The sequence below is a fragment of the Alligator mississippiensis genome, chromosome 1, assembly GCF_030867095.1.
Source record: "Alligator mississippiensis isolate rAllMis1 chromosome 1, rAllMis1, whole genome shotgun sequence".
Classification (NCBI taxonomy): domain Eukaryota; kingdom Metazoa; phylum Chordata; order Crocodylia; family Alligatoridae; genus Alligator; species Alligator mississippiensis.
This window is the reverse complement of record NC_081824.1, coordinates 167,747,612-168,324,327: the sequence shown is the minus strand read 5'-3', so window position 1 is coordinate 168,324,327 and position 576,716 is coordinate 167,747,612. Positions and strand designations below refer to the sequence as shown.

Below are 576,716 nucleotides of genomic sequence, written 5' to 3'. Positions count from 1 at the left end.
ATTTGTTAGATAGCCTTTTTCATGACATCTATGAAACATGTTGCCAGTCTCTGTTCAGAGATAAGCAAGGACTGTGCGGTTTACTGGATGAGTTACTGCTCTCTGCCCAGTTCCCATGCAAGCTGACGGTCTGAGCCCCTGCTGTATGAACAGGAGGAATACTGTTGTAAAGTAATGACTGGCATGATTTTAAGAGTGTAGTCATTTGGGACAAAGACAGAGCTGTATTGGTAAAGCACCAAGCAGACTTAGAGTTTTGGAGAGCGAATCTTAAACTAATAATACAGGCTCAAAGAAGAGGCTGGAAATAGTATCTGCACTACTGCATCCTTTCTCTCGCAATAGAAACTGTGCATTCTTATCCCCTAGTTATCACAGCAACTGAACAGCAGTAAGGAGAGAGTTTTGAGGTAAGATGCCCAAATGTACTTCCCCCCACCTCCCTCCAGTCTCATCACTGCAGGATTCAAACAGCAAGGTCTACTCTGTTCTTGCAGATTTTCTGTTACCACATCAAGCAACAGGGAGGCTACCAGTTTGCTAATACTGGTTCCTTTGCATTAGCCAAACCCTCAGTGACCAAACACACAGGTGAACTGAACATTAGGGTTATACTTGGGTGTGGCTATTTGGTTTGACTACTAGGTTGTCTACTGCTGTGAAAAGATCACACCCTCTGGCTGAGGTAGCTATGCCAGCAAAAACTGGTGTGGGCACACAGGAGCTAGCTTGTATCACCTTCTGTCTGGGAAGTGAAAGTGTGTTCAGAAAAACTGCTGGCATATGCTGTTTTTCCACTAGGAGGCATTGCTGACACCGCTTTGTCTGTCTGCGTAGCCATAGCAGCAGCAGCAGCTCAACAATATATAGAGGGTGGCCAAACTGCGGCATGAGTACCACAAGTGGCATAAGCAGCTTCCATATGTGGCAGGGGGCACAGTGGCAGATATAGCTGGGAGCTGATCAGGCAAGGAGCACAGGGTAGGGAGCCAAAAGCAGAGCAACAGATCAGGCAGGAACAGGGGATTGGTGTGGCACCCAGGGAGGGGGTGGAGCTAATTTGTTGCATACCCCAAAAAAGGTTGCCCCCCTGCTATGAGCCCTGATAGTAAGAATCGTGGGGTAGATACATACCTTTCAGACTAACTAAAGATATATGTAGAGCCCAAGCTTTTGTGAACTCAAGCTCATTTCATAAGATGCTGTGCAAGGAGCAGAGCAGGGTATAAAATGGGGTGAGTGATCTGAATATGACAGGTGGAAAAAGGAGGAGGATGGGGAGAGGGGCAGTGCTGTGAGAAGCCAACAAGCAAAGAACCCATAGGAACAAAGGGGTTCACAAAAGCTACTCCAGGTAATGGGATAAGAATCCCTAGTCCTGGTTTAACCCACACTTAACAATCCAGTTTGTGGCTGACTTCTTGCTTCACCATTTCCTGTTCCAACTGGTGTTTAAAACGTTGCTACCAGAGAAGAGTAACCCTGAGGTTAGCGATAGACCAGCCAGGGAGGTTCAATTGTTCTGCCTTGGGCTTTCCTGCAGCTGACACCAGATCAGCATTTGCTTCATCTTCCACATAGAGACCGCCCCATCTGGGTCGCTGTACTTCTAGAGGCTTGTCCAGCTGTACCACCTGCTGTCCCCATAGCTTAGATGAGTTGCCCCAGTTCTTCACCTCCCAGCCTCAATGCTAGAAGCCTCTCTATCCCCCTGCAGATGTGAACAAGAGGTGAGGCACCAGTGTGTGATCCAGAGAAGCACCTGTGAGAGGACTGGCACTGGGCCATCAATTGACTTGCTCAACTTTGGCCCCAGGGAAGAGCTGCCCTCCCACTGGGGACAGCAGCAGCTTCCCCCAGCCTCTCTCTACAAACCCTACCATCAAACAACAGGGGGTTCTCGTTCCCCCCCCCCCAACACTATTGTTTTTGGCTCCCAGTCCTGCAGAGCAGAGTTCAGGTTGGGCTGTAAAGAGCAGTGCCCCCATCCCCAGTGGGCAGGGCCTAAAGTACCCAAGTTCCCCTGTGCCAGTGTTGTCAGGTCATAAATATTAAATTATAGTATTGGAAGCTCAAAATTATTGTATTTGCTGAACTATTGTACACTGAAAGAAATACAAATACACATGCCAATAAACCACCTAATTTACTTTATATTGCTCACTCTAAAACACCAACAAGTGAGTGAGAACTGGGTCATCAAAGTTGAAGCATTTCTTTATTTTGAGGCAAGCAGTCATAAGGAAGTGCTGACAGCAAACCCAGAAGTTGGTTAAGACTCTGAGTGACTTGGGTTTTGCATATACTGCATCAAAAATTATTGGTATAGGTTGTAGCTGTGTTGGTCTAAGGACACAGGCAGGCAAAGTGCTTTTGGTCAATCCTGTATCTTTTATTAGACCAACTCAGGTGGAATAATTCTTTGCAAGCTTTGGGGTACACACACCCTTGGCCAGGCTGAGGAAGCATCTGCAGATCCAGCAAGATCACAGACCAACTGCAGATGCTTCCTCAGCCTGACCAAGGGTATTTGTATCCCAGAGTTTGCAAAGAAGAATTTTTCCAACTATCTGAGTTGGTCTAATACAAGATACCCGATTGACCCAAAGCACCTTGTCTCAAAAATGATAGTACATGTTGAACACTTCTACTGTTATTGATCGTCCATCGTACAAGAATTGAAATTATGGTATAATTACAGTACGCAGGGTATTCCCCAGGGGCGGAAGAACACATGAGCCCGACTGGAGGGCGCGCCCCCCCGACTGGCCCCTCCTCGCCTGTATTGTGTGACGTCACAGGCGGAGCGCTATGATTCGACGATCGCCCCCTCCGGAGTGGCGCGCGGCATGCTGGGACGGGTAGTTTTTGCAATCCTACAGAACCACAGGAGACGAGCGGCCGCCATCTGGTGTAGTTTGACCCTTCGCCCGCTCCCTCGCCAGCCCCTGCGCATTCCAACGTGTGTTCCACAGGAGCGGGGGCCTTCTTCTCAGGGCTGCCTGTAGGGCTGCCTGGAAAAAAAAAATCCTCCAGATGCTGTTCGCCGCGCTAAAAAAAAAATTTAAAAATCTGCAATTAAAAAAAGTACAGTCAGTTCCCCAGAACACCAAGTTCCACTGCGTAAATAAGGCTTGCAAAACCGCCCAAGGAGGCCACGTGAGTCAGGCACTACTCCAAGCAGCTCCCGCCGCCGGGTGAGAGGTTAGGGCTTGGGGACTTGCTGCCTCCTTTCCCCTCCCCCACTGACATGCCAGCCCGGCAGTCGGCGGCGTAGCGGTCTGAGCAGAGTGCGTGTCGCCGGCGGCGCCAGGCGGGGACTTCCCCTCCCTTCTGAGCGCGGGAGAGCGGGGCGGGGTGACGGGGAGGGGGGTGACTACCCGGGCTCTGACTGTGGCCCCCCCTGTGCAGGTCTGAGTCCCCCGCGCCCCGTGGGCAGCCGCAGCCGCAGCGTCATGGAGTTCGAGATCATGGAGAGCGACATCCTGGAGGGGCTGGAGGATCTCGGGTAGGTGGGCGGGCTGCGGCAGGTCTGAGAGAGCCCCCGCAAGTCTCTCGGGTGCGGGTGGGTCATGAGGGTGGTTTCCTGGGGATGCTTTTCACGCTTGAGTTACGGAGGAGAGTGTCATTGAATTTTGTTCACTTCACCTGGTATAGAAATTGTACAGAAGGGCTGGAGAGGCCACGTCTGGTCCAACCCTTTGCTTGAGACAGAGCCATTCCTATTCTAGCTGAGCTAAGCAAACCCATTGTCTAACCCCGCGGTTCCCAAACTCTGACAGATTGCACGCCACCAGTTTCAAACGATATGGCCTTAAGTACCATGCCAGCAAATTTTTGTCGTATGGAGTAATTATAATAAATTGGCTAACTGGCACCACTGACAGGTTGTCTGCCTACCGCTGGTGATACCTGTACCACGGGTTGGGAAACACTGGTCTAACCTGATAGCCAAACTACCGTGAGGTTTGGTCGGGGTGGGCAGAGTCCAGCTTGCACGCCCCTGTCAATGGAACCTGTGCTCGTCGCAGGTGTGTGTGGGCAGCGGCTCACGGCTGTACCCCAGCCCTGCCCTGTGCTGTCACCACTGTAAGATCCCGGCCCCGCAGCAGCTCCCTGCCTGCCACTCACCTTGGCCACAGGGCTCTTGGCCTGTCTCCATGGAGCACCTTGGAGCACAGGAATGTGACAGCGTGGGACCAGGTTGGGCTGGGGCAGAGCCCCAGATCTTCAGCCCCATGCTGTCATGGCCCCGTGCTGTCACGTCTCCGCACTCCTGTGATCTCCATGGAGACTGGCCAGGGGTTGGGGCTGCTGGGAAGTAGAGTCTGGCTGCTGGCTGGATCTGCCATTTTGCCCACCCCTAGATGCATCCACTAGATATAGTGCCTTAACCTGCCATAGGTAAAGCAGGGGGCCATGTTTTATCTTCAGCGGGCTGCAGAAAGCCTGAGAATGAGCCCCTGGAGAAGTCTCTTGGTTGCATATGTGAGTGTTTTCCTTGGGGTACTTATTTCTTAAAGTCCATCTGTTTTCTTTTCATACTCGAGTTACTGAGGAGAGCTTAATTGGTTTTCAGACATGTTGTATGTTGTAGAAATCATTGAGAAGTAGGTCTGGAAGGGATCTCCAGAGGTCATTCTGTCCAACTCCTTGCCTGAGGCAGGATCATCCTTAAACCATCCTATACAAACCCATCGTCTAATCTATATGAACAGTTCACATACCTTAAGTATGCTTACTCTTGCAGTATTTCTTGGAAGCAGGAGAGTATTTTGCAAATGAAGAAACAGGTATAGAAAGACTTGTTTTGTACAGGAAATTTGTAGCGAACTAGAGAACTGATACTGAGTTTCCCAAATCCCAGTTTAGCTTATAAACTATTTATTTTATAATTGTCTTTCTGGTAAGGATGTCCTTGCTACAAAGTACTCACTTGACGTTAAAGTCAAATGGACGTCAATGGAACATAAAAGGTTTTAAATTACTAAAAATCTCTTGATTACAATTTCCCTTTTTTTCTTGATTGCTTAGCTTTCCCTCTCTTAGTTTTTGTGATATCATCACTTCTGTAGTTTGCCGATTAATCTTAGCTATAGACAGTGGGGAAAATGGAAGAAAACCCTATTTATAGAAGGGTGAAAAGAAACTTTGAGGTGTCATAAACATAAAGAAAAGAAAAAGGGCCCAAACTATTCTTTTTCTTTTGCTATATGGTATTACAACATGCCAGGCCATTTTTTTCTGCCTTTTGATTCTATACGTTGAGTGTCAGAATAAATGGGAGGTGACACAAATATAATGAAAAGCAGAATTTGTTTATGCATAACCTTGGCAGTGGCAACAGTCCAAGTCCAGTGCTGGGAGTCTAGGGTAAAAACTGTATGTCTTTACTTTTTTGTATAACAGTAGCCATGGCAGTGTTTATTTAAACTGGGCTTCTTCCCATAAATCGCAGTATCACCAGATAATGGCTCTATCTACAAGCTTACCACCAGCAGAGCCTAGAAATCTAATCTGTCATGTTTTGAATTCTTTTATTTTTTTTCAAATAGCTGATCAAAATTTCAAAGGAAAGCTGCCAACCATAAAGGCATCCTGAACTGCTGCCACTGCTAATCCTTTAAGTGATTTGAGGGGGTATTTTTGACTTCAGTCTTTTAAACAAAGCTAGTAAATTTCAAGTATATTTGGTCCTCTGTCAATTCTTGTAGTCATATAATCATGCTTTCACTTAAGTTTTTACCTCCCCTACTATGTAAATGTTTGAGTTTAGCTCCCCCCACCCCAACACATAAATATTAATTCCAACTAAAGCAGTGCTTTCAACTTGAGCCACCTGGCTCAATTGGAGGGTGGGAAGATTGGGGTGGATCGAAGTTCATATGCTATTGGCTTGAGTTGAGAAGTGCTGGCAGGGGTGCCGCACCTCAACTCATCATCCATTGCTAATGCAGTCATGCTGTGCTGCTAAACCAAACCACTTTGTAGCTGGAGGGTTTTTCTTTTTTCAATAAGGTCTCTTTCTTGAGTTTAGCCAAGCTTAAGTGAAATAACTTGAGTATGCTAAATTGAGCTAACTGATGTGATTAAGACAAGCCTTTTATTTGTTTGTTTAGCTTTACACATTGAGTAAAGCACTATGAGTGAAGTTTTGCAGAACAGCATACACTACAGTATGCTGGATGACAGATCTCTCACTTCTGACACCTGTCAGGAGTTGACTGAATTGATTGAGTCCACACTCACACAAGAGTTTACATTTTAGAGCTATCAGGATAGCTTTAAATGAGTGTGATTTTTCTTTTATCCCTTTTCATCCTGGGTCCATGTGTTGAAATAGCCTACCACACTGTGTACCAGAATAAAAACCATAATTTGTACTTTTACAAGGGTCGATGGAATTCTCCATCTCTGAAAACTCATCTTGTAAAACCAATAGATAATTAGGGAAAGTTTAAATTCAGCTGTGACATATGTGTAACTCTCATTGTAGGGTTGTATCCACTAGGGGTGCACCAATAGATATTTTTGGGGCCGATACCAATTAGCTGATTTTTAAGGAGGCATATTGGCTGATGCTGATCCGATTTCCAATACACAGCTCTTCAACTTGAAGAGCTGTGTCCAGCTGGTAAGTCTGGTGTGGTGGAAAGGGAGGGAAGGAGTGTGGGGTGGGCAAATCAAGGCCCCTGTGGTGAGGGAAGGAATGGGGCTAGGGCTGGGGCAGGTGCTGACCAGCCAGGGTGGGGGGAGGTGTGTGCCCCCCAGATATGCACAGGGCAGGGCGGGGTAGGCTGCAGCTGTGGGCTGGCATGGGCACAGGACAGAGGTGCAGCTTGTCTGGGGGACGCGGGAAGTGGGGGGGAGGAGAGGTGGCTCTCACCACTGCGCATGGCTCATCCAGTGCTCATCTGTTGACTCCTGCCACTTGTTGCCAGGGGGTGGCGGGGAGCATGACAACACACGGTGTGTGCCCCCGATCTGCCTGGCCAGGAAGAACCGACTCTGCTTCTCGCTGCCTGCATGCGGTGTTGTGGCTGCATGCACGTAAGGGTGTTTATTGGACAAATTATCCGCTGGATCGGGCCTATTTCTAATGCAGAAAGTTTTCTTTATATCGGTGCCGATCCGATATCGGACCGATGTATCGGTGTACCTCTAGTATCCACTTACAGATCAAGGTCAGTCCTTGCATATTTCTGCGCGCAGAAATGTAGTGGTTATGCACCTTTCTAGCAGGTATCTTTAAAAAGTCATTGTTTAACAGAAAATAAGTTTTGCTTTATTGGTTGCTTACGTAAAATACATGTCACATTATTTTGTTTCCTTTGTCTGGCTACCCAGTAAATATATGACAGAAATGATGGGTGGGGAAGTAAAAATGCAATGTATTGTTGACAGGTTAATTACTCTAATATCTCTAATATAATGCTTTATAATATACTTCAGAAAAGCAGGAGTAGTAGATCAATAAGCTATAATATTTGCAATCGGTGAGAGAAGTAAAACCTGCATATTGCGGTAGCATTCTTCAGAATATCAAGATTCAAGAAGTGGTGGCTTTGACCATGTGTCCTGTTATCTATAGAATAACATACAAGGACAACTTAGTATGCTTAATTATTTTAACGTGACTTTTTTCATATGAACACAAATATGCATGACATTACAATAAGTACTGAAGATGCATGGAAAATTTAAATGTAAATTAGGTGTGTCCCTCATTTATACACACAGAATCTACAGGGGGAAAAAACTTCTACAGGATTCAGTAATAACATGCTCATTAAGTTGTGTTTTTATTTTACATGCCAGGTACAAAGGCCCATTGTTGGATGATGGAGCGCTGACTCAGGCCACGTCCCATGGGGCCACCTCCCCTGAATTTACCAAACTGTGTGCTTGGCTGGTATCTGAGTTAAGGCTGTTCTGTAAACTAGAGGAAAATGTGCACGCAACAAACAGTAAGTAACCACAGCCTTGAAAACTGAAATGTGTAATTGATACATTTTTCTAGATATGTATCCCTGTATAAAGCTGTGTGCTGACAGAATTGCTAAATCAACTGTATCATGGAGGGCAGTCTGAACCCCATTAAGCTTTGGATATTTTCCACCTCATTCTTCAAGCTAGCCTAGTGCAGCTAACAATGGCTGAACTGATTGTGGATAAAGGCTGATTAATTTCAGTAAACAGACAGTTGACTGAAATTAGCTTTTCATTTAACTGCTCTTTCATATAATGTAATTTGATCAGTTTTTGAATTGCTGCTTTTTTTTTTTTTGGTGGCGAGGGAGGAACATTCTTGCCTATTATAATTTCTGAATTTTTCCAAGTTTTCTGTTTGAAGTTATGATGTAGGAAATATTTACAATTCCAGATGGAATACTCCAGTGACTAGAGCATTGGCTCACCTCCTATTTATTGTTGACTCTTTAAAAAAAAAAAAAAAAAAAAAAAATTAGCAAAGACTGAAGTATTAAATTTTTTTTGTGGAGAAGGACATTTGAAACTTGAAATTTTTCATTTCTAATTTTGATAGAGGAATTCTCCCCTCCTCACCCAACAAAAAACTGCAACTCATGGTTTTGAACAATTAGGCTGTGGTTTTTCATCCAGCTCTACTCAGTATTCTGTAAACTAAAGCGGTAGTTTTTCATTCCAGATACAGTAAGCTTTAAACATGTGTCTAGGAACTGAATATGTAGAATTGCTTACAATTTTTCACCTGTTTGTGCTGCTGACCACTAACACACCTTTCCTAGTCTTTTCATTACTTTTCTATCTTTTAGTCTGCGCAGTAATTTTCACTGGGTGTGCCTACATATCAATAAGGAGCAATAAACTCCAGTGCTTATCACATTGGAGTTTGTTGTTTGTGGGTGCTACATTTGCATGTGTGCCCAGGACCGCAGCATATTAAGTCAAGTCAGAGCAGCCCCGGCCTGGCAGGGGGCCAAAAGCGGTCAGCCTGCCAGCCCGAGGCTGCTCTGATCCAGCTCAGCATGCTGCAGAGGGGCTGGCTGGGGCACGAGGGTGCTACACTGTGGGGCTACCTGGCAGGCAGACACCACACTGAAGCACACTTGTGCCCCAGCCAGCTGTGTCAGTGTCTACACATGTGGTGCTGTGGAGTAAAAAAATACTCCTCAGCCAGGATAATATTTGTATTTACAAGTTCATTAGTACTCCTGCTGTGGAGTTCATTAGTTTCCTGAGGCCACATGTGTAGACACCGATGTTTACTGCAAAGCTAATGAGTCTACTCTGCACTAAATGCCTGGTATAGATGCGCCTACTGATTTATATCTTGGAAAACATTACACAAAACAATATAAGGGAATTGTTGGTATTTTTAAAAATATAAAAATGAAAAATCACAAACTGATAGGTGAATTCCTAAAAACATAAACACTTTTACATTTCTATTTCTAATCTACTCAGTATCTCTAAATGCATTTTTCCCTTATTCTGAATGTCCTGTAGTTTTTCCACTGACACTTTTTCCCCTCCATTTTTTTGCAATGTTTCCCATCAATTTCTTCCTTCACGTCAGTGTATTCTTTCTAACAATACTCCTTTTACTGTGAATATACTGTATTTACTCAAATCTAAGATGATGTTTTCTCCATTTAGCATGGAGCAGGGGAAAGCCTTAATCTTAAATTCAAGTACAAAGGGTGGGACAGCAGAGGCTCCAAACTCACGGCTGCAGCTGCTTCCCCTCCATCCCTCATGCCCCTTTGCTTCCCACCACTGCTTACCTTTCCCTTGGAGCTCTGACTCCTGTTGGGGCCTTATTCTGGCAGGTAGCACAGAGCACGTGCTGCTTCTGGGCCCAGACTGGCAATGCAGTGGCAACAGCAACTCTGGCCCCAGCTCCCCTGCCACAACAGCTGGTGCATGGCCAGGCTGGGGCTGGAGGAAGCATATGCTCCATACACCTTGGCTGGAACAGAGCTGCAAGGGAAAGGTAAGTGGAGGTGGGGTAGGGTGGGGGGTTGTGGAGGGCCAGGAAGCAGGACGCTCAAGCCAGGGGACTATGGCATGGGAGGGAAGGCAAATTGTTGGGGGACAGGTGCCCAGGAGTGAAGGCATCATGGGGAGGGGCATGTGTCAAGGACGCATGTATGGTGGGGGGCAGGCGAGATGGGTTCCAGTTTCCTAGGAGGGGCAGTTAGCAGAGGGTACAGGGTCTGCAGGTGCAGGTGTGAGATGTGAAGGTACTAGGTGAGGGGGCAGGCAGACTGGGGGGGGGGGGGGGGGGGGATGGGACGGGACGGTTTGGGAGAGGAACAGAACAGGCAGCAAGGGACAGGGGTCAGGCCACTTGACCCCTGTCACCTGCTGCAGCAGTGGAAGGGAATTCATTTAAGACAGCCCTCCAAAACTTATATTCTAGACATGGAAAATTTATACATTTGTTAATTTTCCATGCTTAGAATCCAATTATTGGGGTCAATTGGTATTTTAAATGGTCTGCTTTGCTCTTATTAATGCTATACCTTTCAAACTGATCATTTTTACTTGTTCTGATTTTTACCTTTTCTTTTCTTTCTCTTGTGTTTTCCATACTTTGACCATACTATCTTTGTTTTAGCCTCTTACCCAGAGGCTTTATACCCTCAACAGTGTTTTCATGCTAAATAACATCTTGTTGTATTCATGATTCTTAACCAAATCATCCCCTGACTTTTCCTGCATAACTATAATCACAAAACCAGGAGCTGTAAATTTTAACTGGCCAAGTTGCTTTTTCTTCAGGTCCAAATGAAGCAGAAGAATTCCAACTTGAAGCGAGTGGGCTGCTGGCAGAAATGAATTGTCCATATGTGTCACTGACATCAGGAGATGTGACAAAACGCCTTCTCAATCAGAAAAACTGTGTCCTGCTGCTCAGTAAGTTAAAGGGAATACTTACATGAAAGCCTGATATACATACATACATACATACATACATATGTGTGTGTACGTATGTATATATACATGTGCATGTATATACATGCACATGCGCACACATGTATATACATGGATTCATAAACATTTTTGTTTTGCTAGTGGGGTGGTGTTGGGGTAAAATAGTGGGATGGTATTTGTTTACTACAAAGTATACATAACTGCTATAATAATTCTTACAACTTTACCTACATATTTTCCATCCCATTCAAAAGGAGGCCAAAATGTTAATATTTCTGATTGTGTGATGGCAGGTCTTAAAAAACTTACCAATCACTTCTTAGCTAGTCTCTTCTAGGAACAGATTTTCTGGGTGGGTGCAATGCACAGGTGAAGAATCCATTAAACCTCTCTGCACAAAATCCCCCAAATATTAGGAATGCACCAATAGAGATTTTTGGGGCTGATCCAATGGCTGATTTTTAACAAGCCATATCGGCCGATACCGATTCAAATCTGATATGTAGCCCCATAGTGTGGAAGTGGCAACTGGCTGGTAAATCTGGTGTGGGGGAAGTGGGGGGCAGATCAAGGCCCCTGCAGTGAAGGAGAGAGTGGGGCTGGGTCAGGGGCAGGCGCTGCATAGCTGGGGCAGGGTGTGGCGCAGGACAGAGCCATGGCTTGTCCAGGGGGGGTGCGGGGGCTTCTGCTGTTGTACACACCCCAGGAGGGCATGAGAGGCGTGTGCCTCCAGATCTGTGTGTGGGGGAGGGCGGGCTACCACTGCGGACTGGGGCTGTGCTGGGCTCTTTTTAGCAGGGATGCCTGGGCTGGGGCTGTGCTCGGGGCAGGTGGTGGTGGCTGGAAGGGGGCTACAGCAAATTTTGGGCTGACTGCAGCCCCCCTGACCCCTGATTCCAGCGCTGCTGCCTTCCCCGAGTGCAGCTGGGAAGAGCCCGGCACCGGCTCTGGCCCCAGCCCACAGTGGCAGCTCACCCTCACCGCGTGCAGATCTGGAGGCACATGCCCCCCATGCCCTCCTGGGCCTCATGCAGCAGTGGGAACTGCCCCCCCCACCCCCCCAGATGAGCCACTGCTCCATCCCGTGCCCCACCCCGGCTGGGCAGAGCCTGCCTCTGCCCCAGCCCCACTCCCTCCTTCACTGCGGAGACCTTGATCTGCCCGCCCCTTCCCTCCCCACCATCCCTTCCCCCACAGCAGACTTACCAGCCAGACCCAGCTGCTCTCCACACTGCTGGGCTATGCTCCTGGCTGCCTGCATGCTGTGCTGCAGCTGTGCGCATGCACGGGGCATTTATCGGCCATAGCATTGGCTACGTGAAAAAAAAAGCCAATTGCTGATGCTCTCAATTTTCCTCATATCAGTGCCGATCTGATATGGGACCGATGTATCGGTGCACCTCTACCAAGGAGCATGCATGTTGGCATCCCAATCAAGTTGGAGGCCTCAGCTTCTACTCAGTGGTTTCACCTCTTGTATCTGATTCTACCTAGTAAACACATGATTGTTTTGAAGTCCCTACCATGCTTTGGCATTTGGAATGGTTGAATATAATATTTTCCCTCACGCTTCCAAAACGAATATTGGAGTCTCTGGCCATTGGAAGAATCGTGAAAGGGTGTCCTCTCCCTGTCCCAGCCTCAGTTCTGTGTACCATCCTCCCTTACGAGTTGCACTGGTACATGTTTCTGCGGTTAATTTTTGCCCAGTGGCAGTGAAGCTGACATTTTCATTAGTTCCTTGGTGTTCAGAGTGTTCTGAATAGCAGCACTGAATGTTGAAATCAGGTTTGGTTTGTTTGTGAGGTCAAGGAGCAGTTGCAGAGGTACTGGAAGTTGGGAACACTGTGAATACCAGTGGTTTACATGTCAAAGGTTATTTTAGTTTTTAACCCTTACAGTTGTGAAATGTCTTATTCAACGTGGCATAGACACTGTTCACTGGAGAAGTCTTTTTTTTTTTCCCCCTTGCTGTTGATGCCTTCACTGTTCATTGCTGAAGATTAATGTTGAACTAAGATAAGATGTGAATGTTACATTATTATTTAAGTTTTTGTACTCCAGTGGTCAGAGGGAGAATGTGCTTGACCTGATTAAATCATGGATCCAGATAACTTCTTATGTCTAAAATACTTTGGATAGATATTTTGAATTAAATTTCAGTTTAGATTATTAAAAAATCTTTTACCTTATTTCAAAACGCACCTGTCCTTGACTTGCTCTCAGCAAATCACACTGTTCAAAGAGGCTTGCTGTTGTACTTTGAAGCTTGAATTAATGTATATAGATCATAAGCAAACTTGTTGACACTTACTATTATTTGTTTGGATATTTGCTAACTGTCCCATGTTAATGATGCCAGGCCCAGGCTATTTTGATGGGGAAAGCATGGCAAACTCCTTTCTTTGTTGGACACGCATCCAGATCTTAAAGGTATTTAAGTGCCTAACTTCCGACAAAAGTCAATGAGAATTGGGCAACTAAATATCATTTGAGGATCTGGGCCATAATACATTTCCTCCCTTCACCATGAATAACTGATTGTTGTAATGATTTCCCAGTCAGCCTGGCTCATCAGTTCTTTAGACAGTCTCCAGTGCTTGTTTCTCTGGCAGCTTTTCATTTCTCCCTTTTCTCCAGTCCCCCTACTTCTTGACAAAAGACTTAAAGAATCCTAGCTTTCTAACTTTAATTCCTCGTGCCGTCTCGTCTCTCTGCTGCCTTCTTGTTCCCAAAATACTGTCCTCCTTCTGCAGAGCCTGAAAGGAAAGAGTTGTGCTCTTTTGGACCTATGTAATAGTCTAGTGGAGCTGTAGTGCTTCGCACCTTGAAAATGCCTGCATGTCGGAGCTATCCTTTTTTCACTGACTCTCTTGGGATCCTAATCTCTGACCTTGTAATCTGTTAAATACAAGCTTTTGTTGGATTCTAAACTTGCATCCTCGGTTCCTCGTAAAGTACTCAGTTTGTGCTGTACATTGATCAGGTGCAAATGCTCATTAGTTGTAGATACTTGGCATGGCTGCATCTTATGCTGCAATCAAATTTTCTTACCCCAGCATACCTCATCTCAGAACTGGAAGCTGCCAGAATGCTGTGTGTGAACGCCCCTCCAAAAAAAGCCCAGGAAGGAGGAGGCAGCGAGGTCTTTCAGGAGCTAAAAGGCATATGTATTGCTTTGGGCATGTCCAAGCCTCCAGCCAACATAACGATGTTCCAGTTCTTCAGTGGAATTGAAAAGAAGGTAAGATCTAAAGTAACTAAGCTAAAATATATACATATAATATTTCATTGAAACGTAACTCTGCTTCCAGGGAAAGATTACAGAGTTATGAAACACTTCTAGGCTTTGGGAGAGACTTAATATGGTTTACAGAATGGACTGTGAGTCAAAGAATTTTCAAAGGTGAACTAAAGAGCTTTGTCCATGCCAAGATCTGAAGGCAAAATTCTCTGCATCTTGTCCAAGAGCCACTGCCGACATTGCTATGAAGGGTGCTGTATTCCTTGTAGTGCCTGAGGTTTTAGTATTATCACCTGCTACAGAAGACCCACAGAACATTGAATTCATGTCTTAGCAAGAAAGTTGAGAGACTATTTGTAAATACTACTTACATTTAAGCCTTTTAAAGAAACCCATTGCTTTGAAATCTAGTCACTTAAAAATATTAGCACTACTTTCTCATGTATATCTTTTGTAGAATTTCCTGCCATTTTTTGTGGCTTTAGTTCATTTTTCCTCTTTGTTTCATAGTTGTTAGGTTTAAATGTGCTCTCCCTCTTCTTTGAAAATCTCAAGCAAAAAGAGGAATCTGATTATAAAGGGAAAGTTGTGTCCTTATGCATTAGATATCATAAGGAGGTTTTGTGTGTGTGGGGGAGGGAGTGGAGCAAGGTAGTTCAACAAAATGTACTTGCTTGCTTTTTTAAAGTATGTGCAATTACTAGTTTCCATAAACACTTCCAAAGCAGAGTTTTGGTTAATCTTTTTCAATTTATTCTTTAGCCACACCTTAAAGGGCTCATTTGGAAATACATCTCTAAATACATATTTTCTGGTAGTGGTACCATTTAGTAGAGGATAGATGGTCTTGTGAAAAACATAAGATGATGGAGTCAGGAGAACACGAACACTTCTGACGTTGCTGTGGACTTCAGACCTTGGAACCAGAGATATGGGTTTTCCGGAATTTTTTGAAATGCCCTAAATAGAGCGTGATCTAATTTAGCACGTTTATTTGACTTATATTTAGTAAACAAAACTAAAAAAGTACCCCCATGTTAATTTTATGTCCCAATAACCACAAGCATTTGAACTGTAATATTTGATTAGGAAAAAAATTAAATACAGCATGCTTAATGTGGCTTAAATGTTATATTCAAACAAATTCAAATCTCTATGTGGGAAGAAATTATTTTTATTGCAATGCTTGTAAAAATGTAAAGACAATACACAGTAACATGTTCTTCCCTTACATTGTTTATTTAAATTTAAGATAAAAAATGAAGGCACTGAAAACTGATGACACACTAATTTTAGCACACCCAAAGAACTGTGCGTGATATGCCATGGTTGTCCACTCATCTACTTCAGCACAGTTTAACTCTCTTCCACTGAGGTCATTGCAGCACCTCCAGTTTCACTGTCACTATCTGTAGAATCACTTGCACTACTTAGTTCCATTTCAGAATCAGATTGAGGCAAATCTGATTCAGAACTATTTGAACCACATTCTATTTTGCTAAAGGATGGTTTTACCTATGAGTTTATGGGCAAGGGCAACTTATCATCACACTGCTGCTTCTTCATTAGTTGTGCTTCTGACTGATTCTCCAGAAGCAAGAGATTTTGAGAAATAGAAACAAGCTTAGCAGTACATTTGTTTGTTAGTCTTTTTCTCTTTTTTGCCTTGATTGAGCTAAAAGCCTTCGAGTTACATTCACAAGAAGCTGCTGTTGATGGAATGCTTAGGATCCTTAGAGCAATCCTGGACAGCAGTCGGGTGTCACAGTATCCCTTAAACCATGTGAGAGGAGACATATTCTCTGCTGCCTGCCAAATGATGTCTTTGCTCCAAAGTTTTTCTTTTGCGCAGTACTCAGCAATGTCTGTCATCATGGCTGTTTCATCAATGTTGGGGACTCTTAGCTGCTTCCATAATTGTATCGAGAGCAGTACATAATTCATCTTCTGTGTTGAGGATCCAAAAGGGTTGCTGCCAGATGAACTGGATGAGAGCAAAACTCAGATCTCTTAGTGATCGTTTGTTTTACTACTACTACTACTTTTTTGGATAGAGATGAAGAAGGCCAAAAGTTCAATTAGATTTTCATTCAATTATCTGAATATCCCTGGGATATTTGAATGGGTTGATGCATCTCCTTCAAGTTTCTTGATAGCCACTGAAACTGGTAGTAGCAAATTGAGTGTTCCTTGAACTCGAACCCAGAACGCATCATTGTTGAGAATCTGCTTCCAAATGTTCATGGGAATAATCTGGGATACTGTGTCAGCTATTCAGGCACACTGCAAACAGTTCTTTGTGCACAGCAAACTATGTAAACAGTTTGTAGCCATGCCCCATCTAGTTTCTCCTGGCAACAAAAGTGCACTTTCCTTCCACTGCTTCTCTTTCTGTAATTTCTTCAAAGTCTGATTAGCAACATTATGATTGTTGAATACCTTCACAATGGCTTTGCAGTTTGCCGATATTGTCATCATTGTATTCACACTTACTGTGTCCTTTGCCAGAAGATTCAACCCATAAGCAAGACAGCCAAATACTATTAAATGAGGATATTTTGCCTTTAATATTTGCCATACAGCTTTCATGTTACTTGCATTATCGATTACAAGAGCTTGTACCCTGGAGGGACCTGCACTTTCGATCTCTTCACTCAGTAATTTAGCTATATATCGGGGTGACATGTAAAGAGTGTATGTGTACCTCCTGGGTGTGGCAGCGCACCCTCTGCAAAAAGGCACCGCTGACAGTGTCGGTGGTGCCTGCAGGCAGTCTCCACTTGCTACCCTGTGGCTGACACTGCTGGTGGTGTCTGCGAGTGGTCGACAATCGCTGCCGCCACTGCCGGTGGCACCTGTGGGTGGTTGACGACCCTACACCCGCCCCCCCCCGCCCCCCTCCCAACAGTACTGACAGCATCTGCGGGAGCTCCGCACTTACTGCCGCCAGTGCAGCTGTGCCCCCCCAGCCGCCGGGGGCATGCACCATTCATGTTATGTATTCACCTGTATGACAAGAAGATTTGGTAGCAATTGCTTTCAGGAATCTTGGTTCATATGTTGCTAACATAATGTCAGTAAAGGATTTCCTTGTATATCAGTCCATCCATCTGACATTGGAGTCAGTGATTCTGCTTGACCCATCTTTTGAGTAACCATTGTTTGAACTCTGTCATACTCTGTATCTAAGAGAGAATGTGGTAAGTGATAACGTGATGGTAACTTATATGAAGGGCAAATTGGTTTGTAATGTTCCAGTACTGATTTTCAGTTATGGAAAGAAGTGTACCACTTGCACATATAGCTCGAGCCAATATCTCATCTGCTTTTTCTTGATCTTCTTTTGATATTTTGTCCACAAAGTGTGATAAAAAGCTTGACTGTCTTGAACAACTACTCATGGTGGATCGCATATCTGGTGGCAGTGATCTTGAAAGTGAGGATCCTGCTGTTTCTTCCCCCCAGACCTGGCAGCTCAACATTTTCATTTTCCATTTTTTGCAAATCTGCTATTTCACTTGAGCTACCAAGTTCCTGCAACAAAAGTGGGGAAAAATTTTTATTTTAGCCTATTCTAGCCTGGCCTCATCCATGAGAAGGAGAAGCAGCAGGGAGTTTGCATCTCTCCTTCCTGCTAGAAAGAACACTCTGCTACGCAACTTGCTGCTCAGTTGCCCTGGGACTGCATAGCCAAAGGGACGTATAGTCTGGCCTTTGCCATCGGCCAGAGGACTAAGTTCACTCTGCTGGGTTGAAATAGTTAACTATTTATCTACAGTAAAAGCTTCATTAACTGGCACCTTACAAGCTGGCATGTTCTATTAACTGGCGTGCCAGCTTGTAAGGGAGAGTGAAACCAGAAGTGCCCACCGTGGCTCTTCTGGTTTCTCTGAGCCCCCATGGCCCGGGGCAAAGCAGCCTGCACTGCTGAGCCCCCATGGCCCGGGGCAAAGCAGCCTGTGCTGCCGAGCCCCCATGGCCCGGGGCAAAGCAGCCTGTGCTGCCGAGCCCCCATGGCCCAGGGCAAAGCTGGCTGCACGGGGGCCCCCCTCCCTGCCCCTTAGGGCCCGTGGGAGGGTCGGTGATGTGGCAGGAGGGTTGGTGGTGCCCCGGACGCAACGGGAGAATCAGTGGCCCGAACGGGCAAAGACGCCTGCTTGGGCCTCTCAACCATCATATTTTGTTATCTGGCATCCCCTATTCCCCATGGGTGCTGGATAACAAAGCTTTTACTGTATTATGTAATTCAAAAAATATTGTTAAGCCTAAGCCACTTTGAGTGCTTAGTGCAAGCAGAAAAGCAGGATGCCTATATTTTAAATAAATAATAGTCCAGAGTTGCATTAGCAACTTTTAAAATTATGTTTTAAAACAATATAGATGCTAGTCTATACTGTGTTGTTTAACATATTAATTTGTTTACTTACATAGGGTTCCTGAAGTAGACTTTTCTCAGTTGACGTTGTTTCAGCACTTTGTTGTAATAACTTTCTGTATGTGGCTTGTACTCTTTCAGGACAGTTTCTACATGTATGTTTCTTCATTCTGGTTGTGTTGTTAGCATACTCCTACCAACTTTCTTCCTTCCTTCAGTGGCTTGAACTTCACTATAAGGATGCCACACACTAGTTTTTTTTCTGATTAGGCATCATGACTACTTTAAACCAGAAACACTAAAAAACTAAAAGATCTTATGCAAACACTCCCAACTTCCCCCAACTCAAGAAAAGAAATGAGACACTGCTCTGCTGAACTAAAAGTGAAACAAAAATTAATCACAGTTTTGGTTTTGCCTTCACCTGCAATCTGAGATTTTACCTTTGGTTTTGATTTGACCTGTACAGCCAATTAAGTGAATTCATAACTTGGTTTTTGGTTTGGATTATTATGTGAGTGTATTTACTCTCCTGTTTACAAATCAATAAAACATATATGTACTCTTTCACTCACTTCCTAGGGATTATCACCTGAAAAGCAATAATTACAACTTTGAAACTGCCAAGCTTGCCTAATATTGTAGTGGCATCCATTCATTGTTACTAATGAATTTTATGAAACAGTGAATTTTTAGAAATAGAAAATCTCCCACAGAAAAATAAAGCACTGGAAAATTTCCCACCCCACATCTCTGCTTGGTACAATTCAGTTAAGGTCTTAGTTCATTTACTCATCTGTAAAATAGCTTCTCACAATGATGCACTCGTGAACTTCAGTACCTTTTTTCAGAGAAGATTTGCCATATGTAAATGCAAAATATTTGCCTGCCAGTTAGACTTTTTTATCCTTTTTGTTTTTGATGTCTTCCTTTTTTTCTCCTCCTTTCCCCCCGCCATTTCCATACATAAAATGTATTAGCATCCATACTATTTTTTTCTCCCTTGTTGACTTCCCTGTTACTTGTTTATAAATCTTTTTTTATTATTTGCAACATTAAATACATTAAGCTTAAAGAGATGTTGCGCCATCTACATCCTGAAGTTGTCTTTTAAAAACACAAGTTATAATGTAGCACGTATTGTTTCAGTTGGGTTTTTTAAAGAAACTTCTGAACTGAAGCTTCTTTTTTTCCTTTAAAAAAATAGAACCAAACACTGCAGTAGTTTTAGTATTGTGTTGGAATTTGAGAGTGAAACTAATTTATTGCATCAAAAAGTGAAATGTCTTATTATGCTTTTGCTGCCAAAAGTTGAATGGAACACAAAAATTTAAATAGGAAACAGTGAAAAGTTCAGATTTGAATGTAAAATAAGAGTTGTGATATAAAGAAAGGCCTGGGTGTTTCTTTGATATTTAGCATAAATTTGAACCTAGAAATGTCTCTTTAACTTGCCATATAAAAAGCTGCTGTAGGTTTTATTTTGTGCATGACCAACAATCAAGACTTTGGAATCGGTGCTTACTGAAGTTGGCAATTTAGAAATGATGTATAACACGCAACAAAATCAAGCTTGTTTATTTTATGCACTTCTTGGGCATTTATACACATACTTTTATACACACCTTGTTTGCTAGTGTGGCGTTGGGTGAGATCAAGCATTGTAAAGTTGAAACTGAAATCACAAAGTTGAAACAGGGTGTCAATTTATAAGGGTTGTAAGTGCGGAACTTTGTAACTCGAAATGTTGTAAGTCGAGGACTGCCTGTAGTTCTAAATACATTGCATTTTAAAAATTGCTAAGCTAAACAAATGAATTGAGGGGTAAACACCTATAGGAAAGTCAACCATTAGCTTTAGTAAATGGCCTCTTGAAAAATAAGCAGCTCTGGAAATTCAGAACTGTAACTTGAAATAATAGAAAATTGCAATTATTTTATGAGTCTGACCCTGCTTTCCTCCTCTGTATACGAATTGCAATTTCTATACCTGCATTCATGCTTGGAAGCAGGACAGAGTTGTTGTATGCAAATTATTTAAATGCCCTATGACTATACATTGCTAAATTAAAGAATTTCTTTTTTATGATACAGGAGACTGTTCTTGATCCTTCTCCAAACAAGTACAGGATATTCTCTTTGTTTACAGGGACTAGCACTTGTATCAAATGGGTGGTTTCCCTCTGTCGCTCCTCATTTAAATAAAAAAAAAATGTTCATCTCTAATATCTGTTAAGGTTAGAGAAAACAAAAACTTTGACCAAGATTACTGTAAATGCTTAGACATAAATATGATTTGAGCTGATTAGCTCTCCATGATCCAGTGTGCTTGGGACAATCCTATGCCATGACAAAGGTCCCACGTATCTCATAATACCACTCCCCTCACCCTTGTAAGTTATCTGTGAGAATTTGGGGTTTTGGTTAATCTTACATATTTATATTTCTTTACAGTTAAAAGAAACCCTAGCAAAGGTTCCACCTAATCATGTTGGAAAACCTTTACTGAAGAAACAGCTGGGACCAGCTCACTGGGTAAATAGTTGCATGTGTAAGAGACTGCTTCCCACATTTGGTAGTGTTGCTGGTCTTGATTCTGTGTGTTTAATAGTTTATCTTGTCTGTTTTTAGTAAATATGAGAACCGGTTCTAGTAGTGCTTGCAGGATTAATTTATATTAGTGTCATACACTTTTTGTTAATTCTCGTTTTAATTAGTTTGATCTTAAGTTTTAGGGAACTTGGCCAAAGCAGCACCCTACAGTAAATCTATATGTGGGTAAAGATGTTGGGCAAAAGATGAACAATAATTTCCTTAATGCTAAATATCCTTGCTATTGTTCCAACAGAGGTTGTTGCTTGCTATCCTAAGAGGCCATGGTATTTACAGTGAGGCTTTTCTTTCTGATTATAAATTGTAAGGCAGCCTCTTGTTTCTGCTTTTATTGTGCTTTACCAAGACTCTATTTACATCCTCATTTAGTATTCTAGTCAGTCACCGAGTTGTTTTTAATTTGCAGCTCTATATTTTTTTTTTCCTGAAGGACACACTTTTTTTTCAAATTACTATTATTATTATTATCATCACTGCATTTATTTGATTCTAGGAAGAGGGTTTTCCCCATTTAACCTGGAGGAAAAAAGCCCCTTGTCTTAGAATTGAGGGGGGGGGGGGGGCGGGGGCACATTGGTTGCTGTGGTGCAAGTTCTAGCCCCTACCTAGGGTCAGGGCCATAACTGCAGCTGCTGCCTCCCCCCATGGTCCCCCTGCAGCCTCTTTTCCCCATCTTCCTCTCCCTTCCTCCACACAGCCTCTGCTCTTTCCTGCCCCTCTTCCTTTCCCCCCCCCCCCCATCCTTGTTCTGCACCAGTTGGCTCTATCCACATTGTAGCCTGGGGCACTGAGCACCACCCCAGGCTTAAAACGAGAATCTGGCCCTGTAGCAGTAAAAGGGGGTGCAGAGGCTTGGGGGGGCTGGGGAGGCACAAGCAGGGGGCAAGCTGCTTAACCTCCCCACACTCCCTGCCTCTCCACTGCCTGCCCCCTGTGACAGTGGAAAGGATGAATTAAAGACAACTGTCAAACAATCTGTACATGGAAAATTATAACAAATTTATATTTTTTCCATGTATAGAATTTAACTGGGAGGGGTGTCTTAAATTCAGGGTTATCTTAGATTTGGGTAAATATGGTATTATTGAAAAGGCACTAACTTAGAGGTTCCTTGTACTGTGTCATGTATTTCTCTGATTCTTAACTTTTTTGTATATTATTTGCTCTTTTTTGTTTGCCCTGACAAATGTAAGAGAAAGCAGATTAGAAGTTGCACCAAAAAGTGTTGAATGTGGCTCTTATGTTCTTTACGAGTGACTATGAAAACTGTGCCTTTGGGGCAGTACTGGAGCTGCCGTGAGGACGAGTGTTTGACACCTGGAGCAAAGCTGTGTTACTAGGTCTGATTTGCATTTTTGTTTGCTTCCATGACTGACTGAGAATTGGATGTTGAGTATCTATTTATTTAATTATGTAGATAGTTCAATGCTTATGCCAAACCATTGTTTGCTTTCATGTGCCTATTGCTTATTATTTGCAATTAGAAAGTAATTCTGTTCATAATCTGAAGACTGTCATGCTTGTGAATTTTCATTGCAGGAAAAAATTGAAGCAATTAATCAAGCCATAGCCAATGAGTATGAAGTTCGGAGAAAGCTGTTAGTGAAACGTTTGGATGTAACCGTGCAGTCATTTGGCTGGTCAGAGAGAGCTAAGGTATAAATTGATTTCTATGAGCATACTGCACTCTTATAAAGCATAAGCTATCTTCTCTGAAAACTTACTTTACTAATATGTAATGGGAAATATCCCTGAACCAATGTCTGTTTTGGTTTATTAATTTCTGAAGTTTGTAACAATGCAAATGATAACATTTATAATTAAACCATAAAATTTTGTTTTAAAAATTGATCATTATGTGGGTTAGTAACAGCATGTGAAATCAGAAGATATGTTGTGTATATGTAAAATATGTTCAGAGGATAAAAATACAGTTAAATGGACAGATAAAGTAACATCAAGAGTAGAGGCGACTGCTAGTATGACAGTTAGCAAACCCTAGTTGTTTGCCATGAGGGCACCACAACAAGATTCTTGCCTTACACACTTGACCTGCATAGTAGTGTGAACACATCTTGCTGACCACCTCCTCATCAGGGGTCTGGGTTTTCCATTTGCCTCGGAAAAACATGGATTTTTCTCATCGCAAGGAGAAAAATCTGGGAAACTGTGGGTTTCCCTTTGCAGGCTGGCAGAGTTCCAGTTTCATCACTACTTCTGTATGTCCATGGGTAATAACTTTGATCTGTATACCACAGCTCTTAGCAGTTCCTGTTTTCCTGCCTTTGAGGGGAACTATAGCGGGTAAACCAAAATTCCAGGTCACTCTAAAGGTGTTAAAATATCAAGAATTCAGCTGGGAAATCTAATTTTTGCACCCTCCCTTTGAACACGTACTGCCCAGTTATGCCATTGTCCCTCTTGTCTCCTTTGCTTTACAAGAGGGCTGTCTAACTTCTGAGTGGCTGGTGGCTGCAGGCCTCCCGCTGCACTCTGCCACCTGCTCTACACCATCATTAGGCCTCAGTCTTTTATTCCCACTTGCATCCCAAACTCCATCGTATTTATGTTTCCTTCTGAAAGCAAACTAGTTGCATCCATCTGAAAGGCTTGGCATATAGCACCAAAGCCTTATTTTATTGAATATGTGGTTAGGGACCCAATCACAGATCCCTTTGGGAAGAAAAGGAAGAGAAAAAGTAGATAATGCAAGAAGGTGAGTAGGTAGGGTGAGATTGTAGACAGAGGCAGGTGGAAAAGGAAGCATTTGCTCCTAGCTGAACTTTTATCTTAGCATCTTCAGAGTGACTTTCCTGTATTTACTGGTACTTGTTTAAGTAGCATTTTTAACTTTTGCTACCTTGGTCAGTTGTAGCTTCCCTCAAACACAGGAAACTGATGGTAGCAGAGGCAGTCTCTGAACTACACTCTTAGCCAGGAAAAAATGAGGTAAAATGTCTGTTTTTATTTATACGTATTTAAAGGGTATAGATATCCTTATATTATAATCTTGCAAGTTTGCAGTGCATATTCCATAGAATGTAGTTATTAAACAGGTTAATGCAACTCTTCCTTGCCTGTGTAAATCTGTCAGCCCAGATGTATCTGTTTGTATCAAGATTAACAGGGACTCACATTTTACTAGCCCATCAAAATGTACTGCATGAAGGGGGCAGAAATTTCTTAAGCTACATTAGGCCTCTTGCAGACCTTACATTTATCATGCAATTAACCTGTTAATCATATGATAAATGGTAATGTGCCAGACGTTCAGGGAATTTGTAGCAGATAAAATGAAGAAAAACCAGCCTTAAAGAAGTTCCACATTAAATGTGAAAGAGCCATGTTCCTTCGAGGGGGAAAAATCTATATTGGGCCCCACAAGTCATCTAATAGGTTTATAAAATTACTTAGCACAGGGCCTTTGCATATCATAGTGCAGAAAAAGTCCATTGGCTCCCTATGCTTGGGGATGTTTAAAGCCCTGTGCTGCAGCTGATGCTGTGTCATGGACAGCTGGGTGCACTTTCGATATCTAGGTGTGCCCCCTGGTTGTCACATGATTGAGGGTTGAGGAATTTTATTTCTCATCTCCAAAACTGTGCATTCTGCCCTACACTTCTGGCATATGCCGGCAGGAGGCACAGTTGTTAGGATTGGAGATCCCATTGTGCCATCAATGAAAGTCTGTCATCTCTTAAGAGACATATTTCTTTTACGTTTTGGCAAGTCTTAGGCATTTTGTAATTAGAAGTTATAGAAACGAATAAGGCATGATATTTGCCTCAGATTTTTACAGCATAGGGAAGAAAAAGGTCTGTATTAGAGCAGGTGATTTTGTGTTAAATTTTGTTCTGTGCATGTTTCTTGGCATCTTGGTTTGGTGGGGTAGAGGCTGGTCAAAACAGCCTTGTGCTCCCTCTTTCTAGTGAAGCGGTGTTGGAGGTTTGGCTATAAGAAATAACAGACTTGGATTTTAAACATCAGCTGTTTGGGAACCATGCTGGTGTAGAAGTAGTTAGATCAGATGCAATTCATCGTCATTTTGGAGATGTTGATTGGTCAGAATTCTTTAGAGTGTGTGTGCTTATGTATGTCAGTTTTCACTGACTACTTGCAAAATAAAAATACAGATTCTCACTATTTCTTTCTTGTTCCATCGGAAAATTCTTAAAGGAAATGTTCAATGTAACATTTTTGGCAGTTGGGTCACAATTAAATACTATCCGTGAAACTAAGATAAGAACAAAATTTGGATCTCAGACCTAGTTACAGCAATTCTTAAAACTCTCAAGTGTTTCTTAACTTTTCTTATGTTCGTATCTATCTTAATGACAGATAATTTATTTTAGTTTTCATATTAATCTGGATTTTTGGTAAGGCATTTTGTCACATACCCATATCTTTAGTTGATTAATGTTTTTCTTTTCAACAGAGTCAAACAGAGAAATTGGCTAAAATTTACCAACCAAAACGCGCACTGTTATCTACTAAGTGCACTATTTCCATTGCTAACCTCTTGGCAGCTCGGCAAGACTTGTCAAAGATTATGAGGACAAGCAGTGGCTCCATCAGAGAAAAGACTGCATGTGCCATTAATAAGGTATCTCTTCACTGACTTTAAGGTGGCAAAAAAAACTTCAGAATAAGAGCATGTTTTAAACAGAATAGTATGATTTGCTTGTCATCAAAGTGAAGACTGGCAAATAAGTGATGCATTGTTATCATTCTTGTTACTGATCCTTATCCACCAGCTCCGAGTTCTTATCATACTTTCAGCTACTGTTTTAATTCTAGGATCTAGAACTTCTGATATAATCACATTCTAGTATCCTTATTCCTTCTGAATAGCACCTTATTCCACCATTGCTTTGACTGTTCTTAATGGACTTATTCTGATATATGAATTTATTCAATATGAGAAGGAGCATATTGTCTGATGCTTAAAATCAGGAGGACAATGTCCATTTTCATTGCCTTGCTGCATGTGTGGCTTGACTGTGGGGGCAGAAAGCAAGAGCACTAGATTTATTGCTCCTTAAAACAATATATTGTGCTATTATTTCACTGTCTTAGTCATAGATGATACAACTAGAGTGCTGTTATATACTGCTCTCATCACATATGTCTGATTTTGTATGTAATCTTTCATTAATTTATTTTAATTATGTGGGGAATAAGAGCCAGTTTTCTGTTTAGATTCTTGCATTCACTCTGATTAGACTAAGTTTATATAGTCCAAGGTTTGATTTTTAAAAGCAAGTATTGAGGTGGCAAAAATATTGTCTAAATTAAGGGCATTATACATCCACTTCCAAAAATGTTGGCTTTACAGAATAGCAGAATCAGGGGCTTGACTTGTGCACTGAGCTTGACTCTTGTTAGATTTGCATGATAGTGGAGCTGTTAAAAATTAACAGAACTTTTAAAATCATTACTGCTGTTTTTCTCTCTGTTTCAGTAGTATCCTGTTTCCAGACAGGATTGAGTCTTGTAATGCTATACATTGCAACTTAGATTGCCTGCTCCCAAGAGCTCTGCATCTTGTACCTATTTAGATCTCAGTAAAGGGTATAGAATACAGAAGGAGAAGTGGGAAGATGAGGGTAAACTTACTGAGGATGCTAGGTACGATTAACTGGGAACGCAAGACTTCATTGCTGGTGACCTATCTTGTTCCAGTGGCTTTTCTCCACCCATTGTCAGTTCTAGATATTTGTTTTTGTTTTGCTTGATTAATATTTATTTATTTATTTAATGTATATGCCATCCTTTCTGCAGGGGTTCAGGGTAATTTATAATAAGAGAACAGAGTAAATCACAAAACAAGAAAAATGTTAATAGGACAGAAGCAGGGGTTTGGGTTGTAGCCGTGTTGGTCTAAGGACATAGGCAGACAAGGTTCCTTGGGTGAATTTGATATCTTTTATTAGACCAACCCAAATGGTTGGAGAATAGTTATTAAGCAAGCTTTCGGGTTCAAAAACCCTTAGTCAGGCTCAGAAGAAGACAGAAGAAAATATAAAACAGAAACCCATTAAACCCATGACAAATGCCAGAATAGGCATTTCCACAAAAGCTTCATTTTAGTGGCTAGAGAGAACTGTAACTTATGAAATATGTAAACGTCCAGTCTCCTTATGAATCTTGACAGTTCCTTGGTTTCTCGACATACTGAAACAGTTTCACAGTCTACCTTCCCATCATGTGCACAGGCCAGGTTGTGATGCATGCTTTTCTGTGTATTTGTTATTTGGGTTGGTGGCTTGTTGGGCCTCATCTCAGGCAAGCTGCATGATATTCTTTTAGAAGTGATGTAATACTCACTCAACAGAAGTAGGCAACTTTTTGAAATTCACTTGCCATAAATTTCTGTAGATGAAAAAAAAGTAAAAAGGATACACGGACATAGGCATGAACATACAAATTCCAGTGAGCGCTTAACTGAAAATCTTTTCAACATGTTCTCAAATGTAGTGGACACCATCTGATTATCTGTTCAACAGCCTTTGTAAAACAAGAGGAGGTGTTGTTCACTTCTAGCAAACTTGTCATATACCAAGAATACCCTACTGCTTGGTGTCTTAGTTGACAGGTTCTGCATGAAAACAAAAGATTGATCGGCGCAGGGACTGAATTACAGTCATTCCTGCCAAGGGATCTGAGATCAGTGAGGAATTCTAGCAAGCTGCTGTGTGAATGCTTGCGCTGCTGCCACCTGTGCTGTGCCTGATATTTAGATAGATAATTTGTCTCTCTGGCTGTCAAACCAGCAGCCTGTCCTGAGCAGTAAATCCATTTGGAAATAATCTTAATTTTTTTATGTGTAGTGAACACGTGGATTAAATCAAATAAACAGTGATCATATTACTTTGTTAGCCAGTCTAATTTTTCCCTTCTTAGTTCAGTGAGCACTGTCACTTTTTGTGGTGCTTTGAAGCTGTTAGGAAACACCATGTTGGATTATTTAGCCCTTGATTCTGATAGAAAAGTCTCTGAGGTAACTGAACAGCTCTCATTTGAGATTAATGGAATTTTATCAACATAAAAACACTTCAGATACAGATTTTACTGCATTGACTCAGAAAAACCCAAGCTGCATAGCACTCTTCAACCACCGTCAAGATGTCATACCATTTTAATGTGACTTTTGTATCATATCTGTGTTCCTAAAGCAGTCCTTCCCTTCCCTTTATAGGTATTAATGGGCAGAGTGCCTGACAGAGGTGGCAGGCCCAATGAAATTGAGCCACCACCTCCTGAGATGCCACCATGGCAGAAAAGACCAGAAGGGACTCAACAGCAAGGTGGAGGCAGAGGAGGAAGAGGTGGCTATGAATCATCATATGGCGGAAGAGGAGGTCATGACCATGGGGGCCACGACCGTGGCGGGCGAGGAGGCTATGACCATGGGGGTCACGACCGCGGAGGGCGAGGAGGCTATGATTCATATGGAGGACGAGGAGGTCACGAACAAGGGGGTCATGACAGAGGAGGGCGAGGAGGACGTGGCAGTTATGACCATGGAGGCAGAGGGGGAGGAAGAGGAAACAAACTCCAAGGAGGCTGGACAGATGGAGGAAGTGGCTATCAGGACGGTGGCTACAGGGATAGCAACTACAGAGATGCAGGTTTTCAAACAGGTGGCTATCATGGTGGTGGTGGCGGATACCAAGGAGGTGGCTACAGCGGTTATCAGTCTTCATATACAGGAAGTGGATACCAGGGTGGTGGCAGTGGCGGCTACCAACAGGACAACAGATACCAAGATGGTGGGTCCCACGGTGATCGAGGAGGTGGGCGTGGAGGAGGGAGAGGTGGCCGTGGAGGTCGTGGTGGCCGTGGAGGCCAAGGAGGAGGCTGGGGAGGCAGAGGTGGACAGAACTTTAATCAAGGGGGGCAGTTTGAGCAGCACTTCCAACATGGAGGCTATCAGTATAACCAGTCTGGATTTGGACAAGGAAGACACTTTACTAGCTGAGGCTACTAAAGTTTACACTTCAGCAGAGCTCAAATAATAGAAACCTAGTTTCAGAGGCCTGATTTTAATTGTGTCTTGAATTAATGCAAAGCTGTATGTGACAAGCAAGCTCTTTTTTGGGTGAGATGCTTTGCTTTGAGCATAGGAGTAGACCTCTGATTTTCCTTTTGTCTGACTAAAATAACTACACTGCCACTCTTCAATGGGCTCCACCAAACCTTTGACTAATAGCCATGCTTTTTAAACATTGGACTGAATTCCTCTGATCCAACCATTTTGTTCAGCAGTTCTCATGGTGTGCCTGCCTTCCATTCTGAGGTATAACTATAGACATGAAGACTTGTTTGTTCAGACTTGTAATACACAAATGGTTTTGTTTCCGTGTTCCTTTCTAAATGCTTTTTCAGACATATGTTCAAACACAGTTTTGAGTGTTGCTTTGACTTGCTGGCCTGCTGTGTTAGTCAAGAAGAGGTTACACGCACCCACCCACCCACACCTGCTTGCTTCTGAATTGCTCTCTAACCAGTATGTCTGCTGTGTCTATTATATGAGCTCTTCTGTAGATTTCACATCCAGTAGCCTTATCTTCCACTTATCAAAAATTGCACCACCTGCTTAACTCTGGAGATTTTTGGCTGCTGCCAAGTCTGCAAAGATCATTTCAAGCCAAGCCAATCTGTCAACCAATAGTATATGTAGGCCTGTAGTTAAGTATAGTGATTCAAACTGACCTGCATCCATCCAAAACAAGTTGCTCCTTCTCTCAACCTAACTTTTACTTGAAATCATCTAGAAGAAAAAGCGAAGTGAAATTTATTTTATGCACAAGTTAATACCACTGGCTCAGCAAATCCAGCGCAGTTTCTTTGGGGGTTTTGGGGGTTATTTTGGTTGTTTTTTTAAGAAAAAAAAGAAAAAGAGAAATGCACTACGGCCTGGGGAGATTAGTTCCTACCTGGAGGTGGCCCTTTTATTATTGCTGCAGAAAATGAAGCCTGGCTGATGTTTGATGTTCTTACAGGTTTTTTTTTCCACTCCCTGAGAGCCACATAATGCTTCTTGCTGGGTTTTTGTGTACATAAACATTGTCAAGCTGTGAAAGAGAAAATGGCTGAAGGTGTGCTGATGTATAGAAGGCGAGCAATAAAAGTATCTGTATGTTCTCTGGTTGGTTTGGGATTCTTTTACTTCTTGGAGAGATTGAACAGAACAGTTGTGATAGTGGCTGAAAGCTTGAAAAGGTTGCTGGGCAATGTATTTAAAAATTGTATGTAATTCACACTTCCTTCGGTGGTCCTTCCTATTTTCGTATGAGAGTGAAAGATACTCATTAGTTGAATACGACTTGTTTGGGCCCAAAACAGACATAACTGGATTAAATGGTACAGCCTGTGTCAGCAGTTTTGATTGGATGAGCCTGTGAAGCAAAGGACTCGAATACTAGTTGTGACTCAAGTTTCAGGCCTTAGATACAGCCAATAGAGTAAATGAACACACTGAAGTGTCACTTAACTGCATTTGTGAGATCTAGGCAGAAGAAATCTTAAATTTACTCTGTAGCCACTAGGTGTTGCTACTGAGACACACGTTGCTTGAAGATCACACCATTAAAAGTAGGTAGGAATCTAGGTCATTGTCTGCTAGTCTTCATTTAATTTGCACTATGCCCAAACAGCTTGATAATGGAGAAAAACGCTTACCAAAGTGGACTTTGAATCCTGCACCAGCCGTTTACTTAAAGACTGTGGAAAGTTCATGGCATGAACTTGGTAGTTTTAATTTGAGAACTTTTCAGCTACATCTGAGCACTTTAACATTGCATTGTACAGCTGGCTTCTGGATCAGGCACTTTAGACCCTTTAGCTAATACATTTGCCGTCTGGTGGACTGTATGCTGTGCCTATGGCAGTTTCTGCTTTCTGCTAACAAATTTTTCATTTAGTGTAAAAGCCTTGTGCTGAATGGAGTCTGAACAGTTCTGATAGTTGCTAGCTTTCTTCACTTTGCCTCTCACTCTAACTGGGTTGGTGGTCTCAACTTGTTTATCTCATCTGTCAATTATAAAGTAGAGGAGGTATAAACTAAGTTTGGTAGCTTTTTCTCTTCTCTTTGCTGTAGCAAGAGACTATTCAAAATCAGTTGCTTTAGGAGGAAAAGAGAATGCCATAAATTAATACTGGTGCCCTTAAAGAACTGTAAGTTAGCTTTCTCTTCCTGAGCAAAGTCTGCTGCTTCCTTTTCAAGAGCATGACTTTTATTAGACCTTTTCAGCCTTGCTTTCCCTTTAGAACCTGCAGTTTCACTACCGTACTCCACAGGTTTAGAAAACTTCTGCTGGCAGGATTTTAAAGGAAGTGTGTGTGTGTGTGTGTGTGTGTGTGTGTGTGTGTGTGTGTAAATGGCCATTTTGGTCATCTCCTAAAAAGCCTAGTGAAGGTGTGTGGAGTCAGAGGGCTTCCTTTGCAGTTTCTCTCCGAGCAGAAGAAGGGCATAAGAGGAGCTCTGAGTCCAACACCAAGGGTGTATTGGGACTTGGTAGTAAACAGCTGATAGGAATGGAAGAGTGATTTTTCTCTTTCTTCCCTCAAAATCTCCCTTCTCTCTCACCAAAACTAATCATTGCCTTGTAAAAATGCTGTATTTCTCCTGCCAGGTTTATGCCATATAGTGGAAGAAGGAAAATTATAAAAAGGATAGGATTAATCAGGTATCTCACTTGGCCCCAGGGGAAAAGCATGAAATCCAGTGACACCCCTTCAATTTACATCCTTAGGAATCATAATATATGTTGATGATGAAGCATCTCATCCAGAGGCTTGGGGTAGCAGGAGAGGAGTAGGTATATGGGATTTGTCTAAGAAATCAGCCCTTCCGTTTTACACAGTTTCTCCCATGTACCCTTCAGAGATGTCTTGTGTACCCCCAGGGGTATGTATACCACAGTTTGGGACCCCTTGTGTAGGTGATTTTAAAGTTCATTAGCTTTTACACATTACACACAAAACAGTTCTCTGCTTCACTGAGTTAGACTGGGATTATGGTCAGTGACAACATAAATTCAGGCATAAGGGCTGAAGGATTTCAGATCTCAAAACCATGTTGACAGTCACTTCAACTTCATTTTTCATGGTTTTGGGATGTTGAGAGTCAAGAATCTAAAAAGCTAACAGCTGGTCTTTCTTTTCCAAGAGGAAAAAAACACTTTCCTTCCATCAGTTTCTGTTTCTTAATGTCCCATTGATTTCTTGGTTACCTTGTGGCTACTTGGTATTCCTGAAAAGCAAACACTGCGTTCTTTAGAGAGAAGAGAAGAGTCTTGGGTAATGGAAGCAAGTAGCTACTTGTTCATTATTGCCTGCTTGTTTTAATGAAGCTTCGCCCATGCTACTACACCTTGCTGGAAAGAGGTATATTAACTAAGGAGACTATAAAAATTGCATCCCCAGCTGTTGTAGTCATGCCAGCAAAACCCCTGCTGTACATACAGCTGTGCTGCCAGAAATGTTCCCCATCCCTTAGGTTATGTTTGGGCAGATGGTTTAGCAATGCTGGAAGATGAACTGGTACTTTGCACTGTGTAGCCACCAAGCCAGGGCTCTACTGGCATAGATGTAGTGATAGCAGCCCTGTTATAGTGGTTCTCAACCTTGAGTCAGAGCACCCCTAGGAAAATGCCTCTTAGCTTTTACTCATTTATGGACTACAGAAAAAATTCCAGAGCAATTCTTCTGTTGCAAAGAGCTCAGAAAGACTATAACAGGTCAGAATGGTTTTGAAAATCTGGATTCATGCTTGAAATCTTTGTGTTTATCTTATGAATCATGTGTAGGTGTTTGCATGCCTAACAGAACTAATAATGCGTGGCATCCTGCCAGCACCCTTAAAAGGATCTCGTGGAAGTCCAGGATGCAACAACATCCTGATCGAGAATCACTGGTGTAGGCAATTCCCCGAACCTCTAACTTTATGTAGAAGTACTTTACAATGCTGCTTCACCTATGCCAGAAATTCTTAAATGTACTGGGCTACTGGACTTCTGTCAGTCCTCCAGATCTTGTGTAGACTGCTGTGTGTCCATGTCCTCAGACTTTTAACTGAAAATGCTGTACAGGCACGTAAGGGCCAGGTGCAGACCCTGCTTGTGGCTTTCCAGCCCTTCTGGTCTGTGGACTGCAGATTGGGGACCACCAATGTATTGCATTCTCTTAAGGTGGCAGAATTCAAGTCCTGCCCTTCCGCTGAAAGCAAGGGATGACAGATTATTGGATGGAATTTTGTTATCGATTGAAATGTTCCTTCCAGATTTCATATACCCCATGTTCCACAGTGACCTCCTCCCTAGGTGTAGCACTGTGAAGTTTGCACAGAGATCAAGCAGAGAGCTTTTCCTCTGCTAACTAACTGAAGTTTAACTTAGTCCTTTGTCATGTTTAGCAGTATTCACTGAGAGAATCTTTTGCCTTCTAGGCCTCTCCTCTTGCCCCCTTCCAGACCTCTCCTCTCCTCTCCTCTCCTCTCCTCTCCTCTCCTCTCCTCTCCTCTCCCCCCCCACACACACTTTCTCTCTTCCAAGTCTGAGAGTCGCTTGTCTTCCTATTCCATTTTCTTTCCTACAGTAGCTCCCACTACCTGCTTCCGCAGTCTAAGGGTTTCACTTTTTATGGCTTTTCCTGTCCTGTCTTCTATTTGCTCTGTGTCATCCCTGGGTTTTAAAGAGCTGATGCTCCAAATGAGGTAGATGGAAAATGGGGTAGTTCCCTCCCCTCTTGCCTTGAGCCTGTCTCAAGTTGTCTGCTGACTCAGAGAAATGTTGTGTTAATTTATACTCTGACACTTTGTGACCAAGGAAGAGAAATTCAGCACTTTAAATCAGTGGGGGCTAACCTTTTTGAAGCTAAACCTTGCACCCTTTGAGTGTAACTCCAGTCCCTTTCCCTGCCTAAGCTGCTGCTGTGCATTCTGCTCCCTGCCTGATCTGCTGCTGTATTTTCTGCTCTCCCCTGAGCTGACAGGTGACACTCAGATACTGCCCATGCCACTTATGGCAGATGTGCTGTGGGTTGGCCACCCCTATTTTTAAATGAAGGCTGAATAATGGGAGCTGGATTGTTATAGATATATTTAAAAATGCACGCTAGTAGCAGAATCCAAACTTTCAAACTTCATCCTAGGCTATAACTTAGAGACAATTTGATCAAAGATTGAGTTTAAACAGGATAGTTAGGTCTACATCTCATGCTGCATCCTATCTGTAGTCAGCCAAATGCTTCAGTATATCATGAGGTAATCATGTCAAATTTCTGCCATGAGCTGTATATAGGGGGTGTTCAACCTCTGGCTGGCAGGCCAAATCCAGCCTACAGAGCCATGACATTTGACCTGTGGGGATCCCAATGAGTTGGAAACAATTGGCAGCTGGGGAGCAGTGGAAGCTCCATGCATCCCAGTCCATCCTTGTCCAAGCCATTGTAGCAGTGTGTCCAGATTGGGCTGGGCTGCTTCCTGCCTATGCATCCATGTAGGAGCTGCTCCACCCTACCTACCCACTAAGGCTATGGATCAGGGCCACTACATCCTTCCTAGCACATTTGGATTTGGGCTGAGCTGCTCCCCCCACTTCCCATGGGATGTCTGGATTGGGGTCAGGCACCCCTGTCAGGATCGGGGTGCTCTACCTTGTCTCCTGCCCTGCCTCACCTGCCATGTATCAGGATCAGGGCTGGATTGCACCCCACCCCCTGGGCAGATGGATCAGATTTGGGCTGTGCACCCCCCACAGCTGGATCCCCCCTGCCACCCTGCATGTTGGCCAGATCAAGCTCACAAACAAGATCTGGTCCATGGCTGGATTAGGCACTGCCTCATTTGGTTTGGTGTCTCAGCTCCTGAACTTGCGTACAAACCCTTGGACTGTTTTTTCCTATCGTGGTTCTTCCACTGTGCCATACTTCAGGTTGGAAGAATGGTGCTCAATTTTTGACACTACAGACCTTGCAGGTGCTGTCTCATTTCTGATTATCAAACTTCCTATGGTGTGGCCATACTGAACTGAATACCCCTGACCACCTCTGCTCAAGAAAGCAAAGCAGTCTTGGGCCTGGTCATAGTACTTGTATCAGCAATCATTTGGAAATTACAGGTGTTGTACATCTAAGACAATGGGCACATCTGCATGTGCTATTAATGCACTTGAATAAACTCTGGTGCAGCTCATGTCAGTCAGCCACTTCCCAGGCACAGTGTCTTCACGTGAACCTGGGACTGCAGCAATTCAAGCTGGAGTAAAGCAGCCCTGGGCTGGCAGAAAACCTGGGTGGGTCATCCCCAGGCTCTGGGTTGCGGCGCTGGGGCACGAGGGTGCTACAGTGCAAGGCTAAGCAGCAGGCAGTCCCCATGCTGTAGCGCCTTCATGCCTCAGCCAGTTCAAGTCACAGTCTACGTGTGAGTTTGAGTGCACATAATTAATTACTCTGCTGTAGGAGAGTACTTGTCCTGGACAGTACTACAACAGAGTTAATTAATTTACTGCACCCTAATATAGGCACATGTGAAAACACTTGATGCTTTACTGTAGAGCTAATTAGTTAACTCCATTGTAAAGCACACATGTAGATGCACCCAATAAGTCGTAGCTGAATGCTAGAAAATGAATGTATTGCAAGACTTCATTCTGCCATATCATTGTTTCTGAGCTGACAGGCTGGAATAGGAGGGAGGAAAAAACATTGCCGAGGGAATTTTGGTATGTATTTTTAAGAGACCTAAGGTGAAATTCCATTTGTGTGTCTAAATTGTGATTTTCTTCTACCCATCTACCCAGCTGTTTTAGCCTCTCAGGCTGCAAACATACGTTTCACTTGAGGTGGTCCTGATTGAGCCTAGTCAAAACTTGCAGCGGTATAACAAGCAGGGTTTGCATCCTGAGTGGCAGCTGACTGGTAGCACAGTAATGAGAGTGCTGTGCTGGGAAGTCAAATGCATTAGGCACGTGCCCTAACCACTCAGCTGTTGGTGCTGACTACATTCTGAACGTCAGAGTGAGCACATGCATCCAGCTACATACCTGTCTGGTCTGTGCTTAGCATGGGCTCAGTCTATGGGCTCACTTCATCCAAAGTGGGATGAGGGAAGTTGAATCAGTTTGTACGTGTAAGTGCCAAAAAGCACTTACACAGTTAGGAAAACTTACATTTAGATGCGCAAAGAGGAAACTGAATCCCACCCTTCATGTCTTTAGCACTTGCAAACAAGGTGGGAGCCTGTGACTAGCCAGCTTTCCACGGATTGCACCAACTGCTCCATGGTTCACAGAAGAAAGCTGTCAGGATAGATCAAATCAGCGTGACTGACAAAGAGCATCGCCACAAAGTGGACGTGCACCTTTTATCACCCTGCCTCTGCTCTTAGCATAACAGCTTGTGAGAGTGGCATGAGTGCATGCCTTTGCTTCAGGTTGTGCCCTTGTAAAGGCACACAGGGAGCCGAAAAGAAATTGCACATAGTTCCTAAGTGTTTTTTTGCTGGCTAAGAGCCAGTAAACAATTTTCCCTCCTTTGACCAAACAACAAGTAGAGCCTCTGAGCTCTGTAACAAAACAAGCTTAAGAAGGAAAATATGTTTTTCTCTTTTACTCTGTGCTTTTCACAGGACTGAGCAATGGCAGTGCCATTGTGTCCCCTTTGTTGTCAGTTAATTTTCCTTCTTGTCCATTTGGATCTTTCTCAAAACAGCAGAGAGAAAAATAAAGTTAAGAAAACAGGAAAACATTGCTGTCCAACCAGAACAGAAAAAGGCAAGTCATTGTGTCTGTGTCACGGGCAGATTTTGGCCCCACAACTCATTTCCACATCTGCATGAAATGCCGAGATCACCCTTCTAAACTTCGCAGCATTGACTCACCAGCTAGAAAAGCCAATTTTTTTTGGCCAAATCCCATCTAGTACCCATAGCAGCCTTTTGCTTATGCTTTTAATTTTTAGGGCCAGCTTTTCAAAAGTCATGCGCACCCATTTAGACAAATGGGCAAATGCATTTGTCATTTGGGGTGCGTGCTGAAGGCAGAGCTCTTTTGAAAAGCTGCCCAGTGTCTTTTCCTTTTCCTCCTCCTGTTGGCTCCTCCAAGTTCCCCAGATCATTTTCAGAGAGGCTTTCTCAAGAGTCTGCTGGAGACCATTGTCTCTCAGAAATGTGCAATCAATATTTGCTTTCCTTCCCCACCCCCACATCTAAATCTCTGTTCCTTTTGCCAGTGTTGCCTAAGCATTTCCCATCCTCACACCTCACTCTGACATGCCAGTGTGAAAATGGGACCTCAGGAAAAAGTACTGGCACATTAAAGATTGGATCAGTAGGAAAGAGACCTGAAGAAGAATGTCTTGCATTTGAAAGCTTGTCTAACTCTACCTCAACTATACAGTTGGTCCAGTAAAAGAGATCACCCTTTAAGAAATCCTTGTCTTTTGCATAATGTCTACACCATTATGGCTCTAGTATCACTCTAAGACTGCTAGTAAGGGATGAAAAGTTAGATACCATTTTGGGAAGGAATCTAGGATTAGGACTGAACACCACTCTCCTTGTAGAAGCGAGAATAAACAGAGGATTGCCAAGGAGGGCAGACAGTTCATTTGTTTGCCCCACTCTTGTTGCAGCTGCTGTGAAAGTAGTTTGAATGGAGAGGTGGAACAGAGACCTACCTGCTTTAGGCTTAAAGGCACGTCTGTAGTGCCACATGCTGCCCATATAGCTGTTCTATTTGCTGCAAGATAAGATAGCATGGATTTTTTTTATTTTTTTTTTGATGCCTGGATATCCAGGGGTCAAAAAAACCCATAATAAAAAAAAAAAAGCGGAGTGGCAGGGGCAGTGCACAGCGCTCAGAAATGGAGCCTGGCCATCCGGAGCCATGCTTTGGCTGCCAGCCAGGCTCTGAGCAGCAGGATAATCACAGCTGCAGCTCCAGGAAGTCCTCAGGACCCCAGTTAAGGCTGCTGGTGTCAGCACAGTGCTGGCCCCAGCCTCCCCTACCCCATCTGAAATAACCTGCTGTGCCAGAGGGTGCATGACACATACATTCTCTGGGGACAACTAGTGGCAGTACAGGGTGTGCTGCTGCTACTTGTCCCCGGGGGAAACAAATGTCCACACTCATGTGAACGTGGCCATAATACCTAAATTAGGATCTCATGATGGTACCAGGTTCTCTCCTGTTAGACATGTTTTGGCAAGTCCGTTGATAAATGTTAACTCTATTATGTGCAAAGATATGATCTATCAACTTATGGTGGGCAAGAGTAGCTGCTATATGCATGTTCAAGGAGAACTGAAAAGGCCTGGCAATTGTACGTGAAGTATTGTAGAATGAGCTGAATCACCAGCAGGTGTGGATCTGTCTGTCCCATTTCTCACAAATAAGGTCCACCTGAAACTATAACCTCTTCTAGCTGAGAGCTATCTAACCTTAATCCGTACCTTCTGTATTTCTGATAGATAAGATTTTTCAGGATCTCTCTGGGTATGTCTGTGTTATCTCTGCTTGCTCTTTTGCCTAGCAGTGTGTGACAACTTTATGTTTTGTCAGGTTGCAAATAAATCTATGCCTGAGTACTCCCACCATAGGGTTAAGGACCCATCTGTTACACTGACTTCCTTCAAAAGTCTCTCATATCTAATAGATACACTACTTGCTTGCCCTTGACTGCTCATATGTGGAGTTATGGGATGAACCTTGTGCTGTACACACCAGTCCCATAAAGCAACTGTTTCCTTGTATAGCTGATGAGAACCAGCCTCTCTCCATTTGCTATTTTAATACATTGTTGCCATGCTGTCCCTGAATATGGATAGGAGAGTAAGGAAGTTGCAAAAGTAAATCGGATTGAATGGCTTGATCATTCTCTATTAATTTTCAGGCCTCTAGTGAGGAGACTATTACTTCTCTAGGTCTCACATTCACATTGGCCTATCAGAACTTAAAACTTTAGGTGCTAAGAGTGCCCTGGCTAACTATTTTGAGAGCACTAAGAGACTTCAGAAATCTTCCAGCCACTTTATTTCATATGCCAACAGGCATGAAGGTCACACTCTTAACGGACTACATCTTGAAAGATTCATTCCACCCCCTCTAGGGTGTTATGTTGCAGTCTACCAGTATTATGGTTACCTTCCTGACACACCGTAGACATGGTCTAAGCACACCATGTATTGCTTGTAAATTGTCCCAAAAGTGGGACTATGTAGAGGACTCTAGAAGACAACAATTAAGGCTTCTCTGCTGTAACCTGGTCTAGGACCTGGCCCCTGTGTATTTATGCAACCTCCTTACACCCCTTCTTCTTCAGGATCCCAACTGAAACTTTGTTTGAGGAGCTGCTGGAAGGAAAACCAAGGATCTTTTTATAACTGTAACCTCAGATAGTTCAGAAACATAGAGGGAACATGAGTGCATGAGCATGCACACAGTTATTGTTATGAGACGTCTCCACCATCTGAGTAGCACCCACTAGTACATCCCTGTGTAGAGACCCTGCAGAAGCATCTGGTTACAGGTTTTTCATCAGTCCCATGGGCCACCCCTGCCCATTATGGGACGGGAAGGCCTGGGTGAGGGAGATTCCTTACTCTCCATCAATGCTGACCTCGTGAAGGAACACCTTGAGAGGCTGGATACCTTCAAGTCAGCTGGCCCTGACAGTTTACACCCCAGGGTACTCAAGGAGCTGGCCAGTATCATAGCCCAGCCCCTGGCATGGATCTTTGAGAACTCCGGGCACTCTGGTGAAGTGCCTGAAGATTGGAAGAAGGCCAATGTGGTGCCTATCTTCAAGAAGGGGAGGAAAGTAGATCCGGCAAACTACAGGCCCATCAGCCTGACCTCTATCCTGGGGAAGGTCTTAGAAAAGATTATCAAAGAGGCCATTCTTAACGGACTGGCTGATGGCAACATCCTGAGGGATACCCAGCATGGGTTTGTTAAGGGTAGGTCTTGCTTGACCAATCTTATTTCCTCTTATGACCAGGTGACCTATCACCTGAACAAGGGAGAAGAGATTGATGTCACATATCTTGACTTTAAAAAAGGCTTTGATCTGGTAACCCATGATCACCTCTTAGCAAAACTGGTTAACTGCGGCCTTGGCCTCATCACGATCTGCTGGCTGGGGAATTGGCTCCATGGTCGGACCCAGAGGTGGTGGTTGACGGAAGTCAATCGTTGTGGTGCCCATAGACCAGTGGGGTTCCTCAAGGCTCTTTCCTTTGGGCTTTACTATTCAACATCTTCATTGATGATGTGGACATTGGCGTCAGAAGCAGACTGGCCAAGTTTGCTGATGACACCAAACTTTGGGGTAAAATGTCCATGCCTGAGGACAGGAGGGCGATCCAGGCTGACCTTGACAGGCTCAGGAAATGGGCGGACAAGAACCTGATGGTGTTTAACACTGAAAAATGCAAGGTTCTCCACCTTGGGAAGACAAACCTGCAGCATGCTTATAGGCTTGGCAGTGCTATGCTAGCTAGCACTATGGACAAAAAGGACTTGGGGCTCATGATTGACCACAAGATGAACACGAGCCTTCAATGTGATGCTGCAGCTAGTAAAGTGAGAAAATGCTGGCTTGCATCCATAGATGTTTCTCAATCGAACCCCAGGATGTCATTCTCCCGTTGTACTTGGCCTTGGAGTCCAGAGGCCGAGCTTGAGAGAAGCTTGAGAGAGTGCAGAGGAGAGCCACGCACATGATCAGAGGTCAGGAAAACAGACCTTATGGGCACGGCAGGGGGCTGGACTCGATCTTCCGAGGTCCCTTCCAGCCCTATGGTCAATGAAATCTATGAAACATTGTTTCCAAGTACATTGCTCCCCCTTTTTCTAGTGGCAGTAGGGAATCACATGAACTGCCACTTCTTTCCAGGTGAGCGCTGACTGAGGTGACTGGTAGAGGAATGTGATCACATGGACTCCTCCACTGGGCTGAACTCCCCAAATGCAGCAGTTCTAGTTTTAACTAATTATTCATGCTCAGTGAAGGGAATGATGCTTGTTTAACCTCCAGGCTGGGCCAGGCACTGGATGACTGCACCTTAGCTGGGGGAAAAAAAAGAAGACATTCTCTATGCTGGGCCACAGACTCATTTCTGGAGGAAGCTTGAAGACCCATCAAAGAGCATCTCTGCATGGAGCTGTGGCAAGGAGAAGCTTCTGGATCTTTGCTCCTAAATAGATGAGTGAGTAGTATTCACAGAGCCCCCTCACTTCACACCTCCTCACAGCATAGCAGAGCCCAAGTAGTTTCACTGCCAGTGGCTGGCATGGAGTAGGGAATTGCCCTAAGGGCAAAAGGTCCCATCCTGATTCTATTGAGTGCAGGTGTCATGAGCTCAGGTCAGTACAACCCTACTCTGCTCTGTGTGGGCATGTTCCTCCTTGGCGTTCTGCTCCACGTGCATGGGAGGAGCCGTCACTGCCTGATGAAAACCACTCTGCTCATAACTCCTGTGGCTTAGGGTAGAATTAGGCTGTGAGGTGTGGAACCCCATGTATTTCATTAGCAAAGAAAGCATCTCAACCAGAGATCATAACCTAGAGGGCATGAGGGAGCTGCTGTGGAGGCAGCATGGAGGTTTCTGTGTGTGTCTCTCTGGACCTCCAATGAAACATGTAGAGAAATAAAAGACAGCTTGCAGGGGGCAGGGCAGCAGGAGAAAAAGGAGGTAGGAGGGAAGACCCACCTTATTCACCCAGGGGCCAAAGGATTTAAAACACGGTTGGCGATGAGCCTCCTCATTGGGAGTATCTGGGAAAGCACCTTTATGAGGCCTTGATTTAATGAACACATTAAGACAGAGGTTCTCAGACTCTGTGATACCATGACCCCTAATGCTGGATGGCGGCAGCGGAGGACGGGGAGCTCACAGCCGCCGCCATCTACCACTCCACACCGCTTCCCCGTGCCGCCATGCATACCCCTGGGAAGTTTGTGGCCCCCTTTTAAGTTGCTCACGACCCCCCGGGAGGTTGCGACACATGATTTAAGAACCCCTGCATTAAGATCTTGAAGATCTTAGGCACCATTGACTAGCAATGAAGAGGGGAACAACACAGAAAGAGTCTGAGCAAGGTCACATCAGATAAGGGAAAGGTTGTAAGTGTGCTATAGAAAAAAGTTTTTTTTTATGTCCCCTGACTAAACCATAAACTGTAGCATATCTGGCTGGCTAAGCTAAACCGCAACATAAGGCAGTTTCATTTCCCTTTACGTGCCTCTTGCAGCTATTAATTGAGTTGTTTGTAGCTAGGCCCCTTGAGTTTGGTTGTTTGGGAATTTCTGACCACCTACTCAGAAAGCTGATACCCCCCAGGACCAGTAAGAACAGGCACTGCAAGAAAGGGGCTTTCCTCACTTCGGATTCTCGTTCACCAAAACTACAGGGTAAGGCACCATTGTTGTCCTTAAGATGTGCCTGCTTGTCCATGCACATGTCAGATAAGCCTAAAGACAAGCTGGAAGCACATCAGAGTATTGCAAAGAAAAGGCTGATATTTGGAAAATTTCCTAATTGATTTGAATGAAAGCTGGAAATTGTGATTTTTCCCATGGCAAAGAAAGCTCCCAAATAGTTTAGCTTCAGAAAAATCTATCTCTTGTTGGTTTAATTTCCCCCCTCCCCCTAGATGTAGCAGCAGGCTTCCTAGTTTACTCCCTCAGAGGTCCCTGGAGGCAGGGAGCCCCTCTGTGTTGCATGGAGCCTAGTCTTGCCCAGGGTCCAGAGTACAGAGACCAGAAGCTTGGAGAGTTCTGGCTCATGTCAGGGTTTCCAGGCCCCCAGCTACGTGGTAGGAAGTAAGGAAAAGCTAAGATCCCTGGCAAACCATTTGGTGATCCTTGGGGCACTAGCACCAGAAGCAAAGTATGAAAAGGGAAGAAGCAGGCACTGGAGGGATGCTGTAGAGAGGAAAAGGCACAGGGATTTAGGAAAAGAAGGAGGCTTAGTGGACACACTGATCCCATAATCGCAGAATCATAGAAAATGAGGGTTGGAATGGAACCTTAGGGGGTCATCTAGTCCAAGCCCCTGCTCAAAGCAGGACCATCCCTAACTAGGTTATTCCAGCCAGGGCTTTGTTGAGCCAGGCCTTAAAAACCACCAAGGATGAAAATTTCACCACCTCTCTAGGTAATCCATTCCAGTGCTTCACTGCCCTCCTAGTGAGAGAGTTTTTCCTAATATCCAACATAAATTTCCCGTGCTGCAACTTGAGACTACTGCTCCTTGGTCTATCATCTGCCACCACTGAGAACAGTCCAGCTCCATCCTCTTTGGAACCACCCTTCAGGTACTTCAAGGCTGCTATTAAATCCCCACTCAGTCTTTGGTTCTCCAGACTCAATAAGCGCAGTTCCCTCAGCCTCTCCTCATAAGTCATGTCCCCCAGGCCCCTCACCATTTTTGTTCCCCTCCACTGGACTCTCTCCAATTTGTCTACCATTCTTTCTGTAGTGGGGGACCCAAGACTGAACACAGTGCTCCAGATGTGGCCTCATCAGTGCAGAATAGAGGGGAATAATTACTTGATCTGTTGGCAATGCTCCTACTAATGCAGCCCACTATGCTGTTAGCCTTCTTGGCAACAAGGGCACACTGTTGATTTGTATCTAGCTTGATTTATGCTTGACTCATGTCCACTGTAATCCCCAGGTCCTTTTCTACAGGGGTGCTGCTTAGCCAGTTGGTCCCAAGCCTGTAGCGGTGCATGGGATTGTTCTGCAGGACTTTGCACTTGCCCTTATTGAACCTCATGATATTTCTTTTGGTTCAATCCTCCAATTTGTCTAGGTTGCTCTGAATCCTAGCCCTACCCTCCAATGTATCTACTACTCCCCTCTGCTTGGTGTCATCTGCAAACTTGCTGAGGGTGCACTCCATCCCATCTTTCAGATTGTTAATGAAGATATTGAACAAAATCGGCCCCAGGACAAACCCTTGGGGACTCCGCTTGATACCAGCTGCCATCTAGCCATCAAACCATTGATTACTATCCATTGAGCCTGATGCTCCAGCCAGCTTTCTATCCACTTTACAGTCCATTCATCCAACCCATACTTTCTTAGCTTGCTTACAAGAATGCTGTAGGAGACCATATCAAAAGCCTTGCTAAAGTCAAGGTATATTATGTCCACTGCTTTCCCTGCATCCACAGAGCCAGCCATCTCATCATAAAAGGCAATCAGATTGGTTAGGCCTGACTTGCCCTTGGTAAATCCATGCAGACTGTTCTGGATTACTTTCTTCTCCACCAGGTGCTTAGAAATGGATTTACTGAGGACCTGCTGCATGTTTTTTCAGGGACTGAGGTGAGGCTGACTGGTTAGTTCCCTGGATCCTCCTCCTTCCCCTTCTTAAAGATAGACACTATATTTCCAATTGTCCAGTACCTCCCCCGATTGCCATAAGTTTTCAAAGATAATGACCAGCAGCTCTGCAATCACATTAACCAACTCCCTCAGCACCCTTGGGTGCATTGCATCTGGCCCCATGGACTTGTACATGTCCAGCTTTTCTAAATAGTCCCTAACCTGTTCTTTCATCACTGAGAGCTGTTCACCTTCTCCCTAAACTGTGCTGCCCAGTGCAGTAGTCTGGTAAAAAAGGTATTGAATACTTCAGCCTTTTCCTCTTCACCTGTCACTAGGCTGCCTCCCCCATTCAGTAAGGGACCCACACTTTTCCTGACCTTTCTCTTGTTGCTAACATACTTGTAAAAACCCTTCTTGTTACCTTTCATGTTACCTTCTTGTTACCTTATCCCTTGCTACCTGTGATTCCAGTTGTGCTTTGTCCTTCCTGATTTCATCCCTGCATGCCTGAGCAATATTCTTATACTCCCTCTCTAGTCATCTGCCCAGCTTCCACTTCTTGCAAGCTTCCTTTTTGTGTTTAAGCTCATTGAATACTTCTCTACTGGGCCAAGCTGGTCACCTGCCACATTTGCTATTCTTCCTGCACATTGGGATGGCTGGTTCCTGTGTCCTCAGCAAGGTTTCTTTAAAATACAACCAGTTGTCCTAGGCTTCTTTACCCCTCAGACTGGCCTCCCATGGGATCCTGCCCATCAGTTCCCTGAGTGAGTCAAAGTCTGCTTTTCTGAAGTCCAGGGTCCTTAATCTGTTGCTCTCCTTCCTTTTGTCAAGGTCCCAAACTCAATCATCTCATGGCCACTGATGCCATCCCTTTCTACATCTCCCACCAATTCTTCCCAGTTTGTGAGCAGCAGGTCAAGAAGAGCATGGTCCCTAGTTGGCTTTTCCAACACTTGTACCAGGAAGGTGTCCCCAACACTCTCCAAAAACTTCCCAGATTGCCTGTGCACAGCTGTATTGCTCTCTCACCAGATGTCAGGGTGACTGAAGTTCCCCATGAGAACCAGGGCCTGTGATCTGGAAACTTCTGCTAGTTGTATGTAAACAGCCTCATTTACCTCATCCTCCTGGTCTGGTGGTCTATAGCAGACACCCACCACAATATCACCCTTGTTGCTCTCCCCTCTGACTTTAACCCAGAAACTTTCAACAAAGACTTTCAATAATGCACTTGTTTCCTTGCAGGCATGATGAAAGTAAGCACCTCTCCATTTGCTGATTTAATACCTTATTGCCATGCTGTCTATGAATAAGGATGGGGGCTAGGGGAGTTGCAAAAATGAATCAAACTGAACCATTTGATCAACTTCAGTTCCTCCTCAGGTGTCTACCCAGAAGACTCTTACTTTTCTAAAAAGAGAATCAATTCTGCAGCTTCAATATTAGAATAAAAATGAAAACAAATGTCACATTGATCCTGGGAGAAAGCCCTTCTGTCCTTGGATCCTCTGTCCTACTTCAAGTACTTGTGGAATATGTGAGAGAAAATGTGCCAACAATTTTTCCTGAGACAATGCTGTGTAGTTGCAGCTTATCCATGTTAATTGCCAGAGGGGCAGTGTGTGTAAAGAGCTGTGCCACTCTTCTTCTGTCCCAGGTTGTGACTTGGATCAATCAGACTTGCTTCAAATGAGGTATCTGTTTATACCCTAAGACTAGAGTTAGGACCTGTTACATAAATAAGGGAACAGGCTTTATACCAAAAGGTCCAGACCTGCACCACTGATGGGAAAGCACTACTGGGCCAAAGATCAACTGCATGTCTAACAGCTAAAATCCAGTATCTCACCCAATATAGTTGTTATAAACTGATACTTCACAACACAGGAGAGCTTGGCATGTCAGCTTTGTATGAAGTCTCCAATTCTAGCAGACTCCCTAATGATGGTTCAAGCCATTGTGCCTAAAGTAGTCCAAGCCAGGATGTAAATTAGGCTGAGAAGCATCCAAGGGTGGGTTTTACAAAAGTCCCCTGAGTGACTTGAGGATGTACATAAGCCCCAGGGATTTTTAGCTGTGATTTACACTCTCAGGTCAATGGGGTACTTCTGAAAGTCCCATCCCACACAGCTACCAAGTGAAGACACATTTGTGTTCATTATAGATCCCAGTGCCATCTCAAGAGGGACACTGTTCCTTTCGCAACATCAACTGTGATCAAGCAGACACAGTGAAATTCTGGCCAGGTTTCTCTTCATGAAATCCAGTGTTAAATTTTATTTAGATACCTTCAGTTTGCTGAAAAGAGAATATTTAAAAAACCCTAAAAACTGAAATGTTTTATTACATGCTAATTTTATCATAATCAGTGCTGGGGGAGAGAATCTCTCTCCAGTTATTCTATAATCATACATATGAATAATAATATTTGTCCTGAAATTCCTACAGTCCTTTGACACATGCTGTGGTTTGAGAGCCTCTTTTTGTGGCCTTGTGTTATTAAGATGTGACACACTTACATGATGTGTTTAACAGGAACAACATAAACATCTTTAAAGTTGGAAAGACTGGTGTGCAAAGGCTTTTAACCAAGGAGAGGATTTTAACTCTGACTCTTGAAAAGACTCCCATTTGAGATTTAGCAATGAACATAAATTTCTAGTTTTTTTCCAAAGATCCTTATGAGCCTCTAAACAAGATGCTTTATCAAATTAACTTTGGCAGTCAGATCCCATTCTCACCATAACTGGAATAGGTATGTTGAAATGATGCAATATTTTAAAAAATGATCAGGTCTATCCTCACTGGTTTGCAGAACTGCAGAATCAAGCATACAGTCAATTTCTCCCTGCTGGCCAATACCTTCCAAGAAATCTAGAAATCTGCTCTTTCTTTGCTGATGACTTACGTGTGAGAAAATAAATAGTGCATTTTAACTTTACCACCTATTACATAAGATAACAGGAAGATCTTCTGAATTCATAAAGTATAAGTATGAGGTACAGCAAAATTTCCCATAGTCAAAGAGTGGTCTACAGACGTCTGTATCTTGTTGAGTTCCAACAGCCATCTTAATTGTCCTCCATCTTTCAGGGCAAGTGATCAGCTATCCTGCAATCAAAGAAAAAAAAACCCCAAGCAAGGGCTTTTTATATCCCGTCAAGCCCAGTAACTCATTAAAAGCAGCAGAACTCTGAGGTGCAATCTTTTTTACTGTTCCTAATAGTAACCAAGACAACACTCTAATTTCGCTTACACCACCATCCATTAAATTCTAATCCTACCAAATCCAAAGAGTGATTCTGCATTAGGATAGTGCTGCAAGGCAGATAGCCAAGAGGCTGTTCCACTTTTACTGTTTTAGAAAGGAAAATACCCACTGAAAGTGAAACACATTTTTTTCAAGAACATGTGTTAGGGAAAGATGCTAAACTCATTGCCAAAGTTAAAGTAAATAATAATCAGGCAGAGAAGTCTGGGTTTGTAGAAGATAGTTGCAGATATTAACAGTTTAGCATTATCAAGCATAATTTTGTTCAACAAGTGATAGCAGAAATGTATGTAAATGTTTTAAAAGAAGATAAAGCAAGTGTATGTCCACTGTGACCTGTAGCAAACTTTAAGAAGATCTGCTTCCATTCAGCTACCCACCTCAGATTCCTGTCTTTCCTGGGGTGTTTCTATTCCATTCTGGTCCAGTGCATGTTCTCGTGTCTCTGCTTCAACATGTGTATTAGCCTGTCCATTGGGCTTTTCATTCTCCCATTTTGCAAAGCCTTTGTTCTTTCCAGCTTTGCTGTGGAACTTGGACTTCATTTTAGGGAAGGTATGGGACCCTGAGTCACTCCAGCCAGGCTCATGCCACAGTGGGTCTGTCTGGGTTGCTTGACTGGTGGTGACCCGCTGCAGACGGACAGAAATCTTCCGAGAGGAGCCAGTCACTAGGGTTATGGCTCTTCCATCCAGGTCCTGATGTCCTGTAGCAACACTGGGAAACTCAAATACTTCATCTTGTACTAGAAGAGAGAGATGGGAGTAATTTATTTGCAATATGCCACTTCAGTATCTTTTATGAGCTGAGACTTTTTCAAAGGGAACTCCTATATCTCATTCCAACTCTTCATAGTCTGTTCAACTTCTGGAGTCAGATTTTGCAACCCTTCCTCATGCTGAGTAACACCTTATTTTCTGGGTAGCCAGACTGGGAGAGGGTTAGTCTTTGACTAAGTTGCTCCTCTCTGTGAGAAAGTGTGACATGATCAGGCCCTTCTAGAGTGAAATGAAGAAGGCAGGGCTGGGAGGGGGTCAGGATGGGGTGTCACTTCGGAGCAGGAAGGCATGGAGGAGTTCTGGCTGACTTAGCCAACATTTCCCTTGGAGCATGTGGGACTGGTGGTTCTACCTACCATGATTGGAAAGTATGGCTCTTGGCCCTGGGCCAGCTCCAAATTGAAGTAGATGCTAGACAGGCTGTGCCTATATACTGTTTGGATCACAGTAGCATTTAGAGACTGCTGCTGGCCTTCTCCTTACTTGCATGTGCATGGGGAAGCCAAGGCTGGGATAAGGCTGCGGAGGTGTCCTGCCTTCCTCAACTCTTGGCAACACAGGTTGTCTGGCCCAAGGAGGGCTGAAATTTTGCTGCATCCCTTGTTATTCGTTTGGGTGCTCAGAACCTCAAACAGGCATCACTGTATCATTTAACTCTAAAAATAAGTAAATAAATGCTGCACCCTTTCAAATGGTGACAGGATTATTGGAGCAGAGCTTGTGGAGACCAACTCTACTCACAATGCAGCCTAGTCCCTTGAGTGAGGGGCGTATTCATCAAAGGTCTTGCTGTAGCTGCAAACTGCTGGAGGCTGTTCTGAGGAATTGTCGGAGTCCCTTCAGACATGCAAGAAGCTGCTCATCATATTTAGAGGTCAGGCTGTTTGGACATTTAGGACTTGTTTACAGTGTGTTGGAGACTCCTGAGCATAATGGAGGGGTGGGGTGGGGCAGGGGCACAAGCACTTCTATATTTGCAGGCTCCAAACCCAGAAGTATGGTTGTGAGGCTAGCTGGTCTCCAGTGGACCTAACAGCTGCCATTTGGGACAAGGGTAGGGCTGCCTCATTGGTGAGCTTCCATGTTTGGAGCATGCTTGTAGATTCAAGTGGGTTGTCTCTACCTCAGCAGTGGTAGAGACAACCAGGTGTACAGACAAGCCCTTGTATGTCACCATCTATTCCAAATGAACATAACGCAACAATAAAGGGTTTTTTTTACCTGGAGGCAGAGAGGGACTGCTAGGCAAAGACCCGTGGTTACTGCCTGTGGAGGTTCCTCTGGAAAATTTCTTGCAGGCGAGCACAAGCAGGTCCCTGCACTGCTTATGGCAGTTGGCACCACAGTCTGTAAGAGATTGCCAAAATGTGGCATGTTATCTGTAGCCACCTGATAATGCCAAAGGTCTGTGAATGAGCTGACGTGGGCAGAAAAGAGTTCAATGGGGTTAGGAAGTGAGGAGCTATGACAGGGACAGTTTCTGTGGCAGCTGACCCTCAGCAGAACTCAGAAAAAAAAGAAAATCGGTCAAAATAATACATTTTTAGTGGCATCAGAAAGTCTTATTGAGACAAGAGGCCGAGTCTGTAGTTACTGGGTGACACATGGATCCAAGTATTAGTCTATGCTGAGCAGGTCACTGATTTCAAGGACTGTACACCACTGGGCCAGTCTTCAAAAGTGGATAGTTGGGGTCTGTAGCTTGGAGTGTCACAGTGGGCATTTTAGGGAGCTTTCACTGATGGTGTAAGCAAGGCCAGCTTGGAGATACTGCTCTTTTCATACTCTGAGCCTGGCAGGGAGCCAGTGAAAGTATTTTTACATTGTTAGCACTTCTAGGACTGCAGCTGCACATACCCAAGCCAGATTTAACCTGGACATGGAGGTCAGTGTGGCCTGCAAAACACTCCCATGGCTGTGCTGAGCACCATGCTGCTGTGCCTACACTATAAGTGGAGGCTAGCTCTGGTGTGTGTCCATGATTTGCATGCATAATACTGGTTGCAGTGAAGGCAATGCCTCCAGAAGAAGCTAATTAAAGGCTGGTGTTTTCATAGGAGCCCAAAGAAGATCCCATCTTCCACTCTCTTATGCTCCACTGGAAATCTCAGCCTTCTCTACTGTGCATCTCTAACAACATATTTTCTGCCATAAAAGAAACATTGCTGGATAGCACTTGTATGGCTCACTGTCCAAGTACAGTTCTGTTTGGAGAGGTGACTCTGAAGATGTCATTATAGAGCTCTATGTATTTTCCAGTGTGGTGGCTCCCAAATCCAATCCATTCATTTGATTAATACAAAAGTAAGTGCCTTCCTCTCTTGTAGTTATTTTCCCTAAATAGGCAAAATGAAGTGACAGGCCCTGTATGGTGGTGGTTAATGTTCCCTAATGCCCATTAAGCAGAAGGCCCTTAGCTTGGGAGTTGAGGAAAACAGACTTGGGCAGGCAACTCCTCATGCTGGCACCCAGTCAAAAACTTATAAATGGAAAGAAAACACTTGCTCCAAGCTTGGAATAAGAGGTGGAAAACCAACCCTCTTCCTAACAGATTATGGATCAGCAGGTGCCTGCATGGGATAGATGGTTTTTATAACTGCTGCCCAGGAGATTCAGTTTGGGCTCTGAGAACAAAGCTGAACACTCTCACGGGTATGATCCATCACCTGCAAAGCTGGCCTTGCAAAGGAGCACATTTCACCTTAACTATGTCTCAGCCAAACTAATGTTACAGGGGATGATGCAAGAACAAGAGGGAGTTCAGCTTGGTTTTCAGTTCCTAAATTGATTTGCAGGACAGCAGTTGCAACACCTCCCCAGATTACTAGTAAAAGAGGTAGTTTGTAGTTTACCCTTATAGCACTGCTTTGAGAGTGGTTGGGGATGGGAGAGAAGAGCTAAAGACTCCTTTCCTTGCATGGCCTAACAATATCCAGACATGCTCGAAATGATGGGAATCCTGGGATTATATAGGCTGTGCCATGGATGCTCCCACATCCTGGGAGGAGCAGAGATTTAGACAGAAGCCTGGTTCCCTTAAACCTGCAGGACAACAGGAATGCAGAATGCTGTAAATTATTCCTCCTTCCAGTATCACTAGGAGGCTTTGGAAGGCTCTGTGGCTTTCTGGAGAAACAGAGCCTGCATAGAGATAGGACCCTATAGCTCCCGAAGTGAGGATGTCAGTGCTGGAAATCAGTAAGGTGAAGTAATGGTGGAATGCCGCAGTACCATTATTCAGGGTCTCTTACCAGAGAACTGTACTTGCTTGCTGAAGCCATTCAGTGCACAGTGTAACACCTACTGGTTTGTGAAACATAAATGATTCATAGGTTTGAAGGCCAGAAAGGACCATTGTGGTTAGCTCATATGATCCCCTGCTTCACACAGCAGAAATGCCGTACAATTAGGAAAGTAAAATGTCTCAGGAAAGCATTGGATTTGGCAGAGATATAAGAGCTCTGAGATTTGGGGATTTTTAAATAATTTTGTTGGAGGGGAAAGAAGCCTCGACATGAGAGACTGAGCCACCTAAGGATGAGGCAGTTTCTTATCAGTGTGGTACACAGCTCATTCTTGCTGTTGCAGTCACTTTTCAATTTAGGGCCCAAGGGGCTGGAGGAAGATAAAGTACCAGCAGAACACATGCATCAGGGGACTCCGAGATACGTCCCCATGGAACTGCAGAACCTCTGGCATTTCTGGCTTTGGCTGCAGAGACTTCATTACTCCCTTTAATAAAGGGAGGCTGCACACATGGTTGACAGTCATGTGCCATACTCCCAGCACCCAGTGACTCAGTAGTGTTGTTGCTAAAAATATGAGCCTTTACTTAGTTGTGGTACAAGATGTGAATGCCAGTGTTCTGTAAACAACATGCAGGTATTATTTCTTTACCTTTGCATTTGTATCCTTGTTTGATTATGCCCCAGAGCTGCAATGAAAGACAAAATAACGTCAAGGAATCAGAAAAGAAAGCCAGAAGGAATGAAGGAAGCCCCAGTGGCTACAAAAGCACAAACAGGATACAACAGCTCTCAACACCCTTCCTTTTAGGTAGACCTCCCCTACCATTTGCGATGATCAAACTGGTGCAGCTTCCCTCCCTCATTCCTACCACCTGCAATGGAGCTGGCAGGGGAGAGGGGGCACAGAAGATGGGTGAAAGGGATGAAAAACTGCTACCAAGCCAGTTTGAGGAAGCCAATCAGTGCACACTGGCTGCATCCACACGAGACGCTGACTGTGCAGTCATTACTACATGAACAAGTACTAAACGACTGTGCAGTAACTGGAGTTGCTGAGCAGTAGCACGGCCGAACAGCTTTTTTTGTGACACTGACTGTGCAGTAGCTTGTGACTACTGCGCAGTAGTGTCACATCACGTTTCTTGCCATGTGACGCTACTGTGCAGTAGTCATTGGCTACTGTGCATTTAGTGTCTTGTGTAGATGCAGCCACTGTGACCCCATTGGTTCATGAAACTGATCTGTCTATGCATTTCTAACATATCTGTACCTGGATGGCATGTGGTACTGAAGTATGTCTGGGTGAACTAATGTTGGGGTTAAAAATTAGGTCCTCGTTTACAATAGCAACCCCAGAAATCTGTTACCTAGACATTTAAAGAAGGATGCGATGTTCCACATCCAGAAGGTTGCAGGAACTTACAAGCAGAGAGCCATTCCAAGAGACAGGAGAGTAGAGAGCCAGGGGCAATTGTCCCAGGCTCTGGTCTGAGGGAAGTAGGGGAGGGGGGACCTCATGTTGCATTCAGTATACATCTTTTGCCCTGAGATCAGCAAACCCTGCCCTACCACACCCCAAATTAGGATGCACATATTAAGTGGAGAAGATGATTTTCTGTCTGGGAAAGATGCACCCTGCTTTGATTCCTGCACTACAGGGCGGTAGCAATGACACTGCTACTCAGGTAGCTGAGGGAGTCTATTAACCCCAGCTGCAGACCAGTTGCATTTATATCAGCAGGATAGCACATTCTCAAGAGGCAGCTGCTTCTGGAGGTGATATTGCAATTCCTCTGAGGAGCTAGCAGGGGGCCAGTGCTGTGATACCAGTACAACTCCATTGAAACCTGGTGTGTCATTTTGACAGACCATGACATGGGTTTGAAGGGTGGAAAACAACTTGTACTGGGGGGGAGAGAGCATATGTGTGTAAGACTGGTGGCACAGCAAGCAAAGAAACAGCAGGTAGGGTGGGAAAGTTAGAGGGTTTAAGAAACACTGAAAAGGGAGGGGCAGATATGTGCAAGTTGGGAAATTGTAAAAAGAAGCAAGATGAAGGGTGCAGACAAGATAGGGAAGGGATCTACAAAGGAACGGGGGTATGAAGCAGAGCAGAGCATAGCAAACAAGTTGGAAAGAAGGTTAGTAAAAGTACAAAAGAAGGGACAATGGCAGCTGTCAGGGTGCATGATTAATTTAGTCCATATCTTTTTTCATTATTTCTATACAGAACACACTTGATTTACATGGCTAGGTAGTGACAGTTGTACCTATCTGCATTAGTTTGACAATTGGCACTAGAACTGATAATGCTGCATTAGTTTAAGTAACTTTACTAGTCTCTTTTGCTGCTCCCTGCTTATGATTCCTCATAAGAGCAGCAGTTTTCCTCTATTAAACTTTGAAATACCCTATTTTTCTCACATACAATATGCACCAAAATATAATAGGCACCTTGCTTTTGAAAGCTAGAATGAAGTAACAAATATTTTCCCAGATATTATGGCTATGTAGAGCATTGATGGGGCCTAATCTTCAGCTGAGTCACCCTCCCTTTTCTGCTTAACAAAAGCTGAAACCCTAGCTTCTGCTGGAGACTATCCTTGGGTAGATCTATGATTTTGAAAAGAGCTAAAGAGTCTTCAGGGCTGTGAATCTGGGTGAGAGACCAGGAGCAACTAGCAGACAGCAAAACTGCCTGCTGCCCCCTAACTTAAACTAGTTGTGCATTCAGTGGAAGTATATGAATTCACAGATTATGCAGTCAGAAGCGATCGTGGTGATCACTTTGCATGACCTCCTCTATGACACAGGCCATAGGACTTCCCTGAATTAATTCTTGTTTGAGCTACAGCATAACTTTTAGAAAATAAATTGATTTTAAAATTTCTAACAGTTCCCACTATGTTCATGCAACATAGATTATAACTTTAATCAGTAATGGCCGTATGCCATTAGATTTTAGCTTGACCTTTAACATTAACTTCCATCTAATATTTGATATTTTACTGTGTAGTGCTGACCCTTAACTGTCATTTCAGTTCAGCCTTATGTATATCAGTGCACATTATTTTGACTATGAATCACTGCATCAATTCTAAACTATGCCCTGCCCTTGGGTGAACAGAATTGAAATGCAGAACTAATGTATGATGAGTTTTTTAAATCCAGCTTCTTTTGCTCTCACGTACAATCAGCCCAATCTATCCCCAGCATAATACCAGCAGATTTAGTGATTTTGCATGAAAGATTAATTTGACCTTTTCTTTATCTACTTTACAACCTCTAATAGGTTTTTTTCTTGGACGGCATATGAAAAATAAAAAAATGTAGTTTAGCAAAATAGTACATTCATCCAGAGCAGGAAAGTGATAAAATTGTTGCCCCAAACTCATTATGCAATTGCTTTGAAGTCTCAGCAACTCTCAGGATCAGGCTCCAAGGTGATGTCAACAGAAGGGCAAGAAATAAATCCCCAAAGAACTATAGTGCCCTCTTCACAGCTAGGGACAGACATTACACATAAACTGGTTAAGTGATCAGAAACTGGTTTAAACCTGTAATAGAACAGATGCTCAATTCACATAAACCAGTTTGAGAATGGCTGAAACCTGTTTGAAATAAACCTGGTTGAATGTAGTATCAGGCTTAACTGCTTTGGCTCAGACTGGTTTATACAATGTCTGTCCCTAACCCCTTGCTGGTTTAAGATAAACCAGACACCCCAGCATCCCAGCATGCTCTCTGGGTTGGGTGAGGCTCTCTGCTCCACAGCAGAGCTGGCCCCTCCCCTCTGCTCCCTGGCTGGAGCTCCAGAGACCATGGGCTGCTCCCCACCTCCCCTCACCACTCACTGCCAAGCAGGAATTCCCCTGTCCCCTTGCCTTGCTGAGGAGGTGTCTGTGTATTAGCTAGCAGACCACATGTTGGCTACAGTCAGTGCTGAATCAACAGATAGAATCAACAAGTAGGTAATGTCTCTCTGTTATTTTCTTAACTGGGTGATAAACACTGTTATCAATTCCCTGCTGGGCTAATCACAGCGTCCTGTCTGAGCCTGGCCACACCTCCCTCAGTTCAGTGCTGTGGAAAGAAGGGAGGGCTACTCTAGTGCCCCCCAGCTTCTAGCCTGAGCCACTGCAGGCATGTGCCAGCATTTCTGGGATGTCTGTCTGGTTACAAAACTGATTTAGCCTAGCCAGGTTATATTAACCTGCAAAGATTGAATCAATTCAGGATCAGGCTTTTTGAATGTCTGTCCCTAGCCCATGTGTTTAAATGTTCTTCTGTTCTGACCTCCCAAATAACACAGGTTATTTCACCCACATGCTCCCATATTGAGCAGAATAGTCTATGCTTTACACAAGCAAGACTTCTATTAACTATTGCAGCAGCAGGTACTCACACATGTTAAGCAGTTCTCACATCTTTAACAGAATACATGAGAAATATATTGCCTCACTGTCCTCTAGCATGGCTTGACTATTTTGATTAAAACAAAGGAGCAAACCCTTTCTATTTAGCTTACATATATATTGATCTCTAGTAACAGGTATGCAACAGAAAGAGATCTCTTGGCATTAAATGTTTTAATTTTTGTGTCAGACATATGGCCCACAGAGAAGATCCAGTCTGCATGATGCATTTATCTGACCCATGGGTTGTTTGCCATATAAACTGCCATTTAAAAGAAAGGTCCCTAGTCCTTAGAAGGCAAAGAAAACCTTCTGAATGCAATTCAAGTGTAACTAATGCACTCATATCTTCCTGACGCTGCCTGAAACAATAGCTCTGAGACGCGTGATCTCTACTGCCATGAATCTGCCTGGAAGTGTCAGTCTTAAAATTCTGACACACTTCAGTCTCAACCTTAACTATTGCATTGCCTACCATTTGGGCATGTTTTACAGGGTTTAGTGGGAGTGAAGTGCTTTGGGAGGCAGGAATTGAGAGCTGCTACTGTGAAGGAAATGCAGAGGGAAGAAGTGAGGGGAGGGAGGTGGAGCTGGAAAGGAGGAAAAGAAAAGCAAACAAATGGTAGAAGTGATGGCTCAGAAAGAGGGCGGATTTTCTTTAGGGAGCAACACTGCAAGTGATATACCTCAGAAAGCAAACTACTCCTGATCATTTTGCCAGATGCCATGGACATCAGTGAGAACTGCAGTGGTGATGATAAAGTCCCAATTTTACGCTCTTAAACATAGGCCATAAATAAAGATGGAATGGAGACCTCTGCCTTGAAAGAGCGTGACCTTGGCCACTGCTTTTGTAGTTTCACTATAGAGATTTGCTTTCATCAGTCCCTGTCAGTGGTTATTTTTAAAGGGAACAGCCATCCAACATTCATAGATTCATAGACGTTAGGGCCGGAAGGGACCTCAATAGATCATCGAGTCCGACCCCCTGCATAGGCAGGAAAGAGTGCTGGGTCTAGATGACCCCAGCTAGATACTCATCTAACCTCCTCTTGAAGACCCCCAGGGTAGGGGAGAGCACCACCTCCCTTGGGAGCCCGTTCCAGACCTTGGCCACTCAAACTGTGAAGAGGTTCCTCCTAATGTCCAATCTAAATCTGCTCTCTGCTAGCTTGTGACCATTATTTCTTGTAACCCCCGGGGGCGCCTTGGTGAATAAATACTCACCAATTCCCTTCTGTGCCCCCCTGATGAACTTATAGGCAGCCACAAGGTCGCCTCTCAACCTTCTCTTGCGGAGGCTGAAAAGATCCAGTTTCTCTAGTCTCTCGTCGTAGGGCTTGGTCTGCAGGCCCTTAACCATATGAGTGGCCCTTTTCTGGACCCTCTCCAGGTTATCCTCATCCCTCTTGAAGTGCGGCGCCCAGAATTGCACGCAGTACTCCAACTGCGGTCTGACCAGCGCCTGATAGAGGGGAAGTATCACCTCCTTGGATCTATTCGTCATGCATCTGCTGATGCACGATAAAGTGCCATTGGCTTTTCTGATGGCTTTGTCACACTGCCGACTCATGTTCATCTTAGAGTCCACTAGGACTCCAAGATCCCTTTCCACTTCCGTGCCACCCAGCAGGTAATTCCCTAGGCTGTAGGTGTGCTGGACATTTTTCCTCCCTAGGTGCAGCACTTTGCATTTCTCCTTGTTGAACTGCATTCTGTTGTTTTCTGCCCACTTGTCCAACCTGTCCAAGTCTGCTTGCAGCTGTTCCCTGCCCTCCAGCGTGTCCACTTCTCCCCATAGCTTTGTGTCATCTGCAAACTTGGACAGAGTACATTTCAATCCCTCGTCCAAGTCGCTGATGAAGACATTAAAGAGTATCGGTCCAAGGACCGAGCCCTGAGGGACCCCACTACCCACACCCTTCCAGGTCAAAGCCGACCCATCCACCACGACTCTCTGGGTGCGACCCTCTAGCCAATTTGCCACCCACCGGACTGTGTAGTCGTCCAAGTCACAGCCTTTTAACTTGTTCACCAGTATGGGGTGGGATACCCTATCGAAGGCCTTCCTGAAGTCTAAGTATATGACATCCACCCCTCCTCCTATGTCCAGGTGTTTCGTAACCTGGTCATAGAAAGAGACTAGATTGGTCAGGCACGATCTGCCTGCCATGAACCCGCGCTGGTTTCACCTCAGCATAATTTGTCCTGCCGGGCTCTCGCATATGTGAGCCTTGATAATTTTTTCAAAGACTTTGCCAAGGATGGAGGTGAGACTGATTGGCCTATAGTTGCCCGGGTCCTCCTTCCTCCCCTTTTTGAAAATGGGGACCACATTGGCCCTTTTCCAGTCCTCCGGGACTTGGCCCGTGCGCCACGAGCATTCAAATATTCCCTCCAGTGGCTCTGCAATGATGTCGGCCAGTGCCTTCAGCACCCTCGGATGGAGCTCATCCGGGCCTGCCAACTTAAAGGCATCCAGTTCTTCCAAGTAACTCTGCACCATCTCAGGGTCTACGCATGGTAGTCTGTCACCTTGCTGCTGTCTCTCTACAACCCCAGTGAGAGACTTGTCGTGCCCCTCACTTAGGAACACTGAGGCAAAGAACTCGTTGAGGAGTTCAGCCTTGTCCCCCCTGTCCGTCACCAATTGTTTCTGCCCATTTAGCAGGGGTCCTATTCCTCCCTGGGCCTTCCTTTTACTCCCTATATAGCTAAAAAACAATTTCTTGTTGTCCTTTACTTGGGATGCCATCCTCAGCTCCATGGTAGCTTTGGCCCGTCTAACTGCCTCCCTACAAGCACGAGCAGAGGAGGTATATTCGTCTTTGGTAACATGATAGTCCTGACTGTTCTTGCCCTCATCTTAAAGCAGAGGGAACCAATCTTTGTGGCAGGTGTGTCATAAATTAACCCCGCACCCTCCCCAAGTGCCACTTTAATCCCGTTCCCTTGTCTGATCTACTGCTTTGCTTTCTGCTCCCAGCCCTGTTCTTCTTGAGTGATCTACTGCTCTGCTTTCTGTTTCCCTGACTGATATTCTGCTTTGCTTTCTGCTTCCTGTCCTATCTACTGTTGTCTGTCCCCTCCCTAACCAGCTGCATGCTGCACACACAGGCTGCTTATGCCACTTGTGGCACCTGTGCTGCACATTGGCCACACCTTTGTTAAAGGATCATTTAAAACATACTAGTTCTTTTCTTCTTACGACCTATTCTGAGGAGAACTGATGGAAGAGGTTTATCAGGGGTCCAAAAATATTTGATTTGCCACCAGTTACTGAAACATTTCATGAAAGTTTAAAAAATGAACTAAACTGGGACCATTACTTAATGCAGGGGTGGGCAAAATGAGGCCTGCGGGCCAGATGTGGCCCGCCAGGCCATTCTATCCGGCCTGCAGGGCCCCTAAAAAATTTAGAAAATTAATATTAATCTGTCCCTGGCTGCCTGTCATGCGGCCCTCAATGGCTTGCCAAAACTCAGTAAGCGGCCCTCTGCCCAAAATAATTGCCCAGCCCTGACTTAACGGCATTGTGGAGGTTATGGTGGAGAGAGAAAAAATGATGATGTGATCAAATGCCTTCCTAAAAACAGCTGATTTCATGAAACTGAAAGCGCCGTTGATTTCTTGATGAACTATTAACATTTCTCTCAAATTTATCTAAATAAAGGAGTCATGAATTCAGTAAAAAGGATTAAGGGTTCAAGGGTTCCAGAAATGGCAGAAAAGCGTGAGCAGAGTTATATTCTAAAGAGCAATTTCATGAAAAAGATCTAACCCTTTTTTCATCTACAGTCTTTGCTCCAGACACTCACCCTCTCTGGCTTTGTCTACATGGAAAATGAAGGCAATTTAAGTGAATTCACTTAAGCTAAAGCAAACCAAGGCCATTTAGCAGGACAGCTTTGTCATGCGTCCATTGCCTGTTATACTTTGAATTCTGTCTGTCCCAAATAGAAAGACTTAACATTTAAATACCTAAGAGCCAGAGGAGAGACCTGGACAGCATGGACACAGAATTGGAGCATATCTTTTTTAGTTTCTCACTACAGTGAGATACATTGCTAGACTGAAAGGGCTATTCCCCCTTACTAGAGAATGGGTGTCATTACCCCTTGGTTGTGTTAACCAGACTCAGAAGATGATGTATAAGGCTATATCTGAAGCACGGGACTGTTAAAATTATACTTACAAATCCTGCACAGTGTTCACAGAAAGTCGGCTTAAGATAGGTCATCTCCTGAAAGTTGTGAATAAATCCTGGTCCCATTTTACATTGTAGCTGTGATTTTGCTCTCAGGAAGTAGGCCATCATTTCTTCTTTGCTAATAAGACCATCTCTGTTAGAAAAATCATAGATCAAATCTATTAATACAGCATGCAACTGGGCATCATAGGATGCTGCTGCTGAAAAAATGTATGGAGTACAATATATGCACTGACAGCAATATATAAAAAAGGTGTCTGAGAAGCCAACCTTCCACTCAGAAGCTCTAAATTATCTTGTCCTTCCTTAAAGAACTAAAACTAAATTCATTGCCCTAGAGGCGCTGCCTTCCCTCCTGGTGATCTCGCTAATGCTAGGTTCCCTCTTTCTCATTCTTATGTTAAAGCACTCAGTTCATCTTCTTGTCAATTGACTTGGCAGGATTTGTGTGAACAGTCAAATGTTTAGTAACTGTAGAAGGCTGCTGCCCAAATTTGGTATGCCCAAAATATAGCTTTCCTTTCTGTCTGCACACATTTGCAAATATCTGTAAATTAATTTGCTTCCCCATAATAAATTCTTAAAGTTTCCCGCTTCCTTTACTCCCCCCAGAATAATATCAATCAGTCATCCATAAAGACCTGTAAGGAAATAACACGCAGTGAATTTAGGAATTTCTCTCTATAAAAACATTGTTCTGGCTGGGTATGTACGTCTACCTGACCTACATAACAGGGAAGATGATTTTTCTGATGTAATTGTTCATCTGGCAATTACAGGTTTAGCATGTTCTTTAAGCCAAGAGACATGGCCAGAATTTCAACAGGGAATATTTTACAGAAGCTGTGCAAAGTAGGTGCCTTATTCTGTTTAGCAGAGAAAGAACTAGATCTTTAGGTCTTGTGGTCTACAGTTACTGAATAAACAGACACCATCTGACTCTTAGCTAGAATAGCAATGGGTTTTATGGTATGTCCTAAAGGGACAAGTTAGACCTGCTAATCAGGAAGGTCTGGAGAAAGGACCACAACATGGCTTCAGTGCAGCTGAGTAATGAGGATGGCAAATAGATATGGTGTGTGGCTCTGTTCTGGCACAAACACCATGATATGTGTTTGCTTGTGTCAGTCAGTGTACCTAGATAGACCTTCCTTGTAGTTTTGGTTCTGATAACCTCATCCTGGATGTTGGAGTTTACTTTAAGGGGTAGGCTGGATAGAGAAACCAATCCAAGGTCTTGATGCACCCAGAAGAATGCAATACGATATTAGAACTGGGGTTTCATTCAACTCCAAAGTTATGCCTTTATCTGTGGCAAGTAGAATAAGACCTCAGCATACACCACCTGGTACTTGGCATAATTGGGGCTTATGCTGGGCAGTCTGGGTGTAGTGATGAAAGGCTGCAGTTCTGAGGCATTCTGTGAAACACCCAGGGCCTGGCAGATGGCTCTGAGTTAGTAATGGCAGGGTCTGTCCTGAACCTGTCTTCTTATAAAAGCTGTTAATCCACCTTTAAGACATACCCTTTCATTGAGAATAGATGCACTAGGCCCTTCATTAGCAATGTGCTGGGTAGTGAGGTATTTTGCCTTGTATAATGATCTACAGTGTCTTTTTGTACATACCTGTTGCGAAGGGATGCATTGTCAATGAAATCAAATCAAATCAAATCAAATCCTTTTAAAAAGCATCTCTGTCCAGTCTTAGAAAATTCAAAGCATTCTGCTTGTAAATACTATAACACACCACAGCACATTCACAGCACACCACATTTAATTAATGATCATTTTTTCAGGAAAACAAGTGTGAAAAATGTCACCAGTTCATTTCACATTTCAAATCCTGAAATTTCACTGCTTTGTAACAAATTGAGATCATGAGCATGTTTCCGCATGAGACACGCAAAAAATCAGAGTCCCTTTTGCAGTGACAGAAGTTATAATTTAGTGATGCTCCCTAAGAGAAGACGACAGAAGTTGGAAGATGATCCCTGAGCTAGCTAGTTAGTGTGAAACACAAACCAAGGGTCTGCAGAGGTTGTCTGCTGCTCCACAGATAAAGCTGTAGGGTTGTTGGTTGTAGTCATGTTGGTCTAAGGACATAGGCAAGCAAAGTTCTTTGGGTAAATGTAATATCTTTTATTAGACCAACTAAATAGTTGGGGAAAAGTTCTTTGCAAGCTTTCTGGCACAAACACCCTTCTTCAGGCATTGGGAGACTTTGCAATGTCTCCCAGTACCTGAAGAGACCCTGCAGAGCCTCCCAATGCCTGAAGAAGGGTGTTTGTACCAGAAAGCTTGCAAAGAATGTTTCAGATAAAGATGGTTATTTAATTCTTCTCATTCGCATATGCCTGTGTTTACTGAACCTGATGATCACCATACCTTTCACACAGAAATCTAGCTTTGTGATTTTCAGAATAGTTGTCAACCGCTCCAATCCTGCACTTTAATCACATGGAAAACTGCTCCTATGTAAAGCCCCACTGAAGTGGGGGGGGGGAGAATTCACTTGTGTGGAACAGCTTGTTCTAGCACACAGAATGATTAGGTCCACTTAAACACAAAACCTAAACTCAGAATCGCCTGGCCCTTCACCCATGCTTAAATCCACTAAGCAATGAGAGGAGCGGGGAAGAAAAAGAACCCCTTCCCTCATAAATTAAAAAATGAGGATACAACTTTTCAGTGCTTCAAATACACCAACAGTAACCAAAGAGTGGTGAACATTTTTGAAATCTTGTAAACTTGCTCCAGTTTTACAGAGGATTCTCAGACAAAAAAAATCAAGCAAAATTTATCAGACGTCAACCCCTCTGCCTTGAAACAACAACAGCCCCACCACATACTTCTGATTAATATTCTGACCAGGTGGAGGCAAATGAAAATATACAGATGAAGGCAAAAATACTCCAGAAGAAGATAAATCATTGTGAGATATGTGTTTATAGGGTGCTCACTGCTAGGTACATGGGTGTTTTATATTCCATTTTAAATCAAGCAACTCCCATATGACAAAATTAAATAATCTAAATGGAACTGTAAAGGCCAAGGTCCTGAGCCAGCAATGGGACAACCTGTGTGTGGTAATGCTACTGAGACCTAAAGTCATGCCAGAGATCTAACTGGACAAGTATGCCTGACAGTCAGAAGGTGTGTACTGGAGATAGGTTCAGGCAACCTGCTGGGGGGGCGCTCTAACTATGGTACTTTACGCAAAGCGCTATGAGTTAGAGTGCCATTGTACCCTGCTGGGCTGGGGGAGGGGCTCGGAGTCTGCCTGCACTGGCCCAGGCCAGAAGCAGGGCATGCCTGGACCACCCCTCTCTCTGGCCCTGCCCCTCTGCCAGGTGGCAACTGTAAGCAGTGGCTGGGGAGGAAGGGGGTAGAAAAAGGAGGTCTTGGGGCGGGGAGAGGGAGAAGCCAGGCCCAGTCTGCACAGCAGGGGGGGCTCCTTTCTCCCTGCCCCTACCCAAGCATCTTGACAGCAGCAGAGGTTGTCGTGCTCAGAGCTGGGGCAGGAGGGGAAATGGAGCCCCCCCCCACCTCATGGGCCCAGCCCAGCTACCTGCACTGAGGTCTTCGGGGTAGCTGGACCAGGCCTGTGTGGCAGGGGGGGTTACATTTTCCTCCTCCCCCTGCTCCAGCTCTGGGCGCAGCAGCCATGAGGATACCATTTTCAAGAGTCTTGGGCAGGGAAAGGAACAGAGCCTCCCCACTGCATGGGCCAAGCCCAGTTCCCCCTGCTGGGGTCTTGCGGGGGGGGGGGGGGGCAGAACTGGGCTGGGTGTGAGAGGCAGGGGGCTTCATTTCCCCCTTGCCCCAGCTCCAGGTGTGGCAGCCATGAAGGTACTTCTGTCAAGATACTCACATGAAGGGCTGGGAAGGAGGAAGGGAGCCCCCCCCCCCATGTGGGCCAAGCTTGGCTCCCCCCAAGACCCCAGCAGGGGGAACCAGGATGGGCCCATGCAGCAGGAAGGCTCTGCTCCTTCCCCTGAAGGGGTAGCTGGTGGGAATGTGTGGTAGGGGGCTCCCTCCCACACCTGCTGTATGGGGAGGAGACAGAGCTTTTCTGTCTCTTCTCTGTGAAAGTCCTGGCGGTGGGACTGGACTGGTGCTCACCAGTGAAAACACCAGCCCAGCCCCAAGAAGTCACATGGGATGTGGGCAGATTCACCCCAAAGTAACCCTTGTTGTGCCTTAGAGCACCCCTGTCTGATACTACATCAGATGAGGGTTAACTTCTCAGTGCTAAGTCAGACTGAATTTAGATAATCCAGATGGCCAAACCTAATTGGCTAGGAATTGTGCATATCCAGAAGTGTAACTGGGTAATTCTGTGCTTTGCATGGCTGTCACACATGGGCAATAGCAATAGCTGAGCTGACACTGGCAGCAGCTGCTATTTTTGCACTCACCCTATATCAGTGCCTGTGACCAGTGACCTGCTCACCCCTTGCCTTAATTATTCTGTAGGTCATAGATGCAATGAAGGCCTTGTTCCAGCCTGGTTTAGTTTAACATAAATAAAAGCCATGATACCACATTTGTAGTAAAATTAAGAAAGTAGGATTGTGTAACATAGTGAGCATGTGCTGTAACTAATGTTGGTATGTCCCTATAATGTAAGAAAATAAATAGCAATTGGTTCAGCACAAAAAAGTAACCAAATTGGAAAAACCTGTATTAGGTATATAATCTGTGGTCAAGTTGTATAAAATCAAACTTCCATGAGCTCATCCATGAAAGAACAAATACATCAATGAAAGTTCCTGGAGAAGCATTCTTCCTTTGAATCCAAGTCTACATAAGTACTGTCCTTGTTGATGTAAATAAGCCATTTCTATAGTGTATCCCAATAAAGCTTTTGATAATCAGAATAATCTTGTGCATCATGAGTCTCATTCTCAACCCTCTAAAATTCTCATGTAACAATTGACGTCCCTACCACTTCTGACCCACAGCCCCCTACCACCCCCAAAGAGTGAAACAATCAGTGTTGAAAGGTTTAAGGGACCCATGGAAAAGGGTTGTAATCTGCTCTGTGGGGTAGACTGTGTAGACCCTGTTAGGCTCAGGACAACCTAAGGAATATCTCCTCCTTCGGTTAGTGGGCTTGATGGAGTCAGTGGAAAAAAAAAAAGTGTTGGAGATGGAGAACTGAGTCATAGACAAAACAGCTCTGAGTTTTTGGGATAAGGACACTGTAACAGGGAGCTTAGCGCTCCTGTTATTTTAAGAGGAGAAAGGCTGCAGAGAGGGCTCAGGTGGCATATCGCAGCTCTACCATGCTGGCTCTGGACCATACTGTCATTCAAGAAACCAGCCCAGCTGCAGAGCAGCTCCCCTCACTGTCGTGTGCCCTGCTAGCGCTGCTGGGGCTGGTCTCCATGGAAACCCCAGCCTCGCACAATCACAGCATGGCTGCTGCTGTGGTCTCCATGGAAACTAGCTCCAGCCATGTGGGCAAGGGCTACTGGGAAATGGAGTCTGGCTGCCAGCCAGATCCACAATTTTTCCCACCCCTGGCCTAGGGCCTGAGCAGTCTAGCCCCAGAGGCCATGGAAGGAACAGCCCCTGAGCAGGAAGGTAGCAGAGGAGCTCCTGACTCATACTAGGGATACACTTGAGCCTGGGGCACTGGAATTTCTCTAGCTCCATCTCTAGTCCTTCCTCTGCCCTGCTCCCAGACTCTGGTCTTAATCCCTGGGACTATTACGCACTCTCTATCCTGTTCCTAGGCTCTGCTTTGCTCCCTGGTTTATTACCTTCTCTGTCCTGTTCCTGGGGTTTGGCCTTGCTCCTGGGCTGATTGGGATCTTCCACCTCCTCCATTAGTCCCAATCCCAAATACTGGGGACACTCCAGGCAAGTCCCCAATACAGGCAACCCCTGCTTAATGCTGTTTCGCTTAGCGCTATTTTGCTATAGCGTTCATTTTAAATTCATATCTGATTTCACTTTGTGCTCAGTGAGTTTCATTATAACACTCATAGTTGCCATCTTGGGTTATTAAAAACAATTGTGGTTGCCATCTTGGGTCGTCAAATAATTTTGGTTTCGCTTAACGCTCATTTTGCTCAATGCTCGGTTTTTCAGGAACCTATTAAGAGTGCTATGCAGGGGTTGCCTGTATTCTACTTGTCTGTCCTGCTCCCAGGCCCAGGTGTATCCCTGGTGTGAGTCAGAAACTCATTTGCAGCCCTCCTGCTCAGGAGCTCTTCTTTCCATGGCCAAAGCTCAGGCCCTAGACTTATATATTCTCCTAGACCAGCCCCCTTTCAGTCAGATGTAGGGTTAACATATGTTTGAGTTTTCCCAGACACGTCCTCTTTTTTGGCCCCCTGTCCTCACGTCCAGGCAGGTTTTTAAAATGGGAACAAATATCTGGGTTTTTGCTCTGCCTCTGCTTTCCTGGGCAGTAGCAGCTTAGGACAGCTTGGGGCTGGGAGCAGCAGACAAGGTGACTGGCTGTTGGGGGTCACATGCTCTGCACATGGGCCCCGGCAAACTCCCAGGTAAGAGAAACAGTGTGTGCAGTGCACGTGTGCATGGGAGCTGCATGGGCAGCTTGGTTGGAGGGGCAGGGGCTGCAGGTCAGGAGTGAGGGGCACTGGAAGGAGGCTGTGGGTCAAGAGTGAGGCGCACTGGCAGGACTGGGAGCTGCAGGTCAGGAGTGAGGGGTACTAGCAGGGCTGGGGGAGGTGGTAGGGGGCTGTGGGTCAGAAGTGAGGGGCACCGGCAGAGCTGAGGCGGGGGCAGGGGTCTGGAGATTAGGAGTGAGGGGCAGAGGCGGGGCATGGGCATATCACTGCCTCCCCCATCATATACCTCTCCCTCCTCTTCACTCCATATACCTCTCCACTCCATCCTCCCCCCAAGAGGTGTCCTCTTTTTTGGTACTGGAAATATGGTAACCCCAGCCAGATATCTTCCTTTGAGTGCTACCTGAGCCCTGTCTGCAGTCTTTCTCCTCTGAAAGTAACAGAAGTACTAAGCTTCTTGTTACAGATTTGGCCTTTGGATAGTTGTGCAATCAGTGGCCTCCCTGGGTAGTTTCTGGATGAAAGCCATGGAGGGACAAAAAAACAAGCTGCCCATCAGGGGCTGTTACTGGCGTGTAAATCTCTGAAAATGCAGCAAAAGGAGCAACGGTTACAGGGCGAAAAAAGATAAGGCAGAAAAACTGCAGCAAAAAGTGGTCATCTCATGGGCACAGATGAATGTGCTGCAAAGGACACCCTTGAAGAACACAGTGGAAATCACAACAGTGGAAAAATGAGTAGAAATCTCACAGGACCAAAAAGGGAAAGCTGATAGGGAAATGGAATCATGGAAGTGCAAGGCACAGGATGCACAAGGAGCAGTGTGGGCAGTCCTGAATGATTCTCAGAACAAGGCTGGACCCAACCACAGCCAATGTCATCAGAGCATAAAAGAGTTAGAAGCTAAACTGGGGGTGTCATGGAGAATTATAGCAACAATACAGGAAGAACATATAGAGGGAGCTAGGTCTAGCAAAAACAAGTTAGAAAATTGGAATGGTGATGGCCCAGACTCATACCCCACTATTATAATTATGAGGATGACCCTCATCAACCATCTCTGTATACACGTTTGTAGAAGGAGTTGCAATGGCTCAGTAACACCAGGCCCCATGGCCCCCATTATTAACAAGGTATCAACCCAAGCTGAGGGGGATGGGGCAGGTGACTACTCACATCCCCCAGCTCCTATCAAGACAAGAAACTACTGCAATTGCCAAAAATTTGGGACTCCTGAGTGGGGACAATTTATGGGATTATTTATACTCTTTATATTGATTGCAAGAGTCCAAAACCCTAATGGTTGGAGATGTTGCAAAAATTGTGAAGGCTGCCCTTGAAGACAACAGGTCCCTCTTATCCTTAGAAGTAAGAAATAAAAAGAAGTGGAATATATTAGTCTTTCTTAGGGATGTGGAATAGGTATTCATAGGGAACAATGAATCGCTGGGAACCATGACCTAGCATATGCAAAAGCCAGGAGAAGATGCCTGCTAATACATTCTGGTTAGCTTTACAAGTAGCAGTTGATACTAACACTCATACCTAAGGCAAACATGTTAAAGATGCTAATCCACTTTATAAACAACTCCTGTTCATGGGATTCAATCAGGAAACAAAATGTAAGCTCTTCTTATTGTGTGAGGCAAACTCAGCATGGGCTGCTATTCAAGTTATGCTGTAATAAGTACAGCATAGTAACAGGGCTTATAACAAAATAGGAAAAGTGGCAGCCATTACTTTCAGTAATAATGGGCCAGAGTGAATGGAGCAGTCAATAGGGGGGAAAAGGAAAGAAGTAAGGAGGGCCTTCAGAAAGATTAAGAAAAGGCAAATCCATGAAGAACGGAAGTATGGCACCAGTTAATTAGATATGGAAAAAAAATTGATGGTTTACCCACCGCTAAACTACTCCAGTAGTAGCAGCTCGGTAGCCATGAAGGAGGGGAGGAGCTGAAACCCAGTGCCCTGCCCCCGCAATGTTAGGACTGCCCAGTGTCCAATCACCCCCTTTTCCTGGTATCCATAAAATATGACAACTGGAGGCATCCAATAGTGGATATAAGATTTTAAAGTGACTTTGGTTATAGGGCACCCAGGCAAACAATGTTAATAAACATGGGTGCATTGTTTTCAACTGTAAGTGTAGAAGAAGCCCCCTTCTCACGCTGGAAGTGAGGAAGGGAGAAATAGCTTGAAGGGTTAAACAGAAAAGAATCATTAGTACCCACCTCTCAGGTAAAGCAATTTGGAATAAAGACTTGATGGGCCCACGGCACATTTGGAATAATGAAATTAGGGTTGCAAGAAATGGTGGATATAGATAGTTTTAAAAGGCTGCAAGTAGGTGTAGACTTGGCTAATAGCACAGTTCTCTATTAAATGGCAGGTAACCTGGGAGAATCAGCTGGAGAACAGGAAGAACTTCCATGGATAATTGCAGCAAGGCATACGTGTGTGGCCCTCAAGGCTAAAGAAAGCCTAATAAGTTGGAATGTGGAACAATTAAGGTTGAAGTTGTTAAGTGCAGGACCTGATACCCCACCCCAGAGACAGTATAAGTATCCAACAAAGGCTGAACCAGGTTTACACAAAACTATAAATGCTTTAATTGAACAAGGGGTAGTAACGGAAACTCAAAGGGTTGTCTGGCAAGGAGGGGTTTGTAGGCTATACCTGCCATGTAGGGCTCGTTCTGGCCTGGCTTAGTTCAACATAAGTAAAAGCCATGATAGCACATGTGCAGTAAAATTGTGAAAGAAGGATTGTGTAACATTGAGTATGCACTGTAACTAATGTTGGTGTGTCCCTATAATGTAAGAAAATAAATGGCAATTGGTTCAGCACAAAAAGGTAACCAAATAGGAGAATCTTGCATTAGGTATATAATTTATGGTCAAGTTGTATAAAATTGGGCTTCCATGAGCTTGACTCTGAAAGAAGAACTATATCAACAAAAGCCTGCAAAGGAGCAGTGATTCCTGGCCAGCAGACCTACCTTCCTTCAAGTCCAAGTCTACATAAACACTGTCCATGTTGATATAAATAAACCGTTGCTATAGCATATCCCAATAAAGCTTTCTATTTGTGACCACAAGAGTCTCACTGTTCATTGGTTTCACCCTCAGTCCTCTAAAATTCTCAAGTAACAATGTTACTGTGCACATCCTAGCACAGGGTTGTCAAACATAAAGCCCACCAGGCTCATGGAAGTTGGTGGCATGACTAGGGTTTGTGTGGCCTGCTGCAGAATTTGGGCCCCGCCCCCCCAGGCCTCCAGGACTTGGCTGCTGGTGGCTGGGGAGAGTAAGCAAGAGCTGTGCTAGCACAGTCCAGCACTCCCTGCAGCTACTTGGCCCACTGCCATTTTGCCAGCGACTGCCAGACCCTACCATCGGAAATCCACTGTTGCCAGACCCCCGCTGTTGACACCACCTTCCTTACCACCAGACCCCTGCTGCCACCACTGCTGGACCTCTGCCACTGCCACAGAGCTGCTGCCATTACAGCCACTTGCTTTGTAGATCCAACCCAGGAGAAGCCCCATAGTCCTGATCTGGCCCAGGGCCTGGGGTGAATTTGACATCCCTGTCCTAGAATATTTGTTATTCATCCTGTGCTTCTCACAGCCAACGTACTCATTTCCTTCATCCAACTGATATAGCTCCTCTTTTTGGCTGTGAGCACTTCGGACAGGCACTATCATTGACAAGATATTTATACAGGGCCCAGTATGATCGGACACCAAACTGGAAGTCTTCTAGAAAAGTATAGCATGAGAGTATAATAAAAATAAAGTAAATGAGAGTACAATAATAATAATACTAATAATAACAACAACAATAATTGTAATGATAATAATGTGAAAGATTCATCAAGCTGATGTTGCTCTTCAAGTTGCTGGCTAAGAAGCCAGACACATATTAAAAAAAAAGCTGAGGTCTGGAAGGCATCTCTTCTTTTCTATAATTTTAAAAGGAAGAAAAAAAGCTTACTGGTCTTTGTCCAGTACACAGAAGGAGTCCAGAAAAGGAAAGTTGGCAGCTATACTTTCAAAGTCTTCTTGAGAAATATAGCCATCATGGTCGTGATCATAGTTCCTAAAAACAGACTGAAAAATAGAAGGACGTGATTCTAAACAAAATAGAAGAAAGACACTGGCAACATAATGGCAAAATAAAATCCAGTCTATACACATTTATGACTAAATCAGCCCTTTAGTTGTGCAGTTACACAAGTTAAATGTCCACCCTCATTAACTAGGAACTGCTGAATGAATTAATTCTATCAAATGCCAGTTACTAGCACTTCAATACTTTTCTGTTTATGCCCATTCAATTATAAGGCAAACTGTGCTGATTCCTTATAGGAAACTTGTTTTAATAGGTCCAGAGAGCCACATCTTATTTTGCAGCCTCTTGGTCCCTGATTCAGCTTCTGTTTATTCCAAGGCAGTGCAACCAGGCAAAGAGAGGTGGGATCCTGTTTTGTCTGTAGAGACACATACTTCCTTGTTCTTAGGCTCTCCCAGTTTTCAATGGGCAGTCTGTAGGTTCTTTCAGTGAAGGATCCAGTTTCACCCAGGAGATGAGTAGCTCTCCTCTCTCTCTGTGGGGAGCCTCAACCTATGCTAAAAAACTACAGTGTTGTCATTTTTTTCATGTGCTTGTAACAACATATCTAGCAGAATTTGCAGATTCATTGAAATCTGACAGGTTGTACTTCTGCTATGACTTCAAACTTATAACCTCTGGAGTATCAACCTGGCTCCTTACCACCTGCACCACCCAGCCTGCTCTTGCCATACTTGAACCTGATCTTGACAGTGTAAGAGGGAGACATCTCAGTAGGATTCAGGGCCTGAACAGGGAAACATCTGCCTGAACCAGCATGTCTACCTAATGGACTGCAACACTGACTGTAAGTGTAAGTAAACACTTCTCTTACATAAGTGGTGCAAGTAGTTAAGGACTTGCCTAGAACATGAGAGACCTGGGTTCTGGGTCCACTCACTAGGTCTGAACCCATGTGCTAACAGAGTGTGCTAATCACTAAGCTACAGGCAAGTTTTAGCCAGCCTCTACTCCCTGTCCCTCTTATCTCATTGGACAGCCAAGAAAGAAAGATTAATGGCTCGAGAGAATAGCAAATGAGGGAGTCTGAGTCTCTGGCTCAGTATGGCTGGCACTACTGTAACACTCAGTAGTTCTGGCCTCTGCTCTCAAATGGTTTATGTATTTTACCCAAAGATGCTAAATCATCACTTATACTGATATAAATCCAACATTTGAAGTAACAGAGTTATTCTAGGTTACAGTTTGGTAACAGAGGTCAGGACCTAGATCAATGAAAAAGCATCAGTGCAAGTGAGAAGGCGCTGTAGCTTGAATTGCACAGGGTAGTATGCCAATACCTACCCCTGTATGGTAGTATGCCTACTCCCCACTTCTGTGTAAAGTGGGTGCATGATGAAACATGTCACAGGAAAAAGGTGATCTGAGGAGCGGTTTGACAGTGGAGAGAGCCAGCCAGTACGCACGAGGTAGGGTGCGTTAGTGAGACAGCCAGTACCCATGAGGTAGGGTGCGCTAATGAGAGAAAGCTGGAGAATGCTGGATACTGCATACACATGGCCTTTATTTTTCTGAAAGAGGTTAGACCTGTTGAGTACTTCTGCTAACAATCTACCAGGCTTTAATTTCTTCTCTCTAAACACATGCACACACTCCTGCCCATTAGGGTTTTAGGCTTTTTAACAGGCATTTCCTGTTTGAAGAAACACTAATTAGAATTCCTGCTAGAGGGCTCTCCAAATAGTATAATATGGGCATATATTACAGCCCTACAGGGAGGGAGTTTCAAGCAGGTGGAATATGATGTGAAGAAGAAACCTGCTCTCTTGGTTTTTGTTTTGGAAATCCCAAATCAGGATAATTCAGATCTAGGTACCACTCCATTGGAATGACTGATATCAAATTATAGGCTTTGATCCCCTCTACACATGTCTTACACAATTCCCTGATTAATTGCACAATTATTTTAGACTGACTACACATGTAAATTAACTATCACACCTTAAAAAGACCCAACCAGCTATAAAGTTAGAGCTGGAAAATGTATAACAACTTTATATTTGGTTTCCATACAGCTTTAATTTGCATGTGTAGCAGGATCTATGTCCCTGGGCTCCTAACTGCAAAGGTGCACCAAGCCCTTCCCAGTTGGCAATTCCACAGCTGGCAGGACTCCCACCCACAGCACTACCCCATGTGTTACCATGGAGTCCCATCAGTTGACAAGATACCCATCCATGGTAGCATCCCTCAGGACTCCTAGCCATAGCAGCTTGCTACTAGTATGTTGGTGCAGGGGGAGCCTGGGATCATGGTCCTCAGCTCTGCGTGCATTGGCAATAAGGTGTGATAGGATCTTTATTTTCTAAACACATGTGGCATGGCAGGAGGCATGATTGTATGTTTTGCACACCAGTTCTTATCACAACTTTACCTGAACATCTAGAGTGGCCCTTTGGTATTTCATAAATAAAGTTGTTATACCAATTCCTCTTGAAACAAATGGCAAAAATGTCCTTGATTTCAGTGGGATCCCTCCTTACTTCAGCAAAAATAACCCCTAAATATGCAGCGGCAGCGATTAGCACATACTTAATATTTTAGTCACAGGGTCACATGAGCAAATTTCAGGCAACGGCTGGCAAGCTAAAAACTATTACAAACCAGTCATACAACCCTGTGATCTAGAATCAGCTGGAGCTGAGGAATGGAAAACTGTCATGCAGAAGACTGGAAAAGTGGCTAGTAGCACAAATAGAATGTTCAAAGGTGATGAAAAAAGGCCTTCTCTCTCCAGAAGGCTTGTTGAGAGACAGCAATATTAAATTAAGTCTGGCATTTTGGATTAAGTTTGTCAGATCCCATAAAAAAGAAAATTTCACTTTGGGTTTCTCGGTCCTGAAGCACAAAATTGGCAGGCTTGATTTTTAAGCTGTTAAACAGCTGCATTGACACACTGGTGCCAAGAATTGTGAAACTTTCTAGCAAATTAGCACAAATATCAAATAGTTTAGCATTTATGGCTTAGGTTCCAGAAGGGTTTGTAAAGGCTGCTAAGATGTTTGTCCATGTTTCTGAGTACATATGTTTTCAACTATCCAAATGCAGGTACAAGAAGGGGAGTCTGCGTTACAACTTCTCAAATTTGCACCTGCAATGTACTTGATCAGTTGAACCCAGTGGAAGGAAAGTCAGGTTTCAAAGTTTCTTAAAAAGTTACCCCTTAGCACCAGGGCGTCGTCTTGCTAGTCCAGTCAGTCTTGGGTTTCTAGATTAAAATTAAAATAAGTCTTGCTGTATCACAATTGCTGTAAAACTGAAATTCATCCTGGCTTTTGTATACTGCTTGAAAGCTTAGACAAGAGAAGCCACTGTCCCCTCAGTGTGATACATGCTTTCATCTACTTACATCGACTAGCTTTCTTATGTGCTTGTTAATGATGGTCGGGTCAGGCTTTGGTACCACTCCAGATGCCCACTCCAGCGGCACTACTGGCTTGTTAGGGGTCGTTGGGGAGGTAGGCTGGTGACGGAAGAATCAAAAGACAGTTATTTTTTAAAATCTTAATCATTCAATCCAGTGCACTGCTAAAATAGGTTGGAGTAGTAACATTACAGAAGGCATGAAAAAGCTGGCTGGCAAGATGTCAGACAAGGCCCCAAGAAAACAGGCATTGCTTACCTTTCCTGACTTGAGTTCTCAGACCCTGGCTCCATGGAGCCGTACTGCCAGGAATCCTAGGTTTGCAGTCACAGAACCGCTAGGAGCAGTGACAATTGAGGGTGTGTGCCCGAACAGACTTTTCTCACTAACTGTCTCAGGAGACCTCAACAGTAAACAGGCTCAGAAGCAGAGTGGAGGAGAGGGGTCAGTGCAGCTCTGTGGAGACAACACAATCAGAGAACAGGAGTTACATGAGATAAGTAAGTAACTTCCTTTTCTCCTTCCTGACATTGCCTCCACAGAATCGTGCCATTAGGGCTAGGGACAGATATTACACATAAACCAGTTTAAGTGCTCAGAAACTGGTTTAAACCTGTAACAGAACAGATGCTCAGTTCACATAAACCAGTTTGAAAATGGCTGAAACTGGTTTGAGATAAACCTGGTTGAATGTAGTATCAGACTTAACTGATTTGGGTCAAGCTGGTTTATGCAATGTCTGTCCCAGACCCCTTCCTGGTTTAACTTAAGCCAGACACCCCCAGCATCCCAGCATGCTCTCTGGGCTGGGTGGGGCTCTCTATTCCACAGCAGAGTTGGCCCCTCCCTTCTGTTCCCTGGCTGGAGTTCAGCAGAGACTGCAGGCTGCTCCCTCCCCTCCCCATCACCACTCCCTGTTAAGCAGGAATTTCCCCCTCCACTCTCCCTTACTGAGAGGTGTTTGTGTATTAGCTATCAGACCACATGCTGGCTATGGTCTGTGCTGAGACAGACAGGGACAAAGGCAGAATCAACAGGTAGCTGGTAATGTCCTTCTGTTGTTTTCTTAATCGGGTGATAAACACTGAGTTAGGGGTGATAAACACTGTTATTAATTCCCTGCTAGGCTAATCAGAGCATACTGCAGGGCCTGACCATACCCTCCTTGGCTCAGTACTGTGGAAGGGAAGGGAGGGCTGCTCTAGCGCCCCACAGCTTCTAACCTGAGCCACTGCAGGAAGGTGCCTGCATGTCTGGGATGTCTGTGCAGTTACAAACTGATTTAACCTAGCCAGGTTAGACTAACCTGCAAAGACTGAATCAGTTCAGGCTCAGTCTTTTTGAATGTCTGTCCCTAGCCTAGGAGACACCTAGTAGTGACCTCCCTGAAGGGGTGGGCCAGGGAGCTAAGCTTATGCAACAGTGATTGAAGCAGTGTCCTTCAGAAACTAACATTTGCTCCTTGTGCAGTAAGAGGGCAGTCTAGGAGCCCAAAAGATTTTGGATAAGGCACATTTTGAACATATGCCAGGGAAACAGCCAACCCAGTGGAATGAGTCCTAGGTCTTTTTGAGCAGGGATTCTAGCGAGGTCATAACAGGACTGTATGCACCGCCTAATCCATTTAGACAGTCTGTGCAGAGAGGTATTAACCTTTTGGTTTCCTTCAAGAGGCATCAGCCAGTTTATTTTATTTTCAAAACAGTTTGGTCCTGACTAAATAGTAGCTGACAGCCCCTTTGACACCTATAATATGCCATTTGACTTATCCTGCATGACTAAGTAGCTTTGTGAAGAAAACAAGTGGGACAATAGTCTTGTTTCAGTGAAAAATCTGAAACTTGGTCATAAATTTTAGGTGAAGCCTCAGAAATCACCCTCTCTTTATAAAGAATGGCTTTGGGTGCATTGCCGTATTAGTGCTTGCAATTCAGAGATGCCTAGTTAAGGGGATGGCTACCAGGATTGTCAGCAAGATATGGAAACAAAAGTATTAGCTTCAAGGGCTTCAATTTTGGTCATTACTGTCTTATAGGGCATCTGGCTCTCCAATAGAAAGTGTAACCTGAAGGAGAGCTAGTAAAGCTTCATTTAAAACTTTATTTTCTAATCTACACATGTTCTGACACAGTAACTAATGGTACAATGCTATATAATAAAGGGCTGTTAGACACTCTCATCTGTAGGAGGAGGACGGGAAGAAGGTATAATAGGGGCCTAAATTGCCCTGTTTGGTAGACAGAAATGAACTGCATTTGTTAGCGGAATGGGTTATTTATGTCTTTGGCCTTTGGCAGTAAGGGCCTGAGGGGCATGAACACATCCCCCATCACTCCTCTTGTGAGCTCTGCAGCTGCAAACCTAGGTGTGCGACTCCCAGAGTGAGGCTGTGAAGGTAAATTCAAGAAGGCAAAATTTCTACATCCAGAAGCGCAGGGAGCTCAAGTAAATTCAAACAAGCCACACAAATCAGAGTCACCAGATCTATAGCTTGGTGATGCTCAAAATGACTTTTTAGCCAAGATTATTATGCAGTCCTACTTTTCTAGAGCTTGGAGAAGAGGTCAGGAGGAATGACAGCTATTCATAAAGCCCCAGCTCATGGAATGATGCAATAGAATCAGCTTTCATTAAAGAGTGAGGGCCTTGTTACATGTTACGGTTATGACATGTTTTATTTAGATTGTAGTAAGCATTACTTATGAGTTGGAAAGTTTTCTGAGCAGTCACACAGTAATGCTTACTATGACCTAAATGAAACATGTCTTAAGTGCCAAAGCCCTTGAAGACTCTGCTGTGCTGTGAGCTGGGAACAACAAACATCTGGGAGCAACAGTCTTGAACCTGTTCCAGTGTGATGCTGAGGCTGGGACTGAAGCTACATATTGGTCCCAGCACCGACACCACACTGGAGTCTCCTGGGCATATTAACTCTGTGGAGTAGTTGGATATTAGCTCGACACTCATTAAGTAATATGATCTGGAGATACTCCTTGCTGGAAAAGTCCTAACTTTGCTACATTAGGATGGCACTTTGCGTGTGTTTTACTGCTTGAATGCTCCCATTTTAAGTGCAGTTAACAGGTCCTAAGTGTAATGTGCAACAAGACCTTGAGTTTCTAGTCTTCATAATTGCAGGGAAAAGCTTATATACGAGAAGTCCAGAGGCCCAAACTAAAAAAGAAACAAAAGAGAACTACAAATTATAGTATTTTTAAATAAAAACCTCACGATCTTTATAAGCACTCAGTTTTGGAAATACATAAGGCCCATTGTCTTGAGTATTGTTAAACTCCTTTTTACAACATCATTAATAAAGTATGGTGACGGTATTAGTTACAATTCATGGTGTGTATAGCTTTAATTTCATAAGATATTTCAGTTTAGAGTTTAATTGAATCCTTAGATTGCTTAGTAATGTGTCAATTAATGGTTTCCATGGGCTTAATCAGGGTTATTATGCTGTGTTTTTTGGGCCACCTGCCAATCTGTGGCGAGGGGTGGGAACACTGGGGCTCCTCAGCCAAACAGAGGTGTGGGGGAGCCCCTGATAAGTCCATGCAAATGGTGGCTGGTGCCATGATCGGCCTGCAAAGTCACCTGTCTGCTGCCTCATTTTGGGTAGGTCCCTAAGCATAGGGTAAGTGTGGGTACACAGGCAGTTACTTCAGAGATATGCAGTGAATTCTTGCCTCTTTCTGCCCCTCAGTAAATTGTTCATGTGTCTGCACCCCATGTGTCTATACATGTAGGATTGCTCAGGATTGCTGTTATCAGGTAGAAAAAATTAAAAAACCCAGTTTGAATAGGAAACTGCAGAACAAGAAATCATCCACAAACTGGACCGTGTTAAGTACAGTTTAAACAGGGACTATGGATTCTTAACTCATTATCTTGATTCGCTTTTGAGAGCCCTTTGTTCTTAGGGTTTTACTGCTTTTTACAGTCTCAAGAAGACTGTGATCACCTGACATCACTCTGGAGGATAAATCAATTGGAGTCGTTGACAGTTTTTGCTACTTGGGTTCTATGATCAGCAGGAATCTTTAGACTGAAATGACTAACAGAATCAGAAAAGCAGCTAAGAATTTTGGGCTATTACAGAAACCTGCATGGAGTAACAGCAAACTATCAGCTAAGGTGAAGATATGAATCTATGAGACTTGCGTGCTGCCATCCCTACTTTATGATTAAAAAACATGGACTACATATGCTAGGCACATCAAGAGTCTGAACAGTACAGGTGTGAGAAATGGGCTGTATTCGATTCGGATTCAGATTTGGCCCGAATTGGGGGACAGTGATTTGATTTGTTGATTCAGATCACTGTCCTGATTCAATTTGGCCGAATCCGAATCTGAAGATTCAATGCTGATTCGGCGAATCTGTGATTCGGCCATAGACACAGCTTTAAATGTTTTTTCTACATACCTCGAGGTACCAGGCACGGCATGTGAACTGTGATGCTGGGGTGGATGGAGCATCTCACGGGAAAATGGGGGGGCCCCCCGCTTGTTCGGTGGTGGACCCAGAAGTCGACTGGTCCACTTCCAGGTCTGCTGCCGAGCATGTGGGGGAGCCCCCCCGCAACCTCCCCGGCTCAGTGATCAGCCATGGTGGGGATCCCAGGTGCCTCCCCAGACCCAGGAGGCACCAGTCGCTGAGCCGGGGGGCGAGAGGGGTGATTTGGTCCACTTCTGGGTCCACTGCCAAGTGAGCTAGGGACTCCCCTGCACTCCTGTGGTACGCTCCATCTGCTCTACCATCTCAGCATTCATGAGTTGCCTGGTACCTTGAGGTATGTAGAAAAAACATTTAAATCTGTGTCTATGTCCAACTCACTGAATCTCTCTGAATCGATTCGGAGAGTTCCCATTTGCTTCAGAGAGATTAAAAGGTCTCCTGATTCAATTCAGATTCACAGATTCGGTCACCGAATCGGGCTGAATCTCCGCTGAATCCAATCAGTGACCAAAGCTTTGCACAACCCTACTGAACAGCTTCCACAAGAGATGTCAACAGAAGATCCTGAAAATAAAGTAGGAAGATAGAATACCAAACACAGAGGGACTGGAGTGCACAGGACTGACACACTTAGAAACCATTATCAAGAAGAGGAGGTTGCAGTAAGATCCGCTGTGGCAGGAGAATTGGAGGAGACTGTATCCCCAAGAATATTTTGTACAGAGAGATTCAAGTCAGCTCTAGAAAGTGGAGTTGCCCTTTATGGTGGTACCACAATGTATGCAAAATGACATGAAGTCATTCGACATCTATGTAGAAAGCTGGGAGGAGCACTCAGAATCCCATCCAACCTGGAGGGAACATCTGGCATTGGGTGAAATTCAATATGAAGTGGTTTTGATCCAGAGGACGGAAAGAAGAAAGCAGCTTGCTGCGAACTTAGACTCCAACTCAGACAACACATGGATCTGTGAAACTTGCAACAAGCTGTGTTGCTCTTGAATTGGGCTTGTAAACCACAAAAGGATTCATCAGGCATCTGATTAGACCTCTCGCACGTACACCATGATCCAGAGGATCGATAGTGGCCTAGTACTGCTATTTTGCTTGTATCTCCTAGCACAATCCCCCTCGTCTTATCTCTCTCTCTTTCTGTCTCCCCCACCTGCCTTGTCTTTGTATTCTAATATCTTTCTCCTTATAGTCTGCTTTCTACATATTCCTTTCTACATATCTGATGAAGCAAACTTGGGTTCAGGAAAGCTTGTGCTCTCTCTCTCTTATGTATTTAGTCTATAAAGGTACCCTGCCTTCTGACTGACTTCAGACTGACATGGCTAATTACCCCTCATGGGATTATAACAGTATAAAGAAAGAGATAAAATGATATCAATTTAGTTCTTCATGTAAACTTTTTTCCATTTAAAAAAGACCTTGAAGCTGTACCTCACCCTCCAAGTGAGCTCAGACATTTCTGACACACTATGAAAAGGGGCACAGGAGAAAGGCTGATTTGTGCCTAGTTAGTTCAAGCAGTGACATTCAGTTTTGAATGGCTCAGGAGCTATAGAAGCAGACAGCGTTAACCAAATGAGCCGTAGCAACCTGGATACCCCTCGGTGTATTGTGGCAAACACGTGCCTGTCCAAAAGGTTAAAAAAAACCCCTACAGTATGTAGCTGTTGTGCTGCATTAATGTATTGCTCTGTTTCGTTATTCATGGCTGAAGAAAAGGCGTGTACCAAATGCATGCAGTAAACACACCCCAGACCGAAAAACACCCCCTCACACAAAAGAGAAAACACAATATTTTTATAACATTTCCTGGGAAAAGCACCAGGTAGTCAGTGGAAGCACTCAGGAGCCACAGCCTGCCTCTCACTGAGGTAGAAGTCAAAAAGGACCTTGTACGGCAAAGACTGAATGTCACTGATTATTCATTGATTACTTGAGAAGTCCCTGACAATTGACAGTATTGTTAAAGGTCACAGGACTGTTCCCCCACAGCATTTGTCCTTTTAAACTAAGACTGGTGAATAAAGCAGCTAAATGTTTGTTTTCTTTGTTCCTAGTAATGACCCATCATTAGTTCCTGACAGGCTGCCACAATTCAGTGTTGCAATTGTTGCTGGCCTTGACAGACATACCAGGGTTAATGAGGAGAGGGATGGGGGAGGCAGACTGATTAATGAGCAAACATACTGGAGTTTTGGCTATCAAATCATGCCCTACACGCCATGAAGGTCAGAGAGTCGTTAATACAATTCCAAGTATTCAAAATGGATTAAAGCTAAACCTGTGTTAGAATAATCAAACTAGATGGCTTATGATCAGTTACCATGCTGCATTTAAGACTCTACCAGTCTCCCAGAAAGTGATTTGTTAGGAACTGGGAAACAATGTCTTCAGGATGCATAGCTTCTTAAACACTGCAGAACGGCTCTGAATAAAAACATTTCAATCTCCTGAGGTCTGATCCTACAATCTGCTAAACACACATCCCCTGGAAGATGCTTAGATCTCTCAGTTCCTGCTGATTTCACAGATAAGTGTGCTCACTTGCGGCAAAATTTAGCTTTGCATGAGATATGTCACACTCAAGATTAATACACTGAAAGCTGATGCATCCATAGCACAAAAGTCCCCAAATTTCAACAGGGACCAAGGTAGGTCAGGTTCTTTGGTTAGCGTGCTATATTTTACTAGACCAATTGAAAAAACCCCGCAAGAGACCAAAGCATTGGTAATAATTTAAATGACAGTTCAATTAAAACAGATAAATTCTTATTGACCTATAGTTTAGTCTTTTTGCAGAATAAATTACAAAATAACCAGTTTTTCAGGGTATACTCTTCCAGGTTCTTGTCAAATTCAGTATAGATGCAAATGTTGGGAAAATGCCCCAGTGCAATAAACAGTTTTAAGTTCTTGTGATTCCTAGCTGAGAATGGTAGTATTGGGCTGATGCTGTAGCTATGATGGTTCTGGAAAAATGTGAGAGGCAAGGGTTTTTGTGGGTGGTATCTTTTTTTGGCAGAACTTCCAAAAAAGTATTGTTGGAAGAACATAGGCAAGTTGTCAGGGACCACTGTACCAACCTGAGTGGGAGACCTGGAGAAAGGGTACAGTGGTACCCAAAAGCATGTCTGTTGGTCCATTAAAAGATATCATTGACAAAAATCCTTGCCATTTCCATTTGAGAAAGCAAAGTATAGCTAAAGTTTTTAGAAGCAAAACAACATCCAACAAAATGTGGTATCTCCATACACCAAACCATTAGCAAATGACAGATTTGGGTACTTAATTATGATTTATAACATTTTTCAGCTATTCAGAAATGTTACATAATTAATTGATAGTAATATTATACATGTAGTCTATAATACTATCTTTTTGTAACTTGTTGAGGTTTCTTTAAATTCAGAGTGATAAAGTCCAGGATATTTTACTAGTATCATTTTCCTCCAGTTTACAAATGCTTATAAAAACATACATAATAGATGACTATATTTGTTACAGAATACACAAAAATATGCTTTAAAGTTAATTCCCACAAGTTCAAGAGTATAATCTTGGTACATCAACTATAAATCTCACAGAGGTGTAAATACAACTTCACCCCTTCCAAAAGGCAGTAAAAGAGACCTACTGATTTAGAATTCCTTGGCTCCAACACCAGGGAGAGCTTGTAAATATCATCTTCTGTGTGATAGAGGTCCAGGGACAGCTATAAACAAGCAGGAAAGGAAACAGTAGCATTTATTAGATCAGATGAGAAATAACAGCACATTTAGTAATTTAAAATACAAGGGACTCAGACTGCTCTCACTGAACCCAAGGGAAGCTCTACCAGTTGAAGCTCAGGATGGAGACGGAGGCTGCTGGTGAAAGCTGGAGGAAGTGCCAATATGTAACAATACAACTTTTGATGGGAATAACGTGACCTACCTGTGAGCTTCTTACACATCTCCCCCTGTTACATATCTCCCTTGTTTCTGCTCCAGTTCTTTTCTTTCCCTGCTCCCTTCCACACCCATCCTGGTAGTCCCAGGACAAAGGAGTAAGTAAAGGAGAAGTTCATTAGGGTTAGTGCTGCTATATGTTCAGTGATGATTATCTCTGCTGATAGGGCACTGCCCCTCACCCTCCATTTATGAGCAGCTATGACCTGGGAGGGTTCCAGGCACCTCAAACAAATTAGTTATTGCTGCTCCTCTGTAAACATCTTACTATGCAGCAATCAAGGAGGTGGCCCTAGTCTTCAGACAACCCAAGAGAATCCCTGAAGTCTGAGACCTTCAGAATCACTGACATAGGCCATTTGTAGACGACACCTTTTAGCGGGTTTAAAGCGGCTTAAACGCCTTTTGCACTGCTTTAATGGCATTGCTGTTTGCACATTCGGTGGTGTATTGCGCATTAATTCCAGCTGCTGCAGCACATTTGGCAATATAATGAGCCTTAAATGACTTTGGGACACAGCAAATTACTTTGGAGCGCTACAAAGTAAAACACCTCCAAGGAGTTTTAGTTTCCTACCCTACAGCTGTGGAGGGAAGCACCAGGCTCCATGCAGCTGAGGAGCTACGCAGGCAGACCATGCAGGCAGCCCAGCAGCAGCCCAGGAAGGCAGGCTCCACAGAAGGAAAAAAAAAGCGGCGAGCCTGATCTTTTTTTCCCCCTGGAGCCTGCCTGCCTGCCTGCCTGAGCTGCGCAGGGGCCTGGTGCTTCCCTCCAAGGCTGCAGTACCCCCCAGGACTGCCCGAGCTGGGTGCCTGTGGGTGGGTGCCGCCTGGGGGAGGGGGGTGCTGCTGCCACAGAGGGAAGCACCAGCCTCCCACTGCAGCTCATGGACTGCTCTGCCTGCCAGCAGCTTGCCTTCCCCTCCCCACTGCTGGAGAGGCAGGTAAGGATCAGGCTCCAACATGGGTGTATATGACATGGTGGTTTACTTTGCCCTAAAGTGAAGCGTTTTTTTTATAAAACCACTGCTTCAATTTACAGAGAATTAAACCCCTGTGTTGTCTACAAATGCCCATAGATCCTCCCTATGGAGGTACATGGCCAGGCTCTGGACAGAGGAGATTCTTTTTACTTGTGTGAATCAGCAAACTCCTCAAAGTACTTTGTGTGGCATTCCCTGTAACCCCAGACATTTTCATCACACCAGCTATGACTGTATGCTAGTTCTAACTCCTTGAGCTCTGAATGCCACAGGTATTCCCTCTCCTTCTACTTATATATTGAGAAATGTTCCCCCCCACTCCAATACACAGCCCAAGATTTCTTGAGACTACTGGAGGTATTACCTATGGAGACAGGACACAAACCCAATCAAAGTAAAATATGTTTACAGATGAAAACAAAATGTTTGTGAAATTTGGCAGTTTTCACTCAACTCTAGCAATGCTGCTATCCACTGATGCTGCCTCACTCTAAGGCTAGGGACAGACATTCAAAAAGCCTGAATTGATTCAATCTCTGCAGATTAGTCTAACCTGGCTAGGTGGAACTGGTCTGTAACCATACAGACATCCCCTCTGGACTGAAGAAATGCAGGCACATGCCTGCAGTGGCTCAGGCTCGAAGCTGGGGTTCACTAGAGCAACCCTCCCTTCCCTTGCACAATGCTGAGCTGAGGGGTGGGGTGGGGTGTGGCCAGGCCCCGGCAGGATGCTATGATTAGGGAGGGGTGTCCCCCCCACTGTTCCTGACCAGCAACAGAGCCAGCAGGGAGTTACACAGCATTTACTTACACAGAAGGGAGTCACAGCAGGGAGTGTTTATCAGTCCATTGAGAAAACGAAGGCCTCTATCATTAGTTCAAGCTCTTGTTTTAGCTCCAAAAAGCCCTAAATGGGCACTGTCCTTTTTGCCTTTATCCTGTCTGCCTTACACAGACACCTCTCAGCATTAACTTGCATACCATGTGCTGGCTACCGTCCCTGTTGTGGGAGGGGAGGAGGGAATCCCTGCTTGAGCAGGGAGTGGTGGTGGGTGGGGGCGGAAAAATCCAGGCAGATGCTGCTGTGACTGCAGTCTCTGCCGGAGCTCCAGCCAGGGAACAGAGGGGAGGGGCCAGCTCTGCCATGGAACAGAGAGCCCCGCCCAGGGTTGCACTGCATCTGGGATGCTGGGGGGGACTCTGGTTTAAGTTAAACCAGGAAGGGGTCTGGTACAGACATTGTATAAAACAGTTTGACCCAAATCAGTTAAGTCTGATACTACATTCAACCAGGTTTATCTCAAACCAGTTTCAGACATTTTCAAACTGGTTTATGAGCACTGAATATCTGTTCTGTTACTGGTTTAAACCATTTTCTGATCATTTAAACCTTTTTATGTGTAATGTCTCTCCCTAGCCAAAATGCAATGAAGGGAAGAAAGGGAAGAAATAGTCAATACTCCCCGGCTAAGATTACTCAACATAGTGGGGAAACATGTCATGATCATTTTCCTATATTAGTAGGTTCTAGAGTAACCAACATGATTTGAAGTTACCAGCCAGCATGAGGACTCCAGTGAAGTGAGGATTATTCACTTACAAAAGCTTTCAAAGCAGGCTGATTATAGAATTATCTTGAAATCAGAGACTTATGAGGGAAAATTCTTCTGATACAAACAAGGTACACTTAAATTATAAAACCATCTTCCCAAATTCAACTTTATTTGAAAGGAAAGTCACTCCTTACACAATACTAAAAGAAGCAGATGTTCTTTGAAAATGATGTTATTTTTAGAGTACACACAACTCATTAGAGACATTTCAATTAATTTTTCCTTATGTTACCAATGTTCACCATTGCACTAAATAATTAGAATGGTTGATCATCATTGGATCACCTTCCTTTCATTAAGATTCATTCTTTTGATTAGTATATTGACTTTTTGGGACTTGCATGCTCATTTTGATAGCTCCATGGGATTCCAGATGTTCTCCTGAGATAGCACATTTGTTGTGGCTGTTACAGTATATACCATTCATATAGTTAATTATTTGAGTATTGGTCAAGGTTGGCATAGAATTCATCCTTGGTTTCATCAGCAGCATCAAGAGCCTGGGCATATACAATGATGACAGTGGCATATTGGCTCCCTGCCAGTTTAAAATAGAGAGTTATGAGGTGCTTATTAATTCAGTTAGGGAACTCACCAAGTCGGTTTATGAGTTCATTCTTAATGGGAAAATCAATTCCATGAAGTTGGCATTCTCTTTCCTGTTTAACCTTCCAGAAGATGGTATAGCTGCCTCCATGTTCTTTGAGCTGCCCATCTCTCACTCGCCAGGTCTTGCTCAGTGCAACTACACTGATGTTGTTTCACCTGAGTTTTTGGGTCACGATTGCAGTGCAGCACTCTTGGTGTTCATTATTAGGGTTTTCCATGAGGGTCCTGATGTTCCCAGTCCCAAAAATGATGGTGTGTCTTAGTTGGTATTTTCAGTGTCAGGAAGGTGATCCCACTGGATGTGGTTATCCACTCAGAAAGAAATACAGAATACTGTATTAGACGGCCTATGTTTAGGGAACCCTTTGAGCCCCCTCCTCATGTGGGGTGAGCAGAGTAGATCCTGAAGAGGACTGCTTAGTCACAGTTACAGCTGCCAAATCACACCCCTGTCTCATCCAAGTTCTAGACAAGCTTCTTGTAATTGCCGCTTTCATGCCAGTTCACGACTAGGAGCTTCCAGACCTCACAACCCTGCTCTTGTTGCCACTAGCTGGTCACCAAAGGGCTTGAGGAATGTGCTGGAAAAACTGTTTTCATGAAAGATGCCCGTGCATAAATTATTTTATCATGGACAAGCTGCTGCACATCAGCTTCCATGTGGCTCTTGACAGAATGGGACCTTGATCCAATGGCAAAGAGACCAGGACAACTGGGGATCTTGTTCTGCTGCAGCCTTCATCCATCTTTGTAGTCATTGAGATTCTAACATCTTCTTCTGCCTGCTTTGCTGTTGAGGACTTGTAGACCCATGGCTAGATGCTGGGTAGGTTTATTATAGTGGCAACATGAACTCATTGTTAAAGGCTTTTCTGGAGGGAAAGCATTGCTACCTGCTGTCCTCACCACACCCTGGCGGTACTGCCACTGCTTGGTCTGTGACTGCTTATTTGTCAGAGTTACTCCTGCTTATTTCACAGCTAAACTTCTTGAAGGTCATTCCACTGTCCCCCATCTGTGGACATGCTGGGTACAGCTCTGGGTACAGTTGGGCACAGCTCTGCCCCACAGCTCTGGTAATCCAGATCCATGGTGAGGCACTGAGTACTTTGGAAGCCCACAGAAGGCCCATTGATGAAGACATCCAACATGGTTTCAAATGTGCAACTTCAGCCTTTGGACGCCTGAAGAAATGGGTGCTTGAAGATTGCAACATCAGATCCAAAACCAGGCTCATGGTTTATCAAGATTTCATGATCCCCACTTTGCTGTATGGAGCCAAGACATGGATAACACACAGGAGACATCTAAAATTATTGGAGAAGTATCATCAACGCTGCCTGTGGAAGATCCTCCAAACCCACTGGGGAGACAGATGAACTAATGTTAGTGTCCTTCTGCAATTTGCAAACACCATGAGTACTGAGGTGATGATTTTCTGACATCAACTTCATTGGGCTGGCCATGTTATCTGGATGTCTGACTTCAGAATCCCAAAGCAACTTTTATTCTCCCAGCTCAGCCAACGTGTACACTCAGGAGGAGGGCAAAGAAAGTGCTTCAGGAATGTCCTTATGGCCAACTTAAAAAAAAATCAATATCAATATCAGCTCATGGGAGACTATTGCCCAAGACTGACCCAAATGTAGGAAGAGTCTGTTGCAGGGATCTCTGTACTTTGAAACCTCACAACGACTACAGGAGATGGAAAAGTGGGAATGGCAGAAACAGCATGTCATGGACTAAACCAAGAATCCAGTGCCACGCACCCCACACAGAAACACATGTCCAAGCTGCAGTGGAGTCTGTTGATCCATGATAGGCCTCATCAGCCATCTTTGGACACAGAGATAAGACAATCATGAAAGACAATCATCCTTGACTGTGAAGGATTGCCAAAGAAGACTTGTGTATATGTCTGCCCAACTTCCCTGCTGGTGTAAACACACATAACTTCATGGAAACTAATGATATTAAATTAGATGGTGAAATGAAAGTAGGGCTAGTAGTTTGAATTGATGGGTCCTATCCTGCTCCTACTGAAGTCAATAGAAGTTTTGCCATTTGGAGAAAGTGGCAGGGAAGCGGAAGGAGTGAGTTTGGGGTTGGAGATTAGTTACTTATGCCTATTAACATTCCCAAATATCTGGCCTTTAATAAGCTGATATTTGAACATGTTTGTTGAACATGGGCCAAGATCCACCTCCCCTTTAGGCAGGTAAGTAGAACTTACCTGTCAAAAATGACAGGAACCAGGGGCAGTAGGACCCAGGGGAAGCCATGGCAGTCTCCTGCAACAGCAGGGCCTGCCTGGCCCCGGCGCCGGCCCCCCAGCCGGAAGCCCCAGCAGAGGTTTCTAGCCTGGGAATATGTGGCTGCCCGGCGGGGGAACCTCAAGTAAGGTGGTGGTGGGGGAGGAAGGGCAGGGGAGGACTCCAGGGAAAAGTGGCCTGGGGAAAAGCTGAGCACAGGGAAAAGCAGCCCTTCCCCTGCCCCATAGCCAGTGCTCCGCATGGAGCTGTCCTGAGCAGGCACAGGCGGGCTGCAAGTGGCTGCAGTGTAGGGCGCTGGCCATGGGGCAGACGAGAGGCTGCTTTTCCCTGTGCTCAGCACCAGCTTGTAACCTGCCCTCACTGCCAGCCTGGGCCCCATGCCAGCTCCAGGCTCACCTGTTGGGGCTGTGCTGCGGCGGGAGCAGCTGCTTGGCATGGAGGAAAGCAGCCCCCCGCTTGCTGCGCTGGGCAGTATTTGCCACCGCCGCCTCTGTGCTGCCCAGCATGCGAGCTCTGGGTGGGCAGTGGCAGCAAACACTACCTGGCATGGCAAGCAGGAGGGTTCGGGGGGCACTTTCCTTTGCACTGAGCAGCTGCTCCCGCTGCAGCGCAGCCCTGACGGGTGAGCCCGGAGCCAGTGCGGGGCCCAGGCTGGCAGCAGGGGCAGGTTACAAGCTGGTGCTGAGCACAAGGGAAAGTGGCCCCTCGCCCACCCCATGGCCAGTGCCCCATGCTGCAGCCACTCGCAGCCTGCCTGGGGCTGCCTGTGCCTGCTCAGGACAGCCCGACTTGGGCTGTGAGCAGCTGTAGCAGGGAGTGCCAGCCACAGGGCAGGGGAGGGGCTGCTTTTCCCTGCACTCAGCACCAGCTCATTCCCTGCCAGTGAGCAGGGGGTCAGGGCTTTGCGCTGTCCCCCGTTGTACTGCAGAGCTGGGGGGCACTGGGAGTGAGTGGATGCGGGAGTCAGTGGGAGCACAGGGCTGTACTGGTCTCCCGGGGCCAGCACCGGCAGGGCCCAGAGCAGGGCAGCAGGGGTATAGGGGTCCCAGCTGGCAGGGGCTCTATGGAGCCGGGCCAGCTCCCCGGATCCACAGACCCCTGCCAGCCTGCACCCCACTTTGGGCCCCACCAGTGCTGGCCCTGGGACATTGGTCCCAAGACATTGGGACATTGGTCCCAAGATAGTGACTAGGGGGCTGGGCACCTGTCAAGGGGTGGGGCTATCCATGCAGCCCTTGACAGCTTGCTAAAATTGGGTAAGCAGCCTTCTGCCCAAAATAATTGCCCACCCCTGCACTAATACATCTAAAGGCAGAGCTGGATTTGGCCTGTGTGCGCAAAAAGGCATATATGTTGCATATTTAAGGGGTTGGGATTCATTATTCAAACTTAAGCACAAGGAGACATTTTTTAAGGATATGTAATTATTGAGTAATTCTCAATACTTCATGTATTTATAAATCAATTACAGAGTTTTTCATTGAAAGATAAGCAGTACTGCTTGGAAGAAAGTTTCCTGAGACTTCCTTTATCATCCCTTGGAATGGAAATTTTTAGCTCTTGGTTTAATTTCATTTTAATTTTTGTCCTATTTTATAATTATTTTAAAAAAATATGTTATAATCTTCTAATTTCAAAAAAGAACTGCACTGAACAAAAGGTAAGATTTACTTTTGGTTTGGTTTTTAGGTACCAGTACTTTGTCTTTCACTTCACTAGACTATAGAAAGGACTGGGACTTTCCAACTATTTGCATAGCCTCAGAACAGGTTAGTTAAGCAGCAGTTAGAGCTAAAAATAGCAAGCAAAAAATTGTGGCACCAAATGAATATTATCAATATGCAGCTGACTTAAATATATGGGGCTGGGTAAAGTGACCCTGCACTAGCTCCAACCCTTGTAAGGAATGAACCAGCTGCCTGCTGCCAAAGATGAATTCATATTGTGAAATTAAAAGGATTATAAAACTTGTTGTATATTGGAGAGACTGTACAGCAGATACTAATATCTCTTCATTAATTATCCCCCCTCTCATCTTTCAAAAGCAACCATTTCTAATAACAAATAGGGAAAGGCAATATTATCTCTGCAGCTGTTTTTCCTCTTTTACTCTGCTTCCCTGGAGAACTTCTGCTTGGAACCTTTCCTTGTTTTGCTGTACCTTGGCTACCTGTTTCAGATCTGAAGAAAATTTTTAAACATCACCTCTGAATTTGGTCCAGTGAGTGAAAAGGATATTAGACTGGGGTAGCTGAGGATTCAGAAGGGAGGGGAACACAGCATAGCACAAAGGGAGGACAACAGACAGTATCAGGGTGTGGAAGGAAGGATTAAGCTACCCACTGGTTTAACTTAGACCTTACTCTGGATTTTCACTATTTAAGTTACACCTCATTTAATTCTCTTTCATATAACTGAGTTTAATTTATGCATCGCTTCTGAATTTGGCAGTTAGTGATTCAAGCCATTTGTCAGCTTTTCACAGTTTCCCCTACTACATGCATCCAGGGGGAAATGTCATACACACCAGGACAAGAATATTCACTTTATTTGACATTCAGCTTCCACATATACTATTGATTGTTTTTCACCTTGTGTAAAGAATGGACTGTCTAGCTCACAGTCTGTTCATTTTTATACATATCTATGTAAAGGGTTTTACAAGATATTTAAAAGCAGGTTTTTAAGATTATATTTAGACATTTGAAATTAGCACTGACTTTCAACAGCCCTCAATGGCTACCACTGAAATAAATTAGAGGATTAGATCTTGGATGGGTGTGTTAAATTTTTCTAGACTAGATTTTTGGATTTAGACTAGATAATTTAGCTGATAGTTCAATGCCTAATGTCCAGCCATTAGATAAAACATTGGTACAAGTTCTCTTTGACCTTAAGTAGCCATTACTTACAGTGTTTTCTATTATATGTATTTTTGTCATATTTATCATCACTTGCATAAAAAAATATTAAGGAATTAATTGTGTACATCTTTATGTGAATAGCTCCTTTTACTTGAATGAAGTCTCATCTACCTATGATGGACAGGTGTGCTGGAACCTTCATAACACTTACTGTTAGCAGGTTAATTAAATCCATATTTGGTTCTAGATGATGGGAAGCAGTCTGCAGGGAAATCAGTTCACTCAAGGTCATGGAAAGCTGCTGCATTTTCACTATGTTTACTTTGTTCTCATCTATCCAATCTGGAAAGATGACATGGACAGCGATCAAGTCTTTCAAGTGTACTCCTAAAATGGGGATTTTGAAGCCAACACAGTCAGCAAAAGCTTTGCGGTAGTTGCAGTAGTTTCCATTGGAGGAGACCAGTTCTGTCATTTCATTCCAGTCCTATAAACAGCCATAAGATCCAAGACTCAGTAAGAGCATTCATAACAGTTCTTTGACCTATTCTAAATGACACCAAGATGCTGAATTTGTCCATTTCCTTCCCGTCACAGACAATCAAAAACAAGATATTCACACTCTAACTGTTTTTTATCAAGAGCAACCTAACTCTTTATTTATGCTTTAATGGGATTCAAGTGTTCTAAAGCCTAATATATCTTTACTGAAATACTGGTTATACATGAGATACTGGATTTTTCAGTAAAATATTTATTTATACTGTGGATCCCATTGTACCTTTGTAACCTCAGAAGATAGATGAGAGTGCGTTTCTTTGAGACGAGAAATAGAACTGTGGCTTAGACCTCCTACAACTGCCATCAGGGTGTTGAAGTTCTGGAGATGTAGCAACTTCTGCATGAGAATCAAACATATGAACATCAAGCTTAGGGAAATGTATTGCATGACACTGGATGACTGCTGCACCTGTGTTAAAGTGGATGAGTTAGTCACTGCTAAAATACAGTAGGAAGTGTATAGACCTGTAAATTGGGACACACGACATGAATATGTAATGTTAATATCTCCATTTTCTTGTAGAGCAGGGGCACACCAAAATAGGCAAACAGATAATTCATAGAATGCACCCAGAACACAAGAAAAGCAACAAAAGACCAACAGCAATGAGAAGGCATATTACATATTGAAGTGTACACTCTACAGCAACTCATTTGGCAGCCAGAATATTGTCCACCTGTATGGTACTCATCTACTACTCTGAGCCCTGAGTGCTTTTTCCTCCCCTAGCCATGTCTACTGCTGCAGCCATTCTACTACTGCACAGGACAGAAGGTGGGGAGTAGGAAGACAAGTGAAGAGTGGTTAGAGGCCTGATCATTAAATTGCATCTGCGGGTGCTTTTAATAACAAAGTAACAAGCAAGGGGCAAATACCCGAGCCATGCTGTTCTAGCACAAATTAGCCCACGTGCTTAAATTCGCTTAAACAGAGACTTTAATATAGAAATCAATAGGATTTGGGAAATAGCTTGTGCCATTTGCACAATGTAGATGGCTGTCCATGTTACTCAGGCATCATAAGGGCATACTTAACACTGCCTTACATTAAAATGCTGATCTAGAAATAACTCAAAGGAGAAGCATAAACTATGGATGAAAAAAATATTCATCAAAGAAACAGCTTGAAATCACAGTGGCAGAGTGGTTGTGGTATCTTGGAAAGCTCCAGCGGTGAGCTCAAGCCTGGCTCTGGGCTCATGCCAAAGGCAGTTCCCAGTTGACTCAAGATCTTCCAAATATTTTGTACATGAGTGCTTGGTCATTTTGGCTGGGGAGTCAAAGAGGAATGGATGTGATGTTAGCCATGTCCCTCCCTGGGAAACTGCTGTCTCTCAACTACCTAGTCCAATGGCTCTTCAGTTTTGGATGGACATTCCTCATCAGTTTTCTGCAGCAATGGTATGTATAATTTTCTTCTATCAGACAAAGCATGGTTCAAAGATTTATCTTACCTGTGCAATGTTGATAAACTTTGTAATTACTTCTGCCCTTTGCTGGGGTGTTGGTTTGCTGAGAACCATAAGCTGGACCCACTTAGAGATACCATTAAATAATGCAATAGATCTCTCCAGGGTAGGGTTGTTTTCCAAGCAGCCATGGATCACATAGCTTTGATAATCTATAAACTAGCCAAGGAAAGAAATGTACAGTTAAGCATTGCATAACACTTTTATCGTCAATGTGATACTTGTGCTACTTTTCCTTTAAAACAAGAGGCTGCTATTTCTATTAGGTTTCCCTACTGCACCTGGGCTACCTCTTTAAGTTATATGAAGATACTTTTATGAAAAATTTATAAAATGTTACTGTTAATGTATATATGTCAGAAAATAGAGCAACTCAATAGGTCTTGAACTTTACCTTCATAAAATCAGCTTGTGCTACAGATTATCCAATACTTATCCCCTCCAGCCATTTTTTCATTGTTCATCCTCTTGACACTGAAAAAATAAATGTTCTTTTCTTCTTGTACAAGTTATGTGGAGGTGACTGTGACAGTTTAATTCTCTTGGAGTGAATTACCCTCCAGTATTTTGACAGATTGCATTGCTGACCTAACAAGTGAAATCGATGGTTTTTTGCCACAAAATTCACGAGAGCCAGAGTTCTAGCCTGAACACAACACCTATTTCTTTGTCCACATTTTGATTTTTATCTTATTTTTTTCCAAGAAGACCCTTATGAAACATATTGTCATTGAAGGGATTTCAACCAGATTTATAGTTTCTTTTTTCTAGCCTTTTCAACTGTATTGATACTGCTTTACACGGCAGAGCTACTGTGACTGTGTTTGACTTACCCAAACATTTTAAATATTTATTTTTAACTGGCCCTCTAACAGATTAAGTCCAGATCTCCAGCAGATTTATCCTACTCTAACCTAAGTACACTATTCTTAAAAATATGAGCCCAAATTGCCTTTTCCTTGGTCTACTGAACAAAAATTGCTTATTTAGAGACCACCTAACAGCAGGTACAGTAAGTATCTTTCCAGGAGCTGAAAATTTACAACATCTCACTGCTTATAACCTTCCATATCTTTTTCCAACAATCCTCAATCCCCTTTTCTTTCCATTTCCCACCTTTATTATATGAAACCTACTAGGTTTTGAACTTAACTTTCAACCTACATCTACAGAAGTATGCTCTTCTCTTAACTCCCTGACTTGCCCCCTGCTAATTAGGTATGCTACCCCTATTAATAGCCACTTTTACCTTTATTTAAAATCTAACATGCCTCTATTTGCTCTACTTATCAACTTCTACCTCACAGTAGGGGAAACATAAGCTTAGCTGACTCCAGCCCATGTACCAGAAACCCTAACTGGTTCAGGAGAATTATCTGAGTTAGTAAACTCAAACAGATAAATTAACTATTATTATAACTATCAAATTGCAAGCTTCCAGTTTAAGCCACCAGTCCTTAAGGTCTCAATTTTCTCTCTGGGATTCCCAAGAAGCATCAAAATATATTTTAAACATTTTATTTAATGTCCAACTCTTTTCTTGGGCACTGTTGCATGTGAAAAATCATTTCCATCCCTCGTTAGACCTAGCATTATACAGATAACCCACGTTTATTCTCCCACATTGTATAGAGTTACTTCCCATTATTTAGAGTCCAGAATGGCAGAAACTTTACTTTGATTTTAAGGAAAACCCTATTCATGTCCGTCTCTCTTTTTTTCATCTCTTCATTGACTTCCTTATTCTCTCTCTTGAAGCATCAAGGATTAAAAAAAATCTGGACTTTTATTCCTTTTGGTTTCCCAAGTTTCCTCATAACAGTGTCTTTCTGCTAAGAAGAATTAAGTCTAGCAGCCTTACTGCTAGGATAGTTTCTACTTGCCATGAAAAGAACCAAGGTCAAGAGAGCATTTACTACGAATACTTGTTAAGAAGAAGCCAGTTCTTCAGTTAGTGTTTATAACACAGTTAAAACTAGGTTCCCCTTTTTGAGAGTCTCGCTTCGGTACTGCAATTCTAATATTCCTCTGATCTCCATTGTCATTGTCATTCAGTTTTTCCTTTTGTTCCAGATGTTTGAATTGGTGATAAGGAGACAAAGAAGATCAGTTCTGAATTTACCCTGGTTACCATCCAATGCCATTTTAGTCCAATATTTACTCAAGGAAATCTTTTGCATCTGACTTTACAGTAGGTATCAGTTTATTTCAGCATGGGACATACTGACTGCCCTCTTGCTTAGTTCCTTGAAAACTCAACACAAGTTGTTTTGCTGTGTTTTTGTAATTTAGTAAAATGCCAGATATGCAAGATCTGACGGGTGAGCAGATAGAGACTAAGACGAGCTGCCCTCCCAGGGTGAAGCATATACACTTCCATGACTATTGTAAGCATTTGGGAGTCAGGGTATTGCTTTATACTGGGGTCAATTTTAGGATGCACTAACTTAAGAATGTTCCTTTAAGAACACAGTACCCCTAATGTGTCCAGGAAACATGACAGGCTCTAAACATCAAATACCAAAATAGGGGGGAAATAATGGCACTTGTTTTATGTCCTAAGGGTGTAGCTGCACAGCACAATGAAGTCATGGAGCACAAGTGTTACCTTAAAGCAAATAAAGTCTCAGTTTAAGTGCAAGGCCCTATTAAGAGTATCATTGTGAGTGAAAGAAAGAGCTGTAGGTTTCTTACAGAAATGCGTCTAAAAGACTTGTGCTCTAGGAAAGTCAGGTGTTCGGCTAGTTCAATGGGCTCCAGATGGTCAAACAGCAGGCAGGCTTTTCCTTTCTTAGAAGTTTTTTTCCTTTGTGTGACTCTTCTCATCCAGTCATAGGAGGGACTGCAACAGAAAAGAAGGCTCATCAGATCCTGTCCACACACCTCTGAGTGGGAACCATTATCTGCTGTGGCCATGCCTAGGGGGTGCACAGGGGTACACGTGCACCTCCTGACAGGCAGTGCTCCGGGTTGTGGGGGCACCAGGAGAAGTGCCGCTGGCACTTCTGGGATAAGATTTGTGTTGTTTACTATCTGAAGTGCTGTACAGTATTAGATTCATAATGGGAACATGGACAATATACTCTCCTGTGCTATATTGTATCATATAATTCATGGAGATCTAACAGCTACGTTACAAAGAACTAGAAAAGTATTAGAGTGATATTGTAGCTATGATGATCCCCAAAAAAGTGCAGGAGGCAATACTTTTTGTATGTGATCTCTTTCATTAGACCAATAGTAGAGTTGGGAGAGATATAGAAATGGTTTCAGGAAAAAGATAATCCACTTCAGGTGTGTGTCTAAATGTCTCCCAACTATGCAGTTGGTTCACAAAAATCCATTACAAAGAAGATCAAGGTCTGACTAAAACTGACTTGAATAATAATTCATGAGGATTTAATTTATTTGTCTTTTAATGGCTGAGGCTAGGGACAGACATTACACATAAACCCTTAAACCAGATCAGAAACTGGTTTAAACCTGTAACAGAACATATGTTCAGTGAACATAAACCAATTTGAAAATGGCTGAAACTGGTTTGAGATAAATCTGGTTGAATGTAGTATCAGACTAAACTGATTTGGGTCAAACTGGCTTATGCAATGTCTATCCCAGATCCCTTGCTGGTTTAAGATAAACCAGACTCCCCCAGCATCCTGGCATGCTCTCTGGGCTGTACGGGGCTCTCTGCTCCACAGCAGAGCTGGCCCCTCCCCTCTGCTCCCTGGCTGCAGCTCTGACAAAGACTGCAATTACAGCAGAGTCTGCCTGGATTCTCCCTGCCCTCCTGCCCCCTCCCCTCCATCTCCCACAGCACAGGCCCCAGCCCAATGGACCCTAGGCATGTGGTATGCTAGCTAATGCTGAGAGGTGTCTGTGTGTGTCTTCAATTTTACTGGGATAGGTGGACAGAACAGTGACCCCTTAGGGAATTTTGGAGCTAATCAACAGGTTAGCTGGTAAGCTGTTTAAGAAGAGTTTTAACTAATGGAGAGAGGCTATTGTTTTGCTGATGAGGTGATAAACACTGTTATCAGCTCCCTGCTGGCTTGCTTGCCTGTCAGTTTGCTGCAGATAGTATAAAGAAGCAGGGAGGGAGATTGAAAAACTCTGTATCATCAACAGATGCATGCGCTGCACACCCCGTGATGCATCAAAGTGGTAGCAGTGGACTGGGGTCAGGAAACACTCCTGCCCCTTGAGCAGCCAGCAGTAAAAGCCTGGGATGGTGCAGGAAGACCTCCCTAATCAGAGGTTCTGCTGGGGCCTGGCCACAGCCCCCATCAGCTAAGTGCTATCCAAGGGAAAGTAGGGCTGCTCTAGTGCCCCCCAAGCTTCCAGCCTGAGACAGTGCAGGCATGTGCCTGAATTTCCTCAGTCCAGAGAGAATGTCTGTCCAGTTACAAACCAGTTCAGTCTAGCCAGGTTAGACTAACCTGCAAAGATTGAACCAATTCAGGCTCGGGCTTTTTGAATGTCTTTTCCTAGCCTGAAAGACCACAGGCCAAGAAAAAATAGAACAGTAAAGGAAAAGGCATCTTTTAGTTATATGCAACAGCTAGAAAAGGACTATGTTGTACTGACGAAGGAGGGACCCTCATAGTTACTCAGCACAGAATGATATGGCACATATTTTCCTTTGTGGTTTTTTGTAGAACAGGGGTGTCAGTGAGGATGAATGAGGGTTGCTGGGCCGGTCTATCAGCCAGATTGGGACCAACCCTCTGAGCCATATACAGCATCTGCTGTTCCAGGTCCAGCCTGTACATCACATGCAGAACATGCCAGTCCCATTCCAGGGCCTGCACTGGATATGGTGCTTGGGTTGGACCTGGCACTGCTTGCAGCACAGGAGGTTGGTCTGGGCTGGTGTGCAGAGCAACCCCAGGCCTAGCACATGCTTCATGAAGCACATGGGTTGGATTGACTACACACACTGCATATGGTATAGGGAGGCAGCTCGCTGTAAGCAGCACACTGCTGGATCAGTCCTGTGTGTTGGTTCTGGCATGCCCTGATCTGGACAGGCTCAATCTGGACTGGCCCCAGAATCAGTCAGCTGATCCAGGGCAGGAGCTCTATTTGGCCATATGTTAAATAGCATTGTTAAATCTTTGTTCAGTTTTAAAAATTTGCTCCTTAGGTCAATGGTTCTTAAACTTTTTTAGACTCAGGGTACCCCCTAAAAAATGCCAGCTCTTAGATTTCACTTGTTTCTTAATTATAGAAAAATAATAGCACAATTCTGAACTCAGCAAAAAGCACAACAGGTCAGAATGTTATTGACACTATGGATTCCTATTTGAACTCTCTCTGAGTTTATCACATGAATAATGTATAGGTCATAGGTGGGCAAAATATGTCCTGCAGTCCACCAGGCCATTCTATCCAGCCCACAGAGCCCATAAAAAATTTAGAAAATTAATATTTATCTGTCCCTAGCTGCCTGTCAAAGATGACAAGCTAGGTACAGCAGGACCCAGGGGGAGCCAGCAGCAAGACCCAGCAGCTGCGGCAGCAAGGCCTGCCTGGCCCTGTCCCCCCAACCCCTTCCTCCACCCTCCACCCTTAGCCAGAAGCTTCTGCCCAGCAGAGTCATCTGGCCTGGGACCCTGGGGCTGTTCCCACCTTCCTCCACCTGAGAGAGACATTCAGATAAGAAGGAGGTGGGGGAGCAGGGGAGGACTGTGGGTGATCGCCCCAGTCCCCAGGGCCAGGCCGGGTTGGCTCCTGTGGTCCTGGTGCTGCAGCCAGGAACCACGTGATGCCAGAACAGTGGGCGGGGCAGGGTGGGTGGGGAAAGGAGCGGCGGCATCAGGCAGGAAAGCAGGGAAATGGTGGTGGCAGGTGGGTGGGGGAAGGAGCTCCCCACTTTCTCTGCTGGTGCAGCTCAGCTCCATAGAGCCCCAGCCAGCCTGTCCCCTGTGCTCTTGCCACCCCACTCTGGGTCTCTGCCAGTGCTGGCCCTGGTGTACTGGCATGGGCCTCATGCTCCCACACAGCTGTCCCTGCACTCCTGCACATCCGCTTACTGCCAGTCCCCACTGCCTGCTGCTTCCATTTCCCTGCTTTCCTGCCTGTCACCCACCACTTTGGTACCATTTGGTTCCCGGCTGCAGTGTCCAGCTGCAGGACTCAGCAGGAGCTGGCTTGTCCCCTGTGATTCTTGGCCAGCTCTGTGTGGTGCTGGCAGGGCTGGGCCACTTCCTACTGTGTCCTGCAGTTTCAGCCACACAGCTGGGATGTGGTGCTGGAGCAGCAAGCAGCAGGGAGTGGAAGCAGCAGGAGAAGGGCAGTGGTGGCAGATTGGGCAGAAGTGGCAGCGAGTGGGATCATAGGGCCCACGCCAGTGCCCTGGAGCCAGAAGGGGCAGGAGCATGTAGCCCAGGCTTTGAGGAGCACTGGTGGGGGCTCTGCCTGCCATGGGGGGGTTGTGGGCAAACCCTCCCCCTCCATGTATGCCACAACTCTCCCCAGCCACTCTTCTCCCACACACAGCCTCTCACCAACCCCATACCCACCCACACACACCCCCACATGCTCCTCTACCCCACATCCACACCTTCACACCTATCCCCCCCACACACCCCCACACCACACATGCCCACAGCCCCCCACCAACCTATACCCACCCACCCATACGTCCCACATTCCCCCACAATATACAAGAGTAAGACTTCATTTTAAGGTATTATATAATCACCTCTATGTAAACTACACCAGCGTTTCCCAAACTTTTCCATCCCATAGCACACTTATATGAATTTAAAAAAATTGTGGCACACCACTCCCTGCCCCTGCCCCCAACAGGTAATATGGCCACCACTGCCACCACCCACCGCCCTGTGTTGCCGCCATTCCATGGAGCAGGTGGAGGGGTGGCGCGTGGCACTGGCTGGAACCACTCCTTGCTGGGAGCCATGCCCCACAAGAGCATTACAGACAGACAGACTAGGCCTTTTATATATATAAAATGTTTTGTTTATTCATTATTTGTGTGACTTTTCAAAAATTCCGTGGCACACCTGTTCATGTCTGACAGTGCACCAGTGTGCCACAGCACACCGGTTGGTAAACAGTGCACTACACAAACACATGTAAATCAGGACAAACATATTTTTTTAAATCAAATTAATGCATCTTGTAGTAGATGTAGTTAATTTTTAGAATATAATTTGGTATTTTTCTGGTTCTGAGATGGCAAACCTCCTTGCTGAATGGAGTATTTCCGGGAAGGAAGGAGAGGGACTTCTGGTGTTGAAGGTCAGGGGTTAGAGGGCGGGACTTCTGGTCCCAAGATGGTGACCAGGGGGAGAAGCACCTGTCAGGGGGCAGGGCAAGCCTTGCAGCCCTCAACAGCTTGCCAAAACTTAGTAAGTGGCCATCCGCCTGAAGTAATTGCCTGCCCCTGGTGTAGGTACTTCCAGAAAGGGGAGGGGGGGGGTTGCACTTTATGTCAGTGAGCAATATACATCAACCCTCATCAAGACAGAATCCAAGGTTGAGGAAGTAGAAGGATTGTGGGTAAGGCTACATGGGGGGCAAGGAGAAAGGGATTTGGTGGTAGGGGTCTGCTACAGACCCCCACACCAAGGGGAAGAAATAGATGCGCGGCTCCTGAGGCAACTCTCGGAGACCATAAAAGCTAAAGAGGCGGTAGTCATGGGGGACCTAAACTACCCGGACATCTGCTGGGAGATGCAGACAGCAAAGTCCCACCGCTCACGCAGGTTTCTAACCTGTGTACAGGACCTCCACCTGACACAGGAGGTGCATGGTCCCACTAGGGGGAATGCCATACTGGATCTAGTATTGGCAACAGGGGATGACATGATAGGGGACCTCCAGATCGGTAGCCACTTGGGAGACAGTGATCACCTAATAATAGAATTCAACATAAGACGTCGAGTGGTTAAGGTAACTAGTAGGGTGAAAGTGCTAGACTTTAGGAAAGCATAACATAACATAACATAACATAACATAAACACAAATAGGACTTCTGAAGCTAAAGCCACAACAGCACACTGCACACATGTGCCCTAAGAATCCATTTTAAATTAATCAGATTTCAAATAAGACATTTGCAACAAACTGACATAAAAGTATGGTGGGAGGGTTAAAACAAAATGCTTTGGTTAAGTTAACCATTTGTTAGTAATTATTCTTCTAGCTCTAAGCACACTGAGAAATGTACTTTTAGACATAGAATTCAAAATATTATTTAAAATATTAACTTTAAGACCCAACACTCATGCCCTTTCATTGTAATCTTTGTAAAAAATGTCTTACAATCTTCCCTGACATAAAAGCTTCTTTCCATTCTGTTTTTCTTTACATTAGAAAACACTAGTAAGTGTCTTCTATAGTCTAAAGGAAACCTGACAAGCAGATGGACTAACTAACGAAAGAGCTAATATGGCTTCTTTGCTGACATTAGAAATTCAAAGGTATAAGATTCCAATGTAAGGCTCTATAATTTATATTTCTAATAAAAGTATGGCTAAAACTAAGCACTCCAGGTATTATGCAGTTAGAAAAATACCACAGAGATGGTATTTTTACACTGCAGAGATGCATCAAACACTGTGAAATAATCATATTCAGAGTAGGAACTGAATTGTCAGAGATTTTTGGAAGCTAGACAAGGAATCTGAAAAATCTTAAGGTTCCCTGTTAAATGTGATACTTGCAGCATACATAATAAACATACCCTGTTTAACCATGCCCTGTGGGATGACTGGTGCAATGTTCACTCATTCCCTGCAAAGAGAACAATGTTTTCTAGCAATAGTAAAGTAGTGTTTTTTTCTTACCAGCATTGACTTTGCAACACACATGGGCAGGGACATAATTTATTCCTTTCAGATGTATATAAAAATGCAGTAAAGAGAGGATTCTTCTTCCTTAAGAATCATACAGGTCTATCTTTATAATCATAAATGGGATGATAGCTTTATTTCAAATTTTGGACTGAATACCACTTTTTTGGAAATTGCTTGCTGGTGTTCTCCACTAACTCACTTTGGGTGCCTATACACATACTCTGATCCATTCTAATTGAGTCTGCTCTGCATTCTAATTAGAACACTCTAGCATTGCTGCAGCGTCATGTGTATAAGGTCCCATGGGTTTAAAAATGGCCACTGGAGTACTTTAACTAAAGCTTGTCAACTGAGCTTTAGTTAAAGTATCCCACAGCCCTTTCTAAATGCATGGGGGCTTAATAGATATGACACTGTGGCATTTTAATGAGAGTGTCTATCCTGGAACCACTTTAATTAAAACACGCCCCCATCCCCAAGTATTTGCATAGGCACCCTGAAGCCCAAATGCGATCCTCAATCTGAACACTTCCTTTGCAGGACTCTGGCATTACAAAAAAAAAAAGGAAAGGTGCATAAGCACCTGAGAGAGTATAGCCTTACATGCTAGAGATGTCAATAAGGTGGATATGAGCCTCATAACCAAGCTGGGTGGCTACTTCCCGGAATTCCTCGGTCAGACGGATTAAACCAAGATCCAAGTTAAATTCTGCAGGAAACTCCAAAATCCAGTATCTGAAATCATGAGAGAAAGATTAGTCAAAGATCCAGGCACAACATTCTGGAACTGCATCGATGAACTTCTGATGTGGTGCCAAACTAATCTGAGTGTTATACTTCAAAGAATGAAATACAAACCAGATAGTGGCATGAGTTTTTAGAAAGCGGTCATGCTTGATGCAGTGGAAGTTTCAAAAGGCTGAATAACTCCAGATGAACATTTATGTTTAAAACAGGATTGCATCCCTTGCTCCACCACCATCCAGGCAAAAGCATTAGTAGAGGTTGACTGGTTTAAAAAGCTCTTATAAAATGTACAAGAACTGACAGTATTCATACAACTACAATTTTACCTCATGAAATAGCAGATTTTTAAACGGAATTCGTCGCAATTTTCCCCGCTGGCATCTCTATAGGTAGACTAGTTAAGGAAGGAAAAAATCATATTTATGGTTTCAGCACCATTTACTTTGTAGTGACTGGTCTGTTGAAAGAGATGAAGTATACTTCCTGAGCACTTGTTCAGCCAAACAATTATGTGCTGAACTTAAAGAAAAAAGAGATAACAGCTAGTAAAAAACAAGTATGTCTTTAGGCCACATAGATGCCATTTCCTACTTGGCACCTTCTGCTCTAGGGAAATCATGCATCCAGTACACTCTGTTTTTTCTGGGCAAATTGTTTTCCAGAAAAACTGGCTAACCAAGGAAATTAACAGATATTTACAGATGCAGGGGAGATTTTCAAAAGGTACAAATGACATGTAGGTGCTTAGATGCCAAACTCCCATTGATTTCAATGGGCATAGGAGTAGGCCCTCAGTCACTGCAGAACCACATATTCTGATAACACTATCACTATTTAATAAATAGTCTGTACATGATATTAGAGACACACTTGGCTTCCAAAGTACTAACAGAAGGTTTTGTGGCTCTTTGAAGGATATATGGAGAGAAGTTTGCCTGCCAGTTCTGTGGAAGACAGATACCATCGGTGCATTAAAAGGAATGTTCTTGGCAAATGAGTGGTGCCCAGACCTCCTTTGTCATCTGCAAAACAGAGACACTTTCAAAACAACTGGCCTTCAATATTCAAATACTGAAATCTAACAACTTTCAGATATTCATGATCCATTACCTCCCTTAAGGGCAGTCAGATATATTAATATTAAAAATGAAATTATATTAAAAGTATTGTCCATTAAAATATTCTCAAAAAGTATATCAACTGAGTAGTAAACAAACTCAAACAAAAAATGCTTTTCTAGCAGTTCAAGTTAATGAATTGCAATGGCTATAGCATGCCAACAATTATAAAAGCAAAGTGTAAAATGGAACACAAATGAACCACCCCCCTTTCCCCAAAAGAAAAAAAGGTATATTTCCACTCTCCAAAAAGCCTCCAAATATATCTCACTCTCTAAAATAAATATTTCTTATGAGGCGCACAATGGTGATGCAACACAGAAGTGTCTTCCTTCAGATCTACTTAGCGTGATTTTATAAAAGTCATAAATTTTGAACAAAAAATGAACATTGATACCAACTGATCACAGTGACCAATTATGTGCTTATATAAATCAGAATTCTAGATTAATGAAACACATAAGTACTTAGAAGGTCAACGGATTTATCCAATTTTAAAATGACCATCAGAAAATTCAGTTTTGTCATTTACTGAAAACAACTGTCATGATGACCAACTATCACATTCGAGAATGTAGCTTTTGCTGGGCATGTATACATGAGACACTAGAAGTACAATAGAGTAATTCTACTGTGCCTTAGCATGCCATGGCAAAAGCCATGCTAATGTGTTAAGGCACAGTAGAATTAGTCTACTGCACATTAGCGTCACCCAAAAGATGCATGCTGATGCTACTGTGCAGTAGTGCTGATTATGGCGCATTAAATTAGTGTACCTGTTATTACAGGTACTAAACTTAATGAGCCATACATATAGGCATTAATGCACATGTAGATGCCTACAGAGAAGTAGTAGAGAGAGTAAATGTAAATGAGACAGAGTAAATCAGAAAGAAAAGAGACAGAGAGGAATAGGAAGCCCATATACAGTGGACTTTAGTAAACAAAGAATGTGTATAGGTGGTTGGGAAGTGTGGGATTCTGAACATATAAGATGTGCCCAGACTCTGTTGTCTATGTCCTATGTGAGATCATTGTTTTAGAGCCAGATGCACACACTAGATATGGTCTTGACACAGTGGTATGTCTATCTGAATTCAGCTGCAGGATTCAGTCCTTTGTTATTTATGTCATGTCCATCAGTGTTTAGGCATTTATTACTCTCTTCAAAACTGAAGTCATATTATAATCTCATTCAAATTGAGGGCTGTCATGATCTTTAAAAGCCAGATGCCTCATTTTAATTAAGATCCTAATTCAAAGCACTTAAGCACCTGCTTAAATCCAATTGACGTCAATGGGACTTTGGCCCATGTTTGGGTGCTTTCGTGAATCAAGGCCTATTTTAACTCCCCTTTCCACTTTAAAAGGCATGTCAGAGTCCACAAAATACAGTAGGAGGATTAATTTTCCTTAATAAAACTACAAATTGGGAAGTTTATGACCTCTCCCAACCTGAGTTTTATGATCAGTGATTTCTGTTTTCAAAAGAGTAAAAGTCATTTCTATTTATAACAATTCATAAAGGCACACATAAAGTACTATATTATTGACCCTAGAATCTCATAAATGGAAACAGTTTCTATAGGCAATGGTTCATTAAAATGAGAGCCTGAAATCATATTACTACCAATTACTACATGACACATGAAAATCTTCCAGAATTAGGTCTAAAAGACCCATGTAACAACAATGCAAAACAAAATCAACACATGGAGAAATCAATCCATACTTTTATAAGGAATCACAGACAAGTCTTTAAATACCAGTAATTCAATGGTACACTTATCTAATCTTAATACTGATTTTAAAAATCATTATATCCATCCACCTTGCATTGCAAGAAAATTACCATATTTATTGTGTAATGTTTTTGATTAAAAACAAGTAGTGTTTGAGCCCACCATATCAGAAGAGAGGCTGTCTCTTCCTGACACACAAACAGATGAAAATATTTCCTTCAACCTTTTCGATTAATGTTTTCCTCTGGGCTAGAACCAAGTATGGACAATGTCAAAGAAAAGATACTTGTTTGCCGAAGGAAGCACGGACTGAACAAGGTGGTAAAAGAAGCGAAGTTATAAGAGAGGATGCATTTCAAAAACAGCAAGGAGCGAAACAAATTAACAAGCTCATACCAGACATTTCAATACAAGTGTTCAAAAGATCATCTAATGTTGCAGCTTTCCCAAGTGTATTTGACCCCATTTTCCTTTAGTCGTTGTCAAAAAATTAGAGCCATTTTCACCACACAGAAGAATATCTACAGTGAAATAGGCCTTATCTCTTTATGGCGGGTTGCATTCTTAGCTGGACTTCATGGAAAACCTGCAGATAAAAATAAAGAAAGAGAAATTATCATAAGAGGACTGTCCTGAAGCATTAACAGGATGGACTATTTGCAGTTCAGAACATCCTTTTGTAAACTGATTCCCCCCCCCCCCCCCCCCACACACACACACATACACAACACAAAGAACATGAAAGATCCTCATACATTATCAGTCCATTCCAACATCTATTAAAGTGTTTAATTATTTGTTTGCTAGTTCAAAATAAATCCATAAAGATGTCAGAAAGCACAAACCAGATATTATGCTAGGACATGACTCATGTACAACGATGCACATTAGTACAGATCATTTTATTTACACTTAATAACACGTCTTGTTGACACCTCAGCATGATAAACTGTGCTTTATTAGTGGTCAGTTTTTAACATAATGCTTTTAAGTGTGGGGAAAATGTGTAAAAATGGGTAATAATACAGTTCATAAGCACATTTTAGAGAATACATACTAAAGTAAAAAGGAAGAGATTTTCAGAGATATTAATTACAGTTAGGTGGTCATCTCCTATTGAATGGTAGTGGGGGCTAGGCACCCAAGTGTCTTTTTATGAATCTCTCCCTAATTGTAGGGACTTTACAAAACACTCCTTGCAATGCCCATTAAAACATGTCTACTTTTAAGGACTACACATGGCTGATTTCAAATTTCTAGAAATATGGCCAGCCTTTTAACAGCTAAAATTAAAAAGCAGCAGACAACAGTATTTGTATCCTCTATAAAATTTCTAGAAACCTATATTTAAAGTATCTCAATTTTTTAAATGTATGAAAGTTTCCTTTATATGTGTGGTAAATAAATATGTGGTAACCAAAAATTTGTAGCACATTCAACAACTCTGTAAGGAAAGAAACCACTGGAGGGATTACACTGGCATATGACAATTAAAGCATTGAGGGAATGCAAGGAAGTTTCTTTTAAGTGAGCTAGGTATGGTTTCCCTCACTGTATGTGGGTTTTGTATATGAAAATTTGCTCTTATGCGATGACCCTTTTTATACCAAAAATTTGTTTTATGCAAGGTAAATTCACTTGTATGCAATCAGCATGGTCGAAGCCCACAGTCAGCTGTTTTGTGCAGTGCATTGTGGGAGTGACACACACCAAAATATAGTCTCCTGTGTGGCTCTGTGCTCCAAACACATCTGCGACATGTTTCTGTAGTTGCCATCCCCATTATGATAGTGCCCTGTGCTTGTGTGTACTGTCTGGTGTTGGCGAGTACCAAAATTGTCTTGCAAAAGCAGTAGAAATGGGTCTGGGGGTCAGTACAGCCGAGGTCTTGGAACATATCCCTATTTGTTACAACGTAAAGTGGATTCCCTTTGTGCAAATTCAAGTTATATGCTGTTTTCCAGGAACACATGTACAGCATAAAGCAAGGGAAACCTATACAATATGATTTTTATATTGGGTGAGCAGTAACAATGCAGCATCTCTGCTCTTCTCAGAGATACACATCCACCATATGCTCCAGACACTCATAACAACCATAGCTTTGTATCCTCAGGGAAGTTTCTGCACCTCTTTTACTAAAATTATCCCACTAACCTATCTCTGACATACCCTCACATTGCCTTCACTACACAGGTCTGCAGAAAAATGAAGGTGAGACTGTGGCATGCTTAGTCTAGCACACACAGGCTAGTTTTAATCTAGTTAGCACAGGTAACAGTAGCAATGAAGACATGGAAGCCTGGGGTGCCTATACACATGCTCCAGTGTGTTCTAATTAGTATCCAATTCATTTTGCTTTTAAGATTTTCACTGTAATACATGGCCAAGATTTACAAAAAAGAATTGGTACCTGAAGTTAAGTTCTTGGCTAAGAACAGACAGTCAAAAAGCCACAGGCTGAAACAATTCAGTCTTCACAGATTCTCTATGTGTAGATTGACCCCATAAAGAACTTGTATTAACAAAATCAGTTAAGTTTGATATTACATTCATCCAGGCCTATCTTAAACTAGTCTTGGCCATTTTGAAAGAGGTTTATGTGCACTGAACTTACAGGTTTAAACCAGTTTCCAATCACTTAAACTGGTTTATGTATAACATCTGTCCCTAGCCATTATGGGTGAGCTCTAATGAGGGACATAGGTGCAATGCAGCCTATTTGGGGACCAGGTGCCTGAATAGAAACAAGAGCCATGTGTTAGGTGCCTTGGCTCCTATTACATATAGCGGGACACCTCAGAATAGGTACTAAAACAGTGATTCTCAACCATGGTGTTGGAGCATCCTGGTATACGCTGAGATCCTTTTCAGGGTGCCATGGAGTGCCGTGCAATATTAGCACTGCTAGGTATGCAAACACTGGCACATGATTCACAAGATAAACCTAGAGTTTTCAAAGTTTGCTGGGGTGATCTGACCCCAGCTGACTTCCTGCTGACTACCTTGGGCAGGGGGTTGGACCCAATGATCTTGCAAGGTCCCTTCCAGCCCTAATGTATAAAATAGGAATTTATAAAATAGGAATCAATAATGTCAAATGCATTTTGACCTGTTCTGGTCTTTCTGAGTCCTTTGCAACAGAAGAATTACTCTTACTTTTTTGTAGTAAAAAAACAAGTGAACATTACGATGATGGGCAAGTCTGACAAGGGGTGCCTTGAATCAAAAATGGTTGAAAACCCCTGATCTAAGAAGAGAAAGCTGAAGGGAAATTTGATAACAGGCTTCAAATACCAGAAGGGTGATTTTAGAGAGGATGGAGTTAGACTTTTCTTTGTAGCTGTAGGGAACAGAACTAGGAACAATAGCCTCAAACTGCCATAATGGCAATTTAGGTTAGTGAGTAGAAAGAACTTCCTGACTATGAGTTGGGACTACCTAAGTCACGGCAAGATAACAGGTTTTTTGTGGCTCGCTCAAGCTGTGCAGAGCCTATTTTGTAGAGGCCCCACCTCTCTCCACTGATTGGCAGAAGAACCCTGGTAGCCCTGCCCCTCATCACTGATTGGCAAAGAGCCTCTTCATTCAGTCTATATCACTACCACTTTCTTTGCCCTTCCCCTCACCACTGATTGGTAGAGGGTGTCTTCATTCAGTCTACCTCACTACCACTTTTTTTTTGGTTGATTTTGTGGGATATTAGCTTTAATCTATTGAGGCCAATGCCAGATTTCTCGGTGATCTCAGACAAAGCTGTTTTTTGAGGTTTCCATTACATCTATGAAACTGTGATTTAGAGAGGTCCCTGACTATGAGACTGATTAACCATTTGAACAGGCTACCTAGATAAGTTGTGGAATCTCCATCCCTGGAAATTTTCAAGAACAGGTTAGACAGACACTTGGCTGTCAGGAATGACAGGCCCTTCTACCTTTTTATTCAAAGAACTGAACATGCTCACTCTTTTAAATAGGGCTGGAGGAGGAACCCTCTATCTATACATCAGTCTAGTACTCATCCAGGAGTTGAAAACACAGTTTTTTCCCCCTCCTTAGCCTGAAGGGTTTCAAAGGGGGACCCTTCAAAGGGGACCTGCATCTCTAGTCTCTCATAAAACTGCATTTCCCACCAGAGTCTTAGCAATTCTGGGTGCTCCATTCCTTTTGAAGCCAGGCCACGGTGCAGAAAGGAATGCAGTATTCATGGGCCCAGAGAGAGAATACAAGAGGTCTAGTGGTTATTGTACTCACCTAAGAGAAATCCTGGCTTCCAATTCCTGCTCCCAAAACCATTAGTTTATTTGAAGTAAAAAAGTAGTGTGGCTATAGAGTACAGTTGCTCCCAGAGTTAGGTGAGATTAGAACATGGCCCTTCAGTATCCTACATTTTTGATTTATTTCCTAAAGTTTTTCTCTAAGTCCCATTGTAAGCACCTAAGTCAGTTATTGCATCTGGTCTTATGCCTTGAAAATAATTGGGTTTATTTTCCAGAGCCAATCACCACCAACTTGTGCTGACATTTAAAAAAAAATATATCAGGCTACACATTTTTGTATAGGTAAGTCCCTGTATGTTAAAATACTGCTTCAGTTAGGTCTTGCAGGAATCATTACTGTACATATTCCTTGCTCCAAGAAAGCAGAGAAACAGAATGGTAGGGATTTGAAAAGTAAGGGATTTGAAAAGCAAGGACTTTTCTGTTTTGTTAGTGTTAATTACTTGTTTAGCAGTGTTACCAAAGAGGAGAAATAGCAATAGGTAATAGGGGTGTGCGAAGTTTCAGTCACCAATTTGATTCAGAGAAGATTCGTCCTGATTCAGAGGCTGAATCACTGAATCCAAATTGAATCAGGAGACCAAACAAACCCTCTGAATTGATTTGGACCCTCTGAATTGATTCGGAAAAGATTTGGCAATTCAGAGATTCAGAAGGCAGTCTTTCAGGGGAACAGAAACTGAGGAGTGGGGGAGGAAAGATTAATATCTGTAGCTGGGCAGTGACTGTGATCTTTCCCTGAGTCCCCTTCCAATCACAGTGCTCTGCGGGAGGGACATAGAAACAGCATATAAGCCTCTGTCTGCTTGATGTACAGTTTCCCAGAAACCCTTGTACCTATCTCCTTGAAACCTGGCAGGCTTCATGGCCTCAAAAGGGGCTACCACGCCTGCTATTTTCACACTGCTGTGCCTTAACACACACACAGTCATATATATCACGAGTTTTGCTTGTCTGCACCTTGAGGTGCAGTTTCCCAGAAACCCCTACACCTATCTCCTTGAAACCTGGCAGCCCTCAGAAGGGGCTAACATCCCGGCTGTTTTCATTTAAATCAAAGTTATAGGTATTTCAGTGATACCCCATTATAGTCTATGGCTGAGTCACCAAATCTCTCTGAATTAGTGCCAAATCTTATGAAGCTAATTTGTCCGAACTGATTTGGGACAGTGATCTGAATCTCCAAATTGAATCACTGTCATCTGAATTGGCCTAATCCGAATCAAATACTTCCCTATTCACACAGGCCTAATAGCTAATGTCCCAATGTGAACCTTGATGATATTTTTGTATTATGGCTTTTGCCCACCTAGCAGTACCTTACAGTCATTAAAGGATTTTATCCTCATAACATTCCCTTGACATAAGGAACTGTTCTTCCCATCTTTACAGATGAGGAAGTTACTGAGTCACAAGTTAGATTAAGTAATTTGGCCAAGGGGGATGAGCCAGACCCTAAATCTTTTGCATCCCAATTTTGTGCATTCCTATTAGACCAATTGGGCTAATTGTTTCACTAATGTACCAATATTATTTAATCTGAGGTCCAGGGGCAGATCTGAGGGGGAGGGAAGGGGGGATTCACTGATACAGTTATGCCCCACTTTGATTCCTGGTCCTCTGAGGCTTTAAAGCCAACTGCCTGGGAGGGGTGGCCACATTTCTATGTGCTGAAACAGTCAGTCAGTCAACTTCATGAGTCATTGTCATCTCCCTGATTCCTGGTAATTTCTACCTACTCCACAGGTGTTAACAACCCTCCATCCTTTTTAATGGGTTTGATGTTCCACTACTTGATGTCCCTTTCTTTTGCAATGTCACTATCTGTTAGACATTCCTGGTAATGTCTCTTTTCTATTTTCACAGCCCTGCAGACTGTTTTTAGCTATAGCTGAAAACCTTAACTCTGCTGTAATAATATTAACTCAGGTGTAGAAATGATTGACAGTGAAGTATTAGAGGCACTGTCAATGTGCTCAAGAAGGCTAGATTTTGTTTTATGAATCTGAACTATAATGGGTACAGGACGAATGAGACAATATCTTTTGACTATTTTTGCCTGGTTAGTTGTGGTTTTTTTAACTTTATATATAATCCAGTGAATTAGTGCATGTTCCAATAGTTATATTTGTTTTTACTTTGATCTTAAACTGAATAATGTACTGCTAGCTCCCCTGGCATTTTAGTAAAGCTAGTTTCTCTTTAACTGGAGAAAAATGTGTTGGGTTAAAAGTAATATGTCATACAATCTGCACCCTCCTTTTCAAAATCCAGATTCACCCATGCTGAGGTCTATTTAAATCACATATTCTCAGAGCATCTAAGTGCTGTACCACAATTAAAAATAGATTTATAGTGTCAGGAACAGCCAAGCACTAAACAGTAGTACTAGTGCACAGTGCTAAATAATTATGAACATTCAAAATTTGGGAGCTTGATCCAAGGAATTCCACAGTTCTAGGACTAAACCTGCAAGCTGCCAAGTGCCTGAGCACCTTCAATAGGATGGGGGGGAGGGGCGCCTCAGGCCCATTATTTGGGCAGACACTGGAAAGGACCGTTCTATTTATGCAACACCAAAAGTTACCAGATTGACTTTCAAAAAACTAAAACAATTATGGAACAGAAGGAAGAAGGTAGCAATTTGGAAGAAGTGGAGATTATCAGAGACAGTACTCCAATAACGGCACAGTGGGTACATTTACACATGCAATTAGCATGTAGCAATAAACTCCAGCACAGTCCGCACCAGTGTTTATTTCTCCTGGATGCAGCATTTACATGTGTGCCTGGGACTGCAGCATGTTGAGCTGGGGCGGAGCAGCCCCCCTCCCCTCCCAGGCTGGAAGGGGGCCCGGGGACCAGCCCGCCAGACTGGGACTGCTCCACCCCAGTTCAATGTGCTACAGAGGTGCTGGCTGGGGTACAAAGGTGTTCCATTGTAGGGCTAGCCAGCTGGCAGCCCCTTCACTATAGCATCTCTGGTGCCCAGCCAGCCCTGGTCACTCTCCACCTGTGTGTTTCAGTGCATATAACTACTCAGCTGTAGTATAGTACTTGTCCCAGACAGTACTATACTACACTGGAGTTAATTAATTTACTGTGCACTAATACAAGCACATGTGTAGACAGTAACACTTAACTGCAGAGCTAATTAGTCAGCTCCACAGTAAAGCAGATGTGTAGATGCACCCAGAGTGAATTTTAGTGCCCAATCCAGGATACTAAGGGGGAAGGAGAGCAAGAGGGAGTAAAAGAAAGCACCGTATTTTGATAAAGCTAATAATATTCCAAGCAATGTTGTACCAAGTTATTTATTATTCCCAGTAAAAAACTTGGCTAAGGTAGAACTTCGGTTGAAAATGCAGTATGCCAGTTAGGTTCCAATAAAGAATCCGGAAGTTTGGATCTACCGTTTAGCAACAACATTAATACTAACTGTATGGCCCTGCCTGTTCAGAAAGAAAAGTCATATAACATCAATAGACACTTTTCACATAATCAATTGCAAATGAAAATGGTTCATATTGTATGCACATGCTGGGCATGTCCACACATTCAGGCATGTGCACTTGCAGCAGCTCAAATAGAAGTGGTGCAAATTTGAGATGGGGCTTCCTGCCTCAGCGCATGTGCCTGGACATGCACTTTGGTGTGGGGCAAATTGTGCCACAGGGCAAAATAACCCTGCCTGGCTCCTCCCAGGACTGCAGCTATGGAGAGCTAGAGGCTGGGGCCAGTACCTGTGCTAGCCCCAGCAGTATAAAACCCTGCCCTGTGCTGACCCCAGCAGTATAAAAAGCTGCCCTGGCAAGTAGCTCAGAGCTACTCACTTTCAGGAGCTTCTGGGTCCTGGCTAATTGGTACCTGGGGACTCTACCCCTACTGAAGCAGCTCTGAGAGTTTCCTGCACCCTCTACCCACTGCAGCAGTCTGGCAGTGGGGGCTGCTGCCTGGCTGTGACCTGCTGCCACCTGCAACAGCAGACCCAGATGGGGACTACATGGCCATTAGAGGCATCTGTACCTATGGGCCAGCTGCCAGTGGGCTGTGGCTGCAGAGTTGGCCTTTCTGCGGCACTACTGCCGTGTGTACCACCACCCGGCCATCTGGGCAGCTATTGACTTGGAGATGTTCTTAGTGTGGTGGCCTGCTTTGAACTGTCAAAGCATGTCCTCCTGGCCCCAAGTGACCAGGAGGTCAGCCACCTCCAGCCGGGTCCCAGGTGCCAGCTCTGAGTAGGCTCCTCTGCCTGGGTCCTGCTATTTGTCTCACTAGCAGAAATTCTGGTGTTCCCTATTTAAAAACTGCAAAATCCCTAATAAAAAACCCCCAAATCAGTCTTTAAAATACCCCAAATCCATGTTCTTCCACAGTTAAAAAAAAAGACCACTAGACATAAATATATATACAGAGAGAGATCAAATCAGTTGGGCAAAGTTTTACTGATATATTTACAATTTTAAAGCAATTTGGAAGACTACCAGTGCCTCGATCATCATAATAAAGTAAGTTATAAATACCTATACAGTTTGGGATTGACTTTTGGGGTTTTTTTCATAGAAAAATCAGAGCTGCCCCTACCCCCTTCACTCACCAGGATGTGCAGCACTGAGAAGCATTGATATGCCAGTGCCCTGCCCCTGCCTTTGCTCCACAGTCGCAACCCACAGCCTACCCCCACCGCAGTTCCCTCACTCCTGATCCACAAGACCAGGTATGTGGGTGAGGGGTTTGTGGAGGTAGCTTGGGGGTGTGGGGTTTATGGGTGGATTGTAGAGGGACTGTGGGTGTGGCAGGGCATATAGCGGGGTTGCTCAGGAGGGGTGGGTCCCTTGCCCCCCACAGGGCACAGCTGCCCAACAGGGGCCCACAGCCCCTCAACAGGGCTACAGCACCCCCAACAGGGCCCACAGTCCACCAACAGGGGCCACATGCCCTCCCACATGCTCTCCCACATGCCTTCCCGCAGGGTCCAAGTGCCCCCCACCTGGCCTCAGCCCCTGCTTGTTCCCCCAGCTCTCCTGATCATTTCCCCAACTGGTCCCAGCCTCCAATTGCTGCCCTGTCTGGCCCCACCGTTCCTACACTCACTGGCTGTAGCAGTGGCTGTCAGGGCTGCTGGGGCCTCATGGCAGAGCCCCCCCATATGGCGCAGGGCAGCGGGGGACAGTGGGGATCTGCTCTAGCTGCCTGGCATCTGTGCTGCTACTGCCATATCAAGTGGGTGCAGCCCGGCTCAGCAGGGCACTGCGCACCGTCAGGCAGCTCAGGGCCTCTCAGGCTGAGTGGTGCCAGACCCAGGTGACAGCTGGAGCAGCTCTGAGCTGCCAGACAGCACGTGTTGCCCTGCCTAGCTGGGCAGCAACCACACAATGTGGCAGTACGGGGTGCCAGGTGGCCAGAGTCGAGCCCCACTGGGCCCCGCTGCCCTGCACCACGTGGGGAGGCTGTGCCATGAGACCCCAAGTGATCCTGACAGCTGCTGCTGCAGCTGTTGAGTGCGGGCTGTGCAGGGAGGGGGTGGGGCTGGGTGGGGAAGCAACTGGGAGCTGGGGAAATGAGGAGAGAGCTGGGTAAACGAGGGGAGAGCTGGATCCTGTCATGGTCCCCTCCCCCCTTTTATGGAATCCCCACCCCCTACTTACTTGGCAGGAGCCCAGGTTCTGGTCCCTGCAGCCTGCACTGCTGCTTGCCCTGCATGGGCAGGCAACCTGCTTCAGCACTGGGGCAAGGGCCAGCCATAGAGACACTCCAGCTGGCTAACAGAGCATCTCTGTGGAGGACCTGAGTTCTGGTTGCCTAAGGGCATGGTCTGGGACTGTGCCCTGACCTGCTTTTTTCCCCTGGGGTATTTTTTTATACCTGGATCTCCAGGTATCAAATTTTGATGTCACACTGCAAATATGCAGTGTGGGGAATGTTTTTGTGTTCCCGCATGTGTGTCCTACAGCGTCTCAAAGGGGTTTGAGCACTGTAAGAGGCACATGCACACTTGTCTGGATGCACCCACTGACTCCCTTTTCTTCATGACAAAATACTAATTCTTACTCAGCAAAGTCTAGCATTCTTTGGCAGAAAGTGTCCTGGAAGAGTGCAAACATTCCTTTAGAGTTGGAGACGATCCTCTGGGTAATCTGCACATTAAGCTTTACAAAAATACAGCATGCTTTGAATTGCCATCTCTTAGTTCATAGGAAACAAAACTGGAATGTAGGACTGGAAGGGACCTCCTGGGTCAGTGAGTCTAGTCTCCTGTTGTCAAAGGCACCATGTCATATAATCCCTTTCATAAATTTACTGAACTCCAGCTTCAGTTAGCTCTTTTGCTCTTGCTACTTCCTTTGTAAAATTCGGAGTTTGATTGCTCTTCTGATTAGGAAACTTCTGCTAATTTTTTTATTTTTGACCTGGTTCTTGTGCCAATGTTGTCTTTAGTCTTAAATAGTCCTTTTACCACCCCGATATATTTATAGAGAGCTATCATATTCACTATCAGCCTTTATTTTGCTATGCTAAACAAGCTAAGGTCTTCTAGCCTTCTCTTGTAAGATAGGGTCTCCATTACCCTGATCACCCTAGTAGCCCTTCTCTGCACCTGTTCCAGTTCCAGAACCACAGCGGAGCTTTTCCAATGTGCTAATCTTTAAAAAAATAGAGATGAGTTCACACAGGCCAAATGAAATTAACAGTTTAATAGCATCAAAGACCATGAGCTTCCAGAGAGAGGTCAGAGACAAAATCCAAGGGGAAGAGGCTTAACAGCACAGTTTTATGCTTGAGGCAGTTCTGGCCCCTGCTGTGCTGGTTGTGGCTATCAGCTGCTGCTGTGACAATGACTGTTTTTGTGACTCTCCACAAAGGTGGTGCCTGGGGCTGCTGCCCTGGCCATCCTCCCTTAGTTATACTATTGTCAAAGAGCCTTCCAGTTTAGTTCTAAGGTGGGCTTGGACTTAACAACACGATCAGGAAGGAGTGAGAGGATAGACGAGGGGTACCTCAGCAAGTTCACCTGGTTAGTCTGCAACACTGGTGCATATCAGGATAGAGGATGTAATATTTTGGCTTTATAAAACAAAAAAGTTTTAATTGGTTAATTGTAGGCTTAGCTGAAGCTACTAGAAGGAAACTGATTCTTAGCTAACACATGCCTGGTGGAGGTAGCAATGCTATGTAAATACCCTTACTGCAATGTTTTGTCACTATCCCTTTCAAATTCTTACCTACGTCATTTCAAAGGAGAGAGTGTATTGTAAGTTTTACAGTAAGCCCAGTGCATGTTGGGATAGGACTCTGAGACTTTAGTCAGTGTTCAGTGAATATTCAGGCAGCGCAAACACAATCAGCATACCTCACTGCCTCACTACTCATTCTCAGTGATTTTAAAGGTGTTCCCTGTCAATTGGGACACAACCAATAGTTCTGGGAACTGAGTCATAGTATCAAATGTGCCATGCTTATCTGTTGAAACAACATCATTCTTAGATGGAAGTAGCTATCAACATTTCCAGTGTTGTCCATTTCCAGACTGTTATTTCCAAGATGACAGAAACATCTATGATGATGTATTCACAGATCAGGAAGTAGTAATAAATTATCATCCCTAGGGGTTTTGGAAATGCAATTAAAATTTGTGTTCTGCAACTATAATGCAGATGGTCTTGCTGGTTCTGTTTAAATGAACTCTTGAAAGGAATGGTCATCCAGTAATGCAGTTCCTTTTATCAAAATGGGTGGTCACTTCCCTATGTACAAATGCAAGCACACAGAAACATCACAGTATAAAACTAGTGTGTAGTGGCACATGCTTTGATTTTAAAAGTCTTAAATCATGACTACTTTTAATCAGTAAAGCTAAAATACATCACTTTTGCTGCAAGGGGAGGGCCACACTAGCAGGTTTATCTAAAACTAGTTTTAAAAAGTCAAACCAGAGCCAGTCCTTGGGTGTGCATTCCTGTAATGGTTTGAATCTGGATATATTGGTTACAGGTGAAAGCTGTAAATAGGTTTAAGAATGTCTGTGCACAAACTTACTTATATTTGTTTAACTAAATGAAATGTAGCCCCACCCTTTCAGTTAAACCAACAAAATTGTCTGTGTAGATTGTTTTCTTGCTAATTAAAGTAGCCTATTTTCCTTCTATATAAAGATAATAAAGATAGCCACAGGTTAACACTACACTTTGACATACAAGCATCCCTTGGGGTTTCAGTTCATGCATAAACTTCTCATAGGCCAGCACACAAGAGACTCATTCTTTACAAAGATAGGACATGATTGTGGTTTTCTTTTTTTCCAGTAAACTAGACCTTTCCCCGTCCTCTTCCCTCCGGAAATTGTAACACAACAACATAAATGAATTCTCCCTGTAACTGCAGCCGCAGCCATATGTGCTACTGGAGGGAAAGACAGAGCTAAATGCCAGCAGATGAACGAGGATGATTTAACAGCAGCAGTATTCAGAAGAGAGCTGAGAAGAAATTAAATATCTCAAGAGAAGTTGCCTTACAAGTACCCTCTATATTATACCATTTTCCTTTCATGCTATGACTGTCTTCTACTTTGTGCGCAGTGTCTAGCATAATGAGGCCCCGTTCTTAGATGGTGCCTAGGCACCACTACAATAAATATAATTAATAATAAGAGAAGGGAGCACCTGGGCAAGTTGATTCCTGGACCTTTAAGTCTGCAGGGACCAAGTGAGCCATCTGTTTGGACCAAAGTTAACACAGGGACTCATTTGGGCAATTCACTATTCCAGGAGTTTTTTTTCACAAGACTTTAACTTGATAACCGTCAGTTCTTAATTGCATTATATGTATTATTTGTTAGTGTACATAACAAATAACGCACGTAAGTCCAATAGAGGTAGATCAAGTTTCTACCTCTATCGGATTTAACTAGCAGAGTATTTAAATTCATTCACAGAACATTTAAGAACTAACTGCATTCACATCTGTACCACCCATATCAAATACTCGGACAGCCTCTCAAGTAACAAAGCTGTATGGGCCCATCAGATTTTCCAACGCTACTAAGTTCTGTTCTCTACTTATTGCATTTATAAACAGAGCAATAGCCATGACCAGAAGAGGTATACTTATAACTACACTTATAACCAGTAGGGGTGTGTAAAGCGGGCCCTATTCGATTTGGATTTGGATTCGGCCGGAATCAGGGACAGTGATTCAATTAGTTGATTCAGATCACTGTCCCTTGATTCGATTCGGCTGAATCCGAATGTGAAGATTTGATGCTGGTTTGGAGAATCAGGGATTTGGACATAGACACAGCTTTAAAAGTTTTTTCTAGGTACCTCGAGGTACCAGGTACAGCTTGTGATTGCTGCGATGCTGGGGTGGATGGAGTGTCCCACAGGAGTGCGGGGGGGCCCTCCACGTTCTCGGCGACGATCTTGGAAGCTCCCCCATGCCCTCCTGGCTTGGCATTTGAACACGGGGGGACCCCGGGTATCTCCCTAGACCCAGGAGGCACCTGTCGCCGAGCTGGAAGGGCCCGGGGTGGGGGGTGGTGGTGCCCTAGCATGCTCCCTGGTGGACCCAGAAGTGGACCAGAAGTGCTTCTGGTCCACTTCTGGGTCTGCCGGGGAGTGCAAGGGGGGGAATCCCATGCACCCTGGCTCAGCAATTGGCCGCAGGGGGACCCCAGGTGCCCCCCCAGATCCAGGAGGCACCAGTCACTGAGCTTGTGGGGCTTGGGGGAGGGGTCCCCAGCATGCTCCCTGGCAGACCCAGAAGTGGACTGGAAGTGCTTCTGGTCCACTTCTGGGTCTGCTGCCAAGTGCACTGGGGAGCCCCCTGCATTCCTGTGGGACATTTCATCTGCCCCAACATTGCAGCATTCATGAGCCGCCTGCTACCTAGAGGTATGTAGAAAAAAAGTTTAGAGCTGTGTCTATGACCGAATTGTCGAATCTTTCCAAATCTCTCTGAATCGATTCAGAGGGTTTCAATTTGATTCAGATAGATTAAAGGGTCCTCTGATTCAATTCAGATTTGGAGATTTAGCCACCAAATCAAGGCCAAATCTCTACTGGATTGAATCAGGGACCGAAGCTTCGCACAGCCCTAATAACCAGGGATCCAGGTCTTCTGTTCACTACGGAAGAATGTGGTAAAACCCAGATTTTCTCCTTCAAGGGAGAAAAACATGGGAAATAGTGCATTTCCCCTTGCAGGTTGGCAGATCTAATAAACTGATATTTTTGTTCAAATACAACTTCTATTTCCTTATTGGCTTCAGTATGTCTGCACAGCTATCTCAGTATATAAGTACTTCCCCAGATAATCCAGATGGCAATATCTTACAAGTCATTCTTGATCTATGCCACAAACTGTATCACAGATATCAAAGCTTGAACTTCCATCACCCATGAAGAATGACAGTAAAATATTCTGGGAATGCATTAGGCTTAGAAGGAATCATAACGACAACTGTCATGTTAGTTAACCTTCAAACACAAACACTGAGTTAGTCATCTTCACAGTGGATTGCTCAAAAAATTAATTATTATCATATTGGGACACTTCTAGTTAATAAACCATGGAGACTAGAAATATTACACATTCAATTGCTTAAAGAGGTAGGATCCCAACCAATCTTGACAACTTCAGTATCCAAGTACCATAGAATTGTCACTGCCAAAGCAAAGCTCACTCACTGAGGACATCTAAAGGATATCTAGCTATAATTACTGCAGTGCATACTGGTTTATCCAGCTTTTCTATATAAACTTATTTTTTTATTTTCTGTGGAATCTGAGATGATTGCATAATAGCACAACTCCGGGCCAACAATTCAAGAGTCAGGAAAGACAACAAATATCCCAAGACATGCAATGGAATTGCAAGAGTCAAAAACAATCCTTCACAGATTTAAATGTCAAAAGGCATTATTAGATCATCTAGACAAGTGGCCTGTGGACCCCTGGGGGTCCACAGACTATGTCTAAGGGGTTTGCAAAAGATGACTATGATCAATCAAAAGTATGTGAATAACCACACTTACAATTCAAAAGAGTCCACACCTCCATTCAAAATTTCCAAAGGGTTCCACAAATGAAAAAAGGTTGAAAACCTCTGATCTAGACTGACCTGATGATGAATCTGTTCTATACCAAAATTCCCTTGTGATATCAGTTTATGCCTCCAATGTAGTTATTCTGGAGAGAGACCTGCCCACAACACATGCTTCTGTGGTATCCCATTTATTGACCATGGTAGAATAAGTAAGTGCTCTTGGCACATTCACAGATTCTAAAAGAGTTTCCTCATCTCAAAGGACTAAAGAGTGTTAAACACCAATTACTGGCCCACACGCTTGTGCTGTAGCTACTGGGATGAGTCACCTGTGGGAAGTTTAGTATGCATGCAAAACTTTCCAGGTGGGAGGTTTAGCATTATCATTTAATAATTTACTTGACATAACTTATTGCGAGCTTTGGAAGGGAGGTTTTTCCTGGCATCTAGGTTCTCGGTTGCTGTCAAGGGAAAACAGAACTATTTTCTCCAGACAGGTAAATGAGAGAGGAGATTTCAGTGCAAAGTACATTTTACCTTTTTCTGTACCAATTACTTGACCAGATTTCTCTCTCCTGCTGCTTTCTGAATTTTCCCACCTGAAGAACAGTTGCATCTTATGTAATGAGAAGGATGCTGTCTGTATGTTGGGAGATGGGGTGAGCACATGCCTACTTTCCCTCTTAAGCCCAATTACACCTCTGATTCTATCTCTGAAGCTCACATTAGTCTCAGGTACATCTGGGAAAGCTCACATTATTCTTGGGCCTCTGGCTGTAGGGAAAGTAGCTTTATTGCTAACCTTTAAACTCTGTGTTTTCTGTCTTATCTCCTGTGGCTCTCTGTACTGCATAGAGCAAGCTCAGAAAAACACTTTGCCTACACATACAGAACGTAGTAGTGCTTTTACAACGCAAAATGCTTACCAGGGCAGGTGTTTTGGGTGTGGAAGGTGGCAAGGAGACAGAGGCAGCAAGAAACTTTAGGAGACTTAGGCAGTAAGAAGTAATGTTGTGCGAAGCTTCGGTCCCTAATTCAATTCAGCAGAGATTTGATCCGATTCAGTGGCTGAATCTCCAAATCTGAATTGAATCAGAGGACCCTTTAATCTTTCTGAATTGAATCAGAACCCTCCAAATTGATTCAGAGAGATCTGGAAAGATTTGGATGTAGACACAGCTTCAAATGTTTTTTCTACACACCACTAGATATCAGGCGGCTCGTGAATGCTGCGATGCTGGGGTGCATGGAGTGTCTCATGGAAGTGAGGGGTGCTTCCCAGCGCGCTTGGCAGCAGAAACACTCCGGTCCACTTCTGGGTCCACCGGGGAGCATGCTGGGGGGCCCCCACCACCCCCCCCGGCTTGGTGACTGGTGCTTCCTGGGTTGGGGGGGGCACCTGGGGTCCCCCCACAGCCAATTGCTGTGCCGGGGGCACGTGGGGGGGGTTCCCCTGTGAGCTCCCCAGTGGACCTGGATGTGGACCAGAACTACTTCTGGTCCACTTCTGGGTTTGCCGCAGAGCACATGGAGGACCCACCTCGCACTCCTGTGGGACACTCCATGTACCCCAGCATTGCAGCATTCACAAGCTGCACCTGGTATCTTGAGGCAAGTAGAAAAATCTTTTAAACTTGTACAGGTGTCCGAATCGTTGATTCTCCAAATCAACATTGAATCTTCAGATTTGGGTTTGGCTGAATCAAATCAGGGACAGCGATTCAAATCAACAAATTGAATCACTGTCCCTGATTTGGGCTGAATCCAAATCCAAATCAAATAGGGCCCACTTTGCACAGCCCTAGTAAGAAGCAATGTGCCTGAAAAAGGGGGTTGGTCTAGAGGTAGAGGGTAAAGCATGGGAAAGGTATTTTGAGGGCACTTTGGCCCATACCATTGATGGCCCTAGCTAATGGCTCACATCAGTGTTGTGAGACATATGACAAGTTTTGAATTGGATGGTAAATCTGACCTCGCTGTATGATGTGAGGCAGGTAGTTGTGACCAGCATGTATATTTTGGTCATACATTTGCTCAGACACTGTCCAAAATGTATGATAATTCAGGGAGATCCAGAGAGTCCTTGCATTTAACAGGAAGTTTTGTTAATTAATTCATTTCCCATCTTTAGATGATCTTAACACTGTTTTTGTGTTTTCCCTTCTGCACACAGGCTCACAGACACATAGCACATGTAAGTGTGCTTCTAAAGACAAGTGTGTAACAGCAGAGGACAGCAATTCTGGAATAGAATTTGACTGAGCTATTAAAGTTCTAAGAAGTGACAGGGCACGAAATGAGCAAAATATTTGCTATTTATGGTAACATGATTGCATATTAAAGATGAAAAAAAATCATGTGAACATATTCTTATATTTTTGTGGTTCACAATGTATTTGTTTGTTAAGTACCACAATTTTAAAGGTCCAGTACAAGATTTCCATTTTTCAAATCTGACAACTCTGCCTCTGGTACAACTGCTATTTTGTTACAGATGTGCTAATAAATTCCCAAGCAGGAGGGGAGCAGAGACCAGGTGTTGATGACCAATACATGGAACTCTGCACTTCCTGGCTGCAACTTTCCACTTGCCTGAGATCAGTCATTTTTTAAGGGGCCAGTACAAGTTAAAATTATATCTGAGATGAGAGAGGTTGTGGCACATGATATCTCGTATATCTGTTGTGTGATCATGGGCATTAATGCAAATTCACATGAGTGTGCAGTGGGTAACTCCTACAGAAGTTTGCACTTTTGCAAAGTCAGCATTTTGCATTTACACAAAGCACTGCTGACTCTTTGGCTGCAAACAGACACCACATTTATCCCAGGATAAACCATTTTATCCTGGTTCAAAGTGCATTTGTACAGACGTCTATGTCTGTTGCCCTGGGAACATTCCTAAAAAAGTTTCCCGGATAAGAGGTAGTAGCAGTTTATCCCAGATTATTACAAAGTATGTTTGTACAGTTATCCTTGGATTGCGTCATTGAATCAATGGCAGAAAAATGGCACTGCATTTAGTCACTCACTAAACTCTCACTAGAAGAGTGATGTACTAGAAGAGTGATGCCAATCCCAGGATATTTTTATTCTGGGATAAACGCAGGCACTTATTATCTAGGGACAAATGCAATTATCTGTTCCTAGCTTTAATTCCCATGTGAGCAGGCCCAACAGGAAAGCTGGCAGAATCATATATGAACTGAAACTGGAAGGGCTCCACCCACTGCCTCTGATAAATCTGACTCAAGCTGGATATCGAAATACATGAAGAGTTTTCCTTCCTTACAGCTAGTCTATTTTTTGTGCAAGCTTCCCCAGGGAAGGAGAATTAAACAATAGCAGGGTCACAGTTTCTCAATGATTCAGGGAAAATGGTTAAAATAATCCTGTATACACTGGGCTTTTCAAACCAAACATTTCAGATGTCCTTCAAATATTAATTCACACCTGGAGAAAACGGCATTATTTGTGATGAAGCAGTAGTGAGGCTGTACTTTTTTCCTCATCAGTTTGCTTGATCAGATTAGGCACGTATATTTTAATTTGTTGCCTTGTAAAGGCAAGTCAGCTGATTATAAGCCCCATTTCTTTGGTAAACAGCCTATTGTAGGAGACAAACTGAGTAGTACAATAACCTAGAGGCTAGATAGTGGATATGCAGATATTGCTACAGCACAAATATGAAGACAAAATCAATACAGTTTCTTCTTTCTGTCTTGTAAAAAATAAAGCTATCTATTTGGGTGAATGCCAAATAGTGAGCTTTCTTAACCAACAATCTACATATCACCCTGATAATACTTACACTACTGTAGATAGTCAATATTTAAAAAATCTTTTTTTCTGCAAATTTTTAAATGCTACAACAGATTTTGCTTTTTCCCCATAGAAGATTTGAGAAGGAAACACAACTAAATTTGAATGGAGACAAAACAGTAAAACATGGAGAACAGCAAGACCCTCCCAAAAGAGGGAGGGATTTATATTTTTAAAAGAAGGAAATCCTTCCCCACTGAAAGAAGGAAGAAGACTTTCTATAAACAATGCTTATAGAAAAGTACTTCACTACAGAATATGATAAGCAAGAAGTTTGCCCACCTTTAGTTCTGTCTGTTGGAGTATGCTTTCCTACAGCAGATGCTTAACTAATTCTAAATTGACACTAAGCCAGTTTTATGAAAATAACAAAATCCACTGCTGTAATAGATTTAATCAGAATACACAGCATCATTATGCTACTCTCTGCATTTCACTAGAAGTCTGTAGATTTAACAGGGGGAGAGAAGAACACAATATTCACAGCCCAAACTATACTTTCTGCTGTAAAACCCATTGGTGAGGCCATTAGAGGATGCAGATGTGACAATTTTCACCTGATCTGGCCCCAGAAAGTGGTCTACAGCAATGACCAAACACAAGTGCACAGCTGCAGACCACTTTAAAAGGGCCTGATCCCATGACAATCTGAACCCTCATTACATGAGAGTTTAGATGAAGATGCTCCAAAATCGAGTGCCTTCAGTAAGTTGTGTCTGCATGTGCTGGGAGCTGGGCTGGGCTGCCACAACTCAGTCCTGCTCCTGGAGCTGTCTTCAGAATGGGAGGGGGAAAAGGGAGTGGAGGAAGTTCGGTCTGGGATTTTTTCAGCCGGTTTTTGAGGGTGATGCAGGTAGATTAGAGCCCCCCCAAGTTGGGCTCTACTTCCTTTCCCCCCCTCCCATTCTCAGGGGCTGGGGGGGATAGGGGCATTGCTACAGGAGAGCAGCTCCTGGTCTAAACAACAGCTTGATTCCCCAACCCTTGGGAACAACACCGTCTTAGCGAGCTTGAGATGCTGCCAGGAAACAATGCCCACCCTGTAGATCCTGCTGACAGAAATGTAGTGTGGCTGTTTTTGGGGGCTGTGCCAAGGGTGCTTTCAGGGTCTCAGTCTTAGGTATGTTCCAGAGGATGGTGTTGGGTGTGTCTGACTTCCCTCCCACAGCAAGCACACATTTTTCAACGTTTCAGTGCATGTGGAATAGGCAGTAGCATAAATAAGGAGGGCAACTAGGGCAGTAGCCTCAGGCCCCACCTTTGGGCGTCAGGCAGAAATAGCTACTGCTGCATTTGTTGGCTGGCTGCATGCTGCTGCAGGCACTGAAGTGACTCAGGAGGTGCAGCTGCCCTGTTATGCCTCAAGCAGTTTTGGGATTGCCGTAGGGATGGTACAGACATATCTTTAGTTGTTACTCTGTTTTTAATGTATCAGCGTTTCACGTTCCACTAAGGATCTGTGTGCTCCCCACCCCCCAAGTTAATAGACTGCTACATAACTTGAGATAGGTAACACCTTTGTAGAGGCTGGGTTGGGCCCTCCTCAGACTTTGGTAGCTTGGTACATATCTCATACATAAGCCTAACTAATCATTGCAGGTTGATTGCAGGTTGAACTAATCATTTCCTCATGAGTGTGGGAGAAACTCAGTGTTTGGTAATGGATTTTGCCCTCCACCTTAGCACGTGATTGAATAGTTTTCTGAAGGGCTCATTTGCTCTGACAGCATTTTGCCAGGGGTGACTGGGAAACCTATCAAATTTACTGTTGCATGATAACCTGACAGTATCCCAGGCACAGCAATCTCAGGTGAAAAGAGTGTTCAGGTTAGAAAAGGAAATTAAAGTGTGGGTTATGAGGGGGTGGCCTTGATTTAGAAACCATGGGAAAGATTTCCCCTGCCACCTCCAAAAAAGGAAGAAAAAATAAAAGAAGAGTTCAGGGCCAGGCTTTCAAGTATTGAGCTTGTTTTAGTGTGGCCTGATTTTCAAAAAAGCCTCAGTCCCATTCAGGCATAGGAATAAACTATACCTTTACAAGCAGACTGGCATTACTATGCCCATATGAGGGACTGCATGAGTTTATATCAGTACAAACTGTATGTGTAGACCAGCCTAAGGGACAGATGTTTAAAAGTGGCCATCAGGCAGCAGTTTCCACTAGGATGCTTGGGCTAGAAATTGCATATAAACTGGTATAAGTAATTGGAAATCAGTTCAAATCTGTAACACAAGAGAAGTTCAGTGCACATAAATTGCTTTCAAAATGGCCAAAACTGGTTTAAGATAAACCTGGATGGATATAGTATTAGACCTAACTGATTTAGGTTAAATTGGTTTATTGAACTTCTGTCCCAGGTCCTCTTCAGATTCAAGTTAGCTCAGGTCCCCAGCATCCCAGGTTTCTTTGCACTTCCCCCCACAAACCCATCCCTCACAGGGTGGGTGGGCTAGCCTTGGCCCATGTTATCAGCCCCAGATAAGCAGGGAGGCAGGGAGCCCACCCAACTGAGGGGGGCCAGTGCCCCCTGGGTTCTGACCTGGGCCACATCAGGCATGTGGCTGCATTTCCGGAATCAAAAGTGAATGTCTGTTCGCTTGCTTATCGGTTCAATCTATTCAGCTTCGACTAACCTGTGATGACTGAACTGATTCAGCCTCAGGCTTTTTGACTGTCTATACGTAGCCTTGATGGTCACATTTTAGAAGTGCTCTCATCCAACATGCAGATTTTATTTGAAAATCACGTCTCATATTTTAGTGCCCAAAGAGAAGCTGTCAGCTACATAAAGGACATAGGTATCTAAGTCCAAAATTGCAGTTCTCAAACCATTCCCCCAGATTATTCAGTGCCTAACACTGGCGGTAACTACAGTTTGTAGGCATCTCAGTTTTCACAGTAAAATTCCTCTGGTGTGTCAAGTTCTTCTGGATATGCTCAACAGTACTTCAGTTTTGATAAGGCAGACCTCTGTCTATAATGCTTGCTCTGTTTGGATGTACTCAGAACATGCTGTATGCATCAGGTTCTGCACAAAATGGAACCCTTCCTCCCCTGACACATTTCTCCTGCCCACCTTCCAGAGCTCCTGAGTCTGCACTGGCTCTCAGTAACTTCCCAGGCACATTTTAAGCTGCTGGTTTTGACTGAAAGGACCAAAGAGGTCTGGGCCCTATGTATCTAAGGGACTGCCTTTTCCCTTATGCACCATTGTGACCCCTAAGGTCAGCCCAAGAACAACCTCCTAGTAGTACCATCAGTTTACCAAGTTCACTTGGTGAAATCAGTGGCAGGTTGTTCTCAGTAGTCACTTCTCAGCTTTGGAACTCCCTCTCCCTTGAGACCTATCTGAACACAAACCTGGACATCACTCAGAAGCTCTATAAAACCTTCCTATGTGGGCAGGCATTTAGCAAGCCAGACTAGGCTAGGATACCATTTAGGAAGCTTTTGTTCCATGTTCTAATCCACTTGCTTTTCTATGTTGTTTCTGCCTGTCCTGAGCCTTTGTTGGAAAGGGCAGCATGTAGTCTAGTAAATAAATAATACCTCAGTGGTTAGGGCACTCACCTGTGATATGGAAGACCTGGATTAATTTCCCTCTGCTGTCACAGGGGACTCAAAGTCCCACCACGTACCTCCCAGGAGAAGGGTGTGATTGGATACTAGGGATCCTCAGAAGGACTGTGTATTGCCCCAGAAATTTGGTAGAGGAGAGCGTGTCTGTGTTACAACGAGCAAGACGTCTTTGGCCGAGGAGGATAAACATCGGTTCCATATCCAGAGCCAGCTTTAGGTGTGGGGATGTGGTGACCACTCAGGGTGCCATGTGCAGGGGGGTGCCACACACACACACACACACACACACACACACACACACACACACACACACATGGTCACCATGAGCAGCAGGGAGTGGTGCCAGTCTGGGGCATTGCCCCAGGCCTTGTGCAATGCTGGGGTGTAAGGATGGAGGGCGTTTCAGCAGGGAGGGCCAGGGCAGGGTGGCACATGCAGGGAGCCCTGGGCTGGGGCCAGCAGCCTATGGAGGGGATCAGGAGAGGGCCTGGAGGACTCCTGTAATGTCTGCAGGGTGTCCGAGTCCCAGTGCCAGCACTCGCTGGCCACTCATTGCAGGCTCCTGCTCCCTCTGCTTCAGCTCTATGAGGTTGTAGCCAGTGGTCCCTCCCCAGGACAGGTATCCTGCCCAGCTCCCCAGCTTGTCAGACAGAGTACAGGTGACTTCAAGAGGGGCATCAGGGGGAGGGGGGATGGGTAGGAAGGGCACCAAAGTACAAGTTTGTCCAGGGCTCCATTTTCTCTAAGGCTGGCTCTGCCCTTATGGAAAGCACCTGATGAGCAGTGCATCATTTACTGGTTACTCTGATTCAGATTGGATATCAGGATATTACTAAAACCACTAGAAATACACTACTACTAGAACTAAATGACCTGTGCCCCAGTCCTGCAGATGTTTTCACATGAAATTAATTCCGTTGCATTCAGTGGGACTAAATAGGTGCATTAAATTCAACTTACTTTTTTTCCCCTTAATGAAAGCTGGGATTCTCAAGGGATCTATTGAATCCAACAACTGGAGTTAAAAAAAATCAAACACACTCCAAAACAGGCGAGCCAGCCACAAACAGAATTGCCAACACTGCTATGGCTTGGTAGGGATAAGTATTGGCTTGTCTACCTAACTAGTGAAAGTCACCTGCAGATGAGAGTTGTGCTTTTTGGTGAGTGACTCTAATTGAGGCTCACGTATAAGAGTGGCTATTATTCAGATTAAGGCTATTCAAATTAGTGAGCTGAGAGATCTGGTTGACAGAAAGCCATTTCTTTGTACGGACTGTACCAGATGGCTAAGAACGTGGGAACACAGCAAAGTGGTAACCAGTCGCTTAAGACCCATAGATCAGAGCAAGTCACTCACAGCACCTGTTTAGCAGTCTAGCAGCCAGAATCAGATACGAGAAATTCATCATGGTCCTCTGAAGATATATATTTTTAATGCTGCTGATACATTTAGAATATGAAAGTAAGTAGAAAATACCCATGACATGCCAAAACACAACTGTTTTAACTCTCTTTGCCTCTAAAAGCTGATTTCCTTACTGAAAATCAACCTGTTTATAATAATGGGTACTCGCTCTCTCTCTCTCTCTCTCTTTCTCTCTCTCTCTAGCTGAACAGGAGATCCATGTTTCTTTGGCAAAGCCTAGGTGGGAGCTGCCATTTTACACATTTCTTGTCGTTTCTGTGCTTTTTTCTCTCCTTTCTCATCCATTAGGCCACTGTTTCACAGGTGAATTGCCATGTTCTACCACAGGGATTGCATGGAGAAGCAGCATAGTATCATTAAAAGCAAGGAGGCTGATGTCAAGTTCTACATTGGCATATACTGCTATAGAGTTGGACCTGAGCAAGGGCACTTGATGCCCAGAAGCCTGCCCAACAGCTCTCCCAATTCTACGTTGGTCCAGTAAAAGATACCACAGAAAATCCTTGCTTCTCAGGTTAAACCCAATGCTGGGGGTGCCACCAATAGTTCTGAACCATCAATATCAAACTCATGCTAATTTACAGTGAAGTCGTTGGCTGTGAAGTAGTAGAAACCAAACACACCAAGTCTGGACAAGTATAGTTCGAACAGTGGCTAAAAAGTCTGGTTGATTCATCAGACTTTGAAAGATTATTTCTTCTTTTGTGAAATTTTATATACTCCATGAAAAGAAAATGTATAAATAATAAATCATAAATGGGAGAGTACAATGTAGAAAGAGTCAAACCAAAACATTTTCATTTCACTGTACTCAGAGGATATGCCAGAAGAGGAGTGGTGATTCAGAGAAGTGAGACACCGAATGGCCACCAAAACAATCAGAATAATTCTTAGGGAGATATATATTTTTTGATAAACCACCAACTTCACTTGTGCTGGTACTTCCACCCTCCTATGCTTTTGCTCTGAAACCGCTAATGCACAGACTGAACATTACAAATGCAAGTTGTCAGACTGAAGTCAGTAGGGTGACACATGTAAAACTCAGCCAGTCCATAAGCATTTGTAGGACTGGAGCCTTTGTGTCTGAAGTGGACTTCTTGCCACACCTCTTCTGTTGACTTGCTAATGCTGGTAACAATTACCTGTTCTCCTTTTATCTCCATGGCATAGAAAATAGTTCCCCCTGCCAGAGAGGAGGACTAGAAGGAATGTAGCCAGATGGAGTTAGTCATATGTGTAACCTGGGTGTACATGGGTTTGCACTCCCCTCTCCAATTCAGGGAATTATTGGCAGGGTGGTGTGCTGCAGAGGGACACAACAGCCCAGTGGCCACCTCCGTCCCCTATAGAGTCAGGCCCAGTCAATCAATTACTTAACTACATACAAATTTTTTATTACAACAAAACCATTAAAGGGTAAGGACATAAATTATACATTGTACATATATATATGTACAAATTTACAAAACAATAAACCCTATACCATATCTATATATCTATATCTATCTATAGAACAAAGGATATTGATCGGGCAACAACCCAGAACAAAGGATATTGATTGGGCAACCTTATAACTCTATTAATATCCAAACTATTACTTCAACTTATTCACATAAACTATCAGGCACAGTCTATAAGTATAACCAGCAATCCTTAGACTACCTGGGTGCCCTTCAGGGCAGGGGCCCCACTCCCAAGGTACCACTATAGGAAAGGAGGGGGGGAAAGAAAAGGAGAGGGAGACCCTAAAGACTCCTAAGCTCCCTCGCTATCACCCAGGAGCAGCCCATGTGGTACCCCTTTGCAACTCTGGGGGGTCCCTCCCCTGTTGGGACCCTCTCTCCAGGGTAACGTACTACTCTACAGTCCTCGGGGCTGCCTCCCGTTCTCCAGGTCAAGCTCTGTTCCCCACCAGGCTTTCCTGCCACCTGACTCTGCTGCCGCCGGCCTGGCTTAGGGCCACATGCACTGCTGCATGTAGTGGGCGCTTCGCCTTGTGCTAGGGGTTGGAGGCCCAGACAGCCTTGTGCAGCATTGGGGCTTGGTTTGCTCCCGGACCTTCTGGGCAGCATCGTCTGCACTGAGCTGCTGTCCCGAGCCACCTCGAGTGGCTCCCAGGGTCTCTCACCCTCTGCACAGCACTTCCTGCATTGAGCTCCCAGCCTTGTGCTGGGGGTTGTGGACCTGAGCTGCCCAAGCACTCCAAAGGTCCTACTCCATGCATCGCCTGTGCACCGTGTCTCTGGCCACACACCAGAGGTTACAGACCCGAGCCACCTCACGCAGTTCCCAGGGTCTGGACGCCATGCACCATTCTGTGCACCAAGAACCTAACCGCTGGAGCCATTCACCGGTCGCCGCTGGTAGAAGTCTTCAAGGGCTCTTCCTGGGCTTCTCCCTGCTGAGCAGCTCTCCTCAGCTCTTCTAAGCCCTGCTCTTCTCTCTTCTCTGTCCTCGATGCATCTCCCTGTGCTGGGCACGCAGCTCCTTTACAAGCTCCAGGGCTCAGCCCCTGAAGTGTCCGGACCTGACAGTTTTCAGTCTTCAATCAGGTCCGGGGGAGCTCCTCTACCCCTCCCCTCAGGAAAGGGGCATGACTTTATTTCCCTTGCTGCCTCCTGATTGGTGGATGACTCCACCAATGAAAACAGCAGGATCTCAAGCCTGGGACTCAACCCAAGCTCTGAAAGGTAAGCCTGTTTTGTTTGTACATATGTTTTGTTAATAAGCAAATACATCAGTGAGAAATTTTCTTGTTCCTATCCAATAGAAAAAATATAACATAGAGGCTGTGACACTGCCCTGGAAAGCCTAAAGCACCAGGATCTATCATTGACCTCCTGGGGGTGACCTTGGGGAAGCCCTGTCACCTCACCTGGTTTCCTTTCTCATGCTCTGTTGCATCGTCCATTTAGAAAGTGAGATCTTGGGAACAAGGTTTGGTTTTCACTTTGCATATATAAAACAAATAGGATGGTGAGGCCCTGATCCTGATGCACTACTGTACTACTAAAAGAAAGGCAAAATGGGTATGGTGCTGTTTGTGGATGTATATGCATGTCACTGGTGCTTGCCTTCTGACTTCTAAATGAAACAGGCCATTAATTTAAAATCAAAGTCTCTGTTTGCTGCTTGTATTATCTGACAGGGCCAAGAAGAGCCAAGCTCTCCTTGTTCAATAGAACCAGTATGCCCACAGATCCCTCTCTCTGATTTTGTTGGCCTTGTTCAATGTTGCATTTGTCTCTCTACATGTAAAAAGCAGGTAGAAGCTGGTTATAGAACGCAGAACAGAGCTTGAATTAAAGAAAAAACAAAAGCCCTTGGGGTAGGTTCTTTATCTTCCAGACCTTTTGAAAACTTGTCTAATTTTATCCCAGCCATGCAGCTGGTCCAATAAAATATATCACCCATAAAAGTCCTTGCCTCTTGCATAATTCCTGGACCATCACAACTACAACATCACTCCAACATTACCTTCAAGAGAAAATTCTAGATTTGCTTAATTATGCCTTACATCAGGATTTGGCTATTGTGTTCTTCTGTTTTATGAATTCAGTGCCTTAAATATAGGGGTATTTTCTAACATTTACTTATAGCATGATCTTTAACAGTTATATAGCCATAGATGTGGTTTGTAAAAGGGCCTGAGGTCTGGAACTTCCTGAATTTCCAAGAATGCTATTGATTGCAAGCTCAATAAAGGTCTATATTCTTATGAAAGTTTAAAAAAAATCTTTAAATACTTAGCTTATTTATTTTTGCTAACCTAGCATTGCAGCTTTGCAGAATGGTTGTACAAATGAAAAGCTTCACTAGTTATATTGCTGTGTTTTGTTGATAAAAATAAGGGGCTCAGCAGAAAAGATAGCTGCTGTATTCAACAGTGAGAAATCACTGGAGACATTATACAGTAATGCAGATCCATTAGCAAAGGAGCAATTTTTCACAAATTGTTTTGAGGCCATGAACAGTAGTTTGTAGTGAGACCTGGCCAGCTTGGAAAAAAACACTCCCCTCCTTACAGTATGTTCAAATCTAGTTTCCTCTCTTTATTCTGGGAATTCCTGGGAGTGTCCCTCTCACAATGATATTTTCAAGTAAAGAGCGAGGTTGGCAAAATTGTATTTGCTCTTCAGTTATTTGCTTTAAAGCAGTAATATGGCCAACTGGAGAGTTAGAAAGGCTACACAATTAATTCATGTTTGATTAGAGTGTAGCCTTTTGTTTTAAAATGATTACTAAAATGATTTCTGAACTCGTTTCTTCCTGAAGGGTAATGGGAAAATCTTTTAATGGGAAACTGCTAAAATCCTATGAAATGTGACCATGTGGAAGTTGGACAGGAACGTTTATCCAGTTAATAGAACCTGAATCTACTAGTCCATAAAGCAGTTCCAGTTCCTGCGAAGTAACACCATTGTTGTTCCTGAATTACTACTATGCAACCAACAAAAGGCCCCATAATAAGCAATCTCTGTGAGGCATTGAGTCTCTGTAACTTATGGTCTGATTAGTGGGAGATGCAGGAGCTCAGTCCAGGAAAAGGGTTTGTATATCTTGGTCATGCAACGACATAACGTATACAATTTTATGTACATGAATATCCCCTTGATTTGAGGGAAGCCAGTGAGACCAGGACAGGGCAACCTGAAAGTTTCTACAAGGGTCTTAGATAGATAAAAAGACTCTCTAGTACAAAGAATGTACCTTCTAGCTCTCTGTAAAGCACCATGCACACTCCTGGCACACAGTAATATCAACAGTAGCTATCATCACAATTATGGAAACATTAACAGGCAATGAGGCTCAAAGACATCAGACAGAGCAAAAACCAAATAGACTGACAAGCTCCAATACCCTCTCACCCTTCAAAGCACATTGCCCTTACCAAATAATAACTAACAAAAATAAGGATAGTGAGACACAGTAGCAGCCTGACGAACTCTGGGCTGCTGTTCCTCAGGTATTTCTTGTTTTCTGGTAAAGGACTTGAATTTCTATCAGTCATTTGAACACTATTTAAAATAAAAGGATAAAAACTGTGATCACTTTGACATATAATTCACCTTTATTAAATTAAGTAACACTGATTGTTCTCACATTTCCTATTCAAAGCAAAGCAAAAAACTCTAAACTCATTTCTGAAGTCTGTAAAATCTAGGTAACCTTAACAGTAGACATAGATATCATGGAAGATTTCCTAAGTGAGTTCCCATCCCTCTTTATCTGATAGATGAAAACAGTCAATTCATCACCCTGTTTTCAGAAATAGTCCCCGATACCTACAGTTTGGCTCCACATTGTGTAGTTATACCATTTTCACTAGGTAAGTCACCAGTGTCTTATGAACAGCCCCCTTTAGGTTATTTTGACTGCTCAGTGAGGCCTCTGAGGTGATTAAATTTGGCCACGTAGTGTATACCTATAAAAAGAGCACTATCCAGCTAGCAGCGTACACCATGTTCCAGAGGATTGATTAAAGGCACTCTTTAGAAAATGCCAGCTCTTAGCTTTCACTTGTTTTTTACAGAAAAATAATTGAGCAATTCTCTTGTTGCAAAGAACCAGAAAGACCAGAACAGGTCAAAATATTTTTGGTGTTGTGGTTTTGGATTATGGATTCCTATTTGAAATCTCTGGATTTATCTTGTGAATCATGTGTGGGTGTTTGCACACCTACCAGTGCTAATATTGCACGGTGCTCCATGGCACCCTAAAAGGGTCTCAGGGCACCTGAGGTTGCCAAAGCACCTGTATTAAGAATCACTGTTCTAGGGACTTCCCAGGCTGCTCTGGACTTTGGTGGATGTCTGCAACCCCTGGGAAGTCCCTAGGTTGCACTAGGGCATCAGGCACACATCACAGAGTGATCTCCATTGTTAGAGCAGCCTGGAGAGTCCTGAGTTATGGAGTGAAGAAGACCTAGAGCAACTTAGAAAGTCAGAGAGCCCTGCTCCCAGCTGCAGTTCTAAGGCAGGGGCTTTCAACCTTTTTCGATCAGTGTACCCAGGTGGCCAGACACAGAGCAGTGTACTCCTGGCGGCCAGACATGGAGTGGGGGGGATGGCGCATGGCCAGACATGGAGGAGCATGCGAGCTTCCCCCGTCCCCTGCATTCGGCTGACTGGGTGGCGCCTGCATGGCAGCGCGGGATAGTGTGTAGCAGCGCTCCATCCCTGCCTGCCCAGGTGTACCTGCTGGGGCCTTCTCAAGTACCCCTGGGGGTACACGTACCCCCAGTTGACAACTCCTGCTCTAAGGCATGCCAGGTTCCTGGATTTGTCACAGGGAGTCCTGAAAACCTCAGCTCCATATTACAGAGCCAGGAAACCCTGGGATCCCCCAGGACTTCTCTCTCAACTCGGTGATAGGGAACTTAGGAGGCACACCTGCATGAACCTGGGTTTTCAGGGTTTCATGGCGCAGAGAAAGGAACCAAGCTCTAGCTACTGATAGCACTCCCAGGCCTTCTATGTTTCCATTTCATGGAGTCCCTAACCCTGGAGCTCTCTGTGTGACAGGACCGCTCCACGGCCTTGCACCCATGGAGCTCAATCTCATGAACATGAAGGAGACCAAAATGTTTTTTGCTGGCCAGCCTGCTTGTGTTTTAGTGACAACTTGTTGGAAAATGGCATATTTCTGTAAAACCTGTCAACAAATCATCATTCTCCACTGAAATTCTCAGTTAGCTCTACTTGGACTCCTCAAAGCTCTCATTACAACCAATAACATGCTACTGGCAAAGCTACAACCTGTGGTTTAAAAGAAAAAAAAATCAGAGCTGAATAAATAAATAAAACTTCCCTCTCTATGCAAATCAAAATCATTGTCCCTGCTGCCCTAGCTGCCTCTGCTGACAGTTATCCAATCAGAATTGTTATGTTCATCTTTGCAAGATGATAGTAATGGTTAAAAAAAAGAAATAAAAAAAAAAGTTCACAACCTTTTGATGTTCTCACTTGATCTGTCTCTGAGAGTTGCCCCTTCTGACTTGCTATACAACAGTTTGGACAGGACTCCACAGCTCTTTACCTCATCTTTTTTTTTACCTTCTTCTGAAGCAAATAATACAGGCCGGCACTCAAAGCAGGCTACCCAGTTGGACTACCCATTAAGTTGTTCCAACACAGCAACTCCTGTCTCATTCCAAAATAACTACCATACTCATTATTATACAGAAAGTGCATGGATGTATGAAACAAGAAAGAAATGCAACCCTTTGGAAATAAAATGGATTCAGAAGGCCAGAGATATTTAGAAGACTTGGTCCATCTTATGCTTTTTTCCTTCTTCTGTATTTCCCTATTTCTGTTTTTTCTTTAAAAAAAAAGTTCCATCTCATTCATCTTAAAAAACAGAGAATAACATCAGTCAAAAGCATCTCTGTAAAGTTATTTGCAGTTTTGCAAGGATGCCTTCATAGATCTTCAACATTAGTATCGTTAAGTCAAATTATAGTACTCTTGACTTGTTCCCTAATATACCTAATAGCTCTGCTTATAGCTCTGTAGAGAACATAAAACACACATACACACCATAACACACACACCATAACACCCTTTCAAAATCATCCTGGTAAACACACTTTTTCCCTGCTAGAACTAGGACAAAACACAGTGCCCGATTTATTCTTGCAACACACAAAACAATGTTGTTACTAATGATGGGTCAGAAAAGCAGTCATTCTGAACACAAATGACTGTTTATCAATGATTTGAGAAAAATACACCCTCTCCCCCCCAAGTGCTTTTGCAAGAGGTTGAAAATGAAAATAGGAAAGCACTGGCAGTTAAAAAAAAAACAAAGAAAATCACTTACTGTAGTTGGTCCTGCAGAGGTATTCAACATAAACATCACCCTGCCTTGTCCAGCTGCCAAGTGCTAAAGCATGAAATGAGCAGCTGTTTCCTTCAAGCTGGGGCTGTGTGTCTTAACTAGTCACATGCCCCTTCTGATAAATCTCACTGCTGTGCCAGGAGGTCAGAATCTGAAGATCATTATTCCCCTTATTAGAAAAATCTTTTCATAACAGCAGCCTTTGCTAAAGCATTTGACTGGAACATGGAGCAACGTGTTCCATAACTTATAATAAATGATAAACACCAAACAGTAGATAAGCTTGAATCTGGAATGAGGGCAGCTGAAATGGAAAGTTAAACACATTCCCATTGATTGTTTCTCATCTGACGTACTACTGTATTTTAATTTGGCCTAAATGCTGGTAGTGGGACAATTCAAAGGCTGCATATCACTAATATCTTCTTCAAAAGCATGCTACACCTCCCTTTCAAAGACCACGGAAAATATGAGAGTTGGTTTGGGAATAGCTAGATTTGGAGGGCAGCATAGTATCTTTGGTGCTCTGGGAACAAAGTAATAGGTGCTTTATTAACTTTGCTGATAGACTTTATGATGGTTTAGTGTGTCTATTATACATAGCACAGAGGTGGGGTTCCATTGCACTTGGTGGTTCACAAACACATAGTGACAGACCTGCCCCAAAGAACCTACCATGTAAATAAAGGAGAGAGAAAAACAGTGGGGGAGAGGAAACATCATTATCCTCTTTTTATGGAGAGGCACTGAAGTTCAGGGAAATTGAGGGATTTTCAAAAGAATATCAGGGAGCTATGCACCCAAACCCTACTGCACTTCGGTGGGAGTTGGGCACCTAACTCCCTTGCAGTTGATTGGATATCACGGCTGAGGGGCAAGACTAGTAAAGACCTTCTGATGCCTGGATATGTAGATGGACACTTTATGGAGATTTCAGAAGAACCTATGTACTTAACTCCTAGTGTGGCCTTTGGTGGAAGAAAGGGAAAACAAACCAAACCAAAACAAAACTTGGCTTAAAATTATTTTTTCATTCAAAACATGATGCAGAAAAAGGTTCTGATATAATATCATAATTCACATAAAAGGGGAGGCAGAGTCAGGGCTAACTGCTTTGCTGAGACATGGCTTAACAGAGGCCCGGATGTGAAACCAAATCTTCCCATTTCCTCTCGATACCTGGGCCAATCAGATGGGAAGGGCAGCATTAACCCTTTTTATTTTGTTGTTCCCTTTGATCCTGGGTGATTCTGTGTCAGCTGGTTCCCTGGTTGAAGTTAATTTATACTAGCTATCCATAACACCAAGGGATCTTTCCCGGAGCCATATGCCTTTTTCCCAGTCACATCCCTTAGGAAGGGATGGGCCACCATAAAGCCTTCTGTGCTAATGGAATGGGACCTTCTGGTGGGTAGATCTGATGAGAATAGGGATGCTTTCAAAGTGGCCCCAAGAATATCATGGCCCTGGTCCACTAAGCAGGAGCCACTCATGGTTCAACAATTCTCTGAAAAGGAGTCATGAGGTAGTAAACAAATGACTATGCTTTTTCTTTAAGCAAGTGGATGACTTAAGTGACAGTGGCATTCAGATTTTGGGACATTATACTGTGACAGACAGGGTTTTAAATGCTTCAGTATTTTTTATTTCGCTTAGGGTAAATGTATCGGTATGTAAGAATTCTGAAGGAAATGGGAACCTTTGTCTCTTTAAAAGAAGGAGCTTTAAGGCCAGGGAGAATAAAGGTTAACTAATATCCACAAAGGACATCCTTCATCATGAACTACCTCCCAGGCTAGGTATAGACAGTCAAAAAGTGAAAGCTGAATCGATTCAGTCTTCACAGGTTAGTCTAAGCTGCACAGATTGAACCAATAAGCAAGTGAACTGACATTCACTTTTGATTCTGGAAATGTAGCCGCATGCCTGCAGTGACTCAGGGCAGAAGACAGCAAAGCGCAGAGGGGGGAGGGAAGGGGGGGCACTAGAGCAAGCTTCCCAGTTCAGCTGGAGCAGACAACTTGGGCCAATGCTAGCCCTGTGAGGGAGAAGTTTGTGAGGGAGGCACAAAGCATCCTGGGATGCTGGGGGGATTGTGAATTAACTTGAATCTGGAGGGGATCTGGGACAGAAGTTCAATGAATAGATCTAACCTAAATCAATGAAATCTAATACTACATCCATCCAGGTTTATCTTAAACCAGTTTTGGCTGTTTTGAAAGTGGTTTATGTGCAGTGAATGTCTGTTGTGTTACAGACTTGAACTGGTTTCCCATCACTTATACTGGTTTATGAGTAATTACTGTCCCTTGCCCTAGAGGGGAGGGCTCACAAATTGTTTAAAGAGACACTTCATGGATTTAACCACCCTCAGGGAGACATCGGGGAAAATGGAGACCACACTGTGTATCCAGGTTAGTCACTTCAATGAAGGATGCCATTAGGGAAAGCACGGGTGTGAGACTAGCATCCCGTAGCGGAGGCACTACTTTGGGTATGACAATCAGCCAGGCTTGTCAGACAAACCTCAAAACCATAACGAGAGGGGAAGAAGTCTTGAGAACAAGATAGCAGAAGAGACAGAAACCGCAAGACACATGAGGACAGCAAGCAGGGCCTTACGGACAGACAAAGGGGATGAGGGGTAGGGGACATGAGGTTAGGGAAGGGGAGATCAGAGAAGTGTATTTCCTTTCATTCATTGTAACTTAAACAGAGGCGAGGGTTGCAGAGTTTCATATTCACCATGTCCCACACAGCATTTCTTTTGTTTCAGCACAATCTTCTTAACAAATCCTGGGCCAGGTGCTTAGCTCTTGCTCTGTGCCCTTGGCACCATTCCCATAGAGCAAAAAGAACAGAATGCTACACAGAGGAATCCCCAGATGGTACAACACTGAAGCAGTGGACTTAAATGAGACTTGAGGCAACAGCTGGGGATTTCCATAGCATAGCAATAATATTTCAGCAGACATGTCAAACTCTTTTAATCTCCTCTCAAAAGATGGGTTCCCCATACCCTGCTCTGTACCTGTTTTAGCTGAAATTCATCTGTACACAACATTCCAAGTGGGCTCTTACCAAGGCCTTGTACAGTGGTGTTAATGCTTCTGTCTCTGCTAAAAATACACACTAGAATTGGGTTTAGCCTTTTCAAAAACAATTGTAATGAATTCATTTGCTATTAATAACAGCTGACAATGTACAAATCATGTAGAAATGTCATATTAAAAGACTGACTTAGGTCAACACAAGTAAATACATGATAAGTTCAAGCTGCCCTTTTGCCATTATCTTACTGTTTTGTGCCTAAGAATTACAACCCATGCAATATCAGACTAAACACCATTACGTAACCATGCAACACATCAGGCACTGCTATTTCATTTTGAATCACGAAAGAAAAGTCTCAGCCTTCATTCTGGTTATCCTTGTTTTTTATGGGGCTTCTCAAACTCTAGATATTCTAGGGGAAAAATATTTTTTGTAAGAGAAAAGCAAGATATATTTGCTGAAAAGTAAATAGAGACAGGAAATAGCCGCAAATAAATGTGCTTCATTAAGGATGGCTCTTCCTTTTCTTTCTACCTGGACATGGACAGAAGGTTCACTGAAAAGAAGGGGGTGGGGTGGGGTAGGCTATGCAAAAGGAACGGCTGGGACTGAAAGGTGTACAATATATATTATCTCCCTTCTCCCCCAGAAAAGCCAGGAGGGATTACACAGAAAAGTGAGTCTAGCCCAAGATTAGTTTAAAGTTTGCTTAGGCCCCTTCTTCCATGTTGTGGAGGGCACTCTGCCTTTGAGGTATTCTGAGTGCAGGCAGGTGAAGCCCTATCAGCTCAGCTCTACTGCACTCATCAACTGTGTGGGAAGGGAAGTTGCAGCAGGACAGAAGGTGGTATGGAAGTAATGGTACCTGGTAGTGTACATACACAAAGTGGCAGTAGTCAGGAAAGTCTCTACTCTGATGAAGCAAGCTTTGATGATGGCAAAGAGCTTTGTTTTTAGGGTGGGACTCAGTGGGAGGAAGTTAAGAGGGGACAGGTTAAATGGAAAGAAAACTGAAGGGAGAGAGGACATTGAAGGAATGGGTAACAGGGACAAGTGAGGCAGAAGAGTATGGTGAAGTAGGACACATGGAATGAGGCTGAGGGGAAGAGCCCATGAGAGGGTATACCAAAAGACACTGGAGCAAACAGCCAGATCCTCCCTGCAGGCTCTTTTCCAAAGGTCACAGGAAAGGGAGTCACAGCATGGGTCCTAGTGCCCTAAATGAAGCACTGCCTTGCACAGTTCTGAGTCTAGAGCATGATGGAGGGCAGGTGTGACCCAGCTGGAGGCTGGAATTGGCTCTAAGAAATATCTGTACAATGTCATGGCAGTCAGCTAGCTTGCACAGGTGGAAAGGTTGGCAACTTAATTCTGTTGGTGTTGCAGAAGGCAGAGAATCTATCTGTGTTAACCTTAATTATTTTGCCTCTGCAGAAGTAACAGAAATATAAAAACAGTAAAAGCTTATTCTGCAGCTTGATCCTGTATAGTACTGAATGCCCAGAATTCTCATGAGCTCAGCACCTTCCAGAGTCACTAAAGTTCACAGATACTGCTCTGTAGAGCCTTCATGCCAAATAAGTCTCACTGTATTCTGAAGGCTCAAGAGGCCTTAGTGCCAGTCCTCTGCCTAGGAACTGAGCTCTTCTGCGAAAAGCTGCCAGTGGGCACGCATTTACTCCGGCTTACATTTACTGTACAGTAAGGAGGAATAAGTCAGCATCTACACGTGCAGGACTTAAAGCGCATTAATGCTGCGTGGACTGACTTGGGACTACAGTCAGTCCCAAGTCAGTCCGCACACACAGTGTTACTGCGCAGTAAGGCATCTATGCATGCATTACTCTGCAGTAACTAATCGGACATAAATGTGCTACCTGCATCATGCAGGTATCAAATTTACAGTGAAGTTGGTGTAAGTCGCCATATTTACTGAGCAGTGCAGGTGTGCATGTGTAGACATGCACCCATACGGCTCAGTAATTTTGGTTATTGTGTAATAAATACGCACGTGTAGATGCACCCAGTTTTACCTAGTCACCATTTAGAACAGAACCACTCTTTTATGGTAATGCACACATGAGAAAGGCTGTGGGATCCATTCACTGTCCTTCTGGGTTTTTAAGACAGGCATTTAGCCCAGCTCCTGATTCATCATCTACCCCTGTGCTACACTTATCATGTCTATCTAGCATTTTTTAAAAGCCCCGACCTCTGTAGCACACAGACTATAAATATTTAATCACAAAAGAACTTTGCAAGGAGACTTTTTCCTACAATTATTCCAGAACAAGAGCAAGCATCTGTGCACACCCAAATGCAAGGTTAAAAAGCTAAAGTCAAGCAAAGGGTACTGATAACTTTAAAAAACAAGTCACAAAGAACTAAAGAAAATGGAAAAGTTGTACTTTCCTTTTGATTCATTTTGCGGGTCAAGAAGTCATTCACTGTATGTTGAGACTGTATAAATAAATAATAATGAGAGAGGAAAACCTCTCCTTTTTCAATATTTTATTGCTTGTTGTTACTGTTGTTTATTTTAACTGCTAAACACACAATATCTAAAAAATGTCTGAAACATCTTTGAGCTGTAATAGCTTTGTGCTATTTCATTAGTCATATAACTTGTTGTTATTAATAATAAACTAATCACTGATTCTTTGGCAGCTCTGTATAGAACATGGCACTATTTTGTGAGTTATTGGCATTTGTGTAATGGCTGTTTTGAGCTGTCTGGGGATTTTTAGAAACTTAATTTTCCATAATTTTTCCAATCCACATCATTTTGCAGTTTTTATGATAATAAACCAGAGTGGTATTTGATGTAAGTGAACATACTGATGGTGGAATGACATCAGTTTACCCCAGCTGAGGATCTTGTCCATTACCTCCATGTCTTGACTTGTACCACAACCATTTAACAGCAGTCTTAGGACTATGTGAAATTCCCAGCTGTTAAAGCATGCTAACCTTGCTGATCTACCTCATAGTCCAAGTAATACAGATCCTTCTTCATTAGCAGCAGAACTGAATGAAAGCAGACAATGGGAGTCATCACCAGACATGAGGTTTTATACACATCTAGGTGTGATTAAATTGTCTACTATAAATACCCCACCAGCTCTCACATTAAGTTGTCAGCTGAAGGGGAGCTGAAGGACATGAGAGAGAGGCAATCTTGCTGGAAATCTTGTAGCCTGGGGCTATTGGCTTTACCACATGTGAAGTCAGTGTGAAACTATAAGCTATAGCAATGGTGTGAACTCCAAGCATGAACAAACATTTTGAATTCTCCAAAGCAACACTTTTGGCACCAGGGGGCGCTAAGTTACTGCAAATGCACCATAGTCCTCTAAGGAAAAATGCTATAGTCTTACTACAAGGTTAAGGCTGAGAAATTGAATTCGCAGAAGTCCTGAGATGTTGAGTTGAAGTCAGCCAGTCACCTTCCACCTTTGCCCCTTGACATATATCCTCCTCACACTGTAAACTATTTTTCAATTAATTATCCATGAACCTGGTAGCGCTGCCTAGAGAAAAGTTTGCTCCACATTTTCCATTAAGACTCTGCTTTCAGTTTTACAGACTTACCCAAATGTAACTGTTTGAGCAGAACTTTTCCATTCTGGAGATTTCTCTCCTGTTGTTTTCTTTTCTTTTTTTTTTTAATTCAAGGTAAGAATCTTCTGCTTTTTGGGAGGATGATGAGCACACTGCTTTGCCAAGTCCATAAACTCTGATAGCTGCTTAATTGAGAAGCTGTAGCATCTCTGTGCTTTGGAAAGCTGGCAGAGGAGCTGCCTGGTGGCGAGGGTGTGCTCTTTGCTGTCTCTGTGATAAGTCACCCACAACTGGCCAAAGTTTAAGCTTCTGAAGAAATCTGCTCATCATTGGGAGCCTGTCAGGCAGATCAGTTTTGAGGAGTCACCCCTCACTTCCCCAAGGGCTGCACGGGCCCTTGTCTCCACAGAGCGGCTCATTATACACCCTAAGGCTGAACAGGACTTTTCCTCTAATTCTCCCAGCAACTGGAGGTGGCTTTACAGAGAAGGGTGTGTATGTCCGCTGTGCTCTCAGAGCACTTCCTGCTAACACCCAGGAAGGGCAAAGGAGAAGGCAGAAGCAGTATGAGTGCAGTGTGGAAGAAGGGGTGGGGGGGGGCAGAAAGGACTTGAGAGGAGCAGGACAACCAGTGTGGGAACAGGTTGGCTGGGAGTAGGCAGTGGGAAGACAGAAAAGCTGAGGCAGCTATGCACCATTAGGGTGGCCATTGGTCCTGTTTTCTACTGGACCGCCCTGTTTTTAAACACTTTGTCCCCTGTCCATTTCTGAATGAGGAATGGACTGCAAAAATTCCTGTTTTTCAGTTCATTAGTGAAAATACATGTCAATCATTTGTCCTCATGATTCTATTGGCTGTGCCCAGAGGCAGGGCAGTACACAGCCAGGAGGAGCAGGGTTCAGAGCCAGCCAGGGAGGAAGGGAGGGAGGGAAGGAAGTGGCTTTTTTGTGGCGGTCTTGCCCCTTGCTGCTGATTGGTCAAGGGGCCCTGTGGCCCCACTTCTGACTACTGATTGGCTGAGGACGTTGTGGCCCCACCCATCACCACTGATTGGCTGAGGGGGCTGGTGGTTCACCCCCTCATCCCCTACAAGGAGATGTCCTGTATTCCTGGGATGAGTCAGTGGCCACCCTATGGAGGGTATGTCTATACAGCACCAGGCAGCACCATACAGACACCCTATGTTAGCTCTGCTCCTACCAGCTCTGTAACCAGAAGCAGTCTAGCCTCAATAGCTCACACTATGTGTGAGCTAATAAACTCCAGGAGGCTGAGAACAGGGGTAGGTGGGAACATGGGAGGCGGGAGTTTTAGGTGAAGGGCGGATGTAATAGGAAGGAGTTGGGAGAGGGGGGTAGGAACAAGTCACATAAACAGTCTTCCTTTAGGTGGCCTCTAATTACCGTGTCCTCAATTTAAGACCCTTGGTCTGACTTGCCAAAGTAATGGGCACTGTCGCTGCAAATCAATGAGAGCTGTACTTTGAACAGAGGGATCAGACTGGTAGTTTGGCTCCTCAAAGTCACAAATTCATTGCCCAGCATTAGTGCACAGTTTTATTATTTATTTATTCCACTTGACTGTCATATCTCTGCACCTCAATTCCCCAGTTTTAAAATGGGGCTTATAATGCCCTTTAATCTTATGGAGGTTGTGACAGTAAAGTCACTCATGCTTATGAAGTGTTCAGATACTACAGTGAGAACAGGATATACAGTATTTACTCGAATAAAAGTCAACCCTGAATTTAAGATGACCCCCCCCACCAATAACTAGATTCTATATTTAGAAAATGTATAAATTTGTTATAATTTTCCAGATATGGACTCTAATGATTAGAGGGTTGCCTTAGATTTGTCCCTCTCCCACTGCTCCAGCAGGGTAAATAGTGGCTGGAGGTGTTGGGCTGCTGAAGGGGTCAGGCATCCCTTTTACCCTGTACCCCTCCCATTTCTTCCTCCTGCAGCTGTCCTATCCTGTTCCACGCCCCCCCGTTACTGGCATCCCCCTACCCCTAGCCCACTACAATCTCTACCCCTTCCCTTCCTTTCCCCACTTAATGTCAAACACTGCTTGGGCTCTGTTCCTTCCCAGAGCACATGGAAGCTTAGCCCTTCTCAGGCCATGTAGTAGTGTCAGCGCTACTGAGTGGCTGGGCAGGGGACAGAGTTTCCATGTACTCTGTGCTTCGAAGGGAACCGAGCCATAGCTGGAGCCAGAGCCGGAGCCGAGCCACACCTGACAATAAGGAGGGGGCAGGGAAAGAGGGGAAGAAACTGCCAAGAGCAAGTGCTGGGGGAGGCAGGAGGTTGCTGTGGGTCTGACTCTGGCCCCAAACAGGACTCAGGGCCAGAGTCAGAGCCACAACAATTGCCTGCTGCCCCCTCCACTTTGCAAATCTAAGACAAGGGACTTTTTTCCCCATGCTGGGTTGGGGGGAACCTCATTTTAGGTTTGAGTAAATATAATAAATGCCTCATAGGCAATTAATGGTTTTGTGTTGAGTACCGGGTTTGGGTACTGCACAGTATGTAAAGGTTGGGTTCAGCTATTGAATAAGGAGGATAAAAAGAGATAGTTAAATAACAACTCATTTACTGAGTCAGGTAGGGGCTCTGTGACAAAAATAGTATATGGCCATGTAATTAAAGGCTGTGTCCTACTGTATATGTACAGGGGAGGTCAAATTAAGGTTGCAGAAGCAGCCTTAATGCTGTCATTTCCTGATTTACCTTTGACTCTGCAACCTTCTGGAGGTTTCAGAGCAATATCCATATTACTGGAGCACTGCTTTCTCTAAACACATGTGTTTAGATGATATGAGATCCAGGGGTGTTGGGGAAGGGCTTCTGATGCTCCCTGCTGTGCAGGGAGAAAATGCTTGCTGCGTTGCCTCTGTAGTGGTTCCTCTTCCCTGTATTTCAGTCACAGTCTGGGGGCCAGTATGGTGTTGGGTGAGGGGTCCTTTGTACCCCACTGGAGTAGACTGGGATCACTCACATGCTTCTGTGTCATCCAGGTAAGTTCCAGGTGCAATATGGCACATTCGTGTGTTTTTGAAGGTTTGAGACTCACCCTCAGCTGACATAAATCAGCCCAGCGCTGTTGGAACCAGCCAGTCAGATTCTTCAGTGATGTAAAATGAGGAGATAGGATGGCTTTTGAGACCACCGCTAGAACACTACATCCACATCTGGGGCCCATGCTTCAGAATGAATGTGGGGAAAATGGGAAAGGGGTCTAAAGAGAACTTAAAAACGATCAGAAGTCTGGAAAATGAGCTTAATGCTTGTTTATGCAGGGAACTAGCCCCAAATAATTATTCCACAATAGCTACTGGTATTAACCAGGGGTAGAGCCAAAAAATCTCAAACTAGAAATCAGCTGCACATTTTAACAACAAAGGTAATCACTTTCAGAATAGAGCAGTGGTGAATAAACCAAGAGGGGTGTGTCTCCAACAGGTGTGCTACACTTCACACAGAAGATCTGGGACTGATGCAGAGATTCCTGGGTGAACACCGTTAGCCCGTGCTATGTAGGAGGTCACACTAGCTAATCATAATGGTCCCTGTTGGACTTGACAACTATGAATCTCTAAAAATTGAAGAAGTGCACATGTCCCACTGAACTCTAACAGAAGTAGGTTACTTAATTCCCAAGAGGCTTGGTCTGCACTACAAAGTTCTGCCAGCATAGCTGTGCCAGCTAGCAGAGTGAAAAAAATCCTCTGACCCCCACAGGGAAACAGCTATGTTGACAAGAGTGCCTTATCAATGTAGCCGGAGTCATTTGGGGAAGTGGTGTTGCTATGCAGGCAGGAAAGTTATAAGGCGCTGTCAGCACCCTGTTTTGCTGTCTTTTGTTGGCTTCCCACTAGGAGTCTTTGGTGACATAAATACGCCAGTTACAAAAAAATGCCCTAATTAGACCTCTGTGGAAACATCACGCCTAGTCACATGGAGTCTAATTCTCTATTGCTCTCTGTCATATGAAGCCATTGATGATAGTGTGAAGTGAGTGCCAAGTGGGTGTAATATGTTACTGTTCCGAAATAGCTTCAGCTGACATTTTTATGGGATAAAGTTATTTTGAAACAGGGCACTCTAATCCCAAACTAGTGGCATCTATGCAGGCTTGCATCAACATAACTGTGAGTGTTAATTCCTATCCATTGTCAATGCTCCTATTTGTGAATTCACAATTTGCTTTCCACACACCTTCGGCAATAGAACTCCTTGTGTTCAGGAAACATTTTTGCTAGAATCCTGATGGCCATCACACAGACTCTCATGAACACAGCCCAGACATGTTTTCTGGCAGGATTATATACTATGAGTTCACTATTCATTCTGATATTCTGAGCTAATGTATTTTAACATAATTTTTTTCAGAAGCAACTAGCCTCAGATAGGCTCCTTCTTTCCATTTTACAGTTTTAAACAATATTCTAATGAATGCTTTGCATTTGTGTAATGTTCATACATTTTAATCCTCATAACACCCTAGGAAATATTAATTATTTTATTTTGCCAATAGAGAACCCAGGGTACAAAGAATCTGAAAGCTGCCCAAGTTCATACAAAGAATCTGTGGTAGGGCTGGGAATAACATTCCTGGCTCCCAGTCTTGTGACATCCATAATAGTAGATATTCTGACAGTATCCTCCTTTCAGGGGGTTGGAAGTCTTTCAGTATATCGCATAGTGCTGAGCACTTTCACTCAATGGAAAAATATTTGATACATTACTAATTCAAACAGTTAACTTGAAAATAGTGCTTCTGTATTTTTCTCAGTCAGATACATTCAACAGTTTCCTCAGTGCAGTGTGATTAAAATCCAGTATAAATGATGCATAATCTTTATAAAGCATGGCCTTGTATTCCCTAATCAGCCCAGTGTCACTTGCTCTGATTGAGAGGTTCATAACATACCATCATAAGATGTTTATGTGATTCACCATATTGTTAATTATCCAGCTCAAAGAGCTTTCCCACAACATGGCTGCACTACATGATAACAAGTTATTTATAACCTTTTGCATTATACATAAGCAGGTGAAATGGTCTCTTTGGTTCTGTTAATCTTTATGTAAGTTCTAGCAACCATAGCATCGCAACAGCTCCTGATGCCCATCTGTGCAGTGAGATGGATATGGGCAACATGCCCGATGTTCCTTATTTTACCAACAGAGAAGCCGGGGAACAAAGATGTAATTATCACAAATGATACAGGCACTGCAATATAAAAAAATCCATTTACAATAAGTTTACAAGACAGGGTAATAAGCTTTTGCTTATTAACAACCCTGATTAAGAAAGGGGCAAAAAATGAGGGATGGTTTAAAAAGCTGAATAATTTGTGTGAATGACATCACAAAATTGACTTTTTGAAAATTTGCTGCCAGGCCCACAGAAAGCACTTGACTCCTGATGGAGTCAGGGAATCTAAGGAGCACCCTTAGAAAAAGGCTTTTACACAGCTTTTACTGCAATGCTTGCCATTTCTATATGTGGTTAAGAATGAAGTCTCATCACCTGTGGCATCCCACTCCATAGTCCCTCCAGACCAAATGCCCTGTTTGCAAAACTCTGTGGGTAGAAGCACACATCACCTTTTATCATCTTTGTGCCACCATAAAAAATTTTATGGTGGCACAAAGCCGTAGCAAATAGACATCTATACCTTTTGATGTGCCACAGTGTGGCTGCCACCAAAAGTAGTAATACATTGTGTTGCTTTATTATGATGGGTGTCTGTTTGCTTTATGGTAGGAGAATGTGGGCATCCTGGAATAGCTTGGACTGTCCTGCTGCCCCAGGCAAGTGCTTCCTGAGCTCGAGGGGCCCAGTCTTGTGCGCCCTGGGAATTCTTGCGCAGTATTGGGCTCTGCAAATCCAGGGGATGCATGCTTGGCTTTTCCTGCTTCCAGAGATGCACCCCAGGCAATCTATGGGACATGTTTCTGGAAGACTGCTGGGGGAGTTTCTCTTCAAGCAGAAACCCTGACTTCCCCACTTCCAGAGACTCAGGCCAGAGATTGTGGGGGTACATCTCTGGAAATTAGGAAAATCAGGACACTCTGTTGTGGTACATGGTCCAGTGTTTGTGGCTGCCAACCAGCTGATTGGCAGCAGCAGCCGTGGGACTGGACTGTAGTGTTCAGCTCACTTTTGTGTGGTCCTGGAGCTGAGACCTCCATCAGTCCAAAGTTCTGCTTTCCCACATTTCTGAACTGGTCAAGAATACTTCAAAGTTCAGTTGATTTTGGATGCCCGCTCTCTATTTATCTGCATTATTTTTCATTTTCTCAAATTAAAATGACCTGCATTTATAAAACATAAATGTTATTGTGCATTAGCTTGCCAATTAATACAAATTCTGTAATCCACCTTGAAAGAGGATTTGCTTCATTGCAGATTTAGTGCAGACTAACATTGGTCTGAAAGCATCTGTATGTGGTACCAGCTGGCAGTCCTCCAACTGCCATCCTACAGTGCTTTGCATTATATATTTGCAACCATCCTGTTTGTTTACATATATGCTTTCCTTTGCTCTGGATTCACCTTGTCCATGTGTCACTTCCCCATTTCAATGCTCACCATTTCAGCATGAAGCTAAGCTCTGTTCATTTGTGCCTCTGCACTCCATCTATATGTGCGATTAATTGAAAGCAATAAACTCCAGCACATATTGTGCTGGAGTTTAGTGCTCCTGGGTGCCATGTTTACATGTGCGCCCAGGACTGCATCACATTGAGCAGGGTTGGAGCAGCCCCAGCTGGCAGCTCAATATACTGTAGAAGAGCTGGCTGGAGCACAAGAGTGCTCCAGTGGCGGGGCTAGCTGGCAGGCAGCCCTCACACTGAAGTACCCTCATGCCCCAGCCAGCCCCGTCAGTGTCTACAGGTGCATTGCTGCATAGTAAATAATGTCTCCACAGGATAATACTTTTATTTAAAAGTACTAACCTACGGTGGTGTTTATTAGTTTACTGTGACCTACTAGGGTTGCACGTGCAGACATGAAGACTTTATTGTGGAGCTAATTACTTAGCTCCACACTAAACATCTTGTGTAGATGCACCCCTTGAGATGCATACCAGCATTATAGTAGAGCCGTGTGACACCATGCCTCATGCAATCACCTGGAATCATGCAGAAAGTCGTGGGTCTGTGTGCCCTCAGACATGAACATGCCTCCACAACATGAACAAGAGAGGTCACTCCATTTATCCACGTACCTTTTCATCTGACGATGCGCCGGAGATCCAGTGGGTCGGAGTAGGCTTGACTAGTTGTGTCTGCGCTGCATACAAGCTGACATGCACTGTGCTGCATCACATGCAGTTGTATAAGTGGTGAAATGCACATCAGAGTACAGAAAATGGTGGCGGTGCGCTTTTGAACTAAAACACCTCTGATGTGTTTTAGTCCAAAAGCACACTGCCGCCATTTTCTCAGCACTGACACGCATTTCACCACTTATACAACTGCATGCGTTGCAGTGCCAGGCACTTTTAGAAGCACCCAGCGCTGCAGTGCAAGCATGTCTACAAATTCCCTTATTAAGCAATGAACTGGAGAAGATGCTGAGCAGAAAGTCAAGTACTTCAACAGGTCCACCTGCTAATTGTCATTAACAGGAGGAGCTGGCCAGATTCTTTTCCTAAGTTGTCTCTGCAGAACCCAGGTGCATGGGAGATAGCACCAAGGGAACCAAACTGCACACGCTAGGTCTAATGAGGAAAAGGAAGACCATTTCCCTGAAAACTAACATCTCTTCCTTACACGAGTGCCTGGCTCAAAACCGAAAGATCTGCATGGACATCAAACATGGAAAAGACGTCAGCCCCAGTAAGCATCTTTCTCATTGTACATTAAATTAACCTTTGTTATGAACAAGTCCCATTTCCTCTCCCTGGCAGTTAGACACACGGCATGCCACAACCTACCCCCATGTCAATTCTACCACAGTAGCTTCAATTAATATGCACACATTGTGACTGGCCTAGAGCAGTATCCATCGCTAAACTCCACTGTCTCATCTTGGCTTCAAATAGTAAAACCTTGTAAATAGAATGTGCTCATTGGAACTTCTGACACAGAAAAGAAGAGAGTGCATTAGAGTCGCCAGAGCATTTCACATCTTGATAAATGCCTGCATTTGGTTACAGTCCCTGTAGCATTTAATGTGGTATGTTTCACAGCATTTTATCAGTGCAGCATGGGAAGTATATTTCATAGTATTCTAGCATTTCATATTTTAAGGAACATTTCACAGCCTAAGAAATTATGGTCCCAAGCCCCTAACATGTCATTGTTCCCAAGCCCATACAGTTCTGACTGATTACTGCAAAACACTGTTTATTTTGTGGTTCGCTTTGCCTATGTCATTTGGAGAGATAAGAGAATTTCTGACAAAGGAAAGCTCTGTTTTAGTGTGCAGACTGGACAGCCCTTTAATTTGCCCCTGCCTATAAAACAAGGCCATTTCAGTTCAGGAGTTCCTGTGGGGTAAATTAACACCACTGCCTATCTCTGTGTGCCATCAGCAAGAGCTGCCTCCCTTAAAAAAAAGGGAGTAGTCCATTTTCCTGGCACAGAAATTCAGAAAACAAACACAAGGCCAGTGCACTGGTAACTTCTGCCTTGGCTGAGAGCTTTGTATCTTTCTATATCACCATAAATACCGTTCTTGTTGTAGTGACCCTTGAAATCCTTACAGAATGTCACATACCACCCTGAAGGATCTTGCATATGGTTTTCTTTTAGGCATGGAGAAGTCCTATGTGAGTTATTTGGCTCAGTACAGGGGTAAGCAGGTGAAATGAAGGCCTTGCCTACCCCATCTCTGGGCCCTATGCTTTCCTACTCTGTGCATACCAAATCCTGGAAACAAGGCAGAGTAGCCTTCTTAGACCATATGCCAGTCAGAGCCTAAAAATAGATTTGGGAATTGAATCTGGGAGCCACTCTAAATTGGCTACATTGCCTGGTTTCCAGGGTTTGGTGCACCTAGAATGGGAGAGAGTGGGTAGGGTGTCCTTCACAGCAGTGCACCTGGTACCAGCACAGAAGCAATGTGGTCTTACTCTTCATGACCTGTGCAGTGGAGGAGGTCAGGCTAGACGATCCAATGGTTCCCTATGTCCTTGAACTCCATGAAGCTATTAATCTCTTTAAGATGTGCTTGAGGTTAGTAGGACTCCTCACATGCTTGAAGTTAAACACCTGCATAAACATTTCCAGGATTATGAGGTTTGGTCAGTGCTTAGTCAAGTCAATTTACACATGCATTTTAAATAATGTTTCCTCATAAGTTAGCCTTCTGCATGAGTATTTTTGTGACTCTTTCAACTGCACTCAGTTTGGCAGTGTTTCTATAGCAATGCCATGCCTAAGGCTACATTCACTTTGTCAGGTGGTTTATTTCCCACAGGGTGTGTCTACACAAGATGCTTTACTGTGCAGTAGAGTAATCTATTGAGCAGTAAAGCATCACTATCTACACATGCACACCATTTACTGTGCAGCAAATTAATTTACTGCATGGTTGACTACCACCTGTAGACACAGGTAGTAGTTTAACTGTGCAGTAGCTACTGCACAGTAGCGCACATGTAGACAGCTGACCGGGAGCAAATTGCTCCTGGTTAACCCAGGCAGCAGGGGTAGGGGAACTGTGCCTCCCTCAGGAAGCTGCTTCCCAGATTGGGGCGCAGGGCTGGGAAACTGTCCCCTCTCCCACCATCAGCTTCCCAGCCCCAGGCCCTGATCTGCCAGGGCCTGCAGCTCCCCTGGGTTGCTGTACAGGGGCAGAGCAGGGCAGGAATAGTTCTGCACTGAACTGCTCTTGTTGGGAGCAAACTTGCTTCTGACAGGTGCATGTGTAGAGGCACTCCCAGGGAAAGCTTACTGTGCAGCATTTTACTGTGCAGTAAGCTTATAGTATATTAATAGCACACATATATGCACCCACAGTGTTTTGTTTTTTTCTCCCAGGGTGCTGTGTTGGGATCTTGTATAGCTAGGGTGACTGTATATCCTGGATTGGCCAGGACAGTCCTGGATTTCATCAGCTGTCTCAGCGTCCCAGCCATTCGAGTACATTGAAACAACAGTCCCAGACTGGTGGAAACCAGTCTGCATGTGCCCAGCTCCTGACTGACTCAGCAAGTGACGCTGCTTGCAGCCCAGCAGTCAGGACCATGGGGCAGCCCACTGGCTGGGTTCCCTGGAGAAAACTGAAGCAAAGGTCCCGGATTGGCACAAACCCACCTGCACATGCCTGTGTCCTGACTGACACTACTGGGCAAGTGACTCCCAACTTTCAGCCCAGTGGAGTTGGGTCCAGGGAGCAGCTGCTGGGGACCTGTGTTTGGGGAGGCAGCTCTGGGCTCTGGGTTCTGGGCTCCAGGATCCAGGCTGTGCCCTGGGACTGCACCCTGGCCAGCTGTTGGTGGCAGGGGGAGGCACCATGTGGCTGCACAGCATGGGCTGGCAGACACTGGGGGACACTGCACAGGAGCTGCTCCCAGGTAGGTCCAGCCTCTGCACATGGGGGATGGAACCTGACCAGGGGCCTCAGTGCTGTCCCGCACTGCCCTGTTCCTCAGAGCTGTGATGTCGGGGTGTATGTGTGTGTGTGTGTGTGATGCTGTCCCACCCAACCCAGCTTCTGGGAGCTGTGGGGTCGGGGTGTGTGAGTGTGCACATGCACTTGCATATTGGTGCCCCCTGGTGCCCACCCCCCATCCTGGATTTCCCTAGAATTATGGTCACTGTATGTATAGTTCACCACCTTCACATGTTTCCTTGAAAATGTTGCTTTAACAGTGCTCAAACAGATACTTGCTCTTCCAAGATTCTGTGCATTGTTTTAGAAAGTTATGGGGCTCTATTGTGACTTGGTGCATGAGTGTCCCTAGTTAGAGCCTCCCATACACTGTCATGGGGATTAGCAGTATCTGGAGCCCCGGGCCACTGGGAGACCTGGGCATACTTTCCCCACAGCCTTGAATTCACTCTTCTGTTCCCTCCCCCACCAGAGCGAACCAGCTTGGGTTGTAGGGAGAAACACTTTCTGGATGGAATAGATTGGCAATAAATTGCTACCTGCTCAGGAGAGTAAGGAGGACACTATGGGCTCCTATACATGTGCAGGGAGCTGGCTCTGACATGGAAATCCAGCACGTCAGAGCAGACTTAGTTAATTGAGTCTGCTGGAGCATGGAAATAAATGGGCTCCAGCAGACTCTGGTGTCATGTGTATTACCATTCCTGAGCTGAATAATGGCAGTGGGATGCTTTGAACTAAAGCTTGTTTGATGAGCTTTAGTTCAAAGCACTCTGCCACCATTTTTCATTGTGGGGAATGCTAATACATGTGACGTTCAGGTGCTTTTAATTAAAAGCACTAGCTAATTAAAGCACCCCCACACCTCCCAGAGCATGTGCAAAAATGCTCTATAGGTGCAAATAGAAGTTACGGTACATTTTTCATATGATCAAGCCCCTGAAAGTGCTCTACAACTGTGCTGTGACACATGTACATGGCTGCAGAGGTCTTTTAAAGTGGTCGATTGTGTGAAAAGTTAATCTTCCTCAGGTGAGGTATCAGATGAAAGTGCTCTTCTTTAAAGTACCTTAGGGAACTTGTATTCCCTAGGGTTAATTTTTCATGTGTTCAGGCCTGGGTTGATGCAGCCCAGCCCTGCCTTTGGGGCTGTCCATAGGAAGCCATGAGTTGCTGGCTTGCCTGGCCTGAGCTGAAGCGTGGGGGGTGGATTGGAGTACCCCTTGCCCTGTGGCTCCCCTTTCCCTCCTGCTGGGGTACTGGGAGGCAGCTAGACTTGGCCCATGGGGTGGGGTGGCTCCAATCCACCTGCACCTCCCACTCAGGCCAGGCAAAGCCAGCTGGCAGCTCACTACTTCTGGCTTCTCCTTCCCCCCTCCCTCCATGCTGACAGTCCCAGAGCTGGGAGTGGGGCAGGGCTGGGGAGAGGGATGGTGCTGCTGGTGCCACTCACAGGGGATAAGGCTGCGTCAGCCGAGCACCAAGCCCAGCTGTGCCCAGCCCTGTCCCCTGCAAGCGGTGCCAGGCTTGCAGGGGATGGAGCCATGCCAGCTGAGCACCCAGCCTGGCCCTGTCTGCTGTGAGTGGTGCTGCTGAACACTGAGCCTGATGCTGCTTGCAGGGGATGAGGCTGTGCCAGCCGAGCAGGGATGGAGCCAGGCTTGGTACTCAGCTGGCATGGCCCCACCCGCTGTGACCCTGGAGCCATTCGCAGAGGAAGGGGACAGGGACAGGGCTGGGTTTGGCTGGGCTCAGCACTTGGCTGTAGCAGCCTCTTCCTCTCCAGCAGCACCGCTCGCAGGAGATAGGGCCATGCCAGTTGAGTGCTGAGCCCAGCCAAGCCCAGGCCTGTCCCTGATTTTTTGATGTGGCATGGTATATAAGTTGAGCTTGATTTTCAAGACACAAAAATTGGGCTTCAAAACCCGATTTATACACCATGAAATATGGTAAATCAATGACAGAACTTCAATGACTGACTGCAATAGGGACAACGCTCCACATGTCCGCTTCATCGACTCTGACAGTGCTGCAGCTTCCACTATCATCTTTTGCTCAGGGTTATGCCTAAACTCACAGTCTAGCCTGCTTGCTCATGCATTGCTAAACTCACAGATTAAACATTTTCTCCCATTCCTTTAAAAAATGTTAGTATATGGATATTAAAAAAACATTATTCCAAGCTTACAATACATGCACATGAACACTTAGGTGGGTAGAAACCAATACCTTTAAGAGAATAACCAAAATCAAGACAAATATTTGGATTTATGATACAATGTATGGCACCTTTCTATATTAAATAAGAAACATAAAAGAAAACCTGTGGATTAGAGAAACATTAAAAAGGTTCTTTATATGATGGACTACTCTGTTCAGTCATTCTTGACAAGCCTGACATTTTTTTTTCATATCCTAATGCCTAGGGAACGTACTAACATAATTCCTGTTAACTCAAATGAAGTTTAAATTCATGAACCTCCCCTTCCATGCTTGGGAGTATATGAAGAACAAACCTTTACATTTTACTTTTTATCTTGATTAACACCACTTTTAGTCACTCAGGCAGCTGAATAGCCATGACAATTTCCTGTCACTCTGAATCATTTAGGTGCTGAAATATCACACACCTTTCATTTTGTAAAGATAGACGTCTTAATAATTCCAGGTCTGCATGCCATTGCATGCATCAAAAGGGGCCTAGATATCTCTGGAGGGTATGTCACAGAGTAGTTTTAAAATCCATCCAGATTATGTAGCCTTAAGTGGCTATGAAGTAAGGTCTATGGCCTTGCTTATAGGGTGATTAAACTGTCAGTACAGAATTTCCCCTTGTGGTATATGTAATCTCCAGAGCCAGCAAATATTTTGACCTGAATCTACAAATAGTGTTTTGAACCTTGTGAGCTTGTCAACTTCTATAATTTTAATGCAAATCTCATTATATTTTTAAAAGCCCCAACTTCTAGAATCATGTGACTGTGAAAGTATCTAAATTTGTTTTTTTTAATTAGCTTCCTAGCTCTTGTGGTTGCAAAAAAGGCTTGAAAAAGTTCATCCTAAAGGCTTGAAGTGAAGAAGGTAAGTAAAAAGACCCCAACATTTATTACTTTTAGAAGCTGTATTATTTTAAAAACAATAACATGAGCTTGTAGAGCCTGAAGCAGAAGTTTTGAATACTATTGGCAGTACTGAAGATACTGGCTTTGATTCTGAGTTGCTCCATTGCAGGAGTGGGGGTGATTATGGGTATAGTTAGTTTTAATCTACCTTTCTGCTCCTCATACGATTGACTGTCAGTAGGAGAGAACAGTGAGTTTGCTCCACTAGACGATCCTAGCAGGGTGCGGGGCCTGGGGCAAATCAGCCTGTGCGTGGTCCAGATGCGAAGAAGCCAGCGGCAGCAGCAGCAGGGGGGGCATGGAGGGGAGGGTGGCAAGTGGCCAGACACGAAGCTAGTGGTGGCGCAGAGTCACCAGCACTAGGTGGGCCCTGTAGGAGGTGCCGCGGCTGCTCTGCCGGGCTCCGCGGGGCCCCCCAAAGGGCAGTCACTCCCTCTCCAGGGATGGCCCTGCTTACCCACATCAAGCACATTTTGGTCTCAGTGGGTGCATCTACACATGCAATTAATGCATCTGAATTTACTGCACAATAAACTTAGGCGCATGAAATATGCCCCCAGGAGGCACATAGGTTGAGTGACTTGAGTAAAAACAAAATGGTAAACCTTCTGCCTGCAAAATGATAAACGTTCTCCCTGCAAATGTGTTGGGATTATCTGGACATCTACAATAAATATTTTCATAGGTCTCGGCCTTGCACCATGTTCAGTGTTTTCACACACTTCGTTCTCACAGAGGTGCTCCATATCTCTCAAGAGCAAGCCCTTTCAGAAGAGAGATCTGTTGTATAGAAAGAATAAGGAGTTTAAAATTGGGAAGTGCACGAGGGCCAGATTTTACAAGGTGTTGAGGCTCAATCTCAAACTCCATTGACATCACCCATTCAGCACTTCACAGTACTTTGTGGGCACTTCTGGTCTTTAGTAAGCAGTACCGATTACCACTGTTTACGATAGTCCTCCCCCAGCTTTTCACCTCAGTGGGTATCAGCAGACATCCTGCCTGGCTATCTTCACAACAACAGGCTCCGAATGTAACAGCATCCTACCAGGATAAGGCAGCATAACAACACACACATTTCCTTTTCTTTTACTCACTAGCAGCATTTTACAATGACTGCTAATCTTTAATAGCATGAGTAATTTGTGACTAATGTGCGTACTTCGTGGAACAGATATGAGGCAGTACATCACTGACACGAGTACAACTTCTATTCTCACAATTTGTTAAAATAGGCTGAAAATCTAGCAGTAGTAGCTACATACTGTGCTGTGCATGGAGAATATTGAATCTTCTAGTATGAAGTAGCCTATGTTTCTCTCTTTCTGCCTTCCCCTCTCATTATTGTCTCTTATTCTGGCATACGGCAAAGCAGAATTTTCTGAAAAAGAAGCCAAACAAAACCCCCTCCCCTACAAATTAAGTCTATCATCATCACTGAGGGCAAATACATATTTTAGGTCTCTTTTTAATGAAGAGCCTTTCTCTTTCAGTACTCATCAGATAAAATCATATAATCTGTGCTCTGACATTATATAATGCAGCTTTTATAGATGATTTCATAACATTGTAGAAAAGCATGAACTGTCCAGAGACAGGAAGACTGAATTTTATCGTCTGCTTCAGGCTGTTGATTAAGACAGACCCTGGAATGCGACTGCATGGTTTTACATAGAAAAACAAAAAATTAGTAAAATCCCCAACAAGTTATTTCACATCTTGAATTTAAAAACAATATACCATTAAGGTGCTTCCATTTTAGATTGGATCCTTTTCTTGTAACACATCTGATAAGATGAACTCTCTGAGTCCATGACATTGTAATAATGCATTTTTTGCTCGACGTCATGCTTTTTATAGGAATCAAACCTTTCATTATCATAGCTTTAATATGTAATCAATGACTGTTAGCGCCAACAAAACCCAAATATACATGAGATAACAACCTTACTTGGTAGGGGATGTTTAGCACAGATACCTGTGGTTATTGCAACCCGTTAAGGATCTATAACCAATATTTCAAAGCAAAAAGTTTATTGTAAAAGCCAGTTCACCTGGAGAACTGTTTGGGAAGCAAAAATTGCTTCTGCAAAGCCCACCGTTTCATTTAGGAGATTGCTCATCTGTGAAAGATATTAAAAGTACAAGCTGAAATGCCAAAGGAAGAGACTTACCTTAAGGTGTCAAGTTCAGTCCACCCCTTTTCAGGCCACTGTTCTTTTTCTCACGCTAACTTCTTTCAAGTGTTCATATGCTGCGATTTTCCTTTGCTCTTCTGTGCTACTCACACCATGTTCATTATTCAACCTCATATGAAGGATTCTGAAGCGAATAACAGAGTTGTGCTGTTTGTTCTTGGTGGCTACAGTAAAGCTGTGGCTCTTTTGAGCTCAATTAGTTCTAGATTGTTTGGCTAACTGGCAGCTACACTTCCTCCTATTCTTTCCCGACTTAGTTTTCCTGCCTCCAGTGGAGCTTTTTCCTTTTTTTTTTTGAACTATAAATAGGTCTGCCACAACACATAACATAGCAATAAGGAAGGCAGGAAATGCATTTAAACAAAGGGGAGATCTTGTAGTTTTTTTCTAGTGGATACCTATTTGAGTGTAAAATACTTAGAGGAGGTTTCTTAAGACGTGTTATGCAAATACTATCCACATCAAAAGTACCGGTCTTTCTGAGCAGAACATTATTGGTTCTAAAACATTATTAGGAGTCCATCTGGCTGCACAACACAGTAACGGGGCATAATGGCAATTAGACCATTTTCTTTAATAAGTGCTTCACTTTTGTGTTTATTTTGCATACTTTCTCCATCTCAAAATCAGGCGAAGGCTTTGTGGGGAAGTTTTAATAAAAGGAGGACAGAGAAAGCTGTTTAGAAAATGCTTTATTTTTCGAGCATCATCATAGGAGTAGGATTTAAAACTAAGCTTAAGTTTGACTTCCAACTCCATTCATTTTTTTTCCTTTTTTAGAGTTACAACCCATTCTGAAAGTTGAAGCAAAATCTATGCACATGGAGAAACAGTTATTCTGCTACATATATTCTGATACATTTTTACATGGGTCACCATTCAACCGTGACTGGGATACAAACATCAAACTTTTGTTAATTGTCTTGAGAACTGAAGAATGGAAGCTTGATCCAAACCCTATTGCAGTCAGTTGGAGCCTTTCCAGCCTGAACTGTTTCACAACAGTGTTTTTTCTATGAATTTCCCTGGGGCTTTAGATTAGGCCCTAAATCGGATTTAAAGAAAAATGATTCAGCACTTTTCACACTGATCAATCCAAGTGATCCTTCATGTGCATGCTGTAGTTTTCTTTGTTTTGATCAATCAGAAAAGTTAGATTGGTTTATGACATGGGAGCTGCTGAAATGCTTTAAATGTGGAGGCATACATAAGCAACTAACTTAACTGGGGGATCCTGTTTTTTTCTGGTAACCCCCCTACCTCCCCAATTTTTTGACTAAAAAAAGTATATTAATGGTGTTTCAGTTGATCATGGAAAAATGTGGATTTTGGGTTACTTTTTTAATCCAGAAATTGGGGATTTTTTTAATCAGAGAAAACCAGGATCCCTGCTCATAAGGCTAATAGGAATATTAAAGGCATAGTTTAAAGAAGCTTTTGAAATTAACAATTTTTAATTTATACTTTTCCTCCCTTCCCTTTCTCTTTTTTCTTTGCATTCTTTCTACCTCACTTCCCTACACAAATCCTGCTCAGTTTATGCAAATTATACAAATAACTGCATAAATGGCCTCTGTTGTTTTTGTGGCTGTTGGTTGTAGCTGTGTTGGTCTAAGGTCATAGTCAGACAAGATTCTTTGGGTAAATGTGCTATCTTTTATTAGACCAACAAAACAGTTGGAAAAACTGTTCTTTGTAAGCTTTTGAGTACAAACCCGAAGGCTTGCAAAGAACAATTTTTCCAACTGTTTAGTTGGTCTAATAAAAGATACCAAATTCACCCAAAGAACCTTGTCTTTCTCTGTTGTCTTTTGCAGTTGCTGGTATGAAACTGGAATATTAACATAACTTGGAGAGAAGAGCTAAGGCTGTGGGGTTGATAGCTGTGATGAATGGTGGCTGTGCTAGTGGGGAGATATGTGTCCCTTAGCATAAGGGATATATATTGAAAGATGGCGTAGCTTCCCATTTCCTTCCTTTTGAGGTTTTAGGTACATTTTTTTAAAAGAGCCCAAGTCCCACAGAAAGGCAATGGGATTTGGGTGCATAAGTCATAGTGATCTGGAACTTGCCATGTTTGTTTCAGGCTTATTTATGTGATGAGCAACCTTACTTGTTGCACAGTGCAGTGTGTTTGTGTATAAGTGACTTTGTTTTTGTAGCGGTAACCGAACAGTAGCATACCATGTCTTGAAGAACAGCATCTTCATGAAAAGGCCTGACTGTGTTTCACAAGAATGCCACTTTTCATTATAAGAGCTTCTGCTTGACAATGAATAACAATTAGATGCTGATGAAGTCTGGCTAAAGATTTTTCAAGTCTTTGGTAATTAAGTCAGGTGACATTTTCAAGGTTTTCTTTACAAGCTTGAGGCTAGAAACATGAAGTCACATAAAACGGCTCTGTAATATTCCATTTGGTACCAAAAATATTTTCTCACTAAACATGGTGATAAGAGAAACTATGATGAATATGTGCAGTATATCAAACATTAACACAATAAGGACCTTTAAAAACAGCCTTTCCCTTAGGTGGTGCTCAAATCTCTCACAGAGATTACCATATTTCCTCATCTCAACATTGATCATTAGCTTTACAGAAAGACCTGAATAAAACAGGCCATTTAGAAAATAAATGTTACTACAAATGTTATAAATATAGTTAGTTATAATTCTAATTAGTTCATTACCTGAAAAATCCTTTAAAGCTCAGTCTTTGCATTCAGGTTATTTGCTTGCAAATTGGGGAAACATGCCCAGAACTTTCCTTCAAAACCAAAGGGTGCATCCTTGGTTTTAAGTGAAACAGTAAGATGATTTCTGTGACTGAAAAAATTCAGCTTGCATTTCACACCCCAGGTCTGAAGTGCTTATAGGCCTGGCAACACGAGGAAAAGTTAGTTCAGTTTGGTAAGATGACTTTGAGAGACAATGACCATGTAATAGGTCTAAGCTGTTTTTACAAAATCACTTCTCAACCCAGGTGCTGCTAAATTCAGAAAAGTTATGGAGAGGTGCCTTGAGGCTAAACAGGTTATGAACCACTGGACTAGGGGGTTGAGAGGCAGGATGGTGCCAATAAAAGCTCATTTGTGGGAGACAGCTTGCATCATATTTATCTGTGCCATTAGCCTTACTTTCCTGAGCACCAAAAACCAAACAAGTTTCTTAACATTGGCCAAAAATATCTCCAAAGCATTAAGAATTGAATGAAAGGATTTAAGCAGGATTTCCCCTCAGTGCTGTCTGATGTCATCAGACACCAAGAGGAAATTCTCACCAGTGGTGCACTCTTTTTTTTTTAAAATAGATTCCCAATTTTTTTTTTTGGAAAGGGGGAAAAAAACACCCCTCTGGTCTCCAAGCTGCTTGTGCTTCCTGCTAAGTGAGCCTTCCTCAAGGGAGACATGGTGGGAAGGCTTCAGACTTACACTTCAAAGTGCTTTTTGGAAAGCAAGGAGCTGTTAGGGATGTCAGATCATGTGAAGCCAGAGTTTAACTGTGGGACATTAGCCTTAGAGCAGGAAAGATTTATTTTGTCTGGCACAACCATTCCTCCTTCAGAGCTTCCCTTAATGACAGAGGGCTCAAATTTGCCTTTAGGACATAGCTCTGTTGGAGGTCTGTAGAGCTGTATTGCCCAGTGGGGAGCCTAGCAAGCAGAATCCTTCCTCCAGCTCACAAGCAAAGTTTGCAAGCTGGCATAACCAGTGATGGGGCATAGCACATGCCTGTACCTCAGCAACTAGCGTAGAGAGGAATGGGGCCCTGGTAGTGTTGCAGGGTATAAAGTGTATTAAAAGATGATGTAAATAACTGCCAGAGGAAGCCACTTTTAGAGCACAATAAATTTTATTGGTCTTATAACACTCAGGAAGTAAGCTATATACTCCTTCTATCTCTCTATGCACATATATAGAGATCTAGAGCATGCCTTGAATGCACAAGATTGGAGTTTAGGTATCTTGGTGCCCATAGCCTAAAGAGATGAGTCTGTTTCCATCTCCTTCTTAGAACTTATTTAGGGCATGGGTCCCAAAACTGCATGGATACATGCTTGACTTGACATGTGTAAGCAGACCCTTGGACATCAAGAAAAAGTCACCACATACAAACATTTGCTCAGAGGATCATAGTTTTGCACTTCAGCAGTAATCATCCTAGTCCATGATGTTGGGAAAAAAAGATTTACATCACTAATAAGGATGAGATGAAGCCTTGCTCTGGCTGAGCTGTGCTGAGAAAGTGTGTGGAATGAGGGCTTCCCCCAAGTTTGGCTCATGTTTGGCTGCCTGAAATTATTACTTTGGAAGTCACTTTTCTCTGAGAAGCAAGGAGTGAATTAGAAGGACACAGCTCTTCTGGTCCCTGTGGACATGTCTACACATTCATTAATGTGCCTTAGATACTGTGCATTTAGTTTAGTATATGCTTGATAAAGTACTAACCCAATGCACAGTACCTAGAGTTACTGCCCATTAGCACTGGTGCATAGTTATTTAGTGATGCTTACTGCACATTAGCCTAATAACACTGCACAGTAGGCTATTAGCATGATTTGTGCTGTAATGCTTTACAGCACAGTGTTATTAGGCTAATGCACAGTAAGTGTCTCGTGTAAACATACCCTGTAGCATGGAGCATAGGCAATGGATGAGATCCTTAGCTCATATAAATGGATGTTACTTCTGAGCTGTATCAATCTAAACCAGCTGGGGATCTGGCCTATTGATCTCAGTGGATCTGTGCCAGGTTAAGCAGCTGAGGAGCTGTAAGTTGAAGGGTCATTCCAATTACAAATACAGCAACTGTGTTTGATTTCCAGGAAAGCCATCAAATATAAACATATCCTTCTGGATTTGCAGGTTGGCAGCTGTGGGGAAGCCTGAAGAACAAGTTATTTTGTGATAAAAAAGAAGCAGGAGAAAGCAGCAGTTCAGACTCAAACAGCAAGTTGACATGCATGGATGATAACATGTTGATAAGCAGTGCTGCATGTTCAGGGTCTCATGAGGTTACAGTAATTGCTGGCTGTGATCCTCATGCTGTGAACTAGCTATGTGTATGGTAGGTAAATTGATTCAAGAGCCTCAAAGCAATAGCATGAATCTTTGATATTTTTTCTGTTTTGCAATCTGTGACGCTACTTTTTGTTTCTCATAGAGAAAACTGATTGCATTTGTGGTTACATGGTGGTCATGGAATAGTAGGGTTAAAATTAAAAACATTATTTAAAAAAATTAAGGAACTGTTTAAGGTCTGCAGGCTTGACCACTCCATAAATCTGTCCCTTTCTGGCCTTCAGATGCCTGTGAATATTTGGAAATTAAACCTTGCAATAGGCCTGTGACAATAGGAAGTACTATCCCCATTTGGATGAGAAAACTGATGTACAAAGTGATTTGCTGAAGGTAACATGGTAAACATATAGTTCAACCATGAGAGATGAAAGATTGTTTCCCTGTTTCTCTGTCTTGATCACATCATCTCTCTTTTTGCATCTCTGCCTTGTCTGGATCACATTAGAAATAAGCTATTTAATCTTCACTGGAAAGACTCCTTTCACAACCTATGCCTACCCTACCTATCATTTCTCATTCAGTCCTGTAAATGTGACTCCTACCTCTGATTGGCCTAGATATCAGTCTCCATTGGCCACTTGATAGATTTTCAAATAAGCACCATTGTGATTTCTTTCAGGCTGCCCCTGCAAACATCTGCAAAGCTACCTCATTATCTTCTACCACATTCCTCCTGGCATCCTTTCTTATGATGCCTACAAAAAAACTTGAAAACAACTGCACTGCTGGTGTCAGAGTTGTAGCCTGGAAAAAATGCACCTGGGGCAGTCCTCTCACCCTTTCCCCACCCACCTCCCCTTGTACCTCCCGGCTTGCAGAGTGCAAGAACAGCAGTAGGCATGGAGTGCCAGGCAGTCTGGGAATGGGAATCGCAGTGCTCTAGAACAGTGATGCCCAACCTTTTGGTCCTATGGGCTGGATGAGTGGTGCCAGATCTGTCTGCTAAATCCAGTCCATGGGCACAATAGGGTATGCATGCGGCTGTGCTCCATCCCCATGCTGAACTGGGCCCACCACCCTGGTTTCAGCCCTGTGCATACTGGACTGGGCCCACCACCCAGCCCCAACTCCCCATTCACTGACAAGATCCTATGCTCAAGGTCATGCTGCTCCCCCCTTCCCCCTGCCACCAAATTTCTGGACCCTTGGGAAGTCCTGTAGGCCAGATCCAGCCTGCAGGTCCAACCTTGAGCACCTCTGTTCTAGAGCAGCAGCGGAGTTCTTTTTGCCTCTGTTTTTTTGCCACCAAAGCCCATGTCCAGAGGACAAAAAAATCCCTAAACTAGAGTGCACTCCCCTGCCACTCCATAGAACTATGATTCCCAGAGCACCTTGCATTCAATGACACACACTGCCTGTGCCAGCTGCTTCCTGTAGGCAGGAAGCGCTGGCAGAGCATAGGATGGCAGGTTAAGGGCATGCTCTCCCTGCCCTTCTGGCACCCTTCCCCTTACATGGCACCTGGGCACATGCCTCACTCACTCACTCACTCACTCATCCCATATTACACTACTAGCTGGTGTGCTGAGCATTTTTGTCTACTTGTATGCCCAGGTTTATTTCTATCCATCTATTGACACCTATTACATACTTAGATTATAGGCTGTGTCGGGTAAGGCCTGTCTTTGGGTTTCACAGTGGGCTTGTGGGGAATGACTATGGCTCCCGAGAACCATAAAAATAATCATAATAATAATAAAACAGACATCATGGCTTCCATCCATGTACTTGAACCACAAAACACACTTCTGAAAATCCCACATTGCTAAAAGCATACAAATGCAACATTCAGACTTTCATATAAAAACAGTGGAAAACTCATAACCACCAAGCCTCTGTTTGCCTATCATGACTAGCATATTAACAAAAGAACATCAGTATGTTGAACAAGTAACAAATTCTTTAGTAAAAGGAGGCTTTGCTACAGTCTTCTGCCATCTGTTTGGTATCTGCCAGGAAGCGGGTGCAAGCAGCTGTTCCTACACAAATGAAGAGCGGGGAAAAGATAAGCACAGCAGGGATGAGTAAGATTCATTTAGAAGTGAAAAACATGGGATGAAAACTGAATGGAAAATTCTGAAAGCCAGACCAATTCTGTTTAACAAAGTATAGTATGGGCCTGCTTTCCAAATTTTAGTGACACTTGTCATTTGTTGTTTTTTCAAGGGTGGGGAAGGGAAGGGAGATCAGGAGCTCTATACACCATTTCCTAGCCAAATATAGATGAAAAGATGTTCCTGGTCTTTGTTGTGCTCTAAGCATCCAGGATGAGTACAGAGTCCAATGACAATCCAATATTTGATTTGTCCTTTCACTTTCACCAGTCTGTCACTGTTGTAATTTCAATGGCTAAAACAGCTATTACTGATTTGCATCAGCATAGGGAAAACAGAATCAGACACATTTCCTTTGCCAATTGCTCACCAGTGAAAGAGATGATATTACCTAAAAAAGAAAGAGAGCAGGTATTACCTAATTCTTCTGGACATTTTTTAAGCTGGCTGGATTCATTTTTTATCTGCTGAGCACTAGGTAAGCGTGGAACAGTTCTGCTAGGGGCCAGTTAGAAGGAAAGAATTTAGTGCCATGAGCATATTGAAGACATTGCAGTCCTAACTCCTTCACAACTTGCTTGGTGCTTTGAGATGAACACGGACCAACAGCAGTGACAGGACGCCACAGCTGAGTTGTAGTAAGTTTTCAGTGAAGACTACATAGACGTTGGTATAGTGACTCTGACAAGGACCTCTGGTGGAGAAACTGCTTATACCAGCAGAAACATCTCTTTCACTGGTATAGTTTCATCACCTGCCTGAACAACATTACTATGCTAGCAAAAGGACTCTTCTGTTGGTACAGGTTATGTTAATAAAGGATTTTGCAAGCACAGGGTATAGGTTTCTTTTCCTGATCCCTAACTGACAAAGCTCGGCTGGCAAAGCTTTGTAGGTAGAGCTGGCCTGAGTGCAGGTGACCAGCAATGTTTTGGGCAGTCTCCCTGAATAAAAAACAGGGGTGTCATTTTAGTGCAAGCCCACCTATTTCTACCAGGTCACATATGAGAGGAAGTAACATCTCATGATCATGTTAGAACACCTCACGATTAGTGGTATTAAAAGCTGTAGAAAGATATGATAATATAGTAGTATTGGCATGGACACTTGGCTTGCCCTCCATACTCTGTGGATGTCAGTTGGGTTTTGCCATGATTCCCATCAGTGGAGCCCAGATTTCAACCTTGGCTTCTCTCCTTTGTTTTTGGGGGAGCTGGATGTATTTACAAACTCTTGGATGTATTTACAAACTCAAATCTATAATACTGTAACTATTCTGACATATCCAAGTTAGCTTTAAACTAGCACGCTTGGATATTGCTGGCAGTTAGCCACAGTAGCACAGAGCTTAAAAACACCCTTTCCTCCCACTCAGTTGCTAGGTAAATCTTAGGGCAGGTACCCTGTGTTGAACTCCATGCTGCTGCATCCACATTGCTGGCAGTATTCAAGTGGGCTAGTTAAAAGCTACCTGGGGCATGCCTATATGAAATAAAATCAGTAACTTCTGTGAAAGACATAGTCTCTAGGACTGTGCAAAATTTCACTGACTGTTTTGTTTCAATGCTGTTTCAACTTGTTTCGAGCTCAAAACAGCATAATCAAAATGAAACAAAGGGCTTCAAAACAGCCTTGAAACAAAATGAGGGCAGTCAAAATGTTTTGAAAGTTTTGAAATGTTTCGAGTTTCAAAGCTCAAGCTGGGCTTGCCTGCTGGGAAACAGAAAGTAAGGAGAAGAAGGGGGAAGAGGGGGGAAGGACTGCTCTGACATTGACTGTGTAGCTGGCCAGTGATTGTGATCTTTTCCTGAGGTCCTTTCCAATCCCAGTGCTGTGGGGGAGGGATGGAAAAACAGCATAAAAGGCAGCACTGTTTGAACTGGCCTGCTTTCTGCCTTGGGGTCTGGCAGTTACTGAGCTATCTTGCAGCAGCTCAGGAATGTTAGACAACGAAGGCTACTAGCACTGATCTGAAGGATTTCCTACTTGCTAGCCTAGGCTAGCCTAGCAAGAGGGATTTCAGAATACCCTTTTCTTTCTTCCAGATGCTTTTATTTTATTATTATATTAATTTATTTATTCTTTTTAATTTTATAATTATATTGGATATTATTATAACACTATAGAGTTTAATTTATATAGGAAGGGAAATACATTTATATTTTATTTCTACACATTTAAAGCTTGCAGCATACATACAGTATAGAATTTATATAGGAAGGGAGATATATTTGGTTCCTATACATACCTCGCAGCACACACATATACATTATTGAATTTATATAGGAAGAGAGATATATTATATTTGTTTTCTATACATACCTTGAAGCATACACACACATTATCAAATTTATATAGAAGGAAAGACATATTTATATTTATTTTTATACATTTATACTTTGCACCACACACACATTATCGAATTTATATAGGAACGCAAATAAATTTATATATTTGTATAAAAGCAAGACATTATGAAACACCCCATGAAGCGTGGTGGAAAGGCAGGTAGTGGCAAGACTTCAGGGAGGGGTGGAAGAGGGGGTAGAGGGAGAGGTGTAAGTTTCCCCCTGCAAACTGAGACATAGCCTCTTTCCTCCGGCTAGAAGGGATGAGGCTTCCACATGCAGCAAGGAGAGGGGAGCAGTGCCAGTGCCACTGCCTGTGCCTGAGACTGCACCCCCTCCAAGAGCACCAGCCATAACCTCCCCCACCACCACCATGACAACAACAAGCAGCAGCACCAGCACCAGTACCAGCATTGCATGACAGTCTCCTCTACCCCCATTTCACTTCCCACGCTGAGCCTTCCAGTGCCAGCAGAAGAGCTGGAGCTGAATCTGGATCTCAGTGCTGTAGCAAGGGAAATTCTGGGTAAGGAGGGGGAATCAGCTGAGTTTGTGCTCCACACCCCTCAAGTTTCCCCTAGAGCCAGGTCTCCTTCCCCAGAAGGCACTTCAGAGGAGGTTGAGGTAGAGATTGTAGAGGCAAGTGGTTCAGCTGAGTCTGCTCCTCCTGTTGCTGTGCCTCTGCCTGCTGAGGAAGGGGAAAGTGCAGTATCCACACATGCACCCGCACCCCAGAAGCGAGCAGGTAGTGTGGTCTGGGATCATTTTGAGCTGGCAGATAATCCCACGTATGTTATCTGCCTGCACTGCTGAGCCAAAACCAGCCAGAGCAAAGGAACAAAACACATGAGCACCAAGGGGATGCTAATGCATCTCCGTAGTCACCACCCCCTTGCCATTGCTCCTCCACAGCCTGGCATCAGTGAGAGTGTGAACAAAGGGAAGTCCCCATCTTGCTCTAAAGCCCCCATCCCCCTAGAGCAGAGGCAGGCCACCTTGGAACACTGGGGGAAAGGTGGACAGAAAGCAGGGTGTGTTACAAGGGCGAGAGAGATCACCCAGAGCATTGGGGAGATGCTTGCTGTCGATGGCCAGCCCTTCTCCTTAGTTGAGCGGCTAGGGTTCAGGTGGCTCATGGTGCTTGTGGCCCCATTGTACCAAGTGCCCGCATGCACCACCTTCAGCAGGACAGTGGTGCCCTCCCTGTATGAGGCATACAGGGAGTACTTGAGGGAGGAGCTGCACAAGGCAGGTCCACAGGTGGTCTTACACTTCACCTCGGACATCAGGAGCAGCCAGGGTGGAGATTACACCTACCTCTCCCTCACAGGGCACTTGTGCGACCAGTCAGGCTGTCGGTGGGCTCTCCTTCAAGTTGAGGTGATGGATGAGTCCCACACAGCAACCGAGATCATGGGGGCCATTAACTGCTTGGTGCCGGGGTGACTCGTAGGGCAGGGTGAGCTCACCCACAGGTTCATGGTCACTGACAATGAGGCCAATGTGGTCAAGGCGGTCCGTGATGCCAACTGTGTTGGCATCCGCTATGTGGCACACAAGTTCCACATCATTGTCAGGGACACTGTGGAGGGGGGCAGGGCTGCCGGTGATGGTGCCAGCACCACCAGCAAGCTCATTTCCAAATGCAGGAAGGTGGCAGGCTACTTCCAACTGAGCATCAAGGGGGGCAAGATGCTGTGGGGCAAACAAGCAGAGCTGAACATCCTGCAGCACAAAACCATGCAGGATATGGAGACTCAGTGGAACTCCACATACCTGATGCTCAAGAGCCTGGTAGAGCAACAGAAGGCCATCCATGAGATGGCCTTGCTTGGGGAGATTGGGACCAGCAGCCCCCTTAACAGATCTGAGTGGGATACCATCTCCCAAATCTTGGTGGTCCTCAAGCCCTTCCTTGAGGCCACCAAGACCCTCAGTGCTGGTGATGCCCTCCTTAGTCAGGTGATCCCCATAGTGAGGGAACTTCAGAGCCAAATGGAGACGTTCCAGGGGATCAGTGTTTCTGGTTGGGGCAAGCCGCTGTCACCAGACGTCCAGGCATTGGTGAGGCGGCTGAAGGAGGGCATCAGGAAACGGCTTGATCCCTTGCGGTCTAGTACTGTCCATGTGCTGGCTGTCATGTGTGACCTGAGGGTGAAGGGCAGCGTATGCAGCAGTCATACCCTGAATCAGTGGATGGAGTTGCTGGTGAAGAGAGTCAGGGACGCAGAATGGCGGAGGCGGGGGGATGTGGAAGAGGGGGATCCACTGTCCCATGCTAGCCCGCCATCCACCAGCCAGTCTCTTCCTCTACCACAGGTGCTGCCAATGTGGGCCAAGGGCATGGCTTCCATGGTGGGGTCCAGAGGCACTAGATACCATAATTAGGCAGGTAGCACTCAGGCCTTGGTGGCTGTCTATCTTGCCAAGGATGTGAAGCACTGCTGTGCAACCCCTTGGCCTCCTGGGCAAGCTGAAGCCAGATGTGGCAGGATCTGGCCATGGTTGCCCAGCAACACCTGTCCTGTCCACCAACCAGTGTTCCGAGTAAGAAGGTGTTCAGCATTGCTGGGGATGTAGTGACACCCCACCGCATCTGCTTGGATCCTGGTTTGGTGGAGCATCTGGTGTTCCTGAAGGTGAACCTCTTGCTGCTGGGGCTCCTAAAGCTCCAGGTGCAGATGCTCCTGGACTCCAAAGCTCCTCACTCCATCCACACCTATTTCCTTTTTTCATCCTTAAAAAACCAGTTAATGCCCTGCTCTCAGAGCTGGAGGGGGCACTCACTGCATCCTACACAAACTGCTTGTTTGAATTTACAAACCACTTTTCACAGCCGGGCCTATGAACTTCACTTCATCAGCCTCCTAGGTAGTAGGTATAGAAACTCATGGACTCAATATAGGCATTGGAATTCTGACACTACAACCTGCTGGACATCTTGACTCCCCTGGTACCTCTCCACTTTTACCTGTGCTGCTACATCCACCTTCTCCCCCCACCCCAGCCTGTCCCTCACCCCCTGATGCCTCCCTTTTCATTTTCACTGACTGGCTTTCTTGCCTGCATTGCATGCCAGCCTCTGGCTTCTTTATTATTCCTTCCATCCAGGAACAGCACACACACACACCAAATGCAAGTACTTCCTTAGCCTGACAAAGGGTTTTTCAACCCGAAAGCTTGCTAAGATATATTTCTCTAACTAACTATCATTCAGTTGGTCTGCTAAAATATACCAGATTAGATTGAGCCCATCTAAGCCCAGGGCTGGGGCTGGCAGGGAGAGTTCTCTGGCAGCTGCTGGAGAAGAAGCTCCTGCAGGAGAGGAAAGAAAGGCTTTGTCACAGTTTGGCTGCCTGAGATGCTGCTGGTGCTACTGTGCTGCTTACTAAGTTATTACCTGTTGTCATTTAAAGTGGTGGACCAGACTGAGACTGTAGGGGAGGAGGAGGAGGCCTCATTGGGGCACACTACAGTGTCGTGTAGCGGCCCCAGCATCAGTGAGGGTGCACCTTAACACACCCACAATGTCACCCATGTCACGAGTTTTGCTTGTCAGCAGCCTGAGGTGCAGTTTCCCAGAAACCCCTGCACCTATCTCCTTGAAGCCTGGCAGGCTTCATGGCTTCAGAATGGGCTATCATTCCTGCAAGTTTCATCCAAATCAGGCAAGAAATGACAAAGTTATAGGCAGTTTTGTGCTTCCCCATTATAGCCTATGGGCAAAATGTCAAAACAGCGTGGAAACAGTGAAACAGTTTCAACAAAATGAAACGGAACAGCGGTGTCAAAATGAAATGAAACTCAAAATGAAACATTGTTCCATTGAAACATCAAAACAGAAGTTGAAACAAACTGGTTCAGATGCAGGTTAGCATTTTTGTAGAGAGAGACTATTAGGGCTGTGCAAAACATGACCATTCTAAGTTTTATGGAGGCTCAAGTAAATCAAGACTTTGATTTTATAACATGGTTAATGTATAGCTGTATTTTCTACTAATTAGATAGAGCAGTTGCATGACCTTTAGAACAGGCACTGTTATGGCTCACAAGGTCCCAGGTAAAGCTTTAACTGGACTTAAAGAATGTACCCAGGTATTTTGCAAATCCAGGAGCATCACTGCAAGCGCAGCTGGCAACAGTAGGTAAACTGGAGCTGAAGGCTGAACTAAAGAATAAAATGGTTAAGTAAGTCTCAAGTGCTGAAGCTGATAATTGAGTCAGACTCACTTAGAAGTTTATGCATTCAATAGCTATGAAAGTGATTTTCCTGGAGACAGTCCCAATGTGGAACCCAGATGCAATGCCCCCAGGTGCCTTCTAGCAGACAGGAAGAAGCCAGAATGTAGGATGGCCTGGGCTGTGTGCACCCTCCCATCCCTGGTAACTCCTTTGAGTAGGAAGCTACACTAGAAGCAGTGTACTCTGTGCTGTCGCTGGGCTTGTTAGAGAGAGGTCTGCTTACGCTGAGTAATGAATGATTCAAGAACCTTTCTAGATTGTGCACCATGGGACCCTGGCAGAAGTTACACATAAGGTGCAATTAACCTGTTTATTGCACCATAAATAGTAACCCTGCCACATGTTTAGGGAATTAATGGCACAACAAAATAGGAAACCAGCCACAAAAATATTCCACAAAATACACATAACATTTTTGTGGCTGGTTTCCATTGTGTTTTAAGCTGAACATGTGGCAGGCTAATCCTACTATGTAACCTGAGCCTGAAGCTGCCTGTATGGTATGGTTTTGTTGACAGCTCATTCATGTTAGCAATTATAAAGGGCAATTGTAAAGAGATGGGAGATGGGATTTTCTCTGTGGCTGTCAGAGACGAGCCTAAGAGCAATGGTTTCCAGCTGCAGCAGAAGAAATTTAGGTTGGAGATTAGGAGGAACTTTCTGACTATGAGGGTGGTCAAGGACTAGAACAGACTACCTGGAGAAATTCTGCACCCTCCATCCCTGGAAAATTTCAAAAGCAGGTTGGACAGACCCTTGGCTGGGATGGTTTAGTCAGGGACAATCCTGACATAAGCAGGGGGCTGGTCTAGACCTCATGAGGTCCCTTCCAGCCCTACTTTCCTATGATCCTAAAGGAGTTAATAGACAGCTGCTAGTGCTAATCACAGGTTTTGTAGGACCAATAAAACTGCTTGTTACATACACCAGGTGCCCTCCTGTGTGCAGGGTTATACACGGGGCTCTTTCTCATGGGGGATGGGAGGGACTGTGTCATAGGCAAGGCAAGCCTATGAGAAAGTTCTGTTACACTTCAGTGATATCCCAGGTCCCCGTTTCCAGGTGTTCCTGGACCTTGCCCAATCCCTTCCCTCCTCCTCCTCCCCCCCCTCCCTGGTGTCCCCTGCTGACCAGGAGCAGGCACTGGCTGAGCCCAGTACCCAATGTCACTGCTCCCTGCAGCTGGAGCCCCTAGGACAGTGAGGGAAATGCTGTGGAGGGGCAGGGGACAGGGACCCACCTGCTGCCTCTGCCACTGAGACCAGCTTCCTGCAGAGCTGCTCCCCTGGAGCACAAGTAGCCCCAGGCTTTCCTCAACCCCAGATCAGCTGGGGACAGCAGCAGCAGCTGATGGGTCTTCCCCCATTCTCACCTGCTCCCTGCCTTGGGCGTTTGTACACACCATGGGGGTTCACTTCGGTTTAATTCTCCCTAAATTGAAGCGGTGAGTCTTTAAAAACACCACTTTAATTTAGGGTGAAATAAACCCCCGTGGCATTTACAGAAGGGTTGGGCCTGATGCTTACTTGCCTTTCCAGTGCTGGGGAGGGAATGGCAAGCTGCCAGTGGGCTGAGTGGTCCCCAAGCTGGTCGGGGCGGGGGGGCCGGGGGAGGACTGGTGCTTCCCTCCATGGCAGCGGTGGAACCCCCCAGGCAGCACCCATCTGCAAGTGGTCCCGGGGGGGGCACCACAGCTGTGGAGAGAAGCTCTGCCCTCCTGCACACCTCAGGCAGACAGGCAGGCAGGATCTGAGGAGAGAAAAAAAAAAAAGAAAGATCAGGCTCACTGCTTTTTTTTCCCCCTTCAGTGGAGTCTGCCTGTACAGGCTGCCTGCATGGGCTGACTGCACAGCCCCTGAGATGCATGGAGCTCGGTGCATCCCTGTGTAGCAAACTAAACCACCTTGGAGATGTTTTATTTTGCTGCGTCCCAAAGTCATTTAACACGCGTTACACCACCGACATGTGCAAACAGCTGCACCATTAAAGTGGTGCAAAACGGCATTAAGCCACTTTAAAGGCCAATTTTGTGTTATGTACAAATGGCCTGGAGAGGAGTACATCAGTCCAGGGCTATGGCTGTGCCTTGGACTTCACAGGGAGCTCCTCATCTGGGGCTATGGAGAACTGGAGTGCACCATGGAGGTGGGGTGGGGAGTGGGGTGGGCCATGGGGAACTCGAGTGCACTGCACCCCCTTGGATATGCCCCTGGTTCTTGGGACTTTATGTCAGTGATGTGAGTCTAAACAGCCTCTAGACTGGTATAACATATGCCAGGACCAGAAAGTATGGAGCAAGGGGGCTATAAAACTGTTAAAAGAATGCCAGCTTAATCCCACACATTTATTTGTTCACTTTGAAGCCTTATTTTTCTTTGATGTTTTTGGTCTTTGATACAATTATGCTACTTTAGCTGAAATATCTGTTCAACATGCATATTTATAGTAGCTGCCATCCTAGAAGCCCAAACACTTTACAAACATGAGTTAGTCCTTTTTATGTACATGGGGATAATGGTGCAGGGAGAAGTGAAACATCTTGCTAAAACTCACCTAGGAAAGTCTATGGTTGTGTAAAGAATCAAAACACATGTCCTGAGTGCCAGTCAGCTGTGCATTCATCTGAAGAACATCCTCACTTTTTGTTGTGATAGGTGATAATCTAGGCAAGCAGACAGTGTTCAGCATAACATTCGTTAGAGTTTAATTATTCCCCTTGGGCCATTAAACAGCTGAAACAGTTCTTAGCTTGAGACTTGCTTCTGACTTGCCAACTGCTGCCATTGACCGCTCTCTTTGTAGCTTCAGACCTACTGTTTTCCTGGAGGCACAAAGAGCCAACTGCAAACAATTTAGAACAAGACTCTTTTTTTCATAGTAAGGAGATTTATAAAGACACAGTTACTCAGGCTCAAAGTTGCAGATTTTGTTAACTGCTCATGCAATAGCCTTGAACAATAGAGAATTTTAGGTGCTGTGCTGACCTCTAGTGATAAAGACTGGAGGTTAAAGTATCTCGGCTCTTAAAAGCTCCAAGCAATACATAACTACAAAGCTACTTGTTCCATTTCTGCTTTTTCTTTTTAATGTGTCTTAGAATGCAAGTACACTTTGGAAGCTTAAATTCTGCCTGTATCTCTGCAGTACCTTTTTATATATGCCCAAGTTTCCTCACCATCATTAAACACTTGGGGCCCGATTATGATTTCTGGCAAGGTTTACAAGTGTGTAACTTCACTGACCTCAGTACAGTTAATTCTGATTTACACCTGTTGCTCAGCATAGACCCAGGCTTTTGGCATCTATCCTATTTATGGTGCTGTGACAAAATGGGTCAAGTAAAGGGTTAAAAAAAGCAATTTAAAATGTCTAAAAGTTGGCCTCATAAAAAATTCAACGTGTCTTTATTTTATATTTCCCAGCCCTTGACTGCAGTACATTTTAGTTCACTTCTCAAGTGATGGTCACTGGGGGAGGACTTCGGTGTGGTGAACTTTTCTACAACACAAGGTTGAAACATTGCTAACTGCTACCATTCCTTCTGTGGTAGGTCTCTAATTTTTTTGGTAAGCACTTGAAATTATTTTATATTATTATTACTGGGGACTTTGAAGTGTTTGACTGCCAAGATCTTGGAGCTGAAATAGTTCTTTATACATTGTGAAGAAAATCAATCCTTTGTGTAAAACTGTAGAAACCAATGGACTTACACCAAGGCAAGCAAGTAAATGTCACTCTATGGAAACAGTTATCTAGGTGTGAATACAGGGGTAAAGGGAAAGGGGATTTATACAGAGATGAGGGAAGGTATTCTCAACCTTTCTGGACTCCTTATATCTCTTTGGAAAATGCCAGCTCTTTTCTTCCTAATTTTTTTACTATGAAAAAATAACAGAGCAATTATTCTGTTGAAAGAACTCAGAAAGCTCGCAGCAGGTCAGAATGGTTTTGCAACTATTGATTCCTATTTGAAATCGCTGGGGTCATTTTGTGAATCATGTAAGTGTTTGGACACCTAACAGTGCTAATATTGCATAGTATCCTTAAAAGGATCCTATAGCACCCAATGGTGCCAGGACCCCCTGATGGAGAATCACTGGACTAAGGGATTACAGTAGTGACTAAAGGGACAGGGATGCTATATTTTGAGGAGACTGCTTCCATGAAGTTTTTGTTTGATCCATTCTTTAAAAATCAAAAGGTCCAGTTCTCTCATCACTTCTACTTCTATAACTCCACAGAGATTCATGGTGGTGTTCCTGATGAAAGGAAATCAGATCTATATAGCTTTAAAGAAGGGCAATAGCTAATATAATATGTCTTCTAGTCCATGGGATGGTCAACTTGTGGCACGAGTGCCACAAGTGATATGGGCAGCTTCTGTATGTGGCACGTAGCAGATCAGGGATGGGACAGCAGCACAGTGGCAGATAAGGGCAGGGAGCAGAAAACAGAACATCAGATCAGGCAGGGACCAGAAAGAAGAGGAGGAGATTGGGCAGGGGAAGGGAATCAGAGTGGCACTTGGGATGGTACAGGGCTAACCTGTGGCAAGCCTGCCAAATTAGTTGGACCTTACTGTTCTACCTGGCAATACAGAAGTGTTCCTTACTGCATTTTTACAAGCTTTATTTAGTCCAGTGTATGGAAAGGATTGATGTTTTCAGCAAACACACAGACCTCAAACAGGTTTTATTAGCTGAAATAAGTACCAGTTCAGCTAAAAGTTATTGCTGCCTTCAGGTGGAATAAACCCCATCCCAGAAGCCAACCCAGATGTGAAGTTACAGGGAAGAAGGATGTATATGTGTTTGGATACATTATGCATGGGTTTCTTCAAGAGTAAAATTGAACACCATTATCATAAATTTGGTGCACTAAAGTGGGCTAATGTTGCACTGAGCAATAAACTCATAACATTTCTGATTTGCTTTCAATTTAAAATTTGTTTTTAAAAATAATTTTATATCTTTTTTATTTTAGAAACACTGAGGAAACAATTTCAGCCTGCAGTGGGAAAAATGCAATGAGTTCCCTTCCATTTCTTGTTTTATTTTTCATATTTCCTCTTCCAGATAATGGATAATGGATTTATCTGCCCTCAAACCACCTGCTTGGCATGATATCAGATAAAAAAAAAGATGATAGGGCTTACTGTGAGGAAGACATTATGAGGTCACGCAATATTTGTTAGGGATAATGAATCAACCTACTTTGAGGATAAATAAGTAGTAACTCAATCTATTTTGGGAGGAGATGTGTCATTTACCAGACAGCACCCATTGCTTTTCAGGGAATAGTGAATTCATATCTAGACATTGAGAGCTACTCTGTGGAGACCAAGTGTGGTGACTAGGAAGCTGAAAGGAATAAGTGCATGGGTGCCTGTTGCTTTGGGTAGGTAGAGAGATAGGTGAGCAGTGAGAGAGTACTGGTGGCCTTGGGTATGGTGCCAAGAGAAGATAGGTGAGAGAAAAGAATGGATTGAGGTCTGTGAGTGGAAAGAGAGCAGAAGGGAGCCACAGTTCAAGGTAATAGATGGTATCCCAGTGCTGGTGGTCAGAGGTAGGCTAGGCAGCTGCAAGAAGTAGGTAAGAAGGAGCACCTACTTGGCATGGTGGCCATTGTGTTCCAGGGACCATTTGAAATTTTTGGAGGCTGAATTTAATTTTCAGAATGAGATTTTAAAAAACAGGATCCTGGGAAAACAGAAAATGTGTACCTGATCATTTCCTTGGTGGTGGCTAGATTCATCAGCCCAGAATGCCTGAGACAGGGCTCCTTTTATCTGGAATGCTGGTCCATTGCTGCTGTGGTAGGGACAGGCCGTCTTCTCTTGATGGGACATTGAGACAAAACAGTACACAGCTGCCAGAAAAGTCCTTTGCAAGCCCTAAGGTAATCAGAAAATAGTTAATAAGCAAACCCTGCCCCCCCCCAAACCCTTTAACATTTAAAAAAAAAATCTCACAGTCCTACTTCTGCCAATAACATTCTCTGTTCAACACAGAGGGTGGGATTTTCCGAAATGTTTGGTGTTGGATTAATTCTCCTGTTGGAATCAGTGGAAGCTCCTCTGGCCTCAGCAGGAGCAGAATGAAACCAGCACTACGTTCCATGGAAAATCCCACCCAGAGTGGATCCTGGCAATCTGGCTAGATAGGGTTTGGAGGTGATGCAGAAATTGTTGCATAAAACCTTTCCATTCTGGCTTGCAGTATGTTCTCTTTTCCCTAAGAGCTAATGGGAAGCAGTGAACAGTGCATCAAAGGTGAAAGGAAGGAGAACAAGGGAAATATCAGGCTAGAAAGAATTAGACGTATTCATGGCCTCCCCAAGAGTGGCACATACTTCACTTGGGAACCCTGCTCCTGCCAGTGAAAACCACCTTCTAATGCTAGATGAGTATATTGGCAGAGGACCAAATATAAGCTTAGCAGGGTTCCTCAGGACAGCAGATGTGCTTTCTGTCTGGGTTACTGCTAGGGGTATGGTAGCCTGAACCTTTTAGTCTCTTTGAAAATACTATTCTTTATACCTGATAAGGACTCAGCTATCTGACCAGTGATGATACTGGAGGTCAGAGCATGTTAGTTGGAGAGAGACAGAGGGCACAGCCAGATGCTAGGGCCTCTCTCTAACTCATGGCGCTTTACAAAAAGGGTGCAGACAGAAGTGCCAATCTTCACCCAATATGGCCCCAGAAAGTAGTTTATAGCTGTAACCAAACACAAGTGCATGGATTCAGAGAGCTTCAAAAAATGGCCAGTCGAGTGAAAATCTGACCCCTCATCGCATGAGGTATCAGATAAAGAGATTTCAAAATGTAGTGTCTTTTGTAATTTGCATCTGCGGTGCTCCAAGCCTGTCATTGTTTTCAGAATGGGAGGGGGGAAAGGGAGCAGAGAGAGTTCATTCTGGTGTTTTTTCAGATCTCCCCACCCCCCGCCGAGGGTGGAGCTAGTGTATTGGAGAGCCCCATGAGGTACCCATCCCACCCTTCAGCATCAGCTGGGGAGCCCCAAGAATGAGCTCCCTCTGCTGCCTTCCCCCCCCACATTCTGAAAACAGTGAGCACTGGCAGAGAGCCTGGCTGTGGGAGCCCTGGCTGCTATGGGAACCTGGCTGCAGGCTCCCAGCCCTCTGTTAAATTCCCCTGGCCCTGGAACCAACACTGAACTTCTGTGTGGTCTGGGGAAATGTTGTCACTCTGAACGCTTTGCAAAAATCATTCTGAGTTACAGCTGGGAGCTGCACTTCTGTCTGCACCCAAAGTGCCATGAGTTAGAGCTCCCCCCACCACCTGACCAATTAGATGTCAGCCTTTGGTTGGGGAAGGGCTGTAGCCAGCCTTTACTGCCCTGATGAAAAAACTGCAGAACCATCCCTCACCTCATCCCTCATCCCTCTCCCCTCCCCCAGTTCTGGGGCTGTTGGGGCAGAGGGAGCTCCCAGCTGCTGAATGGCCAGAGCTGAGGGAGAGCAGGGGCAGGGAATAGTGCCCCCTCACTTCATGGCCCCCCTCCTAGCTACCCTGACTCTTGGGGGTAGCTGGGGGGCTGTGAGGCAAGGGGGCTCTGTTTCCTGCCCCTCCCCCAGCCCAGCTCCGGCCATTCAGCAGCTGGGAGTAGCCAGAACAGCCTCCTCCCTCTCCCCCTGACAGCCCAAGTGGCAGGGCTGGGTTGGTAGCACCAACCCAGCCCTGCTCCCTATGCAAAAATTAACCTGGGAGGGAACACAAGTTCCCTAAGATGCTCTGCTTTTGAATTCCTTAATGTAATACCTGATTTGACCAGGTGGGTTTTTTTGTGCGTGTGATCGGCCATTTTAAAAGCACTCTCTAGCCATGCACATGTTATGACATGGCTACAGAGCGCTTTCAGGGGCCAGATCACTTGAAAAATGTCACTTCTGTGTCCAGATATGACACCCAATTTTCTGGTAGATTTATAGGCTTGAGGTCAAAGGTGCCTACGGAACGCACAACCACAGCCAGTTCAAGGTTTGTTTCAAAGTGGACAACATTAGGAAAGTGCAACAGTGCAGTTTCTTTTTAGAAAGCCATGCAATTTTTTAAGTTTATGTTCCTTCAATGCAGTGCTTCTCAACTAGTGACATGCCACCTTGGGGTGCCATGAGATCCTTTAAGGTTGCCACAGAATCCATAGCGTCAAAAACCATTCTGACCTGTTGTAGACTTTCTGAGGTCTTTACAACAGAAGAATTGTGCTGTTATGTTTCTGTAGTCAAGACAAGGTGAAAGCTAAGAGCTGGCATTTTCTGAGGGGCGCTTTGAGTCTACAAAGACTGAGAATGACTCCTTTAAGATAATAGTTCAAGAAAACTGCAGTTCAAGAAAACTTTCATATTTAGAAAATTTTCTAATCTGCATTTTCTCATACTTCTATCATTCATCTGCCTTGGATCAGAATAACGCTAAGGCACCTATTGCAAACTACCATTTTTGTCTCTTGGGTTCAATATTTGCTACCCTGCAGCAAACAGGTGGCGGGTTTCTTCTTCTTTAATTTAAACAGTGTTAAATGGCTCACTCTGATAATTATTCTAGCTTTGACTAATTGTCCTATGAATATCTTTTCAGTACTACTCAGAAATTATCTTAATATCTTCCCAATGCTGCTCAGCTAATGCTAATATCTTCCCACTGCTGCTCCCAATTCATACTCAGCTATCACCACAATCAAAACTTTAATGTGTCCTTGTAGGGTCTGTAGCGCTTTTACTGTTTCCATTCAGGCGGTAGGTCTGTAATGGAACTAGCAGAATTCACTTCTACCATGTCAGCAATTTTACAGCATCATTTCTGCAGCAAGGAAACTGCTGGCTGAAAAAGGACTAATATGTTTTAAAAAGGGTCCTTGAGAGTATAAACATGCCCTTTGGTATAAGCTGAAATCAATTCCAGATTCAGCCACATTCAGAAAGGAATACGAATCATGGCGTCGTACTTGGCCGTTAGGATATTTTCACGGCTTTCATTAACTTGGCAGATCTTGTTGCATGTAAAGGGATACCTTAGTTTCATACAGCTACTTGTGGTTCATAGATTCATAGGTGCTAGGGTTGGAAGGGACCTCAACAGATCATCGAGTCCGACCCCCTGCATAGGTATTTGATAAGCTGGACTATGCCTCCCTCACTTTGCTCCCCATGTATTAGCTGTGCTAAGAAAACATCTACCTACCTATGAATTGAAACTGGGTTCCCAAGCCATGACCTGTTAACTTGTGAGCCAACAAGCCTGCCAGCCTCATTGTTATGAAGAGGCAGGAAGGGGTACCACTTCCACATGTGCCTCCCAGTGCTTTCCCCAACCCCTAAGAAATAATGCTAAGTTCTACTCTTTCTATTGCCCCTTTACCTGCCAAGGTGTAGGACCCCTCAGGGAGAGCACAACTGGAGCTCACCTCGCTCAACAAGCCTTAATGTAGGACTAACAAAGTATAGCTTCTCCCCACAGCCACCCAGAGCCCTCTTCTATAGAGGTGGGTAAAAGGGGAGAAGCTGAGAGCCAACCACCAACCTACTGTGAGGAGGTATAGCAGATGGCCATACCCATTCTGGTTCAGCAGCTGGCATGCATCATACTGTCTACTCTTGTATATACCCTGGTTGGCTGGGAGAAGCAGCAAGGTTGCTTTTGCCCCTTTTTAGCCAGGTTTGCCTGCTACAGCTCCTGGTACCTGGTTAGAGCAGCCTATCAGCTGCTTTAACTTCTGATAGCTGTCAGTAATTCCTTAGGAACCTGCCTGACTCCTTCTCTCTGCACCGAGGAGAAAGGCATATAGACTTGCCTGCTCTTCTAAGTCCAAGCCTACCGGGATTTTGTCACGCTGGGGACTTTCAGATGGTCTCTGCACCCTCTGGATGTGTCCCCATGAATGTGCATGTGTGTTTTGTGGCACCTCAAAGCCATTTGAGGCACTGCAAACTGCATGCAGTGCATGTACACCCATGTGCCACACTACTTTGCAGTGCAGCAGTTTTTTTTGGCATCTGGCAATCCCAGTGTAAGAAAAAAACTGCTGCTAAAAAAGTAGCATATTGCATGTGGCAAAAGTGTGTGCTACCAGAAACCGGAGCCAAACAGTTGCCTTGATGTTGCTGGTGCTCTAGGAAGCCCCTAGGACCTCAGGTAAGGCTGGTGGGGCCAGAACAGCTGCTGACCTCAGCCTCCCCTACCCCATCCATGTCCCTTTGCTGTGCACCAGAGAGTGCATGTGGGGGCATGCCCAGGGACAAATAACAACAGCACAAATAGCTGCTGCTATTTGTCCCATGGGAAACACGCTCCTCTGCGCATGCATGCCCGTGGGGATGTGCCCTCTGTGTCAAGTGAGCAGTGCAAGGCTGAAACTGGGTCTTTCATTTGTTTCTTCAAAGCTACATTTCTGGAGGCTTTTAATGAAGACTACTGGACCTTTTACAATGTGAAGAGAAGGTCACACCAACAACAGCTTGATCCATCTTGTTCCGTTGAATGAAGGGATATGACATGTGACTATCCTTGTAAAGAAAAGGGTGTACAGTACTCTGTTGAAAAGTAGCTCTGTTGCCATAATGGAAGTATCACTGGGTAAATCACCCTGCTACCATCTTCTGTAAATCTCCAATAGATTTATTTTTACATTCTGAATTTTTAGGGAGATGGATATGATGATTACATCCATACCATAACAAAGGATTTAAATATCTGCCTGGAGTGTTGATCTCCTTATGGATGTGCTGAGACCTGAGGCCCCAGATGGGTTGCATAACATTGCTATACTATGTATCACAAAGGATCACGCTTACTTTTGCAAAACAACTCTTTCTGCACAGGACTGGTTCTATCTTTCTAATATATAGGAGAAGGACTACTGTACCTTTTCTCGTCTAAGGTTGCAGAGAGCCTTGCTGACCACGTTTATTTTGCTTTATTCTGGGAAAAATGATAAACTCATCCTAGGGGCCATGTGCAAGTTCTTTTGAATCACATACCCATTTTTAAGGTTGCTTGCACCCCAAATGAGGGACCCCTTTGAAATGTGCCTCATAGAGAAGGGATGTGTCTAGACCTTGGGAGCCCCAGAACAAAAGATGGTTGGTTTTCCAGTGAATCTCAGTCTTGAGCATCCACCTCTCAGGAAAAGTATCAGTAGCCCCCTCTTAAGGCGCAACCTCCATGCTGGAATCTGAAGGAAAAGACCTCAGGTAGCCTGGAGATCCACAGGAAGGAGAAAGAGACTGTCACCTGCTTTTAATTCCACAGTGACTGCTTTTTCTTTATGGCCCCTAAAATGTTCATCACCAAATATGCAGAAGGATACTGGAGTTTAAGCTGCAGTTCCACGTTTCTCAGCAGGAGTCACTTTTGCCCCAGGATGTGTCTTGGACCATTTACAAAGTACAGGAAATCATAATCATCATAGTCTCCTAATGAGGGTTAGGTTAATGCATGTTTAACATAGGATTTTTTGATGGGCAGAAAGGCAGGAACTGCACTTGCAATCAATGCCTCCACCTTGAATATAGGCCTTCCAAACAAAAACAACAAAAACCAGTGTACTTGGGGCTGAGGCTGTTGTAGCCAACTTTAGTCCCAATGAGGCTCATATTCTTCCAACTGCGGGTTTAAGAAGGAAACTCGCTTGGCCTGTTTGACTGTGCTTAACTCTAACTAATAATTTAGATGGTTTTTGTTTGGGTTACATTGGTGTTTTGTATTTCTAAAAGTAAATACCTGTGAAATTAGCTCCCTGTTTCTGTTTAATTCTGGGGCACATTGTTGAGCGTCTGAGGTACCATGTCAAGACCTCTGCTTGAAAGATTTCTCTTATTTAGAAGATCTAGAGATTCATGAGAGATATTAGGACTTTCTACTGTCCCTTAAAAAGAGTGGACAAGTGAGCAATACCCTTTGCCAGCCTGCGGGCCAGATCTTTAATGGAAGGGGGAGGGAAGAGTGAGCTGTGATGGGCATATAGTGTTACTAGGGGGACTGCATGAATAGTCTACAGGCATGGATCCTGCCTTTCCACCTCTGGAGAAAAAGGGTAGCCACATAATGATCTGCTCTGGAGAGGCTGGATGGGAAAGACAAGTCCTTGTCCCAAGGAAGATGACTGGAACCACTTTTTCCACCATGAGCTCTGCTGCTGGGTCCAGGCCTAAGAAGGAACCAAATGCGAATGAGGTGCCAGAGCCACTGGAGACAAGTGAATCATAGTAACAGAAAGGTTACATGAGCCAGCACTTTCCATATCAGCAGCCTGTGAGAAGAGATGTTTTATACTCTTCTCACTCCTTGAAGAGCTAAACTTACCCCATGTCAGTCAGAAGAAGCCATTTCTTTTTTTTGTTTGCAATGCCTTCCCACCCAAGATACAGCACAATCCAGTGAAATTTCCTGCTTGCTCTGCAAACCATGGGAATTAGGGGCTCCCTGCCTAGGGGAGAGGCAGGGGCAGACCCTGGAGAAAACCTGGCCCTTCTCCCCCAGTTCCATGTCACTGAGTTTCTCTTGGTCTCACTGAAGAGATCTTCCAGACAACTTACTGAACTGCCTCAGTGTAGACCAGTGGTCACCAACCAGTGGATCTCGATCCACCGGTAGATCTAGGAGCATCTTGGAGTTGATCTGAGGCTGGGGTCGGGGGCTGAGTGCCCACATGCATGCATACGCTCCAGCCCAGCAGGTCAGTCCATGGGAGAGGGAAGAGGCGGGGGCTAGATCGAGTCCCCCACGGTGAGGGACAGTGCCGCAGAAGCAGGAGCAAGGGTAAGTTGCATGGGGCCCCGGCCGGGTGGGACTTACTGCTGGGGAGGTATGCCCCCAAATGATTTTTTTCTCCCTCTGCCTCGATCTTCCCTCCCCACAGACTTACCTGCTGGGCGGGGGGTGGTAGGGGGGTGGGGGGGTGTCGGGGAGGGATGGCGGCAGCGCACAGTAGATCTTGGGTTGCTTTTAAATGCCAAAGGTGATTTCCTACTTAAAAAGGTTGGAGACCACTGGTGTAGACCCTGAGTATATAACAACTGCCAGCTGAGGTCCAGCAGCTAGATGTCCCTGGCTGCTATTTGCTGTAGTGGGGAGGAGGAGGAGAAGTGCAATCCTTTAATCTCCTTCAAAAAACTGGGAATCTATTTCTTGTTTGAGTTTAGCTGTTTTGAGGCCAAAAACCCAGTGAAGAAATTGAAGGAGAGCTATTTAAATATTTTGTGAAAGCTCCACTGTAGAGGGAAACCTTGGAGTTTGCTGAGGGGAAAACAGAGAGTTAGTCTAAGGGAGCCAAGGCTCAATGCAAAGGTGTGCTCTACCTCCAGTTGCTGTGGAAATGGGTAATATTCTTTGCTGAGGACTGTCTGATGTAAAGGGGATTGATGATAACTTTGGAACAGAGTTGTTCTTAGGGGCCACAGTGTGAAAGACTGCTGACGGCACTTAAAACCAAGAGGTGTAATCTCATTCTCTCCTGCTCCACCACTGGGTTTTCACAGACAGGTTTTTAGCAGACATTCTCCCTCATTTGCATACACATTTAAGTTGGCAGATTTTCATACGAGCTCAGCACATAGTGTCTGGAGCTCTTTATAAGGTCTGGCCTTGACCTGTGGTCTGCTTTCATGCCAACTTTTTTGTAATGATCTTCATGGGTGACTGGGGGGGCACCAGATCGGTGACAGGGAGGGGAAGTCCCCCAGTGGCCAATTGCTGAGCCAGCGGTAAAACCAGAAGTCCACTTCCAGTTTCACAGTTGGCACTTTCAGGGGGTGCACGGCCGATCTCAGGGGGTGCACGTGCACCCGCATGCACCCCCTACATGTTGCCAATAATGATCTTTATATAAAACCTACTGTTCATATCTTTGCTTTTTTTCACTTCAAGACATGGGCTTTTTCAGGTCCTTTCTCAGTCTGTTTTCACCTCTCGTTACTTTTTGACAATTGAAATTCTTTCCATTTATCTTTCAGCTTGTGCTAAATCTCTCCGTTCTTTGTTCAACCCTTTTTGTTTTCACCTCTACTACACTCTTCTTTCTTTCCCCCTAAAGCACTGGAACCACCACCGCCTGCCTGAGGAATATGATGCTTCCACAAAGAACTGTGACAGGACATGGCTTTTCTGTCCTATCTGCCACTTTCGTACATTTACAGCTAGGACAAGAGAAAAAACTTTTGCCTCTAGCTGAGAAAGCATGAGGGAAGTGGAACCTGTGGCTTGTGTCAGCTAGGCACGTAATACAAATATGAACAGAAGTATGGTCTTTTCCCCCCTCTACTTCTTGACATTCTATTCCAAACACCTGTTTCTCCTTCTCTTAGAAGTCCCTCCCACAATTGTCTCTTCTGCTTTATTTCCTGCTTCTGGGTCTTTTTCCTTTGCGTACTTCCTGCTCACTATAGTCTCCACTATACCTTGTCTCACCATTCCTGCTTCTTTTGCTGTGTCTTAATCATTCCTACTGGATAGTACCTCACCAGCATGACCCTCCCCTCTAACAGCTACATTGTACAACAGTTACTTAAGGCTTAAAGCTTTTATTTATATGGAAAATTGCACTGACTTTAATGGAACTAGCTAGTTCTTAGCACTAGAGATAGATACCGAACATATTTTTCAGCTGAATGGCTGAAGCAAAAAAAAAAGTCATAAAATGATTCTGTATGGATTAAACAGAAATAGACATTTTTGGTGAAGTCCCCAAATTAAATGTTTTGCTTAGTTTTCTGAGGATTCTTTTCTTTTGATTTACGCAAAATGTTAAACGAAAAATGCCATTTCCAAAAAAAAGTAGAAAAGTTGAAAAATGGCAAAGCTAAAACATTTCAGCATTTCTAAAACTAAACGATCATTTAAAAACTAAAGGCACAAAATGATTTGGCATTTAATAATGTATTATCTATTCAAAAAAATTGCCTGATTCCACTCAGTACTTGAGAAAATGAGGCCACTTATGTAAGTGCCTAAGGATTGAGCAGGGGTATTTTCAGAAGTGCATAAAGGAGTTGGGAACGCATGGCCCAGTGAAAGTTAACTTTCAAGTCAACCTTATTCCCTTAGGTGTGTTTCAAAATCTTGCCCATAAGCCCAGCTTCAGGTACCCATTCACAAAAGTCATGGCATTCATAAAACAATGAGAAAAGAAACAAGCAGCAAGACGGATCCTTAAAATTGCACTAATGTAATTGAATCCCAATTGTGAATAGAGAATATCAATTAGTAAGATCTACTTAGGTAAACAGCTTCATCTTGTTGACTCTCCTAACACAAATACCAATACAGATCAGTAAAGCCAGGAAAGAAATAAAAAGCCTACGATTAGTGAACAGCCGCTTTTCTAAAAAAAAAGGTGATTTTTATTGAGTTTTAATATACAGCTTTAATATGTTAGGGTAATCATACAAGATCTCTTTTGTGTTCAATTTACATATTACAATAGGACGTGAGCTCAAATCTTTTGTTTCAATGTACAAAAGGAATCCATTGGTTGTCCACTAGCAGCTTTGAAACTTGGCAAGAAAGTTTCTAAAAGATTGTAAGTGCAGTAAAAGACCATAAAGAATACAAAATGCATATAAAGGACTGTTCTCCAAGGCGTATAAACATTGAAAACAAACAGCACCTGCTCCACAGGGCAGACAGCTGGCAATTTAAAAAGTCACTGATCAATGTTCCAGACAAAGAGGAGCATTACCCTGTGCAATCATTTTTATAAAATGGCCTAACAATATCTGTATCAAAGGATTTGCACTGATCAGAAAATAGATCTGAAGAGAAACAGTAGGCAAAGAACTGCACAATCAGAAATGAAGAAGTAATATAAAATATTTTCACCACTATTTAAATGCCAAATTAATCAAGCAATAGTAAAAAACAAAAAACAAAAAACCCTTCTGTTTAAAATAACAGCACTGTTTTACCTATTTTGAATTAATTTTTCTTATGAACACACTATATACTTGATTGTTTCTTCCATATAGAGAAATGTGTCCATTTTCTCTGTCACTGCCATGAAGTTGATGTATATCAACTCATCACATTTCACTTTCAAGACGACACCTTTTGCTGTTTTCCATGTAGTCAATGCTTCAGATTAGATGCATCCTCATCTCAAGTTAAATACTTTCCTTTTTTTCTTTATACAGTGCAGGGTATATGGGCTTAGGTTATGAAGCTTCTCTTTTACTCCAGTTCACTGTCTATTTCTGAGTTCAGTGGTGTACAGTAGTTTGGCTTGTCCGAAGGTACATAGCCTGGCAGACACAAACACTTGTACGAACCTTCTGTGTTAATACACTTGGCATTTTTGCAGAGAGACATTCTGTTGTTCAGTTCGTTGCACTCATTTACATCTGCAGAAGGAAATACCAGAACATGTAGATAAAACAATGAATGAACTAAACACGCTAACATAGCCTTTTCTTTCCACAGAGACTATTTCCTGTCAGAAGCATGAGATTGTATCACTGTACCCACTGTATCATTAGCAATGATAGAATGTGCTGAATGAAAAAGTGGGAAACTGAATATTAACTTCAGACTTGACAGAATGAGGTCAGGCTGGGCCCAAAGATTTGTAATTCATACAATTTAAATGGAGGAGAAAATAGTGGATGGACATCACAGGGAATCACTAGTGGGTGAAAGAGCCTTTCACTCACAGATCGCAGCCAGCCTGAATTCAGCATAAGGCTGTTAGGAAATAAAAACTATCATTAACAACACTCACTTATACGTATATCCAGTTGATGACTGTTCAATGACTTATTAATGTGAGCTAATCTCATTTTTTATTTCACTAGTATTCTTAGATGTCTATATTAAAAAGAATCAGAAATTCTCTTGGCACTAATTGGTACTCTGAGCACAGAGCCTTAGGACTAAGCACCTGAGGAGACCAGAACCCCTCTCACCCCTAGAGCAACACTCCGTGGCATTGGACTGGGGCACACTAGAGATATGCCTTCACTTGCTAGCTTACCATAAAATCATAGCCGATATAAGACAGGTATTTTTTACCATGATGTAGCTAGGAGAGGTGACCTGAGGGGGTAAGCTGGGTAATATTGTTCTACTCCGCTACAAGCTCAGTAAAACCACTGTTGTCTTATATCTGCTGGGCTTTTACAGCAAGCTAGCTAATACATACTAGTAGTTTTAGTATTTAAAAAAATATTTTAAATAAGATTGAATTAACGTGCATCTTGGTACCTTACCACGATAGTTGGCTTTGTACTGAAAATGATACAGGTATGCTAGCATGGTTCTTACGATTACTACTGAGTCAAGTAAATTGTTGCTGATATACTCTGTCCCGTATCTCCCACAGAAACGTGCGAGTAAATCTATTTCAAAATGAAAAAAAGCTGCATATGGAACAGTGCACTGTATGCTCACCAACACAAGTCATTTTGGCCATGTCCAAGTGGTAGCCATCAAAACAGTCACAAGTATAACCTTCCTGAACTCTCACGCATCGGCCATTTTCACATCCATTCAAAATGCCACATTCCTCTGCTTGTAATTCCTCAAAGCTGTTTAGAAAACCTGTATGGAGAAACATTAGAAACAAATAAGTTACAGAGCAGTTCTGAATCCTTCTGTACAATTGTCTAGTAAAACTCTTCAATTTCCTCAGAGGTGTCTTGGGAAGTGTCTCAACTTTATAGAAAATGGGTCAGCTTTAACAGACTTAGAATTTTATGTGCCCTATAAGCACAACAGGATATATTTAAAAATGAAGCTGAAATGGTTTGAACTCTCACTTTTTTACTACTATTAAAATCTCTGATCCACATTTTAAAGACAATGCTTATTCTTATTAATTGCATAATAACAAGTCATCAATTTATATTAAAAATCTTTTTGGCCCAGGCCCTATAATTATATCAGCTTTTACTTAAGCACAGCAAAGTGAGAATTGTAGGGTAATACTTTGAAAAAAGAAAAGAATGATAAAACAAACCTTTCTTAAATAACCTTATGAAAAGGAGAAGGGAAAAGTTGCACTGTAATTAATTTAGAGCAAAGATGTAAAAAAATCTTTGTTCCCAAATGCCTTGAGGGAAGTAAAATGAAATTAGAGACCAGCAGCCTATTGTGGTTTTGGTTAATAAGGCATTGGATAGCACTTAGGAGGTGGCTACCAGTATAAGCACCTATAATCTATAATTGCATCTTGTTATAATCCTGGACTGTGAAGATTCTGGGGTAGGGACTTAAATGGAAACTCTCTCTTAGTAGCTTACCCTTATGAAGGATCCCTTATCCACAATTAGGGCATCTATACAGATACATGATAATAAATTACAAAGATTGCATGTATTTTAAAATAAAAGAGTGTAACTTCTCACTGAATTTCAGTAAAAATAATCTGTCTATCTGAGAACCAACAAGTTAAAACTACACAATTGTCTTGTAGCTATCTTTCCATTCTTGGAGGCAGTGTTCAAACAGAACTGTAGATGGCAGTCAACCATACCAAAAGGCTTTGGGAAAAGCATAAAGTCTGAGTTGTACCACTTGGGAAGGAAAGGGTTGGACTGCATTTTTCCTAACAACATCCATATGTTAACTTAACTAACAGGTATATCTAAAACCTGTTTATAGATTTGGGATTAGTGGCTACAGGGATTTGATAAGCAAAACAGCTGAACTATCTGTTTTACTCCTTTCTCCCTTTCTTGCTGCTCTTTCATTTGTCTTGTCACATTGGCCTTTATGCCTTTCTCATTTTACTTTTTTCACTCTGCTCCATCCTGCCCTATATCTTATTTTCTTTGACATTCCCAACCTTTCCCCCTCTACTCCCTCTGTCCTCACTCCCCATGTCCTCTGCTTGGGCAGCTCCATTGTGTCTGACATCAATACCTCCAGGGTGTTTGGGTGCTCACAAGGTCATGCCAACTGATACACTGTGGTGAATTTCTAGAGTACTTAATCAGTATTTCATCAGTTCTATAGACATGGAACAGAATAATAAAGCAAATACGTGGGGACTCCTTGCTGAAATGCACATGAATGTATGTTTATATGAAATGAAGTCCATACCTTCATATACAGTTAGGATCACTACATAGTTTCCTGTTAAAATGACAGGAAGATGCAGTAGCATGACAAATGCATTGAGTAGATTGTTTTGATTTACTATAAAGTAGCAGGAAACTTTATCTCAAATTTCCATTATATTTTTAAGTCCACTTACAGAGCCTATGTGTGGCTCCTTTAAATAGAAGGCCTCTTCTGGGCCCTCATACAGACAGCTAATTATGAAAAACAAATACTGCCAAGAAGGGAAAAGGTGGGGCTCTTAAATAAATTCTTTACAAATGAAAGTCATCGTTTATTCTACAAAGAGCTCACATGTACCATGTCGAAATTTTAACCAGCTAAAACTGGTTAAAACAAGAATGTATCCACTCCAAACCATCTATTTCTGGACTTGTTTGCAGCCAGTAACAAAACTTTGTGTGTAGTTCTAACAGAGTGTGATGGTAATAAAGTTAAAACATATTTAACTGGTGTGCAGGCTCTGAACTGCAGGCCCTGCAGGGCAAGGTAGGACTACTCCTTTTCTGGGATTGTTCAGTGCTCAGTACAACAGGTCTTACACCTAATAGGGCCTTTTGAGTACTACTATAGTATAAATATTTATAATGAACAATAGTAACAACAGCAACTGACTAAAATATCCAGAAGGATAGAAATCCTGGGTACTTGTCGTGATTTCACATTGCAGTAAGCTAGTATTTGTCATAAGCATGTGGAGTTGATTTAGTTGTGGCCAGAAGAAGGCCACACAGCTGTGTTTGGGGTTTTACCCTCTGTTCATTTTCCACTGTTGTTTCTGAATTAGTGGCAGGATGTGAAAGTGAGAGAAAGCGAGTTCTGACATCTCTCAATATTTCTTAGCATGACTCAGTTTTCTCTCACCACTTATGCATGGAAAATCTTTTATCATTGCTCATAATTTGAGGAAATACTTTTTTTTCCTTCCACTAAATCTCTTTGCCATGATAGTCATCACAGTCATCTTTTCCTGCATTTTCCATTGTGCTTTGATCATTTTAATCAATGTAACCATTTAGTTCTAGAGCCACACACAGTATTTCTTAATTAAAATAATCTGGATATAAAAAGGTTTAATGTTGTAATACTGTGTATAAAGCTTGCTAGTCTATATCAGAATGAATTAATTAGGCCATTTTCTGTAGGATGCACTGATATAAAATGCAATTAGTGAAAGGAATATATTTCAGACACTTGTTCCTCACTCTAGTCCTCTTGCCCTTTCAAAACTATCACTTTGATTTCTATTACCTTGTTTTAAATACTGACCCATTGTCAGCATAAATATTGACATTGTATAAGAGAGATGCTTTGGGAATGAGACAAATAGTAGCTGTAGGCTAAAAGGACAAAGGCAATTGAAATTCCTGGTTCTTTCTGCTGCCTCCATTTTGTTTCTGGAGTGACAATGAGGCTATAGGCTAGACCAAATTTAGGCCTAGAATACAGGTATCAAACTGATTTGAAGACAGTCCACATTTTCTGGTCTGATTCAACATCCATTTAAGTAAACTGGAATTTTTCAATTCATTTTGAAATGAGTTGAATCAGGCCTTTATTCGATAAAGCTTATGTATCTCTGATTCAGTTAGTCTATAAGGTGCATCTCTACCCTGCTGTCTGCCTTTATTCAGTAAAGGAGCTCTGTGTTTTCTGAAGCATAAATGTAAAACTCTCCTTACCTAAGATTTCTCTAGCAAGACATTTACTTTCCTCATGACCTACTTGATGCATGTGTGCATTGGCATTCTAATTTAAAAGCCCAGGTACATCATGCACTGCGATCCTGCTGTGCTAGGCTATTACTCTTTGAGTGGAAGCAATTTGCACACTCCACCTACCATACAGGTTCTTCTGGAAAATCACTGAATGCTAACATGAAGATTTTTTTTTCTTTTCTAAATACACCCCAAAGGAGTTTGTTGCATGCTCTAAAGGAAATTAAGTTGTGAGAAGGAAAACCAACAATTCTTTGGATGTTTAGCAATAAATCTGTTGGTAAATATAAATGTCATTTTATTGGCATATATGATTTCATTATATTAAAAGATAATATTAGACATTGAGCCCAGTTGGGCTCATTTACAACCCTGGCTCTTTGACTAGAACACCTGACAGAGAGTTAATGTCAGAGGAATAACTAGAACATAAATAGGCCATATTACTCAGAAGCAAACAGAAGAATGGAGCCAACTACAGGGAAGTAATCCAAGTTACAACCTTAATTTCAAGCAGTTTACATAATAGTGAAATTTGCTTACGGTCTTCAACAAAGTACGGGTTAGTTTCTGGAGTGTAGTGTTCTTCGAAGTCGATCAAAGCATCTTCTCCATATGGTCGCCGAGATCCTGGAAACTGAATGTTGCACAGCTGGGCATAATCCTCTGAGGGTGGGGGGAAAAGGAAAATAAGATATAATACTAAACACTTGTAAAAAGGGCTGCACCGCATCAGTCCCAGTGCCTTGTGCTTCCTATTAGCTGGAAAATAAACAGTGCTTCCTAGAAACACCATACATCTGCAGCTCCCACAACATGTTCTTCAAGAAGAATGTCATTAAAATATAATGGGCCAAATTCATCCCTGTGGTGACTTTAATGGTCTGGCACCATGGATGGATCTGAATAAAAATAATAAAAACATTAAAAATGTTCATGGCTTTTGGCTGGTCCAATGAAGAGGTAAGGGACAGGAAGGCAAGAAGATGTTAGCTTCCTCTCCCAGTACAGCCAGGCATAGGGGCTTCCTGCAATTATAGTAATTGCATTCCTTGATTGAAAAGGCTGATCCAAGCCAAAACTAGTGCTGGCATGAGCCAGGGCAAAGAAGGCAAAGAGGGTGAAGGCTGGCTATCTCATATACTCCACTAGCCAGATCTGAGCCAGTCAGGGAGAAGAATACTTCCACCCCTTCCAAAGTGGCTCCTTCTCATCATCCTGTGATGCAGACTATGTCTTAAAACCATAGATTTGCTTAACAGTTCTGTGTGAGCTCTAGGATTCAGGGGGAAAAGCAGCTTGGGAAACCTACTTTACGACAGACATCACACTTGCACAGAGTAGCTCTCTGTCACCTGCACGAGACTAGACTCCACGGTTTATGATTCTATCACTGGCTTTAAGCTAACAAAGCAGTTCCTTAGCTTAGGTAGTAGAAGCTCATAACTTTAGAAGCCTGTGTCATGGATTTGATCCTCATCACTGATGACCCATCTAATAGACTGTGTTATGTCACCATTATATCTTCTGTTTGGCCTGCAGTATAAGTTAGATACCTTAGTGCTGTCTCTAAAACTACTATTACTATTACACAATAACTTGTATGCAAGACAAATGCTTTTGAATAAAAATGTCAGTGAAACATGGCATGACATAGTCTCCTTGACTCTTGCTACCTATAACGTTAGCATTCAAGCAGCTCTTCCCATGCAGATTGCCTGGCTTTCAGGAAGCCAATGACAGAAAAAACAGGAAGGTTAAAAAACAAACAAACAAATAGCCCCAAGAACTGATTGTGGCAGAACTCTTCCAGACAGCAATCCTCTTTGGAAACCCAGACTGTCTCAATTCAAGCTCAAAACAGAATACATTTTGCTTGTCATCTTATTTCATAGAGAACATCAACCATATCTGGGACGGCTTCTCTACCTGTCAACAATAGGGTAGCAAGAAGACCACATAAAAGTGCAGTTGGAGATTGTGGTCAACAGCTTTATGCCTCTGGCACAATAACATTCTCAAAATTAAACTAGTAAGTAGTATGTTTAAGCTAACAAAAACCAATTATTTTCCACACAGCATGTAATTAAAGTGTGGACCTCATTGCCACCAGATGCTGTGGAAGCTGACAGTTTAACCAGGTTAAAAAAAGGATTGGACAAATTCTTGGACGAAAGGAGCATCACTAGCTATTGAGTGTGGAAGTTAAGGATACAACAGTTTCTAGATCTTAAACACTGGAGGCTGTGTGTGAGAGAGGAACAGTGGAAAAAAACGAGGTCATCCCTGATTCACTCTCCTTTTCAGCATCCACTCTCTGTCATTGTGACAGGATACTGGGACCAAGACTATGGGGCTCCATCAGAAGCCAAAAAACATCCCAAACCTTGCCACCTTCCACTCCAAGCACAAAATACATTTCTCTGACCTGCCTTCTCTAACAAATGAAAAGATGCATGAACATTAAAAACAAATGTTTCCCCAAACCACCCTCAATAAGCAAAAGACCTTACCAAAACATTGCACTGTGTACCCTTCTCCTTCTAGGCAGGAGATGAAAGAACAAACAATACATGACATATTATGTTCTTTATGTGCAGCTGGAAAGCATTCAGGTACTATGGTAACAAGGGCAGCAAAAGGAGTTATACAGAACAGACTAGACACAGGGCAGAAACAGCTCCTAATGCTACCCAGAGTCCAGCCTAGTCTCATTAACAAGTCAGCTGACTCTCCGAACTCTTCCAGACAGCAAGAAGCTTTGAAAACTCAGACTGTCTCAATTCAAACTTGAAACAGAATACATCTTGCTTGTCATCTTATTTCATAGAGAACATCAGCCACATCTGGGACAGCTTCTGTACCTGTCAACAACAGGGTAGCAAGAACACTATGGAAAAGTGTAGTTGGAGACTGGGCAGCCAGGGGCACCCTCAACCTTTATTTAGTGTTTTATAGGGAATCCATCACTGTTATCTAAGCACTTAGATATTCAGATTGTTTCTGAATGATAAAAAAGTAGAAGAAACTTCTTTGAAAAGCGATGATCTCTTCTGGCAAAGGGAATCTACTACAACCTTAAAATATTAATTTTTCTGACTTGGATAAAAGAAACCATCACTTAATGCCATTACCTACACAAGCCACCTCCTTGCATTACCAGTCAGTGCATGCAAGGAACTAATAATAAGAAGGAATAGGCTCTATTGGGTTGGTATTTTCCCCGCATTCAGCTGAGCTGTGACAGAGGACTGAGGGCAGAGCCTTAACTTCTCTAAGCAGCACAGCTCAGCTAAAGAGATATGCTGAGATACACAGACTGGAAGATTTATAAGAAAACACTGTTCTTCAGGTATTTTACATTTTTCCTTGGATTCAGCTAATGTTATCCTGTCTTCAATTTCTTGAGCACTAATACAAAAAAATCTAAAATAAAATTAACAAAAAAAGATGCACCTGTTTGTAGAAAGCAAAGGTAGCTGGTGGAGTTTTTTTGCATGTAATTTTTAAAATTTCTATGTATAAATCATGTTTTACAGAACAAATATCCAGCAATACACCACTAAGCCTTACAACACTTTGTGCAGAATGTTTTTAACTAAGAGCATTACACCTCTGAAGAAAATATTTTGAACAACAAGAATATCCAATGCAAAGAAAACCTGGAAGAAATAAAACTGAATATAAACAGAGTGCAAGTGGCTGTCAACATTTTTGGTTAAAATAAGAAGGCAATGGCTAATATGTTCCCATATAGAATAAATGCGTCTTGACATTTATGGCTTAAAAAAGTTGACCTACTTTCCTGCCCTGAATTTTCTGTATAGATTTGTAATAAATCAAAAAAAAAAAAAAGAAAGAAAAGAATGTTAAGTATTAAATATATCAGAATGAGAAAACTAAGGACTTTTTTGTGGAACAAAGGCCTATCATCACAAACTGAACAATTCCACTGAAATCAATGCAGTGAGTAGTGAGAGAATGCTATGAAACTGGGATGAGTTGCAAAATTGATAATTCACTCTCTTGTCAGTCTCTTGTTTCAATTAACATGTGGTAGGATTTTTAAATGTGCAGTGTTGGCCTATTTTTGCTCCTAACTCAGTGACAAAAAGGTAGTTTGACTGACTTTGATGGGACCAGAGTTAAACCAATGCTAAATGCTTTTGAAAATCCCAGCCATGATTTGAAACATAATTCTCTAAATCTTCTTTATGCTTGGTGTGGGCATTAACTACATTGATTTTATACAGGTTCTGCCTGCTGCATTCAATACATTTAAAAAGATTCTAATTGAAAGAAGCAGGAAACACTGGATTGGGGACTACAACTGTCTGTGCCATTGTAAAATGTTAGTACGTCTTGAAATCCCCATTGCATTATAGCAATTCATATAAAGACTTATTGGTACTTTCTATATATCTATACATAGAACTACACCTCACTTTGATTTTATGCCTTTAGAACCTTGTGCAACCTTTTAGGCTCATGCAAAAATGTTATTTACTGCCATATGTGACACAGAAGTGGAACCCATGGTTAACCTATTGTTGAGACAGATGACCCAGACAATTTGAAGTCTTTGTGAGGCAGTATTTTATACTGGACACCTACCAATACAACGTATTCTAATCTATCATGTAATCTATTATTAGAAATGTATGACTATGGGAACTTGCTCCTGGTCGCACTGAACCTTTTCTGATACAATCAAATTTTGGATGTCTTTCTTTCTACCTTGAATGCAACAATTATAAATAAATGAATGGTTAATAAGTAACACTAGTAGTACTCGTTACAGATAGCTATAAGCATATCAGAAGACAGTTTTATAAATGGCTGTATATCATGGCTCTAAGCAACCTACTTGCTCAGAGGCAAGTTATACACATGACTGCTTCTAAAGGAGAGCATGCCATGTTTAAATGCTGTGAGATGTTCACAAGCAGCAGAGGACAATGATTCTAAAGTAGAATTTGAATGAGAGATTACAACTCTAATAGATGATGTTAAGTAAAGTGATCAAACTGTTTGTTTTTAATAACAATGTGATTGTATATGCAGGACAACACATTTTACCATTGATTAATCTTAAATTTTTGCAGTTGACAGTAGTGTCTTTGTTAAAGCTAGTATTTCAAAGGTTCCAAAAGAATGGTTCCCTTTTTCAAATCTGACAGTGTCTGACTGGCTCTCTCAGCACTGCCTGTGAAAAGGAAAGCCCTAAAGACACGGGCATTAGGAAAGGCATAACCTTTTGAGGGGAAGGAAACAGAATTTTTGTGCTGGGGGCATTTAAGACAGATATATAAGGGTCCCATGTAGATGTAGGAAAAAATGTTGGTAAGATAGAGGAGTATGAAGGACTTCTTTGTTTTACTGTTTTAAACTTTTTCCCTTGCCCCTTTATTTTCCTACTGTTATGATTAAAAATACTTTAAGCAGGTTGTTTTGGGTCACTGTGTTTTTCACGGCTCTCAAGCTCCCCAAGGCAAGAACTGCATAAACTGACTCCAGTCAGACCTGTTAGGTAAGTATGGCTGGTGCACAGGATTCTGCTACTGTAAGAGTGGGAGAAAAGTGAAATTCTGTCCCAGAGAAGGGATGATCTAGGTTCTGACAGAAAACACTAAGTAAAATTGGAAATGGAGACAGAGAAGTGTGGTTGTCTCTAAATTTTGACAATATTTTACCTACTAAGCTGCTACAGAAATTAATGCATGGTTTCAAACCAATCTCTTCCACAGAAAGAAAGAAAAATTCAAAGGTATTTTTCCTATTTTGTAATCAATGCTAATACATGTTGTTATTTATTTGCATTCTCTCGCTTCTTCCTTCTCCTGACCCTGAGCAGGGCTACTATATCTATGTGTGGCAGCCCCCACCTGACTTATCTCAGCATGGCAGCCCCAGTAGCCAGGATGCAACTGGTACAGCTGCTGCTCCTTGGCCAGAGCACCAGCCCCTGATTGGACCATGGCCTGGTGGCCGCATGGTAAAACACAACCTGGAGGCCGGGAACACAGAGGGGAAGCGTCTGGGTGCTGGAACCAGACACAGACACACTCCCCACTGCCAAGAGCACACTGCCACCGCAGCCTTTGCCAACCAGTGAGCTAAGGCCCTGCCTGAGCCTAAAGGGGGCCAAAACGGAGGGGCATCCATACCTCAGACAGAAAACCGGAGGGAGCTGGGCACAGCTCTGGTAACCTGCCCAGGGCCAGACCCACTCGCCGGGACCAGACGGCACTGAAGCAGCAGAGCCAGCAGCCTGCTACCACTAAGGTTAGCCGGGGATGGGAGAGGGTGGCCCAGTGGGCCCAACAAGGGTGAACCCTGGAGGGACAGCCTGTAACACCCAAGTCTTCTGGCAGTTCAACCACATACCCAAAGTGTGCCATCGGGGGACACCCACCACTTCTGGCCATGAGCAGGCCCAGCAGGGAGCATGCAGAGCCCCTGGGTCACCTGGCCAAGAGGAAGTAAGGAAAAACCCCAGGGAAAAAGGGGTAGATAGAAAAAGGGGAACGAAGGGTTGAGGAACCAGACCCTTAAGCCCCAGTGCTCAGGAGTGAGCAGTTCAGCATGGGCATAAAGGTGCCCTGCTCAGTGCTCAGTCTGAGCCATGTTGAGTTATGTTGTTTTCTTTTGTATTAGCATTTTTTCTCCAAGTGTAACAGGTCACAGTAAGCTCCCGTGATACTGGAGCATCATCCCATCGGCACATCAAACCACCTGCGACAACATTAAGGCACAGCCTGGGATCTATGATAAGACACAAGTGGAAATGGGTGGGGTGTAGGGGAGGAGAAGCCCCACAGAAGATGCACCAAGGAGGGTGTCTCAGAGCTGATAAGAACCACTGAGCAACATCACAAAGGTATGGTTAACATTGAAAGTCATGGTGGGTGAGCAGGCTCAGGGGCAGCCCACTCCCCAGGTGGCAGGGCGAGGGCCTATCACATATGGCTCAAGAAAGAGATGCTTTTTTAATATCACATAATGCATACTACTTTATATGTTTATAAATTCTTTTCACAATCTACTTTCAAACCAAACAAATGAGCTATACCAATTATATATCTTAAGATGGCTACTGCATCATGGAGTTAGCATGTGCTTCCAAAATTGCAGTTTACATTTTTAAGAACAGCTGTCTCAGTTGTGCATATAAGTTAAGTGTCGTTAGGGGAAAAATAGTTTGGTTCTCATTCACACCTGCACAGAAGCCAACTCTGAAAGCTTGGTGGTGAGAGCCGGGGTAACAAAAAGAAAAGACAAATCTTGACAAGCTTGATAGAAGCTTAGTGCATGGACATAAGGCTCCTGACTTTCAGAATAGTAGTCATGCAAATACACATCTATTTTCCATGTAAAATTGCAATGACCATATATGTAATCATGGTAACTGTCCATGCAAATGAAATTGAGCCTGAACATTTGAAGATCAGAACCAAACTCTCCAGCTGATCTTAAAGTTAAGACAAAGTGTAAAAAAAGTTTTATCTGCACCCCCTTCCTACTCCCCCCAGAACAGAACCAGAGTACAAAAGCCAACTCCTTATTCCTGGCCATAAAGAAAGCTTTATATCTCTTCCAGAACCTCAAAACTGCCACCATCACAGGGAAAAGAGCCAAAGCTATCAACAACATTGCAATTCCCTAAAAATATTTTAAAATACAGCAGTTTCACCATAGAAGAATTCACTAGGGGCAAGGACAATGCCAAGAAAGCATTTTATTAAGTAAAATATATGTCCCTTCCCAATCAGAGATTCTGGACTTCAGTCTAAATTGCCTACACTGTGCTCTCTCAGGAAATTGCATCATGTATGAACCAAGGCCGAAAAGATTTCTGTTCTTCATTTAGATATTGCTTTCCTCACTCCTTTGACATCCTCTACAAACTGACTTTTAAGCTGGTGGTAGACAGCTTTCTTATATGCACAGTGAGATATTTCTTTTGAACTCATAGTTCTTAAGAATGAGGCGAGGACACTGGTCATAGCAGATGAGTTTTTCCCATAATCCTGAGAGGATATTTATGCTCTTGCAAAGATGAACTATAAATGAAATGCCTGCAGAAAAGCTTACTCTCCTGTTAAAGTTGAAGGAACTCAGGTTACCAACCTGCTTAGTATAAAACCTTGCAGTGATATTTTTTTTCTCTAATTTAGGCTGCTCAGATGGCGTAAAACAATAATTCATTTGAATGCTTGTGGAAGATTGTTAAAGCTATAGTAAGAGTCAAGTTATGTCTACTGTGGCTTCATTGCTGGCTTTCCAACCACTCACTCACATGGACGCTCGGGATTTGAGGTTTAAGCATTTTAGCTTTCCAAGATCCTCCTTCAGGGCTCTTTTGGTAAGAGCCTGGCAGGAAATGAAGGAATCTATTCAACCCCCCCTTCCTCCAATCAGGGCTTTTAAGCCAACCAAAATCTAGGGAAGATAGAGCGTTTCCTATCCTCTTTTCAATCCATTTCCCAATCTTAGTTTTTTTGTTTGTTTGTTATTATTTTTACAGATCAGGGTACCAAAAAGTAACTTACATATTTAAAAACACCTTGACTAAGTCACTTGTACAAACAGTTAAACAAAATTAAAATATTTCTCAAAATAAGTTACCACTGTAATCCAGAGTTATACAAGAGCCAGATTTTGCCTTGATTTAAAACAAACAAATACTATAATAGTACAACACATTTTGCACAGTTCTTTAAGACTAATAAATACAGAGCCTGGAGAACGAAGAAGCATAGGACCTTTGTACATGCAACAAAATTGGCTTTCAAAGCGGTTTAAATGCCCTTTTGCACCGCTTTAATGGTGTTGCTATTTACAAGCTTGGCAGCATATTCTGTTTTAATGGCATTTCTATTTACATGCTCAGCAGGGTACTCTGCTTTGACTTTGTAACTTAGTAAGGTAGAAACCCTCAGAGATGAACAAAATGCAACAGTGCACGGGGCACTGGAAGCTGACATGCTCAGGGAAGCCTGGGCTTGGCAGTCTTCCAGGGCCCCCTGCACCATCCCTGCCACCCTCTCCTGCTGCCAGCAAACCCAGCTGCCCTCCTGCCACCTTGCCTCTCTGCCCCAGGGGCAAGCCAGCCGTTATTGGGCAGTCCCAGACAGCAGGAAGGTGGTAGGGACAGTGCACAGGGTGCTGGAGAGGGTGCTGGGGGGGGCAGTGAGCTGCTCATGGGCTGAGTGGCCCCTGACCTGCACAGGACCCTGGTCCTTCCCTCCAAGGTGGTGGCGCCCCCCAAGCACCACCAGCCTGTTGGCACCCAGCCCGGCCGGTCCCAGGGGGTGCTGCCACCGCGGATGGAAGCATCAGGCCCCACACAGCTCAGGCAGGGAGGTAGGCTACTCACTTGAGTAAGCATTAGCAGTGTTGATCTCTAGGGAAGAAAGCCCCCCAAAAAGTCTATCTTAAAAATGTGAACACATGGCACATTTACACTGGTGTAATTTTGTAAACTGATGAAATTACACTGGGAATGGAGAGATGACCAAAATATCCCAGAGTTACAGTATGTTACTCTTATATTGGCTTGCTAGTTGGTGGCTGGGGAAGCAGGCAATAACCAGAGCAAACAGATAATTCAGTATACTCAGGTGAAATGGGCCTGAGTTGGGAACACAATGTGTACACTGCTATAATTTACACTGCTGCATAGTTACTATACTTTTTCCATGGAATAATTTTCCACTGGAGTAGAATGACTTACACCAGTTCAAGGCTGTATGTCACATGTCCATTCCACTTTTACACTGGGGTAAAGGATGATACCACTGGGGTAAAAGTGTCATGTGCCTGCACCCTGAATATATGGTAACTTATAGAACTACAACAACAGCTTTAAACAGGATTTTGAAACTATCTTTTTATATGTTGTCAGTCCCATGTCAGTCATTCACTCCATTATTGAGATTACTTCCATGTAGTAGCAAAACTTTAAGATCGTGGTTTTTAAAGTGTGTTCCGTGGAACCCTGAGGTTCCATGATAGGTAAACAGGGGTTCCACAAAGAGACTTGGGGGTAATGGTAGAGCAGGCTGGGAGGTGGTGTGCCACCATTGTCGGGCTGGGTCACCTCACTCCACATCAGCTGAAAGGACAAAGGTGATGGTCCCGTGGCAGAAGAGGTGATATGAAAGGGTTCTGTGATTTTAGGAAGTTGAAAAAAACACTGCTTTAAGAGATACCACCTGTTTTTCCTCAGACTCAGGATGTTTAATATCAGTATACATAAAACCACTATTACTTTAATGCGGTCAGCTGGAAGCATTTTGACTAGAGCAGGAAAGTAGCAGAATCCTCATTAATAATTTTCAGAAACTTCAGCAATGGATCATTTTCATCACTGGATAATGGCTGAACACACAACTGTTACAAAAATCTTCCTATTTGCCTGGATTAGCTGAGATAAAAGCTTCCTTTCTTCCCAGGCTCATATATTTCTATGTTAGTTGGTATTTAGATAGGGCAGATTTCAAAACTGAATAGTCAAAGCATCCAAAATATTCCAAGAAAAGTCTGGGCATAAAATTACAGTTTTTTTTGAAGATATGAATTAGTTTTATAACTAATTTGAAACCATTTGACAGATGGCTGCAACCCTGTTCAAACAGCCCAATATTTTCTCCTATGTCTGACATTTACATCTTCAGACTCAAAGAAAGCATAAGGTAAAAAGTACCCATAAGTCACTAAATAATCGTTCTACAATCTACCCATTTCATCATGAAAATCTGCTGGTGTTAATGCTTTCCCAATCCTCAGATCCTCTTTAACATATGTTACAAATCTTCAGTGTGCCTCTAGCTTTGGAAATAAGTATACACCTTCAGCAGTAAATCTGGCCAACACAATATACAAGCATTTGAAAATGGAACAACTCCAAGTTCCCCAGCCAGAACCTGAACCTATGACCTTCTGGCTTTAAGGTGTGAAAACACTCATCTGAGCCAATGATATCACTTTAAGTACTGTAGACTGAAGGCATGTCAAATGAATCATTCATTCGGTTCACTCAACTCTAAATTTATTTTGGTATGTGTTCTTAAAAACAGAGAAAGGCTCCCAAAAGCATGTGTGTGTATGAACAGACAAATATATATAAATAATTTACATGTACACACACCCTCCTAAACATATTGTGTGAAGACTATGCATATTCTGACATGAAAAATAAGCTTTGATCTTTTTAACCCTCTGATTTTCAATGTCTATGTTACACATGAAAAAATATAATAGTCCTCAAAAAAAACTGACTTCGTGGCAAAGTGTGGCTCATGGTTTCAATGTAAGGCAAATGTCCTACCTATTCCGTTACTTAGGGTTGCCAACTGTACATAACTTTACAGACACTCCATAAGTAACTAGGCCAAAAACACCTGTTCGTAAATCTGTAAAAAAAAATAAACTCGCTGTCCTTGAAAACATAAGGCCACTGGAGCAGACTGAAGCTCTGTGGTGGGGAAAGAAGCTGGGCACAAGTTTTGAAGCACAGACAGAGCACAGCAGTGCCACCTGGTGTCCAAGCATGAGTAAAGCACCCTGATGCTATAGCTCCTCATCTAAACCTTGGCATGCACTGCAGCTGTTGCTGTTCCTGGTGCTTGTCTCATATCCCGTCTGTAAGTCTGCCAGGTGGCAGTTAGGCAGCCAGTGGTCTTTTTTGGGGGGGGGCTCTGTGCTAGAAGTGGTGGATTGGGGCTGGCAGGGGAGCATTTTGTGGGGTGCAGTCAGGTTTACAAGGGTATGGGGGTGAGTAGGGGACCCCTGGGCTGGGGGTAGTAGGGTGTAAAACCATTGCTGCAGTCAAATAGGGTTGCCAACCCAAGATTTTTTTTTTACTGACAGTCTGCAAACTTTTTACTGAGAACTAAAACTTTTTTACTATGTTTGGAACCTGGCCCTTGTCCGGGCTCTGGCAGAAGGGTTACAGTTATAGTATGCAAAACATATATTAGTCAAAAAAAAATTGGCAGTTAGTAAAATGTTTGAATATTGTCAGCAAAAAAAAAAACCTGTCAGGGGTTGGCAGCCCTGCCTTTTGTGCATGTCTAAATTAACATAAAATACTCTTAACACTTAGCACAGTTAATTGGTAAGAATGTTCAGTGGAATATAATAACCCATCCTTCATGACTGATTAATCAGTTGATAATATCTTGTGTAAAAACACCAACTGTAATAAGATGTGAAAGACAGATATACAGAAGTAGTTTTCTCCTCTATAAAATAAAGATATCTAGGTTCCTACTTGTTCTGAGCAAACAAGTCCAATTCTGTTTGTTTCTTGATTGGACAAAGATTCTGAGAGGCAGTATAATGACTTAGCTTAAATTTAAGAATGTAGGTTTGGAAGTGATCTCCTGGGTCAAGTCCAGTCTTTCTCCTTATAAAATCCCTGTAATAAACTAACCAAATTCCATTTTATTCCTAGGTAGGCTTCTTGGCCTGACTCATCCTAACTGAAGGCTATTCCAGAACTTCGTTGCTGTGATGTTTAGAAACTATTTTCTAATTTCCTATATTTATTCATGGCTAACTTATTCCCATTTATTTGTGCCAATATTGTCTTTTAGGTTAAAAACATAACCTGCCTCCTTTTTGTTCACTTTTCTGGATGTATTGTTAAAGAGCAGTCATGGTCCTTTCCCCCTCAGCCCTTGTTTTTGCTAGGTTTGGCTCTTCTAGTCTTTACTCGTAAGGCAGGATTCTTCATTCCCCAGGATCTTTCTGGTACCTATTCCAGAATGAATTTATCCTTCCTGAACATGGTTGACCAGAATTGTACACAGCATTCTGTATGTAGCTTTACCAGTGCCTTGTCCAATGGAAGACATCTCATAATTTATGAGAGAAACAGATTTCATTATCACACTCACTTTTTTGTGCCATGGTCGTTAATGAAAATACTAAGGAAGATTAGTCCCCACACTGACCCTTCAGGAACTCCACTAGTAATCTCCCACTAGCTCATCCATTCTTCTTTCAATGCAAACCATTGTTGGCCCCCTTCAGTCAGTTCCTTACTCACTTTACAGTTTGTGTACTAATCCCTCTCTTTTCCAGTTTAATTAAGAGTTTTCATGTGGCAACATAACAAGTGTTTTACTGAAATCCAGACCGAGTAGATCAACTGCATTTACTTTGTCTAGAAAATCAGTTATCTTACTAAAGAAAGATACCAGGTTAATCAGGTACAAGCTACCTTTTCTGAGAGGATGTCCTATTTTATTCCAGTTTCTATGTCTAACTATTTTCTTCAAAATTTGTTCTAAAGCCCTTTCATATTACTAAGGTCAAATAAATGAGTCTGTTGCTTTCCCTTCACCTCTTTTTTAGTACAAGTACCATACTTGCTACTTTTGCTACTTCCCACAATTTCATGTGTCATATTTTTTCATACACACCACACACAACTTTCCCTGCAAAATCAGCCCCTCAAAATTGGGTTGCATGTATTAAGCAGGGATACTGATTTTCTGGTTGAGATAGAAGCACCCTGCTTTGATTTCTGCTCTACAGTGCAGGAGCTGTGGTACTGCTATTTAAGCAGCTAAGGGAGTCAATTGACTTAATGGCTCAGTGCTCATCATTCCAAAGGTATTAATAATTGCCTCTCATTTCTAATGGTCTGGATGTCCCACTAACCAAGCTAACCATTCTTAGGGAATTTTGCTGTCTGCTGGCTGCTTCTGATGTCTGTCTTTAGCTCTTTTCAAAATCATAGATCCACCCATGAAGTTTTCAGAAGCATCTTTTCAGCTTTAGTTAAGGAGGAAGGGAGGGTGAGTCAGTTGAAGATTAAGGTTTATGTAGCCATAATTTTAGAAAAAAAGGGCTTTTTGCCTTTATTCTGCCTTTCATAAATGTGACAGGGGGCCATCATGAGGCCAGTCTAATCATTGGCCTGCCCACCTGTCTAGGGCAGTCCTCCCACCTGTCTTGCCTTTGATGTAACTTTGGAATAGTTGTTTATAGGTGGGAGGCTGCCCATTTTAATGCCTGATGCCAATGGCAAAATACATGGCTCTGTACTGCCCCTACACCATGTCCCATGCCTTGCAGATGGCATCACTATGTGGCTCTGGCCCCGCACCAGGCCCCATTACATTCCAGTTTGTCATGTTGGACCCGGACCTGGATCCCTCTCCTAGTCAGGAGGCCTAACCTCTGCTGTCATGTGGGGCTGCAAATTCCCTAGACTTCTTTCCCTCTCAGCAGTGGCCCCCCTCTGGACCTTTGGCCACACAGACCCTGGCTTCGCCTCTAGGCGAGTCTGGTCTCCAGGTTCCTTGCTTTGTTTATCCCTTGTGGTGGGCACTCTGGCCCTTTAACTGTTCTGATCCTGGTCCCAGCACTGAGCAGTCGAGGGTTTCCTGGCTAGGTTCCTGAGCAGCTAGCCCTCTTCTGCTCATATGGGTCTGCCTTCTCAGGCCCCTCCAAACACTGTTCACTTGGTCTCTAAGGCAGGCACATGTGCAGTCCTTCAGGCCTGCCCAAGCAGACCCTACTTTCCATGGCCTATGCACAGTCCTTCAGGCCCACCACATGGACCCTTCTCACTTCACACACACCCCATCACTGGGGCCATGACACCACCCCCTCATTACGGCTACTACACCAAGGCTCTTGGGCCTTACGCCCCTTGGGTCTCAGGTCTGGCGGTGTGCCTGAACCCCTCGCCTGTCCCCTCTACGGGGTATAGCCTTGGTCCCCAGGTCGTGGTGCCCCATACTCACCTTTCGCTAAGGTGGCACTGGTGTGGCAATTCCTGTGGACCACCCTGCCACAGGCAGCCCCACCACACCATCCAACTCTAGCAGGGTGTAGTTTTAGGTCATTCCCCAGGACCAGGAACCTCCTCCATCCCCATAGTTCCTACCCTTAACCACCAGGTGTTCTGGGAGCAGCAGCTCCGGCTGGTGATGTTATCCCTTTGGCTCCCTGCAACAACTGCCAGCTCAGCTCTGAGGGTCTGGGTTTATATTGAGGCTGCTCAGCCCCATCCTCCAATCCAGAAGCCCTCCCATGGTCATCTGACTGCCTTGTTTGGCTGCAATGCAGCTGCCAGTTACTCCACAGCCTGCTCCAGCCTCTTTAAGTGGCAGGCTCCAACGGTGCCCGGCCACAATAAACAAGGTGCACATTATGTTCTGGGGAGTGGTGTATGTGAGAAAATACAGCATTTAAAAAAAATCCTTGCTATCAATTTTCAGGTAATTTAATGTGCCTTTGCTTTCAAGCATTATGGGCTGGACATTATCTGGTTCCCCCCAGCTGAAACACATTATGGTCTTTGAGTTTTCCTTCCATCCTGGATGTAGCAATCTCCAGTTCTACACATTCATTCTTATTAACCAGTTTGTCTCTGCTCCCATGTTGAACATCATGTCCTTGGAGTAAAATTTACTTTTTGTCTCTACCTAGATTAGCTTTAATTTCTAACCACTCCTCACTACATAGTAGCTTTGCTTTCCTTCCTTTCCTTTTTTTATTTCCACAGCTAGATTAACTTTTACTACTAGTTTTAATTTCCTTTGCATAAATCCAACTCAACTTCATTTTTGGCATTTCTCATTTCATCACGATGCGTTCTGATCTCCAAGTCACATTTTTTTTTTCTGTGATCAATCTCTTTTTCCATTATTTGTAGACTCTCTGATTACTTTAAATATTCTTTTGTAGCTGTTTTTCAGCCAGTTAGATCTGGAATCCTTCTCTTTTTTTTCTTGCTAAAGATGCAAATTCCAGATAGCTTTTACATCTTTGATTTTAAAAGATGACAAGTCTCCTCCATATTTAAGTCTTTGAGCTCTTCAGTCCAGCTGATTTCACTAACTGGTTCCCTTAATTTCTTAAAGTTTGACTTTAAACCCCCCCCCCCCTTAATTACACATCTGTCTTTGTTTATCTTTTAACTTAATTTAAACAGAATCAGTTTATGATCACTTGATTTTCTTTAACTAGTTCTTCTATAATGTTCTTATAATTTTCCAAAATCACGTGCCTTTTGTAAGTTCAGTAGCTATTTGGTGAAAAAATCTGTTGGCTAGCACACCCAGGAATATCTGGGTCTGACCATTGCTGGTAGTGTTTATTCTCCAATCTATGTCTGGATTAAATTCTTTAATAAAAACACAATTTATTTAAGAATCTCTCTAGCAGATTTGAAAAGGTTTTGACTGATTACTGACTAACATGAGAAGTAGGGAAATTTCATAGAACCCAGTATCTGGCAGAAGAGAAAGAAAGTGAGAAGAAAATCATGAACTTAATTACATGCACTCAGCTTCGATGGAATCTGTATATGACAGACTATACTATCTGTCACAGAAGGACAGGCATTTTAAAAATACAAAATAAGACTATATTTGTGGAATGATAAGGCCTTTTACAAAAGTCATCTGTTGAAAAAAACCAAGCACTCTAGCAAGGCTACCATGGCCAAATTACCACTAAAAAATAACTTCTTATTCTAGAGCTTCATTTTGCACTGGGCAGCATTGTGTGAACAAAACTTTTCTTTTAGTTTACTAAATCTTAATACTAGCCTTGACCACAATAAAAAGAAGTGTATTTCTTTTTAAACACTTACAGTAGTTTGCCATATAGCAGAAAGTAACATTATTCAAAAATTTGCTCTGCATAATATTTCAAGTATTAGGCCTAAATTTTCAGCATAGCAAAATACCCCTCTTGCCCCACAACATTCGAAGCTTGGATCAGAGATGACTCATTACTGGCATTTCCAGCTGAAGTTTAATGGTAGTGATAAGTTTTCAGCACCTTGCAAATCCAGGATGTTATGTATTTATGCCAGATACCCCAAAAGTGGGGCATCAAAAAGTAAAGACCCTTTTTGTAAATCTGGATCTTCATGATTTCCATTTAATACAGGGTAGCCAGTTTCTTTCTTTTTTTCTTTCTCTCTCTCTCTTTTTTTTTTTTTGCTATTATTTCAGGTACTGAAAACACACTGCAAGGGAATTAAATTGATCAAGTGCCCCAAAAGGCATCCCAGTAACTGAAATATATAATTCCTTACCTGAGTCCTTCATGGGACACAGGGCACACTGCATGCCCCAGGCCTCACCATATAAGCAGCAGCACTCAGTGTATGTAGTCTGCTTTCCCACCAGAGGTTGACTACAAACAAAATCATCACTCAGATATTGCCAGCAAAGGTCCTGGAAGACTTCAGTTTCTTCAGTTTGTTCTGAAGGAGAAAACAATATTGCATGACTACTACAGTGCTCTTATTGTTTTAAAACAACTGGTAAAATACAGTGCTATCTGAACCAAGGTTAAAAGAACAGTTTAACTCTACCTCACATGAAACTAAAACTGGATGAACTTGGGTTTCCATCCTGACAAACTTTAAAGGATTCTGATTTATAGAAAGGACTAAGCACCCAGACTCTGAAAAACAGTATCTGAAGTTGGCCCCCTCCACTGACTCCCTAAGTGATTAGGAAATTTTAAGACTGTTGGCCACAGTGTGGGATTTTCCAGAGCACTTAGGTTTAACTTAACTTTTTTCCCACTGAAGTCAACAGAATCCAGCTGAATTCTGTGGAAACAGAGCTATAATCACAGTAAATGCTTGAGAAATCCCACTCAAGAAGTGAAACTTAAAAGATATGATGTTTTCCTTATAAATTGTATCAGAAGGACTATTTAAAGATGAAGTAACTGCTAGTACTGAACCAGGTGAAGTGTTTCACAGAAACATACAGGTGTCAATGAAGTTTTCAATGAGCACTTTTTCAAGGTGCTCTAGTCACGTTGACCAGAGTAAGAGAACCCCCCCCCCCAATGTTTTCTTCATAAACAGAAGAGTGCTTCAATACAATTCTATTTTGCAAACATGTCTGAAAGCTTTGGCTTTAGTTTCAAATGTAGAACAAAAAATATCAGAACCTCCAACGTGGTCATGAAACAGAACCATTATCCTCCAGCCAGTGTTGGCAAGCACATTTGTTACAATGCAGAACAAACATGATTTCAAGTATACACATTGCATAAATCAGCATAGGACTAAAGCCCAACTCGGGAGTAAAATGTAGTGCTCTGAGGGCATGTCCACATGTGCAGCCCAGGGCTGCTCTGACTGGGCTCCATGTGTAGCGGGGGGAGGAAGGGGATGGGACGCAGGAACATTGGCTGGGGCATGAGGGTGCTTCAGCTGATTGTATCTCAGCCAGCTAGTCCACAGCATGTGAAGCCCCATCAGAGCAGCCAGCCCAGGGCTGCTCCAATGAGGCTCTATGTGCTATGGAGTGGCTGGCTGGGGCATGAGGGTGCTTTAGTGCAGGCATGAAGGTGCTTTAGTGCTTTACATGCGCGTTTAAGCACAATAATTTACTGTGCTGTCAGATAATACTCCTGTCTGACGGGACTATCCAACAGCACAGTAAATTAGTCTACACTGGTCTAATTGCCACGCACGTGTAGACAGTGACACTTCACTGCATAGTAAATTAGTCTATTGTGCAGTAAAGCGAACATGTAGACACACCCTGAGAGTGTGAAGATCATCAGAGTTTAGGGCTGTCTTTTATTACTTACTGAGCCAGTACTCCTGCTCAATCCAGTAGAGAAAAAATAATGTATAGCAAAGCATACCACTTGTATCTGCTGGTCTGATACATCGCTTTTCTGAAGCATCCAGAACCATTGGGTGTGTACAGAAACAGTTGTAAGATCCTTCAGTGTTAACACACTGGCCATCAATACAGCTATCTGGGTCTTGACATTCATCAGTATCTTTAAAATGGAAGAAAACACAAGAAAAAAACTCAACCCCAAAGAAGTTCATTGAGTAAATCAGTTCTTGCCCACTCCTAAATTTAGATGTGCCCTTCTTGGGTGCCATCTTTTGATTAGTATAAATAAAGAACTCAAAGCTAAACTCTGCCTGTGCCCATGTCCAACAGGAAAGAAAGAAATCAGGTAACATTTTCACCTTAGTGCACCCATGCAGGAGAGAGGCAAAATGTTGTCCTGTTGTTCTCAAACACTGATCAGAATATTGATAAATGCACTTGATGGTGCTTCAGAGGTCTAGAGTGGATGTGTACAGGCCTAAAATACTTCCTGTAGAGGCCTGCTGCAGCCACGTTAAGCTCCACAGGGTGCCTGCATGCAGCTTTTATGCCATACCAGTAAAGACCACTGAAGAGCACAATGCCCAAAGTTATTCACCAACTTTGCAGGGAAAGGAACCATCTTATTTGGGGAATACAATCCTATGCCTCTAGCTTGGCTTAGAGAGGAAAAGCAATAATGTATCCCTAAGGAAAGGGCAGGCTATTTTACTAAAAATAAATGACATTAAATCAGCAAGAAAATATCTGTGTGAAGGACAATCTTAGAAATGCAAGGTGAAAGGCTCTCTTATTGTGGTTTCAAATAATTGCTTCCTTTCATTATGTTATTCTGCATAGTCCTCATGGTTTTCTGCTTATGTAGCAAAACCCAGGGTCATGGTTATGAATATTTTTCAGTCAAATAACCAGAGTGAAGGAGTACAATGTTCTTTAGACTAAGAGGAGCACATTCATATTATACCAGTGACCTGAATTGTAATTTCACATTGCATATTAACTTCTTGTGGAAAAAGATGTAGTAAAAAATATTGTTAATTTGATTTATTATAAAAACAGGACCCTTGCTAAAGTAGGTAAAGGCACTGAAGCTGTATTGGGCAGAAAAAGAGGAAGCAGACTCCCATGATCTTGTGTAGCCAGCTGGTATCAGCTGTAGCCTCTGTACCCTTGGGATACAGGTGTTACTTATGAGATGCAGATCTTTGGGTGCAACTTGCTGAAAGGGAGGGAAGGAATCAGCTCCCTGTACCAGCACAGCTGGTCAGCCCTGCAGGAGAAAGGGGAATGCTTGCATCCCTTAGATCAGTGCTCTGGGAGACTAGGAAGCATGCTGTTCTCCAGCCCTTATTGTGAGCTGTGGATAAATGCCTCATTTCAGCCTAGTGTTTTCAGTGTAACTTTTCTTGTTTTGTCTATCTGCATAGTGATAGTGAAACTTAAGGAAACTTACCAAAGCACTGGAGTTTAACAGGGTCGTAGTATGTGCCTTGTTTGCAGTAACACTCGTAACCTGGCTGTGTATTCAAACAGAAACCATTTTTACAGATCTCTTGTCCAAACAGTTGGCATTCATCTGCATCTGTAGATAAAACATTAGGGGATATATTAGTTACTACCACTGCTGTAACATGGAGGTTGGGGGTGGGAAGGATAAAATGGCACAACTCCCCCACTCCCTTTATCTCTGTCCTGTCTGTGACTTTTGGGAGGATGGCAGGATCTAATCATCACTGCAATCCACTAGGCTAGTGATTCGCAACCTTTTTTGTACTAGGACCCATTTGTAAACATCGATTACCAGTTCTGACCCAGTGCCCCTCATTCCTGACCAAATGCCCATGACCCACAGTGTATGGGACATGGGGGCCCCCAAACAGCCCCTTGCAAGCAGAAACCCTGCCAGCCTGCAAGGGAAAAGTCACGGTTTCCCATGTCTTTCTCCTTTAAAGGAGAAACCTAAACAAGAAGCTTTATTAGTCGGTAGAATTTCAACATTTTTTTACGTTCACCCATTTGGAGCAAGCATAGAGTACATCTGTTCCTATTTACAGTGGCTGGACACTAAGATTTCTATTGCTGAAGTGGAAGTTCTCATGACTCGACTCCAACATACTTTCAGTTTTTTTAAAGTTTGTTGATCCATATTTAAAGTTTGTCTGCGACCCTTTCATACATTCTTGCAACCAACTTTTGGGTTATGACCCATGGGTTGAGAAATGCTGCACTAGGCTGAGGTTGGGGGTGGGGGAGAAGTTATTTTCAGTCTCCAACCCTCTGCTTGTTATCTGGAGTAATTTTCTGAATGTATGTGGGAGAGAGTCTGCTTCATAAAAAAGTGTGAAGTCATTTTCCCCCTTGCTATGGAGATTGAACTACAGATTAATGCTCTGGACTGCTCTGGTTTTGTACTGTATCTCACCCAGGGAAGATTGTATGAATATCAGGTAGATGCTAAAATTAATATTGCATTAACATAGGTCTCTGTTCTACCACCCAAATTCAATGTGAGAAGTCCTTTGCTCCTCAAAGAATAAGAGACTACTCCACTTGAGCAAGGGTGCCAGAACTATACTTACAGTAGAATTACTTTTTAACAATGTATTGAAAAAAGTGCTTAGTTTTATATTGCTAAATGACATTAATGGGAGGCATTAGCTGCAGCAATGTTGTAGACATTTCATCCACTGGAATGCGGAGACAGACAATTCCCAAAGTCACATGAATCACACATAAATGCCTACCAAGCGAGTAAACCCTGAATACTGACACTGGGACAACCATGATGCATCGCTATATGTTTTGACACAAGTTTTGACGCAAGTTAAGGGCAAGAGGAGAAAAGTTAACTAGGACAGCACAAAAGGACAATTATTGGTAAAGAGATTAAATCTACAGGTTAGATGAGAGAAAAGTGGAGACAATGCAGAGGCCAGAGGCAGGCATAACTTTATGCACAGGCTAAAATACAATTTCTTTACAGTCCAGGGTATATAATGAAATCTACAGAACTGCTGCACTTTGCAGCTCCTGTATTTTCACTTCATGTTGACCTGTCCTTAGTTTCAAGCAGAAACAACTAATAGTGATGACTATGTCTTCCAAGTATCAATTGTCCTTTCTTCTACTTGGCTAAACTTCCCTCTCTTTCTGTGATCAATTATCATCTCAATATATGTAAATCTGCTGTCACAGCTTTCTCTTCTCCATATTGAGGCCATAAAGGAAATCCTGGCCCTACTGAAATCAATGGCACAACTCCCAATGATTTCAGCAGAGCTGTGATTACATCCCATATTTTGAATGTCTATGATGTCAGCTTTCAGGAATAGTACTTGCTGGATGGGTCAAACAAACACTATTAACATAGATACCCTGGAACTCAATTCTAGAGCTTGCCCATCACTTGCAGGTGCCCAGCATGTACCCCATTTGTATATGGTTAGGGGTGTATGCTTCACATTTCATTGCCTGCTTCACCCATCACATTTCCACTATGAGCTATTGTTAGATTCCATCTTTGTACCACCCTGTTACTTTTGTGCGATACCCCATATAGCTGCTCTTGTATTTTCTATATGTATTTGCTGACATACACAAACATATAACTTTATACATAAAAAGCCTTTATATATATATATGAAACCCTTTCTTTCTTCCTCAGTCATGTTCAGTTTAGAATCCAGATATGATTTTCCTCAGTGCTCACCACCTGTTTGTTTTCTATAACTACACAGAAAACTCTTTAAAGCAAGATCGCCCTCACAAAGACCCATTTTTCCACGGCTACAACTAATAATAAATCATCCCCATAGCCTCTACTGACACTGATGTCATTTAGAGACATTAACAGAGAGACATTTTTCCAAAAGTAGGGACTATGCACTATAAGCCATGTAGCCACAATACACGTTATAACAAAACAGATAATGAAGTGCATTCTTAACAGAGGGAATCAACCATATGTAAAATGAAGATGGGTGCTTTTCCACAGAAAAATGTGTATGGAGCTAACTCACATATACCCTTCTATAGTTTTATACACTTTGATTCAACCCTTTAATACTTTTTGGTATTTTTTCCACCCTTTTTTAAAGTTTATCAAGCACTGTTTAATTTTGAGACCAGGCTGCTATTACAAATGGCAAAGAAAAATGAGAAGGTGCAATACATAGTAGATAATCCTCCTCTCAGTTACACTGTGTTAATCCGTTGGCTTCAATAGTTCCTCCAGGTTTACACCAGGAGTAATAAAGATTTTGCCAAGAAGTTTCTTTTCCATCTGCTGAACAATTCTAAAGCTGAATTAGTAAAATGCTTACTTTTCCAGAAGAGCTGAAAGGGCTAGAAAAATATTTTTACAGTCACTTTTCCAGCCACTAAGCAGCTTTACACATTACATTTAAATATATATATATTTGATTCTTAAGGACCACTGTAAGGACTGATAATAAAAAAGAAATCACACAGTTGAGCAACTGTCCATCTTTTCATGAGGAACAAATTTGCATCTTGGGGCAAAGTGTGAAAGCTGGCAAATGGGCAGAGGAAGGGTAGCTAGACCTATTTGTCTTTGCAATTCATTACAAACAAACTAAAATATGTTCAGGTTACTCCTGTAAGTAGAACCAGGCAGCTGGCAAACAAAATAAATATATAATGAGTTAGCAGAAGAGAGAAATACCACATTTTATAATAAAACATCTGACCCTTTACAGGCCCATCTTCTCTGTTTCTGGTACTTTGCAGAAATTTATACAGAGAAAAAACTGTTATCATCTAAGTCTAAAATATTTTCACACTTGCATACTTAAGGCAGTCATGGATAATATCAGCTGTGAAGGGGCAATAGAAACAAAAGGAATTCTGTATCTCAGATTTATATTCAGTGCATCAAGCATCCTAAATTTTGTTGCAAAGAACAAACAAAACTTCCAGATATGGCAAAGACATGAACAACATCATATGCCTACTCAATCCAAAAAGATATAGTCTGAATCTGACTTCTCTTAATTCTGTACAACCTAATGTAGGTCAGTGTAGGTCCTTAAAAACAGAATTATGACTTTTTATGGATTTGTCTACATGCTATTTGTCAATCTATCCAGATACAGACACAGCCTTAATTACCATGGTATCTCTAGGCCTTCCAATCTTTAAACTGTCCTTGCCACATCCCTATGAATTAAGGAAGTATTATTATCCTCAACATATAGATGAAGGAAGGCGCAGGGAAAGACTGAGTGATTTCCTCAAGGTCATATAGGATGTTTTCGTTGAGTAGGGAACTGACTAAAGGCCTACTGAGACACAAAGCACTGCCCTCGCCATTGGACAATCCTTCCTCACTAATTTCTATGAAAAAAATATTGGGCTTTTCTTAAAACCAAACAAACAAACCATAAATCATTCATTCCCACTTGCAGCAATTACTAATGCAGGACAGAACCTCTCCTCCCATCTCTCTTTCTTCCTGACTCCCTGACTTTCTCTCTACTCTCTTGGTTCTGCCAGAATATCTGATGGCACACAGGAGCTGTGCGTGGAGACATCAAATCTCCAGAGCACGTGCACTTTTGGTGGCTCTGTTGAGCTCTGCTCAGCAGCTGTGCTGCTAGAGAACGAACTGCACTCTGGGAAGGTACCAGCTGCTGACTGGACTACAGCAGCCAGGGGAAAGCACACAGAGTGCCAATGTGTGTCTTCAGCTAACTATGGGGCAGTGACAACAGCCTTAGTGTACCTGGTGGAGGTGGAATAACTCTGCTGGTAGAAAGGAAGGTTCTGCCATGGCAGAGAAGCTTTGGGTGAGAATGAAGTCAAGGTTTTGCTACAGTTCTGTCAGGAGTAGTTTGTACTGCAGACTAGACTGTAGACCCGTGGTTCCCAAAGGGTGTGCCTGGTACACTAGTATGTCGAAAGAGTGGTGGAAGTGGGCTGCAAAACGTGGGTGGGATGGGACTTTGGCTGCACCAGTCCTGCATGGAAGGACTGGGGCCTGGCTGGGCTGGCTCCACATGGCTGGATGGGGCTCTGGCTGCACCAGCCCCACATGAAAGGATCAGAGCCTGGTGCACTGTGAGCACCATTGAGTTCATGGACCAGATCCTGCCCATGGACTGGTGAGTGAAGTGTGCTGCCAACTTTCATTTGGAAAAAAAGCATGCCCCAGCTATGAAAAATTTGGGAAACACTGCTTTAGGCACTTGTTATTTATAAACTAAAGACTGTTTTATGCTTGTTATCTGTATTAATTGTATAAGCTAATATATTTAGAGTTATGTGTTTTCAAGATCTACTCTCAGGGAATAAGATGAAAATAGGGAAAATACTATTAACTTCATAGCGCACAGTAGGAATGAAATGGAACTTCCGAAGAAACTATATTAGTGGCAAATATTAGTGACAGATTTAACATCAACTAAGCATTTTAAGTAGCATTTTACACCAAGATACTGTTTTTTCTCACCTTGTGAAAACTTTGGTAATATGATGATATTACTAGTTAAGTAAATCTATTATTAGAATTTCTAAAATGTGTAAACTTAACAGAAGTCAGTATATCTAATTGGTACTGACCTTTGTAATTCTGTGCAATGACTCCATAAGATGAATCACCGGAGGGGATGAAACCTCTTCCTTCAGGACACAAATCAGTAAATTCAGCTGGTAGAGAGAGAAACAAAAAACTATCAGAAAGCAACAGTTTTTTAGGAATCTAGAAACCAATGCAGATGGCAAAATGTATTTCTCTTTTACAGAAATCTGAGACAACCAACTTATTCCTATTAAGCAACCTTATCTATATTTATGCCAATGAGTCTCAGCCAGGGTGTCATACCCAGATGCCATGTAATGTTAGCACTGTCAGGTGTGCAAACATGATTCACAAGATAAAGCCAGGTATTTTGAATAGGAATCCATAGCGTTAAAACACTTTAGCCTGGTATGGTTTCTATGGGTGATGAAAATTGGGTGTTTTTGAGGTTTAATTGCATAACACTATACACTTGCAAGGTTTTTTTTATGATTTAAATGAATTTTGCTACATTGCAAACTAAACCACATCCGTATGTAGTTTAGTTTGCAATGTAGCTACTTGTAATGTTGCAGCCTTTGAGAGCTGCAGCTTTACAAATCATTTTTAATCATTGCAATTAGAAACTCACAGTTTCACTTTAAGGGACTAAACCCCTGCCATGTACAAGCGGCCTGTGAGTTCTTTGCAACGGAAGAATTGCTCTATTATTTTTCTGAAATAAAAAAAAATAAGTGAAGACTAAGAGCTGGCATTTTCTGAGGGGTGTGTGAGTCTAAAAAAGTTTGAGAACCACTGTTTTATATAAATGAAGCAGACTGGAACGTAGCATAAAGGTTCTAGAGCTGGCTCTGAAAGTGTAAACTGACATACTAAAAGCAGTTTATCCATGGCAGGAAACAGCTTTGCTGCACCAGCTAATTTATGCTGCTTATGGCAGCGTAAATTAGCCTGTACCAAACTTTGGGTAGCAACCAGCAGACTACTTCAAAAACTTAAGCTACTCATCTAAATCTGGCTCAGGTATCTCTATATTATGCCATGGTTTGTAATATAGATGCCAACACTACAGTCCAATACTGCAAAATTCTCACTGATTTCAAGGAGAATTCAATACCGACTACAGCATACAGCCTATTAAGGGAATGAATTCCACTGGTGGATACTACATGAAATCAAATGCAAATAAACCCAGTTTACTATTTTCAAGAGTAGAGACACTTCCAAACACACCCTTGTAGGCACAATTTCACAGATTAAAAGATGTGGCTAATGTAAGACTTGAATAAAAAAAGTTTGGGTTAAAAAGTACTTTTTTGTGGGCTGAAGAGTTTACATATATTTTATCTTGTGTGATTTTTTCCAGCTGGATTCTGACTATTAGCTATCACTGTTTACACAATGTGCATCAAGTACTGGTTTCAACGTCTGTAACAAACACCATGTGGTTATGCTTTTCTAATTAATTTTTAAATGTGTGCAGTGTGCAGACAGCAAGATTGACTGCATTATGTAGCATATAGCACAATATCATGTTATATATCAAGACTAATGTTTCACATTGCTGTATAAAGTAAGCTACTATATGACTGATGACAGAAGCAGCCTCACCTTCATTGGTTACTTTGTGGGAAAAATATAGCTGTAACATTACAACAGCCTTTGACAAAAGCTGTGTTAGAAAATCCTGATTATTTAAAATCTTTTGGAGATAATAATTGTCATGGGCATGATGTCAAAAAGCTAATGAAGTTACACCAGAGATTGGTTTTTCACATTGACTTTGCAGCAGTGAAAGTTCTGTATAACAAATTAGCAAGCACTGCAGAATATGGTCTTTTAGGAGTAAACTCATGTAACCTAAGGGCACCCATACCTATCGTTAGGGCCTGGTCTAAATCACGATTCCACATTTTTTGTGAAAAGCAAGAAATTAAGGGATTTAAAAAAAAATGTAATTTGCAACAAAATAACATGATATGCTGCAAGTGGCCATATTATGGCATTTTATGGCAACAAGAAGGACCATTAAATACCATGAAAGGAGTGGGGGGGAGTGACTTAAAAACACAGGAGCAGCGCGGCCAGCTGGTTGGGGAAACAGCGGCGGTGGTGGTGGCAGAGCAGAGAAGAATAGCCCCCACGTTCCCTTCACCGCCAGAGTCCCCCAAGCCCCACTAGCCTTCCCATGAGATAAAGACAATGATAGCTGCCTCCCCAGCTCCATCTTTGCCCTGCCCTGCCTGGGACCATGCTTTGTTTGGTGCTGGCGGGGAGCCACTGCCCGGCTGGCCTCTCCACACCCCACAGACGAGGGTGGCACGAGGAGGCTGGAACCCCTGAGGTGGTGGCAGCTTGAGGAGGTGGCCAGCAGGTAGGGGGCAGGTTACGGCTTGCTCAATCTGCCCCCTTCCCCCAGGGGGCAGCCAGGGGGGTAGGAGGGGCTCCATACCCTCTCTGCCTCACACTGGGTGTGGAGATAAGGGGGAAGCCCCTGCTGCAGGAGATGGAGGAGGATCCCTCCCTCCCTCCCCTCAGCCCCTGCCCCTGAGCAGCTTTGTGCTGCTGAACCAGGATGCAGCTGGGGTGGGGGGGAGGAAGAGGCTCTCAGCCAGTTGGGAGGTGTGGTAGGGGGGCATTTGGGTGCGAAAATGGTGGCCCCTACCATGATTGGGCCACAATATTACCGAGCTGAATCCATGATTTAAACCAGGCTTTGCCTATCATTAAGCATGGATGCTTCAAAAGTCACAAGTAGATAGAAAATCTTTGCTTACCAGTTCCAAAGACAGGGCAGGGGAAGATTTCACAGTTATCACCCCAACCAGCACCCAAAGTACAGCAGCATTCTTGTTTGGTAACGTTAGCTGTCAGCACATTATCGCAGAAATTAGCATCGTTTAGATTGTAGTAGCATTCCTTCTTTTCATTTTCAGATTGATCAGCATCTACCGGTAATTCTAAAGATGAAAATAAATCATAAAAGTATACATCAGATCAATCAGTTTTATAACAGATGCAGGAGAAAAGCAATGGCATGATGGTGTCATGGCACCATTTTCCATCTTGAGGGCTGGAGTCCTTAAAGAAAAAAATATGTAAACCATTTTTTTTTTTTAAATTCTGAGAAAAAGCAGCAGAAATTCTCAAAATCTTTCTCTGGATTTTTTCTTTTTTAGAAGTTTCCATTTTCAGATCTGGCTGGAGTAAGATTTTCCACAGATAAACAACTGCCTTGTTTAAGCCATGCACATGCCCCAATCTTTTCAAGAACAAAAAGCAAAATTTACCAAGCCACAGTTAAAGGGCACTCATTCTTGTTGGAGAAAAAAAATACAATATCCTCAGAGGTCCTAGAACAAGTCAGTCTAGAAATCTGACTAGCCATGAATGTAAAAGAAACATGCTGTTGAAGCCTACCTATCTCCAAAACACTGCCCATCTAACAGCAAGTTTTCACAAAATATTCTCCTCCTGTTTGATTGGGCTTTGAGAAACTTCAAGTGGATTTTGTAATGATTTAATAATACTGTATTTTCTCACGCACCACATGCACCCGAATAAGATGCATACGTTCTTTCTGGAAAGCAGGATGTAGAAAAAAAGACTTTTTCAGAGTCCTGGCCTAGAGCTGGCTTTTTTTGTGGAGAGGTTGTGCTGTAAGATGGTTGCCAGCTTCTTTTCGTCAGCAAGCCGAGAGCAGCTGTGAAAGAGTGAATGAATACTGGACTCCATCCCTCCTGCCTGCTGGCCGAAAGGAAGTGATTACCCTTTCGCAGCACAACATCTTCATGCATCTATTCCAGGGAAGAATATCAGTTTCCCTGTTTAAGACGTGCACCCCAATTTTGAAGGGTTGATTTTTGGGGAGAGGGTGTATGTTTTGCAGTATTGTTAGCAAATACGGTACCTGATCATACCCTCTACATTTTGCATATGCACTCCCCATGATATTGATGTTAAAAACATCACAGATGCTCAAATTTGTTGGTTAAAAGTAAGCGTTCCACTAGGGATTTAAGAATGCAACCTTTTAAGGTAACAAATACATTTGTTCCTATTCTATATACTTTCCTATACAGTGGAAAATTCTTTATACTCACTACTTACAATATGACTACAATTATCTAAAATAATGTAAAAAGGAATTACTCAAAATTACTTCTTGTTGGCAGATTTGCAGGTACTTTGCAATTCAGATTATAATGTAATGTTCCTAGTCTAAGGCATTTTTTAAAGTGTCACAAGTTTCCAGGAGGACATGAAATCCATATTTTATGCTTGAGTTATAATGCATTTCAAATCATTATGTGATGCGAGGATTCAGATCAAAGCTGTTATAGCATTTACTTAAGTCTTGTTTGCCTGTTGGCTCTTTTGAATTTGGCTGGAAAGAAAAGGCTTTGGGATGGCCTAACAGTAGTTCTTTCTACGATTTCTGGGGAGACCTAGGTTCACTTCACTGACCTGGTATAAGTCTTGTACTCTGGCCCCCAAGGAGCTCAAAATCATCCTCTTCATGCCAACGATGGCATGAAATATCCCCAATTCTATCTAGTCCTCTCTGCCCTTCAGGACTGTAGCTGCAATATAGGATTTCAAAGGTGGTAAGTGTAAAACAGGGCCTAAGGAAGTAAAGTATATCTCAGGCCCTTACTTTCTTGTTTCTTCTATAGCAGCAATTCTCAAAGATGATGCTGTGAGATCATGTTAAAGTTGCCACTGGAAACCACACAATATTAACTTCATTAGGTGTCCAAACACCTACACCTGATTCACAAGATAAATCCTGAAATTTCAAATAGGAATCCATAATGTCAAAAATATTTCTGACTTGTTGTGGTCTTTCTAAGTTCTTTGCAACAGAATAATTTCTCTGTTATTTTTCCATAGTCTAAAAATGAGTGGAAGCTAAGAGCTAGCAGTTTCTGAGAGGTACCTTATGTCTAATGAGGAGTGCCTGGAGTCTAAAACAGCTGAGAACTAGGGGTATGCGAAGTGGGCCACATTCGATTCAGAATTGCCCTGAATCAGGGACAGTGATTCAATGTGTTGATTCGGATCACTGTCCCCAATTCGATTTGGCTGAATCTGAATCTGAAGATTTGGAGAATCAGCGATTTGGCCATAGACACAGCTTAAAATGTTTTATCTACATACCTTGAGGTACCAGGTGCAGCTCATGAATGCTGCGATACTGGGGCAGATGAAGTTAGGAAGTGGTCCACTTCCAGGTCTACCACCGAGCGCGCTGGGGCCCCACCCTCATGCCCCTCTAGCTCAGTGATAGGCCATGGGGGGACCCTGGGTGCCCTCCCAGACCCAGGAGGCACCAGTTGCCGGGCTGTGGGGGGAGGCAGGAGGGGGGCGCCAAGTGCACTCCCTGTCAGACCCAGAACTGGACTGGAAGTGCTTCTGGTCCACTTCAAGGTCTGCTGCCAAGTGCTCTGGGGAGCCCCCTGTACTCCTGTGGGACACACCATGCGCCCCAGCATCTCAGCATTCACAAGCCGCCTGGTACCTTGAGGTATGTAGAAAAAACATTTAAAGCTGTGTCTACGTCCAAATCGTTGAATTCTTCCAAATCTCTCTGAATCAATTCAGAGGGTTCTGATTCAATTCGGAGAGATTAAAGGGTCTCCTAATTCGATTCGGATTTGGAGATTTGGCCACTGAATTGAGCCGAATCTCAGCCAAATCGAATCAGGGACCGAAGCTTTGCACAGCCCCACTGAGAACCACTGCTTTAGATCTTCAATACAAATTATGAGATGACAAAATGCATCAGACGAAAAGGTCAAGGGCATAATAACTTCTTTGTCAAATGTGATGTTAAAATACTAAAACATTTGACAGTTTTATTAAATAAATTCCTTTAAGTTCCTTTTAATTTAGCATACATGAGCAATTCCATTTGTGCTGCCTATTGTTATGTTTTAATTCAAAGGAATAAAACAGCCCATTCTGGCTTGAGTTCCAAATAAGCAATTGCATTTGTTTCTAAACTTCCTCAGAAAAGAAAATACTTCTGTTTGTGGAATTCAAGGAGCCGGCAGACACCTCTGTTCATACTTAGTGCAATGTTACCACCTACCATGTAAATTCTCCTTTGCTGTTTTGCCAATATAAGTAAGGGTACATTAAGGGAAACACCCAGATGAGTGCTATTTCATCTTTGTTAGTTTAGTCTGTGGTCTCCCCTCATCAGATAATTACAATTTTCCATAATGTGCTGAATTTCATAAAGTATGGTGGTTTTGTGGTATCAACTGCTGTCCAATAAGAACCAAATTAAGACTATCATGTGTCATAGAAACTCAGTTGAACTAAATCTGTTATTTCAAGGTGAGAGAGCAGTACTTTAGCCACCAAATTATACATTTTCTTTGGACATTTGCCACGTGTCTAGCTGATTCAAAGCCAAAGGCTTAAATAGCAGAAAAACCATGGCAATTTTCACACCATTTTCCAAGGGAAGAGCACCAGAGGCTGCCCCAGGGGGAAGCAGAAACAACCTCATTGTGCCATTATTTATTCCTATTTTATATTTGATGTGTTGGTTTCTCCTCCCATTATCTTTCCAGCAGTTTAAAGTCTGTTGTTTACACAGCTGTGACTGAGGGATAGTCAAACAGGCGTCATGAATGTTTGGAAAGCGAATGAGACACAAATCCTTAAAAAAGAAATTTACAAAGACTAGTCTGTGTCTACAAATTTGTAAATTCTCTTTCATATTATTAACCTTTTAGTAAGCAGATTATATTTTGTGATATTTTGCTGTAACTTTTCCTTGGGAGAAATGTTACTAATTAGATATTTAGTTTTTTCATGATGTTGGTCTCCTCTGTTTCATTGTTACTAAATTAAATACTTAGGTCTACTAAGGACTTTTAGGATAACATGGCAATTGATCTAATTGCTAATGTGTTTGGTACAATACTGTTACAGAATTGCTGTGCTATACAATGCTTGCCAAATGCCGGATGTAGGAAATTAGATACAGAATATGCTTGTGAAAATCTCCCGATTTGATGCACACTTAGCAAGGTAATGGTGCCTCTCTTTTACGCACTTCTATAATTTGTGTGCAAATCAAGAATTTGAGCATGTGCGTCCAGAAATGCACAAACAAAATAGAAATGTCTGGGTAAGGACATACGTTTTCTCAAAAATATCTGGTAGTAATTACAATATTTAAGGTATTCTATAAAAATTATAAAATTTAAAATTTGGTTTTGGATGCAAACTCATTCTAGTGCCCAGAAACTAATAGTATACACCCCATAAATCTCTTCTTGCTTCTCTTAAGAAGTCTAGCTTTCCAACATTGTTAACAATATATATTTTCTAGCCTTGAAAATCCACAAGGATTTTGGATCATGCATTTATCATTTCTTCTTTGGCAAAGTTACAGTTATATTGGACTAATCCAATTACTTACTCCAGATGTCAAAACAGCAATTCTTATTTTTTACCCAAGGAAAACAATAATTTAGTTTATGTAAAATGCTAGATAAAAACAGACTTTAAAGATATAATATTATATATTAGTTTCTTTGGAATCTGTACCAATAGGTGTACATATTGGGACTTCAGGTTCACAGGAGAACACATTTTCTTTTCTGACCATCAGTAATTATAACAAGTTGATGAATATTAATTATGCAAACAAAATGTTGAATATAGAATAAAGGTACACATAAGAACCTCTATATAACTTGTAAAAGGATACACAAGTAAATTAATAATAAAAAATATTCAGGCAGATTTTCTCCAGGAGAAGATGATACAAATATCTATCCAATATTAATCTGAAATAAAGTTTCTGTAATTTTTTCAATCAATTTTTATATACATTAGGAACAAAAGGAAGAAAAGCAAAAAAAGATACTTGAAACATGCATGTTCAATTGATGGTTTCTTTTTTTGTGTTTTTTTGTGTTTTTTTTACAACTAAGTTGAAATGAATACTGAAACATGATAGGATGGCCTGAAACTGATGAACTGAATTTTCATACACTAATAGGATCATTTCACAGCAAATAACAGGTGAATTTCTGCCAAGGAAAACCTAAATAAAAGGAAGTTCCAGATCCCCAGTGGTGAGTAAAAGGAAGTGTGAACATACAGTGTTCCACAGAGGCAGCAGCCTTTAACCACATGTAAAACATCCCTGAATTAAAGTTATGCCTGAACTGTCCTCCCTTAGGAATGGCATCCTACTTCTGTTTAGCAGAGGAAGCAGGAAGACATTCTTTGTGCACAAGATAGCATAAGAACATTAACATTAAAAATGGATGAATGCTGAATACATCTATGATGCCTGTGGATTCATAATGCAGAAATGTAGTACAGATAAGATATTTTTCTTTTCAGTGTAGGTCAGATGAGGCACAAGCTAATTTTGGAAGTGAGGCCTGTGGACTGAACAAAGACTCCAGGCAGCACCCTGACCTGCCAAAACTGCAAGAAACGTGGGCATTGCATCAGCTTTTACAAGGGCATACCATGAACTCAGTGCCTCCCTCCCTTGTGGGTGGTGCTAGATGGAGAGCTGGAATAGTGGTTCTGCACCTTTTTGGTTCTTATAGGCAGTGTAACCTTGCTGCTACTGTTAACCTTGCAGATGTCTTACCATCCAATGATCAGATCAGATCCAATTTCTGTGCAAGTCAAAGGGAAAATATGCAAGTTTCAGCCACTAGTTTTGGCATGAAATGAAAACAAAAGGTGCAAGTAAAATGTAGGTTTTAAAAAAGTACACTTTGGCTACTCTACAAGCAGTCTTCCAAAACTCACATATGTGATAGGTAATGTTACCACTTCACAGTTTGAGTGTTCAGTTCCCAAGATCTTCATATTCTGACGCAGAATCTCACTGGAGCAAGGCAATGGTTAGCCACCAAGAAATCCAGGAAAAAAAATATGCTACGTCTTTCATTCAGCATACAAAATAATATCCTATTTAAAGAGGAATTGGCTATGGAAAAAGCTTTCTTCCCTTGGCTGTGCACGAAAGTGGAGATTAAAGAATGGCAAGGTTTGGCAAGATTTTATGTCCTTCACAAGCAACTTATACAGATCTGTTTCTAGTGCTGCCCAGTAACAGATATGTTCCTGTATTCCATTTGTCAAATAACACTGCATATGTTTAAAGCCTGGCTAAAGAGCAAACTTCAGTGAGCTGAAAGAATCATACAAAAAGTGGAAACTTGGCTATCTCACTATAAGAGTATCACATGGGCATGTAGGTTGAAAATCAGGAAGAACAAGGCATGATTTGAGATGTAACTAGCAATGGATGTAAAAGGCAATAAAAAAGATTTTTCAAGTATGTCAGAAGTAAAAGAAAGAACAGAAAATTCTAGGTCCCTTACTGCAGTGGTTCTCAACAGGGGGCATGTGAGCAGGTTTCAGGGGGTCCACCTGGCCTGGCCTGGCCCGGCCCAGTGTGGGGAGGAGCTGCATTAGCCCCCAGGATTCAGGCGAGCCTGCCTGGCGCCACAGCCTCCATTGTGTGGGCAGCGCTACAGGTGGGTGGGCAAGGCTCCACACTGCTGCTGCTCGGGTGAGTGGGGCCTTGGGGTTCCCCACTGCCAAGACTTGCTCGATGTACCCAGGGCCGTGTGGGCAGGGCTGCGGAACCAGGCTGGTCCTCATGGAGAAAAAGGTTGAGAACCCCTGCCTTAGTGAATGGGGAAGACAATCTAGTAACAGCTGATGCAGAGAAGGCTGGAGTACTGAATGCCACTTTTTATTTCATTCTTCATGAATAAGGTCAGTTATCAGACAATGACTGCAGCTGGCAGTACAGACAGGGAAGGAGATAATCAGCCTGGAGTAGGAGAACAGATTAGAAATTACTTAAAGAAGCTGGACATTTTCAAGTCAGCAGGGCCAGATGAGATGCAACCTAGAATACTCAAGCAATTGGCGGAGGTATTTGCAGAGCTACTGACTATTCTCTTGAGAAGTCATGGAGTTTAGGTGAGGCCCAGAACAACAGGAAAAGGGTAAACGTAGCGCCCATCTTCAAGAAAGTGAAAAAGCATGATCCTGGAAATTATAGACCAATCCGTCTGATCTAGCTACTTGGAAAGACTATGGAGCATGACATCAAGGAATTGATTTCTAAGCATCTAGAGGAAAGCAAGGTGATTAGGAACAAACAGTGTGGATTCATCAAGAACAGGTCATACTTCACCAACCTGACTTCCTTTTGAAACAAGATAATTAGCTTTGTGAATGAGGGAGAGCCGTGGATATGATATATATTGACTTTAACAAAGTTTTCAATTTCTCTCCTCCTACATTCTCATTAGTAAGCTATGGAAATAGAGTCTAGACAAAAGAATTGTAAGGCGGATACATAACTGATTGGACCACCATGCTCAAAGAGTAGTCATAAATGGCTCAATGTCCAGTTGGGAGGAAATATCAAGTGAAGTTCTTCAGCTGTCAGTCCTGGGTCCCATACTGCCTAAAAACTTCATTAATGATTTGGAGGATGGGATTGAGTGCACAGCTGGCAAATTTGAAGATGACAACAGGCTGGGTACAGCTATAGACACTTTGGAGGATAGGATTAGGATTCAGAATGACGTTGGTAAACTGGAAACATGCGCTGAAGTTAACCAAATAAAATTTAATAGAGACAAGTGCAAGGCATTTTAGAATGGAACAATCACATGCATAAATGCAGACTAGGGAATGACTGGCTAGGGTGCTTTACTGCAGAAAAGGTCCTAAGGGTTACAGTGAAATGTTAGCTGAATATAAGTCAACAGTGTGCTCTTGTTGTAAAAAAGCAGCAGTTGTATTAACAGGAGCATCACTTGTAAGTCACAGGAAATTATTTCTTCTCTCTTCAGCACAGGTGAGACCTTACCCACCCATAACCAAACAGAAATTCAGTGCACACAGACTAATTTAAAAATGGCAGAACCCAGTCTAAGATAGACATGGATCGATGTGGTATCAAACTTAAGCGATTTAGACTGGTCTATCAAATTTCTATGCCACATCCTCTACAAACTCAAGTTAGTTTGCAGTCTGTCCACATCCCAGGCTGCTTTGCAGCCCCTCCCCACTTGCTAACCCTCCCTTATAGGGAGGTGTGCTGAAACTTGACTTGTGTTCAGCTGCTTACTTACCTCTGAGCTATCACAGAGCTGAGGCAGCCCTGTCGGGGGTGGGAGCAGGAAGGAGGGTCTGTAGCTCAGTGTTTTTCTATCTTTATGCAGTGCCCCTAAGCGAGGGTGGGGGTGCAGGGAGGGACTGCTCTGCAGACGGAAGAATCGGGCCCCTTGGAGCTCTGGTGAACATGCTTTCAGAAGGAGGGTAGGGAATGAGGAATCTGCATGCTGCTGCTGTGCTCTCCAGCCAGCTGCCCTTCCTGTGAAACAACACCTCACAGCTCCTAGCATGTCTACAGGCACCTTTAGATCACTTCTGCCTTTGTATTTTTGAACATCTGTATGGAGCCCTGTGTCTGGTTCTGGATGCCACATTTAAAGAAAGATATGAACAAATTCAAGAGTCCAGCAGAGAACAACAAAAATTCTTAGAGGTCTAGAAGAGAAGTCAGCAACCGGCTACAAATGGCAGGCTGCATTAATGCAGTTCCGCCAAAGGCAGGCTGCTGCTTCCAAGTCAGCTGTCACTGCCAATTGCCGTGGCTGCTGGACCACGTGTTGACTCCTGCCTGGAAAACAACCTACTGGGAAAGTGGGAAGAACTGAGATTACTTAGCCTGGAGAAGAAAAGACTGAAGAAGAAAATGATAGCAGTCTTCAAATACCTGAAAGAGGGAGACAGGGTTATAGCTAGGATGGTAGGCTGTTCTCTGTGGCTACAGGGAACAGGAAAAAAAGTAACAGCCTTAATTGCAGCAAGGTAAATTTAGGTTGGATATTAGAAAGAACATTCTAACTATGAGGGTGGTTAAGCATTGGAACAGATTGCCTACTGAGGCTGTAGAACCATTCTTGGGGGCTAGACAAACACTAGACTGAAATGGTAGAGACAGGGATGATCCTGCCTCAGGAAGGGGGCTGGACAAGATGACCTCTTGATTAAGGTTCCTTCTAGCCCTATAATTCTAATTCCCTGATCTCCCACTTAGTCCTGACTTGCATGTCTTCTGATTTCCTATATGAGATCTTCCTCCATGATGATTCGTAGCAGATACTTAAGAATGCATTTCATTATGGGAAAAAAATAGACCCACATGGGGGAAAAACAGTTCTCTTTCAAACTGACCACAGATAAAGCCTTGCTACTCAACATGTCAAATAAAGGCAGATTCACAGTAGATTATGCAGATACAGAGACTATGATTGTGCATGCTGTCTAGACTCTCTGGGCTTTTCTTACCCTGATCCAGAAACTGTTTGGTTCCTTCAGCTGGGATCAGATACATGGCTCTGCTCCTCAGGTTTGTCTTTTGTGACCAGAAAAAAGTAGCTGGATTTACCAAGTATCATTCATTTGTAGCATTGCTAGAAGTAGATGTCATTCCTAGTGTTTTCTTTATGCTTTATCCCTGAAGTTATCATCATTGATTGTCATTTTAGTTATCATTATTCACTATCATTATTAATATATTGAGATTAGGCCCTTGTATGATGAAAATGCTTTGTAGTTTTTTACAAGTATGAGTAGATGGCAATACTGTTATGCATTATTCTTCTACCGTTATGCATTATTCTTCTTCAGACTAGCTTTAGCAGTTCTTCAGCTTTTCATTCCTTTAATTACTTGATCAAGTGAGATCCTCTCCATCTAATCCTTTACTACTTGGTTCATAGACTTGTCTAGTTTTGTGAACTATGTCACTGATGTTTCATTGATAGCAGTTGTGTGCTACTGTGCTTTCCATTCAGTGAGCCAATACAGGTTATGTTCAGTGAGCCAAATCTTGGTTTCGCTGGAGTTGCAAGGATTTTTATTTGGGAAATGGGTAGAAGAGAATATCCATAGGCTTCTAAGCCATAGAGACTGGATATTAGCTTCTAAAGCCAGCTCAGCCTGCAATGTAAAATCAAAGTTAAACAACAAATATTTGCATAAATAGGAAAAAAAATGGTCATGTAAATCAAATCCCAACATCTTGTGTGTTCTGCTATTGCGTATCCTGGTCTTGTTTCTTTCTCCAAACTAGAGCTGTGTAGCTCAGCAACTTTCAGTAAGAGATCATTTAATTAGGGTCTTTCCAGTAGCATGCACAATTAACGTAACCTGCAGTATCTCAAACAAAGCAACTGGTATGTTACCTGGTGAGGTACGGAAGCGACACTGTCCAGTCATTGGGTCATACTCCTGGTTGTCATCAGAACACAAACACAAGAAGGAACCTTCTACATTGTCACAAAGGGCTTCACCACATACGCCACTCAGCATTTCACATTCATTCACATCTGGAAAAGAAAACACATGTGGATTCAGACATGTTCTTCATCAGGGACAGGTTTTTTTTTTACCTGCTGTATCTGTGCCAATGTTGCCTGCAGGAAAACAGAAATGATCCCTGAGGAAGGATTAAAAGCTGACTGCTACTTAAGAAAATTAGTTAAATTAATTATAAGATAAAGTTAATTGAAAAGTCATACTAAAATAATAAAATGCTGGTGTTGATTTAATTGTAGACCAGAGCACAGCTGTAACATAGGTGGCATGACTGGTACATTTATGCAGCATGCAAGGTTAGTATGGGTTGCAATCTGAGGTGCTGGCCAGTCTATTATGGTATGGCTGGCACTGGAAGCAGTTTAGCAGTTTTATTGTATTGCTGTGAATAGGTTACTCTGCTCTGCTGAGAGATGTGTATGTGTGTGGGCGTGTGCATGCATGCATACTGGTGGTGGTGGACTTCTAAAATCTCACATAAAGCAAAAACCTCACAGTACAGCTCTGCACCAGTCCTTTATTTATTTATTTATCCTCTCTCCCCACCAACATATCAGTTGCCGCCCTTATATCTTACAGTGTAAGGTACTGGATCCTATTATACTAATGTTACTATTATCAGATAGCAAGAAGCCTTCAGTATTCATTTGTTCATGTTATTTAAAAGATACTGTAGCAAACATTTTGCCTTTACTGATTCAAAACTCACTGACATCCATGAGTGAAAATGGAGGGTTGTTCGTTGTAGCTATGTTGGTCTAAGAACATAGGCAGACAAGGTTCTTTGGATAGATGTGGTATCTTTTATTAGACCAACTAAATAGTCAGAAAAAAAATGTTCTCTGCAAGCTTTTGGGCACAAATGCCCTTCTTCAAACCATACCAAATGGATCCTGACCATGCCAGGACAAGACATGTAAAACCTGCATATCTCAGGTTTACAAAAAACTCATTTCCACCACTCCCACAATAACTGCATCCCACAACAGAACCATCATCATTCCCGGATTTTACAGCTGCACCTCCAGAAATGTAATATATTTCATCCAGTGCACCAAATGCCCTGATGGAAAATATGTAGAAGAAACCAAACAACAACTGTGCACTGGAATGAACACACACCAAAAATCCATCAAAGACAAAAATATACAATTATCTGTGGGTGCCCACTTCTCACAAGACAACCACTCTCTCTCTGATCTCTCAGTTCTAATGCTCAAAGGAAACTTACAAAACACCTTTTGTAGATAAGCCTATGAACTTCACTTCATAAATCAACTGGATACAAAAAATCATGGACTAAAAGTAGACACTGGATTTATGACACATTACAACCTGCCTGCCATCTGATAACCCCAGGTAACCTGCCTGCAGCTGACCACTTGCTCTCCTTCACACACTTCCCTCCGTTCCCCCGGCCCATCTCTACCTATTGTCTTTCCAACTTCTACTCATTTGCATTTTCAAAGACCTGCATGTTGTAAATTAGCTTCTTTTCTACCTTGGTGAACATATATGGCCAGCAGAGTCACCCAATGCCTAAAGAAGGTCGTTTGGGCCTGAAAGCTTGCAAAGAAAATTTTTTCTAACTATTTAGTTGGTTGAATAAAACATATCACATCTACCCAAAGAACCATGAGTGAAAATGGTGAGTGATGGCAGGATTTGGACTGCGATATCCTGAAAGAATTTTTTTCTCCATGTCTAGCCCTCCCTTCCCTGAAATCCCACGTTCCTGGGGAGTACCCCTTGGGGGCATCTACACATGGCCATATGGCAACGTTGCTATGGTGCCATGCTTTTCTACTTCCTTTTGGGTTGTTACTGCATTGTGCACACAGCGCACTGTTAGATTTACTGTGTTGTGCGCACGGTGCAATTAGATTTTGTCGCTATGTCATTGTAGCAGCACGCTATACCGGGGAGCACACTGCTACAGTGACATAGCTGGTGATCATGCGTAGACCCACATGATTGCTGTGTCACCACAGTGTGCCATACAGCAACATAGTATATAGCTACATCACTGTACGGCAACATGTAGACGTGCCCTTTGAGTCTTATGAACTCGTTTTGGTCATATTCCTCTCTCCTGTAAGGCTTCACTGGGTGCTCTGGAGTCCCAAAACGGTATTCCTGTATTACCTAGTGAAGTCCTTGCAGAAAAATGCAAGTCTCTTTTTCCACATTAGAAATCATACAATAATCTTAACTACTATTGGCTTGGGACAAAAAGCATCCTACAAGCCCTACACTTGGATTCCTAAATTCCTGAACCAGACCACTTTAAAATCTTATTTGACAGGAAAACTGTCTGTGGTTTAAATCAGGGGTAGCCAACCTGTAACATATGCTATAAGTGACGTGGGCAATCTGTGTGTGGTGTGCAACAGGTCAGGGCGGGGACAAAGCATAATGGCAGGTAGGGCAGGAAGCAGAAAACAGAGTGAAAAATGGGACAGCGAGCACAAGGAAGAAAGTAAAAAGCAGAGCAGAAGATTGGGCAGGGAATATAAGGCAGGAATCAGAAAGAAGAACAGTGTATTGGACAGGGGAAGGGGATGGGAATGACCCTGGGGGAGGCTACAGGGCTAAGATGTAGAAGTGCACTGATACATTGGTCTAATATTGGATCAGTACTGATATAAAGACAACTGGCTGTATCGGATATCAGTCCAATGGGGCCAATAATTTGGCCAATAAATGCCCATGCTGCGTGCAGCTGCAGTGCAATACTTAGGCAGTGAGGAGCACAGCTGGCAGCATGGAGAACTGCCTTCAGCTGGTAAGTCCAGTGAGGTGGAAGAAGAGTGGGAAGGAACCTGGGGGTGGGCATATCACTGCCCCCACGGTGAGGGAGGAGGCAGGGACAGGGGCAAACACTGTCTAGGTGGGGTGGGGGTGGAGCTGCAGCTCACAAAGGTGGGGGGGAGGCAGCTCCCGCTGCTGCTTGCACCCTGGGACAGCATGGAGGGGGGTACCCCCCGGATCTGCATGGAGTGGGGTAGGCTGCAGCCGGGGCTGTGCAGGGCTCTTCTCAGTGAGGGCTGGGCTTGGAGTGGGCGCCAGCGGCACTGGGAGGATCCTGCATCCACCTCAAATTTTGTCGCTGCTCCGCTCCCAGTGCTGCCACCGCCAGCCACCTGGTGCAGCCCCAGCTCAATGCCCCGCCTCCACCCACACTCTGGGAAGACCCGGGGCTGCACCAGGCGGCTAGCGGTGGTGGCACTGTGAGCAGAGCAGCAGCAAAATTTGGGGTGGATACTGCATCCTCCCAGTGCTGCTGGTACCTGCTCTGTCTGAGCCCAACCCTGCTGAGAGGAGCCCCACACAGGCCCGGCTGCAGCCCACCCTACCCTGCACAGATCTGGGGGACACCCTCCCCCCCACGTGCCTTCCTGGGGTGCAAGGAGTGGTGGGAGCTGCCCCCCCATGGGCTGTGGCTCCGTCTCCCCCATGCACGCCCTGCCTGAACAGCACCTGCCTCTGCCCCCTCCCTCACCGTGGGGGGCATTGATCTGCCACCCCATGCCCCTTCCCTTCCCCCTCCCCTTCTACCACATGGACTTAGCAGCTGGAGGCAGCTGTATTAGAAATCGAATCGGTATCAGCTGATATGCCTCCTTAAATATCGGCTAGCAGTATCAGCCCCCTAAATCTCTATCGTTGTACCCCTACTAATTTGTGGTAAACTTGCCAAGAAGGTCAGCCCCCAATGGTTTAAATCAGTGGTTTTCAATTTTTTTTTTTCATGGACCACTTGAAAATTGCTGAGGGTCTTGATGGTCTACTTAATAAACTTTTGTGTGTCCTACAAATCAAAGCACATAACTCATATTTTAATATCAGTAGTCTTACTTTACAAGTACAGATATTCTCAATTGTTCCGCAACCTTCTGTGGACCACCTGAATGGAGCTTGTGGATCAGTGGTGGTCTGCGGATCACAGTTTGAGAACCTCTGGTTTAAATAATATGGGATAGAAAGGAATGTGAAGCATGGGTCTAATTCTGCTTTGACTTAAAAGTGATAGGTGTTTTACATCTGAATGTTACCATTACTATGTATCTGCTAACTTCATAATTGTAAACATATTAAATTATTTATTATAATATACAAATATACATATTTGTATGTATATTTAACTGAAAAACAACAGTATGGCATCTGAAATAAAGCACACTGGCTTTTTTTTCTTACCCAAACATAAATATGTAGTTATATAACTTAAAACTGATATTGCATGGCTTTATATTATCTTGACCAGCTGACTCAACATATTCTCAATTATTTCATTTATTCTTTTTGTTGTCTCTATAGCCAGAAGGAAGGATTTTTTCTGGGAAATCTAGCTGGTAAGTTTTTGTTCCATAAAATTGTTTTTGGTAAACTATTAACATTGATCTAGCATCTCCTGTAATCTTATTATCATGCGTCCAGTTTAGTAACACACTAAGATTATTCCACAGTGCCAAATCATTTCACTAATACCTGAAAAGCAAATGTAACTTCTTACAACTTTTTCTCTTTTTTTCTTTTTGTTGAATTTGATTGAATTTGTTGTAAAGTTATCATATGCAAAATGTTACACAAAACACTTGATTGCTCCAAAATTCAAAAGAAAAGTATAAATATACAAATAGAGGAACAGTTTATATTACTTTGATTGGCTTTGTCTATGTTTATATTTCAGACCCTTAAAAACCTATCACCTCTCAATATGATCACCAAAAATTAAGGAATTCATCAGTTGATGCAACAATGGCATTCACACTAAACAAAAGCCCAATTAAAGCAAGCATCCCTACCTAGGATAGCTTAAATCCCTACTGACATAACCATGTGTTTAAGTGCCGGTTAGGGAACGTAAGGCTGAAGTGAAGAGTAAGGTAAGGCCGAATTGAAGAGCTTGTTTATGTGCTACCTTGTGCTACCTTGAATTGGAGCCTCAATGAAAAGGCTTTACTACCCAAACATCATAATATCAAACACATGCAAGCTCCTCTAAGGGCATGGAGAAACATTCAGTTGGAGTGGTCTGTAAAGGGGAGGGAGAGCTATCGTTTAGGAGCATGCAGCAGCTACTATGTTCTAATGCTACCTGTACATAAGTCTGTAGTGATACAAGTGAGCTAAATCACTCAACCTTAACCCTGGATGAAACTGGGACCATGTCACACATTATACTTTGGATGTGTTAACTGCACTTAAAATGGAATCACATGTACATTCACGCACTAATACACACACTTAGTACAATCGTATCATAGCAAAATTATGACTTTTTGCAGGAGAAGTATCTCCAGATCATATTGAGTAACACTTGTTCAAGTATCTGTTCCATGGTGATAGCATGAGTTAAAAGACTCCGGTGCAGTATGGGGCTGGAACTGACAATCAGCTGATTGTTGGTCTCAGCCCTGGCACCACAATGGAGCCAGTTCAAGATGCTGATGCAATATTGGGGCTGAGACCACTGGCACTGATCCAGGGCCAGTTCAATACTTCAGTGTGGTGCAGGAGCAGGAACCAACGATCAGCTGATTGTCAGTCCCTGCTCCAACAGTGCACGGGAGCTGGTTGAAGTCTGCCATGGTAGAGACCAGGCTTGCCCTAGCATGCCAGATGCAGGTGCTTCCAGGCTTGGCAGCGCTGCATATGTGGCAGGGAAGGCATAGGCTCTGAGTGTGGGGGCTGGATGTCTTCACAGGAAGACATGCGAGCTACAGTGCCCAGTGCCAGGATCAGTGTCCAAGGGGAGGGGTGGGCACAGCCAGTTCCAGTCCTGTCCAGAGTGGGCTGAGTCTGTAGTAAGCATTACTGTGAGTCTGCTGAGAACATGTTCTAACTTTCAATAGAGCAAGGTAATGCTTACTATGATCTCAGAACCGCCCTCCCCCCCCAAACATGTGGTAAGTGTCCTGTGTGGCAAGGTTCTTAAAGTTGTTTTTTGCTAGATGTGTATTGCTTCAGGTTATGACAGTGTACCAGCTACTCTAGACTGTGACCTTAGACGAAAGGTGTAAGATGTAAGGTCACGATGGTCTGGCAGTAAAAAATTACTTACTGATAAGACAATAATCTTTCTGAGGCACAGCTAAGGCTGTGTGTTCAGATGCAAGGGTAAAGAACTGCACATAATGACCCCCCCAACCCTCTGGCACTGCTCAGCTGTCATATACCTCAGGCCTTGTAAAACCATAGGATCCAACACAGGAAGAGACCTCTTGGGCAACTGACCCCAATCCCATGTTACTGTAGGTAGCCATGTCATATAAGCCAACTGAAAACTATCTACCAAGCTCCATCTTAAAAGCAGTTAGCGGGTAAGTCTACCAGTCTTCCTTGCTGGCTCACAGAACGTAGCTGTGGAAGAGGCAGGCAGGAACAAAAAACAGAAGTAACTCATGCACCTAGAGAGCTTAGCTACTTTTGGCATAATGAGAAGAAAATATGCCAAATAAGGGGAATAGCTTTTAAAATATTAGTACAGGCATTTCCAACTGGTTTGGAGAGATGTTATCAGGATGTGCGTGCAAGTGTTTAGGTTGGATCTGGAGGGACTGTGGTTCTGCAGCTAGTTGAAAAAAGGTAAGGCCGTCAGCACCACATTTCTAAAAAGAAGCATTTTAAAGAATTTATTTCTAAAAGATTTAGTAACATTGGCAGAGGAAATATTATAGAAAACTTAGTTGGCCTGGGAAGATTCAGTGTGCAAAATTTGGAAACTAAATTCTACCATTTGTGTACTAAAAGCAGGAATTTTACCTCTGCTCCAAGTGCAATTCTCAAACACTTGTGTATTTCCTTAACTTGAAGCTCCTAAGTAATCTCCCTGACTTCAGGGGAATCAGAGTTTCTCTTAGGTCAGAAAGTCCACACTAAAATAGGGCACAAACAACTCAGGGAAAACTGATGGGATGTTTTTAAAAAATAACAAGAATAATAACAAGTTAAGAAATAACTATTTGAGAAATGCAGAGGTATTTGCTTTCAAAGACATTTTTTTTGTGGTAATGAGCTAACGCTGCCTCCCACTGACATCAACTGGAATTTTACCAGCAGTGTGAGCAGTAAGAGCAGCCGGCCATGTACTGTATAAAGTCTCTCTCAGGTTTCTCTCACCAAAGAGTTAGAAATCATAATTCTTTCCTCATTTTAACTTTATTCTTTCCTCATTTTAACTTTATCCACAAATGAATCAGCTTGAAACTAGATGTACAGCAATCAATTAATTAATTTTTTTTTCTGGCCCTTAGAGAAATGAAGCATTAACTATGTGGAAAAGGCCAATTAACTGGTTGAACCAGAACCTGTAACAGCCATATACTAAAAGGTCACACTGTAGTTCTCAATGAGTAAAAAATCAAATGTATACAAAGGCCTAAGTCTTTTAATTAAAAATAATTCAGAGGGCCAGATTGCCTGCTATGGGCAAGACCCACTCAGCGTTATGTAGATAGTACATTCCTGGTTCTACGTCCTTGGTTTTATGTCCCTCAAGGTGCAGCTACACAAGATGCTACTGTGCAATAGTTACTATGTATTTATTTAGTAATTTTATTAGCAAGTACTAAATAAATGTGCAGTAACTGGAGTTACTGAGCAGTAGTGCTGGCAAATGCCTTTTAGACGATGCTACTGTGCAGTAGCATATTAGCACTGTCCGTGCTGACACGCACTACTACACACTACTATTTTTCAGCTACTGCGCAGTTAGTGTCTCATGCAGATGTGCCCTCGCTGTCCCAGTCCTGCCTTAAGTATGAAGCTAGCTAGTGAGGATAGCTAAAATCCCATGAATCTTGGTCAGGATCTCTAGGCACACACTATGACAAGGTCTCAGGGGGTTGGATGGCACAGTATCTTTGCTTTGACTTCTGGGAATTCCCCTGTCCCCGTACAGATGTGGGCAATTTTCGCTTCAAAAGTTCCTTAGTGAAGCCTAGGGGTGTGAATGGAGCACTGAAAATCTGACCCATTACACTAAATGGATTTCAAAGCAATAGTGGCTTCCTTTATATTTGTGTATGTATAGGAGTTATTAAAAAGTAGTGAATGCTATATTACAATTAAAGTTCATTTAAGGTGAAAACTCTGTTTTTATTTATAAATGGGAGCCAGTAAGTTAGCATGCTGTAGACCGAGCACCAAAACAAACCAGAATTAAATTAAACATTTTTTAATTGAATTATTAAAAATATTTTTTTAACAATTATTTTTCTCTCCTCTCCATTCTACTCAGCTCAGTGTTACGGGTAGAAGTGTTTCATCTTGAATCCAGTTTGCAGAAACTGCTTAATGCATACCTTTTGTTGATCTGGTATTAATTTTTTATTAGAAATTTGTGCTGCTTCATCTCGTGCTCAAGTCTAACCACCGCTATTAACAACAGATCTGGAAACATATTTCTCACTAGAGAAATCTGCAGCTTTCACACATTCAAGGAAATCTCAGATCTTTTCATGGTCATAGGTGTCTTTCCAGGAGCCTGAAGCCAATGTTCAAATTTGTTCAAACACTGTGCCTAAGAAGGTATGCTAATTCAGACTGGCTGTACCACACGCCAGACTATATTTCCTGTAGGAGGTAGTACAGAGTTCTGGTTATTCAGCTAAGAGACTAAACAGATGTTGCATTTAAATAAGCTAAAGTATTAAATTCAGTCCATTATGATTTACATTTGTGAATGGCCCTGACATTTGCAGAAATAGTAGGGGGTTTGTTTTTTTAAAGAGATAAAATGAGTGGCTCAGCTTATTTGCTGTTAGTTTCCATTCAACCCTAATAACAGGTTCTCATTAAATGGCTACATGGTAAGTTTCCACAAGGTATGAAGTTTAAGTGAGCAAAGCATAGCTGAATATTATTTTACTCTAAAATGGTATGAATTTAAAACAAAACGATAGAAAACAAAATCATCTTATAAAAAATACATCTTCCTTGGAGATGTGTGCTACATCACTGGAGTGCTGCGGTACAGACTATAAAAATCTGAACACTCACCGACACACCCTTGCCCATCCTGGGGGTCCTGATACCCTTGGTAACAGAGGCAGCGGTAGGAGCCATCTGTATTTTCACAGAACCCATGATTGCCACATAGAGTGCTGTTAACACATTCATCAACATCTGAAAATAAGACATTTTACCATCAGACAGAATACAAAGCAACTTGACAGTCAAAGGCAGGCAGCAATATACAATGTATATGAACAAAGATAAACAATGCCTTTAGAAGTAGATAAACTGGGGTATCTGAACATGTTAAAGAAATCAACACAAAGGACAGGAGACAAAAACATTGTATGTTAGATAAATCTTTACATACAATGAATTATGAAAATTTATAAGAACATTTTATCAATCATAGTTTCATAGTTGGTAGGGTCAGAAGGGACCTGAGCAGATCATCAAGTCCGACCCCCTGCCATGGCAGGAAAGAGTACTGGGGTCAAATGACCCCAGCAAGGTGTTCATCTAACCTTCTCTTAAAGACCCCCAGGGTAGGAGCCAACACCACTTTGCTTGGAAGTTGGTTCCAGATCCTGGCCGCCCTGACAGTGAAGTAGCACCTCCTGATGTCTAGCCTGAATCTACCCTCTGCCAGCTTGTGACCATTATTTCTTGTCACTCCTTGGAGTGCTCAGGGGAACAGGGACTCCCCCAATGCCTGCTGCTCCCCCCTGACTGGTTTGTAAATGGCCACTAGATCCCCCCGCAGCCTTCTCTTGTGGAGGCTGAACAGGTTCAGGTCCCTTAGTTTTTCCTCGTAGGGCCTGCCCTGCTGCTCCCTGATCATACGAGTGGCCCTCCTCTGGACCCTCTTGATGCTGTCCACATCCCTCCTGAAGCGCGGCGCCCAGAACTGGATGCAGTACTCCAACTGCGGCCTGACCAGTGTCACATAGAGGGGGAGGATCACCTCCTTGCACCTGCTTGAGATGCATCTGTGAATGCATGACAAGGTACAGTTGGCCTTCCTGACCACATCCCCACACTGTCAGCCCATGTTCATTTTGGCATCAACAATGACTTCAAGATTCTTTTCTGCCTCTGCACTGACGAGAAGGGAGTTCCCCAACCTGTAGGTGTGCTGCTGGTTCTTCCTCCCCAGGTGTAATACCTTGCACTTGTCAGTGTTGAAACCCATCCTGTTCTCATCTGCCCACCCCTGTAACCTGTCCAGTTCCAATTGCAGCCTATTCCTCCCTTCTAGCGTGCTCACTTCTCCCCACATCCTAGTGTCATCTGTGAATTTGAACAGGGTGCTTTTTACACCCCTGTCCAAGTCGCTGATGAAGATGTTGAACAGCACGGGCCCGAGGATTGAGCCCTGGGGGACCCCACTGCCCACATCCCTCCAGGTTGAATAAGACCCGTCCACCCCCATTCTCTGGGTGCGGCCCTACAGCCAACTAGTGACCCATTTGACTGTGTAGGTATCAATGCCACAGTCTCCTAGTTTTTTAATGAGAATGGGGTGAGAAACAGTGTCAAAGGCCTTCCTAAAGTCCAGGAAGACTACGTCAACCACAACACCTGCATCTAAGGATTTTGTGACCTGGTCACCAGGTTGGTCTGACAGGACCTGCCTCTAATGAACCCATGTTGGTTGCCCCTAAGCATAATCTCCCCTATCAATATATAATAATGGTTATGCACATGCATCCTTAAGATTTATGTTACTCTAATATATTCAGAGAGACAAACACCAAGAACAATTTCATCTAGTTAATTTTATAGGAACCATAATCTGATGGATTGTTAGTTCTTGGTCATCTCCCATCTGATTAAACAATTTACCAGATTACAGCCTGATCAAACAAACACTGCTACGTGAAGCATAATGCATGTTACCAGAACCCTCTGTTTTAGTGCTGTTATCCTTTGCTGCAGTACTAAGTAGTCAATAATACGGGTGAAATTCAGCCCTCACCCTAGTAGGGTAGCACAAAACCCAGCATGCATTTAAATCCCATTGATACGAATGCAATTTAAGCATGTGCTTAAGTGCTATGCTGAATAGGAGCTAGAAACTTCATCTGGGGAGGCGGGGAGGGTTATGTGGGATGTAAGCATTGGACAGACCTTGTGCTGGCTTTCTGTAGGAGTGTTTCACCACTGTGCTAAGAAGTGACAGATATTCTTTAGAGCTGTGCGAAGTTTCAGTCCCTGATTCGATTTGATGAAGATTCGGCCTGATTCAGTGGCCAAATCTCTGAATCTGAATTGAATCAGAGGACCCTTTAATCTCTCTGAATCGAATCAGAACCCTCTGAATCCATTTGGAGAGATTTTGCAATTCGGATGTAGACGCAGCTTTAAATGTTTTTTCTAAATGCCTGTAGGTAGCAGGGGCTTGTGAGTGCTGGGGTGCCTGGAGTGTCCCACAGAAGCATGGGGGGCTCCCCAGCATGCTTGGCAGCAGACCCAGAATTGGACCAGAAGCACTTCCAGTCCACTTTTGGGTCCACCGGGAAGCATGCAGAGGGGCCCTCCCATGCCCCTCTGGCTCTGCAACTGGTACCTTCTGGGTCTGGGAGGGGCCCCTGGGGGCCCCCCAGCAACCAATCACCAAGCTGGGGGAGCACGGGGGGCCCCCCAGCGCATTCCCCAGTGGACCCGGAAGGGGACCAGAAGTACTTCTGGTCCACTAGCAGGTTCGCTGCTGAGCACGTGGAGGCCCCCCCCCACACTCCTGTGGGACGCTCCATGCACCCCAGCATCGCAGTGATCACAAGCCACACTCGTACCTCGAGATATGTAGAAAAAACATTTAAAGCTGCGTCTATGGCCGAATCGCTGATTTTCTGAATTAGCATTAAATCTTCAGATTTGGATTTGGCCGAATTGAATCAGGGACAGTGATCCGAATCAACTAATGAAATCACTGTCCCTGATTTGGGCCAAATATGAATCCGAATTGAATACGGCCCACTTCGCACACCCCTAATATTCTTCCATATAAATGAATAGGCCTAATCTGCAAATGATCTTCCTCATATGCATGCTGGGACTTTACTTTGTAGTTCCTGTTTCTGGCTTGTTGGCTTCAGTCATGAACATCACTCTGTACTGTCTTGAGTAGTCTTTGCTCTCTGTGCGACTCAGCTGCCCCATCAGTTTATAAGGAGACACTGCTACTTGTGGCAGAGAATGGTCTGTTATCCTAAGCATATTAAGAATGCTGTGAATACATTATTTTTATCTCCATTTCAAATAAAACCTAAAACCAAATCCTGACTATTTGTGATCATTAAAGATCTCCTGGCATGTTTTTCAGCAGTAAGGATGTTAACCCAAATTGGGTTTTAGCCAGGGTACTGGGGTTAGTACATTCTTCCTTCTTAAATTTCCCCTGCAATTTCCAATGTAGAAGTTATTTCCTTCCTAGAGGCTATTGTAAATGTTGAATAGTGATACTGTCCACTCTGAAACAACTTCTGTGTTGTTTCAGAGGCAGCTGTATTTCAAGTGTGGAAAAAGTGATTCATTTATAATTTATAAAATGTGCCAAATACAGGCAATAGCTGTACGTGCAGGTTAACTATGCACAGTAAAACATACTTAATTCGAGAAAAAGCAAATTGGGAGAAGACTCCAAGAAAAACAACAGGTAACACAGACACAACCTCCAACTCCCATTTTTTCTCCTCTTCTGTTGTCACATGCAATCATTTCCATTATGGCCATTACAAGCCTTATATATTAATTGATCTGAACAGATAGCAGGATAGAACTGTTCACCAAGTCATCTAACAGGTCTTTGAGAAGACAAGTATTTACTTTTGATATCTCTCAAAGAAGAAACAATCTTATAATTTCATTTTAACAAAACCCCTTCTGTCCACCCCTAGTATTCTCTGCCACATCAGTGTCACCTTCTTATTTACAATACCGAAGGCCTGAGAAAATCAGCAAGATGTAGCTCCTTCCATCCCCTTCACATATTCACAACCATGTCAACTTCATCTTCTCATTCACAATGAGCCTCCAATTCGGTTTGGGGAGATTCAGAGAGATTCGACGATTCGGACATAGACACAGTTTATATGTTTTTTCTACATACCTCAACGTACCAGGTGGCTCATGAATGCTGAGATGGTGGGACGGATGGAGCACAGGGAGGTCCGCAGTGTGCTAGGCGGTGGACCCAGAACTGGACCAGAAGCACTTCTGGTCCAGTTCTGGGTCCCCTGAGGAGCATATGGGGGACCCCCACTCCCACCCCCTGGGTCAGCGACTGGTGCTTCCTGGGTATGGGTGGGTACCCAGGGTCCCCCTGCAGCTGATCACTGGGGGGGGGGGAGGTGTCGGTCCCTCATGCGATCAGCGGTGGACCTGGAAGTGGACCAGAAGTATTTCTGGTCCACTTCTGGGTCTGCTGGCAAGCACGCAGGGAGCCCCCCTACTCTCCTGTGGGACGTGCCATCTGCCCTACTGTCTCAGCATTCACAAGCTGTGCCTGGTACCTCAAGGTACGTAGAAAAAACATTTAAAGCTTTGTCTATGGCTGAATTACTGATTTGCCGAATCAGAATCGAATCTTCAGATTTGGATTTGGCCGAATTGAATCAGAACAGTGATCTGAATCAGCTAATTGAATTACCATCCTCCAAATCAGGCTGAATCCAAATTGAATATGGCCCGCTTCACACACCCCTAGCATAAACATCAAAAAACAGTTACCAAGAACCTTATTCCTATAAGGTTCTATTATTGTGCATTTTTTTTTCTTTTTTTTTGAAAATAGTATGTGTGTTTTTGAAAAATTATCCTCTAATTATGGTGAATGGATAGAACAAACCAAACCAATAAAAGCTACTGTATATCACGGTGTACAAGTTGACATTTGAAGGACAATTTTTAACTCTTAAAATTCAACCTCGGCTTACACACCGTATTACCATCCCCTGTGAGTGGCGCTGGGCTTGGTGCTGGGTTGGTGCGGCCCAGGCAGCACTGTGTGCAGGGGATGGGGCTGCACCAGCCTAGAACCAATCCTGACACCACTTGCAGAGGATAGGGATGAGGATGGGGACAGGTTCAGCTGGCATGGCCCCTTACCTTGCAAGTAGCATAGGGCATGCAGGCAATGGGTTTGTGCCAGCCAAGTGCTGAACCTGGCCCTGACAGCTGAGAGCGGCACTGCCAAGCACCAAGCCAAGCCATCCCCTGCAAGCAGCACCAAGTCCAGCCCTGTCCCTTGCAAGCGGTGCTTGGCTGGCATGGCCCCATCCCCTGCAATCAGTGCTGGGCTTGCAAGGGATAGGGTCATGCCAGATGAGTGCCAAGCCTGGCCATCTACCATTAGTGGCGCTTCCAAGTGCTAAGCCTGGCCCCACCAGCTGAGCACCGAGCCCAGTGCTACTTGCAGGCAGTGGGGCTGGGCTTGGCACTTAGCAGTGCTGCTCGCAGGGGATGGGACCAAGTGCTGAGCACTGGTAGGGGATGGAACCTGTCCCTGTCCCCCTCTTATACATCATGCTTATGAAAATCCTTATTTTTTGCGTCACAAAACCAGGGTTGACCTATATACCATGTCGACCCATGCACCTTGAAATACAGTAATAGAGCAGCAAGAGTAACCAAGTGTGCGTGTCTCTGTGAATAGTGTTAAAAAGACAATGTCAAGGTTGAGAGGTCAGAAAATTGTTTTGCATTCAAAATACTTCCCTCTTCCATCCATTCACCATAATCAGAGGATAATTATTTAAAAACACACATACTATTTTGAAAAAAATGCAAAAAATGCACAATAGTAGAACCAATAAAGACTGTTTGACCACCGCATACATGTATGGGTACTCTTTATATCTCTTCTTATTCCTAAGATTAGACTTGCAAGATATACTTTTTATTGCATTTTTAACTTTATAGTGGTTTTTTTTGCAGATTTTCTGGTCACAAATAAAGGTTCTGATGTTATAGTCCTTATTTAGAGAAAACTCCCATTTAGGCCAAAGGGAACTCTAAAGTAACAACTGTAGGATTGAGAGCTAGAGTTATAAGACAATAACATAATGTTAAACTATAATTGGCTACTGAAAGAATAAACAACATGGATTTCTGGGTCACAGAACAAAGTTATAATTTAAAAGAGGAGACAAGAAGCTGGGTCTTTAAAATTATTTTAATTATGGTATCTTTTTTTCTCTGTAACTACCAGTTAAAGAAAATAAATGGGGGGAGAGGGGAGGAGGAGGGGGAGGACTGTACAACTCTGTTTTCAAAAGGCAAAGTAAAATAACTGAATGAAAAGCTGCAGACACAAATGCCACCTTGCAGCAAGCATCCTAATTAAGTATATAATACATACACAGAAGCTTATTTTATTCTTCTAAAAGTATACACTCTGAACATTACTGACACATTCAGTAAGTGACCAGCAACCTATAGAAAGGGCACAAGAACCAAATATTTTTTTCCTTGTCTAGACAGTTCACTCAAAGGGCTCCTGTTTTATAGCCGGAAAGGGCATTTGTTTCTTTAATTACCCTCTAAGGCATGTGGCGTGTGATAGGCAAAGCTCTTGCTACATGGAAACGAAAGTGAGGAAAATAACTAATACACCATATGTCTATGCAATTAAAAAGTAGCTCTCTGTAACTGAATCCAAGGCCTGATGGTTCATTGCTTAATCAAGCTACTATTGATCTGAAATCCACAGGAATTTCACCTATAAAATGAATGCAGGATTGATACTTTGTTATTTGTAAGCATGTGTTGAAATCCACCCCTATTATGTGGGCGGATGGGTCCCAACTCAGGAAAACCCTGCAATTCAGGACAAATACCTTACTACTGCCTAACTGTAGGCATTGTACTCAAGCCTTATTAATATCTACTGTAAGCTTTTTTGTTATGGACTATTTTGTACCATGTGCTTGTGCAGGCTCATTACAAAAGGATCCTAAGCTTACTTAAGACCTCTAGGCACTATCATAATCCTAATCAATAACAATAATTGGATGGAGCAATTAGGTGAACTAGGATTTTGGATGTGGGGTATAGCCGGGACTGTGATGGGCAGTTATTTCAGTTCTAAAGAAGCGGTACTTCTGTTTTCCATTCATGTTCTGGCTCACTGTTAACCTCAGTGTCAGGCTGAATGTGATCTGCCTGGGACCCTAGTCTGTCTACTTCAGCAGGTATCAGAAGACTCTTGAAGGTTGTTAAGGCAACTCTCCAGTGTTGAAAAGGTGGCCTACATCACTATTCTCTAATTTGGAGCATGTTGTGTTTGTGACAATGGCTATTGTACACTGCACTGGAGTGTTTTACTCAGATGTTTAGCAGACTATAAATTGAGCCATTAAGAATTCCAGACTTTCTTGACCTCCTTCCCAAAATTGTCTACTCTTCTTATCAGGGACATAGAACAGGTTGTGATGTGTATTTTGTGAGAAATAATGGTTGTGGAAACAGTCAGGTGTCTGTCAATCACTTACGCTTTTCATTTCTTTGAATTTGGCATTTGTGATAGGCATTTTATCTGTGTGACTTTAAAACATGCACACTCTAGTACTTTTGTGTAGGAATCTCCACATTATGTTTTGGTTTTTAGAAAGACCTGTTCTTCAGGAAAAATGCTCAGACATCTCAGAGGGATGACAGGTACTGAGTGGGGGAGAGAGAGGGAGAAGGGAGCAGAGGAAAAGAGGGGAAGGAGCAGCTTGGGAAGTTCTGGTGGGCTGAATGGCATGTCATGGCAGCACCTACTGATGTTAGAGGGTATTGGGAGAAGGGGTAAAGTGGGGGCTTTTGGAGTAGGCTGTGGGAAGTGCCAAGGGGAGTATAACAGGTGCATGGCTCAGGGACTATAGCCCAGCTGCAGGTGGTTAGATTGGGATAGCCTGTCTGCCTAGGAGGACTAGGCCAGCTGATACAGATGATTGCCTGGCCCAGAGGAAGTTAAAAGCTCCCAGGGAAGGGAGTTGGGAGACAGAGAAGGTTGTGGTGCTTAGGGAGGAAGCATAGAGTCTGGATTAATTTCTCAGGGTCTGAGGAAAGACTGTAAGTTGTCATTTAATCATTTATTTGGGCACTTTGTTTATTGTTTATGTCGGTTCTTGTAGGGAGCAAGTTTGTCCCAGGGAAAATAAAGACCATTTGACCAAGCACTAGCAATCTGCTACAGGGAGCTTCTGACAGACATAACAGGGTGAAGCTGGAGATAAAAATAGGAGCAGCTAGTGGCAGGATAGAGGAAAGAGTCTCAGGGTATTGTTGCTGCTGCATAGCAGAGAGGACGGATGTCTCAAACGATTGCCAGTTCAAGTGACTGAGTCAACTATGGAAGAACTTGCCTTTGTAAGAACCCATTAGAAAACTAAGTACCCAAACATAAGTTCCAAGGGGCCCCTTATGTAATTTTCTTGGGCTTCATCACTGGATTCAGGTTTTGGGAAGGGGACTATGATTAAATGCCACAGCTACTATGAAGGTTTGACTAATCCTTGGATGAACAGATAGTCTCCAAAGCTGTGGAGTTTACATTGGCCACAACCCATAAAGGCTCAAGATCAGGCTTAAACCACACAAGCTCCTTAATCATTTTATGTTGTTGTTGTTTCTAACTTTTCAAGAACCTTTCAAACTTGTAGGAAAACAATCCAGCAATATGGAAAAACTGCTCTCCAGGTACCTAAAGGCAGCTGAGTCCAACAAAATTTTTTCAGGCTCCTACTTTGATGATATAAACAGCTATTCTCACTCACTTAACCATAAGTAAATTTACAGAGGCAGCTAGTGCGAAAAACAGTAGCTTTCACAGCTGGAATCTACATCCTCTCACTGTACCCAGAATTTTATACATTCTTTTTGTTTCTAATCTTTTGTTTTGTTTTATTCTTATTTGAAACTGAATTCTGAAAATGGTAGAAACACAAATATTAGTACTGAAGAGATCAATATTCTATTTAATGTTTTTTCAACTTCATATCTTTTTATTCTCTTTTTTTTTTTAAGAAAAATTGAATTAATTGGATAGAGCAGCCAATTGTGATAGAAAAAGATTACAACTAGTTCAGAAGATTATAAATTGCTTTGCTTAGCCCAATTATTAACAAATTTTTCTCATGGATTAATATATAGTCTGGTCTGTATCCCATACATACAACACATTATGTATGAAGCCTCGTCAATTAGTTTTATACATGTTATTTACCCTCTATGGTTTATAAAACCTGAAAAGAAATCCTCTTTTGATTGTGTACTTTTGTAGAATGGTAAAAATATGTCTGCCTTCTTGTTTCTTATGAAGATTAACTTTGTGGCACTTCATCCCCCTTCTCCTCATCAATGATGTTAGCACATCTGTGTACTAGCACAGAACTAGTTATTTCACCAGTATGGATGAAGGGACAGTGGCTCACTGATTTTGGTGGGCTGCCTAAAACCAGAAGTTACTCTTTCTGTTTAGCTGAAGTTTTTGTTTAATGCTGGTATTTCTCAATTTTTAGAAGGCTTAGCTTTGCAACTATACCAATGTTCCTTTAACTTAGTGGGCTTTAATTAAAAAAAATGCGTTGTGTTGGTTTTCTTTTTTGTATGGAAAAGAATGCTTGGTTTCAGCTACCAGCACATTCCTCCTTCACTGAGTTCTCTACTAAGCTGTATTTTGAGGAAAAACACCTGCTTTTGGCTCTCAAATTCAGAGACTTTTAACCCCATCCTTGCTAAACAGTGGCATGGAACCTTTATATCCTGGTACAGATCTGTATAAATCATTTTAGAAATCTGATTCTGAAAAAACTTCAAAGTATTCTCAGAGTTTGGGATCAGAAAAAAGCTACCTTTTCAATCACTAGAAGTTTCTCAATTCATTGCTTCTTCCCTTCCTAAAATACTATCCTCATGGCAGTGTGTATTGAAAAATCATTCTCTTACTATTATTAATTCATGAGCAAAACCAATATATTTGGTGCCATAACAAATCTAAACATTAAGATCCCATCTCTTTCTGGTAATACTCTAGTATCCCATTACCAGCAGTTTACTTCACTTTATTAGCAATTACTAGAACAGGTACTGTATTATAGCTACTATAGCAGATGCATATTAGACAAAAATAAATCTTTCATAGTATTGGGGAAGTGAATACAGCACTCTCTAAATTGCTTCAGCACTGCAGAGACTGTCTTTTACCCTGACTTTTGCAAACAGATAGCCCCATGCAAACCAAGCTTTCCTGATTCATTGGCTGGCAACCCCAGACTCTGGGAGTTGTAATAGCTTACCTAGGATTTACATCAGGGGTGGGCAAAATCCGGCCCGCGGGCCAGATGCGGCCCGCCAGGCCAGTCTATCCGGCCCATGGGGCCCCTAAAAAATTTAGAAAATTAATATTGATCTGCCCCTGGCTGCCTGTCATGCGGCTCTCGTTGGTTTGCCAAAACTCAGTAAGTGGCCCTCCGCCTGAAATAACTGCCCACCCCTGATTTACATGGTTTAAGTCTGTTTCTACTAGTTTCCTGTACTAAGGCCATGTCTACGTGGGAAATTTGCTGTGTTCCAGAGTGGAGCCTTCAAGTATGCTAAGCTGTTCCGAGCAAGCTGCCTCTTAAACCTGCAGTAATGTAGCAGTGTCCGAGTAGTGGAAGGGATGGTCTAATTAGGCAAGGTAATGGCACTTGCATTTAGCAGTGTTAATCACCCACCCTGAACTGGCCACTCTCCCAGCCCCATCAATGGCTGCCCCCACCTGGACCCAGCATCCCAGCACTTAAAAAAGCCCCGTACTCACTGGCTGCTGCAGCGGCCATCGCGTCTTTTAGGGGCTCATGGCAGAATGCCCCCATGCAGTGCAGGGCAGTGGGGGGCAGCAGGGATTGCCCCCCTGCCTGACAGCAACCAGTGAGTGCTGGGAGAGCGAGCGGGGGATGGGAATTCATGGCAGAGCCCCCCACCTAGCGTGGGGCAGTGGGGAGCAGCAGGGATTGCCCCCCCCCAACCTGGCAGGAGCCGGTGAGTGCGGGGCTTGATTTATTTATTTAAAGAGCTAGGATGCTGGGGCTGGGCAGGGCAGCCATTGATGAGGCTGGGAGAGCGGGGGAGGGATGGGGCCTGTTTGATCTGGAGATTCGGCCAATTTGGCAGTAGCCGAATCTCCAAATCGGATTTGGCCGAATTGATTCGGGACAGTGATTTGAATCACCTAATCAAATCACTGTCCCCCAAATCAGTTGAATGCAAAGCGAGTTATTAGCAGCTTCACACAGGCCTAATCAGCACCACCGGGTAAGTGTGTGCTTTCAATCACCAACAAGACACTTTCTCATTTAGAAGCCAAATAAAAACCCCATGTACACCTTATTTGCAAACTTTCCAAGCTTGTGGCTGATGTTTTTCATCAGTATTATTACTGGAACAGCTTTGACAGCCATTTATGTAAAAGATCTACACAAGCGTGTGTGCATGTTTGATGTCCGACTATACCTAAGCAGTGCAAAAAACTAATTTGAAAACTTATTTATTTGTAGTCCTGACAAGAAATTTAGAAGTGTTTAATATGCTGTGATAGGAGTTTATAATAACCATACACATACAGAAATTAACCATGAGTTCCTGTTTGATTTAGTTCTATTGCATGGATATTTAATTCACATCTTCATTTTTAAATAATATCACAAACAAGGTTGTATTTTTTCAAAGACAGAAATAAGAATGCTAGACCAGTTAAGATTTTATTGGTAATGACTTTAAAAGGCTCCATATTAAGGATGCCTAATACCCTGCAGCAGTATGGGCCAAGTTTAAAATTTGCCAGGAGAACCATACTTTGTCTACATATGTTTTATACCTAGTTCCTTCCTTCCAGCCTCATTATGGGACATTAAAAGAAAGGGGGCATTTTCCATTTATGAATAAAGTTTCCTCACATTGCAACTATGTGTCTTTTTACTTAGCCACTTATTTTCATTTGTTTTATTTCATCCTCTCTGTCTCCTTCCATCTCACATTTTTCCTTTTTTCCATAAAATCTTCAGACATTTCATTTTAACTTATAAAATATAACACTGTTTTAAGGTGGCATAGTTAAAGTCTCCAAAAGTAAAGAAAAGCAAAAATTGACGTTTCTAACAAGCATTTCCCCAGGCATACATTTCATAACATAAACAGTAATACATTAACCTATCAATTTACCAGAAACATGAATAGAAAGCACGATGCATTTTATGTGTATTATTGTTGGGTTAATGGTGGTTTCGGAATACTAGAGCTGAATTATGACCAATTTATTTGGCCAACTAGTAACATTGAATGAATGGAAACAAATGGTGCAGTTTATTTTACTATTGCTTCCAGTACCCATCTCACCTTCACATGTTCGGCCATCTGTAGATACTGAAAAGCCCTGCTCACAAATGCAGTGGAAAGAACCATCTGTATTTATGCATTCCCCATGAGGCAAACACAGTTGAGATTCTTCACATTCATTGATATCTGAAAAACACAGAGCAAAGCTGTAAAACACTTTAAAACAAACTCTTGAATACTATTTGTGCGACTGATTCAAGTGTGCATTAACAGTTACTGCCATCCAGTTCTACTTATCTGCAACCTTTTCTGATAAGCTTGTCAAAAATGTTTCATTACTAACATCTGTGAGGTGCTCTGATGTAGAAGATGTGTGCTAGAAGTGTGGGATAGTTATCATACCTGACCCATTTCAACTATGGGGGTAGGGGCTAAATTAGCAGAGAATGATTACTGAAGTGGAAAGTGGCAGGATTTATGCTGGCCTCTGAGAAGGAAGAACTATCAAGTAGCCAGTAATCATACTGCTTGACTCTAAGCACAAGTTAGAACAACCTAGGGGCAGCTTAAATTTCCATCAGCTACATAGATGGAACTAACTTCTGCCAGCTAAGGAAGTCCTAAGAAACCACGATTGCTAAGCATAGGTAAAGAGCACACTGAGCTGCAGTCAAGCTTTCTCCACGTTCCTCCATGCAATGGGGCCAAACAGCAAATACGGAAAGACAGGTGAAGCCTGAATAAGACAAAGCCAGAGAAAGCCTAAGGACTGAGATGAGCACTGCTCTGGGAGGGAGAAAGCCCTACATTCTGGCCTTGGCCCTTGCCCCTACAGGTGACCTTGCATTTAAAAGGCATTGAAAAAAATGGATAGGCAACAGTGAGTTTGCTTTTGCCCCAAGAGGCCCTTCAATTTGTTTCCATCTTAGGTTAGCTATGGGAAAGTGTCCTTGGTGCTCTCTACTAACTCCTGTATCTCCAGGTAGAACAGGAGGAAACACACTTCCCAATAGGTCACTCCTACTGACAGGAAGGGGAGTACACCCATTAGCTGCTGACCAGAAAATGTGGGGCTGGATCTGGACTATATTAATCACATTGAGACAGAAGCCTTCCTGACCACCTCACCAGGTTTTCCCCACATGGTGAGGTGCTAGTATCTTAAGGCACATGCTGTATCTTTAAGCCCTATCTAGATGTTTCTGTACCAATTGAGCCCAACCCCTTTCTTTACTATTGATGGTAACAGTAGCATAGCACTAACAAAGCCATCATCCATTGATCTTGGAGTAATCAGTTTAGTTAATTTCCAGTGAGATAATATGAGACAAACCCAAGGGAGGGCTGCCCACAGGAACTGAGGATAGATGTTTTTAGCAGAATATACTTTTACCAGAAGAGTGATCCATTTGGGGACAGTGAAAAACATCTGGACATTTCTATCTATATGTCTTTAGCAAATGGAACTTGGTTAAAAGTAACACATTTTAGAAAGTCCTATCTTAATATGCATTTCCATTTCTCCAGCTCTGCAGTAAAAATAAGATGTTCAACACAATATTTTTTTCATCTGAGATAGATTCTGCTTAAGTAATCAGCAGTTTTGTCACCATGCACTACACTCAACCTTTTTAGATCCAATGCACCCCTTGTTAGGATCAAGGCACCCCTTGGACAATGCTAGCTCTTAGCTTTGACTCACTTCTTGACTATGGAAAAGAAATAGCAAAATTATTTTGTTGCAAAGAACTCCTGAAGACCACCCCCAGGGAATCTCTGGGACATGTCTCGATAAGCAAAGAATGTCAGGGTTTCCCTGCTTACAGAGACGGGCTTCAGAGATTCCCAGGGGCTGCTCCAGAAGAAAAAAAAAGCATGGAAACCAAACTAATTATTTTCAAAGATATTAAAAGTAGAGAATGAAGGGAAGACAGGATTAACAACAATATGGGGAAAAATTTAAAGTTGTCTGAATGATCTGACTGCACCTGATCAACTATGTTTTTGCTGAGTAAAACCTAAACTTTCTTTTCTTTTGGGAAGACCACATTTTCATAAAAGTATTTTGGCTGAGGGAATAAAGCATTTCAACCTTAACTGTTGGTTGGTATTCTTTTGCCTGTGAATATTTATTGTCTAAAGTCTGTAACCTGAAATGATTAATTTAGAAAATAAAATTAATTATATGGTTGTATTTTTCATTTGGTTTATCTTTATGTTTTTCTGTTGTATTGTTTAAAAACTGCATTTTATTGCCAAACTACCATCTTTAGAAAAAGGTATTTATTAAATGGCTAATTGGAATTATTGGCACAATCTGTCACTTAATCAAGATTCCTAGATTAAAGGTTCTGAATCGAGCACAATCTTCAATTATCTTCATTATTAAAACATTGTGCTCTACTTCTAATCTAAATTTGGTTGCCTTCAAATTCTGGACACTGGATCTTATTATACCATGGTCTGAAAGTTTGAAAAACCCTCTACTATGAAGTTATGGTTCCCTGTGTAAATATTTAAACTGTAATCAAGTCACCTTTTAACTTTCTTTTTGTTAAATTAAGCTGATTTAGCTCCTTCACTATAAAGCATTTTCCCAAACCTTTGCTTATCCTTGTGTCTGTTTTTTGAATATTTTCCAACTCAACACCCTTTAAATTGCTAGCACTGGACCTGGACAAAGACTGCTAATAATTGTTGCATGTGTGCCAGATAAAAGGATAATGTAATCTTCCATAGTTTTACTTAGCATTCCCATGTTCATACATGCAAGGACCATATTAACCCTGTGGCCACAGGGATACGCTGAAATCTCAGGCTGCAAACAGATGTTGCCTTTGTGTCACCATAAACATCTTTCTGGCAATGCAAAACCCAAGCAAACAGTCATCCATGTCCCTTGTCATGCCACAAATGCCCAACATTGTGCTTAGAGCCAAGCAGCTTGATTACTGGCTTCTTGATAGTTCTTTCATCTCTGTGAGACCAGCAGAAATCCTGCCACTTTCCACTTCAGTAAATATTCTCAACTATTTCCTGAACCATCATGACTAAAACACTCTAGCCCCACTTAAAATGCAAGAGTTCTGGAGCTGCTAACTAACATCCACCTGAAGTACAACAGATACAGAATGCATCTCATCCTCACATCATACCACCTCAGCACCACAACCATTATTTTCTTAAAATACAGAACAAAAGTATACATTGAACTCTTCTGCTTTTTTTTTTTTTGGCCCACTGACAATTCTAGCACTTCCATTTAATAATAAATGAATGCTGTTCTTTGAGGGAAAGAGGGTGGTTCTCTTTCTCAATCATAGAAAGACAATAAGAAGATTTTAACTATCTGCTATATAGATTCCTCTTTGTGTCCTTTTTCTTCTCTTTCAGTTTTCTGCAGTTTCTAGCTTTGATTTATATTCATTACTGTTGGCTTCCCCTTTCTTCGTTAGCTAACTGCATTCACTTCTCCTCTAATCCAGGTTGTTATTTTGACGGGGTGGTGACTTTTTAGAAATGTGAATGTTAATTAGGAAACACATCTTTCTGTTTAAATTTTTTCTCCAAAATAATTTGGCTCATCTTTGGGAAGTTTTTCGTATTTGGGAAGTTAGTTCATTTGAAAAACTAAGTATCTGTTCATGTGTGTATCACCTGTGTGGACTTTATTGTCTTTATATGTAACAAATGTAAACAAGACAATTACGTGTACTTAAACTACTACTGATGTTTCGCTTGTGATCAATTATCTGCCAAGGGTGAGTTTTTATACAGAATTCTCTTGTGTTGGATTCAACACATTTTGAGTTAGGAAATTGTTATCCATAATACTTTGCGTTTCGGTATATCCATAATTTTTAGAGATTTAGTGAATCTGCATATGTCTTCTAGCATATACCACTCAGATTGAAGTCCCAGTGATAATACATATAATTGCTTAAAGATCCAGTCACCATCACCCTGTTTCTGGATATGATTCGGTGGTGTGCAACGGATACCAACATGTACACCATCTTGTGTTTAATCTGTTAGGACATTTGATAATAAGCATGCCAATGGCTACAAAAATAAATCTTTCAAGATTTGGGAAAATGTACTACCTCCATATGACCACTCTTGTTCCAAGAATTCCTACCTTAAGACAATAAAGCTGGAATGATGCCTGTTGTACAATATATGTAAAACCCTAACTAGGGTACAACAGATGATTGTAGAGATTAGCGTAACAATGAGAGAAGAATAAGAGGGTGCTTGTAATCATACTAAGTTCAGTTTTTCATGATTTATAATTTCCCTGAGGCATTCCACACTTCGCTTATACATTTTTATAGATAGACTATACCTTGACAACCCCTGCTGGCCATCTGCCGGAAGCCATCTGGACAAATGCACTCATAAGATCCATCAGTATTCATGCAGTTTCCTCCAAGGCAAATATCACTATCTTGGAAGCATTCATTAACATCTGAAATCAAACCATTACTAAATATCAGACACTTCCAAAACTGAATAAATTCTTAAAGGCAGCACATTTAATATGCATATATTGATTTGAAGTAATTGCTTATCCTTACTACATTTAAAGAAATATAATAATTTCATTTTATTAACTAAGGTAGTATGATCCTTTACATTTCCTCCCATGACATTCATATCTCAGAACTTTCTTTAATATTTCTATCCAGTCTTAAACCTTGAGTCTGTGTATTGTTCATTCTTAGCAAGAATAAAAAGTATTGAGAAGACAATGAGACAATTTGCAAGAGACTTTTACGTAAATTTCTCCCCTACTTCCATATTTATTGTAATGTTACCATATTACAGGTAAGTACCATATTTTCACACATACAAGTGCCCAAATAAAACACAAAACTTATTTTTGGAAGGCAGAATGTACAAAAAAAAAAGATTTTTCCAGAGTCATGGCACACAGCAAGTCCTCCTGGGAACAGACTGCATCTAGGAAGTGTGGCATCAGGAACTTCCTGGTGTGGCAAACTATCTTCTGTGAGGCCACACATCCTGGGTATTCTACTTCCCCAGGAGGACTTACTCTGTCATACAAGGTTAAGCCCTAAGCCCTTCCAAAGAGCAGTAACAAGACTGTTACCTCTTTACTGTAAGCAGGCCTTTATATAAGTTCCTAGAAATAAAGTACAACCTAGAAATAAATACAACCTACACCCCTAGAAATACAGTGTTGTTTCCATATCACAAGCCTAATCAAGAGGCTCACTTGATGCTTTGGGCATAAGCTATAGCAGGGGTAGGCACATGGGGGATCCCCACACCCCCCACCCTCCCTGACACCCCACAAACCTCACACACCCACAGCCTGCCCCATAACCCCACACATATACACACTCCCCAACATACTCTATGCCCCCACACACAGCCACATCCCCTCACAAATCCCCCACACCCCACAATACACACACTTAACACCTCCCTACCACACCCCGCACTCATCCTAGCATACACACACACACCCCACCATACACTCCCCCACACAAAAACAAACCATGATCAATATTCTTTGTAATAAAACTTAAGATACGTTATAGTAGGTGTTTGACTTTTAGTATACGATTTGTTTTATTTCTGGCCCTGAGATGGCAACCCTCCCACCCTCCTAAAAGGAGTACGGGGGGAGGGAAGAGTAGGGATTTCCGGTGGCAAAGTCAGGGGATGGGACTTCCCTTAGGAGGGGTGGGTCCCCTGCCCCTACAGGGCAGAGCCCCCCCCAGCACAGAGACTACCCTCCCAGGGGCTACAGCTCCCCCCTAGCCCCACCCCCACTGGTCTCTGGCCCCCTGCTCATTCCCCTGCTTGTCTCCAGCCTCTGGAGGCTGGAAATGAGCAGGAGAATGAGTAGGAGGCTAGAGACAGCAGCGAAAGTATCCAGCTCATCTCCAGGGGCTTGTCTCCAGCCTCCTGTTCATCTCCTGCTTGTCTCCAGCTCCCTGCTTGTTCCCTTGCTTGTCTCCAGCCTTCGGAGGCTGGAGATGAGCAGGAGAATGAGCAGGAGGCTGGAGACGAGCAGAGGAATGAGCAGGAGGTTGCAGACAAGCTCCTGGAGATGAGCTGGAGACATTCCCCTGTTGTCTCCGGAGGCTGGAGACAAGCAGGAGGCTGGAGATGATCAGGAGGCTGGAGATGAGCGGGGGAGCAATTAGCAGGCTGGAGATAATTCAGGGATTCCCTGGTGGACTCCAGGGTCCTGACTGCTCCCCCACCTGGCTCCAGCCTCCTGCACTGCCTGCAGCTCACCAGCAGCAGCAGCGGTAGTGGGGGCCGCTTGGGGCCTCATGCCACAGCCCTCCCTCCTCATGGCGCAGGGCAGTGGGGCTAGGTCCTAGCTGCCTGGCATCTGTGCTGCTGCTGCTGCATTGTGAGGGTGTGGCCAGGCTTGGCAGTGCACTGCACATTGTCTGGAAGCTCAGGGGTGCTGCAGCTGTCACCCAAGGCTCAGCCTGAGCGGCCCGAGCTCTGAGACGGGATGTGGCACCCTGCTGAGCCAGACCGCACCTGCACAATGCAGCAGCAGGGGTGCCAGGCAGCTGGGGCTGAACCCTGCTACCCCCTGTGCAGGGGGGCTGTGCCATAAAGCCCCGAGCAGCCCTGACCACTGCTGCTACTGCTGGTGAGTGGGGGGGGGGAAGGGGTAGAGTGAGCTGGGAGCTGGAGGAATGAACGGGGGGCAGGGGGAATGAATGGGAGGCTGGGGGAATGAATGGGGAGCTGGGGAATGAACAAGGGTGGGGGGAACAAATGGGGAGTTGGGGAAATGAATGGGGTCTGGGGCCAGGCAGGGCCTCCGCATGGTTCCCTCCCCACTCCTTCAGTCCCCCAACCCGCTATTTACTTGGCAAGCTGGGTCCAGGTCCCTGCAGCTTCCACCACTGACTGCCCCACACGGGCAGGCAGCATGCTTCAGCACCAGGGCAAGGGCTAGTCAGAGACGCTCTGGCTGGCTACCAGAGCATCTTTGTGGAGGGCCGAGCCTCTGATTGCCTCAGGCCACGGTCCGGGACCTGTCCTGCTTTTTTCCCCTGGGGTATTTTTTGACCCCTGGATATCCAGGGGTTTAATTTTGCCCCTGTGCTGCAAATTTGCAGTGTGGGGAGTGTTTTTTTGTTCCCGCACGTGCCTCTTGTAGCATCTCAAAGGGGTTTGAGATGCTGCAAGAGGCATGTGCGTGCTTGTCTGGACACACCCAAGGGTGTTACATTGATTTATACTAGTGTCCTACTCCAAAGCCCATCAAAGTCAATAGCAAAAAATTTAATTTATTTTATCCAAAGTGCCTTCCTTCCATTGATTTCAAATGGCTTTAAAGAAGATCCAGCTGAGGATCTGTTTCTCAGTGGCTAGATGAATAATATTAACATAACAGTAGCAACTGAAATGATACACTGTGACAAGTGAAGAAGTAATAAGTCAGGTATTTTGTAACAGTAATATAACAAGTAATCCAGGTGGCAGAAAATGGACACTAAACAAAATGCTTTATTTCACTACTCCAGGGGATGCCATTGACCAGTTGATGATTTTTCCTACAACTAGAGAGGCACAAACAGAAAACATAAGAAAATAAAGTCTAGAAAAGTTCTCTCTATGCACACTGTGTTCTGCCTCCTAAATCCAATGAGTCTAGAGAGAAACAAGGTCTTCTTTGGAAAATAAACCTTTTTTCTAATGCTTTATAATTATTGTGCCTTTTACACCTGATTTTCTATCTGACTAAAATAATATCTCATTTTTTTCATTTGGGCATGAATCCAACAAAAAGCACTGAAGACCTCTTCAGAAAGCCTGGTCTGGATGAACATGAGGGAGAAGAGGTCACTGAAATTTTCTTTTCTTTTTCTTGTTTTTTTTGTTTGTTTGTTTTGTTTTTTTTAAGAGACAGCTTTCTTAAATAAAAGAATGTCCCTATTTTGAATTACTGCTGATGAAATCATGTGACCTTTTGATAATGTGTATTTTTTAATATTGTATATTCAACTGAAAAAAATGGTGGCTTATTTACATGGCAATTAACTTTGACTGGGAGCATGAGAAAAAAAATTAACGACTCCCTTGCGCTGAATAACAGCCAAGCCCCACAACAAGAAAATGCTTTCTGCCAAGTTCATTCAAAGTCAAAATTTATTATTTCTAACATACTACACAAGCTTCCCTCCCTCTGTTGTAACTGTCTGTGGTTCCAATGATTACCGTGCAAAAACTTGAATCAAAGAGGTTACTTAGCTGCACCATAACTGATGTTCTTTGAGATGTTTTGGGGATGTTTAATCTCTGCAAATATTCCATGATAAGTGGGTGCATATACTGTGCCTTAGAGCCCCAAGGTCTATGTCACTGGCAGCCTCCATTTGGGTGGTGCTTAAGTACTTCATGCCCTTCCCCTGGGAATCAAAATCGTAAAGAGGCACAGCTTGCCCAACTACTCCTTCTTTCTTTTGTCAACCAAATGGTCCATGGTGTAAGGCAGTAGTTCTCAACATTTTTAGACTCAACACACCCCCTAGAAAATGCAAACTCAATTCTCACTTGTTTTTTGATTACAGAAAAATAATATAGCAATTCATCTGTTGCAAAGAAATCAGAAAGACTATAATGGGGCAGAATGTTTTTAACATTAAGGATTCCAATGAAAAACCTCTGTTTATCTTGTGAATCATATTTGTACACCTAACAGTGCTAATATTGTGTGGCACCCTACAGCTCCCTCAAAATGATCTCACAGCATCCCGGGGTGCCCTGTCACCATGGTTGAAAGTCACTGGTGTAAGGACTCTGAAGCAATGAGGACAAAGGGTATGGCATGGCTTATGTATACAGACTACAAATATAGTTTCATAGTTGGTAGGGTCGGAAGGGACCCGAGCAGATCATCAAGTCCAAACCCCTGCCATGGGCAGGAAAGGATGCTGGGGTCAAACGACCCCAGCTAGGTGGCTGTCTAGCCTCCTTTTGGAGACCCCCAGGGGAGGAGCAAGCATCACTTCCCTTGGAAGTTGGTTCCAGATCCTAGCTGCCCTGACTGTGAAGTAGTGCCTCCTGATGTCCAGCCTGAACCTACTCTCAGTCAACTTGTGGCCGTTATTTCTAGTTACTTCTGGTAGCACTCGGGGGAACAGGGACTCTCCTCTTTTCTGCTGGTCTCCCCTGGTAAGTTTATAGGCGGCCACCAGATCCCCTCTCAGCCTTCTCTTGTGGAGGCTGAACAGGTTCAGATCTCTTAGCCTCTCCTTGTAAGGCCTGCCTTGCTGCCCCCTGATCATGCGGGTGGCCCTCCTCTGGACCCTCTCGATGCTGTCCACATCCCTCCTGAAGTGCAGCGCCCAGAACTGGATGCAGTACTCCAACTGTGACCTGACCAATGTCGCATAGAGGGGGAGAATCACCTCCTTGGACCTGCTCGTGATGCATCTGTGGATGCATGACAAGGTCAAAGAACACAAGTTACTGCGTACATAAAGTTTTTTCTTGGAGTGATAGTGTGTGTGTGTGTGTGCACACGCACGTGTGTCCCACTTTTGGTGACTCTCATGCTGTAGCTTTCTTTAGATAGATGTGGTTGAAAGATATCTAGGTAAAGAGTAAATGTAGTACAGTTCTGCCAAATTTTGCATATTTCTTGTGCTTTGAGAAGGTACAAGCAAGCTACTGACTTACAAATACTCTGAATCACTACATTTCTGAAAGAAGCTAAGTAGAGCAAGCCCTTGTTGAATGAATTAACACCTTTCCTGGAGGATATCTGCCAGACAGCTGGTAACTGTCTGATATACTATGACATCCATTGGATAATCTGAGTTGATACACCTTTGATCAAAGGTGAACGTTTGATCCTCAGCATATACCAGGAAAAATCTGAGAGACTTTCTGAAATGTCTATGTCTATCAACAACACAAGAGCTTTGTTTACAATCAAGGTATGTAATCTCTTTTTGCTTTCCTGGTGTGAGATTCTGGAAAAAAATACTCAATAGATTCATTATATGAATCTCTGAGACTCTGTCAAAGAGAGGTCAATGTACAATAGAGATAACACGAAACAAGCTGTAAAACAGCTTAAGGACTACTCAGTCTGACCTAATGTACAAGAGATAGTCCAAGATGTCCTGACCTTTAAAGAGTAATGGAGGGACAGTATGCCAAAGTGACCAAGCACAATCTGCTTCACTTTCACTGACAACTAGATCTTGTGAAGATTTTTCTACTATTTATGAGAAATGTTTGTACTTTCTCTGAATACACCTTCTCTGCAGAAGTCAGCCACTAGGCATCCCTGTCTTAAGGTGGAGCCACAGTAGATCCAGATGTATAATGAGACCTTTACCTTGTGAGGAAAGGATATGAACTCAGTGGTAAAGTACAGGAGCTTTTATGCAGAGGCTGTTCAGGTCTAGATATTACACACCAGTCTTGGCTAAAGCGAGGCTTGACTTTCTTATCACTTTCAGGAGAAAATGCAGAAACCCAGAGATCCCAGGGTGCAGACAGAAATGACATTTGTTGCACAACTGCCCCCTTGAAATTGCTCTAAAGTCATGCCCAAATAGAAGAGCATGCCTGCAGAGCCTTCCAATCGCGCAAGAGTTCAAATGAAGCGGCTCCTAAGAGAAGCAACTTAATTAATTTCTGTCTGCTCCAGCTGCAGTACAGTGACCTTCAGCTGCTATCTCTGGATGGGAGGGAGAGAAGGCAGGGGTGGGAGGTCCCTTCTGGGGTTCTCTCAACCCCGCTGGAGTGGGTGGGCCAGTGGATAAGGGCCCCTCACCCTGGGTGGGCTCCAATCTACCCACCTTTCCACTCCAGTGAGGCTGAGAAAGGACCTTCCTCCCCTGCCTTATACCCCCTCCCATCCAGAGACAGCAATGGAGCTGGGGGGTGGGGACAGAGACAGGGGAAGATGCAGTCTCTCTCCCTGGATTGGCTCCAAATTGGAGCCGATCCTCCACCCTCCCAATCCAATAGATAACATCAGTTGGATCATGGCATTTCTATGAATTGCTATGAGTTAGATCCAGGAGCTGCACTTTTGTCTGTGCCCTTAGATTGTCCATGTGAGCCTCAAAGCTTAATTTGGAGAGGTCTACTACCAGCATTATAATTATAGGTGGTGGAGGATTGAAGGAGGCACCGTTGAACACATTATCTAGGTCTCTTAATTAAGTTGGAGATCAAAAAACTTTTTTGTGGGATGTGTAATGAGGCCAGAACCCAGGACCCAGCCAGTCCCAGTTGAGAGATTAAGACAAATCATGCCCTGGAAAAGCACCACCTGTAGCAAGCCCAGAGCAGTGCCATGGTCCCTGCTGGGGAGAATGTGGCAATCAGGGCAGTCAGTCCCCTGAAGCCACAAAAAAACCCCAGATCTATGCACTCCAGCCCTTAAGGCTAGGGACACATGTTCAAAAAGCCTGAGCCTGAACTGATTCAGTCTTTGCAGGTTAGTCTAACTTGCAGAGAGTGAACAAGTTTGCAAGTGGATAGACGTTCAGCACATGCCTGGAGTGGCTCAAGCCAGAAGCCCAGGGGTGCTAGAGCCACCCTTCTTTCCACAGGGAAGCTGAGCTGATGAGGGGGGCATGGCCAGGCCCCGGCAGGCCTGCCCAGCTGCTCCCTGACAGCTAGAAGGAATCCCAGCACACTGGGCTGCCTGGCCCGAGGGGAACTCTTTCCCTTCCTCCCTTTCCCCCGCTGCCACAGGGCCAGGAGGGGGCCCCTTTTTGGTGCTGGGGGGGCTCTTCTCCCTCCTACACCCCCACCTTCCCTCACACCCACACCCTACCCAGCTGATCACCACACTCCTGCTGCCCCTCTGTGGGGAGGAGGAAGAGGGGGAAGCGTCCCCCCCAGCACAGAACAGAGCCTCCCCCTGCCCCCTCTGTGGAGTTGGGCAGTAGCACATGGAGCCCCCACTCCCAGGGGGGTGAAATTCATTCCTGACTGCATATATGGCAATCCGTCTGATGCTGAGCAAAGAACTAGCCAAGAACTTCTGGCTTTGCTCATAGCAAGCGAATCAGCACAGAAAAGTGTAGCAGAAAAAGCAGGGGGAGAGGGGGAAGCAGGAGCAACCAGCAAAGCCCAGAAGCATGGGAAATACCCAGGGTAAAAAATAGGCATAGCTATGCCTAGATCATCCCTAACCAGTGGTTGTTCAACCTCTTCTTGAACACCTTCAGTGACGGAGAGTCCACAGCTTCTCTAGGCAGTCTATTCCATTACCTTACTATTCTTACAGTGAAGAAGTTTTTCTGAATATCTAATTTAAACTTACTTTGCTGTGACTTCAAGCCAGTGGTCCACATCTTCCTCTCTGCAGCAAGAGAGAAAAGGTGCTTTCCCTCTTCTGTATGGCAGCCCTTCAAGTATTTGAAGACTGCTATCATGTCCCCCCTAAAGTGGCTTTTTCACAAGTTGAACATGTCTAGCTCCATCAGCCTCTCCTTATGTGACTTGCCTTCCAAGACCTTGATCAGCTTTGCTGCCTGCCTCTGGACCCTCTCTAGCTTCTCCATGTCTTTTTTAAAATGTGGAGCCCAGAACTGCATACAGTACTCCAGATGAGGCCTAACCAGCAACTGCAGACTTGATGTTGAGTACTTTGTGTCAGAGATGAAAATGCTAAGCCTTTTTTGAAATAGGAGCAGGTCTTAATGAGTTGTGAACAGCTGGCAGCAGGCTTGAACTCCCACACAAATTAGGAGGCATACTTAAATTGGCTTCAGTGGGTGTAACTACACATGGGCATTTAATGCACCTTAGCCTAATTTAAGGTGCACTGGGCATGTGTCTATAAGTGTGCACCCTTAATGCACCTTAAAAATGGCTATTTTAGGTTAATCCTGCCTGAATTTGATACCTATCTCAAATTTAGGCACAATTAGTTAAAGAGCATAAACACACATGTAGACTGTTAATACGCATTAATGCAGGGACTTTAGTGCTGGGTCTGCCTTGGCCCTAGGGGGTTGGCCAGACCCTAGCCCCAGGGCTCCTGGCTGACTGCCTCTTCCTCCAGGGCTGGGCTGCTCTCTGGCAGCCTGTAGTTGCAGGCTATAAAAGCCTCCAGCCATTTTGTGCCTTGGGGCACACAGCACAGGGAGCCTGAGGGAGCCAGTGCTGCCTGCAGGAGCCCACCAGGCCCTGTGTATCCCCCTGGATGGGAAAGCCCCAGGCAGCCTCTGTCAGTCCTGTCCCCTAGCAAGGGCTGCTCCTTGGCCACAGGTGAGTGTTGCAAAGGGCTGCAGCCTACTATGTCCTTTCCCACACCTGAGATTCCCCCAGGCTTGCTGCCCCTGCTGTCTATAGTAGCAGGGCCAGCACCTGCTGTTTGCTGCTCCTCGCCCCCAGCTCTGTCTCTTTGCAGGCACTGTGGTGAAGCACCTCTGCCATGTGGCTCACAGTCCCTGCCCTTGCCTCTGTCCTGGGTGCTGCTGGCACCACTTCAGGGCTGGCATCACAGGGACAGGCACGCAGGGGCCCAGAGAACCAGAGCAGGGAACATGTCCAGTACATCATCCCCATCAAGCACTGTCCACATGCCCGTACCCATGCCAAGCACCTGGGCCCCCAACTGGACCTGTGAGGAGGTGTGTGTCCTCATGGGGCAGGGCTGACATCCAGAGGCAGTCTGCGCAGGGTGGGTGCTCAAACGCCCACATTTATGAGGCCGTATCTGGAGGGATGCATGCACAAGTCCACTCCCAGATGGTTGGGCAGTGCCATGTGGAGGCCAAGCTCCTGCAGGCACAGTGGGTGACCATAACCAAGTTCAATCGTTGGTATGGTTGTGCCCAGAAGACCATGCCCTTCATGTGGGAGCTGACCTGAATTTTGGTGCCCCAGGAGACAGGCCACACCCCTGCAAGTGCCACCATTAAAGTTGGCCTGCCCTCACCTGCACCCCACCCTGACACCTCTGGTGACATGTCACTGAAGGAGAGGACCTCGCACCTTCAGCGCCCCACTCTGCCCACCTCCCTGACTGCTGCATCCACTGGCAGCTCAGGGATTTCTGCCTAGTGGCTGCAACACACCCTTGGCCAAGCCCTGCACCCTGCAATGAGGAGCAGCTAGCTATGCCACCACTGACCACTAGCTCCTCCTCAGAGGAGGGCCCCTGGCCAGGTGTGGCCTGCTGCACACCACAGGCCATGGACATGGGGCACAGCCAGATGCCGTTGCTGATGGGGAGTCCTGCACTGAGCTGCCAGCCTGGCCATCCCTGCACATGTGTTAAGTCCTGCACTGGGGGAGAGCCCTCCCAGTCCTTGGCCCTGGTCTATTCCCTGCCTAACCAGCCTGCACTCACTGACCCCAGGCTCCTCACCCCACAGCACGCAGAGAAGCAGGACACAGTTCAAAACTTTATTAAGCAGCCCATGTCCCCGCAGCTGGCTGGCCACAGGCCTCACACACCGAGGAAGGCGTCGATGCTTGTGGCAATGTCCTTCTCTGCAGTGGGGGGCAGTACATGCAGCACTGCAACAGGTAGCCCTCCAGGCAGCAGCAGAAGTTGAAAAGTAGCCCGGGTTTGCCTCTCATGCTGTCGTAGCTCAGAGTTCCAAAATAGGAGTGCAGGTGTGCCTGGGGCACCAGCAAGAGTAGCAGCAGCGAGGCTTGGGCACCCCTCTGCTTGCATCAACAGTCCATTGTGTCCCACCTGGGACACATGCAGCAGGGGCATGCTCGGGGCACAGCAGTGGTGTGAGGCGGAGAGGGCCCCATGACATCTCCCCAGACAGGCCCAAAGTAGGGAGGGCGGTGGCAGGGCCATCCCCTTGCCCCTATTGTCCAGGAGCCCCATGCATCCCAGACCAGGCACTGTTGGCTGGGCAGCAGCTTGGCTGGTAAGTGGGGGGCTGGGGAAGCTGGGTCTGGAGCTGTGGCAGCAGTGATGCCAGCAGCCTGACCTGGCCCACCCTGGGAAGGGGGCAGAGGTGGAAGGCTGCCTACAGCCAGCACCCAGTGGCCCACCGGCCCCAGGAGAGCAAGCAGGGCCAGGGGGCTCAGCCAGCAGCCACCTGGACCCAGCCCTGCCTAGACAGATTACTATGGTCCCTGAGCACCTGCACACAACCAACCTTTGATCTGAGGCCAGGCAGCACAGGGTCCCTGGTGCAGAGCATCTTAATCTCTGCAATGTTGCAAATGTTGTACAAAAGGTTTCTGTCTCTTGCCTCTGCAGGCCCAATATCTGGATGCAGTGAAGAGATTGCAGGGGTCTCTGGGAGTGCCACATCAGGGTCACTGCTACCCGCTGCTGGAGCTGCAACACACCAGGGACTGGATGCTCCTGCTCCAGCAGCTGGTGGCAGTGGTAGAGAACTTGGCGGTGTGGAAGCAGGCATGGGAGGCATGGGAGCTGGCCTGGTGTGGGGAAGATGTCACACGGGAGACCACCCAGGAGGAGGCATGGGACGAGGCACAGTGGGAGCACTGGGCCCAGCTGGAGGCCCTGAAGCAGTGTTGTGTGGAGCTGCTCTGATAGCAACTGATCAGCCAGGGCCGGACAGTGGAGGCTACATACAGGACCCCCTGCATGCTCACAGCACAAGCAAGCGTCTGTGGGGCTGTGGCGGAGAAGAAGGACGAGGCAGGCTTGGTCACCACCACTTTCTCCTTGTTGCCATGCTCGCAGCGGTGCTCATGGTGCTGCTCACAGGAGCAGCTGCTGCTGCTGCAGTGCTCCCACCACACCTGGATAACGTGCTCCACCTCCCCACATGGCTTCCACCACCAGCCCTGCTCCTGCAGCTTCCGTCACAGGTGCCATGGCTGCTGCAGCCACTGTTCCTGGCCGCCACAGGTGCCTCAGCCTGCTGTGGGGATGGTGCCAAGCACAAGCAGCCATGGGGCAAGTGGTGCTTGGGCTCGCGGCAGGGGTGCGGAGGTGGCACCGTGAGCGCAGTGACAAAGAGAAGGTGGCAACAGCCGAGCCCTCCTCATCCTTCTCTTCCACTGTGGCCACCACAAGCGTACTGGTGGCTCCAAGGTGTGCCACAAGAGCCACTCTGACTCGCTGTTGTGGTGGTGGCCCCACCACTGCTGTGCACCTGCTGTGAGTCCAAGCACTGCGGCTGCTTGTACTCAGCGCTGCTCCCACAGCAGGCTGAGATGCCCATGGTGGCCAGGAACAGCAGTGATGGTGACTGCAGGAGTGCATGTAGGGCCGGCGGTGGCAGCTGTGTGGGGAGATGGAGCACAGCAGCCAGGCCCAGTCCTTTGACAGGAGCCAAGGGCAGATAAATATTAGTTTTCTAAATTTTTTAGGCGCCCTGTAGGCCAGATACAATAACCTGGCAGGCCAGATCCAGCCTGCAGGCTGTATTTTGCCCACCCTTGATTTAAATGAATGCCCATATTACCCTTGGGCATCTTAACTTGTTTGTCCTTTTCCATGTGACAGAAGTATTACTTGAATCTGTTAGCTGGTACCTGGTATTGTTTTTCTGCACACTTTGAAGTTGATATAAGTGTTGCTGGTGTTTCCCATAAGACTTTGGCAAGGTCCAGTAACCCTTAAGTAATCAGAATTGCCAAATAGTCTATTACCAGGGTGTAGGTAATATATTGAGGATTTTATGAGGTTTTTATTGTATCACTTCGGTAGGGATCTCAGAATTGCTGCCATTCTGCTTAAACTGGTAAGATTCTGTGACCTTCAGAAGTTGAAAAAGTCTGATTTGATACCACAGTCTCATCTGAAGACAATAAAAAGTTGACTGGGATAGGCTGCTCCACCTCCTGGATTTCTTGAAAATCTGGGGAGGATTCTTGTTCCTGTCACTAAGGAGGTGAGGATTCCCTCTTAGAATGCTGCAGGGATGGTAACCTAGGCCTAGAATACAATGGGGAATCACATCTTCTGCAACAGTGATGTCCTCAGAGCATTCAGAAGTTTCATGTACACTGGAAATGGTACAGTTCCAGTGGTTACAGAGAAGCCAAACCTCAGAGTTGGACGAATGATTTTTTGTTCTATAATTCTTTGGAGATTAGAGCCTGGATCACGTGAAAACATTCCTGCTTTGGGAAGACTCTGGTCCTCTTTATGCCTGTCTCAACTCCGAAGTGTGTGACATTGAGAGATGGTATCTTAAAGTACTCTTTTATCCCAGGAACAAGGAACCCAAGAGCCAGTATCACTGAAGCATGGGAAGAACCCCTTTGGGTCAGCTCCTGAAAATTTCCTTGAAATGATGCTCACATAAGAATGGTGTCAAGCAATGAAAAATAAGCAAGGATGAGGAGTATCCCCAAGATAATGAACATATCAGTTTTGTAACAGAAGGGCTGAAGTCTTCCTATATGAGATACTCCTAAGAGATATGACAACTGTTTCTTACTGCACAGTACTTCCTCTAGCATGTACCGTACATTTCTCATATATTTTGTTTTGCAAGACTGGTATGTAGAGTGCACCTCTGAGACAGTGGAGGATGCTGAGCTCCACTCTAGGAGAATGTTCTCTGGATCTGATCTAGGCCACATGCTTTCCCCTGGCAATGCTACTCATGTTTGAGATTGTGGTGGTTGGCTACAGGCCCACACAACAGGTGCAGAAGAAGTTGTAAACCCAGCAGACCCCCACATAAACAATATGTGCTGGCAGGAGTTTTTGTGGCCCATGAATAAAAATAGTTGTATGTGCTAAAATATGAGTAAAGAGGATATGATCTTATTAAAAAGAGTTGTTATTTATTACCAACAAAAATCAAATTATTCTCCCACCCTTCCTATTGAAAACATAAGTGTAGGTTTATTATACATATAGAGATAACTAGGACTATGCGAAAGAGAATTCATGAGACTGTGAATTCATGAGCTGTACCGATGGAGACCATTAATGGGCCATCAAAGAATGGAGAAGAGCAGGAAAAAATAAACCTCCCTCATCCTAAAAAATGGTTGTACTTGGAGTAAGAATAGCCCAGGTCTTAATGGAAAATTCTTCAGTAGCGTAAGCCATATTCTTACCTTCACACTGGTCTCCCGTAGATGATAGTGTGTAACCTTGTTTGCAAATACACCTGAAAGACCCATCCGTGTTTCTGCAATGCCCATTTGTGCACAGAGCAGTTTGCTGACATTCATTTATATCTACGAAGGAGAAGAAAATGTGTTATCTAAAGAAAATGGTAATGCTACACTTCTGGAAATACTGGTAACAAAAACACACACTGTTTGGACACACACTGTCCAAAGACAGTCACTCTTTTTGCTTCTGATGTAGTACCAAATAAAGGTTGAAATACGTGAAAATACATGACACCCCCACCAAATTCTTCTCTGTAGACAAGAAATCAGCTGCCCCATGTAAGTCAGCAAAACGCACAAAAACACTTTGCAACAGTATCACCACCTTTCTATCAGGGGCAGTTTTCAGGCACACACTGCCAGGCTGTTGCACTATAACATTTTACATGAAGATCAGATTTTCTTATTTAAACAATTGCTCTATATCAGTATTAATCCAGGTCAAACGTCTCTCTTTGTTTCCATAACTGCTGTTAATCCTTCAGTGCTTGGAGGGATTTCTTCACTTCCCACAGACTGGGGTCAGCCCAGGTCAGCAGATGTATTTGGATAAGAAACTCCAAATTTCCTAAGGAAAATTCGGAAGTGGCATTGCTGATTCAAAAGGCAGGACATGTTCCAATGAGTCACTACTGAATAATCATCACAGATGAATATTTGGGAGAAATCTGTTGCTGGAGGTGTTTAGTTTTTTAGGTTCAAACTAAATTAGGAAATATTAGTATGTATTAATTAAGAGGTGTATGAAAATGTGTTAGCCTCTATTGTGAACAGGCCTTAGTGTCTTTTAAAATTCATTAGCTAGCTGTGGTCAGCCCTAGGAAGGATCAATATTGCTTTTGATTAAACAAAGATATGTCCATTTCATAAATACCAAAAGTAATTTGATATACATGCACAAGCCATTGGGAATGGATGTGGTAGATTCTCGGTCACTCACAGAGGATAAATCGGACCTCAGTGTCTTTCTAGGGATCTGTTGTAACTCAAACAGTAGCTATGGCTTGAGGCAGAAAAAAATGGTGAATTTTTCTGGCCAGAAGGGATCAGATCAAATGATCAGAATGGCCCCTCACCTTAAAATCTATGAAGCACAACTGATTTCAATAACCCTTCAAGGCCTCACCCATATGCATCACACTGCAGGATTGGGGCCTTATTTTAAAAGTGTGCATACAAAACCACATATTTCCATAAAAGCTCTGAGGAAGCAATCGATCTTTGCCTATATAGTTCCTCTAAAATGAGACTGTCACACTCCCTGGCTGTAATTCCTAGGTTAGGAACAGAAGGTACACATAAACTGGTATAAACTATTAGAAATCAGTTCAAATCTGTAACACAACAGAAGTTCAATGCACATAATCCACTTTCAAAGTGGGTGAAACCAGTTTAAGATACATCTAGATAGATGTAGTATCAGACTTAACTGATTTAAGTTAAATCAGTTTATTGAACTTCTGTCCCAGATCCCATCCAGATTCAAGTTAACTCACAGTTCCTCAGTATCCCAGGATGCTTTGCACCTCCCCTTCGAACCTCTCCCCCTCCAGGGTGGGCAGGCTAGGTTTAACAGGGCAGGGAGGCATGTTCAAGTGCCCCTGGCTTCTGCCCTGAGTCACTACAGACATGCAGCTGCATTTCCAGAATCAAAAGTGAAAGTCTGTTCACTTGCTTATTGGTTTAATCTATGCAGTTTAGACTAATGTGCAGAGATTGAATTGATTCAGCCTCAGGCTTTTTGATGGTCTGTACTTAGCTCTAAAGCTTCTGATACTAAGAATGGTACACTTACATGGTTTTGATTTTCCCCTTTTTTCTAAGGAAATAAACTGAAAGTAATTAAATCAGAAATACTTACAACAATTTTAATACAGCAATATGAATGTATTCATTGTTTACTGTTAATTAATGTAATAACTTCAGCTATCATGTATCTTATGAGTAGGTCAGAGCTGGCTGGTAGCCTGCAGGCCCTGGTGGCTGCCTCTCCCACTGCCATATGGTAGAGCAGGCCCCAGGGGTCCTCATGCTGCCTGTGCAGCCTGTGTAGTGGGGGCAAGTGAGTCATGCACTGCAGCCCATGTGGTGTAAGGTGAAGGGAGCTTTGTGAAACTGGCAAGGTGCTGAGGGTTGAAGCCATCATAACCTGCATGGCAGAGAGTGCAGAGGGCATGTATAACTGCAACCTTTGTGCTGGGGACCCATATGAAGCTGGCTGAGCCCATGCAGCAATAGGGATCTGGTGGGGGTTGCCCTCACAGCACGCAGCCTGTGTAGTATGCAGCCCCAGATCCATATGCAGGTACACCATGAGGCTCCTGGCTGTACCAAAGTTGGACAGCCCTGACACAGGTCACAGAACATACAGCCTGCATAACACAGCCAAGTTAACAAAAAACCTTAACTCTTGTATTTTCTGGCTTGTTTGAAGTTTTTCCTTTGCAGGCTTAATGTTGTACTTGAATTGTTTTTTAATTAAATGATATTTTGTAACATACTTTGGGTTACTGTTGCACAACAGTTTTGTGATAGATGTACTATTGTGAGTTTTAGAAACATTCCTACCTTCACACTGATCCTCTGCTGCAGACAGTTTATAACCATAGTTACAAGTACATCTGAAAGATCCCTCAGTGTTTTCACAATGTCCATTTGTACAGTAACTGCCATACTGGCATTCATCTATATCTGTAAATATAAAATAAACATGGATATATAATAATGACTTAGTTCCTATCCACACTGGCCTTTCAGTTCAGTTTATGAACTGTATTAAAATTCTGTTTAAACAGTGTTCTAATATGATTTGGTTAGCCACTATGAGACATCTAGCCCACGATCTATTCTAGACGATTATTTTTCCCAGCATGAAATAAGAATGGTTTGAGCTCTGAACTATATCATAGCCTAATCTGGTAGACAGTTTTTAAGTAGGACTGCAATATAAGTTAATAATGATCATATTATCTTCATTTACACTGGGCTTTTTGCCCTTGACTTTTCTGCTGTTAGTGTAGACCAAACGTTACCAGACAGTGGCATAATTTTGCCTGTATTCTATAGACCTATTCCTAGAAAAATCTGACAACACCCTGTCAAAAATATTGGCAACTGACATCACCCTTGTAAACATTAGCACTCCTCAACTATTATTGTGAAGAATATACAGGAAAACTGTCTAGAGTAGACACAGCTCATACTGGCTTCTTTGTGTTAGAAATGTATTTAGTTGACACTGTTTCATGTTTCTTCCAGTTGAAGTCCTCTTAATCTAAATCTGAAATTGCCCTGTTATTACATGCTGTTACTAAGGTACACCATAAGGCCCTTTTTTCCTCCGCAGGTGTGACAGAATGGGGAAGTTCTGGTGAGCTTTCATTCAGATTTTAAATGCGTTACTGCTGCTTTCATTAGCTGTTATAGATATGCCAACAAGTGGTTTGTGTGGACTGCTCTACTAAATAACTGGGGGGAGGGGGATTATACAAGTGCACCCACATTTATGACTGCCTTCTCCAAAAAGGCCTAAAGGAGTAAGGCACCTGACTCAGTGGGATTTGTGTGCCTCGTTCATTTAGGTTCCTTTGAAAGTCCCAGCTTACAAGGATAACAAAAACACCCAATGACAAAATATTAATGATCTAAAAGAGAAGGTTGGCAAGGGAAATGATAGGTCCTATGTCAGGGTAAAAGCCAACCCTCTCTGGGGGTTAAGAAATATTTTTTCCCCTCGGTAAATAATGCCATAGGTAACTATTTAAGGGGGGTTTGCACCTTACTCTCAAGCAGCTAGTACTAGCCACTGGTGGAGACAAGCTACTGAACTAAAGAGACCATGTTTTTGGGTCCATATGACACTTATTATGTCCCTATCTTCTGCACTCGGGTGTCCTTGTGGGTGGAGAGCAGGAATCCAAGTGTGCCTCTCCACCTCTGGTCTCCTGATTCTGGTGGAAGATGGGAGGGAGAAGGGGGGACCTCTCTGTCTCTGTAATTGGGAAAGTGATGCCAGCACAGGACAGCATTCACTGACAGCCTGTCCTGCTTTCTCTCCAAACTCAACTGGAACCGGGAGATCAGGGATGAAGAGGTCACAGGGATTCCTGCTCTTCAACTCTGATGACAGCTGAGGAAAGCAGTTGCGCATTTTCTATCTTGCTTGTCCCCTCCCATCCCTGCCAGGGAGGTTTAGCAGGGGGGAAAGCACAGCACTGAGAGTGAGAGAGAGACCCTGGTAGGCTATACAGTTCAGTGTCTACATGTGAGCTGAAGCACTTCAATGAAATTGCTGTTTCATCCAGGAACATTTTTGGAGCACTCTGGTAATTTTGGGAGCACTTCAAATGGTGGGTGCCTCTGTCCACTTTCCCTTTGAAGTGTTTCAGAGGCATATGAAATACTTCAAATGTTAAACCTGTCCATGGTCCCAAGTCCCCAATGGTTTCAAGAGTTCTCTTTGAAACCATGTTTTCCACAATGTTCAGACCACATAAGCTTTGCTCTCAGCACATTTGATGAAATGTGCTGAATGTCCTAATTTTAAAATATGAAATACCCAATTTTACTCTTACTTATGTACATGCAGCTCCCACAGAGCAACGTTACCTAGCTCTGATATCTCCCTTTTTATCACGAAGGACCAGATTCTGTTCCATTTAGGTAGATTTAGGTACCTACACATTATCCCATTTCACACAGTTCAAGGCCTGGAAATTCATTAATGGCCATATCTAGGTGTTCTCCATGCTGTAAGAGAGCAGCACAGGGTTTTTTTTACCCCTGGACATCCCTCATGCCCCAGCCCTTATGCCCCTGGATATCCAGGGGTCAAACAAACACACACACACAAAAAAAAAAAAATGGAGCAGCGCACACGGGGACAGCATGCATTGCTCAAAACTGGAGCCAGGCCGGCCGGAGCTATGCTCTAGCTGTCAGCCAGGCTCCAAGCGGCAAGATCATCACTGCTGAAGCCCTGAGAGGCCCCCAGGACCCAAGATAAGGCTGCTGGGGCCAGCCCCAGCCTCTCCTACACCACCTGGGGTAACTTTTTGTATGCCAGATGGCATGTGGTACAGGCATTCCCCAGGAACAACTAGTGGCAGCACAAAGTAAATCATATGTCCATGCTTGTATGGATGTGGTCAAAGTGTCTACTTTTGTAACGCACAATCATTTTAGCCTTATTACTGGGTGCAGTTACATGTGCACTTTATTACTGCTGAATTGACTAATTAGTTCCACAGTAAAGCATCATCATCTACATGTGTGGTGGTATTAGGCCACAGTAAACTAATTAACTCCACTGTAGGATAGTACTGCCCCGCGGACCAGGGCTGGCTGGGGCATGCAGGTGTTCCAGTGTGGGAGCTCCTTGTGGCTCGCCCTGAACTGTAGCACCCTCGTGCCCCAGCCAGCCCCTCCTCAGCAAGCTGAGCCAGCATGGAGCAGCTCTGGGCTGGCAGGCTGGCCCCTGGACCCCCTACCAACTGGAGCTGTGCTAACCCGGCTCAACATGTTGTGGTCCCAGGCACATGTGTAAGTGCTGCTGCCAGGAGCAATAAACTGTGACATGAGCTGCACTGAAGTTTATTCACACATGCTAATTTCATGTCTAGATGCACCCACTAAGTCTCATACAGTGAGAAGGAAGATTCATCTGGTTTTTTGTATTATCTATTTTTGAGGGACTTGGTCAAAGGGAAATAGAATCACACTTTGGTACCTAATTATAGAGGAGTAGGGTTTGAAGGGACCTCCCAAAATTATTCAGTCCAACCCCGACTTTGACAGTATCACCTCTATTCAAACCCACTGAAGTCCATGTGTGCATCTGATAGGTGAAGTAGAATTCACCCCTTAATCTCCAAACACTTTATAAAGGAATTCCACATAGCGTTCCCATTTTTCAGACAAAACTGAGAAGTTAAGTTAACTGAGAAGTTAAAACTTGTTCAAGACCAGTTAGCACAAATTCAGTTGCAGAGTAAGGGCTAGAACCCAGGTCACCCGAGTTTAAGGCCAGTCATTCACTTTTCTACATAGGATCCTTAAAATAGGGTTACAGATGATATGGGAGGGTGCAAATATGCTACGCTGGCTAGACATGTGGATCTTCTTCCAGAAGATTCAGGTCCAGGATAAACAGAAAATGAAGACTGGTCCTGTCATATGTGGAGTGAATTGCCTTGGTTAAATGTGATTTCAAATTTTCCCAAAATGGAAAAAGGAAAAAGTACTCTGCAGCTAATTAAAGTAGGTATATGTCCCATAAATCAAAACAAAGATTTACTGCTTAGAGAAAGCAGTGAAGTTTGTAATTCTGGACTGAGTAATACAGTGACTTAACATTTCTCCTTTTGCTTCTATTAGTCTGGTTGGCAAAATTTAAATGATGCAATTCTGGAACTGCACTAGGATATTTATATTTTGAGCTAGAATGTTTCTGTAGAGATAGGCATAAAGAGAAAGCCTGATATTAGAATATCTGCATTCTTTCCAGATTGTTTTTGACACCACATATTCTATGGTACTGTATATAAAAAGGAATATAGACAAATAAAGGCAACTTTCTACTTCCCATGAAATGAATAAATAAGTGAAAATCCTTCTTGCAGAAAGAGGATATGCTGTATTCTTTGCAGTGGTGGTAGAAGCCAGATGAGCAGGGAAAGGCAGAGCATAGATCTCCAAGATTGAGTGATTTGCACTCAGTGAGCCAAATTAATCCCTAGTACAATTTCATAGGCTTGTGCAACTCCAATGAAATCAGCATAGTTACCTCAAAGTCACTTCTCTGTATTTTTGCCTCAACCAATTCAAATGTCAAACAAAATATCTAAAATGTTACCCAGGTACTGTTACAATCAGATGATTAGGTAGGTATAAACAGCTATGTAGTTTAATGTAAATATATCATGTTTATAAAGCACTTTTTTATGCCAGAGTCCCACAGCATTTCAGAAAGTACAGTGTATGTATCTATGTACACATGTTCAAGTAAATCACTTCCTTCATAAATTAAATGAAATCAGTTTTCTAAATGTTCATCCAGAAGCTGATAGCTAGCTTCAAAAGACTAGTGGCACTGTACATTTTTGCAAAATACCACCTTTTGCTATGAGCTCCACAAATAGTTGCCACTGGTCCTAACAAAGGAGGGTACTGAACAATAAAGGGCAAAAACACAAATAGGACAATAGGAAGTGTGAAAAAATTATTTCACAAAAACAATTTTAAAATGAACATTACTGACCTGTTGGGAAACTATTAGAGATGTACTGAATGTCTTCCTAGAAATAATGATAATTTAGATGTGTTTATCAAAGTATTTTGTAAGCCAGTATCTGTATTGTATTAAATAGCAGCCTAGTTGCATTGAAGTATTAGCATCCTCATGTTTTTGCAATTGTTCAGTTTCCCCAGCAATGGTTTCTCTCATAAATATTACCAGTTAAAAATCTCTTCAAATCCCATATTATCCATTTCCACAACTAGATTTTCACAGAACATGAGAATTACAGCCTAGATTTGATGTTAATTTGCCTAGAGTCAGACAAGGTTTCCTTATTTCTTCCATCTCTGAAACCAAAAATCATTTTGAAAGCCACATAAAAGTTCCATTTCTTTTTTAGAATAAAAGGAGGTTTTCTGGCCAGGACATCCCCAAATAAAAAAAATCTATGTATCAACATTTGGAATATAAATATAATAGACATACCATGGCATTGTCCATTCCAGCCTCTGAATCCATCCATGCAAGGAACGCACTGATACGAGCCAGGAGCGTTAATGCACTGTGCATCTGGACAAGTACTCTCATTCAGGCATTCATCAATATCTTTAACAAAAGAAAATCAAAATCACCATGCTGCAGGGCACTCAAAAACAAATCTCATCTGATGATGATGACTCCATTTATGTCATATTCCAGACATATTCCCCTGAAATGATACCTGCTGCCTATACACGTGCTCCTCAGTGTTCTAAATAGTGTGCTGCAGCATCACATGGATTAAGCTCCCGTGAGTTTAAACATGGCTTCAGGGCACTTTATCTAAACCTTGTTTGGTCCTCATACATAATTAAATTAAAGCTATTAGGTGAATCACCTTAAGATTTTCTCCTAAGTTAGGGAGTCACTGATAGCTAGGGACGTGTCAAACTTTTGGTACTAGTAGGATCTTGAGACCTTGGTCCTGGATTTGTTACCCCATTCACCAGATATAGAAATTAAATCCAAAAATTAAGAAATGTTCTTTGATGTACTCTTGAATTGCTGAGGGCACTGTGCGTACTGAAAAGTAATCTTGGGATACAAGAGGGAAATATTAAAAATTCTCCCTTTGTGAAATTTAAGTGAATCTCATCTGTTTTTCAATGCCACTAGCTAATCACCCAGTCAGGCTCAGCGGCTTATGGAAGCCCAATATACCAGCACTGAAGGTCTAAACATACTGTGGGCTTCCCAAGCTAAAGGGGGATCTGCTTGGGGTTTGAGGGCAGTACTGAAGAGGGCATGTATAGTGTTGCTTCCCAATCCTCTCATATGCATAACTAGCAAGCAGATGAGGTGTAGACGAACTCTAAACCCAGGTTGAATAAGTAATAATCAAAGCTGGAGGGAAGGGTGGGGTGGAAGGTGAGGCCATGGGGATGGATGGAATGAGAGGTGGGGGCTAGCAACGCTTAAGAAGAAGAGGGGGAAGGCTCGCTAGACCATTCTCTGAGACTTCAGATTCCATCCCACTCCATCCTGGGTGGGGTAGATGACAAGGGCATTTATACTGAGAACCTTGAACCCTTATTGGGTATTGCATCTCTCCAAATAACTTTCTTCCACATATAAAAGAACTTCACAGTACATACAAAACATGCAACCTACACATACTAGTACATACAAAATAAAGTATGTTAAAGTCAAGCACTCAAAAACTAGGAAATGCTAGAATTAAGGTTGCCTGTATTGCCTTCATCCACATTACATGAACACATACTAGTTTCTTTAATGGACCCTTACTTCATCCAGTGCACAGGATGCCCTGAATTCACTCAGCCTTTGGACCTGCATTAGTCACTTGTGCCATATCTCAATATACTACCATGAAATCTCTTTGTCTAGCTCCTGTCTTACAAATTTAAGGACTCTTTCCTTCTCTGTGTTACTGGGGAGCAGCATGGGGGGCACTGATAGCACAAGGAAATAGTCTCTTTGCTCCCAGGGCCAGTGCCACAGCAGCCCACAAAATCGTAGAGCAGCAAATGGAGGAAATGGCCTGTTCAGCCCCTGTAGCTCTGAATTAGAATAAAAGCTAAACTGCATTTTTTTCAAAGCCTTCTGTTTGGGCCAAATATGTATAGTTTTTTTTATAAGAAAAGCAACATGCCCATCCCTGACACAAAGCCCTTTCTTACACTGCCCTTCCAACTCCAAGACCATGTTCTGAAACAGGGGTGGCCAGAAGTAGCATACCTTCTACAAGTAGCACAGGTACTTGTGTGTGTTCCCCATGGCAAATCAGGAAGCACAGCAGCAGCAGATAGGACAGAAAGCAGAGCAGCAGATTGGGCAGGATGTACAGGGCAGGAAGCAGAAATCAGAGTAGCAGATTGGGCAGGGGAAGGGGATCAGACTGGTACTTAGAGAAGGTGCAGGGCTAATTTGCAGCACGCCTGTCAAAAAAGATTGGCCCTCACTATTCTAAACCATGAAATCACTAATGTGCCTCAATATAACAGCCATAAAAATTGCTTAACACAAGTAAAACATTATTTTCCCAAAACGTGTTCTCACAAGTGACTTCACCATATCTCCAGATTTTTCTAATGAGCCCAAAGTAAATATTCAAGTTGCAGCAAGGGAGGTTTAGGTTGGATATTAGGAAAAACTTTCTCTGTCGGAGGGTGGTGAAACACTAGAACAGGTTACCTAGATAGGTGGTGGAATCTCCATCCTTGGAGGTTTTTAAGGCCCAGGTCGACAAAGCCCTGGCTGGACTGACTTAGTTGGGATGGTCAGCTTTGAGCAGGTGGTTGGACTAGATCAGGGTTTGTCAACCAGGGGTACACGTACCCCCAGGGGTACTTGGGAAGGCCCTAGGAGGCATGCATGGGTGGGCAGGGACAGAGCACCGCCGCCTCCCAGGAGCAGGGCTGTGCAGGCACTGCCTGACCAGCCAGACACTGGGGGGCAGGGAGGAGTGGGAAGTTCGCACGCATCAGCCACCACCACCCACCACCCTGTGCACTGCTGCCATTCCACATCCAGTGGCGCACAACCCCTCCCCACATCTGGCTGCTGGGGGTTCACTTATTAAAAAAAGTTGAAAACCCCTGGACTAAATGACCTCCTGAGGTCCTTTCCAATACTATTTTTTCTATGATATTAAGCATGGGAATTTTCAGTCCAAGTCATAGAATCATAGAGAAGCCAGGCTGGAAGAGACCTCCAGAAGTCATCTAGTCATCTGACATGTAGCAGAAAGTAAGGGGCAGTTAAGGCAACCAGTAAAGCCCAGAAGCACGGAAAATACCCACAGTAGAACATTAGCATAGTTATGCCTAGATCTTCCCCAACCAGTGGCTGTTCAACCTCTTCTTGAACACCTCTAGTGATGGAGAGTCCATAAATTCCCTAGGCAGTTTATTCCACTGCCTTACTATTCTAATAGTGTAGAAGTTTTTCCAGACATCCAGTATAAACCTACTTTGCTGTAACTTCAAGCCATTGGTCTGTGACCTCCTCTCTGCAGCACAAGAGGAAAGGTGCTTTCCCTCTTCTTTACGGCAGCCCTTCAAGTATTTGAAGACTGCTATCATGTCCTTTCTTGAGCACCTTTTCTGCAAACTGAACATGCCTAGCTCCTTCAGTCTCTCCTCATATGACCTGCTTTCCAAGCCCTTTATCATATTTGTGGCCTGCCTCTGGAGCCCCTCTAACTTCTTTCTCCATGTCCTTTTAAAAATGTGGAGCCCAAAATTGCACACAGTACTCCAGATGAGGCCTAACCAGTGCTGAGTAGAGGCACTACCACCTCCCGTGTCTTGCACCTAATGCTTCTATTGATGCAGCCTAAAACTGCATTCACCTTTTATGCAGCTGCATTACACTGCAAGATTCCCTTTTCAATAGAGCTGCCAGCCAACCAGGTGTCACCCATTTTATATTTATGTTTTTGATTACTCCTCCTGAGGTGCAGTACCTTACATTGTCTACATTAAACTTCATCCAGTTAGCTCTAGCCCAACTTTTCAATCTGTTGAGATCCTTCTGAATTGTGCTTACATCCTCCGTGTTTGCAATCCTTCTGTTTTGTGTTGTTTGCAAACCTGCTCAAGAAGCTTTATATGCCACCATCCAAATTGTCAATAAACATGTTGAACAGTCCAGGACAGACCCCCATGGGACTCCACTTGAAACCTCCTGCCATTCTGTCATGGAGCTGTTATTAATCACCCTTTGCTTGGATCTATTGAGCCAGTTATCTATCCACCTTGTAGTAGTTTTGTCCAGCTCCACATTTCTCCAATTTGTTATGAGAAGGTCATGTATGACCTTGTCAAGAGCCTTGATGGAGTCCAGACACACTATATCCACAGCATTCCCTTCATCCACCCAAGTAGTTACTTTGTCAAAGAAAGAAATCAGGTTTGTTTGACACTACTTGTTTTTCACAAATCCATGCTGGCTGTTTGATCAGCCTTTCCTCCTCCAGATGCTTACAAATGACTTTCCTTAGGATATGCTCCAGTAACGTCTATGGTATTGAGGCAAGGCTTACCCATCTGTAGTTCTCCAGGCCCTCCTTTTTGCCTTTTTTAAAGAGGGGCACTATGTTCACCATTTTTCAGTCCTGTGGTACCTGGCCCATCTCTCACAACTTATGATGACCATTGCCAAGGCCTCCAAGATCTCTTCTGCCAGTTCCTTCAGTATCCTGGGATGAAGGCCCTTCTGACTTGAATTCATTCAGACCCAACAAATGCTCTCTGACTGTCTCTTCTGTTATCTACTACCTCATTTTACCCCCTTTCTTAACCAGATAATCCTTATTGGGTATCTGTCCGTCTGCAGCTAAATCTTTTTTTAAAGACTGAGGCAAAGCAACTGTTGAGTAGATCTGTCTTCCCTGTATCTTCTGTTAGAAGTACTCAAAGTCTGGCAAAATTCCGAAAAAACTGATGACAGGGTCATAAATGTTATGCAACTTCAGCTGTAGGCCATATTAACCAGCTCCACTTTTAATAATGCTACCCCCTGAATTATGTGTTCAGCAGGAGTAATGTGTATGGGATCACAGTATCTTAGGATCACCCGACTGATATTGAACTGGCTTGCTCCATATGTGGATAAACACCTAATCCCTAAATAAGGGATTTTTCCAGCTTTTGTCCTGGAAAAGCAACAAGTCAGCTACTCAGTCTAACTCAACATACTGAGGACAGTTTTGAAAGAGGCCAAATCAGGGGAGCTGTGTTCATTGACCTAACAGCTACCTATGATACAGTTAACCAGTAATCACTCCTCCACAAGACCCTGGAAATGACACATGATGTGTGGGTATAATGAGGTGATGAAGATGCTCTCTTAATGTTTAATTTCCTTGGCTTAATGGGTTGGTGTGGGAGGATTTTTCCCATAAGCAAACTTTAAGTCTTCAATGGAACATTGATTTATGGGAATTATATACATATACATACATACATACATATATATACACATACATACATACATACATATATGTGTGTGTATATATATATATATGTGTGTGTGTGTGTGTGTGTGTGTGTGTGTATAGAGAGAGAGAGAGAGAGAGAGAGAGAGAGAGAGAGAGGTTAAATAATGATGGGCTACAGTCCAGCTACTTAAAATAAGAAATCTGATGTGCTGGCACATTTTGATTTCTACTCATGTAAGATTATTTAAGATTGATTCTTACCGGCAGCAAGTGTTTGTCAAGAGGGGGCAGTTTTGACTAGGGAAGGCAACTGTGTGTGTAGGGTGGATAGCCTGAAAAAATTAGTGGCAGAATAAAAGCAATGGATGGTCTGAACAGGAAAGGCTTTAGCAAAGTTAGTAGGAGCAAATACATCTACAGCAGCCTTTCGTTTCCATTATTATTACAAAAGTGTGTTAGCAACTTTTATGCAATGTGGAATAACTTGGAACAGAGGACAAATGAGGATATATTTAAAATGCAACCTCTGTCTGTGGCCCTAATTCACTATTAAATTAATGTTGAAACATTGGGGGGGGAGGGGAATGAAAAGATCTTGCCAAAAAGTAATAATACAAGTTTTTGAAGGTCAGATGCACTGGGACTTCTTGTTCTATTAAATGGCAGTGTCTGCCAGCTCCATACTCCAAACAGGAAACATATTCCATTGTTCAGTGTTGCTTTTACACAATAGGAAAGCATAAAATGATAACCCTTATTGTAGCTAGCACCTCTGTAAACAGCTAAGGAAGGAAGAGATTAAAATACAAAGTTACCAGGACTCCAGACTAGAAGTTCAGTGCCACCTTTCTTTTGAAAAGAAATAGTGCCAGTAGCTTTAGGTTCCCTCTGTCATGGGGGAATGTCTTTGCAATGTCTCAGAGCTAATTAACAAATGAACAGGAATTTGGTTTGAAGGTCCTGGAGTCAAATAATTGCAAATATTGGATGATTTTCAGAAACGTTTCTTGTAAATTGTTATATTGGAGAAGAAATCTGACTTTGCTGATCAAACTTCACTTCTGGGTTTCTCAGACATAAATGATAACTATTCCATCATAAGCTACATGTCAGTGTTATCTGTCATGTGTCTTTTTAAGCATTTTGACATTTTGAAGAAGGTTAATGGACCTGAAAGCCAAGTGAAATAAAGTCAAAACCATATCTATGACAACACAGTAGAAAGAACAAGACAGAAAGAACTACCCCAGTGAAGATAGACTAAGGATGTGAGGCAGGAATGACAAATGACTGCAAGGACAGGAAGAGATTCTACGCTGAAATCTTCCATTTGTTTAAAAAAGAAAAAGAGACAGAGACAGAAAGGGGAACATAGTGAAAGATTCAGTGTCTGTTAGGTGGAAAAAGTATTGGGTCTAACATGTAAAACTCCATATTGCGCATGTGTTACTTAATAATTTAATCAAACAGCCACTAGTTAAATATAATCATGATCAAAATTTCTACACAAAAATACCTCTAATAAATAAAGCTGATCAGAGAAATTGGAAACATTAATATGGATACAACACCAAATATTAAAACCAGTATAACAAGAGAAAATTTAATATTAACACACTGTGCTAAATAAAATTTAAATAGTTTGGTTTGCTAAATTTCATTGCTATATTTTCCCCACTGTAAAGTCACAAACCCACCTTCACATTGACCTCTTCTATTCATTCGGTATCCACTGTCACAATATTCACATCTATACGAGCCGATAGTATTTATACAAAAGCCTTCTCCGCAGGTGTGAGGTCTCAAGCATTCATCGAAATCTGGGGATGGGAGAAATCAAAAGGAATACATAGGCTTAAATTAATCACGAAGTGGCCAAAGTACAAACTGTCTGCATTTTGTCCACACTATTTTCATAGATTTCAAAGACGTTAGCCTGGAAGGGACCTCGAAGATCATCAAGTCAGCTTTTTTTAAGTTAAGGCAAGTTTGGATTTGCAAAATCTTTGATTGCTATTATATAAGCTCATAACTGTCATGTAGGATTTGCTGATCATGACTCCCAGCCATGTTTAAAGATATGACTGCAATAAATAAAAGCATCGCAATAGCAGTCATGGGTACTTATGCTTCTCACCTCAGAAACGGTCTTTCATAAACAGTAATTTCTATCAGACTGTATGAAACCTTACTCTTGGATAGCTACCATTTTTACAGGACTGAAAGTGCTATGAAAAGCACCCGCTATTCATTGTTCAACAGCAATTAAAATATTCACAGAGGACTGTCTAGTGTTGGCGATGCTGAGAAATGAACCATAATGAAAACAAAAAGTTCATGTTAATCTGCAGCACCTTTAGTGTAGTAACTCAGAGTACACAAAGGACTTCAAGGACCAATGGCAGCTTTACTTAATAGTTTAAGGCCCCTGGCAGATGTGCAGTTAAAGGTGTGATGGGATCTGATGTGAGATCCCTACAGTCATACTTCCTGCCATGCCACACGTGCATGGCAGGAGGCATGATTGTGGGATCAAGCATCAGATCCCATCCTGCTGTATTGCTTGGAGATTGTGATCTCCATAAATGGCACTGAAAGTGCCTTCTGCAGCGGATCTTTTACACTGCTTGCACCCCACCCTCACCTCTAATCAGTGGAGGGGACCTGTTGGCCAGGCCATATGCTGCTAATTGCTGTGAAAGCGAAAACTTAGGCATATTTAAAACCTCTGCTAATTGGGTGGGGGCTGGGGAGGTGAGGTGCAAGCAGTGGAATGAAAAAACTTTAAAGAATCTGCAGCAGGGGGCACTTCTGGAGAGATTTATGGAGATCCCTACTTATTGCTGGTGCAGGGGGAGCCTGAGATCCTGATTCTGGGATCCCCCTGCACTGGTAAGTACCAAGCTCCCATGGCAGGGAGCCTTGTCAGCTGACAGGGTTCCCAAATCTGTCACTGTGGCTGGGAGCTCCAGCTTAGACACACATTCCATTAATAGCATGATAGGAACCAGCCGCAAAGTTATTACACAAAATATGTGTAATAACTTTGCAGCTGGTTCCTGTGGATACAAAAATGTACAAAATATGGTACAAAACACATGTAAGAACTTTATGGCTTACTCTTTGTTTTATCATGCCATTAACTGCATTAACATGTGGCCAGGTAACTACTTAAGATGTGCTTAACTGGTTAATAATGTCTTAAGTGTAATGTGTGCCAGGGGCCTAATGCAATTTTTTTCAAAGGCCAACATAGAGACAACTGTATGGAGAAATTAATATTTCCCTTCTTCTACTTCTTTTAATTAAACATTATTTAAGATTACAAGCAGTAAAAGTAAAATTCAGCTGACATTATTAGAGAAATATGAAGTACAACTCTTATATTTGCATAATAAAAGAGTAGTAATTAAAAAAAGTTGAAGTTCCTCCTAAGAAAAGGTTTTAACAAATGCAGTATAATATGCTATACATTAGGCCTCTGGCACACAGTTATTTAATGACACAATGGGATCTAATCTTCAATCCCAACAACTGTGCAATTTTGGGACTGGGGAGTTCCATTACTCCCTGCCAGTGCAGGTGGTACCCACACATGGGGCTGACAATCAGCTGACTGTTGGCCCCAACCCTGGGCAGTCCAAGGTCCAGTTCACTCTGCTGGTTGTTGGATCTGGCTCAGCCAGCCCTGGGTACAAGATTTAAGGCTGTCAAGACTGGGGCTGACAATCAGCTGATCACCAAAACCCTGCTGTATGCAACTCTGGCCAGGCTGCCTGATACATGGGAGCAAAGGCTCACAGCAGGGACTTTAGACCTCACGGCATTGCAGCTTGGGCCCCAGGATTGGCAATCAGCTGATTGTCAGCCCCCAGACACATGTTAGTTCTAATGTACCATACAAACAATCATGAAAGTGTTCTACCTTGTATGTGGAACATTTTTATGGCTTGTTCCCCAGTTTATGGCACCTTAAATTGGGTGCACATATAGTGCCCTTTCTATTTATGTCACAATTAACACATTAATCACAGCATAAATGTAACACGTAAGGGGGGGGTGGTGGTGCTGGGAAAGCCTTAGAAACATAGTGGGAGAAATTCTGCTTTCAGTTAAATCCAGGGTAACTCTGGCCTTTGGAGTTTCCTTTAGCAAATTTGCTCACAGCTGGTTGCTCCCTCACTATATCAAGCCCCCAGTTTTATCCTATTTTTTGGAAGGTAATGGGTGATTCATAGGCAGTGGGTACAGGCAGATGTGGAGGGATATATGATCAAAGCAATGTATAAGTTTATATGAACAGTGCTTTCACACTGTGGGACTTAAAGATGTTAAAAAGCGAAAGTAGGGTAATGGATAACAGTGGAAACAGGATAGCTTTGTGAATTTGGGGCAGCTGCAAGGTCTGGGTCTGTTTTACAATTTTAATATTTTACCTTGCAGCCAGTTAGAAGTAAGTGGAGGGAAACATGACTTCATACCTACAGTGGCCAACAACTTTTAAAATAAGTTAAATCTGGAATCCTGTGTTCTTAAGTGTGTCCATTTAAAGCTGTCAAGGATTTGAGGTTTTATCTTTTTCCTGTGAAATATCATAAGGAAAACAGTATCTTGATCTCACAGGGTCAGATCTAATGCTACTCAAGTAGGCAAGAGTTTTTATTTTGGCTTTCAATAGGTTTGAGATACAGCTCTTTATGATTACTTTTGAAATCAAAATTTTCTTTTTTATAAAGATCAGTAATTACCAATGCAGTCTGTTCCTTCTTCATTAGCCATGAACCCTGCTTGGCAAATACATAGGAAACTTCCTTCTGTATTTTCACAGCGTCCAAGGGAGCATAAATGAGGTGTATGAGTACACTCATTAATATCTGTTAAGAAATAAAAATATAAGAGAGAGCAGTAGGCAACAGTCAATCCTTCTGGATCACAATTTATGAATGAGAGGTCACCCAGACCTTCAACATATACAACTAAGCAAGGGAATGGAGGCTGCTCAGATCTTCCATCCCCCCTTTAGACAGAATCCAAAGGCCAAACTGAGTCCAGACATTCAGTGCTTCAATGGCTGTAGTTATGTGTACATCCAGAAATCAAACCTAGGTCTCCCACATGGCAGACAAGAACCACTGAACCATAACACGGGGTTAGTGACAGAGAAAAATATAGCATAATAGGTCATGACTTTTTTACCTACTCCATCCCACAAATACATGACTATGCAAAAAAAGGCCTTGTATTCTTTTAACTGTTTGAAAATGTACATGCTTTGATCTCTCAGTAAGCCAAAAAAGATGTATTAAAAGCACACTTACTGGCTTAATTTTTATGAGCATTGTATCTACCTGAAAAATAAGTAGTGGTCATTACTGAAATCTTTAAAAGTTCTATGTAACAACTTTTATTGCAAAAACACTATTTGTGAAGCACCCTACATTAAGCCTGTTTTGTTGTATTTTCTTCATTTGGATATGAAAACTTTGTGTCATTTCTTGAGGACTATGGGCTTTCTACGGGAAAAGTTCTGATGCTTTTGTTCAGGCAAAATAGCACCACTGACTTCAGCAGGACCACACATGGAGCTAGATACTATTTCACATCATGTGCACTGTCATACACAAATCTGAGACATTAGGCTTCTGAAGCTCAGTATGGTAAAAGAGAAAACATACAAAAGTTCATTTCAGTATGAAAATCTGTTTGCATGTGCAGATAGAAAAATTATATTCAAGATGTCCAGGGGTCTAAAAAGTGGCACAGCAAAATCAACCTTGGGCTGCAAACAAAGGGGGAAAAAAATCAACCCAAAGTACAGTTGGTTTAAAAAGATATAAGCCCCTTAAAATAGATGCTAAAAGAAAAAGAAAAGTTCTACTTAACCACACCAGAGCCAGCACAGTAAGGACATACTAGTAATAGGTATCAATATAATTTTAAGCCATAAACAGAGAAGAGAAAAGCAGGCATGTTTGGGTATTTTTAAGTTCAGCTCTTCTATGTAAAGTCTGTTTAGTAAATTAATAAAGGCCTAGATGAGCCCAAATGTATACTTGATTTTGATATTCACCTTGCTCTTTATATTGATCAGACCCTTGGACTGTTAAATACCCTGTTGCTAGGACAAGTCACATAACTTAAGATGGCTTCCTGCTCATTGTTCTCAACTCCTCTTGAGTTTAGCAGGCCTTTTAATGAATTCATATAAAAAATTAAAATCACTAATCTCCATTCAATTTTGATTAAATGATAGGTTTACTGGGACCTGATTTGTAGACTACTCTTTGATAAATAAAAAATATTTTTGAGCCATTGTGGAACATACAGGAGAGGAAATAGCTCTGACTTATTTGTTATACACAATACCTAGCAAGAACAGGCTCTATATTTCAAATGCTTCACTTTAGGTTTTTAGAAAAGTTCATTCATACCAGAACATTTTGTTTGTTGTTCATTAAGCTTGTAGCCCTCGTAGCAGATGCAGGTGTATCCCACAGGCAAATTAACACAGTGTCCTGCTCCACAGATATCGGGGTTCACTGTGCATTCATTGATTTCTGAAGAAACAAACAAACCAAAAAGTTTACTTTAAACTATCCTTACTATTTCTATGAGTAGGCAATATTCAGTTATTCCAAGGAAAAGAAGAGAAGCCCTGAAAGCAGCTGTGAACCAAGTTGCTCACTCAAGCATTTATCTAATGAGCAACTGAGAGTAGAAACACCTGATATCACATTTATGCCACCACAAAAATTATGATAGCATAAATGGCAAGCAAATAGATTTCCCTACCCTTTATTGCAGCACACAAGTGGCCTCAATGGAAGGTAGTGTTAAATAGTTCTGCTTTATTGCAACAGATGTCTATTTGCTCTGTGGCACAAGAATGCGGGCAGCCCAGAGCTGCCTGCACTCTCCAGCCATCCCAGGCAGGTGCTCTGGGGACTTGGGGAGCTCATTCATGTATACCCTGTGGAACTCCCAAGCAGGATCAGGTTCCTCAAGCTTCAACGACTGTGCAGGTCCCGTGCTGCCTGGCAGCTCCTTGCCAGGGCCTGTGCTGGCTTATGCTTCCCCCATTGTGGAGCCTGGTGTGGACAGATGAGGTGCCAGGGATTCCCCAGGTCCCATGCCACTTCACACTGGGACCCACACCTCCATGTGAGGCATGGTCAGTGAGGGATGTGAGAGAATCCCTGGGCAACATCCTTCATCCAATAAAGCGGATCAGCTGTGACTGGATGCGTCCTGATACAATTGATCTGCTTTGTTTGGTGACATCTGTTTTACCCTCATTCAAATGACCTAAAAAAGGATCTCTTGCAGGACACTGATGGTGGTGATTCGGATAGTGGATGTGTCTACACATGCACATTTAATGCACATTAGCCCAATTTAAGGTGCATTAAGGTTGCGCATCTATATGAGCCTTAAAAATAGTGACTGTAGGCTATTTGAGCCTAAATTTGATACCTGCATAAAGCAGGTAGGCAGGGGCAGGCGTAAAGCAGGTATCAAATTTATCTGTAAATAGCAAAGTTGCACTAGTTGAGCTAATGCGCATTAACCTGTATTAATGCACCTTAGCGTGTGCATGTGTAGACATGTGCTTCAATCACCTTAATGCGCATTAGGCTACTGCTTAAATTTAGGCATGCGTAAAAGCACATGTAGATACGTCCAGTGTTAAGAAAAACTTTGATGGTAGAGAAGCTGTACTTTGCTTGAGATATAATAAAAATTTCCTGAACTCCAATGATTCATTAAACAGCATAAAACCTCTAAATATGAGTTATGTTCAGTACACTAGCCTGTACACTAATATTGTGTTCTATAATATAAAACTCTCCTAGTTTCAATTCAATATAACATTATTCTTTCTGAGCTCTAAAATGTTGTGTAGTGCTAAATAGTTGATGCATTTCATCCCATAATGAAGATCATTTAGGCTTGATTAGACAGGAAAAATGTTGAGTGTGGAAAAAAAGAAAACAAAGAATTGGAGTAAGACGGTATTTTGGCCTGTAAAATTCTGAAATATCAATCATAAGTTCCTGACACCTACAAGATTGAAGCATTTCAAACTAGATGTATTATAATTTGCATCAAACGTTCCACAGTGGGACTGTCCTTTCAAACAGAAAGTGCTAGCATGTTGGTAGAAGTGGCTTCATTTCAGTGAGGTAAAATGACTCTTAGGCAGGGGCGGGCAATTATCTTGAGCAGAGGGCTGCTTACTGAGTTATGGCAAACCACTGAGGGCCACGTGACAGGCAGCCAGGGGCAGATATATTTTAATTTTCTAAATTTCTGTAGGCCGGATAGAATGGCCTGGTGGCCGCATCTGGCGCATGGGCCGCATTTTGCCCACCCCTGCTCTTAGGTTTCTAAAAGCACATCTTGAAATTCTGGAAAAGAATGTTTGTGATGCTGCCTAAATGTAAGACTTTCTATGGAAATAGTTATAACTAAGTTTAGCTGGAGCTAAAGTTAAGAGAACATAGGAGTAATCTAAAAGTAAGGAAAAAAATTACAAAAGGATAATTACCTCCAAAAGAGGTAACTAAATTCAAGCATGCTAAAGAACGAAAGGGCACAGGTAAAGCACTGAAAACCACCGTAACTCTGCCTTTCAGTGACATCAGTGTCCGGCTTTCCTTTCTTTAATCTGTTCTGACTTAGGTTTTTATCCTGCAAATTCTTTCTGATTCTGTCTCTTGAAGATTCTGAAATTGTTTGAGAGTGAATTTGAACAGAATATTGTTCTATTTATGTTGAATTAAAAAATATCATGACCATTTCCTCTAAGGTACACCCTTGAACTTCTAGTTCCATTGCCTTTTCCTGGGGAAGCTAAGGACCTGTGCAATGGGGCCAGAAAGCTGCCAATTTTTCCTGTGTCAGAGTTGACATAGCTAGGTCATTCACCATCATCCCCTCCCAGATTTGGGTAGAGAACTGATTGGGCAGAAAGGGCAAGGTCACAACATTGCTGTACTGCAAATTCCGGTCTGACGTAATTTGTGAGTAGAAATCTCAGGTATAATGGAAAAGCTATAGAATAATTGGAAAAGGCAGCTACATGATCATAGAAAGACAGGATGATACTTTCTACTTCCACAGTTAACATAAGACTATTTAACAGAGGAGCAGATCTGACCCCAACTTATACGCAAAGACATTAATTTCAACAGGAACAGAGAGGTCATAAATCAATCAAAGATTTTCTTCTTTAAATCATCTTTATCTTGGAAATAAGATGGTGAAAAGTGATGAACTGGGGAATCTACGTTTTTAAGAAACCCATTAATAAGGTCATCCTACCCTTACGTATGCATATACAACTTTATTAAAACCCAATGGAATTGCATGCCCATTAGTGTGAACAGGAAATAGTATATAACAGTGGGAGCCAACCTTTTTGGCAGGTGTCCCATGAGCTAAGTCCTGTGCTCTCCCTGAATGCCACTTCAAAATCCCTTCTCCTGTTTGACCTGCTGCTCTGCTTTTTGCTCCCTGCCCCCTTTGCTGCCATTCTGCCTGTTCCCTCTCCAATCTGTTGCATGCCACACCAAAGAAGCTGCCTGTACCACTGGGTTGGCCATCCTTCATCCAAGATAATCTTGCTTTGACATCTATATTGATTATAATATCTCTTTTATCATAAAATATGTGTCTGTGTGTTCCAGTTATTTTAAAAGATTGAATAGTTACAGCTGAAAGGAGCAACAAACCTGATATCAGACAGCTGCACATTTATCCTTCTATAAATATGCAGATTAGATTGCATTACTTTAATTTTACAGAAAGGGATAGAGAGACAGTAGACTGTTACATTGTCTATAACGTTAAACCATTTTAAAAGGGGAGAGAAGACTTTCAACTTGAGAACATATATCAGCTATTCTGATTTAACTGTTACATATGCCACTCCTACACCTGTGGAGGTGCGTTATACTGCTGTAACTTTAAACTGGAACAAAAGAGATTGCAATAGTTTAGCTCCACTTATATCAGTTGGGAAGCTGAAAGATTTAACAGTTATACTGGAATGGCTTATATTCAAAACTATTACATCTGTCCACACCCTCAGTTAATTAATCCCCAATGAATCAATCTTCTACAACAGATTTGAACTATTAAGTGAAATAGACATTTACTTGTTAAGCTGACCACGAACAATTCGCAGTGACAGCACACATAGTCCTAACCAGATCCATACTAGATTTGGTTGCCTTATTATTGGAAATATGATAACTGGGTTAAATACAAGGATTTTTTAAAACTGTAATAACAATTTCACCTTTTAATTTAAAAATATTCTGCCTTAGACTATAGTTCATAAATAATTTTTGAAGATTAAACCTAGTTTAAGGCCCCTTCTTGCCAGACTTGTTAGGCTCTTATTGAGAACATTTCCTGCTGAAATGGTGTTCAAGAGGAAAGATCTTAAGTCCTACAGTATGGTATACATACAATACATGCCACACAAAGAAAGAGCAGGAAGAAGGGTAAAAAAGTCTGAAATAGTACTGAAAAGGCTTGAGCATGAGGGTGGCTGTAACCCTTGCCTTGTTACTGCTAAGTGGTGTGGCCCTTGTAAGAGCAGGGATTTTGTAGCATAGGCACAGACAATCAGCAGAGCGGCAATTAAGGAACAACCCTGTGGTCAAGTTGCTGACACAAGACCAGAAAGGAGCAGGGCCTTAGTAGTATATAAGCCAGAGCTCGAGCCGGAGCAAGGAGTTAGACTTGGGAAGCAGCAGGGTGAGGAAGCCTTTGTGTGAGATGGCTGCTACTGATGACTGCCAGACAGGGAGCTTTAAGAGTGCAACCAGAGGGACCTGATTCAGGACTCAGAAGAAGTGTGGTAGGCAGCTGGTGAGCTGGGTGTTGGTGTTGCTGCCAGAAGGCTTAAGTTTATGTTTGGGTTTTGAGCGGCACTAGAAAAGGGGTGGCTTGAAGGTCCCATTAGCTCCCAAGGGGTATGCGATTGCCTTGAGCCCTGTCAGGGGTCAGGTTCAAGGCACAGACAGGGGCCAGGGATCTCATCTCTGTCCAAGAAGGGGGCAGAGCTGGGGGCTAAGGGGCCTAGACCCTGAGAAGGGAAGGGATATAGCCTAGGAAGGGGTAGAGCTTGGGACTAGAGGGATAGTCCAGAGAGGGCAGAGATTGGAGCTGGAGGGCCCAAAGCCTGACCAGGAAAAAGCCCCAGAGGGCAAGCCCAGAAGCTTTGCCTACAAGCTGGTTCTCCACTTTCTTGGGTAGTCCTAATGACTTGGCTATTGAGCTAAAACATTAGAGGGTCCTCTTTTTCAAGTATCAAATACATACTTGTCCTGAATTTTTGTGAGATTCAGTTTCATGACTTACCCTCATTGCTGCAGACCTGCCTGGCCAGTGGAGTCTACTGTACATGTTCAGTAGCTGTGCAGGTGTTTATGCCTCAGAGCTGGACAAGGAAGCTAGGTACAGACATTCAAAAAGCCTGAGGTGCAATTGGTCTAAGTTATGTGCTTTTCTTTAAGTGGCGTAGTTTAGATCAGTAGCAAACAGAACACACATTTGCCCTTTTCTTGGGGTGGGGGGTGGAAATCTTAAACTAGGTTCCACCATTTTTAAACCAGTTTAGGTGTACCAAACTTCCAGTGTCTGATCGCTTATACCAGTAAAAGTGTAATGTATGTACCTGGCTGAAATTGGGATCGCAAACTTTGACAAAGTGCCAGAAATGGTAGTTATGTGGCTGACCAGCTGCCATTTGATGGGTAAAGAGAAATATGAATTGGCCCTTTCTGAGCCAAAGCCAGGTCTAGAACAGTGGGCCTCAGCTAAGGGACCAGCTAGAGTAGAGGGGCAGAAGCCAGGCAGGCCCCAACAAGTGAGTAAAGACCTGAGGTGGGCTTTGGGGACAAGTGTCCCACTGGATATGACATCTGCAAGGCAAAGGCGTAACTATGGGGATGGCTAGAGGTCACAACTTCAGGACCTAAGGAGTGGCTGGTGGGAAAATGGGGTGAGACCTTGAGAGATAGCCTAGCAGGGATGAGGTGGCCTTGTAAGGGGCATCACAATGATGCTCAGGCACCTAACCAGTTACAGTGGCCTCTAAAAGAATCATGCTATGAATAATACATTTCCTGGATAGGGACCATGAATTGTGTTTTTGGGCTATTAAAATTCTTAAAGATAAAAATGCTTTGGGATGCAAAAATTAAAAAAATGCATATGAAGTATTACTATGAAACAGAGACCTGGCTTTGGAACAAACAATGCATACCAAGACATATTAAAACAGAAATATAAATAAATGCCACAGCAAGAGAGACAGAACTCAAGAGAAAGTGAAATGTTTTTTTTATAAATGAGAGAAAAAGCTGTAAAATCAAAAGAACAGCTTGTAAAATATGCACTAGTGCTTACATACAAGAAAGAACAAGAACACAGAAGATGTGATAACAGAAGCTGAAATAGAGCAGTTCAAAGAAGGTGTAAGCTTTCAATCCCCAGACTGAGACACACATCTCAGTTCTGGATGAGCATGAACTGTCTCTAATATAAAAAAGGAAAGAATGAACTAAGCATCTGTGGTAGTATATGAAGGAAAGCCCCCAGTCATGAGCTTAGAAACATAAAGCACATGGCATAATCAAAAAGGTGAATACCACTAATTCAGAGTCAAAATAACAAGTCTGGTAGCAAACCTGAACATATGTTCATGGGAAAAGGGTATGTTCCAGTGCTATACAAGGTGCAATTGTGGGAGGATTGAGAGCCGAGCATCTAACAAGCCTAGAAAAAGATCAGAAAGAGCTGCAAAACATGACGGCACATGCCTTCATGAAGAGCTAACGTAACTGGGTTCATTCTTTGGTTACTGCAGAAATAAAAGGTGCAGATTCAGACTGTGAACTGACTGCAAGAATCTAAACCAGAAAATTCAGAAGGAATATTTCCTTTTGCCCACAAGGTATGAAATGTTTGCTGACATGGCATGAGCCTAATTCTTCAGCAAACAAGATACATCACAGGGTTTGGCATATTCCCATGGATGAAGACAGCTCTAAGTCTAGACTCTTACTTTCAGTACACTATTTGGCAGATACTATTTGCCTTCTGGAACACGTTCAGAACTGGAAGTACTTCACCTCACAAGGCCTTGTCCTAGATTCTAGAACATTTTGCAAGAGTAAAAATATACAGGGGTGACACACTACTCTGGCAGCACTGCCACAGAACATAAAGGAACAACTATGGTGAGAACTGGAAATTGCAAGAAAAAACAACCTTACGAGGAATAAGGCTAAGCATCTATTTCAAACAGCTGAAATCACCTGCTTAAGAGTGAAACCGATGACAAGGGGGATCATGCTTAATGATCCTAGTATTTAAACTATTTTGAACATGCCAAGACACAAAAAGAAAGGAATGCAGAAACTGCATGTAGTTCTGAAGTAGGGCATTAAGTTTATACCCAAGTATGAAGTTCAGATAACTTATTTAAGAAAACAACATTACAATATCTGAGGATGGGCTAGGATGCTATGGCATGATAGTTCATAATTTGGAGCATAAAGAAATATGAACCCTAGCACTTAAGAAGAATGCTCTGCATTAAAAAGCTTGTCTAAATCTCTCCCCAACATGCAGCTGGCCCAATAAAAGATATCACCCACAAAAATCTTTACCTCTCACATATTTCCTGGACCATCATAGCTACATCCCTCCAACACTACCACAACACTAGCATTGCAATTGGTCTGACCTGTTGAAGGACAAAAAATCTTTAAAGGCATTTTAAATGAAGGACTAGAAGCCTTCTTGTAACAAATACTTGGAACTGCCTGTAATGCATGACACAAGAGCTCTGAGAGCTGCAAACAAAGGGCAGATTCATATTTCTCTTTACCCATGCAAATGGCAGCTGCTCAGTCACATAACTATCATTTCTAGCACTTAGCCAGAGTTTGCAATCCCAATTTTGGCCAGGTACAGACATTACACTTTTACTGGTATAAGTGACTGGAAACTGGTCTATACCAGAACAGAAGTGTGGCACACATAGACTGGTTTAAAAAAGGTGGAACCTGGTTTAAGACCCTCCCCCACCCCTCAAAAAAAAAGGAGGGGGGGGGAAATGCGTGTTCTCTTTGCTACTGATGTAAACTACACCACTTAAACAAATGCGCATAACTTAGACCGATTCCACCTCGAGCTTTTTGAATGTCTGTACCTAGCTTTCATGTCCAACTCTGAGGCATAAACACCTGCATAGCTACTGAACATGTACAGTAGGCTCCACTGGCCAGGCAGGTCTGCAGGAATGAGGGTAAATCATGAAACTGAATCTCACAAAAACTCAGGACAAGCACGTGTTTCATACTTGAGAAAGAGGACCCTCTAATGTTTTAGCTCAATAGTGGAGTCATTAGGACATTTACCCAAGAAAGTGGAGAACCGGCTTGTAAGCTTGTAGATACCTTCACCCCAAGGGGGTCTGAACCTCTGTTTCTCCAGCCTCCCAGTACAGTGCTCTACCTACCGTTTATACCCCGTAAGGGAAGGGAAGGGCCCAGACGAGAATCCAGGGCCTGCTCCTTTCCAATGCTGTATCCATCTCACTGAGCCAAACACCTTCTTAGTTCATTTTCATCCTCCTGGCCTCAAGTAACTCCTTCTCTTGGGTTCTCAGGGGGCCAACTTCAAAAGGAGGGCTGAAGGGCAGCCCAAATAATGCCTAATGTGGCATGTTGTTCATGGCACTATGCAGGAAGTCAGAAAAATGCTGACTGAAGCCCCTTCTAGGCAAGGGAGACTTGGAATTTGCATCCCCTGCTTCCTGAGTGAATGCCCTAGTCACTTCTATATTGAGTTTAAACATGGGACAGCCCTCCTCCTCTTCCCCTTGCCTGTCACAGGGATTAGCCAAGTAAAATTTAATTACCATAGTATGTGCATGAGAAATAGCATGTCTGCCTGGCCAACCTGGACAACGACCTGCACATCACAACGAGGGACATGCTCAGTTGGGATGGGCTTCACCTGTCCCCCAAAGGTAAGCGTGTGTTCTCTTCTAGGTTGGCGGATCTCCTCCGGCGGGCTTTAAACTAGGCTCGTCGGGGGGAGGGGAAGATGAGGGTGGGGGAAGCTGGGGACCACCAAACCATGTGGCACCCACAAGGACAGCCCAGCCCGAAGAAAGAGAACACTGGGAACCTGCAAGACGCGGGGCGGCCAGCACTACGGCACAGGTAAGAAACGAGAAGGTAAGAAATAAGGGGCCCCTTGGGACTCGGAGCGGGGGGGCAGCAAAGGCACCTGTCGCAGGGCTCAAGTGCCTATATACTAATGCTAGGAGCAAGGGAAACAAGCAGGATGAACTAGCATTCCTGCTTGCACAAAACACCTACGACTTAGTAGGGCTAATGGAAACCTGGTGGGATTCATCCCACGACTGGGCAGTACATATTGAGGGTTATATATTGTACAGAAAGGACAGGGTGGGGAAAAAGGGGGGAGGGGTTGCGCTCTATGTCAATGAGCAATATACATCTACCCTCATCAAGACGGAATCCAAGGATGAGGAAGTAGAAGGATTGTGGGTTAGGCTACATGGGGGGCAAGGAGAAAGGGATTTGGTGGTAGGGGTCTGCTACAGACTCCCACATCAAGGGGAAGAAATAGATGCGGGGCTCCTGAGGCAGCTCTCAGAGACCATAAAAGCTAAAGAGGCGGTAGTCATGGGGGACCTAAACTACCCAGACATCTGCTGGGAGACACAGATTGGTAGCCATCTGGGGGACAGTGATCACCTAATAATAGAATTCACCATAAGACGTCGAGTGGGTAAGGTAACTAGCAGGGTGAAAGTACTAGACTTTAGGAAAGCTGATTTTAATGAACTCAGGTGATTAGTCAAGGACGCACTGCAGAGTAGGAGATTTGAAGAGATGGGAGCCCAAGAAGGGTGGCTGTGCCTTAAGGAAACGATCCTTTGGGCACAAAGCGAGATGATCCCCGTGCAGGGTAAAAGAGGGAAAGGGGCCAGGAGGCTTCCCTGGCTGACCGCAGAAATCCAGGGCAGCCTAAGGGCCAAAAGGGGAGCACATAAAAAGTGGAAACAGGGAGAGATCACCAAAGACGAATATACCTCCTCTGCTCGTGCTTGTAGGGAGGCAGTTAGACGGGCCAAAGCTACCATGGAGCTGAGGATGGCATCCCAAGTAAAGGACAACAAGAAATTGTTTTTTAGCTATATAGGGAGTAAAAGGAAGGCCCAGGGAGGAATAGGACCCCTGCTAAATGGGCAGAAACAATTGGTGATGGACAGGGGGGACAAGGCTGAAGAGTTAAGAGGCTGTGACTTGGATGACTACACAGTCCGGTGGGTGGCGAATTGGCTGGAGGGTCGCACCCAGAAAGTCGTGGTGGATGGGTCGGCTTCGATCTGGAACGGTGTGGGCAGTGGGGTCCCGCAGGGCTTGGTCTGTGGACTGATACGCTTTAATGTCTTCATCAGCGACTTGGACGAGGGAGTGAAATGTACTCTGTCCAAGTTTGCAAATGACACAAAGCTATGGGAAGAAGTGGACACGCCGGAGGGCAGGGAACAGCTGCAAGCTGACCTGGACAGGTTGGACAAGTGGGCAGAAAACAACAGGATGCAGTTCAACAAGGAGAAATGCAAAGTGCTGCACCTAGGGAGGAAAAATGTCCAGCACACCTACAGCCTAGGGAATGACCTGCTGAGTGGCACAGAAGTGGAAAGGGATCTTGGAGTCCTAGTGGACTCCAAGATGAACATGAATCGGCAGTGTGACGAAGCCATCAGAAAAGCCAATGGCACTTTATCGTGCATCAGCAGATGCATGACGAATAGGTCCAAGGAGGTGATACTTCCCCTCTATCGGGTGCTGGTCAGACCGCAGTTGGAGTACTGTGTGCAATTCTGGGTGCCGCAATTCAAGAGAGATGCGGATAACCTGGAGAGGGTCCAGAGAAGGGCCACTCGTATGGTTAAGGGCCTGCAGACCAAGCCCTACGACGAGAGACTAGAGAAACTGGACCTTTTCAGGCTCCGCAAGAGAAGATTGAGAGGCGACTTTGTGGCTGCCTATAAGTTCATCACGGGGGCACAGAAGGGAATTGGTGAGTATTTATTCACCAAGGCGCCCCCGGGGGTTACAAGAAATAATGGCCACAAGCTAGCAGAGAGCAGATTTAGATTGGACATTAGGAGGAACTTCTTCACAGTTCGAGTGGCCAAGGTCTGGAACGGGCTCCCAAGGGAGGTGGTGCTCTCCCCTACCCTGGGGGTCTTCAAGAGGAGGTTAGATGAGCATCTAGCTGGGGTCATCTAGACCCAGCACTCTTTCCTGCCTATGCAGGGGGTCGGACTCGATGATCTATTGAGGTCCTTTCCAACCCTAACATCTATGAATCTATGAACCTATTGAGCATGCTCAATAGCCATATGGAAGCATTAAACGTCCACACTGCCCATAAAGTAGGATCACAAACTGTACGTAAGCACCCCAAGGCATATATAAGTTGAAAAAAAGGGATGTTAGGTCATAAATATAGACATGCAGAGTTTCATGCTTTTCCCTTTATTGTGGTTGTAACAATATAATACTAACTGAAATGCATAATAAGAAGGGGTTTAAAGAAATAGAACAAACATACAGGGATCATTTAAGTACAAAAGTATGTGGCCCGTCTAGTCTTCTAGTATCATTTCTTAACTGCAGACACACTGTATCATAAGCAGGGATCCAGATTTTCTGTTTGCCATGGAAAAATGCAGATTTTCTCTTTTAAAGGAGAAATTCAGATTTTCTACTCTAAAGGAAAAAAAAAACTGGCAAACCATGGGTTTCCCCCTGCAGGCTGGCAGAATTCCAGCCTGCAAGGGACTTCTTGGGGCTGGGGGGAGCAGGACGCAGGGACAGGGAGTGCCACATGCACATGCACACACACATATGCATGTGGCACCAGGCAGTGTGGTGGAGAGTAGCTCCTGCAGGTCCCTCCAGGTAAGTCTATGGGGGAGGAGCATAAGCAACACAGTGGAGAGGGTGGGGGAGCACAGGTGATGAAGTTTGGGGGGCAGGGTGGGAGGGGCATGTGCCCCCCCAGATTTCTTCACCCACAGCAAGGTGCGGGGCTGAAGATGGGCCAGACCAGCCCCAGGCAGGAGCTGCCTCCACTGCCCAGCAAGCAGAACCCAGCACAAGAGGGAGCTCTGTGCCATCATGGCTGCTGAGTTGAGGTGACCCCTGCCTGCCCAGCAGCAGCAGGGGCACCACTCTGCACCACAATGCCTCACCTTGGCGGCCATGGCAGTGTGGTGCTCTCTTCCATGCTGGGTCCTGCCAACTGGGCTGTGGAAGTGGCTCCTGCCTGAGGCTGGTCCAGCCTGGTTACAGTCCCACACCCCAGGCACGGAAATCTGAGGGGGCACATCCCTGTGCTCCTTTATCCCGTCCCCCACATATCACCTGTGCCCTCCCCACCCCCACGCATCGCCTATGCCCACATCCCCCTTCCCCACACACCCACCCCCTTCCTCACATGCTGGGGGGCTGGGGTCTGAGGGCAGGGGACAGCAGGTTGAGTGGGGCACCAGCAGGGCTGAGGGGATGGTAGGTCATGAGTGAGGGGCACCAGCAGGGCCAGGGGGATATAGGGCAGGAGTGAGGGGCACTGGCAGGGCCATGGGGCTGTGGGTTGGGAGCAAGGAGCAATGGCATGGGCAGGGTTAGGGCACCAGCATATCAGGGCTTCTCAGCACCACAAAGCAGCAGGAGGGACAGCTGCAGCTGGACCCATGCCCTGGTGAGTGAAGGCGGCAGGGTATATTATGATTTTCCATGATAAAAAAACAATATCAAATGCCAAAATATATAGGTATATAGAATTTATTTTATCATAATAATTGAGGCACTGGTAGGCTTCCAAATTGCTTTAAAATTGTAAATATGTCAATAAAACATTTTGTTCAACTGATACCTATATATATAGTGGCATTTCATTTTAATCATGGAAAAATGCAGATGGAGGTGGGGATTAATAACAGAATTTGGGATTTTAAAACAGAAAACCAGGATCCCTGGTCATAAGCAACATGGAATTAGCTGGAGAAAGAAACAGCAAAATCAGTAATAGAAGCCAGAGGCGTAGCTAAGCAGCTCTGCCCTGGGGCAGCTGGGCTGCATGAGGCAGTGCAGGCTGTCACCATGCCAATGACAGCAGTGTGATCAGCTGTCACTGTAGGAACAGCTGTTTTTGTGCCCTTCCAACAAAGGTGGCATCCAGGGCTGTTGCCCTGGTCAGCCCCCTTCAGTTACACTACTGATATAAGCTATAAGTGATTAATGAAGAAGAACTCTTATGTATTCCCAAGATTAAGAGGAAATCTCAGTGATTTCAGAGTTTTCATAAAAGGAACTTTCATAATTTGTTAGTTTAATAAATAAGTTTTCCTGGAGCCACTTCACCCATCATTTAAAAAGATAATCAAGAGAAGATGAGATCCTGGATGACAGACTTAGTTGTAAAGGCAAGAAAGAAAATCTTGAAACCTTCTAATCAACTACTGACTGTGTCAAAGTAGCAAAATAAATGACAAGGGGTAGGCTCATTTTGGCTGTTGGTGTCTCTGATCCTATACCAATGAAGCCAAAAGGACTTTTACTATTGACTTCAGTGAGAGCAGGATTAAGTTTTGTGTGTGATCTATCAGTTTGTGCATCACATTTGGGTTCTGATTATAGTTGTCTATCCTGCTTTTTTTCTCCATCTGGACTCCCATTTACTTCACAATCCTTGATATTTAGTAATCGGAAGTAAAAGTTTATGTAGCCTCTGAGTTCTCTTTTTCAGTGTCCTCAGCAAGCTTCATTCTCCATCCATCTTCATAAAATCATCCTGGTTCAGATGTTTCACATCAGTCTTGAAGCAAACAGTATTAGTCATCCCACTCTTGCCTTTGCCTCCCTATGTCTTTCCATTTCCAGTTCCTCCTTCATTGTTGTCGTTTCCATCAGCCTTTCATCCATTACTGACGTCTCTTGCAGCTGGTTGCAGCTTCTGGCTGCATTGACTGACTCAGAATCTTTACCTGTCATTCATGGATATATACTTTCCCCTCCAACAAAAATACTAATTTGAAATTTTTTCCATAATGAAGGATCCTTTATACAAGGATTTCAAAAGAGCAGGAAGAATAAAGGAATTATTGCTACATCAAAAATGCCCCAACAATCAGTGTAGCCTCAGGACTAACTGATCACAATGAAATGCTCATGTTTCTTCAAAAACATGTTAGAGCACAGACAGTGCCTCTGCATAATTAACTTCCTTTGTTCTGTTGTATCCTATCGTTATTTACTCACCAATCTGTTTTCAGCCATCATCATCATTATTATTAAATAGCAAATTGCCCATCAAGAATGATGGGGGGATGGGGATGGGGGGGAAGCTTGCTAACCCTAACCCTACCCTGCCCCCCATGCCACCACTGCTGCTGCCGCTGCCTCCCAGGAGTGGGGATGGGGGTGGGGGAAGCTTGCCCCACCATTCCCTCCGTCCCCCTCCACCAGCACCCCATGCCACTGCCACCTCCAAGAAGCAGGCCTAGGCAGGGGTGGGGTGGGGTTAGGGTCAGGGTTTTCCCTGCCCCGCAACTCTGTCCCCTCCAACCCCACCGTCATAGGCAGCGCTCTGCCACACTGCCGCCTCCTGTCTGTAATGCTCTTGGAGCACTCTGATTGGTTGTTTCAGTAACCACTCAGAGTGCTCCAAAAGTGTTACAGACAGACAGACTAAGCCCTTTATTATATTGAATTTTATTATTAATGGAAGACCTTATGAACCCCAACGATAGATCAGAGCCTCACTGTGCTAGGCACTTTGCAAACATATACTTTGAGATTATTAGCTATGTTACGTCCATGTTTTTACAGATGCAATTCAATTGTGACAGCAAATCTTCATATTAATAATCTAACAGTGTGTGCAAACCTGGGAGCTGGAGGTCAAATATTCAGATTGCGATTTCTTTTGTGAGCATAAAAATCAAGCAGGCAACTGCAGCTACAACCAAAGGAAACTAGGCTTCCAGCTCTACTGAAAATTTACTCCTTTCTATGCCATATGTCTTCCTAGTTTGGATTTCATAGCTAAGTTTCTTCTGCGCTTTAATGTTACCTTCTATTTTCTATTTTAACACTGAAGTAATGTGGAACTATTTACATTGCCAGAAATATGTTTACACACATATCTTAACCCACTGTAAGACTTATAAAGTAGGTATCTCACCTGTAACTTGAGTAGGTGCAATTACTTGACTTGCACTTGATGTAGAGACTTCTGGAGCAACTTCAACAGGCAGGGGCGGGGAGGTTCTCTCAACCACAACTGCTTAACATGGAACATAAAACAATCATAGTAAGGCAAGTTTCACCAGCTGCACATGCAATATTGAATTAGCCTGACCATTAAGAAGCTTGTGGATTGTGGCTCTGCTCTGGCTCCTTGCAGCAGTGACAGCACAGTCAGGAGTCAGGGCAAATCTGCGATCCACTGCCTGGCATGCCCCTGCCTGAAGCATGGAGGCTGCAGATCACGGCTCTGCCCGGCTCTGGACCACTCTGTCACCACTGCAAGATTCCTGCCCAGCTCTGGAGCAGCTCCATGTCCTGCCAGCAGGGGCAGTGCTACAGAGGGACTGGGGGGGGGGGGCTATAGCCACCCCAAAATTCCCTTTAGCCACACCTCCCAGCAGTGCTGCCACTGCTGCCTGCTCCACACAGGCAGTGACAGCTGAGCCTGCTCTGCTCCCAGCCACAGCACAGCCTCCCCTCATTCCCCCCACCAGGAAGAAGCTGGTGTCACTGCTGCCTGCCAGTGCTGCTGGGGGCCGGTCTTAAAAAGAGCTATAAAAAGAGTCAGCAGCTACAAAGATAGTGCTTGATAATGTGCAACAACTTTATAGCTGATTTCTATCCAGCTTTCATTTGAACATGTGGCAGGGCCCTGGCAGTTGCAGGAGTGGATGCTTTAAAGGAAGAGCACATGAACACAGTATATGTAATTTATCCCTTGTTCATTACCTTTCATGGCATCCACCATTTTTTGTTTAGAAATGCCAGAGGCTACACCCCTGATCATTCTGTTTAATAGCTATTAATGTATCTATCACCTATGCATTTGTCCAGTCCTTTTTTGAATTTGAGTATCAGAGAATCACAGAAGAGTGGGGCTTGAAGAGACCTCAATAAGTCACTTAGTTCAACCCCCTGCCTGTGGCAGGATCATCCTTATCCAAACTATACCATATAAATCCATTGTCTAACATCTTAGCAAAACTACACAGTCCACCCTGACACAACACAAGATGCAACACTCTAACCTACCATACATAAAGCAGAGGGACCATAGCAGCCTATATTCTGCTTCTGTAAAGGTTGTTAATATAGGCTCAAAAAAGCCTGGACGAGGACCATGCCCCCTCCTACAGAAGGCAGTAAAAATCCTAATCTGATGATGGGATAAAATTCCTTCCTGACCCTAAATATGCCAACTGGTCTGACCCTGTGTGGAGGGGCAAGATCCTCTAGCCAGGAACTTCTGGGCTAAAGTGCCAGGAGGAGCACTGGAAAACCTTAGTAAAAATTCCCAACCTTGGCTGCAGCCAACACATGATGCCTCTGAGGAAGGCTTGAAAACCCCCCTGACACATGTAGCCATAAAGAAGTGGAGAGAATTCCATCCCAGCCCCCTGAGGCAATCAGCAAAACCTAAAAGCATTGGAAATACCCACAGTAGAAAACAGGCATAGCTATGCCTAGATCATCCCTGACCAATCATCCCTGTTTTTGAACACCTCCAGTGATGGAGAGTCCACAACTTCTGTAGGTAGTCTACTCCACTGCCTTACTATTTTAACAGTGAAAACATTTTTCCTGATATCCAATCTAAACCTACTTTGCTGCAACTTTGAGCCATTGGTCTGTGTCCTACTCTCTGCAGCAAGAGAGAAAAGGTGTTTTCCCTCTTCTTTATGCAGTCCTTCAAGTATTTGAAGACTGCTATCATGTCCTTCTTAAGCTCCTCTTCTACAAGCTGCACATGCCTAGCTCCCTCAGCTTCTCCTTGTATGACTTGCTTTCCAAGCTCTTTATCATTTTTGTTGCCCGCCTTAGGACCCTCTCTAACTTCTCCACATGCTTTTTAAAATGTGGGGCCCAAACTGCACACAGTATTCTAAATGAGGCCTAATCAGTGCCGAGTACAGAGGCACTATCACCTTCCATGTCTTGCACTTAATGCTTCTATTGATGTACATATTGACTATACTATCTGCTTCTACAACCTATACTACTGGCCTCTACAACCTCCTGTGGTAATAAGTTCAAACCTCAAATTAACTATGCCCTGCATAAAAAAGTACTTATTCTTGTTATTTTTAAACTTGTCTCCTGCTAACTTTAGTAGGTGTCCCCTAGTTCTAGGATGGGGTGAATAACAGTTCCCTATTTGCTTTGTTCACACCCTTCAGCTAAGTACAGACATTCAAGAAAATTAAAATGGGTTCAAAATGTCCACCTGATTTAAACTGAGTTCGTCCCAGTGCTGACCTTATATTTACAGACCCGGTCTCAGTGACCAGAAATCAGTGCAAACCTGTAACTGTACAGAAGTTACATGCATACAAACTGGTCTAAAAAACTGCAAAACCTGTTTTAACATAAATTTGGAACAATATAGTAAAGAACTTACTTGATTTAGGTCAAACCAGTGCAAGGAACTGCTGTACACTTTCTCTGTGCAGTCCTGGGGCTGGGAAAACAGAGCTGCCAGCCCCAGGGCTGTGCTTTTCACTCCCCATTCCGCACCGGGCTATTTTTTGCACCCTGTCCCCTCTCCCCTTCACCCTCAGACCAGCCAGCCACCCTAACCCCCATCCTGGAAGCCACTCTGGGTACAACTGCTTTTATCAGCATTCACTGCTTCTGGAGCCAAGCAAATAAGTCCTGGTGGGGGGAGGGGAGGGAGGGATGAGGGTACAGATTCACTGGAGGGTCAGGAGGTTAGAAATAGCTCCTGGTCCCCACAAGCTACTCCGCAGACTCCACAAGCCTCCCTGATCCCTCCAGACTGTCCTGGACCCCAGCAACACTCTGCAGGTCACACCTGCCCCCCACTCGTCAGGGTTTGTGCCTGCCCACCCCCCACCCTTGCACCTGATCCTCCACCCCACCCCCAGGTTGCACCCGCACCCCCATCCCCAGTGGACCTCCAATCTCCCCCAGTCTGCTTGCCCTCCCACCTCCCCCATCCTGACTTACCCGATATCAAGCAGACATTTTGAACCAATTTAATCGCCCCCAAATGTCTGTACTTAGCTTTCATTATTTTATAGTCCTCTATCATTTCCCCCTCAGCTTTCTCCTTTCCAAACTGAAGAGTCCTAGCCTTTTTATTCTCTCCTGGTATGGCAGCTGCTCCATAATCCTGGCCATCTTGGTTGCCCTTCTCTGTACATTCTCTAATTTTACTATGTTATTTTTGAGATGTGAAGAACCACATACAGGGTTCAAGTGTGAGCTCACCATGGATTTGAATAACAGCATGATGATATTTTCCATTTTGTTTTCAGTTCTCTTTTTAATGAAGCCAACATTTTATTAGCTTGAAGGTCACCACTGCATATTGAGCTAATTTTTCAGAGAATCATCTACACAACTCCAAGGTCTCTTTCCTGAGTCATAACAGCTAGTCCAGAACCTAGCATTGTATTTGTACAGTTGATCTTATTTTCCCCCACCTTGAATGCAACAACTTTGAAGTCCAACTGTCATATTTTTGCTCACTCACTTAACTTTGTGAGATCTCTCTGCAGCTCCTCTCTTTCAATTTGGGATTTGACTATCCATACTGAGTTGTCATTCTCACACTGAAGGTTCCTCAACCTTTCATGACAATCTATAATATCTGTCCTTGTCTCCTAATAATTCTTCCAACATTTGCTCCACCAAAGAAATTAACCTCTACATCTGCCACTCCTGCTTCTGTGCCTTTCCCCTTTCTATCTCCAATGCATGGAGAAACCTGCCTGTCAAATCACTACCACTTCCTAGTTAATCTTTCTCTGAAAAGCCTGTTGCTAACAAGTAGGATGCCAGTTTACCAGAGAACAACAGTAACTTGAATAAAACTACTAGGGTGCATACATTCAATTAGTGAGGCATGGCATGGTTCTATTGTTTTTCAGCTCTGGCAGACATTATATTTATTGTACATTATGTATGGTTATCAAAAGACACACTGTAACGTGCCAGCTATTAAACCAGTCTATCCCAGAATAGCAGATGAGCTACAAAGAAGTCACTCGTTGAAATAGCATCTTTTTCATGGCATGGAAGTATCCTGTGATAATTTTAATGTATGGCCAGTTGGCAGGTGTGATACTTGTATATACCATACAACAAATGTAACATCTGCTGGGGCCTACATTTAGTTTCCTACTTTCATGTCTGGTACCCAATCTAAAATTAGTGTATAATTTCTTTGGGTTACAGAAAATATCTTCCTACTGTAAAGTACCATTAACATTGTGAAGTTTACCTACTGGGTTTTTTTCTACTCCTCTGGTAATTTGTTTATTTATAGAACTTCACTTTTAACTGAACAATTTTTCATTAATGAAATGCTGAGGTTTACATCCATGTCTCTCATGCTTCTCTTGTGGATTTCTATGGGAGTTCTGTACACAGAGCAAGTACATATCAGGGTTCATGTGGACATAACCTAAAAACCTATATGCAAGTAGCTCCACTGATTTTAATTGGGCCTGCCTGTATAAGAAGCCCTTACAGTTGTAAGGCCTTGCAGGATGAGGTCTTTAATGCATGAATCGTGAGTTTCAAAAATGCATATAGATTCTGCAGCTGAAAGGAACATGCATCATAGTTTACCATTTCAATCTTTGATTCTCCAGTTTTATCATTTACTCGAGAGGATGAGTCAAGAGTTACCTGGAAACTGTGGCTGCAGGTTAATTGTTGAAATTCCAGGAGAAAGCTGAGGCTGACCAGGCTCTACTATAGTTTTTTCTTGATCATCAAGTGAAGCTAATTCCTGAAGAAAAATGGATTACAAAAATAATAATTTGAAGATGTGCTTTTAATTCAGTTCATTGGAAAGCAGTGGCTAGGAAAAAAGTGACAGTTCTCCCATATACATTATTGGATAGTAAAACACTGAGCATACCTAATCAATATATTATATTATGGTTGCATGTAATTTTTAAACAATAGCTTGCTATTTAAAATTGCCATTGTCTGAAGTAGTCACTTAATTAGATTCACGGTCCATGTCTGTACTATTTATAAATCGTTCACTCTTGAACAGTTCAAAATATACTTAATTTAAGTTTTTCATGTAACTTTATATTTTATATATAGACCTATACAAGAGTGAATCTGGGGAGATGGGGCACAGTGGTGCAGGTGTGCCTGTCTTGATTCCTGGTTCATATAAAGTTTAAAACAAACTGCCTGGCAATGGCAGCAGCATTTCTAACCAGGCAGCAATGAGTCACTTGACTTAAGAGCTCAGTATAATCTACCTGATTCCTTCTAAACTCTTCATTCCACAGGTGTTAATGACCCTTTCTCCTTTTTAATGCTCTTGATGGTATAAGTAATCAAGCTATCCTTTCTTCAGCAATTCTGCTGTCAGTTAGCTGCTCCAGGTAGGGTTGCCAACCCTCCTGGATTGGCTGGGAATCGGCATTGATCTCCCGGTGACTACTGAAAGCAATCTGGGAGATTTTAATAGGATATTTAAAAAAAGAAAATCTCCCGGAACAGCTTCAGTCAGAGTTGGCAACCCTAGCTCCTGGTAATGTAGCTGCTATTTAACAGCATTGTGGACTGTTTTTAACTCTAGCTAAACACATTAACTCAAGTGTGGAAATAACTTTTAGTGAAAAATTAGATGCACTGCCAACAAGTTCAAGAAGCTAGATTTTGTTTTATGAGTCTGGAAAAGAGATGTACAGTACAAGCTGTGTTAACTGCCATTTTAGTAACCAGCACACTCTACTAACTGGAATTTCCAGCTGGCCAGCCGGATGTGGGAGGGGGTGGGAAAGCTCACATGTAGTGGCGGCCGCTGCCACCCCTACCCCCCACTCCACATCTGACTGAAAACCCCTGCCTCAGGTAGCCAGCATTTTTAGATTATCGGCACCCCGCATTCCCCACTCATGCTGGATAACAGAGCTTTTACTGTACATTTAACTCTAATGACTCATGAAATAACCATTTTTTAAACTATTTTTGCCTAGCAAATTGTGTTTTATACATAATAGCAAATCAATTTATATTCCAATAACGTTATACTTGTTTTTGCTTTGATTTTAACTGGAATAATATAGCCATAGGCCCCTGGCATATTACTAAATAATCTAATTTCTTTTTAACCAGAGAAAAATGTGTTGCTTTATATGGGATGATGAACAACACCATCTGCACCTGCCTTTTCAAAATCCTAGATCGGCCCATGGATCTATATTACCCATGCAGAACACACACATGTATCTGTAGATCTCTGACCATTATGATTAATTCTCTTATCCTTTGTCTTGCACCTTTTATTTTCATATGATTATGAAGCCTGCACACCTATAGAGAAGTAAAATGAAGCACAGCTATTGCTATTCCTACCAAATCAAAGCAGAAGGTTTTAGAAGATTGCTTAATGCAATACAGTACTCTATTTTAGAGCCTTGCTTTTCATAATCACACAGACCACTCAGTGGAGAAAATAACAGCATGCCTCAGCAAAAGCTACATAAACAAATACCAAACAAATCCTTGATTTGTATGACTTTTTAAATGTTTTCTGTTAAAAAAAACACAAAACATGTTGATGGTTTCTGTCACAAAGATGTGCAAAGTATTACAATTACATAACTTTTCCTAACTATGGAGGAAATTTGAGTCATAGGCCACTTCTACATGTGCGTGGACGTTTGTTTCCTGGGGTGCACCTTGTCCTTGGGGAATGCCTGTGCCACATGCCCTCTGCCATGCAGCAAGTTACCCTGAGTAGAGTGGGGGAGGCTGGGACCAGCACTGGGCTGGCCCCAGTAGCCTTACTTGGGGTTCTGGGAGCCTCCTGGGGCTGCAGCAGTGGCAATCCTGCTGCATAGAGCTTGGCTGGCAGCTGCAGTGTGACTTTAGCCAGCCAGGCTCTGGTTTTGAGTGGTTCATGCTGCCCCCATGTATGCCACTTTTTTCTGCAGGTTTTTTTGCCCCCTGGATATCCTTGCAGCACAGAAAACAACTGAATGTGTGGTATATGGTGCTGCAGACATGTCTGCGGTGATATCACATGTCTGCACTCATCTGGACATGGCCATAGTGTTTAAGCAGGCAGGAAACATTAGATCATTTGGTTTTGTCTCCTGATTACCAGAGGCCATTAAGTTTCACACTGTACTGAGCACAATAATTTGAGTTTAACTAGCAGATAACTTGTGTGTTGGGTCAGGTACACTTTTCAGTTTTGATATGGATCTCAAAAAAAGGAGACTTCATTCCTTTCCTTTAGTTTGATCCAATGGTTAATCAGCCTCACTCTTTAAAATATGTGCCTTATTAATCATTTGAATTTTACTGCAATACATTTTCAGCCACACATTTTCATAACCACATGGAGCTTAGTGCAGTTGTTTGGTGTTATAGGCCATGTGTAGATAAATAAGGGACGTGTGCATGACACTTTAAAGCGGGTTAAATGCTTTTGCAATAGCTTTAATGATGTTGATGTTTGCAAGTGTCAGCGGCATATTGCACAGTAATTCCAGCCACTGTAGCAAATTCAGCAGTGTAATGCACCTTGAATGACTTGGGGTGCAGCAAACTAAAATACCTCCAAGGAGTTTTAGTTTGTTGCCCTACAGCCGCAGAGTGAAGCACTGGGCTTTGTGCAGCTCAGGGGCTCTGCAGGAAGCTCATGCAGGCAGCCTGACAGCAGCCCGGGAAGGCAGGCTCTGCCCAAGAAAAAAAAAAAAAGTAGCGAGCCTGATCTTTATTTTCCCCGCCCTGAAGCCTGCCTGCCTGCCTGAGCTGCACAGGGTCCAGTGTTTCCCTCTGCGGCTGCAGTGTCCCCTGGGACCACCCGAGCTGGGTGCCGCCTGGAGGGAAGACAGCACTGCCGTGGAGGGAAGCACCTGCACCAACCCCTGCAGCTCAGGGACCACTCTGCCCACCAGCAGCCCCTCCCTGCCATCGGAGAGGCAGGTGAGTGCACGGGTATGTGCACGACACAGGCATTTACTTGGCCCTAAACTGAAGTGGTGTTTTCAAAAACCCACTGCTTCAATTTAGGGCCCCCACTTCATCTACACATGCCCTAAGTGTATTTTGCAAACTATCCATATGGGCCCCAATTGAGGGAAGCATACCTCATCCAGACAGCACCTTAATTACATACTTAGTTTTAATAATGTGTTTACAGCCCATTTAAGTCAATGGAGCACGAGCATATGCCTACATTTAACCACAGGTTTTGCTGAACAGTGATGGAGTATTGAACCAACACCCAAGCTTTATGGCAATAACACTGAATTGGAAGCCAAAGCTTTAATGTTTATGATCCGGGATCTGGGTTTTCCATTTCCCATGGAAAAACAGAGTAAAACACAGATTTTCTCCTTACCAGCGTAAAATGTGAATTTCTCATTTTAGCAGAGAAACCTGCAGATTTTGCAGTGCTGCAGCCTGCAGGGGGCTGGAAGGGAGTGGGAGGAGGGCAGTCAGGCAGCGGGCACCATGTGCATGCCCCAAGCAGCTTGGAGAGTAGCTCCTGCAGATAAGTGTGTGTGTGGGGGGGGCAGGGGGACTGAGGCCGCTACAGGGAGGGAGGGACAGTGTTGGACAGGGCTGGGGCTAGGGCTGCTGCCTTGCCAGGCAGTGTGAGGGGGTTGGGGCCCGGGGCTGCAATACATGGCCACAGGGCCCTGGCAGGGAGTGGGACAGGCTGTGGGTGGCTTGTCCAGAGGCAGGGGGGTGGATCCCCACTACTGCACACAATCCTGGGGGGGAGGGGGAGACCTGCATCTCCCAGATCTGTGCACGGGACAGAGGCGGGGATGGGCTGCACACTGTGGGCTCGAGCTCCCACCCTGCTGCCCTCCCCCAGGGCCTTCGCAGCCTGACAGGTGTGACCCGGTGCTACAGGGCAGAGCGCAGCCGCACAGGAAAGCTGGTTGCAGCTGCAACCTCCGTGTTTCCCTGGTGATGCATCCCCTACATGCGTGGGGGCAGCATGGGCAGCAGTGCAGGGTTGTGGCTCTCACTGCAGCCCCACGCAAAGGGGAGGCATTGCCAGGGAAGCACAGAGCTCGCAGCTGCAAGCAGTTTTTCTGTGTGGCCCAGAACCCAGGTCACACCCACTGGACTGTGGAGGCCCCAGGGGAGAGCAGCAGGGCGGGAGCCCAAGCCTGCAGGATGTATCCGCCTCTACCCCTGCCCCATGCACAGATCTGGGGGGTGCAAATCCCCCCCCCCCCCAAACCCACAGCAGGCAGCAGGGGCAGAGCCAGGCTCCATGCTCTGCTCTGTTGCAGCAGCTGCTGCCTTCTGTCGGGGGCAGGGAGCTGCAGACCCAGGTCCTGGCCCCATAGCCCTAGCAGCTGAGGGCCCCTCTGGCAGGGCTGGGGGGAGGCAGGGGGTGTGGGCTGGGGTGAGGAGCACTAGCAGGGCTGGTGGGCTTGTGGAGGGGGAGTGAGGGGCACCAGCAGGGTTAGGGCGACTGTGGGGGGGCTTTAATTTTAATCACAGATTTTGGGGGTTTTATCAGAGAATTTGCAATTTTTTTTATCTGGGAAAACCAGGATCCCTGTTTATAATTCTATTTTTCATTGTCATTCATAAATATCTTTTTCTTAGAAAATCAACTAGTATGTAAGTACACTTGCCAGTATGTGTATTAATAAATGATTTTGCATGGTCATCCCTTCCAACTGTAACTACCATTTTCCCATCTGCGCACTTCTTGCAATTATGTGTAAATCCCACGGGTTTTGACAACTGCGCTGTATTGTATTTATTTCACAAAGGTATATAATATACAGTTCATGTTTTACCTGCTCAGGGGCTGCAGTTGCCACTACAATCAGAAAAAAAAGAAAAGAAAAGAAAAGGAATTAGTTTACATAGAAATAATATGTCAAAACATGTCACTTTAATGCATAGTTATTTTTTATGAATTCCAGGCCTTAAAACCAAAGACCTATACAGTTGTTAGCAGAATTAAACCCATGTTTTACAATTCTGAGTCTGAATCTGATGTCCCAATGGCATTAATAAGAAGCATCTTTGCTGCAATCAATGGCTTTACCCTGAAACCAGAATTTGGCACACTGTACCAAGCAATCCTGTCGCCTGCCTCTTTATATCCCTTGCAATTTTTAGCTCCAGAGCAGGTTCTTTTATTATTTTCCTTAAAGCTGTTAGAGCTACTAATAAACTCATGTATGTCTCCAAATTAAACAATTCTAGTTTTGCGGGTTTTGTTTTGAAGATGTTGCAAACTTTTTAAAAAATCTAGTCTTCTGAATTAGAGAACAAGGGAGGATAAAAGACTCACATTAAATATACTAATAAACATGTGCAACTTCAGAATTTGGCCCAAGGAATCCCTGGGAATAAACAATACATACCAAATGCCAAAAGGTCCAAAATTGGCTGGTATAATCAGTATAGCTTCACCACTGTCAGTAGAGCTACACTGAATTACACTAGCTGTTAATCTGGCTGAGTAACTCATATGATAGGGGTAAATCTTCCTTCCTTCCTTCCTCCCTCTCTCCCTCCCTCCCTTCCACCATCCCTCCCTCCCTTCCTTAATATAATATTGTTCCGTTCTGCTATGATAATGAATCAGACTGAAGACCCCATATATCAAAATTGCTGTTTGAAATTAAAATATTATGGACTCAAAAACATCAGAACACTCCTCAGAATCATATTTTTGCCAGCCTGTATTCTGTTCACCAGTAGTGTGTTGGCAATGCATTCATTTTTGCACATGCTGTAGGCTTTCTGTATTTCTTTGCTTCTGCGTTCATATTAAGCATGTTAAGAGTAAGGTGCTTGTAGCCACTAATGATTCTTAGAAGAATTTGCAGAAACCCATGCAAAGGCGAAGAAAAATTTACAGAAATTAACATTCAGAAAGGCCTTAGTGTAAGAAATAAAACAGTGAAGAGCCTTGTCATATTCCAGAGATGCCTAATAACTTTATAGTGCCAATGACAGGTGGCTGTAGTCTAACTGCAGGGTGATGGTATAGTGATTCTTATAGTAGAACAAAAGTTTTCTGTTTCAATTATTCACAAAAACAAGTCCAAACTATTTTTTTTTCTCTCTGTGTAGATATTTTAGTGTCTGAAAGGAGCTTTTCAACAGCAAAACCTAAAAAGCCAACATCCTATGACATAATGTATCCAGTTACATGGAATGGTACATTATTAAGAAACAGCAATATAAAAATAGAATAGGCACTATACACAAACTATAGAAAAAGGTATCTAAAAAGAAACACATGCACAAAAATATAGAGAAACTAAACTACAGTTCCAAGGTCCTTTTCCATTCTCACCTTCTTGCACAGCCACCTCAGGCTCACTTTTCTGTGAGAAGCTCAGTGCCTCCACTGGCTCTTCCTTTGCTGGGAGAGGTGGAGGAGAAGTACCTTTAGCAACAGGCTGAGTAATCTGGGTCTTGCCAATGACAGGTGGCTGTACTCTAACTGCAGGGTGATGATATAGCTTGTTTCTGTGAGAGCCAGAAACCGTATAACCCATTCCACCAGGGCAGATTTCCTTAAAAGCAGCTAGATGTGGGATGGGAAAATATTCCTTTTAGGTGTCTAAAAGTGCAATCGTTTGACACAGTGGAAAATAAACAAACACTGCTAACAAAACAAACCTGCTACTATACGAACATGTTCATAACAAAGTATTTTATATTTAGAGAAAAACACGGACTGCATGCTAATATTACTGAACATCTCTGAAAAAATACTTTAGGACTTAATTCAGCCCTCTGTAAGAGGATTTGACTCTGGTTCCTTCAGCTATGTTAAATACACCACCACATCCATTTTTTTATTAATCTAATTTGAACAATATATTATTTCTGAGTGAGAATGGTAGGACTCTTTCCCACAAATTGCCATTGTTTACACTTCATAAATAACAGATTTACTATTTCTATAATTGCCTACTTGCAGTTACTAGATAATAAAGCAGTTTATTACTGCTGTAGTAGAGATATCATGCTAAAAATCTAGATTCATAAGGTTAATTCATGAAATCTTAATTAACACACAAAAAATAACAAAGATTGTTCATTTGGTATTTTTAACAGCATTACTTGAAAGTGTGCTAAGACAGGATTGATATATAATCAGATCATTCATCAGAGATAAAAGCAGTTTAAAGCTAGGGGCCCCTGTTCTGACCCTGGGTGACATCCTAGGTCCTGTGGTTTGGGCCAATAGCAAATGAAGAAATATGCCTCTGTGATCAGTCTCCTCAAATACAACTGATTCCTATGCTATACTTGAAAGCTCAGCAGATCAAAAGTAGTCCAGTGAAAGCCTCATTAATACCTTTGCTCCAAAAACAGCTATGTTTATATGGCAGAATAGAATATTATCTTAGTTTTGTTTTTACATTTTGAAAAGCTGTTATTTCTGTAATATTTCAGAGGACAATATTTTGTCCCTGTTATTTCCGCTTGAATCAGGACAATGGGTTCATTTTAAATTGAAATGAAGCTGCTTACATTTGTACATTTAAACTAGAGACAATACTGTAAGATGACGCAGATACGATGTATCTGGAGACCTTCTGGGGAACTCTTACTTGTAGAAATAATTTGCTATTTATTTATTTTTTAAATGGGTCAATTCTGATGTTGTCATTTATTTTTTAAAAAAAAACCTGTCATAGTTTTCTTTAATTCATTATTTAATATTATACTTGTGTTAACAAATTTAGATTAACATGGCTAACTGCGTCTCTTTACTTATGTTTATATGGTGGGCAATATGTATAAGAAGAAAAGTAAGGGTCTTGCCCCTCCATGTGAGTGACATATTTCATCATGGTTTCTCAAGAACCTTGTGAAGAAGCTCAGCTAGTGAAAAGCATCATAGGTTCAGCAGTAATACTTCCTAGGAGGTGAAGATTTGCCCTGCATCTTAAAAAACTTACAGGTGGGGCAGGGAGACATTCTCACTGGAATTTCAGCACATCATTAAACTGTTTGGAGTCAGTAACTCTATAAAACCTTGCTCAATTTTTCATTTGAACTTGACCCTCCCAGATCTTTTGTACAGGGTGCACATGATTGGAGGAGGGAGGGATGGTTTCATTTTGATTTAAGTATTTTTTTGGTAAATGTTAATCTCTATTATAATCAAGCTTTATTTGATTTAACAAGGATTTAATAGACATGACAGGCCCAAGCTTAAGAGCCAGTTGCTGAGTTTCTAGTCAGTTGCAGGTACAATTTTGTGGAGATGAATGTTATCATTTAAAAATCTAGTTAACTGCCTGAAGTTGTATCAGGTAGCTTAATATCTATATTGCCTCACCTGTGGGTCTAATTACCTAGAGGCACAAAATTGGAGGTCAGGTTAAATTTAGCTTCTTCAAAAAGGAGGCTTCTATATGTGTTTCTTACTTCTAAAATGGTCACGTACAGAATTGCTATTTAATTCCCTATTAGAGCATTAAAACAAGTGCCTGAAATGACAGTATGAAAAACTGGTCAAAGAAATTCCACAAATTTTGTACCTTGTTTTTGCAGTGAGTACAGACAGAATTTTAGTAGTGCAAAAATGCACTGCTAAATCCACCTTCCATTAAAGTTGATGCTAAAATTCTCATTGATTTCAATGGGCTTGGGGATAAAGCTGGTTGGGAATTTTCTTCTGAAATATTTTCTTGTTGTTGAAAAATGGCAACGCTGAAAATTTTCACAGGACAGTCAGAAAAGATGTCTTGAATCCAGAGTGGAATTTCTGGTCACAGTTGAGAAGGAAAGAGAAAGCAAGACATCCATCCATGCTATAATAGCTTGTGGGTAGTTTGTGGGTTAAAGCACTCATGTGGGATATAGAAAACCTCTGGCAGAATGAGAACCTAACTTAGCATTTTGTGGGGGGTAACTGGCACAGGAGTATGACAGGTTCAGCTACCTTACTGCCCTGCTAATTAGACTGCTGCATGGCTTAGGAGGCAGCCCACATGAAACAGGTCTTACTTAAGAGCACTGCAGCCAGGCACAGGAAGTTTACTATGTAGACATGACCAATACCTCAAAAGCTCCCATCTTTTTGTCTGTACCTTTTACAGAAAAGGCAGTAAGTGCACTTTGGTTTAATGTAAACATAACCACACGACAGTGACAGTGTATGCTAAATTCCTCTTTATGTAACAGAAATTAAACATTTACAATTGCACACTTTGGGGTGAGACTATTTGCTAAAGCCTATCACGTCATAAGGAAAATTCCATCCTCATTATGAAAGCATATTTATCAGGACAACAACAGAAGATACATTTAACCGTTCTACTAACATTTACAAAACCGGCATGAGCCCATAAGACCAAAAAAGAAATTGTTGGATGTGGGAAAAGATGTGTAACATATACAGAGTGTGGGCATGTGTATGTGTTTTCTGGGCACCTCTTACCTGTTCCTGGAAGGGGACATTTCTCACAGTGTGGGCCCCAGGCCTTGCCAACACTGCAACAGCAGAGCTGCTTGCTGAGCTGAACAGAGAGAGGGTGCATGCACTGCTTTCCTGCACTGACAAACCGGTAACAGGGCCCTTTCTCTTCCGAGACCAAAGGATTATCAGCTGCAGCAAAAAGGGAAGGAGGATGCTAGAGTTTACATGAGAAACACCACAGGAGTTCCACGACCAGCTAAAGATTGATATCGCTGTTCGGCAACATTTAAAAAAAATGCCTATGCCTCTCAATACTCTGGACACAAGGAGAACTTCTTATTTGGCATCAAAGCATCTGAATTCAAACTAGCACTACACAAAAGATAAAACTGTATTTTAGAATACAAGCTGATGTCCAAACCAGAAGCTGCCATGCTTCAGCAACATAGAATTAGAGACAGCTCTCTTTCCCATGCATGAGCGCTGTAGCATAAGCTTAAAGCAGGTGAACAGGTATACAAAACTTTGACAGGCTACAGATAGTCATTACATGGTCTTGTAAGTCTGAGTGTTGTACGTAAACAGGACTGCAAAAGGACTACTTTGAGCATTAAGGGGCTTTTTCTTAACTGGACATGACAATTATATCTACTAGCGAATTGCCCATCAAGAATGATGGAGGGGACGGGGGAGGACAATGGGCGGGGATGGGGAGGGGGAAGCTTGTTAACCCTAACCTTCCCCCCGCATGCTGCTGCCGCCTCCCAGGAGTAGGGGAAGCTTGTCCTGCCATCCCCTCTGCTCCCCTCTGCCAGCACCTCGCACCACCACCACCTCCAAGGAGCAGGGCCGGGGTGGGGTGGGGCCTCCTGCTCTGTCCCCTCTGTCATGGTGGCACTCCACCACGCTGCTGCCTCCTGTCTGTAATGCTCTTGGAGCACTCTGATTGGTTGTTTCAGTAATCTATTAGAGTGCTCCAAGAGAGTTACAGAGAGACAGATGGAGTAAGCCCTTTATTATATTAGAATGTTTCACCTTGCCACATTTAATACATTTTTAATGACTGATGGTTGGGTATTTCTAGGGAACAAAGATATTTTTCAGTTAAAACGGCTAAGGAAATGGAACCATTTCAGATAACCTCAGTTTGTTTCATGGCCAGACTCTTTGTTCCTCTTCTCTTCCTTGTCCCCAACTTTCATATGATGTTATAGTCCACAGATTTAAAAATCTTTTGGTGCAAGAAAATCAGTAATGCCTTAACAGATTTTTGATCACTACATATACAAACGGCCTAGTGTGGAGGTGCTGGGAGGCTGATATCTATTCAACCTTATTATTTCCACAAAAACTACCTTATAGTTTTGGGTAAGATTTAGTTAAATCAAAAAAAAAGAGCAAAGAATTTCAGGAATGCGGACATTGATGTGAAAGCATATATAACATAGGATTATAATGTAATTATTTCTATTTTCTTTTTGAAAATGGAAAAGGATCTTCAAAACTATTAAAAACTTGTTCAGTAGTTGGTCATCAACAGCCAGCAACAGAAAACAGTGATTTAAGAACTCATGATATGTGATACAATAGCCAGGGCTACACTGGACATTCTAAAGCCACAACTCAACTAGAAAAAGTGAAGGTACGGAGGGTGAGTCTTTTATTTGTAATATATGTATATTTTCCACTAGTTTTTTACATGAGAAAGTTACTTTCTTTAATGTTTTATTTTCTAAAAGATATTATGATAGGTTTATGGCATCAGAAATACGAATCATGTAAAACCTAATTAAGAGGGGAAATCACATGCTCTCAGGTGCTTACGACATTTTCATTTTGTTAATACATATTTAACTAACATGACAGGAAATTCTTGGAATCAAAATGTTTTTGTTAAAGATTCAGCACATTTAATTAGAAACAAACATTTAATCACGTAATTACTTCAGTTGGTATTCACTGAACAACACTAAAATACATGACAATGCTTATGCAGTCCCACACTGCCATGCGTCTTTATACAGATTTATCGTATGGAAATGACATATAACTTTAACTTTCAGTAGTCCAAATAACTTAGGTTTCCTCTGTATCCAAAGTACTAAGTTTTTACGCATGTCAACCGTAGAAGAACAGAAAGAATAAAACTCATGAAACATGGTCCCCAGTAATAGAAATTAAATAAACAGATAGTTTTAAGGATAACTACTGTAATACTTTTGCATTGTTGCATTTCTAGTAGCTTTATTTCACAAAGCCCAGCCCCCATTCCCCACCCCCCAGATGTTACATGTGCCATGAGATATATGAGAGTTTCCCACAGCAAATGATAACATGCCATTCAATGAATTTCTCTTGAGATAAAATGGCCAATCCACCACGAAAAAAACAGGTCTGCAACAAAACAGTTTCTGTTTAAACAGCAACTTATTTGTCAAGTTGAGAGAAATGTAATGTTTAGCCAGGTAGTAAGCATCTGCATTTCAGATTATGTTTCAGCAGGATACGCATTTTATATTGTATGTTATTTTTACAGATGTCTCTGTTTTCTTGGTTGTACCACAATACTTATGTCTAGTTCCAAACCCAGCTGGTCGGCATCTAAATTTGCTGTGATATCAGCAATGAATACTGTTAGATATACACACACACTTTGTCCCTGATAACATCAATGCAATACCATTTACGCCTTTTCTCCTCCATCTCAAGATGGTAAGATGATCATGATACCATCAAAAGTGATGGTATCACAGTATGGGTACATATACCCAGAACTAAAGGTAGGAAGGTTGTAAGGCCTAAACTCTGTGATTCCAGCAATCAGTCCTGATATAACAGCTGACTAAGGGCCAGATCTGTATATACCAGAATTCTAATTCTAGCTGCTAGTATCATAATACTATCAGTTACTTCTCATTGTTCCTTATTTTCTTATTCTTCTGTCCTAATCAGTATCATTCAGCTTTCAATTTAGTATGATGCTGTTTACCCTCTTGTCAAGACCCTAAATGGCAATGTTAACTGATGGATCTATGCAGCATTGTATTGGACGCCACTCCCAACTCAAGACATTGGCATTTATAATTAAAAAATGGGATGGAAAGAAGTCCTAAGAATTCAAGCTGTCAGACTGGATTATTTGAATAACTTTTTCCAGCTCTGCTACCCATAAATCTATGAGCTTCTCTCCAAAAATAAGATTTCATTATATAATGAACTGGAAAGTTTTACCCAAAAATACTGCTATGGTACTAGAAGCAGATGGCAGCTGCTCTAAATCATAGGGAAAGAGAGCCTTACAGTGAAGGAATGCCTAAAAATCTGACTTTATATGACCTCTGAAAATATTAATTCAAACTGATGGATACTTGCATAAGAAATCTTACAAGTATTCCACCCAAAAATTGTTAGATAAGTCAGGAAAATGACTAACTTGAAGGGTATGTCTACAGTGCAATCACAGAAATGACTGAAGCACAGTACAGAGATACTCAAATAGCTTTAATCTAGCTAGTTTTATTCAAGAAGCAGGATACAATAGCCCACATGTGCTCAGTGCTGCCACAGTTAGACTGCAACCAGAACCCACGTTATCTAGTTTAAAGCTGGCTTTGATACCTGCACTATACTATGGTCACTCCCATGACTAATGTAGCAATACCTTATGTGCAACGGTATCCAACAGTCAATGGTTAAACAAACATAGTGGGCATGTCCAGATGAGCAAACACGTGCATCTTCCCAGGGACAAATAGCAGCAGCACATAGCAGCACTGCTACTTGTCCCTGGGAACACCCCTGCATATGTGTTCTGGCATGTGGCAAGTTGCCTCAGGTGGGGTAGGGAAGGCTTGGGCCAGCACCTGGGCTGGCCCCAACAGCCTTACCTGGAGTCCTGGGGACCTCCCAGGGTTCCAGTGGTGACATAAGGGAGCCTGGCCAGCAGCTGGAGTATGGCTCCAGCTGGCCAGGCTCCAGTTGTGGGTGGTGCATGCTGCTGCCATGTGTGCCACCCTGTTTTCTAGTGCAGGTTTTTTTGACACTAGGATTTCCAGTGCAAATCAGCACTGCAGGGAATGCCTGCATGTGTAGCATGTGCAGCGCCATAGATGGGTCTGCGGTGCCGCATACTGCAGGTGTGTGCTCATCTGAACATGCCCAGTAAGTCCGTCCTACAACTGTTTTTTTCCCTTTCCAATTAGAATTCCTATGGGATCACGTCACACAAGTAATGCATAGCCTGTGGGTTGCTGGTCTGAATGTCTGAGAGAAAAATACCATTTGGGAGAAACAAATTATGTGCTTGGTATTGTTGACCATGTACAATTTTATAGTATCATTTGTGGTATGTATTAAGTTATAGGATAAGCACCATTACTCCACCAACATGATTTAAACACTTTGATTATTTCATTTTCTAATTCTAAGATAAAGTGGTTGTGTGTCTTATGTTAAAAAGACATCAGAAATTTTTGTTTAAATTATTTAAATTCAGTTTTTTCTTAATTTCCTCTGTATGTGTCTTCTTACTTCAATGAAATGTGAGGTGACAGAAATATAAGATAAAATATTCTTTCCCTAGAAACTGAAACAACAAAGAGAAAGAATAAAGACTACTACCTACCATATGTTTCCTTATGCCACAAAACTTAATTCTGAACGTCCTTTGAAGAAATATTATGACTTACTTTTACAAGCAGATGTGGTAGAATCTATCTTTATTAAGGCTGATGACACTCTATTATAAGACCCTGCCTCCATTTATAACTTTGATAAGCTTCAAAAATTTATGCTGAAATTTTCCAGTCTCTTCTCTGCCCCAGTGCCTCAGGCTGATTTTTAGTTTAATGTCAGCCAAAACATCCACTGGAGGCAAGGGAAAGAGATGTTGTTTCCCCCAGATTAAAAAAATGTATAATCTTTTATTTTAAAAGGTCCAGTATACTCATACTTGGACCTAAGGAGCTGAAATATATCAAAGGATGGGAGGTAGGATCTTTGTATCAATGATGTGTCTTTTACTGTATCTGTCCAAATTTGCCCAACACATGACAAAGTTAAAAGACTTTGGAAAAAAATGTAGGTTTTTTTTGTGCATGATCGGAAAAGGCTTCTTAGATTTTAGAAAGCTCAGATTTCCAGAAGGTTTGGGCTGTGCTGCTCATGCCCCAGCTTGAGCTAAGCAGGATTTCTTTACAATTGAATGGGGCTTTTAGGGGTGTTCCATGTACCTAAAATGAGGGAGGGGAAATTGAAAGGATAGAAGCAGGAATGAGTCCTTGTTGGGACTGTCTGGACAAATGCAGGGACAGGAAAAGGGAAGCTCTCAGTTACTACTATAAACAAACAATAATGATAAACATTATGATTATTACTGACTAAAAGGGATGCAGAATTATTACTGAGAGATGCCAGATATCTGTACAGATCATTCTTAGTTCTGCACATGGTTTCACTGTGATTAGTTAGGGGTACACAAACACTGTGCATATATACATCTCAAAATATATATTGTGTACAATCTTTCTAATAAGAAGTGGCTGGCAGCTATTATTAACACACTAGACTGCAGGGATCTTCATGATCATGTCTCAACAACTCTGTTCTAACTAGCTATTACACTTTCCCTGCTTTTATTGGCTTCTGTACTCAATATTTTTGAGCTTTGTGAAAGTCAAAATGTTTAGACAGATTTCTGTTTCTCACTTCCTTTAGCTGGAAAATATCACCATAAGGTCAATGTTCAGTATTTCATTTTTTATGCTGCTATACTGGGACAGGGGGCAGAGTGGTTAAGGTACCTTGCTACACTTTTAGAGGCATGAGTGCTAGACTTGCTCTAGACTTATTCTGAAGGCTGCCTGGCTATAAATGGGTACCTGGTCTATCAAAGGTGTGATGTGATGTTAGGCATGCTGCTGTCTTATATGCCTTAAACACATTATCCCAGTAGGTTGTTTGGCTCAGGTGAACCTTTGGCGGTATGTTTGTGATCATATACATTATAGTTATTATTTATCCTAAATAACCTATAATATATTTTAAGAAGTTCAGCTGATGATTCTTCTTGTTCTGGTGTCTCCACTGCCCTCCTTCTTTTCAATCTCTTTTTCCCCGGCCTTCTGCTCACTCTCCCCTTCTAATGCTCAAGGTCAAAGCATGCATCATGTTTGTTTCCTTTTGCCTTTACCCTCTTCCCATCCTCAGCTAAGAAGAGACAGCATGCCATGTGATCATGCTGATCAGAACTTGACTACCATTAAAATAGCTACTTGACAGCTTCATTGTTCTATTTGTGCTGATTGCATAACAACTGGGAAGCATGTTACAGCCATTTGGCTTCTCTGCGGATTGGGAAAGGTGAATTTAATTCTTCCTGTTCCTCTGCTTAGTTTCCTGAAAGAAGCCAGATACTCAGGAAGTGGTAACATTTCCATTTTATATCCTTAACATGCATAAACACAGATTGTGGCTTCTTCTCTACTTCCTTCTGTATTCCAGTCTTTTTGGAACCTAAACATAAATGTGCTGTATGAACTTCCTGTCTCTTCCTTTAGCATGATCCTATTCATTGTAAATACATCCAGAATTGTACAGGCCCTTCACCTATGGGTGTATTTAATCTATAATGTAAATTAAGGTGGGAGACTGTCAAAGGATTTGTAATAAGAATGACTTTTAAATTATGGCATTTATTGCACTAGTTTGAAAATCTCCTGCTGTTTCATGTATTAAATGCATCCTGTGAATCTTCTGTTACATCATCACAATTCAAAATGGCAGCTTCTGATTTGATTATCTTACTATATTTAACAGAGGCTTTAAAAAAAATGAAAGCTCATGGTTCTTTGCAACAAAGTATTATTAGGATACATACCTTGAACCAAGAACAACTTGCTTGAAAATGTAATCTAATTCATTTTATGTTGCGAGAACTGCCCCCCCCCACCCTATGTTCAGTGATCACTGCTGTTACTTACGTATGCATCTTGAAAGAGTAAGGTCTGGAACAAATCCCATTTTGCAAGTACATCTGTAGCTGCCCATCGTATTCAAGCACTCCCCATTAGGGCATACCCCTTGCAGCAGGCATTCATTAATGTCTGCAAGGAAACAAAAAAAACCGTAATAGCAATAAATGAACATTAAAAAGTTCAGGCTTCACATAGGGATGAACTGTAAGACAGTTATTACTGTATTTACTCAAATCTAAGATGACCCTGAATTTAAGATGATCCCCCAATAATTAGATTCTATATATGGAACATTTATACATTTGTTATAGTCTTCCAAGTATAGAATCTAATTATTGGAGGGTTGTCTTGAATTTGTGCCTCTCTCCTCCCTGCTACAGCAGAGAAAGCAGCGGCTGGAGGAGTTGGGAGACTGCGGGGGTCAGGTGGCCCTCTTGCCCTCTGCCTCCCCGACTTCTTCCCTCTGCAGCTTTCCTACCTCCTCTGCCACCTGCACTCCACCCCAGCTCCCCACAATCTCTGCCTTTCCCTTCACTACTCCCTCATCACTGCCTCTTACCCACACCCCGCTTACTGTCAGACACTGCTCAGACTCTAGTCCATCCCCAGGAGCATAGTATGTGGAAAAGCAGGCCCTGACAACCACATAGTGTCAGCACTGGTGACTGACCAGGCAGGCAATGCTTCAGTATCAGTGCCGCAGATTAACCAGGCAGGAGATGGAGTTTCCATGTACTCCATGCCTGCAAGGGAAACAGCCTGAGTTGAAGTCAAGCAGCACCTGACAGTAAGGCAGGAAGAGGGGGCAAAGGAGGAGCAGAAGCTACAGAGGGCAAGCAGATGCAGGGGCAGGAGGATTCTGTGAGTCTGACTCTGGCCCCAATCTGGGCTCTGGGCCAGAGTCAGAGCCACAGCAGCTGTCTGGTCAGGCCCCCATCCCCAGACACTTTGTATGTGAATCTAAGATGATGAGCTTTTCCCCCCCATGCTGATTGCCGGGGGAAGGGGGGATGACCATGTCTTAGATTTGAGAACATGTCATGGTATTTGATACACTGGATTTGCGGCATTTGCAGATAAACGGCATTTGCATTCTGATTAGATTTTTTCTGAACATGTGAGTTTGCATCTTTGAAACATCACTAATAACAAAAATGCAATTATGTTCACACATTATATTTTTCAAGTACTCTGACTTTAAAAATGAATTTGTTTCAGCCAAGCAGCAAGGTGCGACTGAACAGGGCAGCAGAGTCAAATCCAATCCAAAATCTATATAGGCATCTTTCCTGTTTATCACAATAATACTAGGTACCTCCTCTCTCCCTCCCATTGATTTACTCCATTTTTCTCTGTAAGCTTCTCTATCTGTCCTACTATTTTGTCCTATGTTGCTTAAAAGCAGCATGCCCACATTAGAGATCTGACCCTCTCCCTTCCATAGAAGTAAGATGTGTTTCAGGTTCTTCTTTCTCAGTTTCTTGATCTAAATTTTCTGAGATAAATGACTGCAGACCTAAGGTCACAAAGCAGCTCTCAAATTCCAGTAGATGGCAGGGGCTACAAGGCATGTTATTGACCCAGCTTCAGCTCAGTGAATTGTGGCAATTGTATTACATTAGGACTGTTAAGAAAGGGTCTAAAGAGAGGACGTAAACAGAAAGACAAAGGAGTGATGTGAGCAAACAGGGTTTGTTGCCACAGTTTGAGCTAAGTCAGTGATTCTCAACTAGGAAGTCATGAGATCCTTTTAAGGGTGCCATGGAATATTAGCACTGTTAGGAAACACCTACACTGAATCATAAGAGAAACCCAGAGATTTCAAACAGAAATCTCCAGTGTCAAAAACATTCTAACCTGCTGTGGTCTTTTCTGAGTTTTTAAAAAAAATGTGTTTCCAGTTGCACTACTTTTTTAAAATAAATTCATTTTTGAAATGTGGGGCTGCTAAATTCAGAAAGGTTATGGAGAGTATCTGGAGCCTAAAAAAGGTTGAGAATCTCTGGACTATGCCCTGTTTATCTGTTTGAAAGGAGAACAAGAACCTGCTATGCCTATTCCGTGGAAAATTTCCAAATACTTTGGGATGAAAAGTTTCTTAAGTATTCTCCTCCTGAGACTGAAACAACACCTTCATATGGCTTTCCCTCTTCTCAAGAAGAGGAGTCAGTTAACTATTCCTTAGGACTCTGATTTTTTCCTCCCTCTTTGTAGAGGTTTTTTACTTTGGAAATCTCACATCTGCATATCCACAGAAAAGTAAAGGAGACTCTGTGATTCTTGTCCCTGTTTCTCCTATGCCTTTGGATAGTCTCCTTAGGGGACTGTTTCTCCCTTACTGCAGCTTTTACTAGAGATGTCTGATAGTTGAGAGACAACGTAGTTCCTCTTTTTCCTGGGTTGGAAGAAGGGAGTAAGATTTTTGCCTTCATCAGACAGGGTACCTTACCAATTTTCTTCCCTTCCCTTTTGGCTTTCTCTTATTCTAAAATGAATTAGACAGGGTTCTCTTATTCTTCTGAGATGGAGTAGGATTTTGGCAAATACTTTGGTCTACAAGTTCTACCATTCTTTTAGGGCGCAGCTAATATCTTTAAGAAAAACAGCCCTGGATAATCTAGAATTACAAGTGCCTGTTAGCCATGTTCCATAGAGGCAGCTCTCATGATATCACCTATTTCAAGAATTCATGAGTTAGGGGTAGTAAACGATACATTCTGGAGAAATCCGTTTCTGGATTCCTTCAGATTTTAAGATATCCTTGATGAGGAAATTTGGAATGAGATTCTCATTTGTAGCGATATAACAGAATATAATGACTATCCCACACCTCAGCAAAACCGGGGAAGGGCTGACTGGAAACAAATAAACTGAGAAAAGTTACAATCCAGAAAACCTTCAAAGGGATCAGCTGGGACCTCTTTGTCTTGCATAGCTATATCTTTCAACACCAGTCAAGAGATACTAATATAGTAATGAACTTGTTGTCTTTCGACATCCTATTTAAACAGAGTATTACTGATTTCTTCCAACATAATACATCAGGGAATAAGTAAAGATGTAGAGTTTAAGTAAGGACGTATCAACAGGAAGAAAAAGCAATTATTTTTGCAGTTTATAAACTAGCCTGCTTACTGCATTTCAAAACAGACCTTCTAATATGGATTTATCAAATACTCTTAAGATTTTAATGAAAAGAATTAATCCAATTTCTCTAATAACAATACTTGTTAATAAAAAACACCCAACATTCCTCAGGTTCTTGGAACAACATGCAGTATAATAAAAGCAACAGAAAAAATTCAAATACTAAACAAGCTCATGCATTTGAACAAATATGATGGGTTGGAAAGGACAGAACAAAACTGTGACAATTATAAACAGGGAGTAGGGGTGTGCAAAGTGGGCAACATTCAATTCGGATTCAGATTCAGCCCGTTTCGGGGGGAAAGTGATTCAATTACCTGATTCAGATCACTGTCCTAATTCGATTTGGCTGAATCTGAAGATGTGATTCTGATTCAGAGAATCAGCAATTCAGCCATAGGCACAGATTTAAATGTTTTTTCTACATACCTCAAGGTACCAGGCACAGCTCGTGAATGCTAAGATGGGGTGCATGGAGCATCCCAAGGGAGCGTGGGGGGGGTCCCTTGTGCGCTCAGCGGCAGACCCTCCCTCGTGTCCTCCCGGCTCAGCGACTGGCCTTGAGGGGACCCTGGGTGCGTCCTCCAGACCCAGGAGGCACCAGTCACTGAGCTGGGGGGCAGGGCAAAGGGGACCCCCCCAGGCTCCCATGGAACTCTCCATCCACCCCACCAGCCCAGCGTTCATGAACTGTGCCTGGTACCTCAGGGTACATAGAGAAAACTTATAAAGCTGTGTCTATGGCTGAATCTTTGAATCTCTACAAATCTCTCCAAAATGATTCAGAGGCTTCCAATTCGAATTGGAGAGATTAATGGGTCTCCTGATTTGATTCACATTCGGAGATTCGGCTGCCAAATTGAGCCGAATCTCCTCTGAATCAAATCAGTGGCCGAAGCTTTGCACAGCCCTAATAGGGAGCCAGGGATAGAAACCACAGATACTAGGGTGTTTTTTTTAAAGTGGGAAAAGATTAATTAAAACATATAAGTGTTTATGACTCCTTAGTTATTTCCTTGGTATTCTAGTTCCAGATCAGAGAAGTGTGCAAGTAAGTCTTTCAACTAATCTCCAGGGTCAGAGCCCTCTGGCTCAGCTCTCTGGCCAAAGAGAAGGCAGCAGGCCAAACCTTCTACTGTTCTCCTACCCCTAGTATTCTCTAGTCCTCCCTTTCTGGCTCTCCAGCATGAGATAGCAAACCAGCCTTTCACCTGTGCTGTCTGACCTATGACCCAATGATCTAAAGATTCAAGATGATAGATCAGGCAGGTTCAGGATAACATTCTTGAATATAACAGGCTCTCCTATTGAAAAGTGCCAGCGATCCATTTTATCTCTTACCGGTATGAAGCACTGAGAGAGAGGAAATAGGATAACAGGAGCTCAAGACAGTGAGCCAAATTTCTGCTCCATTTTGAACAAGAGGTAAGCAATGAAAAAGCTTAACAGAGGTAGAATTACAGTAACTGAGTCTTATATTGCTGCTGTTGTAAAGTTAAGGGACCGCTATAGATCATGCCTGTGGAAAATGAAAAAAAAGGATGCACTTCTGAACCACATGTGATACATGGGATTTCATGTAAAGGGCACGGGATAAAATTATCACCATAAATCTAAAGCTAACACTTCCTTTAAACCAATGCCTATAACCATTGGTGGCACCTTAGGATTGACAGAATGTTTCCTAGATACTACACTAGTGGTTCTTAAACTTTTTAGATTCAAGGCCCCCCTTCAAGACAGCCACTGAAAAATGCCTGCTCCTAGTGTTCACTCATTTCTTGACTGTGGAAAAATTACAGAGCAATTCTTCTGTTACAAAGAACTCAGGAAGATCACTACAGGTCAGAATGGTTTTGACACTATGGATTCCTATTTCAAACACCTACACATGGATTCCTATTTGAATAAATATTTCAAATTGGAATCCAGGTGTAGGTGTTTCTGCATGTAACAGTGCTAATATTATATGGCAACCCAGAGCACCCTTAAAAGAATGTCATGGCACCCAGGGTGATGCAGGACCTGGTTGAGAATCATCATGCTGTGCTATAAACCTGGGACAATCCATGTTGTCCCTGACTAAGTACCAACCCCTTTGGGAAGGCATGGGTTAACCTCAGAAATGGACTCTGCTCTCAAAAATGAAGCAATATGTGTGTCTGAGTAGAGGCAAGCCTTTAATCAGTATCAGGGGTGCTTGTAGGAAGAGCTCCAAAAGACTTTGCAACATGTACTCTAGCAGGAAGAACTAAGGAAAAAACAAAGGAGTGGGTGAGAGAGAAAATACTATCTGAAATGTAAATTTAAAATACGTATGCTTACAGGACAGACATTAAACCTACCGTCATTCATTAGGCATCTGACTAGACCTACATGTACACCATGAGTTAAATACCTTAAATGTGCATATGCTAATGTGAGAAGTACGGCTGACAAACTATTAAAAAATTAATCACAATTAATTGTGAGATTAAAAAAAAGTCGCAATTAATCACAATTTTAATTGCACAGTTAAACAATAGTCCTCACTCCCCCGCCCCCCAACAGCCCAGGGCCTGTGCATCCTGCAGCTCCTCCCCGCCACCACCAACAATACACAGCCCCAGCCCTGGACCCTGCCCTGTGCCCACTCCAGACTCACCCCAGCTGGAGCAGACCAGCTGGAATCTGTGCAAACAGCCCCAACCCTGGCCCACCTCCAAACTCATCTGCCCATGCTGAGTAGTGGCAGTGGCTGGGCAGAAGCTGCTGCTCAGTGTGAAGGAAAAGCATCCCTCTCCCTCACTGCTGCTGGGCCCCTCTTGCTACAGCTGCCTGAGAGCCAGAGGCAGCAGTAATGGCAGTAGAGAGGAGCTGCAGGGCAGGCCCGGTGCAGGCTCTGGGCAGCTGCAACAAGAAGGACCTGGCAGTAGCAAAGAAGAGGGACCACTTTTCCCCTGTGCCGAGTAGCAGCTTCTGCCTGGCTGCTGCTGCTGCTCAGCATGGGTGGGTGAGTCTGAAGCAGATGCAGAGCGGGCTGGGGTTGGGGCTCTGTGCACAGGTCCCAATGGACTGGAGCTGGTCCACTCCATTGGTCAAAACAATGTGCACGATTAAGGCGATTTATTTGTTTTCACGTTAATCACATAAGTTAACTGTGATTAACCGACAGCCCTAGCAAGATGCATGGGGAATAAACAGGAAGAAGTGGAGATGCTAATAAAAATCACAGAATTATGATTTCACTGGAATTATAGAAACATAGTAGGATAAGTCCACGTGACTGAAGTACTGCCATGGGTGGGTAAAGCTTGTTCAGGAAGGACAGGCAGGGGGAAAAAAGGAGGTGTTGACCTATGTGTGAAGCTGCCAAACATGTTCTCAGGTGCAGTACAAAGTGGAAGGTAGGCTTGTTGAAAGCCTCTGGAGTAAAGGTCAGAGGGGAGAGCAGCTTGGGACATGACATGTTAGGCATCTGCCACAGGCCATCAAACCAGGAGGAGGAAGCAGATGAGGCCTTCTTCAAACAACTAACAGATGCTTCCAAATTGCAAGACCTGGTTTTTGTGGGGCACTTTAATTATTGGGATATCTGCTGGGAGGGAAAGACAGCAGTGCACAGATTGTCCAATAAAATCTTGGAGTGTATTGAGGGTAAGTTTTTTTATACAGATGGTAGACAGGACCACTGGGGGGAAGCTCATCTCAGCTTGCTACTCATAAACAGGAAGCGACTGGTTGAGAATGTAAAGGTAAAAGGTAACTTGGGTGATAGTGATCATAAAATAATAAAGTTCAATGTCTTAAGGGGAGGAAGGAAAGAGAGCACCAGAATAAGGACGCCGCATTTCAGAATAGCAGACTTTAACAAACTCAGAGGACTAGAGAGTTAGGTTCTGTTACAGGATGATGCAGAGAAGGCTGAAGTGTTTAATGCCTTCTTTGCTTCAGTCTTCACAAACAGGGGCAACTACCAGATGACAAGTGCAGTTGGCAGCCAAGATAGGGAAGGAAACAAACAGCTTAGAATGGTAGAAAAACAGGTTAGGAATTACTTTAAAGAAGCTAGATGCTTTCAAGTCAGCAGGGCTGGACAGGATACACCCTAGGGTACTGAAGGAATTGCCTGAGGTAATTTCAGAGCCACTGGCTATCCCCTTTCAGAAGTTTTGGTGGTTGGCTGGGCTCCTGGATAAGTGGAAAATGGCAAATCTAGTGCCCATCTTTAAGAAAGGGAAGGAGAAGGATCCAGAAAATGAGAGGCCAGTCATTTTGACCTTGATATCTGGAAAGATCATGGAGCAAATCCTCAAAGAATTTATTGTGAAGTCCTAGAAGAGAACAAGGTGATCAGGAACAGCCAGCATGGATTCACAAAAAAAAGTCATGCTTGACCAAGTTGATTTTCTTCTATAATAAGGTGAAAACTCAGTGGATGGGGAGAGAGCAGTGGATGTGTTATACCTTGGCTTAGCAAGGTTTTTGACATTTTCTCCCATGACATTCACATTACAAGCTAAGGAAATACAGATTAGATGAAAGTACTATAAAACGGATACGTAACTGGTAGGGCTGTGCCAAGCTTCAGGTCCTGATTCAATTTGGAGGAGATCTGGCCCGATTTGGTGGCCAAATCTCTGAATCTGAATTGAATCAGGGGAATTCAAATCAGATCAATTAAATGGTCCAAATGTATACAAAGCTCTCCAAATTGATTCAGAAAAGATTTGGAGAGCTTCGGCAATTTGGGCAGTCCCCACTGGCTGCAGCAGGGAGCTGGACCCTGACTCCATGCTGGTAAGTAGGGGGCAGGGGCGGGGGGACTGGAGGAGGGGGTAGAGGACCATAGGGGGACTCCTGCTGGCCTCATTGGCTGCTGCAGCAGCCTTGGGGCTTCTGGGGGCTTGTGGCAGAGCCCCCCATGCAGCATGGGGCAGTGGGTGGCAGCAGAGATCGGAGGCTGGGGTCGGCAGGGCAGCCATGAGGGTGCTGGGAGAGTGGGCGGGGGTCAGAGGCTCATGGCAAAGACTCCCCACGTGGTGTGGGGCAGTAGGGGGCATCAGGGATCACCACCTACCAGGCAGAAGCCGGTGAGTGAGGGCTTTTTTTCCCCAAAGAGCTGGGACCTGGGGCCAGGCAGGGCAGCCATTGAGAGCGGGCGGGGGATGGGGCCTGTGTGATCTGCAGATTCGGCTGATTCGGCAGCAGCCAAATCTCTGAATCTGATTCAGCCAAATCAATTCGGGATAGTGATTTGAATCACCGAATTGAATCACTGTCCCCCAAATCGGCCAAATCTGAATCTGAAGTGACTACTACCCGCTTCGCGCAGGCCTAATAACTGGCTGGTTCATTGTGCTCAACAAGTAGTCATCCTTGTCTCAATGTCTAGTTGGGAGAAAGTATCAAGTGGGATTCTCCAGGGGTCTGTCCTCGTTTTGGTATAGTGTAAAATCTTCATTAATGGTTTGGACCATGGGACTGAGCGCATGCTTAGCAAATTTGCAAATAACACCAAGTTGGTTAGAACTGTGGACACACTGAAAGATAGGGCTAGGATTCCGAATAACCTAGAAAGACTGGAAAAACTGTACACTAACAGTCAGATGAGATTCAGCAAAGACAAGTACAAAGTCCTGCACATGGGATAGAATAATTAATCAAAGGAAGTGATTCATACACTCTCTTCAGCACCAGTGAGGCCTCACTTGGAATGCTGTGTCCAGTTTCGGGCCTCACACTTTGGAGATTGGACAGATTGGGAAGAGTCTAGCAGAGAGTGACAACAATGCTAAGAGACCTGGGAAGCATGACTTACGAAGAAAGGTTGAAAGAGTTAGGGTTAGTTAGTCTAGAGAAGACATAACAGTCTTCAATACCTGAAGGGTGATTACAAAGAGGATGGAAAGAGACTTTTTTCTGCGGCTGTAGGGGACAAGATAAAGAGCAAAGGCCTCAAGCTGCAGCAGAGGAAATTTAGGTTGAAGATTAGGAGGAACTTTCTAACTGTGAGGGTGGCCAAACATTGGAACAGGCTACCTAGAGAAGTTGTATACTATCTATCCCTGGATATTTTCATAGCAGCTTAGATAGATCCTTGGCTGGGATGGTTTAGTCAAATATAAGCCTGTCTTGATCAGGGGGCTGGACTCCTTAAGAGGTCCCTTCCAGCCCTACCTTCCTATGATCCTACAGTAATACTACATATCATCATTTTACTATTCAGCCAAATGCTAAAACACTTCCACACTAGGATCACCACTATTAATAGTATAATTCGCTCAAGATAAAATCTGAAAAATCAAAGTATACTAAAACTGAAAAATTGAAGTATACTAAAAATGTACCTTTCATAGCACAGATTTATAGTAGAGTCAATATTTATACTAAATTCCTCATTAATCTTCACTAATAAATAAACCCAAATCATACGAAGCTTTATATATGGAGGGTCAAGTGAAGAGCTTTTTCTCTGAACACCCTGTATGGATGGCATGGACCAATTACCTGCAGAAATTCCAGATAATAAAACTTAGGGTGGAAACAGATGTTGCCTTTGTGCTGCCATAAAAATTTTTATGGTGGCCCTAAGTGAAAGCAAATAGATGCCCATACCTTTTGTTGCAACACAAATGCCCAAAATTGTGGCTGCAGAAGATGTTAATACTTTGTGCTGCTTTACTGTGGTGGACATTTATTTGCTGTCTGATAGAAGAGTCCAGGCAGGCTGGAGCTTCCCACTCTCTTCATAGAATCACTGGAATTTAGGTTTGGAAGGGACCTCAGGAATTCATCTAGTCTGACCACTGCTGAAAGCAGGACCATCCTTAATTATATCATCTCTGGAAAAGGGCTGGGAAGCTTGAGAGGCCTGATTCTGCATGCCCTAGGAATTTCTGTGCAGGATTGGACCCTTCCAGCTATAGGAGAGCCTGCCTAGCTTTCCTTGCTTACCAAGACATGCTCTCAGGATTTCCAGGAGTACTTGTATAAGCAGAGAAAGTCGGGTTTCCCGGCTTACCCAGACACGCCCTGGAGATCCCAGGGACATATCTGGGCACATCTCAGTAAGCATGGAAAGCTGGCAGGCTCTCCCAGGGCTGGTAGGGCCTGATCCTACATGGGAACTCCTGGGGCATACAGCACTTGACCCCTCATGCCTCAGGAAAACAGCTTGTCTGTTGTTCTGCAGCATCAACAGGTAGGACAACAGGCAACATGTTTTTTATTGAATTAAGCAGATCAGCTGTGCCAGGACATGTCCCAACACAGCTAATCTTCCTGATTTAGTGATGTCTATTTCCAGCCTTAGTGATTTGTGCTCACCTTGTCCACCACTATTTATCTAACAAACTTATAGGTAATATGATTCAAATAGGCTGTCTTTACAAAAAAACCCCCTAGTATACAACAACTTTCCGTAGATTTCATAGGCCTAAAAGTATAAGACTATTCTTAGACTAATGTGCTTTTAGAAAATACAATGTGCTAATCACTCACTTTGCCACTGAATTTCTTGGAAAAAACAGACTGAAATAAAGAGGCATTATCCTTCTGAATGTTTTCCCACTTACATGAAGGTATGACTTTAAGACAATGAAGCTACTTTAATGTTTAAATATATTATTTAATTAAAAAAGTGTAGGAAATAGATAGAGTGACAAGTTGATATTAGACAGAAATATAGGTACCAGAGCTTTAAATGTGAATGTTAAATTAAGTGTTTCCTATGTATAATAAAAATATACTGTGGAATTTTACTAATACTACTAATAAACACTTATAGACTACTGTCATCTTCAAGGTGCTTTACATCCATTAACTAATGAATCACTAGAGGTGAAGAAATATTGAAAAAAAATCACCAAATATTGGCTTGAATTTAAAAATGAATTGCCATTTGCTGTATGTGCACTTTTTTCTTCTGACTTTCCATGAATATTCAAGCAAACAAGTCTTATTGATCTTAATGCTTATAACAGTGAATTTTAAGCTTTCATAGTCAAATATCTGCACTGAAAACAGACACAGAATGAGGACAATATTATGAAAGCTTCTTGCCAGAATCTAGGTACATAAACGGTTAAAAGAATCAGACAATGAACCGATCATACTTCTGAAGTCATGATTACATACAGGCAAACAAAATTATTTGATGTGAAAGTGGCAATATAAAATGAAATGTTATTCTTCTAACTACAGCAAGAAATTCTTACAGTAACCTGATCTTTCTAGGAATTGATTCACAGAAGAATTGTATATTCCCAGAAAAAAGGTTTAATATTCTAAAATGTCCCGTTCCTTGTTTGCCATCTTTTTTTTTTTTTAACACTTTCCTTTCCCTGAGAGATTCTGAGTCCCTGTAGCTTCTTCAGGCTCTCTTTGTTCTGACTTCAGACTAACACAGCTAAGTACCTCTCTTTGTATATACCATATTTTATCACATACAACATGCCTCAGAATATAATTCACACTGGGCACATCTACATATGCTATTAATGCTATAAAGGCTTACTGTGCAATAAAATATTGTTCAGTAAGCCTTCTTTGGGATCATGTCCACATGTGCTCCCTGTTGGGAATAAATCTGCTCCCAATGGGAGCAGCATGGTACAGGGTTGCTACTACTCTGCTCTGACCCTCTGCAGCATCCAGAGGGAGCACCAGTTTCCTCCCTGAGGTGCTAGTCTGGGAGCTGGCAGGGAGCATAGGGGCTGGTCCTGATGCACATGAGGCCAGGAAAGGTCTGCCAGCTACAACCACAGCTCTCTCACATGGGGACAGGCCCTGTGCCCAGCAGGGCTTCCCCGTGCAGCTGGGGGCTGTCTGGGAGCTGTCCCACTTTTGGGGCACCTCTCAGCCAGCCGCCAGCTGGGCAGGGAAATCCTCAAGCAGCCAGAGGCTGGCCAGGAGCCATCCTGCTTCTGGGGCAGTTCCAACCAGCCTTCAGCTGCGCAGGGAAGCAGAGAGTTCCCCAGTCCTGGCACTGCTTGGCTCTTGGCTCCTGGGAGGAGGGAGCCAAGCAGCACCAGGGCAGGGGTGGAGAGCAGAAAACTACCCCAAGCTGCTCAGCTCCCGGCTCCTAACCAGGGGAGTTCCCTGTACCCTGTGGCCCTCTGGTGTTGGAGCTGACCAGGAGCAATATTGTGCAGTATCTACTGAGCAGTTAGTTTACTACCTGTATTTACAGATAGTAGCTAACTGCACAGTAGACAAATTTACCAAACAGTAAATGGTGAGCACGTGTAGATAGTGATGCTTCTTTGATTAAAAACCCCCAAATCCACAGTTTTCTGAAATTGAAATGAAACACCACCATACATATAGGTACCATTTGAACATCATGTTTTACTGATATATTTTACAATTTGGAAGCCTACCAGTGCCTCAGTCATTATAATAAAATAAATTCTAAACATCTATATATTTCGGTGTTTGATTTTGGTTTTTTTTATCATAAAAAATAAGAGCTCCCCCTGCCCCCTTCATTCACAAGGACACAGGTCCAGCTGCAGCTGTTGCCCCAACTGCTTTGTGGCACTGAACAGCTCTGATATGCTGTTTCCCCTCGCTCCCAAACCATAGCTTCCTCCACCATGCTGGTGGCCCCTGGCCCTGCCAGTGCCCCTCACTTCTGACCTGCAGACCTCCATCCCCACCGCTACCCCTGACCCACAGCCCCTCATCCTCACTGGTGCCACTCATTCCTGACCTGCAGCCCTCTGGCCCTGCCGGTGCCCCTCACTCTCAACCCCTATCCCCCCACCCCAGGCCCCCAGTGTGTGGGGAACCTGGTAGGTGTGTGGGGCAGTAGGGAGTGTGATGTGGGGCAAGACAGGAGTGTGTAGGGCAGAGGGGGGTGCCTGACCATAAGTGATGCCATAGGCCAGGGGTTTTCAACCTTTTTTAACTAGTGTACCCCTTCTAGTGTACCCATGCACTTGCAGGCACTGGCCACTGCCACCCACCTCCCTGCGTCACCGCACACTGCTTTTCCATTGCTGGTCGCATGTGCAGCTCCATGGACTGCTGACGGGCGGCATGCAATTGTGACCGGCTGAGGAAAAGTGGTGCGCGGCATGGTTGGAGCTATCATGTGTGAGGCCCCCCCCTGCATCCAGCCGGCAGCACCTATGCAGCTCGCAGAGGGGCGCCATTGCCCTCAAACTGGCCCCCAGGCCCTGCTCCTGGGAGGCGGCAGCCTGGGGTGGTGGGTGACGGAGGCGGCTGCCACGTTAGCCCCACCGCCCCATGTCCGTCTGCAGAGGGGCGCCTCCTCACCCTCGACTATTGGCCGAGGACAGCGCCTCGGCAGCCAATCAAGAGAGCAAGCTGGGGTGGGGGGTGGGAGGCGCTGTGGTGTGCCACATGGGGCCAGTGCCGGTGCCCCTCCCCTGGGTAAGAGCTGTGTGTACCCCCTGTGACCTTTCCAAGTACCCCTAGGGGTACACGTAACCCCAGCTGACAACCCCTGATATAGGCAATGCATCAGGTGTGAATTGGGGGGCACATGCCCCCCAGATTTCTGCACCCAGAGCAGACATAGTGTTGCAGCTTGGCTGGACTGGCACCAGGCAGGAGCTGCTTCTGTGGCCCAGGGGGCAGGACCCAGTGTGACAGGGTGGAGCAGGGTGGTGAGACTCATTGCTGCCGCTGCCAGGACTTCCATGCCAGTTGTGCCACCAGTAGCCCAAGGAGTAAAGGACTGGAGGGGCCACACTGCTCTCACCTCCTCCTGTCACCAGCCGCTCGCACACCAGGCTGCAACTCTACCCCACCACCATGGCCCAGCTGCTGCCATTCCCCTCAGGACACCCATGCTCCCCCGCACCCCACTTCCCCTCTGGAGTAAAGCCACAGCTTGAGGGGAGTGGCAGAGGTGGTAACCAAGCTATGGTGGCAAGGCAGAGCTGCAGTCTGGTGCAGGTGTAGCTGGAGGCAGGAGGAGGTGAGGGCAGTGCAGCCCCCACCTGGTCCATTACTCCTTGCACTGCTGGCAGCACAGCTGGCACAGGGGTACCAGTGGCAGCAGTGACCAGTCTCACCACCCTGCTGCACCCTCCCATGCTGGGTCCCTCCAACTGGGCTCCAGAGGAGGCTCCTGTGCTGTGCCAGCCCAGCCAGGCTGCAGGCCTATGCCCACCATGGGCACACAAATCTGGTGGGGCACATGCCCCCTCCATTCCCTCCGGACATGTCGCCTATGCCCCCTCTGCTCTCCTGACACATAGCCTATGCACCCTGCCCATAGACTTACTCTGTTGGGAGCTGCATGAACTGCTCTCTACCATGCTACCTGGCTGCCACGTGCATGTGTGCACATGCATATGGTGCCCCCTGCTTGATCACCCTCCTGCCCCCTGCCCCCAGCCCCAAGCAGCCTCTTGGCTAGCTGGAACTCTGCCAACCTGCAAAGGGAAATCTGTAGATTTCTACGTTTTTCTAATTTCAAGGAGAAGATCCATGTTTTTCCATAACAAACAGAAAACCCTGATCCCTGGTTATGATTTATTTGGTCAGCTCACTTATTCATCCTCTAAAGTATGAATTTTGGGGGCTAATGTTAAACATAATTAGAAAAAATGTTTTTAAAAATAAATAAGAAACTTGGTAATTTAGATATAGAAAGATGTGAGCTGTTGGCCAAATTCTGCTCTTAGTTATTCCAAGTTTAAATTGAAAGTGATTTCAATTAATCCAATTCAAACTGTCCTGTCACCACTGTACATTTGTTCTGTGGGTATATAAAACTATAAAGCAGGAAATTTTCTGCATTTTCATATGGCATGCCAAAATCAAAAAGTGGTTGGCTCTGGAAAGAAGGTTGCTTGGCCAGCATCTGCTGGAATCCAATTGTCTTGGACTACTTCAAGGGCCTTTTACGTAAGTTAAAGTAGCTATTGGAGTTATACCAGCTCGTGCTGTATACAATTCTAGTTTCCTACTGTGTCCAAAATCTAGAGAGCACAAATTATCACAGAACCACCTTTGCTCTTTCTTAGCCACTTTCATTAGGCTATACTAATTTCAGCTCCATCACAGGCCAGAATGAGAGCCACTGACTGCAATGGAATGGCTTTAGGTTTATTATAGTGTAACACACACCAGAATTTAGCTTATTATTTTTCCTTCTCCCCTGATTGCAAAGTATCCTAAACAGTAATGACCAGGGATCCTGGTTTTCTCTGATTGAAATAAAATCCCCAATTTTCAGTTAAAAAAAAGTAACCCCAAATCCACACTTTTCCGTGATTTAAATGAAACACCACTAATATATATATAATTTTATATATATATATATATATATATATATATATATATATATATATATAATGATGTTTCATTTTAATCATGGAAAAATGTGGATTTGGGGTTACCTTCTTTAAACCAAAAATTGGGGATTTTATTTCAATCAGAGAAAACCAGGATGCCTGGTAATGACCAGTTCTAGGGAAAATTTCTGTCCATATTAAAATTACATATGCACCTGTATATGCATACACCAAAAAGTATATGCTTTGCTTTGTTACTGTAAAACAGGTTGAGTGTTTTATCTTACATGTCATAAAGATACCGTGCTTCTAATTTACCCACAAAATGCAGCATTTTTACCTTAATAGCTCAGGCAGAAAACTTTGAAAACCCAGCACAACCTAACAGTTATAAAAACTATGTACTGCAATTAGAAATTGAAGGTGCCTGAAAACTAACCTCTGGGCTGATCCTAGTGCCCACAACATCCTCTTTGTACAACTCTCCAGCAAGCCCAAATGACCATGAAGCACTGCTCTGCTATGGATCTGATCCCTGAGCAACCTAAAGCTGTCATAACCAACTCCATACCATATCTCCTCTGTAGACCCAAAGAAACAGGAGTATAAAGGGTGAAGCACCTCCATGTTTTTGCTATCCCAGCTGTCACAATGCTTCCTTAGGGGCAACTATCAGCTGTCTAGGCCCAAGTCTGGGGAACATTCTCTCCCCTCTACAATGCAACTTGTTTAAAAACTTGCATCAAAACCACTGCCTTTAGGTCCATATTTGGTCACAAACACAAGTTGGAATTTGAAACATCTTTAAAATTAAATCTGCTTCTTCATCCCTATCCTTAATGCAATGTAATGTATGCTTATCAAATCAACACAGCTTGGCACATTGACCAGTCCTCAAAACAAAAAAAATTGTAGAGCTAAAAGTGAATAAATGTTTGTTAATGTAATCAGGTCAAAGCTGCAGCCTTATGACAGTATGCAATTTAAATCTGCTGTATTCATTTTTAAAGAAAACATTTTAACTCAAGATAAAGAATCAGAAGAGCTCAACAGAAACAGACAGAGGTCATTAAAGGTATTTTGAACAAAATAATTCCAAACAAAAATTAATCCTTTAATACAGTGTTAAGGGATTTTATTTTTCTGAAAGATACCACTAGTACCAGCCATTTAAAAATAAAAGTAAATTTCTTTCTGGAAGTAGCAGTTGTAAATTTGTTGACACAAGTATGTCAACACTGAAAGCTATACATTTCAGAAATATTAATAATGTCATTAGACTTCTTTATTTATATTGTTATCAAAACTATTTTCCCAGAATTTTCTTAAGTTTTAGTAGAAAAAAATCTGGCAGATACTTCAGTAATGAACACTGTGAAATGATCTAACAGAGGGCTGTCCATCTTCCAAGCTGTTGCGAGCCACACACTGTGGGGGATGCGTGCCCTGGGGACCACCCCCTTGGCCTCTTCCCCTCACCATGCTCCGACCTAGCTTCCCCCCTACCATGTGCACAACTCAGCTCCTCCCACCTCGCCATATGTGCAGCCTAACTCTGTCCTTGCCACATGCACAGCCCATGGTGCCCCTCACTGCACACACAGCCTCCTCTCCCAGCCCCAAAACACCATGGAGGCAGTCTGCCCCATATTGTGGGCAGCCCCCTTCCTCCTGGCCACATGTGCGGGACCCCTGCCCACCCCATTCCAGCCAAGCACATCACATAGGCATCCCACCTGTAGCACACAGAATGGGCAGTCTGGCTCCCTCCTTTGCAGAGCCTGGCACTGTCCTCTGCAAAATAAATAGCATGGTCACCCCAGCACCTTCTGTCTGCACCATGCTGTCCCTGGAACAGGACAAGAATCAAAAGCCAGAGGGAGGCAGAGTCCAGAGACCCCAGCTGCTGCAAGAGCAATGAGTGGAGTGGTGGTTGTATCACAGGCAGCCTGAAGGCTTTTAGTTGGACAGCCCTAATCTAACATTATTCTTAGTGTTGCAACATTACTCTCTATCTGTTTTATAAGAGGCTTCATATTCTATTTTATGTATTATGTAAGTGATTTATGATAAGAATGTTAAGAAATTCCTCCACAGAAGGTAATGGAAAGTTTAGATTTTCAAGTTTATGCTGTACACATGCGTTTCGTTACATCAACTGTAAATCTTAAAGTATAATGCTTCTTTTGCTCCATATTCTGGAACATATGAGTTCATAATACTACTGGGAAAGATTTCTAGAAATTAGGAGGACTGTTTAAGTAGTTGACATCATGGAAGAAAGGTCTCATTTTCAGATTAAAGGTGGAACATGTTAACAGGACTCATAGATGAAGGATGATTTGAATTAGTCTCTAAAGCTGTCATAGAAGAAAGTTAATAGAATCTCAAATCCTGAAATTTCTTTTGGAAAGAAGGCAGTCATCTTTACAAAGATGAACCTTGCCTGCACAGGGCAGATTTTTCTACCTGAATTAAAATGGAGTTTTTCCAAGTTTAGGAACAAAGTAGTTCCTGAGTAAGCCAACCATGTAAGCAAGCCCTGAATTTAAAGTAAAAGTAAATCTCTTTGTCATCAGGAAGATCTAGGTACAGGCTTAAATGCTTTGCTGAAATGGAGCCTAAATTTCTTGTGATAAGATGGTCAGCATAATAGACATACCCTCATAAATATCTAGCTATACAAAAGAGGACCTCTTGTTTCTCTTGGTACCCAAGGCTCATCACATGATTGGTCTTTGATTTAGAATTTCACTACCAAATTTGATAAGCTCACAATTCTTAAGGTTAACTTGACTAGGGAATAAGTTCTCTTTCCCAAGTTATTGATTTTTCATTTTTTCCTCACCAAGTAGCTGTCAAGAAGTTCTCCCTCCTTTGGTCTTTATCATGTTGCAGCTGAGACGACAAACCACTGAATGGATGTAAGGAAATATATTTAAATTTCTTTAGTAAAGAGATTTAACTAAGGACTAAGTAAAATGGGCCAGATACTGATAGTAAATTCTAATAAGCCTTTACTTATTGAAGGTGACTTTTTTTTCTTTTAATGATGGGACTCCAAAAATTCAAATAATCTATGAGTTTTGTCTTGGACAGAAAATGCTTCATAGCAAAGTCTGTGTCATTCTAGGTCATAATTTCTGAAAGTGCTGAAAGTCATTTAGTAAAAAAATACACGGCACAGAAATAGTCTGCATTAAAGACCCAGGCTGACAGTTCAGTTGACCATACAGACCTTTTAGGAACTAAGTGGAACATTCCATTCCATTCTTTTCAATTACTCTCTCTGAAATTTTTCTCTGCAGCCTGTGACTAAAGATGTCAAATGGATGACAGAGAATAAAAAGCAAATGTGCAAAGCCTTATGGAGTATCAGCCTAGGAACCAAGAAGGCTCTTAGAAATGTTCGATCTAGAAAGGGAACTCAGAAACAGAAAGCCTAGCTGTGAGCATTGTCTATCCAACAACCCACACTGTCTATCCTGTTTAAGTTCCTGAAAATCCATTAGTGATTCTACTTCTGTAATAAACTCTATATTTACCCTTAAGAATGAGTCACAAAAGCCAGCAAGGAAAGGGAGGACCCACATACTTTTGGTATTAACAGTTTTTGAGAGACGTGAACAGAGTAGAATAGGGATTACACTAAATTTACCTGCATGCCTAATAGGTGGCAGAGAACCTGGCCCCTGGTGTTCTACTAAAAGCCCTAGATGCTGGAATTAAGAGACTGTGTATGTGAGAACTCCGCCCCCCACCTCTCACCACTTTTTTTTTACTTTTTATGGGTGCTAGAAAAAGCTTGAAAACATGAAACAAATGTACCTTAAAGATATCCTATTATGCAATGACTGCAGAAACCAGCAATCAAATAAAATAAACCAAAAAATAATATTCAAAGTAGTTGTGTGTTGTTGAACACACCTCATGGATTCTGGGAGCTATCACATGATTTATGTCTGACTTAGAGTTTCACTCTGACAGAAAAGCTGGTGACTTCATGCTCTTCTATTTCTTTCCTTTCCAGGCTGCTGAAAAAACACCCACTGTCTCTAGATTGGCTAGTCTATAAAGAGGAAAGATCTTCAGATGCAAGAAGCTTGGAACAAACAAGCTTTGACTACCCATCCAAAGCCTTCAATCTAAACAAGAAAGAATGAAAGTCCAGGGAAGTATGTTCTCAGTACCTCCTCTGTAAGTTTCTTTCTTGTATCACACACTAGGAGAACATGAGTACAAATAAAGCACCTCTGAAAAATGTCCTTCCCCAAACTGTATAGGGAACCTGGCATTCTAAAATGTCTAAACTAATATAAATGTCTACACAGAAAGGAGGCCTTATAAAGATTAGTATTTTTTCATGATCAGCAATGAAGGATGGATACTAGGTGCAAGAAAAACCTAAATCAGAAAGGATGGATTAGAATATATATCAATTTGAATCTAGGACTGGGCCCCAAATAGCAGATGCAGCTAAGAACAGTCTACACTAAAATGGAATCCCCTAACTGGCAAATGAAAATAAACATAGGATCATGGGAAAGTAGGGCTGGAAAGGACCTCATGAGATCATCTAGTTCAGCCCCCTGCTCAAGGCAGGATCACCCCTAAACTAAACCATCCCAGTCAACTGTCTGTGTAACCTTCTCTTGAACATTTCCAGGGATGGTGAGCTGCAGTGTTGCCATATCCTTGTGGCAATGGGATTCAGAAGCACCAGGTAATGGTGGTGGCTGATTATTAGAGTGGTACTATCTCATACTTTGGACCTATAGTGCACTTCCCAAAAAGTATAGCTACTTCTAAGGACCCGGAGGAGAACACGGTGATTAGGAACAGCCAACATGGATTCATCATCAGGCCTGATCAACTTGATTTCCTTCTATGACAAGAAGATGGGCTCTGTGGACAGGAGAAGAGCAATAGATGTGATATATCTTGACTTTAGCAAGACTTTTGATACTATCTCCCACTACAGTCTCATTATAAAGTAAAGAAATACAGCTTATATGAAATAATTGCAGGGTAGATACATAACTGGCTAGATCATTGTGCTCAATGAGTAGTCATCAATGGTTCTATGTCTAGGTAGAAGGAGGCATCAAGTAGGTTTCCCCAGGTCTGAACTGGGTCCAGTATTATCTTCACTGATGATCTGAAGAATTAGACTGATTGCACACTTAGCAAATTTGCAGACGACAACAAGTTCAGTGGAGATGGTGATGTTTGGTAGGGTAGGGCTAGTATTCAGGACAACCTTGATAAAATTTGAGAAATGGACTGAAATCAAGTGGATAAAATTCACCAAAGACAAATGCAAAGTCCTACACTTCAGACAGAACAATCACATGCACAAATAGAGATTGGGAGATGACTGGCTGTACTGCAGTACTGCAGAAAAGGACCAGAGAGGACATGAACATGAACCAACAGTGTGACTGGGGTGGCTTAGTAAGGGACAATCTTGCCTTGATCAGGAGGTTGAACTAATTGACTACCTGAGGTTCTATCCAATCCTACTGTTCAATGATTCTATAACACATGATCAAAACCTAGAAATTAATTTAGATCTCCTAAAACATAATTAATTAAAAACAGCATGCTGCCACACACAGGCCTAGATTAATTCAGTTACAATTCAAGAACTGAGATTTTAAGAAGTGACATGTAATTCTGGATATTTCCATTGCCACGTTTCCAAGTAGAGAAACCTAAAAGAGCCTGCTGGTTAAAAGGTGGATTCTGGGCAATTTCTGAACATAAGGGCCATAGTGCACTAGCTTCCTGTTAGGGCTGTGCAAAGCTTCAGTAGCTGATTCGATTTGGAGGAGATTCACCTTGATTCAGGGACCAAATCTCCAAATTTGAATTGAACTGGGAGACCAAGTAAAAGCTCCAAGTTGATTTGAAGCATCTGAATCGATTCGGGAAAAGCTTCAGGCAATCAGGAGATTTGGCCATAGACTAAACAGGAAGCTGACAGCTGCCTCCAGCTGGTAAGTCTGTTGGAGTTGGGGAATGGGGAGGGAGGGAGGGATGGGGGCTGGGACAAGCTGCCCAGCCAGGGCAGGGGGGGCATTACTCAGGGAGAGGGGCAAGGACCGGGAATGCGGGAGCTGCAGCACTGGGAGCAGGGGCTCTTCCCTGCTGCTGCTTGTCCACTTGGGCAGGGGGGAGGGTCAGGATGTGGGCACAGCTCGCTCTAGGTGGAAAGGGGCAAGCAGCAGCAGGGCATAGCTCTGCATCCTGCCCCTGCCGTGCCAGCAGGCACAGCAGTGCTAGGAGCTGGGGCTATGCCCTGCTGCCACCTGGAGTGACCCATGCCTGCATCGCGCGCCCCTGCCCCCCAGCTGGGCAAGCGGCAGCAGGCCCCTGCGGCTCCCCCTGTTGGGTCAGAGGGAAGAACAGCCGGAGGATGGGCCAGGCAGGGCAGCCATGGGGGCTTCTCCCACGGCTCCCCCCACCCAGGGAGAGGCAGGCACAGCCAGAGGAGCTGTGGGAGAAACTGCATCCACTCAGCTGTGCCTACCTCTCCCTGGCCAATCCGAATCACCGAATATCTCCGAATCTTCCAAAGCTGATTCGGCCGAATTGTTTCAGAACAGCGATCAGATCTCCAAATGGAATCGCTGTCCTCCGAATCGGCCAAATCTGAATCTGAACTGAATAGTTCCCTATTCACGCAGGCCTACTTCCTATTTGCTTTTGATTGCAATTAAAACATTGGAACAATATATTATCTGGGACACCCAATAATTTAGGGAACTTTTACTAGGTTTAAAAAATATAGCAACATTTAACGAAGGCATAATAATTGGCAGCAGTTAACATATAGCAGCACTGAAGATAAAGAACATAAGACATGCTATGCTGGGTCAGACCACAGGTCCATCTAGTCCAATATTCTATACCCCAGTGGCATAGAGCATACTGCTATGGGGAAGAGCATTTGTGAGGGATTATGCAGGCTGCTCTGCCCTTTTCCCTCTCCTCTTATAGTTTCCAGCATTTAGAGGCCTAGGAAGTCCTACTGTGGAGCTTGCACCTGTAGCTATAATGTTTAATACCCTTTGATGGAAGTTATTTCCTATTTAGGCACTGGAAAATACCCTGGTAATCAAGATACCATTGGTGGTTAGCATTAACCTTTCAATGATGATCAAAGGAGCTTGTAAGAAAAGTCTTGTAATATCAAGGGGTAAATCCATGAGATATACATAGCATGCATGACCAGGATATAACATAACAGGTTTAAATAACCTATTGGAAAATCCAATATTTCAGGAATGTATATATGATCACAAAAATCTATCTGAAACCGCTGCTGAAATCAGTGAGACAAATCCTGAAGTCCAGAACCATGTATACGATGGTGAAATTTGGCTGAACCATTAATGTGCAAATAAGCACCCTGGTTCTATAAACCATTCCACATGTGCTTCACTTTAAGTACATTCCCAAAGACAGCGGGGAATTAGCAACAGTCAATGAGATTTCACTGTCTTTAAGTTAAGTACATTTGCAAATGTTCACAGGACTGCACCATAGTATAAACAGCTATCTAGCTAACTGAGGAGCAACAAATATCCAGGTATTTTTATAATTCTTCAAAGCAAAATTTTAAAGAGCAATGTGTCAGTTTCTTTTTTAAAAGCCCCTCCCTCCAAACTTAATTTCTGCCCTCCTGACCTCTTTGACAGCTCTTTTATCCCACTTATTTTCCCAAGAAAACCATTATCCTAATGAAAAAACAGTAAATATAATCCTAAACCTATTTAAAAATTAGGAACCAGAAATTAGAGTTGCCTTGTATGTTGTGACAAATAATATAAACCTGTGCTAATAGGCTTTTCAGTTTAAAGGCAGCCTTGGGGTCTTCATGTGTGTATATGTAATAAATCATCCATTGAAAAGATAATTACTGCATTAATGAGGGGGAAAACTAGCTTGATAGCAATTATACTAAACTATTCAAATGGAAGTGCACACAGATGGTTCTTTGTTATCCAACACACATTAGTAAGAGAGTTGTTTCATTACATTAGCTCACTCAGTTAAAAGGAAATAATCAGGATCTGGTTATTAATCACAGTAATACTACATTGGCTTTGTAAACTGAGGAGGTTTTTGACTGCAAAAACAAAATGGAACAGAAAAGGCTGATTAGGGACTTAGATCAGAATTTTCAAAAATGCTGAGAGCTGGATGATGTGTGGGAGAAAAGGGGTGATCTTTCTTGGCTGCCCTGAATACAACACCAGTTTTTAGGAAGCTGTTTGACTGTGGGAAGGAGTTTAAAACACATCTCTAGTATTGCTTACTCTGGCAGGGCTTTGGCACCTACCACCAGTGCATATTGGCAGCATAATTTTCAGAAAGGTGCAATTTAACATGAAAATATGCGCATGCATAGGTATACTTGACTATTCCCCATTCTGCAGTTCATTCCTATTTTTTGAGCAAACATGTGACTCCTTTCCCCACATCCAACAAGCAACACTCCACAGGCCTTCCATCTCAACATTGCTGCTGGCATCCTCAAGGTTTACGTCGTGTGGATAGCAAGCTCTCTCTAGATTCTTGCCTCCCCAACCACATTCTACTAAAAAGGCACATCTGCTCCTCACGGCTGCTCCCAAGAGGGTAAACGAAGCTGTCTGGGGCAATTAGTAACAAACCAACCTCCTTAAAAGTGATATGTTATTTCTGCAGAATATAAGTAGTTTGAGGCAAATATAAAAACAATAAAACAGACTACAGTATATGCATTTCTAGCTTACTGTATTCCATGAGTATACTAATTCCCTAGAGACTCTCATATAGGGTCTCTCTTACTGTGTCAACTTGATCCCCTGCCAGAGCTCACGAATAGCTCTCTAGACAAACCTGACAACTTCACCTCTTCACTCCCTTGGCTCAAAGAAGCCATTGCATTATCTTTATATGTAGTTCCCATTGAATTTGACCATTGTAGACATATATTAATAGTCTACTACCTGTAGTAAAAAGCGAGATCAAAAACCAACAATAACTTTTATTCAGTGACCACCTATGTACAGTACTCATAAAACTGTTACATCTTGGTATGCCCAAATTTATTACATATTAGCTCCACACTGGTAACAAATACTATTACCTTTTTATCCACCATAACAAGCTCAGAGGGTTGGGGATGATACTGAATCCTCTCCTTTAGACAGCCATAATGCTGCGTTGCAGATCATGTCACTTTTTGCAGACGCTGAAAGACTTTGCAATTAATAGCCAGGATGCCTATTCTGGCAATATCATTCAGGCAGTTTCGCCAGAAATGGTTAAGGAGAATGTGTGTCTAATAGATAGTGTGTGGAACATGTGTGTCTAATAAAAAGCTTGGCCTCTATATGTCTCATCCTCATATGTCTCTATCAGGAAGAAGTCCTCAAGATTTGGCTTCTAATTCTGCTGTCTTGCTCTGTTCCTTTCTTTTTTCTCTGCTCCACCTTCTTCTACTAGGTATCCACGACTTGCCCTCACAGGTCTGACTGCAGGTACACATCATTCCCTTCTACACCTTTTCCATTTCTTTTTTTCCCCAGTCGTCTGACCCAACCCTACCTTCTCTGCTATCATTCTCCTCCAGCGCCTCAAACCCATAACCTGAACGAGGGATTTGCACAGTGTTGCTGTTAAGAAGTCAGGAAGCATGTATGCCACAGTCTGATGGAGAAATGCTCTAATAATGGTTCACATGTGATAGAAGTGGCAGATTTTGAAAATTTTGCTTGTGTTCTTCAAAGCAGCACTATTTGCCCTTTGGTACAACCACTTGTTCACTTGGCTGGCTACTGTGTATCTTCTCATAACTGGATGATTTTTTTGTTAAGTACATTAACTACATTTTCCCAAGTTGCTACGTGGGTTTTAATACCAGTTATCCCCTTATTCTCCCCTCCCTCAAAGTGTATCTTGGCAGCTTCTTGTTTCCCTGCAATGAAACCAGTAGCCTTTATATATATCCACAGGCCAAAACCACCATTAAGAGACTTCAGTTCACCCTTCCCTCTCGTCTTCCTTCCTTGCTCAGTTCTCTCCACCATGTTCCTTAATATCTGCTTGTTTTCTCTCTGTGTTTCTTCCCCTGTTTCTTGGTACAGCCTGCAAATCCCTTGCCTGTTACACCATTCACCAGTCCAAAGGTAGAAAGATCCTTTGCAGCCACTTACACCCACTTTGTGAAAATGCCCTAAATGTGCTAGCCTTATAACCTTGAAGATAACTAAATCAAAAGCCTCCAAGTTTCAAAGTAAGTCATTTTAGATGTATGGACTGTACAAAATCAAAGGAAGGAAAGTTCTGCTTAATTTCATTGACTAATACCGATAAGGAATTCAAATTCATTTTAAATTGACATTCCTGCCTAACACTGTATTTAGTGAGATCATGCTTTTGAATGTATATGCTTGACTTGAAGGGTAACTCTGCAAAGACTTACTAGAGGTTAACCTCTTCTTAGACATGAAGCTAGGAACTGCTCTTTTCTGAGGACTAATTCTGCTCTTGGTTATAATAAATGTAAAATGGGAAAAACTATATTAAAATAAATGGAACTACCAAAGTAATATAGCTATAAATAAGTCCAGAATCAGGACCATTTTTCTCAACAGCATAATGACACTGGGTTCCCATTCACTTCTAAACACAATTTTTTTAAAGTACACATATAGAAAATAATTATTTGGTGATGGATGGAAAAATATATATTCCAGAGTGCTTTAAACAGCATATATTAATGGGCAAAAAATAAAATGTGGGTCATGCTTTAAAGAACTTCAGAAAAAGTTCTGAAAAAGGTTCAGCAACAACAACAAAACCCTTTAAGAAAATATTTAAATTTTATCAGAAAAAATTATTGCGGTTTAGAAAACATAGAATTAAAAGTAAAAATTCTGTTTAAATAATGAAAATAGGAAAAGTTCAGTGAAGTCAAATGTCAAAGACTTTCTATTTGAATTCACATAGTTCTACCTTATTAAAGGCTTGATTCTGCCACCAAACAAGCCCCAGGGCCTGTTTTAGCTGTCTAAAGCCTCAGAGTGATATACTGAATTATCTGAAAAACCCACTCAGTTCAAAGTCAGCTTCTGTGGATGTGTGGAGGCCTCCATGGAATGGTAGCGAGCATATCACACAGGAGTACATAGCCTTGCAACACTGCATGGAGGGGCATTTCATTTGAGGTCATATCTCCAACTTTGAGGTTAAGACATCATGGGCTGCGCTGGCCAGCTTTAAAACATGCCCCCGTTACCACTGGGCTGCCTGGTTTTGCCATTTGTAATGCAGCTTCATCATCTCTTCTGGGCATTTATACGCATGCATTTGTCTGCTCCAACATGCTGGAGAACCAGCACATCAGAGCAGACTCAATCAATTGAGTCTTGAATCTGCTCTGCACGCAAGCTGACGTGCCCAGAGCCGCATCACATGCATTTGTATAAAGAGCAAAATGCACGTCAGCGCTGAGAAAATGGCAGCGGTACACTTTTGAACTAAAACACCTTCTATGTGTATTAGTTCAAAAGTGTGCTGCTGCCATTATCTCAGAGCTGATGTGCATTTCACTGTTTATACAAATGCATGGGCCACAGCACCAAGCGCTTTTAAAAGCATCTGGTGCTGCAGCGCAAGCATGTGTACCAATGCCATCAACTCGATCCCTGTCTGTGTGGATGACTCCTAGACTTGCAAGCAGTGGGCATAGAGTATAAAAGGGGTTCTGCTGCCATGCTATATTCTGCACTATTTTGGATCCAAGCTATGTAATAGAGCTATACCTTGCATCAATGACAGGATTAAACCCTATCGCTAACAGCAATTTAGAAAATCTATCCTATATTACCACTTTTGTCTGGTTTCTTTTTGCACTTTTTATTGTATATGTTCATGTGTACAATAAATATGTTAACACTGAAGAGATCTTTGAATCAGTAGCATAACAGAGGGGCCAGAGGGGAGGGCGCTGACTAGGGTAGCAGCCACGGGAGCTGATTTGGGGGTGGCACAAAAATAGCAACTGCTGGCCAGCTGTTATCCCCATCGGCAGCTGGCTCCTGTCCCTGCCCAGGGTGCAGAATCCCTTGTCCTACTTTGAATGGTGGGGACTGATACACCTGTCACACTAATATAAGTCAGATAGATTAGTTTAGCTCATAAGATTTGTTCAAAAGAACTTAGGTTAATTCATGACAAATATCTTACCCTGGCAAAAGGTAGCATTGATCCTCTTGTAACCTTGAGGGCATTCCAGCATTTGACCGTATCCTGGATAAGCTGGAAAAAATGGTTAGTTATTACAATGTGTAACATATTTATTTAGAAAGCCCAACACTTAAATTACTATGCAAGTATTAAAAAATCCTACATTAATATTTGTCAGGTTTTCTCAGGGCAATCACTTTAGAGTCAGGAAATATCAAAGTTAAGGACGTACATGCAAATTCAGTTGTCTGTGTATGTATGGCTACTGCCTTTAATTATCCAATCAAATCCTGCATCTCAGATACAACAACAATTAGAATAGTTTGAAATTAAGAAATTTGTTTTTATTCTACTCATTGTCATATATACTTGATTCATTTTTGCTCAAAGCATCTACAAACACCAGCTTCAAGGACAGACCAAGCTGCAAAATTTTGACTTGAAAACTAATTGTTTGAGAAATAAATAAACTACTGAAAATAATTGTTAGAATAAGAACTTGTCTGAAACCTTAACTATGGCACATGCTGCTGCCTACATCATAATACATCTGACGTATTTGAAATCCATGGGAAAAATAAGGAGTCTAACATTATATTTTTATAACATTCAATCATCACTACAAGAAAGGAAACAACTGTGATTTCTCTCTTAATCTTTTGTGTTTTAGAAGTCTCATTTACTGACCATTCATATGTTCTAATATCAATTACAAAGGGCAGAATAACAATAGAAACTGAATTTAGTTAGCCAAACTAAAGGGTCCTCATCTAAGTAATGTCTTTGTCTTTATTTATTGTTTTTTCGCTACTTAAAATTGATTTGGAGACCTTGAAAGCTGTTCACTGACTCTCAAATTTAATGTAATACAATGGAGAGAAGTTTCTTTTTTGAGTAATTGTAATACAGTCAAAATGGAAAGTTACACTTTGGCAGCATGTTACATTTTATTAAACATATAAGAATAAACTTTTGGTATTCTGAACCCACAAGTGCTTTAGCAAGTGCCAAGAAAATATTTACACAGTAAGAATGATATAGCAGATACACCTTACATTTAGTTAATTATTTTTTCTTTTAAAATATTTTTTTACATATTAACTGGGCCAAATGTCTAAAAATAGTTTTTCATCAATACAAAGCTATCAGCTAACAAAGAACTGTTTGAATGGAACACATTTTCACTTGATTTCATTAGCATTGAACATTGGAGTTGCCCATTTATCCCTGAAGCTTAGTTTACCTGGGAACCAGTCAAATACAGAGAAAAAACGAAAGAGGCAAGTGGTAACTTTTTATTGTGTTGTAAGAGGTTAAGATAAAAGAATCATTTAAATTATTTTTTTTTTTACATTTCATATTAAAAGGAAATGTATCTCTTCTGGAATCAGTCACTGCAGCAGCAAATTTTGGAGTTAAATATTTGCTGTTTAATAATTATTGTGTTTTTGTTCTGCAAATAATTGCTTAGTTAGAAAGTGGCAGGCAAGGTTCTTTGTGTAGATGTGATATCTTTTATTAGACCAACTGAGTAGTTGGAAAAAGGTTTTTTGCAAGCTTTCGGGTGCAGTCACCCATCTTCAGGCATAGGAAGTCTCTGCTGTTCTGAGACTCCAAGGAATGAGAGAAGCTAAAAGTGTGACAGGACATCAGTGGGAATGTAAATAGGTGGAAATTAGGAAAACAAAAAGGTAGAGTAGGGAAGAGAGGGGGGAAGAATGACAGTGAAAATGCAAATTCCTCCTGATCAAGATTATCTTAACAGGTAAAATGACTAAGTGCTACAGTAATACAATAAATATATAATATTTGTAAGTTTCAAAAGATGCAGCTTCCTTTAATTATATTATGAGAAGACATGGGCACGTTACTTCATGTAGTGGCATGCAGTCATGGTTTTAAGACGCTTGCAATTTCTGCTTTTACTGTGGGTGTAATTATTTGATTTTGAATGAAATAGTTGGATGTTATGGCTGCCTATGCACGCGCTCGGAGGTCAGGGGGGAGCATTTTAACTAGAGCAATTCCTGGACAGTTGCTCTAATTTAAACATTTCACCACCACGTGGATTAAGCTCCTTGTGTCTATTAAGTGTGTGTATTAAGTAGTGAAATAGCCAGAGGGGCACTCTAACTCAAGCTCATTTGATTAGGTTTAATTAAAGCAACCCTGCGGACGTTCTGAAACATGGGGTGGAGCTTAATACACACGACGAGGCTATGCTGAAGCGTTCTAAATAGAATGCGTCAGAGCACATCTATAGAAATCCCATGATGTCATGGTTCTAGGGATATCTGCACCTTTATCCTATCCATTGCTGATTTTCTGATGGCATTTATTCATGTGTCAGGCCTCAGATGCCTTTACCTGTCCTGGGGGTAGAATTCTGCAATTCTCCCACTCCCTCAACTGGGCCCTGTGCATTGACTATGTTTACCCAGCAGGTCTGAATTAATTCTGACACCTGCAGTTTGCTTCAGAAGTTAATGGCCAATGGCATGCAGTGACAAGAGAGCCTTCTTAAAACCATAATGTTTAGAAGTAGAAACAAAGCATTTAGAGATTTAAAAAAAAGATGTACCAACAACAAGCAGTCTCTGTATGCATCTCTCCTATGCAGGGTTTACCATTCCCTGACAGTAAGCCAGGCAACTTATTTTCTTCAGTGTTCCCTCTCTCCCACTCCAAAGACCACTCTTTGGTACCCCTGAATAACTCTTCTCTTTCAAAAGGTCCTTTTAAAACTGCCAGACTTCTTTTATTCTTCCACATTCTTCCCAGGCTCCAGGCACTCTACATAAAACTCATTTTTGTGGGTTGGGTGGGGAGGAGGTAGTGTCAGAGTCAGAGTGATGTTGTAGCCATGATAGTCCAGGACTTATGCAAGAATGAAGTCCTGTAAAAGCCAGGAGCCCCCCCCCACCCCCCCCCAAAAAAAACCTTTCCTCTCAAACATAGTAGAACAAGCATTGCTCCCCAATGTTCATCAAGTATTCACTGAGGGGTCAAACCATACTTATTTTCCTTTCAACCTGTTTTTCTAGTGAGTTTCCTAATAACCAGGTTGACGCACAGAATCCATATATTATTATGAAGCAGCTCCAATTACATCCCAATATTAGTATTTTAAAACAAATGGAACTTAGAGTGAAAAGTCTCACTATTGGCCTATTGGCTTCCAGTGAAGTCAACAGGCATGTCTACATGTGTGCTTTAAAGCACAGTAGACTAATTTGTTGCACATTAAAGCATCACTGTCTACACATGTGCAGCAATTACACTGGTGTGGGCTAATTGACTGTGCTGTCAGATAGTCCCATCAGACACAAGTACTATCCAACAGCAGAGTAAATTACTGTGCTTAAATATGTAGATGGTGATGTTCGTATTAGTTTACTCCAGTGCAAATTGTGCTGGAGTTTATTCAGTTGCATTAATTGCACAGGTAGATGCGCCCAGTGGGAGTTTTAATACAGATTTAACGAGGAGCAGTTAGGCCATTATTGGGTACATCTACACAAGATGTTGAATGTGCAGTAGGCTAATTAGCTGCATAGTAAATGTCGCGAGTCCACACATGTTCCCCTATTAGGCTGAAGTAAACTCATTTACTCTGCAGCAGGATAGTACTTGTACTTACAAGTACTATCCTGCTGCAGAGTTTTTCACTCCTCAGAAGCACATGAGTAGACACTGCCCCGGCTGGCTAGGGCAGAAGGGTGCTTCAGTGCATGGGCTGTCTGCTGGCTAGCCCCCTGCTGAATCAGCTTTGTCCCCCAGCCACTCACTCTGCAGCACATTGAGCTGGGGGGGGAAGTAGCTCTGGGATGGCAGGCTGACCCCCAGGGCGCTCTACCAGCCAGAGCTACTCTGACCCTGCTCAACGTACTGCAGTCCTGCGTGCACATGTAAACAGCACACACAGAACACTAAGCTTGCACAGACATGCCCAATGAGTTATTTTATGTCATGCACTTTCACTACAGACCCAATTCAATTCTCATTGAAATCAATGACTGCTTCACTGTTATTTTCTATGATGAGGGTGGGCAATCTAGTCAAACTAGGGGCAGTATAGCAGAAATGGGCCTTTTGTCCTTTTCCTAAGGGATAACTGCACTATGGTATGTATCCTTTTCCTGGTGCGGCTTACTGTCTCCTTCACATCAACTCAGCTATTCTGTACAATGCACTGCTGGATGTGAGGTTAGAACCGAGGCTTCACCAGTCCCATCATTCATTCCTGTCAACTTGCATCTAAACAGGACAAAATAGCTCTGGCAGCCATAGCAGCATTTTTCTAATTTTCTGCTCATGTTTTTCACTGTTTTAAAACAGAATTAAACTTATAACCACAGCAGCAGTCTTGAGCCAAGGCATACGTACACTGCAGGGCCAAAGTAAAACTTTCAGCAGACAGTATTTAGTAAGTCACTAAAGTACATATTTACATATATGCAAAAGTTCCATTTAAGTCAATGGGACTTAACAACACGCCTAAAATGAAGCACATGCTACAGTATATAACTAAACAGGGAAACAAAAGAAAGAATTGTGGTACTTCCTGGTAGTGAAACTTGAGCTATGCTTAAATGCTTTGCTGAACTGGGGTCTTCTTGACAACCAAATAGGACATTGAACCTGTGCAAAACTTGGCATTATAAAAATGCATCAATCTTAAGGAAAGGTCAGGAAGCATAACACCACAAAAGAGAAAGCCAAAGAAAATTTGTTTTCTTCCAAAATATCAAGTGGGAAAGTAATACCAATTCACAAAAGAAAACTGGAAAAATGACATGGGAGTATCATGACCCTGAAACTGCATCCTGTGAATGAATCAGCAATCAGGCATGAATACCATTCAAATGTCAATGTGTTTAATACTTAATTCCTTCCTATTCCTTCCTTTCTGGTAGTTTTAAAGCTGAGTCAATTTGCTTAGCTTTATGCAGAATGAGTCAGCCTACAAAATACTTTAAAATAGTAAAAGGGTGCATGGGAGAGAGGGTTTCATAAGAAGGAAGATTCTTTCTTTCAGCAGGTACCTGAATAAAAAAACATGAATACCTCACATGTTTATGAACTCCACACTCATTACTCAGTCAGGAAGTATCTCCAAACTTACTATTGCAAAATCCCACAAGTTTTATGTATCAATTGCTCTCTATGTCTTACAAATAACCTGACCTTTTTACACTAATTAGAAGAATAAAATAATAGTATTTCATATCAATTAGCCTGTTTTTACAAATGTGCTCGTGTGTTGTTAGCTCAGTTTTCAGTGGTAAATTTCTACATACTAAATGGTTATGCCTATTCTTTTCAACCACTGAGAAGGAGGACTGCGATTCAGAAGCTATGCATTCCTCCAATTAAGTTCCAGCCTAACTGCACCATACCTAATACACAAATATAGGATCAAACTCCAGAAAAAGATAGTGGCACCTGCAGATTCTTTTTTAAGCTAAAGGAGGAAGTGAGATGCTGCTCTCACCTTTATGTAATATTTTAGTAGGTACAGCATTTGCACAGCAGTTAGGGAGATGTGGCTTGAAGTTCCTCCTTGACCTAAGGGAGGAACACACATCATTCAGGAGATGTAGTTCCAATACCACTGACACTTACAAGAGTGACCCATCAGTTCTTGGAGAAAGGGTTTTCATGCCTACCTTCAAGAGAGCATTCTGGGCTATGGCTCTGAAGTGGATGGAGATGCCTTTGGGAAACAGGATTTAAAACACAGCCCATTCCTCAATACTTCCTATTGGCTCTCTCCAGGCACCTGCACGCAGAGATTCATTTAGATGATTACCTACTCAGCAAACTGGCTGTTCTAGATTCCACTCTGAGACATCTAATTCTCCCCTTGTATCATACAAGAAGTGCAGGTGGCTCTGAATTCTGCTATGGGAGTTGGGTTTAAAAATTTAGGCCCTGCAGCACTTAGTTTCAATGGGTGCCTATAGATGTGTGGGGATGCTGCTCCAACACACTATAATTACAGGGTGTCAGAGCAGCCTCAATTAATTGAGTCTGTTGGATTATGCTCATTAGCATGCTTCAACAGCCTCCACGTCTTGTGTATTCAGTGTCTCCATACTTCAAAATGGTGGCGGGGTGCTTTAACTAAAGCTTGTCAAACGAGCTTTAGTTAAAGAGCCCCCACCACCATTTTGAAGTGAGGGATGCTGAATACACAAGACACTGCATGTGCTTTAGAGTGGCCCTTGGAGCCACTCTAATTTAAGCGTCCCCCACCTCCAGAACACATGCAAAGAGGCCCAACGTGCCTAAGTCTAGTAGTGTAACTATGAGTGGGCAAGCAGAAATGAGCCCTGGGCATTGCATCCCCTAATGAACAAGGGGGCACTGAACACCCTCATTGCCCTCTCTCCCTTGCACCTTGCCGCTTCTCTGCAGCAGCTCTGGAAGCACAGTGCAGAGAAATGGTGGCAGCATGCACTGCAGGAGCAGTGGCTGGTGGTTTGCTGTTACTATGGGAGATATCACTTCCTTTCTTGCTACTAAAAACTGATGTGTATAGTGTAGTACTGGCCAGTTATGCTCTGCTTAAGTCTCTTACTGCATATAGCCTTTAAGATGCAAAAAGTACCTTACTAGTCTTTAAACTAAGGTGCTCTGAAACACAAAATGCCCTACCCATAAAACAATTGGCCAGACTAACTCAATAAAAATCAGTGCAGTATTAATACTCCCGAGAATCTGGAACCCCTGGCAACAGTGGCCCATCAGAACACATGTAATACCCAGGAAAGGTCAGCGATACTATGATCTAAAGCTTTTTTTGTTTGAGAATTTTTCATAGAATACATTACTAGAGTTGGAGACAAATATTTGTAGGCAAAACAATCAATGTATTTCCCTGGCTTAGCAACATACTGTTGCTAATTGTAAAGAGGCGAAGTGGGCTTATTGTACAAAGTGCTGAAATAGAAGCATGTTTAATTTCCTGCATTGCCATGGGTCTGCTGGGTTAGTCTGTGAAAGTTGTACCATCTCTGTGTTCCTGATTCTTCTCATATATGAAATAGGTATAATGATAATCAGGGATCCGGGTTTTCCATTTCTCATGGGAAAACGGAAAAAAACCGTGGATTTTCCCTTTTAACTGAGAAAAACAGGGTTTTCTCATTTTAATGGAGAAACACGTGGATTTTCCACTTTTGCAAAGAGGTCTCTGCAGGCTGGCAGAGTTCCAGCCTGAAAGAGGCTGGGGGGAGCGGGAGGAGGGCAGTCAGGAAGGGGGCTCCATGTACATGTTCCCAGCTGTGGCAACAAGCTTCCCCTCCTGGCCCCGCTCTGCCCTACCATGCTGGGTCCTACTCATTGGGCCACAGAGGCCCCTGGAGGGAAGGCAGCAGAGCAGGGAGCCCATGCCCGCAGTGGGCAGCCTGCATCCACCCTCCACATGGGCTCCGGTCTAGCCGTGCCACCTGCAGGGGAGGGGGAGCTGGGCTCCATGTTCTGCTCCCCATTCAGACCTCCCATAGGTGGCAGCCTGGGCTTGGGCACTGCTGCAGGGGGTAGGAGGCTGCGGACCCAGGTCCCTGGCCCCATATCCCTGGCAGCTGGGGGCCCTCTCCAGCAGGGTTGAGGGGCAGGGGGCTGTGGGTGGTGAGGGGCACCTGCAGGGCTTTGGGGCTGTAGCTTGGGAGTGAGGGGCCTGGACCAGCATCCTGGTGAGCAGAGGGGTTAGGGGGAGCTTTGATTTTCCATGATAAAAAAACCCAAATCAAATACCAAAACGTATAGGTATTTAGAACTTATTTTATTATAGTCATTGAGACACTGGTAAGCTTCAAAATTGTTTTAAAATTGTAAATAAATCAATAAAACTTTGTGTTCAATTGATACATACGTATACATACCATACATACATACATATATATACCATACATACATACATATATATGTGTGTGTACATATGTATGTATGTAGCAGCATTTCATTTTAATTGCAGATTTAGGGGTTTGTATCAGAGAATTTGCAATTTTTAAACAGAGAAAACCAGGATCCCTGATGATAATTGCATCTTTTGTAAAGAGCTTTGTGATCTACTCATGTAAAACATTCTGTAAGAGAGAGATGTTTTCATTATTGTTATTAATAAATAAGAATAGTTATTTAGCCTGATGGTAAGGGTTATTATTAAAACTGATCCAACAGATTAAGTTTACCTTTCATGCAAATCACTAAATAGCTATCTTTGATTATTTTGTCAACTACTAGTCAAAGGTGATGTCTACATGAACTGTGACGCAACGCTACTGTGTAGTAGTAATGAGCTACAGTGCAGTCAGCACCACCAGGAAGCCGTGCGGGGATGCTACTGTGCAGTAATGCCAGTTACTGTACAGTCATTTAGTACTTGGGTATGCAAGAACTGTGCAGTCTGCTTCCTGTGCAGATGAGGCCAAAGTGTTGGGTAAATCTTCTTGGAAGCCTAACTGTAGAAAAAGTATTTCAATATAACTGACAGCTTAGAGCCTAGAAAGTTTTGGCTTTAAATATCAGAAGTTCATTTAAGGTCTCAAGAGGTGACTGCATTCTCTACAAGAGGGAACTGGCACCTCTATAATTTAACATTTCTGTGTGAACATTCAAAATAAATCCAGCTGGAGGAGGCAAGATGATTCAATGTCATTAGCTCCCTTACACTGAGAAAATGCAGCAATGTAGCACTAGTTTTCTAAGGGGAGAAAAATAAAAACATTTAATTTGCTAGCCTTTGAAGGTCACAAAAGGGTACCAACTTTTGTCACCTTTCTTATATCAGATGATATAGCTCTTTTAGAATATAATGTTATTTTTTCTTTTAAAAATGATATTTAGAGAACAGAAAAGGAAAGCAATTAAAAAAACAACAATGAAATCATACTTACATGGCTTCTTGGGACATTTGTGACATTTATTAAAGCCCCAGGAAGTACCCACAGTTCCACAGCAGTCTTCTTGCTTTGAAAGACCAGGGAGTGCTTTGCCACACTGGAATAATAATAATACTCAGGTTAGTGTTATTGCAACACAGAAGAGGAATGCAGCTGTATCTTGTAATCATCTTGGGGTAATCTGTTGCCTGTGCAGAGGGCCACTGAAGACTCACTGGAGACCTCAGTGGAACTTAAGTAATGCATCAGCTTTAGGCTGGCCTTTTGCATATAGGAGAACTGGTTCAGCTTTAACAAATTTTGCCTTTGTAATTTTTCCCTTCAACTCCTGGACTAAAAAAGCAAAAGAGAATAATATGCCACTGAAATCAGTAAGTATATTTCCACACTAGAAACTCTTCATTGGCATGAACTCCTTCAATTCTTCCTCTTAAAAGTCTGTCCCTACACTTTTCCAAAGGCGGATAAATGATCTCAAACACCATTTGGATTTTTCTTTTAAAAAATAGACAAATATATAGTAGTAAGTAATTCCTTTTACGTTCTTTCCTATTTTATTTTTAAAGTACTAATGGCTCTAAAACCTTAAGTTCCAGCCAATATGCTTACTGTTTATTATAAGCAGTTACCAACATTTCCAAATTATGCTGAAATATTCTAGTATTTGAAAACTGAAGGAGAACTTAATAGAGGCCAGGCCTCTATTAAGATATCTAGAAATGTGTCTCTTTATTCATTCAAATAACTGACTCAGCCTGGCAGTTCTTACTGAGCTATAACTCCTTTATTTTAAAAAATGTTGTTTTCCCTGAAAAAGAACAACATGATTAGTACTTTTATCAGTAAAGTCATTAACATTTAGCAGCAGTCAAAATTTAAATTATCTCTTGACTACTGGCATTTTTTTTTCATGTTGCAAGACAAAAGAACTCTAGATCAGGCATGATCCAGATGTGCCAGATGTGGCCCATGGCAACATGTCATCCAGTGTGCAGGACACCCCATGTGTCCCCATGGGAGTGGTGGCACTATTCCCCTGCTGCCAAATATCCAGACCCATGAAGAGCCCCAGATTGGATGCCGAATCCCACATGTAGGGCCAGGCTGGGGCAGTACTAGGCCCCAGTGCCCAATCTTAGAGTATGGGTGGGAGGAGGTGATATCAGACCCTCTTGACCCAATCTCAGCATGTGTACAGTGGGAGGAGGTGGTGCCATGCCCCAGGACCCAATATCAGAGCACAGAGAAGAGAGGGATCAGTACTGGGTCTCAGGGCCCATTCTGGCCCACAGTAAAGCTCTGTGCCATGCAATTTGGCCTGTGGGGCCAAAGGGTTGAGCACCACTGCTCTAGATGGATTTTTTTGCCTAGAGATTAGAGAGTCCAAGTAGTTATACACCTGCTGCCTATTCAAAAAGTGTCTGCAGTATGGAACCTCTGCCACCACACATGTTTTGAATGTATGTTCAAAGGGAATAATGAACTAGGCATGGTCTGGTATAAGCATTTTTAATGAGCCAAAAGATATATTGTCACTGAAGAGTTATCTCAGGCTCTAAGCCCCCTTTTTGTCTACAGACAAAAAACTCTGATTAATAGTGCTTTCAGCATGAAATAGTTGGTTGTTTGTGGGGTATATATTAAATCCCAGCCGCTGGTAACCCACTGTTTTTGCAGGGAGGATGCAGTGTAAACCATTTCAGCATTGAGTCCCCCAACATCTTCCTACAATTTCCCCATCTGCTCAAAAAGACAGAAAACTTTTCCCCAAAATTCACTGGGAAACAAATCATAGAACAGCTCAGTTAGATGCACAGGGGGCTATGGGGCACACAGAGACCATAGATCAAGGAAGCATTGAGGGGTGAGTGCTGTACTAATGAGACCACGGTATTTTGGTATGGCTCAGTAACATAACTGGTTACAGCTGAGTAGACTAACCAAGGTGCTGAGGCTTGCATCTTATTTATCCAAGTTAATTCTGCAGTGAAGATGTGCTCTCTGTACCTTAAAAATCTAAGTCCTAGCTTTGGCTCTTACACGCCTACAAACCTGAATTGTATCAGCTTGAGTCTTAGATTCCTTAGTGTTAAAAGATGTGCCTATGGAATCCTGTACAGACTAACTAAACTTGCTGAGAAATAGAATAAATTAGCCCACATAGAGCTCCTTGCTGCTTTGACTAGACTTCTTCTGGTTCTCAATCTCATTCTTTTTTACAGAAAGCTCAAGTATTGCTACACTGAACTGCAGTCTGCAGTATGGATGTACTTTATATGTTACTACTTAAAAATGGAAATTTGCCTAGTAAGTCAGTTTGGTGCTCTTGAAAATGTTGTCCAAGAACTAAAATAACTGCTACGGAAACTACCTGCACTTGAACATAGGAATGTAAGATTGGAAGAGGTTCTCTCAGGCCAGTGAGGCCTGTGCCCAGCATTCTCAAGCAACCAATTACCCAAAGAATTATAGGAGGACACATCCTTTTCAAGAAAGACACATCTCTGCAAGTCAGAAAGGGTAAAACTTCAATATCAAAGTAAAAATCTAAAAATTAAGAATTGTGAAGCTACTTGAAAATGTCCAGTGTTTTCAGAACTGTTAGTCTAAACAGGAATAGGAAGTTCTTATGTTTTTTTAAAGACTATTCTCCTAGTCTGTGTATCTATTGCACTCTGAAATAAGATTTCATCTGCCACTGGAGGAGAGACATATCAGTTAAGAGACAGGAATCAGACAAAAAGTCTACTGTATTCAGTAGGGCCAGGATTTAACTGCAAGTCTTTTTCCCTACAGCCTGAGGCAATCCTGGTATAGTAGGTTTAGCATTATGTTTTAAATAGGGTAAAGGCTTTCAGAAAACCTGCTAGATTTTACATATGCATCATCAATAAAGACATGCCATAACTCCAAAGTGCCTAAGTAAAACAAAACTGTCTCTAAGCAGATGAAATTATATACTGAATCCTGTTACTCAGTACCTCAAATTGCACATCTTACAGCTTATACCATTTAGACAGTATTCATAAGGTGCTGACACAAGTGACATCTTGTCATGCAACTGACTTTCTGAAGCATTCTACAGCCATGCCCTTACAGAAGTGCGTGGCTGCACAGTGCTTTAAAAGCGACTGATCCTGTGACAATCTGAACCCTCATTACATGAGGATGTAGTGGCACAGTAGGGGGTGCTACAATGAAGTAGGAGTGTACAAAGCAGGCCCTATTCAATTCGGATTCGGCCCGAATCAGGGACAGTGATTCAATTTGTTGATTTGGATCACTGTCCCTGATTTGATTCAGCTGAATCCGAATCTGAAGATTCGATACTGATTTGGAGAATCAGAGATTTGGACACAGACACAGCTTTAAAAGTTTCTTCTACATACCTCGAGGTACCAGTGCAGCTTGTGAATGCTGCAATGCTGGGGCGCATGGAGCATCCCACAGGAGTGCAGGGGGTCCCCCCATGTGCTCAGCAGCGAACCTGGAAGTGGACCGGAAGTACTTCTGGTCCACTTCCGGGTCCGCCGGGGAGCACGCAGGGGGCCACCCCATGCCCCACCCCCCCACCTTGGTGATCAGCCACAGGGGGACTCCTGGTGCCCCCACAGACCCAGGAGGCACCAGTCGCTGAGCCGGGGAGGGGGTGTCCCCCAGCCCACTCCCCAGCGGACCCGGAAGTGGACTGGAAGTGCTTCTTGGTAATGTGTCTGGCCTAAACATAAATCCTAACTCTTGGCTAATTTCCAAGTTTTTACTTACAGCGAATCATCCAGGCCAGGAGACATGTTGCTTGTTGCTTTCCAAAATGCCCACCACAAGGAAGACAGCGTTCCCCGCTCCCCTCAGGAATTTATCCAGCCAAGTTACCTGGTTGACCAGCCTGAACCAAAAATAAAGCAAGAGAGAAAGAGAAGGGTCCACTTGGAATGACCCAAGTGATGGGAAGAGAGAGGGGGAGTTCTTCACAGAGGATTCAGCTGAAGACACTCCAAAGCAGAGTGCTTTCATTAACTTGTGTCAGCCCATGCTGGGAGCATGGCTCGGCTGGCACAGCACAGCCCTGCTCCTGGCACTGTCTTCAGGATGGGAGGAAGAGAAGAGAAGGGAGGGAATTCTCTCTGGGTTTTGGAGCCCCTCCAAGGTGAAGGGACGGGGGGCGGGCTCCAAGCCACCCATCCCACTTTCCAGTGCTGGCTGGGCAAACCCCAAATCAAGCTCCCTCTGCTCCCTTTCCCCCCTCCCATTCTGAAGACAGCACTGTAGCTGGGGGGAGGGGGAAGGGAGGAGGAAGGGGCAGGGCTAGGGGAGAGCAGCTGCAGACTTGCAGCTGCTATAACCTGCAGCTTGATCCAACCCCTGGGACCCAACAGCAAATGTCTATTGGGTCTGGGAGATGAAGGTAACTCATGGTGCTTCTTTTGAAGAGCCATGAGTTAGAGTGGAAAGCTACATGTCTGTCAGGACCCATAATGTTTCCTTCAAGGTGATAGCCCAAAATATGTAGAAAGTGTTGTATTCACAGCTTTATATAACACTGCCCTCTCAACCTGGCATCTCAATTGGACATTCTGTTTAGATGGACTGTTTTTCTTTTTAACTAGAACTGCTCAGCCTGCTTTCTTAGGACTGCTCACTGGACAGAAGAACAGAGTTCTTCTCTGGAGTTCTTTGTCAGTGTTGTCTGTGCATATCTGCACTCATATTCTTCCCCTACTCCCTGCCCCTATGCTTTTGCCTCACTTCTATTACTATTTGGTCTCTGCAATTCAGTGAGAGGAACTGAGGTGGCTGATGCTGCTCCTGCCCTCATGATCTCAGACACTGAGCATCTGAGCCAGGACAGGCACTTATGTAATACCCAGGGGGCACAGCTTCTTCACAAGGTGGCAAGCACCAAGAGCACATCTTAACCAGCGTGACTGTACAGAGGAAAGGCTCCAGAAGCAAGGTTTAATTGCTTTATTTTTATTTTTGGAATATTAAATGTGTCATTTAACGGTAGTAAATTTAAAACATAACATTTAATGGAGATAATGATGATGGACCAAACCCCTCTCTGAGTTTAGGTGTGGTGCTGTAGCATTTGTACTACACTGAAAACCATGATCTCTGTGGTCATATCTGTTTCAAATTTCCATATAAAAACCATAAGCAAGCATAAGGATTCCAAATTCTGAGTCATCTGGCAATCAAGGTTTGCAGCCCTGTCAGTAAATACTGGCAACAATTAGAGTTGTTGATCCCACTACATTTATGGTAAACTGAAACTTGAAGTATTGGGGAAAATGTGCTTACAGTCCAGCTCACCTTAGGAACTGGACAATAAGGGAAGGTATCTGCCACACAGAGGTCTACAGCTCTGTATAAATGGTCACCAGAACTGCTGCTATGTTGATCCTTAGCCATGCAGAAGATGACTGGCATGCAGAACTTCTAAATCAGGCAGAAATGAAGTCTGTTTTTGCATGCCTAATGAGCTTTGGTTTCTCTGCTACTTCCAACAGAGTATTTCCAATCCTTCCAACATCAATGTCCCTGTTCAACCTGTTTCCCAGCCAGCTGCACTTTCCTAAAATGTTCTTCCCTTTCACAGATGCTAAACCCCACAGAGTAGAAGCTACATTTCTGCAGGGCCCAGAAATGTGAATTCAAGCTACATCTTCCTTAACAGACTCACCTATCTGCCACCCTATATCTTTAGCTTCTCTATCCTACTTTATGAGACAAATGATAAGTAGGTGACCATCCTAGAAAAATCCATAGCAATTTAGAGATGCCACATCATTTAGTGCAACTCAGCCACTTAAGTTTACACTTGAACTAAGTAACCAGGCTTTACTGTGAACAATCACCAAGTATTGACTTCTACTGTCCTTAAGACAGATCATTTTTAATATCTGTACATTTCTAAATTTTCATATTGCTTATACTTTACATAAGAGAAGGATGCAGAGAGCATTCCCACCATTAGGTTTCAATTGTGGCTGACCTGGCTCTGGTGCATGGGAACCATCCAAGTCTCATTGCCTGTTCCCCTCTGCAGCCTGCAGCCACAATCCCAGTTCTTTTATTGTTCATATGCAAAAAAAAAAAAAAAGCAGCAGCAGCAGCACACTGGGGGCTACCACTGGTGCTAACCTCCTCAAAAGGACCAAGGACATGTCCTCTATACCCACTCTTCTTTCTCCATTTCAGATGAACCATTACAGGGAGGAATTCATCTAGTTCTCTCTGGTAAAGATCCCAGTCTTGCAATCAGTCCCAGAGCAATCACAAAGAATTTGTCTGAGTCACCAGAATGTCGCCCTGGACTTCCATTGCTGCATGATCCTGCTGCAGCTCCCTACTTTTACTGAAAAACCACAAGATAGCTGTTAATAAGGGAACCCTACATGATTAACCATGATTGAAATCAAGCAGTGCTTTGCCTGACTAGTAACCAATGGCTTCAGGATTCAGCTCAAAGACTACATTTAACATTCCACAATAGCAAAGCTCCAAAGTGAATGGATACTCTGTTGAAATTTTTATAAGCTGTTCAGCAGGCAGTCACTGGATGGTTACATCTTTTATTCTATATGAACTGCAAACAGAGTAATAGGCCTCAATTTTACCAAACCACATTGATGATATAATTACCAGCATATTTAATTAGCCTACTGAACATCCAAATGACAAGTTGTTACAAATGCTGTCCAATAATACTGGCTCAGTAACAGCCATTGTCTCAAAAGGAGAAGAGAGAAACTCTTAAATACTTCCAGACTTTCTAAAAGAACTTGCAAAGAATTTGTTTTGGCTTAAACAGAACATTCCTTACAGGCGAGTAAAAATTATCCAGCTTTCTCTTATTCAAGTAATTAAAACAATGTTTGATGTTCTTTTGGTATCTGATATATCTTTAATCCATTGATATTTTAGGGTATTGATTTTGCAAAGAAACAATTGTGGATGGAGCATTAAACCCTGTAAATGGATATACACTGATTTCTGACAGTTTATTTGTATAACATCTCCTGAAGCCAAACCATGAGCTTCAAGGAATTCCAGACAACTATTTTATTTTATGAGATGGTATTTTTAAGACTACTCTGAAGAAGAAAAAAAAAGCTTTAAAAGTGTTTCATAAAAATAGTACTATAGTGTAAAACATCTGATTTTACTTTCCTTTTTTAAGACTATGACAAATTATAATATGCCATATTTATAAAAAAATAAAATTAATACATTTCCATTTATGGATCTTATATTCTTTAATACACAAATAAACGTAATGTCTAACAAAATGGCATACTCCAATTGCTATGCTCCCAGGCTAATCCTGGATATGTATAAAATGAGCATATCATATATTATTTACATAAAATATTGTATCTGGATTAGTTATATCCTCTGAAACTTGCCAATTTCTGAACTCTTCCCATAACTATGCACTTTTCTGTTCATTCTACACTCTGCCAAAACCAATGCTAAAAAGAGGGACGCCACTCCAATATTAAATACGTGCATTTATAGAAAATCATTACTGAAAAACTTTATTAAAATAATTATTTATTAAATTTACTAAAATAAAGGATATTTATCAAGTAAACCTTATGTTCTTCAGACATAATCACGATTCACATAATAATTAACAAAATATTTGAGAGGATGTTGGTGACACTGAAAGACGACATAACTTAAAATTCCCAATGGAGAGCTTGGCAAGGTTTATTTTTTTTCACTTGTATTATTTATTTATTTATTTATATATATTAATGAACACATTTATTAAACAGAGACATCCTCAGATAAGCTTTAGGTGCTTCCTCATGTATTGTTTAAATATAATTTTCAAATATATTGTTACAGTATCTCACATTTTACCTAAAAATGCAAGCAGAGCTCCAAGCTCAGGCATCCTTGCTGTTCTCAAATAGCACAGTATGGCATGAGAATACTAACTAAAGCCTTGCTCTCATATAGCATTTTTCATTAGGAGATTTAAAGCACTTTACAATGGGAAAAGGACAATTACCTTTACAGATGGGGGAACTGAGACAGAGAAATGAAGTGCTATGCCCAAAGTCATTCAGCAGTTCAGTGGCAAAACCAGCAATAGAAGCATGTCTATTGCCTCTTCCAGTATACTAGGGACAGAAGTGTGTCTGAGGCAGCTCAGGCCTTTATTACTTAAAAGCAAAACCAGTCGTTCTATACATTACTTAATAGGTAACTTAAAAAGTGATAGCGTTGGGCCATGCTTAAGCCTGGTACAGAGCATATTCAGTAAACAAAACTATTTCAACTACATATTCTTTTTAAATATGACATTTTGATTAAGTTAGAAATGTTTTGCACACCAGACCAAATTTAAGAAATCCAGAAAAAAATCTTGCAAAAGAGAACAGATTATAACAAGTTAATGATATGACATATAGAAATTGCCCTAGTTTAGTCAAATTTATAGCAGGAAGTTTCTCTAGCTTCATCTTGCTTCTTAGATATCAGGGTGTTATTTATTAGCTTGCATTTAGAAATAATTCTTCTACATTTACATTTATATAGAAAGAAATCTACTCAAATTTGGGAAAGCTCTAATTTGTAAACAAGTGCGTTATAACTAGGATGTATTTCCTTAAATGCCAGTGATTACAGAAAATTACAGAAGTATCTCCAAACAGAAGCTAACTGATATTTCAGAAAAACTGACATGGCTTAATTTTCTTTACATACATCTTGACATATGATAGGCACTTGTGTGAATTCATATTCCATTAACATCAAAATGTCCCATAACAATTTAAATGCAAAGTAATCACATACAGAATGAATAGGTCTCAGAGTAGCAGTACAAACTTTACTGGGTCCACCACTAACACCATAAAAGTATTTTGGGAAATAACAAGATATTCTGTCATAATAAAAGTATTTTTATAAGAATTAAAATAAAAAACGGAGGAGGAGAAGGGTTAAATAAAATAAACATAAATCTTGCTTGCTGGCTTGTTCTTGAATTAAGCAAAGTGAATAAAAGCTCTAAACTCCTTGGGCGTGTCCAGACAAGCCTGCACGTACCTCTTGCTGCATCTCAAACCAGTATGAGACGCGGCAAGAGGCACTCTGAGAACACAAAAACGTTCCCCACACTGCATATTTGCAGCAGGAACTCAAAATTTGATACATGGATATCCAGGTATCAAAATAAAACATGGGAAAAATGTGGGTCCTGGACCATGTCCTGTGGCAACTGGAGGCTTGGGTCCTCCAAGAGATGCTCTGGTAGTCAGCCAGAGCATTTCTATGGCTGCCCCTTGCCCTGGTGCTGAAGCAAGCTGCCTGCCCATGCAGGGTAACAAGCGGTGCAGGCTGCAGGGACCTGGGCCTAGGCTCTGTTCCTGGTAAGGGGGGGGGAGGGGCTGTGAGGGTGTGGGGGACCACAGAGGGGGGGCAGCTCAGGAGAGGTGGGTCCCCTGCCTGCCCCCCACAGGGCCCACATGCCCCTCGTACAACCCAAGCCCCCCATCATAGCCCACAGCTGGGGCACTCGGGGCCTCGTGGCACAGGCCCCCTACACAGAGCAAGGCAACGTGGCTTGGCCCCAGCTGCCTGGTACTTGGTATTGCTTGTGCCATATCACACGGGCCCACTCACTCTGCTGCAGTGTGGCACTGTGCACCTTCAAACAACTTCAGGCCACTCAGATTGTCACCCAGGGCCCCACGTGGGGACCTCCTGTCACACTGGGTTGGGTCTTGTGTGCATAGTCCCAGGCGCCATCGGGCTAGGCCGGTTTCACGTATGCAGGACCCAGCCCAGTGCAACAGGCAGTCCCCATGAGTGCTGTGGGGCCCCAGGTGACAGCCTGAGAGGCCTGCTGCTGCCCAAAGGTTCAAGACCCCACACAGCACCACACCGAGCAGAGCCAGGCCACACCCACATGATGTGGCAGAGACAGCGCCAGGTGCCAGGTGGCCAGGGCCAAGCTGCGCTGCACAGGGGGGACTGTGCCAGGATGCTCCAGGTACCCTGATAGCTGCTGCTGCTGTGGGTGAGCTGTGGGCCATACAGGAGGTCTGGGGCCATGGCGGGGGGGCTCTAGGCCCTGTGGGGGGGCAGGGCTTTGGCCCCTGCAGGAGTGGGCTGTAGAAAAGAGACTCCTTTTTCTCTCCCCAAAAGGGGAGGTGGTGTAGAAGACAGCCAGAGAGGGGATGACAACCTGCACTGCATGGCACAGTAAAATCTGAAGTTGGGGTGGAAGGCCCACAGGTGTATGAATTCCAACAAAAGGTGACAGCTGCTAAAAATATATATATTTTCTCTCTCTCTCTCTTTAAGGAGAAGAAGAAATTATAATAGATTTGTGAACCATAGGCACAAAGTATGACAAGGCAGTTGAGGGCAATCAAGGAAGTTTCCATCCAGAGGTGACACTGGGGGGGGAGGGGGTGGGCCTTATCTCTGTGAGGGGCCATGGTACCCCTGCAATGGTGGGAGCATCTCTGTGCTTCTTCCATGGTGCGGGGCTGAGCCACCAGCTCCAGGTGGGCCCTGTGGGAGGGGCTGCAGCCATTCTGCCCAGCTCCACAGGGCCCCCACCAGAGCACAGGGCCCAGAGCGGTCGCCCCAATTTGTCGTACCCTAGAGATGGGTCTGTGTGCACCCATGCTTAATTCCCTTAGTGTGAAGTGGGAAGAGGGGCAGGGCAATGCTGTACCCTTATAGATGATGATGCAAAAAGACTTAAACTGCCTGCTTAAGGTGCATGCACGCAAAGCACAAATGCACATGTGAGCAATTACTAAAAAATGAATATTATATCCCCCAGAAAAAATAATGAATTGGAGTTCCATTCTGAATGAAATAAAGGCAGTGGGGATGAATGAACTGATTTGGAGAAAACAAGAGCCCGCAAAAATATATCCTTTTTCTCCACACACAAGTCTTTAGAAATTATAATACAAAGCTAAGAAACTTGTTTCCAGAGGTGCTTTCCAGTTTTCTCTTTCCCCACAATGTTTAGAGCACTATACAAGAATTCTCTCTCTCTCTCTCTCTCACACACACACACACACACACACACACACAAAGCAGAACCTAGATCATTCTTATTCTGAGGTTTGCAGCCTGCTTAATTTGCAGTGAGTTGCCACCACTCAGCTCTTTGCTATGGCTTTTACTTCGGAGAGTGCTGCCTCCTCGCTAAGCTGGATCTTATCAATGGTCAGATGTGCAAAACGCATTCAGGTGAGATCTGAATGCTTACGATTTGGCAACAGCAGCCAGCTTAGACCTAAAGAAGACTGCTTCTTCTGACTAGTATCCATGAATGGCAACTAGCAAACTGTGCAGAGGAATGTGCTGAGAGAGGAAAAATAATAATGAAAATAATGTTAAAAAAAAAACAAAACAGAGACAAGAATTGCTGGCCCTATTAACTGAAAGATTAGTTATGTATGTTCAAAGAGGAAAGAGGGGAGAATGGGAAAAAGTTTGTAGGAGATGGGAAGGAAGGAAGGAAGAAAGTCTATAAAGGTATTTTTTTCTAAAATCCACTGAAAGACAGACTGTTAAAGGTAGGAGTTGCCAGCATTAAGGCTGTATGTGTATATAAAATTGCATAACGATAGATAAGGATCCGTTCAAATGGTGGTTTTGTAATTTTCAAAGAAACCATGAAAAATGACTGTTTCCGCAAACACCACGAAAAATGGCAGTTTCTGTGATTTTGTGCAGAATCACCAGAAAAAACAACTTACTAAAAATAAAATGCTAGCTCCCCAGTGGGAGCCAGTGGCTGCTGTGGCCTGGCCTCACAGGCTGCCAGGGGTGGGGAAGCCGTTGGCACAAAGGGGAGCAGCCAAGATGCTGGCCGTTCCCTCTGCCACTGACTTGCCAAGAGGGCTCCCTTTCATGTAGCCCTGCTCCCTCCCCACCAAACAGTGGTGAGGGGCAGAGCTGCACAAATGGCAGCCCTCTCAGTCAATCAGCAGGGCCCCCTTGGCTAATCAGTGGCAGCAGGGGGGGGTGGTCACCGTGAAAAGACTACAAAAATGGCACTGGGCACTGTGAGTGGCCCACAATTTTTCCTTCACCTTAGTGCACTTTAAGTAGATCCCTAGCTATAGACTTTAGTTATAAATTACAATCCTAGAAATGAGATCAACAGAACACTTTTTCACTAATTAAAAAAGCATAGGCTAGAAGCTAAACAACAAGCAAAGTCCTATACAGGATTAACTAAGTTGATTAACTTAGAAAGGACCACACACACGATTACTTTAGTCTCCTTTCCAGGAAGTAAAATCACCTCTGGCCCTAGAATTAATAAAATATGTTTTGCATATTAAAGCCAAATATCCAAATCCACCCTGCAAGAAAATACTTCTCCTAATACTTGGCCGTGTTTATGTAAGAGTAGAGATATCATATTTACTCGAATACAAGATGGTCCTGAGTTTAAGATGACCCCCCCAATAATTAGATTCTATACAAGTAAAATTTATAAATTTATTATAATTTTCCATGTATGGAATCTAAGTATTGGAGGATCATCTTATATTTTTCCCTCCCACCCACTACTGCAAGTGGTGGGGGGAGAGGTGATGATGGGGTAGTAAAGGGGAAGCCAGTAGGGAGACACAGTGGTGAAGTCAGTAGCTGGGGGCACGTGGTAGGGCAGGTGGTGGCAGGCAGTAATTGGACAGGCAGTGGGGGACAGACAGTAGGTAGGCAGCGGGAGGCAGTAAGGAGAAAAGTAGTGAAGGGAGCAATGGGGGACAGGCAGGCAGGTAGGTAGTAGGGGGCAGGCAGTGTAGAAGTGGAGGGACAGGCAGTGAGAGAGAGAGGCAGTTTGTCCCCTGCTGCATATCCTCCTTCCACTTACCCCACATTGTGCCAGATCCCTGGGGCAGCCTCAGGCTGCCCTGATCCCCATCCTCCCATCTTCCCCCCTCCACACAGCTTCTGTCCCCTGCATCTCTTTCCTTGTCCCCCCAACCCTCCTTCCTCCTGCCCCCGCAAAGTCTCTCCCCCACACCAGCCCCTTACCTTTGCTCCATGTTGGCAGGTTTCATCCCTGCTGCCACCTAAGGCACAAAGCATGGCTCCAGCCCAGCCCTGTAGTAGCAGCGGAGAAGTGCAGCAGAGGTGGAGAAACAGCACGGGGATGGAGAATCGGGGCTGTGGGGGGAAGTGGAGGGAGTGCAGAGGCAGCAGATGGCTGCCTGCTCCCTGCCGCCTCATACTACATTGTAATGGGAGGGGCTCTTTTCCCCAAATTAAATTGAGGGTAAAACCTCATATTCTAATCAAGTAAATATGGCATTATCAGAATACACAGTAAATTCACACATCTTAACTAGAGACTCACAGCATGATGCTGTTAATAAGGAAAGCTCTTTTTAGTAGCCTGCATAGACGTACAGAGAAGCTACTCTATTTAATAAAGCAAATACAAAATAAATAGCAAATACATAAACCATTTTAAATTAGAGCCTTAACTGAGAAAAAAACCCTTTAAATCTTTGCTTATTTTATAGTAGAATTGAAGCAGCTTCTTCAGCACTGCTTTTTCTAAAACACAGAGCTACAGAACATTCCTAACTATAGAAGCCCATTGACATTTGAAAACTGAATGCTTAAAATTGTCACTTAAACCTATATTTATGGTCAAGTTCTAACTATGTCCAGTAGGGTCCTTTGAAAGTAGGGCTCTCCAACTCCAGAAATAAATTAAAGAAAAAGGGGTACCTAAAAAGAATATGTGAGAGTATGAGTTCTCCATCACAAGACTGGTGCTAAAAGAAGTAAATGGTAACATACAATGGTCTAAATTGGGAAGTACTGCCCATAATTAGGGGCAACATAGAAGCACATTGTGCCAGAAGGAACACTGACAAGCACACAGGAAATGGGAGGTATAATGTCTCCTGGGGCTCCTTGTCATGCAGGAACACTATGCAGGTACTGCCTCACACTGCAAGGGGGCTCTGCATGAGCCCCCGAACCCCCCCCCACTGCCCCCTATGGGTGCCCCGTACAGGCCAGCTCCCACCCCTTAAGAAAAAAAAAACCTGAAGAAACCCAGGGACTCACCGCTCCTGCTGGCAGTGGGGAGGGGTGATCCTCGCTGCCCTGTGCCACGTGCGGGCTCTGCACGAGCCCCACAAAGCCCCAAGGCTGCACCAGGAGTGGAGAGTCCCAGGGCTTTTCTTGGCTTTTTTTTGTCTTAAAGGGCCAGAGCCCCAGCAGGTGGGGCAGCTGTGGCGGGGGACACGAGAGCGGGGGGGGGTCAAGGGGACTCGTGCAGAGCCCCCACATGCAATATGGGGCAGTGGGGATCGCCCCCTGCCAGCAGCACCCAGTGAGCACCAGGGCTTTTTTTTAAAGTACCAAGTTGGGGTGGGTGGGGGAAGCCATGGGGGGGCTGGGGGAGTGGGCGGGGGTCGAGGGGGCTTAGGGAGCAGGGGGAGGTCGGTGGGGCTGGCAGGGGTCCTGCCATGGTCCCCTTCCCCCTCCCCCAGCCCTCCCTCCCCTGCCCCTAGTACTTACCAGCTTGGAGTGGCTGCAGCTCCCTGGTGCAGCCACCGGGGACTGTCCAAATCATCAAAGCTCTCCGAATCTTTTCCGAAGATTCGGAGAGCTTTGAATCAATTCGGACCTTTAACTTGGTCCCCTGATTCAATTCGGATTTAGAGATTTGGCCGCCGAATTGTGTTGAATCTCCTCCAAATCAAATCACCACCCAAAGCTTCGCACAGCCCTACTATGCCTCCCTCCTTTGAACACTTCTGCACCACAAAGGTAGTGGAAGGAGGCAGTTCTTATGCTTCGTTGACTGCACTTTAACTACATGGCTATATAACCTAACTTGTAAAATAGGGAAGGATGGTAAATTAAAGCTTTAGTGAGAAAATGTTAACATTAGAATTAATCATGCAGTCCACCTTACACAAAACATGTATCCAAAAGCAAACAGCATTCCGTATAAAAACTATGTTTTGCAAACTGATTGGGAAGTATTGCCTGTGCTGTAGGTCTGCACTAATCCTATCATATTTCTAGCAGTCAGTAATAAACCATGTTAACAGAGAAGTCAACAACCAAAATATTAGGGCAGTTCTTCTTCTTACACTATAAATCACGACAATGGATAAATAAGATGAATTTAGTCCACATACCATCTTCTAGACTAAATATTAAATTATTCAGCAAGGAGTAGAAGTAAGCCGACTGTCTATTGATACACATTTACCTGGCAAATATTTTTCTAACCTCGTTTGCCCAAAAGCAAGAAAAAACCTGTGACCTGTCCCTTTATCAGCCATTTTTCTTAGGGAAGCATTCACTACACTGACTCCAGCCTGAACATAATCATATTTATTTGCTTACAATAACATTCATGAAAGTCTGCTAAATGTAAACACACATACTTCTGTCTGAGACCTGGAGTGATACAGGATGCATATACTGCAAGTAATCCCATAAATATTTTGCCAGTGTGACAACATCACACTAACATCACCAATGTAAGCAAATTTTCTCTTGATCTTGAAACTTTCTTACCAATACATCTGTGATATCATTAGAGCTTATAGTCCTGTTTGCAATGACCTAATTCTTGACGTCACACTGCACCCAACAAGCCAAACACTAAGCACAGGAAAACAGTCACCTACTGCTTGTTGGACTACAGGTATAGGTGGTGGGGAAGAAAGGACATATCAATAAAAATAAAGTCATACTGCTTGTCAGTGAAACAGGTTTAAGATTGTTGCCTGGACTAAAGTTGCATCTTTCCCTAACCTAATTCTTTAAATCAGCGGAGACATTTTTGTTCAAACATTTCCCAAATTTTGGCTTGAGGTGGACATCCAGCCTGAAAAAGTTCAGCCCCCAAAACAGAAATTTGGTGAAGTTACACACAGCTGAAAACAGGATATTAGGTAGCATTAGGTAACATGTGCTCTTAACCCATGTTGCTCTCAACATACCTGACCATAAAGAATAATGGTGGAAGGGTATTAGATTTTCTTTGTGCTGGACTGTTTAATTCATTTTAATTACCTGTGGCCCCCTTAAGTGTGTTTCATGACTCCCCAACCCCCACTCAGGAGTCTCAACATACCAGCCAAAAAATATTGGTTCATAATACTGTAAAATACCTGTGCCCAATGCAGACTAGACAAAAAAAATCAAGAGGAACTGCAGCTACTTGAAGAGCATAGGCACAGGAAACAAATCTACTACTGCTTTGGAAACGAGTTTTTAAATGCAGAAGAAATGATGAACTGCAGAAGACATTCCCCTAGCCTGATAAAGCAGCAATTCTTTGATGAGGAGAGAAGCAGATGGAGATAAAGGAACTTGTTTTTTTTTCCTTTGAAAAGCATCCAATAAGGAGAGGAGAGTGTTCCTATGAAAATGTCATCTGAAAGCAGTATATCCACAGAAGGTAAAGGAGATAGCTTGGAAGAGCAGGAGATAGGTAAGAGCTCTATTTTGCAAAAGAATAGACTACTGAGACAAAAATTCAATTAGACAAAAGAAAGGTTGTGTTCTTTCTGCTGTGATTAGTAAAGCATTTTTCAGTGCTTAATAAAACTGATTAAAGCTCTCTGTCTCAGAAATATTTGCAAATATTTTTACCTGTGTTCCAATAGTCTCCTGGAAGCAGCGCCCAAGCTGAGTTTTAGCAGAAGCAGGAAACACGTGAGGAATGGGTTGCTGACTCGAGTAAGAAATATGTCCTTTCTGGGTCTTCTGGTATGGAAGACCTTGATAAGGGACCTGGGGATGTCCCGGCTGGGATACTTTTACTTTCTGTCCTGTTGATGTGCTATCAATCCTTGACACTTGATGGATCTGTACTGAGGCTTCAGGGGGATGTTTCACATGGATATTTACTATGTTAGGAGGGAACTTCACTAAAATCATTGGAGAGAAAACACAGAAGAAAAGTGAGTAATAAAAGATGACAAGCAGAATTTCCAGGTATTCTTCTAGACTCTTTTCGTATAAACAATTAATCTAAAATTGGTGTATACCTTCTTAAAAATATGCACAAAACCCAGATTTAGAAATAAGTTGGAATGTATGAAACCTGGTTTGAAAAGTAAGTCAGCCATTTAGAAAGAAAAGTAAGACACTATAGGAAAATAATGTAAGACAACTACATAAAATAGGTGTCCAAGCTGGGTGGTATGACATTAATTTTTGTGGTTATACTTCGTAAAAAGTATCCCATTCAAAGTTCCAGAATCCAAGCTCTACTGGGTTATTTTTGGATATCTAGTCAGCTTTATTTTGTTTTTCAAATCCATCATTTGTCTTTGGAACATGGGAAAAGCTTCAGATTTCATCCTTTCACCTTTATATATCTGCCAGTGCTGAGATTGCCCCTAGTCCATGGCCAACCTCTCAACCACCAAAAAAACCCACCCCCTCTCCTGAATTCAGGACTTGGCAAATAAGGAGGAAGGAAATGCTTTCAAATACTTTGTTTTTAAATACAGTTGTAGTTTTAAGTTTCGGAACACAGGTTTGGAACTTCTGTTCACTTGTTTTAGTGTAAATAAGACCTGTTTGTGAATCTCAATTCCTTTGAAACATTCCAAACATTCAGTTCAACTCAGATTAAAAATAACTTAAATTTTGCAAACTACCATAATTCATCACTTTTTCAGCATATGTTAAATATACCTTGCTTTAACACATTCCTAATCCATCCAAACAAGTGGATATAACATTCTTTCCAAATCATCTTCTGGAGAACAAAACCACACACAGACAGCTTGGTACAGTTTGTGTGCGGAACAAAACCACGCACAAACTATGAAGCAGGGGCCAGCATCCTTTTTCAAGCCATAGCCTGCAACAACCCATCTCTAGTCTGGTGTAGGCCAGGTAGCTTCAGCAGTGCATCAGTGCAGTGCATGGGTGCAGTTTCTAGATCTTAGCTCAGTGCAAACTCCTCGCTGCTCAGCCCCAGTACAGGCAGAAGCAGAGGCAGAGGCAAAAGCAAAGCCCTGTAGCTCCCTGGGCAAGACCCAATGGCTCTGTGGACCAAAACAGGCCTGCAGGCTGTATGTTGCTGACCCTTGCTGTAAAGGATGCTAGCTAGCTGACCCTGCACAGCTGTCTTCCCACCTCTAGCAAACAGAACCATTCTTTCTGATAATTATCTTAGATCATTTCAATTTTTCTGTGCAGAATTCTACCCTCACACTCTAATTTCTATTGCTTACTCTGCTTGTTTTTATCATAAAATTATATTTGTTCTTCCGCATCATTTTCTTTGAAACACAAAATGATAGCCAGACTACAGGTTTCAGTGTATCTGGTCTCTTTTGGGAATGTCTTAAAAGAAGCAGAGTTTTAGTTTCAATTTGGCCTGCCTCCTTTTTAAGTCTGAAAGTCCACAACTTAGGCTTCAAGACGGGCAGAGACCCTTTGAATGAGTTGGTGGGAAATTAGCTTGTATGACTTAATGGCTTTTCCTGGTTCTTCACTCCTTACTTGGTACCAGAAAAGCATCGTTCCTCAGAACGTGTGAGTTCTGTTGTAGGCAGGAGCCACAGGGAAAAGTTTCAATGTTGCCAGAAGAAAACTGTAAGGCCCCCTGAAGGAAATCTGTTTTGTTCACAGCTATTTCATATTATATAAAGATAACAAAACTGACTCACTTCCATGAATACATTGCACGGAGAGGTCTCTCTTCAGCTATTGTTGTGGATTCCTTCTGACTGATGCAGAAGGGAAGCGTACCAATTCACGGTAGAAAGCTGCTAACTTAGATGCCCTACTGACTTCTGTAAGTTCGTCTTGGGATATTCAGTCAGTTCAAGACAGTGTTGAATTAAGATGAAAGTGGTTCCTTCCTTATTGTCTGTCCAGAAGTACTTCTCTTTCTGCAAGTCTTGGATTCCTTTTAGCTGTCCAGTTAAATTTTAGCCTTTTTTCAGTCCTTTAAGAATGAACTATTTCACTCTCCTATTCAGAAAAAAGTATTCCTCTCCATCGCCAAGGGCACATCCTGATGAGCATTCACGTGCAGGGTGAGTGTTTCCCGTGTGACAAATAGCAGCGGTACATATTTGTGCCCCTGCTAATTGTCCCAGGGCACGTGCCTGTATACATGCTTCGGCAAATTGAATCAAGTGGGGTAGGAGAGGCTGGGGCCAGCACCTGTGCTGGCCACAGCAGCCTTACCTAGAGTTCTGGCACCAAGCCAGTCACTCAGAGCCTGGCTGACAGCTAGAACATAGATTTGGCTGGCCAGGCTCAATTTGTGAAGGTGCACACTGCTGCCTTGTGCGCCAAGATGCTTCTTTTAGTGGCATTTTTTTTTTGACACTGGGAGATCCAAATTAGCAGCACAGTGAATGGGTACATGTGCTCTGCGTGCAGTTTGCAGCACCTCAAGTGTTTTCATTTGGACACAGGAATACCAAGCAAAAGCAACGGATCTGTTAATGACACTGGTGTAGCTATCTTCTGAAGGAATAGGGGAATTCTTCAGAGGTCAGATACCGCAGTGTGAAATCTGTTGTACTTTTAAAGTGGATAACCCAAAACCTGAAAGATGACTATGTATTTAAAAAAGGGGGGGAGGGGTGTATTCTTTTTACTACTCCACCATTTTCTCTAGGTACCTTAACCTGGAATGGAATACTCACAGAAATACATATCAGCACAAATAAATACTTAAGTATCTCTACCCTCTTTTTCAAAAGAAAAGTTGAAGACAATTATTGTAGCCCCAAGACAGGGCTTAACATTTTACTTCAGCTATAAATTACTTTCCCCATGGGTTCGATAGCAGCCCTCAAGTTTCAATGTATTGAAAAAATGGAGCTGGTTGCTGTACAGAGCCTTTTAATTCTAATGATTTAAAAATAGATGGGCCCCTCTTTTTTCTACATACGTATAGCCAGTTCCAAAAACAAAATTATTAAGTTAGGCTATATATGCCATAAAGATGTTTACTATGGACTCATTTTACCAAAGGGATTCAGAAACTAATTGTGAACCGCCAATTCCAACAGAAAATTATTAAACAAAGATTTTAACAAAGAAGGTTGAATTGCCAGACTGGTAATTAAAACAAACACATAAATAAACAAACAATATGTGCTGAATTACTGAATTGTAGAACTGAATTATGGGACTTTCTCAACAAAAGGAGAGATGAGCCTGGATAGAATGCTAAGAATATTCTTGCAAGCATAAAGGTAACAGACACTTTTTTTGAAAGTGCTCTTTTATGAGATTTTTTTTTAACCAAATAATATCAAGTATCTTCAACATATTACTTGTAGCTGGCAGACTAAAACTCTGATCTCTCTCAGTCTGGGCAAAATTGCTAATTCCCAGTTTAATCATGTTTTTGATACTTTGGTTTCTTCACTGCAATTTCAAAGTGATAAGAAGTAGTTATGTCTCTTATCTGTGATCTTATCAATCTTACTGGAAAATATGTTCTAGTTAATTGAAACTATTTCATTTGTGAAGTGATATTTATTATCTATATCATGACAGCCATAAGTAAAAGGATCACCATAAAAATTAACTAATTGTACAGCAGTCCATTTAGAGTCCTGGATAAGATGTAAGGATAAAATGATTTTCAGTTATACATTCTCTCTCTGTTCTAGGGTAGTAGAAAATTAATCAGCTGCCACTTCCTATTTGCCCTGTGACCATCACATGTATACTTCAGGTCATAATCTAGTACAATGCCATCTATGCTGCTCCTTATATAAGATGGTTATGCACCTAAGATGGGAGAAGTCTGTTACACAAAAGGATATGACATCTTTTCTGATTCTGTGTTCCAGACTACATTCCACCATGAATTAAAGGAAAATTACCTTATCAAAATCATTTCAATAACACTATGTTTCTTATTATTGTAGCCACCTAAGGAAAATAACTTCTAGTCATTCTGGTGGGCTCTGGATTCAAGATGTGGTACTTAGATTCAAACTGTGTAGACAGATGTCATTTTTATTACTAGTCTTTCAGCCAAAATTAGACAATAGAACTATATACCAATGGGAATATATCTGTGACAGAAAAATGTTACCTTTTACTCCTTGCTGGCCAGACATAGTCAGTGGTAAAGTATGCGTCGAATGGATGACATGAGATCCTATGGCTTTATTTGCCTGCTGTGGATGATGGTAAAGTTTTGCACCATTGGCACTTTGCACTGGGATCTGACAGAGTTTACCAGTATAATTAGGAGGGCACTGGCATTTATCTCGAGAGCTGCACTGGCCTCCATTCATGCACGGAAGGTGACAAATAACTGAAATGAAGAGAAAAAAAATACAGAGATTGTGTTAATTTCTCTTCAGCTGCAATTCTTTTTTTGGCATTATTTGATGATATAACATGTTGCTGCTGATATCACTGAAAGAAATGGTCTTCACATCTTTTGGCACGCATGAAAGGGCCACCTAGGCAGGGCTGTCCCTGGGGGGTGGCAAATCAGGGTGACCGTTCTGGGCCCCACGCTTTGGGGGGGCTTGGGGAGCTGGGCAGAGTGGCCGTGGCGACTCTGCACCGCCACCACCGGCAGCAGCTTCTTTGGATCGGGGCGTGTGGGATTGGAGTGGGGGCGGTGCCCTGCATGGGCTGATTTGCCCAGGGCCCCACACCCTGCTCGAGTCGGCTTTGCACCTATGTGAGGCAGGTTTTTGCTTGTTTAGTCTGCTTACAGATGTGAAAAAAAGCTCAAATAACTCTTTACTTTAAGTCTGGCGTGCCCCCAAACCAAACACAGCACATGCGCAGAAGAGGCATTCCGTTAGCTGGACCTGGTTCGCCCAAAATCTATATAGATCGCACTTCAGCTAGGCTTTTTGGTGCTTTTATCTAATAGTTGATTGGATCAGCTTTAGATAAAAGCACCAAAAAAGCCCCGCTGAAGCGTGTGATCTATACAGATGCTGGGGAGCTGGGTCAAACTAACATGCTTCCTCTTCCAGTAAAGTGCTGTCATTTGTTTTTATTTCATATCTGCCAACAGCCTAAGTGGCAGGGCTACTCACCCTGTTTGTGAACTCTGCATGGTTGCATGTGTTTCTCTCCTCATACCAGGCAGACATAGTATACACATTTCTTTCCTAGGAGTCTATTGTACTACATTTCACCATACGACAAAAATAATTCTGTGTACTATAGCATCTTCTCTCACTGTGGGGTATCACTTCCTGCACAACCTAGCTCACCTCAAAAATCAAAGTTCTGTGTACTCTCTCTGGAGAGGGAGGATAATGCTAGGGGGAAATACCCAGTTTTTCTTGGGAACCCGGTCTGCTTTTCAGTATAGTCAATTTTTTTTTCCTGACATGAAAAAGTTTTATAACCCTGTGTAATGATGATTGAATTACTAACAGCTATATCAGTAATTTCTGAAGCAAAAATTTCCAGTTACAAAAATGCATGCAAAGAGCTACCTATTGATGATTATTCTGTGCCAGTTTGTAGTTTTGTGGCTCTATAATTTACCCAAGGAAACAAAGAAAATATTGATGCAAAGCGTAATCTTGAATCCAGAATCCCGGAAAGTGAATATTTACCAATCAGCAGTCTCTGCTGGGGGGACTGGGGTGGTGCAGGTGCTAGGGTTTACAGTTGACAGTCTCAAGGTCAAGGCCATAGCAAAAGCACTCATGGCGTGGCCTGTCAGATTCCAATGAATCTGTGACTTCTGCTAAATACTTTGTCACAAGGACTTTAAAAAGGAAAGGAAGTGGTCTCTGCTTTGTTTTTCCCCTGAGGTTCATTACTTAGTCTAAAAATACGATGCATTACTTTAAATTCTACTGGAATCTACTTTGTTAACATTTCAGAAATTTAAGCAATTAGAAAATAAAGGATGAACTTGCTCCTGACAGGGTAATGTCATTTTTACATAATTATAAAGTCTGTCGAGGGAAGACAGAGTATTTAGTTGTAAGCCTTAATACAAGATTCTGGCTTTAAACCACCCAAACTTTCCAGACATGGTATTTGTTAGATTTATATTACTTGATTATATTAAACTATAGTGTCTTTTATGCTCTGAAAGCTACAGAGAGTGTCAGGTTATATGTATACCTTGTGCTAACTATCTGTTGTGGTATAGTCTCTTGTCAACCACTGCACATTGCTATCTTACTGCTACTATAAAAGGTCAGTATTAGAAAAAGAATGTATATCTTGCCTGCTGTAAGAAGACAAAGTAGGAGGTTTCGCAGTCTGAGGAGTTCCAAATGAACTGCGTAATGTACTTGGATCTTACAAAGCATTGGAGAAATAAGCAATCAGATTGGCTCTCAGCAGAATATTATCACATTATATTGACAGGATTTGGAACATGTTTGCCTTATCACCAGATAGGTATTACTATGTCTACATACAAATGTAAACAATTGAAATGTTTTTCCACTCTATTCAACAAATACACATTTCATAATTTTTGTCTGTTTAGCTCATATTTTCATTCTATATGAACTGACTATAAATGTTCCACAAACGGCAACATTGTGAATAAGCCTAAAAAAAAACTATTGACCATTTTAACCGAAGTCTTGCTGTTTGTGCTGGCAGGCTCTTGTTGAGGCTTAGCTGGGATATATGCATTTGGTTTAAATAAAGACTTTTCTCTTTAAGGTCTCCAGGAATCCTATAAACATCAGCTTCTCAATACGACAGCATGGCACCCAATGACCTTCAGGTACATGTAAAGATCTGCCTGTATTGCTCCCTCTGGATGATTGAAGCCTATGATAAAAATGCTTTATTTTGTGCAGAAGTAAGGACTGTTTAGAAAAGAGGTTCCAACAACAATGTAGTGCAATGTGGATGATGCAACAGTTTAAGATCACAAGGGTGTGGAACAAAAATTCTATAGTTTTCCGTGAGGCTATATTCATAGAAAGGCATTTTTAGGTGGGAACCAGCTTTCTCATTGAGATGTCCATTAACTGAAAGAAACCTGTCATTCCTATAAGTTCTTTCTCCTTTTAGGTAGTGAAATAATGGACCATATTCAGCTCTTCACTAAACCACTATAAATCTATAGCAGTGGCTCACAACCTTTTTAGATTCAAGGCACCTGTTGTTAGACTCAAGGCATAAAGTCAGATTGGTTTTGACACTGGATTCCTGTACAACACTTGTGTTCCACTGACTTGAGTGTAGCTGCATTGATTTATGTTTGGTGAGGTTTTAGCTTGTTTCATGAAAATATATTTTGAATTATTCATCATTAGTATCTGAACATGAAATACAAATTAATAGATATGCTTGCACAGTCAAGTAAAAGTAAATAAATACCATGTGACTTCTAGGTTCAATTAAAACAGCTTAAATCTCAAACAACGTAGACTTTTGAGAGGAATACTGTTTGTGAATAATCCAATTGGAAGCAATTTGAAGACTGAGATATGATTAAATAAAACCATGGCTGAATAACTGTGAATAAGACGCACACTTGCAGATACTGTGATGTATTGTTAAGGAACTTGTAAAAAGACCAAGGGCTTTTACATGCTGCACAAATCTACTGCTATAATTTCTGCAGGTCTGAAATTTCAGGATTATCATTTGGAGAGTTAAGTGGACAGGGGACAACAAAAAAGGAAACTACTGCTCTGGCCTTTTATTTTACCAATCACAGGTTAACAAAGTGGAAAGGGCTCCAAAGTGCAGACCCTTTCAAATGGGAACCAGATCTCAAAGCCAGTGTTACTTTAGACAGCTCAAATTCAGGTGAAACAGTTGTTTGTTTTTATTTTCCATAAGTCATTGAGTTTATGGAATGTAAAACAAACATAACTGTTGAATACTGCCAACAGATGCAGGGGATTTTATGAACAGAGCCCAACCGACAGACATGGGCAGGACATTAAAACATTGAAATTTATGCATAAACATCAGTGATTTGTATCTTGATGCAGGGTCCCTGAAACTACAACTTGTTTGTCCGTAGACTGATTGCCCCATTTTATCTGAAATGAGTGGCAAGAACTCTTTATTTTAATAATGGCACCAGCTAATCATTTACAGTTCTCTAATATTAATGTGGAGATATTACTATATGTCAAAAACAATTAAAGCCTGTTCCTGAATATGCAACAAAAAGGGAAAAAAAAGAAGAAACGAATAAAATATGTTAACGGTGGCAACCATTGATCCTCCTCGACCATGGTGTATGTATGAGGGCCACCCTTTAATGCAGATACCTGGGTAGGAATTTTTTTTTTTTTTTTTTTTTTTGGAGTGGAGGCTGCTCAAACCTTCCATCTCCTGTTAGGCCACTGAGACAAAAATCCAAAGACCGGACTGAGTCCAGATGTTTGGTGCCTCCATGGCTGTAGTTGTATAAGTGTCTGGAAATCAAACCCAGATCTCCTGTGTGGTAGACAAGGATTCTACCACTAAACCACAGGGGACTCCTGAATAAAATTAATTATGTCAATAAAATCAGTCAAGTCAAATGCCAGGCCCCTCAGGAATTCTTAATGATCATTTTGGTTGCATTGGGATGAAACTTATAAAGATTTTGTTTGATTCATATGTGACTCCCTTTTTACAATGTATTTGTTTTCATTTTGATATAAGGAAAGCAGGGATGGAGCAGGGGGGAGGGGGAGGGATACACTGGCGCACTTGTGTCCACCTTTGATTCCTGCCTGGCACTGGCAGCAGCATTTCTAGACAGGCAACGCTGAGAGTCAGCTTACCTCATGGCTCATTATAATCTACCTGATCTGTTCTAAACTCTTCATTCCACAGGCATTAATGACCCTCTTTTCTTTTTAATTGTCTTGATGCTCCACCAATCAAGCTAAGCTTCATTCTGCCAGGAGAATCCAGAGGGGTACACTGGTGCATTTGCACCCCTCCTTTGATTCCAGCCTGGCAGTGGCATAGGGTATACAGAAAGCAAAAGTGGTAATGATGCTGCTCCTGGTCAGGAAGCTCCTTTTTCACAGCCCTGCTTCACAGATTTCATAGATTTCATAGACATTAGGGCTGGAAGGGAAGATCATTGAGTCCAGCCCCCAGCCTGAAGGCAGGAAGTCAGCTGGGGTCATAGGATCCCAGCAAGATAAGCATCCAATATTCTCTTGAAGGTGTTCAGAGTAGGTGCTTGAACCACCTCTGGTGGTAGGCTATTTCAAAACTTGTGGGCTCAGACAGTAAGGAAATTCTTCCTTATGTCCAGCCTGAAATGGTCTTGCAGTAGTTTATAACTGTTCAACCTCATCATCCCTTGGGGTGCTCTGGTGAACAAACGTTCCCCCAGATACTGGTGGTCACCCCTGATAAACTTATAGGTGGCCACCAGATAACCCCTGAGCCTGCACTTTTCCAGGATAAAGAGCCCCATAGCTCTCAGCCTGTCATCATAAGGTCTGTTTTCCTGACCTCTGGTCATGCATGTGGCTCTTCTCTGGACTCTCTCAAGCTTCTCCACATCCTTTTTTGAATTGTGGGGCCCAAAACTGGATGCAGTACTTCAGCTGCAGCCTCACCAAGGCTGAGCACAAGGGGAGAATGACGTCCTGAGATTTGCTTGAGAAGCATCTATGGATGCAAGCCAGCGTTTTGGTCGCTTTACTAGCCGCAGCATCGCGTTGAAGGCTCATGTTTATCTTGTGGTCAATGATACCCCCAAGTCTTTTTCTTCCGTAGTGCTAGCCAGTGTAGCACTGCCAAGCCTATAAGGATGCTGCAGGTTTTTCCTCCCAAGGTGGAGAACCTTGCATTTTTCAGTGTTAAACACCATCAGGTTCTTGTCCGCCCATTTGCTGAGCCTGTCCAGGACAGCCTGGATCACCCCCCTGTCTTTAGGTGTGGATGCTTTGCCCCAAAGTTTGATGTCATCGGCGAACTTGGCCAGTCCGCTTCTGACTCCAACGTCCACATCACTAATGAACATGTTGAACAACACGGGTCCAAGGACAGAGCCTCGGGGGACCCCACTGGTCACAGGGCACCATGACGATTGACTTCCATCAATTACCACCCTCTGGGTCCGACCACAGAGCCAATTTCCCACCCAGCGGATCTTGGTCAACCCAAGGCCACAACTGGCCAGTTTCACTAAAAGGTGATCATGGAATATTAGATCAAAGGCTTTTTTGAAGTCAAGATATATGACATCAATCTCTTCACCCTTGTCCAGGTGATAGGTCACCTGGTCGTAGAAGAAAATGAGATTGGTCAAACAAGACCTACCCACAACAAATCCGTGCTGGCAATCCCTCAAGATGTTGGCGTCGGCCAGTCCATTACGGGTGGCCTTTTTAATAAACTTTCCTAAGATCTTTCTCGGGATACAGGTCAGGCTGATGGGCCTATAGTTTGCCAGATCCACTTTCCTCCCTTTCTTGAAGATAGGCACCACAATGGCCTTCTTCCAGTCTTCGGGCACTACACCAGAGCACCAGGAGTTCTCAAAGATCCTTGCCAGAGGCTGGGCTATGATGCTCGCCAGCTCCTTGAGTACCCTGGGGTGTAGATTGTCAGGGCGAGCTGACTTGAAGGTGTCCAGTCTCTCAAGGTGTTTCCTCATGAGGTCAGCATTGATGGAGGGCAGGGAGTCTCCCTCACCCAGACCTCCCTGTCCCATAGTGGGCATGGGCATCCCATGGGACTGATGAAAGACTGATGCAAAGTACCCATTTAATAGCTTGGCTTTTTCCTAGGTGTCAGTTGTCCCATCTGGTTTAGCAGGGGTCCAATGTTGCCCTTGCTTTTCCTCCAGCTCCCCACATAGCTGAAAAAGGACTTTTTATTGTCCTTGATACTCAAAGCTAGTTGGAGTTCAGTTGCAGACTTGGCTTTCCTGGTTTGCTCCCTGCAGGACCGGACCAGTGCAGAATATTCCTCCTTGGAGGTGAATCCCATCCTCCTTCCTTTGTAGGCCTTTCTTTTTAGCCTCAGGAGGTCCGCTAGATCCCTGGAGAGCCAGGGGGGCTGCTGTGCCCTCTTGCTGCCTTTCCTCTGAGATGGAATAGAATTAGCTTGTGCATTGAGGATCGCTGCCTTGAGGAGCAACCACTCTTCCTGAACTCCCCTCCCCCTGGGGTCATGGTCCCTTAGGTCCTCACTGACAAGCTTCCTGAGCTTGTCAAAGTCAGCTTTCCTGAAGTCAAGGACTTCAGTGTTGCTGACTGACTTGTCAGCTTTATGGTGGGTGGTGAAGGTGATCAGCTTGTGGTCGCTCTCACCCAGCTTCCCATCAATCACTAAGTTGTCGATTAGGTCATCCCCAGTAGCCAGTACCAGGTCGAGCAGTGCTTTACCTCTCGTTAGCCCATAGACTTCTTGAGTCAGGTAGAGGTCATCCACGCATGATAGGAAGCTTTGCGACTGCTTGGATTTTGCTGAGAGATCCTCCCACGAGATGTCTGAGTAGTTGAAGTCACCCATGACAACCATGGGCCTGGAGCATGCGGCCTCAGCCAGTTCCCGGGTGAACTCCTGGTCAAGCTCTTGACTTTGGGTGGGAGGTCTGTAGTAGACTCCCACTGTTGTGTCCCCTGTGCCGTGTTCCCCATGGATTTTAACCCAGAGGGTCTCTAGTCGTCCACCCTGGTCACTCATATCAGCTTGCAGAGACGCATAGCTTTCCTTAACATAGAGAGCTACATCCCTGCCCCTTTCATCTACTCGATCTCTCCTGTACAGGGTATAGCCGTCTATACCCGTGGTCCAGTCATGGGTGGAGTCCCACCAGGTCTCCTTTATCCCCATGAGGTCGTAATTATTTGTGTTAAGCAGGAGGACGAGTCCCTCTTGCTTATTACCCAAGCTCCTGGCATTTGTGTATAGGCAAGCAAGTGTCCTCTTGGGGGCTCTTGCCTTGCCCACAGATTGTACCAGGGCTGGGGCAGGGGTGGGCTCCCTTAAGTGCCTTGGCCTGCTAGCTTTGCAAGAGTTGCTCAGTGGGCCAGCAGTGGTGGTAGTGCCCCCATTCCCCAGCAGGCTTAGTTTAAAGCCCGCTAGAGCAGGTGAGCCAGTCTGGTTGAGAAGAGCCTCCTTCCCAGGGGAGAGAGGTGGAGGCCATCTCTTCCCAGCAGCTCGCTGCCTCTCTCGCCACGGAGTGGGCTGTGGTCACGGAAGCCAAAGCCTTCCCAATGACACCAGCGCCACAGTCCTTGGTTCACTACCTGGATCCTCCTCTCCCTCCTCAGCCCATACCCCGAGACTGGGAGGATTGAAGAAAACACCACCTGTGCCCCCAGGCCCTTTAGCCCTGCTCCCAAATCCCTGTAGCACCTCATGACCCGGCTGGGAGCGCTCCGAGCCGTGTCATTGGTGCCCACATGAATAAGGAGCATGGGATAGTGGTCTAGGGATCTTCTCCACAATGTCTCGGATGCGGGCCCCCAGGAAGCAGCAGACTTCCCAGGCTAAGGGCTAGGGGCAGCAGATTACCCCATCAGTCCCCCTCAGGATGGAGTCTCCCATGACAAACACTTCGCGTTTTGTCTTGGGGAGAGTGGGGGCGGTAGCTGCAGTTGAGCCTGTGTTGCCTGTGGGAGCTGGCAATTTAGCAGGCTCTGCTGGGGCTGCAAGCGGTTCATACCTGTTGCTAAGCTTCGGCGGGGCAGGGGCCTTGGTGCGGCGGGCCTTAGGGCCCTTGACCACCTTGGTCCATCCCCTTGACTAGACAGAATGGGAGGTCCCGGAGTCCTCCCTTGTCCTGGAGGGAGACCGTGGTCTACTCTCCAGCTCCCGGGGGAGAAGGGCCTGGCAGTAGGAGTCCATCTCCTGCTCACAGTCCCTGATGGCACACAGTCTCTGGACTGTGGCCTGGAGCTCCTCCAGCTGGCGCGCCAGAGACCCCAAAAGGGAGCAGACCCCACAAAATGGGGAGCAGACCCCACACGGGAACAGACCCCATGCTCCCAGGCCCCAGAGTCTGGAAAAGGGACAGGCAGCCCCCGAAGCCGAGAGCCAGGGGCTCTGTCTGCATGAAGCCCAGAACCATAGGCTCCATCTGGATGGCTGTCTCTGAGGAGCCGGGGGGGGGCCACAGACCCCTTGGGGACCCTCGGGGTGCGGCGAGTGCCCATCTGTGGCATGCCACTGGTAGGTGGGCTGGGCCTGAGTCTGTCTATCCTAGGGGGCTTGCAGGCAGGGCCTTGGGCCCTCCCACACACCCTCCTGTGCGAACTCCGCACTAACTCATGCGCCGGCAGACAAGTGCACCTGTTTGCACAGCCTGTTTGCACGGCTCTGGTCACGTGGCTCCCTGGAGGGCTGGGCAAAGTAGGGGCCTGGGCGGGCCGAGACCCAGCCCAGCTCCCACTCAGCTGCTTCCTCCCACTCTCTAGGGGTTAAAAACAATCAGCAGGTGGGAGGGGGTTAACTCATTCCAGTAAAGTTCTATTTGTTTTTGCTTCCATCTTCAGCTGCATAATACAGCTGAAGGCCCAATGCATATTAGTAAAGCTTCTAGTTAATTTTTAACTAGAGAAAAATGTGTGCTGTTTTATATGTGATGATGCACCTCACCATCTGCACTCCTCTTTTCAAAATTCTAGCTCCGCCCATGAAAGAAAGATATACATTTTAAACACTTTCTTTTATTCTTCAGTAGTTAATTCTTAATAAATTTTAATTTCTACAATATCCCAAAGCCATGATCTTGTTTGGCATGGTTGGGTAATCACTGTCCAAAATTAGCTGGTCACAGATTTGATAAAATGCATTCACCTTGAGTCTTTGTAAGCCAGGGTGAATGGTAGAGACACCTAGCCTGGTAGTTCTTGAGTATTTTCAAGTCAAATACCAAAAAAAACCTACTGAAGACATCAGTTAAAAAGGTACAGGACATGAATCATGAACAGAAAAACCGCATAATTACTGAGACTCAGTTTGTCGCTGAAATTACATCATCTAATTTGTTTTCAAGACTAAACTATTCTAAGCCATTTCGAGTAAACTGAATCATTTTATAAGCCTGAAAATGTTCATCTAATCAAAATAATGTCTAACAAACTAAAAATTCCTAGGACCTAATTCCTCTTAATCCTCAGTAAATAGTCCATGCTTATGCAATCAAGCCATGAAGATGCATATGAACCCCATGCCCATGACAAAGTATATGCTGTAGATGGCTTTAAAAAAGGCTCCACCCAGCATGCTGCATTTCTTTTCAAATACCCCCATGTATATAAGGAGGTACTTGAGGTTCTGTCCTGCAATTTCTCATTATCTTCTGCCTTTTCATTTTCCTGGCTATCATATATTCAAATTAAGTAAAACAATAAAAGAACTTGAATTTTATTCATGAAATACAGGGGCAAGTTCTTTAATATAAAGTGCAGGCCTGTTAATTAAATCAATTATTTCCCCATGATGTATCAGAAACTAACAAGTTTATTTTCATCTCTAAGAATTACAAATTGTTCAGCACTAACATATGTGCAGAGGTGATGATTTGTGTATCTTTTACCAACATTTGGAAAAAATTCCTAAACACTGAAAACACAGGGAATAGTAAAAGAGTACAATGACAGCTACTTGTCATTGTACAAGTAGGCTAGAGAAAAAGTCCATTTTAACAGAAGTGATATATTTGTGCACACTGCATTCCTCAAGATCAGTCTCTTTACATACCACACATTTTTTAGACAAAAGGTCAAATTAATAGGCAATGCACAAGGTTCAAGGTTTCCTTACATTCACTTGAGACCTACTCAGATTTTCTGATTGCAAGATAGTCTGCATGGGTGTAATTTACACGTCAAGGAACTAAAGAAAGTGAAAGATAAAAACAAGTGATATTATACTTCAGTTCACACATTATTATATCCCCTTGTTTATTGTTTTTTCTTCTTACACTCCTCTGTTCCAGTCCTTGATCTGGTCCTTCGATGCTTTTATATTCAGACTCCTAGCTCAAATTCAGAGGCTGCACGTGAGGAGGAGGAAGTTCTAAGTTAAAAGTCACTGAGTGAGTATAAGTCAAGTGAATAAATCTCATAGAGTGTAAGTAAATTCTAAGCAAATGTTGAGGTTACAAACTTAAGATCATGGGAGGTCACGTGAGGCCCTAGATGACTCGAATAGGGCAAATATAGTGCCCATCTCTAATAAACGGAAGAAGGAGGATCTGGGGAATTAAAAACTTCGATACCTGGAAAGGTCACGGAGCAGGTTGTCAAAAAATCTACTGTGAAGCACCCAGAGAAGAACAAAGTGATCAAGAACAACCAGCATGGATTCACCAAAAGCAAGTCATGTCTAACCAATCTGATTTCTTTCTATGGTAAGGTAGAAGGCTGTGTGGACGGGGGAGACCAGTGGATGTACTGTATCTTGACTTTAGCAAGGCTTTTGATACTGTCTCCTACAACATTCTCATTAACAAACTAAGAAAATACAGACTAGATGAAAGTACTATAAGGTGGAAGTACGGCTTGGATCATTGTGCTCAGTGAGTAGTCCTCAATGGCTCCATGTCTAGTTGGGAGGAAGTATCAAATGGGGTTTCCCAGGGGTCTATCCTGGGACTAGTATACTTTAATACCTTCATTACTGATTTGAATAATGGATCAAGTGCACATGTAGCAAATCTGCAGATGACACCAATCAATGAATTGATTTGCAGATGCTCTGGAGCAGGGGTTCTCAACTTTTTTCTTCCTGAGGCCCCCAAGCATGCTATAAAAACTTAATGGCCCACCTGTTCCACTCCCTGCATGGGAGAGGACCAGCTTGGCTTCTTGGCCTCACCTGCATGGCCCCAAACGCAGCAGGCAGGACTTGATGGCAGGGAGCCCAGGACCCTACTCACCTAGGCTCCATGCAGCAGCAGCATAGAGACTTGCCCACCTGCCCACAGCACTGCCTGTAAGATGGAGGCTTTGGGGCAGAGTGAGTGGGGCGGGCCTGCCACCACCCCTTCCTCATGACTTGCCTCTGCCCTGTGGGGCCAAGGCAGCTCCTCCCCATACCAGGGCTGGCTGGGCCAGGCCGGGCTGGGCAGATCCCCTGAAAACTGCCACAGACCCCCAGTTGAAAACCACTGCTCTGGAGGGTAGGGCTAGGCTCCAGAATGACTCAGATAAATTAGAGAAATGGTCTACAATCAATCATATGAGATTCAGCAAAGACAAGCACAAAGTCCGGCACTTTGGATTAAATAATTGCACGTACAAATGCAGATTGTGAAATGATGGGCTAGGCTGCAGTACTGCAGAAAAGGACCTGAGGGTTGCAGTAAACCAGCATTTCTCAACCTGTGGGTCACAATCCAAAAGTGGGTCACAAAAATATATGAAAAGGTTGCGAAGACACTTTAAAAATGGATGAAACTTTCATACATTTTTGAAAAAAACAGATGTTACTTCTGCTTCACCACATGTTAACACTGTGCATACTAATACACAGGGATCTGGGTTTTCTCTTTCCCATAGAAAAACATGTATTTTCTCCTTTAAAAGAGAAAAGTGTGGGAAATTGTGGGTTTCCCCTTGCAGGCTGGCAAAGTTCCCCTTCCTGCAATCATGGCACATTCCTCTTGGACAACACCCCCAGCCCTACCCCAACCTCTGAAATGCAATGCCCACCCCCATCCCTTCCTGGTGTATTCAAAGCAGAAGAACAGTGGTGGAAAGACAAAGGCAGAGCGAGACAGAACTCTTAGAAAGCTGGAGTGTGGAAAACCACTCTCGGTCAGGTCATGGGTTCAGTATTGTGTCAATAGTTGTGGTAGACACAAACTCACCTGCTGGTGTCAGCTCATTGTAGCGGAGCCACAGGTAGCACACAAGCCAGATTCTTACACTGAACAGCAACCCAGGCTATCCCTGCATGCTTTCAAAGCAGCTGCCCCCTCTTCAGCTGTGGAACAGTTCCCAAGGGAGCATGTCTAAATTGTGGGGTGAAGTGCACACTCCAGAGGGTAGGGAACAATTGCAGGCAGACCTGGACAGGTTAGAAAAGTATCCTCTGGCAGTTGGGGAAGCCCATTTGGTGGAAGCTGGCAACCACCTCCTGCAAGTTAATGAGGTGGATAAAGCAGTTGGCCAGGATGTTCAGGAAGATGAGGCACGCCTCCCAGATGACCTCTCCAGCCATGGATTTGCCCACACTAAACTTGTTGGCAATGTAGCAGAGACTGCTAGGGTGGCCAGCTTTATGATGGCAATGGCTACTTGCTTCTCTGGAGCGAGAGGTGACCATATGCCAACCTCCAGGCACATGATGTGGGGGGGCCACCTGGGCAACTATGTCCATGAAGGTGGCCCAGTATATGTGGAAGGTCTATATCCACTGTTTGTCATCCTAGGTTTTCAGGACTATCCGCTCCCACCAGTTGCTGCTGGTGGTGTGGCCCCAGAACTGGCACATGAGTCTGGAAGCAGTGCCAGACAACCCCAGCATTCATGGTATACTAGGTGGCTTCATTCTTATCAGCCACTTGGAAGTCACCGACCCATTGCATGATGCTTGGTGGGTACAGGGTGCAGTAGGTGGCACCGTGTGGGATAGCTGGCTGATGGCTCAGGGGAAGAAAGCCATGTTCCATGGTGACCAGCTCATGGATCATGTCCAGATGGCCATGCATGCTATCCCACAGCCTTCTTTGAGAGTCACGCAGGACAACAAGCAGGACATGCCACAGCTCCTGGGTCTGTATCTTTGGGCGTGGGTGGTGAGGCAACATAGATTCATAGAAGTAGGGTTGGAAGGGACCTTGTAGATCATCAAGTCCAACCCCCTGCCCTGGGCAGGAGAGAAAACCGGGCTCAAATGACCCCAGCCACGTAGACATCAAGCCTCCTCTTAAAGACCCCCAGGGTAGGAGCCATCACCACTTCCCTTGGAAGTTGGTTCCAGATCCTAGCCGCTCTGACTGTGAAGTAGTGCCTTCGGATGTCCAGTCTAAATCTACTCTCTAACAATTTGTGGCCGTTACTCCTTGTTACCCCGGGGGGATGCTAGGGGACACAGGGTCTCTCCCAAACCCTGCTGGTCCCCCCTGGTGAATTTATAGACCATGGGAGGGTGTGAGCAGGATGGGTCACAAAGGCATGTACAATTCACAAGGGAAGGCGCTTGCTTTGGGGCTCTTCTTGAAGCCTCAGGGCAGTGTGCGGAGGAGGGTCGGCAGTGACATGGTGGGGGGTTAGGGAGCATTTGCCTGTGTCCGGCAGCCAATCAGGGGTGGCTCAGGCACTTGGCCGAACTCAGCAGTCTCTAGCAGCCCGAGAAGCCCACAGAGCATGCTGGGAAGTGTGCAGGAGTGCCATGCACTTGTAGGCCTTGGCCAGTGAAGGATACCTGCATGCATTCCCTCCGGCGGGCTTTAAACTCCTCCGGCGGGCTTTAAACTAGGCTCGTCGGGGGGAGGGGAAGATGAGGGCGGGGGAAGCTGTGGACCACCAAACCATGTGGCACCCAAAAGGACAGCCCAGCCTGAAGAAAGAGAGCATTGGGAACCTGAAAGCCATGGGGCGGCCAGCTCTACGGCACAGGTAAGAAACGAGAAGGTAAGAATCAAAGGGCCCCTTGGGACTCGGAGTGGGGGGGCAGCAAAGGCACCAGTCGCAGGGCTCAAGTGCCTATATACTAATGCTAGGAGCATGGGAAACAAGCAGGATGAACTAGCGCTCCTGCTTGCACTAAACACCTATGACTTAGTGGGGCTAACGGAAACCTGGTGGGATTCATCCCATGACTGGGCGGTACATATTGAGGGCTATAGATTGTACAGAAAGGACAGGGTGGGGAAGAAAGGGGGAGGGGTTGCGCTCTATGTCAGTGAGCAATATACATCTACCCTCATCAAGACGGAATCCAAGGATGAGGAAGTAGAAGGATTGTGGGTTAGGCTACATGGGGGGCAAGGAGAAAGGGATTTGGTGGTAGGGGTCTGCTACAGACCCCCACATCAAGGGGAAGAAAGAGATTCGGGACTCCTGAGGCAACTCTCGGAGACCATAAAAGCTAAAGAGGCGGTAGTCATGGGGGACCTAAACTACCCAGACATCTGCTGGGAGACGCAGACAGCAAAGTCCCACCGCTCACGCAGGTTTCTAACCTGTGTGCAGGACCTCCACCTGACACAGGAGGTACACGGTCCCACTAGGGGGAATGCCATACTGGATCTGGTATTGGCAATGGGAGATGACATGGTAGCGGACCTCCAGATCGGTAGCCACTTGGGGGACAGTGATCACCTAATAATAGAATACACCATAAGACGTCGAGTGGGTAAGGTAACTAGTAGGGTGAAAGTGCTAGACTTTAGGAAAGCTGATTTCAATGAACTCAGGCGATTAGTCAAGGACGCACTGCAGAGTAGGAGATTTGAAGAGATGGAAGCCCAGGAAGGGTAGCTGTGCCTTAAGGAAACGATCCTTCGGGCACAAAGCAAGACGATCCCCGAGCGAGGCAAAAGAGGGAAAGGGGCCAGGAGGATTCCCTGGCTGACCAGAGAAATCCAGGGCAGCCTAAGGGACAAAAGGGGAGCACATAAAAAGTGGAAACAGGGAGAGATCACCAAAGATGAATATACCTCCTCTGCTCGTGCCTGCAGGGAGGCAGTTAGGCGGGCCAAAGCTACCATGGAGCTGAGGATGGCAACCCAAGTAAAAGACAACAAGAAATTGTTTTTTAGATATATAGGGAGTAAAAGAAAGGCCCAGGGAGGAATAGGACCCCTGCTAAATGGGCAGAAACAATTGGTGATGGACAGGGGGGACGAGGCTGAACTCCTCAACGAGTTCTTTGCCTCAGTGTTCCTAAGTGAGGGGCACGACAAGTCTCTCACTGGGGTTGTAGAGAGGCAGCAGCAAGGTGCCAGACTTCCATGCGTAGACCCTGAGATGGTGCAGAGTCACTTGGAAGAACTGGTTGCCTTTAAATCGGCAGGCCCAGATAAGCTCCATCGGAGGGTGCTGAAGGCACTGGCTGACATCATTGCAGAGCCACTGGTGGGAATATTTGAACGCTCGTGGCGCACGGGCCAAGTCCCGGAGGACTGGAAAAGGGCCAACGTGGTCCCCATTTTCAAAAAGTGGAGGAAGGAGGACCCGGGCAACTATAGGCCAGTCAGTCTCACCTCCATCCTTCGCAAAGTCTTTGAAAAAATTATCAAGGCTCACATATGTGAGAGCCCGGCAGGACAAATTATGCTGAGGGGAAACCAGCACGGGTTCATGGCAGGCAGATCGTGCCTGACCAATCTAGTCTCTTTTTATGACCAGGTTACAAAATGCCTGGACACAGGAGGAGGGGTGGATGTCGCATACTTAGACTTCAGGAAGGCCTTTCATACGGTATCCCACCCCATACTGGTGAACAAGTTAAGAGGCTGTGACTTGGATGACTACACAGTCCGGTGGGTGGCGAATTGGCTGGAGGGTCGCACACAGAAAGTCGTGGTGGATGGGTCGGCTTCGATCTGGAACTGTGTGGGCAGTGGGGTCCCGCAGGGCTCGGTCCGTGGACCGATACGCTTTAATGTCTTCATCAGCGACTTGGACAAGGGAGTGAAATGTACTCTGTCCAAGTTTGCAGATGACACAAAGCTATGGGGAGAAGTGGACACGCCGGAGGGCAGGGAACAGCTGCAAGCTGACCTGGACAGGTTGGACAAGTGGGCAGAAAACGACAGAATGCAGTTCAACAAGGAGAAATGCAAAGTGCTGCACCTAGGGAGGAAAAATGTCCAGCACACCTACAGCCTAGGGAATGACCTGCTGGGTGGCACAGAAGTGGAAAGGGATCTTGGAGTCCTAGTGGACTCCAAGATGAACATGAGCCGGCAGTGTGACGAAGCCATCAAAAAAGCCAATGGAACTTTATCGTGCATCAGCAGATGCATGACGAATAGGTCCAAGGAGGTGATACTTCCCCTCTATCGGGCACTGGTCAGACCGCAGTTGGAGTACTGCATGCAATTCTGGGCGCCGCAATTCAAGAGGGATGTGGATAACCTGGAGAGGATCCAGAGAAGGGCCACTCGTATGGTTAAGGGCTTGCAGACCAAGCCCTACAAGAAGAGACTAGAGAAACTGGATCTTTTCAGCCTCCACAAGAGAAGGTTGAGAGGCGTCCTTGTGGCCGCCTATAAGTTCATCACAGGGGTACAGAAGGGTCTGGGTGAGTATTTATTCACCAAGGCGCCCCCGGGGGTTACAAGAAATAATGGCCACAAGCTAGCAGAGAGCAGATTTAGATTGGACATTAGGAAGAACTTCTTCACAGTTCGAGTGGCCAGGGTCTGGAACAGGCTCCCAAGGGAGGTGGTGCTCTCCCCTACCCTGGAGGTCTTCAAGAGGAGGTTAGATGAGCATCTAGCTGGGGTCATCTAGACCCAGCACTCTTTCCTGCTTATGCAGGGGGTCGGACTCGATGATCTATTGAGGTCCCTTCCGACCCTAACATCTATGAGTCTATGAATCTATGCCCCCCCCACTCCCTGCGCACTATGGACAAATGTGTATTCTGTTCACTCCAGATCTAAACTAAATCACTTAGAGAAAGTTAGATCAATTCCTCCTCTGCTTTTTGAACACCTGTATGTAGCCTCACAGCTGATGCTAAACTCAAACAGGGAGTCTGTATTATTATTGAAACAGTAAGGATAAATATGCAGCTATTGAACCAGATTTTCAGTTAATATAAATCACTATTCCTCCATTCGTTTTGCTAAAGCTTTTCCAACTTTTGCATGATCTGAGGATCTGTCTCATCATATTTAAGCAATATAATTACCAATGGGCTGTTTGACAAAGCAGTAATCTCAGTCCCAAATGGGTAAACCTTGATGTCACAGTCATATATTTTATCCAGACAAGGGATCCTAGTTATTGCCAAATAAAACAAGCTTACTGGTGTTATCCCTTGTCATTATTATACTTATTAAAAGGAGGAGAAAGCAGCAAAGCAAAACAAGAGAATTAGCTATCATGAGTAGTGCTAAAATATGTAATATTTTTAAACTATAAAGGACCATTTTGGCATCTGAAAGTGTTATAATAATTAGATAAAATAATTTGGTAAATATACACTGTTAAGAAGAGAAGGATAAGATAAAACCAAGATGATGACCTAATTCAGGAATGGTATCCCAAGCCATTCATTACTAATATCCCCCTACGCAAGATCTCAGTGTTGTTAGAAGCTGGAAACACATATCAGTGATTTGAATGCACATTATATTTCAAAACTATTAGCATGAAGAAGCAAGCAAATGTTAGAAGCCTATCATGTGCAGACTTAAGGTTGCCTTTCATAGAATCATAAAATCATAAAAAATGAGGGTTGGAATAGACTTCAGGAGGTCAGTCATCTAGTCCAGTGGTCCTCAACCTTTTTTGTACCAAGACCCTTTGTAAACATCAATGGCCAGTCCTGACCCAGTAAATAGTTTAAGTAGAAAACCACCCCCTGGCCCTGCTGGTGCCCCTCACTCCCCACCCCAACTCCTGGGAGTATGTGTGGGGCACAGAGGGCCCCAAGGAGCTCTTTGCAGACTGGAATTCTGCCAGCCTGCAAGGGAAAAACCAGTTTCCCATGTTTTTCTCCTTTAACAGAGACTCCATTTTCAAAGTTTGTTGATCCATTTTCAAAGGTTGTTTGCAAACCTTTAATATATTTTTGCAACTTGCTTTTGGGTTACTAGAGAAGAATCTTTAGGCTCCATTTACTCCCACTCTCTGATGGTACAACAAAATCTTAGATCACTACCATTCACAAATACACTAGGAACTGTTTTTCCAGGCTTTGTCTGCCAGGTGGATTGAATGTTGTTAGATGGACTGAGGGTCAGCAAGGCCCACCGGCCCCACCCCACCCCACCCCCAGCCAAAAGCTTCTGCCTGGAACCCTGGGGCTGTTCCCCACCTTCCTCCACCCAAGAAGGAAATTCAAGTAAGAATGGGCAGAGGGCCAGGTAGGCCTGGGTTAAGTTGAAGGGTCCCAACACACATCCACACCCTGCTCCCACAACCCCCACCAACATACACACACATCCCAACATACCCTATGCCCTCCACACACCCCACCACACACACACACACACACACACACATACAATATAAAAGCATGAGACTTTATTTTTGAGTTGTTATGCAATCTCTTCTATATACAGTACACAAACACAAATAATGACAAATATTTTTTGTAATAAAATTAAAATATGTTATAATAGGTGTTTGACTTCTCATGTATGATTTGTTTTATTCTGGTTCTAAGATGGCAACCCCCAAAAAAAGTATTTCTGGGGGCAATGGGAGGGACTTCTTGGTGGCAAAGGTATGTGGTTAGGAGGCGGGACTTCTGGTCCCAACATGGTGATTAGGGGGCAGGGCAACTGTCAAGGGGTAGGGCTACCCATGCAGTCCTCAACAGCTTGCTAAAACTTAAGCAGCCCTCCACCCAAAATCATTGCCTGCCCCTGGTATACTAAGAATTTATGACTGTCCTTGGTAGGTTTTTTTTGCAATGATTGGTCACCTTCCCCATTGAAATGTATTCCTTATTTTTAATTTGAATTTGTTTGGTTTTATCTTTCAGCCATTGATTCTTGTTACACCTTTCTATGGAGATTAAGGTGCTATTTCTTACCAATTTATGTTCTGTATTTAAGTCACATCATTCATTCTGTATGACTACAGGCTGTGTAACCATTTTCATCATTATTTACCAGTCTACCCATCTTCATGTCATCTGCAAATTCCATCAACAATGATTCTACATTTAGTTTCAGAGCATTAATAGAAACATTTTAACATATTAAATCTAATAATGAATATTGAAATAATATTAGTATTTTTCCCGCCTTCAGAAATCTCCCAAGATTTAGCATCAGCAAGTCAAATAACTTCTCAGCTAACCCTTTTAGGATTCTTGGTGCTTTGTATATAGACCTTCTCTTATTTAGAAATGTTTACCCATAGTGAATATTCTTCAACAACTTCACTACTCGCTAAAGATTGGAAAGTACTTCAACATTTGCATGTGATACATGTACTTCTTTACAAATACAGAACAGAAGGGAAACTCTCTTGCCTTTTCTGAATCAGTATGAACAGTTCTTACCATTTCCATACAGTGAAATAGCTATATATCACTGCTAAGATTGCTTTTGCTCCTAATATTGTTAAAAACTCCTTATTACTAAGTTCTAAGTCTTGCCAACCATGAATTTTCCCCTCATGTCTTAAGATGCTCTAATCATTTTTCTGTATTTCATCATTTCCAGTCTATATCATTATCTATTTCCCTTGTTATCTGTTGCTTACGTCTAACTGCTGCCTTCCCATTGCCACTGAACCAAAATGGGCTGTAAGCCAAAGTTGCCCCATTTCTTCATTATGTAATTGTGATTTTTTTTGGCTATCCAATACATTCTTTATAAAAACAAAAACCTCCCAACATTCATTCACATTTTTAGATCTATAATTGCCTCCCAAACAATTTTGCTCATAGTCATATGAAAAAACTTTAATAAAGAAGCATTATGTGAGGACATTTAGGAAAAAATGCAGTCTGCTCTGATGGTGGGTTTTCAAAGGACTTGTCCTATCTCTGTTCCCATTACAGTTAGTGTGGGGCATGTATTTTTTTTTTTTAATAGCGTGGGTTGGGAATGATTCAGGAGGGTCACATGCTCAAATACTGCCATTGGAACCATCTGAATCACTGGGATTCAGTTTTCAAAGACTGGCTGGTGTAAATCCTATGGCTTTAAACTTCACTTTAGACAATGAAAAAATTACAGACAAGGTTCTCTTTCTTCACCCTCTTCTTCCTTCAAAAACATATATTATCACATAACACATGAACAACCACCGTCACGGTCAGAAAGTGTTTAAATACATTCCATGACATCTAGGACCACTCAAAAATGGGGTTGGTCTTTGCTGAACAATTAATTCAAACACATTTTTTAAATTACGCCATTATTTGGTGGACTAAAATTAATGTAAAATATGGTGATGTCCTCCCTAATTACATATTCAGAGACAGATTATAGTTTCCCTGCACTGAAACTTTTTCATTCTGCAAGAAATCTGGAAAAGTACATCTAGCAAACAAACAAACAAACCCTACACCCAAAAGAGCACCATATCTAACCTCCAGGGATTTTCAGCATCTCTCTATTACTGAATATAATTAAAACATTCTTCCTCGTTATTCCTTTTCCAAGATCTACACCTGACATACAATACATTACATTTTAACACAGTGTTTATTACTTTAAAATCTACTGAGACAAAATGACTGTGATGCCATTTGATGCAATAGTAAGTTTTCACTTCATAACAGCAAGTGAGCAAATCTTAGTTTAAATAATCTGCAGAAATGACAAAAAAAATGTTTAAAGAATCACACAAAATAAGTCTTCCCACCTCTTCTATTTCAGTGTGCCTCAGAATAAAACTCTTCATTTAAAGCACATTCTCTAACCTTAGCTGGGAAGCAAAGAATCAGCTTCTGGGATGATAATTATTTCCAAGAGAAATTGAGATATCTGTGAGCTGCTGAAATGCAGACTACTGATCAAAGTCACTTGAAGACGGTATCATTTTACTGTAAACAATGTGCATATGTGTAACCAATTAGGTATATACTAGAAAATAAGAACCATTTACTTCTGGAAAAAGGAGAGGAGATGTTTGTCATAACTGTAGACAGAAAGCCAAAAAGGTCCTAGCCACAGGAAAAACAAAATAGCCCACACTGGCTCAGTTCCTTTCATCCTTATTTGCATAAACACTCTCACTTATTTCACTGGGGCCGCTCACGAGTTAGGCAATAAAGGTTTGGCCCAGAGACAGAATTTTTCGACATAGAGCCTCCAGATCTGCAGTGGGATCCATATGGATGAACTCTACCACCTTTATGGAGGCCCACTGAAGACAGCTTGGTCTTGCCTGAGCACAAAAGACTACACACATGGCTGAGATAGCATGATTGGGACCTCATTTTTATAGTCATTTATATCAAATCTCGTGAGTATCACAAGTACAAATACAAGAGAAAAACAAGTTCTGTGAAGGAGGCCTGCAGTACCAAGGACTATTTTTTTATTGTAATTTCCAGTTATGATGATTAAAGTGATTTAAAATACATTTCATTTTCATAATGAAAAAACACAGACAAGCGCAAGCACACTCGAAATGTGCACCAAAATGATTTCAGGTTGCCAAAGTGCTCCAGTTCAAACAGAATATTCCATATTTTAAAATAATGGTGATGATATTGACAACTTGATGAGGAAGAATGTTTTTATGGCTTTGCCACTAGAATGGGACTCAGAAAGCCTGAGTTATACCTAAAGACCTCCTGTAAGACTTTGGGATAGATAGTGAATTATACTCTTGGTATGTCAGTTCCTTATCTGTAAAACGTGGTTGATGCAACCTTCCCTAACTTAGGGATCTTGTGAAGATAAATTCATAAGTGTTTGTGAAACCCTCAGATATGATGCTGATGGCAGGAGGCCATATATGTGACTAGAAATGTTGCTATAACAACAGTAGTTTTCTTTGCTATATTTTCATATGCAAATAAGTTTACAGATACTAGCTAATGAAATGTGATTATTTATGCATCTAGTACCAGTCATTTCTGGATTAACAAATGTTAATTTGGGCCTAAAATTATATTCCCTGTTCATCCATAATTTCCTTTGAAGTTAAAGATTGTTTTGGGTGCACAGCAAAAACAGGGTTGGGCCCCTGAAACATATTTCACAGCTGCAAAAAAAATCCTACTGAAAGTCTAGTCTTATATGCCAGGGGAAATGAGGAAGTCATTCGTTATAATAATCACTGCCAAATAATTAAGTTCTATATCCTTGTGAGAGGAAAAGCACTTACAACTAGCACAATGACACTACAATTTAAAATGAGGGATTTAAAAAATGAAAACACTCTTAAAAAGCTTCTGAAGTCAAAAGTAAATAAATTAAAATCATTAGCCTTGGCTTGGAAGCTACTTAAACATACCATAAAGAGTAAAAGAAAGTATGCATACTCTTACACAGTGAAGCTGGAAGGCAAGAAATAAAGTATAGCTAAGGGCATGAACAGCATGTGCCCCCAGCGACTGAGGGGGCACAACTGCGCCTGCGGTGGTGGGAGCACGGCAGTGGCAGCGGGAGCCCAGCGGCAGGGAGCTCCTGCAGATGCTGCCAGTACTGTCGGGGGCGGGGAAGGTGGCGAGCACCAACCTGGGGTCAGCAACCACCCACAGGCACCACCTGCAGTGTCGGCGGTGGCCAAGGGCGATCATGGACCACCCCTGGCCACCATGTTAGAGCCGTTTTGCAGGGGGTGTACACGCACCTGTCTGCACCTCTTACACTTCGCCCCTGGCTAAGGGCAAGGTTCAAGAAATTATTCTTGACAGATATGGAAATCTAATGTTACTGAAGCCAATACAAAGAAGAGTAAATTGTGTCACCTAATGTGTAAGAAGAAAATTAGGGGGACAAAGATGGAATTTGGAGATCAAAAAAACAGAGAACTGTTATTTTTTCAAACTTTATAAGAAATAGGAAGCCTCTAACAGAAAATCAAGACAATGAGAAGGAGCTAAATAATTACTCTGCATGGGTCTAAATTTATCACAGACCTGCCCTTTTCAGATAAAGCAAGATCAAGCATGGCCAAGAATTAAAGTGTTAAATGAAAAGATGCTGGAACAATTAAAAAAAAAAAAAAAAGAACAGTGAGAAACAAGGACCAAGTGGTACTTTCAATAATTTGGAGGGATCTTAAGGATGAAGCAGCAGTTTTTTCAACAAAAAATGCAACCTTTTGTTACAATAAGCTACTGTACTGGAGGATTAGCAGATAGCATATATTATGTGCTTTTTTTTTTTTCAAAAGGCAGCAAAAGTTGATACAGATAATTATAGACTAGTAAATCTTACCCTGTTACATAACAAGTCAGTTGATAGACAATATTGAATCCAATTAAAATATAATTTTCTGGAAAAGTACAAAAGTTACTTTAGAGACTCCAAATGTGAATGATGCAAAGTCTTAAGAAAATAAGCACATTTTAAGTTATTTGCACATAATACATTGTTTGCTTTCATTTTTAGGACTATCAGTACCAACCACTAGTTAGAAGATTCGGTTTGTTTATAGTATGAAATGGAGATGTATAAATGAGACCCATAACATTTCCCCACCCCATTTGGATTAAGAAAAATAATATAAACTAGTCTCTTACAGCTATTAGTGTTAGTAAGCATTGTTGAAAACAGGTCATTTGGTTCATGGGTAAAGACTTCTTTCCCTTGCTTTAACATTTAAAGTAAATTTAGTGTTGGTAAAAAGATGCCTTTAGGGCTAGGGACAGAAGTTACACATACACCGGTTTAAGTGATCAGAAACTGGTTTAAACCTGTAATGGAACAGAAGCTCAGTGCACATAAACCAGCTTCAAAATAACTGAAAATGGTTTAAGATAAACCTGGTTGAATGTGGTATCAGACTTAACTGACTTGGGTCAAACCAGTTTATAAAACTTCTGTCTCAGGCTCCTTCCTGGTTCAAGTTAAATCACAGTCCCCCAGCATCCCAGCATGCTTTCCAGCCCTGGGCTCAGCTGTGCTGTTTGCTCCAGAGCGCAGGGCTTCCCCCCTCCCTCTGCTCCCTAGCTGGAGCAGTGAGAGCTGGCTGACAAGGTGGGGAGGGAGGTAAGCCTGGCTGGGGATGCAGCCCAGTCTATGGGGGCGGGGGGAGCAGGCAAACCCTGGCTGGGGTCTGGGGCCAGGGAGGGGGGTTAAACACCCCTTCCCCCACTCATACTTACTGCTGGCTGCAACTGTGGATTACAAATCCCAGGGGCACCTGGAAGCAGGAAGAGGAAGTGATAAGCAATGCTGCAGAGTCCTGATGCTGTAATTCTGGGAGACCAATTCTGCAAATCCAAGAGACCTCATGGGCAGCAAGAAATGGAAGTGAACATACAGCCAGAGAGCCACGCTCTAGCACCCACTGGCTTCTAGCCTAAGCCACTGCAGGCATGTGGCTGCATTTCTTGAATCAAAGGCCAATGTCTGTTCACTTCTGTTTCAATTTAATCTGTGCAGTTTAGACTAACCTGCAAAGACAGAATCAATTCCACCTCTGGGCTTTTTGACTGTCTGTACCCAACCTAGATCAGGCTGGTTAAAATTAGAGGCCTCTTTGTTGAGACTATCAATTAATGTCAACTGGACATCTGTCACCTTGGAACTATATCAAACCAGCACTAAATTGTCTCACAGAGGATAATGACCATCAGATAACATGACCAATGTAGAACTTGAATCAGATTGGTAACCTAGAAGCAGAATGGTTCTGTATCTCAGGACTGATCTCTATATCAATCCAGGTCTCTTTAATATGGTGACCTTGGTTCCTGTATTGTGTCAATCAAAAAAAATTCTTCACCAGTAGGAGCAAAACCAAAGTCACCAAGATTCAGCTTACTTTAAAGATAAAGGATAGTAATACTTATTTATAAAATGCATAGTTTGGTATAAATTTATTTTATGTAGTAGTGATACTCATTTGATAAACTGTGGAAACATTTATTGTAGACGTCTAGCTATACCGTATGTACTATATCCACTAATCCAGTTGGGGGCCAATGGTTTTGGCAGACGTGCCACAAATTAGCTTCACACCCCCACTGGGGACCACTCTAATCTCCTCCCTCTATGCAATGTGCTGTTCTGCTTTCTGCTCCCTGCCCTCCGTTCCCCTGCCTAATCTGGTATTCTGCTTTCTTTTTTTTTTTTTCCTTCTGCTCACTGCCTGATCTGCTGCTTTGTTTTCTGCTTCTTGCCCAGTCTGCCACTGTGCTGCCCATACCTTCCCCAATTCTGCTCCATGCCACACATAGAGACTACCTGGCACCTGTGCTGCAGGTTGCCCATTCATGCACTAATTCATCTTTGTTAAGTCAACTTCTAAAATTCTAAAGTAGCTTCAAACAACTGTAATTTTTTCTTGGGAAAGAGAATTTGATTGGAGGAAGCAATTGCCAACAAAATGCTTCTTTATTCTTGTTTTGATCACACTTGTTTTACATTGACTGCAATGCTTTTAATTTCAGGGGAGTTAACCCTATCACATACCAGGATATATTAGAGGAGAATCAGGCCTTGAATTGCTGCACTAATGCAAAGCTGGGAATCTCCCTCCTACTTCTCAAGTATGTAAGGTGCTTGCTTCTAGACCTTTTAAACTGCACAGCCAGGCACAGACATTCAAAAAGCCCAAGGTGGCATCAATTTAAATACACAGTTTTCTGTAGGTGGCATAGTTTAGATGGGTAGCAAACAGTACTCACATTCACCCTGTGGTGGGGGGGGAGGGGAGGGGGGAAGCGCAAACCTTAGACTGGGTTCCACCATTTTAAACTGGCCTGTGTGTGTGCCAAACTTCTGTTCTGTTATAGGTACAGACCGGTTTCCCATCACTTATACCAGTAAAAGTGTCATGTCTGTACCTGGCCTTAGATGTTAGTTCTTAATTAACAACACTAACAGGTACAGCTCTTCATACGTTATCACCCAAACCGGTGCACAGCATTTTCTACCATAAATAGTGCACTTGTGCATGCACACATGCATACACACCCACCCTCAAACACATTCATTAATACATACTTATGAATGCTAATAATTCTGTTTATCAATACTGAAAACAAGAATAAAAATGAGAACCCAGTCAATCCAATAGCAAACACTTTTACTAGTATATGCACATACTTGCTATACATGCATGACTGCAGCTGCTTTTCCATAATTTGACATCAGTTGATTGTATGAACCCAGTACCCTTTGCCTCCCAGAATCTGGGTCCATATAAGTTGATACAGTCAGGTGGGCAGAAGTATTCCATCCTGGTTATTCAGTTATTCAATAACACAACTATAAATTATATCATGATCTGGGAGCTTGTAGCTGATGGCTAGAAAAAGGTATTTAGAGGTTTGCTTTTGGGAACTGGCTTGTAGGTAAAGTAGATATGCATGAGAACAATGGTTCATGGCAATGACAAGGGTTAATTGATTTCTAAAAGCCTGTTTGTGACAAAGTTTCCTTCAGGGCCTGCTGTGTCTGACACAGGCAAGCAGCAAGCAGACACACAGGCTGGGAAATTGAAGACATGCATCACACTGTTCCATAACATGAGATAAGGTGGCATTAGGTCACAGTGCCAACTGCACAGCCCTTGGGATTTCTGGTTTTGGTGGCAGACCAAATTAGGAGGCCCAGGAAACAACCAAATTAGGATGTGTGCATGTGATGTGTTTGTGAAACAAATGAATATGCTGGCAGGATAGAATGTGTACAGTATAACAACTACAGAGAGAACAATCAATCATTCCCAAAGATAAAGAGTCATCAGAGGGGAGAAAGAATACAAAAGGAGGGATTTCAGAGCAGCAAAGGGTCCTTGAGGGGGGAACCCAAGGCAATCATGGATAGAGGGTACACCACCAGCCTGTCTTATTCACCCCACTGGGGCAGGGAAGGGGATGGGTTTGGTCTTTGATCTCCAGGCTGCTGACATCTGACATTCAAGAAAGAACCTCAGGGTGAAGCTCACGTACTGACTAGACATACCTTGACCCTGTGACGGTTCTAGGACTAGTAGCTATAGAATTGTTTTTATCTAGTTATAATAGATATTTAATCTATTATCACTGTGCATCAATAACATTTGCCTATTATTGAACGGAGAGGTTGTGGTCAGTCTGAGGGTTTGGGTCTGCCCACAACAAGGTATCTGGGTCATAAATCCAGTGCCAACAATGGCAGTATTTACACACCTAATGCAACCTGTCCCCTGCCATTGCAACACTTTCCTACTGGATGATATTCTTGTGCCTGAAAGTTTATAAAAGGAATAGAATATAAATTTTGTAATCCTGGGCAGTTTAAAATCAGTGTAGTTCTTCAATACTAAGTGATTAATATCCTGAAATAGTTTAAGAAGCAATTACCTAACTTCACGGTCATGTTCTCATTACAAAATAATGTCCCTGGATCCTATCAGCATCCAGAGTGTTAGGAAACTGCCCTCCAATGGCAGTACGTAATACCTTTGTATTATGCTTTAAATTAAAAAAGAGTAATACTTTTGTTTACCCACATTTGTTTAAGAAAGTCTGAACGAATAATTCATTGGGACTAGGCAGTTCAGAATAGATCTCTGTTAACAAACAAAGGAGGGTCCCTAAAGTAGATTATCCTGGGCTGTTTCCAAGCCACAAGCAATAGAATGGAAGAGATCTGAAATTTCCCAGACTATGTCATGCTGGGAAAAATTTGGAAGTTTTCAGAGGACCACCCATTACAATCCAGTATTGGGGAGCTGAGCAGAGCACCAGCCCTGGAAACCAACTTAGTGGGGCCACCAGAATGACCCCTTTCCCTGAACAAGAGCACCATACTGCATCTGTTAAAGCAGCATCTGCATGCATGGGCTCCACAATTACTGTAGCAGCAATTAATGTAGCAGCCAGACCACAGCATGACAGCAGCCTATACTCACAGAGCAGTCCCCAGGGCAGTTAAGACTCCTGCCTCCACCTTTTTGGCATTCCTTCCCCTTTGGTATTCAGCAGCTCCCCTCCCCTCCCCTCCCCCCCCACCCCCACTCCCCAGCAGCATTTGCCCATGTCACAAGACTTCCAAATTATGCCTGATTATTGCTGATGGATTGAGAAGGGAAAATGTATCATGCTTAGAAATAAAAATCAGAAGTTTACTGAAAATATACACATCCACAATGGGATTATGCTCAGCAGCTCAGAATATAACAATATAATATGGTGGTGCCCAACTCATCTGACCCCATGGGTGGGTTGCCTGGCATGAGGCCAGCCTGTAGGCCAGATAAATGATGTGGGGCCCACAAGGCTCCCCAGTGGTCCAGAAATATTCTGGTAGGAAGAATGGCAGCAGCATTAACACTGCCACTGCTCCACTGACACCAAATACCAGACAGATGAGAAGCCAAGAGCCAAATGACATGGCCCCACACCATTCATCCAGCTGCAGGCTGACCCCATGCCACTCGTCCATAACTGAAATCCACATGCTTCTATTCTTAAACTGGCAATTCTCAGGAATTTGTAAAGGGTCTATAAAAAGGTTAAAAAATGTCAAGGTTTAGTACTGACAACACATAAAAGTTGAGGCAAGTTCAGTGCAATATAAACAAGATACAAATCTGTTTAAATTGGTGGTGATAAGGTAACTACTCAAAACCAAGACTGAATTGCAGCTGGGACTTTGTTAGACTTCAGAAATGTCTTAATCTGATTTCTTAAAAGGAAGGTATAAGATTAGTGACTTGTTTACCAATGTTTTACTTTATCCCTAATAAAATGCCTATGTGCTAAGATTTATTTAGCTATAAACAAAAAGGCAGCCAGAAAGCCATATCAAATCAATGGTTTATATTTCCAGGATTATTTTTCAGTTCTGATCAGAAAAAAATCCAGCAAAACAAAAAGTTTCAGGTTCACTTGATTCTTCCCCATCAGGCATGGAAGCTGTCCTTTGAAAGCTGGTATGGAAATTTTCAAAGGAAAAGGTGAATTTTTCCAGCATAAAAGAACACAATTATATTCCTCCTTAATCTTGTTATTTTCATATAACATTTGCCCAAGCGTTGTAGAAATAATTTTGGCCTCTTGAGATCAAGGGTAAAAACACCATTGATTTTAATAGTCCAGATTTTATCCAGAAGCTCATGGAGTAAGATCTTTTCATTGTTCAATGTTTAATGCTTAAAAAATGCAGCATTGTGGGAAATTTCTTTTTAAAAAAAGTTAAAAAATAAAAGGTAACACTGAAATTGCAAAAGTGATATAGTAGTACCATTCAGAGTTTCCCATGTCCATTGTACAAACACAGAACTCTTGAAAATAGTGATACTGGTTGCACCTTATAGACTAACTAAATTAGAGGGACACAGGCTTTTGTAAACAATGCTAAACTGTTGCTTTCAAAAGCTTATGCATCTCTGATTTAGTTGGTCTATAAGGTGCAACTCTACACTGCCTCCTGTCTGATCTTAGATAACAGGGCTAACTAACTACCTCTCTCTGCTAACAGTAATATTGAAATGTAACAACAATAACTGCTTATAATAGTTGGGGAGAGTCTATATGGATTAAAATGTATGGAAGGTAATCACAAAATCATTTTAAATAGGATAAACAAAATAAAAAGTGGAAATATGGAATCAGAGAAGGCTGTAGTTGTTAGAGCCCTGATAGCGGCTTGTTTTCTCAATATCGTCTTCAAGCCAAAAGTAAATGTTTGATACAAATCCATTTGGCTATATGAGACATGCAGCTATGATAAAAGGTGTGTTCCTACCAGTTAAGAAATTTATCAGACTCTTTTTTAAACTTGGATAACACAACAGCAGGTTTGATTTTTTTTCTTTTTTAAATAAGAAGTTGGCATATACTTGAGCTTCAGTGAAGTATATGCGAAGACATTTTGGTTTAACAATAACAAAATTATAGCTGTACACAGCTGTATATTTATTTAAATATGTAGTGTTGTAATCATCCAAATAAATATGCTCATGATTCTTTCTTCCAGTAAGCATACCTGAACAAACTGAAAATACATGAATACATAAAAGTTAAAGCCTATACAATAAAATAAAATATTGCATACATATTTAGCTTTTTGTTTTCTTTTAAGATTGGGGAAAACACACTGTGTGATTTCTAAATGACTGCAGGTATGGATCTTGTGCAATATCCACTATGAGCACACAACCAAAAACAATATACTGTATAACATACAATTTGGTGAGTAAGAGCAAATGGCCTTTTGTCTCTATTGTGATAGGCTAGAGTCCTAAAGTTGAGCAGGGGGTGAAAAGACATTACTCAAGCCTTGTCTATTGGGGCTGTGCAAAACAGCAGTGTTCCACTTTGACATCAGTTTCAATGTTTCCATAGACAAGTGTTTCATTTCATGTTTTGTTTTGCTTCAAAAACACTGTTCCGTTCTGTTTTGTTGAAACGGTTTCACTGTTTCAACACTGTTTCAACCTTTTGATTGAGCTTGGGAAGGGAACTCAGCCTGGCTGCCATCCCTGCGACAGAGGGATTCGGGGTGAACTTTATACAATGTTATGGCTCACCATGACTTGACAGTCAGCAGTGAGGGGGATTGTGCTTAATGGGCACTACCATGTGTCTTATTCAGATGGGCTAAACTAGCCTATTCTTATAGTAGGTTCCCTCAGCTTGTTTACCCAATGTGGTCCATGTGTTTTATAGTCATGCTCAGTGTTGGCTGCATTTAATCAATTTCATACTTAGTTTCCATTGCTGAACACATGCTGTTTTTGGCAGTAGTTTAATGATAGGCAATGTATTTAGTGAAATTTCCTTGTATGCAATTATGAGGGTCTTTTTTCCCCAGGCCTACTGGGGGGAAAAAAACCTTATCTTGTATTCAAGTAACTACTATAGTTCTACAATTACTAGTGTTCATTTCCAGTTTATCTCCTTAATCTGATGTCTCAGGAAAACTAGTGTTTGGCTCTGGCTTCACTACCGCTATTAGAGTATTGCTGCATGACTAAATACTTCAAGAATGGTCATTATCTGTGCAGATTAAATTTCAAATTACTATCTGAAATAGGAAATAAACTCCAGTGTCCTCATCCATTCTCTCAGACAGACTCTGACAGGCATACTACACTTGTTTAATCACTGCTGTAGTATATTTAAAAGTTAATCTTTTAAATAATTTATCTAAGAATTCTAAAATTTTAAGCATCTCCTAGGTAAAAAGAAAAAAAAAAACAGTTCATCTGGTAGCCAACAGAACATAATACAATAAAGTTTGACGGAAGGGAAATGATAATTGCAGCCAGAACAGCAGAATCGTATCTGTTACCATATATGGCTCTGAAATTATGATTTCTTTAGTCAGCATACTGCAAAGAAGGCCATTTAATAGGACCGAATCTTAACAATAAGGGTATAGATCCTTTAAGTGGTATAAAACAGTGCACCTGCTCAGAGCTATGCTTTTTTTGGTAAACTGAGGATTTCACCTTGCAAGTTTATCATGTAAGAGGAAGCAAGTGATATTTGAGAAAAAATCTCTATGTCAGGTGCAAAACTTCAGCCTGCCACAACCTTTTCTTTTCACTAGTAATTGGAAGTTAAGGTTCTTTGCATCCATTACTAGTTTATCATATGCTTTTAATACCTACCACATACGCTCAAAACAAAAAGGTGGACCTAATAAATTATTAATAAATCTGGAACAAACAAAAGGCACTTATATCATTATCCTCTCCAACCAGCACAGCAAGAGGGAAAAAAATAGCAAGTTCTACACTCAAACACAGCAATACTTCAGAATATAAGTTTGCTAATACACACAGAAGATATATTACTAGAGAAAGATGAGAAATAACTGAATGTCTGAGCTAAATAATTATTCCAAAAACAGCCTCCTTACAGATTACATATGAAGAAACATCATGAACTTGAAAATAATTAAAATATATATATAATAAAAGGTATAAAAGAAAGCAACTTTTCCCTTAGTTATATTGCTAAAAATCTCTCTATGAATTTTTCTTTCAAATGAGGTTTGATCATTTCAGTTTCACTCCTTGTTTTCACATGCTTATTATTAGGCAGGGTCGGTGAAATTCACATTCATGCCGAGTATATGCATAAGACTTTCCAGTGAAGAACCACTTGACATCTTAGAGCAGTGGGGGCCAACCTTTCTGACAGACATGCCAAAAATTAGCCCCACTTGCTCCCAAAGTGCCACTCCAGTCCCCTTCCCCTGCCTGATCTGCTGTTCTGTTTTCTGCCCCCTGACCCATCAGCCTGTCCTACCCCTTCCTACCTTATAAGACACAAAGGGACTGCCTGTGCCACTTGTAGCATGCATGCCACACACTGACCACCTCTGCTCTACAGAGAAACTATTTTACTGGGATGTAAGTTACACCTCGGCCTTTCATGGATCTTACGCCCATGGATAAATTGCACCACTTATACAAAACTGAAAACCAATGAGTAATTCATAGATTCATAGATGTTAGGGTCGGAAGGGACCTCAATAGATCATTGAGTCCGACCCCCTGCATAAGCAGGAAAGAGTGCTGGGTCTAGATGACCCCAGCTAGATGCTCATCTAACCTCCTCTTGAAGACCCCCAGCGTAGGGGAGAGCACCACCTCCCTTGGGAGCCCGTTCCAGACCCTGGCCACTCGAACTGTGAAGAAGTTCTTCCTAATGTCCAATCTAAATCTGCTCTCTGCTAGCTTGTGGCCATTATTTCTTGTAACCTCCAGGGGCGCCTTGGTGAATAAATACTCACCAATTCCCTTCTGTGCCCCCGTGATGAACTTATAGGCGGCCACAAGGTCGCCTCTCAACCTTCTCTTGCGGAGGCTGAAAAGATCCAGTTTCTCTAGTCTCTCCTCGTAGGGCTTGGTTTGTAGGCCCCTAACCATACGAGTGGCCCTTCTCTGGACTCTCTCCAGGTTATCCGCATCCCTCTTGAATTGCGGCGCCCAGAATTGCACGCAGTACTCCAACTGTGGTCTGACCAGCGCCCGATAGAGGGGAAGTATCACCTCCTTGGATCTATTCGTCATGCATCTGCTGATGCACGATAAAGTGCCATTGGCTTTTCTGATGGCTTCATCACACTGCAGACTCATGTTCATCATGGAGTCCACTAGGACTCCAAGATCCCTTTCCACTTCCGTGCCACCCATCAGGTCATTCCCTAGGCTGTAGGTGTGCTGGACATTTTTCCTCCCTAGGTGCAGCACTTTGCATTTCTCCTTGTTGAACTGCATTCTGTTGTTTTCTGCCCACTTGTCCAACCTGTCCAGATCTGCTTGCAGCTGTTCCCTGCCCTCCGGCGTGTCCACATCTCCCCATAGCTTTGTGTCATCTGCAAACTTGGACAGAGTACATTTCACTCCCTCGTCCAAGTCACTGATGACTTGGACGAGGAGAATGGAGAAGAAGAAAGTACTTTAGAAAGCACGTTACACATTTGGCATTGTCACTGGATCTACTGTAACAGAGTGGCAAAGTGAATAAAAAAGCAATTATAATAGGTAAAAAAATTAATATGTGTCTGGCACAAGATGCCAGAACACTTTTTAAGTTCACCCAATTCTCTCCAAATGGAGACAAGCTGTTTGTCTGACTTTCTGCTTCTTTTTAATAGGCCTCTTTTGGCACACAACTCTTTTTATGTCTTTAGACTTTTCCCTGCACTATTATTTAAAATATACGCCTGACAGTTTGGGCTATTTATGTATCAGCATTAACCAAACTATGTGGAACCATTTCCTCAGTTATCATAGCTTTACAGTATCTGTTGAATGGTCTGGGATTACATCTATAACATGGAGCAATAAAAGCAAATTTAGGCACTTTATTACAAAGCAAATGGAAGCAAGACAAGTAAAAGAAAAAAATTCGCTTGAGGAACCTGCCTCTGATTGATGAAACCTCTTATGCCTACACTGAGGGTGTGTACAGAAGTTATATTTTTTGTGCGACGAGACCCCCAAAAGCCCTCTAGAGCCGTAACATAAACCTTCATAGCTGCAGAGTGCTTTTAAAATGGCCAATCACATGGACATTTAACCCTTGTCTGATGTAGGGCAAAGCACTTAAGGGTTAATTTCAGGGTGATAATTAATTTTGGGCAAGGATTAATTTTGGGAAACTCAGCCTTCATCCAATGCAGCTTTGCAGGGCTTGGCTGGTGCTTGTGCAGGAGAGCACTGGCCCAGCCCTGTCCCCGGGGCTTTCACAGAGAGGAGACAAGAAACCTCTTTCTCATCCCTGCACAGTTGTGGGGAGGATGTGGGAGGGTGGGTGTGGAAGGAGCCCTCCTCACTACACAGACCTGGCTCAGCTCCTCCCCAAGACTCCAGCAAGGGTAGTTGGGGGTGGATGCTCATTGGGGAGGGGACTCTACCCTTCCTTACCTGCTCTGGATGTGGCAGCCTTGGTTGCCGTCAAGACACTCATGCAGGGGGTAAGAGAAAGGAGCCCTCCCTTGCCACACATGCCCCCCCACCCCAAACTACCCCTGCTGGGGTCTTGGGAAGAGCTTGGCCAGGCCTCTCCAGTGGGGGGTGCCCCCTTGCCCTCCATATGAATGTCTTGACAGCAGCAGAGGCTGCCACACCCAGAACTGGGGCCCGGGCAGAATCCCCCCATCAAGCACCTCCCCCCAGCTACCTCTGCAGTGGTCACGGGGAGTTCTGGGCCAGGCCCACAAAGCAGGAGGGTATTGTCCCCCATGTTCCCCCCAGCTGTTGCTGACCATTGCCAGCTGCTTCGGGGTGGGGGGAAGGGGGGGGAAGAGAGGCAGTCCTGAGAGGCTGCTGGAACATCCCCACCTGTTGGCCTGTCCTGGTGCAGTACTCCCCACCCATAAGGCAAAGGTCTGTTGGGTTCAATAGCATTCTAACTCATGGTACTGTGTGTAAAGTGCCATAGTTAGAGCCTCCCCAACAGTGCCTGAACTTCTGTATACACCCTGATTTTTAAAAGAAACTTAACTGCAATTGATTTTTTTTATCTACTACTGAATCTCTTCCCATATGAAATATATACTTAAAAAATGTATTGGCTTCCTTACAAGTCATATTCACATTTTAACCAAAGTCTTCTATAGTGCTTTTATGGGACCACTATTGCATTAATAAAAATAAATGTTAACCATTAATCTAAGCAATGACAGAAATTCTTGACCAGTACATGTCTGGAAGCATTTCTTTTTATCTGTAATTTAGTAGTAACAATCCTTCACATCAGCTATTATTTTCTCTCCTAATAGCCCTCTGTTTTAAAACAGTGATGATCAATTTTCTGGCCCTGCAGACTGGATAAGTGAAATGGGGCTAGTCTGCAGGCCGAACCCCATGAGCCAGATCCAGCATGGGGCCAGCATGCTGGTTGGTTCTTGGGTGCACTGGATCCAGACACAGAGTGACCCTGCATGCCAAATGCACCCCTGAGCACTACATCTGGCCATGGAATCACCCTATTCTGCCAGCATGATCTGGCTGTGACATCCAGCTCATGGGGATCCTCACGGATCTGGAAATTGATGAAGGAGCCCTATGAACCAGATGACATAGCCCTGTGGGCTGGATTCAGTCCTTGGGCCAGAGGTTGAGTACCAGTGTTTTAAAAGATATAACCCAAATCCTTACCTTATTTCCAACTTAAAAGATGGCAAAATTAGAGCAACATGCTTATGTTTTCCTTCCTTGGGGCTTCTGGTTTTACATAATGGAGGAAAACTTTAAAACTCTCCAAATAACATATCCTAATCTACAAAGTAACTATGATGAAGTATAATTGTTCATGCAGTATTACTTTTCAATAATATAGGCATATAAATATTAAAGCCAAAGTCAGTAATCTTCATTATGTAAAGAATACAGGTTGTTTATATGGTATGACAGGTTATAGAAATATCTGATCATTACTGCAGTAGTTGTAAGTATGTACAGGTTTTTGTGGTCTGTGCTGATATCATTAACCTCAAAGTGATCAGCATGTCTCTGAGATAGTGAGGTTATGAGAGCCATGAGCATGAGATATCAGGATATCACATCAACAGACAATCTTTCACTTTTCCTGAATACCCTATCAGTATAGGGTAGAAGAAAAAAGGACCTTCTCTAGGGAACAGAATTTAAAGGAAACTGGTTTAAAATTTACAAAGGAAGCACTTTTTTACACAGTGGGAACATCTCCTCGAGATGCTAGAGGCAGAGTAGATTAATTCTACTGTGCATTAGCGTATCATGGTGAAAGCACTGCTAATGCGCTCTACTAAGCATTAGCATCATAGAATCGTAGAAGTAGGGTCGGAAGGGACCTTGTAGATCTTCAAGTCCAACCCCCTGCCTGGGCAGGAGGGAAACTGGCCTCAAGTGACCCCAGCCAGGTAGGCATCGAGCCGCTTCTTAAATACCCCCAGGGTAGGACCCAGCACCACTTCCCTTGGAAGTTGGTTCCAGATCCTAGCCGCCCTAACTGTGAAGTAGTTCTTACGGATGTCTAATATAAACCTACTCTCCAACAACTTGTGGCCATTATTCTTTGTCATCCCGGGGGGCGCTAGGGGAAACAAGGTCTCCCCCAAACCCTTCTGGTCCCCCCTAGTGAGTTTATAGATGGTCACAAGGTCCCCCCCCTCAGCTTTCTCTTGTGAAGGCTGAACAGGTTCAGGTCCCGTAGCCTCTCATTGTAGGGTCTGCCCTGCTGTCCCCGGATCATGCAGGTGGCCCTCCTCTGGACCCTCTCAATGTTGTCCACATCCCTCTTGAAGTGGGGTGACCAGAACTGGACACAGTACTCCAGCTGTGGCCTGACCAGTGTCGCGTACAGGGGGAGGATCACCTCCTTGGCCCTACTTGAGATGCACCTGTGGATACACGATAGGGTCCGGTTAGCCCTGCTGACCGTGACCTCGCATTGTCAGCCCATGTTCATCTTGGAGTTAATGATGACTCCAAGATCCCTTTCTGCCTCCGTGCTCTCAAGAAGCGAGTTTCCCATTTATAAGTGTGTTGCCAGTTACTACTGCCCAAGTGCAGCACCCTGCACTTGTCCATATTGAAACGCATCCTGTTTTTGTTAGCCCACCCTTGCAACCTATCCAGGTCTTTCTTCAGTCTTTCCCTCCCTACTAGCATGCCCACCTCACCCCACATTTTGGTATCATCAGAAAATTTGAACAGGTTGCTTTTCACCCCGTTGTCCAAATTGCTGATAAAGAAATTGAACAGTGCAGGCCCAAGGACCGAGCCCTGGGGAACTCCGCTGCCCACTTCCCCCCAGGTCGAATATGACCCATCCACCACCACCCTCTGAGTACAACCCTTCAGCCAATTAGCAATCCATCGGATCATGTAGGCATCGATGCCACAGTCGCCTAGTTTTTTAATGAGGATGGGGTGGGAGACAGTGTCAAAGGCCTTGCTGAAGTCCATAAAAACTACATCCATGGCGACACCTGCATCCAATGCTTTTGTGACCTGATCATAAAAGGCAATCAGGTTGGTCTGACATGACCTGCCCCTAATGAAACCGTGCTGGTTGCCCCTGAGCATCATCCCCGATAACAGACCATCACAGATGTGCTCCTTGATGATCTTCTCAAAGAGTTTCCCTAGGAATGAAGTAAGACTGACAGGCCTATAGTTGCCCGGGTCCTCCCTCCTCCCTTTCTTAAAGATGGGGACCACATTGGCTATCTTCCAATCATCTGGCACCTGGCCTGAACACCACGAGTGTTCGTAAAGCCGTGCCAAGGGCCCAGCAATAACCCCTGCTAGCTCCCTCAAGATCCTGGGGTGGAGAGCATCTGGACCTGCTGACTTGAACACGTCCAGCCCCTCCAGAAGCACTCTAACCCACGTAAAAGATGTCCACTGGCACTACTGCACAGTAGCACTGATTACAGTGCATTAAGTTTAGTACCTGTTATTACAGGTACTTGTCACAACCCAAGGGTGTGATTTTGTGTGTGCGCGCTTCAGCACTGCTAAATTATTTCCCGCCACGAGGAGCTTTCTTTGCAGGGTGCATTTCTCAGTTGCGAAGAGAAAGCCCCGGTGCAAAGGAGTTCCCGCCACCCACATGCAAATTTGTGTCCCACTATTGGCCAGTTCTAAATTATTCCCACGTGGCAGATAGCGATTGGCTTGCTAGCCGTATAAGAGGCTTGAGCGGTTTCCGCCCAAGTTGGAGGACTCCACAACCATCTGGAGGAGGAGGACTTCACGTCTCGTGAAGAACTCTAAGCGCTGCGGAGCCTAACGGATCCAGCGTGTACCTTAAGAAGGCTATAGGGGTCTGATCAACCTCTGGCCTCTCCCTGTTGCCGAATGATCCCTCGATGAACCCCTTCCCTGCACACAAGTTCCACGGAGCCTAGCAAACTTCGTGTGAGTGTATCCAGAGCTCTTCTCCGAGTTGTTTTCTTCGGTTGACATGACGGGCTCGCGGTTTTAGAGCCTTCAGCCAGATTGGGGTAGAGTTCGCGACATTATAACCCTTGTCCGCTCTTCTTTCCTATCTGTAACTGCAACTCAAGCAAGTTTTCCTGCCTGCACCACGACCATCTATGGTGTAAGTAAAATAATCTTTAATCAACCGCTACGCGTCCGTGCCTAATTCTAGTCTGCCGGCCTGCACTCCCCGACCCGCGTGCCAGGGCTGCTGGCTGCAGCCCACCGCGCACCCCTGAGGGCCTCAGACTGCTCCCGACCCGCACAGTACTAAACTTATTGCATCATAATTCTAGTGCATTAATGCAAGCGTAGACATGCCCTGTAGGTAATTAACTTGCAGCACATTGCCCGAGGAGTTTGTAGAGGTAGACAATATTACCAGGTTAAAAAAAGGATTAGAAAAATTCATGAAGATCAGGTCCACTGATAGCTATTAAATAGAACAGTCAGAGATGTATTCCCTCACAACCCTAAAGTAATCACAGCTGATGCCAAGGAGGGCATGATAGGGGACAGATTACACTAGCCATGCCTTTACCTTCCACGTTTACTTATTTACCACATGAACATTTCCCCCAAAAAATAGACTTTCAAAATTGAAGTATGGGACTTAAGTGGGGGGGAGCTGATTTTCTTCACCAGAATATAAACAAAGTGAGGTAGAAGCATGAAGACACAGTGTTGCAAAATGTCTGCCAGCCTCTCTCTCAACAAACAAGCAGAAGGGGTGGCGTCCAGTGTGAAGGCCTTCACAGTCAGCGGCTGAGAAAAGCTAACTGCCATTTTGCAATATGGCCTCTCCATGAAAAAGCCAGCCCTAGGCCACGACTTTGGAAAAACCTTTTCTTCTATATTCTGCCACCCAAAAAAGGTGCATGTCTTATTTGAGGGGCATGTACTATGTGAGAAAACATGGTAAACTCTCCCTTTAAAGCATCTACTACTTGCCACTGCCAAAGACAGAATACTCAGCTAGGTGGACCATTGGTCTGTTGCAGTACAGCAATTCTTAAGCATAAAGTTGAAAAATACATATTAAACTTTAGTTTGTTCATTACGAACAATAAAAGTGCATCCAAAATGCCACAATTCAATTGTTAATTTCAAGCTCCCATCAGACAACTTACCCTTGTGTACAAAAATGCATTTTTTACTGCTATCATTATAATGACTGCACTTAGCCTAGGCCTAAAATGTCTTTCCTACTTTTTACCTGTAATAGATATCTATTATTAGGAATAAGCATGAGTTTAAGCAGGGCATGATAATTAGGTAGAGTAGGTGCTTCTTGCTAACTTATAAAAAAAACTGTTTAAAAACCCCTAAAAACATATATTCCTTGGCCTAACTATGCTGTTCCATGACTGCACGTTATAAATGGCAAATGGTGAAAATACGCAGCAAGTAAACATTATCAGAACAGGTCTTTTCAGTCAGCAGCACAAATAAAATACAGCAAAAGCAAAATGAAAAACGAGATCTGTCAAAGTTCAGATTACCTATAGTTTGAACATTAGGAATATGTCTTGATCAGGACAGGTCTAACTTAATATCAGATACCTGATGAGCAATAGAACAGTATCAACCTATTAAAACAGCATGTGCTTTAAACACCTGCCTGATTTGGTTAAGATGTCCCTAAAAGTTAGAGACTGCTAAGGGGACTGGAACTACAGGTGCAGTGGTTTGGTTCTGTCTTAAACTTAAAAAACAGTTAAAATTCATAGGATATTCATAGTTGTAACTGAAGTTAACTAGATTCTTAAAAATACTGTTCAGATCATTCTTCTTATTTTCTTAGAATAAGTGAGAGATTTTTGTTTCAAGTAAAAACTATAACAGAATTACGTAAAGCAGAAAAAGTATTGTGGTACTTACAGGTATGTATGTACGTATGTAGGTAGGTGGGTAGGTATGTAGACTTATGAACTCACTTGTCCATATGCATTTATAAACATAATGCTCCTCTTTTTTTCCACTGAATATTATCATGTACAGCTTTTGCTGAGTATTTTTAACAAGTCTGTTACATGCTGAATCAAAAACTATGTGACCTGAGGCCAGGAAGAAGGGTACGTTACATGTTTTAACAAGTTGATTTCCTTTCTCTTTCTCTCTCTCTCTCTCTCTCCCCCTGAGTTTTCAAATATTTGTGAAGAGATCAGATTGTAGAACTCTTTACACAGCAAATACCTAGGTTACTGCCCATCCTCAATGTTTCATCCATTCTGTCAAAAATTAGGTCAAATAAGGAAAAATATCTTTCATGGCAGTCGGTCAAAGCACATAAAAATAAGCTTGTTTAACCATGGCAATTGCCAGGAATTAATAAAACTCCACATCATAAGAAATGCTAATTAAAAAGTATTTAATTTAGCATTCGCTCATAAAATCCTTTTAAAAATGCTTAAAAATAGCCACACGTGACAATTAAATTTGTGTTACAATCCTCTTTTACAACACTTTTTCTTTTCCTGAAGAAAAAGTAAGTTATATTAAACAGTGTACCCTCAGTGAATATGCCTAGATTTCCAGCCTGACAGTCCAGTAACAGATTCTTTAAGTGACTGCTCTATATTTTATATCTTCTGTCTGGATGAAAGAAGAATTTGGAACAGATTATTTTCTACAGGGACTAAAATTAAATGCACTTTAAAAACCATGGCATTGGCCAGCATTAGCACGGCTTGATATTATGCTTCTACTACCTATGGTTCTTTGAGTGTACTTTAGCAAAATAATTTCTAAAAAAAAAAGTTGCTTAGTTAAAAAATATTATCTAAACAGTAGCAAGAAAATGGTTTTGTGGAATGAGTTTAAAATACATATGCTATACCTGTCTGTACATATCCACATCTCTCAGTTTACAGAAATATGATACTTGTTCAATAGTTACTACCATCTTCATACAATTTAGTGCAGTTAAAATATGTAAATCCATTTTCTCATCAGTAATGAGTTGCTTCAAAATAAATTAACAGTTTTAGATTACAGACTAGAATACTGTAAATACTTCTATTCAATAAGTGAAAAAAAATCTGACATTAATGGTAAAATAACTGTTTCTGACAGAGAAATTACCATATGTCTGAATTTTAACTCAATTCCTAAAATTTCAATCTCCTGTTAAGATACTTGATACATAAAAATCTGCTTCATTTACAGCACTAACAGGGCAAGAGTTGTAAACTGGCCTCTTATTTCTGCAGTTGAAATGCAGACTACAGCAATTCTCAGATGGTGTTTTTCAGGATCATTTCACTAAGTCAAACTAAATTTCATATTCATTTAGTGTGTTTTAGATAAATAAAAGAAACAAACTTATCTTGGAATCTGGACATTCTTTCTGTATTTCTCAAGGCAAGCTTTGTGCGATGATTTTTTTTCACCAAAAGCTATTATACAGTCCAGTATACTGCAATCCTGCAGCAAAAACTTCAGATTATAATTGGAGCTATATTTTTCTTTAAGGCATCAGAGGAATTGCCAAGAACATTTCAGAGGGATACCAAAAGCTTGTTTGACACACAGTTGTTGCTACTTGTGCACAGCTTTTCCAAACAAAAAGTAACAGAAACACAACTGGTATTCATAACTAAAAATCTTCCTGTTAGTTCAGAGAGGACAACTAAGGACAAATTTAAGGATACTTACCTACTCGGAAGTTAGTGGCTGTCAGAGTGTCAGCAGCGTGACCATTTTCACTAATGAGGGTGGTGGTATTTCCCTTCTCACAGTTGTTCTGACAATTGCCCTTGGTACAAGTCACTTTACAGATGCTGGGTGTAAAGACCACCTTGATGCGCCCAGTGTGATTCCCCACTGCAAGTGTAGGCAAAGAAAAAAAGAAAAATAAACAGAACATGTTGGTATCCATTGATTTCCTTCAGATGTTAAAAAGAAGAAAAAAAAGCAACAGGTCTACAGAAGGAGGGCAGCCTGCAGCGCTCTCTCTCATCGATCTCCAGTGGTGTCTCTGAAACAGGAGTAGGAAGCCTAGCAAACAGAACTCCGGGATACACTCCAAAACCACATTTAAAGTCAAGTCACTGGAGTGGGATTAGTAATCACAATGCTGCACTTTATTCACAGTCAGACAAAGAGCAATACCAAGGGCATGACAGCTTAAATAGCCAACCCTGACAGACAGATGTAATGTAAAGAGGCTGGCTGTGCACCTAGGGGTGAATAAACTCTTGTGTCCTCCTGCATACTTTTCCTGTTTCTGCACTTATTAAGTCACTATTTGTAGCTCGACCCCTGGAAATGTTTTAGGCATGCGGCATGTCTGAAAACATCTGTCTCAAATCTCCTGGCACCCCAGCCTGAAGTGATCAAACCCTGTGACGCAGCTGCCTGGACCCATTTTTTCATAGTTTCTTGGCACTATTACTGCACATTGATTTACATATTATAGATTAATTTTTGCTGTCAACTATTTACTACTTAAAGGTTAAATCAGGGAAAAGGGCTAATAAAAATCAATAGAGTAAAATACTACTACACTTGAGTTCTTATAGGCAACAAGGAAAACAGGCATTTTTTTTTCTTTTGTTTAGTGTATAACTTCTATTTTATTATTTTACAACAGCAACTGGGCATTCACTAATTTTAAATTAAACTGCTCAGGCCAAGTTCATACTTTATGTAAATAATATAAGTGGATTTTACACCATAATTGCTTTTGGTCCCTCATCTGGATTTGAAGCCAAACGTTTCATTAAAAATTCAAAGTTATCAAAAGAAACAAGAAACATTTATCCTAGTTTGAAATAATTTAATCTGTATTTTTATGGTTTGTATTGTTTACTATTGTGTACTTGTAAATATATTACTTTTATTTCTAAGCATATTAGCACTTGTAAGTATGCTGGGATGCATCTATGAACACTTGTCATGCATACTTTTGTCACCAACTTGTCATGCAAAAACAATACTGATTCCTCAAAATGGAACATCTCATGTTTATACTTCCACAGTAGCAAAAGAAATAAAAATTACTAAAAAGTTGTCCAACTTAGTTTATGAGACATACTGTGAGTAAACATTTTTTGGGTAAAGCTTAGAAAAATGAAGAAAACCTTTCCACTTCAAAAGAATATACATGTATATTATTTCTGGCTCCTCACAGAATAAATGAAAACAATTGTGCCAACTGTTTTGTCTGAAGTCAGGGACATCAATCTATTTTGCTGGCAGCTGTTCCCACCATACCCTAAAAAACAGTAAAAAAAGTAGAGCCCATACATCTACATGAAGGATATCATCAACAACATAATACTATTTATTTAAATTCATTTAAAACACACTTTTGATTGTTGAAAGCCAAACTATTTCATGTAAGAACTGTTGATATACCTTCCCAACAAACAGAAATGGAAAGGCTTGTGAACTTGTGACTGCCAAAAGAAAGATTTAAGTGTTCTAAAGACAGCTTCACAAAAAAATAACATAGTGTTTTTATATTTTCTTTGGATAGATTCTTAAAGAAAAAAATAAAACTTTTCCTAGAAAAGCCCCAAACATCTTCTATTTAATATTTTAAGACACTTTTGCTACATCTTTCCTTTAGGAAGTGATTTAATTAAAAAAAACATGGATAGTTGAGTCACAAAAGTTGGTTCTGCCCACACTATAAAAATAGCTATATGGGGGGGGACCCAGGCCGGTTTTCCAAATTAGTTAATTTGCAGTTGACCTTTGCCAGTGTAGGTGGATTAAATCATCTTTTAATTGTATTCCTGAATTTTTGTGCAATGTTGCAAAGTCCTGAGCTGTAGCATAATTTAGGAACATGGCTAAACTTCAGTTTGAGTAACAAAACACAAATTGTTACTGTGCAGGTTAGGAATTTAGGTGAAATCATCTGTTATAGAAAACTTTTTGGAGGCAATCTTAGTTTTGCATCCAAAGTCGACTTTCCCCTCACTTTTTTTGACTGTGGTTGTTAATTTCTAGTTTGCTGCCTCCCCCTCCTTTTTTTAAGGATGCAAGTTTAGGAAACAAATTCAGGAATTCGGGGGTCCAACAATGGATGTAAGAATTTTGGATAATGTATTTAGAGATGGCCATTGAGGGGAGAAGGGAATTCAGACAGTCAAGCAGTCCTTACTCCTTGGGATTGAATCTTACTTCCCATGTACATCCTCAGGTTAAGACACCATAATCATGAGCATGATTTACCAGCCTAAATTGAACAGAAGAGACTACAAACCTTTCTTTTGAATGAAGTATTTGGCAGAAACACTGCAAGGTAAGCAACCAAGACTTCAAGTCCTCTTTCCTTCCTCCGTGGGTTTTACTCAAGAGTATGTATCTTGTTCCTATCTAAGAAATTGTGTCCTCCAATACTTCATTTTTACTGGATTTAGCAGAGTTGACATTTAATCATGATTTCAAGCTTGACCTCATCATCCAGTGTTATTATACACTGGGAGGCAACATAATTTAAAGGTACACAAACTACATTTCATTTACAGCTTTAACATGAGATGTTGTGTTTTTGATTCTCTTGTACTATGGTAAAGAACAGAGCTGGACTTTATATATTTAAACTAATTTATGATAAAGATTGATAATGAGACCAGCACCATACTCTAGCTCACGTTCTTTTTCTATAGACAGAAGTAATCCCCTCCTAACCCACTTGCTACATGAAAGCTGCTTTTGCTTTAGATACGTTTATGGTGACAAAACAGTGACATAAGGATGGAACAGGATAAATAAATGACCCTAATGAGGAAGAGCAGAAGGCTCCTGGACCAGAAGATATTCAGATAAAATCATCAAAAAGCTATTAACAAAATCAACCGGTAGAACTAGAGCAGACTAAAAAGTATTGGTCTACTAGAAATAGTAATGGAAGGTGTAAGTGACATCTATTACATTTTCATTGCTCAGGTTGAGGGCTAGATCCATGTTTTCCATTTTGTGAAGCCTGGTCTTAGATATATTTATGGATCCTCTAGCCCAGGTAGACTGCTAGAAGGTTGTGTTAATTGATTACACATGGATGCTGTCTTAAATTTTAACAGACCAAATTCAAAATAAGGGCTTATGGGTATATCAAAGAGTAGAGTTGAGTTTGTAACTGGCATCCTACACATGTGAATTCCAATCTAGGGCCTTACATCTAACAAAGAAGGTTGTTGCCTACAGAAGTTCATGCGCTTTGAACCAACTAGTCTCCAAGGGGTTTTATACATGTGTTCTTGGAGTGGCAGGGAGGGAGGAGGGAAGCCCTTTAATCAGAGCGGCTCCAAGAGCTGCTTTAATTAAAGCACCCAGAGTGTCCTGTGTACCAGTGTCACTGTGCTGAAAAATGGCAGTGGGGGGGCTTTAACTAAAGCTCATTGAACAATACATGAGATGCTGGTGTCTTCTGAAGCATGGTAATTAAGTCTACTCCAACACACTGTGATTACTTCCTCCAGTGGTGCTGCAGTCATCTAACCTGGAAATCTTCAAAAGAAGACTGGACAGTCACCTCGCTTTTCCTGCCTACTGTGGGGGGACTGTATCCAATGATCTACAAGGTTCCTTCCAGCCCCTAACAATCTATGAGTATCTGGGGTATGGCACCACTATTTTGATGGAAGTTGAAGGATGTTTCACTATTAATAACTATGGTAGCAGGATTTGGCTCCTGTTAAAAGGAATCCTGTACTGTTCTGTCCCATATGTTAAACGGGATGAAGACTGAGGAGAAAATTAAGTCACTGCACAGAAAAAGTTTCTCTTAGTATTGCTTTACTGCAAGCTGGTATGATATTCATATATTTATGTTTAATAAATCATCTACAGTGTGTATATGTATATGTACACATATACATAAAGACACAGGACAGAAAATGAAAGAACTCTCCATTGACTACCTTTATCATATGTTAGTATTAAATTTGGTATATCCAAGTGTAATTTAGAGTGTGTTCCTTGTAAATAACCACAGGAGAGCATACAGTATGATGGGGATGGCAGAAGCAACTTCAAAAGGATTAAAAGGGAAAGTATCTCTGTCAAACAGTAGATAACCTCAAGAATGCAAATCTATCTTTGTTCTCTTCTCTTAAAAAGTACTCCCACACCTAGGCTGACTAGCATTTATGGTAGAAAGATAGTCAACTTTTAAAAACTCTTTTGTAGTTGTTGATTTGTTAAAACTGCTGACAAAAGAAAGCAACGGCGAAGGAGCAAAATGACAGATATGACTTATTTCCTAAACCAGGTCTTTTCCAGCTATTTTATTAATCCACCTGGTTTAACTCTTTCTAACAGATTTGTTTATTAAGCCAAAAGGAAAGCTGGAATCATATAAAAACTTATCATAGTAGTAAAATATATTTTAAGTGAATTTACTTTGGTTTAATAATGAGTCTTGAAATAATATACTTGGAAATTAATTCTCAAAACTACTGAGACAGGAATAGCAAGAAAATATCCTGGTTTCCCCAGGTATCAGAACAATGTAAAGGCTAGCTTTAAAAAATCCCAGAAGATTTTGCCCAGTTCATGTCAGTCAGGGTGTGGAAGATCAGTTTACAGTTGGAGCTAAGGAATTTCAATTAAAAACTGGTTCAGTTGATGCACAAATGAGAAACAAAGAATTTATTATCAGATTCATACATAACTGAAAGCAAGAGCTTGCTGAATCTGACAGCATGCTAGGTGAAGGTACATTTTTGGGATTCAGTCTGCCCTTACTCTGAACTATTCACAACCTAGGTCTAAACTCTGTAGAGTTAAGTTTATTTCCACTGCTGTGCAATTCCAGTCTCCAGGACAATAGAGGGCAAGACATCTTCCCCCTATTCCTTTTAGAATGCCATGCAACCAAGAAGTAGATACGACACAACCTTTCCACTTCTCTGAGCTTGAGGACTAAAAAATATGTCTGGCCTTTGTACATTTTGAACATGAAATGCTGCACTCACACCTTACCTGTCTAAATACCTGGCAGAACTTGACTCTTAATATCTCTACTGAAAGCCATGAATTCAGACCAGACTAGAAACACCATGGAATCCCAAAGATACTGTACCACTGCACACTACCTGTGTTTATATAGTTCTGATTTAGGATGTGTTTCTGCAAGAAAGATAAAATGTTTTCAGGTACACAGTTTGACTGCATTTGCACAAGTCACATTCAATGCTGTTTCCACTAGCTCAGGAGAAATGGTTCCAGAAAGCTGAGAGGTGTGGGGAGAAATTAGACATACCACTGAAATTATAGAAACATAGAATCATAGTGCTGGAAGGAACCTCAAGGGTCATTTAGTCCAGTCCCCCTGCACAGATGTAGGAGTCACTGCTCCTAAATCATTCCAGGCAGATGTCTATGCAGCCTCTTCTTGAAAACCTCCAGTGAAGAATATTCTACACCTCCCTTATGCAGCTTATTTCATTGCTTTACTATTCTTCCACTTAGAAAGTTTTCCCTGAAACTTGACCTAAATCTGCTTTACTTCAGTTTAAACCCATTGCCTCATGTCCTGTCCTCTGTAGGAAGGGAGAAAAATATTCTTTCATCCTCTTTATGGCAGCCTTCCAAATATTTGAAAGCTGTTATCATGTCCCCCTAGACATCAAATTAGGCATACGACCCCACACATTTATTTTGTACAAGATATTTACTATTTTAAAAGTGCCCACTGACCTTCTGCTGTGTTTAAAACATTCATGGGCATAGGTCATATACAACCAAAATATGAACAAGAGATATGAATTTAAATAAAAAATTCCAAAGTTATTGCAGCCAAAATTTGACAATTACAGTTTTGCCACCTAATTCTTCTACTATTTTCCGTATAGTTTATTAAGAAGTATCCTCTTAACTCTTTTTGGCATATTTCTGTAATCGTACTGATACTTGCTTCATAAAGTCCTACTAATTGAAGGTTCTGTAGCTTATTACTCCCATCCTTCATTTTATTGCTGCCATTATTACCTGTACTCCCATATTTCTTTGTTCACAGTCACTACTAGAGTTGGAGTGCCGTTGTAGTTGTGATGATCCAGGAAGCATCTGAGGCAAGGATTTTTTGTGATATGTTTTATTGGACCAATTGGCCAGCTGGGGAGCTCTTGGACAAGCTTTAAGGCACCAAGTGCCTTTCCTCAGGGAACCTAACAGTCATAAAAAAAATCCTTGACCTTCACAGTAATTATCACATTGACTCAGGCAACGTCTTCATAACACTTCTTCCACCTCTAGCCACAAGCTCTGCTGCTTTAATTAAACTGTACTTTCCTTTCTCCCCTCTCTCACAAATTTTCTTCTCATACCCACATCTCTCTATAAGTAAGCTACAGAGCAGACCTAGTGCTGATACCAGGCAGGAAACAAGCTCTCACCAGGGAATCCCACTCCCTGCTGACATAACAACTTTCTTAATAAGGCTTGTCTGTCCCACTAACAGTCATGAATCCACGAGAATGAGAATGGGGCTGAGCACACATCACCCACCTGTGTCTGCAAGCATGCTCCAGACCTGGAAGTTCACCAGTTAGGCTGGTTTGGGCTCATCCCCAATGACCATTCTCACGCCTGCTGGAGCTTGAGGGTTTGAGTGGGACAAACTTGAAGCATCCATACTAGTGAACTTCCAGGTTTACATTTTTTGTTTGCCTTCCTTTTTGTGTCCCTGCAAGACAGATAGGAGAGAGCAGCTGGAGAGCTGAGATGGAGACTCAGGTAGGGAGACAAAGTGAGCTGGAAAGAGGGACTCAAGCTAAAGCTGATATAAACAGAGTTAGGGTTTCATGACGCCTATTTTCATGATTTTGACTTACTATCCCAGGTTCCCAATTGTAGGTAAGGGAGAAGAGAGAGCAGCATACAAGAAATAACTTGTATTGACTTTGCTATTAAGAAATCATGCATAGCCACATGTCTGGTCTGTAAAATAAATACACAAAAAAGAAACCTGAACTACTGCACTTCTGTTCTCTCAGTTAATGCTGACTTAAAATTAACAGTAAGTGTACTACATATCTTTGTTAAAATAATTCACCATAGCAAAAATTATACAATTCAAGCACGTTTTTTTTAATTAACGCAGCCAGATTCTGACAACTATCTGCATTTCATAGTATCAGAGGTTTGATCATGTCCTGCTGTCCCACACAAGGATGGGCACCACTTGTGTCTCAAAACAGGGCTCCTGCACATGCAGGCACAAGTGCTGCAATAGTTTTGCAAGAAACTCGTGATGGTATACACCCCTACAGCAGAGGCCTTTTCCGGATAAAACATTCCCTTTCTCTGAGGCCGACACAGCTTTTTAGCCTGAGTCAGAAGAGTGTACAGTAATTGTAATCAATTTCATTCTTCGGTGTAAGTATGTAACACATGAATCATATGAGGGTTTAAAAACTGGGGTCTCTGTCAACAAGCTTTATGAATCATCTTTTTTCTTCCTTGTATATTTTACTCCTTTAAACATTCTCCACGTAAGAACCTCAGACAGAGACATCTTATTTTGGACTAAAGCCGTTTTTCCGTGTTTAAAACAATGTAAAAACATGCCTAATAGTCAGCAATGAGCAATACTGTTATTGTTTCCTGGCAACCAGCTTCGGGGTATTCCAGAAAAAAAAATTAATGGCCCAAGTAAGTGAATAGTGTTTTAACAGTGAAAAAATGATGTGGCTCAAGGTGGTTTCAATTTTGCTTTGACTTGTCTAATTTGTTTAAAAAATGCCTTGAGTTATACCAAAAAGCCCAGGTCTCTAAAGAAATGTAGGCGTCCCAGGTTCAGGAACACGGTGCCTTTCTAGCAATGCCTTTGAACCCAGGGCTTTGGCCTGCCCAACACAGCTGCTCATCCCAGGCTGCTACCGCCCCAGCTAAGTAGGCAGGCAAGACACAGGTGGTCAGAACCTATCAGAACCATGAAGACCTAACTGCCTGCCTGTACCCTGCCGCTTGAGTGGCTAGCCAGGGTCAGCTGACTCTTCCCTTTCTTATAAAAATCCCTGACCCATAAGAGGAAGTATCTGGGCAACTGAGATCAATCCCGGCTCAGGTCACTTTGCCCTTGGCTTGTGTCTCTACTAGCACTCTGTCTGATCCCTTGGCTATTCACCCAGCTCATCCTGACTCAGTGGGCACGTCGACACGTGCGCATTTACTGCGCGGTAACCAAAATTACTGCACAGTACAGGCCCACATCTACATGAGCACACCCATACTGCACAGTAAATATGGCGACCTACATCAATTTGAGTGTAAATTTGAGCATCATGCAGGTATCAAATTTACACCCGATTATTTACTGCGCAGTACGCACATGTAGACGCCTTACTGCGCAGTAACACTGTGTGTGTGGACTGACTTGGGACTAATTTTAGTCTCAAGTCAGCCCACACACAGCGTTAATGCACTTTAATGCCTGTATGTGTAGACACTGGCCTATGTCCGCCAGCCTATTTCCACTTAACTTTAAGCCAGCATAAATGCACATGTAGACATGCCCAGTGCTATGCTTGACCCTTTGGCTTTCTAATCCAACTCCTGACTTGATTTCTTGGATACCCAACCTGGCTCACCTTCTGGTTCCATGCTTTGCCTGACCCTCCTGCTTTCTGACTCAGCTTCTTAGACTGACCTCCTGGCTTCCTGACCCTACCTGTGCATGGATTCCACTCACTCCTTCTGACCCAGGTTGACACCTTGTTCTCCAAATTGCCCCCAACCTGGCCATCCATAACCCAGTGTGGCAGCATCTAACTTTGAGCACCTGGTTTTCACAGCAGAATCCAAAGCCTTAAGTAAGGTGCCAAGGCTTCTTATGCATTGGGAAAGTCAGTCACCTCAGTATAGGATGCACAAAAACCAGTACACTGAGCAAGCAACCGCATCAGCGACTTGGACGAGGGAGTGAAATGTACTCTGTCCAAGTTTGCAGATGACACAAAGCTATGGGGAGAAGTGGACATGCCGGAGGGCAGGGAACAGCTGCAAGTAGACCTGGACAGGTTGGACAAGTGGGCAGAAAACAACAGAATGCAGTTCAACAAGGAGAAATGCAAAGTGCTGCACCTAGGGAGGAAAAATGTCCAGCACACCTACAGCTTAGGGAATGACCTGCTGGGTGGCACGGAAGTGGAAAGGGACCTTGGAGTCCTAGTGGACTCTAAGATGAACATGAGTCGGCAGTGTGACGAAGCCATCAGAAAAGCCAATGGCACTTTATCGTGCATCAGCAGATGCATGACGAATAGATCCAAGGAGGTGATACTCCCCCTCTATCGGGCGCTGGTCAGACCGCAGTTGGAGTACTGCGTGCAATTCTGGGCGCCGCACTTCAGGAGGGATGCGGATAACCTGGAGAGAGTCCAGAGAAGGGCCACTCTTATGGTTAAGGGCTTGCAGACCAAGCCCTATGAGGAGAGACTAGAGAACTTGGACCTATTCAGCCTCCGCAAGAGAAGGTTGAGAGGCGACCTTGTGGCTGCCTATAAGTTCATCACAGGGGCACAGAAGGGAATTGGTGAGGTTTTATTCACCAAGGCGCCCCCAGGGGTTACAAGAAATAATGGCCACAAGCTAGCAGAGAGCAGATTTAAACTGGACATAAGGAAGAACTTCTTCACAGTTAGAGTGGCCAGGGTCTGGAACGGGCTCCCAAGGGAGGTGGTGCTCTCCCCTACCCTGGGGGTCTTCAAGAGGAGGTTAGATAGGCATCTAGCTGGGGTCATCTAGACCCAGCACTTTTTCCTGCCTATGCAGGGGGTCGGACTCAACGATCTATTGAGGTCCCTTCCAACCCTAACATCTATGAATCTATGAAAAGCCAGCAAATTGAATGGGAAACCAGCAATCAAGAAACAAGCCACTGCACGTAAGGGCACTTTGAAACCCTAGGGCTTCAATACCAGGGTGTCTATAGCCTGCTCTTTGAACTTAATAATTCTGTGCAAAGTAGAATGGCTTTGAGAGGAGGGGTTGAGAAACATCCTCTCTTCCCACCCCAAAACAGTCTATGATGTTATAATTAGGGCATTTTCTTAGAAGGTGGATCTCTGAATCCCCTCAGGCAGAGGAGAGAACTGAATGTGGGTCTCATATTCTAGGTGAGTGTTCTAACCACTGAACTCTTACAGGAAACAAAGAGGGCACCACCATTACCATCTCCTCTTTCAGCCACGTTTTGAAGGAATACAGTCAGTCACCTACTGCATCCTGTGCAGAATCCAATGCAGTAGGCATGCTCAAAAAACACCCACTGCAGAGGCTGACAACCTACAGCCCACAGAGCCATTAGATTCATACCACCGACGCGGGGCTTTAGTGGCATTCAGCAGTGGGGGGCTTTGCCTGTGGGCACTCTCCATGGGTCACCATTGGAACAAGCAGCAGCTGCAGGTGGTTTCCCCATACTTCTGTGGAGAGAAGTGGTGACATTGGTTGAAGCTGGGTTCTAGTGCCCACCTTCTCCGCCACCCACCTATGAGCCAGGGTGGATCTTCTAGCCTGCAGCCAGAAGAGGTTGCCTAGCCCTCTCCTACTGAATTACACTCCTCAGGTGAGACTCAGAGGAATTCCTACTTTGTAGATCCTGGTAGGATTCAGGCATGAATTAGGCATCCTAATGCTGTTCTCTGCCCTGCTAAGGTTGAGTTACTACTACTGAGCATGATCAGAAACAGCATTTTAGGTGCCTGGTAAAATTCCTGGTAAAAAGCTCAACAAGGGTAAAATCCTAATTTGGTTTTATGTGCCTAAATCCTGCGTAAATTCCACTTTAAATAGTTAAATCCTTTTGTGGATGTGAGCCTAATTTTTCAGGTGAGCATTTGCAATAGATCAAAAAAGCAGTAAATCTACACTTTGAATCAGAATCTCTTCTCACAGCTATTGAGCAGAATCTAGCATTATTTAATGCTGATCTCAGATGCAATGTGGCTGTGATGTTTTCACCCTGATAAACAGGGATTTCCACTGATGACCAGAATACAGACATTTACAGATGCAACAAACTGTAAAAATGTGTGCTCACTTGTTGAGTTCAACTGTTTTCCATGCAGATTAACAACACAATGGGATTTCAACTGGGCCAAGGACAAATTCATACAGGTTATTATGGTTATCTTTTTATTTTTGTGTAAGCACCAGATCCAAAGTCATTGACTCAACAAAAGTCTATTTACTGACTTATGGTGGATTATGCATTAGGCCTTCACACATCTAATGTAGTTTTGACTAGAGCGTGGAACCTCCTCCCACACCTTACTTTCCTTCAGGCTGTAGCATTGCCCATGGTAAGTACTGAAACAGAGACCTCATCTTGGCACATAAGTAAAAGAGCAGTAGTAAGATTGCTGGCTTTCTTTCTGTATGTAAAAATATGATGGTTCAATGCAGGCAATAGTGTTGCAATACTATACCCTCTGTAAGGGCATTTAAAAATTCTCTTTGTCATTTTTTTTTTAATTTCATTTAGAAATCCACAAAACAAAAACAATGTTACAACTATTTCCTCATGTTTACAATCACCAGTTAGATAGGCTTGAGTTAATTTTCAACTTTTCTGAGTTCTGAATGTCTCTTTATATCAACATTTTTTTCTGGACAGGTAACTCACCTCAGTAGGGTATTGAATGTAAGGTGTAATGGTCTAAACTGTTCACCATTTCCAGGAGGCATGGGAAATAAAAAGGAATTAAGTATTAGCTTACAAAGCACATTAATGGAACATTACATTTTCTGAAAAGCAATTGAAAAGCACTAAGGAAGTAAGGAAACTATAAACTGTGACATATGTGCATGGACCATCAAAGCACAGAACATCCAGAAGTTCAGTTATGAAAGTACATACTCTTCTCCATATGCTGATTCTCCATTAGAATTACCTCCCTTAGGTTTGAATGAAGCAAAAATTCATTTGCTAATCTAAAATCCCAAAAGAAAAGAAGTATGTTGCTGATAATGAAATCTTAGTTTTGTTAGGTATAAAAGGGGTGCTGTCAGGACCATCTCCTGCAGTACTTACTTGTCAGTATTCCTTCTCTCCATCAAGCTTGGTGACGTGGTGATGTTACCAACATCAGAAAAGGAAGGTATTTTCAGTTTACATTTTTTCTCACACTTGTACCACAAAAGTCTGCTTTTTTCTCAGCTACTTGCACAATTTAGAATGAATCCTGGGTATTCAAGACTTGTATCACAACAATTCTGGTGTAAGAATTATTTAGGGACTCTTAATATTAAATTGTATAGGCTCCATCCGAGTGTACTTCTGGCTGAATAACCATTTGTCTAAAAGAGCATGAGGTTTTTCCCCTATAGTATTTTCTGGAAAGTTTCTTCCTTCTTTCTTCTCAAGAAATCTTTGTTTTTGAAGCCAACTGTCTTTCATCACAGCAGTTGAGATGTGTTCTTCTTGTTCTGTGCTTTTTCCCAGCTGTAACAGGCCCTTGGCTGTTTCTAATACTGCTCTTACAGGGTATCAGTCTGTTTTCCAGTGTTTTCCCACCCTGCTGTTTATCAAACTTAGCCTCCATATTTTAAGGGATATATAATTATTCATCCATTTCTCCTTGTTTCTAAAGCTTTAAAATTCCTGTAAAGAGCCAGCTTGAACCTGAGATTTAGATTTCTTCTCATTACTGAGTGCAGTAATGAATGCAGTAATGAGTTTTCCCATTGACTTCAAAGTGACCAGAGGTCACAAAATTCTGAGTGCTTTTGAAAAAACCTCACCCTGTATTTCTAGCTCTCTATCTTGAAATCTAAAGGAAAAATATTTATATGCTGCAATTATATTTCTAAAAAGTGTTACAAAATCATGTAACCACAAAAGCAGATAGCATGAATGGTCTTAAAATTGTATGAACCTGAAGAGAGTGTATTATAAATTAGGGTGATCATACATTCCTATTTGGCTGGGACAGTCCCAGATTCCATACCTTGGTCCCGGCCACTTGGTCAAAACTCTCAGGCCAAAGTCCAACAGGGTGGCAGAATGGCATGATGTGACAGGCAGGCAGCTGGGCAGGCACAAATGTTATTTTTCTAGCTCTACAAAGTTTGTAGTGACGCACAAACAACTTGCTATGGAGAAAACCACATATGCAAAAGTCCCTAGCTGGAGTATGACATGGTCACCACAAAGTCTTACTCTTAAGTGAGGGGGCTGAAAGGAGACTGCTCTTTAGCTCCCCCATCCCCAAAAAGAGCCTGTCAAGTGAGCAGGACAGGCTCACTGACAGATTTGCCCAATCATCCATTGCCACCATGGCAATAGCTGATGGGGCTGCCTGGAAATTTCCCACAGCAGCCAAGGCTAATCAGGCAGTCTTCAGCACCAGATAAGCCCCTGCCACTGCTGCAGCCCCATCACCAGTGCCACCCAGGAGCACGGTGACAGACCTGCTCTCAAACCATGAAGACTGCCCAATCAGTCATTGCCACTGCTGAAGCCCATAAGCCATTGCCAATCAGTGGCAATAGCTAATGGGGCTGCTCATAAGCCAGTCGCTGAAGGGCTCTTCTTCGGGGCAAGGAGGGAGACCAGAGCACGCTGAGATACTGAAGGTAATAGAAACCTGGAGAGACTGGTATACACACTACATTTATTGTGAAAAAATGTCCCACAGCAAAGAACTTGCTGTTTGAAAAAGCAGTATTTGTTGCATGACCACCATGTTTGTGACAGATCAGCCATTTCTTAGTATGACAAATGGCATGAACATGTATATGCTTGTATTTTGTCACACTAAAAGAGCATATCTAGCATGACAATATGTAACCTGTGCTTAGGGCCGTGGTTCTCAACATTTTCAGAGTTAGGGCACCCCTCCACCACCTTTTTGAATGTGGTAGCACCCCTTGTTGAGAACCACTATTGATGCTGCCTCAACTTATCCCAGTGCTTCTCAACTGGGTGTGGCTGCCTCCAAATGAAATTCCCCCACATATCAGTCCAGGAAGAGCTGGGACACATGTTCATGCCCTTGCTGCATTACAGCTCTCTGATAACCCTAACACAAAACAAGAGAGTTGACTGGTGCTGTAGCCTTTATTATAACCAGCACTTTCTATACTCCTCCCAGAAACAGAGGAACTGTCCTACATGCCTCTGTTTCTGTGAGGGTGGGGGAAGGTAAGTAAACCTGGTAAGAAATATCTATAGGGAAGGCCTTTGCAGGGAGACTTACACTATACAAAGGAGCAAAATTAGGACACAGGAGTCTATGCTTAAATTTCCGTGACCAGACCCTGTCTAACTGTTTTGAGGGAAAAGAACAGAAGAGCTGAGAGGACAGCTTCTTCTGAAGTGAGAGAAGAGAAGGCTGCTTTTGGAGTGCATGAGACAGTGTGGATGAACTGATTACAACTGGAACGCTCCCTGGGAGCCCACAAGAAACCCTGGGTGTACTGGCGAAGGACTGTGACACTCCTGCAGGGTAGCAGGATAGTAAGTATCGCCTCTTACAGAAAGAGTGGACGGTTAAGACCTGTTTCTACTTTGATTTGTTTTTTCTTATATCCCTGCAGATTATGCTTTGTATTCAGCAAATAAGGGGAAATTCAAATCTCCCATCCAATTCCACAGCTTTGCTGCTGGTTGGGCCCACAATAAGATAGGTTACCTTAATTTCTGTCTTTTCTCAAGACCTTACCTTGGCCACTGGAACACTGGACATGAGCAACAGCTTACCTTCCCTAATCATGTTACAACACCCAATGTCAGATCAACACTATGCTGACCTATAGACATGGGCACCTCTTATATGTCTAGTGGAATAAGGATTACAAATATTTTTCAAACTAGACAAAGCTGTAATTTATCAATCTCAAAGAAGCTTGACCAAACTAACTACTACTTCAGAAGAGAACACAGGACACAGTAAGATTGCACACGAGAAAGATTCATCAATATAATCAAAACTCGGAACTCACAAACCAGCTCAACCAAAAATTAAATTTTCCTAAAACAAATGCTGGAAGTGAGCCACAGTGTTTCAGTAAAAGCAGTCTGAGAACTGACCGTGGTTAAAATATACTGTTAAAGCTAATAGTGCCTTGTGTTTTCCTTGTCAAATGCATGGATACTGGTAGCAGAATGGGACCTGATACAGTTTTTATCAAATGTGAATTTTGTGATTGAAAAATGCACTTCTTCAAGTCATAGGTTTTATCTGCTTAGTCTACTTGAATATAACAACTGATTAAACTGCAGCAAGTTAAAGAAAAGCAACTGTTATTATGTTGCTATTTCTACATTTCGCATTTATGTTTTCATTTAAATCAACTAGATTCACTATAAAATATCCAGTCAGGAGTGGAAAACCTCATTCCACACAAAATCTTATGTACATCTCCACATCCTTGACCTAACCTACTCTTCAGCATCAATGAAACTTAAATTTCCTATCTTGGGGAAAGCTCCAAAACTTGACATGGTTGATCCAGCATACAAACTGTATGTATTTGCTCAATAGTATTAGTGAATTGTGACATTGATTATGATATTTGTTTTATCGTAACTTCCTTTTCAGGCGCCACATTTGCAAAGGAAAATTTCTGTGAAGTCAAGTTTTATAAAAGCAAGTCAGCAATCTATTCTGCCAGTTCTCCAGACTTCCTGAAATTGGAATAACTGCATCTTGATTTGCTTGGATTAGATATTTGGAAGATAAAAGCTGAAATGCCTGCATTTAAATCATGGATACATAAGAGAAATTGTAAAGAATCTGAAGAAGTTCTAGGCACTGCCAAGGAATTAAAGGAGGCTTTCCCGTGCATTTTTAAACATCTATACAGTACTTATTTGGAGCAGCAACTGCAGCTTGTGAGAATTCTTTTTCTTGGTTGAAAAGAATTTTATCACACCAAAAAGTGAACATGACCCATGAAAGTGTTACCCGGGTGGCGGCCCAATAGTTGCCACCCCTGCCCAATATCAGGGATGGTGTGGTGAGAGTGGGGCAGGGCTTCCAGCCAGCATCAATTTACTTTCCAGCCGGCCCCTGCTGCCCACAGAGCAGCCCATGGTCCCAAGAAGGTCTAACACTTAACTGAGTTAACTATTTACACTTTATTTACAAAACAATAATAGGAAAGGTTACTTACAAGTGAACTTAAATGGCATAACCAGAATCACAAAACAAACCAGAATGCATTAGTCAACCCTTGACTCGAGAACCACAGGTAGGGTAACTAGCAGCTTTCAGCCACTGCTGAGATGCTACCACAAGGAATCAAGGTGGTCACTCTCAGCAGCTCCAACAGGCTTCCCAATAAGTGACAGACTGGAACAGGTTAAGCTCTTCTGGTCTGCAGCAATCAAATTGTAACAAAACCCAACCTCCCAAAGAGGCTGAAGGGCAACCCTCAGTGGCAACCAAAAAAAGCAAGCAACAAGCAACAAAGTAGGGTCCTGCAGCAATCAGCATGACCCAAGCACAAAGCTCAGGGACTCCATCCGATGACAATCAGCTGCAGAATAAGGGACAGGACTGAGTCCCCTCTGGGGCAGTCAGTGGAAGAGGGTCAGCAGCACAGGCAGCTCCTAGGGGTCATTACTCTAAACCCCTGTTCCAGATGACTGGCCAGGCACCCCACACACCTCACGGCTCACCAATCCCGTTCCAAGCGCCGGCCTGCGCCCCAAGCTCCTGGGGACCCCTGTCTTGGTGCTCTGCTGCTCATCAGGATCCTAATGCCTTGCCTGCTACTGTCCCGCTTCCCCAGGGAAGGTAAGGGGTTTCCTCAACTCACCGTCCCAGCAATCTGCTCTGCCTGCGCTCCTGGCCACTGTTTCTTCTCCACAGTGGAGTGGGGTGCTGACTGCCACCCCTAGCCTCGAAATGCCCAGCACGTCCAACACACTGCGATGGGGCCTTGGGGCACCAGCTCTCTGCCCCAAGCCCTGGCCACTGCTCCCTCTCTGCTGCAGGGCTAGAGGCACGGCCAACTGCTGCTGCCTTCTTCTCCCAGGGCCTTCGAGGCTCTTCAGAGGGGTCTGTTTGCTCCCTCTGCTTTCTTTTCCCCAGTGGAATTCTCTCCTCGCCAGGCAATAAAGTCAAGCTCTGTTTTGCATGCTCTCTCTTTCTGGCCCCATGATTCTTGCACTCCTTTCCACTTGCTGCCCCAGTTTCAACAGGAGGGATGGAAAAAGCCTTCTGCCCTAGCTAGTCCATAATCTGGTGGTTAGACCACTTTTATAGGAAGAGATACAGATTCAATCCCACTTCTAGCTGAAGCGAGCCAAGATACCAGGTTCCCTACTTCCTTAGTAAGTGCTCCATGACGCTATGGGGCTAAAAGGTGAGTAACTCCTCCTCCCACACTTAAAGATACAGACAGACAAGGTACACCACGAAGGTAAATGCAAGGATTCAAGTAGAGTGGATTAGGATCACGTTTAAGAGACTTGGATGCAAACTAAGTACCATTTACACACTGTAGAGGCAGAATAAGATCTGTGCTGCTGCTCCCTGTTCCCTCATTTCAGTGCTATGGGCTTATTGTATCCAGAGGCATCTGTAGTTTAATCTGCAATAGTTTAGGTAGTAACACACTGATTAGACAGAAGGGAGAAAGGGAGTGACCTTAAAGTATAATCACTTCAAACTGCAACAATCATTGTATGTGTATATAATAGCGCACTGTATATATTAAATGACTGTTGTAGATTGCTATAGTATATATACATTTCAATTAAAACAAATTAAAGAAATCTTTTTTAGATTATCATCAATACAACATTGAACCTAATTTCAAAAGTTATGAAACGTTAGAAGTTGATGGTTGCCTAAGCAGCTTCAATTCCCTACATTTGAACAATGAATGAGGCACAAGTCCTATGTGACCATGCAATTAAAGACTGTAGTATAACGCATATGACAAAGGGGCTGAGTTAAGACTACATGGACAGTCTTAAACCTGACATTTCTTTATGCTTCCTACTTTTGCAATCTAAATAATGTTATTTTCAGGTATGGTTTTAAATGTAACTCCTGAGAAGTTTTATAGACAACGGTGTAAACCCCCTCCCCCCCAAAAAAAACAAACAAACAAACAAAAAAAAACAAAAAACCAACAAGCCCTGCTAGGTGAAACTACAACAAAATCTCCATCATGAATTATCACACACCTTCACCACTACAGCATATACTTCATTTGCTTTTATAAAAAATGAGAGATGGACCATCTGATTCAGTCACTAAGTCTTAGCAGTAGCAGGAAACCCAGCATTTCACATCTAACAAATTTTAAATGCTAGTATCACGTCCTTGAGAGCTCACTGAATTTTGGTCGCTACTGGCAAGGCATTCAAAAGACGTCAACAATGCAATGCAATGCAATGCAATGCAAGATTCTACAATGCAATTCAAAATTTTAAAAATAGACTCAGAAAAGTTTGAGCAAGGTTCAAAACCCAGCTGTAATCACTAAAAAGACACTTACTTCACTCCTTGAACTACTCAGTAAATCCAGGCTCTGAAACTGGGCAAAGAAACCAAATACCTCTAGCTCAGAGATACAGGGGCAGTGTTCTACCAGGAAATGCTTATGAACTGCTTGAAAAATACTCAGCATGGCTCCTTTTAAATCTATGTATAGCTTAATCATTTTATGAAAGCTGGCCCAAAGATCACAACCTCCAGCAACAGTATCCAACCTTAATGAAGCCAAAACCCCAAAACAGCTGTATATGCTCCTCTAATAGCAAACCTCAGAGAGAAATAGAGATGTTGGAAGTGCCCTTCCTTGCCCCATAATCCATAACTTACCCAGTTTTTCTTCTACCCACTCTCCAATGAAAGCTGCCAACTAACTACAAAGAATAATTTGCCCCTTGTTACTCCAAATGCTGGTCTGATGAACTAAATGTGGTTCACCAGACCAGGAATCCCAGCAGCCAATGAATTACATGTTTGCCAACAGAGGCAAAAGCCTCAGAAAAAAAGAGCTGGTAATTCTGCTCCTCAGACATCTTTAAGGTTCTTTCTTGTCACATTTCCCTGCCACTTCCCAAGTCAGCCTGACCTGAAGACAGATTTGTCTTCAAGTCTAAATAAAGATATTCAGAGGCATTAGGAGGAGGTTAACTTGGTTCAAAATGGCTGCTCAATATCAGGTAAGTCAGGATGGGGTGGCTAGCAGGGGAGTTGGGGGTTCAGCAGACTGGAGGGGAGTCGGGGTCCACCAGTGCATGGAGGGGAAACGTCACCTATGAGAGTTGAGGGGGGGCAGGCACAACCTGCGGGTGGGGGGGCAGGTGTAACCCACAATGGGGGGGGAGGTGCAACCCACAGGTGGGGTTGGGGGGCAGGTGTGACCTGCAAGTGTGGAGGGAACAGGTGTAAACCACAGGATTTTGCTAGGATCCAAGAGTGTGTCTGGTGGGATCAGGGTAGCTCATGGGGTCTATAGGAAGATCAGGGGCTACTATTAGCCCTCCAACTCCCCAGCAAGCCTACACCCCTATCCTTCCCCCCCACCTCCCCCATGGGGACTTACTTACTTGGCTCTACCAGCAGTGAACACTGATAAAGGCAGCTGCACCTGGAGCGGTTTGTGTGATAGGTTAAGAGGGCTGGCTGTGGGGGGGGAGCAAGGGGACGGAAGGGGACAAAATAGCTCAGTGTGGGAAGGGCCATGAAAAGAGCAGCCCTGGGGCTGGGGCCAGTGGCTGAGTTTTTCCAGCTCCAGGGCTGCACAGATTTATTTTCTTTGACATTTTGCAGCACAAAGGGTACTGAGGTTCTATCCTCTGGTTTCAGTGGTGATGTGTAGGGGGTGCACATGCACCCCCTGAGAGCACTGGTGCACCCCGACAGCCAGCATTTCCTGCTTAGGTGATGGGGCAGGCGAGAGCACTGGTGCCCCCTCTGAGAGCACTGGCCAGGGAGTGGGGGTGCTAGAAGAAGTGATCCCTGCGGCCTCCCCGCAACCAATCGCACCGACAGAGGGGTGGGGGGTGTGCCCCCGTGGCCGATAGTGGTGATCCAGTCAGCATGATTGGCTGTGGGGGAACCCCCCCCCCCCAGTCAGTGCAATCAGCCATGGCCCTCCCCCCCCATCACTGACTGGCCAATGGGGGGGCAAGTGCCCCCCCACAACTCAGGAGGTACCGGTCGCCCATGACTGGTTTGACCTAAATCAAATAAGTCTGATACAACATAGATCCAGGTTTATCTTAAACCGGGCTGTCCAATTTTTAGATCAGTTTGTGTGCATGGAAATTCTATACAGTTACAGGTTTAGACTGATTGCCGATCACTGAGACCGGGTCTATAAGTGTAAGGTTGGCACTGGGACAAGCTAAGTTTAAATCAGGTGGCCATTTTGAACTCGATTTAACCTCGCCAAATGTATGTATTTAGCCCAAAGGTGTACCAGGAGTGGATCTGATCTTGAAACAGTTTCAGCTTATATGGACAGATCCCACTCCACCCATTTGGCACCTAAATTAACTTCCTCTTAATCTATTCTATCCACCTCAAGCCACTGAAAAACAATTAATGCATCTATTTTTGCAACATGTTGTCATCTTAGCCATAGCACTGAGTTTCAAAAAAGCAATAAGGAGGAGGAGGGCCTACCCAGCTTTTGTATTAACAGCTTTTCAGGGATGCAAACAGGGTGGACTAGGATCACATTTCAATGCCTAACAGGTGGATTGGGATCTAGCCCCAAATCTCTCCCCTTCACATCAAAGAATGAAAACTACTCACAGAATTTCTGAAATGTATTTCAACTATTGCCTTAGCTGTCAACTGCTTGGTTAAAAATATAAATATTTCCTGATATGCATTGTCTTTGTGTTGTATAGTTTTTGTTTTGATTTGTTTTAAATATTTATAATTGAGGAGTATACTTTATCTACTATTTGGGCAGCCTGCAAGGTCAGCTTGCAAACAGGATTTTGTGTTGAAAACAGAAAGGCTAAGAAATCTGACACATACCACCCTGAATTTCTAAAAAAGGTTTTTGACCTCTTATATTTTTCATAGGCATATTTTCCCTTACGCAGAATTATCATAATAAAGCCTCACAATACCTAAAGTATCTTTAAAAAAAGAATACAGTTTAGCTGAAAAAAACCCAAAATACTAAAGCTAGATATAATATTAATTAGAGAATTAGTATAGTATCTTCAAAAATCTATGAATGACACCAATTCCTTTTCCTTTCTTTTCTTTCTTTACTCTGTACTTGTGATTATTTTCCTACATGTATTTCTGGTTACAGTGTGGCAGGCAACTTCCATAGTTCTCCCTTCCGCACACTCAGACCAGACAATCTGCTGTTCTGCAGTAACTGCTAACTAGAGTTCACGCTCAGAAGCATGAGTAAAATTCAAGTATCCATATTTTATAGCCTGATTTACCCTATATGTCCTGTGAGTCTGTTCTACATCACCTAGTTATATCAACTGTAGCTGATAAACTTGTACTTATGAAACTGCTCTCAGTTACATCCAAAGCCTAGTAACTGCACCAAGACCTCATTCCTTTCAGATCATTGTGACTGTTATGTCAGCTTACGCTGGCCACCAATATCCTTCTATCTTGGTTCTGCATTTGATTGAACTTTCCCTCATCATTTACTATATACATTTTAGCATTCTTTATCTTTACAAACAAAAATGTATCTTTACTAATAAAATTTATCTGCACAGTGGCTTGTGCCTGGCTCTTAGTATGAGTCCCATTAGAAGGTAATTTGATAATATTATATTATAATATTATATGTTGAGGGGATTACTGTTCCTTTGTCTCTGTGAAATTAACAATGAATAAAAAACTTGAAAAGGTAGGCTCCATTTTATGATGTCTCCCCCGCCTTGCACTACTGCCAGGAAGCCCAGTATATGGCTTATCCATTTTCCATCTATTTTTCATTAAACAATGGATTTCCACAACATGAAAGCCTACATATTGATTAGTTTCACTTGAGTTTTCATGGACTACCCCACTTTAGGCTGCTCCTTTTGCTCAGCCATGGGACTGAAGTGTTTTGCTTGGTTCTGCCTAATGTCTTCTACGTACCACGATCACCCTGCACTCTCCTGATCATGAGCGCACAGTGCTCTTTTTCTCCTTGGTTAATGTAACCCAGAGTCTAGTGCACTTTTCTGCATACTAGAGGATGGCCACACCCTATAATTATATTTAAATTGTCAAGAATTCAATCAAAAAATGCCAAGAGCTGAAAGAGACATAAGAGTGAAATTGCTAAGGTACTGAAAGAGAGTAGCAAGATGTTATATACAGCCTTCAAATGGTTTATCCTTAGACTGTGGTGATTTTTACTGTAAGAAACTACTACTTGTAAAACATATAAACTCCTCAGCCTCAGATGCTAATAGTGCAGGAATGGAATTACTTAAGGAGTTAATAAATAACAACGCAGGAGTCTGACATTTCAAAACTACAAATATTTTAACTTGTAAATAAAGATCAGGCAGAATGTGCTTGTTTTTAATAAAAGGGTCCATTAACTGACTATGTGGCACACCCTTTGTTTGAAATGCTACAAAGTAATGCAAGTCTAGTTTCCAAAGCTAAAAAGCCTAAGATAGGATGTCACAAATGAAAATAAATATTTTTAAACTGGTTAATCTCAAAAAGAACTTTTAAGCCATTAAAATGCAAGTAAAACAACTGTCATTTTTAAAAAACATGTGCTGCAAAATGTCAAAGAAAAAAAAACTGGACACGCTTTTGCCGGAAATTGTATCTAAAATAAACTAACACATGAAACAGAAGTTTTGGCTTCCCTCATTATTCTCCAATCTGACAATTATCAAGATTGTACATAGTTTGGAAACTTTTCCTGCTAATAATACAGAATAACAATGTAAGATTTCAGAAAAGAAACAGATACTTAAATTTCATGAAGCTGTTTAACATAATTTACATGGTGTACGTGGGTAGAAGAGATGTGGCTTTTGCTGAATGCAACCTGGTCAGAATCTCAAACTGCTTCTTGGTGAATGTGTAACCCATCAGGAGAATCCTAAGTTGAAAGGTAGACATTATTCACGTGGTCAAACTAATTGGGAAAGAACATTTATACGACACAAGGAGATATATAACACACAGACTAAATCAAAAGATTTATACTACCCTTCACACATTTATTGACTTTGAATCAAAGTAACAGGTGGCTGTATTTTAAAATGAAAGGAATGCAGAAATTATGCAATTTTTTTAACTTTATAGGATCCTTTGCCTAGCACTCTTACCAGTTTATTGCTAAATTAAGTATTGGCTATTATTTCAATTAATCTTTTTAAAAATTATTTAAGGCAAGGTAGAAAGAGAGAGAGAAAAAGATCTGACTTAAAACCTTTATCTTTGAAGTTTTGATTTCATTATAAAGTTAGCAATAAAGCCTTGTTCTATACTATAGCAGGTATCAGCTATCATATTTCCCTTATTGCTCAGCTGAATGCTTCCAACTTGCTAGTATTACTGTTTCAGCTTATTTGATTTCTACAAAACATAACTACTCAACCAAATTGCAGCAATCAATAAAAAAAAAAAATTCCTCTAAAATTTCAGATTTTAAAAGCAGCAACTATTTTCTGTGCTGAGAATACACTCTAAAAGTCTCTAGATTTTAGAAGCCAAACTGGATCCATAAGTCATATACATGGCCGCTTTGGGTTTCTCCACAATGGTAGTAGTGTTTCCTGATAAAATGGGACTGAGCACACTTTACCTACAAAAGCCTGTAATCTCACTTCAAGCCCAGCCACATACCAACAGGGCCAAACCAGGCCTGTCCCCAGTCTCCCCTCTCAAGCATGCTGGAGACCAAGGACTCAAGAGCAGCCTCAGAGAAATGGCTCCAAGTATCTTCACAGGCATATTTCCAGGTTAGGAATAGGCTTGCAGACATGGGTACACAAGGTGTGCTTGGGCCCATCCCAGCCAAGATACAGCTGCTGCAGCCTAGACAGACTCTTTGGTGGAGCTCTTATATACAGCTCTTATTAGTCAAGCTCAAATGGCTTTAGAAAGGAAGTCAATATCATTATCTGTGTTTTACAAATACGGAGAAGGTCAACAACAGATCCAAGAATAGAGCCTACCTATACTGAGAGATAACCCAGTGCACTGTCCACAAAACCAAATATCTATCATGACTGAACATGTCAAGCCATAGAGCATGTTTTGATTACTTGCCTTCCAAGCTTACTAGGACCAGAGAATTTTCAACCAACTCTGAAGAAGAATGTTGTTTCTCCAACAGACAACTCACTGATGGGCTGAATAGGTCTTTTCAATTCCCATTACCCTCAATAACCTTGCAATAACTTGTTCATGTGTTCATGTCCTAATTTACAAAAGACCTATAACAAATGAAGCAAATATGAAACAAAAATAAGAGCTACAGTGTTGACAGGTGGCCTCTTGTTAAGGCTGGCAGCTGCTGCAAAGAGCTACTTATAGTATACAACACTAGATCTTTTCCTTCATCATAGTATCTGACAACAGATTGGTTTGGTGGCAGCTTAATGGCTGGTCCAAGTTCCTCCTACACTGAGAAAAAGTCTTGTTATTTTAGAGGTAACATGGTCACATATGAGGCAAATTGTCTGAATTGGTGGATAGCGAGAAAGATTCTGAGGGAAGGAGAGCAAAGGGGAAGTCTTTTCCTGCTAGAGTTTTGACCAGCATCAGTCACAGAGGGATGAAGAAAACTGTATAAAAAATACATGATTGCAGACCATGATCTTTATGGCTGATTGGCAGGGAAGGTCTGGTTCCATTATTGATGGAGATTGCTAATACCATATTTTTTATTCTATATAACACACCCCCAAATATTATATGGACCGTGTTCTTGAAAGGTGTTACAATAAAAAAAAATAAAAATCCAGAGCTTTGGCTACAGAAAGCAGGGACAGAGCCTAAACTTCAGCTGACTAGCTCTCCCTTCCCTGCTTAACTAAAAGCCTAACTGCTGCTGAAGACTGGTCTCCATGGGTGGACCTACGATCTTGAAAAGAGCTAAAGATCTGTGAAATACAAGAAGAGACCAGAAGCCCTAGCAGACAGCAAAACTGCCCTAAAAAAGGTTAGCTTGATTAGTGGAATGACTATTAAAAAGGAAAGGTGATTTTTGACACTGTGAAGTGAAGAACAATTAACTCAATGGCCCACTGACTCCCTTAGCTGCTGTGCTATGGAGCAGGAATCAAAGCAGGGTGCTTCCATCTTGGGCAAAAAGATCAGCTTCCCCGGTTAATACATGCATCCCAATTTTGGGGAGTGGATTTTGGGGGAAACGATACGTGCTGTATGCAATAAAATATGTATGTCTGTTTGGGAGGGTAGATTGACGATTACTTTGAAGGAACTACTGGTATAGCTTTTGCACAAGGAACCGTCACCTGATGTTGACAATCTGACTAAATGCCATATGGAAAAATGGTGATTACTCGGGTTTTTGGATGGTATATTTTGTTGTCTTGAATTACCAGCTGGGGATATTAATTTAATTTTGCTGAGTGTTATGCTGACAGGTGGTTATTCTTGTGCGGGTTGAGATTCTAACTAACTGTCAGTGCGCCAAAAGCCACGGAAAAGTACTTGAGGTTTTTGCTTTTAAATATAAAGACACAAATACTATATGCATTGACAAAGCAGTGAATTAAACAATCACCTCTATGCAGAAACCACATTAAGACCTTTTCAGTTACTCACAAAGGTACCTGACTCTTTTCCCCCCACTAAATTCACAGCACAAATTGTTTCTTTCCACCATAACAGATTGAAAAGAGGAAGATTGCTGAGAGCAAAACGCAAGTAAGTGCCTTTAGCTGCCCAAGCTGAGTGGCTGGTTGTTTAACTCCAGGCACTTTTTTTCCTAATCAAACCACCAGACACTCTCTAATACCTAACTCATAATTCATTACATTTTTCACCCTTCAGCCAGAGATTGTCCTTGAGCTCCACACACAATGCGATGTGAGCCAATACCACAAGTTGGGCACCTATACAATCTTTCTTTATAAATACAAACTAGAAATTCTCATAAAGTCTCTTTAATATGTAGAAGTGGATAAATGCATCATAAATTAAATAGAGGAAAAAAAGTCACCAATGAGGCTGCAATTGTGGCTGCCAGCTTTCCAGGGAATGTTGTTCTGTCCATCATACTGAAGGAAAGGATCTGTCAACTTAAACTATGCTGTACCTAAAACTAACAGTGTTCACAGAGTATCTTTTATCTCAAAAGAAACAACCACCTAGAGATGATTCCAACGATGAGTCAAGTTCAATTTTTAATTTATCCAGGAAAACTGTCTCAACAGAAAACTGTGCTAAATTTTGGATGTCTTGCTTGTATGAAAAATTATCTTTCTATTCTTTTGATTTTTATCTGTTTTGGCAGGTTAGTGCCATGCAGATGTAAGATCAAATATTTCCAAGATTTGAAACTATTTTCTGAATGCTATTATTTGCAGTTTTACTCACACTGGAAAGGTGATGCAAGTTGATCCTGGCCCATTCTTAGAGGCAATGAACCCTCAGTGGATTGTTCTCCTGAAATCACTTTTTTTACTGGATAATATTTGGGCTTGATCACATATTCCTGTGTTTGACCATGATGAAGATTCATCATCAACATCTGAGATGAAAGGGGAATCATTCTGTTTTAGGGAAACAAGAGAAAGAGGAACAGAATATAAATTAACAAGTAAAACATGAAGGCAAATTGTAAAATGTACAAATTATAAATAATGCTTCTATACTCATTTTATTATCTCAAAATAAAACCTGGGGAAATTCCTGGATCAAAGACTTTAGTTCTGAAATAAGCATCTTTTCAATGCATTCTACCATGTCATGATTTTAGCATTTTTATGGTCTTGTCAGCTAAAGTCTATCATACAAAGGGGATCTTCCAGGTTGGTACAGACGCTTGTCATATTCATAAGTCAGTATCCAGATCATTCAACAAATTCCAAAAAAAAGGAGAGAAATCTGCCACTGCCCTCCCCCTTCCTTCCCCCTTCTGTCCCTGTCCACCCCCCCATACTCCCACCTCAAATCCCTGAATTAGAACTGAACTTTGGTGGAACAAAGGGCTTGCCAGACTGGACAGACAAAACAAATTGCATGTACGCCATTTTCATGGTTCCCTACAGTGGCTAATATCAAATGTTTCCAATAAAGATATAAGAAGTCTCTAACTTCCCCACTGCAGTCAGATTCCCTGCTCTTTCCTCACCTCATTCCTCTGACTGTTTTGTAGAATTCTTCCACTCTTCTCTCTCCTCTACCATTAACTCATACCACTCATTCTCATCACAAGTTCTGTCTGTCCATCTAACTCTTGTTTACTTTCCCAATCCACCTTTTTTGCTTCTGCTCCTCTTCTGCTAAACACCTCTGGCAAAGGCCCTATAACTGTGCGGACTTCTTCCACTACACAACTCAGGTCCCGGCTCCGGCGCGAGATGCACGGGTGTAAGCCCGTTGCGCCCCCATGAGCCCAGGGACCCCCCAAGAGACCCCAAGACCCCCAACAAGCCCAGCCTGCCTGCAGGTAAGCAGGGGCCCGTGGTGGGAGAGATGTAGTCCAGCTGCAGGGAGGCAGCTGAGTGGAGCCGAGGAGGATCACCACCCCCCCAGCTCCTACTTGGCTCAGCCCCCCAGGGAGCCACATGACTGGGCTCCCAGCGTGTGAGACAGGGTGTAGGGGGGCACTCATCTGTCCCCCTCCTTCAGTGGGGGGGAGGGACCCCCCAGCCCCCCGAGAGCGACACGGCACTGGTGGGCCCTTCTGCGCACGTGAGTAGTTTAAAAAGAGCCCAGCAATGGCAGAAGCCACACTCAGGTCCTGGCTCTGGCACGAGACACACAGGTGCAAGCCTGTTGTGCCCCCATGAGCCCAGGGACCCCCCAAGAGACCCCAGGACCCCCAATAAGCCTGGCCTGCCCACAGGTAAGCAGGGGCCCGTGGTGGGAGAGAACGTAGTCCAGCTACAGGGAGGCAGCTGAGCGGAGCCAAGGAGGGTCACACCCCCCCTCCCCCTCCCCCGGCTCCTATTTTGCCCAGCCCCAAAAAGAGCCGTGCGACTGGAGCCTCGTGAACAGGATGTGCAAACAGGTGTGCTTCTGGGCCTGGCACGCAAGTTTAGCGAGGGAGTTTGCGCAGAAGGGTGAGCGGGAGGGACTGAGGCCCTGCCAGTGAGCCCTAGGGAAGGCAGTCCTATCAGTAGCCGGCCTACCAGCAGCACAATGCAGATAAGCACATGCTGTTCCCCTCGGGTTCCCTTGGAGTCTGCGGCCTGCCCCTCTGGCACCTCAGAGGCCTCCACCCAGATGGAACCCATGGTTCCGGGCTCCACGCAGACGGAGCCTCTGGCTCTCAACTGCAGGGGCTGCCTGGCACATTTCCAGGTTCCTGGGACCGGGAGCATGGCCACCTTCCCTTGCAAGGTTTGTTCCACTTTGGAGTCTCTGGGGGGCCAGATAGAGGAGCTCCAGGATGCAGTCCAGAGACTGCGTGCCATCAGGGATGGTGAGCAGGAGACAGACTCCTACTGCCAGGCCCTTCACCCCCTGGAGGCAGAGGGTAGACCAAGGTCACCTTCCAGGACAAGGGAGGACTGGGGGATCTCCCGTACTGTCCAGCCAGGGGATTGGACCAAGGTGGACAAGGGCCTCAAGGCCCACCGCACCAAGGTCCCCTCCCCTCTGGCGCTTTGCAACAGGTATGAACCTCTTGCAGCCCTAGTAGAGTCTGCAGAGATGCCAGCTCCTGCAGGCAAGGGAGGATCACCCATCCCTACTCTCCCTAAGATGAAACGCAGAGTGGTCGTCGTGGGAGACTCCCTCCTGAGGGGGACTGAGGGGGTAATCTCCCGCCCCAACCCCCTAGCCTGGGAGATCTGCTACTTCCCAGGGGCCCGCATTCAGGACATAGCAGAGAGGATCCCAAAGATTATCTGGCCCTCTGACCACTACCCTATGCTCCTTATCGATGTGGGTGCGAACAACACGGCTCAGAGCAATCCCAGCCAGGTCAAGAGAAACTACAGCACTCTGGGACTGGGGCTAAGGGGGTTGGGGGCGCAGGTGGTCTTTTCCTCTCCCAGTTGTGGGTCATGGACTGAGAAGGGAGAGACGGGTTGAAGTAGTCAACCAAAGACTGTGGCGCTGGTGTCATCATGAGGGCTTTGGCTTCTACAATCAGTCCACCCTTTGGTGAGATAGCCAGTGGGCTGCTAGGAAGAGATGGCCTCCACCTCGCTCTGCTGGGGAGGAGGCTCTTCTCAGCCAGACTTGCTGACCTGCTCGACCAGGCTTTAAACTGAGCCTGCCAGGGGATGGGGGGACTACCGCCACTGCAAGCCCATTGGGCAGCTTTTGTAAATCCAGCAGGCTAAGGCACTCAAGGGAACCCACTCCTACCCCAGCCCCAGAGCAATCCATAGGGAAGGCAAGGGCCCCCAATGGGACACTTACATGCCTGTACACCAATGCTAGGAGCTTGGGGAACAAACAGGAGGAACTGGTCCTCCTGCTAAACAAAAAGGATTATGATCTCATAGGGATAACAGAGACCTGGTGGGACTCCACCTATGACTGGGCCACAGGTATAGACAGTTATACCTTGTACAGGAGAGATCATGTGGAAAAAAGGGGTGGGGGGGTAGCTCTCCATGTCAAGGACCTCCTAGCTAGGATCGAGAGCTTGACCAGGAATTCACCAGGGAGCTAGCTGAGGCTGCATGCTGCCGGTGCATGGTTGTCATGGGAGATTTCAACTACCCTGACATCTCATGGGAAGAGCACTTGGCCACATCCAAACGGTCACAAAGGTTCCTTGTGTGTGGATGAGCTCTATCTGACTCAAGAAGTCTATGGACCAACGAGAGGCTGCTCGACCTGGTACTGGCAACAGGGGATGACTTGATCAGCGACCTAATGATCAAAGGGAAGCTGGGAGACAGAGACCATGAGCTGATCACCTTCACCATCCGCCGTAAAGCTGGCAAGTCAGTCAGCAAAGCAGAAGTCCTTGACTTCAGAAAAGCTGACTTTGACAAGTTCAGGAGGCTTGTTGGCGAGGCCCTAAGGGACCTCGACACAAAGGGGAGGGGAGTTCAGGAAGAGTGGTTGCTCCTCAAGGGAGCGATCCTGGAAGCTCAAGTAATGTCTATTCTGTCTCGGAGGAAAGGCAGCAAAAGGGCACAGCAGCCCCCTTGGCTCTGCAGGGAACTAGTGGACCTCCTGCATCTAAAAAGAAAGACCTATAAAGGATGGAAGGCTGGATCCACCCCAAATGAGGAGTACTGTGCACTGGTCTGGACCTGTAGGAAGCAAACCAGGAAAGCCAAGGCTGCAACTGAACTCCAACTGGCTACACATATCAAGGACAATAAAAAGTCCTTTTTTCGATATGTGGGGAGCCAGAGGAAAAGCAAGGGTAATATTGGACCCCTGCTAAACCATATGGGTCAACTGACAACCAACACCCAGGAAAAAGCCAACCTGCTTAGCGGGTATTTTGCATTTTTTTTTCACCAGCCCTAAGGGACAGCCCTACTCAAGACATTATGGGACGGCCAGGGCGAGGGAGAATTGTTACCCTTCATCAATGTAGACCGTGTGAAGGAACACCTTGAGAGGCTGGACACCTTCAAGTCAGCTGGCCTAGACAGCTTATACCCCAGGGTACTTAAGGAGCTGGTAAGCACCATAGCTCTGCCACTGGCATGGATCTTCGAGAACTCATGGTACTCAGGCAAACATGGTGCCTATCTTCAAGAAAAGGAGGAAAGTAGATCCAGGGAAATACAGACCCATCAGCCTGACCTCTATTTCGGGGAAGATCTTGGAAAAATCATCAGAGACCACTCTTAAACTGCCTGACAGCAACTTCCTGAGGGATAGCCAGCACGGATTTGTTGCGGGTAGGTCTTACCTGACCAATCTCATCTCCTTCTATGACCAGGTGACATATCAACTGGACAAGGGAGAAGAGATTGACGTCATATATCTTGATTTTAAAAAAGCTTTCGATCTGGTATCCCATGATCATCTCATAGAATACCTGGCCAACTGCGGTCTTGGCTACATCACAGTCCGCTGGCTGGGGAATTGGCTCTGAGGTCAGACCCAGAGAGTGGTAGTTGGCGGAAGTCAATCATTCTGGTGCGCCATGACCAGTGGGGTATCCCAAGGCTCTGTCCTTGGGCCTATTATTTTCAACATCTTCATTAATGATGTGGACACTGGTATCAGAAGCAGACTGGCCAAGTTCGCTGATAACACCAAACTTTGGGGTAAACCGTCCACACCCAAGGACAGGATGGTGATCCAGGTCAACCCTGACAGGCTCGGAAAATGGGTGGATGAAAACCTGATGGACTTCAACTCTGAAAAATGCAAGATATTCCACCTTGGGAAGAAAATCCCACAGCATGCTTATAGACTTGGCAGTGCTACACTTGCTAGCACCATGGCGGAAAGGGACTTGCAGGTCATGATTGGCCACAAGATGAATATGAGCCATCAATGCGATGTTACAGCCATAGATGCTTCTCTAGCAAATCCCAGGATGTCATTCTCCCACTGTACTCAGCCTTGGTGAGGCTGCAGCTGGTGTACAGCATCCAATTCTGGTCTCCACAATTTTAAAAGGATGTGGAGAAGCTTGAAAGACTCCAGAGAAGAGCCATGTGCATGATCAGAGGGCAGGAAAACAGGCCTTATGATGAGTGGCTGAGAGCTATGGGACTCTTCAGCCTGGAAAAGTGCAGGCTCAGGGGGGAACCTGGTGGTTCCCTATAAGTATATAAGGGGTGTGCATCAGGATCTGGGGGAACAGCTGTTCACCAGAGCGCACCATGGGATGACAAGGTGAAATGGTCACAAACTCCTCCAAGACCATTTCAGGCTGGACATAAGGAAGAACTTCTTTACTGTCCGAGCCCCCAAGGCCTGAAACAGACTACCGCCAGAGGTGGTGCAACCACCTACTCTGGACTCCTTTAAGAGTCAATTGGACATTTATCTTGCTGGGATTCTGTGACCCCAGCTGACTTCCTGCCCCTGGGCAGGGGACTGGACTCAATGAACTTCCGAGGTCCCTTCCAGCCTTAATGTCTATGAAATCTATGAAACTGTCACCTCTTCCTGCCAAACAGCACTATTTCATCAACCCAATCTCTCACCTACAATCCCAGTCACTTAGTTGTGCTATCAGATTCCCCTCAGTCCCTCCCGGCACAAGACCCTCCCAACTGTTCAAAAGGAAAACCACCAGGAAAGAATGGTTGCTTTTTCTACTGTAATAGTACTTTTTCTCGATTACATAGTCAGTGCACATTCCACATGTGTCTCGTGCACCAATCAGAAGTTTTTGAACAGTAGTGGCCATTAGGGCATTGCATCCTTTTATGTTTGTGTGAAGATATAAGGGGCAGAGCAGCCACATTCCCTTTGTAACTGGAAGCCTATAACAGCTGATAATTCTCCTCCTCCCCCCACCTGAAAAAATTAAAATGGAGGGCAGACCATAGGATCCACAATGACCACACCTCAAGGAACTACAATTCTGTTGGGTAAGTAACCATTCTTCCTTTAAGCATGTGTCCATGAGCAGCTGTATTCCACTCCGAAAGATGGGAATGGGGGGTGTCAATTGCATCAGTTGAAGAGTGACTCCAGTACTTAACATCTGACCTAGCTCGAAGAAAAGAATGTTTAAAAATGTTCAGTGGTGCTGTTGCCACCTCTGTGTTACTACCTATTGATATGTGCTAAAAGCAAGCAGGAGATGTTGCTTGCACGTCAATGGTATGAGTCTCAATTGATGTTCAATGGGAAAGGCACGCCCACCAGCTGGTAACAATGATATATATATATTTAACCACTGTGAAATGATTTGGGCATAGACAGCTTGACTTTTAGAACACATTCTTGTGCATATAAGCACGTGATGCAAGAGCCTAAATAGTTTGGTTCAATTAATATAACAAAGCAATGACCTTAATATAGCTCATGAGTAATTTATTTTCTCCAAGTGATGACCACCATAGAATCATAGAAAATTAGGGCTGGAAGGGACCTCAGGAGGTCATCTAGCCCAACCCCCTGCTCAGAGCATGACCATCTCCAACCAGATTATCCCAGCCACTGCTTTGTTTAGCTAGGTCTTAAAAACCTCCAAGGATGGAGATTCTACAACTTCTCTGGGTTGCCTATTCCAGTGCTTTATTACCCTCCTGGTTGAGAAGGTTTTTTCTGCTATCTAACCCAGGGGTAAGCAAAATACAGACCATGGGCCAGATCTGGCCTGCCAGGCAATTTCATCTGGCCTGCAGGGTTGGGTGCCTACCAATTCACTGTATTTGGCCTGGACCCTGGCTGCCCCTGCTATGCTCACTCCTGGAGGGGCAGGGTATACTGTGCTTCCACTAAAGGTACACTGATACATTGGTCCAATATCGGATCAGCACAGATAGAAAGAAAGTTTTCTGTATCGGAAGTTGGCCCAACGTGGCCAGTAATTTGTCTGATAAATGCCCATGCATGCCTGCAGCCACAGTGCAGCATGTAGGCAGCAAGGAGCACAGCTGGCAGTGTGAAGTGCTACATGCAGCTGGTAAGTCTGGCGTGGTGGAAAGAGAGGGGGAGGGGGAAGGGGTGTGGTGGGGCAGATCAAGGGCCCCACAGTGAGGGAGGGTATGGGGTTGGGACTGGGGCTGGGGCAGGAGCCAGGGCAGGTTCAGGATGGAGGTACGGCTCATTGAGGGTGTCACGGCGGAGTCCTCTAGGAGGGCCGTGTTCTCCTTGAGGCCCTATCACCGCGCTACTTCGGCCCGAGGGCACCCTCCATTCTCACCCACCACGTCTCGCTGGAATATGTAATAGGGAGGCTGCCTTGTGTTTCCTTGGGCATGTAAGCTCCTGGACCCCTCGTGGGTCGCCCCGTACGATGGGTGCTACTCAAGCACCCCAGGCTTATGGGCTGTGTGTGGCTCCTACCAGCCCCTAATACCACGCCCCAAGCCTCGCAGATGTAATAGACGTTGTTAGGTCTGTACGCCCGCTTCCTGGGCCTCCTCTAAAGTGTAGCCCATGCTGGGCTCTCTCTCTCACACCCAGCCTCTCACTGGGACTCTCCTGATGGTGCGGTCCCGCTCAGGGACTCCCTAGCGGGCCCCGGCCCTTCCAGCCAACCGCACGGGTACCCTCTCTGACCCCGGCTCACCGCGCTGCTACTCCCTGTCTTCTCAGGGGCAACCGCAGCGCCCTGCCTCGGTCTGAGGGGTGTTGCCGCACTAGCCTGCTGCCAGGCTCGCTATGCCCGTCTCGGGCTCCTCAATATGGCCCCTCTACGGCTCCTCAGTAAATCGCCCCTCCCTGGGGCTGGGGTCAATGCTCCCCCACCAGTGATGCCCTTGCTAGCATCTGCTGCACCCGTCCTGGGCTCCCTGATCTGGCGCTCCCCTTTCTCGGGGCTCGCCGTGCCCCCACGGGGCTTCTCAAGAATACAATGTGGCGCTCCCCCTTTTTGGGGCTCGCCGTGCCCCCACGGGGTTTCTCAATAATACAACGTGGCACTCCCCCTCTTTGGGGCTCGCCTTGCCCACCCTGGGCTTCTCAATGAAATTGCCCCTCGCTGTGGGCTGGGGTCTATGTACCCCGCATGCGATCCGGGGTTTATGTCTCCCATCTGCAACCTACTGGTTGTGCCCGCGACCCACTGGCCGCGCTCCTTGCCGCCAGTTGCTCCTGCACTGGCGTGCAAGCTGCGCCTTCACTGGCGCTATGCAAATAATGCGCCCTCTTGGCGCTAGGGCACCCCACACTCTCTGGGGTCCCTATGAGGACACTGCGCCCTCTTATGAGGCCTCCTCCAACCCCTACAGCCTCACCCAAGCCTCCGGGTGTAATAACAAAGTCAAACAAACTCAAGCCTCCTGGCTGTAACACAAACCTAAAGCCCCCTGGCTAAACCCTAGTGCCCATCCTCTCAGGGCTATCATAAGCTGTACTTGCAAGTCATGCTCCTTTCCACATCCTCACTCCCAGAGCTCCTGCCTCCCAGGCTGCTGGCAGAGAACTGCTAGCCTGGCTTCAGCCCTGGGCTTTACAAAGGCCAGGGCCTGCCCCCTTCTGGCCAGCTGCTTCTGATTAGTCGCCCCGGCAACTTGCAGCTGTGCTCATTAGGCACTGCCAGGGCTCTCTCCCTGGCAGTTTCTCCTCTCCAGGAGCAGAGCACCGAGGTGCCCTGCGACAGAGGGAATGCGGGAAGGGAGGGGGAGGCAGCTCCCACAGCTGTGTGTGACTTGCCCGGTGCTCATCTGGCAGCTCCTGCTGCTTGTTTGGGAGGGCATGGGAGGTGGGGGGTGCCCCCAGATCTGCGCAGGACAGGCAGGCTGGGGCCAGGTTCTGCGTGGCCAGGCAGATCCAGGGGCACACGTATTGGCCCCAAAAATCTATCAGTGAACCCCTAGCTCCCACCCTTGCCAACAGAACAGTCCTGACCCTGGCTCTGTAGGTAGGGAAATGGTGGCAGATGGGGAAAAGGCAGTGACAGGAGGCCATGGGGGGAGTGGCAGCAGGGGGGAGGGGTAGCAGACAGGCAGGAAGGTAGGGAAGCAGCAGGGGAAGGGTGGCAGCAGCAGCAGCAGCAGGTGTGGGTGGGGGAACTGGGAGTGGCAGCAGCACTGGGCAGGTGGGCAGGGGGGAAGTGGCAGCAGCGGCAGGCAGGAGCAAAGCAGGATCTGGGTGGGAGTGTGGGGCCTGCACCAGTGCCCTGGGGCCAGAGTCAGGACCAGGGCTGGCAGGGACCCAAGGTGGGGCGGCAGGAACATAGAGCCCGGCTGGCGGGGGTGCAGGGTGTGCCTGACTCTATTGCATGGGGATTGCGTGCAGTTCCTGGGTTCTCTGCCCAAACCACACACCTCTGGGGGGAACCTCGCAGGATGGAGCTGGCAAACCAGCCCCACTCATTGCTATGTGTAAGTCCTGGAGAACGGCAGGGAGTTCTGCACTCTCCCCACCCACACACACACCCACACATCCCCACAAATCCCACCCCACAAACCCCCTATAACCACCCACCTAACCACCCCCCCACTCCCCACATCCACACCCCCCCGACACAGCTCTCCACAAACCCAAAGCCACCCATCCACTCCCACACCCTATCCCACATACCACACACATCCACCCACAGCTTCCCACAAAACCCACACCCATCCACCCATGCATCTGGATAGGCATCTGGCTAGGGTCATTTGACCCCAGCACTCTTTCCTGCCTAGGCAGGGGTCAGACTTGATGATCTGTTGAGGTCTCTTCTGACCCTAGCATCTATGCTCCCCTCACACCCTTCCACACCCTCCCCACAATATACAAGATTAAGACTTCATTTTGAGCTATTATGCAATCACCTCTATATACACAATGCAACACACACAAATCAAGACAAAAATATTTTTTGAAATAAAATTAAAATATGATATTGTAGACATTGGATGTTTAGTATATAATTTGGGTTTTTTTCTGGTTCCAAGATGGCAAACCCCTTTCCCAAAAGGAGTAATTCTGGGGGCAAGGGGAAGGACTTACAATGGCAATGGTCAGGGTTATAGGCAAGACCTTCCAGTCCTAAACTGGCGACCAGGGGACGGAGCACTTGTCAAGGGGCAGGGCTACCTCTGCAGCCCTCAACAGCTCACCAAAACTCATTAAGCGGCCCTCCAGCCAAAATAATTGTCCACCCCTGATTTAACCTAAACTTCCCCTACTGCAACTTGAGACTATTGCTCCTTGCTCTGTCATCTGCCTCCACTGAGAACACTCCAGCTCCATCCTCTTTAGAACCCCATTGCAGGTAGCTGCAGGCTGCTATTAAATCCCCCCTCAGTCTTCTCTTCTGTAGACTAAATAAGCCCAGTTCCCACAGCCTCTCCTCAGAAGTCATGTGTCCCAGCCCCTTAACCATTCTTGTTGCCCTCCACTAGGCTCTCTCCAGTTTGTCCATATCCTTTCTGTAGTGGGGGGGGGGGGGGGGCCAAAACTGAATATAGTACTCCAGATGTGGCCTCACTAGTGTCAAATAGAGGTGAAAAATCACTTTTCTTGATCTGCTGGCAATGCTCCTACAAATGCAGCTCAGTATGCTGTTAGCCTTCTTCATAGCAAGGACACACTGTTTGCTTATATTCAGCTTATTGGCCATTGTAACCTCTAGGTCCTTTTCTACAGAGCTTCTGTTTAGCCAGTCAGTCTCCAGCCTATACCAGTACATGTGACTGTTCTGTCCTAAGTGCAGGACTTTGCACTTCTCCTTATTGAAGCTCATGAGATTTCTTTCAATCCAATCCTTCAGTTTGTCTGGGGTCTCTCTGAATCCTAGCCCTATCCTCCAATATCTACTACTCCCCACAGCTTGGTGTCATCTGCAAACTTGCTGAGGGTACACTCTGTCCTATCTTCCATTGATTACTACCTTCTGAACCTGATGATCCAGCCAGTTTTCTATCCACTTTACAGTCCAGTCATCCAACCCATACTTCCTTACCTTGCTTGTGAGAATGTTGTGGGAGACGATATCAAAAGCCTTTCTAAAGTCAAGTTATATCATGTCCACTGCCTGCCCCACATCCACAGAGACAGCTGTCTTATCATAGAAGGCAATCAGGTTGGTCAGGCATGACTTGCCCTTGGTGAATCCATGCTGACCATTCCTAATTACCTTCTTCTCCACCAATTGCTTAGAAATATATTCCTTGAGGACCTGGTCCATGATTCTTCTAGGGACTGGGGTGAGGCTGACCAGCTTGTAGTTCCCTGCATCCTCCTTCTTCCCTGTCTTAAAGATCGGCACTATATTTGCCCTTTTTCCAATAATCCATGACCACCCCTGATCGCCATGAGTTTGCATAGGTAATGGCCAGCGGCTCTGCAGTCACATCAGTCAACTCCCTCAGCACCTCTGAGTCCATCACATCCTACCCCTTGGAAAATGTACACATCCAGCTTCCTTAAACAGTCCAACCTAAACTGTTCTTTTGCCACTGTTGGTAGCTCACCTCCTCCACAAACTGTGCTTCCAGGTCCAGTAGTCTGGGAGATGACCTTGCTTGTGAAGAACATTGACAAACTGGTTCAAGTGAAAATCTAAGACAACCTTAGAAACAAACTTCTAAGGACCACCCTGTCTTTGGGAAATGTATACATTTGGACATGTGTATACAGGTTGGTCTGATGGCACCAGGATGTTTGTGTGCAATTCTGTGTCATCTAGGGGCCCTGAATTTGTGGGTGGTCCAAACCTTTTCCATGTGTTTATGGGATCCAACCCCCAGGCCATGACATTATGTAGCATTGAGACCCTCCCCTCTAACTGCCGTCTCTCTAGGAATATACCAACCTAAGCAAGAGATCGAGGGGCTTCTGGTGAAATCAAGCAACTGACATCACACAGAGGCACACTTACAATGTGGCCTAACACAACAAGATATAACTCCATCAAGGTATTATAGCCAATTTTAATAGAACTATAGAATCATGGAGAAGTAGAGATAGACAGGACCTTAAGAGGTCATCTAATCCAACCCCCTGCTCAAGACAGGATCATTCCTATCTAAACCATCCTAAACAAGCATCCATCCAGCTACTCCAAACAAAATTGCACTTACAACTCACTCAAAAACATCAAGGCCACTAACTCGCCACAGGGCAAAGGGATGAAAGCTGTTAAGAGTTTTGCCACTGTAAGGATAGAAAGTAGCCTGTTAAACTACACTTGAGATATCCAAAGAAAAGGACTATGCTCCCTGCTATAGAGGAAGGCAAACCACACCCCCCGCCCCAACAAGCCCATACCAATCTGACCACAGGATAAAATTCCTTTCTGATCCCAAATATATCATTCAGTCTGACCCTGAGCAAAAGAACAAGATCCATTCCTGAGGAGCACTAAACACCCTCAGTCAAAATCCCTAGCCTTGGCTGCAGCCAACACTCAATGCTTCTGAGCAGTAGGAGGGGAAAAATTTCTTCCTAGCCCTGTACGACAATCAGCAAATCCCAAAAGCACAGGAAAACCAAACCTCCCACTCACCACAACCTGGGAACTGCAAACAACTCCACACAGCACACACCCTAACTGGAGAATGAGAACTCCCCTTTCTGTCATCCTCCTCCTCCACAAACTTATCCCAGCCCTTCAATTTTGTTTTACAACTAAAAGTTGGTTGTGGAGCTCTGCTTCGTTCTCCAATTACCACCTGCTCTGGGCCGCAGAGAACTTATCAAAGTCTCTAAGTGATGTGTGTGTGTGTGTGTGGGTGGAGAGTGGGGTAGGGTCTTGGGTCTCCTGGGCTTCCAACTTCTGCTTTTTACAGCATACTCCAAGCATTGCTATTCCTAAATCATCCCTATTCTAACAGCAAAGAAGCTTTTCTAGAAAACCATTCTGAACCTATTTTGCTGCAATTTCAAAGCCATGCTATATATCCTATTCTCCGCAGTGAGGGAGAAAAGCTGTTTCCTTCTTCATGGCAACCCTTCAGATATTTGAAGACTGCTATCAGGTCCCCTTTGAAGTAACTTTTCTGCAAGCTAAACATAGCTATTCTGTTGTCTCCCTCTGACCTTTGCTTTTTTTTTCCTCTTTCCCCCTGCTCTCTTCCGCCTCCACTCTCCTGCTTTACCTTTTGTCTTGCTTATCACTACCTATTTACATTTTCACTGACATCCTACCACACTTTTAGCTTCTCTCATTCCTTGGAGTCTCAGAGCAGCAGAGACTCCCTGTGCCTGACCAAGGGTGACTGCATCTAAAAGCTTGCAAGGTTGAAACTTATTTCCAACGACTCAGTTGGTCTAATAAAAGATATCACATCTAATCAAAGAACCTTGCCTGCCTATATCTCTCAAACTCTCTTTAACAGGGTGGTCTGTCAAAAGCCCTATTGAGAGAGCCCAGCTGCAGCACATCTGGATGAGAGATGCTTATAACTTAAGTCCTAGGGGACAGAACAGAAGATACAGCAAGTGGTGGGCTGAACCATTTGCTGATGTGCTGGACCAGAGCCAAAGGGGGTCTCTTCCTAGTGTTAGGGACAGGACAGTAGGATTTTGTTTTGTTTGTTTGTTTGTTTGTTTAAAAGGCTGTGTTTTATTTGGGGGGACTGACTGAGGAGCTGCTCAGAGAGCCAAACCCACCTGCAGAATCCAGTTAGCTAGGCACCCACTTACATTTTCTTTGTATGGCTTGCCTTTCAAGCCCTTCACTGCTTTTTTTGCCTGCCTTTGGACCCTCTCTAACTTTCCCACATCCTTATTAAAATGCAGAGTCCAGAGCTACCTACAGTACCCAAGATGAGGCCTAACCAGCACTGCATAGAGAGGCACTATCACCTGCCATGTCTTATACCTAATACTTTTGTTGATGCAACCCAAAACTGCATTCACCTTTTTGTGGTTACATTGCACTGTGGACACATGTAGAGTCTGTGATCCAGCAAGACACCAAGTTCCTTCTCCACAGCACTGCCATCCAGTCAGTTGTCACCGATTTTATGTTTATCCTTTTGATGATTCTTCTCTAGGTGTAGCATCTTGCATTTGTCAGCATTGATCTTCACCCAGTTGTCTTTAGCTCAGCTTTCTGGTTTATTGGGATCCTTCTGAATTGTACTCTAATCCTTCAGTATGTTTTCAGTCCTTCTCAGTTCTGTCATCCATAAGTTTGCTCAGGAAGTTCTCTATGCTAGCATCCAAATCACTAATAAACACGTTGGACAGCACCAAACCCAAGACAGATCCCTGTAGGACTCCACTCAAAATTTCCTGCCATTCAGACATGGACCCACTTATAATTAGCCTTTGCTTACAGCTATTAAGTCATTCCTCTATCCACATTGCAGTAGTTTGGAGTAGCCCATATTTCTCCCATTTTTTTTATGAGACAGTCAGGTGAGACTGTCAAAACCTTTACTGAAGTCCAAGTACACTATATCCATTTCATTCCTTTCATCCACCCAAATAGTTATTTTGTCAAAGAAAATCAAGTTAGTTTGGCACGCTTTGTTACTAACAAATCCATGCTGGCTGCTGATGATCAGCCTTTCCTCCTCCAAATGCTTATAAATGGACTTACAATGTCCTCCAGTAACTTCTCAAGTAGCTGAAGTCAGGCTAACCAGTCTATACTTCCTCAGGTCCTCCTTTTTGCCTTTTTTAAACAGGGGCATTAATTGTTGGCCCCTTTCCAGTCCTTGGATATGTCACCTGTCTCCCACAACTTGGTAAATATAATTGCCAAGGACCAAGATCTGTTTTTGCCAAAATCTTCAGTACCCTGGAAGTCCTTTAGGGCCTTCTGATTTTAATTTGTTCAAACCAATCAAATGCTCTCTGACAGTCTTTTTTGTTATCACACCCCCAGGCTGTCCCCTTCTTTTTCTATATACTCCTTATTACCTCTCTGGTTGCAACTTGTTGTTTTTTTTGTGCAGACCAAGGCAAAGTACCTGCTGAGCAGCTCCACCTTTGCATCTTCTGTTACCAACTGACCTTGGCTATTTAGCAGCGGACTCATAGCTTTCCTGTTCTTCCTTTTCTGTCTCATGTATTTGTAGATCCTCTTCTTGTTGTCTTTGATAAGACTCACCAGATGTAGCTCATTTTTTACCTTTGCCTCAGTCATTGCAAATTCTTGCTATTTGCTTGGTATGCTTCCTTAGTGATCTGCCCAGCCTTCCATTGCCTGTATGTCTTTCTTTTGATTTTGAGGCATCCTAGAAGCTCCTTGTGCAGCCATGTAGGTCTCTTGCCTTTATTCTTGTGCTTCTACCATGTCAAAATAACTTCTTAAGCTTCTTATATCATGCCCTTTAGAAAGCCATCCCTTCCGTGTCCCTTCATCCATCAGTCTGTCCTCCCATGGCACCTTACCTAATATTTCCTAGAGTTGCTTGAAATTTGCCTTCTTGAAATCCAGTCTCTTCATTCTGCTGACCTCATGCTTTCCTTGTCTCAGAACCATGAATTCTATCATATCATGATTGCTTTCTCTTATTGGTCAGGACAAGATCCAAGATAAATGATCCCCTAGTAATCCTCAACTTTGTGGAACAGAAAGTTGCCCACTACACAACTTGCAGGAACTTGCTTGACATTTTGTTTGGCTTTATTATTTCTCCAGCATATATCTAAAAATTTTATATTCCCTATCCCATATTTTTAATTGTTTTGTGATCTCCTTGAAGAGTTCCTAATCCACCTTCTCCTCCTGACTCAGTGGCCTATAACAGTGGTGCTCAACCTTTTTGGCCAGCAGCCAGATGGGTGGTACCTGGTCCCTCCATGCACCAGATCCTCCTGGAGGACCCAATCTGATCCCCAGGGTGGGTGCTACTGGGCCCCATCCAGCTGTGCAGAGGTGGGAGGAGCAGCCCAGCTAGGCCCCCTACTGTGGGAGTAGGGGGCACAGACTAATGCTGCAGGAGGAATAGGACATGGCTAAGCCTATTACGGGGGGTAGGGGATGTGGCCCTGCCCCTAGGGGGAGAAGGGAGCATGGTCTAGCCCCACAAGGAGAATGTACAGCCAGGGCTCAACCTAGCCACATGGAGGCAAGGAGGCGTAGCCTAGCCCTGATCCAGCCATGTTGGGGGAGTGTCATGGACCAGCTCTGACCCACTTGGGATTGAGATTTTGACAGCATGGTGGCAGTATTAATTGCCACTGCTCCTTTGCTGCCAAATTTTATGGCCCATGGGGAGCCCTGCAGGCCAGATTCCAAGGCTCCACAGGCCGTGTTTGGCCCACAGGCCAGTGATTGAGCACCCCTGGTCTATAACAAACCCCCACCATAATATCACCACTTCACTTTTTTCTATTTATCTTCACTCATATGAACTCAAATTCTGCTACGTTCTTCCTTTTGGACCAGAGAACCAGTGTATATATTTTGACATATAATGCAGTACCCCCACCCTTTTTTTCCAACCTTGTCCTTCCCTCCCTGTTGACTTTTCAGTCATAAGAGGTGTCCTTCCAAATCTCAGTAATACCAATCAAGTTGGTTTTTGTCACAAGCTAGGACTTACAGTTCATCCTTTGCTCCCCATACATCTTGCATCTGAAGCATTATGCATTTTGACCTATTCATTTTCCTTTTGCATCTTTTTGCTGTCCTATAGCTCTCTAGCACTCCACCTGAACTGAGCTGCTTCTTCCAGTCTCCTTCCCTTTGTATTGTTTGGCTTGAGCCTGGAGGGTTTTGTTCATCATTCCCCACGGTACCTAGTTTGAAGCACTCCTTACTATGTTAGCCAAATGATACCCAAAGTTAACTCCAGTCCTTCTGAGATGCATCCCATCTCTTAATAGCAATCCTCCTACTCAGAACATCTGCCCATTGTTAAAAAAATCCAAACCCTTTTGACATTAATAGGAGTGTTTGTAACCACTGAAACCTATGCTCAGGCAAGTATGTCTTTTCTTATCTGAAGGGAATCATGGTCCAAACAAATTCTATCATCTGAAATGTTTTGTTAGTAACTGGAAAGACTGAGTCAGAAGAACAGGGAGAGATCTCAATCCAGGCTCGCTGTTCTCTCCTGCTATGACCTCCCTCTGATCAACCTATCATTCAAGTATGTGTAGATATTAGTACAATGGATTGCTACCACTGTGGCAATGTCAAAGACCCTCAGTGCCATGTACAGTCAGAATTTGTTCTGATAATGATTTAACACCACCATGAAACTTAAGTGCTTCCTATGGGCTGGCCAGATAACTACATGAAAGTATGCATCTTGCATGGTGACAGCCATTAACAAGTCTTGAGTGTGCAGGGACGGAATGATAGAGACAAACGTTACCATCCTGAGTCTGAGGCAATATATGTTTGTTCCATATCATCACAGCAAAGATAGGACAATGGCTCCTTTCTTCTTTGGAATACATATTGAAAGTAGAAGCATTTTCATTTATGCCCTTAGAAATTTATCCTATGACTCCTAGAAAAGATAATCATGGAACTGCTTTTCTTAATCTCTTGAGAGACCCTGAAGAGGGACATGGAAGGAGGTTAACTAGGGTTAAGGCATGGAAGTAGCAGGGATAATTGTGAGCAACTGTGCTGATAAACCCTAAAGAAACAGGCCAGACAGCACTAGAAATCTTTGATATGGCTCCCAGCATTTCCATCATATCTGCTGTTCAGTTGCCATGATTAAAGGTGGGGCAAAGGAGGTTAGTGATGCTTCTCTTTAAGGGTGAGACTCATGACTGTCTCCATAGTGGGTATTTTATCTGCCTTGGGAACAAGGTTAAATCCACTGTCTCTTAAGGGACTGGTATCTGTAGGGTTTCCAGAAAGTAAAAGATACATACATCTCTAGTGCTTTCAAGGTAGCTCATGAATCTTTTAAGGAAGAGGGCACTTCCTCAGTTTTTTTGTTAAGAACACCATCCAGCCTTATCTTAAACTCTCTTAGTATTATATATTCTATACCTAAAGATATATAGATTTCTATACCAAAAGAAATATTATAGATTAAACACCAACAGCCACTCACTCTGAGGATCTATCATGCTACCCATTGCTGCCTATAGGACTATTTTGGCAACCATGTGGTCTTCTTTAAAAATTACATTTAATTTGTCCCTAATGTCCTGGTGGTCTTTGGAAAAGACAGGCGTCAAATATTCCCACATCAGGAAGTTATATTTGGGAAACAATGTCTGGTGATTTGCCACACAGAACTGCAAAGAGGTTGCAGAATTGCAAAAAAGGTTCTCCACAGATCTATTTTCTTGCACATGCCTTTCATTGATTTTAAATTCCTCTTCACCGCTGCAACTACCAGTGATTTTGGATTTGGGTGAAAGTAGAAGTGCTCAAAATGGTTCTTAGGCACCTAGTAAAAAGGGATCTAGGTTTTCCATTTCCCATGGAAAAATGGGAAAAATGTAGATTTTCCCCTTTGACTGAGCAAAATGCAGATTTTTCATTTTAATTGAGAAATTTCCATTTTTGCAAAGAGCTTTCTGCAGGCTGGCAGAGATCCAGCCTGCAAGGGGCTGGGGGGGAGCAAGAGAAGGGCAGTCATGCAGTGCTCACACATGCACATGGCCTCAGGCAGCCTGGAGAATAGCTCCCATAGGTAAGTCTGGTGGGGGAAGGAAGGGGGATTGAGGACCCCATAGAGAGGGAGGGAGGAAGTTGAGCAGGATTGGAGCTCGGGCTGGGGCCTGGGGCTGGAATGCATGACCGCAGGGCCTCAGTGGGCAGTGGGATGGAGCTGCAGGCAGCTCATCTGGTTGGAGGGAAGGGGCTGGCTCCTTGCCACTGTGTGCACTCCCAGGGGGGTAAGGGAAGAGGGGGCATGTGCCCCCCAGGGGTGGGGGCAGGCTGTCCACTGTGGGTTTGAACTCCCTGCCCTGCTGCCCTCCCCCTCAGGGCCTCCATGGCCCAGTGGGCAGGACCCAGTGCAGCAGGGCAGAGCAGGGCTGGCCAAGGGAAATTCCTTGCTGCTGCAAGCCCTGCATTGCCTTGGTGAGGTGCCCCCTGACTGCCTGGCACCAGTGGGGCAGGTGACACAGAGTTGTGCGCCTTGCTGCTGCCGGGCAGGCAGGGGGCTCTTCACCAGGGTGCCACGGGGCTTGCAGTGGCAAAGAGCATCCCTGCCCGGCTCCACTAAGCCCTGCCATGCCAGGTCCTACCCGCTATGCCACAGAGGCCCCAAGGGGAGTGCAGCACGGCAGGGACCACAAGTGCACAGTGGGCAGCCTGCATCCACCCCACCCCAGCACACCACATGCTCCGCTCCAGCCATGCTTCTCATAGGGCAGGGGGAGCCAAGGTCTGCACTCCACACTACCACAACAGTCACCGCCTCCTGAGTGTGGCAACCGGGGCTCAGGCTCTGCTGTGGGGGCAGGGGACTGCAGACCTGGGTCCCTGACCCTGTTGCTTTAGCAGCTAGGGGCCCCCTTCAGCAGGGCTAGAGGGGGCTGTGGGTGGGGACTGAGGGGCACCAGCGGGGCTGAGGGGGCTGGGAGTGGGGAGTGAGGGGCACAAGCAAGACTGGGGGACTGTGGCTTGGGAGTGAGGGGCCTGGACCTGCATCCTGGTAAGCTAAGGGGGACAGGGGAGCTCTGATTTTCCATGATAAGAAACCCCAAATCAAACAACAAAATGTATAGGTACTTAGACTTTATTTTATTCTAGTGATTGTGGCACTGGTAGGCTTCCAAATTATTCTAAAATTGTAAATATATTAATAAAACATTGTGTTCAATTGATACCTAATATATATAGAGAGAGTGAGAGAGAGAGAGAGAGCAGGTACCTGGTGGTCCTTTGAGAGAGCAATTTAGGAAGCCCTGGGGCAGCCTCCCTCATACAAAACAAAAAACATCAAGGCGTGGAGGACAACTGAAGTGAGGGCTGAAGGGACTCCAGGGGCTTCATGGCCACCCCTGGAAGGATGCCCTGTCACAGTAGCACATGAGGGTATCTGCTTCATTGGGGATGATGATGATTCCTTCAGTGGAGATTTTGTTCCCTTATTCCCAACTCCTATGTACTGATGTCAGACTGGTATTAGTGGCCTAGGTACAGAATCTGCCAAGGAGCCTTTTCTCCTCCTCCTAGACCTATAGGAGGGGAAAATGTGCTGCAGAATACTTAAGGTGATGGCTCCCAGTATGGTCAGGGAAATATATTATGTGGAGTCTGGCCCATTTACAGTCAGTTGGCCCAGTGTTTTGGGGGACCTTTTTTTGCAACAGCTCTAAAAAAAGGATTGTTGGGACTGGCTCTTGAGTTCCTTTTAAAGGGTAGGCATATAATATTGTGAGAGAGGAAAAAAATAATACTTCTTAATTGTTGAGGTCATATGGTAATGTCTCAGTTTGGTGCAAGGCATTACCCTAGTGCCAATGATGTCTCTAGAAAAGATCTCAGCAGTTCCATAAGGACAGATTCCCATTCTGCAATGGGCATCATAGCTGGGCACCCTAAGCTGCCGTTGTCTTCACAGATGTCAGCTTATCAAGAAAGAATACCAAGCAACATTTCCATTTTAGCAACACTTAAGACACCCTGTCCTCACTCACAGATGTCCTTCTTAGAGCTGCCATGGGAAGCAAGAGAGATATGTTGGAGGGTCAAAGTCACTCTACTATTTGTGCCCTCATGCAGGAAAATAAGTAGCATCAGAGTGCACTCACAGCCTTGCCCTCACTTCTTTAAAAAAAACCAAAACCAAAAAAGAAAACAAAAGAGAACATGCCAGAAAGATCCTGGTGTGCATGAAGCATTCACATGTTCACAGTAAGGTCCGCACTGCCACTTACTCAAGCACCTTTTTCTTCTCCCTTTCTCCTCAGCTTTTTAGTCTCTTTCCTTAGTCACCCTTCTCACAGGCTCTAATGTATTTCTGGGTTTTACTGTCCCAAAATACAGTCCTCCTCAAAGCCAGTCAACTAATACACTTATAAAAATCATCCAATTAATGATGAGTAAACTGAGCAGAACTTTGAGAAAACTGGCAGTTCTTTTATTCAGTTATATAACAGCCACCACAATGCGTACGTATATAACTTATCTTTCTGAACAAGTTAGTCTTAGAGATGCCACCCTACCCTAGGTGTATATAACAATGGCAGATATTTTGCTGCTTCTCATTCCTCCATCTTCAGTGTGTTACTTGTTTTCTCACACTACATATCTTTGGGACAAGGATTACTATGTACATGGACTACATGAAGCTCACAGTGGAGCCTCTCAGCCTTACTGAAATGAAAATGTTAAATTGTTCCAAAAGTAAAAGATGAAAATGAACAACTGTATAAGAGAAGCAGAAAATAAGTCTTTACTTGACACAGATTTATGTCTCTGCAACATATGTTAAAGTAACATTTTTAAATAATACCATAAATAAATCACCCAAATAAATATTTAACTTCAATAAACTTGACTACTAAGCTTTCCCTAGCACAGTGCACATGGTCCATAGATAATGTCTAATTTTGTGCCCTCTCACTTCAATATATTCATCAACATAAATACTAATGGGGTTATGGAAGCGTATCAGATGCATGACGAACACATCAGCAGATGCATGACGAACAGATCCAAAGAGGTGATACTTCCCCTCTATCGGGTGCTGGTCAGACCGCAGTTGGAGTACTGTGTGCAGTTTTGGGCACCACACTTCAAGAGGGATGTGGATAACCTGGAGAGGGTCCAGAGAAGGGCCACTCGTATGGTTAAGGGCTTGCAGGCCAAGCCCTATGAGGAGAGACTGGGGCACCTGGACCTCTTCAGCCTCCGCAAGAGAAGGTTGAGAGGCGACCTTGTGGCTGCCTATAAGTTCATCACAGGGGCACAGAAGGGAATTGGTGAGGTTTTATTCACCAAGGCGCCCCCAGGGGTTACAAGAAATAATGGCCACAAGCTAGCAGACAGCCGATTTAGACTAGACATTAGGAAGAACTTCTTCACAGTTCAAGTGGCCAAGGTCTGGAATGGGCTCCCAAGGGAGGTGGTGCTCTCCCCTACCCTGGGGGTCTTCAAGAGGAGGTTAGATAAGCATCTAGCTGGGGTCATCTGAACCCAGCACTCTTTCCTGCCTATGCAGGGGGTTGGACTCAATGATCTATTGAGGTCCCTTCCGACCCTAGCATCTACGAATCAAGGGGAGAACAAACTTTAGTATCACTAACTAACCTGAATGCAAAAGAAAGGTTTCTTACTCTGATAGCATAGCATTCCTGGATTGCTTTTATCAAGGAACTCTGCCAGGCAGAACTGAAAGCAGCAAAATTTGGCATCAAAAGTCATGTCTAAACTAAATAAGCCATGACTGATTCAGGCTGCCTTCTTCTAAATCCATGATATTTACTGTAAGTCTGCTGGTCCCATGTTTGGCTCCCACAGCTAGTGATAGTTACAGAAAACTAATTTGCCTGAACGATCTTTTTTTGTGTGGCCCCAACAGACAATTCTCCCTCCTCTTCTCTCCCTTTTGTGCCTCCCAACTCATGTAAGCGTCAATAAGAAAAGAAAACATCAACTTTCCTTAAATCTTGTGATAAAAAAGAAAATATTTGGAACTGGGTTTCAGAAACATGAAAACACAACCATTTATCTCTCTTTCCATTTAAATAAAAGCACAAAATTAGTGCAGCCTGACCTTATCAACGGTCTTCTCCTTGAACTACTTATGTATCTTTAAAACTTTCAAACTGATGATAAGCGTGTGGGATTGCTTCAAAGCTCTGTATGTTCCCATTCCCAGTTCTATTCTATTCTAACTGAACTTGATCTATTTCACAAGGTCCGAAAATCACAAGAGACAAAACAGAAGGAGTTTTCTATCTATACTTCTGCCCATTCTCATAAAAATTCTACATGAAACTTAAGATGTGCAGTCACAAATATATAGTACAAATATCACACAATTAATGTGTGTCAAACATGTCCTAGAATACTAAAGGTTGTATTAATATGTTCACTAGAAACCTGCCTGACACAGGTTCATTTCTGAAAAATAAATTTTTCTCCAGGCAAAACTTTGGTACAAAAGGACACAAGAAAGAAGATTTATTTTTTTTTTAAATAATACGTGAAAGTTAACTCAAGAGGAAAGGTAACTCGAGCCCTTCCAAATTCATGTACAACAGTTTATGTTCCCCAGCTCCCTAAAGGAGAGAATGGCCTCCTAAGAAAAAGAAGAACATCTGAAGGTTTAATATTGAGTACTGAACTGGCTTACAGAATCAAAAACAAATGCAAGCAAATTTAAGAATATAGTTTAAAGCAGAGGTGCTCAACCCCCAGCCTGTGGGCCAGATTGGGACCGCAGTGCTGTGTCATCTGGCCCATGGAGTTCCCCATGAGCCTGGAAATTGACAGTGACAAACCAGCGGCCCTTGCTGACAAATTTCTGGACTCGGAGAGAGCCCCAGGCCCTGTGCACTGGATGGGGTACCCAATCCCAGCATGCAGACAGGGTGGGGGCAGCACCAGGCCCCGGGGCCCAACCCTGGTATAGGGGCAGGGAATGGGCAGTGCCAAATTCTGAGAACCCAATCTTGATATTTGGGAGAGTGGTGCAGAGCTCCCAAGATCCAATTCTGGCTTGCTTGGGTAGGAGGGAGCAGTGCCAGGCTCCTGAGACCCAATCCTAGTGCAAGGGGGGAGCGAGGCGGCAGTTCCAGGTCCCAAGGCTTATTCTGGCCCATGGATTGGCCCCACCCCATTCATCTGGCCCACAGGGCCAAAAGGTTGAGCATCACTGGTTTAAAGTAATAAGTAAATGAAAAAATCATCCATCAGTGGATGGATCATTTCATGTCATATAAATATTTAAAAACTAACTGTGCGCTAAAGGGCCACCCTAAAAAAGCATTAAAGACCAAGAGGTGTTTTTACATTAGTTACAAATATGAATCACAGAAGGGACGTTTTCTCATTAAAGTTTTTCACTTGGCTAACCATAAATTTGACTTTTTTTTTCAGAATGCTGTCAGGTTCTCAAATATATAACCTCCAATGTCTTGTTAGTGTATCACATTTGAATAAAATGGCCAGTAAAACAGTACCAGCAATTCTTCAGCTTTAAAGCCTTTTTTTACTTCCATCACACTTGAAAACTAGACTACAGCACGTGATATTTGTCAACTTGCTAAATGAAGGAAGGGCCAAAATTAAATGTTTGTGTGTTGTCAATTAATTGATAATTCAATCAATTGAATAATTCAATTCAAATAATCAATTAATTGATCATTAATAATAAAGCTTGACTGTTAATTCTATTATTCTTCTCGACATATGAATACCAAAATAAAAGAAAACTATTTTTGATGAAGCATCTGGCTGGACTGTGGTTTAGTAGCTATGTTGGAATTATAAAAAAATAAGATTATACTTATAAAACCACTTGTCCTGCACTCACAAATTCTGTTTATAAATTATTCAGCAAATCCAAGAGAAAAAAAAATAAACCACACTTGTGATATTAATGATGATAAAGAACTTGGAAAGCAAGTCATATGAAGAGAGGATGAAGGAATTAGGCATGTTCAGCTTGCAAAAAAGGCACTTAAAAGAGGGACATGCTAACAGTTTTCAAATACTTGAATGGCTGCCATTAAGAAGAGGGAAAGCACTTTTTCCCTCTTGCTGCAGAGAATGGCTCGAATGAACTTGAAGTTGCAGCAAATTAAGTTTACATTGGATATCCAGAAAAACTTCTTCACTGTGAGAATAGTGAGGCAGTAGAACAGACTGCCTAAGGAAGTTATGGACTCTCCATCATTGGAGGTGTTAAAGAAGAGGTTGAACGGCCACTGGTTGGGAAAGATCCAGGTGTATCTACACCTATGTTCTACTATGGGTATTTCCTGTGTTTCTGGACTTTGCTGGTTACCCTGCCTCACCTTTCTGCTATGTGTCAAGGTGTTTTTAAGCCTCCCTCAGAGGCATTGGATGTTGGCTATAGCCAAGGCTGGGGGCTTTGACTGGGGTGTGCTAATGCTCCTACTGGGACCAAAGCCAGAGGTTCCTAGCTAGGGAGTCTTGCCCCTCCAATTCAGGGTCAGACTGATTTAGGGTCAGGAAGGAATTTTACCTCATGATCAGATTGGTACAGACTGGGGATTGTTGCCTTCCTCTGTAGCAGGGATCTGGCCTCCTACACAGGATCTCTTGAGCATATATTGACAACATTTCATAAAAGCAGGATGTTGGCTGCTGTAGTTACCCTGCTTCACCTATGGCAGGTTAGGGTGTTAGGCCTGTGTTGTGTCAGGGTTGATGGTAGTCTTATGCAGACTATAGATTATGGTTTGTACAGGATAATTTGCATAGGGATAATCCTGCCTCAGGCAGAGGGTTGGACTAGACGACCTTTGGTGGTCCCTTCCAGCCCAGCTTCTCTATGATTTTGCACAAGAAGTAGAGGTCATTTCCTTAATGTAACAGAGCAACAGATAACAAAGGGACTTGGATAGTTAAAACATTTTTAATAAGAAAAATCTTACAATAGCATGAAAAAAAAATAGAGAGGAGCTAGGCTGAAAAATTCCGAATCGTTACCAAATTTGGCTTGGATTAAGAAGGAGCTTTCTATATATGAATCTGTAGTTTAAAGAAAGATTGCTATTACCTGTTCTATTTTGTGTAAATTAAGTACATCTCTCTGGCTCTTGGCTTGTGAAGACCTTGAAGTCCATTTCCCCACAGCTGCCCTCTCATCCCCCTGGTAAGCCTCAGGTACATGGACACCACAGTTTGTGAAATAAATTGAACAGCTTTGAGGAAGGCACATTAGCTAATGATGATCCTACAATCAACAGACTGAGTCCTATCTTGGTACCAGGAAAAGCTGTTGAACTGATATTTAAAAACAGAAATATGAAATTTGGGGGTTGGACCTGATGATCTGTTTAGGTCCCTTCCAACCCCAAGTACTATGACTATGAAATTTCTTGATAGACATGGTGCTATAAAAAACAAGTCAGCATGGCTGCTGTGAAAGAAAACCAAGCATCACTAACCTACTGGAATTCTTGATCATGTTAACCAAATAATCAGTACAGAAACCAATTACTTTGTATCATTTATTTAGATGTTCAAAAGGCTTTGACAAAATAACTTATAAGATGCTGCTAAGAAATATACATTGTTATGGAATAAGAAGTAAAAATTATCATAAATTAGGAATGAACTAAGAGAGCAAAAATAGAGGACAGAAATAAACTGCCAAATTTCTGCTTGGCCAAAAGAAAACAGCGGGTTTCCCCCATGCTCCCTACTTGGATTGATGCTGTTTTCAATTACCCCAATTCAGGAAAGTATCTAAGTATGTGCCTAAGCCCTGGCTTGCATTAAATGTACCTGCGAGACTAAATACATTTAGAGGTGTGCTTTTTTACTGACAGTTACATCATTTTAGACCAGGGGCTTGGTTTGTATCTAAAAGCTTTGCTAGCATAGATATATCAGTAGGCCAAGTAAGAAAACTTCATGCTTCAGGACATAAAACACATTCAGCCAGCCTTTATTCTGTCCTTAAAAGCTCATTTAATATGTATACAATAGGACACCTAATTAGTGTGATTTGACATTCAATTTTCTTGAATACTATTATACATAAGAATATTCACAATACTGTACAGGAATACACAGGAATGGGAAGCATCCGCTAAATATGCGTGTTCTCACTTCCCTTAGTATGTCTTTTGCATTTTTTATTGCAGAGCTAGTGTACTTTAACAGGGACCATACAGGAGATTTTCCAGAGCTTTATTTTAGGATTTTGAGGAAATCCTAAAATGATTATTACATTACAATAACCCTTACTCCACTTTTTTATTAATGCATTAAACAAAGGTTTTAATAAGCAAAGTTCAAAAATATGTGCATGTTGTTATGCTATACCAGTGCAGAAGATTTCAAGTCTAAGTTTAGCAAGTACATATTTCTGCACAAGGAGCTCATTTTTAATGCACTATATCATCACAAGCCACTGTGTTGTGTGGAATGTATCCAGAAAATTAAAGACATAGATGTCTCTTTAGCATATTTCCCATTTCCTAATAAAGAAAACAAGTAGATCTGAAAATGCTTAAAATAATATCTTACTTAATACCATTAGATCCTTTAGACATTAGGCACATCTATTTAAAAAAGTGACATTAGGCCCTCTTTGGCAAACATCTTGCCTTTCTTGAAAATACTCTGGAACTACCTGTAAAAATCCAGAGAACCAGACAATGACAACTGTTGTACAAGTAGTCTGGAGGAGAAGGCACAAGAAACTTTGTTTGGCTGCATTATCTGGCCACAGACTGTAGTCCCTGTACTTTTCCAAGTGGAGGGACTGCTCTTCCCTTATTGTCTGATAGAACGTAGCCACTCCAAAAGTGAAATGTTAGTTAAGCGGTAGATTAATGGGCTTGTCACTCCCTCCACGCAGGCCAGCTGAGCTGGCAACCTGAGGAAAATATAGCAGTGGGTGCACTCCCTAGCTACATCTGAGAAGTCTAGAAGTGACTGCATGCAGAAAAAGAACAATAAGAGGGGCATTTTAATTGACATTGCAAAGTACTTTCACATGTACTTGGAGCTCACAGATTAGCTGACCTTCCTGTACTGTCTAGTCATATCATACCACAGTACCAAGTAACAGAGTATTCTGTTTACAACAAATCACAAAAATGAAATGTTTCCATTTTCAGTCTGTCAGATGAAGAGTAAACAATATAATTTTTAAGAGTTACTACATTTATTTCCAATTTGTCTCATTTTTTTTTATTTGAGTGTTTTGTAATACAAACATACAATACTCTCAACAGCAATCACTGAAAATATATTATTCCTAAAACCTTCTGGTGACTTAATATATTGCCCTAACATTAGGTACAGCAAGGAAACCACATGCATAAGAAGTGATACAGCTAAGATTATGTTATTATGGATTTTCACATGAAATAATACTCAAAGAAGCTGTGCATTCAAGCCTGTGTGGTATTATGCCTTTGAAAGAAAATGAGAGGTAACACTAATCCTATTTGTGTTGGTACAAGACCCCTGACATTAAGAAGGTTGTTTTAACAGAGCTGAAGAACTGACTAAAGCTAACAGAACTAATAAAGCTTTATTCAGGGTCATGGCCTGGGAAATTCCTCCACAGACTTTCTTGTGCTCTCTCTCTCAAACAAGGAAAAGATATTTCACAAAGAAACTTGGTGACTGCTTAACAAAGAATGAACATACTTTATTGGGGTTTTTTTTTTTATCAAAAAAGCCCCAGGCTAAGAGGTAAAATACATAAGAACAATCTTAACAGCTTTGTTCCACGAAAAAAAATGCAGCTCTTCTTATGTACATGAGCAGTCCCGGAGATTGTGTAACACGAGCAACACTTTGCTGAGAAATTAGCAAGTGCTGTGTTACAGTAAGTAGCTTTTTGGCTTACAACCCAAAGTAAGGATTGGTGCTCACGCTATGGTGGTTCTGAGATTTTTCATGAGGCTTCAAAGAAAATGAAATAAAAAAAGAAAGAAAAACCCGTAGTATCTTCTGAGACAGGCCAACATTACCCAGTGCATGTATAAACCAGTTTCAGGTGCACAACAGCCACTCTGCTTCTGCACCATAGATTTCATAGACATTAGGGCTGGAAGGGACCTCAGAAGATCATTGAGTTCAGCCCCCTGCCCCAGGGGCAGGAAGTCAGCTGGGGTCATAGGATCCCATCAAGAATAATTCTAATAAAGAATGAAGATCCAGATCTAAAACACCTGTGAAATAAACTGAGAGAAGAGTAGATAACCTTTTCAAGTTGTGGGCCAAAATGACCCACCCTGGGTCAGAAGTGGGTGGGAGCTAGAACCCAGCTGCTGCTTTGTGCTTGTCTCCATGGTAGCACAGGGAAAGCATCCACAGCCAAGCCTCCCCCCCCCCACCCCCCAATAATGTCACCGAAGCCCCACATCTCATGGTTCTGTAGATCAGTGGGCCATAGATTGCCAACCTCTGCTCTAACACATAATGGCAGAAGGCAGGGCAGGATGGTACCTCAGGCAATGATGAATTTTGGTAGGCGACTGTCTCCATCATCAGATACAGCATTCTCAGATGCTATACTTGATGATGGTACACACCTGACAAAGGAGGCTGTCATCTATGAAAGCTTATGACTCTCTGAAACAGTTAAGTCTCTAGGGTGCCCCCTGCCTAACAACAGAGATTTGGGTTCTTTTTTACATTCCACAGAACTCAGATTCATCTCACTTTGCAGTACACAGCATTTCCACATACCAAGTGCTTTTGGGATCAGGACATTAATCATCAAGACCCTAATCCAGCAAACAATTACTCATATGCTTAATTCTGTTCACAACTAGATCCACTGAACTCAAGAGGCACTACTTAGAAGTTGCATCTACACATGCATTAATGTGTTGTTGCTACTGTGCATTAAGTTTAGTACCTCTAATATGAGGTACTACATAAATGTGCAATAGACAGTCCTAATGCACAGTAGCAAGGGCACATGGTCTTTTTGTGATGCTTAATGCACAGTAGACTAATTCTACTGCACATTAGCACTGTTTTTGCCATGATGCACTAATGCGCAGTAGAATTAATCTACTGCGCATTAAGAATCCTGCATAGATGCGCTCATAGATGTCAAAGTAAGCAGCTAAATGACAGACTGTAGGATCAGGGCTGTAATTCATCTCCCTACAATCACACTGCTTTTCCTTTTTCTATCATTTATACCCAACTTGACCCATTTTTGAGGTTAAGAAAATACAATTTAAAAGTTGTATTAAAAATTGTGAAATCTCCAGCTTCTTAAACCGATGTGATAATTCTATGATAAAAACTGCTCAGCAGGTGTGGCTTTTTTTAAACTGGATTTCCTACTAATATAATCCAGCAGTGGGGCAGTTTAACACACTGAGCATAGTACTAGAAGCTAGGCTAGGCTGAGTGCTCATTTCTATTTTACTACTAATATTCCTACAGGCAGGTTACACTAGAGGTTGATTCAGCACAGAGAGATTAACTCCAATAATAGAAGTTAAGAGAGTTAAACAAGGGATAAATTGTGTCCTCAGCATTTAGATTTCCATATATGCAAAATAATTATTTACTTTGCCTAATCTGACATGGTATGATGTCTGTATGCTTTCTCAAAATTTTACCATGCTACACAGACAGACATGCAGATCCTAAAAAAGTCAACAGTCTGCCTTGAATACAAACTGTGCTGTATGTCACATGCAGATAGGGGTGAAATCCTAGCCCTACTAAAGTCAGTGGCAAAACTCCTAGGCTAGGGACAGACATTCAAAAAGCCTGAGACTGAATTGATTCAACCTTTGCAGGTTAGTCTAACCTGGTTAGGCTGAACTGGTTTCCAATTATACAGACAATCCCTCTGGACTGAGGATATTCAGACACATGCCTGCAGTGGCTCAGGCTGGAAGTCAGGGGCGCTAGAGCAGCCCCCACTTCCCTTGCACAGCTGAGCTGAGTGGGGTGTGGCCAGGTCCCAGCAGGAGGCTATGATTAGGGAGGGGTGTAAACCCCCAGTCTGCCTGCAGTCCCAGGCTTTTCCTGGCTCGCTGCTCCAGGGGCAGGAGTGTTGCCAGCCCCCAGTTAGCACAGAGGCAAAGTGAGGGTGTGCAGTGCATGCATCTCTTGATGATATGGAGCTTTTCAATCTCTCTCCCTCCTTCTTTATACTGTCTGCAGTAAACTGACAGGCAAGCAAGCTGGGGAGCGGGGGGCTCATAACAGTGTCACCCCTATCTCAGTGTTTATCTCCCCATTAAGTAAACAGAGGGACATTACCAGCTACCTGTTGATTCTGTCTGCTGATTCAGCAAGGACCCAGCATGTGGTCTGCTAGCTAATACACAGATACCTTCTCTGGGAGGCAGAGGGGAGTGGGGAATTCCTGCTTAGCAAGGTGTGGTAAGAGCAAACAGCTCTTAAACACCTTTTCCAAGTAAGGACATTAAGCTCCCTATTGAATAGCTCCAAAAAGCCTGTCTGCCTCTGCTACCTCCCACAACACAAACTGTAACCAGTATGCGGTCTGCTAGCTAATGCAGAGGTGTCTGTGAGGGATGGGGAAGTGCCTGCTTAGCAAAGAGTGGGGAGGGGAGGGGAGGAACAGAAGCCAGGCAGATGCCTGCAGAGACTGCCAAGTGAGGCAGCAGGGGGGTCGGGGGGCACCCCTGCTGTGGAGCAGAGAGCCCTGTCCAACCCAAAGAGCATGCCAGGATGCTGGGGGACTCTGATTTATCTTAAACCACCAAGGAGTCTAGGACAAACATTGCATAAACCAATCAGAGCCAAATAAGTTAAATATGATACTGCAGTCAGCCAGGTTTATCCCAAACTGCTTTCAGCCATTCTCAAACTGGTTTATGTACACTAAACATCTGTTCTGTTACAGGTTTAAACCAGTTTCTGATCCCCTAAACCAGTTTACATGTAATGTCTGTCCCTAGCCCTATTGACTTAACTCAGGCCAGGATTTCACCCCAGAACTTTTTTCACTTTGATTTTTGTCAGACAAGTGCTGTTTGATCCTCTTGCCTTGTAACCTATAAAAACTACATTCAGCTTCTTATAGCCAGACTTAGAAAGCCAGAGAAAAGATTCCACTTGGTACTTATTCTACTTTCTGAAACCTACATTCGTCACCCTGGAATGCAATGAAATGCAAACAGCCTTAAAAGAACACAGTATCCCAGACTTCAGTCCATGATCAACGCAGGGATAAAGTATGTGAAAAGGGATCTAAGTCTTTATTATAAAAATAGGCCTAGCTGCAGTTGAATGTCAGCTTGCAAGAAAGCAGCTATGAAGAATTTCTGACATATGCCTGAACCAACAATGTCCGGAAGAACTTGGATCTCTAATTCCAAACCACTTTGCCTATTTTTTTTTTAAAGTACTGTGACCAAAAACCCAGACTGCATACCAGAGGTCTAGGAATAGCTTGTTTTCCTATTTGCAGTAGGTAAATTTAAAGTCTATAAGGCATTCCTCTGGTTTTTTAAGGATGTCTCTGATTTCTCCTCAAAAATTCACTTTGTTTCTTTTTTCCTCTGTTAAAGATTTTACTTTCTCTAAAATCTATACAGTCTGTTATAGCAAATATTTTTCAAAGTTAATTTGGAAAAAGAGGGTTCTAACCTTCATACTTTTGAATTTCTATTTTCTCTGACTCTTTTCAGGTCCCCAGTTTTGGCATCTTGTTTCGATTTCTACACTTAAAGCTATCTATCTACCTGTCTATTATATTTATTATTATATATAAATTAATAAACGTCACAATCTGTTTAATGCAATAGAAAAGCCACAACAGTAAACTAGTTGTTATGCAACTTATGTTTTCTGTTGCATAAGAATTTTCTGTTCAGTCTTCAAACTTAGTCTTATCATGACAGCAAGTCTAAACTATGAGAGAGAGAGAGAGAGAGAGAGAGAGAGAGAGAGAGAGAGAGACTAAGATGTTTGAAATTATATCCTTAGGGCTCAGTTTTAGAAGCTTCTGTTCACATTCTTTTGATTTACATGTTCCATTATTGAAATGCCTGTTACCGCTCTTTCTCCTCAATGACTTCAAAGCAATACATGCTTGAATTCCCAAATATATTAACCTAATTTAAAGCATCTTAAACACTGTATGACTTGCTCAGCAAACCAGAAATAAAAAAGAATGGCTCCTAGTGGTAACCTACTACATATTTAAAAAATTGAAAACACAAATATCAAGCTAATCAAAAAAAGCAAAACTACTAACAGATTATCATTTATACACCTTATTATTTTCTAAATGTTTTAGAAGCACTACATTTGATAACATTAATTTAATGCTTCAAAATTTTTTTACTTGAAGTTATTATCATTTATCTAGAGCACAACATTGACATTCTTTTATTTCTAAAATAAAAAAGGCAACAGTCATATAAGACATAATAAAATAAGTCATATAGTAGAACAGTTGAAATGTACTATTCAAATCCATAAACTGAATTTACTGTATGTTTTTAACTAATACTTTGTTGTATCTGGGTTAATTAGCTGAAAGTGAAATGCAATCTGTCAAATGCTGCACTTCAATCCCTGTCTGCTGCTTTCCTCTAAAATTGTTAAATGTTAAGAAAGCAGGCATTCCAAAGCAGTTTAACAATTTATAAATCATACTTTAAGAATTTGTCTTCAAAAGCAGCCATGTCTCCAAATTAAGAGAAGAAAAACTACACTGCTTTTTTTAGATGGATCTTTTCTATTTAATGTAAAGTAAATCTGAATCTGAGTTTTAGTATCAAATGATTTGTACTAACAGCTCAAATTTACTAATGAAAACCATAAAAATACCATAAAACAAATCTCTTTTAGGCTGCCTAATGTATTTTGAAATGCAAACTAGTCCACTGTAAATTTTCTGCACATACTAGAATATGAAAACTGTCAATATATCATCAAGAAAGTCAGTTTCAGGTTGATTACATAAAAGGGATACAAGCAAAACAATTCAGCATCTCATGCAGAAGACAAGTCTATGTAACCATAAAAATATCTTGAATATTTTAGTTATAAATCAATATTACTCTTATATCTGATAATAATTATCTGATAAATGCTTGATGTATACAATATTGCTACGTATTATACTCTATCTTTTCTCTCTTTTTCCAATTTCCTCTATACTTCTCCTTTCTTTTAACTAAGTAATGACTTTTATATGCAAGTTCTGTTCAGCAATCCTATACCTAAAATTATGGGATATCTTCTTCCTCCTTTCTTCTCATGATGAGCTCCATCTTCCCTCTCTTCTCATCTTCTATTACATGACCCTGGTATGTTTTGTTTCCTCTACATCATATTCAAATGTCATAGGGGATAATCATGATTTTTTTCCTTCTGCTCCCACCTTCTTCCCCCTGTTCTGTTTTGCCTGAAAGGCACGCCTTAAAAATTCTGCGATCTGGTCTGTAATATCAAGAAAAGTCAGAAGGGGCTTTTTTCTTCAACTCACAGGAAGATAGACCTAGGAATGTATCTGCCTTTAATGGTCATAGAAGATTTCTCAAGTGTTGGATTTGAGGATGGAAGCACAGGAGAAATTATATTCCTGCTCGGCGGAGATTTTCACATAAGAGTCGGGGTGCTACTGAAACCATTTCTTCTCCTCTCCTGCCTCTACCACAGAGAGACATCAAGGCTAGGGACACAAGTTACACTTAAGCCAGTTTAAGTGATCAGAAACTGGTTCAAACCTATAACAGAACAGAAGCTCTGTGCACATAAAGCAGTTTCAAAATGGCCTAAACTAGTTTAAGGTAAACCTGGTTGAATGTAGTATCAAACTTAACTGATTTAGGTCAAAGAGGTTTATGAAACTTCTGTCCCAGACCCCTTCCTGGTTCAAGTTAATCACAGTCCCCCAGCATCCCAGGATGCTTTGCAGCCCTGGACTGGGCTATGCTGTCTGCTCCAGAGAGCAGGGTTGGCCCCGCCCCTCTGCTATCTAGCCAGAGCAGTGAGGGTTTGCTAACAAGGGGGTGGTGTGGTATGGGGTGGGAAATCTGGCTGGAGACATAGCCCAGTCTGCCTGGGAGGGGAGAAGGGCAGCCCCTGCCAGGTCCCCACCCGCTACTTGAACGGGGAGTAGGGGGCCTAGCCAACCTCAGCCAGGCACTCACAGGCTGAGGTGGAGAGGGAGGAGGTTTAAACCCCATCCCTGGCCCCAGACCCCAGTCAGAGTTTGTCTGGGGGTCAGTCCCTCCCAGGCTTCCCCCTCTGCTTGCTGCTCAAGCAGCAAGGGGTGTGGCCAGATGCTGGCTCCGGGACAGTCACCTGGGGAGAAGGGGGGATAAATCCCTCCTCCCTCCCCTCTCCCACCAGCACAGGGCCCCACACAGGGTATGTCTAGCAGAGGTATAGCAGCCCCTGTTGGGTTCCCCACCCCCGGCTCACCACTTGAGCAGCAGGGAGGGTGGCCAGATGCCAGCTCAGGGCTGGTCACCTGAGGCAAAGGGGAGAAAGGAGAAAGGTTTATTCCCCCTTGCTTTTCCCCCCTTCACCTCAGGCAACTGGCCTAGAGCTGGCATCTGGCCACACCTCCTCCTGCTGGAGCAGCAAGTGGCAAGCAGAGGGGGAAGCCTGGAAAAGACTGGCCCCCCAGGCAAACCCTGGCTGGGGTCTGGGGCAGAGAGAGGGTTTAAACCTCCTTAATCCCCACCTCAGCCTGCAAACCCCTAGCTGGGGCATGGCCACGCCCCCTGTTCTCCACTCAAGTGGGGAGCTAGTGGGGCAACAGCCTGGGAGGGACTGCTCTCCCAGGCATACCCCACTGGGGGTCGAGGGCTGGGAACAGGGTTTAAAACCCCTCCTTCCCCACCTCAGCCTCTGCCCCCTGTCTGGTACCTGGCTGGAGTGGGGCAGGGGGGGCGTGCAAAAGCCTGGGACGGACTCAAGCAGTGAGGCAGGGGGAAGCCTAACAGGCAGTGCTGTGCCCCTGGCAGGCAGACCCCAGCTGGGGACCGTCCAGGCCAGGGTGGGGATTTAAACCCATCCCCAACCATACTCAGTAGCCTGCCAGGGCTTGGCCACATCATCCCCCACTCCACCCCCCAAATCAGCTTCCCTCCTCGGGCTTTTTGATTTTCTGTACTTAGCCCAAGCATGGGTGCTGAGGGATAAGGCCTGGAGTGGCCCCCCCAATGTGTTTCTGAGTTTGAAGTATATCTGTAGACATGGGCTGCACAGTATGTAAGCCACATTTTGCTATGAATCCAGGGCCTTTGACCTGCCTTAATCAAGCCCCAATCACTAGAATTTTTCTAAGCTTCAAGACTTGCTTTTCCTTCTTCTCCTACTAGTTTGACTGGTAGGAAATTAGGTCCTCTACTTGCAAGGAGACAGAAACAGCTATTTCCTATGACTTGATGGAAAAGTTTTAGCAACTATATAACTGTACCAATGAAAAGCATGGGCGCACAAGCAAGTTAATGCAAAGTAAAAAGGGTGAGGATTTAATGTGTCAGCCACTCCATGGGAATTTCCCACGTCCAAGCCCTTACCCTGTGATAAATGGAAATTAACCCATAATAGCTTAGCTTTGTTTGATGGTGTAAGATGCCATGGGTTAGCTTGTATTTACCACATGGTAAGAGCATGAACATAAACATGTAACGAAGAGCAGAGCACTCTGCTCCATTTTATCTTGCAATGATGATTTTATCTTAACTGTAGGTTTCATGAACATTGGACTTCAGTATGAAATTTCCAAATACAAATTCATATGTTTAACTTTGCTTTATGATTTTATTTTATGCTTGTTTCATAAAGCAATTTTAAACATTTCAAGGAGAATAATTACCCAATGATTAAGCATGTTTCAATTAAACAGAAGTTGCAAAACCTAAGATCTGATATATTTTGTTTAAAATTTACCATAAACAAGACACCTAATTAATCTGTGTCCCATGTCATTAATTTGACAGAATTAAAATGATATATTTCAACAAGGACAACAACAGCATGTTACGCAATTCAATACTAATCACTTTACTGAATTACTTAATAATGAACAAAACCAGAAGGGATCTATATATAGTATGTAGTATGGGTTCTATACAGTCTGAGAAGACTTACAAATATCTTTAGGGATTTAAATTGTGGTACATTCTGTGTACTGACAGGATGTTGAGTCAGATACAAAGCCATTCATATGAGTCAGTCATATTTTGAAACTTTCTGAATATTACCAAGAGAAGCAAACCTAGGAAAACCACCGCAACATTCACTACTTGGCAACTATTATACACAGGCCCTTATAGGCAATCTAACACTTTCAGCATCAAAAGGAAAATCTAACTTTGAACTTACTTGTAGTAAGAGAAACATTTAACAGGCATTGCCAAAGAATGTTGTATCTACAATACTAAGACCACCTAAGGATAGAATAGAATGGAATAAGTAAGAAGTATTAGCTTTCAGTGTCTCCCCGTTCAGCTCTTTTATGCTAGTAAAACTCTTTCAGTTTTGTTTTTTTTTAGAACTAGATGCAGAAATGTTTAAGCAACCAGGAAACATTATTTAAGGTAGCAAGTTCTTAATTATTAAGGATAGCAGCATTACATAAATACCTTATCTGCATTTTCTATGAGTATATAATGAACAGGAAATTGTTCATTCTATTTGGACCCATAAACACAGACATATAGGGTGCTTGTAGATATGCGGGACACCTTCTCCAATGCACTGCAATTATGACACAGCAGAGCAGACTCAATTAATGAGTCTGCTGGAGCGTGCTAATTAATGCACTCCGACAGCCTCCATGTCTCCTGTATGCAGTGTCCCCACACTTCAAAATGATGGCGGGGGTGCTTTAACTAAAGCTTGTCAAACGAGCTTTAGTTAAAGGGCCACCACCGCCATTTTGAAGTGTAGGGGCACTGGATACACGAGACACTGCAGGCACTTTAATTAGAGCAGCTCCTGAGAGCCATTCTAATTAAAGTGCTCCCCCCACCATGGAGCACATGTAAAGATGTGCATAAAGTCCCTAAGTTTTAGGGGAATACTTTGTAAGATTTGCAAGGGAGAAGATTTTTCAAGCTGAAACTTGGCACACTAGGTTTAATTTCAGTGAGGATTTTTTTTCAAGCTTCTAAGAGTAGACATTAACATATCCTGTTAGGAGGAAAGAAAAGATGCACTTAAAAAATGTTTTAAAACTTTGGCTCACCATAATCAAAACAAATTATTTCACACATTTAAAAAAAATTAAGAAAGGAATAACAGCTTGAAAATGAAAAATATATATGAAGTGTGACATTTTCAGAAAATGTTTACAACGAATTAAAACAAAGAGAGTTCATTTTAAATAGGGAACCATCAGTTAGTCTCACGGTCATTTTTTTAAATATTGCCAACTTTGTCTTTACTTAAACATTAAACTTTCTTAAACTTTGTGATTTCTTATTTTCTTGTATTTTCTTACTTTGCTATACACAACTTTTATATGATCACTTTCAGGAAAGCCTATGTGAAAGTGATTGAAACGAAACAAATGATTAACATTTGTTGCAGTTTTGCATTTAACATTTCTATGCTATTGAAAGAAATATGGAGTGTATAGCATCTGTGCTTGTTTATTTACTCTCTCTTGGTTTAAAATACAATTATTATCATCATAAGCCCATCCAAAGGGTGTCCCCAAAGCTCTGAGTTTCTCCCTGCTGTCTTGCCACTTGTCCCAAGGAACAAACCAAGGTTTACTCATTATCCCCACAAGCCTTGGCTTCACTGCCTTTATATTTGACCTCACAAGTGCAGCAGGAGAATCCCTGTCAGCCCTGGGTGGCCTCCCCTTTGAGTTGTGGAATAAATTTTAGGTCTCCCTTTCCACAGAATGGGTAAGCCTAAAATATCACTTGCTCCAAGATCTCACTCTGCCACAGGCAATTCAATATGGAGGCAAAACAACACAAGGACTTATTATACAGGAGAAAAGAATCATACTAGAAAAAAGTGTCTTGGCCAGTGTCACAGAGCAGATCTATAGCAGGGTCAGAATCACAGCTGAGGTCTTGTGCCTTACGCATATGTTGTGCCCACTAGATAGATCCCCATTAATATTGTTTTAACATCAAGCATAGCATCCATTTTACTTCTGCTAAAAACAAAACAAGATGCACTTGACATCAAACAACAGATTTAAATGTAAACAAGCAAATAGAAACTGCCTAGTTGCATCCCGAGATGAATAACCCATGAGCTTTGGTGCTTTTTAAAGAGGAAAAGCTATTGCAGTTCAGGTTTAAGAGAGGATGTCACATTCTCACAATTCCAGTCACTGAATGTTTGAAAGATATTTGCATTACTTAGAAAGGGCCCAGTTCTGTGCATAATCACTTATATGATATGAAATACCTAGGACACTATGACCTAGGATAGTGGTGCTCAACCTTTTCGCTGTGTAGGCCACATGAGTAGAGTGGAGCTAATTTGCCTGGCTCTGCACACTGGGATCAGGAGCCTGATTCAGCGCACTGGGCCTGAGGCTTCCACCCTAGGTCCAGAAATTTGGCAGCAGGGGAGCAGGGCCACCATTCTCTCACTGCCAAAATTTCCAGACCTGCGGGGAGCCCCATAGGCTGGATGACATAGGGCTGTGGGCTGAAACTGACCCATGGGCTGGGGGTTGAGCACCACTGACCTAGGCACACCTTTGGTCACTACAGACAACATGCTGCCCAATTCCTTCTCTGGAGGTAGAATCTTCAATCTTCTCCACTCCAGGCAGCCCCGATGATGGCAACTCCTTTTGGCTGCTGCTGCCAGACCCGGCTTTGCTGGCCGGGCACTTTCCACCCCACACCTACCAGCAGGGATGGGACCTTCATGGGCAGGCAGCTGGGATGATGCTGTGGCCAAGAACAAGACAGGTGGGTGGGGCTGGGGAAACGCTAAGATCTTGGGGCAGTGACGACATGGGGCCAGGACCAGGGCAGAGCTGAGATCCACTCCCTGCACTTCCTTGTCCATGGAACCCACACCTGTCGCGGGGGCATGCAGGCAGCAGATAACAACTCCACCCCAGCCCTGCACTGTCACTGCCTCAAGACCCCAGGGTCTCTCTGATTTTACCCACTTGTCTCACTCCCAGCTGTGGCCCCATCCCAGCTGCCTGGCCATGCGTCTTGCCCATAAGGCCCCACCCCTGGAGGTGGATGCAGGGTGGATGGGCTGGGGACCTGGGTAGTGGGGCTGGGTCCAGCAGTGGCAACCAGGAGCCACCCTACTGGGGCTGCTCGGAAATGGAGTCTACTGTGGGTTGTATTTTTGCCCACCACTGAGGAAAGGGAAGGCCAGGGAGCATGGGCAGGCAGGTCTGACCACTATGGGGCATCAGATGCCAGGCAGATAGTCACAGGAAGGAGTGCCATATTCCAGAAAAAACTGTAGCTGCTGAAGAGATGATCAATAGGCCAGAAGTTACTGCAGGTTTCAGTGGTGAACTTTCCATTCCTTACACAACTGCTAGCAAAACTGGCCATAGCTACTCTTTATTTTCCTTCCAACATCCTTTTTTAAATACCTAACTGGAAGAAAGAATCAATGAGGTTATGCACTCATTCTACACCCATGATCTCTCCTCCTTCTGGATGTACTGTATGAATTCCCAGGAGAATGGTTTTGGGTGGAGAACAGGATATGTAGGTTCACTCTGTCTCTATCCTCATTTCCAGCCACAGATCAAAGGACAATCCAGGGTGGGAACTTCACATATTTCTACAAGCTCCAAGGGGTTGTTGGTGGAGAAATATTTCAGAATACAAGATCTACTCTGTAGCTCTCTGCTTCTGACCTACTGAAAAACACGCTAGGCTTCTTGCTGAAGGTCTGCGCTGCATATTAGTAAGAATACTGGTACTGGCATTGGAGCAACCTTTGCTGTTCTGAAAAGATGCAAAACTAGAGTGCCCAGAGGTCACCCCCCATTCTGAACAAGCAGGACTTTAGACAAGAGTTTGACCACAGCAGGTCAGCAGCAGGTCTCATAGTATGGTACTGAGCACACCCTGCTAATATATGTCTGTTGACCAGCTCTAGATCCAAAAATGCACCCATCAGCTTGCTCCAGACTTGTTCCCAGTGCTTGCTCTCAAACTTTTAGTCCTTGCAAAGTCAGAGCAAGCACTGAGAACAAGTCTGGAACGACCTCCAGGTAAAAGTTCCAGTTCAGGAGTGCACCAGGAGATTCAGGTAGGTGAAGCATGCTCAGTCCTGGTCTACCTAGGACCAGCCACGGGCTAAGTATAGACATGGTTAGAGAGGCAAAAGAGACTGGTTACCTGAACCTGACAGCAAGTAAATATTGCAGCACTATCTTTCCTTTTTTATGTCCTTGTGATGACATGGTATTTAGCAGAATTCACTGATTCATTATAATTTGACAGGCTGCACCATAAGCGTTTCTGCTACAGTCGTGAACTTACAATGTCCGGGCTGTCAACCATGCACCTTAGCACCTGTGTCACCCCAGCCCACCCACTGCGGCACAGTGATGTATAAATAAAAAATATTTAATTGCTAAATAGAATCTCTGTGTACTGAGAAGTGCTATGGATTTGGCAAAATTTATATGGAAAACCACTTCTGCCTCAGGCCCCATCCCTTCTCCCAAACCACCCTCTCTCACTCTGCACATGGGCCTAACATCCTCAGTTTCAAAGGTGTTTTTCCTAGTAGCATCTTGTACATGTGCAGGTGTCTCTCCTCACACTTCACACTAATAACATAAGGGGGGGAGATGGTGTGCACGTCTGTGCATATATGTGCATACACCTCCTACTCCTCAGTTTCTTGTCAATCAGAGAATTCAAGGATATACAAGACGCTAAGAACAGGTTTGAAGGCCAGATACTAAATAAACCTATAGACAACACATCCAGTTACTCTAAAGAAGGAACTTCTCTTTTTCCTTCAAGTGCTACAGGAAAGTGCTTTTTCCTTCCTCCTACATATGCACACTCTCCAGTGTGTGAACTCTGGAGCAGTGCCCAGTCCATATTGTGGAACGTGTTAATCACTGCGAGAGACATTATCTTAGCTATTCCATAATGTGCCTTGACTTAGTTAAAAATTCACTTTCTCTCCCTATGGAGAGTGCTATGCCCTTCATCTTTCTTCTATCTCAACAAAGAATTGTGGGGGTGAATATAAAGGAAACTTAATGAAAAATTAACTAAAATAAAAGCAAACAAGCAAGCAAGCAGGCAGGGAGAGAAACTGAAATCTGAAGGACAGCAAAATATTCTGTCTTGAGCCAGAAGGCAGCTGAGAGAAACTAAGGAGCAGGAGGCATCCACTGCCCTTCAAGCTTTACATAAGGAAAGGAAGGGTAAATGCACACCATATAGATACTGAGAAGAAAAAGTCTTTAAACCAAACACAAGGCACAAGAGCATTCACCCACAGTGGAACGTGCATATGGACAAACACTCAGAGGAAAATTTATTTTATTCTACCAAAGATCATAGCTATTTGGTGCCTCTCTGACACTTTAGTGCCGTTCTGTCTGATCTGACACCTGAGCAGAGCAGAGTGGTAATGTAGATTAACTGTATGCCAAACAACAAGAAATTTAAATGAAGATTATATTTTGCATTTTTAGTTCCTTTCTACCTTAATTTGGAAAGTGTTTTAATATTTTTCTCTCAGAAGTAAATTACGAAATCACCATTTGCCAAGGCAAAAGCAGAAAGCTTCCCTTAAGGGAATGGTGTGATGAAAGAAGGATATTTTTTCTGTTAGAAACTGCAATGCTTTTGCTCTACAACTAATTTAAAGATGATGGCAAAGCCGCACAATACAAATGATTTGGAGTTTTACACGACTGAAGTTCATTTGTTTCTAATTTATATTGTGTACTAGTAATCTTTTTCTGAAATCATAGGAGACTATAACAGAGCTCATATGTTCTAATTCATATCCCTCTGCCATTTGAGGAAGAGAAGGCCCACTTCAGTATTCAACAGAAAGACAATTATACACAATGAACAAAATAGGTGGTACAAGAATGTGCTGCCAAGAAATGACATATTCCAATGAATTCAAACCATCCCTTTCAATTTCTGGCATTCTGTGGTATGAAAATAAGTTATAAGGAAAATGAAAAGCAAAGCTTGCCACCTACTGCCCAATGGCATAATAGTAAGTGCTAGTATTGCCTTCTAAGTTTTGTTCTAGAAGCATTTCCTGGTTTTAAAACCTATTTATCCTCAGTATCCCTAGTAAATCTAATATAAAAACTTGAAGATTTAAAAAAGCTTTAATAACAGTCCCATATGTCAAACCATAGAGTAAATTATCTAAAAGAAATATTTCTCATCTAAAATTTCAATATATATGAGCTATATGTAATAAATTCCTGACAAGACTAAAATGCTGCTTATTATGGTATCCAGACTAGTGAGAAATTCCTTTTAAAAGGTGTCAACAGCATCATGTGTTTTAAAAAAATAGTACCTATCCTCAAACTGGATGGTAGAACATAATGTATCAATTTTCTGTTTTGTGTGTACTTTATAATCCAAACAGTATTCCAATTTACATTAAATCTATCACAGTAGAGTTATTACTTTTTGTACACTGATATCTGAGCACAATTTACATGCTCTTAAGCAAAAGATTACAATGGTCCCTTGTAGTGGAACCCTGGCCAACCAGCCCTGCCTGGGTGCCACCCAGGTGCTACTTACTCTGTGGGTGTTCACTTTCTCCTGTTTCTATAAGTCGCCTGCCATGACTTTATGTTGCTGAAGACTATTAACAGGAGGTGGTGCCTGCTGCCTTTGGAGTTGCAGAGATAGTATGGGTTCCAATGGGTGTGCATCTCCTGTGGGGCTCTGTCTCCCCAACATCCCACCCCTTTCCTCTTGGGTGTTGCCAGTAATCGGGCCAGGCGCCTAGTCCTGTCACGTGCCTGGCATAGTTTATTCAGTACCCATGGTCACAATGGAGAAAATAACAATAAATATAACTTAGGCAATGTCAGCTCGCCAGTGCACTCCAGCTTCTGTTCCTGCAGTAAGGGGCTCATCAGGGCTTACTCTTCCCCCTGTATGAGTCCAGTCTGATTAGGCTGGTCCATCTGGAACTGGGCCCTTCAAATACTGGTGTGATGAACAGCCTGTGGTCCTTATGCATACCTGACTTCCATCGGGTTGATGACTGTCAGTGTTTCTCCTGTGGAGATAGTGGGTGGTCAGTCCCAATTCAGGGTCTGGCGTTCCGGTGGGGAGATGAGGTTTTAGCTAGTGCCAGTGCCAGCATTCCCCTTCCTCTGGGACTTGTATCCTTTTATCCTGGAAGTTCCAAGCTGGCTTGGGCCAAACCAGATCCCTGCCTTGCCCCTGCTGCTGGAAGTTACAAGGCACAGCTGCTTGACATCCCCTGCACCTGAGGTTCTGGGGCTCTAGGTGGCATCATGCCCCTGCATTACCTGCCTTCTTGGCTGGCCAGACTCCAGAGTCATGTGAGATCTGGACTCCAGGTCTCATTCTGCCCCAGGCAAAGGGCTAGTAGCGTGTCTACTCCCTGCCAGCTGCTCATTCTTCTCCAGGAATGGACTGGCATGCCAGCATCCCTCAGGCTCACTGTTTCCCTGCCTGGTCAGCTACCAGCTTGCCACCCACAAAGCACTCTGGCCATCCTCACTCTGGTAGGTACTGGGCTCAGGTGGTTCCCTGCTAAATCCCTCCATTACTGCTCTGTTTTCATTTGCTCAGAATTTACTGAAAATCTTCCCTTTGGGATGAAGCTTTTATACTTAGACTAAGTGAGAGCACTTTTTTTTTCTGGTTTTCTTTTCTTTTTTTACAATTTGAGGAAAATGTCCTTCATAATTATTGTGCTACTGAATGAATTAGTTCGTAAAAGTATTTTCAGTCTCCTAGCGGGCCAGTAATTCAAGGATCTCTGTGAGACTAAATACCTCCAAATCCACATGTAAGCTCCTTATTCAATAGCAGGCCCCTTGAAAGTTTTAAGGAAACACTAAATATAATTAAGAAGTTATTTGTGTAACTTCTGAGCAAGTGAGGCAGGTGGGCATCTGTTCACATTTTAGTAGCCTAATGCAGCAGTTCTCAACTGGGGTGTAGTGGCAAGGGTAATGTGGCACAGGTGCTGCTGCCATGGCCACCATGGTCAGATGGAACTGCCCTCTGCCTGCCTCCTAAAGAGCCGGATCAGGAAGAAGTTGTGGCAGGAGTGGGCACTCCTGCCTGCATTAGTGTTATCTGATAAACCTAAAGCAGACAGGAACGCCTGCTCCTGCTGCAGCTCTTTGCGATTCAGCCCAACAGATTCCTCCCAGAACCAGAAATGCATGGGACAAGTTTCTCAGAGGAGCACACAAGGTAAGACTTCTTATTCTTATGCCTTCTTATGAAGCAGTGCAACCATTTCATCAAGTCAGAACTATACTGAAAAGGCTGGAACGGCAAGTCTCAATAAGCTTTAAGAAGAGACTATACACCATTGCTTTTACTATTTTCAACTGAAAAATAGGCCACTCTCTGAAAGACTAAGGGACAATGATCTTATTAGTGGCATTAAAATTTATGGAATTAACCAGGAATTGGATGGACAATGTCACAAGACAAGAAATTTTTTGGTAATATAAATTGTCAGACAAGCTTTTGAATACAAATCCTTTTTTCTCATATATTTCCTGGAAAATCATCGCTGTAGCATCACTCCAAACATAGAAAACCCTATTCATCCTATTTGATTAAAACCCTAAGCAGTCCATTTCTATTATTTTGCCCTGTAACAGGGAACGCCAACCTTGTTAGCTGTGATAAAAAGGGGAGCAGGATTTCTGTAGCCTGCAGAGGCCAATGGCTACAACAGCCAGCTGCAGCAAGAAAACAGACCCTGAGGCTGGGGTCTGGTATGGACCCCAGGAGAGTGCAGGGCAGAAACAGCCCAAGCTCATTAAGTTAAAGCGAGGCAGCTGAGTGAAGCTGCAGCAGGCAGGGTGGGCTAATTTGCAGCCAGTGTGGTGACCCCTGATGTAACTGGAGAGCCAATGGACAGGAAGGGGTGGAGCACTGGAGGCACATAAAACCAGGGCCTGGGAACAGGAGGTGGCAGGGAGTCTGGCCCTGCAGGCTGCAGGGAGAGGAGCTCTTATGCAAGGTGGCTGCAGGAGATGTGCTCACTAGCATGCAAGCTGCCCCAGAGAGCCAAGCAGGAAAGCTAAGGGGGACTCATCGCTTGTGGGGAAGTACTGATGGGGGGAGAGCGAGGACTTTTGTTATGCAGCCATTGTGCTTGTGCATATGTTTTGATTAGATTAACCAGAGGACTGGATGTGGCTAAAAGGGGCAGTACGGAGGCCACAGGGATGTCTGAGGGGCACCCAGCTTACAGCCCAGACAGCATCAGGGATTGCGAGGTCTGACACAGAGGATGCAAGCAGCCTCACCTAGGCCAGGGTCACCAGGGAGCTGGGCTACAGCCAAGCAAAACACGGCCAAGGAGCCTGCTGAGTTAAACCAGAGGGAAGAATGGAACTGAGGAGTCAGACCTGATCAAGTGGATCTATGCATAAGAGTCTGCAGCAAAACCAACCATGGGGGTGAAGCCTGTACAGACTGGTACTTGAATGACAGAATAACAACTGAAAAGCATAGGCGTGGCTACTGGAACAGAGGGGCTAGGGAGAGAAGTTACACACAAAGCAGTTTAAGTGATCAGAAACTGGCTTAAACCTGTAACAGAACAGAAATTCAGTGCACATAAACTTCTTTCAAAATGGCCGAAACTGGTTTAAGATAAACCTGGCTGTATGTAGTATCAAACTTAACTGATTTGGGTCAAAACAGTTTATGGAACTTCTGTCCCAGACCCCTTCCTAAGTTAACTCACAGTCCCCCAGCATCCCAGGATGCTTTGCAGCCCTGGGCTGGGCTGTGCTGTCTGCTCCAGCAAAGCAGGGTTGGCCCCACCCCTCTCCTCCCTAGCTGGAACACTATCACTGCTCTGGCTGGCTGGGGTGGGGGTGAGAAACCTTGCTCCAGAGTGTGCCCTTGGCAGGAACAGGGGGCGCGGCCAGATGTTAGTAGCCTGAGAGGAATGGGGGGGTTTAATCCCCTCTCCCTCCCAGCCGGGGTCTGCCTGGCTCCCCCCGCCCCTCCCACTCAAGCAGCAAGAGCAGGGGCATGGCCAGAGCCTGGCCCCAGTCTGAGGTGAAGGGGGGCAGGGAGGAGAAAATCACAGAAAAGCAGGGCTGGCAGGGAGCTCACGGGCTGACCCAGCTCAGCCCCGCAACCCCAGCTCCAGCCCCAGGCAATGCAGGCACCTTTCCTAGCCAGCAGCAGCTCAGGCTGGGGCCATGAGAGCTGTGTACCCAGATTGCTCCTGGCTCTGTGCCCAGGCCGAGCCAGGCTGTCATGGAGCCACTCTGGTAGGCAGGGCTCTACCCTCCTTCTCCGACCCTGCAGCAGGGCTGGGGGAAGGGTGGTGCACCGTGTGGCACTGCCTCAGGGCTAGAGGATAGCAGTGCTGGGAGCGTGGGGTTGGAAACCAGCTACAGGAAGCCCTTGGTGGATTTTTCACCTAGCAGCACAGAGCCCCCCTGGTGGGTTGTGGGTGCTGTGAGCAAACCCTCCATTCTTTAAATTGTGCTTCTGTGGTAGGGTCTGGCCAGGGCTCACAGGGGCTGGACTAGACACCAGAGGACCTCTGGAGGTCCCTGCCAGCCCTGCTTCTCTGTGATTCCCCCCACCCCAGCCCTCTGCCTCAGGCCCAGGGCTGGGATCTGACCATGGCCCTGCTCTCGTTGCTTGCCCCTTCAGTGCCAGCCATAGCCCAGGGCCTGACCATGCTCCCACCCCCACCGGAAAAGCCTTGCAAGGGCTGTTTCTCCCTTCCCCCTCCAGCCACATGCCAGCTGGGGACTGTGCAGACCAGAGTGGGAATTTAAACCCATCCCCAATCATACTCAGTGCCTGCAGGGCTTGACCATGCTGCCTTCCCCCCCCATCAGCTCAGCTTTCTTCCAGCCTTCGGGCCACTGCCAAAGGGAATGGAGGGCTTACTCTAGCACTCCCTGGCTTCTAGCCTGAGCCACTGCAAGCATGTGGCTGCATTTCTGGAATCAAAAATGAATGTTTGTTCACTTGCTTCTCAGTTCAATTTACACAGGTTAGACTAACCTGCAAAGATTGAATCAATTCAGGCTTGGGCTTTTTGACCGTCTGTACTTAGCCAAGGAGGCCACAAATGGCCCATAAGGGAATTGGTGTCCTATGGCACTAACAGGGCCAGGAAGGACATATTATAGTGTCAGAGGAGCAAGGTGGAGCTGGACTGGGCTAACTTTGGGGCAGCCTCCCAAACCCTTATAAATAACATCAAAGCATGGCAGGTGAAGTAGTAAGGGAGGGCAACCTGGGGAGCTGAGTGGACACCAAAGGGCATCACAGCCACCCCTGGGCCCTGGTCCTGTCATATGTCCATAGTGAATGTCTTCCAAGAAATCTGTGCACACAAGCCAAACATCAAAATAGAAAATCCTCCCTATTCTTTCATTTTAGTCTACCAGAAGAACTTTAGTTTCAAATCCTCCTTTTCAATGTTTTTTGTTTTCATAATTTAAGTGAGTCAGTATATATTTGTCACTATATGTATGTTTCCCTAATTAGGCAGACTACTAGATCTGTTCTCGCAGTTCTGTGACGAAGCAACCATCTAAAGATCACTCCCAACTCTAAATGAAATAGCCATTGTGACGCTGTGGCTGCTTTGATTGGTTCCTACCACTGTCCTTGCAGTGGTTGGCTTTGAATAATGTACTTCACTATCACTAACATTATCTAAGTGGGTAAAGGGACTCAGCTGAGCACTAAACTCTGCAGAAGTATCTTAGTATTTTAGTTATTTGGTAATACAGAGACTTTTCTGTAAAGCAACCATTCTGGATTCTTGGGAAAAATTTCTATCAAAGACAACAATATTATGCAAGTTCAAATTTGTTATCTAAACGATATGTTAATTTCTCTTTACTAGAAATTAAAGTATGTTTTAACCCTGTAAAGAGCTATATTCATTCACTAAGCAGTATGCCACTACAAAGAAAGAACTGAATTTCCTAAGAATGAAAATTCTCTAATGCCTTTAGGAACCAATGCAGTATGCAAGGTATCTCCTTACCCATTTTTCACGTAGAACTGTCTTCCTACTTCCTAAAAGCAAAGTTACTAATACCTTTCTTTTAGAGCAAAACCTGCTTGTAGGTAACAGACCTTAGAGCATAGGGGGGAAGATTATAGAAATCTGTGATTATCAGAACAATATCTGTCCACTGTGGAAAAGAAGAGTGCCTGAACCCCTGAAATGTCTTCTTTTGCAGCTGATTGAGTGAGCCATGGAAAAATAGGTATTTTTAATTACAGCCGCAATGAAGAGAAACTCTAAGGGCACGTCCAGACAAGCGCATGTGCTTCTTGCAACGTCTCAAAGACCTTCGAGACGCTGCAAGAGGCATGTGTGGGAACAAAAAAAATGTTCCCCACATTGCAAATTTGCAGCGTCAGGGCAAAATTAGACCTCTGGATATCCAGGGGGCAAAAAATACCCCCAGGGAAAAAATTGGGGCAGGGCACAGTCCAGGACCATGCCCTGAGGTATGCTCAGGTCCTCCACAGAGACACTCTGATAGCCAGCCAGAGTGGCTGGCCCTTGCCCCGGTGCTGAAGCACACTGCCTGCCCATGCAGGCAGTGTGCCAGCCACAGGGAGCTGGACCCAGGCTCCATCCCATTAAGTAGCGGGGGGGGGGGAGGAGCTGGGGACCATGGGGGGACCCCCACCTGCCCCATCCCCCTCCCACTCTCTGAACCCACTGGATCGCTGCCCCACCTGGCCCCATCCCCTGCCTGCACCCCTCCCAACTACTGCTCTGCCCAGCCCCAGCATCCCAGCAATTACAAAAAAAAAGCCCTGCACTCACCCGCAGTAGCAGCTGCCGTTGGGGTCACTGGGGCCTCCTGGCAGAGCCCCCCTGCACAGCATGGGGCAGCAGGGGGCAACAGAGACCGGCCCCAGCCACATGGCACCCGCACTGCCACTGCCCCATCATGCAGGTGTGGCCAGGGCGAGCAGTGCTCTGCATGCTGCCAGGCAGCTGGGGCCACTCAGGCTGAGCGGTGCCAGGCCCCAGATGACAGTTGCAGCAGCCCCAGATGCCCAACAGCATGCAGAGATGCACGGTGCCCTGCTGACCAGGGCCGCACCCACATGGTGGGGCAGTGGCAATGTGGGTGTGAGGTGGCCAGGGCTGCTCCCCGCGGCCTCCTGCTGTGTGGGGGAGCTCTGCCTGGAGGCCCTAATAACCTCTACAATTGCTGCTACTGCCAGTGAGTGTGGACCTTTTTTTTTTTTTTTAAAGTACCGGGAGAGTGGGACCAGGTGAGGCAGCCATTGGGGGTCTGGAGGTGTAAGCAGGGGATGGGACTGGGTAAGGCAGCCATTGGGGGTTCTGTGGGATGGGGCTGGGCGGCACAGCCATCAGGGGCCTGGAGGTGCAACCAGGGATGGGGCCAGGTGAGGCAGCTGTTGCGGGGGCTGAGGGAGCAAGTGGGAGTGGGGCACGTGGGCCCTGCAGGGGAAGTAGCCCCTGTGGGGGCCATGTGGCTGCTGTTGGGGTGCTGTAGCCCCTGTAGGGGGGGCAATCTGTGGGCTGTGCAGGGGGGCTGTGCCCTGCAGGGGTCAGGGAACCCACCCCTCCTGATCAGCCCCTCCTCACAGTCCTCCCACAATCCACCCACACCTACCCACACACCTACACCACACACATTTGATCATGTAACAGTAACTGCTGTTGAGGGTGGGATGGATATGTGGCTATCACCATTAAAAAATGGAATATTTTGAGTAAACAATTAATATTTTTCTAGGGATGTCAAACTATTAAAAAATTTGACCGTGATGAGTTGCGTGTCTAAAAAATTAGTTGCAATTAATCACTATTTTAATCACACAGCTAGAAACTCAAGAATTATGCAAAATTATGCAGGTACTTTGTATGGTTGGCAGGGGAGGGGGGGTGATAGGTGTGTGGGGAGGAGTTTGGAGCCCAAGGTGGCAGCCTTTTTAATTCTATACATTTACAACATGGTATACTTAGTCCAGCTTTTTGTAGAATTTTTGACATTTTCTTTTTCTAGTAATATTAAACAATGCATTCACTGTCCCAAACTTCTTGTTCATTGAATATTAATTAATTGACCTAGGAATGTCACCTTTTTGCCAAAGGATGAGCCAGCCTTAGAAAGAAAGCTGGTAATAATATGCCTTGTATTTTGTAAAACATGGAGTTTGCGTATAGCGTGAAGCAAAAATCTGTCAACTACTCTGTGGGAATGACATGGTACACAAAGCATCTAAGTTCAATATTTTTCTTCACTAATCTAATTGTCATGTAGAACACCACTTTGATGACAAGAAAAAATAAAGGTAGCTCCTTATGAATTCAAATGGTGGGTCTGTGAGTGCATTTAAGACCAGCTTTAGATATCACAACTGAGCATTACATGGTATTTGACATGGCAGCTACCTCAAAGAATTTCTTGATATCTGGGTGTGGCGATACGCTCTTTTATTGGATAAAAAAGGCTGCTATATATGTACCATTACTACCTAAATGTAGCAGTTGGCATTTGACAATCCCATAAAAAGATCATGTTGTAGAAATTCTAGGCCAAGGATGATAGCTTGCTTTTTCCTCCATGTAACAGTGAAAGAACCAGAACCACACCAGAGAGGAAAACTTGTTTGTGGGCCTCAACCCATGAGAAGCAGACATAACATACGGTCAGTCCCACAAACTCTGTAACTTACTAGAATCCAGTGCAGTTATCCGAGGCAAAAACAGCAGCAAATACATATACTGAGATAACTGTCTCTTGCATTACCTGCTCCTCCTCCCATCTAGTGGCCAGATACTCTAACACTGCTTACTGCAGCACCTACCAGCCAGATAAGCTCTGGTTCCAAAACACTGCATGAGACAAAATAAAATTTGTGTGCCTCTCCCATAATGTGCCTGGCTTTCAAGAAGGATTTGTAAGCATGGAGCATGCAGCACCTTACTCCAAGACTGAAAACACGTAGAGGCCATTGCAAAAGAAATTAAACAAAGTTAAAAGTTAACAAAACTCTCAGATATTAAAACAAGAATCAATGCTACGCTAGTCTCAGTTATTTCACAGGGCTTGGTTCCTTAACTCCTTGCAAAGGTAATGGGTTGCCAACTAGCCAGGGGTGGGTGGGTATATATATATATATATATATATATATATAAATATATAGCTGCAGCAAACAGCTGGGCAGGACCCCATAAGCATTTCAGTCATTTACTGCAACTTTTTTTTCAAAGGGTGCTCCCAACCAGCTGTGCAAGATACCTGATCAAAGAAGTGTCACCCTTTGAAGTAAAAGCCACAGCAAACAGCTGAGCAGCCCATTTTTAATTCAACAATGCACTACAAACTAAACACATTATGAACCAGCCAGATATGAATGATCTGGGTTGTACTGTATGTATGCATGTATTTGTAGCTGGATTAGTATCTATATCTGTGTAACATATACCCAACTATATACACATTTAGGTGTTGCTAAGTTTATGTCAGAGAAAGTATCACCTTTAAATACATACACACAAGTTAAATTATTTATAAGCATTGCACCCATGTCCTGAGCACTACCAGGGGTATTCTAGGCTCCACGCCAAAGATGCAGAAGTACACATCCATAACGTGAAGGAAAATGCCTTAAATGTTTCAGCAGCCAAGTTGTCAGGGTTTACAGGTGTGTTAGGCCTACTGATTAGACCTGGGGCCAGCATCCATAGTCAAAGTTGAGTTCAAACCAGACAAGATGAGATCAAACCAGGATTCACATGCCAAAATAGAGGGGTTACCGGAAGCGAATGTTAGAAAAACGAGCTGAGGTCAAATCACAGTCCTGAGGTTCAGGGACTGGGTGCATGGGCAGAGATAATGAAGCAGACACCAGGAAAGGCACATGGGCAAGAGCTACTCGCAGACTAAACCAGTTTGCTGTAGAGAAGGGACCAGGTGCAGCAAGAGCTCCTTAAAAGCAATCCTAGATCCAGTCAGTAGGCTGAGGCTCAGCTGGCCCTGCTTAGGAAGTTGAGTGCTGCTGACCTAGTTACCCAGCTGCAGTGCAAAGGCCTTACAAAAACAGAATGTAATGCTAAGTGTCTCTGAATGCATTATTTATTTTGAATACAAGATACTCCAGAAATCAAATCACCCTGTGTGCTTGCTCCAGCTTCTTCTGGAAAAAGGTAAGCAATCCATTCTTCCCTGGAGCCAGTATCATCCCAGCAAGAGGGACCCTAAGATCACATGCAAGAGCAAATGGTAAGGTCCGTAGTTGGGGAAATAAAATGGGCACCCATGCACATAATATAAGAATTGTTGGAGAATGTTCAGTGATGAACTTCAATCATGTAGAGGTACTTAGGATTTCAAATAGCAGATGACACGTGTTTGTTGGTTTCTGTTGACCTGATGCCACTTCAAAGTTTTTAATGAACAATGGTTACTTTTGAATGTGCAAGAAGGCTACTCTTTCAGGTAAAAATCTTTCCCAAGACATTAGAAACACCAATTCTTGGCCACCAGAGGAAACAGCCATAGTTAGTTTCAGGTTAAAATGAAGCCCATGGTAGAAAAAAAAATGGTGGGTCCCTTCCTGTCCACACCTGAGATACTGTTGTTCCCATTCCATAGAGATCTATGGGCAGTGGGGAGGCAGTGACAATGTACAGCAACCTGCAAAAAAAGCTGCTAAAACACTTTGGACATTAGGCCATGGTGACCCACAGCAGCAGCTAGAAATGACAGTCTAGAAGTTAGTATTGGAGGACCTACAGCAGAAGCTGGGGATGACAGTGCCATGCATCCCCAATCTTTTAGGTGTGGCAGAAAATCCCACCACTTCTATTACACCTTTTTGGGGATCATGAAAGGAATATATAAGCTCCAGCTTCTCTGGAGGCAGCCAGGGATCTCTGAGCTATACTTTCAAAATACTTGATACATTCTTGCCTGGAAGAGCCTCTCCTCTTCTGTTCTGTTTGCTTGTTTTTTAAATACATATTACTATTTGATTCCCTTAACCTGATTTGGACTCCTACGACAAAAGGTGGGGGGGAGGGAGGGGGGCTGTGCAGTGGTGGTGCTATGCACCCTGGGCTGGACCATTGTTCACCGTGGCCACCCCTAAAGGGAAGTTATGAAGATGGCACTTTCTTCTGCTACCTGTGACTGACAGGGTGGATTCTGCCCCCACACTACAAACAGGTTGAAGTACCTATTGGAACAGACTTGGACCTTAGGAAAAAGAGCTGTGCTGGATTCTGCTCTCAGTTAAACTTAAGCAAATTGGTCCACAGGGCCTTATATTCCTCTGACACGTGAATGCCCCTGAAATCAAGTTACATCAGTATAAAAAAAATCAGCCTAAGAGGAATTAAAAAAAAAAAAAAATCAGTTTAAGAGGAGAACAAAGCTATCCTGCTAAACTGAGTGCATTTGGTCCACGGATTACAATAACCACAGTGATGGTACAGTTAGAGGGGATGTTATAAAAAGGGTTGATTTTATACAACGCGTTTTTAAAAGATCTCCGAGTAAGATATCTTTACTTCTTTGCTCAACTTTTTTGGAAAACTTATAAAGAATGATATCTTTAAAATCTTATCTAATGATATCATTAAAATCTAACATATTTAAGAATCAAAGAGAAAACTTACTGTGGTTTCATTTGCTGAGGTAATCCAACAGGTGGCTTCTGCTTGAGTGTGAAGGCCATTTGAGCCATTGGACCAACTTTTTGCGGAAGCACAACCTTCTTAGAGAAAGTCTGTTGAGCAGATTGCTGAGGTATGGGCCACGGGGGACCCACAGGACCCTGACCTCCAACAGATGAAGTATCTTGCATGACAGTTTTCTCACAGGAGTTACCTTTTGTCCCTGGTTTGCACACACAGAGCTGAGGTCGTAGACACATCCCTCCATTTTGGCATGGTGGTGCACAGTTGGCTAAGAAGAGATATGTTAAAATAAGTGAAAGTGAAGTAAAGCATTCCATTTTTGCTACCATTTCTGCTCCACTCCTGCAGCCCAGGCTTCCACCTTTCAGCATATAAACCACATACCTTTTTCACATTCATTCAAGAACAAACTAGTGCAAAGTATACAAATTTAGTATTGAAACCTGAATCAAGACTGACTCTACAAATATTCAAACCATTGCAAAACAGTACATTATAGGGATATAAAATAGTTAGGAATTATTATTATTTTTACAGATGAGGCACAAAAAAATAATCCACCTGTTCTCCTCTAAAGCTGAAATCAAATTCTCTTCACATATTGCTGTCATAATAATAATGTAAAAATCAAACATAGGTATAAGTGCTTCTAATACCAGTTAGTTGCATAACCCCAAGGAGGTAAAGCACCAAGGCATGACTTCAATCTTTGCTGTGGACTAATGTCAAAGGCTGCCTCCAGTTGACCCAGCTGTAAATGGGTCAACAGTCATTCAGTCCAGGAAGTAGCTGTATCAGTAGCTGTATTCAGTCCAAGGTAGCTGTATCACTCTTGGGCACTGTTGGATAGGAAACTGATGCATCTTGCCTACACTAGTCTGCTGCACATCCATGAAAACAACACTTCTTGAAGAAACAGATCAGCAATATTTAAAACTTAACAGCATTTGAATTGCATCACAGATAGCAGACACTTGCCTCCATCAGCCACAGCTAAGCCTTGAAATGTCCCAGTGAACAAACACAGAAGGCCCTATAAGGACCATGAGAAACAAACAACTAAGAACATGAATTTCCAATGCCCAGCTTCTTATTAGTGTCAATAGTAATGCCAGTGTCAGGTCTATCAGGATAACTCAATGATTCCTACCTCCTCCCGCCTTCATGTTTAGTCTTTGACCAAACAAAGTCTCAAGTTATAACATGTAAAATTAATAAAAAGGGGGGTCAAACCCTGTGGCATGATACAGTGTTCCTATTTCCTCAACTCAGGTAACCATTATACTCACCAAAAATTATAAATAAAGTTGGTGTTTTTTGAAGGCAGTTCCAATTCAGACACAGTTAACAAACTTTTACTTTATTACTTGAAGTTAACAGGCCATGGATGAGCTCACCCTCTTGAAAAGAAAAAACATTTACTGAATATTCCACTTCAGACTTCCTTCTCAGAAGCTGCTTTTTCCTCTGATTTTGGTCTAATTGGGAGCATCTACATGTGTGCTTTACTGTGTAAAAAAACTGTGACATTACATTAATGCACAGTAAAATAGTCTAATAGTAAAATAGTCTACTGTGCATTAGGCGCCACTTAAAAACCACACAAATGCACTACTGCATATTAGGGCAGCATAATGCACATTAATTTAGTACTTAGGGGCACTTTTACATGTGATCAAGGGATGGGCAGGGTGGCACTTTAATTACAGCGGCTCCAAGAGCTGCTCTAATTAAAATGCTGCCATGTCCAGTGTATCAGCATTCCTGTGCAAAAAAATGGTGGCAGAGACACTTGAAGTACAGCTCGTTTGACGAGATTTAGTTCATGCGCCCCCACCACCATTTTTAAGCCTGGGGATGCTGATACACAAGACACAGGAGGCTACTGGAGCACAATAATTGCCATGATCCAGAAGACAATTCCAGTGCATTGGAGCAGCCTCCAGGCTCGTGTGTGGGCACCCTCACACTGGAGGTACTAAATTTAATGTGCATTAGAAAAGGCACATTAATGCATGTGTAGACATGCTCACCTTGCTGGTAGTCTGTACTCCTACATTCCCTGAGTCTGGTGAAGGACCAGTGTAGGCATCAGTTAGAATATACTTCACCCCTTTCTACCACATAAGGTAAGCCAAAGGTTTGCCCTCAAGAGGATAAGATTTTTCTATAGCTATAATAATATTCATAACATTTAATGTATGTAAGCATGTCTTAAAGTTGTATTTCAATGAGTAGATCAAAACAGAACAACAAAAAGTATAGTACCATTATATTGTCCAACTCCCGGACAGATCCAAGGGGGTTGCATGGGTGCATTTGCACCCTGCCTCAACTGTACAGCACATGCACAGTGAGCTCTCTACCACTAAGAGCTCTGGTTTTCATCGCAGGTCACATCCCCTGAACCAGGAAACTCTCTCCTGTACCCTCCTGTTCAAAAATCTAGATCCGTTCTTCACTCTACCTTACACACAAGATCACAGTTTTTCTTGCTATGTCTCCTGTGTCATCAGCAAGTTATCTGCCCTAGTTTTTGACAGAGGACATCAATTGTGTGAAGCTTCTGTCACAGTGCTTTCACTTCAAACAAAATGGTGCTTTTAAAATATAGCAGCACTCTTTCCCCTTTTAAATAAAATTTACACTGTGCATAATATGTTGGCCAAGGTAATTTCATTTAGACCAAACAGTGGCACATTATCTTCAAATCTCAAACAAATATTGAACAGCATCATCTCAGTATTTGTTCTCTTCCCTGTCTCAGTAAGTCTTTCAGTACATCTAGCTATTAACTAACAATGCCAGACAGTTTTTCCAAAGCCAACATCAGCCTCACACCTGCTTATCCATAACAACTAATTTGTGTGAAAAGAAAACAGATTAATGCATTAGCAAGTGGCTGTTAGAGTCACAATTTTCATTAAGTTTTCTATAAAACATCTGCAGCTCTGGGAGATTGGAATTATCGTGTTGCACTGGGGGATGGTTTTCCTGTTTTCCCAATCAGCACTGCAGAGTCTGGCAAAGAGCTGCTCTGTTTGCTTCTAACCAATAAAATTCATGTGATCATGTTTCCCTCCATCCCCCAGTTTAATGACCTTCCCCAGCTTCTTTTAACTTGAATTAATAGCTGCACTAAGCCTGGTAGGGTCAAACTCAATAAAAGGGACCAACACATGCTTAAGGAGCCAATCTACACTCCAGACTTCTTCAAGCACATGCATATTGGGGGGTCTCCCAAGCAGGGCCTATCACAAGCGGGGCCAGGAGGGCCATTTGGCCCGGGCCTCTCATTCACGGAGGGCCTCAAATTTAGACTTTTGATGTTATCTCCAAATGAGGTTATACATACAGACACAGAGATACACTGACAGAACTGAAAGAAGAAAAAAGCTAGAAAGAGCACTTGCTAAATAAAAAAGGAACATTTATTACAAATTATTGCATTGTATTTTGAGCCTCAAAAAATGGAAATGGCCCGGGCCTCTCTCAACCTCTGAAAGGGCTTGCTCCCAAGCACATGCACATGGGGAAGGAGGGAGGAGGGAAAAGTTATAATCCATGACTAACATACATATGTCAGAAACTCTGGTATAGATACAGTTGTATCAGCAAAGCTGTGCTTTTCCTGGTATGGTTTGTTTCAGGTATGTGAAGTGATATTACTAAACTGATACAAAGCACAGTGTGGCTGTTCCCACACTTACAACTATGTTGCTGGTATAGTGTACTGCTATAGCTATACTCCTACAGACTTAGTCTTAAATCCATAAAGTTACACTTAGCATTGAAAGTGTCCTACATATTCAGACTTCTTTGCTCATGGTTCCCTCCCACTCAGGGCTACCACAGTGAAAGCTGAGCTTTCCCTGCAGTGGGGACTCCAGACTGTGGTGGGGCCAGGCACTGGAACTGACCTTGAGAGCACAGGGCTCCTTCCTGACCCTCCTGACATCATCTTGGCAACACAGAGGAGGAAGCCATCTATAACAATGTGGCAATAGATGGGGACGAGGGATGGAGTGGGGACATTCAGAAACTGGCTGGGCAAGGAGTCTGGATGTCAGGGAAACTGAATGAGGAATGGGAGGGGAGGGACAGGAAGAAAGGCCTGAAGAGGAAGGAAGACATCTGACAAAAAGCCAGAGTAGGAAAGAAGTGAAACTGGAGCTGGAAGAGACAAGAACAGTGAGATTAGATGAGAAGCATAGGAAGGGAAACTGGGACTGGAAGCCACGGGTGTGGAACTGGAGATCAGAAGGGAAAGAAGCAGTCCAGGGGGTGAGAAAGGGAATAAGGACTGGCTGGGTAAGGAGACTAGGGCTAAGGGGACAGGGAAAGGCTAAACCAGGGAACTGGGAGATAGAGGAAGATTGGGAGCCTGGAAGGAGCGGTATTATGACTCGGTACAAATGCTGTTTCTACTGAGAGAATTGCTGTTCTCCTGGTAAAAACCAAAATTGTATACACATTCAGACTTCTTCTCCCAGAGCAAAAATTAGCCACTATGGGAGCGCCCAAATGAGCGCACATATGCAGTTTGCAGCACTGAAGACCCATCCGCAGCTCCACAAACTGTATGCGCTGCACACACAGGTGTTTGCCACACTGCTAATTTGCAGCACAGCAGGATTTTTTTGACACTGGGAGATGCCAGTGTAAAAAAAAAAAAAAAAACTCGTAGCAGAAAAAAGCAGGGTGCTGCACATGGCAGCCGCATGCACAGCCCGAAACCAGAACCTGGCTGTCCAGAGCCACACTCCAGCTGCCAGCCAGGCTCCATGCACCCAGATTGCTGCTGCTGGAGCCCTGGGGGGCCCCCATGACTCCAGGTAAGGCTGTTGGACCCAGCCTCCCATACTGCACCCAGGGCAACTTGCTGCACACAAGAGTGCATGTCCCCAGGGAAATGCATATGCATGTTCATCTGGACATGCCCTCTGGGAGCAAAATAACACTGAAATAATCAGAGTTAAATTGCTCCTAGAAGAGTTTCCCCCATCTTAACTCTCCCTCAAGACCAGGAGGAGTGGAGCCAAGGGAAAGACTCCCTGCCCTCCTGAAACCAGGTCATCCTAGGCTTGAGAAGGCACTGGGGGGACCTGGCTCCATCCTACTATAGATCAGAAGGTAAAGGCAGTAGTGACCACTCCTTGCCTCTTCCCCAGACTGCCTAGTCCCCAGGAAGAGGCAGGGAGTTTTTCCAGCTCCTGCCAGCTTCCCCTTGCCACCCCTGTCACCCAACCCAGTGAGGCAGAGATTTAAAAGGCAGCAGCCATGAGTGGGGCTCTGGGAAAGTCTCCCAGATCCTGCAGACTTGCCCTTGCTGACCCACCCCTCAGCTGAGCAGTGGAGCAGCAATTTAGAAGCTGGCAGCTGGAAACAGGACTTGGAGACCCAAGGCCCAAAAGCTGGCTTTTAAGTTGCACACTGCTGCCCTCCCCCTTTCCCACCATCAGCGTGACAGTGGAGTGGCAAGAGGGGAGCCAAGAACTGAGTAGGAAAGACCTTCCCAGAGCCTTGTTCCTGGCTGCCGGCTTTTAAATTTCTGCCCTACCTTGGCTCTAACAGTGGCAAAGCTCCTGGATCAGCTGGGTAGTGAGGGCAGCAAGGGAAACCTGCCATGTGAGAACCAGGAGCTGGGCTGGGGAAAGCCTCCTTACACCCAGCTCCCAGCTCCTGGCTTTTAAATCGCTGCCTTCACTGCTCAGCAGAGTGGGAGGGGAGGAAGGACTGGGTGTTGGGCATGTGGAAGCTTTCCCTAGCCCAGGTCCCAGCACCTCCAGTTTCCCCTTGCCACCTGCACTGCTCATCTGATCCAGGAGCCTTGCCACTACAGCAAATGCCCCTGCCTCATCTGGCATTGCTCTTGGTCAATGCTCAGTGAAGTAGGCTGCTGTGCCTTGCTGCAGCAATTAAGTACTCCTCTCTTCTTCCTGCACTCCTTTGGGTCAGCTTAGAAGAGTGCAAGGAGCAGGAGCTGCTGTCCTGCAGGGAAGAACCAGGACGGTTCCTGCCACAGGAGAATGGTCCCCCTCTTGCCAATCTGCTGACTGGCAGGATAGGGGGCATTCTTCTAGGGCAAGAACTCTCCCTGGCTGTCTGCAGCAGCTGCTGCTTTTTGGCAGCTTCCAACTGTCACTCAACAGACTGACCCCTGCCCAGGCAGGTGAGAGAAAAAGTTATCAATTAATGGGGGGTGACCCATGGAGCAGCCTTCTAGTGCCCCGCTGGCTGGAGAGCTTATCTGTGAATCTCTTCAGCCATAGAGCTAAAGGAACATCTTTACAGTTTGCTTCCTGGTCTATTTTTCTACCAGAAGAAATTTCTTCTGGTAAAAACAAATGTCTGAACACAGTCTAAAACTGTAATCAAAAGCCTGAGAAGTAGGAGACTGGAACTGGCTAGATGATGAAGATGGAACTAGGATGAGACGCCAGTGATGAGGCAGACAGGATTGGGACAGGTTGGAAGTGATGGGATAGAAAGGTCATGCTGGAGGGATTGGGGCGGGGAGAGGGGCGGGAGAAGGATAGGAAGGAGAGTTGGTGTTCTCTAGTCTAGTGTGAGCTCCCCTCCAGAGCTTTGAATGAAACACAAGACCCATTTCATAAGTGCCTAATTTAAGATCTTCACTCAGATAAGTGAGAGTGCCGAGCTCTCAAAACTGTAACTGAAGTCAATAGGAGCTGTGCTTAGAATGTTCCAAGTATGTGTACACGGTAGTGGCAGAAGTTCCAGGTGCCACCTAAGTAGATTACATCCATCTACTTCCATTCATATACTCCAAACCCAGAAAAATGCTGGTAAGACTGCTACAGGGCACCCCCATCGCCACTTTTAAGGCCTCAATCTGTAGGATGCTTGAGATCAGCCACTTGGGAACAACCCTCATCAGACTGGTTCTGGCTTTGGAGAGCGAAAGCAGATGTGACTGGGCACAGTGAGCTCAAGAACAGCTCTGGTGTTAATGTGCAGTAAATAAGACACATGCTGAACAGTGGAGAACAAACAAAACATTAAACAGATGCTAAACTGAGCACTATCCAGTCTATACATTGACTAAAACCTGGGGCTGTAGAAAAAAAATGTGATGATACAATGTAAAGACTGTACTATAATGCATATGCACATTGCAGGGGCAGCCATAATTCTGGCATTTCCCAACTGTGGAGGACTTGACCTTGCAACCTTAATAATGTTGTTTTAATATAGTTTGTGTGTGTAATCACAGATGCAAAGGGTTGGAAGGGACCTCAAGTGTTGTCTGCAAAAATTGTAATTAATACACGGATTAAACAAACTGACCTTTGATATGACCAGCTATAATCTAGAATACCAAGTGTGATTCAACAGTGCAAGACAATCTGAATACAGTTTAATTATTTATCTAAAGGAAGTTTCTTATACTTCCTATTATAATAGTGTATAATCATAATCACACTGCAATTTTTCTTCATATTGAAAAAAAATCCCAGGTCCCCCTAATATCATGAGACAGAAAGAGATAGAGAGAGAGACTCTAAACATAGACTAAACATGATGGTATGATCTTGTGCAGAAGTTAAATTCAGTATATTAAACGAAGAACAGTTTATGTAATAATTAATTATCAAACATGATACTACAAAATAGGCAGCTTTATAAACATGGATAACTGAATAATGTCAAAGCAACAATTAAAAGTCAAGCTAGACACTGTTGGAACTTAAAGTTGAATCAGCCTCTAAATATTTCAAACAAAGGCAGGGGAGAGGTTGAGGTTGTTCGTGTGCTGATAGTTGAGATTTTTTTCAGTCAATAGCACAGTGGATGAGCAGGGTATGAGGCTGGTTTAAGAACTGTTTATGTAACCCTTTCCACAGTATTTTTCCCCACAGTATGTTCTTCAGTTGTACCTTATCTTGAACTTTACTTTGCTAACTGAGCAACGTTTATTGCCAGAGGAATATAATATTAAACCATTGTTATAAAGATAGGCATTCGTTTGTTTGTATTTTGGTTCATTTAGGGGAGGATTTATTTTGTTCATAGCCAAAAAGCCTGGAGTAGACTTTCTTAGAAAGACTGTAATCTGTAATAACAAATATAAATATATAAAAACCACCATGCTCAAATATTTTACTTGTATTTGCCTCAGGACTCAGAGTCCGTCATCAACAACAGCCTGCTACTGTGCACAACAAAGAAATTATATTCATCAAAGCCAAAAAAAATTAAATCTTTAGAATATGGAATTTTTAATATAAAGAGATTTGGTCAAGTGGACGCATCTTGTCAAGTTTTGGTCAGTGTAGAGTAACAGCCAAAAGCATACATCTAAAAGTCAAGAAAACTACTTACAATCGTCATTACAGACACGATGAAAAATGCTTCCAAATTTGGAACAGAAATAAGAGCTGAAGATAAAGACCAGAACATAAAATTTAAGTCCAACACTGTTCTCATATCAGTTTCCTAATTTAAATCCAGTGTTGTTTCTTAAAAGAGCTATTCAAATCCGCCTAAGGGATTTAGAAGCACGTGTCCCTTGGAAAAATGCCTTCAGTGTTTTTAAAAAACTCCTCCTAAATGTGGGGGGGGGAATGGGGGGAAGAGAATAAAAGAAAAACAACACATTTTCTTGCACTCTTTTCCTTACACTTGTTAAACAGGCCACAGTATTCTTCTAGGCAGAGATATACACCTTGCCCATAATTCACTCATGCCATACCTGGGACCACTGCCAAGAGGCGTGCCCTGTCTACTCATCCTACTCAGCATGCATGAAATCTCCAAAAGGGGAAAAGCATAGTCTCCTTAGATTTGTCTAAGCAAGCACAAAGCAGCACACTCAAGAATGAGAGCAGTGCTAAGAGCAGTATGCCTGAAAGAAGTACTGGGGCACATAATCAAAGCCACTCAAAGCCAGCTAAACTGCCTCATTTCCAAGGAATTGCCACATGCTGAGTGGAAGCAAGCGAACAGCGGGCTTTTTCATGGTGGTCTTACGCTTAGCACAGAGGCAACATAGACGAGCCCTTAATGACAGGCTCAGGGTGCAAGTCTGCAGAGGCAGCCTGGATCCAGACATACAGGCATGTGTGATTTGCGGTGCTGACAACCTCTTTGCAGTGCTACAAACCATACAAGTTGCTTATTAATCACTGCATGGTGCTGCTAATGTGCAGCACTGATGCAAATTTGTGACCAGGATTTTCCGGTAGCAAAAAAAAAAAATCTGGAAAAAATGCGGCGCAACCCACACCAAAGAGGCAAGCGCTGGGACAAATGCAGAGATGGGGAAGCAGGCAGCCCAGGACTGCATACTCTCCCATCTCTGTGCACTGTGGAGCCCCCATGCTGAGGCACCATGCACCCCAGCCAGCCGCTCTCTGGCTGACTGGGGCACAGGGTGCCTCAAGACAGGGGAGCAGGGAGCCCTGGTGCTGGCTGCTCCCCGGTCTCCATGCGCCTTAGCACAGGGGCTCCACTGTACTGAGGTACGTGGAGGCCCCATGCTGAGGCACCCTGCACCCCAACCAGCTGCTCCCTGCCTGGCTAGGGTGCACTGTGCCTTGAGACAGAGGAGCGGGCAGTCTGCTGCCCCATCTTGAGTCACACTGCACCCCAGCCAGCCACGTAGTGTGCCTCAGCGCAGAGGCTACATGTGTCTTCACATGGGGGCTCCACAGTGAAGCCCCTGCACTAAGGCACATGGAGACACGGTAGCATCCAGCCCAAGGCTGCCCGCTCCCCTGTCTCAAGGCACACTGTGCCCTGGCCAGCCAGAGAGCAGCTGGCTGGGGTGCAGGGTGCCTCAGTGCAGGGGCTCCCCCATCTCCATGTGCCAATCTCCAGTGCAGGGGATGGCTAGTTGCTGCTGAGGCAACCTGTGCCCCAGCCAGCCCCTCACTACAGCATGTGGAGCAGCGGGACATGTCCTGCTGTAAAGCACATGGGCAGGGCATGCACTGCGGCACAAAGTAGCAGCACAAAATTTGTGCTTCTACTATTTGTGGGCATGCCCCTGCTCATGCAGACCTGGCCATAAAGGCCAAATTTGACTGTCCCAGCATACAAAACTTCTTCCACTTAAGATGTCTCATCTCCATATTGCTTTCAAGAATTAAAAATCTATCATTCTCATTACCTGAAGAATATTACAATTTAAGAAAGTACATTTTGTGAACTCTTGTTATTATTGGCTAAATTGTCTTTGCAAACTGCCTGTGTCTAGACAAAAAGGAAGCAAAGAATTTGGCATATCAGTTTCAGAAAAAGCTGGAATTCTATTTGATGCAGCATAAAAATGGCTGCCTCATGGCCAACTTTTCAATCCATGAAGCGTAAGACAGTAAACAGATAGTCCTGGGTAACTGTCAGACTCAGCAGCTCTACACATCAGAGGACAACTACTCACCACGTTACTTGCGTTGTTTAAAAAGACGCTTAATTAACAGATTGGCAAAAGTTTGTTATATGGCGGTTTCTCTCAATCTAGAGAAAAAAAATCACAGTGCCAAAACATGACACGAGGGGGCACAGAGCTGCAAACAGAAGTTACTGGATAATGCAGATTGAGGAAGGCAAGAACTGCTCATATAGAATTCCACTCCTCCATAGCTATAGGACTCTTATAAGAATATCTTGGTATATGGGAAACCAGTGGACCAATGTTCTCCAAGAACAGGACTGAGAACAGAATGGTATGATCTTCTGGAGAGATCATACCCTGTCTCTCTACTTCCTGCATGGCACCTACAGATGTTTTATAAACAATCACTTTGACACAAAGACAAGCAACTCCAAAGTTAGGCAGGATTAAAAGTTTTTAAAAGGTCACAATTTCTGAGTCAGAAGTCTAAGTGCTATTCATACCCAAAATATATTATTGAGATTTATAGATATAAAAGCACCTATTGTGATCCTCAGGATCTTTTAACATAAATTCTTTAAAGTTAACCCCCCCCATAAAATAACATCCAAAACAGCCCAAAGCAATAGTAAGTAATCAGTCAGCCAACCAGAACATTCAAAATTATAAAGAAAACTCCCACTCTTAGAAATGAAATGGTAATTCATATGTCAAATTCACAGTTTTGCCAAAAAGTATTGGAACAGAGACATAGGATCTTCAGTCCAAACTCTGCTTCAGCTACACTTAACATAAATGTGGAAATGCAGCAAAAAAGTTAATGGAGTTACCTTGGGTTTACACATGGTGCATCTTCTGGGCACGTTCAATAAATGCGCTTTAGGTAATGAATGAGCATTAAATCTAGTACCTCCGGGCACTTTTACACATGCTTTGGGGCTGGGGGGGCGGCGCTTTAAGTAGGGTTGCTTCGAGAGCCATTCTAATTAAAGCACTGCCATATCTCCCATATCAGCGTCCCTGCACTTAAAAATGGCAGCAGGGGTGCTTGAAATAAAGCTTGTTTGACAAGCTGTACTTCAAGTGCCCCCACCATCATTTTTAAGCCTGGGATGCAGCAAGCTGTTGGAGCACAGCAGTTGGCATGCTCCAGCAGACTTAATTAATTGAGTCTGCTCCAAGGCGCTGGAATTTCAGTGCATCGGAGCAGCCTCGGCACTCATGTCTAGGCACTCTCCATTGTGAAGTACTGGAAAAATGTCCATTAGCGATTTTAATGCACATTAGCTAAAGAGCACTTTTTTGTGATGCACATTAAAATAGGCTAATGCACATTAAAGTGCATGTGTAGATGTGCCAACATTGCATTTTTAACTTTGTTTTAAACATAGCTTACCCCTTCTCCCCCAAACAAACTGGAAGTAAGTTTTGAACTTCTTTTGGTCTCACTTACAGCAGTGTAAATTCAGAAAGTTTATCTGATTTAAATATAAAACATATGAAGCATGGCACAGCAATGTGTGTTACTCTGTCACCTGGCCCCCAGGAAAACAAGTAGCAGCGTGCCTAATACACATTATGGGGAGAAATTTGAGTCAAACTGTTTTTATGGGATCAGTGACAGCAGGTGAAAAACTTATGCACTGTATCCTCAAAGCAATTTCCAGTTGCATATGACTGAAGTTATTAAATCAGCTAGCATGCTATCAAATCACAAATTAATATAAGGGGAGACTATATTTTTAATACAGTTTTAAAATATCTGTTGGCTCCTGGTTCAGTTTAAACCATCTGAATTTTTAGTTTTCAAAATGTCCAAGAAAGGCATCTGCAAGATGCCATGATGTCTGGACTAGTAATTATGACTAAATAAAGCGTGCAGTTATTTTTATGTTCAAACACCACCATTTTCCATAAAGCTGAGATACCAAAATCTTGAATGTAAAAGAACTGACCAGAGAGAATGAACACAAGTCTAATCCTGCTTGCATTGAAGTCAACAGTTTTGCTACTGAATTTAACAAGATAATGTGCTATAGCCACATCTCAGCAGTGAGGTAAAGAACAGTGGCAAAAGTTCAGTGACTTAGCATCCTTGGAAAATAACAGTTATTAGGGCTGCATGAAATTACAGCAGCCACTTTGTTTTAGAGGTGTTTTGGATGGTTTCGGCGCCCGAAACACTGAATCCAAAATGAAATGGAAGGCTCCGAAACATCTCCAAAACAAAACGAAACCATCCAAAACATTTTGGAAATGTTTCGGATGTTTTGGAATGTTTCAGAGGCACCCCCAGGAAGAATCCAGCCCAGTCCCGTAGCCTTCCTCTTAAAGTGCTGGGAGGCTGGGACCCGGCAGAGGCTTCTCCCACAGGGACAGAGGCAAGCACAACCGGAGGAGCCACAGGAGAAGTCCCCATGGCTGCCCTGCCCAGCCCCATCCCCTGCCCAGCCTCAGCCTCCCAGCACTTAAAAAAGAAAAAAAAAGCCAAAAAAAAAAAAAAGCCCCGCACTCGCTGGCTGCAGCAGCAGGCAATCAGGGCCTCCAGGGGCTCGTGGCAGAGCCCCCCTCCCTCCCCATGCAGTGCAGGGCAGTGGGGGGGCAACAGGGATCCCCCCACCCCCGCTTGGCACCCACACAGCAGCTGCCCCATGGTGCAGGTGTAGTGCGCCTCGGCAGGGCACATGCACTGTTTGGGAGCTGGGGCCACTGAAGCTGAGCAATGCCAGGTTCCAGTTGACTGCTGGAGCTGCTCCAGCTTCCAGACAGCATGCAGAGCCCTGCTGAGCCACACTGCACCCACACCATGGGGCAGCTGCCATGTGGGTACCAAGGGGGGGCGATCCCCGCTGCCTCCCACTGCCCCACACTGCACAGGGGAGTTCTGCCACAAGCCCTCAGAGGCCCCGATCACCGCTGCTGCAGCCAGTGAGTGCGGGGCTTTTTAAGTGCCAGGAGGCTGGGGCTGGGCTGGGCAGGGCAGCCACAGGGGCTTCTCTCATGGCTCCTCCAGCTGTGCCTGCTTCTCCCTGGGTGAAGCTGCAGGAGAAGCCCCCATGGCTGCCCTGCCCGGCCCCAGCCTCCTGGAACTTAAAAAAAAAAAAAAAAGGAAAAAATCCCTGCACCCACCAGCTGCAGCAGCAGTGATCAGGGCCTCTGAGGACTTGTGCCAGAGCCCCCACATGCAGCACAGAGCAGTGGGGGGCAGTGGGGATCGCCCCCCCCCACAGCTATCAAATTACGCAGGTGCAGAGTGACTCGGCAGGGTGCTGTGCACTGTCTGGGAGCTGGGGTGGCTCCAGCAGTCACCCAGAGCCTAGCACTGCTCACCCTAGCAGCCCCAGCTCCCAGACAGCATGCACTGCTGCACCCACGCCATGGGCCAGCAGCTGCGCAGGTGCCATGCAGGGAGGACGATTCCCACTGCCCCCTGCTGCCCTGCACTGGGGGGCTTTATCACAAGCCCTCAGAGGCACTGCAGCAGCCAGTGAATGCAAGACTTTTTTTTTTTTTTTTTTTTTAAGTGCTGGGCAGCTGGGGCCAGGCAGGGGATGGGGCCAGGCAGGGCAGCCATGGGGGTTTCTGCCGCAGCTCCCCACACTGGGGCAGAGGCAGGCACAGATGGAGAAGCTGCAGGAGAACCTTCAGCTGCCCAGCTGTGCCTGCCTCTCCCTGGCCAATCTGAATCTCTGAAACAGTGTCAAACCAGTGTCAGAACTCCGAAACAGATTTCAGCTGAATTGAAATGGAACAGTGATCTGAAACCAAAACAAAACATAGCTTTTTCGCACATTCCTAACATTTACCATTATTCAGAAAGCTAGCACAAGGCCTAGGGCATACAGCAAGATTTCTGTACAAGAGATCTTGTGCTAGTCTTCTGCACTGGCCTGAATCTTGCCCTCAGAATGCTGCAGTAGTAATGATTTCTCTAACATCCTCATGTTGGCTACTTTTGTCTTCATCAGCATATAAATTGTGTTGATTTTGTACCCAAATTAAATATCAAATTTGTTGAAGTTTTTGTTTTTTAATACTTTATATCTCTTTAGGATAATACAGAAACTTTGTTCAGATTGTGCTCTATTATTTAGTTTTATTTAAATACATTTTAGTCTGGAAAAATGAGAATTCTATTCTAACCATTGGTTTAAATACAAGTACATGATGAAATCTCAGTACAGACAGTCAAAAATCAAAAGAGAGTTAACTTGAATCTGGGGGAGATCTGGAACAGAAATTCAATACACCAATTTAACCTAAATCAGTTAAGTCTGGTACTACGTCCATCCAGATTTATCTTGAGCCAATTTCAGCCATTTTGAAAGCAGCTTATGTGTACTGAACTTCTCTTGTGTCACAGATCTGAACTGGTTTCTGATCCCTTATACTGGTTTACATGCAATTTCTGGTTTACAAGTAATTTTAAATGTAATTTCTGTCCCTAGCCTGGGAGTCAAAGGCATCTACATACGATGCTAGCCACATCACTCCTTTGTACGTTACAGGCTACAAAAAACAGTATGCCTTAATGGGCTTCTATAGTCAGGATGACTCTTTGGCCTTTTCCAATTAATGCATTTTTAATAGAACCAAAACAACTAAGGAAATTGCCAGGCACAAACTTTATTAAGATGGAATTCATGTTGACAATTCAGATGAGTAATTTAGGGCAAAATCTATTTCAGGGATGTTACAATTATCCCGAAACCAAAAGTTACAGAACCCAGGAAATTCAGAATTCACAACTGCAGAGTTATTGCCTGGGCAGCACATTACAGGTCAAAGTTAAGGTTATCTGGGTGTCATGGCTACATTTTTTATAACTTAACATTCTTGGGTTTCTTTTAAATTTAGCCTTGAATCTGAATTTCCTTGTTTTATAAGCAGTTGAGTGTTTTGATTACACAAATAAAACTCTAATTGGGATATGTTGCCTTAAATTACTGATATATGCACTCAGCTTTAATTCCATTCAAGACAACTTTGGTTGAGGATATGATAAAATATTTTGTATAAAGTTACCAAAAAGAAAGTATTAAAAGTGTAGATACAGACTTCCTTTGAAGCCAACTATATTTTAATGCATTTACACAGATATGTTTATTGGTGACATGTAAAAAAAATAGTAAACTGAGAAACTTAGAGATAAGATTTAATAGAAGAATGGAAAAAGAAAGTTTGCAGTTTCAAAACATTTGAGAAAAAAGGAACAAATCAAGGCTTCTTATAAAACGGGTATAAGAGGATAGGACATGAAGTCAAAGGATGTGAATCTCTTTAATAGGGCTAAATTTGACTCAAAGCATCTACACTTGGGGCCAGATTTTCAAAATAATGTAGTGTCTAGTGTTTAGTTTAGTTTAGAGCCATTTAAATCAAGTGTCAAATATATAAATTATACTTAAAGATATATATTATTCTTTAAAATGCTCAGCATTCAGAATCTTCCACCTATATATATTTAGGAATATACATATATCTCTATATATATCTATATCTCTATATAGATATATATGAGAGAGATGTATATAGATGGAAGATTCTGGATGCTGAGCATTTTTAAAAATCTGCCCTCAAATGCTGGTGATGACCACTTTTAAAAATCTTGCTCTTTATGTTCAGCATAAAGTGCAACCTCAACAATAATATCATCACTTTATTTACAAGTTTATATCTTTGATTTCTCCAATACAAATTCTAAGAAACCTATTAACTGAAACCAGCACTTAAGAGAACTTGCACTCAGCAGCTCTTTGTCAAAAGCCACTTCAAAGACTCTAAGATTTCCCATGCAATCATGACATTTTTTAGAGACTATCTTTGTTAAGCAATTTTTGTTTGTTTATCTCTTAAGTGGTTTAAATTACGTTTCACTGCCAGAACAGAGTTTCTCCTTAAATTGAACAGAGTAATTATAATTAATAGCTTCTTAAGTCTTGTATTATTTCTAGCCCTCAGATGTTTCCTTCTTGATCCTTGCTGAACTTTACTTCTTAACAGGGTATAGCCAGATGTGAATGAAATACACTGGCATCCAAACAGTTCTGTTACCACACACATTGTCACACTATGCATCAAACGTGTCGGATGAAATAGTGCCTAACCTTTATTACTCTCTGAAATCCTTGCAATGATCTGCTTTTGCTATCTTCTCCCACATAAAAGTTAATAAATTCTGTCAGACAAAATGCACACTATAGGATAAGACATAAAAAAATAAAGTTGCTGGAGGCAAGATGAAAACACCATAAATGTGGCATTGTTTCAGATTTCAGCACAGCAGGATCTAGAGAGGATGTCTGGATCAAGCTTAGGTCAAGAAAAAAGAAAGCCGATTGTGACTGTACCACCTGCTCTTGTAGCACTGGTTTCAAGTTCCTTTTTATGTCGCACTAGACTAGCCTCTTAAAGGTACTGTAAAACAAGGTTGCAAGTCCTGCCTTTCCTGCCCTAAGTAAAGGCACCAAAAACCCTGATCTGAGGGCTTACGCGAGCGTAAAGTCATAAACCTTTTGTTGGTCATTTGCATAGGTGTGGATTTCACTCTGTATAACTAATCTTAGTTTGAAGTTTAACTGGGGATGATTTGAACGGTCTAAACTATATATGAACTCATTGGTCCAGTTCTCAGTTAGTACAACAGGCTGCCTATACATGTGCTCATTTGCGTTTGTATTAGAACATGTTGGAACGAACTCAATTAATCGAGTCTGCTCTGTGTTCTAATTAGAACTCTCCAGCGTCGCCTCACCATCATGTATATTAAGACCCTGCACATTTTAAAATGGCCCCAGGGAAGCTTTAGCTAAACCTCATCAAATGAAATTTAAATAAAGCATCCCACAGTCATTTTAAATATGCAGGGGCTTAATGCACATGCCAGTGAGACATTTTAATTAGAGCAGCTATTCAGGAACTGCTTTAATTAAAACACCCCACCCCCCATCCCCAATCACATACATAGGCAAACACAGCATATACCCAGAGTAAAGTCATTCAACTCAATTGCTTTACTTGGATTTGCACTTCCGAAACAGGTGAATCTGGTGTGCTTTCTGCTATCTTAAACCTCTGTAAGATCTTAATTGTATTCTAGTGAAGTTTTTAGCTATGAAATGAGAGGAGGGAGAAATGGTCAAGGCTTTTGAAAAAGTAAGCCAGAAGTAGTACAAGTGTAAGTGTTCTAGATTTTGTAAGTAGAACATCAAGGGTGTCAAACATACGATGCATAGACTAGATCCAGCCCACGAAGTCCTCTGATCTCGCCTATGGGTCTTGGTCTGACTCTGTGCACCACACAGGCTGGACCCAGGACATGCAGCATATAGCGCCCCACAAAACCAGCCCTACGCTGTGGTTCTGGCACAACCTGATCCAGCCCCCAGACCGGTCCAGCAGTACACACCCAGGCCACAAGGCTGAATGAGTTCTCTTGCCTGGTGTAAATAATATTTTAGGGCTCATAAAATAATCTTTTAGGGTCTTATCCAGGCAAAATTCCTAACGAATCACTGGTACAACTCAAGTCAGTTAACTATAGCAGTGGCACCTTCATATCAGCATGCTAACTGTGACTCCATTAAAAATAAAATACATTCAGCAGCAAAACTTCACAACTTTCATGATGCTTTTCATGCATGAATCCCAGAGTGTTATTCAAAAGAGAGAATGAAATCAAAATTATTGTTCATTCAGAGCCTAATTAAAAAAAGGACTTAAGTTCTATTTTAGGTACGCAAGAGGAATACAGACACCTAAATCCAGATTGTGATTCTGGAAATCCACTACCTAACTAAGGAGTTAACTAAACACCCCTTCTTACCTTACTTTTTGACCTTAAAGTTCTCCAAACACCTGAAGTTGTGTTTTTATGCATGTCAGGCAGTCTTGACTTGGGTGACATGGTTGATGCCCATCTCGCAACTAAGTCTGAGGGGGATCCAGAAACTAGGCAATCCTCCACCCATCTCCCCTAAAGAGTTAGATCCAGCAGGCATTTTCAGAGCACCTAAGGTTCACCAGACCCATAGGATCAAACCCATACAAAAAAGCAGATGCAGTCACTACTTTCTCTTAAAGTTCATCTTCCTTCATGTAATAGCCTAGTAAAGCATTCATTCAAGAGATGGGAGACCCAGAATAACTTCTTAAACGGATTCAAACCCAAGCCTCCTGCCTCCCTGGAAAGTAGCCTAATTACCAGCATACAGGCTGTTCTGGGATGGAGGCACACTCTGACTTTCCTGCTCAAGCTGGTCCACTCTGCATAAAAGAATTCATAATTCAGTGGGTGAGAAGGGGAGAGTGAGAGTGAGCTTGACTTTACAGCCAAATGGATAAGGTATTTATTCACTGAGGTTGAGGACACCGGTTTAGGATTTCTGCTTGAAGGACTTGGCATTTTATGATCCCTACTTGAAGGATTTTTTAGGCATTTTATTGAATGACCTGTTTCATGTAAAAATGTTCACTCTTTCACTGTCACACATCTTTAATTATTTTCTGTACAGTGGAACAATTTCAATATGAGCAATGAAGAGTGGCCCCACTGAGAGCAGCCTAGAGCTGTTGTCTGACTCTAGGGCACTCTCCTGATTGATGGCAAATGTGGGTTTCAGCCCCTGCAGGCTGAAGAGATATTAAACATCGTCTTCTCTAGCTGTACAGCTAAAAGGTTGGTTTGGAAAGGTCAGCACCTCCTACACCTGCTGTCATTTTTCTTTTTAAATTGCCCTTGCTTCATGTATGAAAGCAAGGCCAGGGGTACGTAGCTTCTGGAGATGGTGCCATGGATTTTAAGTGCAGAGATGTGCCTCCTGGCTCTCCTGAGTATGAAGCCAATAGCCGGCAGTGGGGTGAGCTGGAAAACACACCCCTGTTCTCCTTGTGTTTCTCTACTGGCTAGCTCTAGATATCTCCAAGCTCATCATACTGACATTAGCTGCCTGCTAAGTTGTTCTGAGGTACCTCACTCGGCCCGCGTGCTGTATATGGAGCACTTAACGCAGGGTTCTAGATTCTATTATGTGGGCCAGGCACCTAATGTCAGGTTTCAACACTTACCCAAGTCCTCTTTTGGATCTAGCCCATATTTTTTTCATGGCAACTTGTTTATGCTTCTCATTTTAATTTTTCATTACTTGCCCAAGGGGACCTTACAAACTATTTTACTTCTGCAAGAAAGATGATGAATAGAGCTACATGATCCTTAAAATCTGTAGAATTACTTGGCTGTAAATAAGAAAAATAATGTAATAACTGTTTTATGGACAGTTCTACAAAAGAAATCAAATGAAACAGTTCAATTCAGGAAAAAAATGTAACATTTTATGGAAGGTTATATGATCCTTGTACTACTTGTAGAGGAAATATTATGACTATCTATGTCTTTTTTGCACAAGGACTTTGCTCTTATCGTGACTGTGAGGTCAGAGGGAATTCTTGTCCTAAATACACACCAGATAAAAGTGCGTCTCATGGCTGGAATTCTTAACTGGCCCATTTCAAAACATCTGTTGCATTCCTATATTGACTTACATGATTGTGTAAACATGACCTCTAGGAATAGGACAGAAACAATGCCTTCACTGTATCATTCTTTATTGTTTGTTCCACATAAAAAAGTGTGTGTGTGGCTGGGCTAGTCTAATGACAACAAAATATGTTTGTGAAGACTTTTTTTTTTTTGCAACTCTATAGAATACCCTTTAATTTCTGATATTCTTTGGCATTTAAAGGCAGACTCTCATACAGATGCTGAAAACCGTCAGCCCCAAACAGCACATTCTATTCCTGATATCTGAAATGTCTAAGTGTAACAAAGAGCCTGGGGGCTCTCTGCTCCTTTAAGACAGAGGCGGGCTATTATTTTGGACAGAGGGCTGCTTAACAAGCTTTTGTAAGTTGCCGAGAGCCACGTAGGTAGCCCCACCCCTTGACAGGTGCCCTGCCCCCTGGTCGCCATCTTGTGACCAGAAGTCCCACCCCTTAACCCTTTGCCACCAGAAGTCCCTCCCCTTGCCCCTGGAAGTGCTCCTTTCAGCAAGGGGTTTTGCCATCTAGGAACCAGAAAAATACCATATTATATTCTAAAACACAAATCTACAGCATTCATTAATTTGATTTCAAAAAATATTTTTGTCCTGATTTACATGTGTTTGTGCAGTGTACATAGAGGTGACTGCACAGTACCTTAAAATTAAGTCTGACTCTTGTATATTGTGGGAGGTGGGTATAGGTTTGTGGGGGGTTGTGGGTATGTGGGGTGAGGAAGCATGTGGGTATGTGTGTGGATATGTGGGGAGCTGTGCATGGGGGGGAGGGTGGCTGGGATGTGTGAGGGGGTGTGTGGGTCTGCATGTATAGCAGTGCAAGGGACTGTGAGTCCGCATGCTGCTCAGGACGGGCTGGGCCCAGCTCAGTCAGCACCAGGAAGGAGAAGCGGCAGCTGAGCATGCTGCAGAGGACCAGCCCAGCTTGGTTTGATTGGCGCACAGCTCAGTCCTGCCTTCCCCTTACTTGTGCCGGCCCGAACATGCCAGTCCCAAGCAGCACGCAGCTCAGCCACCACTTCTCTTCCCTGGTGCCAACCCAGCCAGGCCTGGTCCAGCCCAAATGGCACACAGGGAAGCCAGCCTAGTCACAGCTTTCTCTCCCTGGTGCCAGCCTGGCCAAGCCAGTGCAAGTAAGGGGAAGGTGCATCTGAGCCGGCTTCATCGTGTGCCACTCGGGATGGGACAGGCCCAGCCAGGTCAGCACTGGCGAAAAGAAGCAGCAGCTGAGTTGCGTGCCACTCAAGACAGGCTGGGCTGGGACTGGGGAGGGGAAGCCATGGTTTTCCATTACCTCCACCGGCCTATCTCATCCTGTCCTGTCTGGTCCCTAGTGGCACACGGCTCAGCCACTGCTTCTCCTCACCAGTGCCAACCCAGCTGGGCCCAGCTCATCCTGAGCAGCATGTGGAGAAGCCGCGGCTGGGCCTGCTTCAGCCACGTGCCACTCATGACAGGACGGGCTCGGCTGGGTCACCACCAGTGAGAAGAAGTGGCGACTGAGCCACGTGCCACTTGGGACCAGCTGGGAAAGCCACAGGTTTGCCGCATGCCGCTTGGGCTTGGCCAAGCCAGCACCAGAGAGGGAAAGCCATGGCTGAGCCTGTCCCGAGCAGCACATGGGAAAGCGTCTATGAAATCTATGAAAGCAGCACGTGGCTCAGGTGGCTCAGCTGCCGCTTCTCCACACCAGTGCCATCCCATCCCATCCCAAGTGGCACACAGTAAAGCCGGCCCAGCCACTGCTCCCCTGCATGCTGCTCAGGATGACAGGCCCGGCCGGGTCAGCACCTACAAGAAGTGGCTGAGTGGCGTGTGCCCCCACCACTCCCTGCAGTAGGGCTGTGCAAAGCTTTGGTCCTCGATTTGATTCGGTGGAGATTTGGCCCGATTTGGTGGTTGAATCTCCAAATCTGAATCAAATCAGAGGACCCTTTAATCTCTCCGAATCGAATTGGAACCCTCTGAATCGATTCAGAAAAATTTGGAGATTTGGACACAGAGACAGCTTTAAATGTTTTTTCTACATACCTTTAGGTAGCAGGGGTTGTGAGTGGTGCAAAGCTGGGGCACATGGAGTGTCCCACAGCAGCACGGGGGCTCCCCAGCATGTTTAACAGCAGACCCAGAAGTGGACCAGAAGCACTTCTGGTCCACTTCTGGGTCCACCGGGGAGCGCACCGAGACCCACCCCCCCTGCACCCTCCTGGCTTGGTGTTTGGTACCGCCTGGGTCGGGGGGGGGGGGCACCCAGGGTCCCCCTGTGGCCAGTCGCCAAGCCAGAATGGCATGGGGGGGGCCCTCCAGCGTGCTCCCCGGCAGACCCAAAAGTGAACCGAAAGTACTTCTGGTCCACTTCCGGGTTCGCTGCCAAGCCCATGGTGGGTCTCCCCCACACTCCTGTGGGACACTCCATGCGTCCCAGCATCACAGCATTCATGAGCCATGCCTGCTACCTCAAGGTATGTAGAAAAGTCTTTTAAAGTTGTGTCTGTGTCCGAATCACTGATTCTCTGAATCAGCACCGAATCTTCAAATTCAGATTTGGCCGAATCAAATCGGGGTCAGTGATCTGAATCAACCAATCAAATCACTGTCCCTGATTCGGGCCAAATCCAAATCTGAATCAAATAAGGCCCTCTTCGCACACCCCTGCCCCGTGGCCCCCACTGGTCACCGCACCACTCCCCATGGCCCCCACCCTTCCCCACACTGCTCCCTGCAGCCCTCCCACTGCTGCCACACCATTCCCCAGAGCCCATCGCTTCCTGTGCCCCCTCCACTCTGCTGCAGCAGTTTCCCTATGCCCCCTGCTTCCTGCTTTGACTCCAGCCTGGCCCAGGAAGCACCACAGGGCTCTCAGCTGCTGGGCTGTTTGCAGTGGATTCTGCCCCTCCCTCTGTCCAATCTTCATAGTTTCATAGTTGGTAGGGTTGGAAGGGACCTGAGCAGATCATCAAGTCCAACCCCTGCCATGGCAGGAAAAAGTACTGGGGTCAAACGACCCCAGCAAGGTGTTCGTCTAACCTCCTCCTAAAGACCCCCAGGGTAGGAGCCAGCACCACTTCGCTTGGAAGTTGGTTCCAGATCCTAGCCACCCTGACTGTGAAGTAGCACCTCCTGATGTCTAGTCTGAATCTACCCTCTGCCAGCTTGTGACCATTATTTCTAGTCAATCCTGGTAGTGCTCGGGGGAACAGGGACTCCCCCAATGCCTGCTGGTCCTCCCTGACTAGTTTGTAACAGGCCACTAGATCCCCCCCCTCAGCCTTCTCTTGTGGAGGCTGAACAGGTTCAAGTCCCTTAGCCTCTCCTCGTAGGGCCTGCCCTGCTGGCCCCTGATCATGCGAGTGGCCCTCCTCTGGACCCACTCCAAATTGTCCACATCCCTCCTGAAGTACGGCATCCAGAACTGGATGCAGTACTCCAACTGAGGCCTGACCAGTGCCGCATAGAGGGGAAGGATCACCTCCTTGGCCCTGCTCGAGATGCATCTGTGGATGCATTACAAGGCGTGGTTGGCCTTCCTGACTGTGTCCCCACACTGTCGGCCCATGTTCATTTTGGCATCAATAATGATTCCAAGATCCTTTTCTGCCTCTGTGCTGATGAGAAGGGAGTTCCCCAGCCTGTAGGTATGCTGCTGGTTCTTCCTCCCCAGGTGTAATACCTTGCACTTGTCAGTGTTGAAACCCATCCTGTTCTCATCCGCCCACCCTGTGGTGCCTCCTGGGCCAGGCTGGAGTCAAAGCACCTACTTTTCACTCAGACGGAGGGAGGGGGGAACCACTCCAGGATCATGAGGCCAGAAGCCACAGAGGCTTCCAGTTGGAGGCTAAGGGTGGAAGTGGGGTGGGGAGCTGGGGGCGGGGTGGAGCTGAGCCAAACTTGCTGCTCAGCCACAGGTTCCTGCTGGGTCCTGCTGCCACTATCTGCCTGTTATCTTTAACAGGCAGCCAGGGGCAGATAAAAATTAATTTTCTAACATTTTTAGAGGCCCTGCAGGCCAGACAGAATGGGCTGGCAGGCCATGTTTCGCCCGCCCCTGCTTTAAGAGAAGCAGCAGCCTAGCCAGGGAGCCCTGCAGGCTAGGCAGGGTGCAGCAACTTCAGGTTGCCAGGGCAATACACTAATGGAGCAATTAGCAGCCACTCTGGGACCCCAACATGCTACACTGATGCATTGGCTGGGAACAGTAGGCAATACAAGCGAAAAAGAACCTGTGGGCCAAGTGAGGACCAGGCAGGAAACAGATAGAGCTCCTTGCCCAGTGGTAAGGTTTGGGAGGAGGTAAAGAAAGTAGAGAGATGGCTGCATAAATGGAGCAGCTAGTGCAGATGTTCATTAGGCAGCAGACAGCCACAAATAAGCAGGCCTGAGAGTGAGATAAGAAAATCGGAGAGGTGGTCTGCTCACAACTTCAGCAGGCTAGAACCTAGGTGGCAGCCATCCAATAATGGGTGGGGCAGATAATGCAGATGTTCCAGCACCTAAAAGAGATCAGCAAACGCCAGCTGCAGAGTACAGCAGTCCGACATGTGTGGATAATTGGACAGCAGAGACTGTCAGAACACCTATCCATCTAGGGGTTCAAGCATCCGAGAGATGGAAGCAAGGCAGTACTGGAGGCTGATCACATAGAAAGGCTGGAGCGTGAATTGTTAAAGGTCAACCTCCTTGCAGAGGAGGTAGGTGGACATGCAGACAACCTACAATGGGAGCTGGATGTAGAATGCCTAGCTGGCAAGCAAGCTGAGGCAGAAGTAGCTTCCTTGAGACAGCAAATGCTGACAGAAAGCAAGGAAAGCAAGAATAAAGAGCTGAGATGCTTATTGGCAGCTGAGGCTGAAAGCTGCAAAGAAATAAAATAGCCGATAGCAGCAGAGACAGAAAGAAACCAAGAGTGGGAAGCAAAACTACAGGCTGTCCAAGATAAAGTGGATGCCATGGTCTCTCATAGATTCATAGATGTTAGAGTCGGAAGGGACCTCAATAGATTATCGAGTCCGACCCCCTGCATAGGCAGGAAAGAGTGCTGGGTCTAGATGACCCCAACTAGATGCTTATCTAACCTCCTCTTGAAGACCCCCAGGGTAGGGGAGAGCACCACCTCCCTTGGGAGCCCGTTCCAGACCTTGGCCACTCGAACTGTGAAGTTCTTCCTAATGTCCAATCTAAATCTGCTCTCTGCTAGCTTGTGCCCATTATTTCTTGTAACCCCCAGGGGCGCCTTGGTGAGTAGAGCCTCACCAATTCCCTTCTGTGCCCCCGTGATGAACTCTCAGGTGGGGAGCATGGACTCAGCCCCAAAAACAGAGAGCTCTGACAATCCCAGAGATGGAAAAAAGCAGAAGGCCAAGGTAGCGACCCTGAAGAAACAGGTAGAGATGAAAAATAAGCATAACAGGAACTGCAGCAGGAGGTGCAGGATTGGCAAGGGAGGTCTTGTGTGTGCTATAAGAAGACCTCAACAGTACCCAAGCCTTGGTGCAGGAGCTGATGCTGATTGGGTACCTGTATCATTATGGACAGGGTGAGCTGACAGCTTGGCAAGAACAGCTTTCGAGAATTAAGTTGGAGTTGGCTGAAGCCCATGTGCAGAGGGATAATTGCAGGCAGAGAAGGTCAGCTATGAAAAGCAATTTGCAGTGCTCCAGTGGGCCAACCCTGAGCTGACAGGAGAAAACCTGTGGCTAAGCAGATAACTGGATCTAAAGCAGCATGAGTGGGACACAGAACTCCATCAGCTGATAGAAGTGGTCACCCAGGAACTGAGGGGCCTTGCATCACAATTGGGAGAGCTGCAGCCTGCAAGTAAGCAGGACATGAAAAGACTGATGGAAGAGATGGTGAAGGTAACCAGCTGGTATGAGAAAGCCGAGGCAGAAAGGGGATGAGTGCCCCAACCACAAGGCTGAGGTAGCAGCCTTGTAGAGCCATGTCCACTGGGTAGGTGGGCTCAAGATGTCTCAGACAGTTGGCTGTGGCTCTGCAGAAGCTGAGTCAGGCACCATATGCAAGTGTAAAAAATGGAACAGATGGTGGGGACAAAGGCCAAAGACCCCCGAAAGAGTCTAAAAAGGGATGTGCCCCCACAAACCCACACCCATGGAGGAAAGCCACAGAAAGCTCCCAAAGCTGCGGCCAAGGACAGAGGCAAAAAGGCTGCAGGAGCCCAACCTCAGGCACAGCCCTGACCCAAAAGGCAGATGAAAGAAGAGCGGGCAGCAAGACAAAGCCCTCCCAAAAGACAGTTGTGGGACCAGGACAGCAAGACAAAGCCCTAGAGAAGGCTCTAAAAGGGAAAGTGGGTCAAGGCCCAAAGTGAGTCCAAACCTGCTTTGGAAAACCAGGACTCCTTCCTGAAGGAAAATACCACCCACCAGAGAAATGCCCAGCCTCAGGAAGCCCAGGTAAGCCCCCGAGAAATGTGTGGGGTAAGGGTTTCTATGGTGGGGCTTGTTGATGATGGGCAGACATACTCCGGGGGGTCAGAGGGGTGGCTCCTGCCACTGTACACACCCCCAGGGAGGTATAGGGGGCATGAGCCCCCTGAATCTGTGTGTGGGGCAAGGGTGGACTGCTGCTGAGTGCTCAGGGCCAGAGGCTATGCCAGGCTCTTCCTGGAGGCTGCACTTGGGCCAGGTGGGGTGGAGTGAGGTGGACAATGGTGGCACTGGGATGGAGGGCTACGAGGGCTAGAGCCAGCCCAAAATTCATTGTATCCCCACTCCCAGCACCACCGCTGCTTGCCCCACCCTGCCTGGCCCCAAGCACAGCCGCCACGAAGAGCCCTGTGCAGCCTCTGGCCCTGAGCACACAAAAGCAACCTGCCCTTGCCTGGCACACAGATCCAGGGGGCACATGCCCCTCATGCCTCCCCCAGGGTAGGCAGAGTGGCAAGAGCCACCACTGCACCCCCAGACAAGTCACCAGCTCCATCCCACAGCCCACCCCACCCTGGCTGTATAGCACCTGCCCCAGCCCCACTCCCTCCTTCACTGCAGGGGCCTCAATCTGCCCCCACATTCCCCTTCCCCCTCACAGACTTACTGGCCAGACACTGCTCTCCAAGCTGCTGGGCTGCAACATCAGCCAAAAAAAGCCGATTGCTGATGTCAATTTGCCTTTTATCAGTGCCGATATGATATGGACCAACATATTGGTGCACCTCTAGTTTATAGCGGAAGTTTGGGATGGGGCTGTAAGGGGCAGTTAAGGAGGTCCCATTAGTGCCCAAGATGCATGCAATAGCTTTGAGCCCTGATAGGGGCAGGCTCAAGGCTTTAACAGTTATTGAGCCCAGAGTGGGCAGAGAGTGCAAGGCTACAGTGGGAAAAGGGCCAGGGGCCTGATGCCAGAGGGGTGCAGACACACAGAGGACTGGGGCCCATAGACAGGGTCCAGGGGCCCAGTAACCAGAAAGCACAAGCAAGAGCTAGTGCCTTAAAGTCAGGTCTGATACAGTGGGCCCAGGCTAAAAGGCCTAGCTAGAGTAAAGGCAAGGAGGCCAAAGCCCCAGTAGAGGGAAGGACATTACAGTACCACCCATGAGGTATGGGGCATGGTGTAGGGGAGGATTTGGAGCCATGCAATTAGCCCTTAAGGCTTTGGGTGCCCTGCCAGGCACAGCTGACTACAGAGGCCAAGCAAAGGGCCAAGGATCAGTGAGGACTAGCAGGGTGCCAAGGACCCTAGTCAGGGTTCAGTGGAACTCTGACCGTGGGCAAGGTCCATGGGCAGCCTCCCTATCTATCATTATTCCATCAAGGCGTGGCAGGAGAAATGGGAAGGTGTCCTAGGGGCATAGCAGGGCATGGTCACATAGCTTGCATGGGGCATCATGGCCACCCCTGAAACCCTGACATGTTACACTAAACAAAAGTATGCTTAATATAATTAACAAAGCATGTACAATATTAATGTAAAACATTCTTAAGTGTATAATAATATGAGAATTTGAAAAGTTTGAAAGTGCAAGGAAAAGTACATTACATTTTCCATTGATATACACGCCTCTATTGTTCTGAAGTACAGTGGTCAAAATGTCACCTTGACATGTATCCTCAAAGGTCCTTAATGGATAAGCTTGGGAGGCCAAAGCACTGGTGTTCTAAACCTTGCTCTGAGTTGGGAAACTTATAGAATGGTGCTTTTAAAGATCCAACACTTCAGCATTATTTTATCCCTTCTTCCCAAAGTGCTACAAAATATTTTTGAAGAAACAGACAATAAATAAAGGCTCAATAAAAAGACAAAAATCAAGTAAGTAGGGGTGCACCAATAGAGAGTTTGGGGGCCAATACTGATAGCTGATTTTTAAGGAGGTATATCAGCTGATACTAATCCAATTTCTGATACAGTTGCATGCAGCTGGTAAGTCTGTTGTGGTGGAAGGGGAGGGGGAAGGGAAGAGGCGTGGGGGGGGAGGGGGGCAGATCAATGCCTCCTGCAGTGAGGGAGGGACTGTGGCAGGGCATGGGGTGGAGCCACAGCTCATCGGGGGGGCAGCTCCCGCCGCTGCTTGCACCTCAGGGGGGCATGTGCCCCTGGATCTGCATGGGATGGGACAGGGCATGCGGGCTGCAGCTGCAGGCTGGAGCTGGGGCTGCACTGGGCTGTTCTTAGCAGAGGCTGGGCTTGGGATGGGGGCTACAGAGTGGGCTGCAGCCACCCCAAATTTTCCCATACCCCACTCCCAGCACTGCCACCGCCCACCCAGCGCAGCCCTGGCTCTTCCTGGCACATGGGTGGAGGTAGGGCATTGAGCCGGGGCTGCACTGGGTGAGCGGTAGCACTGGGAACGGGGATACAGTGAAATCTGGGGTGGCTGCAGCCCCCTCCATAGCCCCCACCCTGAGCCTAGCCCCTGCCGAGAAGAGCCTAGTGCAGTCCTGGCAGCTGCAGACTGCCTGCTCCACCCCATGCAGATCTGGGGGCACACGCCCCATGCCCCATGGCCTCCCAGGGTGCAAGCAGTGGCAGGAGCTGCGCCCCCCAATGAGCCACAGCTCCATCCCGCACCCTGCCCCGCCTGGGCAGCACCTGCTTCTGTCCCCTCCCTCACCACAGAGGGCATTGATCTGCCCCCCCCACGTCCCTTCCTTCCCCCTCTTTTTCCACCCCAACAGACTTACCAGCTGCACACAGTTCTCCACACTGCCAGGCTGTGTTCGTCGCTGCCCGAGTACCGCGCTGTGGCAGTGCACACGCATGGGCATTTACTGGCCAAATTATCAGCTGCATCAGGCCAATTTCCGATACAGCCAATTTTCTTTATATCAGTACCAATCCAATATCAGACCAATGTATTGGTACACCTCTAGAAGTAAGGATATTTAATTCTGCATCCAGAACTCAACCCAGTAGAGATTAAATTAATACTTCAGATACAACTATGAAATGACACTTGAAGGAATATCCAGCACTGGAGGAATGTTCCATTAAATCAATTAGAGAAATATATGGTGACATTAAAGTTATCAAGTTATTTATCAAAGGAGCATAAAGTAGGCAAGTATCTAAATCCACCTGAATTTCAAGGGGAATCTTTGTCTAAGTCTTTTAGTTTCCTTTGAAAATTCCAGCCTAACACACCACCTTAGAGACAACAGAAAGCTGATGTGGATTACAAAATTCAGTTCTTGCTAGAAAGGACTTAATAAAGTACTCTATCTTCCATTACCAAATAGTGGTTGTCTGCATCTATATATGTATTACTATCTGCTTTATTTGGAAAGTTGTATCTGCCTCCTTACTTAAATAAGCATTCTATCTCGATAGCAAGTAAAATTCTGATTTTCTGAAGTGTGCACAATTAGTGATAAGGAAAGAGAGCAGTGAGAAAACAAGCTTAAACTAGACAAGCAAAGCATAGATTCATAGATTCATAGATGTTAGGGTCGGAAGGGACCTCAATAGATCATCGAGTCCGACCCCCTGCATAAGCAGGAAAGAGTGCTGGGTCTAGATGACCCCAGCTAGATACTCGTCTAACCTTCTCTTGAAGACCCCCAGGGTAGGGGAGAGCACCACCTCCCTTGGGAGCCCGTTCCAGACCTTGGCCACTCGAACTGTGAAGTTCTTCCTAATGTCCAGTCTAAATCTGCTCTCTGCTAGCTTGTGGCCATTGTTTCTTGTAACCCCCGGGGGCGCCTTGGTGAATAAATACTCACCAATCCCCTTCTGTGCCCCCATGATGAACTTATAGGCAGCCACCACAAGGTCGCCTCTCAACCTTCTCTTGCGGAGGCTGAAAAGGTCCAGTTTCTCTAGTCTCTCCTCGTAGGGCTTGGTCTGCAGGCCCTTGACCATACGAGTGGCCCTTCTCTGGACCCTCTCCAGGTTATCCGCATCCTTCTTGAAGTGTGGCGCCCAGAATTGCACGCAGTACTCCAACTGCGGTCTGACCAGTGCCCTATAGAGGGGAAGTATCACCTCCCTGGACCTATTCGTCATGCATCTGCTGATGCACGATAAAGTGCCATTGGCTTTTCTGATGGCTTCGTCACACTGCCGGCTCATGTTCATCTTGGAGTCCACTAGGACTCCAAGATCCCTTTCCACCTCTGTGCCACCCAGCAGGTCATTCCCTAGGCTGTAGGTGTGCTGGACATTTTTCCTCCCTAGGTGCAGCACTTTGCATTTCTCCTTGTTGAACTGCATTCTGTCGTTTTCTGCCCACTTGTCCAACCTATCCAGGTCAGCTTGCAGCTGTTCCCTGCCCTCCGGCGTGTCCACTTCTCCCCATAGCTTTGTGTCATCTGCAAACTTGGACAGAGTACATTTCACTCCCTCGTCCAAGTCGCTGATGAAGACATTAAAGAGTATCGGTCCAAGGACCGAGTCCTGCGGGACCCCACTGCTCACACCCTTCCAGGTCGAGACCGACCCATCTACCACGACTCTTTGGGTGCGACCCTCTAGCCAATTCGCTACCCACCGGATTGTGTAGTCATCCACATCACAGCCTCTTAACTTGTTCACCAGTATGGGGTGGGATACCATATCGAAGGCCTTCCTGAAGTCTAAGTATACGACATCCACCCCTCCTCCTGTGTCCAGGCGTTTTGTAACCTGGTCATAGAAAGAGACTAGATTGGTCAGGCACGATCTGCCCGCCACAAACCCGTGCTGGTTTCCCCTCAGCATAATTTGCCCTGCCGGGCTCTCACAAATGTGAGCCTTGATAATTTTTTCAAAGACTTTACCAAGGATGGAGGTGAGGCTGACTGGCCTATAGTTGCCCGGGTCCTCCTTCCTCCCCTTTTTGAAAATGGGGACCACGTTAGCCCTTTTCCAGTCCTCCGGGACTTGGCCCGTGTGCCACGAGCGTTCGAATATTCCTGCCAGTGGCTCTGCAATGATGTCGGCCAGTGCCTTCAGCACCCTCGGATGCAGCCCATCCGGGCCTGCCGATTTAAAGGCATCCAGTTCTTCCAAATGACTCTGCACCACCTCAGGATCTACGTATGGAAGTCTGGCGCCTTGCTGCTGCCTCTCTACAACCCCAGTGAGAGACTTGTTGTGCCCCTCACTTAGGAACACTGAGGCAAAGAACTCATTGAGGAGTTCAGCCTCGTCCCCCCTGTCTGTCACCAATTGTTTCTGCCCATTTAGCAGGGGTCCTATTCCTCCCTGGGCCTTCCTTTTACTCCCAATATATCTAAAAAACAATTTCTTGTTGTCTTTTACTTGGGTTGCCATCCTCAGCTCCATGGTAGCTTTGGCCCGCCTAACTGCCTCCCTACAAGCATGAGCAGAGGAGGTATATTCATCTTTAGTGATCTCACCCTGTTTCCACTTTTTATGTGCTCCCCTTTTGGCCCTTAGGCTGCCCTGGATTTCTCTGGTCAGCCATGGAAGCCTCCTGGCCCCTTTCCCTTTTTTGCCTCGCTCGGGGATCGTCTTGCTTTGTGCCCGAAGGATCGTTTCCTTTAGGCACAGCCACCCTTCTTGGGCTCCCATCCCTTCAAAACTCCTACTCTGCAGTGCTTCCTTGACTAATCGCCTGAGTGCATTGAGATCAGCTTTCCTAAAGTCTAGCACTTTCACCCTACTAGTTACCTTACCCACTCGCTGTCTTACGTTGAATTCTATTATAAGGTGATCACTGTCTCCCAAATGGCTACTGATCTGGAGGTCCCCTATCATGTCATCTCCTGTTGCCAATACCAGATCCAGTATGGCATTCCCCCTAGTGGGACCATGCACCTCCTGTGTCAGGTGGAGGTCCTGTATACAGGTTAGAAACCTGCGTGAGCGATGGGACCTTGCTGTCTGCGTCTCCCAGCAGATGTCCGGGTAGTTTAGGTCCCCCATGACTACCGCCTCTTTAGCTTTTAAGACATAAGGATTGTCTTTCTACAAAATCAGTTCATCTTAAGTTAAGGAGTATCTATATACCTCTTTTTATACCCTGGACCTCTTCCAAATAATGTTCCTGTGGTTGCTTATCTGATGTACAATCATCACATTCTTCTTTTAAAATGTTCATGCCCTTGAGCTTTGCACCCAAAAGTGCACAGGGCATTTCAAAATATTCAGCATTGAAGCAAACAGTCAGGGAGTATCCCCTCTGACCTCTCCCCAAATCAATTCATCCTAATACAGTACCATTTTAAAAGTAGATGGATTTAAAATTTTTAACCCCACCACATATTCATGCCAATTCAAGAAAAGACCCAGAAGAGCTAACAGCTTCCCAGTTCTCTCCACTGAGAGATTATTACTGAAAAGTCAAGTCAGGGCAAAAAAGACAAGCCTCATCTAACATGAGTACAAGGCAGTTTGCTTCCTCACAGAAAAAGCAAGCTAACAGACACAACTCTTACATTTCTACTGCTGAGAGGGCTAAGACATCTTCCCCTTCTTCACACAGCATTGGGACTATTTATTGAAAATGCCAGGCAGGGCAAACCAGGCATCGTAGTAGAATGTGAATATAAGACTCTGGGTCTTTGCCTTCTCCATGGCAAACTGTGTAACTATGTGAAAGAGAATACAGTAGGCACTAACACAAATAAGATACATGATACAAAAATAAATAATCATCTACTACAGAAGCCAATCTACTTTTTGCATCTAAAATGAAAATATAATTTGTAATACAACAGCTGCTAGCATGGGTGACTGGTGCCACCTTAGTCAAAGGGGGCACGTGCAACCAGTTAGCGACCGTGGAGGGGGAGATCCCCCTGTGGCCAATCTCACCAACAGGGGGTGGGGGCCCCCTACGGCCAGTCACTTTCCAGAGTGCTGCTCCCCGGCTGGCACTCACAGAGCCTGCCCTCCTCGCCTGTTGCCTAAGCAGTGAGCGCGGCTGGTCAGGGAGTGCACTGGTGCTCTCAGGGCATGCACATGCACCCCCATGCACCCCCTACATGTCGCCACTGGCTGCTAGATGAGGTAGAAACAAATTATTCAAGGGATAGAGTTTAATAAGCGAGACTCAAGTGCTTATTCTAAAGCTAGATTCAAAGAACCAATCTGCAGGTTAATTCTAAGAGTGACACATAATTAAACAGTAAAAAGAAAAACAAGTACCAAGAGATCAATTATCCTCTTTTAAAATAGACACTGGTTGTATTTTGATTCATCTGCAAGAATTCTCTCAGGCTTGTTCTCCCTGTAGAAAAGCTTACCCAGAGAGCCCTGTACAGACATTTGAGCTGAGCAGCAGAGAGCTTACATTGCTAACACCGGTCTGCCAGGGGACCCTAAACCACCAAGTACTGCAGTGCAGGCAAGGGTCACAGGGCCTACCAGGTCAGTGAAGAGGAATGGTGGTGGAGGGTCTGTCAGGTCAGTGACAGGGGTGCAGAATCTGCATGGTCAGTGAGAGGGAATGTGGGGCCTATGCCTGCCCTGTGCACAGGGTCCTCCAGCCCTGAATTCCCCACACCATGTTCCAGCCCAGCTGTGGACAGGCAGGGAGCTGCACTTCCTAACATCAAGTGCCGCAGTCTGGGCAGGAGGGCACAGGGGTCAGCTGGGTCCAGGTTGGGGGTGGAGGGCATCAGTCACTTTCATTCTGGCCAGAGTGAACTTCAGGCCATTTGGGCCCACAGTGAGGTGGGGTCAAGTAAAAGATGGAATAGAAAAGCTGGGGACAGAATATGCTCCTTAAGTGCTTTAGCGCTGGGCTTTGCCAGGCCAAACACAGAGAAGCATATTCTACTCCTTCCTTGGCTGGGATTGACACACTATCTCCCTGGACCCAAAGAGGAGGACAAGGAGGAAAAAAGCTCCCTGGGATTCCAGAGAACTGCTCTGTGGCTTCTCTCAGACCGGTTGGTACCTGTATAGACATTTGGTCTCCTGAGCAATATTCTTCCATAAGCCATTTAACTCGGGTTGTTGTCAAGTTATTTTTCTTCCAGAGCAGCTATTTTCTCTCTAAGAGAAAAACCAGAAGCATCTGTACACATGTGGTTTCTCCTGAGAGAGCAGCGACTCTCCCAGGAGAAACTGAACATCTATACTTAACCAGTAATACCATCGCTTGTAGAGACTGTGGAGTATTTGGAAAAAGAGGGGCAATTTGTTTGCTAAAGGCATGTTATGCTTAAACTTTGTATACAAATTAAATAAACTGAAGTAAAACAGTAAACAAAGAACCTATTAAGGAGCAAGCCTTACTGAGCATCTGTGAAAGCAAAAAACTTTCAGCAAGAATTGATACCAGCAAGGAAGTGGAGTCGTGAATCACAAACATTCAAAGTATACCATTACTGACCATAAGCATCTCTAGTAAAAAATTAACTCAAGCCACAGAAAAGGGAGTTTTAGCAAAATGGAAACTGTCAAAGAACATCTAAAAACAATTATACTGGCCTGGATCAACTCATTTTTGAGCAGATTGCCTAGGCTGTTATCTCCCTAGTGACTCTTATACAAGATTTTGAAAGAAAGGGAGAAACATACATTCCCCCAGGACACTCTACTCCTATCCTCACATACCCTCAGATATGGACCTGTCTTTCTGGGGGAGGCTCCAAAGGGTTAGAGGATGTATTGGATAGAACTAAACAACACCACAGGTGCAAGGTCAGTGCAGAGAGGAATTAGCACAAAAGGTCCCTCCACAAGTCTAATGCTGGCTAGACTCTCTGGCCTAGTTTCATTTGGCCATCTGATGTATGACTCATGTTATACCATAATTTCTTATTTTGAAGTATAAAATACGTTAGTCTTTTTCTAATTTATCTATCGTATTATTTATTTTAGGTTAACAATCTCTTAAAAGGTTCCCTATGTAAAAGAGAATTTGCTAGTTAAATTCTTTAACTTTAAAAACAGCAGTGTTTCTGCCTCTTTTTCTGACAACTTTCCCAGGCCACCTGGGCAAATAAAACCATGTTACATTCCAGATCCAACTATCCAGCCCCACTACAGTTCCAAAAGCCCTCCAGAATCTCCATACATGGCCCTGAATGCAGATGCAGAGACATCCTGATCAGTGACAAGCTTGAAATCTTTCTCACCTATCAAATTCTCCTGTATCCTTTTCCTACCCAAGCAGCTACTCTGTTCCCAACAGCCAATTATCCCACATGCCACTTACCCCAGACAAAAGCTATAATATTCACCTTACCAGCAGTCTAACCTGACCATTGCCCTTCCCCACACATCTGCAATCACATGATAGTGTCCCCTGTTCCCACTGAACAACCTGATAGCTCTCGCTTCCCCTTAATGTTCAAACATTCATCCATGATTTCCAGCACATTATGAACTGTACAATTCCTCAAGGCCCCAGCAGTTTTCTATATGTAAGAGAGATGTTAAGCATGCTAATAAACACCCCAGATTAATTCTTCATTCTTATATACTGTTAATATTACACTTGCAAAGGTTCCTCTCCCAGTTCTTTGCTGCTAGTATAATAAAGTGCTCTCACACACTGTTTAGGAGCTTCCAAATACCGCACACATCAGGAAGTTAGGGAGGTAAATTTTGGAATTTCCCAGGTTAGTAAAAAAGCTCTTTGTATTCCTAAGCAGGAGAAACAAAGGGGCAATTTTATAGAGAAGTTGTAACATGCTTGAAGTTGGCTGTGGTGAGCATTCATGTGCATGTAGTTAATTGCAAATCTGTTCTGTTACAGGAATGCATAAGCCCACCTTCCGAAGCAGGAACAGACTATAAGATCAAAAGACTTAAAAACAGGTTGTGAAACATTTAAGTGCACCAAGCAGCTAAGCTCCCAACTAAAGAGTTTACAACCAAAACTTGCAAAATTGACTTACCCACTCAGTAAAGTGTCTTCTAGGCAGCAGTACCCACAGTAACAGTGTTTGGGGAAAGGGATTACTAGGGACTATCTATCAATAGAGCAGATAAGGTGAGCCTTGCTGCTTCTTTGGAGCACAACACACCAGAAGTACTGCCATTGTTGGGCCAGACAAGTGACGCAGGGCCAACTGATCCAACAAACATATGGTGCATGTGGTCAAAGTGCAATCTTGCAAGCTGGACCAACCCTGTATGCCAGATCTGGCCGTGAAGTGACCCCATCTATCAGCCCTACTAAGCACTGACATGATTGAGGGCATAAGGCCACATCATTCAGCTCACAGGCTTCCCCACAGGTCCAGAAATTTGGTAGCAAGGGAGTGGCAATAACACAATACCTCTGCCCCACCACCAAATTTCTGGACCCCTGGGGAGACCCACAGGATGGATAACATGGCCTCATGGGCCAGCTCTGGCCTTCAAGTCAAAAGTTGAGCAATGAAGTGCTATTTTACTATTTAAGTAAATCTTGTGGCAGACATCTCCAGGACCTCCAAAACTAATCATACCTTGGCCAACATGCAAGAGTAAACACTATGTAACTGTGTCAATTCTCACTCCTTCTACTGAAAACCTAGGAGACAGCAATAAAACTGATCTCCCCAAATTTGCTTCACTATACTATACTTGATAGGTGACATGTAGGGAAGGCCCGGGGCAGAGGAGGAGGGCATGTGCCTCCGTTGAGATTGGCCATCACCAAAGCCACCGCTGGCTTCTGTGGGCAGTCGCCACTCACCACCCTCCCTGCCACGGCCACCGCAGGCAGTCCCTGCTTGCTGCTGCCAACGGAGTCTGCAGGTGGTCCCCACTTGCCGCTTTCCACTCCCCACCGCCGACACTGCGGAAAGCATCTGCAGGCAGTCCCTGCTTGCCGCTTATGCTGCCACCTAGAAATGGTACCCTCCCTCCCTCAATCTCGGGAGGCACCAGTCATTCATGCTATACTTTGGGAACTATGAACAGAAGCTGAGGCAGAAACATGGAAAGAAGGTTCCGAACTCAGAAGCTCAAGATAAGAAGGGAGAATTAGAGAAAGTTTCCCCCCCTTCTTCAATGTCTGTTAGATGTCTCAAAATGTTCAAGTCATGCTGCTTGAAAAGGAAGGTAGATGGCGATCATGATGGATGAAAATGTAGGTGAATGGAAGAGTGGGAGATTGCTTATCACAGATGGATTATTTTGGCAACCTGAAGTGCATGAGGTATTTCACATAAGCTCTCATTTGATGGGATTTACAATATGAGACCTCAATCCTGCAATAGCAGCCATGTGAATGAACTCCTGTACCCACTTAGAGTTTTGTTTGCTTAAACGGAATGTCATGTGGGTGTAGGGGTCTACACCACATGGATGCTTTAATGCAGGCTAGGCCTTAACAAAGATTGTGAAAATTAAACAAGAGTTATAAGGGAGGAAAGAGGAAAAAGAATGAATGATTGGCTGATGTGGAAAAGAGGTGGAAATTATAGGAGGAGGGGCACAGAACAAAATTACACATAAAAAAAACAAAGGGAAAGAATGGGACACTAAAATGATTCAGCAAGAGAAACTATAACTGAAGGGAAAAAAGAGAGAAGAAAAAGTCACCTGCAGCTCAGAAGGAAAAAAGCAAGTATGAAAAAGGTGATGCAGCTTTTAAAGAAATATATATCCAAGATAAAGTTCATTGATAGCAGACTGTAATTAAGCACTCTATGTCTTTAAATCATTTGGGATTTAGTGCCATTGGTACCTTTGTTGTTCACTTGTAGCCATATTTAAAAAGTCAGTTAGGCACTTAACTCTTATTCCAATGGGAGTTTAGGTGCATAAATAGCTGTTAGGTGGCTAATACCTTTTTTGGATTTGGCCCTAAATTAGTCAGCTTTGGGTAAATTTTTTGCAGACCTGTGATTAATCACAGATTAAAATATTTCCTTTCACTTACATATGTGTGTAATGAGACATTCAATCTTGTACTTATAATGTTTATTTAAATATCTAACTTTTCAAATAAACACAGCAGCATTTATTTCACTCCACACATTTTGGAGGACAGGACAGTCTGGAAGACTGCCTTCAGGACATGCTTAAATTAGTAAGGAAAATTATGTGCTCTGTGCATACATTTTAACTACCCAATCCATTGTGAAGCATCTCCTAAAAATGTCTCTCTACAGGCCAAAGGCCCTTACTGAAGAACCAAATTGCCCCTTCTAGTGGACAATCCCACACAGGAAACAAACAAAAAAAAAACGGTAAATGAAGCTTCCTTTGAGTCTTAACAATGCTGGCAGTGTTATTTCCTCTTACTTTTTCAAGAATGGGAAAGGAATTTAACTTGCTGTACTGACAGGCTGTCTCAAAATCTGCAGGGATGACCCAGCAGAGACTGAGTTGTGCCCATGTCTCTGCAGCCATTTCTAGATCTTCCCAAAACCCAATCCAACATAACTGCTGCTTAGCCATCTGCCACTATCCCTGAATCCTGTCTCACTTAGCTGGGACTTATTATACATGGAAGGAGACCTCCAACATGATGATGATGAGCAAACACCATTACCTATGTTATCTCATGCTTATAGATATCCAAGAGGGTCCCAGACTTGGACCATTCCCTTAATCCACTTCTCCAGTGCATGTTCCCCCCTACTAAACCAGCAAGGTACCTGACCCTGAGGTAGATACTCAATGGATCTTTGATACCAGAAGAGGGTACACTTCAGAGTTAACACTCTCCACTTCCACATTTGGCAAGTTCTCCAGCCCATCCAGTTCCCTTCTTTTTAAAACTTTCACAGCACTCACACAGAAATAAGAACATAAGGAGGACACAGTGGGTCAGAACAATGGTCCATCTAGGTTAGTATCAGGTCTCCGACAATGGTCCCTGCCTCAGGAGGCTGGGGAATACAAAATCAGTCTGCTCTCAGAAACCTACCATTGCCAAGCTCTACACACTCCTGCTCAGAACACTCCACCATCCCATCTCATGTCCCTTCCAGACACCAAGTGATAGGACACCCTCAGCAAGGGCAAGGGTCCCCAGTGGACAAGGCTGTATTCCACCCTCATCTTATGTGTCAGTGGGGACTTCAGCAAGCAGCTCCTCCGTGGAGGTGTCTCAACAAGTGTGCATCTGTTGCATTTCATGGACACCCCCAACACGTGGCCCTTCTGCGTGGCCCTGGTGCACACCTATCTCAAGTGCAGCCCCTTTACCACCTGCTCCAGAACCTCCTACACTATTCCCCACACCTTTTCTTTTATGCACTCCTTATCTGTGGCCCCACCAACTGGTCAACCTCCTCCTGGCTGTAGCTAAGCTGGCCATATATCTGACCAGGAAGGAGGCTCTGGCAAGGGGCAAGGCCAGATATAGGCATGGGCAAACCAGGCAGCCACCCAGGGCCCAGACAGAAAGGGGGCCCAAAAATGGTAAATTTTTAATTACTATTATCATTATTTCTGGCGAAGCGGGGACCGATACTAAAAGTTTGCCTAGAGCCACCAGGTGTCTAGGTATGGTGCTGGCCAGGGGGAACCCAGGTTACTGTGGAGCCATCTTCCTGTCTCTCATCCATTCACATCTCCAGGCAGAGTTTCACTGGGCAGTGTCTCCACTGGTTCCTTGGACTCATCTGAGGGCCAGTGGGCACTGGCTGGTGTGCTCTGCTTGGTATCCCTGCCTTGTAGCACTTGTTATTAACCTTTGGCCTGCATTCCCATCCCTGTTTTCACTTTAGTTGTCTCAAGTATCTAGTTGTTACACACTCAGTAGCCCCTTCTAATAACAGAGGACAGCTCCTCCCTCTGTTACTGAGGGGGCTAACAGCTTCTTTGTGGGACCAGACAAACAGTCCCATGTGTAACAAATAAACCGGCCTCTGACAGTGGCACAAGTTGATGCTATAGAACAGTAGTCTCAACCCTTTTTAAGTAGGAGATCACCTCTGGCATTTAAAAACAACCCAAGTTCTACCATGCGCCACCACCACTCCTTTCCCTGCCCAACAGGTAAGTCTGTGGGGTGGGAAGGGGGGGAGGGGCGCAAATCAAGGCAGAGGGAGAAAAAATGATTTGGGGGTGTGCCTCCCCAGCAGGTAAGTCCCACCCGGCTGGGATCCCACTCAATTTACCCCTGCTCCTGCCTCTGTGGCATTGTCCCTCACCGTGTGGGCCTCGATCTAACCCCTTCCCTCCCCCACGGACTGACCTGCTGGGCTGGGGTACACACGTGTATGCATGTGGGCACTCAGCCCCCCACCGCAGCCTCGGGTTGACTCTAAGAGGCTCTGAGATCTACCGCAAGAGGCTCTGAGGTCAACTGGTGGATCAAGATCCACTGGTTGGTGACCACTGCTATAGAAGGAAAGCATTGAACCAGGGGTAGATTCAAGGAGTGTGTGCTGGTGTGCTTGCACTCCCCCCACCCCCTTTGATTCCTGATCTATCCAAAGTTTAAAACCAACTCCTGAGAGGGGCAGCAGCATTTCTATTCAGTCAATTGATTGCATGGCTGATTATAATGTACCTAGTCCCTTCTAAACTCTTCGTTCTCTTCTCTTCTTTTTAAAGGGTCTTGAGGTTCCACCAATCAAGCTAGCCTTTATTTTGTCTTGCTGCTCTCTGGTCAGGAAGACGCTAGTTCACGCCCCTGCGGATTGTTTTTAACTCATTCCAATGAAGCTTTCTTTGTTCTTGCATCTATCTTCAACTGAATAACACAGTCCCAGCCCCATGCCTATTAATAAAGCTTCCAGTTTCTTTTTAACTGGACATAAATACTTGTTTTGTAAGTGGGGGATGCACCTCACCCTGTGCACCCCCCCCTTTTTCAAAACATAGATCTGCCCATGCTTTGAACACACTCTCTCTCAAGTGATCTTTTCCATACCCTCCCTGGCCTCCACCCTTGGAGGTTTGGAGATGGCAGAAGAAATCTCTCCAATAGCAGCGGTTTCCTTCACATAGAATCATAGAAAGTTAGGGTTGGAAGGGACCTCAGGAGGTCATCCAGGCCAACCCCCTGCTCAAAGCAGGACCACCCCCAACTACATCATCCCAGCCAAAGGTTTGTCTAGTTGGGTCTTAAACACCTCCAAGGATGGAGATTCCACCACCTCTCTGTGTTACCTGTTCCAGTGTTTCAGCACCTTCCGGGCGAGGAAGAGTTTTGTAATATCTAACCTCAACTTCCCTTGCTGCAACTTGATCTAATCATCCTAACAGTTCTGAATTAAAGAGCCCCCTGCCACACACACGCATGCAAACACGCACCTGCACATGCATGTACACACACACACAAACATGCACACACACATGTACACACAAGCACCTGCAGGTGAGCGCACACACAAACACACACTCATGTGCATGTACGTGTATACATACAAGCACGCACACAGACACCTGCACATGCATACACATGTACGTGCGCGCACACACAAGCATGCACACACTCACACATGCACGTATGCACACGTGCGCACACACAAGCATGCACACCCACACAGACACGAGAAGCCCGGCTCCGGCAGAGAGGACGCTGGAGATGCCAGCCCAGGAGCTCGTCCTCAGGGGCTGGCCCGGGAAAGCGGACTGCGAAGGCGAGGGCTGGGGCTGGGGCTGGGCTTGCTGTGCGCCCCCCCCCGCCCCGCGCGCACAGTCCCGCCAACAAAGTCCCGGCAGGCAGGGGCAGGGGCAGGTGCGCGAGCCCCTCCCGCCCGCCCGCCCGCACCCCCCTGCCCCGGCCGGCCCGAGGGCTGCCCCCGCCTCCCCGCTAGCAACGCGTCCCCAGCGACCGCAGCTACTCACGCTTGGTGCACCTCTGCGAGCCGGGCGCCTGGCTCCAGCCCTGGCAGCACCGCCCCCCGCACACGTTCACCCTGCAGGACAGCAAAGCACCAGGCCGTCCAGCACCGCGCTGCGGCTTGCAACCCCCATCCTCCCCTCAGGGCTCGCCCCCTCCCCCGCCCCGTGCCCCGCACACCCATGCCCGGGCGGGGGGCCGCTTGCTTACCCCTGCAGCGAGGACTGGGGCCGCCCCCTCGGGCTGGCGCGGCCGTCCGGGGCGGCCCCGGGGCCCAGGCGCAGCTGGAGGCTGGCGCTGCCCGCCCGGCTCGCCCTGCTCCGGCCGGCCGACCCCGCGGGCAGGGCGCGCTTCGGGGGGCTCCGCTGCAGCACGTACGTGACCCCGACCCGGCGCGGCCGGCCCTCCTCCGCCGCCAGCGGCAGGCACACGCACGCCCACAGCAAGACGCCCCAGTGCACCCGAGCCATGGCCACCTCCGCGCCGGCAGCGAGGAGAAAAGAAAGGGGCGGAGGCGGCGGCGGCGGCAGGGGAAGGGGCTCGCTGGGGGTCTCAATCAGGAGCAGATGTGTGAGCGGCGCCGGGGGCTGGGGGCCCGGAGCCGCGCGCTGCCCCGCGCTCCAAAACTCATAATCAGAGACCAACAACCAAAACAAAACGAATCCCAAAAAATAAGAAGTCAAAAAAAAAAAAAAAAGAAAAGAGACTCCGGGAAAAGTTGCCCCGTGTATGTATATAGCTGGCGCGTGCGGGGCTGCCCGCGGTGTCACCGCGCCGCAGCCAATCTCCGGCAGACGTGACGTCAGGCGGCGCGGCCTCCTCGGGGCGGGGCGGGAGCCCTGGGCTTGCCCCTCGGAGCCGCAGCGCGGGGCTCCCGCCCGCCCTGCCCTGCCCTGCCCTGCCCGCGGGGGAGTCGCTGCAGGCCCGGGGGCGCCCCCCCCGCAGCAGGCCCGTGCTCTCCCGGCCGGCGGGCAGGCTAGCGAGGCAGCCGGCTGACGGTATTGCCAGGGGTGCGGGGATTCCTGCACTGGCAGGATGAGTTCAACCCTCGTGGGATGTAGGCTCGATACTCTTAAAAAAAAACAAGTTTTTTAAACGTTGAAAAGGTAGGATCGTCTTTGAGCAGGCAAGGGTCTTTGGGTCAATCTTACCGACACAAACCTTCTTTGCAAAGCTTGCGGGTAGAGATACCCTTCAAAAGCTGGGTAAGAAGAATTTTTCTGACCACCTCAGGACAAGCAACCCCCAACTCCGTGCATCCCGAGTCTGGGGGGGCACCAGATCACCAGCAGGGAGGGCACTTCTGCCGGCACTTCTAGTTTCCAGGGGGTGCCAGCCAATCTCAGGGGGTGCACATGCACCCACGTGCGCCCTCTACGCATCGCCAATGTCCAACACACCTACAGACTTGGTGGCACCAAACTGACTAGCACCACGAATGAAAGGGACCTGGGGTTAATAATAGACCACAGCATGAATATGAGCTGGCAGCGCAATGCTGTAGCCAGTAGGGCAAATAATACTCTGGCATGCATCAATCGATGCCTCTCCAGCAAAGCCAAGAAGGTGATTCTTCCACTCTCCTCAGCACTGGTGAGATCGCAGCTGGAGTACTGCGTCCAGTTCTGGGCACCACACTTTAACAAGGACATGGACAAGCTTGAGAGAGTCCAAAGAAGAGCCACCCATATGATCAGAGTCTTATACAGCAAGCCATACAGGGAAAGGCTGAGCGATCTGGGACTCTTCAGTCTGAAGAAAAGAAGGCTGAGAGGGGACCTGGTAGCAGCTTACTACTGCACTAGGGGAGTACATCAAGGGCTCGGTGAGCAACTGTTTACCAGGGTACTCGAGGGGAGAACCAGGAGTAATGGCCACAAACTCCTGGAAGATCGATTCAGGCTCAACATAAGGAAAAACTTCGCAGTCGGGGTGTCCAGACTGTGGAATAAGCTCTCTCCAGAGGCGATGCAATCACCTGCCCTGGAAATCTTCAAGAGTAGACTGGATGGTCACCTTGCTGGGGTCACCTGACCCCCATTTATCTTTCCTGCTTGGTGCAGTGGGCTGGACCCAATGATCTTCTGAGGTCCCTTCTGGCCTTACAATCTATGAATCTATGAGCCTTGTCTACCTATGTCCTTAGACTAACATGGCCCCAGATAATTTTTAAGGCAGTTAATTGATGCAGCATATGCAAAGCCCAAGTCACTCTCAGAGGTGCATCTTCACATTGCCCTACTGCAACATTGTGGTACGGCACGCTACACTGACATTGTGATCACGTGGGTCTATACATGCGCGGGAGCTATATCACCATAGTGGTATACTCCCCAGTATAGCATGCTGCTACAGCGACGTAGTGGCGAAACCTAACCGTGAGCACAGCACAATAACCACTCATATTGCACTCTTTTAATGCTTCCAAAAGGAAGTACTAAAACATGGTGAAGTGTAGACATGCCCAAAGAGTCTTAACTACCTTTGGGGTGGGGGGGTTGTTTTGTTTTGTTTTTATTTAAATTTTTCGTGGCCAAATCAAGCCAAAGCAATTCCAAATCCATGAGTCAATCCAGAATCATAAGTGGCCCTACTACTGGCAAACATCTTCCACCCCCATCTGGGGCTTCATATGTTCCCAAATCCTTTGACGGGCATCCTATGTGCAGGCCCAAGCCCAGAGACTTAGGGTTCGGATGCCCCTGAGTTTTGCCCTGAGCCATATGGCCACAAGAACAAGCTAGGGAAGAGTCTCCTATTTCCATCAAGTAAGCATAAAGCCAAGACCTTGCCACTCCAGCAGCTAACTAGGAGGTTAACTATGCATTATCTTTGCAGGTACTACCCCTGCACCAGGTAAACGGACATCCTTGGGTACAAGTAGAAAAACTGCTTCAGCGATCATAGTTGAATTTCCCCTGCTAGGTGAGCATAGAACCAGGCTTTTTATGGCTACTTACCTTAGCATAAAAAAATACTTCAATTTTGATGACCCAGTTCTCACTCACTCATGGGCAGTTACAGTGAGCAAAATAAAGTAACTAAGAAGATGACCTATTTGCATAGTTATTTGCATACTTACTTTTTTACAATAGTTTTTCAGCAAATATGATAATTTCGAGCTTCCAAGATAATTTCATATTTAAGACCTGGCAATGCTGCTGGCTGTGCACGTGGTAGAATGAACTGACTTATATAAGGCAGGAGCACCCCAGGCACAGGCATCCCTTCCTCACCCAGGAGGGTAGTACAAGCACTGAGGGTACTCAGAGAGGTGGTGGCACCTTCATCCTTGGAGGTGTTGGCTAGGCAAAGCCGTGGCTGGGATGATCTAATTGGGGGTGGTCCTGATTGGAGCAGGGGTTGGACTAGATCAGCATTTCTCAACCCATGGGTTTCAAGAATATATAAAAGGGTTGCCAGCAAACTTTAAAAATGGATTCTCCTTTAAAAGAGGAAAATGTGGGAAACTGTGGCTTTTCCCTTGCAGGCTGGCAGAGTTCCAGGCTGCTTGGGACCGCTGGCAGGGCCAGAGGGCTGTTTTCTACTTAAACTATATACTGGGTCAGGACTGGCCATCAATGTTTACAAATGGGTCCTGGTACAAAAAAGGTTGAGAACCACTGGGCTAGATGACTTCCTGAGGTCCTTTCCAACCCTCATTTTCAATTATGCTATTATTCTATGTACACCTGGGATTTGAATTGCTCAGGTCTCCTCCCATAAGGCTCATGAAGCCTATGACTGTCATCCTGTGACATTAAGTTTGTTTTAAAAATAAATACAATTCAAAAAACAAATGAAGCACTTTCTCAAGAGAGCACTAGTCAGCAACTGTTGCTGCTTAGAAACCTAGTACATTGAACTGGCCAATATGCCTAAATCCAATATATTAAATCAGGCCCAGTCTTTTATGTATGGGTCTAAGTGGCCATCTGTGTGGATCATATTCCTGGATCGGGGCCTAAGGCTCCAAATCCAGGTTTACACAAATGCTTAACTTTACACATGTAAGAAATCTCATTGAAATTGCTGAAGTTATTTATACAGATAAAAGTTAAGCACACACTTAACTCTTTAGCACCAAGACCTTAGATTGTAAGCTAGTAATGTAATCTTATTCAATTGTTTTAGGGTGTGAAATGTTACATACATCAACAACACTAGACAAATAATAAATAAAAATAAACACCTTGAATACAGTGTATAAAGAAAATGGCCCAAATCCATCTTAGGGTAAATGTACCAGAATCATAAAAGAACTAGTTCCAGTTCCCTTTATTTCATTTTTATAACATTTTAATCAGAATTTCTTTAGTACTTGAGAAGAAAAGTTTAACAAAATGCACTCCAAAGATGTCATCCTTTAAAACAGGGCTAACTGGCAGCCTGAAGGCCACGTGGTCCAGGAGGGGTTAAATTGTGGCCCCCAGGGACCCACCTGGTTGCTGCTCCCTGCATTGGTCCAGCTGCAGCAGGCTCCCTTTGCGTCTGACTTCCCCTTCCTAGCCCTGCCCCAGGAGTCAGGGCAATGCAGCACTGGCACAGCCTGCAGTGAAGGAGAAGCCCGTACCCCGGGCTGTTTGAATGGCACAGTGCAGTGGGGGAACTCAGGGCAGGGAGCTAAGGATAAGTCAGGTACCCGGTCACATGGCGCACTGGGAAGGCACCCTGCACAGGGGCACAGCAGGGAGACACGCTGCACGCGATTCAGTGGCAGAGGCACCTGGGCATGTGGTGTGGCCTTTGGTATTAAAACCCCTGCTAACGTAGTCCAAGGTGCACATGACCCCCAGCCACTTAGAAGTTGGACAGCCCTGCTGTAAAATAGTTCAGAAATACTGTTAGGCTAATGCAGCCTCAAGAACTACCAGGTACCTCCATGCATGGAAAGTGGAACAAGGAGTGGAGAAAATGGCATAAAACTATTCATGTTGAATCAGACAGTTTGCAATCTGAGACTCTTTACCAGGACTCTGAGGATTGGTTGAGCCTAGCCCCAAGCTTACTGGATTTTGTACTTAAGAGCTATTGGCATAGCTACTTGATTCTGCATCAGAAGCAGACGTCTTTTATATTAACAAAGCTCCATGCAAACATTGGTATTAAGAGTATAACAGCCCTCTCTCCGTTAGAGCTCATCTATTTACAACTGTTCAAATATAAATAGGGGTTTTAAATAGATGAGAGTTCAAGGATTGCTATATTCACACTACAGAGGATCCACGTCAATCTCAAAAGCTTCTCTTCTCTACCCCCACCCTAATCTAAACTGTGATGCTTTGAAATGAAAATGCTACTGGTAACAAGAAGCTTGCAGGTCAAGGCTAAGTTCAAATAGCCTTGAAAACTGTAGATAATGCACAGGAAAACTAAACAAGAAAGATACAGCTTGAAAATCACTTATATTTTTAATAAAATTAAGGTTTTAATTGCAAGGCCATCACTTTTTCCCCCATTTCAAAGGACCTGCACATCTGTATTTAAAGCAGAAGGTATTCTTAGCACCTTAACTGTTCAGCCTTTGATGCTGGATCCAAAGTTACAATGCAAAATTTTATTTTCATACCTATAGCTATTTTTATAAGATTAAACAAAGGCTACCTTTAAATGATAGGGCTAGGGTAGGGACTGAGCAGGCAGATGCAAACTGATGAGATGCTCAGGATTGCTGCACTGCACAGGAATTTTTCAGAATGAGATCATGTCAACTTGTGTGGCTGAATTAGCTGGACACAGGGTAACACCTGCGTCCAGCCAAGGGAGAAGCCAGTTGCTTTTAAGAAATATGTTTTAAGTCATGTGAAGTAGAAGATAAATGCAGTATATTTGTAACATATTCAGCAAGTGGTAAGGAAGCAAGTTCATTTTGCATGACCTGAAGGGAGCTACATTCAAGATTGAAGTCCTGTATCATATGGTTTTATATTAAAAGTGAAGTCAATCTCAGGGCAACTGCAAGGAATTGACTTTTACTGACATAGAACAAACTTTCCTCAAAAATCTCCCTGGCAGGTCCTGGTGCCAACATCCTCTTTTTCTCTGTGGGGCAAATCTAGCCCTCACTTCTGCAGCAGCAGTGGGTCTGAGCATTAAAGGAGGTGTGGTTCTGCTGCATAAAGAACAAAAGGCTGGATGTAGGAATGTAATTCCTCGAATGGCAACATGAACAGAAGATGGGGAAGAGAGCAGGTATGAAGGTACCCACACCAGGCTACTCCAGCCTTCGGTATCTTCCAGGGACTGGCTTCACAGTCACTCTATATTCTGGGATATTCTATACTTTTTATATTCCTCTTTCCTCACATGTGCATCCAGTTGGTCCCCTGCCTGACTACTCAGGATGGGTACTGAACCTAAATAAATGGGAATTCATTGGTGCCTGTGGAGGTTCTTCATAGGAAGAGAGAACAAAGTATGAGAATAAAGACCCACTATGTTCAACTAAGAGAAGTCTTAGCTTTACAGGCTTTTCATGGCACTACCAAGGCTTCATTCATAAGTGACACTGTGAATCTGCAATAAGAAGAGTAAGGCTAATGTGTGTAGCATATGTGTAATAATAATTAAATACGGAGATAAAAACTTCTTTTGAGAACAATGGGCACTAAAATTGCTCGGAGTGAAGTTTTCTATCATACAGACAACTAACTAAAAACACTGTTTATAAAACTACTGGCCAGCAAGTTGATGGTTTATGAATAACTAAGAAAGGTTGTATTCTTAAAAATAACCTTTAAAATTGCTTGCTGGTTCCAATATGTTATATTTTAATAGTTATACCAACATTTATGAAAACATGTAGATGGAAATATAAACTGACAATGAAAGTACTGTGAAGTATGTAGTCACTCATAGAAAAATCAAAAGGGAGCATTATAGCAGGCACAAAACTATATCCTAAAATAATGCAGTAAAAATCAGTTCAAAACTACAAAAATATCTCAAATCAGAAAAATAAAAGTATATTTGATATGATCTGCTCTGTAGTTTTATGAAGTAAGATTTTCGTTTTGTACAGCACCTTTCATTTCAAGAATAACCACAGCTCTGCATAAGCTTTACTTCAACCTCAAGTTATTATGCTTGATGCAAGAAAGACAAGATCAAGTTTTATGGTCCATTGTTTGTTGAAGGTCACACTAGATGATAGTAGTGGTTTCCTGCAAATTAGATGTGACCTCTACTTCAACTGCCAAAAGGGACCGAATTGGCAAGGATGGTGAGGCTTGAGATTTGATTCTGCAGTAGTCTGCATTTAAGTTGAGTTTGGAATGGTAAAGGACCCTCAAGGCTTTGCATTTAAGTAGGCTTATTAGGACTTAGACTGATAGGCTGCACAAGATTTGAACATGAGAAAGGGAGAGACTGATTACAGCTGGAAGCAGCTTTCATCTTCTTCTTTCACTGTTACCAGAATGGGCTACCATTAAAGGCTAACTTGTTTACTGAGTTATGATCAGAGATGGAGCCACTTGACCAAAACCTATGTTTCTGTCCATCATTAGTAGCCACAGCCATATATAACAACAAAAAAAAAGCTTTAGGTAAACAGGAACTGATATCCTTTCAAGGTCCTGGCATCGCTGCCATGGTAAAAACTGTGCCCATTTACTTATTCTTAAAACTCATCTCTAACTCTAGCTGAAATATTTCCAACAGAAGCACTGGCAGTTTTACAGTATTGTTTTTACATACAATATGATTAATATGGAAATATATAGGATTTTTAAGGGAAAATACACTATACAATATGCTGTTGCAGTTATTTTTTACTCACCAGGAAGTAAATATCTCTCATCCACAATACAATTAAAACAGCCACCAAGCTTTTAGCTGAATTTATTTCTCCTCACTGGTGCTTGTGTCTTTGTACTCTCCCCACACATTAAAAATAAACATTCTGTGAAGGAAATTAAATGGAATGAATCACAAAAAATGAAAAAAAATAAATTTAATTACTCCACTTTACCTTAGGAGAAGACATGTTTAAACTAACACATTCTTCGCAAAAGCAAAGTAAATATTACAACTAATGTTCAAAAACTGTCGCAGCATGAGCATGTCATATGCCAGCGATACTAACCTTTACAAAAATAAATCTCAGCAGTTAATCCTGATTTGCACTCTTGCACTGTGTGCTTCTCAAACTTATTAAAGCTTTAGGAAAGACTCATCTTTGTGAAAGAACAGTTTCAGTACAGGTCCCCCATTGACTTTAAATGGCATTGGAGTTGACCTACAGGGTGTATACCCATGCACATTTGGACTGTCAGGTCTGGTTTTCTTTCCCATCTGCACAAGTGGAGGGGGAAGATGACAGATGGGAATGCTAATATGGAAGAAGAGGCATGTCCACATCCTCCATGTAACTTCAGCCAAATTTGCTACTGCTGCAGCAGCTTTGTGACCTGAGGGAATCATTCCTTCACCCATGTCTATCTTTGGCACTGAGCATAACTTCATAAAAAAATTGCTCAGCAGAGACTTTGGTCTTGTGGTCCATTTTAACTCATATAATGGGTAAGGAGTTCTTAATGTTAGCATCCAGAGCAGGAACTAAGACCTGAGCTTGGACATCAGGGTAAATAGCTGCTTAAAGGGGGGTAAGGAGGACAGCAGAAATGTACTTTTGCTATAAAGACTCCCAGTTGCTATAAAGACTGCCCCTTAGCCCTGTGAGCTTGGAATATGAGCCTGAAGATCCTCCATGTGCTACCCTGTTAGACTTTTTTAATGGGCACAGTGGAAATAAGGATGTAAAGGGCTTTTTGGCTTTTTTTTTTTTTTTGAGGAGGAGGAGGAAGCAGAGGCTGGGGAGGAAGGAAAGGAAAGGAAATGCTGGCCCTCCCTATGTCCTTCATCACCCTTTCCCCAGTCATCTACAGAGTTGTGCAAATATTTTTAATACATGCAGTAGTCTTCAATCTACTTTTGTTTTGTTTAGTTTTTTGTTTCAGCATGCTTGCAGCCATGGAAATTAGGGCTATGCAAAATGGCTGTGTTTCGATTCAGATTCGGCCATTTCAGAGGACAGTGATTCGTTTTGGTGTTTTGGATCACTGTCCTGTTTTGTTTCAGCCAAAACTGTTTCAAAAGGGCTGCAAGCTTCACACAGCCCTACTGCCCAGCCGGGCAGGGCTTGGGGCCAGGGGCTTGGGGCCCCGGTGGGGAGCAGGATGGGGTGGTATGTAGCTCGACCAGGGGACAAGGGAGAGCCGCTGCCCTCCATGCAGGCAAGGAGACCCCCTCACAGATCTCTGATCCCTGTCATGCTGGGTCGCAGGGCAGGGAAGCAGCACAGAGCGGCAAACAAGCCTGCTGGTCCCTGCTGTGTGACTTGGCTCCACAGGGAGCAGAGATCCACGCCGGGGGTCTCCTTGCCACTGCTGCCCACCCCACACTGCCCCGGTGACATGGGCTGTGCAGGGTGGGCCACAGCAGCGAGGAGACCTCAGTGTGGATCTCTGCTCCCTGTGGAGCTGAGTCTCATGGCAGGGCAGCAATGTACAGCTGTTTCCCTGCAAACTCGGCTCCAAAACTCCAAAATTTTCTGAAACATTTCTGAAACATTTTGGATGCCTTGTTTCATTTCAGAGATGTTTCAGAGCCTTTTGTTTTAATTCAGATTCAGTGTTTTGGGAGCCGAAACGGCCCAAAATACCTTAAAAATGAAACAGTTGCCAAAATTTCATACAGCCCTAATGGAAATTCATTCCACATAAGGAGCTCTGCCCATATGGAACCAGGTAAGGTTCTTGACTGATTCAGATACCTTTGAAATATAATTCCTGCAAGTTGGGGCTAGGATAAGACCCATCCTAGTGTGGGCTGAGATTGAACCATACATTGCAGCAGGTCTAAATGAAGTCTGAATTCTGTAAAGAAATCCAACCCTTGAAAGCAGTCTTAATGAGGCCTCATGGACACGTGCACTGAATAGAACTTACATAAGAGGAAAGGAGAAGCAGTTGGTTGCAAACAAGAGGGATATGAGTAGGCGAGTAGACTTAGGAAAAGTCCCTTAATCTGGCCCCATATTGAACAGGATCTAACCTGGATGGGCCTGATGACAGTCAATGGGAAGAGAGGAAAAAAAGAGCAGAAAAAAACTAGGAAACAGGAACGATCAGCTGGATCCAAGATTCATCACAGTTGCAGTAGCCAGCCTATCAGGAGATTCAGCTGCTGGGAGACAAGCAGGAAGGAGAGGATTCAGAAGCTAGCAACTGGGAATGCCTCTAGCACACCATTCTTGTGTTTCTTTCCTAAGAGTCAAATTTTGGGGCAAAGATCATTCAAGTGCTCCTAATATCCTGTGCCAAAGGGCAGCAACAAACAAGACTCATTCATATCCCCAACTAGAGTTCCTCATAACTGCTGAGCCCCCAGAACAGAGCTTCAACGAAATTCTCAGCAAAAAGGACCAGGATGTCCGAGTGGGTTAATGGACCAGAGTCCCCATAGGTGTGTAGCATGGAGGTGGTAGCAATTAGATCTGCTACCTCTCTGTATGAACTTCTCTGAGATTCAGCCAGTTGAAATCAATGAAAGGCCTTCCCCCCTGATTTTCTTGGGCTTTAAAACAATGTGGTAGAGTACAGGGTACCTGTACATTACCTTCTACTTGCATGGGATTTTCTCCCTTACTGGGTGCATTCTATTAGTGAGGAACCGCAGCACATTAAGCCAGGCCAGAGCAGCCCCAGGCTGGCAGGTTGCCCGGGGGGTCAGCCCTGGACTCCAAGTAGTGGCATTGGGTGGTAAAGGGACTGGCTAGGGCATGAGGGTGCTACAGTGCAGGACTACGCTGCTTTAACACCCACATGCCCCAGCCACTATCTACACATGTGTTTCAGTGTAGTAAACTACTGTGCCATAGAACAGTGTTGTCCCCAACAGTACTAATCTATGGCAGAGTTAATTAATTTACTGCCCTCTAATACTGATGTACATGTAAACTGTGATGCTTTACCGTGGAGCTAATTAGTCAACTCCACAGTAAAGCACACGTGTAGATGCAACCCCTCAGTACTTCTTTATTATTATTATCATCATTCCTGCTGGTTAAAGTCTTTTTAAGGCTTTTCTCTTGGGACCCCCAAGCATTTGGCAATTATTAAAGCTGTTTAGGGTATTTGTATCTTGTCTTAAACAGCTGTGTCTAAAATAAGTATTTGTACTTGCCAGATTTTTATAAAAGCTTGCCATCTTCATTTAATCTTTTTTCATAAAGCAATAGCAAACAGCTCTCAACAGACTTGGTCCAAAGCATGGCCACAATATCTTCTTGCATTCAGACATTCCAATGACAGCCAGCCAGTGAGTCATCCGTCCAGCTGCTAATCCTACCAGCAAAAAAGAGGTCTACCTGGGGGTCAGCCACTCATTCATTCACTCACTTCTTCCAATTAAGTTCCAGCCTCCAGAACAGCTGGTATCCTTGCAAATGCATGTTTAAAGGCAAGGTACAGTGGGACCTGGTTAATTCCTAAGTGCCTTAATTACAAAAGTATTCTTCCACATGCATGCATGCATAGTCTTGACGTACGCACAAGCATATTTCTTTAAATATCCTGGTATGCAAGGTCCCCAGAAATGTGCACTCCCATCTCCCATCTATAGACAATGCAAATATACACAGGGTCCATAGCCACATAAACTAACACTGCTACCCTGAAAATAACAACACTTGTATTACAGAAGGAGGTGGCTCAGCACTTCCTTAGCTTCTCAAGTCACCTGGTGCTTGTGAAATAAAAGGCCAAGCCATCATATATCCAGATTAGGGTAAAAAGTATTGTAAAAGCTGTGTTAACTGGCATTCTACTATCCAGAATACTCTGTTAACTGGAAATTCTGGCCGGCCACAGGGCGGAGGAGGGAAAGTTCGCATGCGGTGGCCACTGCTGCCACCCACCACCCTGTGCTGTTGCCTCTCCACATGTGGCTGTTGCCATCTCCTCCTTTCCCACCCCCCTGCTCCTCAGGGGTTGTCAAAAAAAGGTTGAAAACCCCTGCCTCAGATAGCTGGAATTTTTAGATACCCTGCACCCCCTTTACCCCATTAACACCGGTTAACACAGCTTTTACTGTATTTCCTTTTTGTAGCAGATAATATAAAGGCATATTACCCATATATTCTATCTCAGATTTTATTTGTATTGAACCTCAGTGGGCACATATACACAAGATGCTACATCACCATAGCAACACGCTATGGCAACATAGCGTTGGGGAGCCCAAATTGTGATGCCGCAGCTACGTCGCCGTAGCGACACATTCCCTCGCTAAATATAGTGTGTTGCTTCAGCAACATAGAGGCTAAAAATAACCATGCGCCATCAGCATGGCGCAGTAAGGCCTGTTACTTCCTAGAGGAAGTACTAAACGATGGCACAGTAGGGGCACATGTAGACGTGCCCATTTTTGTACTAAAACTGGAGCCCTAAAAAGTCCACATATTCAGAATCTGTCTGTAGACTAATTAGCAACTTTTTGCAGATTACAAATTTTAATATACTTGCAGATTACAAATTTTAATAATATTACAGAAATGTCCCCCCCACCCCACTTCCAAATATGAATAAAGAAAAGAAACCCATGAGCAACTTACAAGGCCTAGAGTTCCAGCATATCAGAATGCATAGAATTAATTCATTCTTAAAAGGTAGCATTTTACAGGGAGAGGGATTCTTTGTTGCAAACAAGGGGACCTTTTTGGTTAAGAACATGAATATGAATGACTAAAGTCATAAAGACAAATGACTTCTCTATTCGTTTTGAGCCACTTTAATTATTCACAATTTCCTTCATTTCCTTTGTGAGGCTGTATAGTTGTCTTTGTCAATGAACAGTTGAGGATACTGAATTTGAAGATTCTCAACCAGCTATCAGACAAGAAAAAAAGTGGTTGTTTCAAAAGGCAGAGCTGTAATTTTCTAGGGGGGAAAAATCTATGAAAAACAAGTTATTATGAGAGCTAATTGTTTCACTTGAGATAAAATGACTACAATAAAGGGCCTCTTCAAGGCCTCTCCTGTTTAGCCCTAACATAGACAAAAAATATTTGTCATTTTAAATTTGCCAACATCGCTTACAATAAATTGGTAAAATTATCAGTATCTACAGCATTCTCCTATTTTTATGCAGTACAGGACAAACCTTAAATAATTCTAATTCTGAAATTATCCAGTTGCATTATGCCACCAACTATGACATTTGAGAAGTTTTTAAGGACTCTGATTGTACAGTTCTTTTTTCAGTTTTATCTTTTGATTTTCATGGCATAGTTAGCCATGTTAGTCTGAAGTAAAGTAGAAGGCAGCATAGATTTTCACTTTGTAGATTAACTAAATTAGAGATTTATGTAGCATAAGCTTTCTTGAGCTACAGTTCACTTTAGCGGAGGCTGTGAAAGGGCATGAACAGAGCAGTGTATAGAATGGAAACAATAATTAGTATACAAAAGGCAAGAAGGGAGAGGGAGAGAGGGAAGAGGGGAGGATGGAGTGGGACAGTGCCGCGAGAGGGAAAGAACCCATAAGAACAAAGGAGTCACAAAACCTAATCCAGGTTTGGCAACCATTGATCCTTATCATGATGGGTCACCCAAACCTTCAATGTATATACCTAGGAAGGCATTTTTAAAGGAGTGGAGGCTGTCCAGACCTTCCACATCCCTTAGGGGACTGAGACAGAATCCAAAGGCTAGACTGAGTTCAGACATTTGGTGCCTGCAAGGCTGTATTTGCATAAGCACCTGGGAATTGAACCCCAGTTTCCTACATAGTAGACAAGGATTCCACTGAACCACAGGGGATGTCCTAATCCAGGCAATGGGATAAGAATATGTAGTTCCTGTTTAAACCACACTCAACACAATACAGTCTGCAGATGATTTCTTGTTCCACAATTTCCTGTTCAAATCAATTTTTAAAGGTTTGATGAGGTCAGCAACGGAGTGTCCAGGGAGGTTAAAATGCTCTGCCACAGGCATTTGTGCCTTTCTGGAGCTGATGGCAGATCAATGTTCATCTGTGCTATGCATGGGGCTGAGGCTGGTGTGTGCTGCCTGAAGCATGTGGATCAGGGCCAGGGCTGGGACTGATACTGGCCACATGCTACATGTGCTACGCAGGATGGAGCCAGTGCACAAGCTACTAGCAGCATGAGGGTGGTCTAGGGCATGTGCTGCATGCAGTGCCCACACTGGACTGGCTCTGCACACTGGATTTAGCACATGGGGACTGTCTGTGGGCCCTGTCTAAACCACAGACTGGCTCTATGCCCCTCGTGCAGTCCAGGGGGCCAGATGAGTTTGAAACCCCAATCTATAAGATGCAAATCTACCCTGCCTTCTGCTTGAGGTCTTTACTATCATGTGATTTTTTTAAACTGGAAAACACTGGAATTCTAAATTTCTGGATAACCTGCTGAGTAGCTTAGCTCTACCTAGGAACAGACACTGGGAAGTGTTCCTTTTTTGCTGTGTGATGCTATGTCCTCATCATTTTTAATAGAAATTTTGTTCTGACAGAAATTAAATTGTGATTACAGGGTAGGTTACATGACAACTGAGTTAATTAAAATAACATAAATAGGATTTCTGGGGAAAGTTCTGTTTCTTCCAGGATTTATCAGTCATAAAGAAATGAAAATCCATATCCATAACTCACGTATTGATTAGTCTCTTCGTTGCTATTTGGAGTCTTGATCAATCTCTCACTTGTTTACCTCAAAAGTTCAACTATTCTAGTTGGTAGAAGCTCAGGACTTAGTTCTACCATATCCATGATCTTGATCCATAATGGCTTCTGCTAATTTATGCATATTTCTTACAGGTTTTAAAAGAATAAGGAAGGAACTTTCTCCTGTTCCATGAAAATATGTTTGTATAAACTACTTGAACTCAATTTTGCTTATAAACCAAAATATTTTGGCAAGTAATTTTCTTGAATACAGTTCTATTTAAATATTTCACTAACAAAATGTCAGAAATGCCCATAAATGTACTTGCCATCCAGCTGTTTCTAGTTATTCAAATTATAAAGAAGAAAATCAATAAAGGAATTTAACCCAAGATGTTCAAAGGATGACTCCTTGTGAAATAGAATATAGCTGCTTATGAGGCACAGAAGATTTCTAATCCCTCAAGGCAGACAGCAGTTGTCTTAATGGTTGGAAAGCTTTTATCATGTACCATTATAAATGAATTAGCAGTAAGCCATTTTATATGCTTAAAATGGACTAATATGACGTTTGAGTTAAACTCGAAATATACGGTGAATTTTCCATTAATCATATTGTGGGGAAAGCAGCACAGAAATACATTTTAAGATAGTGGGGGCCAACCTGTTTGGCAGACATGCCACCAGGTAAGCCCTGCACCCTCCCCAAGTGCCACTCCAATCCCGTTCCCCTGCCTAATCTATTGCTCTACTTTCTGCTCCCTGCCCTGTGCTCCTTGTCCAATCTGTTGTCTGCTTTCTGCTCCCTGCCTTATCTGCCACTGCGTTCCCTGCTCCCTCCCCACTTGTAGCATGTGCCACAAGTTAGACACCACTGTTTTAAGATACCTTTTCCTCCCCTTCGTAAATTGTTTGTCATTGACTACTTAAATGGGGCATTCAGTACATTTTGAATTTAATTCTACATTATGGAAATAACTTCTTACCTCAGAAATGTGGTCTGTTTCTTGCAGGACTTATGCCAAACTACAACTTTCTAAAAAAAAGGAAAGCCCATATACAAAAGAGTCAAGTCAAACAAGTACTTCACTTATTTTCTCTTTCCATGAGTCACAGTCTCTCCTTATCCAGAAACTGGGTCAGACCTCTGACACTTCAATCTCTGTGGCATAACAGCAACATACCTTTGCTGTTCCTCAAAGCTGAAGGATAGTCCAGCTTTTGTCCCAGCCAATGACAAAGGAAAAGACATTAGATACAACTGCCAACCACTTCTCTTTCCCCGTGGCAATCTTCTTTACTCTAGCAAGCACAGAATCCTGGCTTGCCTTTTGCAGCTTCCGTACGCCCTGGTCTGGCCAAAACAATGCCATCTCTTTCAAAGACTACTTTCTTTAAATTCTTTTCTTCACCTTTTGGTTGGAGAAATGCTATTTCTTCCATTTCCTTAAACTATTTAGTTCCTCTTGCACTGAGGAAAATGAGTTGAGCCTTTCTTCCCAGAATTCCTTGTTGTAAGGCCAGAATGCCTGTCATTTGGACTTAACAACGTGAATAGGGCAAAATTAGACTGTACGCAACAACCAGCACTGCCTGTTACATGCTACTTCTAATTTATTAGAAGATTCTTATCCTGTGAGGAATGAATACCCTTTGGGCATACTGGTTGGTCTTATAAACAAATAATCTTTCACAATGTGCTAACAATTCTACACAATGGTTATTTCCACTGTGTGATTCTAAAAGAGACAATAAACACATTTCTTTTAAAATAAAACAATGATACATTTTTACTTTTAGAACTTAAAAAGGCAGACATTGAATCACAAAGGCTTTTTTTGTGTAAATGGGAAGAGATGAACAACGTAGGCTACATCACATTGGGGAATGCATCTTTGAAATATAAGAAAATGACATCTGAACGACTAACACAGGCCTAAATTGAGAAAATATGTTTATTCCCATGTATAACTTTAAGATGAGAAGTTGAGATGCTTAACAGTGGGCACATCTATATGAGATGCTGTACTGCGCAGTGAAGCTAATTACTGTGTAGTAAGCATCCAAGTCTACATGTGCGGACACTTACTGTGCAGTAACTGGTTCTAATCATGAGTAAATTTGCTACTTACTACTTATTGTGCAGTAGCACACATGTAGATGCCTGACCAGGAGCAAATGTGCTCCTGGTCAGCCAGACAGCAGGGAACAGGAGATTGCTCACTGCTACTGGGAGCTGCCTACTTTTGGGGCAGGCTCTGCCACTGGAGCCTGGGCAGGAACAATGTCCCCCTACCCTGGCAGCATAGAGCTCCCAGCCCCAGCTCCATGATCCATATTTCCTAGCCTGAGCCTTGCGGTTGTGGGACCCAGGATGGGTTATCCTTCTCTCCCAAGGCCAGCTCCATGGTCATGGGGCTGGAGCTGAGATATTCTTCTCTCCCAGTGGTAGCTCTGTGATGAAAGAGCTGGCACTGGGAGCGAAGGATCTCCCAGCACCAGCCCCATGACTGTGAAGCTGGTGCTGGAAGACAAGGATCTCCCAGCCCCGCAATCATGGAGCGGGGACTAGGAGCTCCCTGCTGCCAGGGCAGGGGGACATTGTCCCCACCCAAGCTCCAGTGGCAGAGCCCATTCCAGCAGCTGACAGCTCCCAGGGGCAGGGAGCAATGTCCCAGCCCCCACCAGGAGCCAGCTCTCTCCTGGCCCCTGGGCTAGCACTCAGGGAGAGCCTAGAGCTACCCCTGGCTGCTGCAGGGGCCCGCTGCAGGGAGTGGAAGCAGTCTGCTGCTAGGAGCAGCAAATCTGCTCCCATGTCTCTGGACATGTAGACACGTGCCCAGGAGAGTTTACTCTCTAGCAGTTTACTCTTGAGAAAACTGCTTCTGAATTATTTGCACATTTACACACAGCCAGTTTGTGTGTATGGAATTAGTACTTGCATGGTATAAACTCTTATTTAAAATGCAGTAGAGAAAGCAGAAAGGTCCCAAGGTGGAGCTTTGATTTTTATATGATAGCATAATGACACATATGCTAAGCTCTTTGTTGTGTTCAAGATGGTCTTTCAATAGACTATAAGCCTGCTGAACCTTTGGAATGTTTTCATAGTTTCATTTTCCAGAACATCTCCAACAGTGTGAATAGTGTGCTGTAGCCATTTGTGACAGATGAATAATACTATCTTGACCTTCACTGGGAAGGGTTAAGCTACAAGGTAACGGGGAGAGGCTAGAGGCTAGAGGCTGATCAGACCCCTGTAGCCTGCTTGATATTTACGCTGGGTTCAATAGGCTCTGCAGCGCTTAGAGATCTTCACAAAACGTGAAGTCTCCTCCTCCTGATGTTTGTGGAGTCCTCCAACTTGGGTGGAAACCACTCAAGCCTTTTATACGGCTAGCAAGCCAATCGCTAGCCGCCACGTGGGAATATTTTAACACAAGCCAATAATGGGGCTCGAATTTAAATACAAATGGCGGGAACTCTTTGCACCGTGCATCTTTGTGCTGCAAAGAAGAAATGCACCCTGCAAAGAAAGCTCCAAAACAGCGGGAAAATAATTCAGTGGTGCCAAAGCACACACAAAAACAAAATCACACCCTTGGGTTGTGACATTTTTCTGATATGATACTACCTGTTTGGATATGGTAGAAAATTATTTAATGTACTGATTTAACATGCAGCTATTACTGGCAGTAATATACGTATATTTCCTTCAAAATTCCTGCTCAACCCAACACACTCAAGATCTAAACACTGTAGGAAAAATCTCAGACTTCAGCAGGCTCTTGGTGTTGCTTCTGTGGCCAACTAGAAATATGAGAAACATAACCTTCATCAGTCAAGCTTTTTAAAATAACATCAGCAATGACAAATAGTACATAATATTGTATGTATGCACATTTGTGTCAACTAGGTCAGGGATTTGGGTGAGATGATAGCAGAATAAAAGGGATGAATATGGGAACAGCACATGTCCTTGAAAAAGGGATGCAGCAGTGGAAGGTAAAGAGCTAAGTGCTGTGATGTTGGTAGCTAGAAAGTGGGGCAGGATGGCACCTTAGGATACATCTCCAGAAGCATGGAAGTGCAGTTTTCAGTGCTGCAGATCTGTCTGTAATGCCACAAACCATGTGCACAACAAATGGAGGCATTCACTGAACTGCTAATTTGCAGCATGGTGGGGTTTTTTTACACTGGGAAAACCCAGTGCCAAAAAAACCTGCGCTAGAAAAAAGCAGAGCAGTGCACGTGGTGGCAGTGTGCGCCACCCAGACACGGAGCAGGGCCAGCCAGAGCAACACTCCAGCTGCCAGTCAGGTTCTGTGCACATGGATCACTGCTGCTGGAGCCCTGGGAGGCCCCCAGAACCCCAGGTAAGGCTGCTATTTAGTAAAGGACTAATTAAGCAAGGAGAGGAGTTGCTGGTGTACTGGAAACCATCTATAGAAGGGAGCTGGAAAAGAGAGTGGGGGTGCACTGACTAGGTTATCACTTGTGCTGGCTAGGGAAACTTGTTCAGAACCTCAGAGGTTCACCCAGCACAGCTCCGCATACATAATACTGCATCTGTGAGACCGTCAGTGACTAAAGAGATTGAACCTGAGACCTATAGATCTAACCACATGAGCAACTGCTTGGCACTCTGTCCCTTACCTAACTGTTTTATAGTATGTCAGAAAGACTAGTTAGCCTTGTTCTGATTTATCACGTTGATAGGGAGTTACTGCCTGCTATCCTGGTGAGTGAAAGCTACCGTGTCATCTAGATTCAGTCCTAGCGCTGTAGTTTGTGTTTTGAACAACAAATTCCACTTGAAGGAGGAGAAGAAGCCATCCTTCAGAAAATCTCTCACTAACTAAGACAAAAATGTGGAGTCTGAATTAAGAAGCATGGATTTCCACAGTATGGAGGAATAGTTCCCAAGCAGGGGGACCAAAATTTGGTTTCTGTAGCCAGGTCATAACCTGGCATTAACATGGTTTACCACGTCTGACTATTCTATAGAGAAACCATTGATAGGGATAAAAGCAATGCTCCAACCATTACTTATTTTCTGATAACATTTTAAGCACCACTGTACTGTAGCAAGTAGTGCTTTACAGACAAACTTTATAATAGCCTTTTGTCCATGTGTTAAAAGAAGGACGACTGGGATGAAACTAACAGCACCGCCTCAGGTTCATTCTTGTGTTCTATTATAGAGAATCTATTTCTATTATACAGAAAATGTTAACAACAGCAATAGCAATTATAATACTTTGCATTTCTATAACACAGTTTTTATACATAGATCTCCAGGCACTTGCAGAGGGGTACAGACCTCATTTCCTACAGGGAAGGCCTGAGGGAGGGAGAGATTAACACTGGAATTTCAACGCTTTGTATGACTGAATGTGGCATTTTGAATGCCAAGAGTTTGAGGGATTTATTGATGTTGCTGTTTGTTTGTTTCCCTGATGAACTCATAGCATTTTGAAGGGTTTGATTAGCCAAAAATGGGTTCCAAGTACCAAACAAAGAAAATGGCATAGCTATTCATTTGGCATTGTCTAAAGCTCTTATAGGGTTCCCATGTGTTCAAACAGGTGCAGCTGGTCAAGCCTGAAGCACAACAATCTCAGCAGATGTAAAGCAACAGGCTCCACTAACAGACACACTGGTAGGCTCAGACGCTTGAGCACATCTGCAAATCCTATTACATACTGTTTACAAAGACAACCTAACACATTAGAGAGGCATTAGAGAACAAGGGCTTTAGAGAACAAGGGCACAGGCAGCAAAGGAAAGGTGACTCAGGGAGAGAGAGACACACAGTACAGGCAGGAGAACGTGGGGTAAGCCTTCCTAAACAGGACTGGTCAGTGTGGGTGGGAGAACAGGAGAGAAAAAAAAAGGGGGAAAACAACTATCCTGCATACTGAAGCCTTTAATCTGTATGTAGAGTTAAGCACATACTTAAAACTCATTGATTCCATTGAGACTTCAAGTATGCTATGTTGAATTGGAGTCTGAATGAGGTAGGGTTATATATAATATATGATTGTATACTTAGAGTCCCATTGTACACGTATAAAGGGCATAAGGAGTCTTAATTCTGGAATTTCCCAGTTACAGTGCCTTATTCTGCAGCCTTACCTTTCTTCCATTTTATGTGTTCTTTTTCCAGCACTATACTGGAAATATTAACATTTTAATTTTTCAGTTGTATTCACTACCACTTCCTCTATCCCCCTGGAAAAAGAGCTGCCTGAACCAGAAAGTTTGTTATTATTTAAAAATAAGGTCACTGGTTAGAAGTGAAAGGAAGTATATGTTAGGAACATAGGACTGGAAGAGATCTCCTAAATCATCAGGTCTCTTGCTATTAAAAGCAAACATGTCATATAATCTCTTTCATAAAATGAAGCAAGCTGCTTCTAAATAGTAGTTCTGTTTTTGCCCCCAGTGATTGGATGGCTGCTCCAGAACAAAACTGCTCTGATAGTTAGAAACAGTCTTCTAATTTCCAGTCTAAATTTATTTATGGCCAGTTCATACCTCCTCCATGTTCTTGGAGTGAGAATTTTCTTTCCATTTTAGCTAAGTTCTGGGCCTCTCCTGAGTGGATAGAAAGTACATCAAATTAACTGCAGGTCTTTTCTCATATGGCCTATTGAATAATAATGAACAGTATATTAATAACGACCACTATGTTGATACAGAAACCTCTATGATGAGAATGCTCCAATTCTGGATATGACAGAGTGATTATATATCAAGTGTATTTTCCAACTCTTTACATTTATAGCCCTAAAATATACTTCACACAGGGTGTGTCTACACGTGCCCCCAACTGCGCAGTTGTACCGCGCAGTCAATTACTACTTGCTTTAGCAAGTACTAAATGACTGCACAGTAACCGCCATTACTACAGCACCCGAGTCATTTCCGACCCTACTGTGCAGTAGCTCACTGCTACTGCGCAGGAGCACCAGCATCACAGTTCATGCCTGTCGATGCTACGTTGCCATAGCTCATCACTACATCGATGTAGCGTCTCATGCAGATGCATCCACACAGACACAATTTTCTTGTCTTAAACCACTAAGAAAAGGTTAATATTAAAGGATTTAAGAATTATTTCAAACAGACTAATAGTTTTATCAGTTAAATAGGTAAATCTTAGTTTCAGGCAACCTTTTTAATTGCCATGGAATTAAAGTTTAAGAATCTATCTGTTTAAGGAAAACACACATAAGGCAGGGGTTCAACTTTCTCAAAAGCCATATATGTTAACAAGTTTTTACTTGCTAGTTTTACAGTTGAGGCTCTGGTCTAAAAAGTCCAAATATTGGAATGTAGAAAATCCTTAGTTAATGCCAAATAATTTTATCAGGGCTAATGTATTGAATAAAAAATGTATACCAGAGTATGTCTCTTTTGTTAAGTGAAGACATAGTATATTTTTATGCCAGCAAATAGAACAATTACATTTTTAATGCATTTATACTTTTCCAGCTAGACTGCTAAAGTTAAAATCAATGGCGTACAAAGCAGATATTCTAAGTAACCATGTGATCAGTGTTTAGGGAGAGCATAACCTATGCTCAGAAAAAGTATCATTTAAATCTTTCTAAAACAATTTCAGGATAGTCATCTATCCTGGTAATGGGTAAATGCTTCTGAAAATTAGGCCATTTATTTAGGAGCCTGAGAATGGAATCAAGGCCCTAATTTTGGTTATTCCTTTTAAAATCATTACTGTACTATAACATTGCATTATGATAAATGATTTCTCATTCTTGCAAAGGAATTCTATGTTGTAAACAAGCTATGCCATCAAGAAAAGATGTAGCTGATCAGAAATAGGATTTCTATTTTTATTCTAAAAAAAATACCCCTAGTTATATAATTCATTGGGATAGCTTATCTCACACACCTATTCAGAGGCACGAAAGAGGATCATTTTCCCTACTCATATAACCACATCAGATTGAACTGAATTGTAGTTTTGCAGGGAGACAAGGAACTGCCTACTGGATGCCACCATTTGGGAGCAAGTGGGTATTTGGTGGTCAACCTTGCCAGTTGGGGAGTCTGGTAAAGGCACTGTTGTGATCTGTAAAGGGCTACAGCTGGCTTTCTGTACATTCCATGCACTTTGTGCAAAGGGAGAACACAGAGTAAACTGGGCATCTCTTAAGCACAGTTTCCTTCCACAGTACCTTTCACAGCAGCTCAGACATTTACTGTCCCTTACGTAGGGCTGAGCCTGAAGACTCAGGCGAAGCCATTATTAACAGCTAGCTCCACTAACAGGAAAACGCTTCGAATCTTTAGTCATGTTCAAGTGGGAATGTACAGCACATGAACAAGAGCCCACGTTGAAATATACTTCTGTCAACGTGGGAAAGCTCTACTCAGAGGGGAAGGGTGGAACATGGACACAGGCTGTACACACAAAACCCTAAAAATAAAAGGCTATAAATGTACTGCAGAGTCAAGAGTGAAATGTTTTCAGAAAATCCTAAAGGGAAGAGTGGAAGAAAAGCAGACCAGCCCTTTGGGAACTCTACTTTCCTAAGTCATAAAAACCTTCTGGTTTCCCCTGTCTGGAAAAGTTGTCCACAATAGTCAGAACAATGTGTTTTTATTTTTAGTCTTTTACACCAAACTGCCATGAAACAATTTCAGTGTAACTTTCTGTTAGTAGGCAAAAAATGTCTCTCTTTCTGTGTAAAACTATAAAACCCTTAAGATTACAGACAGAAAAATTAAATTTTAAGGGAAAAATAGCAGGTATATTTAATGTTCCAGGAATGCATCAATACCTCTAATTACAACAAAATCATCTTCTTTTCCGAACTGCTTTATTTTGTTATCATATCAAATATAAAAGTCCACTTCATGTTTTTTTCCACTTACGAGTCATATAGATTTATAATCTTTGGAAGTTTTGAAAAACAGGGTACAACATATGTTAAATAAATCCTTATATATGTTATTGAATTAAATGGTTTGAAAACTGAGCTTTTGCTCACAAGAGCTCTCACACCCTAGTTAGGATGAGAAGGCACTTCTTTATTTGTTCTTGTTTTATCTTTTTCTTTAATGATTTGACTATGCAGGAATTTATTTTTTTTTTAGGGTGGACAAACTTTCCATAGCGTGGAGTGACAGAACATAGTCTTTAAATCTTAACAATTATTTCTGTATTACTGTTCAGCTTTGTGCAAGCATGCAGTATAATTATCTATATTGTGCTTAATCCTGTAGCCTTTAAGTAGGCAAAACACCTATGGAGTGGAGATTACTAAATTGTGTTGTCATTATAAGGAAACGGCTGTGTCAATAGTATCTCTGAATATGTATTCATCTCGTGAACAAGTCACATCTCTCCCTGACCAGGGACAATGTCTCCAAAATGTCTCCTTGGGCCAAGAACCCCCAAAGAGAACTAAAAATGGGAATCACAGTGATAAAAACAGGGTTTTTTTGACCACTGGTTGCAGCCAAGAAGTTAAATGGGGGACTCTATCCTGTGAAGCAGTAGTCCTGAGAAAGATTTAGGGATCATGCTGGATAATTAATTGTACATTATTTCCCAGTGTGACATTAGGGCAAAAGGGGTTAATGAGATTTTGGGGCATATGAATAAAGAAATTAAAGGTAGGAAAGTTATTTGACATTGGTGAGATCAGTGCTGAAATACTGCCGAATCCTGGTATCTGCAGTCAAAGAATGATAGAATTATAGAGAAGCAGGGTTGGAAGGGACCTCCAGAGGTCATGTAGTCTAACACTGTGCCTGAGGCACTATCATCTCTATGCAAAGCAGGAGATGGATAAACAGGAGAGGGCTTATGAAGAGCTAAGAGACTGATTAAGGAATTGGGCAATATATGTTATGATGAAAGATGCAGGAAATCATTCTATTTAGCATATCAAAAACAAGGATAAAGGGATGTCTTGTTCATAGTCTATAAGTAGCTATTTGGGGAGAAAAAAATGTTATGCTATTTGGCTAGCAAAGACACAGATTGACCCAGTGTCTAGAAACTGCTTATGAAAATGTGACTTGAGCTCCTAAATCACATAGTCACATTTGAAAATTTTAGCTAATAACTGGTATTCTAGAGGAGACATCCCTAACATTCCTCTTACTGTTAATTCCCACGAACTTTCATTGTACATGTAGTGGCAAAAGAAATCTAATCCAAAACTACTCCCTGTTTGAAACTTATTAAAATAGGTAACAAACAATTATATACACATCTACATTTCTGTTTTGAGGATATCTTTTTGATTCACACAGAAACTTGTGTGTTAACCTTTAACATGAACCCTGTTACTGAGTCACTGAAAGCGGTCTTTTAAATTAAAAAAAAAAATCTATGTTATTGTATAAATGAAAGGGTATGGGGAAATATTAAATCCCAGAGCCTTTAGTTACTT

At 43.6% G+C, this 576,716-nt stretch overlaps 3 protein-coding genes and 2 long non-coding RNA genes across 14 annotated transcripts; 2 read left to right on the top strand and 3 right to left on the bottom strand.

Annotated features, from left to right (window-relative positions):
* Positions 1-3,426: 3,426 nt before the first annotated feature.
* On the top strand, positions 3,427-30,298 carry FAM98A (family with sequence similarity 98 member A). Its single transcript, XM_006273180.4, has 8 exons — positions 3,427-3,508; positions 7,819-7,967; positions 10,768-10,902; positions 13,980-14,164; positions 20,993-21,073; positions 22,691-22,807; positions 25,587-25,754; positions 28,350-30,298. The coding sequence occupies exons 1-8, from the start codon at positions 3,456-3,458 to the stop codon at positions 29,130-29,132; spliced, it is 1,671 nt and encodes a 556-aa protein (XP_006273242.1). The 5' UTR covers positions 3,427-3,455; the 3' UTR covers positions 29,133-30,298.
* A 16,442-nt stretch (positions 30,299-46,740) lies between these two features.
* On the bottom strand, positions 46,741-160,422 carry RASGRP3 (RAS guanyl releasing protein 3). Of its 5 annotated transcripts, none has more exons than XM_006273182.4 (17): positions 160,182-160,422; positions 106,090-106,279; positions 103,753-103,855; positions 103,160-103,222; positions 102,690-102,821; positions 95,956-96,103; positions 93,247-93,420; positions 92,013-92,129; positions 91,443-91,718; positions 82,577-82,654; positions 74,449-74,562; positions 70,962-71,077; positions 60,406-60,553; positions 52,445-52,481; positions 49,769-49,894; positions 48,149-48,513; positions 46,741-47,608 (listed from the first exon to the last, which is right to left on the bottom strand). In XM_006273182.4, the coding sequence occupies exons 2-17, from the start codon at positions 106,157-106,159 to the stop codon at positions 47,600-47,602; spliced, it is 2,076 nt and encodes a 691-aa protein (XP_006273244.2). In that variant the 5' UTR covers positions 106,160-106,279; positions 160,182-160,422; the 3' UTR covers positions 46,741-47,599. The 5 variants fall into 5 exon arrangements, with proteins under 5 accessions (XP_006273244.2, XP_019356184.1, XP_019356185.1 ...); XM_019500639.2 differs by lacking the exon at positions 160,182-160,422 and adding an exon at positions 137,674-137,791; XM_019500640.2 differs by lacking the exon at positions 160,182-160,422 and adding an exon at positions 121,091-121,260.
* LOC109286434 (uncharacterized) lies at positions 121,435-123,372 on the top strand. The gene is made up of 2 exons (XR_002094468.1): positions 121,435-121,512; positions 123,189-123,372. It is a non-coding gene; the product is annotated as an uncharacterized LOC109286434 (long non-coding RNA).
* A 14,894-nt stretch (positions 160,423-175,316) lies between the features above and the next one.
* On the bottom strand, positions 175,317-179,896 carry LOC109286435 (uncharacterized). Its single transcript, XR_002094469.2, has 3 exons — positions 179,653-179,896; positions 176,484-176,592; positions 175,317-175,679 (listed from the first exon to the last, which is right to left on the bottom strand). It is a non-coding gene; the product is annotated as an uncharacterized LOC109286435 (long non-coding RNA).
* A 9,371-nt stretch (positions 179,897-189,267) lies between these two features.
* Positions 189,268-552,325, bottom strand: LTBP1 (latent transforming growth factor beta binding protein 1). 6 transcript variants are annotated; one of them, XM_014600068.3, is made up of 33 exons: positions 551,801-552,325; positions 551,596-551,666; positions 509,566-509,854; positions 455,118-455,293; positions 428,320-428,487; positions 385,677-385,901; positions 381,239-381,516; positions 364,598-364,700; positions 355,695-355,766; positions 328,057-328,179; positions 321,098-321,265; positions 317,990-318,223; positions 316,473-316,495; positions 311,350-311,452; positions 306,629-306,730; positions 291,739-291,864; positions 290,056-290,181; positions 287,005-287,127; positions 280,351-280,470; positions 275,196-275,318; positions 272,568-272,690; positions 258,907-259,029; positions 254,622-254,747; positions 242,304-242,429; positions 233,165-233,308; positions 222,668-222,850; positions 219,932-220,018; positions 214,806-214,934; positions 213,372-213,512; positions 211,792-211,962; positions 195,264-195,386; positions 191,332-191,481; positions 189,268-190,286 (listed from the first exon to the last, which is right to left on the bottom strand). In XM_014600068.3, exons 1-33 carry the CDS (start codon positions 552,058-552,060, stop codon positions 190,117-190,119), a joined length of 4,809 nt encoding a protein of 1,602 aa, XP_014455554.2. In that variant the 5' UTR covers positions 552,061-552,325; the 3' UTR covers positions 189,268-190,116. The 6 variants fall into 6 exon arrangements, with proteins under 6 accessions (XP_014455554.2, XP_014455555.2, XP_019356125.1 ...); XM_014600069.3 differs by having other exon boundaries at positions 306,629-306,727; positions 551,801-552,324; XM_019500580.2 differs by having other exon boundaries at positions 317,990-318,058; positions 551,801-552,324.
* Between the last annotated feature and the right edge of the window lie 24,391 nt (positions 552,326-576,716).

Excerpts from the sequence above, each read along its gene's own strand:
- FAM98A (XM_006273180.4), top strand. The coding sequence starts at position 3,456 with ATGGAGTTCGAGATCATGGAGAGCGACATCCTGGAGGGGCTGGAGGAT. Across the intron at positions 10,903-13,979 it reads AAACTGTGTCCTGCTGCTCA|CATACCTCATCTCAGAACTG; the intron begins GTAAGTTAAAGG and ends TTCTTACCCCAG. Across the intron at positions 14,165-20,992 it reads TCAGTGGAATTGAAAAGAAG|TTAAAAGAAACCCTAGCAAA; the intron begins GTAAGATCTAAA and ends ATTTCTTTACAG.
- RASGRP3 (XM_006273182.4), bottom strand. The coding sequence starts at position 106,159 with ATGGGGTCAAATACACTTGGGAAAGCTGCAACATTAGATGATCTTTTG. Across the intron at positions 96,104-102,689 it reads CTTATTGACATCTCTAGCAT|TCCCTCCTATGACTGGATGA; the intron begins GTAAGGCTATAC and ends TTTCTGTTGCAG. Across the intron at positions 74,563-82,576 it reads AGCCAAGGAATTCTAAATCA|CCTACCTCCCCAACGACCCC; the intron begins GTAGGTCTCTTT and ends TTCCGTCACCAG.
- LTBP1 (XM_014600068.3), bottom strand. The coding sequence starts at position 552,060 with ATGGCTCGGGTGCACTGGGGCGTCTTGCTGTGGGCGTGCGTGTGCCTG. Across the intron at positions 551,667-551,800 it reads CCCCAGTCCTCGCTGCAGGG|GGTGAACGTGTGCGGGGGGC; the intron begins GTAAGCAAGCGG and ends GCTGTCCTGCAG. Across the intron at positions 233,309-242,303 it reads GGATGGGCAAGGGTGTGTCG|ATGTGAATGAATGTGAAATG; the intron begins GTGAGTGTTCAG and ends TTTCTTTTCCAG.